The following is a 576,716-nucleotide window of genomic DNA, read 5'->3' on the forward strand; positions in this document are numbered from 1 at the left end:
TGCATCACGTTGCTATATCAAGCCACACAGGGTACACTAATTACATAGCATTCACTCATTCAACAGTTCTTTTAACATCCATTATACTTGGGGCCAGCGTTGTGCTGTGGTGGGTAAAGCCACTGCCTGTAATGCCAGCACCCCATATTGATGCTGGTTCAAGTCCCAGCTGTTCCACTTCTGATCCAGCCCCCTGCTAATGGCCTGGGAAAAGCAGCTGATGATGGCCCAATTGCTTGGGCCTCTGCACTCACATGGGAGATCCAGAAGCTCCTGGCTCTTGGCTCCTGGCTCCTGGCTTTGGCCTGGCCCAGCCCCCATTGTTGTGGCCATCTGGGGAATGACCCAGCAGATGGAAGATCTTTCTCTGTCTCTTCTTCTCTCTCTGTAACTCTGACTTACAAATTAAAAAAAAAAAAATCTTAAAAAAATCCATTATACTTAAGACATTGTAAAGGATGTAAATGAGAGCCTTTGCACAATCTCAAAGAAATTTCTGCAGACAGCAAATCTTCAGTATTGTTAGACAAATAAGTGCCATGTTTTTATGTTTAAGAAAAACAACAACAACAACAAATAAGCCCTAAATTAAAGCCAAATTTTAGCTAATTAAGGACTGATGAGTTAGTGTACCATCAGGCCATTTGGATCTTGTACCTCCTAGTCTTCTTGTTTGGCAATTTAATTATTCACCAGTACAGCCATTAAAAAATGAGCAATGTTGGAGCAGGGAAGTGAAATTTCCATCAGTTGTGTATCCTTTCATTTTTTTTTTTTAATTATTTATTTGAAAGGCAGAGTTACAGAGAGAGAAGTTGAGACACAGAGAGAGAAAGATCTTCTATCCGCTGGTTCACTCCTCAAATGGCTACAATAGCCTAGGCTGAGCCAGGCTGAAGCTAGGAGCCAGGAGTTTCATTTAGGTCTCTCATGTGGGTGCAGGAGCCCAAGCACCTGGGCCATCTTCCATGGCTTTCCCAGGTACATTAGCAGGGACCCAAACCAGTGCCAATATGGGATGGTGGTGGCTTAACCCACTACACCACAACACCGTCCCCAATTAAGTGTCCTTTTAGAGAATTTTTCCTCTCTGTATAACCTATAATCCTGAAGGACATTAATCTCAGCCAATCTATGTGAGTAAAAATGTTAGAATAGTGTTAAGTTAGCATAAAGAAATGAAATGAAGGGTATTTAGCACCCATACTTCCAAGTTTTCTTGACTCTCTCACTTTCGAAATAGTCTTATGGTAAATCCCCATGACTAGGAAGAATCTATATATAAACCTCCTCACTTTCAAAGAGTTTAAGACTCTGGTGAGCACTCACACTTTGATGATTAAAAACTTTGGATTGAGATGTCTGCTTCTAGCTGTGACACAGAAGCTTGTATTCAAGTTGCATTCCATTGATATCAGTAATAACTTGAGGAATTTCTTTATCACTATCATTATCCAGTCAATATAATTAGGTAATGTGAATGAATTAAAATAAAAATTGAGAGGCTGGCATCATGGCATAGCCACGATAACATCCCATATGAATAACAGTTCAAGTCCCTGCTGTTCCAAGACTGATCCAGATCCCTGCTTAATGACCTGGAAAAAGCAGAGGAGGATGGCCTAAGTGCTTGGGCTCCTGAATCCATGTTGGAGACCCGGAAGAAGCTCCTGGCTTCTGCCTGGCCCAGTGCTGGCTGTTGCAACCATTTGTGGAGTGAACCAGAGGATGGAAGATCTCTCGCTATCTCTCCCCCTCTCTCTGTAACTCTGACTTTCAAATAAATAAATCTTTAAAAAAAAAAAAAAAGGAGGAAAAACTGAAAAAGGGGATATAAACAGGAAAGATTTTTAAGAAGAAAACTATATTGAGGGACACACAAAAACAGATATACCAAATAACATATGGCACTCTCAGTAAATTCCAGCATGACAAAGCTGCCAATTCTTCATGAATCAATCTATAATTTTAGTGTAGCCCCAATAAAAATAGCAAAATGCTTTATTTTAGAACAAGATAAATTGATTCTAAAATTCGAATGGAAAACAAGCATATAAAAGCCAGGGAAAGTTTATAAAAGAAAAAGTAAAAATAAAGTAGGATGCATTTTATATTAGCTAATAACATTTTATAAGCTAAAACACTGTAAAATATGGTACTAATACATGGATAGAACTGTATTATTGCATATATAGTACATCTTTGTGGAATAAGTGAACAATCACATCAATAGAGTTGAATAGAAATTCCAAATTGGACTCAAATGCTTATTGGAACTTGGCAAATAAAAAAAGCAGGATTTCAAAATCATGGAGGAAAGATGAATTATTCTAAATTGTGTTGAGACATCTGGGTAACAATTAGGAGAAAAAAAATTTGGAGCCATGCCTCACAACTCACACAAGACAAATTCCAGAAAAATCAAATATTTAAATGTTAAAAATAAATAGTAAAAGTACTAGAAGAAAATACAAGAAAACTTTAAAAAGAATTTCTAAAGCCATAAATGTTATAGTTTAATTGGATTACAAAATAACAATGAATTCTCTGCATGCTTTGTAAACACTGTCAAAAGAGAATTGACAAATTGGGTAAAATATTTACCACCCACATTGCAACAAAGGGCTAAATTTTTTACTAAGCAGAATTTCTACAACTCAAAAATGGAAAAACAAGCAAAGGAAAACAACCCCTCCTCCCAAAAAAACAACACTCCACCACACACAAAAAAAATTTTTGGCAAAGGGCATGAATAGGCAGTTCACAAGAAATAAAAACAGCACGTGATAAAGCACACATAAAAAGTGAAATGCAGGGGCTGGCGCCATGGCTCACTTGGTTAATCCTTCCCCTGTGGCACTGGCATCCCATATGGGCACTGGGTTCTAGTCCCGGTTGCTCCTCTTTCAGTCCAGCTCTCTGCTGTGGCCCTGGAAGGCAGTGGAGGATAGCCTAAGTGCTTGGGCCCTGCACCTGCATGGGAGACCAGGAGGAAGCACCTGGCTCCTTGCTTCTGATCAGCATAGCTCTGGCCGTAGCGGCCATTTGTGGGGTGAACCAATGGAAGGAAGACCTTTCTCTCCGTCTCTCTCTCTCTCTCTCTCACTGTCTAACTCTGTCAAATGAAAAAAAGAAGTGAAATGCAGAGATTGGTTCTGTGGCACAGCAAATTATACTGCTGCCTGCAGCCCTGGCAATCCATATGGGTGCTGGTTCCAGTCCTGACTGCTTCATTTCCAATCCAGCTCCCTGCTAATGCACCTGAGAAAGCAGTGTAACATGCTTCAAGTGTTTGGGGCCCTGTATGCATATTGGAGACCTGGATGAAGCTCCTGGTTCTTGCTTTGGCTTATCCCAGCTCCAGCTGATACAGCCATTTTGGGGAGTAAACCAACAGATGGAAGATCTCTCTCTCTCTCACTCTCTTTCTTCTCTCTCCCTCTCTCTCTCTCTGTAATTTCTCTCTCTCTTCTCTCTCTCCCCCCACTCTCTGTCTCTCTCTGTAATTCTCTCTCTCTGTCTTTCTGTATCTCTCCCTCACTCTCCATAACTCTTTCAAAATAACTATATAAAATCTTTCTAAAAAATAAATAAAATTAGGGGTGGGAGGGCAGGAATGGGGGGAAGAACCATTATATTCCAAAAGCTGTACATATGAAATGTGTATTCATTAAATAAAAACCTTCAAAATAATAAATAAATAAACTGCACAGGAAGCTGAAATGGCAATTCCTTTATCCTACAGATACATCTTAGACTGTCAAATGACATATGTACAAAGATGGCGTTGCTGCAACAGCAAAATAATAGAAACAATGTAAATGTTCCTCAGGAGGGACTGATCAAACAAATTGTGTTATTCTCATCTGACAGAGTTCTATAGGACCAACAGGGGGACAAGCTTTGTCTCTCCATATCCTTTCGACCAGTACAGCTGGTTAATTTCTAACCCTGCAACTTTAATTTTCCCCAAAACACTTATCACAGCAAGGCATCCTCTAGACAGTACATTCCCCTGCTCATTTAGTTTTTGGTTCTCTCTCCTGCACCCCTTCTACTGGAATGTCAGCTCCACAAAGGCAGAGATTTCACCTATTTTTATCTACTCTGTCCTCACCATCTAAGAGCCCCTGGCATATAGTAGCTACTCACTGAATGAATTCACAGTGAGTGAATAAAAGAAGGACTCAACATGGAAAGATCTCAAAAATCTATTTTAGAACGAAGAAAATAAGATAGAGTAGTATTTATTCTTTGTGCAAAAAGTTACATACATTCATATATACATACACACACTCATACTTGCTTATACAAAGACTTTCTGGAAGGGTATCCAGGACTTGTCCCAGGAACCAGAGGAGCAGAACGCTATGGCTAGCCATCAGAATGGGATTTCTCCCATTTTGTCCTTAAAGCTTTTGAAGACTGGGTCATACACATGCACTGTGCATCCAAACACTAATTTTTAAGTTGTGAATTTAAAGAGTGGACCGAGGAAACAGTTTCTGAAAGATGACTATGGTCCCAGGAGATCAACCAAGAGAGTCAGTTATTCTGCAGAAATGGGAAAGTTCTTCCTCTAGTTAACTATTCTTGTTATTTTTCCATATTTACCACATAAAGTCCTAATGATGCTTTCATTCACCTGTAGGCCTGTCTTCTTGGAGGACGTACGCTGATCATGATGACTTTAACAATCTTGTGTTTCTGACTTCCATATTTTCATTATGCATCTATGAGACATTTGTCTCTTATCTATCAAGCAAATGGCTATATTAACGTGACAATGTTCTTGAGACACTATTGTGGTCTCCAACTGCTGATAAAAATTAGTTCTGGGGCAGACATTTCACACAGCTTGGGATGCCTGCTTCAAGTCCCCGCTCCCCTTCTACTCCAGTTTCCCACTAATGCCCACACTGAGAAGGCAGCAGATGAGGCCCAAGTACTTGGGTCCCTCCCCCAACATGGAGATCCAGATAGAGCTCCTGTCTCCTATCTCTGCCCTGGTCTAGCCCTAGCTTTTTACAGTGATATGGAGAGTGAACCTGTAGTTTAAAGAGTCTCTCTCTCTCTCTCTCTCTCTCTCTCTCTCTCTCTCCCCACCCCCTCTCTCATCATTGCTCTGCCTTTCAAATAAAATGAAAAAAAAATTGAAGCTATTTAAAAAAATCATTTCTGAATCTTCAAAATTGAGGTATATATAGCAAGGAATACTTCCCCTCCCCAGACTGTCCCCAACTACTGAGTAAAGCCCTAGGAGATTGCTAGACCACTTTTCTGGGAAAGTGTATAATAGTCATCATAATTGTATATCATTTGACACATATGCAGCACCTGCTGTATGCCAGACACTGTAACAGAGGCAGGGAAGAGAGAGATAGAGAGATAGAGAGAGAGAGAGAGAGACTCCTTAAGGAACCCAAATTATGTGGTTTGCCTAGTTAAGAGATTCCCAATCCTTTGCTGATTATGAAACCCCTAAATTTTGACAAAATCAAAACAAATCTTTCACAGAAAAATGTACAGAAACTGAGCTGTTCTTGATTTATTTTATTGCATAAAAATTAATTTATTTGATGTATAATCCAAGTATGAGCTGCAGAATCAGACGGACATATGTTAAATATATATTTAGGTTTATCGTGTGTTAGCTGTGTAACACTGTGTAACACTTAATCTCTGTAAGCCTCAGTTTTTTTATCTTTGGAAGGAAAATAATATTATTATTCTCCTCACAGAGGATTAAAGATTAAATATTAAGTTAAACTCCATATATTAAATGATTAGTATAGTGCCCAGCTTATAGAAAACAATAAATTACTCTATAAATACTATCCAGAATGTTTTCTTTACTAATTTTAATTCAATCCAAGCATCAATAAAATAAAACACAACTTTAGCTTTGTTCAATAGTAAATTCCAGTGAAATACTGCTTTTGATTTGAATAAGAAGTTGGGTTGTATTATCCAGGGCATCCGGCTGCTTTCACTTGTTTTTATCATTGCAACGAGCACTGAAAACATTGACTCACGGAAGTCAGATACTCCACGACTGAACTGAATGTCTCATCATTGGTACTGTAAATCAATGGAATCATCTTCAGTGAGGTATGAATCTGAAGCTTTTGTAGTTCAAAAAGGATGACAAATTCATGTTTAATTTTAAAGTCATCTGAGCAGAAGTAACATTCAAAAGAATTTGATGTTGTTTTTAACGACTGAAGATAACTGCTTGCAAAGAAACTAACAAGTGTATCTACATGGGCTTCAGACCATAGACCATTTTCCTTCCTCTACATTGGAAAGTTCACATCCCACTTCCACTTCCTGAAATGGTAGCTGAATTACAACAGTTGGTGGGGTTTCCTTTTGCAGGATCTGTAATGCTCTACGTAGAATTTTGGATCAAAAGATTTACCTCAGTGTCATGATTAAAAATATCTGTAGAAAAACAAAACCATGAATGAATTCCTAAACTGTTCTGAGCAGGTAGGTGTCTGTCCTGACTCCCCACGTAGTTCAGTCACATACTTAAGATTTGTTCCTTGGAAAGTCAGTGAACTGTGTGTAATAGAGAAAAACTTTCTCCTCTGATCTTTTATCTAGACAGTTTCTCAAAAGGCTGAGGTCAGGACAGAGCTCTGATAAAGCCGATGACTTTCCCAGCAGTAGACAAGACTTCCTTTCAAAGTTTCTGGCACAGCCCAATTCCTGTTGACGGTGAGAGCAATGAGTCACAGCAAAGTGTGGGGCGTCTTCAGCAAAGCAACCGAAGCAGGTGTGTTCCTGAACTTCTCAGATGCTCCATCTGTGCCTACAGAACCCAAAGGTTTTATCTACACCAATTTTTCCTTGACAAAAACATTTTTTCACCATTTTGAAAATGACATGACCTGTCAAGTTTCCAAAAAGGTTTCAGGAAAATTAGGATACGTCTTTGATGGCACAAGTGTACAGATGAAGAATGATAATGCAGTGCTGGCTAAAATGAGAGGCATCCGCAGTTTTTGATAGCTGCTTGTGCACTGAAGTAGAGTGGTTGAGGCGTCAGTTTGGGGATCTGTTTCCCGGCAGAAGATCAGTGGTTAATGGCTTCCGTTTTCTTCTTTTGCTCCACTCACAAACCATTTCACAGATTTCTAGGGTACCTGGTTTCATTAAGTTCTATCCAATTTTATGGGATTTTTTTCTTGTTTTTTGTTTGTTTGTTTGTTTTTAAAAAGGAAGTTTTAAGGTTCCCCCAAGACAAGTTGGGACAAGTTCAAATTTGTTCAATTTTCAATCTGTTTTTATTTATTTATTTTTATTTTTTATTTTTTTTTTTGGACAGGCAGAGTGGACAGTGAGAGAGAGAGATAGAAAGGTCTTCCTTTGCCATTGGTTCACCCTCCAATGGCCGCCTGTGCTGATCCGAAGGCAGGAGTCAGGTGCTTCTCCTGGTCTCCCATGGGGTACAGGGCCCAAGCATTTGGGCCATCCTCCACTGCACTCCCTGGCCACAGCAGAGAGCTGGCCTGGAAGAGGGGCACCCGGGATAGAATCCGGGACTAGAACCCGGTGTGCCGGCGCCGCAAGGCGGAGGATTAGCCTATTGAGCCACGGCGCTGGCCTTCAATCTGTTTTTAAACATTTATTTATTTGAAAGGCAGGGAGAGAAAATCTGTCATCCATTGGTTCACCACAACAGCAACTCTAGATTAAAGCTTTTCAAATCAAACTTTTCTTGTGAAAATCCAAGTATTTTAATTTAAAAATACTTTAAGTTATGGTATATTCCAAGCAAAGAATTATAGAAGGCAACACATAACAAATAGCTTGTATACTTCCCTACTGAGACTTAACAAATATTAACACTTTACTATATTTATAGACATAAATACAGTTTTCCCATCATCTCCTGTTGGAATGTGATTGAATTGTGCATGGAGTCAGGACAGACATCTACCTACTCAGAACAGTCTAGGAATTCACTAACTTTTGGCAACATAATTGATGTAAAATAGTTTGTTTTATTTGACATTTCTTTTTAGTATCTTGTGTTTATTTGTCATTCAGGCTTTTTATGCTATGAATTTACTATTTAGAAAATATTGTAGGGACGGGTGCTGTGGTACAGTGGGTTAAAGCCCTGGCCTGAAGCACTGGCATCCCATATGGGCGCCAGTTCTAGTCCCAGCTGCTCCTCTTCCAATCCAGCTCTCTGCTGTGGCCTGGGATAGCAGTGGAGGATGGCCCAAGTCCTTGGGCCCCTGCACCCGCGTGGGGGCCCCAGAAGAAGCTCCTGGCTCCCAGCTTCAGATCGGCGCAGCTCTGGCCGTTGCGGCCAACTGGGGAGTGAACCAGCAGATGGAAGAACTCTCTGTCTCTGCCTCTCTCTGTAACTCTGTCTTTCAAACAAATAAAATAAAATTTAAAAATATTGTAGCCTTTTTCCTTAATGACTTAATTCCTTCAATATCCTGGACAATTCTCTTTATTTTATATGACAGGGAAATTCCTACTCCCTTCCTGCTCCTTGTCTTTTTATTTTGTTTACTGTGAGATTTTTCATGTAGTCAAATTATCCCATCTTTTTGCTTTGGTGTCTTCAGACATTTCCCCTTATTCTAGTATCAGAAGGAACTCCTCATTTGGCTGTGCAATTACAGATGGAAGCATCCTTTTAGCTTTGTTGAAATCAGATTTTTTTCATTGTCAAGATTTTTTTCATACAAAAAATTCCGTGGTTTTGGCAACTCAATATATTCAGTGGTTGTGTCAAAAGCAAAATCAAAGGATAAGTCTCATTTAATAGCCCAATAATCCCGTGAGGTAAATATTCTGGCAGAGAATTAGGTCCAAGGTCACATGACTTGGAAGTAGCTGAGCACAATGTGGAGTATAATTTACATTTCTCTTCTTCAACAACCCTACTTACCTATAAAGGTAAGTGCCTTTTCTTCTTTGAAATTTTCCAAAGGCAGATACTTATTATGATAATGGCAATGTATGTTAAATTCCAACAAAAACCAGATAACATTATATGTAAATGATATGCCTTCTGACTCTTAGTAGTCTGTTAAGTTGTAATTTAACAGAAAAATAATTTTCTTTGCATTCTGAAAATTTTTAAACCAATATGAAGAGAAAGATTAACTATTTTTCTTGTTGATTGTAGACCTTTCCAAATCTATCCATAGAGCTAAGATTAAGTTGAATATCTAATGTTTATTGGAAGTCATGAGTGTTGGGGATATAACTGTGAAGACATTAGGGGAAATATTTGTTTCAGCACATTTATATTCTAGGATGGGAGAGACTCTCAGTGAGCACATATGAATAATTCCTAATAGCAATAAGTATTATCAAAACTATAAAACAGGGCAATACAATAATGACTGAAGTTTGGAGTGGAACATTCGACTTTTTGAGATTGAGTGATCAGGAAAAGCATTTTTGGGAGGTGACAGCTGAGTGGAGACCTCAATGATAGGAAGATATGCCTCAGTAGAGAGTTCTAAGCAGTGTAGAAGCATTAAGGCAGGAAGGAGCTTAGCACATTTTAGGAACAGAGAAAAAGCTGAACATAATGAGAAAGCAGGAATGTTCTGAATCAAAGTCAATGGTGAAGGTAGGAACCAGATTATAAAGGGTCTTAAAGGCCATTGTAAGGAGTTTAGATTTTAAGTGGAATAGGAGGTTGAGGAGGGTTGACAGCATGGGAGTGACATGGTCTGATTATATTTTGAGATCATTCTTATTATTGTGAGGATTGGATATATTTTGGAATGGGGGTTTATAGAATAGGATGATGGATTGGATTTATGGGGTAAGGCAAAGAGATGAATCAAGGAAGCCTTCTAAGTTTTTGCTCCAATAAGTGGATAGATGGTGGGACCATTTCCCAAGCTGAGAAAGAAATGAGAGAGGAATAAGTTGGGGACAGATGGAGAAGTGAATGGAGAGTTTTGTTTAGCCATGTTCATTTAGAGCTGATTTTTAGACATTCATATGGAAATATCAAATATGCAAATAAGATATGAGAATAGAATTTAGGGAAGAAGTTTACATTAAGAAATAAATGTGGAAGTGATTCCTAAAACCATAGGGTTCCATGGAATCGCATAGGGAGTGTTGACTGAGAAGAAAGGTGGACCTGTGACTAAGTCACAGGAAGACCTTAGCTTTAAGACATTAATCAGCAGAGTGGGTGAAGGAGGAAGAGAAATAGCATCCAGTGAAGTTAGAGGATTTAAAAAAAAACAAAACTTTTTGATGACTTGGAAAATGTTATAGAAAGAAGATTTAAAGAATGAGACAGTTATGTATGCCGAATAATGAAAGAAAGGTTGAGTAGGATTTTAAAAATTATAGAAGCATTGAGTTTCTCAACAAGTAGCTTGTTGGTAACTGACTAGAGGGGTTAGTGATAAGTGATAAGTGATATGGTGATAAGTGGAATGCTGAGGGCCAAAGACCATTTGGAAATTATTAAAGAAAGAATGGTAGGTATGGAAGTAGCAATAGTGACTAAAGATAAGTCTTCTATGAATTTTGATGGTGAACATTAACAGAGAAACAGAATAGTGACCAGATTGAATTCTAGAATCAGGAAAATTAATTTTTTTAAAAGCATGGTAGGCAGATAACGATCCCCCAAAGAATTGCAGGCTCTACCCTGTGAATACGTTAAATCACATGGCAAAAGAAATTAAGGTTGAAGTTGGAATGCTAGTCAATAATCCAATTATCTTGCATTGTCCAGGAGGTCCAAGGCATCCTTATAGGTGGAAGAAGGAAACCAAAGAGAGAATCACAGGGAGATGGTGACCATGCAAGAAAAGTCACAGACATCTTGCTTTGAAGAGAGAAGACCACCACCAGCTAAGGAATGTGGGCGGCCTCTAGAGGTAGAAAAGGGAAAAAAAAAAAAAAAAAAAAGGCTTTCTCCAAAGAGTTTCCAGAAATGAATGCAGCCCTGATGGCCTTTTGATTTTAGCCCAGTGAGACAACTGTAGGACCTCTATCCTATACAACTCTAAGAGGACACAGTTGTGTTGTTTAAAAATGCTATGTCTCTGGAAATTTGTTATAGCAACACATAGAAAACAAATACAGGGGGGATTACTGGAGCTCATTTGTATACTGAAGGGACTGATTTAATAGAGAAGAATGAAGGCAGAATGAGGTTGAGATGAAGAGGTACTGAAAGTTTAAGAGGGCGATTTGGGGGCCAGCGCTGTGGCACAGTAGGCTAAGCCTCCGTCTGTGGCACCGGTATCCCTTATGAGCACCAGCTCATGGTTCATGTTCTGGCTACTCCTCTTCTGATTCAGCTCGTTGCTTATTGCCTGGGAAAGCAGTACAAGATGGCACAAGTGCTTGGGCCCCTGCTCCCATGTGGGAGACCTAGAAGAGGTTCTTGGCTCCTGGCTTCGGACTGGCCCAGCTCTGGCCATTGGGGGCCATTTGGGGAGTAAAAGAGCAAATGAAAAACCTTTAAAAAAGGAAAATAAAAAAGAGGGTGATGTGACCTAGTCATTTTGGGACAAGAGGATTGCCTAGTTAAGACTATGGTCATGCATCTAGAGTAGGGCTGGGAAGCAAGTCTACTGCTTTTAATTAACTTTATTTAGCTGAACATATGTACACAGAGAAGAGGCTAATAAGGATAAACTTTGGAATGAAAGCTGATCCAGGAAGTTAGGACATAGAAAGTAGTGGTAGATAATACAAAATTGGTATGGTCAGTAGATCAAAAATGGTTGGGGAGGGGGCACTAGGGTCAGTGTGCTGAAGGGATGCTAAGATTGGGAGGTGCATTTGCTGATGGTGAGAAAGTTAAGAGACTAACCTTTTTTTTTTTTTTAAGATTTATTTTATTTATTTGAAAGACAGAGTTACATAGTGAGGTATAGTCAGAGAGAGAGAGGACTTCCATCCGATGGTTCACTCCCCAAATGACCGCAACAGCCAGAGCTAAGCTGATCTGAAGCCAGGAGCCAGGAGCTTCTTCCAGGTCTCCCATGCAGATGCAGGGGCCAAAGGACTTGGGCCATCTTGTACTGCTTTCCCAGGCCATAGCAGAGAGCTGGATTGGAAGTGGAGCAGCTGGAACTCGAACTGGCACCCATATGGATGCCGGAGCTGCAGGCCAGGGTTTTAACCAGCTGTGTCACAGCGCCGTCCCCGAGACTAATCATTTGAATGCCTGATTGAATAGAGGTAAAGAGGAAAAAGGCTATTGGGAGTGAGGTTGTATATGAGATGCCAGGAGACTGTATTAACTATCTTGCAGATGTTGTAACTAAGGACTGGACACAAAATGAGCAGACATATGACAGCTAGGAGCTAAGGTCCTCAGTAAGAGTGACTGGGAAGTGGGTTGATGACAGGAACAAGGAGGTTTCTCCTTACAGGGAGTAGTATAGTCTGACGGCTTACAAGCCAGTCTGTAGGGAATTTTTCCAATTCTCTGATTGTAAAATAAGTAGAGAATTCTGTTTTCATTTATGTGTAGTCAAAAATGTAAGTTTTCTCCTATCAAGGGTATATTAGATAATACAAAGCATAGAATTATGAATGCCCAATAAATTGTTTTCTGTTTTGATGGTGATAGTACCAACTGGAAGTTTATGAGGGTTCCTGTGATTGTGAACCATAAGCCTATATATATTTGTACCACATATAATGGATACATCTATGTGAGAAAAACATGTTATGCATCAGTAAATAATAAAATAATAATGTGTATATATATATATATTTTTTTTTTTTTTGACAGGCAGAGTAGACAGTGAGAGAGAGAGACAAAGATCTTCCTTTACCGTTGGTTTACCCTCCAATGGCCGCTGCGGCCAGTGCGCTGCAGCCAGCGCACCACGCTGATCCGAAGTCAGGAGCCAGGTGCTTCTCCTGGTCTCCCATGTGGGTGCAAGGCCCAAGGACTTGGGCCATCCTCCACTGCACTCCCGGGCCACAACAGAGAGCTGGCCTGGAAGAGTGGCAACCGGGACAGAATCTGGAGCCCCGACCGGGACTAGAACCCGGTGTGCCGGCACCTCAGGCGGAGGATTAGCCTATTGAGCCGCAGTGCCAGCCAATAATAATGTATATTAAAGAGTGTTACAGAAATATGTCAGAGAAGGACTGGTGTTTTGGCACAGCAGGTTAAACTACTGCTTGCAATGCCAGAATCTCATATTGGAGTGTAGGGTCAAATCTCCACTGATCGGCTTCCAATTTAGCCCCCCACTAATGTACCTGAAAAAGAAGCAAATGTTGGCCCAAGTATTGGGCCTCTGCCACCAATTTGGGAGACCCACACAGAGTTCCAGGCTCCTAGCTGTTGTGGTCATTTGGGAGTAAACCAGAAGATGAGATGGATGATCTCTCTCTCTCTCTCTGTACGTCATTCTGCTTTCAAAGAAATAACTAAATAAATCTTAAAAAACAAAAACAAAAACAAAAAAACAACAAAAAAACCACAGGGGTCAGCACTGTGGCATAGTAGGTTAAGCATCCACCTGCAGTGCCAGCACCCCACATGGGCACTGGTTCAAGTCCTGGCTGTTCCACTTCCTATCCAGCTGCCAACTAATGGCCTGGGGAAGCAGTAGAAGATGGACCAAGTCCTTGGATCCCTGCACCCACACGAGAAACCCGGAAGAAGCTCCTGGTTCCTGATCTGCTCAGCTCTGGCCATTGTTGCCATTTGGGGAGTGAAGCAGTGGATGGAAGACCTCTCTTTCTGTTTCTCCTTCTGTCTATAACTCTGTCCCTCAAGCAAAAAAAAAAAAAAAAAAAAAAAAAAAAAAAAAAAAAAAAAAAAAAAACAAACAAACAAACAAACAAACAAAAACCCAAGTATTTCAGAAAGTAAATTAATGAGAAACTTAGGGTTTTTTTTTATTTTTGTGAAATTTGTTAATTTGTTAAAATTTATGATTTTAATGCTTTTAAATTATTCTAAATATTTATTTTATTATCTATTCTTTTTTTTTTTAAAGAAACCCACCAGATTATAAAAACTTCAAGCACTATAACACCAAGGTCTTCCTTGAGAAGCCAAAATTATAGTCTAAGATTACCTGTAGGCATTTGAAAAAGGAGAAACTCACAACCTATGTAACAACTAGTTTTACTATGGTTAAACAAAACTGCAAAAGGGAAATACATCTACTCTTAATGTGGATGTCAGTGAATTTTTCCTAGTTTTTTTTTCAATGGGCCACATCTTCAAAAGCAGTCTACAGAAGATGAGACACATTTTGTACAGCTTTCGTATAGTGTCAGTAAGCATGGGCTTATGTTGTAATTCAATGGAGAGGGAAATAAGATGTTAGAGATCTCCATTAATCTGGATTTGAGTACATTTCAATTTCTGGAAACCTGTACATTTCACAGTATTGGAACTCTGCAAAATGGATGAATTGGAATTCCTATGAAAATCAGATTGAACACACGTTTTTCTTTACTCCCTCAAGTAACCTCACTAAAACAAAAGTAAAATGATAAGCTAGCAACATTAAATAGGATGGGAGAAGAGGACACATTTTGGGGGTCAGTGTTGTGGCTTGACTTGTTAAACCTCATCTGTGACTCTGGCATCCCATATGAGAGCTGGTTTGTGTCCTGGCTGCTCCACTTCTGATCCAACTCCCTACTAATATGCCTGGGAAAGCAGTGGAAGATGGCTCAAGTGCTTGGGTCCCTGCACCTACATTAGCAGACCCGGAAGAAACTCCTGGCTCCTGACTTCAGCATAGTCTAGCCCCAGCAGTTGTGGCTATTTGGGGAGTTAACCAGCAGATGGAATATCTCTCTCTCTCTTTCTCTCTCTCTCTCTGTAACTCTGCCTTTCAAATAAATAATTAAAAAAAAAAAAACCCACAATTTTAGAAGATGAAAGTTGAAAAGCAGTTAGGTTAAGCAGAAGAGGTGAATTCTAAGGACCTGAAGAGGAGAAAGCCAATCAAAAGTCATCCTTTCTACTCTACAGGCCCCTGAAGAAAGGTTTAAAAAAATGGAAGCTGCAGCATATACCCCTGAAAAAGAGCAACAGATGGGATGAAAACAAAAGAATTAGTTGAAAATCAACGTAAGAATCAGTTAGGTTCTAAGTTCCCTCTGCAGGGAACAGTGGTGGGACTGTCTTTGCTGATCCTGGTAGAGTTAGATTCTGTGGTTGTTGAGTCACAGATGCACTGCACAGAGTATGCAAGGCATCCTGAGCATGGGGACTGAGTGGAAACCTGCATGTTAGGTAATGAGATGGATCTCTCAGTCCCCTTTGCCTGCTTGGCACCTGAAAACATTGGCAGGAACAGTCTTTTCTCAGGGAAACTTAAGCTACACATGCTGACACTTGACATATGCCTCCACAAAATGCCTAGGTCCAAAGCCAGCTTTCTAAATGAGTCGATTAGTCAATAGGCTCTGCCCTTCGCAGCAGAGCTTCCACTCCATCTTTCAGTTTTTTAAATATGAGCGGAGAGCAGGCTGATGAAGAAATGCTAACATTAAACAAGAAGACTAAAAAAAATGATGCTAAATATATGACATAAGAACAGGATGATGTGGAAAAGAAACATTTAGAGAACCACAAGGAGACCTTAGGGGAAAAAAGATCAGTGGCGGGAAACAGGAAATTGAATAGAATGTCTGGCATATAAAGTGGAGGACATTTCACTGAAAATGTATGCCAAAAAGATGAGAAATAGGAGAGAAAAGATAAGTTGATTAGAGAACCTATAGTAATTGAACACCTACTTAATAGGAGTTCCAGAGAGAAAGAGAGAGAGAGAGAGCGAGCGTGCGCTTCTGATCCAGCTTCCTGCTAATGTATACCCTGAGAGACAGTAGATGATGGCTCTAATTCCTGGTCCCTGGTATCCACATGGGAGATCCGGACAGAGTTCTGGGCTCCTGGCTTTGGCTGTGACTGGCACTTGGGGAGTGAACCAGCAGCTGGAAGACATCTGTCTTTCTGTCTTGGTTTCTCACTCGCTGTGTAGCTCTGCCTTTCAAATAAAATAAGTTAGAAAAAGTAAACATGAAGCTCTGCATTAGCAGAAACAGTCAAGGAGTTTAATCTGGGTAGGGTTTTGGGATTAGGGACGGTGTGTAGAGGGCTGTTGTCTTTTATTATAATCAGCACAGAACAATAGCATTTCACTTTTTTATACTATGTATATGTACTATTTCAATTTCAGAAGATGAATTGCATATGTGCCAGAAATATTTACATTGAAAGGCAAAATGGCTGTTTCCCAACATATCATTAATTCTTTCAACACAGATATTTCACATCATAGTTAATCCACTGTCTAGAAAACATTAGGTAAGAGTTGACATTTAGAACATGTTTCACTCTGACATATTGAAATGAATCTTTGTTTTGTTAGCATTATCATATTTCCCTTTATTAAGTCAAATAGATCATTAAAATTATTTTAGGTAATGTTGCAATGGTGGTGGGAAGGTACTGGTGGTATATAGTAGATACAAGCCAAGGATACTGATAATTATCCTACAGTGAACAGGACAACCTCTAAAACAAAGAATTTTCCAGCCCCAAATGTCAACAGCGCTGAGGTTGAGAAACCAAGCTCTAATTCTTTGAGGATTATTTCATCAGAACTCTATACATAAAGATTGATGATATGCAAATAACTTGCAATTCAGGACTGACTCAGCCAAATATGGTGCAATTTTGGGGCTAAGAAATATATATTTGGGAATACTGAAAATGGTAGGCAAAAGGTACAACAAGTGATAATAATAAAACACAGCACATTGTACCTCAATAATTTCTTTCATCTATAGCTCCTAGGGCTCTTTATAGACTAATAATAACTACTCTGGTACTCATATACCTCCTTTTATCTAAGAATCTCAGGCTCTTTCGCAACACCCTCACAATGTAGGAAGTATTATTATCCCCATTTTATAAGTAAGTAAACAGAGGCCCAACAGTTAAGCAACTTGCTCCAAGTCACACAAGTCAATAGTAGCCAAAATTCCTGACTCAGAGTCTATTAATACTAAGAGAACTGATCTAGAGATGCAGTGTCAAAGTACGTGGCATAAGTGTTATCTTAGTTCATAACAAACCTATCCTCTTCAGGTGAATAGTGTATGTTCAGTATCTTGTCATTCTTTGCCTCCTCTACCAACCTACTTTTTTTAAAAAAAAATATTTTATTCATTTATTTGAGAGGCAGAGTTACAGGCAGAGAGAAGGAGAGACAGAGAAAGGTCACTGGTTCACTCCCCAAATGGCCCGGAGCTGGGCTGATCTGAAGCCAGAAGCTAAGAACTTCTTTCGGATCTCCTGCATGGGTGGAAGGTCCCAAGTACTTGGGCCATCTTCCACTGCTTTCCCAGGCCATAGCAGAGAGCTGCATTGGAAGAGGAGCAGCCAGGACTTGAACTGGTGCCCATATGAGATGCTGGCATGGCAGAGGCTTAACCTACTATGCCACAGTGCTGGCCTCAACCCACTTCTTAAAGATCAAGGATTCTAAACTATTTGATAGCCTGCTAACAATAGGACTGTTTACTGACTATATTTCTTGAACCAATAAAACTTCACATGCAGTGTCAATTCTTTTTAAATTTATATTATTTGTTTGAAAGGCAGAGTTACAGGGAGGAGAGAAAGAGAAAGAGAAAAAGAAAGAGAGATAAAGAGATCTTCCTTCAGCTGGTTTTCTCTCCACATGGCGGTGACTACTGGGGCTGGGCCAGGCCTAAAGCCAGAAGCTAAGAACTCTATCCTGGTCCCTCATATGAGTGGAAGGAGCCCGAGTGCTTGGGACACCTGCTGCTTTATCAGGTGCATTAGCAGGGAGCTGGATCAAAGTAGAGCAGCCAGGACATTACTTGGAGTTCACTCTGGATGCTGGCGTGGCAGATGGTGGCTTAACCTGCTGTAACACAACGTAGGTCCCATTTTCAATTCTAAAACCATGTGCTATTAGTGCTGATTTTGTAGTAAAGAAAACTGGAAGTTCAGATTTTTAAAACAATATCCTCAGGATAGCTCAGCTACTTAACGTGTTTGTATCCAGGCTTACTACAGTATATCCTTTTCCCACTGTATCTTGTGGTCCCTCCAAGAGAAAATCCTTTGATAAATTACAAAGCATGTTAATGCAAATATGTTTAATGCCCAATCTTCCAATCCTCCTCTCCCTTAAACTCAGAAATCAAAATAACGAATGCATAATTGAGAAATTTCAGGTGGCAAACCCATGTTGGTATCACCTAGGCAAACGGCCACTTCGCCTTTTAAACCTTTTCTCAAGGATTTTTCCAGATCTTTCTCCAGTTACGCATCTGATCACCTCAAGAGATCAAAGACCAGAACTATGCGACTTTCCCTCTGCAAAATACACAGCGTGTGAGTCACTTTGTTCTGTTCCCATTCCTGTGACAGGCGCACACTGCCTGCCCACCCACCAGGTGCCACCTGTGCTAAACGGGAATGCTAAGCAGGAAGACAGCCTTCGCGTTAGGTAAGGATGTGACTCAGGGCTGTCCTACAAAATGGAGACCTGGCATTTGTAACCTGCAACGCTCCCTCCTCTGCTGCTTGTCAGTGACAGCCCAGCCCACGCCGGCACAAATCCCAGATGACTTTCAGCACGGGGCAAAATTTTCCCTACGGCCAGTTAAGGATGGACAAGGAGAATCAGCGGCCCAGCTCATCTCAAGTCAGCATTAACACAGCTTTAGCACTTTGGTAGGGAGCATTGCTGGCTGAACTCACTTTCTGGAAAGAGCAGATGTCGAGACAGGGGTCAGAGGAAAATTCCGAATAAGATAGGGATCGCCCACACAATAAATACTCGAAGTAAGTTTTGCTTTTCTCCTGCAAGCCTAACACAATAGTACACCGATAATGCAGGGGGAGTAAGCCCCGTGTACCCAGGATTTTTAGGAGTTGCTGGGTTTGCTTCGATACCCGCCAGCCCAGAACATCTGAGAGTGGGCAGCGACGAGCAAAAGGGACGCATGGGGATTTCCCCAGACTGGCCAGTCAGGCCCTGAGTCATCCCAGGTCGATGGCACGTTCCTCCTCAGCCAAGCGGCCACTCAGGCTTTCCCGCGAACAACATGGTCCTGTACCGAAAAGTGAGAGCGGCGGGAGAGCGGAGCGCCGAACAGGCGCAGGGAGGAGCCGGGCGCGGAGAGCCGTCCCCAGCCCCGCGTCGCAGGCGCCGGGAGGCCGGCCGCCGCGAGCCGGCCGCCTCAGGAATGCGCCGTCGGACCCGCGGGCGGCCGCGGAGCGCGCAGGGAGGAGGGCGCGCGGCGGGCGGGCCGCGGCGCCGCGCACCTGAGCGCCGGGGGCGGGGCGGCGGCGGGCCCTACCCCCGGCTCCGAGGCGCGCCGCGCCCCCCGCGCTGCCTCGGCCCTTTCCGCCCGCGCTTCGGCGCCGCTCGGCTGCCCCCACCCCCCGCCTCTCCCTCCCCGCGAGCCTCGCACCGCCTCGGGACGGCGAGTGTGCCGGGGCTCGCTGCACGCGTCCGGGGAGCGCTCGGCGCTTTCGGCTCACCTGGACACCCGCTGCCAGCCCCGCGCCGCCTCGCCCGAGACGCCTCCGAGGTAAGGAGCTGCCCCGGCCGCCAAGCTCGGCTCGCGCACCCCATCCCCTCGCGGGGCTCGGCCGGACAGCTGGGTCCCCGCCCCGCTCCGCGAGCCGGCTCGGGGTGCGTTCCTCGCACAGAGTTTGGGGGCGTAGGCGGCGGGGATTCTGGACCTGCGGGGGCCGGGGCGAGGAGCCTGCGACCCGTCGGGCCGACAGGTGGCAGGGTCCGGCCGGGGTCGCCAGACCGCCGCAGACGCGGACTCCGGTGGGATGGGGCGGGCGGGCCGGCCGGGGGTGGGGTCAGCGCCTCTCTCCTCCCCGCGAGGGGCGGTGATCGTCCCGCCCGCGGGCTAGGTGCGTCGGAGAAACTTTGCAGGGTGGGGACGCGGTAGCCGCTGGCCGGCGGGACCGGTGGGCACGCTCTGGGGGGCTCCGCGCCGCGCGGTCGACGAGCAGCCCCTCCGGCCAGGCCGGGACCTGACGCTGCCCCTCTCCGCCCCCTTTGTGTTTCTCCTCAGACTCGCGGGCTGCGGGAGGAGCCGCGGTCGCCCCGCGCCCGGGGAGGGGGTCGTTCGCTCGCGTCCTCCTGGCCACGAGAAGGAAGGGGCGGCGGCGGCGGCGGCAGGAGCACGGGTGGACGGCCTGAGGTGCTAGCCCGACCGGCCCCTCTGGGAATATGGCGACCGGTGGCTACCGGGCCAGCGGCGGCCTCGGCGGCAGCACCACAGACTTCCTGGAGGAGTGGAAGGCGAAGCGCGAGAAGATGCGCGCCAAGCAGAACCCCCCGGGCTCGGCCGCCCCGGGCGGGGGCAGCAGCGACGCGGCCGGGAAGCCCCCGGTGGGGGCTCTGGCCACCTCGGCGGCCGCAGCGACGAGCGAGCTCAACAACAACCTCCCCGGCGGCTCGGCCGCACCTGCCGCCCCCGGCCCGGGAGGCGTGAACTGCGCCGTCGGCTCCGCAGGACTGAGCCGGGCGGCCCCGGGCCCGCGGCGCGCGGAGGAGGAGTCCCCCGGCCCCTCCGCCGTTCCCGCCGCCCCCGCCGCCGCGGGAGCTCCGCAGCCCCGGGGCGACGAGGAGGAGCCGGACGGCGCCCCGGAGAAGGGCAAGAGCTCGGGCCCCAGTGCCAGGAAAGGCAAGGGGCAGATCGAGAAGAGGAAGCTGCGGGAGAAGCGGCGCTCCACCGGCGTGGTCAACATCCCGGCGGCGGAGGTGAGCCGGGCGGGGCCGCGGCTGGTCCTGGACGGGCCGCCGCCGCCTCCGAGGTCTTCCTCCCGGGCCTCGGGGCCGGCGTGTTCCCGTGGCGACTCGTACTTCGTCTGCTTTCTCCCGAGTGAGGCAGCCAGAGGGTGATGGAGTTTTACTGGGAACCCAGCGCTTCCCGGGAAGTTCCCAAACCCAGAGTGGGACACGTGCTTTTCAGGCTTCCTGGCCAAGGTCTCAGACCCCGGGCCCCCCTTTACTACCTGGACCTGTTTGTGCCTCACCAGTTAGGAAAATTCATTCGTGATGATGACGACACCCTCTGGTTTCCCACGTGTCCTCCTCAACTTATCAGAGTTTATCTCTTCTGTCTGAACAGTGTTTACAAGCACCTGTAAAGGAAGTGTGGCCTTAGCATTAGCCAAGAGAGCTTTATCTTGTCGTGGACGCAAAGCCAAGTAGATCCAAAAGAACCTACGTACTATTTCATATTCTAACCAACTTTCTACTACGTAGTGTTCCCCAGTGTACATTTTTTTTTTTTCTGTGATGTTTAGGACGGTAGAGATGCTGTTTGCCCAGACTGTCTCTTCTTTAATGGAAGGCATTTGTGGTAGGCTTTTTTGTTGTTGTGATTGTTGTTATGTTTTTGTTTTGGTAGTTCTGAGCGGTCTCACGACATTTTTTGCAGGTAACAGCATCTTTTCCTTAGGGTGATAAAAAAATACCTGCTTAGTCACACTTCACTCTGCCTGAAACAAAACTAAGCAATTCGAAGCAGGTTTTGGTTACTTTCAGGAGTAGCTCACCGGTTTGGGGGAAGTGGTTCAGCTACCTTGTTTGACCCAAAGTAAGCTGCATCTTTCTCTTGTTGGCTCCTGAGATTCCACGTTTTTTCCCCCTTTTACTCCCCCGACCTTTTGATTTTCTCAACTTTGCAACCCAGTAAATAGCTATTACGAATTTACTAACCTTGTGGTTTAAGTGAAAGTACTGGCAGTCAGTTTGGCATATATCAAAAATATACAGATATTTAAGTATGAATATGATTTCCATGTCTGGAAAATTAGAGTGTCATTTCAGAGTGTATTTTTGTATGAGTGTTTCGAAAAGATTTTTATCAGCCAGCAGAACTGTCCTTTGCGGTTTGCTACTTGCGCAAAATATGTTATTCATTAAATTGCTTTAAAAGGAATTCGTGAAAGTGGTAATCAGATTTCCAGGGGTTTTTTTTTTTTTTTTTTTTTTTTTTTTTTGGGTTGTTGTTGAAGATTAAGGGGAATTTGAAGGCAAGGCTTTGGAAAGGCTGCATTCCTCAAGTTTATTTTTAAAATAGCTCATGGTCTAAATAAAAGAATTTGTCATTTTCAATCTTTTCTTCATTGTTCATCTGACAGGGGTCTTATTTTGGGAAATATCTTGGCAGATGGTAAACTGACTTTCTGTCTGGATGCTTCTGCTAAAAATTTTTCAAGTATTTAAGAAAAAAAGAGTAATGTTTTCTGGGGGAAATAAGTAGAGTGTATCTTGTGAGATCCTAAGAAACATCTTTTGTTAATACTTAGGTTTTGAGTAAGGGAATGTAGTGCTGAGAATGTAGATGACTCCCCACGACAATTGAGTCTAATACTCTGGAATGTTTTTTGTTTGGGTGTTGGCAATTCCTAAATTTAACCTTCCTTGAAAACAAACAACCGGGGGTACCATTTTTTGTCCTGGATTTTGAACCTTCAGTGGTAACTGTGACTCTGTCTGGTAATGTTTTGCTACAGTGTCTAATGAACAGACATACATCTTGAGTGCTCTGCCCCACATTTTCACTTTTTTGTAAAATCTTTCAGATTATTTAATAGTGGAAAAGTATAACTCCAAAGATGGGCCATTTTCCTTTCTTTAGATGGTTGCTCTTTAGAATTGTCAGTTATTTTTCTTAGTAGTTTCCACAGGGAGTATCTTGTGTAATGTAACTTTGTACTCCAAATTTTAAAAAGTTACATTGTATCTGAGAAATTTTTCATATATGAAAATACTGTAAAAGGATGAAAATCAGGGCTGGCACTGTGGCGTAATGGGTAAAGCTGCCTTCTGTGGTGCTGGCATCCCGTGTGGGTGCCTAAACAAGTCTTGGCTGCTCCACTTCAGATCCAGTTCCCTGCTACTGGCCTAGGAAAGCAGCACTGGAGGCACAAGTGCTTGGGCTCCTGCACCTGTGTGGGAGGCTTGGAAGAAGTTCCTGGCTCCTGGCTTTGGACTGGCCCAGCTCCTGCAATTGAGGCCATTTAGGGAATGAACCAGCAATGGAAGATTCTCTCTCTCTCTCTCTCTCTCTCTCTCTCTCTCTGCGACTCAAAAGTAGATTTGTATTTTATCCAATGTTAAGCAAGACTCTTCAGACAGTGTTCTCAGCCAACTTTATGCTAATAGATTAACATACAGGTGCTATGTACAGAGCCTGTTTTAGTGGTTGGTAAACATTAAACATCTCTATGACACATTCGTTTTGAGTGTCATTAACTTCTTTTATTAGTCACAGAGTATTATGTAATGTCATAAAAGTATTTGAAAGCAGCTAAAGATATCCAATCAGTCCCAGGTTTTTTTTTTTTTTTTTTTTTGGTTAAGATTTATTTATTTACTTGAAAGTCAGAGCTACACAGAAAAGGAGAGGCAGAGAGAGGGCTTCCATCTGCTGGTTTACTCCACAATTGGCCACAACGGCCGGAGCTGCGCCAGTGCAGAGCCAGGAGCTTCTTCATGGTCTCCCATGTGGGTGCAGGGGCCCAAGGACTTGGGCCATCTTCTGCTGCTTTCCCAGGCCATAGCAGAAAGTGGATCACAAGTGAGGCACCCGGGACTCAAACCAGTGCCCATATGAGATGCTGTCACTGCAGGCAGTGGCTTAACCCACTACACCACAGTGCCGGCCCCCAAATATAGTTTTAATAAGGAAGCAAATTATAACTGAAACTGGATGATAGGGGAAACCAAAGATGGGTACTGTGTGTGATGATTCTAATAGTCCACAAATCCAGAGGTTGTTTAATGAGATAAACTTTAGTTCTCATTTACTAAGAGTTTATTTTTTTGAAAAATAATTTTTTTGAGTTTTTGCATTTTTTTTCTTTTCTGGTAACAGCTTGTACTGCATAATTGGGATGTAATATATTTCCTTCCAGTAGTTTTTGTATGTTTATCCGATCATATTTGTCACATATCTGAGTTAAACACATTATCCTGAGCACTGGAAAAAGCAAGAAGAATAAGGAACAAGGTTATAATCTACGATGAAGCATAAGGCATAATTATGTGAAAAAACATAACTGCTGAGTTTACAGTTTAAAAGCCATTTTAATTCAGCATGTAACTAATTATATTAGAAATATTGTGTGTTTAGGGGAAAGAGTTGGGGACCAGTATTTGGTGCGGTGGTTAAGATGCTGCTAGGGACACCTGCAACCCTGAGTGCCTGGGTTCAAGTCCCAGCTCCGTTTCTGATCCAGCTTCCTGCTCATGTTTACCTTGAGAGGCAGCAGGTAATGGCTGAAGCCCTTGGATCCCTTCCACCTTAGTGGGAGACCCGGGTTGAGTAGTGGGCTCCTGGCTTCAGCCTGCCTCAGTCCTGGCTATTGTGGTCATCTGAGGAATGAACTAGCAGATTAAGATCTGTTCTCTCTGTCTCTGTGTGCGTGTGTCTGTGTTTCTGTCTTCTGCCTTTCAAATAAATAAATAAATCAAAATTTAAAAGGGAGAGATGATTGGACTGGGAGAACTTATTGAGGATGAGATTTCTTATATTTCAATACATGTATGCAATATGTATTATCCATATCAGGTTATACGTATCTACTTAAAACATCATTTCTTTATCTACTTAAAACATCATTTCTTTACTGTGAAAGCATTCAAAATCCTTTCTTCTACTTTTTTTCATTTGTTAATACAGTACATTATCAATATCTATAGTTGCCCTGGTGTAAAACAGAATGTCAGAACTTTTTACTCTTGTTTAACTGTAGCTTAGTACCTATCAGTTAACCCTTGCCCATCCTCCTTTCCCCCTGTTCTTCCTAGCTTCTAGTAACCACAATTATACACTCAACTTTTATGGAATCAGCTCAGATTCCACATGTAAGTGACATTGTGTGATACTTGTTTTTCTGTGGCTGGTTTGTCTTGCTTAACACAATGACTTCCAGTACCATCCATGTTGCAAATGATGATATTTCTGCTGATTTATGGCTAAATAGTATTCCATTGTGTGCATGCACTGTATTTTCTTTATCCATTTGTCACTTGATGTACACTTGGGTTGTTCCATTTCTTGGTTTTTGTGAATAGTACTGCTATAAACATGGGAAAGTAGACTGATTTTATTCCCCAATAGTGGAATTTTTGGATCGTATTTTTAGTTTCTTAAGAAATAGCCATACAAGTCCTGACTTGAGTCTTGTGTTTCTGTACCTGTGTATTTCCATATGTATCCTCACTGTATACATAACTGAATTGTATTTTGAGTGTTAGAATGAAGTAATTTTTTTAAAGATATATTTACTTATTTAAAAAGCAGAGTGGCAGAGAGAGAGAGATCTTCCATCCACAAGTTCATTCCCCAAATGACTGTAATGACTGGGGTTAGGCCAGGCCAAAGCTAGGAGCCTGTAACTCCATGTGAGTCTCTCACATGGATGATAGGGACGCAGGCACTTGGCCATTTGCAGCTTTCCCAGGCACATTTGCAGGAAGCTGGATCCGAAGCGATGCATCTGGGACTCAGTGTGGGGCGACATTACAGTCGGCTTAGCCTGCCATGCCACATTGCTGGTCCTTGCAGTGATTGTTAATTCTGGCAGCACATTGATATCATGTGAGGATCTATACAAATTTCTTATTATCTGAGAGGCAAAGAGACAGAGAAAGAGTGATCCCATGCACTGATTCATTCCCCCAGGTGCCTGTGATGTCAGGGCTGGGTGGACGCCGAGTCAGGAGTCAGGAACACAATCCAAGTCTGCCATAGGGATAGCAGGGGCCCAAGTACTTGAGCCATCATGGCTGCCTCCTGAGATCTGCGTTTGGAAGCTGAAGCCAGATGCTTTACAATGGGATGCAGGCGTCTTAAACAGTGTTTTAACTGCTAGGCCAGATACCCACCGTGATGTCAGGGTCTTAAGAAATTGTTCCTTCACAGTGATTCCTTGCTGTCTCCATTCCCCACTGCCACCCTGGGTCCCAGGCATTTGTACTTCTATAAGATCCGTTGGTGATTCTAAACTGAGTCAGGGTTAATAAATATTGAGCTGTGCTCTGAATATAGAAAGGGACATAGACTTGACCATAAAGTGCTCTCAGGTAGCATAAAGAAACAAGTATGGTGATTAAGTGTAGCCTTGTCCCTGGGCAAGGTACTGGACTCAAAAAGGAGAAATAGTAGATGAGGGTTTCCCAATTATACACCTGTTCTCAGAGTGTTTGTAAAGTTATTGCCATTGAGTATGGGTTAATTAATGGGCTGATGGAAATGGATACCATGGGAAATCTTTCAGTTGGTAGAAGTGGCACTGAAGTTTTGGGCTAAGAATAAAAATTAATTTATATTTAAAGTTTCTGTCTCTGGTGGTTGGCTAAAGTGCTTTATATACTGTCTTAATGCTGGTAGCAGTCTCGTGTGATAGTTAATCTTTATATCCTCATTTCCAGAGGAGAAAGTAAAATCTTAGAACTTGAATGATTCAAAATCACATGAATTATGCACAATTATTATATTTCAGTTTTAAAAATCACATAGAGAATGAGTGATAGAGCAATATTTGAAATATTCTTGCGGGTTTTTTTCTGTGTGTGTGTGAGAGAGACAGTGACAAAGAGAAAGACAGACAGACTAGGGAAAGGGAAGTTTTCAAATATACATATCTTGGGGCTGGTGCTATGGTGTAGCAGGTACCGCCACTGACTGCAGTGTCAGCATCCCATATGGGTACTCGTTCTAGTCCTGGCTGCTCCACTTCCCATCCAGCTCTCTGCTATGGTCTGAGAAAGCAGTGAAAGGTGACCCAAGTCCTTGGGCCTCTGCACCTGCCTGGTAGACCTGGAGGAAGCTCCTGGCTTCCAATTGGCTTAGCTCCGGCAGTTGCAACCATTTGGGGAGTAAACCAGCCGATGGAAGACTTCTCTCTCTGCCTGTGCCTCTCTGTAACTCTGCCTTACAAATAAATAAATACATTTTATTTTGCATTGTTTGGCATAGTTTCCTAAATTTCTTCCCATAACTTTTTATTAAAGGCAATTTTAAATAAACATTGCATAAGGAAAACATTGAAAATGTGAAATTAAATAGAACTTAAGGTCAGATTTGTAGGTCCAGAGATTGCTTCTTACCTATTAGAGTTAGCTTGTCAAAATGAACATAATTATAAATAAATTATTCATAAATATAAAATAGTAATATATAAATTCACAAGTGAAGTATAATTATAAATTATTTGTAATCTATAAATTTATAAATAAAAAGTTTTGTAAGTATAACTTAAAAAAGTTTGGCTGGTGGTCAGAAAATGTGGACTTTAATTTTATTTAAGGGGTATGTTGTCTGACAAGATAGGAAATAGTACCTACTCCAGAGTTGAAACTCAGGATGACAAAAGGGAAGGTAAAGGATCATTTAATAGAAAGCACCTTTATATGAGCACCTTTTAGGTCATTACTGTTCAGCGTATGCATTGACCATCATCCAGGACAAGTTCTACTTGGTAAACTTTATAAGTCCAGGTAAACCGAGGAATACCTTTGGTATCACCATTATGTTCCAGACTGTTGACCTTTCTGTGTTGGAGAAAATTCGAATGGGGTCGGTGTTGTGTAAACTCTGAGGCTATTTACTGATTAAGTCCAACTTTTCCTAAAGGTTTAAGCTCATTGATAAAGCAGATTAATATTATCAGAATTTACAATATAATGAGTGTTTTAAGCTGTGATGATTTTTTAAAAAAATATTTATTTATTTGAAAGGCAGAATTTTTACAGAGGCAGAAGCAGAGAGAGAGAGAGAGAGAGAGAGAGAGAGAGAGAATGGTCTTCCATCCACTGGTTCACTCACCAGATGGCCAAAACGGCCAGAGCTGAGCCAATCCAGAGCCAGGAGCTTCTTCCGGGTGTCCCAAGTAGGGCTGTCCTCTACTGTTTTCCCAGGCCATAGCAGATAGCTGGATGGGGAGTCGGCAGCCAGGACTTGAACTGGAGCCCATATGGGATGCTGGAACTGCAAGCTGTGGCTTTACCCACTATGCCACAGCACTGGCCCTGATGATTTTCTTATAAAAGTTATAATTACGTAATTAAAGTTATGGTGTAAGTAATGAGTGCCAAGGACTGTTCTAAGCACTTTACATTATTGGGACATTTAATTCTTACCATAGCACTAAAATGAGTCAAAGAGGCTAAGTTACATACTTGCCTGAAATCATACATGTAGTAGGAAGTAGTTTGCATTCACGGACTGATGCTTAATGATTCTTATTATACTTCATTCTTACTATATACTCAGTTTAAGAAGTAGATATTTTTGAGTTAAAAGGTGCTAGTGCAAATACTGTAGAAACTGAAATTAGTCTGCTCCACAGAAGACGGCGTGGTGGATTAATCCACTGGCAACCCGTATCAGATCTGCTGCTTCTGATCCAGCTCCCTGCTGATGCACCTGGGAAAGTAGCAGAAGATGGCCCAAGTGCATGGGCCCCTGCCATCCATGCAGGAGACCCAGATGGAGTCGTACTGTGCTCTTGGCTTCTGCCTGGCCCAGTCCTGGCACTTATGGCTGTTTGGGGAGCAACCAGCAGATTGAAGATCGCTCTCCGTTTTTGTCACTCTGCCTTTCAATCATTTTTTTCCCCAAAGAAACCTTTTATTTAACGAATACAAACTTCATGCATTTCATAAGTACAGCTTTAGGGATAGAGTGATTCTTCTCACCATACCTGCCCTCCCACCCACACCCCCACCCCTCCTCCACCTCTCCTATTCCCAGTCTTATTCTCCACTAACATCCATTTTCAATTAACTTTATACACAGAAGACCAACTCTGTACTAAGAGTTCAACAATTTGCACGGAGAAAAAAAAAGCCACAAACTGTTCCTCAACAGTCAAGACAAGAGCTGTTCAAAGTCATTGCATCTTAGAAGTTAATTTCACTTCCTTTTTTTAGATACTTAATTAACTTTAAACAAGCACCCAAGAAAGATACATCTTTTGCAAGCACTTAGACATAACTAAAACTTGTGAGGTGTAAGAATATCTTCCCCTTAATACATTAAAAGAAAGTCCTTGAGAATAAATTTTTATCGTTGATTAAGGAAGCACCTAAGAAAACAAGCAATGGAGTTGGACACTTAGGCATAACTAGAACTTATGAAACATAAGAATATCCTCCACTTGATACACTAAAATGAAATAAATCTTTGAGAACAGGTTTTACTGTTAACTATCATAATACAACTCTTTGAGGACAGAGGTTCTGCATGGGAAGTTAGTGCACAGTGACTCCTGATGTTAACTTAATGATAACACTCTTAGGTATGATGACAGTGATCACCTGAGGCTCTTGACATGCGCTGCCTAGGCTGTGGAAGCCTTTTGAATCCACACACTCCTTCAGTATTTAGAGAAGGGCATAAGCAAAGTAGAAGTCCTCTTTTCCCTTCAGAGAAAAGTACCTCTTTGTTTGATAACCACTTCTTTCCATTGGAGACTCACCACTACATGTCCTTCATGTAGGACAGTTTTTTGCCACAGTGTCTTGGCTTTCCATCAATCATTTTTTTAAAGATGAATAAAAAGGGGGCGTTAGTGGAAAACTTTGAGAACAGTAAACATAAATAGCATTTATATTCTTACTTAAAATTATTAACAAAACTCATGGCCTCATTATGGTTTTTTTTTTTTTTCTTTTTCCATTTTTCATTTATTTGAAAGAATTACAGAGAGGGAGAGGAGAGACAGAGAGAGAGGTCTTCCATCTGCTGGTTCACTCCCCAAATGGCTGCAGCGGCAGGATCTGGGCTGGTCTGGAGCCAGGCGCCAGGAGTTTCTTCTGGGTCTCCCACATGGGTACAGGGGCACAAGCATCTGGTCCATCCTCGACTGCATTCCCAGGTGCATTAGCAGGGAACTGGATCAGAAGTGGAGCAGCTGGGGCTTGAACTGGCATCCATATGGGATGCCGCCACTTCAGGTGGTGGCTTAACCTACTATGCCACAGTGCTGGCCCCCTATTTATGTTCTTTGTCATTTCTCTGTTGGTTTTTGGTACCTGTGATATAGGCCAGAAAATAATTACACTATTTCATAGTATGCTGATGTAATAATTTAAAAGTTTAAAATTATTGGCAAATACTATGTTTCAAAATTTTCAGTCCTTTTTAAAAATTGAGATGTTCATAAACTGTTAAATTCACCTTTTTAGGATATACAGTAAAATGGTTTTCAATATAGTCATTATGTTGTGTGCTAAATGCTTTTTTTGTATTTTCAGTTGAATTTTCATTATAATACTAGAACCTCTGTTACCTAAGTTTTAGCTTTCCAACCAGTAAAGTGCAATGATAGTCAAACCATGAGAAGTAATTAATTTAAAATAGTTTAATATGAACCTTTCCTACATTTCACAGAAAAAATGTTGTGGTAGAATCTCTTCAATTACAAGGTTTTTAAAACTTGGGCATCTGCTGCCGCTGAAGTTTGGTTTAAAGAGGTATTTAATTTGTGATACTTTTAATTTATTTTAACTTTTATATGTATCTCATGAAGATATGAAAATGTGTTGTCTAAACATTTGGGAACATTGGTTTAAAGTTTAAAGCATGACATTTTTTTAAAAAAATATGATTTATTTTATTTATTTGGAAGGTAGAATTACAGAGAGGCGGGTAGGGGGGTGTCTTCCATCCGCTGGTTCACTCGCCAGATGGCCATAGTGGCCAGAGCTGCGCTGATCCGAAGCCAGGAGCTTTTTCCAGGTCTGCCACGCAAGGGCGAGGGCCAAAGGACTTGGACCATCTGCTGCTGCTTCCCCAGGCCATAGCAGAGAGCTGAATCAGAAGTGGAGTGGCTGGTACTCGAACTGGTGCCCATATGGGATGCCGGTACTGCAGGTAGCTGCTTTACTCACTATGCCACAGCTCAATTTCTTAACGGTGTTGTTTACTTTGCCAGTTAGTTTCATTGCTGAGTTCCTGTTTCTTATTGAAATTGATCTCTTGAAGGTAGCTTGGAACCTCCTGGCTGCCAAGCATAGCAGTTTCTTTTCTGATTTCATCCTTTCTGACTTCTCTCTAGCACATGCCCTGACCATTCCTCTCCTTTGCATGCTGCAGCATTTTTGTGACTCTTTTAGTTGGTTTATTCAGAACCATTTGAGTGTCTGTTCTGTGCCTCAAACCTAGTAATAACAATGATATTCAACAGAATTGAAGGAACTTGTGGTCTTCCTTCTGTCAGAGAAAAAGATAACAAGTAATTACAACGAGGTACCATAATAACTGTGATGGAGAAAACAAAGTATTGAACTAGCACAGAAAAAGGGTCACTAATTACTTGAATTCTTTATATAAGATGTGGTGATATTGTGCCCTAGGTCTTATTTGGTAAGAAGGTTCTTCCAAATGGAGAAGGGGACACAGTAACATTCTAGGTAGCGCAGGTGGCATGTGCAAAGGCACAGAGCTGGGAAATAATAGTTTTATGTTGTCTGCTGCATGCCGAGCACTATGCAGCATGCTTTGCAGGTGTTATTTGTAATCTTCAGTACTTATCGTTTTACTAGATGAGGAAGTTGAGCCTCAAAGACTCTCTCAAAGGCCTTACTGGCAGAACGTGGCTCTGACTTCAATGTGTTTGTGTGCCAGTGACCAAACATTGGTTATCATTGTCAGAAGTAAGCAGGATATGTTCTAACATTGGAAACTGATGTGCGGAGAATTCATGGTGGGGAGTGAATGGATTACAGTTATTATATGAACCAATCGTGATGGATTCCAATGTCACCCTGAGGAATTCATACTTTATTTTGCTGTCCTTTGTTAGTATTGTTGACTGGATGTCTCCTTCCTCTGTCCATACCTGCTTATACAACAACTCTCACAGCTTTAGAGAGGAAAAAGTCTTGCCTGCCTAGTTTGAAGTCATTAACTTGATTTTCTTCTTCAGAGAGAATATTCTATTCAAAAGTAGTAAACCACATAAAATGCTGTGAAAATAATATACACATAGTAGAATAAGTCGATTCTAATTTCCTCAGGGGTTAAAAATAAATTGGAGGATAGAATCTAAACAAAGTTATACCAGCTGATTTCTTTTGCTATGAGAATACTAATGAATACATTTGTGAGTAGCTTTTTCAGACAGGGCCAGAGCCAAGTGGAGATAGGGATCTCTGGTTGTATTAAATTGCCAGTCTGATCTGAGTGTATATAACGGGAGAAGTTTATAGCTTACTGTTGTCCCTGAGCCCTGCACTTGATATAAAAATAGATACTTATTCTCTGGCTCTTGCAGTTCATCTTGGAATACAGATGGTTGGAATACAAGTGCTAAAAGATGGGCATTGCCATTGAATCTTTTTCCACATGTTACTTGTTTGACTTCTACAAACGTTTCTCCCTCTATCGTTCCCTAAATATGATAGAGGAACTGAAGTGAATCTCCAAACCATGTTTTAAGAATACTGTTTTTTTGATTGAAAGTGATTCTTTCATATTGGAAAAAATTTAAAGTTATGTAGCAAAAACCAGGCCTATGCAAAAATCAGCTGCCAATTACAGTTTATAAATTTATTACATTGTCTTCCATTTTTATCTGTTTGGATTTTATGCTACTTACATTTTAAAAAATGTTTATTTTCATCTACTTGAAAGGCTGAACTAGAGAGGAGTTGGAGTGGACAGAGAATGATCCTCCATCTGCTGATTCACTCCCCAAATGCCCATATATCCAGGGCTGGTCAAGCCAAAGCCAGGAGCCCAGAAATCCACTCCATATGAGTAGAAGGGGTCCAGGCGCTTGAATCATCATCCAGCACCTCCCAGGTTGCATTTAGCTGCAAGCTTGAGAAAAAGCTGCGCAACAATGCCAGTCTCTCTAGGTATACTTTTATAAACCACCTTTAAGCTTGACATTGTATCATGAATATTATTTTATGCTAAACGGTTTCTGGAAGCAGGTATGTTAATTATAATTTTTTTGTTGTGTTAACATTGTTCCTACTGTCCATTGATAACTATTACTTTATAATTTTAATACAATAATTCTGATTATTTTTAGGCATACAAATATAAATGAATATATATATACAGAAAATTAACCATTATGTTAATAGCATTAAAACCTTTTTGTCAGTGCTGTGTAAGCATCTTTACATATCAAGAAGTGTATAACTCTGTTGTTTTTAATGACTGCAGAATGTTCCATAAATAGAATGCTCTAATACAGCCACTGTACATTTACTGTCTTGTTAGTGCTGTTACATATTAGATGCTACACAAGGCCTCTGGACATTTAAGTAGCTGTACCTAAGCTATATCAGCATTGCCAGGATTTGGACTGACTCATGACTTGTTCTTCAGTAATTTTTTATCTAATTTGGAAGAAAAGAGATACGATATTTCTGCAACATTAAATTATATGGTTTATAAAATGTGAAATGTTAAACCATAATGATAATACAGAGTCGTGGGAGGTCCCTAGAATACAAAATGATACAGAAAATTTTGTGGAAGGAATGTGAGATTTGAGCTAGATCTCGAAGGACTTAGAAAATGGACAGATGAAGAGAGGGGTTATTTTAGGCTATAGGAGTGAAGTGGGCAGAGATACCGAGGTGAGAATTAGCAATCTGATTAGAATAGAATATTTATACTGGGAAATAATTTTAGGTAAAACTGAGGAAGCAGAATTGTGAAGGTCCTTAATAACCAGGTTGCAAATTTTATGCTTGATGTGTCAGGTTACAGAAGAGCTTGAGCTGTGTATGTTTATATTGTGAGAGCAGGATTTTATTTACTTATTTTTAAAGATTTATGTATTTATTTGAAAGTTACAGAGAGAGACAGAGATATCTTCCATCTGCTGGTTCACCACCCAAATGGCCACAACAGCCAGGCCTGGGCTAGGATGAAGCCAGGAGCTAGAAGCTGCTTCTTGGTCTCCAATGTGGGTGCAGGGGTCCAAGCACTGGGCCATTCTCCTATTTTCCCAGGCATGTTAGCAGGGAGCTGGATCAGAAGAAGAGCAGCTGTGATTTGAACTGTTGGTCATAGGGGATGCTGGCATCATAGGCAGTGGCTTTACCTGCTATACCATAGCCCAGCCCCAGAGAGCAGGATTTTAATAAGATCAGCTGTTTGGCAGTAATATACTGATGAGATCAGAAGAAGGAGAGAGCAGGGGGAAGGGGATTTGTTTGGAGGTTGTCACATGCACACTCAGTTGGGGATACCTTGTATGTGAAACTATTAGAGCACTAGAGTAGAATACAGTTTATTAATGATGTTCTGTTTTATGCTTTTAATTTTTTTTTTAAACTTATTTGAAAGGCAGAGTTACAGAAAGAGAGAGAAAGAGAAATCTTGCATCTGCTTGTTCACTCCCCAAATGGATGCAATGGCCAGGTGTGGGCTGAGCCAAACCCAGAAGCGCAGAGCTTCTTCCAAGACTCCCATGTGGGTGACAGGGGCCTAAACACGTGGACTATCTTCTGCTACTTTCCCAAGTACATTAGCAGGGAGCAGGACTGGGAAATGGGATATCTGGGACTTGAACTGATACCCAGATGGCTTAACCTGCTATGCCACAACATCGGCCCCTGTTTTATGTTTCTTTAACTGGAGGACATTAGAGAATTTACTATTTTATTGAGTCGTGTAATAATTTCAGAGACATCGCTTACACCACAAGTTGGTTTTAAAATATTTTATTATTTTGAGTGAAAGAAAGTATGTGTATTTCTTTTTTAAAAAAAAGATTTATGTATTTATTTGAGAGGTGGAGTTAGGGGAGAGAAAGAGAGAGAAAGAGAGAGAGAGAGAGGGAGAGGTCTTCCATCTGCTGGTTCACTGAGCTGGGCCAATCTGAAGCCAGAAGCCAGGAGCTTCCTCCGGGCCTCCCATGTGGGTGCAGGGGCTCAAAGACTTGGGCCATCTTCCGCTGCTTTCCCAGGCCATAGCAGAGAGCTGGATCAGAAGCAGAACAGCCAGGAATCAAACCCTTGCCCGTGTGGGATGCTGATACTAAAGGAAACAGCTTTACCTGGTATACCGTGGCGCTAGCCCTGGTGTTGGTATTTCATAATAAACATTAATAAGATACATTTATGTGCTTAAAAGGCCTGGCACCATTTTCAGTGTTTATGTGTGTTAACTCTTTAAATCTTTAGAAAAACTGGAGGGCTCTTTATGTCATCTTTCTGTGTTGCCATAATGATGTTCATGAATGACCTGGCCGAGGCTCTTGAGATCATCAGCAAGGCTGAAAATATAGGCAAATGCCAGGTTTTTATCAGGCCACGCTCCAGAGTCATTGCCAGGTTTCTTTTTTATTTATTTTTTTTAAAAAGATGTATGTATTTACTTGAAAGTCAGAATGAGAGAGAGAGAGAGAGAGAGAGGTTCCATCCGCTGGTTCATTCCCCAAATGGCCACAATGGCCAGGGCTGGGCCAGGCCGAAGACAGGAGCCACAACAGCCAGGCCTGGGCTAGGATGAAGCCAGGAGCTAGAAGCTGCTTCTTGGTCTCCAGTGTGGGTGCAGGGGTCCAAGCACTGGGCCATTCTCCTATTTTCCCAGGCATGTTAGCAGGGAGCTGGATCAGAAGAAGAGCAGCTGTGATTTGAACTGTTGGTCATAGGGGATGCTGGCATCATAGGCAGTGGCTTTACCTGCTATACCATAGCCCAGCCCCAGAGAGCAGGATTTTAATAAGATCAGCTGTTTGGCAGTGATATACTGATGAGATCAGAAGAAGGAGAGAGCAGGGGGAAGGGGATTTGTTTGGAGGTTGTCACATGCACACTCAGGGCCAGGAGCCCCTTCTGGGTCTCCCGCATGGGTGTAGGGCCCCCAGCGCTTGGGCTATCCTCTGCTGCTTTCCCAGGCACATTAGCAGAGAGCTGGATTGAAAGTGGAGCAACCGGGACTTGAACTGTTGCCCATGTGGAATGCTGGTGCTGCAGATGATGGCTTAACCTGCTGCACCACAGCACCAGCACCACATTATCAGGTTTCTTAACTGTTATGATGAAGCATTGTTGTATTTGTGAATGTGAAATTGTTGATGATCACAGAGCTGTGAGAATTGTTGTGAACCATAGGCAGGTTAAACAAGTGTAGAGTGATCAGCCCTAGAGTTGATGTGCAATCAGAAAAGGTGGAAAATGGCAGAACAATCTGCTCCCATAGTGCCAGTTTGGTTTTATTGTACTCACAACCTCAGCTGTCATCAAGGACCATGAAGAAGCAGGACAAAAACACAGAAGATGGAAAATCTTGAGATTCTTTTTCTAGGGATATAATACATACATGCAAATAAAAGTCTCAGTGGACCAAAAATAAAAAACAAAACAACCGTATGGAAGTCTATGCTACCAGTCCTTTTGTACAGATGAGGAAGGCGAGGCACGTAGAACATAAGCCGTGCTGGGGTTCCCATTCGATGGTTTGGTTGCCGACTTTGCTTTGCCTTTACTCTTGAGTTTTTCCCCACTGTGTTTCCAACTTCATAATAGGGTTATATCATCTTTTAGTGCTAGCCTGAGCAAAGCTGACATCTTTATTATATTAAGCTTGCTTTCAGGATTTTCATCATTTTTGAGTCTTTTCTGCTTGTTCTGATGTAAAAGCTACCTGAGAGGGAAGAGTAAGTTGGGTTTTATTTTTCTCTAAAGGGAAGTGGTTTTTAATACCTAGGAAAACTAAAAGCTTGATTTATAATGGTTCATCCATTTGTAGATAATCTAAAGTAAATTATATTAAAGATCTGAAAAAAAAAGTAAAGTATTCAAGAAACAAAGAGAGAAAGGGACAGAGAAAGCTTCTCAAAATGCCTGCAAGACTAGGATCTCAGTCAGGCCAAAGCCAGGAGCAAGGAATGCAATCCCGGTCTCCCACGTGGGTAGTAAACATTCAGCCACTTGAGTCATCACCCTGCTTTCCGAAGTCTGTATTGGCAAGAAGCTACTGGGACGTGTAGCTGGTAATTGATCCAGTGCTCCCATGGGGTTTGCAGGCATCTTTTTTTTTTTAATCAATTAATTTATTTGAAAGTCAGAGATACACAGAGAGAGAAGGAGAGGCAGAGAGAGAAAGGTCTTCCATCCTGCTGGTTCACTCCCCAGTTGGCCGTAATGGCCGAAGCTACGCCAATCAGGAGCCAGGAGCTTCCTCCGGATCTTCCCACATGGTTGCAGGGGCCCAAGGACTTGGGCCATCTTCTGCTGCTTTCCCAGGCCACAGCTGGATTGGAAGTGGAGCAGATGGGACTAGAACTGGCACCCATATGGAATGCTGGCACTGCAGGCGGCAGCTTTACCTGCATGTCATAGCACCAGCCCCATGCAGGCAGCTTTTTTTTTTTTTTAAGATTCATTTTATTTATTCGAAAGACAGAGTTACAGAGAGAGGTAGAGACAGAGAGAGGTCTTCCATCTGCTGGCTCACTCTCCAGATGGCCACAACGTCTGGAGCTGCGCCGATCCAAAGCCAGGAGCCAGGAGCAGAGCTGGGACTTGAACCCAGGTACTCTGATAAAGGATGTTAAGTGTCCCAAGCCTTGTCTTTTTTTTTTTTTTTTTTTTTTTTTTTTGACAGGCAGAGTGGATAGTGAGAGAGACAGAGAGAAAGGTCTTCCTTTTTGCCGTTGGTTCACCCTCCAATGGCCGCTGCAGCCGGCGCATCTCGCTGATCCGAAGCCAGGAGCCAGGTGCTTCTCCTGGTCTTCCATGTGGGTGCAGGGCCCAAGGACTTGGGCCATCCTCCACTGCCTTCCCGGGCCATAGCAGAGAGCTGGCCTGAAGAGGGGCATCCGGGATAGAATCCGGCGCCCAACCGGGACTAGAACCCAGTGTGCCAGCGCCGCAAGGTGGAGGATTAGCCTGTTAAGCCACGGCGCCGGCTCCCAAGCCTTGTCTTAACCACAATGCCAAATGTCTATCCTTATAATCATTGAGTCTCTTCTGTATATATGTAATGTTGATTATTTTTATGCTAGGCATTGTTCTTAAGTCTGTTATGTATTCATTTATTATCTTTGTCAATTATGTATATTAGAAACTATTATTTTTTATATTCCCTATATTAAAGAAACTGAACAATATACCATAATGAAAATCTTGCCCAGAATAATAAGAATTACATACTATAACCACGTATGACTTATTCCAGGTAAAGCTGGTTTAATATTTGAAAATTTGTTAATACCATCCATCACATCAGCAGGTTAAAGGAAAAAAAACATAGGTACAGGAAAAGCATTTGAGAAAATCCAACAGCCATTTATGATGAAATAAGCAAGGAATAGAAACTTCCTCAATTTGATCAGATCAGTTATTCAATAAGCTATGCCAAAGCTCTAAGGGGAATTCCAAAAGAGGGGCCCTGAAAGTATTTTTTAATATATTTTTATAAGTTGTGTACAGCTTTTTAACCTAGTAGGATATATCTGCATTAAAATATTACAGTTACTTTTGTCACATAGCTTTTTAGTTCAGATTTATAGTTTCTATGTGGTTTTCCACATGTATTTTATTATGTATTATAAATTGTATACGACTTTATAAGGTACACCTAAATGAGAAGATGCTGTTTATGTGATATGTAGGATATCATTTGTGTTTAATGTAAGATATGTCTACATTAAAATATTACAGTTACTTTTGTCACATAACTTTTTAGTTCAGATTTGTAGTTTCTGTGTGGTTTTCCACAAAATATCTGATCAGATGTTTTCCAAAAGAAACAAATCAAAATCTGTGACTTTCCAGAGATCTTTAGAAAGGAATGCCTTTTATTTATTTATTTATTTTTAGATTTTTATTTATTTATTTGAGAGGCAGAGTTACAGTGAGAGGGAGAGACAAGACAGAAAGGTCTTCCATTGCTGGCTAACTCCCCAAATGACCACAAGGGCTGGAGCTGAGCCGATCCAAAGCAAGGAACCTGCAGCTTCTTCCAGGTTTCCCACAAGGATACAGGGGCCAAAGCTCTTGGGCCATCTTCTGCTGCTTTCCCAGGCCATAGCAGAGAGCTGGGTCGGAAGAGGAGCAGCCGGGACTAGAACCTGTGCCTATATTGGATGCTGGTGCCCCAGGCAGAGGATTAAACTACTGTGCCACAGTATTGGCCCCAGAATGCTTATTTTTTATTGATTCAGTGAAATGTCAGAGGGCCTGGCATCTGAAGCTCAGATGTCTTCTCTCTGCCTAACTTTATCTCCAGATAGCTGCTTCCACCAAAACTATGTAGAACAGGGGCCGGAGCTGTGGCCCAGCCAGTTAAAGCCCCAGCCTACATCACTGGCAACCCGTATAGGTACCAGTTCAAGACCTGGCTGCTCCACTTCTGATTCAGCTCCCTGCTAATGCTCCTGGGAAAGCAGAGGGGAATGGCCCAAGTCTTTGAGCCCCTGTAACCACGTGGGAGACCTGGAAGAATCTCCTGGATCCTGGTTTTGAATTGGCTCATCTCTGGCCATTGCGACCATTTGAAGAGTGAACCAGCAGATAGAAGATCCCTCCCCCCACCTCTGCCTCTGCCTCTGCCTCTGCTCCTGCCCCTACCCCTGCCCCTACCTCTATCCCAACCTCTACCCCACCCCTACCCCTACCCATACCCATACCCATACCCCTACCTCTCTCTGTAACTCTGTCTTTCAAATAAATAAAATAAATCTTTTTTTAAAAAAAAAAAGTATGTAGAACATAAGGCCTGTGTTTCCAGAGTATTGATTGAAACCTTTCTTGTGTTGATGAAATCTGTGTGTGTGATTCTCTGAGAGAAAGGGATTCGATCTTAAAATTTGAAGTTTGTGGAATATTTTAGTTTGCAAACTGTACAAAGAAAACGGATTTCAGTTACATTCCCAACAGTGCATTTTGTTAAACTTTAAAACAGTTACCATACAAGTAACCTTGGGCTTTTGCTGAGTTGGAAATGATTATTTGAATATAAGGTTTTCCTTTTGTAAGCTAGATTTTCCTTGAGTTCATTCTCTTACTATCCTCAATGTGAGCTCATTGTTTGCCATGCAAGATTAAAGTTCATTAACAATGTGGCAAATTTGTCCTGATAGGGAAATGATTTCATTAATTTATAAACTTGTTTTCTCCTGGAGTTTCCTCAGAAATGACAACATCTTGAGGTACAGTTAAAATTTGGAGTTCAACTTCCCTTTCTCTCTTGTGAACTACAGTTTTAATATACTCCTTTAATATTTATTTATTTCAAGGCAGAGTGAAAGGGTCAGGGGAGGATGGTAGAGGGGAGAAGAGGTCTTCCATCAGCTGGTTCACTCCCAAAGTGGCTTTAGTGGTCAGGGCTGGGTGAAGCCAAAGTCAGGAGCCATGTTGGTGGCAGGGGCCCTAATCCTGGAGCCATCCTACACTGCCTTTCCAGGAGCATCAGCAGGGAGCTGAATGGTTCCATAGCTGAAACTCGAACCAGCACATCAGATACGGGATACTGTGTCAAAAGTAGCAGCTTAATTTGCTTCACAATACTGACCTCAGTTTTAATATTTAATACTAGAAATGTTTTGGTGGGGGGCAGGGACCGGCCACCACTGTGGCTTAGTGGGTAAAGCCGTTGCCTGCAGTACCAACCTACCTAATGGGTGCCGGTTCGAGTTCTGGCTGCTCCACTTTCCAGCTCTCTGTTATAGCCTGGGAAAGGGGTAGATGGCCCAAGTCACTGGGCCCTGCACCATGTGGGAGACGACCAGTAAGAAGCTCCTGGCATCTGGCTGCAAATCGGCATGGCTCCAGTTATTGTTGCTATCTGGGGAATAAATCAGTGGATGGAAGACCTCTCTCTTTCTGCCTCTGCCTCTCTGTAACTCACCCTTTCAAATAAATAAATGTCTTTAAAAAAAAAAGTCTACTGGGGCTGGCGCTGTGGCATAGTGGTTAAAAGTGCCACCTGCAGTGCCAGCATTCCATATTGACACCAGTTTGAGTCCTGGCTGCTCCACTTCCAATCCAGCTCTCTGCTGTGGCCTGGGAAAGCAGTAGAAGATGGCCAAGTGCTTGTGCCCTTGCACCTATGTGGGAGACCCAGAAGAAGCTCCTGGCTCCTGGCTTTGGATTGGCCCAGCTCCAGCCATTGCACATTTGGGAAGTGAATCGCCAGATGGAAGACCTCTCTCTCTCTTCTCTCTTCTCTGTAATTCTGCCTTTAAAATAATAAATAAATAAATAAGTCTTTTTTAAAAAAGAAAAAATGTCTATCAAAAAATGTGTGTGAGCCTGAGTCTGTTACCTTCCTATGCACATGACTCCCATTGCACCGTCTGCTGTCTCAGGAAACCTCATTACTATCTGTTAAGCCAATGAAATTTTTCAGGATGAGTTCAAATAAGGGATACTTTTGCATTTTGAAACTTCACAGAAACTGTGAAGTTCTTCACAGTTATGAAGATTTTTCATTCTAACAAATTTTATCTGAGAAAAAGAAAAAAATACTAATGGATTTAAAGTATTTAAATGCTAATAAAATACTAATTAGTGTTTAAATACTAATATAAGATGGGTATTCTCAAGGTAAAAAACAGATCACTTGTTTGATTTTATCTTGGTACCAGGAACAGCTTTGATTTTTTTTTTTTAAGTTTTGCTTTTTAAAGTTTGCATTACTTGATTTTATGATAATCTTCAAAAATACAGATAAACAAACGAAGGCTTTTGGTAATTTAGTAACTTTATTTGCATTTTTCTTTTGGACTGTGCATTCTTCATAATTTTTTTGGTGTTGTACCTGTTGACATTTTTAAAAATGGGAAAAAGCAATAAAAGTTTGCTGTGGTATAAGGAATGAACAGTGTGATTAACAACTTTATTTCTTTTGTTATTTCAGACTCCCATCTTTAGCATTTTGTGCACACATAGATTGAAAATACTGATAATGTTTCTTAGAAAAGCAATACATTAAAAACAGAAAAAAACCAATTACCCATGTATAAATAATTCAGCAGTTTGAATATTTTTCCACATATCAGGTTTTTTTTTAGCAAATTTTTGAAAGTTACTCAGGATAGATGATCAAGATATTTGTTAGTTTCTTGCCTTGGAGCACTTGGAATGAAGCATAATTTAAGATTATTATTAGAAGGGAAGATACTATTTAAATGGTTTCTTACTTATTTGAGTTATGTGGATACAATGACCATATTTCTCAATCTGGTAATCAGATAGAATCTGATGACAACATAGGAAATTTGGAGTGTGAATGGTTTGAGAGCAGAAATGGCTTTATTCCATGGTATGGCTTACTTTTACCTTCAATGCCTCTGTGATTCATAAATTTATTCACATTACTTTTTTTTTTTTAAGTTCTTTTAAGATCATTGTGTAGAAACCCTCAATTTACATGCCTGATCCTACATAACCTGCATTATATGGGGAATCTTAGGCATGACTGAAGGCAGCAATTTTAGGGCTGAGATTCTAGTATTTCAAGGACTGAAACATTCAAAACCAAAATGTAAGGACTTATCAAAGATTCTCATGTATCTGATATAGAAAAAGATGGGTGAAATTATATTAAAATGTATTTTGTACTTCTTTCCTCTGTCTTTGTTTGCTTTGAACTATTCCTTGATTTCACCATCTGGGCTGTGATAACAAACAGTCAGAAGTGCACATGTGTAAGATACTTGTACAAGTATTTATTTAATTGGGATAAGAGTATTTCCTAATGTGAACTCCCCAACTTGCTGTCTGGTCCATTTCCTTGTATTTGTCTTTTTTTTTTTTTTTAAAGATTTTTATTTATTCATTTGAAAGGCAGAGTTACAAAGAGCCGGGGTGGGGGTTCTTCCATCTGCTGGCTCACTCCCTCGATGGCCACAATGGCTGGAGGTGTGCTGATCTGAAGCAAGGAAACAGGGGCCCAATGACTTGGGCCATCTTCTAGTGCTTTCCCAGGCTATAGCAGAGAGCTGATCAGAAGTGGAGCAGCCAGGACTCAAACCAGTACCCATATAGTATGCTGGCACTGCAGGTGGCGGCTTTACGCACTACGCCACAGTACCGTCCCCAATGTTCCTTTATGTATATATAAATATATATATATATTTACTATGTTGTTTTATATATATACATATATATATATGAATATGAAAGGCAGGGTGACAGAGAGGAAGATCTTCCATCCTCTGATTCACTCCCCTGATGGCTACAACAACTAAGACTAAACCAGCAAAGTCAGGGGTCAGAAACTCCATCTTGGTCTCCCACATGGATGTCAGGGGCCCAAAGGCCATCTTCCGCAGCCTTCCCAGGTGAATTAGCAGGGAACTGGATTGGAATCCAAACAGCCAGGATTAAATTGGAGCTTCTGTATGGGGTGTTGGCATCACAGTTGATGGCTTCTGTGCCACAACATCAGCCCCTAACCTTCCTTTCTTAGCAGATTTTGTTTTGTTTTCACTGTGTTGGAAGTGAATAGGTTAGAAGATGCTGGAATGCCAAAGACAAACTACTCAGGGCTGCTTTGTGAGGCAGAAGCACCACCTCATTAAACAACTTAGTGAGGGGAAACACTGGTTTTAATGCTTGTAGGCTTAAGAGAAAATGAGGGACCGGCGCTGTGGCATAGTGGGCTAAGCCTCCAACTGCAGCACTGGAATCCCATGTAGGTGCCGGTTCAAGTCCCTGCTGCTTCTCTTCTGATCCAGCTCTCTGCTGTGGCCTGGGGAAGCAGTGGAAGATGACCCAAGTGCTTGGGCCCCCACTCCCTTGTGGGAGACCCCAAGGAGGCTCCTGGCTCCTGGCTTCAGATTGGCTCAGTTCTGGCTGTTGCGACCACCTAGGAGGCATTGAACTAGCGGATTGAAGACCTTTCTCCCTGTCTCTCTCTCTGTCTCTGTCTCTCTGTCTGTAACTCTACCTCTTAAATAAATAAATAAACATAAAAAAGTAAAAAAATAAAAAGGTAAATGATTTGGAGTTGGCACTGTGCAGCAAATTAAGTCATAGCCTGCAACTCTCATGCCATATGAGTTCTGGTTCCAGTCCAGCTCCCTGCCAATGTGTCTGGGAAAGTAGTCCTCCCTGCGTGGACCCTTGCCAATCATGTAAGAGACTCGGATGGAGTTCCCGGCTCCTGGCTCCAGCTTCATCCAGCCCAAGCTGATGCAGCCATAGCAGATAAAAGATTCTCTCTCCCTCTCCCTCTCCCTCTCCCTCTCCCTCTCCCTCTCCCTCTCCCTCTCCCTCTCCCTCTCCCTCTCCCTCTCCCTCTCTTACTCTCCCTCTCCCTCTCTCCTTCCCATCCCTGTAACTCTCCCTTTCAAATGAATAAAAACATTTTTTAAAGTCTGTGATTCAGCTTATCTAGGAAAATACATTTTCTTCTAACCTGAAATATTTCTTAAAAATCCATCTCATGTCTTTAAAATAGTATTTATTTGAGAGGCAGAGAGCTTTCATTCACTGGTCACTTCTCAAATGCCTGCAACCTGAACTTATTCCAGGTCTACCCCATGGGTGGCAGGAAACCCAACTGCTTGAGTCATCAATACTACTTCCTATAGTCTGTGTTAATGAGAATCAGAAGTTAATAGTAGAGCTAGGACCGAATCCAGGCACGCTGATAAGGGACGTAGACATCTTAACTGCTAGGACAAATGTCTGACTCAGAAGTTTTACTACAGAAAAATTAAGCAAAGGGAAGCAAAATAGTATAGTGACCCCATGCATAAATATATTACCTAGCTTCAATAATGATCTGTTTTTGACTAATTTTTAATTAGATTATATGTTTTTATTGACAAACAATAATTATATATATTTATGAGGTATAATGTAATATTTTGATATGTGCATACATTTCAATAATTAGGATAATTAGCATCCATTGCTTCATATATTTGAGATTTCTTTGTAGTGTAAACATTCAAAAGTTTTTCTTCTAGCTATTTAGAAAAATACAATATGAAATACAATATGTTATTGTTAATTCTTGTTACCCTACTATGCAATAGAATACTAGAAGGATTATTTTTACAATAAGGAAAAAAACTTTTTAATTTAAGAAAAGTAAACCTTTTTGAAGTTCAATTTATTCTTTTATATTTTGAGAAACTTAATTACTTTGAAGAAGAACCCAAGAGTGATACATCTTTTGTGAGTACTTAGACATAACTATAGCTTATGAGACATAAGAATATCCTCTTCTTAATACACTAAAATGAAATAAATCTTTGAGAACAAGTTTTACTATTAACTCTCATAATCCAACTCTTTGAGGACAGAGGTCCTGCATGGGAAGTTAGTGCACAGTGACTCCTGTTGTTAATTTAACAATTAATCATTTCATTGATTTTTTCTAATGTATTGAGGCTATCCTAGATATAACATTTCATTTGCAATATGAATTTATTAGAAGATAGGGGCTCTTTCTTCTTTAATTTTTAAGATTTATTTATTAAAATTTTTTTTAAGATTGATTTATTTGAAAGGCAGTTACAGAGAGAGAGGGGATGACAGAGAGAGAGGTCTTCCATCCACTAGTTTAATCCCCAAGTGGCCCCAACGACTGGAGCTGTGCCCGTCTGAAGCCAGGAGCAAGGCGCTTCATCCAGTTCTCCCATGTGTGTGTAGCAGCCTAAGCACTTGGGCCATCTTTTACCACCTTCCCAGGCACATTAGCTGGGAGCTGGATCAGAAGTGTAGCATCTAGAACTTGAACCGGTGCCCATATGGGATGCTGGTGCTGTAGGCGGTGGCTTTACCTGCTGCACCACAGCACTGGTCCCTCTTGTTTTTCTTAAACACAGTTTAGCTATTATTATGATGATAATAGTTCATTAATATCAAATGTGTAGTCAGTACTCAGATCTCTGAGATTATTTCATACATGTGGTTTGTTTTTTATTTTCCAAGATTTATTTACTTGAAAGGTAGAGAGAGAGAGAGAGATATCCTCCATCCACAGGTTCATTTCCCAAATGGTCCGGACTGGGACAGGCCAGAGCCAGGAGTCTAGAACTCCATGTCTCCCATTTGTGTTTCAGGTATTGAAGAATGTGGGCCATCCTCTGCTGCTTTCCCTGGTACACTAGCAGGGAGCTGGATTAGAAATGAAAGGGCTGGGATGGGATTCCAGCTGGCACTCATAGGATGCCAGTGTTGCAGGAAGCAGTCCCCTTTCATGTATGTGTTTTATGTTTTGTCTAAATAAGGTCTATATGCTGCATTTTGTTACTGTGTCTCTTAACTTTCATTATTTTGCAATTTTATTGTTCATTTGTGATGTAATATTTCCTACAGTCTGAATTTTGTGGATTCGTCTCTATGACATTATTTAATATAATCCTCCCAAAGCCTTTTATTTTCTATAAATCAGTAGATTGGGTTTTAAACTAGTAGTTGTTTTAAAAAAATGTTTGTTTGAAAGGCAAAGTGATGGAGCAGGAAATGGAGGAGAGGAAAGAGAATGGCTGTAACAACTAGGACTGGGCCAGGTGAAGCCAGGAGCCAGGGACTCCATCCTGGTCTTCCACATGGTTGGCTGGAGCCCAAGTACTTGGGCCATCTTCCACTGCTTTCCTGGGTGTGTTAGCAGAGAACTGGATCTGAAGTGGAACAACTGGTAATGAACTGGCACTCTTGATGGAGAATGCTGGCAATCTGCTGTGCCATAAGTGCTAGCCCCTAAATGAGTGGTTTGATTAGATTGATCCAACTTTGGCATATGAATTCATAGGTCATATTTTGTGTTTCTGTCAGGAGCAGTAAAAGTGTGGACAGATCAGAATCATTGATAGATTGCCTACATTAGCTGTCACCTCACCTTTTTGTTTCAGGATCCCTTTGTACCTTCAAAAATTGAGTACCTTGAGTTTTGTTAATGTATAAATATATCTTTTAGTGTTTAGCTTATTAGAAATTAATAAAACTAAGCAGTATCAGAATTACCTGTTACTCATTTAAAAATTAATAAACCCATTACATATTTACATAAATAACATTTTGGTGAGAACTATTTTCCGACATTAATAAACCCACTACATATTTACATAAATAACATTTTGGTGAGAGCTATTTTCCGACACGAAAACTTAGAAGATTAGCATTGTTTTACACTTAGTAAGTCTCTTTGTTCAGCTAGAAAAGAAGACAACGGGTAGATCCTCATATCTGCTGCACTGTTCAGCCTGTTGTGACAGCACGTGTCATGGTACCTTTGGCACCTTTATGTACATGCATGAAGGAAAGGGAGGAAAAAGGACAGGGAACATCTTAGTATTATTGTCAAAATAATTTTTATCTTCCAAGGGTCTTGGGGACCGATGAGGTTGCCTGGACCATGCTCTAGGAACTGCTGGTTTAGACTCATTTTTTTTCAGTGTTGAAAATTTAGTCTGTCATTCCTTTGTAATTTGTAAGCTGGTGTATTTAAAGGAGAAATGTCCTTTTATCAGTTGTTTAGTTACCCTGAGGCACAGTTTGTACAAATAAGGTAGGCTAAATGCTTGACTTTTTTCCTTTTGGAAGACAGAGACTTTATTGCATTGGTTTTACTGCGTGAGAAAGAGATAAGGGAGGACCACTAAGCCCCCTGTGTGCTAATTGAAACCACTTCCACTTACATACTCCTACAAGTCAGAGGAAGTCCTCTGTTAATACATTTGAGTTGCCTTCTTAAATTATTAAGATGGCAGTTTGTATCTTACAGGTTGCTTATTTTAGTATATCAAATAACACTATAATTGAGTTAAGACCTTGCTTGAATACTAAAAGGCATTGACAGCTTCCAAGATATCTGATACTTTCGACTGCTTCCTTATAGAAATGTTGTAAAGATTAACAAGATAATGTCTGAATAGTTTAAAATGCTTATTGATTATGAAATGTGTTACTGTTCACAGGAGGAAAAAAATACAGGCTGTGTTAATGGGTTATTGAGTTTTGCTGTGGTTTGATTTTAGAAAACTCAGCTATCTAATCTGCTTCCAGAATTGCTTCCAAAATTTGAGCACTTTTGAAGCAAGACAGGGAGTTGTAAGCTGTCATAAGTGATAAAACCCAGAGAGCAAAATTGGACTGGAATGAGGTCTGGAGAGAGGAGATGTGTGTCAGAGTAGTGTAAGCAGTAGATTAATTAGGCATAATAAAATTTCAATTCTTGTTCTTAAACATAAATGAAAGAGGAAAAGCATCTTAATCCCTTACTCGTGTGTACTTGAGATGAAATATGAAATGAATTTTCCTGAACTTAGCAATTTTTATTTTAATTGATTTATGGAAATTTTTATAATATAGAAATGTGTTGAGATGAGCATATTGAGTCATGTACCTATAGATCTGAAAATATTTGGCAGTTTAAATGTGGGTTAGAAGTGGGACTGTTTGGAAGGTTGGAAGGAAGCTGAAACAAATAGAATAATCTGTCAGCAAAATAAATCATTTCCAGTTATGCCTAATCTCTTGTTGTTTTTGGAATTGAAGAAAATTGTTTCAGAGATCAGAACTTAACAACATGGTTGTGGTTTGGAAGTAGCTGTTTGGTTGTATGTTATACTATGTACTGTAAGAAAAATACATTATAAGAAAAAGTAAATTTAACTTCTGTATTTGTACAATTTCTTTGAAAAAAAAAATCAGCTGTTTTGAGAATCTTAAGAGCAGTCCCCATTCCATGGAAGCCTTTTTCAGTTTAGAAAAGGAATTTTTAACTGTTTCAACTTGTTTTTCATATTTATTGGAGCACATACAAGCTTCCTCACAATTGAACTCTTAAAATATAAGCATTGTTGATTTTTGTAAAAAGAGTAGGTGAACTGCCCCTCCTTCCAGGTCGGAAATTGAAGGTGGTGCTCAGTTGTGAGTGGTGAATGATGAGACTGTGTACTACAAAGTTTTTAAAGAATTTTTGTTTACTGAAATAGTAGATATATATTAACTATTGTCACCATGTTTTCTGTTTGCATTTTTTTTCTTTAAAGTCTAAACTGGAGATTAAAAAAAGTCTATTCTGACTGAAATTATTTGCTATCACATTTAGTATTTTTATTTTATTCTGTTTCTTAAAGTTTTATTTATAAGGGCTGGCGCTGTTGGCATAGCAGGTAAAGCTGCCACCAGCAGAGCCAGCATCTCATATAGGTACTGGTCCAAGTCCCAGCTATTCCAGTTCCTATTCAACTCCCTGCTATGTCCTGGGAAAGCAGTGGAAGATGGCCCAAGTGCTTGGGCCTCTGTACCTGTGTGGGAAAATTGGAAGAAGCTCCTGGCTCCTGGTTTGGGATTGGCCCAGCTCCAGTTGTTGCAGCCATTTGGAGAGTGAGGCAGAGGATAGAAGACCTCTCTCTGTCTCTACCTCTCTCTGTAATTTTATTTAAGTTTTTTTTATTCAACTCTCTGTAACTTTCAAATAAATAAAATAAATCTTTTTTAAAACATGCTGACTTTCTAAAAGACATATGGCCCAGAACAAGATAATACCATGGGTTTAAAAATTAAAACAAAATATCCTTTCAGGGCATATTCCAGTAAGTAGAGGTTTATCGTAAAAACTTGGTAATTACAGTTTTTGTAATTAATGATCTAAAAGTGTGGAATGATTGTAAAGGGCCAAAAATTAGAGAAGATCCTAAATAAGAGACTAAGACAATCTTCTTTTTGAGTGTTTGATTTACTGTGTTATTTTTTTAATAGAGGGAGGGTTCTGTAGAATGAAGTGAGAAAAGATGCTTCCTCTGATATTCCTTTATCTTCAAATCCTTGTAAGTAATGAAAACTCACTCTAAAAATTAAGTTGTGGCCTAGTTGCTCTTTTTAGCTCTTTAAGTGGTGGCCTCTGTTGACTATTTCGAGGAGATTTGCTTAATACCATTCTTAAGAGAATAATCCTTTATTGGGGCTGGCGCTGTGGTGTAGCTGGTAAAGCTGCCACCTGCAGTGCCGGCATCCCTTATGGGCACCAGTTCGAGTCCCGGCTGCTCCACTTATTGAAAATAAATGTTATTAAACTATTTGCCTAAGAATCATGAAGGAAAATTCAGTAAGTCTCTCATAGGACTGATGAATCTGCTTCAAAAGCAGAGAGACAGAGGGTGAGAGAGAGAGAGAGAGAGAGAGATGTTCCATTCACTGATTCACTCCCCAAATGCCTACAACAGCCAGAGTTGTGCCAGGTCAAAGCCAGGTGTCTGGAATTCCATTCAGGTCTTCCATGTGGGTGGCAGGGACACTTGAGCCATTATCTGCTGCCTTTCAGAATACATAGCAGGAAGCAGAGGAACTCTGATATAGCATGCGGTTGTCCCAAGTGGTGGCTTAACCTGTTCACATCATCTGTCTCTACATTAATTTCTTAGGAATTATATGCACATAATAAAATTTGAGTGGCATAGAAAACAACCAGGGTTATCGTGTTCTAAAGTATCCTTCCAGAGAGATTTTCTGCTTTTACTAACAAGTAAGTATGGATATCCCTAGAGATATTTTCTTTGAAGGCTGTTAATAAACATCATAATGAATTTGAAATCTTTTGTTTGTAAGTTAAAAACACCGTAGGTAATAGTTTAAGTTCATAAGGGCAGATTCTTTTTCTTAGCTATAAATATATATTTACTTATATTCTATAGTGTTTAATTTTCCATCTTTGTAAAATGCACAATTTTTTTGGCCATCCTGTGAGTATATGGAGTCTGCATTTTAGGAAAGAGATCTGCCTGAGAGGTAAGGACTAGGAGCTGATCATCTGTCCATGGCGGTGGTTCTCAAACTTCAGCACACATAAGCATCACTTGTAGAGCTTATTGTAACATACGTTGCTAAGGTCCATCCTGTTCCCAATTCAGTAAGTCTCGGGTGGTGTTCGGAAATTTAAATTTCCAGTGTGTTTCCAATGAAGCTAATGCTGCTTGAATTTTCAACGTGTTTCCAATGAAGCTAGTGCTGCTTCAGGGATCCCACTTGAGAATTAGTTATCTGTAGTATTGAAAACATTTAAGAATTTGTTTTAAACTCTACGGAGGTGGTTTAGATATAACAGTTAGGGTCTGTGGGTGGATGTGGATAAGATGGGATCAGGTTTTTACCTGGAGGACCAGAAGAGTTCAGCTGGTAAATTTGGAAAATCCTGTATGTTGTGTCATTCTCTTGGAAGTTCAGAGTATACACAGACATGTGAAAGAATTTGAGAAGTTCCTGAGAGGGAAAAATGATGTTTTCAAGCAGTCAATTGTGTCTGCTTACCTTGCAGGCAGAAGGAAGGGGTTGCAGTAGAGATCTTTCTAATAACGGCCAGCAGAATTGGGTTGGTACAGAATGGGGTATTCTTGGAAAAAGGAATGTTTATGACAAAAAAGAACATGATATCAGCAAAAAGGTCCTCATAGAGCCAATTCTAGCCATGTTTGGGAATCACTGAGTAGTAGAAGTATTCATACTTTTTTTAATAGATGAAGATTAGACACAACTAGTACTACTGGATTAATGAATTTTCATATTCACCAGATGATCTTTTTTGGTATCTGAATTGATGATGTGCCACTGAATCATTTTAACTTTGGAGGGTTTATGCTTTTTGTATTTATTGTTTTGAATTCTTCTCTGTTTGCATTTGATTTCACAGTTTTACTGTGATAAATAATAAAAGGGGGTGTGAATAAAGACCTTCTCTTTTAATCTCTTTAGCAGATTAGTTAGGCATGAATGTCAGGAATTTGTAGCCTTCAGTTCAATGAAACCCTTTTTTGTATTTCCCTGATTCTATAGCCAGTAACCACATGTGGCTGACTATTGGGCACCTGACTAGTCTTGAGATGTTCTGTGAGTATGAAATAAATGCACACTGGATTTTGAGGACTTTCTATGAAAATGTATTTGTATAAAAATATTAAATATCCCATTAATATTTGAGATACATATTCAAATGATTTTTGGTATGTTGCGTTAAATATAATTAATTTTACTTGCCTTAACTTTTTGAATATGATTGCGAGAACACTTAACATTACATATCCATCTTACAGTTTATTTCTGTCAGCATGGATTTAGGGGAGAGAGGAAAATCACAGTAGAAGCATTCAGCTTTTGGTACTGTGGCATTTGTCAGTGGATGAAATATCTTCCTATGAAAAAGAAAATGTGAACTCACTAGTGAATTATATAATGTTTTAAAAAGATTAACACAAATCTGTTTTCAAATCACTTTGCCAGAACAATTTGTGTAGGTATTCTAAAGGCATATTGGTAGAGAATCTTCTACAAATATTAATTATAAAATCGACTTTTTAAAAATTTCATCTCCCATTGTATTTATATATATATGTACATATATATATATATATATATATATATTTTACCCAGAAACCTTTTATTTAAGGTATATAAACTTCATGCATTTCATAAATACAGCTTTAGGAACATAGTGATTCTTCCCACTCACACTCCCACCCTTCCTCCTCCTCCCTCTCCTATTCCCATTCTTTGTTTTACTAAGATCTATTTTCAATTTACTTTATACACAAAAGATTAACTCTGTACTAACTAGAGTTGAACAAATAGTATTAAAACTGTTCCTCAATGGTTAAGACAGGGCTGTTCAAAGTCAGTGCATCTCAAAGTGTGAATTTCACTTCTATAGATTACCTTTTAGCTGTAGTGACTTTTTATTTGTAGAGAAAAACAACCACTTGTCACATGAGCCTTTTCCTCAAAGATGTGAGTCAGTCATTTATTTGAAAGGCAGAGAGACAGAGACAGAGAGATCTTCTATTCACTGGTTCACTCCCCCAAATGGCCGCAATAACTGGAGCTGGGCCAATCTGAAGTCAAGGACCAGGAGCTAGTTTTGGGTCTCCCACATGAGTGCAGGGGCCCAAGCACTTGGGCCATCCTTCACTGCTTTCCCAGGCGCATTAGCAGGGTGCTAGATAGGAAGTTGAGCGCTTCCTAGATAGTTCAAGTTGAGGACTTGAACTGTCACCCATATAGGATGTGGGCACCTCAGATGGTGGCTTAACCCACTGCACCACAGCTCTAGCTCCAGTAAGTCAGCTTTCTAAAAAGCACAGCAGTCATTGATACTAATTTACATAGATGGAGCTTGGCAGTTTGAGGAAAATGCATATAACTTACCTGATCATTAAATTTCATCTCCCATTGTATTTGATCATAACAATTTCATTTTTGGTAATTAATAGAAAAAGATTTAGTGTATCTTACTGTAGGTTTATTTTACAAAATACTGCTTCTCAAACTGCTACCACATCACCCCTAAGTGATAGAGGATATACTTTTTCATCCCAAGGAGCTTAGGATGTCTTAGTCTGAACTCCTAATTCTCTGAGGTCTCCCATCCTATCCTCCCCAATCTTTGAATATATTTAGTGCTCTAGGAATATGTCACATATACTGCTTGGGCCCCCCTCTCTCTGGAACTGCCTTTCAAGTACATACAATAAATCTTAATAAAAATATAAAAAATAAAAATTTATTTTTGTGCAAAAAAATGAAATTCAAGGATAGTTTTTTTCATAATATACATTATTCCATGAACTTCTTGGAAACACCTCCCATGAGCGGGCGCCGTGGCTCACTTGGTTAATCCTCCACCTACGGCGCTGGCACCCCATATGGGTACCGGGTTCTAGACCCGGTTGCTCCTCTTCCAGTCCAGCTCTCTGCTGTGGCCTGGAAAGGCAGTGGAGGATGGCGTAAGTGCTTGGGCACCTGCACCTGCATGGGAAACCAGGAGGAAGCACCTGGCTCCTGGCTTCGGATCGATGTAGCTCCGGCTGTGCTGGCCATTTGGGGAGTGAACCAACGGAAAAAAGACCTTTCTCTCTGTCTCTTGCTCTCACTGTCTAACTCTATCTGTCAAATAAATTAAAAAAAAAAAAAAAAGAAAGCACCTCCCATGTACCCTAAAGTGAGAGAGTTTCTGAGAAAGTAGAAATCTGTCCTATCAAGTATGTTTTGAGGGCTTTCTTTATGAATTCTGGGCATATCATAGAAGAAAATAACATTGATCCCTGCTTTCTTTTTTTTCGTTTGTACTACCTCTTTAACTGTTCTAATTTGGAGGTTAATTCTATTAAGAATATCTCCCCATACTCTCAGCCCTGCATTACCCCCATCACATTTACACAATCTTTTCCTGTACACTGTCTACTTTAGGCTTTATATTTTGAAATTTTTTAAATAGAGATTTCTTGAAAATAAATTAAAATTTTTTTTAATTAATATCGCTTTGTGTATAGGTAAAGTAACCAAATTTGTCAAATACTTAAATGGATCCCAAATCCTAATCACATTAACGATGATCATCATGATGGACATTATTAGATGTTCTTTTAAGGCCATATGTAGTTGATATTATTTTTCCTATTTCATAAATGAAGAAATTGTTCTCTGGAATTGAGACCTGTGCACCGCTGTGTTCATTGAGTTTAAACCCTAAGACCTTTGACCACATACCATTTAATGTACAAGGTACTCATTATATGACAGGTTAAAATACGCATAAAACCATAACAACAAGAATTGATTTAATAGAAGGAGTAACAGTTAAATAAGAAATCAAAAAAAGCTAAAATATTTGCCTAAGGCCATTCTACTAGATGAGGTAGGCAAACAGATTAATGCTTTGGTCCTTTGAGCTCCAAGGCAAGCCTAACTAATCTGTAGAATGTAGAGACTTGCTATTTTGGAGGGGGTTGGTTAAATCTCTCTGCTTAATGTAGTGTCTGACTCATGGATACTTAATGAATTTTAGTGATGATGATGATGAGAGTGTCATCACACTTTACATTTTTAAAAAAGATTTATTTATTTAATTTGAAAGAGTTACAGAGAGAGGGAGAAATGAAGAGAGGTCGGATTCCATCCGCTGGTTCACTCCTCGTATGGCTTCAACAACCAGGGCTGGACCCCACTGAAGCCAGGAGCCAGGATCTCTTTCAGGCCTCCCACATGGGTGGAAGGGGCTCAAACACTTAGACCATCTTCTGCTGCTTTTCCCATGCCGTTAGCATGGAGCTGGATTGGAAATGGAGCAGCTGCAAGGTGAATGGGCACCCATCTGGGTTGCCGGCTTTAGCTGCTATGCCACAACGCTGGTCCCACACTTTGCATTTTGAAATACTATTTTCTTTTTTTTTTTTTTTTTTGGACAGGCAGAGTGGATAGTGAGAGAGAGAGACAGAGAGAAGGGTCTTCCTTTTTGCTGTTGGTTCACCCTCCAATGGCCGCTGCGGCCAGCGCACCGTGCTGATCCGAAGGCAGGAGCCAGGTGCTTCTCCTGGTCTCCCATGAGGGTGCAGGGCCCAAGGACTTGGGCCATCCTCCACTGCACTCCCGGGCCATAGCAGAGAGCTGGCCTGGAAGAGGAGCAACCGGGATTAGAACCCGGTGTGTCTGTGCCGCAAGGCGGAGGATTATCCTGTTAAGCCATGGCGCCGGCTGAAATACCATTTTCTAATTATATAAATTCATTGCTAGTAAATCTCTTCTCTCCTTCTGTGACAACAAGCATGCATAGTGTGAGGACTTCTGGTGTGGGCTGTTAGGAAGGTGAACTGTGGAGGGAGATATTGTCTTGTGAGGCTGTGCTCTGGAGGTAGTGTTGTGTGTATGAAGGTTATCCTCAGAAGCTGTCGGTAAGCTCCATTTTCTTTTATTCTCTTTTCTCTCTTACCCCCCTTTTCTCAGAGTGGCCTCCCGGCCTGTCTTTTTCATATTAAATTTTGTAATACCCAATTCCTTTTAGTCTCTGCCTCATGCCAATTTCATTTAATCAGGAAAGGACCAGATTCCTGTCAGTGCCACTATGAAGTTTATCCTAGGAAAAACCATTTTGTGCTGTTTACTCTTTCCCTCATTGATTTCCCCTGGCTACTCCTGGCTGAGATCAGTGCATCAGACTTTTAGCCCAGGGTAGCTGATTGCAGAGCTTCAACATTAACATAACTCACTCCACCTGCAGGACTTCCCAATACCTTCTAATGGCTAGTTATTTCTCTCCGACTATTAATATGTGCCTAGAACTAAACATAATGAGAGAGATATTGTTTTCAGTTTTTTCCCCCATATTATTTTACGTGGCCTTGTTTAGTAAACTAGTTGATTAAGAAGAGAGGCTTCATTTCTCTCTTCCCTCCCCTGCCGCCTTCTAATCTTTTTTTTTTTTTTTGGATAATTTATTAAACTACTTTTGGGGAGCATGTAATCTTTAAAACCAAATATTTTCATATGTTAACTATCAGAAAAGAAAAAAATGCAAACAGGATGGACCACAAAGTCTTTTCTAAATATCACAAAATAATTTTTTAAAACTTGATTGATGTTCTGTGTTTATTACTGATAGGGTTTTTAATTAATGTGAACCCTCAAGCTGCTGTAGTTTATTTTCCTCTGTAGTTGTGTAAGAATTCAATAAATATTCTCAGGGACTGCAGAGAGAAATGTTCACAATTGCAAAATGTGGTTTACTGTTAAAAGTTTTATAAGCATTTTCGTTTTATTTACAGGTTGGTTTGGGCAGTAATGGAATAATGGCCTTTCTCTGGATCACTTCTGTATGCTTGAACGTTAGGCTGCTACCATGGACTAGATGGCAGAAGCAGTGCTTTTAATGATAAAAAAAACATGTCTGTGTTTGTGAAAGTATATGGTGATATTGGGCCTACAAATTTAGCTGTTTTGTCCAGTGTCTAAAATGCTTCTACTAAATTATTGTAGAGAAATTTTTAGCTTGAGGTCATATTTTTTAAACATTTAATTTAATATTTAAAAAAATTTTTATCCTCCGCCTTGGGGTGCCGGCACACCGGGTTCTAGTCCCGGTCAGGACGCCGGACTCTGTCCCGGTTGCCCCTCTTCCAGGCCAGCTCTCTGCTGTGGCCCGGGAGTGCAGTGGAGGATGGCCCAAGTGCTTGGGCCCTGCACCCCATGGGAGACCAGGATAAGTACCTGGCTCCTGCCTTTGGATCAGCACAGTACACCGGCCGCAGCGTGCCAGCCGCGGCGGCCATTGGAGTGTGAACCAATGGCAAAGGAAGACCTTTCTCTCTGTCTCTCTCACTGTCCACTCTGCCTGTCCAAAAAAAAAAAAAAAATTTTTTTTTTAAACTTTATAGAATCCATTGTAAAACTATTTTGGACTGTTTAGTAATTTGAATCTATGTAAACAATAAAATTAAGTAATCATAGCAATTCTTTCATATTTACTTTGAAGGAATTTTTTCTTCTTTCTTAATTTTATTTACTTGAAAGGCAAAGAGAGAGAGAGAGAGACGGAGATCTTGCTTCCTCTGGTTCAGTCCTGAAATGGCCACAGTGGCCTGGGGCAGGGCCAGGCTGAAGCCAGGAGGAAAGAGCTTTATCCAGATCTCCTCTGTGGGTGCAAGGGCCCAATCACCTGGGCCATCCTCTGCTGCTTTCTCAGTCACATTAACAGGAGCTGGTTTGGAAGTAGAGCAGCCAGAACTCCAACCAGGACTCTAGCCGGCGCCCATATGGGATGCCTGCATTGCTGGCGGCAGCTTAACCCCCATGCCACAATGCTGGCCCTGAAGAAATTGTTTTGAAGATTGTTCACTAAATTTAATTTACTGAATTCTTGTGTGTACTGATGAAGTACATCTGTATGTTAACAAGTTTTTATTCTAACAGGAGGCAAAACATCTTATTTCTCTGGTTGTCTGATAATAGCAACATAAATAACCCTATTACTCATTAAAAAAAGAAAAACCAGAAGAATTTCAAGTATTTTGTCTCCTATTAAGTTTAGATGGGCAGATAGACCTCCAAGTTGAACTTGCCTTGTGCTTAATGAGTGTGTGCATTAATAACTCTTAGCTTCATTCTGACTTAATTTCTTTTAAAGACCCAAGGACAATTGTTGTTTGTGTTGAATCTAGCATGTTAGGTATGAAGATGTCGGTGCCAGATGCAAGAATCTGTTGGCATCTAGGATGCATGGTTTCTCTTTACTGTCAAGTCTAAAATAAAAATCCCTGTAGATTGCTTAGTCTTTCTAGTCAAAGTGATACAGATTATGGGGTATGACGACTGTTTTCCTTGTTGTCTTTACTCCTGTACCATGGTGCATACTTTGTATACTTCCCCTCTGTTACAGTGGAATTTTTTAGGCTATATCTTAGATTTGGCATTGTGTCATTTTCTGTCCCTCAGAAAAATACTGTTTCTTCCCTTTGCTTTGGTAACTCCATACCTCTCATGTCTTCTCCTAACCACGAGGCTACATGTTTGTTCCCTGTCAAGTTTTGACAGATTTTTTTAAAGATTTATTTATTTATTTGAAAGTCAAAGTTACACAGAGAGAGGAGAGGCAGAGAGAGAAAGAGAGAGGTTCTCCATCTGCTAGTTCACTCCCCAATAGGCTACAACGGCCAGAGCTGCACCAGTCTGAAGCCAGGAGCCAGGAGCTTCTTCCGGGTCTCCCACATGGGTGCAGGGGCCCAAGGAGTTGGGCAATCTTCTACTGCTTTCCCAGGCCATAGCAGAGAGCTGGATCGGAAGTGAAGCAGCTGGGTCTCGAACGGACGCCCATAAGGGATGCAGTGCTTCAGGCCAGGGCCCCTTTACAGATGTTTTCACCAGTGAAAGTATCTCCACAGTCAAGACACTGAGAAGACAGCCCTCAGACCCAAGAGTCTGCCTGTGTTCCTTGATAATCCTTTCTTTGTGGAAAGCAACCACTGTTTTGCTTTTTGTCACAATAGATTACATTGTATTTTTTGTATAAACAGAAGCAACCATTATATCTTTTTTTAAAAAGATTTTATTTATTTGAGAGGTAGAGATACAGACAGAGGGAGAGACAGAGAGAAAGGTCTTCCATCCGCTGGTTCACTCCCCAAATGGCCACAACTTTCAGAGCTAAACTGTGCCAAAGCCAGGAGCTTATTCCAGGTCTCCCACATGGGTGTAGGGGTGTAGGGGCCATCTTCTTCTTCTTTTTTTTTTTTTTTTGACAGGCAGAATGGACAGTGAGAGAGACAGAGAGAAAGGTCTTCCTTTTGCCGTTGGTTCACCCTCCAATGGCCGCCGCAGCCGGCACGCTGTGGCCGGAGCACCGTGCTGATCCGAAGGCAGGAGCCAGGTGCTTCTCCTGGTTTCCCATGGGGTGCAGGGCCCAAGGACTTGGGCCATCCTCCACTGCACTCCCGGGCCACAGCAGAGAGCTGGCCTGGAAGAGGGGCAACCGGGACAGAATCCGGCGCCCCAACCGGGACTAGAACCTGGGATGCCAGTGCCGCAGGTGGAGGATTGGCCTATTGAGTTGCGGCGCCGGCCGTAGGGGCCATCTTTTACTGCTTTCCCAGGCCATAGCAGAGAGCTGGATCAAATGAGGAACTGCTGGAACACAAACTGGCACCCATATGGAATGCTAGCACCACAGGCAGAGGCTTAACCTATTGCACCACAGCGCTGGTTCCCCCTTATATATTCTTTTAACAAAAGCTCTGGCTTCACTCAGGTTCACCCATATTGCCTGTATCAGCTTCATTTCTTTGTAAATGGGACTTTTTGTCACTTCTAAAAGAACAGATTGTTGGACTGATGATTTATAGCTACCAGCTTGTTCAGTTTTAGCATTCCACTGCTCATCCCCACCAGCTTTTCGCTGTGAATATCCTCAGAAATTACCTTGAATTTTCTAAATGCAACTTCATCCTTCTGTAGACCAGCAAGAGTCACTTCAAAAATATGACCCTTGAGGCTTTCAGATAATTTGAGTCCTGGTGTAATGTTTTACCAGTATAGATTTTTCTAGAGTTCTCCATGATTTCTCTCTCTTTTTTAAAAAGGTTTATTTATTTATTTGAAAGTCAGAGTTACACAGAGAGAGGAGAGGCAGAGAGAGAGAGATGTCTTCCATCCACTGGTTCACTCCCCAAATGGTCACAATGGCCAAAACTGAGCTGATCCAAAGTCACGAGCCAGGAGCTTCTTTTGGGTCTCCCACGCAGGTGCAGAGGCCCAAGGACTTGGGCCATTTTCTACTGCTTTCTCAGGCCATAGCAGAGAGCTGCATCGGAAGTGAGGCTTCCGGGACTGGAACTGGAGCCCATGTGGGATGCCAGCACTGCAGGCAGCGTCTTTACCCGCTATGCCACAGTACTGGGTTCCCCCCACCTCCTTTTTAAAAATTTGTTTGTAAGGCAGAATTAGAGGGAAAAACAGAGAGGTTATCTTCCATCTGCTGCTTCACTCCCTGAATGGCCACAAAAGACTAGGCCAGACTGAAGCCGGGAGACTGGAACTCCATCTGGATCTCCAATGTAGGTGGCAGGAGGCCAAGTAATTTGGCCATCCTCTGTTGCTTTCCTAGGCACATTAACAGGCAGTTGGATCAGAAGTGAGCAGCAGGAACTCAAACTTTGGCTCATATGGCATGTCGTCATTGCAGGCACCCACTATGCCACAATGCCAACCCCTCCAATATTTCATATATTGAACATAGCAGGTGCTTTCACATCACAGCCATTTCTCTTAATAAACTACTTTCTCCCTCCCCCCTTTTAAGGGTGTATTCATTTATTTGAAAGGCAGAGTTACAGAGAGGGAGAGAGGGAGGGAAGGAGACGGGGAGAGAGAGAGCGCTCGAGAGTAAGTGCTTCCATTTGCTGATTCATTCCCCAAATGGCCACAATGGCCAGGGCTGGGCCAGGCCAAAGCCAGGAGCCAGGAGTGTCATCTGGGTCTCCCATGTGGATGCAGGTGCCCCAACAGTTGGGCCATCTTCCGCTGCTTTTCCAGGCCATTAGCAGGAGCTGTATCGGAAGTGGAGCGGATGGGACTGTGGGAATGCCAGCATTGCAGGAGGCAGCATAACCCAGTGCTCCACAGCACCAGCTTCTTCTTGGCTCCCTTTTGCCATGTTTTGTATTCTTGCCAGTTGTGATGTTGCTGCTCAGAGTGCTGAAAGGCTATATCAGCTTTCTCTGCATTTGTTTCCTTTAATCCTTTCAGATGATTCTCAGCCCAGGCTTGGATTCTTTCCTCGTGGGCATGTGCTGCTTAGAGATCTTTTTGCTATTCTCTCTTCTTCACCATTCTGACCTGCTAAGTTGGCCTTCCAGGACCCCCACTTCTATTTCTTCAACTGAAGGAGATTGCTAGGCTCTCGCACAGTAATTGTAGAGCTCACATAATTTGTCTTCGTCTCAGGGGTCATTATTGTGAGCTGCCTTAATGTTGGTGCCTGAATATCCTTATTTTATGTATTTGATCTATTTTTTGTTGTTTTTAATTCAAGCTGGATGGTAAATCACGTCCCTATTATTACAATTTGGCCAGAAGTATAGATGTAATTACTAGATTTATTAATTTCTATTTCCAGTCCTTAGCTTCATTTTGAGCTTGAGAACTGTGTCCCACGCTGCCTCTTAGACATTTCTGCCCTTCTTCCCCCACACATTCACGAGTGTCTCCTGCTCAGATTTGTTGTTCTGTGTTCCTTTAAATTGTGAGTAGTCCCACCATCTGCCTAGCCTTTCCAAGTTATTCGTGCATGTTTTGGATTGACATGAGTATCTTCCTTATTTCTCCGCCCCTCCTGCGTGGCCATTCATTTACCTCGTTTTGCCAGTTTTAACTTCTAGATACTGCTCACATTCATCCACTTCTCTCCCATCCTCATTACTGAACCTGCAGTTCAGCCCAGGAGTGTCACTCACTTGGCTCACTGAAGTGATCCTCATTATCTACCTCCAGTCTGTTCTGAAAGTTATGAAATCCATAGGCAGTTATGAAATCCATATGCATTTTTCCATAATATGCGTTTCTGCTAACTTTGTTTAGTATCCTCATGTTAGACTGTATGTCCAGGAGGGTAAGAATTTCACGTGTTTTTGTTAATTTTGTATTGACTTTATCTAAAACAGTATCTTACATATACGAAAAGATAAGTTGAGGGCAAAACTTTTTTTTTGAGCATTGGTTTTTCAGTTCTCAGACCACAAGGACAGAGACTAACCTGCTCTTTTTCAGAATGTTTTTAGAAATGCGTAGCAGGGTGGCCCGGGAGTGCAGTGGAGGATGGCCCAGGCGCTTGGGCCCTGCACCCCATTGGAGACCAGGATAAGTACCTGGCTCCTGGCTTCGGATCAGTGCGGTGTGCCGGCCGCAGTGTGCAGGCCACGGCGGCCATTGGAGGGTGAACCAATGGCAAAGGAAGACTTTTTTCTCTGTCGCTCTCTCTCACTGTCCACTGTGCCTGTCAAACAAACAAACAAACAAAAAACCAGAAAACAAAAAAAAAAACACAACAAAAAACAAAACAAAAAAATAAATGCGTAGCAGGTAAAGCTGCTACCTACAGCTCCAGCATCCCATAGGGGCACCAGTTCGAGTCTGGTCTGCTGTCTGCTCAACTTCATTCCAGCTCCCTGCTAATGTACTTGGAAAGGTAGTGAAAGATGGCCCAAGTGCTTGGGCACCTGCCACCCATGTGGGAGACCTGGCAGAAGCTTCTGGCTTCAGACTGGCCCAGCTCCTGCCATTGTGGCCATTTGGGGGAACGAACTAGTGGATGGAAGACCTCTCCCTCTCCTTCTCTGTAACTCTGCTTTTCAGATTAAATAAATTTAAAAAAAAAAAAAAAAGTGCAGTATCTTCCATACAGACTTAACTGACTCAGAAACTATACTTGAACAGATCCATAGGTGCCTTAAAACTGCAAAGCTTTACTCTAGTTTGTTGGTTTTTGGTTTTTAGCTACATGTTAAAGTTATCTGTGGAACTGATTAGCCAGTATTTAATCCTTTGGTGTATGTCTTGGGCATTAATACTTTTGTACAACTCCTTGGAAGATTCTTAGGAGAGCCAGAACTAAGAACCTGTGTTTGGTTCAAGTTCTCATTTTAGTCTTGAATTTGAGAAAGTATCAGCTCATATTTGAATTTTGAGCTGCTTTCATACATCCATTCTAAACCTTAAATATTTGGACAGTGGTACTATGTACTTAGATCTGAAGCTACTTGGGGATGTCAGGTTGGTAGGTGTAGCCACTTTTAGACTAATACACCTTAGACTTTGTACAAATTTTCTAAAGCTTTGATAAGATGCAGAGTTTGTTAAAAGTATCTGGGATTTGTTTAAAGGTTTAAGATTGTGCATCTCGGTTGCCCCTCTTCCAGGCCAGCTCTCTGCTGTGGCCAGGGGGTGCAGAGGAGGATGGCCCAAGTCCTTGGGCCCTGCACCCCATGGGAGACCAGGAGAAGCACCTGGCTCCTGCCATCGGATCAGCGCGGTGCGCCGGCTGCAGCGTGCCTACCGCGGCGGCCATTGGAGGGTGAACCAACGGCAAAAGGAAGACCTTTCTCTCTGTCTCTCTCTCACTGTCCGCTCTGCCTGTAAAAAAAAAAAAAAAAGGTAAAAAAAAAATTTATTTATTTATTTGGAAGGCAGAGTTAGAGATAGAGAGAGAGACAAAGAGAAGTCTTCCATCCACTGGTTCACTCCCCAAATGGCCACAACAGTCAGAGCTGGGCCGATCTGAAGCCAGAAGCCAGGAGCTTCTTCCGGGTCTCCAACGTGGGTGTGGGGCCCCAAGGACTTGGACCATCCTTCACTGCCTTTCCAGGCCATGGCAGAGAGCTGGATCAAAAGTGGAGCAGCCAGGACTTGAACCGGTGCCCTTATGGGTTGCCTGCCCTGCAGGTGGCAGCTTTACCTGTTATACAACAGCGCCATCCCCAAGATTGTGCCTTTTTAGCAAGTATCTTGGCTGCACATTAGAAAACTAACAATTGCTGAGTAACTCCAATAAAAATAAGCAAACATGTACTTCCTTAACTTTTCCCTCAGAGTACAGCTGCGGTACCTGACATTTAAGTAAGCTGGAAGAATAGGTTTCTTGACTGTTACTGAACAGAATAAAGAGCATCTAAGTGTTGGTAATCTGCAGTACCCATGTGAAAGTTCTGTCATCCATGGAGTGGAGAAGCACTGTCAGAACTAGGCTTTTTGAACAGCTTTTTTTTTTTCTTTGAAGATTTATTTATTTAAGGTCAGAGTTATGCAGAGAGAGAGGTCTTCCATCCAATGGTTCACTCCCCAATTTGCCGCAACGGCTGGAGCTGTGCCGATCTGAAGCCAGGATCCAGGAGCTTCTTCCGGGTCTCCCACATAGGTGCAAGGGCCCAAGGACTTGGGCCATCCTCTATTGCTTTCCCAGGCCATAGCAGAGAGCTGGATTAGAAGTGGAGCAGCCGGGTTTCAAACTGGCACCCACATGGGATGCTGGCGCTTCAGGCCAGGGCATTAACCCACTGCGCCACAGCGCCAGCCCCTTGAACAGCTTTTTATTAACTCGCTCAAAGATTTGATTTGTTCATTTATGAGAAGTACATTGCTTTTGCATAGAGGAAGAAAGGACTGTCTTCTGGGCCATCATCTTAGAATTGGTGTAAAGCTTTGTGTTATGGAAACACATTCTTTAAAAAAAAAGAAAAACTATAGGGGCTGGTGCTGTGGCCTAGCAGATTAAGCCACTGCATTCCTTATGGGCACTGGTTTGATTCCCAGCTGCTCCACTTCCAATCCAGCTTCCAGCTAGCATCCTGGGAAAATATCAGAACATAGCCAACGTGCTTGGGCCCCTGCTGCCCACGTAGGAGACTCGGAGGAAGCTCCCTGACTCCTAGCTTTGGCCTGGCCCATCTCTGGCTATTGCAGCTATTTGGGGAGTAAAGGAGGGGACAGAAGATCTCTCTCTCTCTCTCTCTCTCTCTCTCTCTCTCTGTCTCTCCATCTCCATCTCTTTCTCTGTAATTCTGCCTTTCAAAGAAAATAAAAATTTCAAAGACTGTATTGGATTTTAATTTTTTTTTTTTTTTGGACAGGCAGAGTGGACAGTGAGAGAGAGAGACAGAAAGAAAGGTTTTCCTTTGCTGTTGGTTCACCCTCCAATGGCCGCCTCTGCTGGCGTGCTGCGGCCAGCGCACCGTGCTGATCCGAAGACAGGAGCCAGGTGCTTCTCCTGGTCTCCCATGGGGTGCAGGGCCCAAGCACTTGGGCCATTCTCCACTGCACTTCCGGGCCACAGCAGAGAGCTGGCCTGGAAGAGGGGCAACCAGGACAGAATCCGGTGCCCCGACCGGGACTAGAACCTGGTGTGCCGCACCGCAAGGCAGAGGATTAGCCTATTGAGCCGCGGCACTGGCTGGATTTTAAATTTTGTTTTACTTTTTCTGCATTTTATTCAAAAGGCAAGAAAGACAAAGACACTGAGAGATGGAGCTCTTTTATCTGCTGTTTCACTCCCCAAATACCTGCAACAGCTGGGGCTGGGCAAGGTTAAACCCCTGGAACCTGGATCTCAATCTAGTCTCCCACATGTATGGTAGGGACCCAAGTACTTGAGCCATCTCCTGCCTCTTCCTGGGAAGATGTGCACCAGTTGGAAGTTGGATCTTAAGCAGATCTTAACCAGGCACTCTGATGGAAGATGTGGGTGTTGTAAGCAGTTGTAAGCAGTGTCTTACCTACTGTGCCAGATACCTGCCCACTTTTTAAATATTGATCATGCTTTTATTGTTGTTAAAATTTTTTGGTCTCATTGTAACCATTGAATTGACTAATCCATGTTCTGCTTCACACAATCTTCTGGGTGTTTAGTTGAGTAGTATTTGTACTTATGGTGAATTTTAAATAAATTCCTGTTTAACCGTTTATGCTAATTGAATGGTGAGTACCAATATTGTGGACAGACTTCCCTCCATTATGCTAGTGATTGTTGCACCAATAATGGTACTATTTCCATGAGTAATAGAATATTCCTCTAGTATTTTCACAAGAACCTATTGGTTTTTCTCTCTTTTGTAAAGACTGTCAGATCATTTTTGTCACTCTTTTTATCTTGCTCTCTCAGTTTTACAGCAGCTGTTCACTACTTTGATTAAGCTGATCTGACAATTTGTCTATCGCGGAAAGATTTTATATCAGCTAGAAGTACCTTTTGTATTGTTTAATTTTCTGTGATTTACACACAACAAATAAGGATGCTTTTTAAATCACTTTGAGTATGTAGGCCTACACTTAAAGTTTCAGGATTAAATATTTTTCCTGGTGTCTAAAATTAAAATAATTCATCAAAGCAGCTTAAAAAAGCACAAGAATTTGAGTTTGAAATAAACATAAAATGAGGGGTTTGTTTTTTAAGCTAAACACTGAAAATATTCAAGTGAAAAATATTTTAAGAGATTGAAATTGTGTCAGTTAAAAAGATTGTCTTGTAAAGGTCTCCTGTTCTTCTAAAGTAGGTAAGATTTTTAGAATGAAATACCTACAGAAATACCTGCAGCTGGAATACTTTATTATTTTTTGCTAAAGGTAGAAATGTGATTTCAAATACTGTATGTTGCAGGCAGATCAAGCTTAAAAATATGTAGATAGCTACCAAGAATAATTTTAATTGAAGGTCTATATTATTTTAAACCTTATGATAGAAAATATGAATGTGAAAACTGATGGAACATATCTAGTTGTGGCAGAAAAGAAACTGTGAAATTGTAAATCCAATCCTTTACTTATAAGCCAGGTTTCAGTCTCTTACGAAACTAATTTAAATCCTCCCTGGAATGCATAATGTCCCTGCCAAAGGTTTTCACATGGTGATTGATGAAAAGATTTGCTGCAGAATATGCATTCTTTGTAAAGACATTTCAGGAACAGGTCAATGTAGCGGTTGGAAAATGAAGTAAGTGCATGATGCTCCATATCTTTATCTTATTTTATGGTTGAGCTTTTTCCAAAAGAGCTTTCAAAAAGACAACGTTCGCTTCAGAATCACAATTCTGAATCATTTTCATAAAAAGCTTTAACGTGACTTGTATTAATGCCTTTCTTTTATCAGCTCAGAGCCTCACATCTGCCAGGTTGTGATGTGTATTGCAAGGTATATTTAGTCAATGAGCCTCCTTGTATTTTTAGGAAAGTGTGCAGCGTACAGTTCCGTTGCATTGAGTACATTTACTGACTGTCTCCTAACTTTGCTACCTTCCTAAACCCCAACTCTAAGTCGTTAAACAGTAACTCCTCCACCCCCTGGCCACCACCATCTGCCTTGATTGCTCTAGATAGTTCGTAGAGGTGGTATCATGCAATATAATTCCTAAAATAAGACTGGCTTATTTCATTTAGAATGTTTCCAAAAGTTCATCTATGTTGCAGCATGTGTAAGAATTTTCTTCTTAATTAAGGCTGAATAAAGATCCCACTGTATGTACTACTGGAACATGGGTGGCTTTATTTTCTTTCATTTATAGCATAGATTTTAAATATTCATGTCAGTATCTAATCATGACTGTGGTTTAGAAATCCACTACAGGTGGTACTAAGGAATTTTCTTCATTGTCATATGAGTCTGTTTCCTCGGGGTAGATCTAAACTGAAATGTCTGATGAGGCAGGTATTTTGGAGGAAGTAATGAGGTGGGGAAGACTAAGATTGGATTACAGAATATAGCCTTCTAATGGAAATAGTCACATGCAAGTTACGTCCGTAATTTCTTTAACTGGTCTCTCATTTGCTTGTAATTTTCTTTCTTTGAGATTTTAGATATGTATAAACTTACTCATTAGGGATATTTCTTTCTTGAATTGTCCCTTCATGCTTTTAAACTTTTTTTAAAGGTTTTATGTTTATTTATTTGAAAATCAAAGTTATAGAGAGAGAAATAGAGACAAACAGAGATCAGTCTTCCATCCGTGTGATTCACTCCCCTTTGGCTAAAGGTCAGGGCTGAGCCAGGAGAAAGCCAGTAGCCAAGCCCTTTATCTGGGTCTCCCACATGGGTGGTACTTAGGCCATCTTCTGCTGCTGGCATAAGAACCAACTCTCATATGGGATGGCAGGGCTGCAGGCTGCAGCTTTACCTGCTATGCCACAACCCTGGTCCCTGCTAACATTTAAAGTATATTTTCTGGCTGGAAACTTACAGTAACAATTTAAGTGTGAACAAAGAAAAATACTTTAAGTTTCAGAAATGTAATATTTTGGTTTATTTAAACATTTTCTATTTATTTCATGTGATTATGCTTCATGCATTTCTCAGGTTCCTACTTCTTTCTGTAACTTGCAAATTGAATGTATAATCAAAATGAAAGCATGGAGGGAGCATAAAAGTCTGCCCTTCATAGTACCCAAACTAGAAGGCGACTCACATCTGAGCCCGTTGATTGCTTAGTTAAGTCTGATTTTTCAGGGTGGACTGTTAGAAACACGGTTAAAAAGGGAAGGATGCATTCTGATAATGTTTAAGTATTAATACAACTGTTAAGTTTTATGTGAAGGAATAATTGAGATAATATGGTCTTCCACTGCTCTTTACAACAAAGAGGTTTTTAACATTAAATTGTGATTGGCTTCCTGTTAAGGAAGAATGTTCAGCTAGAGCCAGTGGTATTTACCAACTGAGCCTGTGAAAACATTCCTTTTTACCCTCAGATGCTCACTCAGCCTTCTGTTTTCCCAGTGACATTATTATGGCCTTTAGTAGTCAAAAAAATTAAAAGCACATTTAAGAAGCATGAGTTGCAGAGTCTTCCTTCAGTTTCACAAAATTACAGCTGTTTTTTTGATAATGCAAATGTGGGAGGATTTCTGAAAACTTAGAGAATTTAATTGCTAAAACTTTTTTGACTTTTTAAGGACGCAAGTCATCACAGTGTAAAGCATATAGCCGAGTGTTTTTGTTTTTAAGTTATTGTTGGGTTGCTCAATAACTTCTCATTTTGTTTAATTGAAAAGTGGACATGTAAATCTTTATTTTTAGAGCTTTTTTTTTTTTTTCCTGACTCTTCATTGAACCAGAAATGTAATGAAGTCCTTAGCTAGGATAAGATGAACATGATGCATCTATTAGTTATTTTTCTGGCCACCATATCTCTCTCTTTTTTTTTTTTTTTTTTTTTGACAGGCAGAGTGGATAGTGAGAGAGAGAGAGAGACAGACAGAGAGAAAGGTCTTCCTTTTTGCCGTTGGTTCACCCTCCAATGGCCGCTGTGGCCGGCGCATCATGCTGATCCGAAGGCAGGAGCCAGGTGCTTCTCCTGGTCTCCCATGCAGGTGCAGGGCCCAAGGACTTGGGCCATCCTCTGCTGCCTTCCCGGGCCACAGCAGAGAGCTGAACATGTGACTATTTTAAAAAGTCTTTAGGATAATATTTGAAATAATCCTTGGAGTTTGAAGGAATTTTAGTTTGGCTCTCAACACCCAGTTTAATAATTGTTTTTATAGTAGTGAGCCTCAGAGTTCAAATGTTTACGTGCTATACTACTGTTCCTACAAACAGCCTATGTTAGTTTATGTTAATGTTTACTTGCTATTTTTTTTAAACTTGCCCTTGATTAAGCAATAATAATAGCTGTGAAGTTACAGATTTAGTATTTTGGCTATTATTTTTTCAATGTATATTAAAATAACTTTATTTTGTGTAATGCCTATAATTTTATTGAGTATTCTCTATTCATTGCTTAAATGGAGTTTATCCTGACAGGATTAACATCTAGTATTTGAAAACAATGCCCTTTCTCTGTTTTTCTCTGCCTCTATAAAACTTGAACGTAGTAAATATTTTTCTTTATGGTTTACAGATTTTTGGTGGACAAGAACCATTATAAATAATATACAGTAAATCTGATACATCTGAAAATAGGATATTATATAAATACTTTCTTAGTAGTTTTTAGACCCACTTGGGGCAAAGAAGTTGGAAGTTCTGCTATTTTTTTAAAAAAAGATGTATTTATTTATTTGAAAGATAAAGTTACAGAGAGGCAGAGGCAGAGGCAGAGGCAGAGAGAGACAAGTCCTCCATCCGCTGGTCCACTCCCCAAATGGCCACAACAGTTGGAGCTGGACTGATCCAAAGTCAAGAGCTTCTTCTGGGTTTCCCACTTGGGTGCAGGGGCTTGAGGACTAGGCCAACTTCCACTGCTTTCCTAGGCCATAGCAGAGAGCTGGTTTGGAAGTGGAACAGCAGGGACTCAAACTAGTGCCACAATAGATGCCAGTGCTGCAGGTGGCAGCTTTACCTGCTGTGCCATAGCGCTGGCCCCAGTACCGCTGTTTTGTCTATATACTTAAACTTCTTGTTTTTTACTTCCACTCTTGACCATTAACTTATCTCTTAGAGTCAGGTACCTCTCTGGTCCAGTATCTGCAGAGAATAAACCATTTCCATGAGGAAGAAGTAGTTGCTTGACTGAGGAGAGTAGGGGTGGTGGTGTCTTAACTTCTTCCATAGACTGTTCACTCTTCTTAAAGCTTTTACCCATATCTCCTCCTTGTCATAAGGAGCTCCTGATACCTCCAGTTCCTAAGCCTTTTCTCTAATTGTTTGACATATGCTTATTTGTTTCCCCATTTTTTTTTAAAGATTTATTTTATTTTATTCGATAGAGTTACAGAGATAGGCAGAGACAGAGAGTTCTTCCATCTGCTGGTTCAGTCCCCAGTTGGCTGCAACGGCCGGATCTGTGTCATTCCGAAGCCAGGAGCCTGGAGCTTCCTCTGGGCCTCCCATATGGGTGCAGGGGCTCAAGGACTTGGGCCACCTGCTGCTGCTATCCCAGGCCATAGCAGAGAGCTGGATCAGAAGAGGAGCAGCCAGGACTAGAGCCAGCGCCCATATGGGATGCTGGTGCTTCAGGCCAGGGCTTTAATCTACTGTGCCACAGTGCCAGCCCCCTTGTCTCCCCATTTTTTCAGATGGCTTATAGATTTAGTGTTCTCTGTTCTGCTAAATAAGCAATTCTCTCTCTCTCTCTCTCTCTCTCTCTTTTTTAAGATTTATTGATTTATTTGAAAGGCAGAGTTACACAGAGAGAGAAGAAAAGGCGGGGGGGGGGGAGGAGAGAGGAAGGAAGAGGGAGAGGGAGAGAGGTCTTCCATCTGCTGGTTCACTCCCCAGTTGTCCGCAATTGTTGGAGCTGTGCCGATCCAAAGCCAGGAGCCAGGAGCTTCTTCCGGTCCCCCACTCAAGTGCAGGGGCCCAAGGACTTGGGCCATCTTCTGCTTTCCAGACCATAGGAGAGAGCTGAATCGGAAGTAGAGCGGCTGGGACTTGAACCGGTGCCCATATGGGATGCCAGCCCTGCAGGCTGCAGCTCTACCTACTATGCCACAGTGTGCCCCCTCACCTCTTTCTTTTTGTATTCTAAAATTGTACTCTCATCTCATTCTGTTTTCTGTAGGTTTTTTGTCATTGTGTGCTAATATCTTTTTTTAAAATTTCTTTATTGTCATTTTAATAGAAGGGAACTGAGATTAAATATATTATTTTCCCCATTAAAATCTTAAGTTTCATGAAAAGGGATATTTCTTACCACTCTACCCATTGGCAAACACAGTGCCTTGTATATTAATATTAGAAAGAATGATGTGGGGCCGGCGCTGTGGCGCAGCAGGTTAAAGTCCCTGCCTGCAGCGCTGGCATCCCATATGGGCACTGGTTCGAGTCTCAGCTGCTCCACTTCTGATCCAGCTCTCTGCTATGGCCTGGGAAAGCAGTTGAAGATGGCCCAAGTCCTTGGGCCCCTGTACACGCATGGGAGACCCAGAAGAAGCTCCTGGCTCCTGGCTTTGGATCAGCTTAGCAGATGGAAGATTGCTTTCTCTCTCTCTCTCTGGTTCTACCTCTCTCTGTAACTCTTTCAAATTAAAAAGAAAAGAAAAGAAAAGGAAGAAAGAATGATGTATCCATGGCTTAACAACAACATTTTCTGAATTGCTTTAATAATCATTAACTTCACTTGACTATCATAAACCTGCAGTTTTTAAAATTTAAACATGACCATTTTTATGATTGAAGAGAACTGCAGCTCAAGAGGTTGAGGGAGTTGCCTAAGATTATCAGATGAATCTGACTCCAACCCACTTGTTAATTGAGATCCAGAGCTTTATATACTGAAGGTTGCTAACTCTTTGCATGTTGTTACTAACACTAGTATTAACTCATTGAATAGCCTTATAAAAATACCAGAGATGTTTTTCTGAAGTACTGAGGAAGGACGATGCCATTGTGTATAGCACAGAGGGAACATTTTCCTCTGGAGAGAATGCAGAGGAGTTGGACTCCGAGCACGTGCTGGGCTGAAGTTAAGGCAAGATAGAAATGGTGGATATTCTTTGAAAAGTGAGTACAAGGCACTTCCAAAAATTTATGGGAAATGAAATTGAAAGATACGTTTATTTTGGTACAAAAATTAGGAAATCCATGTTTACTTTTTAATAATGGACACTTCCCATGAATTTTTTGAAGACCCCTTATTAACAGTTTATTAGCCCTTACACAGAAATAATGGTTTTTTAATCTTAATATAAACTAATCAGCATTTCACTGAGTTTTGTTATAGCCCTAATGGTTATACCCATATGCAGTGGTTTCTAAACCTTCTTAGTTCACCACACTGTTAGTGGGACAGTGATTTTTCATGTTGCTCTTGGCTCTAAGGAAATACCAAATACAGTCATGTGTCACTTCTCAGTGGGGATGCATCCTGCATCATCAAGCAGTTTTGTTGTGTGAATATCATAGTGTATATATACACACCTAGAAGTATAGCTTAGTCTCTTGGTGTGGACTCTTGATACAGTCAAGGCAAGCTGAGCACCTAAAATATAACACTTCTTGTCTTTGCTTATAGATTTTTTAAAAAAATTTTTTGACAGGCAGAGTTAGATTAGACAGTGAGAAAGAGAGAGACAGAGACAAAGGTCTTCCTTCCATTGGTTCACCCCCCAAATGGCTGCCACGGCCAGTGCGCTGCGGCCGGGGTACTGTGCCAATCCGAAGCCAAGAGCCAGGTGCTTCTCCTGGTCTCCCATACGGGTGCAGGGCCCAAGGACTTGGGCCATCCTCCACCGCCCTCCCAGGCCACAGCAGAGAGCTTTTTTAAAAAATAGGGAATCAACAATGTAAGGTTTTTTTTTTTTTTTTTTTTTTTTGCTTTCCAAAGAAAGGCTCTTTTAAAATACCAGTTATTTAATAAAAGGAACTGGAAAACAAATGAGTTACAAAGAAATGCAAGTTTTGTTACCTACTATCCCTTTAAATCTTCCACTGCAGTGATTTGGTTAACAATGAATGTGTTCTGAACACTGAAGGAAGGTATGTAAATGAATACTTCGTGGCTGTAATTGTTAGGCATATAATTTGATCTGAACTATGTAATGGGAAAAGCATATTATTATCGTTCTTTAAAAGACTTTGAACAGAATGCTGCACAAGAGCATTTTTCAGTAAATGTCGAAATTAAGACAAAATTAACTTTTTCTCTAGACATATTGTTTTCTCTCATTTTAGAGGTTCTGTTCTGTCCTGCTGACATGAGAGATCAAGAACTTTGGAATCTTTTAAAATAAACTAAAACCCGATGATATGGGGCTTTTTGGCCACTTAAACAAATCTTAAATTTCAGTGACAAAGAAGAGAAACCACAAAATAAGCACATTTGTTCTGAGGCAATGTTTTTCCTTCTAAATAACTATTGTGTGTTAATGGTTGAATTGACACATCTGAGTCAGTAAAGTAGTGTTGTTTTCTTACCATCTTCTTCACACAACATTATCTGAATTTATAGAGAGGTTTGTAGTACATCAAATCAAAGAGTGCACAAAAAACAATACAGATTTGTTCATGATGCTGTATTCAGTCCATTGCCATTGAAATAGATGTCGACATCCCATATGGGCGCCAGTTTGAGTCCCGGCTGCTCCACTTCCAATCCAGCTCTCTGCTATGGCCTGGGAAAGCAGTAGAAGGTGGCCCAAGTCCTTGGGCCCCTGCCCCTGCGTGGGAGACCTGGAGGTGGCTCCTGGCTTCTAATCAGCCCAGCTCTGGCTGTTATGGCCATTTGGGGGGTGAACCAGCGGAGTGGAAGACCTCCCCCTCTCTCTGCCTCTCTGTCGCTCTGCCTTTCAAATAAATAAATAAATAAATCTTTTAAAAAATAGTTTTCATATGGGTAAGACCCCAACTGCTTTATTTTGTGTAAAGTTCTGATACTTCTCCACAGGTGAAAAATAGCAGAAACCATTTAAGAGTGTCTGTTTCCCTGTGGCTCTGCTCCCACTTTTCCCTTTGTGCATTGGTGCCACAAATATAAATAAAACTTCAGTGAGCTGACTGTACAGTGGGTTGTTCTGAATATCTTGGACTTGATGTCTGTCCATCTCTGTCTTTGTAACTCTGACTTTCAAGTAAATAAATTGTTAAACAATAGAGTTGCTATTGTAACTGCTGTTTTTAAAGAAAAAACTCAGGAGCTGGTATTATAGCATAGCAGTTAATGCTCCTGCCTACGATGCCAGCATCCCATAAGGGTACCAGTTTGTTTCCTAGCTGCTCTACTTCTGATCCAAAATCCTGCTAAAGGACTGGGGAAAGCAGTGGAAGATTTCACAAGTGTTTGGGTCCCTACCACCCACTTGGGAGACCCAGAAAAATCTCCCAGCTCTGATCTTGGTCTGGCCTGGCCCAGCCTGGTCATTTCAGCCATTTAGCGAGTAACTCAGTGGATGGAAGATATCTCTCTCCCTCTCTGTCTGTAATAAAATTCATTTAACTTTCAAATAAATAAATACATATTTTTAAAAATTAACTGATTCATAAAAATTATATATATAATTGGTGTATGTTCATGTGATGTTTAGATATATGCATATATATTATGCAGTATTCAAATCAGGGTAACCACCTCCTCAGTTATTTCTTTATGGTAAAAAACAGAATCTTCTAGCTTTTAAACACATATACACACACACACACACAGTCCATTATCATCTGTAGTCACCCTACTATGAAATAGGACACTGATACTTCTTTTGTATTTTTTAAAAATTTATTTGAAAAGCAGATTTACAGAGAGGCAGAGAGAGAGAGAGAGAAGTCTCCCATCCGCTGGTTCACTCCCCAAATGGCCACAATAGCCAGAGCTGAGCTGATTGGAAGCCAGGAGCCAGGAGCTTCTTTTGGGTCTCTCCTTCATGCTGGTGCAGGGGCCCAAGGATTTAGGCCATCTTCTGCTTTCCCAGACCATGGCAGAGAGCTGGATCAGAAGTGGCGCCCATATGGGATGCTGGCAGTGCAGGTGGCGGCTTTACCTGTTACGCCACAGCACCAGCCCTGACACTGATATTTCTAATTCTATTTAACTAACTTAGTACTTGTTGGCCAACTTCTTCCTATCGTTTACTCACCTCTGCTGTCCCCAGCCTCTGGTACCCACTCTTCTACTGTCATGGTCTCTGAGTTGACTTTTTTAAAATTCTACAAGTGAATGTGACCATGCAGTGCTTGTTTTTCTGTGCCTGGTTTATTTTAATCAACATAGTGACCTCCAGTTCTATCCATATTGTCAAAAATGACAAGATTTTCAGTTGTTTTTATAGCTGAGTAATACTCTACTGTGTGTATGAATCACATTTTCTTCATTTATCAGTTGATGGGCTCTTAGGTTGTTTCCATTTCTTGGCTGTTATAAATAGTGCTGCAGTGAACAGGTAATCTCTTCAACAGACTGATTTTATTTCCTTTGGATAGGTAGCCAATAGCTAGCTGGTTTGCTAGAGCAGATAGTAGTTCCATTTTTAATTATTTGAGAAACTTTCATATTTTTCTAAAAGGGCTGTACCAGTTTACATTCCCAGTACTGTTTAAGGGTTCTCTTTTCTCCACATCTTTGCCAGCACTTATTATCTTTATCTTTCTGATAATAGCCAGTTTAACAAAGTGAGGTGATCCCTTTTTGTGATTTTGATTTGCCTTTCCCTGGTGAGTGGAGCATTTTTTTTGTTTGTTTGTTTTTTTGTTTTTTTTTTCCATGTACATTTGGCATATGAAAGGTACACTGAGCAGCTACAATATACCAGACACTTTGCAAGGTGCTAGAGAGTCAAATATATACAGTAGCTTTTATTCTTAAGTAATGCAGAAAATATTGTATGAAAATTGCCCAAAAGCAAGATTTGTCTTTGTAATATAGTATGTCAGTAGATTTTAGGATAAGGACATGGAAGAAATAGTAATAAACTTTGAGCCTTCAACAATCTTAAATTTATATCTTCCAAAATAAACATTGAAGAATGTCTGTTTAGATCTATCACACATTTTTAAATTGGATTGATTGACTTTTTGCTGTTGAGTTGAGTTCCTTATATATTCTTTTTTTTTTTTTTTTAAGATTTATTTGAAAGGTAGAGTCACAGAGGTAGAGGAATATACAGAAGAGAGGGAGAGAGAGAGAGATCTTCCATTCACTGATGCACTTCCCAAATGCCTGCAATATTCAAGTCAAGACCAGGTTGAAACCTGAAGCCAAGGACTCTACCCTAGCCCCCCACAAGGGTGTCAGGGGCCCAAGTATTGGTCCATTTTCTGCTTTCTTTCCAGCCATAGCTGCCTTCCTTAGCCTTTAGGCTAAGATCAAGCATAGCAGCAGAACAGCCAGGGCTTGAAGTGGCGCCCCAGTGTGGGATGCTGGCATCAAAAGCAGCAGCAGCACCAGCCCCCTTATAATTTTCTTAATATTAACCTCTGGTCAAATCTACAGTTTACAACTACTTTCCCTCATTGTGTAGGTTTGCTCTTCACTCTGTTGATGGTTTCTTTTGCTGTGCCAAATGCTGTGTTTAAGAATTTTTTTTGTTGGTGGTGGTAAGTGGAGGGGATAGTGGACTTCCTAGCAATAGTATATGCCTCATAAGCTTTGATAGGTCTTCTTTCAGATAGTGTTTTTAAGGTTCATTTGTGGGGTTCAATTCCCTAAGTAGCCACAACATCTGGGGCTTGGGCAGGCCAAAGCTAGGAGCTTGGAACTCCATCTGGGTCTTCCCAGGCTATCTTCTGCTGCTTTCCCAGGTTCATTAGCTAGGATAGCCAGATGAGAAGTGGAGCAGCTGGGACTCGAACTGTCTTCACATGGGACGCTAGTGTTGTAGGCTGCAGCTTAATCATGTGTGTGGCTCTGATTTTTTTTTTGGGGGGTGGTGAGGAAGGGAGATGTTGATCCTTATGTGGAAGTGACTTTGTAGTACTGTTAGTTCAACATAGTTTGCTGTAATACATAAAACGATTTTTATGTCCCAGGAATGGGTTTCTATAATATCAGTTGCTGTTGGAGTACCTGAGTTTGATAACTGGTTCTGGCTCCTGACTCTGTTTTCCTGCTGATGTTGACTCTGGGAGGCAGCGATGTTGGCTCAGGTAATGTACCTGCCAACCACATGTGGGACCTGTGTTGCTCTCTACTCTCTTGGCTTCAGGCCAGGCCCAACCTCCACATGGCAGCAGGAATTGGGGGAATAAACTGGCAGATGGAAGCTCTCTCTGGCTCTCTGACTTTGTCTCTTAAATAAATTTTTAAAAATTAAAAAAATTACAATATGGGTGGTTTTGAGTTAGGGCCTTTAAGGTAATTAAGGTTAGATGTAGTTTTGAAAGTGAAACCATAATCCTGCATGACTGATGTCCTTACAAGAAGACACACTTAAACACCCACACACCAGGGTTTATACACACACAGCAGAAATGCTTTATGAGACTACAGCAAGAAAACAATTATCTGTAGCCAAGTAGAAAGGCCTCAGAAGAAACCAAATCTGGTGACATCTTGATCCTGGGCTTCCAATAAAATTTCTGTGGTTTAACTCAGCCCATTTGTAGGATTTTGTTATGGTCACAGTAGAAAACTATTCCATATGGTTTAATCTAGGCATATATAAGATGAAGAAGTACTTAGGAGGCAGACAGAGAGTGAGAGCTCTCATCTGTTTGTCCACTCTCAAGTGGCTGCAACAGCCAAAACTAGGCCATGGCAGAAGCCAGGAGCTGAGAACTCAATCCAAGCCTCCCAGGGTCTGCATTGACAGGAAGCCGGAATGAAGCGCCCAGCTGTAAATTGAACCAGGTACTCCATTACAGGATGTGGGCCCCATTAACTGTTAGGCCAGACACTGTCCCTATTAGCGGTATATTTTAATATGATAGTGTATTATAATTTTTCAGAAGTTTCTTTCTATGGCACAGAAAATAGTTCCATGTTTTCGGGACTGGTGTCTTAGGTGAAATGAAATAATTTTTTTTTAAGATTTGTGTTTAACTGAGAGGTAGAGTTACAGACAGTGAGAGGGAGACAGAGAGAAAAGTCTTCTATCTGCTGGTTCTCCCTCCAGATGGCTGCAACAGCTGGAGCTGCGCCAATCCAAAGCAAGGAGCTTCTTCCAGGTCTCCCACGCGAGTGCAGGGCCCAAGAACTTGGGCCATCTTGTGTTGCTTTCCCAGGCCATAGCAGAGAGCTGGATCAGAAGTGGAGCAGCCCAGACTTGAATCAGCGCCTACAGGGGATACTGGTACCACAGACAGAGGATTAACTCAGTAGGCCACAGCGCGGGCCCCAGAATAGTTTTTTACCTTCACATCCTTTACCCAGTTCCCCTTGTAGCATCTCAGATAAGTATTTCACAAGGCTCAGAAAAGGAGTTATTATTCAGTTTCACTTGGTAAATCATTCAACTGTTTTAATCCTTTAAGGAACATTATATAAACTATCTACTGTATTTGAAGGATTGTTTTATGTCATTGAAAGTAGAGAACAAACTAGTTATCATAAAATAGAATATATGGCTTAGTGGTTAAGAGTATAGGCTCTTCAGCCAAATTGTCAAGTTCAAATCACAGTTCTGTTACTTCTTAGCCATGTGACTTCAGGCAAGTTGCTGAATTTCTTCCAAATCTGGAAAATAGAGATAATTGCAGTACCTAGCACATAAGGTTATTGTGAAGGTTAAGAGTTGTTCTCTCAATCTCTTTCTGTTTTTAAGATTTATGTATTTATTTTGAAAGTCAGAATTACAGAAAGGGAAAGACACAGAGAGATCGTCCATCTGTTGATTGGCTCCCCAGATGGCCGCAACGGCCTGTGCTGGGCCAGGCCGAAGTCAGAAGCTTCACCTGGGTCTCCCACATGGGTGTCAGAGGCCCAAACATTTGGACCATCTTCCACTACTTTCCCCAGACATTATCAGGGAGCTGGATTGGAAGTGGAGCAGCTGGGACATGAACCAGCACCGATATGGGATGCCGGTGTCACGGGCAGCAGCTCTACCAACTACACTACAGTGTTGGCCCTAAAAGAATTATTTTTTGAAAAACACCTGATACATTGCCTGGGACATGAGTGCTATATATTGTTAACTGCCATTGTTGTTCCTGTATTTGAGTTAATATGAGTAGTATTTTCTTTTATTTTTAAAAAATTATTGATTAATTACTTTTCTATGTAATCAACAAAACCTGAGAATTAAGAACACAGTAGAGTTTAAAGTTATCAAATGAAAGTTAAAATGGGCTGATGTTATGGCATAGTAGGTAAAGGTACTGCCTGCGATACTGGCATCTCATATCGGTGCCAATTTGAATCCTGGCTGCTCCACTTCTGATCCAGCTCCCTGCTAATGCACCTAGGAAAACAGCAGAGGATGGCCCAAGTGCTTGGACCCCTGCCACCCACATGGAAGAGAAGCTCTTGGCTCTTGCCTCTTGGCTTTGGATTGGCCCGGCTCCAACCCTTGTAGTCATGTTGGGAGTGAACGAGCTGATTGAAGACCTCTCTCTCTCTCTCTCCCTCTCTCTCTCTCTCTCTGTAACTCTGCCTTTCAAATAAACAGATCTTTAAAAAAAAAAAAAAAGTTAAATAAACCCTCTTTTTAAAAAAAAAAAAATTTTTTTTGACAGGCAGAGTGGACAGTGAGAGAGAGAGACAGAGAGAAAGGTTTTCCTTTGCCATTGGTTCACCCTCCAATGGCCACTGCGGCTGGCACGCTGCGGCCGGCGGACCACGCTGATCCGATGGCAGGAGCCAGGTGCTTCCTCTTGGTCTCCCATGGGGTGCAGGGCCCAAGCACTTGGGCCATCCTCCACTGCACTCCCTGGCCACAGCAGAGAGCTGGCCTGGAAGAGGAGCAACCGGGACAGAATCAGTGCCCTGACTGGGACTAGAACCCGGTGTGCCGGCGCCGCAAGGTGGAGGATTAGCCTGTTGAGCCACGGCGCTGGCCATAAACCCTCTTTTTAAAGATGGGTGTGCTGTATGGTAATTACATGAAATTGGGATTAAATTTTTAGTTCTCTTTTCATTTTCTTTAGTATCTAGCCACTGGCAATGTAATAGACTATTTAAGATGTCCTCAAAAGGCTCATGGAAAACGCACCTTTAAATTTATCTAGAAAATGTTGAACTAACCGGTACAATTTAGTTATTTCCCCTAATCTCATACTCTCAAAGATACCTATCCTTACACTCACAAGTTCTTATCCAAGAACCTTACCCAAAAACAAGGATTGAGTTTCTTTTTTTTTTTTTTTTTTTTGACAGGCAGAGTGGATAGTGAGAGAGAGAGACAGAGAGAAAGGTCTTCCTTTTTGCCGTTGGTTCACCCTTCAATGGCCGCTGCGGCCAGCGCATCGCACTGATCTGAAGCCAGGAGCCAGGTGCTTCTCCTGGTCTCCCATGGGGTGCAGGGCCCAAGCACTTGGGCCATCCTCCACTGCACTCCCTGGCCACAGCAGAGAGCTGGCCTGGAAGAGGGGCAACCAGGACAGGATTGGTGCCCCGACCGGGACTAGAACCCTGTGTGCCGGCGCTGCAAGGCGGAGGATTAGCCTGTTGAGCCACGGTGCCGGCCAAGGATTGAGTTTCTTTAATCAGCATCCCTGAACTTCCAGCCAATCAGTCTTCCCCTAGGTCCTTTCTTTTCTATGTGCCAGCAATATATGAATCCAAAGTAGTAAAGAACTTGAGAATTTCCCATAAAGATTAAACTGCCTACTACTTAGGTCACAGAATGATTGCAGACCTGAGATGGAGGAGGAACAATAAATAGGACTGAGTCTTTAAGTCTTGAGGTAGGAAGACAGGAGATAAGTGGAGGATTTTGGACTAAGATAATGCTAAAGGAACTGGGGAGTCTTTTCCTTGGTGATTGGTATGGCTGAAGATTAGTTTAGGGGCCGGCACTGTGGCCTAGTGGGTATAGCCGCAGCCTGCAGTGTCAGCATCCCATATGGGTGCTGGCTCAAGTCCCAGCTGCTCCACTTTCAATCCAGCTCTCTGCTATGGCCTGGGAAAGCAGTAGAAGATGGCCCAAGTCCTTAGGCTCCTGAACCCACATGGGAGACCTGGAAGAAGCTCCTGTCTCCTGGCTTCGAATTGGCGAAGATCCGGCCATTGCGACTAATTGGGGAGTGAAACAGCGGTGGAAGACTTTCTCTCTCTCTCTCTCTTTGCCTCTTCTTCTCTTTCTATGTAACTCTGACTTTCAAATAAATAAATAAATCTTTTTTAAAAAATTAGTTTACTGGTCAGTTTTTTTCATTTACTTTTTTTTTTTTTTTTAATTATTTGAAAGAGACAGAGTGAGAGAGAGGCGAGAGATCTCATTCGTTGGTTTGCTTCTCAAATGCCCACAACTGCTGGAGCTGCCAGGCTAAAGCTCCCAGCTAGGAACTCAGTCTGGATCTCCCGCTTGAATGGCAGGGACCTAGTTACCTCAGCCATCACCTGCTGTCTCCCAGGGTGTGTGTTACCAAGAAGCTGATAATTTGGAGCAGAGCCTTGAATGCTCTGGTGTGTGGGGTTTAGGCATTCAAACCACTGGCTTAACCATGAAACCAAATGCCTACCCCTATTTTTAAAAAACAAAAAATATGTATTTTTTTTTCCGAATTTTGTTTTGATAGAGACAGAAGGACAAAGAGACTGAGACTGACAGAAGTAAAGAGCCCCCATCTACTGGTTCACTCCCCAAATGCCTACAACAACTTGGGAAGGAACCAGGAGCTGGGAATGTAATCCAAGTAACCCAATTACTTGAGCTATCGCCACTGCCTCCCAGGGTCTGCACTGATAGGAAGCTGGAGTTAGGAACCAAATCCAGGAATCAAACTCATTTCCTCTGATGTGGGATGCTTGTGTTTTAACTGCTAGACCAAATGCCCTCTGTCTAGTTAGTATTTCCTAAGTATATATAATCTGCTGACCTCTGTCCTAAGTCCTAGCTTACAGTCAAAGTCAGTTGTAGTTTATGCAATCAAAGTTTTTTAATTTATTCTGGGAGAAATAGATCCTGAAAATGGAGGTTTTGTATTTTTGTATATTATTTAAATTTATGAGTGGAAGAAGAGGATGTGTATATATACAGGGTCTTCGGAAAGTTTATGAAAATATGTATTAATGAAAAAAACTGTGTGGATTTTAAAATGATTACATCACAACAAACTTAAATCTTTATTTCCCTTTTCCATGAACTTTTTGAAGTGTCCTATAGAAAGCCAGGGGACAAGAGAATTTAAACAAGAGTGTAAAACTTCTTGAAGGGCCAGCTAAATAGTCCTGCAGGAAGAAGGGCTGAAGATGAGCTTTACAAACGCTAAACCAGAAAGGTTCATCTTCAGCAGAATCTAGGCATGGAGCATTGTGCTGTGCTTGTGGGAACCTGGTGTTGACTTTAAACTTACTCTTCTCTAGGATCTCTTTTCTTGTTACTTTCCCTTATTTGGTAATTTCTTTTTAGTAGTATTCACCAAATGGTGATGTTCTCTTGAGGATTCTGGCTAAGGGAGACAAGCGAAGCTGTTCGGTGTTGTTTCTCAGAGCATAAAAGTGATTCTAGGATGATTGCTAAACTCCCAAGGATTCATTGCTGTCATTCCTTCTGTTCAAGTATGTATACAGATGTCATTGTGTTTTTCTAGATATTTCTTAATTCTCAGTAAAAGCATATTGGATTGGAGAAATCTCAGCATGTAGCCATTGCTTTCTATTCTACAATCTTTTCTCTTCCCAAAAATCTCACCAGATAGTTTGTCTTCATGAAATTTGAATGTTTTCAGAAATAAGTATTCCCACAAAATAGTAAAACACAACTTATTTTTTTTATTAATTTATTTGAAAGGCAGAGAGAGAGATCTTCCATCTACTGGTTCAAACCCAGTGACATCAACGACCAGAGCTGGGCCAATCTGGAGCCAGGAGCCAAGAGCTCCTTCTGGGTCTCCCACATGGGTGCAGGAGCCTAAGGACTTGGACCATTTCCACTGCTTTCCCAAGTACATTAGCAGGCAGTTGGATCAGAAGTAGAGCAGCTGGGACTCGAACTGGTACCCATATGGGATGCCAGCATTATTTATAAGGAATGTCAATATCATTTAAAGGAGTCTATGAACTGTTGTCAGAATTATCTATGTGAAGATGAATGAGTTGTTGCTTTAATTTGTAAGACTCATCACTAGGGAGAACAGATATGAAAAAAGAAAGGAATGTTAGCTTAACCCTTCATATAAATAGTATACTGTACAATTTAAGCTATCAGAGTATCAGAGTTTTAAAACTTGTCTCAAGCATTTATTTTCTTAAAAATTCTGATAATTTTTAATATTTAAATGAAAAAATTTTACCATGTTTATTATGCATAGTTGTAGGAAAGTGATGATGCTTTTTTTTTTTTTTTTTTTTTTTATTTGACAGACAGAGTTAGACAGTGAGAGAGAGAGACAGAGAGAAAGGTCTTTCTTCCATTGGTTCCCTCCCCAAATGGCTGCCACAGCCAGAGCTGTGCCGATCTGAAGCCAGGAGCCAGGTGCTTCCTCCTGGTCTCCCATGCGGGTGCAGGGCCCAAGCACTTGGGCCATCCTCCACTGCCTTCCCCGGGCCGCAGCAAAGAGCTGGACTGGAAGAGGAGCAACTGGGACTAGAACCCGGCGCCCATATGGGATGCTGGCACCACAGGCAGAGGATTAACCAAGTGAGCCACGACACTGGCCCTGATGCTTGACTTTTATGTTTAAGTTTACCTCTCCTCTCCAAAAATTCTTACTAATATAAGTAAAAAGTCCTAGGGATTGTTCTCCTTATATTAGATATATATTTTAAAAATATGATAATGCACATTGTTTTTAAAATAGGCAAATGGTATGATGATTGCTTTTTCAGAATTCTGTGGAATTCTGTTTTAGAAAAAATTTAACATGAAATGAATCCTTTTTCTTTGTTTTAGAGCTATGACAATAGAGATTTATTAGTAGGAAACTGCTGCTTTTAAGATTCTTAAATCAGTTTTATTTCCATGTTGGAACATTCTTGGCTGCATCACAGTAAGGTCTGTCTTTAAAAACCAGTATGTCATCTCATTTGAGAAATTACCTCAATTGATTGTTTTCTATCATATTTTGTACATTAGATCTCAGCAGTTCCTGTGTGTCATTGTCCTTTGAAATCTGTTCAAGTCAATGTGGGTTCTTCACCACACTTCCTAGTGTCCAGTTCAGCAGACCTTTATTGAATATATACAGTCTGTCCTGTGTTCTGTGCTTTTGAAATGCTAATACTGTTGTCACGGAGGAGAGAGATTGGTTCTTTGTCTCAAGTAAAAGAAGAATTTCCCCAGAGAAAAGGCAGAGAGAAATCAAGATTTATTTAAGTCAGAAACTTACTGCTGAAGCGGCCTGGAGGGGGGCTCTAAGAGATGTAAGAGAGGCAAAGCCCCAGGTGCTGGTGGTTGAGGGGTTTTAAAGCACAATTTTGGGGAAAACTGAGGATCAGCTAACAATGAGAAGGCAGGGACAAAACCCATCAAAAGCCTGATTTATTTATCTTATTTGCCCTGTCTAGCTTGCTCATGTTAAGACAAGAAAACATCAAAAGGATGGGATTGGTGACTTGTGTTTTCACAATAAACTAGAAATCAGAAGGATGGAATCACCACTCCCTAAGTATTCTCAGGATAAAACTGGAAGTTCCCAAGGAGTGGGGTAGGCACTTTTGTCTTGCTGAAGGCAGCTACTGGGGAGAAACATGCGGTGGGATTCAGCACTCTGATCTTGCTAAGGATAACTTTTTTTAGGGGAAGCCATCACCTTGCATCATCTTAGGGGGACCAACTTAACTGCCCTGTTGACCCCACACTGTGATGCTGCAGTCCTTTCCCTCAGGCAAGGTCTTAAACTGTGAAAACACTGCAGTGGCTTTCAAACTATTTTTAAAAACAGACAAAAATGTTCTTTATTAATAACTCCAGTACTACGAGTAATTTTTCTATTTGTGACATTTCCCAAATGGCAAACAATTTTTTTAAAGGAATTATTTATTTGAAAGGCAGAGGCAGAGGGAGGGAAAAGTCTTCCATCTGCTGGTTCACTCCCCAAATGGCTTTAACTGCCAGAGCTGAGCCGATAACAAAGTCAGGAGCCAAGAGCCAGGAGCTTCTTCTGGGTCTCCCACACAGTTCTTAGGCCCAAGCACTAGGGCCATCTTTAGCACACAAAAAAACAGAGCAGATGAACCATCAGTCCATAGCCATTCTACTGGGCTGCAACTCCAAGTAATTCTCTGGTTACAAAGTGATCTAGGACATTGATCTGAAACAAAATTTTTGAAAACTATTCACTGATTTATTCTATTCTATTTCTTTGTAAAAATTCTGTGTTGCAATGCACAGAATCAACTTCATAATTGACAAACAGATTGTACCTGGCTATTAGAAAAACTGGGTTCAGGATTCAGACAGACTGCTTAGTTGCAGGCTGCACCATTTAACAACTTTGTTCCTAAACCTGGTTTTTAACTCTGACGTTCAGATTCTTTGTCTCCAAAGTGGTATTTCTCTCCACAGCTTTTTTTTTTTTTTTTTTTTTAAGATTTATTTATTTATTTGAAAGTCAGAGTTACACAGAGAGGAGAGGCGGGGTGGGGGGTGGGGGTCTTCCATCCGCTGGCTCACTCCCCAGTTGGCTGCAACGGCCAGATTGGCACCGATCCAAAGCCAGGAGCTTCTTCCGGGTCTCCACGCTGGTTCAGGAGCCCAAGGACTTGGGCCGTCTTGTACTGCTTTCCCAGGCCTTAGCAGAGAGCTGGTTCGGAAAAGGAGCAGCTGGGACTAGAACCAGCACCCATATGGGATGCCAGCGCTTCAGGCCAGGGCATTAACCCACTGCGCCACAGTGCTGGCCCCATCTCCACAAGTTTTTTTGAGAATTCTATGAAATGCTAGATAGCAGTGCCACACAGAGTCCTACAGCTAGAAAATGCTGAATTAATAATGGACACTGTTATTAATATAACTGTTAGATCTGGAATTTGAATATAGATCTCCAATTCCAGAATCTGAGTTCTTACCTTGTAGTTTTATGACCTAACACATGTTTACAGATTATTATTTAAAAAGCAAAGAAAAGTTAATCTAACGTATCATTTTCCCTACCATTCATACGTACTTTTTCACTTTACATTAATTTAAGCATGTCCCTACATTTTTCCTTCCTTTTCTTCTTCTTCTTTTTTTTTTTTTTTTTTTTTTTTTTTGATTTATTTATTTGAAAGGCAGAGTTAGAGAGAGAGACAGACAGACAGACAGACTTACTGGCCTTATATCCGCTGGTTCACTCACAAAAGGACCTCAACTGCCAGAACTGGGCCCATCTGAAGCCTGGAACCACATGGGCGCGGGGGCCCAAGGACTTTGGCCATCTTCTGTTACTTTCCCAGGTGCATTATCAGGGAGCTAGATAGGAACTAGAGTAGCTGGAATTTGAATCTGTGGTGCTTATGTGGGAGGTAGGCAACACCTTAACCCACTGCACCAGTGCCCACCCTCCCAACCCCTCCTCATTCTATTTTCAAGAGACAGAATATTATGTTATTTAGAATAAAATACTTAGTTCTGGTTATTTAGTCAAACCATAGTTAAATTTTATTGCTGTTTTAAAGAACTTTATTATGGGAACTTCAATCATATACAGAAGTCAAGAGAATGAGGATGGTAGGAAGTCTTCTACATCCTTGTTATTCAGCTCCAAAAGTTGTCCCTTCATGGACAGTTTTATTTGTACCTCCACAAGCTACCCATTCTACCTCTGGAGTTATTTTGAAACAAATCCCAGATAGTATATTATTTCAATTTTAAATACTTCAGTGAAAATCTCTTTTTTAAAAAAGGATATTTTTCTTTAAATCAAAATCATTGTCATACTTGAAAAAGCTTTAAAATATAGTTTTTTTTAATCTCATCATATATTTATTCATTGTTCAAACCATCTGTTTTAGTTTCCTTAAATGACCCAAATGAGGTCAGTGGGTTGTTAGTGGTTCATATGTCCTTTGAGTTTGAGATTTATAGGACTCTTTTCCTTTTCTTCTAATTATTGCAATTTATTAGAGAAAATGGACCATTTATCTTTTATAGCAGTGGTCAGCAGAGGCTTGTTTTTGTGTAATGGAGAGCCAAAATTGGTTTTTACATTTTTAAAGAATTGTTTAAAAAAAGAAAACAATCCTTATATGGCCCCCAAAGTCTAATACTTGCTTTTTTATCTTTTATAGTTTTCTGACCCATGTTTTGAGTTTCCCACAATCTGAATTTTCATGATTACATCTGCATGGTGTTGTGTAATATGTTCTTCTCTCCTATTTCCTGTCATTAAAACTTGAACTTAGAAGCCTGATCAGATTCTGGTTCAGTATTTCATTTCATTTTGTTCATTACCTCCCTTTCGTTTCTTTTTGTAGATCAAATTTTTAAGGTAATTTACACAAAATAACATCCTAACAGTGCAATGTGATGATTTGACAGATTTTTACAGATAGGTACCCACCTGCAAATCAGGTTATAGTGCATTCCCATAGTCCTCCTACCCTTGTCTAGGCAGCCCTTCCTCTCACACTTAGCTCCTGGCAATCAGTGGTCTGCTTTCCCTCACTTTTGTTTTTTAAGATTTATTATATTTATTTGAAAGAGTTACAGAAAGAGGTGGAGACAGAGAGGTCTTCCATCTGCTGGTTCACTCCCCAGATGGCCCCAACAGCCAGAGCTGCGCCGATCCGAAGCCAGGAGCTTCTTCCAGGTCTCCCACATGGGTGCAGGGGCCCACCCACTTGGACCATCTTCTGCTGCTTTTCCCAGGCCACAGCAGAGAGTTGGACTGGAAGAGGAGCAGCCGGGACTAGAACCGGCGCCCATATGGGATGCTGGTGCTTCGGGACAGAGCATTAACTCACTGCGCCACAGCGCTGGCCCCTTCCCTCACTTTGGTTTGGCTTTTTTCAAGAATTTTATGGGAACAGAATTATATAATATATAGTTTCCATTTTCTGCTACCTTTCACTTAGCATAATGTTTTTGAGATTTGTTCCTTTTGGTTGCTGAGTAGTATTCTACTCCATATTGGATATACTACTATTTGTTTATCCATGTACAAATTGATGGGCAGCTTTCCCCCAGTGTTTAGCCATTATGGAAAAAGCTGGATTTGTCTAGAAGAGAATATTATAAATTTGGAGTAAACATGTTTAATTTCCCTTGGTAAGTGACTAGGAGTGGAATTCTTGAGTTACATGATAAGCATATATTTAGTGTACAAGACTCTGCCAGACTATTCCTACTGGCTTTACAGTGAGCATTTCTCACCAGTAATCATCACCAACATTTGATATTGTTAGTCTTTTAAAATGTGAGTCATTCTGGTGTATGTGTAGTGATAAATTAGTCATTTCTCAAATGACTTAGGAGGCTGCACTTCTTTTTATTTATTTCTTTACCATCTCGAGATATTTGTTGAAGTGTGTGTCCAGGTTTTTAGTCATTTCAGTTGTGTTATTTGTTTTCTTCTTATTGGATTCTAAGAGTTTATTATAGTATTCTGGATAGAAATCCATTTTTAGGTGTATTTTTTACAAATATTTTCTCCTAGCCTGGCTTATCTTTTCTTAAGAATGTCTTTTCAAGAGCAAAAGTTCCTTGAAGGTCACTTCAGTTTCTTTGTTTTTGTTTTTAGAAGTATTTTAGTTTATATGTTTAGATCTTTGGTACTTTTTGAGATAATTTTTGGGTTGGTGTGAGGTAAAAGATTGAAGTTAACTTTTCCTTTTTGGAGGAGGGTAATATGAATACTCATTTAAAGACATCATTTGTTTATAAGATCATCCTTTCCCAGTGGCATTTTGCTGACACCTTTGTGGAAAATTGATAAGCTGTGTGTTAGAGGTTTGTTTGTGCTCTAGTTCATTCCTGTGCTCTGTGTGACTGTCTTTATGTCAGTACACACTGTCTTGATTACTGCAGTTTCATAATCCATGTTCAAATCAAGTAGCATAAATTCATGAATTTGGTTCTTCTTTGAAAGTTTATTTTTGTACCAGTTTAGAACATCTTTACTTCTATATAAATTTTAGAATCAGTTTCTTAGGTTTTTCCTAAAAATTCAGTTAGGATTTGGATTGGGATTAATTTGAGGAGAAATTGGCACCTTGACAACAGAAGATTTTCTGATCCATTAAAGTGTATTTTTCTACTTTTTAGGTCTTTTAAGTTTTTCTTATCAGTTTTTTGTAGTTTTTAGTATAAAAAGTGTGGCATATTTTATGTTAATTTTGCCTGTAAGTATTTTAAATGGTGTATTCCCTTCGGTTTCACTTTTCATGTTGTCAGTATATAAAAATGTAATCAGTTTTTGTTTGATTTTTATCCTGTGATCTTGCACAATGTCGATTTTAGTAGATTTTTTTTTAAGTTTTAAGGATTTTATTCAGTGAGAGAAATGTGCAGGTGAGTAAGTGAGTGGTAGCTAGAGCCTAGAGAATAGATATGTTGTCAGGGATGTGAATGTGGAGGTATGGGCTTTACAAACCTCATTTGAGGGGCTGGCACTGTAGCGCAGTGGGTTAATGCCCTGACCTGAAGTGCTGGCATCCCATATGGGCACCAGTTCGAGACCCAGCTGCTCCACTTCTGATCCGGCTCTCTGCTATGGCCTGGGAAAGTAGTGGAGGATGGCTCAAGTTCTTGGGCCACGACACCCTCGTAGGAGAGCTGGAGGAAACTCCTGGCTCCTGGCTTCGGATTGGTGCAGTTCTAGCTGTTGTGGCCAGTTGGGGAATGAACCATCTTTCTCTCTCTTTCTCTCTCTCTGCCTCTCCTCTCTGTGTAACTCTGACTTTCAAACAAATAAATAAATCTTTTAAAAAAAACTCTCATTTGATTTATAGGAATTAAATTATTTAGCATGTAATAAATATTCCTGAAAGGACACTTGTTGTTGTGTAAACTAGTTTCTGAATGTGCCGATTGAAACATCCCATTAATTATATGTGAAAATAAAACAGAAACCGTTGTTTCTTCCAGTGCTTAGATGAGTATGAAGACGATGAAGCAGGACAGAAGGAGCGGAGACGAGAAGATGCAATCACACAACAGAACACAATGCAGAATGAAGCTGTAAGCTTAGGAGACCCAGGCAGTTCCTATCTGCCACAGGTGAGTAAAGGTACCCGGAAGTCACTAGCTGTTTTAATGACAATTTGTAAGATACTGTTAATAATTTTTCCAGTCTCATTTTGGTGGCTTCAACTACTTTTAAGTAATTCTGATAGATTTAACCACTGATTTTTTTCCCTTATATCCAAATATTTTTTTACTTAAGCCATGTTTAGCCCTTGCTTTCTGACCAGTGAATATTTGCTGACTGTGTAAGAGGTTTAAGCAGTGTCAACTGTAAAAATACCCAAGAAAAGTAGTTATCTCCTTGCTCATAAAACAAGTAGGAATTAGTACGTTGAAATGAGCAGTCAGTTCTGCTCTACTCTGATACTTGAATTAGAATTATATAGCAGGAGCCAGTACTATGGCGCAGTGGGTTAACGCCCTGGCCTGAAGTGCCAGCATCCCATATGGGCACCGGTTCTAGTCCCGGCTGCTCCACTTCCACTTCCAATCCAGCTCTCTGCTATGGCCTGGGATAGCAGTGGAAGATGGCCCAAGTCCTTGGGCCCCTGCACCCACGTGGGAGACCTGGAAGAAGCTCCTGTCTCCTTTCTTCAGATCAGTGCAGCTCTGGCCGTTGCAGCCATCTGGTGAGTGAACCAGCAGATGGAAGACCTCTCTAGCTCTCTCTCTGCTTCTCCTCTCTCTGTGTAACTCTGATTTTCTTTTTTCTTTCTTTTTTTTTTTTAATGTATTTATTTATTTATTTTTTGACAGGCGGCGTGGACAGTGAGAGAGAGAGAGACAGAGAGAAAGGTCTTCTTTTTGCCGTTGGTTCAACTTCCAATGCCCACCATGGCTGGCGCTCTGCGGCCGGTGCACCGCGCTGATCCGATGGCAGGAACCAGGTGCTTCTCCTGGTCTCCCATGGGGTGCAGGGCCCAAGCACTTGGGCCATCCTCCATTGCACTCCCGGGCCACAGCAGAGAGCTGGCCTGGAAGAGGGGCAACCGGGACAGACTCCGGCACCCCAGCCGGGACTAGAACCCAGTGTGCTGGCACCACTAGGCGGAGGATTAGCCTGTTGAGCCACGGCACCAGCCCTGATTTTGAAATAAATAAATAAATCTTAAAAAAAAAAAAAAAGAATTATATAGCAAATGAAAAGTTGAACAGTTTCTCAAAGTCAAAAGTTTAAACATAATAATAAAACATGCTGTTTAGTATTGTGAATTTCCAGAAACATCTAAATTTCTGTGTAATTGTAAAGTACTTTTAAAAATGAAATTGGACTCAATTTCAAATTTGCTGTTATTTTGGGCAATTGTGGTACAGAAAATTGGGAGCTTATGTTATAAGGTTGCTTCACTATAAAACAAATCACTCTACAGAATTATTTTATATCAGCTGTAATTTAGGAATATTCTTATAATCTTGTCATTATTTTTGTGGCATTTTGAGATCTTAAGGGTACTCTGTGCTTTTTCAGACTTCTAGTCTTGACTTTGTAAGTGCATTTTATTATGGTATCACTTTAAAAGAACTTTGAGGTCAGTCTATATATCTCCTCTATCTTACTGATGAAAAGATAAAATATAAACCTACCTATTAATTTGCAAGGTTATGAAGGCATTTCTCAGAGAGGGGCAAATAGTTTGAAGGATTAGGAAGTGCCAAACTGTTTTCTCTTCTGTTCCCAGAGGCAACAAGAGAAAATCACTGCCACTGTGCATGATAGCCATTACTGTTGTAGGAAAGGTAGTGCCCTCTTGTAACTGGGTACAAGCTAACAGCCAGCATTTCTCTCAGTATCCTTGTGACTATTCATAATCTAACATATCTTTCTGCCCTTTAGCTAACAAAGTTGAAATTCAATCTTGGCAAATTCCAGCAAATATTTACTACAAGATGAATGCTTAGTTTTTTGAGATAGAAACAATATAGCATTTGGGTCCAGCATCTATACTACCTGATCTCACATCTTGGTTCTGCCACTTATTCTGCCATACTCAAATAGTGGCATGCTCATACAACCTGTGATTTTTTTTAAAAAGATTTATTTATTTATTTATTTGAAAATCAAAGTTACAGAGAGGCAGAGAGTTAGAGAGAGAGAGATCTTTTTATTTATTTATTTGAAAGAAGAGTTACAGAGAGAGGTAGAGACAGAGAGAGAGGTCTTCCATCCGCTGGTTCACTCCCCAGTTGGCTGCAACGGCCAGAGCTACGCTGAACCGAAGCCAGGAGACAGGAGCTTCTTCCAGGTCTCCCACGCGGGTGCAGGGGCCCAAGGACTTGGGCCATCTTCTACTGCTTTCCCAAGCCATGGCAGAGAGCTGGATTGGAAGTGGAGCAGCTGGGACTAGAACCGGTGCCCATATGGGATGCAGGCACTTCAGGCCAGGGCGTTAACCCCCGCACCACAGCGCTGGGCCCGAGAGAGAGAAAGAGAGAGAGAGAGAGAGAGAATCTTCCATCCACTGGTTCACTCCCTAAATGGTGCCAACAGCCAGAGCTGGGCTGATCTGAAGCCAGGAGCTTCTTCTGGGTCTCCCACCCAGGTGCAAGGGCACCAGCACTTGGACATCTTCTACTGCTTTCCCAGGCTATAGCAGAGAGCTGGATTGGAAGTGGAGCAGCCAGGACTCGAACTGGTGTCAATATGGGATGCTGGCACTGCAGGTGTCACCTTTAACTGCTATGCCACAGCGCCAGCCCCAGATGGCTGGAATGGCTGAAGCTGCACCGATCCAAAGCCAAGAGTCAGGAACTTCCTCTGGGTCTTACCATGCAGGTGCAGGGGCCCAAGGAGTTGGGCCATCTTCTGCTTTCCCGGCCATAGTAGAGAGCTGGATCAGAAGTAGAGCAGCCGGGACTTGAACCAGAGCCCATATGGAATGCCAGCACTGCAGGCGGCGGCCTCATCCACTACACCACAGTGCCAGCCTCCAGACAGTGACTTTTAAAGAGCTTAGTTGTTGCTGGAGAAGGAGGTCCCTACTCACTCACAATCTAATATTGTTCCCAAATATACTTGTTTTGTTTTTTTTTTTTTTTTAAAGATTTGTTTTATTTATTTAAAAGAGTTACAGAAAGAGGTAGAGACAGAGAGAGAGGTCTTCCATCTGCTGGTTCACTCCCCAGATGGCTGCAATGGCTGAAGCTGTGCCAATCCGAAGCCAGAAGCGAAGAGTTTCTTCTGGGTCTCCCACATGGGTGCAGGGGCCCAAGCACTTGGGCCATCTTCTGCTGCTTTCCCGGGCCACAGCAGAGAGCTGGGTTAGAAGTGGAGCAGCTGGTACTAGAACTGTTGCCCATATGGGATGCTGGCACTTCAGGCCAGGGCTTTAACCCACTGCACCACAGCACCCCCACCTCAATATACTTGTAAGCACAGATAAAGAACTCTGAACTCAGCTGATATGGAATCTCTGAAGACCTTTCTAATTTGTCTTCTTTCTTTCAGCTTTTGCAGTCTCTTCCCAGTCATAATCTTCCTTTCTTTCACTTTTGTTTGTCTTACTAGTAATTGGTCACCCATTGCTTACCTTGACTTTGTCTGTTTAGCTAGGCTATTTGTGTGGGATGAGAGTAGGGTTAATGCTCTCTCATGGATGTCTCAAATTGTCTCATTAAAATTGAAGTGGGAACAAGAACTGCTCTATCTGTGTAGTTGATCTCAGAGTTACTACTTAAACTAGCACATTCTGTTATATGTATCAGATAAATACTTGTTTACACTTCCAACTTCAGAAGTAATAGTGAATGTTGGTATTGTGAAAATTTTTTTTGAAAGATTGCTTTTTTAGCTTTGTTAATGAATTGAACCATTCAGGAAACAGATCTTTAAAGATGAAGAAAAGTAAGGGCAGACATTGACTTTGCGGTTAAGATGGCAGTATTCCATATCTCAGAGAGACGGAGAGATCTTCCGTCAACTGGTTCTGTCCCCAAATGACTGCAACAGTCATCTGCTCATTTGTCAAAAGCACCAATCCCTGAGATGAGCACTAGGGACTCCAGCTGGGTCTCCCATGTGGGTGGAAGGGACCCAGGTACTTAGGCCGTTATCGGCTGCTTTCCTAGGTGCATTAGCAGGAAGCTGGGTCAGAAGCAGAGCAGTTAGGACTTGAACCAGCACTCCACTGTGGGATGCTGGTATAGCAAGCACTAACCTAACTGCCTGTGCCACAACAATTGCACCCAGCTCAACTGACCTTTAAGGCTACATACATTCACGTGATAAAAAAGGCAAAAGGCATAAGAGAATATGTGGTAACAAAAAAACTCCTTCAGAGGCCAGCGCTGTGGCTCACTTGGTTAATCCTCCACCTGTGGAGCCAGCATCCCATGTGGGGGCTGGGTTCTAGTCCCGGTTGCTCCTCTTCCAGTCCAGCTCTCTGCTGGAGCCTGGGAGAGCAGTGGAGGATGGTCCAAGTGCTTGGGCCCTGTCACACATGTGAGAGACCTGAATGGAGTTCAGGGCTCCTGGCTTCAGCGTGGCCCAGCCTTGGCCATTGCAGCCACCTGGGAAGTGAACCATTGAATGGAAGATCTCTGTCTCTCCCTCTTTCTATCTCTCCCTCTGTCACTGTGCGTTTCAAATAAATAATTAAACAAGTAAATATGTCTGTATAAGAGGACTATAAAAATTTCTTGGGAAATGAAATATAAAAAGTAAAAGTGAAAAAACATGTTATTTTTTAAACTTTATCAAATTCAAGATACTTTCCTAAGCAATGATATCAGTTATGTAGTCCTTCTCTAAAGAAGTGAGTGTTCCAGGGCCGGCGCCATGGCTTAACAGCCTGATCCTCCACCTTGCGGCGCCGGCAAACCGGGTTCTAGTCCCGGTCGGGGTGCCGGATTCCATCCCGGTTGCCCCTCTTCCAGGCCAGCTCTCTGCTGTGGCCCAGGAAGGCAGTGGAGGATGGCCCAAGTCTTTGGGCCCTGCACCCGCATGGGAGACCAGGAGAAGCACCTGGCTCCTGGCTTCGGATCAGCGAGATGCGCCGGCCGCGGCGGCCATTAGAGGGTGAACCAACGGCGAAAAGGAAGACCTTTCTCTCTGTCTCTCTCTCTCTCACTATCCACTCTGCCTGTCAAAAAAAAAAAAAAAAGAAGTGAGTGTTCCAGGAGTTTAACCACGTCAGTGCAGTCCTTTTTACATTATTAACATAAGGAAAATGGGTCCCCTTTAAAATGTTTTTTAATATTTAGGAAGCAGAATTCAGATGGAACCAAATAATTATATTAAGGCAGATGCTTCATTATTTTCCCTTGGCCCTCTCAAAAAATTGCACTTGTTTAATGAGGAGGAGCATTGTTGTGGTAGAGAAATACTCTGGTGGAACTTTCCCAGGCATTTTGCTGCTAAAACTTTAGCTAACTTTCTCAAAACACTCTCAGAATAAGCAGATGCTAATTAACAGTTCTGTGTCCCTCCAGAAAGTCAAGAAGCAAAATGCCTTAAGCATTCCAAGTTGCCATGACCTTTGCTCTTGACTGGTCTGCCTTTGCTTTTGCTCAACCACTTCTTGGTAGCCATTGCTTTGTGCTTTGTCTTCAGGGTTGTACTAGGAAAGCCATGTTCATCTTCTGTTAAAAATCCTAGAAGAAATGGTTTAGGCTCTTGATCCTTCTTGTTTGAAATTTCCATTGCAAGCTCCACTCCTGTTTGCAGCTGATCTGAGCACAGCAGTTTTGGTATTCATCAAACAGAAAGTTTGCTCCACTTTACTTCTGCAGTTAGAACTCTGTTAAGATGAACCTGTTGAGAAGTCTGTGGTACTGGGTGTTGTTTGTTGTGTTAATCATTGTTTCCCTTCAATTAGGACATGAGCAGGATTGATTTATTTCCTTGCAGAATGATGTTGCTATTTAGGTGATTCAGGCTTCATCTTCAGTATGATCTTGCCCCTTCTTGAATCTAGTTGTCATTTGTGAACTGCTGGTTTAAGTTTATTTTGGTGCAGAAAAATTTCAAATGTGTGCATAGCTTTTTTATAAAACACATTTTTTCATGAACTCTTTGAAGAACCCTTGCCTATCTTTTATGCACTTCCACTAAAATAATTTTTAAGATTTATTTTATTTATTTGAAAGAATTAGAGAGAGAGAGAGAGAGAGAGAGAGAAGTCCTCCATCTTCTGGTTCACTCCCCAAATAAAATAATTTAAAAAAATTTTTGTTGTTACTTAAGAATCAGAAAGTGAGTGAAAGTGAGCACTTCCTCCTGCTGCCTCACTCCCTACGTGGTGGAGGTGGGAGGAGGTGCCTAAGATGGGAGGGAGCTGAGAACTCAGTCCAGGTCTTCCCCATAGGAACCACAACTACTTGAGCCAACACTGCTGTCTTCCATGGTCTGCATTAACAGGAAATTGGAGTTAGGAGTTGGAGCCCAGAATTGAACCCAGGTGCTCCCTTCTGAGATATGTCATAACTGGCAACTTAGCGAGTGCCTAATCCATACTTAAACAATTGTAAGCATTTTTTTTAAGATTAATTTATTTATTTTCAAGGCAGGAGTTGGGGACAGAGAGATAGAGATCTTCCATCCACTGGTTCACTTGCCAAATACCCACAACCAGGGCTGGTCCAGGCTGAAGCCAGGAGCCTTCTGAGTTTTCCCCTGTGATTGGCAGGGACCCAAGTATTTGGGCCATCCTCTGCTGTTGTCCCAGGCTCATTAGCTGGGAGCTAGAATGGATGCAGAGCAGCTGGGATTCAAACCAGTGTTCCAATATGGAAGCTAGTGTTGCAGGTGGTGGCTTATCTCACTGTTCTGCAATGCCATCCTCTAAGCATGCTGTTTTGCAACTTGTCACTTTTCATTTAATATAATGAGTAGACTTTTGCAATAATGCATAAAGCACTATTATTTTCTTACAACTGCACAATGTTCCATTGTTTAGATATACTATCTTTTTTTTAAAGATTCTATTTATATACTTCAAAGTCAGAGTTATAGAGAGGCAGAGGCAGAGAGAGAGAGAGAAAGAAAAAGGTATCTTCCATACGCTGTTTCGCTCCCCAGATGGCCTCAACAGCCAGAGCTGAGCTGATCTGGATCCAGGAGCCAGGAGCTTCCTCCAGGTCTCCCACATGGATGCAAGGGCCCAAGGACTTGGGCCATCTTGTACTGCTTTCCCAGGCCATAGCAGAGAGCTGGACGGAAGTGGAGCAGCCAGGACTTGACCAGCACCCGTATGGGATGCTGTACTGCAGGTAGCAGCTTTACCTGCTATGCTACAGCACCGGCCCCATATACTATCATTTTTGTAATTCTTCTTAATGATTACTTGGATTATTTATACTCTTGCTCTTAAAAAAAAGTAGTGATAAAAAATGGATATGCTATTTTGCATACGTGTATGTAAATCTGTGGATTAAAATCCTAGCATTGGAATTGCTTAGTGAAAAACTGCATTTTTGATTTTGATAATGTTTCTATATTGTTTTAGCATAAGTGTTTTCCATTTTTCAAAATTCTGCTTATTATTTTCAGTGTCATAGTATTTTAATTTTTAATGTGTTTAATTGTTAATACAAATTTCTCATTAATGGAAATAATCTGTGTTTAGAATTTTACTGTTATAAATAACACTGGAATTAACATCTGTGGAGATTAAACTTTTATGCTTAGAATTATTTTCTTTGGTCTGATTCCCAGAGAAAGTTACTGATTCAAAAAATATGAAATACATTAAGATTTTAAATGTATTGACACATATTGCATAAATTATTTATGCAAAAATTTATATCGGTTTATGTAATCAATGCCATGTTGTCAGAGGGCGTTAGTGAGTTTTATGCACCCATCCTTTTAAAAAAAATATTTGTCTACCTACCTTCCTATATATCTTGAGAGACAGACCAACAAACAGCACCCTCTTTACTGGTTCACCCCCTCAAATGCCCACAACAGCCAGTTACGGGCCAGGCTAAAGCCAGGAGCCCAGAATTCAATCCAGGTTTCCTCTGTGGGTATCAGGGACCCAAATACTTGAGCCATCACCTGCTGCTTACCAAGGTTCATATTAAAAGCAAGCTGAAATTAACAGAGCTGATACTCAGACCCAGATACTCCATTATGGATCCAGGCTTCTTTCTACCTGGCTGTGCCCCTTCTAATAGCTTTAGTACTGAATTTTTCAGTAAAGGAATGGAATGGGAAAGATGAGTTTTTCCTTTTAAAATCTTCATTAATTGATGTTAATTGATAAAGTTCTTTATTTTTCATCTTCTTAGTTAATGTATCAACTATAGGTCTCAGAAATTTTGTTCTGCACTCATCTTCTGCTGTTTAACTTACTAAATTACACATGAATATAAATATTTCAAGTTAGTCCTGAGGATGTGTGAACATGTTATGCCATAATTTTACTGAGCACTGTGACTTTTTTGCTAATTAGTTTATTTAATAACTTTGATATTCTTTTGCTGTATGCTTTTGGGCTTGTATTTGTCAGATCTTATTTCACATGTGTTTTTATATTTGTTTATCCAAGTTCTAATCTGCCACTGCACCTGTAAAGGTAGTGTTTATGGGATTTCCTTGTTGACCATTCTAAACTTAAATGAAGCAGAATGCTTTATTTAAATGTACATTAAACAGTTTGTGCTGTGCCAACATTCTGTCAGCTCTACACAGGTTTTTTCCTTCCTTTTAGTAATATAATTAAGGAAAAGTATATTTGTGATAAGGTATTTTAAAGTTGTAATTTTATCAACTGCAACAAGCTGTGTAGACTATCCTGTGTAAAACCTATGTATTTTAAGTGCCTGTTTGCTTTTTAAAAACTAACAGATTGTAAAAATATATGAAAACTTGTGTGCTGCTGACCTTAAGTCATTTAAAATCATTTGTGTGGAAGCATAAAATTAGTATAATGCCACTCTATTTCATTGTTGGTAAAATGCTCCCCCCCCCATTTCACATTTATGTGTGAAAATTTCTTCTCTACATCTTTGTTATCTCAGTATTAGATATTTTGGAAAATGTTTATTTCAGGCCTGAGAAATAGTATTTTTTGCCACATTCGTATCATTTCAGTTGATACATCAGTAACCAACAAATCAGTAAATGTCTAGGGCTGTTGTGGTTTAGCAATTCTGCTTACTCCATTTCAGTAAGAGGTCTGTGCAATCATGTAAATTTCGCATGTTCTGAAATATTTGTGTATATCAAAATGAGGGCAATGTGATGTTTACAGTGTTTTGCAGATTCTAGTATTATTATCATTTTTTGTCATGCATATTTAGACACCATTTGAGGTTTTTTTTTTTTTTTTAAGATTTATTTATTTTTACTTGAAAGAGTTGCACAGAGAGAGAGAGAGAGAGAGAGAGAGAGAGAGAGGTCTTCTATCCGATGGTTCACTCCCCAAGTTTCCACAACGGCCAGAGCTCTGCCGATCTGAAATCAGGAGCCAGGAGCTTCCTCCAGGTCTCCCACGTGGGTGCTGGAGCCCAAGGACTTGAGCCATCTTCTACTGCTTTCCCAGGTCACAGCAGAGAGCTGGACAGGAAGTGGAGCAGCCAGGTCTCGAACCGGCACCCATATGGGATGCTGGCGCTTATAGGCCAGGGCGTTAACCTGCTGTGCCATAGCGCCGGCCCCGAGGTATATTTCTTGGTTTTAATTTGATGACAAAACCTTTATAAAACATTGGTCATGGTATTATTTGCAGAATTCTAGGGGAAATGGTTCTGTGTGAGACCATTTTCATCCATATTCAATAAAATGTACTTTGAATGGATACATGTAAACTTAGTATTCTGTTTTATCTAAACAGTCATTAATTAAACACTTTATTAAGCTTTCAAAAATAGTGTAAAACTAGATTTTATGAAATATGTTTCTTTGCTGTTACTAGAGATACCATATTCTTATTAGTGGAAGTCTGTTTTACATGTTTGGCACACAAAGTACAGAAGATCCATCTCCTCTCTCATCATTGCAGGGTGCCCCTTTAATGACAGTAAGATAAGAAACTCTTATTGAAGTTTACTTGCTAGGGCTTTGTTACTGTCCCTGATGTAAGAGTAGCTGAAGCCCAGAAAGGGATGAAATTTGTCTTCACATCAGCAGTCAAGGCTTGGCTTCCCAGGGGTAATCCTGCTTAGGGACGCAAGCCCACACACATGCATACGCTGGTTTCCTGTTACCTTGTGGCTGCCTGCAACTGCTTACTTCCCTAGTGATGCTTTTTTCTGTAACTGGAGATTACTAAGGAAGTTAGTTATTTCCCAAAATGTGTTGTCAGTATGTTTTTTGTATATTGTATGCTAGTTGAGCTGGGATTTTTAGGGAGAAAGAAAGGAACCGAAGAGCAGGGGGCATCTCTGTCTGCCAGAAGCCAGTATTTTATTTAGAAAATAAGACGCAGGCATGAAAATTTGAGATAGTTATATTTAGCTAAGTGAGTTAGGCTGTTGTAACAGAAATTTATTGATTTGGAATAATTAAGACAGATTTGTGGGAGGGTTGCAGGTGGGAGGGAAGTTATGGGGGGGAAGCCATTGTAATCCATAAGCTATACTTTGAAAATTTATATCCATTAAATAAAAGTTTAAAAATTAAAAAAAAAATTGTTAAAATTCTGTATCCCACTTGAATTTTTCTGTAACTTTTTTTTTAATTTGAGCCATCAAATTTAAATTAAGCCTATTGTAAATAAATTGTATTAGTTTTGTTTACTTATGTTATTTAACTCCCACATCAAGCAGTAAAATAGGCATTGTTGTTACTGCATTATAGAGGTGAGGAGAAGAAGAGTGATAGAAAATAAACCCACAGTCTCAAAGCCACCAAGTGGCCTGTCTGGATGGAATGACGTAATTATACCTCTTAACCATTTGGTTTGCTGTATTGCTTCCTCATATTGCCATGTCTTTTACAGTATCACACAGGCAGCATTTACTGTTTTACCATTGAACTGCTCATTTTGTAATGAGAGCTTATTGTTTATTTTAACCAGGCCAGAAAATTTTTTTTTAAGATTTATCTATTGTTTGGAGGCAGAGTTAGAGAGAATGAAGAGAGAAAAAGGGGGAGGGAGAGAGAGAGAGAGAGAGAATCTTCCATCTACTGATTCACTCTCCAGGTAGCTGCAAGAAGACTGAGCTAGGCCAAAGCCAGGAACTTCTTCTGGGTGTCCCATGTGGGTGGCCAAGCCCCAAACATTGGGGTCATTTTATACTGCTTTTCCCAGGCATCTTAGCAGGGAGCTGGATTGAAAGTGGAGCACTCAGGACACAAACCAGCATCCATATGGGATGCTGGAGTCACAGGCAGCAGCTTTACCCACTATGCCATAACATTGGCCCCCAGAAATTATTTATTTGTAGTATTTTCTCTTGGAGACTTAATGATTAACTTTTTAAATTGTTTATTTATTTGTTTATTTTTAAATAAATTTTTAAATTATTTATTTAATTGTTTGAACTACAGAATGACAGAGAAGGGAGAAGAGAGAGAAAGAGAGACCTTGTAATGATACACGCCCAAATTACCTGCAACAGCCAGAACTGGACCAGACTGTGGCCAGGACCTGGAAATCCAACCAGGTCTCCCATATTTGTGGCAGGGGCCCAAACATTGGAGCCATCATCTGCTGCCTCCCAGGATGCATTAGCAGGAAACTGGCTCAGCAGCTGAGCAGTTTTGACTGGAACTAGGCACTCTAGTATGGGAGTATTGGCATCCCAAGTGGTGGCTTAACTCTCTGGGCTACAACACCTACCCCAACAATTAGTTTTTTTTAAAAAGTGATTGCACAGTTTTTAAAAAGATTCATCTGATTTAATACTGTTTTTTTAAAGTGAAACTGCAAAAATATTGAGAGGGCTTGGGCCATCAAAATGATGACCTGGTTAGCTATGTGGTAATAATTTTTCTACCCCAATGATTGATGTTAAATTTCATCCTAACTTTTCCTTTGTAGCATAGAACCAGTACAATAAAATACACTTCCTTGCTTTTTATTTTTGCTTGCATTTATGATCTTTAAAAGTTATTAGTCATTAATATAAAAATGCGGCCGGCACTGTGGCATAGCAGGTAAAGCTGCCACCTTCTACTCTGCCCTTCCATGTGGATGCTGGTTTGAGGTCCGGCTCCACCTCCAATCCAGCTCCTTGCTAATGTGACTTGAAAAGCAGTGAAAGATGGCCCAGTGCACCCAAATGGAAGACCCAGAAAAAGCTTCTGTCTCCTGGCTTCAGCCTGGCCCAGCCTTATCCATTGTGGCCATTTGGGGAGTGAACCAGTGGGTGGAAGATCCGTCTCTGTCCCTTTCTTTCTGTCTTCCTTTGTGTAACTCTTTCAAATGAATAAGTAAATCTTTTTTTTTAAAAAGTGAGTATAAAAAAACAAAGGTGGCTGTGTTAAGATTATAATGGTTGTGAGTTTTAATGCCAGTTGACTTTCTAAAAAGATTTAAGCTGATCAGTTGATGAATAATACCCCCCTTGTCCATTTTCTGAGTGTTTTTTTTTTTTTTTTTTTTAAGATTTATTTATAGCCAGCGCCACAGCTCAATAGGCTAATCCTCCGCCTTGTGGTGCCAGCACACCGGGTTCTAGTCCCAGTTGCTTCTCTTCCAGGCCAGCTCTCTGCTATGGCCCGCGAGTGCAGTGGAGGATGGCCCAAGTGCTTGGGCCCTGCACCTGCATGGGAGACCAGGAGAAGCACCTGGCTCCTGGCTTCGGATCAGCGCGGTGCGCCGGCCGCAGCACACCAGCCATGGTGGCCTTTGGAGGGTGAACCAATATCAAAAAGGAAGACCTTTCTCTCTCTCTCTCTCTCTCTCTCTCTCACTGTCCACTCTGCCTGTCCAAAAAAAAAAAAAAAAAAAAAATTATTTATTTGGAAGGCAGAGAGAGAGGTCTTCCTTCTGCTGGTTCAGTCCCCAAATGGCTGCAGTGGCTGGAGCTGTGCCAGTCCAAAGCCAGGAGCCAGGATCTTCTTCTGGGTCTCGCATGTTGGATGCAGGGGCCCAAGGACTTGGACCATCTTCCACTGCTTTCTCAGGCCACAGCAGAGTGCTGGATTGGAAGTGGAGCAGCCAGAACTTTAACCAGTGCCCCTGTGAGATGTGGGTACTTCAGGTGGCAGCTTTACCCGCTATACCACAGCTCTGCCGCCTGTTTTCTGAGTTTTAAAACATTTCTAATTTTAAAAATTATTTTTAAAAAACAATTGATTTGGGATGCAAAATCTGATGTAGAGTCTTGGTTTTGTGGTGTGTGTGTGTGTGTGTTATCAGTAGTGTGTATTTATAAAACAATTACAGTTGCTCTAAATTCTTTCAAAGTAGGTATTCTCTGCCAGCTGTTTTATATAATCAGTAATTGCATGCTTACACATACCTTCAAACTGATTTGTCATTATTTTTACTTTACAGGAACCATCTAGAACAGTTTCAGGCAGATACAAAAGGTAAGAATCTTTACATTCTGACTTACAGCATATTGCAGATATGAGTGTAATGTCTGGTTGATCGCAGCTTATCTGGAACTGTTTATATCAGCTTTTTGAAAAGTAAAAGTCTCAATATTGTGCCCTTAAAAAGAAAGCATGTTGTAGGTAGGAGTGTAATGTCTGTCTGACCCTGGCTTATTCTGACATACCCTGCAGTCTTTGAAATCTGCCCAGGTCATAAATTTACATGAGTTCAATGAACTTTCCAAAGTACAAAATGTAGAACTGCTTTTCCTCATGCATATAAAACATTGAAAGTACATGTAGACCACCTGTATTAGTCAGCTCAGGTTGCCATAAGAAAATATCATCGATGGGATGTCTTAAACAACAGACACTTATTTTCTTACATTCTGGAGACTGAAAATCCAGGGCCATGGAGCCACCCTAGTCATCGGGTTCTAGAGAGGGCTCTCCCTGGCTTCGGATGGCCTCCTCTGCACTAAGGTGGAGAGAGGTGGGGACAGGGTGAGCTCTCAGTTGTGGCTTCCTACAAATGAAGTCCTGATCGACCCCTACAACCTGTTCTAAACCTAAGCAGCTCCCCAAAGCTCTATATCCAAATACCATCTAGGGCTTCAAAATAAGAATGTGAGGAATACAAAATTCTTTTCATTGCATTCCCTCTACCTACCAAGTAAGCTTTCTGCCAGAGAAATATGTAGGTACCTAAAAGGAAAGAATTAAGTTAGTAGAGGTACCTGAGATAGTAACCTCCCTCTTCCTACTTGAGGCCATAGAAATTGTGAATATTATTGGGTGTTTATAATGTTCAAGGTGCTCATTCAGTTCTCAGAGCTATCTTTAAAGTAGATAATAGTGTTTACTTTCATTTTATGGACATCGGAAATGAGGTTAAAGAAGTGGAATGCTTTCTCTGGGGTTACAGACCTAGTCAGCAGCACAATCTGGGTTTGTACTCAGGCAGTCTGACCTTAGAACCCACATGCTTACCAACTACACCAGGCTATCACCAGCAGATTTATACGTAGGAAGTGTTTATTTTCAGTTACTTGGACATTAAAACTTAACATATTTTGGTTATTGTATTCCACTGAAGTAAAATATAATTCATTAATGGGAACTCTAATTTTAATACTGTGTAAGTAAAGTTCAATATTTTATTTTTACCCTGGGAGGTAGAACCTATTAGTATTGCAGGAGGTTCAAGAGGCTGAGAGGGCCAAGTGCAGTCAGCAGCAAATCAGTTGTTCTCAAATCTGGCACACACACACACACAAAAAAAATATATTTCCTGCTACTACTGTTTTTGTTACCATTTTCAAATAATTGTTATTTAGGTATAATGAAACCTGTTCTTTTAACCTTCTAACGTGTGAACATGGTGTGGTAATTTTTGCTTTCCAAAGATAGTTTAAAAATAATCTTTTTTCTCCCACCGGAAATCATTGCCATCTAGCCTTAATGTAGCCTGATTTCAGGCCATGTTCCTAACCAAAAAAAATTTTTTTTTTAATTTGAAGAAAAAAGATAAATTTTATAACTTTCCCAACTTGTCCCAATCATACATGTTGAGTTGTTAAATAATAGACCCTAAAATTATGAATATCACTTTAAGTTATACAAGTTTTATGTATTTCAAGGGTGCACATTTTTATTATAAAATCTTTAAGGACTGGCCTAGCAGCATTGTGGCACAGCTGTTAAGCCACTGCCTGTGATGCTGGCATCACATATCAGAGCACTGATTCGAGTCCCAGCTGCTCCGCTTCCAATTCAGCTCCCTGCTAGTGCACCTGTGAAAGCAGCGGAAGATGGCACAACTACTTGGGCTGCTGCCAGCAACATAGGAAATTCAGATGGAGTTCCAGGCTCCTGGATTCAGCCTAGTATAGCCCTGGTTATGTGGCCATCTGAGGACTGAACCAGCAGGTGATCTTGCTCTGTCTCTTACTCTCTGTTATTCTGCATTTCAAATAAATGTAAGTCTTAACACATACACATACACACACTTTTTAATTTTTTTTTAAAGATTTATTTTATTTATTTGGAACTCAGAGTTACACAGAGAGAGAAGGAGAGGCAGAGAGAGAGAGGGAGAGAGAGATGTCTTCCATCTGTTGGTTCACTCTCCAATTGGCCACAACAGCTGAAACTGTACCCATCCAAAGCTAGGAGCCAGGAGCTTCTTCCAGGACTCCCACATGGGTGCAGGGGCCCAAGGACTTGGGCCATCCTACACTGTTTTCCCAGGCCATAGCAGAGAGCTGGATGGGAAGAGGAACATCTGGGACTCAAACCAGCATCCACATGGGATGCTGGCACTGCAGGCAGCAGCCTTACCTGCTACACCACAGCACTGGTGCAACACTTTTAAGACCATTTTAAAAATGATTTCTTTTGTTTTATTTGAAAGGCACAGTGACAGAGAGAGAGGGAGAAACAGAGAAAGAATATCACCAACATTACAGGTGGTGGCACAACCCACTGTGCCATAACACCAACTCCCAAGACCATTATTTCACTATTTGCATTCTTAGCCTTCTATTTTAGAGTATGTTTTTGTTACTTTTCACCTTTTAAATGTTTAGCCTACGAATAGCATTTTGTGTTATTACAGATAATTTTAAGTTTCAACTTAGTTTTCACTGAATTACAACTGTTTCAGTGCCATCTAAAAATGCAAAAAAAAAAAAAAAAAAAAAAAAAACCACAAACCAAAAAGCTAATACGCAAGAATACAAAAACAAACAAAAATCCTAAAATTTACAAGTAAATTTATCCATTCTTTTATCTACTAGGACAGTCTGTTAGTTTCATGATGTTGTCAGCAAGGTGTAACAATGACTAGAAAATGGATGGTTCTTAGAGTGTTTACTGACTAATGGGAATAGGGAAAACAGAAGTAGGTTAAAAGAAACTTAGTGTCTATGTTAGAAAATACTTTTAGTAAACCAAATAAATTATGGTATATATGTGCAGATGGGAGGAACTTTTAAACAGTCACTATAGAGTTTAAGTATCTAGAAGACTATTTTGTATGTGTGTTCTTCTTTTCTTTAAATAACTATTATTTATATAAACTAAACAAATTTTGGGTGTTTCAGATAAATACATAGATTTAGGAGCATAGTGATTCTTCCCACTTCCCACTCTACCATCACTCCCATGCTCTTACCTTCCCAACTCCTTCCTTTTTTTAATTTTTACAATGACATGCTTTCAGTTTATTTTAGTGACACATTTTCTTTACCCAGTTATTGGTTAATGGACAACTGGGTTGATTCCATATTTTAGCTAATTTTAATTCAGTTGGAATAAACATGGGGGACCAGATAGCTCTTTCATATGCTAATTTCATTTCCCTTGGGTAAATTCCCAGGAGTGGGTCAATGTTCAGATTTCTGAGGGATCTCCATACTGTCTTCCACAGTGGCTGTTCTAGTATACATTTCCACCTACTGTGGATTAGGCAACCATTGTCCCCACATCCTCTTCAGCAGTTATTTGTTTGCTTGTTTATTTGTTTATTTTTATTTTTTTTTTTATTTGACAGGCAGAGTTAGACAGTGAGAGAGAGAGACAGAGAGAAAGGTCTTCCTTCCGTTGGTTCACCCCCCAAATGGCCGCTATGGCCCGCATGCTGCACTGATCCAGAGCCTGGAGCCAGGTGCCTCCTCCTGGTCTCCCATGCGGGTGCAGGGGCCGAAGCACCTGGGCCATCCTCCACTGCACTCCCAGGCCACAGCAGAGAGCTGGACTGGAAGAGGAGCAACCGGGACTAGAACCCAGCACCCATAGGGGATGCTGGCACCACAGGTAGAGGATTAACCAAGTGAGCCACGGCGCCGGCCCCTGTTTGTTTATTTTTAATAGGCATGAAGGATGCTTTGGATTTTGGTTTCTTTTTAAGATTTATTTATTTATTTGAAAGAGTTACACAGAAAGAGGAGAGAGAGAGAGGGGTCTTCCATCTGCTGGTTCACTCCTCAGTTGGCCGTAACGGCCAGAGCTGCACCAATCTGAAGCCAGGATCCAGGAGCTTCCTCGGGGTCTCCCAGGTGGGTGCAGGGGCCCAAGGACTTGGGCCATCTTTTGATTTCCCAGGCCATAGCAGAGAGCTGGATCGAAGTGGAGCAGCTGGGTCTCAAACTGGCACCCATATGGGATGCCGGCGCTTCAGGCCAGGGCATTAACCTGCTGCACCACAGTGCTGGCCCCTATTTTTTTAAATTTCTGTGTGAGAGCCATTCTAACTGGGGAGAGGTGAAACCTCATTGTGGTTGATTTGCATTTCCCTGATGGCTAGTGATCCTGAGCATTTCTTTCATGTGTCTATTGACCGCATGTATTTCTTCCTTTGAAAAGTGACTGTTCATGTCCTTAGACCATTTCTTAACTGGATTGTTTATTTTGTTTTCAAAATTTCTTAAGCTTTTTTAGAGATTCTGAATATTAATTCTTTGTCAATTTCATAGTTTGCAAATATTTTCTCCCATTCTGTTGTTTGCCTCTTCACCTTGTTTAGTGTTTCCTTTGCAATGCAGAAGCTTCTTAGCTTAATGTATTCCCTTTGGTCTATTTTTTGCTTCTAGTGCCTGCGCTTCTAAGGTCTTTCTAAGAAGTCTTTGACTATGCTAATGTCTTGTAGAGTTTCTCCGTTGTTCTCCTCTAGTAATTTGATGGTATCAGTTTGCATATTTAGATCCTTGATCCATTTTGAGTTAATTTTGGTATAAGGTTTAAAGTACTTTTGCATGTGGAGATCCAGTTTTTCCAGCACCATATGTTGAAGAGACTGTCCTTTCTCCAGGGATTGATTTCAGCTCCTTTGTCAAAGGTTATTTGGTGGTTGATGTGTGGATTGATTTCTGGGGATTCTATTCTGTTCCACTGGTCCTCATGTCTATTTCAACATCCTTTTTTCTAAATCTGAGAAGAATGTTGGTGTTGTAATTTGGATCATAGTGAATCTGTAAGTTTGATAGTATTAGTTCTTCCAGTCCACAAACATGGAAGATTTTTCCATTTGTTTTATATCTTCTTCTGTTCCCTTCTTTAATGTTTTGTAATTCTCATTGTAGATATTTTTCACCTCCTTGGTTAACTTTATTCCAAGGTATTTAAATTTTTTTGTAGCTATTGTGAATGGGACCCATCTTAGAAGTTCTTTCTTAGTCATGGCATTGTCTATGTATACAAAAGCTGTTGATTTTTGTGTGTTGGTTTTATATCCTGCAATCTTTACCAAACTCTTATGAGTTCCAGTAGCCCCTTCAGTTGAGTCTTTAGATTCTCCCATGAATCACATCATCTGCAAACAAGGATAGTTTGACTTCCTCCTCCCCAGTTGTATCCCTTTGATTTATTTTTCTTGCCTAATGGCTCTGGCTAAAACTTCCAGTGTTATATTAAATTGTAATGATGAGAGTGGGAATCCTCGTCTGGTTCCAGATCTTAGTGAAAATGCTTTCAACTTTTCACCATTCAATATGATGCTGGCTGTAGGTTTGTCATGTATTGCTTGATGGTGTTCAGGAATGTTCCTTCTGTACCCAATTTGCTTAACATTTTTATCTTGAAAGGATGTTTTATTTTATCAAATCTTTCTCTATCTATTGAGGGATAGTTATATGGTTTTTATTCTTCAGTTTGCTAATGTGATATATCACATTTATTGATTTGCAGATATTGAACCATCTCTGCATGCCAGGGATAAATCCCACTTTTCTGGGTGAATGATGTTTCTGATGTGTTACTGGATTCTATTAGCAGTATTTTCTTGAGGATTTTTGCATCTATGTTCATTGTGGTTGTTGGTTTGTAGTTCTCTTGCTTTGTTGTATCTTTTTCTGGTTTTCAAATTAAGGTGGTGCTGGCCTCATGAAGGGGTTTGGGAGGATTCCCTCCCTTTCAGTTATTTTGAATAATTTGAGAAGAATTAGAATTAGTTCTTTAACCGACTAGAATTCACCAGTGAAGCCATATGATCCTTGGGAGAGTCTTTATTACTGATTCAATCTATGTTGGTTGTTGGTCTTTTCAAGTTTTCTTTGTCTTCATGTCTCAATTTTGGTAGATTGTATGTGTCTAGGGATCTATCCATTTCTTCTAGATTTTCGAATTTGTTGACATATAGCTGTTCGTAGTAATTCCTGATGATTCTTTTTTATTTCTGTGGTACCTGTTACATGTCCTTTTTAATCTTTGATTTTATTGATTTGGGTCTTTTCCCTCCCTTTTTTTTTTTTTTTTTTTGGCTAGGCAAATGATGCATCAATTTCATTTTTTTTTTTAAAAAGACTTCATTTCACTGATCTTTCACTTTTTTGTCTCAATTTTGTTTATTCTCTAATTATTTTTTCCTCTTATTAATTTTGGGTTTGGTTTGTTGTTTTTTAGGTCCTTGAGATGCATTGATAGCTCATTTATTTGATTCCTTTCCAGTTTCTTGATGTAGGCACTAATTGTTATAAAATTCCCTCTTAACACTGCTTTTGCTATATTCCACTAGTTTTAATGTGTTGTATTGTCTTCTTCATTTGTTTCTGTGAACTATTTTTCTTTTTTGATTTCTTTTATGATCCACTGTTAATTCAGTTCCATGTTGTTCAGTCTCATGTGTTTGCATATTTTCTAGAGATTCTTAAGTTGTTAATTTCCAGTTTCATTCCATTGTAGTCAAAATAGACACATGATGTGATTTCAGTTTTTTTGAATTTGCTGAAACTTGCTTTGTGACCTAACATATGGTCAATCTTAGAGAACATTCCATGCACTGATAAAAAGAATGTATATTCAACTATGGGTTGAAATGTTCTGTAGTTAAGTCCATTTGATCCATAGTATATACTAGCGCTGTTGTTTCTTTGTTGATTTTCTGTAGTTGATCAAGTGGGTTATTGAAGTCCCCAGTTACTATTGTATTGGAGTCAAGTGCCCTGCTATTTTGTGCATATGCATCTTCATGTTGAATTGATTGATCCCTTAATCATTGCATAATGCCCTTCTTTGTCTCTTTTAACAGTTTTTGTGTTAAAATCTATTTTGTCTGATACTAAGATGGCTATACCCACTCATTTTTGCTTTCTGTTTACATGAAATATCTTTTTCCATCATAGGCAACAAATAGATTGGTTTTGTTTTTAATCTACTCAAACAGTTTGTATCTTAATGGGAGAATTTAGGCCATTTACATTCAAGGTTATTATTGATAAGAAATGATCTTGACTTACCATTTTCCCATAAATGTTTCTATTCTTTGCTTTGGATTTCCTTTGTACTTTTACTAGGAGAGTTTCTGCCTTCATACTTTTTTTTAAATATTTTATTTACTTACTTGAGAGGTAGAGTTACAGACAGAGAGAGGGAAAGACAGAGAGAAAGGTCTTCCATCTGCTGGTTCACTCCCCAAATGGCTGCAACAGCTGGAGCTGAGCTAATCCAAAGCCAGGAGCCAGGAGCTTCTTCTAGGTCTCTCACATGGGTACAGGGACCAAAGCACTTGGGCCATCTTCTACTGCTTTCCCAGGCCATAGCAGAGAGCTGGATCAGAAGTGGAGCAGCTGGATCTTCAACCAGCGCCCATATGGGATGCCAGCATTACAGATGGCAGCTCTACCCGCTGTACCACAGCATCAGCCCTTGTGTATATGCGCCTAACAATTAAATATTTAATTTTTTCCCACAGATGTCAAGCTTGTATGTTTTCAGCATTACATCTGATAAGCACTCAGTTGAGTTTTAGTTATATTTTAAAATGGAATTGATTCTGTTTATCTGGAACATTTTCTGCATATTCAGTTTTCTTTTATAAATGGGAACTGTTTGAAGATAGGAGCTGTAAATGTAAAACTCAAGATTTAGGAAACATCAATGAATATCATGTATTTGTGGATTTTTTTTCCCAGTGTGAATTTCCCTTTTAAAATTATATTTATTATTTTTATTTAAATACAGAGGTCTTCTGTCCACTAGTTCATTCCCCCAAATGTCTGCAACAACCAGGCTGGACCAGACCAAGGCCAGCAACCTGGATCTCATTCCTGATTTCTCACTTGGGTGGCAGGTACCCAACAACTTGATGTGTCACTGTCTCCTGGGCTGTGCATTAATTAGGAAGCTGGAGTCTGGAGTGGAGAATCTGAAGCCAGGCACTCCTAGATGGGATTCTGATATCTTAAGTGTTGTCTTTATTATTGTGCTAAATGTCCACCTCCAACTTACAGTTTTCTTAGCAGAAATTCACTTGGTTAATTTACATTGGTTAAAGACCAAAGAAAAAGGCAAGACAATTCTTAAGGACTTAAAAGGGCAGAATTAGCCAGGATCTGTATTTTTTACCATTCATATTTAAGTGTGTTATTCAACCATCATGAATGATACTAAGTTTTGTTATCCTCACATGATAAGTGCATTTTTTGTTTTCATAAATAATGTTTAACTCGGTATTAATTAAGTAATGTTTATGTGAAATCAGTGCTTCTCAGCACCCTTGCCCATCCAGGCAGCGGCAGTAGGTTTAATGGTTTGTAAGGCACCTGTATACACCTTGCCCAACAGTAACCCCTTCAGACAGCAGCCAGGCAAGCATCTTTTTCCCAGAAGAAGAAAAAGGCTTTCGTTCATGGAACCCTTAGTATTACATTCCCTCTGAGTGGAAATTGAGTTATAAGAGAGAAAATGACTTGATTTTGTTTTTATCATGAGCAGGGGCATAGCACAATGTATTTGAAAGAATTAACCTTATTTCAGCTAAAAAAAACATAGATACAAACACTGTATCAAGTCTGCAGCATTTCTTGTGTTGTTGTAGCTTTGTAATCCATGTTGCTTCTTTGGAACTATCCATCCCCTAAAATTTTTTGCAGTTGCTAAGAATGATCAGAATTTTTATAAAATCTAAATTTTTTTCATCATATAAAAAGCAACACATGCAATTGAAGATTCAAAAAGTATAGAAAATTGGGTTAAAAAAAACTTACCCAAGAGGTGGGCATTTGGCACTGTATTGAAAATACTGCTTGAGACATCCACGTCCCATACAGGAGTTTCTCTGCTCCTGTGCCAGCTTCCTGCAAATATGCATCCTGGGAGGCAGCAGGTGATGGCTCAAGTACTTGCATCCCTGTCACCCACATGGGAGACCTGGTTTGAGTTCTCGGGAATGACCCAGCATATTAAAGATTTCTCTTTGTCTCTCTGCTGTTTCATGGAAATAAAAATTAACAGAAAAATAAGAAATCTCTAATATTTTTAAAGCTGTAGTACTGTCATCCAAGTCAGCTACTAACAATTTTTATTTGTTACTTCTCTTTATTCTGTAAGTGATATAGACAATGATTAGTATAAACAGGGATTTCTGCTTGTTTAATAAAGTATATCATAAATGTATCAGAGACCCTAAGCATCACTGCTTTGGGAGATCTGTAATTTCTGTCTTCCCTATTTGTATAAAATGTGACCATAATACCATGATACGTGGAGGGAACAATTTACCCCCACTCAGATTTCACACTTGCTTATGCATGGTTGGGTTTATAAGAAATACTAAGTGAATACAGAAAATTGTGCCAGGCTCAAACAAACTACCTGGGAATAAACATAAAATGCATTTGTGCACGTGGTGTAGACATCCACCGACTACATCAGGAAAAACCACACCCTTCCTTTCATATGTGATGCTACAACATCCAATCTGCTTTCAGATGTCCCTTTTTCTCACAATTCACAGTATTGCAGCAGCTACAGCCCTTCTGCTACCAACTTCTGTAAGCACACTTCACTTTTTCAACATAAAGTGATATTTTTATGTTCAAGGGAACTTCAAAAAGTTCATGGAAAATGGAATGAAAAGATATATTGATGGTGGCCAGCATTGTTGTGCAGCAGGTTGGGCCGCTGTTTGCAGTTCAACTCCTGGGTGTTCCTCTTCTAATCCAGCTCCCGATGCACCTGGAAGGCAGCAGAAGATGGGTACAAGTATTTGGGCCCCTGCCACCCATGTAGGAAGCCAGGAAGGAATTCCTGGTTTCTGACTTTTTCTGGCTCAGCCCATTTTTTTTTTTTTTCAGCCCATTTTTTGTGGCCATTTGGGGAGTGCACAAGTGGATGGAAGATCTGTCTGTCTCTTCTCTCTGTAGCTTTCAAATCAGTCTTGAAAAATAAGTTTATTGTGCTGCAAGAAACTTTTTCAATCTATATATATTTTGTCTTCAGAAGTTTATGGAAAATGTGCATTATGAAAAAATATACATAGATTTCAATTTTTTTTTGCATCAAAATAAACTTTTTTTGAAAGATTTTTTATTTGTTTTGAAAGGCAGAGTCACAGAGAGAGGAGGAGCTAGAGATCTCCTATCTCTTGGTTCATCCCCCAGTTAGCTGCAACGGCCTGACAGGCTGAAGCCAGGACCCTAGAACTGCTTCTGGGTCTCCCATGGAGGTGCAGGGGCCCAAGAACTTGGGCCACCTTCCCCTGCCTTCCTAAGCACATTAGCAGGGAGCTGGATCAGAAGTGGAGCAGCTGGGTCTTGAATCGCTGCCCATATGGTATGTCTCAGGTGGAAATTTAACTTGCTGTACCACAACACTGGCCATTAAAATATAAATTTTAAATTCCATTTTATCGTGAATGTTTAAAAGTTCTTGCTTCTTTTTTTTTTTTTTTTTTTTTTTTTTTTTTAAGTTTGAGAGACAGTGGTTCCGTTTGCTAGTTCATTTACCAAGTACCTGCAAAAGTAAGGGCTGGGCAAAGGCTGAGGCCAAAGCTGGGAACTTAGTCTGGGTCTCCCTTGTGAGTATCAGGGACCCAACTATTTGAGACATCTGCGGCCTCCCATTGTGCCGTTAGCAGGAGGATGAAATTGGGAGTGGAAGCTGGGACTCCAGCCCAGACATTCTGACCTGGGATGCTGGCTTCTTAATTGCTGTGCCAGATGCCCGCCCCTCATGTTTATTTTTCTGGAAGATCTATATTTTTCATCAAATTGCTTAAAAGGATCTGTGATCCAAAAAAGTGTTAAGCTACTAATTATATTTTCTGTTTTCTACAGTGAGTGTGTGTCAAGAATTTTAATAGAGTTTGAAAGTTCATTTTGATTTTTAATTGTTGGTATATGGTTTTGTGTGTGGTTGTATTTAAAGGAAGAAGAAAGAAACCCTACACTGGACTAGGGATTGTTGTGAGGATTGGGAGTGGTGGTGAGAGAACAGAACAGGATATTTCAAAGGTATTAAAAATGTGGAGGCCATTCATGTACTTGGTTATTGAGGAGTGTCATGATCTATCTAACACTTGTGTATATTTGATACTCATTCTGAAAGTAGGATTTTACCATGAGTCTTGTATTTCTTCTAATTGCTAGCTTTAAAATGTCTATTTAGTGGAAAATTCCTCTAGCTGTAATCTCTTACTGCTGCCGATCTCATTCTCATGATAGTTTCAGAATAACAGGGTTTTCCCCCCGACCCGAACACCCCTTGATCCTTCCACAGAAAATGTGAAAATTCCCAGAAGGGTAAAACTTCCAGTAAAGGGTGGTATTTATCTTTGATGATATTATTTGTTCTTTTTCCTTTTCTGAATACTATAGTTAATATCTTCATAGCCAAGGGCAGAGGGAGGATTCTTTCTGGATCATGTTAGAGATTGTGTTGACATTCCAAAGCAGAATGTTACAAACTCTTTGGAGTTAATGAAACAATCTTTTATTCTGTGTATTTTGCACTCTACATATCTGGCCTACAAAATAGGTTAAGAACATTTCTGTTTTTAGAATAAACAGCTAAATTTGGCAGTAAGATCAAATAACACAGTTTTTCACAGTTAGGTCAGTATTCTTTTCAAATATAATACATCCTAGAGATAAAACACCGATTTTGTTTTTCAGTAATAATTATTTCTTGCCTTTAATTTGTATAATAATACCACTTATGTTTTGACAAGGACAGTGTGAAGGATTTTTTATTAGGAAAAGTTATTTTATTTTATTTTCATGTATTTGAAAGGCAGAGAAAACAGATATTCTGTCTGCCAATTTACTCCCCAAATGTCTGCAGTATCTGGTCAGATATCCGTAACTCAATCTGGATCACTCCACGTAGGTGCCAGGGCCCCAAGTACTTGAGCCGCCACTTCCTATCTCCCAGGTGCACGTTAGCAGGGCAGTGGAGCTGGGAGTGGAACCGGAACTTGATCACAGGTGCTCCGGTATAGCCTGTAGACATTCTAAGCAGCATCTTAACTGCTGTTACCAGATGCCCACACCAAGTATTTATGAAGTTGTTGACAGATTAAATTGTTTTGAAATGCTGTTTTAAACTGGTTCATCAAGCACATACAAAACCATTAAGGGACATCCATATATCTAGGTGTGTGGTTTATTTGTAGTTGTCAGTCTTGTAGTTTACCTGATTGTCTTGTTTCGTTGTTGTAAAAAAATTGGACTTTTTTTGAGTAAATGTTCTGATGCTCTTCTGTGGTGTGGTATAGCTTCAGTGATACTTTATCTTCTTCCTGCCACTTCAGTGGTACTTACCATACTTCTTTATAGTCCTTTCTGTACCTGTTATGTGTTGTTGTTACTCAGCTCTCCCAGACACTATTCTCTTTTGTTTCCTTGTATTTGTGCTAGAGAATTCATTCAGTCCACTGCATCCAGTTACTTTTTATACATATGGTGTTGACTCTGAATATTTAGTTCCATACCTGTGTATTCAGCAATTGTCAGATTTCTCAGCAGCATACTAAACTCAGCATGTCCAAAAGTGAACTTGTGAACCCTGATGGATTTTAGTCATTGACATCAAAATGTACTCTTTTCAAGACAAGAAACTTAGACATTATTTGATACTATTTTTTCTCCTACCTCACCTGTATTTAGTCATTCAGCAAGCCTTGTTGAATTTATCTCCTGTATATTTCATTGCTACCATGCCAGTCTAGGACACCATTGCCTCTTACATAGGTAGTTACAATAGCCTCCAGACTGGCCTCCCAGCCTCCATTTGTGCTCATCTCCAGTACACTCTGTAAAAACCATTCTGTTACTTTCCCTGTTTAAATAGCTTCAGATTACCTTTAATTAGAATCTAAACCAATGGTGTCCAAAGAGAGGCAGTGCACAGGTAAACTGCTAGAGTGTAGGAAGAAGTTATTATAATCACTGTTTCTCTTTACCTTTTTTTTTTCTGAGAAACATGAAGACATCTTCCTTTGCTCATTTGTCAGCTAGCCATTTGATCCTGAAGGTATCCCGAGGGAAGTGTGCTATATTCACTTTCTGCGTGTGACACAGTACTCTAATTTCAATGTCTGTGAGCTTTTGAGTTATTTAGTTTAGCCAGTACTCACCGAGTAGAGGTGAGGAATTTATGGAGGAAATGAAAGCGCAATATATGACTAGAAAGATGATCTCATGGCTATTGAACTGGCAGGATAACAAAATCAAGTCTATTTTCATAAATTAAAAAAAAAAAAACTTTGTGCTGATTTTAAGTTTTGTTTTGTTTTGATTTTTTTTTTTTTTTTTTTTTTTTTTTGAGAGGCAGAATGGATAGAGAGAGAGAGAGAGAGAGAGAGAGAAAGGTCTTCCTTTTTGCCGTTGGTTCACCCTCCAATGGCCGCTGCGGCTGGCTCATTGCGCTGATCCGAAGCTTGGAGCCAGGTGCTTCTCCTGGTCTCCCTTGCGGGTGCAGGGCCCAAGGATTTGGGCCATCCTCCACTGCCTTCCCGAGCCATAGCAGAGAGCTGGCCTGGAAGAGGGGCAACCGGGATAGAATCCAGCACCCCAACCGGGACTAGAACCCGGTGTGCCAGCGCTGCAAGACGGAGGATTAGCCTGTTAAGCCACGGCGCCGGCCTAATGTTTAATTCTATTTGCTAATGACAAAACAAGCTTTACTAGACTTTTTTTTTTTTTTTTTTTTTTTTTTTTTTTTTTTTACAGAGAGAGTGGACAGTGAGAGAGAGAGACAGAGAGAAAGGTCTTCCTTTTGCCATTGGTTCACCCTCCAGTGGCCGCCGCGGCTGGCGCTCTGCGGCTGGCGCATCGTGCTGATCCGATGGCAGGAGCCAGGTGCTTCTCCTGGTCTCCCATGCAGGTGCAGGGCCCAAGGACTTGGGCCATCCTCCACTGCACTCCCTGGCCACAGCAGAGAGCTGGTCTGGAAGAGGGGCAACTGGGACAGAATCCGGCTCCCTGACCGGGACTAGAACTCGGTGTGCCGGCGCCACAAGGCGGAGGATTAGCCTATTGAGCCGCGGCGCCAGCCTTTACTAGACTTTTTTGACAGAAAAGATATATGGGTCGGATCTTGTGCTGCAGTGGGTTAACTTAGTGCATGCAGTGCCAGCATCCATATGTGCACAATTCAAGTCCCTGCTGATGTGCCTGGGAAAGCAGCAGAAGATGGCCCATGTACTTGGGTCTTTACCACCCTTGGGAGAAGTAGATGGAGTTCCAGGATCCTGGCTTCAGCCTGGCCCAGCCCTGGCCATTGCAGCCATTTGGGGAGTAAACTGGCAGATGGAAGCTCTCTCTCTGTCTCAGTCTCTCTGCCTTTCGAATGAACACATAAGTCTTTAAGCAAACAAAAAAGGGCAAGGCATACTTTGTCTGAATGTGACAGTAGTAGTAAACCAAATGATGGCAGTGGAAGTAATTTCAGAGAGATAAAAGAGTCTGCTGGTTTTGTTGACACGTGTTATCTGTCTTATAATGAGTTCAGTGTCGAGCCAAAATTTATAGAGAAATGTTGAAATGATAGAATATTATTTGTGAAAACATAGTTGATGAAACAGCAGGTCCATCAAAGTCTACATGGCATTTATATGCATGTTATAAATATTTTCAAAACCAAGTCCATTTGGAAGAAAGAACGTTACATGAAAATGCTGACAGAAGTAATGTTCATGATTTCATGTGTATTCATTAATGCTTGTTTAATTTCTTACATAGTCTCACTTCATGTTGCCAACATTAAAAACCTACATATGAGCTTAGACTTCAAATATATCTGGTGAATGACAAAAAAAAAAAAAAAAACCTACATACAGGGACTGATGTTGTGGTGTAGTGGGTTAAACTGCCTCCTGTGATGCCAGCACCACATATGGGCACCTGTTCAAATCCTGGCTGCTCCGCTTCCAATCCAGCTCCCTGCTAATGCATCTGGAAAAGTAGTTGAGAATGGCCCAAATTCTTAGGTTCCTGCCACCCACATGGGAAACCTGGATGAAGCCCCTGGTTCCTGGCTTCAGCCTGGCCCAGCCCTGGGTGTTATGGCCATTTGGGGAGTGATAACCCTGCAAATACAAGATCGATCTCTCTCTGTGTCTCTGTCTCCCTTCCTTTCTCTGTAACTCTGCCTTTCAAATAAATAAACAAATATTTTTTAAAACCACACACACAAATAACAAGACAAAATGTCTTAGCTTAGAAATATTGGATAACTCTGAAGCAGAGGAGGTAGGTTGTAAACCAGTTTCCACAACACTAGCTTGATGTATTTAGGAACAGGACAGTGGTGAAGAAAACCAATTCTCAGACAAATAAGGGTAGCAGAAGAGTTTTGTAACAGTTGAGTAAACACATTGATTTTGCTAACATGACAGTGATGCAAAGTAAGAATTTATTTTCAACTTCATTGCTGACAAACATAAATTTCCCTAAAGTATATGGAACTTTAAAGGGTTACAGTATCTGTAAATGTGGCTTGGAGTTTTGTTTTGCTTTTCTTGCAATATATTCTGATTGTACAGGAATAGTGACAAGGAAAATATGCTAGAGGTTGTGCCAGGATGTAAATCAGCGTGTTTTGCCTTATGAGTAAGTCTTACTATGCCAGATGAACTAAGCAGTGTGCTAGCTATGTCAGCTGAGTTAACAATAGCTCCCTGAAAGTGTGAATTTGAGATTTCTAAAACATTAAATGATTGGGAGTTGATCTTAACAGTTGAGCTGATCAGCTGTCATCATATGCTGATGTAAACCTTTTTTCTCAGGGAAATTATTAGTCTAGAGTATTTGAACTTTAGGGTGGACTCTTATACTCTTTTTGCAAAATGAGAAATCATTTTGGCCCCCAGATTTTTGAATATGTGAATTAGGCTTCTTTGCTTGAAAGCTCCTTCACTCACTCACTGCCTTCCTTTCTTCCTCTTCCCTCCCTCCCTTTTTCCTTCTTCCTTTTCTCTCTCTCCCTTCCTCCATCCCTCCCCTTCCCCTCCTTCCCTTTCATTCCCTATTTATTTTAGCCTTCCTGTAAGGAAGAAATGTCAGATTTTTTTCAATGGCAGATAAGATCAAACAACAAATATGGCAGTTAGAAATTTGAGGAGAAGTTTCCATAACTTGTTATGGTGGATCTGTAATATAGAAACAATTACTAGTAAAGTTGTTTTGTGTTTTGGTGTTTTGTTTTGTTTTTTGTTTTGCCCCGGAGTAATAAGGCTTTATTGGGACAGGACGTATGTCAGAATGGAAGGGACAGAGAGAGAGCGCCCAGTCGCTCGGACTGGGAGAAAGCGAGGTTACATGGCTGAATGGGGAAGGCCAGGCGGGTGGCTAGGCAGAAAGGCAGAGGGCTAAGCACCAGTAAAGTTGGTTGTAATCTAAGTTGAAAAAGTTAGCATAGAGGTGGTCCTCTATATATATATATATAAAGTCATGCTAAAAATGATCCATAATGAAGAAGGAGATGGGACAGGGAATGGGAGGCGGGAAGGGAGCAAGGTTGGGGGAATGAAGGAAAGAAACACTGTATTCCTAAAGTTGAATCTATGTAAAAATGCATTCATTAAATAAATATATAAATATATGTATATGAAGAAAAATAAGAAAAGAAAAAGTTACAGTCAGATACTTAAAAATTTTGATAGAACATTTTAAATTGTGTTTTCCATGAAAAGAGAATCCATGGGTAGGAAATTCATGTATCAGGAATCAAATTTTATGAAATTAATTTCGGTTTAACTATATATTTTTTTCTTTTTCTGGTTAAACCAATGAGGCGCTAAAGGCAAATTTTGAAAAGCAAATTTTTTGCATTTCAGATAAAAATTTTTATCCTAAGCTTGCTGAAATTGCTTTAAAAATCTTTTGGGTTGGGACCAGTGCTGTGGCATAGCTGGTAAAACCACCATCTGCAATGCTGGCATCCCACATGGGCGCTGGTTTGAGACCCGGCCACTCCACTTCCAATCCAGCTTTCTACTATGGCCTGGGAGAGCAGAGGAAGATGGCCCAAGTCCTTGGGCCTCTGCCCTTGCATGGGGAGACCTGGAAGAAGCTCCTGGCTCCTGGCTCCAGATCGACCCACCTCCAGCAGTTGTAGCCATTTGGGGACTGAATCAACAGATGGAAAATCGATCTCTCTCTCTGCCTCTGTCTCTTTGTAACTCCATCTTTCAAATAAATAAATAAATATTTTTTTAAAAAAAGAATCTTGTGTCCTGTTTGTCAACATACATGAGTGAGAGTAGTTTTTCTGAGTGCTTTTTTTTTTTTTTTTTTTTTAAGAAAAAAAACACTTCTACAACAGTAGAGACAAGGGCTGTAAGCAATAATTGATTCTGGAAATGTCAATTTCTTTCTGAGGGCTATTAAAACAAAACATAGATGTAGTTCAGATGTACATTATCCCTTGTGAGTAGGCTTGCTGTCAGTCCAGCCTGGATTAAGTAAATTAACAAATGTGGTAGCCTGCATCCAAGATAACCCCCAATATGCCCTACCTCCTGATATTGATAGTTGTATAATCCCCCTCCCGTGGTGCCAGGGCTGATATCTGCAACCAATAAGGTGAGGCTCATTGATAGTGTGTCACTTCTGAAATTAGGTTGTAACAGATACTGTAGCTTCTGTCTTGTTTGCTCTGATGCTTTCTCTCTGGAAGCAAGCTGCCAGATGGTGAACAGCCCAGTGGAGAGGCTGGGAGCAGGTGAGGCCCTTCCCCTTCGGATGACCAGCTCTGACCAGCATCTTAGACTTGAATCACAAGCACCCAACTAAGCTCCTTCTAAGATCCTGAAAAACAGACTCTTTAAGATAACAAATTTGTGTTGTCCTTTTTAAAAGCCACTAATTTCTGGAATAATTTTTATGTAGTAATAGATATATATGGTAATCAACAAGCACACTCGTTACATTAAAATTTTTACATAATTATGTGTTTGCTATTCTTTCAGAAAGGGTGGGGAACATCCGGCCCGTGGGCCAAGTAAGGCCTGCAGAATCATATGGTCTGGCCATGCCAAGGCAACCACAGATGGAACTCAAAATTCAATAAATTTATAGCAAGCTAATTTTTCACTTGATAATTTTGTATGACCTGCAAATGATATAAACACCCAAATGATTCCCTGCCTTGAGAGTGTGTGAATTTGAAAAATTACTTTTTTGCCTGTAACTTTTGTCTAAATTAGGTTTTTAAAGTGGCAAAACTTATTAAATTGGTAAGTTTTCTATATTGATTACCTATGTGCATACTTTCAAGGAAAAACCTACAACTTTGTGTAATTCTCCCCTTTCTTCTTTCTTTTTTTTCTTAAAGATTTATTTTGTTTATTTGAAAGATAGAGTTACAGAGAGAGGTAGAGCCAGAGAGAGAAAAAGGTTTCCATCTGCTGGTTCACTCCCCAAATGAATGCCAACGGCCAGAGCTGAGCTGATCCGAAGCCAGGAGCTTCTTCCGGGTCTCCATCATGAGTGCAAAGGGGCAAAGATTTGGGCCACCTGCTGCTGCATTCCCAGGCCATAGCAGAGAGCTGGATTGGAAGAGGAACAGCCATGACTCCCATATAGGATGCAGGCACTGCAGGCCTGGGCTTTAACCCACTGTGCCGGCCCCTTCTTCCCTTTTTTCTATTTTAATTACATTTATCTGTAATTTTATGGGTCCACATCTAATAAAACACTTGGATGACCTTTTAAACTTTTTAACTTTTATTTAACCAGCTGTTCATTTTTGTTTCATTTCACAAAAATACTGGCCTATGAAAGAGTGAAGTTGGTTGAAGAGGAAAAGGAGTTGTTCTTCACCACAGCTAGTCTAGGAGATCTACTCTGCCATAGTTCTCATAGTACTTTCCACTGACCTTGTCAGAATGTCTCACTTTGTTATGATTGTTCGTATTCCCTGTTAAATTGAGAGCTCTGTGAAGAGCTGAGTCCATTTCTGTGTTTGCTGTTAACATCTTGGATACCCAAAACATCGGTCTGGTACTTAGCAGCTATTTTGTAGGTGCTGGTTGAAAGAATTAACATTTCTTTTACTTTTTTTTTAAATCCTCCCTTGAGAGAGAGAGGTCTTCCATCCACTGATTCAGTCCCCAAATGGCTGCAGTGGCTGGAACTGGGCCGATCTGAAGCCAGGAGCCCGGAGTTTCTTCCAGGTCTCCCATGCAGATTCAGGGGCCCAAGAACTTGGGCCATCTTCTGCTGTTTTCTCAGGGCATAGTAGAGAGCTGGATCAGAAGTGGAACAGCCAGGACTCAAACCATATGGGATGCTGGCATTGTAGGTGGCGACTTTACCCTTTGAGCCACAGCGCCAGCCCCTCTTTTACCTTTTCTTTAAATTGTGTTGGAACAATGATTAATTTCTGAAGTTGTAAATAAGTTGGCTATTCTTGGCATTTCTCTTACTCAGTACCAGAGATGTTTGTGAAATTTGTGTTTTTCTCTCCATAGTACAGCTGCTGCCTCTGAAGAAGATGGATCAAGTCGATATCCACGAACAGATAGGAGTGGGTTCAGTAGATATAACAGGGATGGAAATGCATCAGGTAATCTGCTGTCTAGTAGTGCATTGGAAAAGAAAATTGAAGAACTTGAAAAGGTATGAATTATAAATTATTTAATATCTATAAAATTATGTATTATGTACTTAACTGTGTTGCTTGAACAGATTGTCATTTGTAGACCTGCCACTGGTTCTGAGTTGCACTGCTGTTTGAGACATTTTTGTGTAAGAATAAATCTGCTTAGAATTATTTTTAAGAATAATTCAAATGAATATTGGCATATATTTATGAACCGTAGACCTTCATCTCCTAAGATTGATGATGGCACTGAGTTACATCTGATTGTTAAAAATATGTTTTGTCTTACTGAATTGAAAATACTCTTTGTGATGTAAAGATTGTTTTAATACTTAATTTTAAGAGTTTTCTATTTTATAACATTGTTATTTTTTAGGTCACATCTAAGCCTTAGCACTAGTTTCTTCTTGGAACCATTATTTCATTGTTTTAAATTTTAAAATTTTAGAGAACACATAGCCTAATGGTTTTCAAGGAAGTTCCTTAGGAAGGCTTCAGGTCTGGAAAGAGTTTGGGTTGAGTTGCTGGTAGCTTGCAGCAGCTGATTGGTGGAGATTGCTGGGTGCTTTCTCTGAGACTTTGTAGGGCAGAAGCCAAGGCCTGACCAAGGCCTTTTAAGTTCTGCCTCCCTTTTATACCCAATATGTCTGACTGAGTCCAAGGTCCTGGATTCTAAATAAGATTTATTTGAATAAGGTGTTTCATTGTCTTTATAAAAAAAGTTTTAAAATCAGTTATCTAAGTTCCTTCATTGTATCAATCATCAGTTAATTGGCAAAACCAGAAATAAAACTGAGGGCCATTGTTTTTGAGTTTAGTTTTCTACTGGGGCATCTCTTTTTTTTTTACACTTTATATTTTTATTTACAGTTTTTGAGTTTCCTCTAACAAGGTATTATTCATTTTTTAAAAGGCAGTTTATAAGTAATGGTGGTGATCAGCTAAAGAAGGTTAGTCACTGTGAGTCTGTAACTACTTGCTGAAGACTTGTACATATAAACATGGGTTTAATCAGGACCATAACTTACTGTTCCAATATGCCCCTCATGACCCAATCTTTCTTCCCTTGAAAGTGTCTTAAGAAATTCTTTGGAAATTTTCGTATATCTAAGATACTTTACCAAATTTGGCAGGTGTATGCCATTTAAGATTATAAACAACCAGTTACTTCTCAATTAATGCTTTGTAATCATATCTACCAGGAAATACTAAGAGAAAGGCAAGAAAACCTAAGGCTTGTGAGACTGATGCAAGATAAAGAAGAAATGATTGGAAAACTCAAGGAAGAAATTGATTTGTTAAATAGAGTAAGTATTTCACATATTTCAACTTCAGGATTTGCAATTTTTGGCAATTGGCTGAAAATACATAAATATGAACAAATTATTTAATTTTATTCTGTTCTTTTGATCATAAGATTATGAGAACCCCTCATTTTGTTGTATAAAACTAATATCCTCTGGGCAGTTATCAGTTTTGCTCACTCAGTTTTATTCTTTGGGATTGAAATGGTGAATGGATTTATTCTGTTTTGCTGGTCTGGAAGTGACAGGGAGGTTGGTAATCACCATTTGTATAAGGGCACTGCAGTCCACACTGTTGCCTGAATAAGGAACTAAAACTGGCCCTTTGTTACCATAAAAAATTTCAAGCATCTTTGCCATTTTTCTACCTGTATGCATCCCAAATTTTAGCCTTACCTCACACTTTATATTATTATTCATTGTCATTTTATCTTTAGCCCCAGAATCGATTTACTAATAAGATGTGGTCTAATAAAGTTCTAAGTAAGGCATCAACCACAGGTTATACATGATGACACAGAGACTCAGAGTTTAACTTGCTCACAGTCATTTAAAGGTGCTTCAAGAAGTTTGTGAACAATTGGGCCGTGTTGTGGTGTAACTGATTAAGCTGATGCTTGGGGATGCTCACTCTTGAGATGGAGTCCCACTTGTGCTTCTGATCCAACTTCACGCTGTTGCACCTGGGGAGGGCAGCAGGTGAGGGCGCAAGTACTTGGGCCCCTGCCACCCTTGTGGTAGACCCTCATGAAGTTCCTAGCTCCTGGCTTCAATCTGGCAGCCAAGTCCCAGATGTTGTGGGTATTTGGAGTGAACCGGCTTAAGGAAGCTCTCCCTCTCTCTCTCTGTTACACTGCTTTTCAAATAAACAAATAAAACTTTAAAAAGTTTGTGGAAAGTGGAATAAAAAATACTTGGGGAAGGCATTTTGAATTCATATCAGAGTACCTGGGTTTGAGTCCTGGCTCCATCTCCTGATTCCGCCTGCTTTGGAGGCAGCAGGTCATAGCTTAAGTACTTGGGTCCCTGCCACCCACATTCTGAGACCAGAATTTGAGTTCCTGAGTTTTTGTGGTTTTTTTTTTTTTTTTTTTTAAAGATTTATTTATTTATTTGAAAGGCAGAGTTACAGAGAGGCAGAGGCTGAGAGAGAGCTTCCATCCACTGGCCGCAGTGGCTGGAGCTACACCAATCCGAAGCCAGGAGCCAGGAGCTTCCTCCGGGTCTCCCATGTGGATGGCCCTTGGGCCATCTTCTACTGCCTTCCCAAACCATAGCAGAGAGTTAGGTTGGAAGTGGAGTTGCTGGGACTCAAACCAGTGTCCATATGGGAAGGCAGCACCGCAGGCGGTGGCTTTACCTGCTTTGCCACAATGCTGGTCCCTGAGTTCCTTAGTTCTGACTTCTCAACCAGCCCCATATGTTTGGGGGTAAACCAGCAGATAGGAGTTTTGTCTCTCTCATCTCTGTTTCCTTGCCTCTCCAATAAACTAAACCAGTATAAAAATAAAATAGAGTTTTTAAAAAGATAAGTATATTTTGTGCAAAAATATATATTATGAAAAGGCTCTGCATAAATTTCAAAAATTTACTTTTGCTCCCAAATAAGCTTATCTTTTGATTCCAGTTTGCCATGAAATTTTTGAAATACCTTATTTGTATAATAAGTGTTGATGCAATATTTGCACTGAGGTATTTGATAGTCCTGCTCTTTTGTTGGACTACTTTCATCCTGATTTCTAACACAGGTTTCCTCTGTTGGTGCTAAAATTTTGTTTAAGAAATTATGCTAATATATATATTTTAAGATTTATTGACAAGGGAAGAGAGAGATTGAAACTTTACCATCCACTGTTTCATTGCCTAAGTGGCCTAAACAGCTGGGGGTGGGCCAGGACTAAGCCAGGAGCCTGGAATTCCTTCAGGGTCTCTCAGGTGAACAGCAGGGATCCAAATACTTGGGCCATCTTCTGGTGCTCTCCTAGATGCTTTATCAGGGAGCTGGATCTGAAACCAGGTGTCCAGGACTCGAATTGTTACTCCATCGTGAGATACCAGCATCATGGGCAGTGGCTTATAACATGTTGCACCACAGCACCAGTTCCTGTGCAGATATTTTTGATGTTCATTATGTATTTGCACTCCTGGGCACTGTGGGCATTAAAAAATAGTAGTAAAATCCATGACCTTACCGTTTGTATTCTAGTAATGATACATGAATATATTTTGTCATTTAATCCAAAATCCTAGATAGATCTCAGTTGTGATAATTTTAATAATCTCATATTTTTAGTTTCAACAGATTTGTTCCCCAGCATCAGTTTGTGAATAAATGCAAACTTGATGTTTTAGTTGTTTGTTTTTTGTTTTTGTTTTTGTTTTTGACAGGCAGAGTGGATAGTGAGAGAGAGAGAGACAGAGAGAAAGGTCTTCCTTTTTCCATTGGTTCACCCCCCAGTGGCCGCTCCAGTGGCACGCTGCCAATCCAAAGCCAGGATCCAGGTGCCTCCCTCTGGTCTCCCATGCTGGTGCAGGGCCCAAGCACTTGGGCCATCTTCCACTGTACTCCTGGGCCACAGCAGAGAGCTGGACAGGAAGAGGAGCAACCAGGACAGAGTCCGGCGCCCCGACTGGGACTAGAACCTGGGGTGCCAGCGCCGCAGGTGGAGGATTAGCCTAGTGAGCCGCGGCGCGTGCCTTTCAAATTGATTGTGTCAAAATATTATAAACTGCAGAGAAATCTGTAAATATCTGGTTTTCTAACAGTTGTTCAATAGTCTGCTTTGAAATAAGTTTCTGTTTTAGTATTATCTAAGTGGTTATATTTTGGAGGTGAGGAAAAATTTATTTATTTATTTAAAAGCCAGTGTTACAGAGAGAGAAAGATCTTCCATCCTCTGGTTCACTCCCCAGTTGGCCACAATCGCTGGGCCTAGACAAGGCCAAAGCCAGGAGCCCAGAGCTTCTTCTGGATCTCCTGTGTGGGTGCAGGGGCCCAAGTACTTGGGCCATCCTCTGCTGCTTTTCCCATTGTCAGGGAGCTGGGTTAGAAGTGGAGCAGCCAGGACTCAAACCGAAGCCCTTATGGAATGCCAGCTCTGCAGGCTGCCACTTTTAACTGCTGAGCCACAGTATCAGCCCCTGGCACATACACTTTTAAAGATGAGGAGTAAATACTTAGTTTAATGGCTTAAATTATTTATGATTTTTAAAAATCAGAGGCTCAGGGGCCGGCACTGTGGTGCAGTGGGCTAAGCCACCGTCTGCAGTGCCAGCATCCCGTATAGGGACCGATTCCATTTCAAGTCCCAGCTACTCCACTTCCGATCCAGCTCTCTGACAATTTGCTTGGGAAAGCAACAAAAGGTGGCCCAAGTCCTTGGGCCCCTGCATCCACTTGGGAGACCCAGAAGAAGCCGTCACAACCATTTGGGGAGTGAACCAGGAGATGGAAGATATCTCTGTCTTCCCTCCTGCCATGATTCTGACTTTTAAATAGGTAAATAAATAAACATTTTGAAAAAAGAGAGAGGTCATCACAGTTTAAAAATCGTGACTTCTGACGTCCCTTGAAAAACAGAACCATCTGGCAAGAACTGACCTGCTAAGTATGATAATCATGAAGTTCTTTTAATGGATGCTCACTGTGGGTTTAAAGTTGCTTTTAGAACTTGCTCACATTTCAACATTGATAGTATGAATTTATTTTTTACATCTCCTTTAGTATATCCTAACGCATATTTTTCAAGTATTATTTTCCTTTTTCCCCACTTAAGGACCTGGATGACATAGAAGATGAAAATGAACAACTAAAGCAGGAAAATAAAACTCTTTTGAAAGTTGTTGGGCAGTTGACAAGGTAGAAGATCCGAGGCTCAGTGTGGAAAAAATATTTTAAAACTACTGATTGAATGTTAATGATCAATGCTAGGACTATACTCCTATGCTGCAATACCTTAAAATAACTAAGTATGTATATTTATTTCTAAAAAATGGATGGATGTTTATTTTCAAAATATTTCTCTTCTTTATTACTTTCAGAATAGTTTCAACTTTTATTTCATAAATAGCGTCTTTCAGTTATTAAAATGATAGGTAATGCCTCCTTTGGTTTTACGTGGTATTCAAATAATAACATGGCTTAAAGTCACAACCATTTGAGTTTGTTTTATCTATGATAGTGCATTTTTCTCCCTAAAAGATATCTGCATAGTCTTTGTTTACATGAATTCAAATGCTTTTGGGGAGTTACCTTCACATGCCTTATTACCAATGTGTGCAGCCTTTTACTTGGTGATGACTTAGTTATCAAGGTATTTAGTCTACTGTTTGTTCTTTCCACTTATCTAAGTGATCTACAGTAAGAGGGTTAGACTATTTTGTATAATGTAATCTTTTAGAAGGAAAGCTGTTATAACAAGTCAGTTGATAGCATGTTCTAGTTGGCTAAATGTAAATTTAAGAAAATACTTGAATTTTGCTATATATAGTAAGTAAAAATTTACTGTTTTGTGTTTGAATATTGAAAAAATTTTAAATCATTTTAGCTTCTGAAATATTACAATTGTAATTCTAGTGTAAAGTGTCTTATGTAGGTACTACTTTTTTTTTTTAATTATCCCAAGGTTTATTAGTGAACATGGCATATTTAAAAAGTTGTTTATTCTTCATGCCTTGAAAATGTATACAATTCCAGTGTGTAAGAACATCCATATTATTGTATTCATTAAAATCAAAAAAAATCTTTATCCATACTTTAAATGTTTATACATATGTTAACAAAACCACATATAAGCAGACATAATACTAAAATATTTTGCCTAACTTCTAAGTTGGAGTATAACACTTTGATGCAGGTTTTCTCATGAGGATATTCCCCTTCCCACATACAAAACTGAAACAATTATTTTTAAAGAAATATACAGACTTTCTCTTATTAAATATTAATAGTGTTTAGAGTTGTTTCATAATTATATTTTCACGTTAAGAACCTCCTCCTCTACCTTAAAATACATTAACACTGAAAGATAGGAGCCTCTCAGTTGAATCTTTTTTTTTTTTTTTTGACAGGCAGAGTTAGAGAGAGAGAGACAGAGAAAAAGGTCTTCCTTTTCCATTCATTCATCCCCCAAATGGCTGCTATGGCTGGCACGCTGCGCTGATCTGAAGCCAGGAGCTTCCTCCTGGTCTCCCATGCGGCTGCAGGGCCCAAGCACTTGGGCCATCCTCCACGGCCTTTCTGGGCCACAGCAGAGAGCTGGCCTGGAAGAGGAGCCCCCAGGACAGAACCAGCGCTCCAACCAGGACTAGAACCTGGGGTGCTGGCATCGCAGGCGGAGGATTAGCCAAGTGAGCCGCAGCGCCAGCCATCTCAGTTGAATCTTAAACAGCAATACTAGTAACTTTTTAGTCAATTGTTGTATCAAAGTGGCTTGGATATAGTAAAATCCATCTTGGGTACCCTACTAAGTTTTCCCTTCACTTGCCAAGCCCCTTTGTTTAATCACTGTTATGAAAATAGGGAAGGTGAGACAATTGAGAACAAACGTGAAGGAAATTAGAAGTATCACATGTTGAATTCTAAGTCTACCTTCACCTGTTAAATTGGTTTGCCTCCTCCCCGCTTCAGAAGTTCCAGGCTTGGCTGAATATCAGAATCACATGGGAAACTTAACAAGAATTCCCTAGCTACAGCTCCTGGATAGGTTTAGATTGAGACCCTGTATGCCATAATTTTTCAAACTCAGCATCTGATGTTTCTGATCACAACGTAGTTTTAGAAACAGTGCAGATCTTGAAATAGTTTTAGCTACTAGCACTTACTTCATTTTAGCTTATTTAATATCATATGTCCATATTATACTAGGGATCTTCAAAAAGTTCATGAAAAATGTGTATTATGAAAATAATGTACATGAATTTCCCTAAAGTTTATGGAAAATGCATATTATAAAAATAGTATATATGGATTCGAAAATCTTCGCACCAAAATAAATTTACCTTTTTTTAAAAAGATTTATTTTAGGGCTTGCACCATGGCTCACCTGGTTAATCCTCCGCCTGCGGTGCCAGCATCCCATATGGGTGTCGAGTTCTAGTCCCAGTTGCTCCTCTTCCAGTCCAGCTCTCTGCTGTGGCCCAGGAAGGAAGTGGAGGATGGCCCAAGTGCTTGGGCCCCTGCACCTGCATGGGAGACCAGGAGGAAGCACATGGCTCCTGGCTTCAGATCAGCATAGCTCTGGCCATGGTGGCCATTTGGGGGATGAACCAATGGAAGGAAGACCTTTATCTCTGTCTCTCTCTCTCACTGTCTAACTCCATCTGTCAAATTAAAAAAAAAAAAAATTTATTTTATTTATTTGAAAGGCAGAGTTAGAGGGAGAGAGAGAGTTCTTCTATTCACTGGTTACTCTCCGAATGGCTTCAGTGGCCTTTGCTGGGCCAAAACCAGGAGCCAGGAACCTCATCCAGATCTCCCATGTGGGTGCAGAGACCAAAACACTTGGGCCATCTGCTGCTGCTTTCCCTAGGCCAGCAGGGAGCTGGATCAGAAGTGGAACAGCCAGGATTCCAACCAGCACCTCTATGGGATGCCAGCCTTGCAGGTGGTGGCTTAACCTCTCACACCACAATGCTGGCCCCTAAACTTGCCTTTTAATTCCATTTTTACATGAACTTTTTCAAGTACCCTTGTATACTCTGCTCACAAAAAGTTCAGAGTACCAACTTTGGTATTGTTGCAGAATTACTGCAAAGAGTGCTTCCTTCTTGGAGACTTTTACGCAGCATGGGAACAGTGACTTCTGCCCATATGTCAGAGTGGTCACCACCTTGGCTGCAAGGTACTCATCTCCTTTCAGTTACCCTTAGATACATCTTTTTGTTGCCTAGTTCCTCACACTTTTTCAAATCTTCAACTGAAAAAGAGAGCATTCTTCCCCCATCTGCTGTTTCATTCCCCCAGTTCTGCAAGGAGCAAGGGGTAGCGGGAACTCAAAATCCAGATCTGCCATGTGGGTAGCAGGGCTCCAGTTATTGAGTCATCACTGCAGCCTTCCCAGTGTTTGCATCAGCAGGAAGCTGGAATGGGAGCCAGAGCAGGTATGTAACCAAGGGACTCCAGAGCAGTACATGGGCATCCTACCCACTGGCATCTGAACTGCTAGGCCAAACACCTGCCCTCTCACTTACACTCTAAGTATGAAGATGATGTCAGTCTCCAACCTTAAAATATGTTAGTATATTAGTTTCTCAATAAAAGAAATACTTTGAGTTTTCCATTTAATTCATACTTAAGAGAACATTTATTTCTTTTTTTAAAATTATACTAATTATTAGTGCTTTTAAAGACTGGTTTATCATTTTTCCTTTTATTCAGTTTTTTTGGGAATGTTTCCAGCCATAAGTTTTGGTTTTTTAGCTTGATGATACCAGGTGCAAATACAGGCCTGCAGCTTGGGCAAACCATCTCACCTCCTCACCTCCTTAAAATGTGTACTCATTTCACAGATTTTTTCCCCTTGACCATTAAAAATAAGTAGAATCTGCTACAGTTTATTTGTAAAACATAAAAAGCATTGACTTTTTTTTAAAGATAATTTAAGTGCACGTTTGCTGCCGTAGAAAACTTGGCTATTATCAGTGAAGTACAAGTGTTCACAAAATTACTACTCCTATTTACAAATATTGTTTCCCATATCTCCTGGGAATTTGTTGTATAATAAAGCACATCCAAAATTCTAGTATGAGTATGAGATTGTTTTGAAAACAGTAACTGTATTATTTTTAAAATGAACATGACTTACCTTCCTTATTTCTGATAGGAATTAACTTGAAAATGACTGTAGCCATTTTTATTTCATCTTTCTAGAATTGTGGGTAACTTTATTGCACTACAGTACCTTTATGGAGGAAGGGAAATGCTTTTGGACATGTAATTCTAAATAATGTAAGGGATTTACTGAATAGTAGTAGATTAGCATTTTTACACTTGTTTGATTAGTTTAAAATATAAAAAACTAAGTTTTGAGGAAGTAGTCATGTAAAGTCAGGTCATCTTTTTCTTAATTTAAAAAATTTTAAATTGTAATAGAAGTAACACATTGTTGAAATGAGAAACCTACCTCAGGTACATGTGGTTTATGCTTTCTGGATTAATCTGGATTTTTGAAATTTGAAATTAAAATCTAAGAGTTTAAGTCTACTAATAACTTTTGAAAACAGTACAAATCAGTGTATTAGAAATACCCATGTTTTCAATACCATAAGACAACAGCAAAGGCGTTGGATTTGACCATTGATCTGATGTCCTGGACAGTATTCTTGAGTACAGTGATGGCCATTTTTCTGTTTTGGAGTAGTTTTATAATTTTGAGTTTGACTAATAAGTTCAGACAGTATTGGCTCTTATTAATAACCCTTAAGTCTTATTTAATAACCCAGTATGAAGCCAAACACAACAGGTCTTCATGGAAGGAAAAATGTTAAGTGAGGAGGAACTACCATTTAGAAGTCAGAACTTTAAGTTAGTATTAAAACATTCTCATATTGTATCTGAACGAGTTCTAATTTGTAACAGAACTTGACTTCTTTTATGTTAGAAAAACAAAGAAAGAACTACACTGTCATACATAAAGAACATCCCATTGATGAGAATTGTAATTCATACTAAGAACAATGTGATCTTTTATTGTTCCATTAAATTGGAAAAATAGTACTAATAAACAATGAAGTGGAGGGAGGGAGGGTAGGGTGGGAAGTATCAGTATGTTCTTAAAACTGTATATATGAAATACATGAAATCTGTTCCCCTTATATAAATTCTAAAAAAGGACTTGAACCATTACAGAAGAAAAACGAAGCCCACGTTATTTTTATTGTACTTAGCTAGAATATCAAAGCACATTAAATTTATAGTGTCAATCAATATAGTGTATATTGGTAGCACAGAGTCAAATCTTAGCTAGCATTTGTCTGGCTAAACTAGGTAGTTCACTCAGAAGTACATTTTTATATTACTAATCCAGCCATTACCTTTCATATGTAGTTAATAGGTAGTGTTTAATTTGCTTCAATATATACTTAATGATGAAGTGAAAGAACTGACACATATTGGGAAATATCTTTTTTAGATAATTAGGTATTTGGAAAAGAACTTTTATAAGGAATTTATAGCAGTTAACAAAGTGAAAGAATTCAGTGTATATCACATACACCAAACAGTTAATGGTACTCGAATATGATTTCAGGCTAGTGTTTCTGTGTACATACTGATTACTAATTTGCCATTAACGTTATTTAAAGCTACTCTAACCTACAGCTCATGTGTTGGTAGTTACTCTTGTAATAATAGAATGTTAGTGATGGTCATTTGATGGACATTGACTAAGTGCCTGTGTTTTATTTTCCCCTCTGGATGCATAATTGGTATGTTTCTTTTTTGGTGATCTTGTTTCTTGAAGCATTGGGTTAAACTATTCAGGGATTTTATTCTTACGCTATTTTTCTCCAAATTTAAGTAGCAGGTGGCTGTTGCTGTTAGCAAAGACTGTATGAAGGCTACAGCTTACTGTTTTGTTGAAAAATCAGCTAATTCAGGTAATCCAAGTATTTGTAGAAAAACACCTGGATAATTTATTGAACATGTTAGTATTGTTTAGACAGCTTTAATCCTTCCCACTACATGGGTGTTCGTTGTGGAAAAGTCAACATAGATTCACTTTTAATATGCTTTTTATGTAAAATACAATAAAGACTCAGTAAAAAAAAGTAAGTTTTCATTTATTTTTCAACACTGGTTAATTGTATTTTTCCTTGCTATAATACCAGTAAATCTTTACCAAGAGTTTTACTTTTATGACTAAAGGATAATGCTAATATATTAATCTAATTAGCTGTGTGCCTCTTACTGAAACAGTATGCAGTACTTTAAAGATCTTTATTTGGTGTATTATTTTATAATAATACAAATATAATGTTAAGATCTGAATATATTAATTGGGAGGTTCCTTGAATAAGTGAGGAAGTGTACATATGTTCAAACTGAAAATTTCTATTGTCTTTGTTTTAAAGCTACTTGAATAATTTCTTAATTCAAAATTGGTATGGTTATAAACTGAATCTTACAATGTTCAAAGAATTTCAGGTCCTTCATAGTTTGATAAAGATAAGTTAAGTTTCTGGGAATGTATAAATCCAGTCTTTGTTTTTTAGTAAATGGTTTACATAACCTTTGGTCTTTGTGTCATTCTTCGTACACCTGCAGAAGCTAATCAGTCTTCTTTACTTCGACGCCCCTAAATTAATCTTCTCAGTTATGTCATACATGTCTAACAAGTGGACAGGCATCCTCAGGTCAGTCTGTTTAGATGTCTCAAGTCCTGAACTAGGAATATACGCGACTAGCAAGCCTATTAAAAACTTCTGCAAGGTCTCATAATCTTAATTGAAACTGGAACCCTTTATCTTGGACTTCATCAAATCTCTTTTTTTTTTTTTCTTCTAGATTCACTCTGTGCATGCATGCACACATTCTATCAGCAGCTGCAAACTACCACATACTTTCGTAATCTCATTCCTGCAGTTTTCTCTTCTTCATCTCCACAAGAACTTACATTTTATTTCTGGCCAGCCCTTGGAAAGAATTCTATAATGCTGACCTTCATGTTAAAGGAATAGGGCTGGTTATAATGTCCTTTACAATCCTTTCATTTATTTTATTTTAATCTAACCAGATAATGTTAAAAAAGAACCTGGAAAGTAAAACTTTACTCTTAAACCTGGGCCAAATGCACAATTTCACACTCACTTTTCACAGACATTTATCGCTGAAGCAAAATGCTTTTAAATAAAGGAGAAGCCCTACTTTGTCAGATAGTTGAGTAACATGAAAAAAAAAAGCAATTAAGAAAAATAGGTGAACTTTTACTTTATGCATCTGAAAACAAGAGTTTTGCTGCTGTTTTATTTTTCACATTACAAGTGGGTTGCATTAATCACTGTGTCTTAATCCGTATTCAGTTGCTGTCCCTGTTAAGATGCACTACTATGGGATATAAAGTGCACAATCTGTGTTAAAGCCCTCTATCCAAAGAAATACTTGCATTCCTTTAAAATGTGCACATTTTACTGTGGTTAACCAAAAGTAGATGATGTCATCAGTGGATGTTTTAGCATTTCAAGAAGCAATTTATTAAGAGCAATGAATAGAATGGGATTTAGTTTATTTTTTGTTTTTACAGTGGACAGTATATAAACAAATATGTCAAAAGTATACAAAATCCACATTTGTAGAATCTGAAAAATCACTTTTTGTAAGAATACATAAATTTGATAGTCCAAGTACTAAGGAAAAAGTAGAGAATTATTAGCCTTCCCAAGCAGACTGAAAATTTCATGTGTGGATGCATCAGGACAACATTACAACCTGCAAACAAAATACCAGCCATGTTCATATTCATTGTATTTTTTAATTAAATCAAAATATTGGTGTAAATTTTAGTGGGGTGAATAAATGGACACTTTGGAAATGCTAATTGATGATCATTGGAGGCTTAACAGTATTTTGTAACCCATTTTAAGATCAGTACACCTCAGCTTTAGCTAAGCATAACAATTCAGTTAGGCAACAATTGGAACATAACTTTAATCCTAATTTAATGTAGTGTAAACATTCAGTAGTTAGTAATTCAATAGCCATATGTGCTAGGCAGTGTGTTAGGTACTTTAAGCATTGTTTTATTTGTGTCATTAAAATATGAGCAACATATCTATTAACAGGGTAATTTGTCCAATGTATAAAGTTAGTCTGGTTACAAAACTTACTGGTTTTTGTGCTATGACCTATTTTGGTGACATAATCACTGTTGTATTAAATGTTTTGCCAGTGGTTCTCAAAAGTGCTACCCACACTAGTAGCATTGGCTTCATTTGGGAACTTTTTAGAAACACAAAATTCTTTGGCTGCACCTAGCACCTGAATGCAAAACTTTGAGGGTGAGAGCCAAGAATCTTTTATTAGGCCCTTCAAGGTAATTTTGATGCAGGTCAAGCTTTCAAACCATTGCATTGTGTGTTTTTATTTTTAAGCAAAGATCTTGGTCTTTTGTTTTGTACATTGTGTAAGTAATAGAGTTATAGAATGTGAACTTTAAAAAAGGGGGGAGGCTAGTCTTTGTTGTTTACACTGCAAAAGATTGTATCAGGAAAAGCCTCAGTGTGCGCATTGGCAGCTTGACATAATGCCATTAGTTTAGTATTATCTCTGGAACTCGAGTGGATTATCAAGTCCAAGGGACTGGAATGAAATCTTTGTTCTGTGTTAAGATTTATCTCAGCTATTGCCTGAAGGTTTTTGGTAACAATAACACATTTTTGTCCAATTTTAAAACATGATTGAAACAAATAAATACATATTTCATCCAAGTTGCAGTTTTGTGTTTTTTGTTTCTACACATATCAATCCAAGGCTGGGGGTAGGAGGGCTTGTGTCTAAGGAGTCTGAATCATTGAAATTTACGTGGTGAGCTCAGAAGTCAGTAGCTCTTTCTAGCTAATTGATCACTGGGGGGAAAAAGCTACAATATTGCATACCCATGAATAAACATAAAAAGCTATATGTATTGATTCCAGACCATTCATTTCTCATATGGTATCTTAATGATAAGCTATTTTTGGTTTTTGTACTTTAGGAACTATAGAACAGTTGTGTATTTACAGAATTATTGTAAATATAATAGCTAAAGTTCTTACATGCCCTCACACCTAGTTCCTCCTGTTCACATTGTACATTAGTATTGTGCATTTCTCACTTAGCCAGTATTGCTATGTTATCACTTACTAACATCCATACTTGATTCAAATTGCCTCAGTTTTTCCCTAGTATCTTTTTTCTGTTACAAGATCCAAACCAGGATACCGTATTACATTTAGTAATCACGTCTCCTCAAACTCCTCTTTTGTTTTTTTTAAGATTTTTATTTATTTGAAGGCCAAGTTACAGTGAGGCAGAGAGAGGTCTTCCATCCACTGCTTCACTGAGTAGATGACTGCAACGGCCGGGGCTGCCCCAGCCAGGAGCCAGGAGCTTCCTCCGGGTCTCCCACACGTGTGCAGGGGCCCATGGAGTTGGGCCATCTTCTGCTTTCCCAGGCCATAGCAAAGAACTGGATCGGAAGTGGAGCAGCAGGGACTCAAACCTGTGCCCTTTTGGGATGCTGGCATTGCAGGTTGCAGCTTTACCCACTATGTTACAGCGCTGGCCTCTAGACTCCTCAACTGTGACAGTTTCTCATGCCCTTGAGAGAGCTGAGAGTAAGTCAAGTAGTTTCACTTTTTCCTATGGACAGAGAGATAAGAAAGAAAAAAGCATACCAATACAGGACCAATTTTATTTTGTCTTTCCTTTCTTGCTGGGATTTTTTTTTTAACTTTTATTTAATGAATATAAATTTCCAAAGTACAGCTTATGGATTACAATGGCTTCCCCCCCCACCCATAACTTCCCTCCCACCCGCAAGCCTCCCCTTTACCGCTCCCTCTCCCCTTCCATTCACATCAAGATTCATTTTCAATTCTCTTTATATACAGAAGATCAGTTTAGTATATATTAAGTAAAGATTTCAACAGTTTGCACCCACATAGCAACATAAAGTGAAAAATACTGTTGGAGTACTAGTTATAGCATTAAATAACAGTGTACAGCACATTAAAGACAGAGATCCTACATGATATTTTTTAAAAATTAATTTTCTATGCAATTTCCAATTTAACACCAGGTTTTTTTTTTTCATTTTCAATTATCTTTATATACAGAAGATTGATTCAGTATATACTAAGTAAGGATTTCATCAGTTTGCACCCACACAGAAACACAAAGTGTAAAAATACTGTTTCAGTACTAGTTATAGCATCACTGCACATTGGACAACACATTAAGGACAGATCCCACATGAGACATAAGTACACAGTGACTCCTGTTGTTGATTTAACAATTTGACACTCTTGTTTATGGCGTCAGTAATCTCCCTAGGCTCTAGTCATGAGTTTCCAAGGCTATGGAAGCCTTATTTTAAAGTTAAATTCTCATTTTGTCATTTCACTGATAAATACTCCCATGTGAGTCTCTAATAGTAAAATCTTAGAATAACCACAATATTACACTAAACAAAATTAATCCTAATCATATTCCATAATAGCATGTGTTTAGTTTTGGGTTCTCTGAGAAGCAAGCATGCAGAAGATTTCCTGGGAGGAAAACACCTGTGGAGAGAATAGAGGTGAGGACTGAAAGAATTTGGGAGTGCTCTTACCTCGATAGAGGCCTGACTCCAGTGGAGGGTGATGGGCGGGAAGTCTTGATCCATATGGAAGGAAGACCTTTCTCTCTCTCTCTCTCTCTCTCTCTCTCACTGTCTATAACTCTACCTGTCAAAAAAAAAAAAAAAAAGGAAAGCACTTGTGTCAATTTACTTGAGAAGCTCAATATTTTTCCTGGTTAGGTTTCTCTTCCACTCAAATCCCCAAGCTCAACTGGGGCCTTTTTTCCTGGTAGGAAATTTCTCAGCCTGGACTCCTGAACAAATATATTCCAGGGCAGTATCTTTCACCAAGCTGATACGGAAACTAAACAGGGTGAATCAGCTTGAATTCATGTGGGTTGGCAACAAGCCAGTTTCTTTCTCTTCAACATCGTTTGTTTTTTTCAGTGCACCTGGTTGCTAGTGACCAGTATGCTCTGATAGCATATCAAAGCTTGAGAGCGTTTGCCTACTGAGCGGTTCCTGTGGATTCAGGTTTGCATACTGTCGGGCAGCCAGACAGGATGACAGTTGTAGGTACTAGTGCTAGAGAATGATTTTTCTGCCCTTGGGGCACCTGAATGGGATCTACAATAAAATTATTTTCCCTGTTGAATTACACAAGTCTGAAGGTAATGAAGAATCAAATTTGAATATCTTGTTTGTCCAGTTATAGGTATTAATTTGTAATTATCCACACAGGCTAATCCCCCTTTTTTTTTTTCTTTTTTTTTTTTTTTCTAAAAAGTGTTAAATGCTTGCAAGGATAAATATGTCTTGATGAGACATAACAATGTTTACATGAAGAGAAACCCCATAAATATGTACAGTTTTTATGTCTTTAATTTTTTAAAATAAAAAAGTAAGAAACAGAAAAAACCTAAAGGAAGTATGCAGATAAAAGTTGAGTAAGAATACAAGAAATCATGAATGAAAAATGATTAATATACTTGGCCACGTTTATCTGTTGTTAAGTTTTGTGACTTAAAAAATTTCTTTAACAGGCTGGCGCCGCGGCTCAATAGGCTAATCCTCCGCCTTGCGGCACCGGCACACCAGGTTCTAGTCCTGGTCGGGGCACCGGATTCTGTCCCTCTTCCAGGCTAGCTCTCTGATGTGGCCAGGGAGTGCAGTGGAGGATGGCCCAAGTGCTTGGGCCCTGCACCCACATGGGAGACCAGGAGAAGCACCTGGCTCCTGCCTTCGGATCAGCGCAGTGTGCCGGCCGCAGCACGCTGGCCGCGGCGGCAATTGGAGGGTGAATCAACAGCAAAGGAAGACCTTTCTGTCTGTCTCTCACTGTCCACTCTGCCTGTCAAAAAAAAATTTTTTTTCTTTAACATATTTTCATTTTAGATAAAAGGCAGAGACAGAGAAAGATCTAGGTTAAAGCTAAGAGCCAAGAATTCAATCCAGATTTCCCATGTGAGTGGCAAGGATCCAAACACTTGAGTCATCGCTTGCTGTCTCCCATGGTAGCATTAGCAGAAAGTTGGGTCAGAAATGATGGAGCTGGGTGTTGAACTATGCACTACTATGGGGGAGGGGGGCAGATGTTCCAAGCAGGCTCTCAACCGTTGCACCAAATGCCCACCTCCAATTTTGTGACTTCTAGCACGTTTCTTTATAGACCATGACTGTTCTTTGTAGAGTTTAATGGTACCTACCACATAAGGTATTTAATAAATGCTGAATATCTGAATTCATCAGTAGATCTTACTCAGACTGAGCCAAAGTTTTTGGTGTAGAGTCCAGGGATTTGCCCTTTTAATCTACTGATGATTCCTAAAGTTTGAAAATCATTTATTTCAACTCCGTTTATTAGGCAGAGTGCTCAAGACAGTATTAAATCGGACTATTTCTGTCTTCAAGAAATGTAGTTAAAGGATAGACATAGTGTGCAGAGGAACAAGTATAGAGATTAGTTTCCTGAAGGGCCGGCAAAGACTTCTAAGGATCTGGCATTTGTAAGGATTAAGTAAAACATTAGATTAAAAATGCCTAGACCATTACCTGCCAAGTGTTAAATGCAGCACTTGGTATTGTTTCCACACACTTTGTCTGCCCATTCCATAAGTTTCTTTCTCATCTGTCAAGACTGCTCTGTATATTTTCAATAAATCTTCTCCAGCCAATTTATAAATTTCTCTGGGTGTCTACCTTTAGTGAAAAATTCTTAAGATTTTTAAGGTTTGGTCTTGGTGCTGGAGTTCCCACAGGTGTGTTTTTTCTTTCCCTATTTGTTGACATAAATTTCTCATTTTTATTTTACAACACTAGCTATTTAAAAATTTCATAAAGATGAATATCGCAAATTCACATGTACTTTGCAGTTATAACCTGAGACTCATATATGATTGCAGGAAACTCACTTTCTTTTAGTTAACTATCCTTGAGTCATGACTAAGTCAAGTTTTTCTGGCTCCTGGAGTATCAAGATGCTTTGCCCTGGTTTTTACAGCTTTCTTTATCAGGTTGTTTGCTTATTAGACATGAATAGAGACAGATCTAGTGAAAAGATTTAGCATTGGAATTGGAGGGAACTTACAGCGAAAGCAAGACTCAGTTTAGAGAATCTTGCTCATGTAACTGTTGCCCCAGTTCTGACTTGTTACCAGGGGCGTCACCTAATGATCTTGGCTTCATTGGCTGTCACTGGAGATTTTGACCCTTGATCTTGCTATTAACTTAGTGTGAAACTTGTGCAAACCAATCAATCTATCCATGTAAAAAAGGGAACGATCTACATAATTTTGGATTCATTGTCCAAAGGGATGTCAGTAAAAGGAATTTAAAGGATTCACTGGATGTGAACACAATATTCTAGATACTAAACAAGAAAGCTCAAAAGAAAAATGCACCACATGTTAAGATGTTACATGAGATTAAACTGGATTTGAGCTTTTGCCTCTCCCTTTTCAGAATTTGCATACCAGCAGCACTAGCTGCTATGTGAAATATGTTAGAATTAACATTTTATACTGGTTATACAATTTGAAAGATGATTTTTAAATTGTGTATAAAACTGAACCGCAGAATTTAAGAGATTTTCTCATGGTTAGCTAGCTAAATAATGCTAAAAAAGGAGACTCCAATAGTTTTTCTGATTTTTCCTGGTCACCTAATGACATGCTTTCTAAGAGGGAACATTTTTGTTCTGCTTGCGGATCTCTGATGTCTTTTTAGTTCAGTGTTATTAGGTGTTTAAGTTTTGTTTAAACCAAATGGTGCCGATGAGCTGCTGTTAAAGCAAAACCAAAGAGTAAGGATTAAAGCAGGAATCTTCTGAATCAGGAGGAGGAATTCTATGTGTTTGCTCTCTTAAACAGTCCCCCTCCCCAGTACAAAGCACACAAAAACTTATATTTGAAACTAAAATTGGGAAAAAGTAGAGAAGAACACTTAGCAGATAAGGTTTGGATTCACAGCCGGAGGCCCCTGGACCTGCCCTTTGATCTACCTAAGCAGTTCCTGACCTGCAAAATGGTCATCATAACCCCTGTCTTCTTTCATGAAGGTGCCTCTCAGGACCAAAAATACTGTGGAAGTTTGTAATGAGCTATAATAGCATTAGGGACTTATGATGTAAACCATTTATTTGTACCTATTCCGTTAATAGCTCTTACATTGTTAGTAAATGAAATTGACTTTTTTCTTTGGAGGTAAGTCTTGACTTCAAAGGAAACCCTTGAGTTAAAAGACTAACAGCTATTGGTTACCATAATTGAAAGACAGGTTTTTAATCTAGCTACCAAATCACCAAAAATAAATTAATTAATTAAATAAAAGTAAAACTGTGTTCACAGATTTCATTACATTCAGAAGGAATACTGGTGGTGAGGGAGAGTAAGGTAAAGGCTGATCTGGGCACCAGAAAACACTATCCTGAGTGTGTGGTTAAGATGCCTGAGTAGGAGAGGTCTGTGAGTAATCACAGCTGAATGAATGAATGAGAGACAAAGGAATGTTAATGCATGTGCGTCTCTCGCTTTTCCTCTTGGAAGACTTGATCTTTTAGCCTTCAAATTCCACAAGAAACATCTTAACCAAGTTATGTCTTTTGAGCCTGCTTGTGTGAGGCTTGCTTGTGTTTTTCACATTCTTGCTTTGGCCTGCAGCTTACTCTGTGACCCTGTCGTGGATTCCAGTGGGTCATTCATTCAGTTGGGACTCAAAGAAGTCAGCACATTAAACTTGATTTGGAATGGAATACATAGGGTGTGTAGCTTGGACTGGGATCAAATTAGGCTTGGCTAATTTTACTTTGGTTTAATCTATGTGGGAAAGGATAGAACTAGAGGAAAAACAAATAAACAAAAAATCAGGGAAACTATTCTTGTATAATGATAAGCAGTTTTTGTAAGGCTCTGAGGACCAAAAGTTAAATTATTTTTATTAGAAGTTTGGGGGCAAGTTTCAGTGAAGGAATTTAGATTAACTTCTCTAGTCATCATCGTGGGTGTTTACTTTTGTAGTTTTCCCATGCCAGTGTCTCTAGGCTGTGCAAATGTGGATGCTCCATAGACAAGGCATGTTCTTTAATATAGTTCAGGTTGTTTTCATCTTTTCCAGGGCTCTGGAAATGGATAAGCTCAATCTTGAGCAACCAGGGATCCAAGAAAGGTTCTGATGCTGAGTTTCTACTCCAGTTTTCCAGACTCTGTCTTGTATCTCTTATGCAGCCTTAACAAGGAGGAATGTTGAGAAGGTGCAGACTTGCCCTGCATGGATACTGTCTTTAAAACTGACCCCTCTCCAACCCTTCAGTTATATTCAACTTGCAGTGTGTTCTTGCACCACTGAAGACGGAACCGTGGTGCTGAGTTCAGGACATTCCCTCTCTGAGCGGGCTGAGAGCATCTGAATAAAACGTGAAACTTCTTCAAAGCTGCTGGGGAAGGAGGCAGCCAGGGAGAGGCGAGAGTGAAGCCGCGGGCTGGAGATGCGGGCCGGGGAAGTCCTGAGTGGTATTGTTCCTGAGAATTCCCCGTGCCTGCGCTCGTGCTTGCCCGGTGAGTTCCGACAAAGGAGACTGGAGACCAACCACCAGGAGCCTCTGGAATGTCGCACCGTTTTTTGTTGCTAGCGGTTGAATTTCCCCTCCCACGGAAGTCAGTGATTTGCTCATTTAATACAGCAATTTGAGTTTTCATTTAAAAGGGGAAAGAGTCTTCACACGATTTCTAAATTTGCACATTCTAACCTGTGGATTAAGGGCATAGACTAAGATCACAAAATGGGAGGAGATAGTGTGGGCTTGATTCAGGGTGCTGAGTCTCCCACTGAATAGCCTGGTGCTTTCCCACCAGTTGCCTGGAGTTAGTGAAGACTGCAATTGGCTGAGCCAGAAGACCGGGAAAGAACAATGGCTTTTCACCTGTCTAAAGCAGCTGATCAGACAAAATGATGGCATCAAGTTATTTCCTGCATTCAGGAGAAAGATGCCAAACAGCAAACGAATTACGGCTTTGGTTATTTTTCCAGGAGCAAATCTAGTTAGTGGTAATTTTCTAAATGATTATTATATGAATGACTTTTGACTGCTGTAGCAATAACTTTCACAGATTTTGTTATGTAGTATTTTCTCCATGTAAAATGCTTAGATAAGTGTAGTATACACACATATATAGTGCAAATAAAAGTTTGAACTATAAGAAAATGAAGTTCTAAGTTACAGGGCAGCCCAAAAAGTCATGTGTTCTGTACTTTGGTGCTGGAGTGAGTGTTGTGTGAACAGTAAGGACACCATTGTTTCATTCCCTGCTCCGGGAATAAAGGAGGAGTTACCATTTCATTTGTTCCGTTCTCCTCCTCCTGGATGATTTTTTTTAAAGCGGATCTTAAAATGTAAATGCACTGACTTGGGTGCCTTTGATGTTTAACTTAAAGCAATTGCTGCTAATGGGAACCCATTAGATTCTAACTAATCAGTGATCTTTTAAGAGTTTATAAAAATATAAAAATATGGACACATGCAGATGCCTTAAATCCTTGATGAAACAAAGAGCTGTTTGAATAAATAAGATTTGAAAGTGTTATCCTTAAAGGTTAAAAGGGAGGATATAAAGTTGCCCATCAGGTATAATCACAAGTAATAATTAGAGTAGAAAGAAGAAGTAAGCATTTGTCCATATCTCTGGGTGGTACCGTTGTCTTTCCCCATCTCCTGGGAATGTTTATTATTATAATGGAAAAGGCCTCTTATTTTTGTCTATTTAAAAAAACAAAACTGATTTTATCGCAGTTTCCATGATGCTCTAGTTGCCCTAAAGTGTATTCCCATTGTATTTCTAGGGTGCTTCTGCCACCTTGTGCTTTCTGAAATCCATTGCAATGGTTAAGAAAGAACCATGCTTAACAAGGTTATTTCTTTGATGATAAATTTTACTGCATACTATGGGAGGAGGAGAGAGGCAATATTTTTCAAATACATGGAAGATATAGATGCTGTGTGTGTGTATACACGTGCGCACACACAACCACTCTCCAAACCTCGTTTACTATGAGGTCAGGTATTAAAATCACCTTTCATCACTCGGAACTGCAATCTGGTAAAGGGGGAGAGTGAAGACCTGGGTTTTAGTGCCGAGGGCAGTCAGCTCCTTAAGCAAGGGTTTACCACGGCTGGGTGTCTTCCGTGCTTACCATGTTGATAAGGTCTTCCTTTCTGTGTAACAACTTTGCTGAGAGGCGCCCAGAGAGCTCTTTAAACTAAACGGCCTGCTGCATGCAGACATGACGTGCTTTTCTCATGCTGCATTATCATTCCAGACAACACTGCATTTAGGCCACGCCTCACACTCTGCATGGCCGGCTGCCTCAGAGGTATGCTGAGCTCCAGAAAGGAGCGCTTTCACCTGGGACGTGGGCCTTCCTGCTTGAGGGACAACAAGCCCGATATACAGACTGCTCAGAGCAGTGCAGGGATCTTTCTTTTTAGGAAGTAATTTAAATGATTTGGTTTATGAATTGGTGTTTAAGGAACCATGGATGCAAATAACTTTAAGTTCCTCAACTGGCAAACATCTGTCTCTAGTATGATACTGGAATGGGCTTTACTAGCTTTTTTTTTTTTTTTTAAGATTTTATTTAGGCCAGAGCCGCGGCTCAATAGGCTAATCCTCCACCTTGCGGCGCCGGCACACCGGGTTCTAGTCCCGGTCGGGGTGCCGAATTCTGTCCCGGTTGCCCCTCTTCCAGGCCAGCTCTCTGCTGTGGCCAGGGAGTGCAGAGGAGGATGGTCCAAGTGCTTGGGCCCTGCACCCACATGGGAGACCAGGAGAAGCACCTGGCTCCTGCCTTTGGATCAGCGCAGTGCGCCAGCTGCAGCGCGCCGGCCGCGGCAGCCATTGGAGGGTGAACCAACGGCAAAAGGAAGACCTTTCTCTCTGTCCACTCTGCCTGTCAAAAAAAAAAAAAAAAAGATTTTATTTATGTATTTGAGAGGTAGAATTACAGACTGTGAGAGGGAGAGACAGAGAGAAAGGTCTTCCTTCCATTGTTTACTCCCCAAATGGCTGCAACAGCCGGAGCTGCACTGATCCGAAGCCAGGAGCCAGGAGCTTCTTCCCGGTCTCCTATGCTGGTGCAGGGGCCCGAGCACTTGGGCCATCTTCTACTGCTTTCCCGGGCCTACTGCATCACGGCGCCACCCCCTTTCTTAGCTCTTACAATGGTGATAGTTGGGGCCAGCACCGTGGCATAGCAGGTTAAGCCTCCATTTCCAGTGCTGGCATCCCATATGGGGCCAGTTTGAGTCCCAGCTGCTCCTCTTCTGATCCAGCTCTCTGCTATGGCCTGGGAAAGCAGTGGGAGAACCAGAAGAAGCTCCTGGCTCCTGGCTTCGACCTGGCCCAGTCCCAGCCATTGTATCCCTGCCTTTCAAATAAATAAATAAATCTTAAAAAGTAAAACAAAATAAGACGGTGACAGCAGCACGCCCAGTGCATATTTACTCAGCCTTCGATGTCTTCCTTGCATTGAGGAAGTAGGATTGCATCATGGAATCATCACCACAGAAACCACTCGTATTCAACATCCATTACATAGCAGGCCTGGTGCAAGGCTTTTCTAAGCTATTATATGTGGTTGTTGTTTTATTAGCTCTTACATTGTTAGCAAATAAAGCTAACATCATCCTGCAGAGGTAAATCTCCCTGCAAAAGCAGATCCAAAGTCCTGCCTATGTGAGTCGTCAGGACAAAGCTGAGTATGCATTGTCCTTCTCACTCGAGGAGAATGAGCTCAGAGACCAAGCTCAGAGACAGAGGCTTACCGCGTAAACTTGGCAATGGCGGGGCAGGAATTTGAACTCCAGCATTTCTGACAGCACTTCCTGCTCCATGCTGTTTAGAGCAGAATGACTTTTTGTTGCACGTGGTGAGGATCTTGATGGCCATGGTGGTCTGAAAGGGGGGCCGCTGTCCGGAGGGGATGGAATTTACAGCTGGATGTGAGGGCAGGGGTAGGGGCTGCTGGGAGAGATGCTGGCAGCCTCAGCATCAGCACCACTCCTTGCAAACCGCATCTCGCTTCCTGGAGGAGCCTCGTGCTGTTGTGGTTGGCAAAGCGTTACAGGGAGCTTGGAAGCATTTCCCCAGGACCTTCCAGTTTTCCCTATTTGGTCAGTTCTGACTTGTATTTGTGCAGTAACCTCTTCACGAATCATCTCCCAGCCTCCAGTCCTGCCTCACTTCCAATCCATTCTCCACACTGCGTTTAGAACAAGCTTTCTGAAGAACAGATCAGATCTCGTCACTCCCATGCTTTAACTCTTCCAAGAGTTTCCTGTTACAAGTAGGACAAAGTTAAACTCTTTACCATGGGGGTGGGGGTGTAGATGGGGATACATTTTACTGTTCCCCTAAATGTACCACGGGCTCTCTACCCTCAGCACTGGGTATGTTTTGCTAACCCTTTGTTTTGTATTGATCCATCTTCCTCCTATTTAAAAGTCACTTTTTGGGGCTTGCATTGTGAATGAATAAGCCGCTGCCTACAATGCTGGCATCCCAGGAATATGGGTGCTGGTTTGAGTCCCGACTGCTCCACTTCTATTGCTTGGGCCCCTGCAGCCTCATGGGAGATCCTGATGGAGCTACTGGCTCATGGCCCAGCTCTGGCTATTGTGGCCATCTGGGGACTGAACCAGTGGATGGAATATTTCTTTCTCTCTCTCTCTCTCTCTCTCTGTTTCCTGTCTCCCTCTCTCTCTTTGTAACTCTTTCAAATAAATAAAATAAATCTTTTTTTTAAAGTCACTTCTTTCAGGAATCCCTTCTGAACCCCTTCTCTGGTGCCACCCTAAACATGTAGAATAGCATTCGGTTTAATGTAGCATTTATCACACGCATTATAATCACCTTGTTTATTGAGATAGAACTTGTTTACCATAATGCACCCTTTCAGACTAGACAACTGAATGGTTTTTAGTAAATCCACAAACTTGTACAACTATCACCACTGTAATTTCATGACATTTCCATCATTCCAAAAGGAACCACATATCCACTGACAGCTAGCTACTCCCACTCACCTGTCCCTCACACCCCTGACAGCAATGATCTACTTTCTGTTTCCACAAGGATCTGCCCAATCTTGGCATAGATGGAATAGTATAATACTGGTCTTCCTGTGGGGCTTCTTTCATGACATAAAATGCTTGCAAAGTGCATCCGTGTCGTAGCATGTATCAGGACTTCATTCTTTTTATGGTTGAATAATATTCCATTGTATATTTTTATCGCATTTTGCTTGTTCATTCATCTGTTGATGAACACCATGCTGAGTCCACGTTTTGGCTTTCATGAATAATGCTTCCACGACTACTTGTGTGCATGTTTTGTATGGACCTATGTTTTCAGTTCTCTTGGGTGAGCACCCAGCAGGTGAATTGCTGGGTCATATGGTAACTATGTTTATCCTTTTGAGAAACTGCCAGACCATTTTCTACAGCAGCTGCATGATTCCCATCAATAGTGTATCCGGATTCTAATCGCTTAGCATCCTCATCAAGCACTCTTTTTCTCTTTCTCTTTTTTATGGTAACCACCCTAGTGAGTGTGACATTCTAATTGCTTTTTTTTTTTTTTTTTTGCTGGCCTCTATCTTCCATGATTCCAAATTATGTGAAGATAGGATTATGCCAAAATCTTGTTCGTTATTGTGCCCCATGCCTAAGGCCTTGAGTAGGTAGCATCTGCAGAATGGGTGAGAGGACCCAAAGCGTTCGTAGCTGCTTTGCTTCTATAAATCCAGGATCCAGAGGTTGGAACGAGAAAAGACGCTCTGACTGCTAGTCTACAACTCTGCTCACCAGAGTGCCATTGGACTGGAATAACCACGCTAATTAGATGGTTCCATGGCTTCAATAGTCTTACCTGTGACATCCTGTGCATGGAGATCAGCGTGAGTTCCCATTTAACCATCTCAAAATGGGGAAGAAGATACTTAGCTCTGTTGGCATTCCAATCTGTGATTCTGGGGAGTCTTTCTGTTCCAAATACATTTTCCAAGGGCATGTGAACATTGTCTAATGAGAAAGCCATTCACTCAGAGTGAGAGTGGGGAAGAAAAAAAAAAGCAAAACAAAAGTCCTTTTACCGAAAACAGACGGGCCCCATCAATTATGCATTCAGAATAATACCGCTTGGAGCCAAGTTGTCATGTACTGAAACAACTCTGTTCAGCCGAGTTACAACCGGGATCTCATCGACAGTTTACCCCTTCCTAGCTGTCGGTTTTTATCCGTCCCAGTGTAGCAAATCTCAGATTTGTAGACAAGGGGCTTATTCCCTGATTTCCCAGGGCACGGTCCTAGAAACAAAATGCCTGTAAAAGAAGAGGCCATGGTGCCTTCCCGGTCACTTTCCTGGGGTTATGATTGGCAAGTGTGGGCCAGAGGTGCCGTCTGCAAAACTCTTGAATGCATCTCCACCCTTTGTCAACATTCCATCTGGTCAGGTTTTGCTGGGTCAGGAGTAATCTTCCATAGCATTTTTTCCTATTCACTGTGCACCCTCCCACAGCACACTTCCATCCTGGCTTTGTTTTTCTGTATTTTTCTTTCCTTGCTGCTGTGAAATGCAGTATGAGGCCAAGCCTGGTAGAGTTCTGTTGAATCTTTAGACCTAGGGACAAGTTTTCTGCTCTGTCTTGCCCTAATCAGTGTAGATTTGCTGAGTTACAATCCCCTAATTACAATCCTGACTAATCCCCGCAAACTTTCCCTCTTAACATTTTCTCTCAGAAACACAGTATGTGCTCATGACCCTCGGAGAGGAAGGGAGAGGAGGGCAAAAGAGAAGAGACTTGTGGGAAAGTTCTAGGTAAATAGTACTGACCTTGTGTAAAGAGTGTTAATGTTATTATATAGAAGTGAAAACACAGAAGATAGAAGAAATAACATAGCAATCGTTGTCCAAATATGGCCTGTTTGAACCCTGGACTGTGTTTTGGCACTGCAGAAAAATTCCAAAAATCTTTCTGCCTGAAGATTTTCCCCTTCATTTATCTTTCCTGCTAAGCTGATAAGTTTGACATCAACAAATATCCGTTGTTTGGAGTACGGGAGGCATCAGTGCTGCAGGCAGCGGTACACCTGTCTATGAGAGCCTGTTTTCTCCTTTTCCTAATTTCTTTCCTATTTCTTGATTTACAGTTCCACCTGGGTTTTCCCTCCCACTGCTCAGCCTGCATGGCTGCTAGAAACACTAATCTCAAGAGAGATCAGATATGAATCCCCACCCCCCCTCATGCGGGCGTGCCAAGTGTATGCCCAGGAGCACTGGTTGAGCTCACAGGAAGGGAACTTGTGCCTCAATGGAGCCCAGGGCTTCTAGCAACTTTGTTTACTGGGTCCTCCAACCAGGACCACATTTACCCACCCGGTTCACATTCCCAGCGCCTCAGGCAGAGAGAAGCACGTGGCTCTTCCTGCCCAGGTTTGCCTGCCTGATCAATCCACTGATAGCTTTTGCCCAGTTGCACAATCCTGCTTTTGAACGAACCACCTCCTTGTAAACTGTGCGTGGAAACCAAACAGAATCTTGTACACAGTCGGCTGTGCCGGATTATGTAACGCTTCGTTCCCATAGAAGGTTCTTTTTGCTCTTAGGGATGGCATTCAGAGAAATTCCAAAACTTGGACGGAGATTTGCAAGGACTGAGACACGAGCCTCGGCTCTGGGCTGTGAAGGGGGCTGCCAGGAGATTAAGATTGTTCAAGGTACATCAAAACCTTGGCCTGCAAACACCTCTGTGCCCCGCTGCCCAGTGCAGCTGCGTGTCTCCGCCCCGAGGCTATTTGTTTATAAGTAGAATTGAAGGAAAATCCTGAAACATCCTGTCACAGGATGTGTGATGGGCCCTAGGAAATGAGCAGTTTGTGATTAGTGCAGACACTGCCCTCTAGTGGTGTAGCTGTGGCTAAAAAGGAACAAACTGGAGGTGCGCCCCACTTCTCCATTTTACCCAAATAGACTCCCAGATTGTGTACAAGAAAGGGAGAAGGAGGGAGAAAGGGGACTCCTGCTGGGTAGCTCGTCTTAGGAACTCTAACGCTACTGTTTTTGCATAGGGTTTTTGAGCTTCAGGGAGCGCTTCAGTGAAAACCTGTTTTTCCCCTAGGTTTTCTAGTAAGAGATTCTAGCCGGAAGTGTTTACTCCAGATGTGTACTAGGACCCTGGGTTTCTTTCCAGCCTCCTTGACTCTGCCCAAGCCTCAGGTGCTCCGTCATCACCATTGTTTTGAGTGGCAGAACCATGGAGACCAGGCTCCTGACTCCCGCCCTCCACCTGTCTTTGTGTTCCCTTTCGGGCCTTTCTGGTTGCCCTTTGCACTACACTTCCCACTGGCTTCCGGCAGAGGAGCCTGGGGCCCGGTTCCTCAGGTGCCTGTGGGCAGGAATGTGAGAGAGCTGCCTCAGCCCTCAGGGAACGAAAGGAATGCTGAGAATTTCAGGCACTGCTTTGCAGGCCCACTGGAGAGAAAGTTGTGGCCCAGAGGTTGGGGGTGGGGAGGTGCTTAGGTCACAAGAGTTTCTAAGGCTGGGGAACTGGCCTGCAGCCTGAATGTCTCCTCTTGGAGAGCTCCCAGCCAGCCAACCTGGGAGCAGAGGCCTCTGGGAAATGTGGTTTCTGTAGCAAACTATAGGTAGGCAGAATCAATGTGGCTCCAAGTCTTGAGACGGAAGTTATTTATTATGATTTGAGATGTAATCAACATACTTGGTATAAAAAATGGCATAACTTTACAGCTATTTTTAAAAAGATTTATTTATTTATTTGAGAGGCACAATTACAGAGAGAGAGAGGTCTTCCATCTGCTGGTTCACTCCTCAGATGGCTGCAACAGCCTGAGCTGGGCTGATCCAAAGCCAGGAGCCAGGATCTTCCGCCAGGTCTTCCACAGAGGTGTAGATGCCCAAGCACTTGGGCCACCTGCTACTGGTTTCCCAGGCCATTAGCAGGAAGATGGATGGCAAGTGGAGCAGCCAGGACTTGAACCGGCGCCCATAAGGGATGCCGGCACTTCAAGCAGAGGCTTTACATGCTATGCCACAGCACGGGCCCCAGCTATAAATCTATTTATGACCCACCTTTTCAGTGCTGCATTGTAGGGTACTTACTATTCCAAAATTTGGTAAATCCTGGAGCTTCTGGAATCTTATAAAAAAGGAGGGATACTAGCTAAGGTTAACACAGAACAGTCACTACTGTCGCTCTGGTTCTCCATCCATGTTTCTTTCACGAGGTTGATTTTGAATGTTGTGCTTTTAACTCACTCAATTACGAAAACAACCATCGGGTCAAAACCCACAGCATGAACCCAACACCTGTCGTCACAATTTAGAAAACTCTTCTGGGACTCAAGATTGGCTTGGTCAGAACTTGGTCTAACAAGGTGAGGCCCCTTCTGGAGCTGTTTCTCCATCCCCCATCCTGAGGCAGGCCTGGGTCTTGGTGAAGAGTTACTCCTGCCCTCACACAATGCAGCCACTCTGCTCCGCCTCTTGTCGCCATAAAAAGTTCTTGGGAAGCTGCCCTGTGTGAGGAGGGGCAGCTCTCAGTGCTCTCTCAGGGAGCAGAGGCGTGAACAGGCACAACCAGTTGAGCGGGAATCTTTCCTAGTGTTAGGGCGCAGACATGAAAGAGTTTTATTTTCCCTGTAATTGCTCCTAGCTGTGTTCTGTCAAAACTCTCTCTGCCTCCTGGGAGCTAAGCTCCCTTAATGGCATCTCAGCCCAATTCCGTACCTTGTGTCACGTAGGGCATATTAAAACATTCTCATTGAAACCTTAAGACAGTGTAGTGTTCATTTTCAAAGTCTAAAGCTCATGGCTTGGGAAAGCAGTAGAAGATGGCCCAAGTCCTTGGGCCCCTGCACCCACGTAGGAGACCTGGAGGAAGCTCCTGGATCCTGGCTTCGGATCGGTGCAGCTCCGGCCGTTGCGGCCATCTGGGGAGTGAACCATCCGATGGAAGACCTTTCTCTCTCTGACTCTCCTCTCTCTGTGTAACTCTGACTTTCAAAAAATAAATCTTTAAAAAAAAAATAAAGTCTAAAGCTCATTTACCCTTCAAAACTCTTCTTCTTCCTCCTGTCCACTCCCAGAAAGACTAGTCTAGAAATTTTGTTTTTCTTGTTTGAGAGGAATAGAGGGAGGGAGGGAGGGAGAGAGAGCTCCCACTCACTGGCTCACTCCCCAAGTGCCTGCACCAGCTGGGGCTGGGCCAGGCATTGGGAGCTCAATGCAGGTCTCCCTTGTGAGACACAGGGACCAAATCACATCAGACATCACCAGCACCTCTCAGGGTGTGTGCTAACCAGAAACTGCAATCAGGAACTGGGGCTGGGGTTTGGTTGTGGATGCTCTAATGTGGGACGTGGGCCCTAGGCCAACCGCCCACCCTGGCCAGCCTAGTCCTGTTGCCTGCTGGAGGGTAGGTGAGAGGTGTTAGTCTGCTGCTCATGTCCCTGCCCCTGATTACCCCCTGGGGCAGGAGCTGGAGCCAGGACTGACTCCTGTCTGCCTTTTCTAAGGTTTCAAATAAGGTACTTATTTGAAAGACACAGTGACAGGGAGAGATAGATCTTTCATCTACTGGTTCGCTTCCCAAATATCTGCAACAGCCAGGGTTGAACCAAGTCAAAGGCGGGAGTCAGGAATTCCATCCGCGCATGTCACAGGAGTGGCAGGGACTCAAGTCCTAGAACCATCTCCTGCTGTCCCCGAGGGCACTCATTAGCAGGCAGCTGAATCTGAAGCAGAGCCGGACTTGACCCTAGGCTCTGTGATACGGGATGTGGGCATCACAGGCGGTCGTTGCATCATTTGCACACGCCCACCTAGCTTCAGTTCTTGACGCTTGGTCCCCAATTTAGTGAGGCGGTGGTTCTCAGTCTTGACTTCTTTGTAGATTCAATTGGCCTGGAAGTGAGATATGGATGTTGGTAGTTATTTTGGTTTTTGTTATTTTTTAAAAATCTAGTGATTCTGATGCACAGTGTGGGTTAAGAGTTACGTGACCAGTGAGCTACAGAATGGGACTCTGAAGGGACAGGGTCTAGAATTTAAAGTGGGAAATAGGATAGGAAAAATGCCATTCTTAAATGGCAACTCAAGAAACCAGTGGCAGGCTGGTGCTGTGGCTTAGTGGGCTAGGCCTCCTCCTGCGGCACCAGCATCTCATATGGGTGCTGGTTTGAGTTCCGGCTGTTCTTCTCCTGATTGAGCTCTCTGCTGTGGCCTGGGAAAGCAGTAGAAGATGGCCCAAGTCCTTGGGCCCCTGCACCCACTTGGGAGACCCAGAAGAGAAGCTCCTGGTTCCTGGCTCCTGGCTCCTGGCTCCTGGCTTTGGTCTGGCTCAGCCCTGGGTGTTGGGGCCATTTGGGGAGTGAACCAGTGGCTGGAAGACCTTTCTCTCTGTCTCTCCCTCTCTGTGTCTGTAACTCTACCTCTCGAATAAATAAATAAATCTTTAAAAAAGAAAGAAACCAGTGGCTTGAGTGATGAAGATTTCAGGGAGGGCATCCTTCAGTAGTTCCTTCCCCCTGCCTTCCCCCTCCAAATTTTTCCTTCTAATTTTGTGTTGCTCACCGTCAAATGTCCAGTGTGAAAAACAATGCTGGGACTTGTGCTTTTGGACTTAACACTGCTCATGGAGCTGCCCAAGACGCAGTGCCTGTGGTTTGTTTTCGGTCCTTGGTCCCTGCCCTATAACACGGGGAGTGGGGTAGGATTTCTGCAGGTAGGTAGCACCTAAAGCAGCTGTTCTCTCTTAGAGCCTGCATCCTGGCTCTGAGGGGAATCCGCTTCCTCCTATGGCACTGAAGCTCTCTCTACATAGAAACCCATCTGCTGCTGCTTTCCCAGGCTGCTTTTTCATCTGCACAAATAGTATCTGATGCCTCACAGTCAGCCCGACCTCAAAGTCCAGAGGAAGAGGCAGAGCGTGTGTGTGTGTGTGTGTGTGTCTGTCCGTCTCCTTTTCAAGAGTGAGAGAACTTTCTCAGAAGATGTTTCCTTTCCTGCCTTGTTTCACTGACCAAGATGGAATCCTGTGAGCCTTTCGAGACCAGTGGCCGGTGATGGGAATGGGGTTCTCGTGGGTGGCTGTGTCTGTGGAGAGGAATGAATATTGGCGGAGCAGCCATGACTCAGCTTACCTCAGCACTTCCCACACCATTTTGTAGTGTTCTTCTGACGTTTATGCTTTTTTGCTAGTAGGTCACAGATATTGTCAAGGGACTTCGGCTCGCCAGTACTCCAGGAGTTCACAGTCTAGTTAGGGGTATAACGTCAACCTCAGCACGAAATATGAGAGTTCTTCAAAAAGTTCATGGAACGTGAGAAAAAGACTGCAGAGATTTCCAAGTTTTTGCACCAAAAGGAATTTATTTTTTAGTTGCATTTCCCATGAACTTCCTGACGTACTCTCATATGCACACACATTTGAAGTAGATTTACTCTGAGTAGATGCAGTGTGGTACTGCAGTTGTGTACTTGACTTTGGGTACCATGACTGAATCAGTGGCTTTACAGCAAACTCCACTGAAAATGATTTTCTGCTTAGTACATTGGCATTCCCTTTTCCAGTCCCCTCAGATTCTCTGGAGTCATAAAATGTTCCCAGCTATATCTTGCCCTAAGTGTAGATTGACATGATTGTGGGTCAATCCTCCCTGGATACACTGATGCTTATGAGGCTTTTCATGAAGACAAAAGACTTCTTCAAGTCTCCTATAGAACTGTCTCCTGCTTCCTTGCAGATGCCAGGGGCTGTGATAAAGCAGACTTTGGAAGATTTTCTGTGATGCTCGCTCTTGTTCCCTTCAGCAGGTCCAGCACCATCATTCCAATAGCTTCTGTCAGGCATTATTGGTCAGGACTGTGTGCCAGAACATAAAGTAAATGGAGAGAGACCACTTTGGAATAAACAAGACTGTTAATTCAGCATAGCCTGGTAGAGTGCTCAGTGCTGGGACAGTACAGTGTAGTCTACTGCACTCTGGAAAGAACAGAAAATCTGTACTGAGTCATTATAGGAAAAATACGTATAAACAATGATTTGTAAGAGGTTTTGGGAAAATAATTCAAATAGGCTTCAAAGGAATAGATACTATTTGAAATGGGATTCAATAAGTTATCTCTGTGTTAACATATTTTTGAGTAGTATGCTTTCTTTGCCTTCCATACTTATTAATAAAGCTTTATTTGATTGAAAGGCAGAGTTAGAGAGTGAGAAAGAGAGAGAGAGATCTCTTCTATTCGCTGGCTCACTCCCCAAATGCCCACAATAACCAGGACTGGACTAGGCAGGAGCCAGGAGTCAAGAGTCCCATCCAGGTTGCCCATTTGGGGGGCAAGAACCCAAATTCTTGGGCCATCTTCTGCTGCCCCCCACCCAGCCATGATGCATTAGCAGGATGCTGTATTGGAAGCAGAGTGGCAGGGACTAGAATAAAAAGTGTCCCAAGTGGCAGTTCAACCTGTTGTACTACGATGCGTGCCGGATATCATCTTCTTTAATGGTAATGTAGTGTGCTGCTTGGGGATGCCTGCTCAGCCTGTCTTCTTTTTCATCTATAGACCAACAGTCTCTGATAACAAGATGGGCTTAGGTGGCCAAGTTCGAGCCATGGAACATAAGTCTCTGGCTCCCTCAAAGTGTATCAGGAATATGGGCACCTGACCTAAGATGAACCAATCATATTATATTTCTCAGATGGCATTGGGTTAGGTCCAGTGCCACAAATTGTTGTTAGAGTTAGGTTTGGCTTTGAGAAACAGAAAGCCAAAATGAGGGGACTGCATTGTGACGCAGCGGGGTAAGTTGTCATTTCCAATGCTGGCATCTGGTATTAAGAGTGCCAGTTGGAGTCCTAGTTACTCCACTTTTTTTTTTTTTTTACACTTAATCATTTTTTTGTATATTTTTTACATAAAATGCATTAATTTTGCCTTAATATGGTTCAGTTTAGTCCCAGATAGTTTCATATTTGCTTAAAAAAATTTTCTAAGGGCCAGCATTCTGGCGTAGCTGGTGAAGCCGTCACCTGTGATGCTGGCATCCCATATGGCACTGGTTTGTGTACCTGCTGCTCTGCTTCTTTCCCCTCCCTCCCCCAAGCCTTTTATTTAAGGTATACAAACTGCACGCATTTCATAAACACAACTTTATAAACTTTAGTGATTCTTTCCACCCTACCTGCCCTCCCATCCTTCTTGCTCCCTCTCCTATTCCTATTCTTATTTTTTACTAAGATCTATTTTCAGTTAGCTTTATACACATAAGATTAACTCTATACTAAGTAAAGAGCTCAATAGTATGGAAATAAATAACGTGGAAAAAATAGTGTGGAAAAAAACCTGTTCCTTGGTCGGCGCCGTGGCTCACTAAGCTAATCCTCCGCCATGCGGTGCCGGCACACCAGGTTCTAGTCCCGGTTGGGGTGCTGGATTCTGTCCCGGTTGCCCCTCTTCCAGGCCAGCTCTCTGCTGTGGCCAGGGAGTACAGTGGAGGATGGCCCAAGTGCTTGGGCCCTGCACCCCATGGGAGACCAGGAGAAGCACCTGGCTCCTGCCATTGGATCAGCGCGGTGCGCCGGCCGCAGCACGCCGTTGGAGGGTGAACCAATGGCAAAAGGAAGACCTTTCTCTCTCTCTCTCTCTCTCTCTCTCTCTCTCTCACTGTCCACTCTGTCAAAAATAAAAAATAAAAAGTTAAAAAAAAAAAAAACCTGTTCCTCGACGTTTGGCTACTCTACTTCTGATCCAGTTTCCTGCTAATGTGACTGAGAAGGCAGCATATGATGGCCCAAGTGCTTGGGGCCCTGCACCCACACAGGAGACCTGATAGGGTTCCTGGCTCCTGCTTTTGGCCTGATTCCAACTTGTCCATTGTGGCCATTTGGGGAGTAAAGCAGAGGATGGAGGATCTCTCTCTCTGTCTCTATCACTCTACCTTTCAAATAAATAAATCTTTTTTAAAAATACCAAAATGGCCGGCGCCGCGGCTCACTAGGCTAATCCTCTGCCTTGCGGCGCTGGCACACCGGGTTCTAGTCCCGGTCGGGGCGCCGGATTCTGTCCCGGTTGCCCCCCTTCCAGGCCAGCTCTCTGCTGTGGCCAGGGAGTGCAGTGGAGGATGGCCCAAGTGCTTGGGCCCTGCACCCCATGGGAGACCAGGAGAAGCACCTGGCTCCTGCCTTCGGATCAGCGCAGTGCGCCGGCCGCAGCGCGCCAACCGCGGCGGCCATTGGAGGGTGAACCAACGGCAAAAAGGAAGACCTTTCTCTCTGACTCTCTCTGTCTCACTATCCACTCTGCCTGTCAAAAAATAAAAATAAAAAAAAAATTAAAAAAAAATACCAAAATGACAATGCCTGAGAAGATGCAAATTTGTTTTTCTCTCATATGAGTAAGTATAGGCAATCCAAGGCAAGTATGACTAGCCATTTCATGACATCAGGGACTCAGGCCCCTCTTACTGCTTCAACATGTGGCTTCTACCCAGTGGTATGCTGGTAAACCAGTTCTCTGGGAAAAAGAAGACTGAATTTGTAGCATTTGCCTCATTTCTTCTGCCATGGCCAATTTTAAGCTACAATGGTTTAACAACCAGCTTGCAGAATTCCTGAATGTTTAACAATCTGTTCTTCCAAGCCCAAATGAGCCGGCTGAAGTACACCTCTGTTTCTCTATCATGGTTCAAAATTGTTACCCTAGCTCCAGACAAAACTGCATTTCAATTAGTATAAAGGAAGAAATAGGAAGAGAGGGGCAAATTCCCTCCCCTTTTAGGTTATCTTTCAGAGGTTATGCTTAGCCCTTTCATTTCAATCCCATTGGCTAGAACTTAAACACTTGACTACACCTAAGTGGGAAGTATATTCTTTGATCTGGGCTGCCATTTGCTCATGTGAAATTTGGGTGTTCTGCTACTTAAGACGCAGAGGCAGGAGCCTGGCACAGTGGATTAAGCCACTGCTTCTAACACCAGCAGCCCATCTCAGAGGACTGGTTCAAGTCCTAGCTACTATGCTTCCGGTCCTGCTCCCTGCTCATGTGCCAGAGAAGGCAACAGAAGATGGCTCAAGTTCTTGGACCCCTGCTGCCCTTGTGGAAGACCCGGATGGAGTTCCTGGCTTTAAGCTGACCTAGCCCCAGTTGTTGCAGCCATTTAAAAAGGGAACCAGAGGATGGGAGTTCTTTTACTTTCTCTCTCTATTTTTTTTTTTTCTATCTCTCTGGTTCTTAAATTAAAAAGAAGTTAGCTTCAGAGTGAAAAGAACTGAAGTAGATTTCCAGCAGGGATCATAAATATATGGCCCCACATAAAGAAAGCTGGGACAGCTGCATATTATTTAAATTTTAGTGTGACTGTTAACACCCCTTGCTTCATTACTTAGGATCTAAGCCAAATGGGGGGAAAACGAGGCAGATGGAAATAAAAGCATCACCTTTAGGACTGATTGAACCATCTGGAGAACTAGTTTAGTTTTGCAGTAACAAGTGACTTACTGACTTCACCCCCAAAATAAACTTACGTAGTCAAGAGCAGAGCTGGAAAATAGCAGTGCTGCCCACCCCTCCACCCGTTTTTCCCTGCTGTGAGCACCTGCCCTTGATTGGTCCCTAATGAGGAAGGGGCTGCACTAAGCATGTGTGGTTTGTTTTTTCAAACTCATCTATCAGATCACTGACGAGTATTAGAGAGAAGAGAATCTGACCATCCATTTTGTAACATGAGAGTGTTCTTTTCCAAAACTTAAAGACCTTTCAGACCTGTTGAGGTTTAGCTAATCATCCTGTAATTGCGTTGCATGAAATCCCTCTGAATCCTACCTCTGTTTACTTAAAGTAACACAGGTAAGTTTTGTTTTTGTCTTTTTGTCAGATAGAGTTAGACAGTGAGAGAGAGAGAGACAGAGAGAAAGGTCTTCCTTCAGTTAGTTCACCCTCCAAATGGCCACTATGGCCGGTGCTATGCCGATCCGAAACCAGGAGCCAGGTGCTTCTCCTGGTCTCCCATGTGGGTGCAGGGCCCAAGCACTTGGGCCATCCTCCACTACCTTCCCGGGCCACAGCAGAGAGCTGGACTGGAAGAGGAGCAACCAGGACCAGAACCCGGCGCCCATATAGGATGCCGGCATCGCAGGCAGAGGATTCACGGAGTGAGCCACGGCGCTGGCCCACAGGTAAGTTCTTTTAAAACAAAACAGTGCCCAAGACAGAAGAGTAATTAAAGACTGCATTGTTTGGGTCTGACATTAAGTGCTAAAGGAGTTCATATGAAAGTTTACTAGAGAGGGTTGGAGCAGACATAGGATTTTTCATGGAAGCAGTGTAACTTGAGCTTCTTCTTATAGCCTGTGCAGAATGTTTGTTGTTTTTATCTATTGGAGAATCTGGGGTGGGGAAAGAGGAGAAGGAGTTGAGGGGAGAGAAAGAGAGGAGGAGGGCGAGAGGGGTGGGTGTGAATATGAATGAGATAAAACACTCTCATTTTGTAGGAACCAGGGACTCAATGCAGACCTCCCATGTGGGTGGCAGGGATCACCTGCTGCCTCTTGTGTGTCCATGACAGGAAGCTGGAATTGGAAACAGAGCCAGGCATTGGCACTCTCATGTGGAATGTGGCCATCCTCACTGGCTTCTTAACCAGAAGGCCAAACACCATTCCAGAGCAGGATTTCTGATAGATTGGGGCAATGAAAAGTGTTGAACTCAGGGGAACAGGTGAAATGAGCACAGTGTGGTTGGAAGCTCAGGAAGGAGACCAGACCCCAGCTGAGGCTTGAGTTGGACCACAGCGGGGAATGAGGTTCAATAGATCATTTCGGAAGTCTCTGGCTAATGGGGAGAAAAATTGGGAGCATTAAAAAATGTGGAGTTTTTCAAAGAATATTTTGGAGGAAGTTTTACTTTCCTGAACTCTTCGGTTATATGGACCAAGGTATCCTCTTTTTTATTTAATTCAGTTAAACTAAATAGTGCTAACACATTCTACCTCCAGTGTATAGAGAAGTGATTTTCAAACTTTTTTTTTTTTTTGACAGGCAGAGTGGACAGTGAGAGAGACAGAGAGAAAGGTCTTCCTTTGCCGTTGGTTCACCCTCCAATGGCCGCCGCGGTAGGCGCACTGCAGCCGGCGCACCGCGCTGATCCGAAGGCAGGAGCCAGGTGCTTCTCCTGGTCTCCCATGCAGGTGCAGGGCCCAAGCACTTGGGCCATCCTCCACTGCACTCCCGGGCCACAGCAGAGAGCTGGCCTGGAAGAGGGGCAACTGGGACAGAATCCGGCGCCCCAACCGGGACTAGAACCCGGTGTGCTGGCACCGCGAGGCGGAGGATTAACCTATTGAGCCACGGCACCAGCCAACTTTTTTTTTTTTTTTTTTAAGGAAGAGTTAGAGAGAAGCAGAGTGGGGGGAGTGAGAGAGAGAGAGAAAGAGAAGAGAGAGAGGGGTCTTCCATTCACTGAATCATTCCCCACATGGCTGCAATGGCTGGACATGGGCCGATCTGAAGCCAGGAACCAGGAGCTTCTTCCAGGTCTCCCACATGGGTGCAGGGGCCCAAGCACTTGGGCCATCTTCTGCTGCTTTTCCCAGGTACATTAGCAAGAAGCTGGATCAGTAGTGGAGTGGCTAGTACTGGAACCATATGAGAGGCCAGTGTTGCATGGGCAGCTTTACCCTCTATGCCACAACACTGACCCCTCAGAGGTTTTTTGAGTCTGTTTCTGTGGGTCTAAACAACACAATGCCACATTCATATTTTTCCATATAATAAAATCTCAGTGTCTACAGAAATGACTTTCATCCCTTGTGAATGCGTCGTTTAACATTACCTAACATAAGTGGGAGCTGATGGCATATGATTGGGTGTCTCAAGAGCAAAAACTCCTTAACATAGGTCTTTTACTGTTTCATGTTCTGAAAGCCAAAAAGAACAAAAAAAAAAGAGCTGTGAAATCAAATCGTGCCCATACTACATTTAAAAGGTAAAAAGATACAGATGAGACCTTTTTCCCCAAAGGAAAAGTGTGGTTGACTCAGCAACTGAGACTTGGAAAACATTTACCCAAACTGTGAAAATTTCAGCCTTAAGAAAATATTTACCCAAGACATAATTGTCCAAAACAATCAGTGCGTTGTCTGGCCAAAGGAGTTGAGTCTTCCTAATGAGCTCAAACTCTCGACACAGGACCAGGCAAGCAGATCTAGTCACTGATGGAGGGACATCTGTCAACAATTATAGGGGTAGCAAAGCTCCCCTTGCTCTAATTGGCCTTGTTTAGTTGGCTAAGTGGAGGTGGAAGTGGGGACAGCTGCTGGCAGCTGTATAGAGACCTCTGACCACACTTAGGGATTTTCTGAATTTTGTTTTTGAGTGATCTTATACTATTTGCATACACTTCTGTCTAAACCCATTGTATTGAAGCTTGCTTTGGGGCTGGGCTGTGCAGTGCTTATCATTGTATATAATTTGGTGAATATCTGCCAATAAGTTCTCAATTTTTAGCTGTGTCCTAAAACTGAGCTTTGATAGTTGTAAGCAGAGGATGTGATACTAACATCAGAGTCTTCTGGAGGGAAACACAGGTGAATTGGAATCCATGCTACTATTGTAGTGCTTTTCACTCCACAGAGCCTTGCTCCTGTTGATCTCGTTGCTTAAACTGTCCTTTGACCTTGACTGCTAACAATTCCTTATTTAATTTTGAAAACCAAGCTCAGTCATTGCTTCCTCTGTAAAACTTTCCCCTTTCTGTACTAATCCTGTCCTTTAAACATCCTTGTAATCATTTCACTAATGAAAATTAATTGCTTGCATGTCTGTGAACTATGAGCTACCTGAGAGAAGAATCTGCTTTTGAAGTTTCTGAGTTGATAACCACAGTGTAGGCCACGCAGGCAGCTGCTGCCTGGGCCAATTTCACAGGTTCAGGGAAAACTCCCCAGCAGTCTTCCTACCTGTTCTCTTCCTGAAAACATACTGCGATTCAAAGTTCTGGCTCTGTTTTTGTTCCTTTACCTCCTTGAGAAAGGTCATTCTTGAAGTGTCTAGCAGACGTTTATTTTAGTACTAAGGACTCAGATCTCTTGCTGTGAGGCTGTTTTGATAGCGAAAGAACTTGGGAGCTAAAGAGGGAGGGAATGTGGGGGAAGGTGAATATGAAGGGTTTATCTCAGGTCACGAGAGATAAACTTTGTGTCCTTTCTAATTCTACTCAGCCCTGAAGACTTCTAATGAGTTACTCCAAGGAGAGACCTTATTTTCAACTCCTTGAAACTCATATTCAACTCCTTGAAGCTAGAGAAGGGAAGACTAACATTATTCCCATCAATGATATATTGGATCGGGGTCTGACAAGACTTTAAAATCGTACCCAGTAAAACAGTAGAAACTGGATAGCTCTTATGTTGAGGATTGAAGGGTCACTAGACATCAGACTGTGTGCTGGTATTTTGGAGAATCCAAATTGCACTGCATTAAATCTTAAGAATGTTGAAATATTTCTCGGCTTTCCTGGGCGAGATCATTAACTCATTTCTGCACCCGATCTCCTGGAAGCTGAGCCAGCCAGACATTGATTAGATCTTGACTCACTGTTGCCCGTAACTGTTGGCAGCCTCACGAAAGATCTTTTTCCCTAGGCGAGGATCAAGGGGTGCTAGTTAGTGAAAAACACTTTTTTTTTTTTCTTTCGGAAAAGGCAGTGCTGCCTCCTGGCTATTATGTATGTAGATATGGGAAATCATTTGCCTTTAATTGTCTCATTTCTGGGTTTGACCAGAATGAACTTTGTGTTCTGCATTTGTGATTTCTGTCCATGCCACTGTGTCTACTGTCAGAGATGCAGTACTTAGAACTGAAAATTGCTGAACAGTTTCAAGCCTGCTTTGGAAATTAGAAGTGGGAAGATGGGAAAGTAAACAAATCATCTGCTACTTATTGACCTGATTCATATTTAATGTGTAGAGATTCGATTACCATGTCCAATTTACATAATAATAGAATAATCTTCATCACTTGGCTATTTTGTGCTTATGTTTCTAACAGTCTATTCTTGACACATTCTCTCAGTGATCATGTAGGTGATACACCTATGTTGTATTGCCTGTCTTCCCTGTTTTTCCACCGAGTGGAGCTGTAACTGCATCAACATAAAGAAGACAAATTTTCCAAAGATTCAGAAAACGATAGTGAGAATTGACCAGAAGTTTCTGTGTATCAATTGACTGGAGATGGGAAATAACTCATCAGGTTTAGTTTGAAGATTTCACATGTCAAAATCAGTTTTTTACATCTTAATCCAGTGAGAATGAAAGATGAACAACTTACGGTGTCTGCCCATGACAAGTCATTTCTTTACTGAAGGTACAAATCTTGTCTGGAATATTCCTTTCAAAGAGATAAATTGTCTTTCAAAGCAGTACTTGCCAGGTGTGCTACTGCTTGCAGAATACGGGCATCTGGTATCTGGAAAAGAAGATGCATTTTTGATGGTACTCAGTTGGAAGTATTTCCTAAATCACATTTTATGCCAGTAACTGCTTTAGTCCATGAGACTGTAGCAGAGAAGGGAACAGACAACTCCTTGCCCTCAGGGAGCTTCCACTTCAGTAGAAGGAGGCAGATAGTAAGAGTGCAACCTTGAAAAAGATGAAAGCAGGGTGCAGTGGTAGAGATTGACCGAAGTGAGTCAGAAAAATTCTCTCTGAGGAGTGTCACCCGAATCAAGGTCTGAGTGCTGGGAGAAAGCAGCCACTGGCAGTTTTGTGGGTATAGGGGTTGAGTTCCGCATGACTGGTTGGCAGCCACAAGGCCATTAGTTTGGGGTGTGGGGGACAAGGGAGGGTGGGAGAGGACGACAAGGTGGAGAGCAAGGCAGGGGCTCAGGGAAGGCTTTGGAGGGCGTGCTGAGGTGTTTGGAGTTCATTCATGGGGCTATGAGAAGTCCGTGGGCATTTCATGCAGGATAGGAAAGAGGTTTGATATAATTAGGAAAATTAATTTGTCTGCTACAAAGAAGACAGGCAAAATGGGGTAAGCGAGACCTGCCTTAAAATAGAGTGGCGACAGTGAGAGTGAGATATCCGTGGAGACAAATGCACTGGAGCCAGAGCTATCTGGGTGTGAGATGATCAGGGAGAGAATACGAAGGAAAAGAATAGCAATCACTGTTAACTTTTTGATCTGCGTGGTAAGTAGATTGTGGTACTTTTTCTTTTTTTTTAAGGTTTTTAAAAATTTATTTGAAAGACAAAGTTAAACGTATACACACATGCATGAGATCTCCCGCAGTTTTTCCCTCCCCAAATACTTGAAACAGGGTTGGATCAGGTTGAAGCCATTAACCAGGAACTCTGGGTCTGCCAAGAGGGTGGCAGGGACCCCAGTGCTTGAGCCTGCTGCCTTCTAGCACGTGCATCAGCAGGAAGCAGGAGCAGACGTAGAGGCAGGACTAGGCGCTCTGATACAGGATGTGAGCATCCCCAGAGGTATTTTAACTCTTGCACCACAGTACCCATTCCAGGGGTGGTACTGCTGACTAAAACTTCTGGTGATACTGGGGGAAGAGGGTTTGTGGCTGATTGGGTGGTTTACAAGGATATGATTCTCTCTGAAGTTCTCCTCACATCTGTGGAACAGAATCAGTCATCTTGTGCTCAACTATGCCATTGATTAAAGAGCTGCACGAATACTTTCAGGTAGTGGTTTCTATAGGGGACCCATTGAGCTGTTGATCCTAATATTCAGTAGCCTGCAATCTGTGGCCTGGGTGATGCATTAATATCAAGATGATGTGTGTGATGACTTTAGTATTTTTTTTCAACTAACAAGGTGTTAAGAAAGTGAGTTGGGGTTCTAATGAACGCTCTTGTCAGTAGATGACTGGATTACAATTTTATTTTCAGATTGTTTGCTTAGCTGGCTCCAGGGGCTTTGGACCTGTTAAGTGAGTGTTGAAACTTAGCCTTGCGGATAAGGAAGTAAACACAAGTAAATCCCTCACTTTCCTGGGTTCAACAGTCCCTGCTGACCAGAGTAACCAATCTACACTGCCTGATTTTTTTTGGCTTGTAGATAGGTAGATAGGTGGATAGGTAGGTAGATAGATAAACAGCTATTTTATGCTTGGGAATGGGTATATATATATATATATATATATATGTAATTTCTTTTCTTCCTATATTGTGAATTAGCAAATTTTGAATTGAAGCAACTGGACACAATGTGTTAAGGATAATGTCTCATTTATGCATTTGTCTGTTTTTTCATTTATTCATTCATTTAATCAGTCAATAAGCATCTAGTATTTTTAAGCACTCTCTTAGCCTGGGTACAAAAATATATAGTCTAGTATTAATTTATTCTTATTATATAGTTTATTATTATTAACTCATAGGATGAGCCATAGCAATAATTTAATCAGATCCCCAGTGGGAAAGTCCTGTGCCAGAATCTGAAAGACAGTAGCTAGCACGTTAAGGGAGTATACCTTGAGAGCAAAGGGGAGCCATCGAAAGGTTTTAGATATTTTTGCATTTTAGAAAGGTTGCCATGGCAACAGTAGAAGATTAAAAAATAAATAAATAGGAATACCCGTCACGCCTTCTCCTGGGTCTGTGCCCTCACTCCCAGGCTTTCTTCCATACACACAGGCCTAGAACTTAGCCACCATTAGTGTATTTGTCCCTGTTAACAAGGATGGGTTTGTAAAAACTCTATCCATAAATCCCATAAGGAAATGCTTCTAAATCAGAATAAGAAAATTCCCCAAACAGTTGATACCAGTAGATTTTTTATCTCATGAATTAATTGCTGTATTATAAGGTATTATCTGAGTCATTTTGCAATCCAAGGACATTCTGAGGAAGCGTGTGGCAGACAGTTCCCATCACCAGCCTCTTCATCGCATTCTCTAAACTTCTCTCAAGGGATCAGGCAAATACAGCTGTGACGACTGTGATGGAGTTCAGGTGAGAGTTCGTCCCAGGGTTTACAGAACTTTTCCCAAATCTATCTATACTTTCTGGAGACTATTATCAGCTAGTTTCCTTTTCTTTTGTTGATCCTGAAGACTGATTTTCTGGAAATGTCTTGGAAGCAGCCTCCTAGATTGTACTTCTGATGGCCCATAAATCTATTTGTGGAACATGTAGACACTGTGACTTGGGTAGCTGTAAGCCCAGGCAGAGAGATTAAAGTCAGGAAAAAAAAAAAAAAAGGAACAGATACAAGTTACTAGCTTTTACTCCATAGCACATATATGATATCATCAGGACAAAGAATGACAAGAACGTGTTGGTAATCTAGCTCATCATTCATTTTTTTTTTTTTTTTAAGATTTATTTGAGAGACAGAGTTACAGACAGAGAGAGGGAGACACACAGAGAGAGATCTTCCATCTGCTGGTTCAATCCCCAAATGGCCGTAACAGCTGGAGCTTGGTAGATCAGGAGCCAAGAACTTGTTCCATGTTTCCCATGTGGGTAGAGGGGTCCAAGCACTTGGTGGGGGTGGGGGGGAGAAGGCACATCTTCTATTGCTTTCCTAGGCCATAGCAGAGAGCTGGATTGGAAGAGGAGCAGCCAGCACATGAACCAGCACCTGTATGGGATACCCGTGCCACAGGCAGGGGCTTAGCCCAGTACACCACAGCACTGGCCCTGTCATTTTTTTTCATCTACAACTTATTGAGTGCCTCAGTATGCTGCTATCCTCAGAGCTGTTTTGGCATAGTTGGAAAAATTTGGTGTACTCATAAAGGAAATAGTTCCTAAAATGTTAAAGGCATTAGTTTTTACTGTGCTAGTTTATTTAAATATTCATTTATTATTTAATTCAACAAATATATTTATTTTGATTAATCGTTATAGAAAAGATTCGCTATGCCAGGTTTTAGGATTCACGAAAGAAAATCAAATAAAGATAAACCTTCAAAGAGCTGTGGAGACCACTGAATTTAGGCTGTTCCTGTGGTGTCAATAAATGCATCAGTAGCGTAAAATCCAATATAATAACCAGCAGTGGTTTGAAACACTCATTTGAAATGTCCTGGGGCTGGAATAAATAATGAATCATTATTATAAAGTGCTAGGCCCCTAGGGAGTATGATCTTTAGGCCAGCCAGAGTTGGGATGAAAAGCGTTTCTGGCCATGGAAGCTGTGTGAGAAGACGGCATGCGTAACAAATCCAGTCACATCTCAGGGGACATGATAGGGCACAGAGCGCCATCCTCTCTGATGTCTATTGTCTGTCCCCATTTCTTATTTACTAGGCTTTGCGTTATCTAAATCCTACTGCGCTTTCTTCTAATGAGCATTTTCCTCTGAAAATGGTCAGCCACTGCCTGTTCTTCCCACAGAGTTGCTAACAAATATTACAAATTCAAGGCCAAGAATGACAAACCATGTGCGAGTAGAGCTGAAAAAGTGTTCAGCTCTAATGAATGTGAGTCATAATAATTTTGTTTTAGTTAATGTGTAGACAACACCATTACAGTAGAATATGGGTATTTAGGAATAAAATCTTAGCTTTAGACAGTCAGGTGAGCTTGATCTTTGAAGGCACCTTTTTATTTGTCGAGTCTAGAGAATTCAGCAGGATTTGGGGAGATTTCATTGAGAATTTTTGGAAAATATGTTGAAGGTAGGAAGATAGACTGCGAATACCAAAGGATGCAGCAATTCATGATCAGTAGTTTTCTGTAGGAAATGTGATGAGTACAACGATTTATTGATTCCTAGAAACATTCTCCATTGTTCTTTTTTTTTTTTAAAGCCTTTTAATTAATGTTTAATTTGAGAGATGGAGGTAGAGACGGCATGTGCATGAGAAATAGAGAAAACAAATGAACCAAGGACATATAATTAACTCACCATTTGGGAAGCCCACATCCCATATTGAAATGTCTGGGTTTGAGTCTTGGCTCTGCTCCTGATTCCAGTTCTCTTCTAGTGCACATCCTCAGAAACATCAGGTGATGGCTCAAGTATTTGGGTCCCTGCCACCCACGTGGGAGACCAGGAGGTGGTCCTTCTGTGTCACAACACACATCTCTGTTTAAATTTTGTGTTAATACATGCATGATTATATAATTATTTATTTAATCAGTCTCCTGCTATTTGACTTGTAAATTATTTCCAATTTTTGTTTCTTTGTGTATTTTTCCCCCCATAACAAGGTGCTGCAATGAATAACTTCATAGGTTTTCCTGTGGAATATGCATATTCCTACAAATTTGCATAACAAGGTCATTGCATATTTCATATTGTATTAGGTTAGTTTTTAGATGACTTTATTAGATTTAGGTTAGGATTTGTTTTAACTGATTCTATACCAATATGTATAGCTTCCCATACCAGAAAACACCTTAAAGAAAATGGCCTACAGACCAAGAGTTGAATGGGACATCATTAAGTGAATAAAGCTGGAAATAAATGTTTGTTTCTCCTGGACTCTGGGAGCTACAGGATTGTCCTCTTCCTAGAAGTGTTTCAGCACAATTGCAGCTTTGGAAGCTTTGGGATATTTTATTTTATTTTATTATTTTTTTATTTTTATTTATTTTTTTTTTTTTATTTTTGACAGGCAGAGTGGACAGTGAGAGAGAAACAGAGAGAAAGGTCTTCCTTTTGCCATTGGTTCACCCTCCAATGGCCGCCGCGGTAGGCGCGCTGCGGCCGGCGCACCGCGCTGATCCGATGGCAGGAGCCAGGTGCTAACCCTGGTCTCCCATGGGGTGCAGGGCCCAAGGACTTGGGCCATCCTCCACTGCACTCCCGGGCCACAGCAGAGAGCTGGCCTGGAAGAGGGGCAACCGGGACAGGATCGGTGCCCCGACCAGGACTAGAACCTGGTGTGCCGGCGCCACAAGGCGGAAGATTAGCCTAGTGAGCCGCGGCGCCGGCCAGCTTTGGGATATTTTAAAGAGGAATGAATGTCCTTTGCTGATTGAAGAAATGTTGGTGGCTCAAGTTAGGTTGGGACCTTTTAGTCATCAATGTGACAGCGGTGTGGGAGATCCAGGTTGAAGTGTGATCTTTGTATCACCAAGGAGGCTGTCAAGATAACCAAGGCAACTTCCTGTTGTACTTTTTTTTAAGAAGGCTTTTATTTAATGAATACAAATTTCATATGTACAGCTTTAGGAATACAGTGGTTCTTCCCCCTATACCTGCCCTCCTACCTCCACTCCTGTCCCACCGCCTACTCCCTCTCATCCCATTCTTCATTAAGATTTGTTTTTAATTAACTTTTTATACAGAGGCCAACTCTATACTAAGTAAAGCTTTCAACAATTTGCTCCCCACCCACACAAAGTATAAAGTGCTATTTGAGAACAAGTTCTACAGTTAATTCTCATAGTAAACTCATTCCGGACAAACGTCCTACATGGAGAGTAAGTGCACAGGGACTCCTGCTGTTAATTTAACAATTAACACTCTTATTTTTGATGTCAGTGATCACTCGAGGCTCTTTTTTTTTTTTTTTTTTTTGACAGGCAGAGTGGACAGTGAGAGAGACAGAGACAAAGGTCTTCGTTTTGCCGTTGGTTCACCCTCCAATGGCCACCGCGGCCGGCACATCGCACTGATCCGAAGCCAGGAGCCAGGTGTTTCTCCTGGTTTCCCATGCAGGTGCAGGGCCCAAGGACTTGGGCCATCCTCCACTGCACTCCCGGGCCATAGCAGAGAGCTGGCCTGGAAGAGGGGCAACTGGGACAGAATCTGGCGCCCCAACCGGGACTAGAACCCGGTGTGCCAGTGCCGCAGGTGGAGGGATTAGCCTATTGAGCCACGGCTCTGGCCATTACTTGAGACTCTTGACATGAGCTGCCAAGGCTATGGAAGCCTTTTGAGTCCACAAACTTTGTCAGAATTTAGACAGGCCCATAAGCAAAGTGGACGTTCTCTTTTCCTTCTAAAGTACCTCTTTATTTGATGGCCCCTTCTTCCACTGGGATCTCACTCACAGAGATCCTTCATGTAGAACATTTTTTGCCACAGTGTCTTGTCCTGTTGTACTTTTAAGAGCAAAATCAACTTGGAGATGTCTTGCTATTGTGGGACAAATTCAGCAGGCTGGGTCTAGTGTTGTGGCTGCGTGTAACGACGGCTTCCAATATCCGAGCACTGGTTTTAGCCCTGGCTGCTGCGCTTCTGACTCAGCTTCTTGCTAATGAGCCTGGGAAGGCAGCAGAAGGGCCGGTGCCACCCACCTGGGAGACCCAGATGGTCCTTCTGGAATCTACTTTTGGCCTGGCCCAGCCCTAGCCATTGTGGCCATTTGAGAGGTAAACCAACAGATTCAAGCTCTTTGTCTTCCTGTCTGTGTCTCTCGGTCACTCTACCTTTCAAACAGCTTATGTACCTCAAGAAAAAACCAGCCAGCTTATTTATCCAGCTCAGACAACTACTATCCTGTTGTAACAAAATAGGCTCTGAGAGTCTGTGTCATTTGCATCATTCAGTAGGGGGAGGAACCAGGCAGGCTGCAGCAGGGAGTGGGAAATGATGTTTTTTTCCTGCCCTCAGGGCTCCCTTATCTCCCCTTGTTGCCAACACTTTGACTGCCAAAAGCCACATCAGGCAAAGCCAACAGTGCTGCACTAATAGCTCAAAGGAAAGCATGGGAGCCCCTGGAAATCTTCCTGGGCTAAAGGCACTTCTATTAACTTGCTGATTTGTCTCAAAGAAAAAGCCCCATTTTCTCTTTAGTGCCTCCAGAACTGGAAATTAATTTCTAGTGTGAATTCATTTTCTTTTAATGTAAATATTAAAACTTTTATCAAAATAATACACACACATGATTTAAAAATAAAATATTGCAAAGGACTTATGATGAAAGGCAAAGCTTTCCCACCCCTCTCCTCCTCCGCTTCGGCCCCATTTTCAATGCCTGTTTCTTCTGATGACTTCTCTAACCTTCTAAACAGGTTTTTTATGCTGGTGCTTCTTACCTTTTAAAAGCAATCAATTATATATGAGGGTACTTCAAAAGGTTCTTGAGAAACGGAATTAAACAAGTTTAGGGGCTGTTCTTGTGGTGTCCTGGGTGCAGCTGCCTCCTATGACGCTGGCATCCCACGTGGGTGCTGGTTTGAGTTCTGGCTGTTCTGCTTCTGATTCAGTTCATGCTAATGAGCCTGGGAAAGCAGCAGAAGATGGCTTGAGTCTTTTGGCCCCTGCACTCATGTGGGAGACATGGAGGAAGCTCCTAGCTCCTGGCTTTGATCCTGCCCAACCGTAGCCATTGCAATTTTTTTGGAGAGTGAATCAGCAGATGAGGGATTCTCTCTCTCTCTCTGTCTCTATCTCTCTCTTTGTCTCTGCCTCTCCCTATCTGTAGCTGTGCCTTTCAAATAAAAAAAAAAAAAAAAAAAAAAAAAAACCCTTAAAAATAATAATAAGATTAGGGGGTCGGCTTTTGGTGTAGCCATTAAGAATTGTTTAGGAATACCCAGATCCCAGCTTTGCTCCCAGTTCTAGCTTCCTGTTAATGTATACCTTGTGAGGCAGTAGATGATGGCTCATACATGGGTCCCTGCTATGCATGTGGGAGACCCAGGTTGAGTTCTGGGCTCCTGGCTTCAGCTTTGCCTAGTCCCTGCTGCTATGGGCTTTTGGGGTAGTGAATGAATGGATGGAAGACTTCTCTGTCCCTCTCTCTCTCCATCTCTTTCAAATACTTTTTCTTAAACATTTTTTAAATAATGAACTCTTGAGGCTGGGGCTGTGGCCAAAAAAAAAGTTGTGTGTTTTTTTTTTTTTTTTAAGACTTATCTATTTGAAAGGCAGAGTTACAGAGAGGCAGAGGCAGAGGCAGAGGCAGAGGCAGAAGCAGAGAGAGAGAGAGAGAGAGAGAGTTAGAGAGAGATCTTCCATCTGCTGGTTTACTCCCCAAATGGCCACAACAGCCAGAGCTGGGCCAATCCAAAGCCAGAAGCCAGGAGCTTCTTTTGGGTCTTCCATGTGGGTGCAGGGGCCCAAATACTTGGGCCATAGCAGAGCTGGATTGGAAATGGAGCAGCTGGGACTTGAACCAGCACCCATATGGGGCACTGGCACTGCATGTGGTGGCTTTACCTGATACGCCACAGTGCTGGCCTCCCCAAAATTTTGAAATCCATGTTTCTATTAATTTTTAAAAAGATTTATTTATTTATTTGAAAATCAGAGTTACACAGAGAAAGGAGGAGAGACAGAGAGAGAGAGAGAGGTCTTCCATCCGCTGGTTCACTCCCAAATTGGCTGCAATGGCCGGAGCTGTGCCGATCCAAAGCCAGGAGCCAGGATCTTCCTGGTCTCCCACACTGGTGCAGGGGCCCAAGGATTTGGGCCATCTTCCACTGCTTTCCAAGACCTAGCATAGAGCTGGATTGGAAATAGAACAACCGGGACTCGAACCGGCGCCCATACAGGATGCCAGCACCACAGTCAGCGGCTTTACCCACTATGCCACAGTGCCAGCCCCTCTGTTAACTATTTTTTTTTTTTTTTGACAGGCAGAGTGGACAGTGAGAGAGAGACAGAGAGAAAGGTCTTCCTTTGCCATTGGTTCACCCTCCAATGGCCGCCGCGGTAGGCGCGCTGCGGCCGGCGCACCGCGCTGATCCGATGGCAGGAGCCAGGTGTTTATCCTGGTCTCCCATGGGGTGCAGGACCCAAGGACTTGGGCCATCCTCCACTGCACTCCCGGGCCACAGCAGAGAGCTGGCCTGGAAGAGGGGCAACCGGGACAGGATCGGTGCCCCAACCGGGACTAGAACCCAGTGTGCCGGCGCCGCAAGGCAGAGGATTAGCCTAGTGAGCCGCGGCGCCGGCCCCTCTGTTAACTATTTTTAATCTGCCCTCCCAGTATAGTTAAATCACCATTTTTAATTCCTCAAAGGGTTATGATATATTAAGTTGGAGCTGTGCCAGTCCAAAGCTAAAAGCCACAAACTTCTTCCGGATTTCTACTCATGTTTCTATTCATTGACATAATAGAAAATCACTATTGAATCAGAAAGGCAAATTTATTTGCTCACAATAAGATGTCCCCAGATAACTATGAGATTAACTAATTTGTAAAAGGTAGAGAGGAATATGAGAAGTCAATGCAGACTTTTCCTCCTGTCTCTGGGTGAAACCTGTCATGGAACCAAACCCCCAACAGTACCTTGAATGCAGACACCAATGCCACCAGGCCGCAGTCTCCCAGCCTCCCTCCCTTAGCTTAAAGTGTCCTTGCTCTGCTTTGATAATGTTACAGTTAACTCCCTGCATTGAGGGAGTGGTGCAGCTGGCCCTGCAAGATTCTAATCATCCAATTCAGGAAGTCATTTGCTTCTCCAACAGATAGCATCTAGAAGGCTGGTATTGTCTGGAGGGGCCTCATTTTGGGGAATTTCAGGTTCCAGCAGGGAAAAGCTCTCTTGGCCATCATAAAAATTCCCTGAAGAGCACCACTGACTCATCAAAGGAAGGCCATGAGCATTACAAATGACCAAGCAGCAACTGGACCCGAGTTGAACACGCACCTCTCAGACCCAACTTCAATCTGTAAGAACCTTTATGCCCAACTACTCTGAAAATGTGGGAGTTAAGCAATAACTGCCCAGCTCCTTCTCTGTGCTTTGCAAATAAATACCTGCTTTCTTCCATCACCCCGATGTCAGTGATTGGCTTTCTGTGCATCAGGTGGCCAGACCTGGTTTAGGCATTCTACAGCAACTCCTCCAGCCAGTCTGGGGGGTTGTTTTGTACCGCTCATATGCTCACTATTCACAGCTGACAAGGGTGTGGAGGTACTACAATTTAGATTAGCCATGATTGTTCTGAGCATATGTTCCTAAAGAATTATATAGGTGTACAAATAGAATCAGGGCTCTGCTACCAATAGGAAGCAGTGGGAAGGGAGAGAAAAAGGCAGGTAGCGATAAGGCAGAACAATGATGCCAGCTATAACGACCTCCACTGATTTATTACATTTAGACTTCCTCCTCCATTGTCTCTTGATTCCCTAACCCCTCCCCTGAGCGATCTTCCCTCCCCAGCATTTGTGACCTCTGCTTTCATGTTGTCACTTTCACTAGCATTTATATTGTACACTACATTTATATTGCATACTGTGCGTATTTTTTAAAAGGATTTATTTATTTGAGATGCAGAGATAGAGAGAGGGAGAAACAAAGAGGTACTCCATCTGCTGCTTCACTCCCCAAACGGCTGCAACTGCCTGAGCAGGGCCAATCCAAAGCCAGAAGCCAGGAGCCAGGAGCTTGACCTGGGTCTCCCATGTGGGTGCAGGAACCCAAGCACTTGGGCCATCTTCCACTGCTTTCCCAGGCCATTAGCAGAGAGCTGGATTAGAAGTGGATCACCCAGGACAAGAACTGACGCCCATAAGGGATGCCGGCAATGCAATTGGAAACTTTAACCACCATGCCACAGCAGCAGCATCCTCTGTACGTTTTTTAAAAAAATAAAAGATTTATTTATTTATTTGAAAGTCAGAGGTACAGATGAGAGAGGAGAAACAGAGAGAAACAACTTCCATCCGTTGGGTCACTCCCCAAATGGCCACAATGGCTGGGGCTGGACTAGGCCAAAGCCAGGAGCTTGTTTCGGTCTTCCATGTGGGTGCTGGGGTCCAAAGACTTAGGCCATTCTCTGCTGCTTTCCCAGGCTCATTAGCAGGGAGCTGAATTGGAAGTGAAGCAGCTGAGACTTACACCCTTGCCCACATGGGATGCTGGCACAGAAGACGGTGACTTAACTCATTGAGTCACAGTGCTGGCCCCTACTGTACATTTTTATATAATGCAAGTTTTGTGCATAGATTGAGCCTAAAGTTTGAAAAACAATCAATTTTTGTACTATTGTGGTGTGGAGTTCTTTTTAAAAATTAAAATTCTGTTTTTCTCCAGTGATTTGGATTCACTTACTACTGCGTTTTGTGAGTAACAGGTATATGCAAGTGTTTGCTGAATGAATGATTCTGTGTGAATTCCTTTTTTTTTTTTTAAAGATTTATTTGTTTATTTGAAAGGTAGAGTTACAGAGAGGCAGAGAGAGAGAGAGAGAAAGGTCTTCTATCCACTGGTTCACTCCCAAAATGGCCACAATGACTGGAGCTGCATCGAAGCAAAGCCAGGAGCCAGGAGCTTCTTTTGGGTCTCCCACATGGGTGCATGGGCCCAAGGACTTGGACCATCTTCTGCTTTCCTTGGCCATAGCAGAGAGCTGGATTAGATGTGGAGCAGCCAGGACTCAAACCAGTGCCCACATGGGATGCCAGCACTGCAGGCGGTGGCTTTACCCGATATGCCACAGTGCTAGCCCCTATGTGAGTTCTTTACAAATGGATTCTACTTGTAATGTCAAGTCCACTGGAGTGAAGAGAGGGTGGGGGAAGTGTAAGGAAATAGATGTAGGAATATGCTTAAATTTAGAAATCTGACTTCATGTGGGATTCTAATATTAAGGAGGTTAAAGGTACTGTACAGTGAAAGCTTTGACCTGGGAGAAATCCCAGGTGGCATATTTAAGTTGCTGCATAACTACTCTTTTGGCTTGAAATGGTTCAAATATTACATAACTCTTCTTTAAGGGACTGGGAGACTCTTTGAAAGAAGTGGTTGAGCATATGTTATTGCTGGCTGATGGATTGGTTCCCATTTCTGTACTGGTGCATCACATATGCGGAGTGCAAACTCATTCCCTGGGCTCAGAGCTGGCGTCAGGTTGCACACATGGAGAACACACAGGCTTTCAATGGAGGTTCACTTCAACAGGACAACTTGCGGTGATAAATGACCCGTGGGGAGACAAATGAAGCCTGGCACTGGGCAAGCTGTTCTCTGAGAATAACTCTGCTCTCCAGGTTCTGTCAGTGAGAATTCCCAGTGAGGGGAAATGGATTGTGCCTCCGCGAGTAAAAACCACACACAGGAACAGGAGCTGCTGAGGGGATGGTGGATGAGGTGGCTCCAGGGAAGAGCCAATGAGAGGGGCTGGAGAGGTGGAGATGCAGCCTTTTCTATAGGAAATCCTTGTAGCTATAATTAGGGGCTGAATCTGGATTTGGCTCAGAAGGCTGATCTGAACTATTTGCCGCTCTATTTTGCTATTCATGCAATTTACATGATTTAGCATATTGGTGGGCAGAAATCCTGGTTACAATGACGTTAATTAGAATGTCTGCACTCACACCTAGTGGACCATTTCTCTGGCTTTGCATCTCAAGTAGTGAATGGAAGAGAGAATTTTAATGATGCCTTATTAAGGCAACTAAACAATGCAACAAATAGTTCTCCATTCCTCACTGGCATTGTTAAGAAAATTATTTTTTTCTAGTAAAATTCTGATTCTTTAACAATTTGGAATTATTGTTGGCTCCCAAAGGACCCACTGATTCAGATACCTTTTTGGATGGATGCAGAGAAAAAGGTGGGGATTTTATTTATTTCTTTATTTTTAGGTTCATGTAGAGGAGAAGAGTCTCATGAAATTGTGTTTTTTTTTTCTTATGATAATTATTTGAAATAATTTTCTCCCCACGTAGCCTTATGTAGGAATAACTATGGAAACTGAATGCAGAGAAGCCATGAGTCAGAATCCTTCTGTCATCAAATTTATATAGGAAAATGTCATGGGCGCTCTTCATACATAGTCATTTAAGCAACTTGTAACCATTTCAAACCAAAAAAGTTGGGCTGAGTTTGGACTGCCCTTGGGATGCAGGGTCTGTTGAGTCTGGGTCTTAGACATTTGCACTCTGACTCCTGGCCCGCTTGTCTCCAAGGGCTGTAGTGCTCACTCTCTGAAGTGTGAGGCTTCCATCAAAATAGCTCCTTCCCAGCCATCATAGTGATGGCTGCTGTCTTCCTGAAACTGAAATTGGAGATGACCCCCTAAAATTTATACAAAAATGTGGCCCCTTAAAGTTCCCCAGAAGTGCTATCTGGGGTACTGCATGTGCTACTGGAATTTGGGGTGCCATACGATTTCACCATATGCTTACTAATAAATCCCCAATATTAGTAAGCCCAAGAGGGTTCTTGCCTAATATTTAGAGAAGAATTCTAAACACCAGCACAGATAAACGAGGCAGCATGGTACATTTTAGGCTTTTATTTAGTGTGAAAGGTGCGTAGGAGAGTGAGGGCTTTGGTTCAGTTTAAGGAGAAGGGAAAATCTGGAAAGTAGGGTAGCGTCCATACCAAGCAGCGGGGGCTGCAGATTTTGCCCCATCAGATGAGGATGTCAAAATAGTTTCTTCTGCCCTTTGGCTGAGTCTCTCAGGACCTGTGCCTGCCATTGGGGTTTATAATCTCCCTTTCTTCTTTTTAACATGTTTAGTCTTTCTCCATCCTCTAATCTCTTCCTTTACAGTAGACCTACAGATGTGTTTAGACTTCATTTAGGAACAGCCAAAACATGTTAATTTCTGTATGTATTTTTCTAATTTCTATCTTTGTTGTCTCAACCTGGTATTCCGCTGAGCTATAACAGTAAAGAGTCAAAAGCTGTGTTCATTGCCTCCCCATCTCATCATCCATACACTTGTGCTCTTTGACCTTCTGCAATCTATCTTCTACGTACAGCATTGATGTGACACAGCTTCTTTCAAGGTCACCAGTGATCTGTTTTAATTTAAATTTTTTATTATAGAATATGTCTAAAATATGTTAAAGTAGAGTTAAATTTATTCTTATTGAATCCCTGGTAATTTCTTTCTTTTGATAGTTGAGAAAGTAACAATCCCTGTCCCATCTCATTAAAATTGTGGGCCAATTGTGTAAGTTAATGGGAGCTGAACTCACACAAAGACATTATACATTATATTTGGTATATATTGTAGTTACACTATGGTGTGTGTGTGTGTCTATGTATATAGTGCATGCAGTTACATAGCAAAATTAACAATTTTTTGATATTTAATTCTCAATACATATTCAAGCTTTTTTTTTCAGACATTACTCTTTTAATTGCTAAAATGATCTTTGTCTTTGCTTCTTTGATTTGCTTTAACAGTTACAGTGGGCCTTTTTAGTATGGTAATATTTAACTCTGGGAATAGTGATGTCTATGCCTCTGATGTCCTTTCTCATTGAGTTATCTCAGAGGATGTAACATCTCGAGGAAGTCTCCCTCAGCCCTCTTCACATAGCCAGTCCCAATCTGAATGGTCCTTCTTGCTGTTCCTGTAGCATTCTGTATATACCTCCAACTTTGCCATAGATTTCATCTATTTGTCTGATCCCACTGGACAGGGAGCCCATATTGATTCTTGTTTGACTAACACTTAGTTGAATAGTACTTGACCTCAATGAATTAATTCTCTTTTAAAAAGTTTTATTAGAAAGGTAGAGTGACAGAGAGGAAAATACTGAGAAAGAGAGATCGTCCATTCACTAGTTTGCTTCCTAAATGGCCACTATAAGGGGACTGGGGACTGGGGACTGGGCCGGGCTGAAGTCAAGAGCCTACAACACCATCTGGATATCCCATCTGGGTGGAAGTGGGCCAAGTACTTGGGCCATCTTCCATGGCTTTCCCAGGCACATTATAGAAAGCTAGATCAGGAGCAGGGAAGTTAGAACTTGAACTGGTGCTCTGACTTGGGATGCTGGCATCACAGGTGGAGGCCTAATCTGCTATACTGCAATATTGCCCCCAACTAATTAATTCTTAATATTACCATTACTTCTAGTTAACTGTTGTTGAGCACTTGTTGTGTGCTAGAGCTTTGTCATTACATGCTTTGTGTCATTTAATCCTGTTAACTGAATGAAGCTCCATGATCATGATTGCTGATGCAAAAGCTGACATTGTCGCTTGATCAAGAGCATAGCGTGGGATAAAGAGATTGTGTGACAGAGTACAGCAACCTGCACAGGTACAGCCAGAGCCTGGGATTTGAGTCCCAGGTCTACTACTCTTGATTGTATGATATGGGCAAACATTGTTACATTATGTAAGCCTCTGCTTCCCCATTTACAATGTGAAGATTGTCAAAATCTTTGCCTTACAGAATGGTGAAGACTAAATAGGATAATGCATTTGGAGTCACTTGGAAACTGTTGGGTGTTTGAGAAAATCATGCATAATCTTTCAACTATAATTGACTGTTCTCATTTGGGTATAACTGCTTTCCATTCTTTTCCCTCTAGTCATATAATGCACATAGTGGTAATCATAGCATGAATTCAATTTTTTGGCCTTCTTTTCCAGTTGTAGATGCTATTATGTTGCTACATATTTTTTTCTTCTTTTATTGTAAAGTATATCACTCATACAAGAGTATATAAAATATCTATGTATACTATGTGTATTTTAAGGAATAATTAGAAAATGACAAGTTGTATGTATGCCTGCCAGATTAAAATATTACCAGCACTTTAGAAATAGCACTGAGTACCTTCCTAATTAAATCTCCTTTTTTTCCTGCCAGTGTAATTGCTATACTAGTTCTGTATTCATTGCGGAATTTCTCTGTATGGCTGCGCCAGCTATGCATGTATCATTTAACAATATATTGTTTAATTTTTAAAAACTTAGTAGCAAGCACAAACCTGGTTGTATAAGGAAAAGGAACTATTACCACTGTTAGATGAAAACTTTTAAGGAAACATAACTTTTACAGAGTCACTGGGTAATAACTAGTTCTCAGCTTTCCTAATGTTTTTAGGATTCCCTCTGAGGAGTCAGAGGCATGGTCATGGATGAATGAATTCTAAGAAACAGGGTTTATCACAGCACTGTATTTTCTGCTTATAAGCACATATGGCCAATCTTAAATTTTTAGGGGTATGTCAAGGAAAGATAATCACTGGAGAGAAATGAATATTTTCACCTGATCCAAGGGTAAGGAAGTGCAGTAAAGAGAAGCATCCACACATTGTTCCTATAAGCCAAGCACGTGTGGTTGCTCAGTCCTGAGACTAAAAGGATGGTTCAAAAGTCAGGAGGATGTTGATAATGTCAGTCCTTGATATGTTAGCTTTTTTTTTTTTTAATAAAGATGTATTTATTTAAAGGGGAAAGTGAGAATGAGAGAGAGAGAGACAGAGAGAGAGAGAGAAGACACCTTCCATCCTCTGGTTCATTTCCCTCTGGTTCATTTCCCGAATGACTACAATGGCTGGAGATGATCCAGGCTGAAACCAGGAGCCTGGAGCTGCATCCAGGTCTCCCATGTGGGTGGCAGGGGCCCAAGTACTTGCTAATTTTCTGCTAATTTTCCAAGTGCATTAGCAAGAAGCTGAAATGGAAGTGGAGCAGCTGGGATCTTCATTTTTCTTCCGAGGATTCTACCTGCTTCCATTTTCTGTTGGATCTCCTATTTTCCTCTTTCTTGGTTCACTTTTTTTTTTTTTTTTTTTGGTAGAACATATTCCTCAGTTTTACTTAATACTGGGTAAATGAGAGATAAGGTTTTTGCTTTGAGATTGTGAGTGTCTAAAAATGCCTACCAGATTATTTCAACTTAATACTTGTTGGATAGTTTGAGTACAGAATTCAGTGTTGGATATCATTCCTCTTCCTCTTTCACCTGCACTTCCTCCTCCTCCTCCTCCTCTTACCACCACCACTACCACGACTCTTCCTTCTCCTCTCTGCAATCTAGTGTTTGTCTCCTGTGTTTTGAAGTTTCACAATAATATGCCCCACTCTTATTTTCATTCACTGTCATGAGGATTCAGTGGACTCTTTTGATCAAGTATCTCAGCTATGGGAAATTTGAGCTATTTTGTTGCTGATGTTTTCAACTTCATTTCTGCACTTCTTAGTACTTAAGCATTGAATTTCCTAGATTGCCTCTTTTAATTTATCATTGTGTGACTGTGTGTGCATGCCTGAGTGGATACACACACAAGTTATGGGAAATTTTCTCAACTCTTCCTTTGTGTTTGTTTTACTTTTGTGGTCACACTTTAATTTGAGGGCATATTTTTTATTGTTCCCTGAAAATCTTCTAAAAATAGCAATTTCTTTTGGTCTCTGTATTCTGTATTGGATGGAGCGTGAAACCCACGCAGCACTCCTGGCCTGAGGTGCCACTCCTAGGACACTTGTGGCCTTGGCTGTTCGCAGTCATTGGAAGCTTATGAAATTTCAACAACGGATGTCTGATGACCATGATCCATGCTGGGCCAGGTCCGGGTTTGGAGCGGCTTGGGTGGAGGACATTGCCATCTCTGGGCAGTTCCAGACACCAGACCTAGAAATTCTCATGGCAGATGCTCCAAAGCATAGGGATCCCTGAGGGCCATGCTCAGGACAGGGACCCCACTTGCCCTGGTGAAACAGCGGCACTGCTTCCACCGTCTTCCCTCTTCCCAGGAAATCGCTCCAGCCATGGTCCAAAGATGTTAGGTAAATGAGTGCACACAAAGGACCCATTCCCCCAGCTCCCACTTCCATCCCTGCGGCTGATGGCTTGTGAAGCAAGGGGGGATCTACTTCTGTGGAGTTCGTCCAGGAAGATTTGGGATGCACCTGTTCCAGCGGCTACCCTCTAATTCCTCCAGCGTATCATCCTGCCTCTTCCGCGTCTTTGTTACCTGTGAACTTGGACGGCCTCCAGAATGCTTAATGTCACCCCAGAGGTCTTTTTTTTTTCTGCGTAGCACCATGGGTTTTCTCCATCAGTTCAGGGCAGCGCAGGGTGACTTTTATAGTTTAAGAATTTCTCACCATTTCTGGTCTGACAGTGGGACATTATTCAATTTTCTTTATATCATTCCTGTCATTTTTTTGGGGGGGGGGTTGGTGTTAAGAGGATAATTAGATTTGTATGCCTAATCTACCATCTTGAGTCAATATTCCTCTCTGAATATTTTCCATATGTTTGTTTTGTAATTATTTCCTAATTTGTGAATTTGCCGCTCCTGTTCTTGACTTTGTTATTCATTACACTATTCATTATTTAAAAGCTAACCTTGCTCGGCTGCATTCAAACGCGTTAATTCCAGAACATGTCCTGTGTATTCCCGTTTCTCTGTGTTTTCTCAGGTTATTCTGTCTCCCCTATTCTCCATTGTTTAAGCCGGATCCTTCGCAACGTCTCGGGAAATACTGCCGGTGCGGCTGCCGAGCTAGCTGTCAGCTTTCTTTCCCCTAATAATTATCCATAATGGGCAATATTTACTGTGTGCTGACCCTTGCCAGATTCCTTGATAAGTTTCATACATGTGTTGTCATAGCCATTCTTAGGCTGACCTTGGGGTGTAGGTACAATTATTAAATCCATTACACTGGTGAGAAAACCAAGGCATAGACAAGACAGGTGAATGTAACAAGCCTTGACACAAGAGTGGGATGGGATGGGGATTCAAAGCCCTTTGTGTGCTAACAAAATTCTTTCATAGCATTCTTTTGAATTCCTGCAGTCCTTTGGGCTGTGTCTCTTGGGTGTTGCATGTATATCATTATTTTTTCCTGTATTTGCCCTGCCTTCTCTACTCTTCTGTAAACCTTTTAAGGTTAGATCCTGTAATTGTCAGCTTTCTGTTTCTGCAATGGAATATTGAAGACAAACTACTTAAGAAGAGAGGAGGTTTCTTTTGAGTCACAGTGTTGGAAGTTCACCGTCCAAGACTGGGCAGGCCACATCTGGTTAGCCTTTGGTAAGGCCAGAGGATAGCGATGGCAGAATATGTGCTAAGAAGTGACTCCAGCTGAGCCGGGAAGCAGAGAGACAGGGGGCAGCCTGGTTATCTGTGTCTATGTGGTGCTTATAAACCCACTGCGATTCCATCACAGAGCTCCATCCTAACAAACTAATCCAGTTCAGTCCTTCTCAAAGGACCCCGCCACCCCTTTAGAAACCATAACTGGATTAAATATCCATGCTTGATCCATTAACCAGTAACGTAGGACACTGGGGACCATGTCTTTAACACTCGGGCCTTTAGGGGACGCCCAAACTCATGAACAAAGCATAGCACATGCTTGCAGCATGTCAATGTTTTTTTGTATCTTCAGTTTGAATCTCAGTGCTAACAACTAATAGGCACCCCATGAGGTTCATTACATTTATCAGTTGCTCAGGATCTCTTTTGGGCCAATTAATTGCATACTTACAGGGGATTCTTCTTGCATGCACCTTCTTTGTAATTTATCCCTGGCGACTGGCCCCTGCCACAGAGCAGTACTGCCCCTCTTTGATCTCTTTCTTTATGACAGGTTATTTAGAAGGCTTTTAAGTGACCACCTCAGCATTCCCTAGGATTTCATTTGTAATTATGGAGAACTAAGAAGCGTGGAAATTTCTGGAATGGGGTTTGATTTTTCTTGGCCCTTTTTCAATCAGGTGACACTTCCTAAATGCGCCTGGATTCTGTCTCCTCACTTTTTCACAGCTAGAAATGTCAAGTCACTATAGTTACCTTTGAAAATTACAGGGCAATTCGCACTGACGGCAAAGCAGCCTGTGTTCAATAGACCCTCAGGAGCGGTCTGGGTTATTACCCTTCCATTCTTGCATAGACGTACAGAGTTCAATTGTGTCTCTCTTGCCAGTCAGTCATTCTGTGTCTAAAGCAGAGAAAAAGATGACAGTGCCATCACGATGATGATAATACCCAGCAATTTATAACCCCTCCATGTTACCACCTATTTTAGAACTATCCATTTCCCGGCATTCCCGTGTCCAGTTGTCCTGGGAACTGGGATGAAGTCAGATGTTCCCCATGCAGAGAAAGCAAAGAAAAAGTTAAACTGGATCCTGGCATCACAACCGAAGATTGTAATACTTAAGTGTGCTTAGTTTTTACAAGGAGTGATTGTTTTCATTTATTTAAATTACGAATAGGAATATATTACTGTCAGAATTTGTAGGAAGTTATTGCTACAAAATGAACAACTTTTAGATGCTTTGGTCAATATTTAGGTTTAACAAATCATTGCGGATTTATATGTTTCTAATTGTTGTTCTATTAAGTTTGCAGTGTAGAGCTTGTAGAAATTAAAAATGCATGCATTTTTATTGAATAATTTGCACTTTTTATTTTTAAGAATGGTTTGAGGTGATTTATTATAAAAGTAAGAGAGTAATAAATTGGGAGAGCGTTTGGCACAGCCATTAATGCCCAACATGGGACACGTGTATCCTGCTTCAGAGTGTCTGGGCTGCAGTCCTGGCTCCGCTCCCGATTCCACTCCTTGCCAGTGCACATCCTGGCAGGTAGCACGTGGTAGCTCAACCACTCAGGGCTCTGCCACCCACATGGGCGTCCTGGATTGAGTTCCTGATTCCTGGCTTTAGCCATTGCAGGCATTTTGAGAGTGAAACGGCAGGTGGGAGTCTGCCTTTGAAATAAATAAGAAAATAAACAACAATGATACATGTAAAATAATCACTTCATGATGAGACAAAAATGAAGTGAAAAGGGATACATGTGTCATGGCTAAGAAAGTCAAAAGAAAACTTGACAAACAATGGCTTACGACAGAAGTTTTTTTTATCTCAAACAAAAGAAGTTCTGGAGCCCAGGTGAGCCCAACAGGGCTGCAAGGGTCCCAGGCTACTTTCATTTCCTGCTCTACTTCCTTAGGGTGCGGCTCTTGGGCTCATAGTTGGGAGATGCTGGCTGCACCCCAGGTGTCAGAACTATGTTCCAGGTAGGTTCAGGTGTGAGAGGCAAAAGACTACATGGCACACGGGTAGGATTACTGTCTCAGAAATCCCCTTCTTACAAGCCAGACCTGGTTATTCCTGCTTTCCTCTCATTTGCTAAAACCTGGTCACTGGGCCACAAGGGGATCTAAGTTAGGTGAGTGTTTTCCCATGAGTACGCTGTCACATGAAGGGAAAGCGGGTTCTTGGATTTTTTAGAGATTGCAGGGAGGCGTGTGCATTGGACTAGCAGTTAGGGCACTGTCTGGGATGCCCTCATCGCATATCCAAATGCCTGGATTCAAGGCCAGATGCCAGCTTCCTGGTGATTCACTCTGGGAGGCAGCAGGGGATGGTTCTAGTGCTCGTATCCCTGCCCCTGGTGTGGGAGACCTGGGTAGATGTCCAGGCTCTAGCTTCACCCTAGCCCAGCCCTAACTGTTGTAGGCATTCAGGGAGTAAACCTACAAATGAGAGTTCTCTGTGTTTATCTGTCTGTCTCCCTGTCCCTCGCTGCATTTGTCTCAAAAAAAAAAAAAAAAAGGAATGAAAAATGGATATTAAAAAATATAATCATGTTTACTAAAGTAATTGATTTTTAAAATGGGTATATCTAAAATCTGCAGGTCCAAGTAAATAATTTCAGAAAAAATTACACAAGCTCATGCATTGCTTTAAAACACAATTTTTTGGTAATGTACATTCTGTAAAATATAAATAGGTTTAGAAAAAGATTTTAGTCAGATTAGCTTGGCAATATGGATTACATGTCATAAAGCAGCAAGAGCCATTAACATGATAAGAATATGCTTTGCAAACCCCAAGGGGGAAAAATAGAATAAATAGTTTATAAATTTATTTGGCCACAGAACTGGGTATACTTTTCATCTCTCCTTTCCTCCCTCCCATCCTTTCTTTGATTTTAATGACTAGCATAAAAGAAACCCAGTTGGAAAAGTGTTGAGTCGAATTTAATCTTGTGGTTGACCAAAAGAAATTCCCATCACAGCTTTTCACCAAAATGTGAGTTTAATCCATCCTTAGGATAGTTCTTAGACTACTATTACCAAAAGGAATTCAAAAAGTATTTTGAGCAATAGCAAATTCATTGGAATTCTTTCATTTTTGCCTTCTGCAGAACTGGTGACATTAATTTCTACGTTCCTGTTCCATATTATTTTTTGTAGCACATAACCCCTCATTAACTCTTTGATCGCAGATCTCTATGTATTAAGCTCCTACAAGGATCATAAAGAGAGCAATAGAGACTCTTACTAAAGAGGAAGTGAATTATAGACCCATCTAGGATCCCTCTCATGGTGTGTCCAGGTTGCCTGGATTTAGCAATGTGGTTGTGTTTCCTGTCTTGCAGAGAAGGGTGGGGGTAAGTGTGCAGGTGAGATGGAAACAATGGAAGAGGAAGGATGGTTGAAAGATGAGGTCTCTAGAATTTGGGGGTTTGCAGCAGAGATGCCGGGGCTTTATGCACTCAGCAATTAGACAAGTCAATGCTTGTCCAGTGCCCCCTTTATTCCTGGAATTTGTGGGACACTGGATACAAAGAAACTAAATCAGTCCCTTCACCTAAATTGTTTTAGAAGCCAATTGTATCTCTCGTACTCAAGTGATGAACTCAGTGCCTTTACCAGCCTGACACTTTTAAGCACTCAGTAATTGCTTTTACTAAATAATAATAATAGTAATAATATTGAAAGGAAAAAGTTTCTGTTCACAATAAGTTCAATTTAGAGTGTCCTTTATTTTCTGCACATATTTAGAATGTAGTTGGCTGAAGATGAGTAGTATATCAAGAATAATTTTATTATAGGTTAAACATGATTTAAGCATTTAAAGACAAGTGTGTATAGGATTGCATCTGAGTGAATTTCACTTTCTCTTCCCAACAGATGTATCCTCTTTTTATTTTATCACTTTAAAATTTCAAAATATAGTAATAAATTTAAAAAAGTACCCATGAACCCACTCTACTCTCCCTCCCAAATTATATATAATATAAAATGTATTATATAATAAATGTAATATATAATATTAGTATATATATCAGGCAGGCATTTGATGTAGCATTTAAGACATTCCTAGATATGCCCACATCCCATATTAGCGTGGCTGGATTTGAGACGTGGCTTCGCTCCCAATTCCAGCTTTCTGTTAATAGGTATCCTGGGAGACAGTGGATGATGGTTCAAATACTTGAGTCTCTGCTACCCACGTAGAAGATGTGAACAGAGTTCTGGGCTCCTGGCTTCAGCCTCATCAAACCCTGGCTGTTGCAGACATTTGGGAATGAATCAGGGGATGAGAGATCTGTCTATTTCTCTGCCTTTCAAATATATAAAAGGACATTTATTGAATAATTATATATGTATGTATATTTTTTCAGAAAAAATAATAGCTGAGAGAAAAGACAAAATATGGAGGATGAATTTAGAAACTGAGGAAGAGAAATGAAATTATCTGGCAGTTTTGAACTTTTTTTTTTAACTAGGCGATTGTTCAATAGAGTTCTCAGTAACTGGCAGGTGTTCTGCTTTTGTGTTGGTCACAACATATATTTGGTGTATGTGGCTGAGGCTGTGACTGGCTATCCAACCTCTATTTCCAGCTCTGCTTTCCCCTATCCACCTCTCAACCACCAAGCCAGATGGTAGTTATCTGCATTCCCTGCCTAAAGGAATAGTCATGGGCTTAGCGCAGCCATCAGACACAACAGAAATTCTTCAAGGAGCATTCTGGAATGGCAAAGCTACACCCTGATAAAAGGAGCTCTACAGAGAGCGCTCTCTCACTAGCCTGGCACACCTTTACCTCTTGCCTTTGATATGTGAAGGCTTGACATCTTTAGTTGAGACAGCCTTCTTGGATCATGGGCAACGGACCTAGGACCAAAGCAAATGCAGTGAGGATGGTGGAAAGGGGAGATGAAGACTTTGGGTATGTGAAACATCCTTCAGGCACAGAACCAGTCCTGGGACTTCCTACCTTTGGATTTCATGTGCTGTAAAAACGAAATGTCCTGGCCGGCGCTGTGCCTCACTAGGCTAATCCTCCACCTGGGACGCCGGCACCCTGGGTTCTAGTCCTGGTTGGGGCACTGGATTCTGTACCGGTTGCTCCTCTTCCAGTCCAGCTCTCTGCTGTGGCCTGGGAAGGCAGTGGAGGATGGTCCAAGTGCTTGGGCCCTGTACCCGCATGGGAGACCAGGAGGAAGCACCTGGCTCCTGGCTTTTGATTGGCACAGCGCGCTGCCCTTAGCGACCATTTGGGGGGTGAACAAACGAAAGGAAAACCTTTCTCTCTGTCTCTCTCACTGTCTAACTCTGCCTGTTCAAAAAAGAAAAAAGAAAAAGTAATGTCTTTGTGTTTTCAACCTCTGTTAGCTGTTGCTTTGCTACTTGTAGCCAGAGGAGAATTCCTTTTTCTTAAAAAAATATATTTTGTTTATTGGAAAGTTAGAATGACAGAGACAAGGAGAGATCTTCCATTCACTGGTTCACTCCCAAATAGTCCCAATGGCTAGAGCTGGGCTAGTTTGAAGCCAGGAGCCCAGAACTCCATCTGAGTCTCCCACTTGGGTGGCAGAGACGCAAGAACTTGCGTGATGTTCCATAGCTTTTCCAGGCATATTAGCAGGGAACTATATCGTAAGCAAAGCAGCCAGGACTCAAACAGGCACTTCAGTGTGGGATGGAGGTATCACACATGGCAGCTTAACCCGCTGCACACAATGCCGGCTCCAGAAAAACATTTCTAACTGATGAAGGAGTTAAATTTTTGTTCTCTAACTTCCTTTTGTGCTCTTAAGGTCATAAGACTGGTAAAACCCTGAATAAAAGTGTAGACATTGGGCCGGCGCCGCGGCTCACTAGGCTAATCCTCTGCCTTGCGGCGCCGGCACACCGGGTTCTAGTCCCGGTTGGGGCACCGATCCTGTCCCGGTTGCCCCTCTTCCAGGCCAGCTCTCTGCTGTGGCCAGGGAGTGCAGTGGAGGATGGCCCAAGTCCTTGGGCCCTGCACCCCATGGGAGACCAGGAGAAGCACCTGGCTCCTGCCATCGGATCAGCGTGGTGCGCCGGCCGCAGTGTGCTACCGCGGCGGCCATTGGAGGGTGAACCAACGGCAAAAGGAAGACCTTTCTCTCTGTCTCTCTCTCTCTCACTGTCCACTCTGCCTGTCAAAAAAAAAAAAAAAAAAAAAAAAGTGTAGACATTGACTCACATGAGTGAGGAGGGAGGAGGAAGGCTTTTGGTAGTTTGAGAGTTTTTTAAAAATCTGACAATACTGCATGAACATGATGTTGTCAAGTGTAATGTGATTTTAAGAAAAATAAAGCAAAGGCAGGTTTCGCTTCAGAGTCAGAAACATCTTCTATCTGTATAGGCTGAGAAAAAAGCAACTTGGAAGTTGAGTTCCACAGCTGCGAAGCATGATGAGATAAGGAAATAGAGTTGTACAGTAATAAGAGACTATAATGCCCCTGTAAGTGAGGAGCAATTAGTTTGCTTTCTGAGGCTTTCAGTGTGACAGGAGCCTGAGAAAGCAGGCCCTTCACTTTGCTAACTGGGCTGTCAGTTGGGAAGGATGTTGTGCTTGACAGTTGATTAGGGGTTAAATGAACTGAAAAAATTGGTAATTTTTGCTGCTTTTCCGTTTATTGTATCAACAGATATCTGCATTTTTCGTCTGCCAGTTCTAAAGACTAGATTTAAACAATTATTCATGTAAGAAAAAAACTGATTTGGAATGACGAAAGGGCAACTAGGAGTTGAAACCAGTAGCTCTTTGAAGGATAAGAAAATTGGCTAGCATGGTGGATAAGTCTTTGAAAGATGCCTTTAAAAATCTGCCAACATTAAATCATGCAGTTCTGGAAAAAGAGATAGCGAATACATTGGTATCCAGTTTATTCTTAATTATTCAGCATAACGTTATGACTTCCTGACTAAAACAGTTTGTGTATTTGTTGACCAGTAAGCAGTGTCCTAGATTCTGGAAGTACGGCAGTAAACAACAGAAGAAAGGGTAAATGCACCCCCATGGATAATTTCTTTGAGGAGAAATAAGCCACAAACACGTAAGCAAGAAAATATTTAGGATGTCTGGTAATGATGTTTTATGGAGGAAAAATAAAGCAGCGGAAGGGGATAGAGGGTATATGGACTAGGGATGCTGGCAAGTTGATATTAAGTACCTAAAAAAATAAAGGAGTAAGATAGAGGACTCTCTGGAGAAGGGCTGTTGAAGTGGAAGGAACAGCAGGTGTAGCAGATGCAAAGGCCCTGTGGTGGGACCATACTTGGTATGTCTAAGGAACTCAAGGAGGCGAGTATGACTGGTACAGAGTGAGCAGAGACAGAGTGGCGCGTGATGAGGCTAATGCAGTAGGCATCGACTGGACCACGTTAGACTTGAAAGAACATGGTAAGGAATTTGGCTTTTCTTAATGAGATGGAGAATCCTTAGAAAACTGTAAGATGAAATATGACCTTGATAACTCTGACTTCTGTATTGAAAAGGAACTGAACAGAAGAGCATTAAAAGCAAGGAGGTCACTCAAGGGTCACAGTTTTAGAGTTTAAGATGAGGGTAGCTTGGAATCAGGTTCAAGGGGAGGGAAGAAATGTTACGAATAATTGGATACTGGATCTATTTCAAAGGTAGATAGACTGATAAAATTTGCTGGACTGTTGGCTGTGGATCTCAAAAGGAAAAGAGTAGGCAAGGTGGCCCCTGAGGTTTTTGGCTTTACTGAGATGGAGGAAATGACACAGGAGCAGGTTGGGGTTATGGTCATGGAGATAGGGAAGGCCAAGTGTTCAGTTTGAAGCCCAGTCCATTTGAGATGCCTCGTAGAGAGCTATGTGGAAGTACTGAGGATGCACTTGGCATTTGAGACTAGAGTTCAAGGGTGAGGTTTATGGTAGAGGTGAAGATTTTGGATCCATTGGCACATAAATGGAGTGAAAGCTACTAGGATGAGATTACCCAGGATGAGTAGGCAATAACCAAGATTTGAGCCCTGAAGTGCTTCAAAATTCTTGGCATCATTATTGACTTGACATAGAACTCTTTCTAAAACTTTTATTTGATTTGTCTGAAAGGCAGAGCGAGTGAGAGCGATCTCTTCGGCCGCTCCATTCCCCAAATCCCTACAATGGCCGAAGCTAGAAACCAGGAATTCAGTGCCGATCTCCCACATCGGTGGCAGGAACCCAACTACAGGACATTCATCAGCTGCCTCCAAGGTTGTGCACTGGCAGGAAGCTGGGGTTGGGATCTGAGCCAGGATTTGATCCCAGGCACTCTGGTATGGGTTGTGAGTATCTAGTGGTGTCACTGCACCAAGTACCCACTCCTAGTTATCTATAACTCTTGAAAAACCACTTAACTTCATTCTTCTTCATTTCTAAGCCAGCATTCTTAAATGGAAATGTAATATGAGCCATAAATACCCGCCAAATAAGTAATTTTCAATGTTTTGGTATCTACATTAAGAAATCTAAAAAGGTGAGGCTAATTTTAATAATATATTTTACATGACACAGTGTGGTAGGCAGAATAATAACCTCAAAGGGCTGCAAGAACCCTAACATATGAGTGGTAAAAGAACTTTGCAGATGACATTAGGATAGGATCTTTGAGATGAAGACAGGGTGTTGAGTTATCCATGGGCCCAGTCTAACCATGGTATTTCCCCTAGCTGCAGGCAGAGATATGTGAGGATGAGTGAAGGGTAACAGAAAAGATATTTTTGGCTTTAAAAATGGAACAAAGGGGCAGGCCTTGTGGCACAGCTGGTTAAGCCCTATGTGGGATGCCTGCGTCCTGTGGAGTGCTGGTTTGAGTTCCGACTGCTCTGCTTCTGATCCAGTTTCCTGCTCACGCCTGGGAAGCAGTAGATGATGGCCCAAGCACTTGGGCCCCTTCTCACCATAAGGGAGACCTGAATGGAGCTCTGGTTCCTGGCTTCAGCATAGGCATTTGGGGAGTAAACAGTAGATGGAATAACTCTCCCTCTGGGCTTTCAAATAAATGAAAACAAGTAAAAGATGATATTAAACAAATGAGCAGGAGAGCCATGGGCCAAGGAGTGTGAGAAGCCTCTAGAAGCTGGAAAGGCAGGAAACATCCTCACCCAGAGCACCCAGAGCAATGCAGCCCTACCCAAACCTTCTTCTGTACCTCTGAGTCTCATGTCAGGCTTTGGAGCTATAGAAATGTACAACAGTGCATTTTTATCATCTTATGCTGCTAAATTTACAGTTTATGTGGCATCTGTAAAAAAAAAAACGAAGATATTCGGTACACTCCCAAATGATCATTTCAAGGTGAAATCAATATAAAAATTTATTGATGTTGTTGACTGAAAAAATCAGAGTCTGGTTGGAGAGCCAAAGTTCAAGTTTATTCAGCTAGCCACGCTGAGGATTTAAATCTGTAAACACCCAGCCAGTTGCTGGAGTTGGCCGTTTTGGAAACCTGAGTTTAGTCACAGGCTCTATAGTTTTCTCATAGGGTCGATGCATGCATTGAGTCAAGTTTAAACAATATAGATTTATATTTATCAATCACATGGCAAACCTCAGACTACCTCATTGAAAATCAAAGAATATCTGGTGGTAGTTAACAGACTTGATTATTGACTAAGAAGTTACATTACATTCTCCCTGTATATGCAGAGAGAGGCAAACTCGGGGTCACTTATCAGTCTTCCCACAATTCCCTAAGATGGAAAGCTCACTCCCCCTTAGGGGATGGTAGACATTTCTCTGGCTGTGGATACAGCTTGTTACCTGGGAACCAGCTGCAGTGTGTCGGCCCAGCTGACAGCATCCGGGCTGACTGAGGACCCTGCAGTCATCGTTCCATTCCTAAGTCCACAGAGTGATATTTTACATGACTCGTTTTTGTTCTTAGCCTTTGGACCTCTGATCTTATGTGCATAGCATTTCTTCCTTTGAAGTCATTAGCCTCTATGCCTCGGGGCGGCTCCGTTGGACCTTGCAGCCCAGCTTCATGTAGGACAAGGCAAAGCGGGTCAGTACAAGGAAGACACACATGACTGTCAGCTTTGTCAACCTGACTGGGCCACAGTTCAAATAGTTGGCCCAACATTATTCTGGGTGCTTCTGGATAGTATATTTTTAATTAATGAAGTTTATTTTATTTTTAAAGTAAATTGTTATTTAAAATCTGCAATTAACACGTAATATGCATTTTTATGAGGCCTGTTGCATTTATTTAATACATATGTACAGCATAAATGGATTAGCCAGTGTTACCGAGTCCAAGCTCATCTGCCTGCTGCACCAAAAGTCAGTAACTCAAGAGTGAAGTGTTGAAGCAAAGAAAGGAGTTTTCCTCGGAATGCCAGGAAAGGGAGAGGATGGGGCTGGACTGCTGTTCTAAACAGTGTCCTGCCTGTGCTTTTAAGTGCGAGTGGCAGGGAAAGGGGAGGGAGGTGAGGTCATGCTGGGATGAATCGTGTAGACACTTGGGCACCAGCAGGGGTCCAGCCAAGGTCAAGGAACTCTCGGTCCTTGCTTAGTTGACTTTGGAGACAGGAGTCTGGTCAGGCTGCTCCTGTAGATCCTTCCTGAAGCAGTCATCATTTCTGGGCATACCTCCTTATCTCTTTGGGGGAGGCAAGCTCTGAAAATGGCCTATTTGCAGGGATCTCAGGCTACAAGCAGAATTCCTCCAGTGCTAACACAACCACACGCGGGGCTGACCAGAAGCGACCAGACACCACGATTAAGGCAGGGAAGGAGACAGACAGACTAGGAAGCCACAGATGGCAACGTTTGCCACCAGCTTTCCCATCCGCTCATCTCTCCTTTGTGTTGTAGTCTACCAGCTCCTCTCCTCCAGTTCTCCCTGCACTATGTGGTAAAGCATTCTTGTGAGCTCTGGTCACCCCACTGTACTGTGGAACAGTTCCATGTGCTTGTGTTTTGGTATCCAAACCTCCTTCCATTCCCCCTCCTCCCAAATTGAAAAAAAATCCTAGTTGTACACATTTATGGGGTATAATGTGATGTTTTGATATATGCAAACTATGTGAAATGATTAAATCAGTCTAATTAACATATCCATCACATCCCTTATTATTTTTTGTGGTGAGACATTTGAAATTTTTGCTCTGAATTATTTTGAAACATAGAATATGTTATTATGGATTATAGTCACCCTGCTGTGCAATAATCTCAAAACTTATTTCTCCTGTCGATCTGAAACTTTGTATGTGAAGGTATTTTCAGATGAGATTAACATTTACGTCAGTGGACCTCAGTTAAAGCAGGCTGCCTTTCTTAATGTGAGCAGACCTCATCCAATCACTTTAAGCCCTGAATGTGGGACCCATGTTGTGGCACAGCAGGTTAGGCTGTTGCCTGGGATGCTGGCAGCCCATATGAGTGTTGGTTTGGGTCCTGGCAGCTCCACTTCTGATCCAGCTCCCTGTTAATGTGCCTGGGAAAGCAACAGAAGATGGCCCAAGTACTTGGGCCCTGCCACCCATGTGGGAGAGCAGGATGGAGTTCTAGGCTCCTGGCTTCAGCCTGGCCCAGCCCTGGCCATTGTAGCCATTTGGGGAGGGAGCCAGTGGATAGATGATCTCTCTTTCTGTCTCTCCCTGTTTATCTTTAACTCTGTATTCAATTAAATAAAGAGATAAATCTTTTTTTTAAAGCTATGGATATAAGAGATTGACCTCCTGAGAGCATGAAGGAATTATTCTACCATCAGATGGGGTAGGGCTGGACTGACATGCAAGTCGGACCTGAGTCTTCAGCCTGCCAGCTCACTCTAGGTTCTAAACTATCTAAACCTCTGTAACAATGTGATAATTCCTTAAAATAAGTATCTCTTTATAAAAATCTGTATCTATATAATATGTAAAAATATCAAATCTATGCCATATTAAAAATGTGCATTTCAAGATGTTCATGGAAAGTGAAACTAAAAGATGGATTTACTTTGGTGTAAAGAATTGAAAATTTGTGCATAATTTTTTCCTAAGATGCATTTTCTGTGAACCTTTTAAAGCTCCCTTTGTGCATAGATTTCAAATTTTTTGTATCAAAATAAATTTATCTTTTAATTTTATTTTTCCCCAAAAATGTACTTGAGAGAGGTGGAGAAACAGAGGAGAGGGAGGGAAGGAGGGATGGGGAGAGAGAGACACTGATTCACTTCTCAAATGCTTGCAACAATAGCAACTGGGCCAGAGCTAGGCTAGAGCTGAAGCTGGGAGCCAGGAACTCAATTCAAGCTTCCCATATGGGTGGCAGGAACCCAGTTACTTGGGTCATCACTGCTGCTTCCTGGGGTTGCGTTGACAGCAAGCTGGAATAAGGAACAAGAACTAGAAATTGATCATGGACCTGATGTGGGACTCGGGTATCTTAACCAGTGTCTTCACTGCTGTGCTAAATGCCTGCCCCTCCACGAAGCTTTTGGAGAACACACACACCACACACACACGTGCGCACATGTGTGTACACACACACACACTGTTGGCTGTGCTTCTCTGGAGAATCAGCATGCCTCTGAAGCAAAGGGAAGACACAGCATGGCTGAAAAACCCCTCCGTCACTTGTAGAGTGCCTCGTTTTGTAGACTAGTGATCACAGTGGTGCGTTGGGAGTGGGTCAAGGGGCCCCTATCCTGGATGATAAGAGGGGACCTGAGGAAGTGGGGGGTCAGCAGCAGGGCCATCTGTGGAAAGCGGGGGAGGGACGTGTTCTGTTTTGAGAGGGCCACAGAGATCTGATCTGCTGTCCTAGGAAAGCTGATGTCGTTTGGGTTGAAGCGTTTTGAGGTCCGTCAGCTCCAAAGTGATGGGCTCTGTTAGTGCTCAGGATGCCCTAACAATGTCACAGCCCAGTGGCTTCAAGATTTCTTCTCTGCAGTCCTGAGGGCTGCACAGCTAAGATGAATGTGCGGGCCATTTTGCGTTTCCTGAGGCCTCTGCCCTTGGCTTGCACATGGCCGCCCTGTTAGCTGCCTCCACGCACTGCTGTCCCTCTGTGCCCATGTGCCCTTGGCGTCGCTCACATTTTCTCTTCTTACAAAGACTGGGGTATATCCCAATAGTCTCCTTTCAACATCATCATCTCCTTAAAGATGCTGTCTCCAAATACAGTCACGCTTTGAGGTATAGATGTAGGCAAAGAGGAGCTGAGGTCTGTAAGACCACCCTGCAACCCACCTGGCACTGTCCAACCCTCACCCCGTTCAGTACAGCAGAAAACCATGGCTGCTGGAATAGCCCCGCTTAGCACTGGCTCAGGTCTGCCTGTGGCATCTGCACCATGACCTTTAGTGCATTTTAATATCAGTGTAATAGAATTACCATGGCCAACACTCCACTCCCATCATGCACCTGGTGCCATGACACTTCAGAGGTTTCTAGAAAAGGACAAGGAAATGGGAGACATATAAGCCTGACTCCAAACTCGACTCCCTTTGAATATTCAATTCCACCTCTCTCCAACCACTGCTGTGCCTCCAGATCATAGATGGAGACAGCCTGGAGCCTTGTTGAGCGCAGCTCGCTCTCTCCTGAGCTTGCCAGCACTCCTTCCTGAGTGTGCACTTGGCCTCTCCAGGTAAATAAATCTTGCTTCTCTGATGATCCTTTCCTGTGTCTCATCCTTGAACTCCTTCTTGTATTGGAGACAAGAGCCTGGCCTTAGCCAGGAGCCACCCCACAATAGTACTTGGGTGTTAGGACTTCTATGCATGCATTTTGGGGGACGCAGTTCAGTCCGTAACAGATTCTAGGTGGGTCTACCTGAGCACTACATAGACTCCTAACGAATGAATTGGTGCTTAGAATAAGTCCTAATTAGGTGTGGATGCTGCACATCTTCCTCAAAAACTTGTAGAGAGGTAGGAGAACCTGCTCATGATAACACTACAGGCCTGGGTCTGAAGTGACAGTGGCTTCGAGGGCTTGGAGGAAGAGAGGCCAAGAGGCTGCTGCCAGCGCTGTGTGCCCCGCTGTCAGACACAAGCAGTGATCTTCCTGGTTAGAGGCAGAGCAGCAGTTAACGAGTCACTCAGCCCGTAAATTACAGTTGCAAATCTGCCTCATCTGAGTCACCTGGGCCTGAGTCCTGGCTGCTGGAAGCCCAGAAGCACATATTTTTAGGCAAACGTGAGAAAATGAGGCAGAAAATGACACCAACAGGAAATTAGTCAAGGACCTATCTGCAATTCCTTCTATAAATCATCGGGGGGTCTTGCATATTTTTGGAGGAAGCATTGCTTACATATTCTGAAATGCATTCATTTTCTCCTGAGTTAAAAAGAAAATTGCCCCGTGTGTTCAAGGACAGTAGTGAGTCTTTGAGGTACCAGTTGCTGTAAAGTGTGCTGTTGTTTGCCTTGGGGTCAGAGGTGTCTGGGAATAGAATGGAGTGTTTGTGGGCTAGAAGAACAGAGAAGTAATGAAGGAAGCCTGAGAACGCAGGTGGTGCAGCTGTGCAGTTCCATGGGGAAAGGTGGCACGCATCTCTGCTGCCCACACCGCCCAAGTGCCGCATAGCTTCCCTCCCTGCACACTTCACTCACCAACCTGGAAGATTTTGTTAGGAAGCTGTAGGCAAAAGTGATGGCTTGGATGACCTTATGGAGATGTAAGTTTGGGCTAGGGAGGGGAGAGGGAGAACGATGACATTATTTGAGGCCCCGGATCCAGCTGTTCCTGGATGTGTCACCCCTTCAACCTCTTGTTTGATGAGCCAGTGGTTCCTCTCTGTCTCTCACTCTCTCCCCTCTTTTTCTCCTTTTTTTCCTCAACTCAGCTTAAAGTGGATTTGTTCTATTTGCAACTTGGCCTTACCTATCAAGGGTGTCAACACCTTACTGTACTCCCGTCCAGAGGAAGGCAGGAGGTGACAGAGGAGTGGTGCACAGGTGGAAAGGAAACGAGTCCCAACCTTTTCCAGGATAAAGTGCTTTTTAACCTCGTGTGTGCCCCGTAGGGCCAAGGACGTTTTGCACAAGGGAAAGGCTGAACTGCTGGATAGTGACTGTCAAAGCAGAATGAAAGCAAGAACTCTGGGGCCGGGTGTTGGTAGGGGGGAAAGGGTGAAGAATTCAGTGTGGCTGAAATGCGGATTTGAGAACGCAGGTAACTTACAGCCTCAGAGCTTAAATCACACAAATCATCAGTAGGTTTGCATGGTGTGTTTGTGACAGGTCTCTTTTGATGGTTTCTTCCACATAATTATTCCTCTGTGTGCTTTGGAAAATTTCTTTGTACGTTTAGTACTAGGCTATTTCTCATTTTTATTTTCCTGCTTTTTTTTTTTTTTGCCTTTGTATTCCAAATCACCATCTGACTATTTTACAGTAAAGATTTGTGTGCAGCTTAAATCAGTTGTGAAACATCAAAGAGTCCCATGCATGTGTAATAAAGATGTGCTGCGGGGAGGGGTAACTACAGTCATGCCTGGAATTTCCAACCTGTAAACTGTGTATGAGCAGAATACGGAAGTGAGTTCGATGCCTCTGATTGACGGGTTGGGGGGTGACTTGTGGGGCTCAGAGAGGAACACTTGACTCCCCGGAGGAAGACAGCAGAGCACTGCACAGGTATGTGCAGCTGGTAGAAGTCCTTGGCTGTTCTCAGCTGTTTGCCACCTTCCCCAGCTCTGCCATGGACTTGGGGTGGAGCTTCAGCTCCTGCAGACTGTTTTCCCTGGGGCTCCTAGCCCCTGGCTGAATAGGGTGAGCTCAGGGAGGGTGATGGTTGAGACGGAAGGCGGAAGGGGTCCCATACTGCTCCCAGCTTCTGTTGGCTTCCCTCTGGCAATGGTGAGCAGCCTCTCTTGAGGGTCTCTTCAGTTTCATCCCCTCCAGTGTGGAGCCCCTTCCTTGGTCCTTGGGTGGTCCTAGCACCAGGGGACCCCTGTGCCACCTCCCCCAGGGTTCTAGCCCCTTCTTTACAGTCTCGGGTTCCCTTAACACTGTATTATCTGTTTCTTCCAGCCTTAGGGGTAGTGTCTACTAACCTTTGGGTCTACCTTGCTCTCTCAGGTCTCCCTTTGTAGCCAATTTCCTGTATTAAATTCTCTTTTTGAAATATCAGAAGTGGTTTTGTTTTCCTGCCTACAAACCTAGTAAGTATCCTCAGAATACTTGTATGGACCTCAGATCTATAAAGCTTTTTGGGGCTCTCTCTGGCTAGCTAAGTAGTTTTGGCTTAGTCTCGATCCTCATTTGGCAATGAGTAACAGAGCAGATTGAAGATAGTATGATGTAGCCAGTGTCGAAGACTGTCATTAAAACTTGTCAAACAAGACTCATTTTGCAGGAGTCTTGCCTACACCCAGACTTGGGTAACACCTACCAGTACCTTTAGTGGTTTTAATTTATTTATTTGCTTGTTTTGAAAAGCAGAGAGAGTTAGATCTTCCATCCACAGTTTCACTCCCCAAATGCCTACAAAAGCCAAGAATGGGCCAGACGGAAGTCAGGAACCCAGAATTCCTTCCAAGTATCCCATGTGGGAGGCAGGGACCCAACTGCCTGAGCTGTCATCCACTGCCTCACAGGTCTGCATGAGCAAGGAGCTGGGTCAGAAGCACAGTAGCCAGGACGTGAGCCGAGCACTCTGGTATGGGCTGTAGGCATCACGTAGGGACTTCATCATTGCATCTCATGGCCACCCAGTTCCTTTAGCACTTGGTGATGTGATCTTCTCTAAAAAACTCTTCTGGGTATTTCTCCATGAAAGAATGGTGTCCCCAGGGTACAGAATTCGAGCTGGCGTTGAATGGGGGGGGGGGGGGTGTCTTCAAAAAGTTCATGGAAAATTATTACATGAAAAGATGCTGGTATTTTAAGGTTTTCTTGCATCAAAATAAATATCTTTTAATTCCCTTTTCCTGTGAACATTTCGAAGTATCATTGGTCATGAAGGGTCTTTACTAGGGAGTGCTGTTGGGAGCAAGGGAGTGAGAGAAATTGGGCATAGGGAGAAGTTGTATTGCAGAGCAATTGTAAAAGCATCTCAACTAACCCTGGGATCTGTGCAACTTAGATACCATTTCAGAGAGATCCTGGGTCAGCCACTGAGAGTGTGGGGTGCTCCCAGGGAGGAGGTGTGAACTTGGGTGAGGCAGCTTTCTTCATCAGAGAGCAGAGAGACACAGTGGTTAGATGTCAGCAAGGCACCATGTCTAGCAGCCGCAGGTGACACGCTGGTGGGAACTGTGGTTGTTGTAGCGAAGGCTCTCAGAGGCACAAAGTCTTTAATTTTATCAATTAAAAATATTTATTTACTTGAAATGCAAAGAGACAGACAGTCACTGGTTCACTCCCCACATGCCTGAGGTAGCCAGTGTTGGGCCAAGCTGAAGCTAGGAACCAGGAGCTCAATCCAGATATTCTTTTTCTTTAAGATTTATTTACAGAGGGAGAGAGAGAATGAAAATGAGAATCTTCCATCTGCTAGTTCATTCCGCAAATGACTGCAACAGCCAGGACTGAGCCAGGCCGAAGCCAGGAGCCAGAATCTTCTGGGTCTCCCACATGGATGCAGGGGTTCAAGCACTTGGACCATCCTCAGCTGCTTTCCCAGGTGCATTAGGGAGTTAGAAGGCAGAGTGGAACCAGGATGTAGACCTAAGCACCATAATACAGGATGTGGGTGTCCCAAGCAGCCGTTTAACTGCCGCCCCAAATGCCTGCACCTACTTTTAAGTACACTCTTATTTTTAAAATGCATTAGGATAGTATATTTACATATCAGTTTGAGCCTCTGGACTCCAGCATCCAGTGAAAAGCCAGCAGACAGTAGGTGTCGGATATATGTTGAATTTAATGGAGGAAATATGATTAGTTGTTCCTCCCAGCAATTACAGTAGGCATGGCATTTCAGGTACTATGCTATCCTCTAAGCATGGAGGTAACGAATCTCGTCTTCAGTCCCATTCTGGAAAGCTCTGACTCAGGCAGGCTCCGGAGGGAAACTCCTGGAGGACACATTTTGGGCGATGCAAAGCCTCCAGTTCTGCCAGAGGAGTTGTTCACAAGCAGGCACAGAGAAACACACGGAGCATGTCTGTGCCCAGGAACTCTGGACAGTAATGGCCACATGGTCCCAGGCACTGTTTTCCCTGCAGCCACTCTGTGTCCACAGAAGTGACTCAGAGGCTGGCATTGGGAACAAGTTTTGTTTAACCCACACTACTTCCAACAGTTCCCCCCAGAATCAACAGATCACTGACGAACCGCCAGAACCAGGAAGAAAAGAGTTGAAAGGCAGCATCATCAACAGGAAATAAAACATTTTTATTGAATATCCGTGTAATATGTTAAGTCATTTTTAACAACAATCAGAAAACTACTGTGGAATTCACTACACAAAGAGAAACAAAATTTAAACCACTTCATCAAAAAATGAACGTAAAGTACAGCTAAAGGGGTTGGCTCGCGGGCCTCGAGCCATATGGCAGAAGAAAACACCCTGACATTGCTACAAGATACAGGGAAAACCCACACGTAGAAACACTCAAGCAGGCAATAAATATACACAAAGGCAACTAGGATCTTTCTAGAGCATCAGAATCTAACACTGTACACAGCTTTGTCAGGAAGGGACAAGTGGCTTGTCCGAGAAAGGGTCTTGGTCATCAAGCAGGTTTGGTCGCTGACTTCTGAGGGTGGCATAGTACCAGCGGTTCTATGGTGACAATCCCATGTCTGGCAGTGTTGCAAGAGAATGCATTAGTAGTACTTTAATGCAAGAAATAATGTCTATTAGGCAGCCTGAACCTGCTTGTTTTAAAGTGTTGTTTCACTGTGAACAACTTAAAGCTGAATAGAGTGAAATTAAATGCCAGTTTCTGGTATTTAAGAAATTTTCAAAAGTCAATCAATTCCCTTTCTTTGGTAGGGTTTGGTCCTTTGTACTGGAAAGAGTCTCATTTGAATTTCCTGTTCACCTCGATGTTTTGTCTCAAATTATGACTTGTGATTTATTTCTACTGTCTATGTTTCTTTTAAGAAGTAGGGACCATTGACAGAAGAAGGAGATGTTTTTCTTTGATCTTTAGTGTCTGTCCCAGCACTAAACCGTTCGCTGTGACTGGGCTGAAAGGTGGAAGGGCCTGCCTCTTTGATGAGAAAGAATCATGACAAGAATTCTACTTTTGTTGGGAAACAGCCAAGCCCATGTTCAAAGCCTACCATCAGCCCTTTTTGAATTCTCTTGAATTTTTCAAAAGTAAACATGGCGTGATATCCTAAGGGCCGAACACGAGGCCAAGGCTTGGGTTTCCTCCGTTTTGTTTTGGTCTATACGAATATAAACGTTGACTTTGGAGCATCACTACTCTCTGTGGCCTGAAGATTCATGCAGGTCACAGAAGTGAGTGAGATGAAAGACCAGATGCGCTACACATACATCGGCTGCCCTACCACAGGGTGGTTTGTCTGCCGTAGGAGGGCGTGGGGGAAGAATATGGCATATTGCACAGTGCTTGACAAAATGCTGTGTGTTCCACCCCACTCTATGTCTCTTTCTTGTCCTCTGCATAGCTTTTCCATTGCAGATTGGTCCTTTGTAATGAGAACTGTTTGTGCTCCACACACCTTGGGCAGTGCAGTAGAGGGAATGGCAGTATTGTTACAATATCACTAAGGAGTAAGTTGAGTGCTATCCACTGAGGAAACTACGTGTCTAAGCACACAGGGCAGTCACAGTGTTACACAGAGCAGTCCTTAAGACGCTTATGGAATGACTAGTAGCTTCTTAATAGTGCCATGTACTACAGAATAACATGGAAAACATTTAAAAACGCCTCCTAAATCAAGCATCTAGTATACATAAGAGGTTGCTTCAGTGTTCTAGAACTTGTTCTTGGTTTTGTTTCACCTTTGTTAAAGGACAAATTAAAACTTATTGAAGTAAAAAGAGTATATAAAAAGATCACTAGCTGTCTGTTTTGGCTTAATTGAAGTGCATTCAGAACTATGGCTAAATTTATTTTTCATCTTTAGATGGGATTACAATACTGTCTGTTTACCACAAAGTTAGTTTTGTGTAATAAGCACAGATTGCTGTGTTAAAAATATTCTGCATTCCTTCTAGTCTGGATTTGTATAATAAAATATTTTGTTACAAAGTCTAATGTGCAAATCTTTTGGAATTATTATAGGAGTGAAATCTGGAACAGAACCCGCAGGATGTACATTTTGTATAAAGGTGATAACGGAGAGCTACTTTTTTCTTTTTTAATAGTCAGGCAACATTTCAGAAATGCTGACTTTATTTTTTAGCTTCTTCTCCTGCTCACCCATCCCTCATTTCCCCATCAAAAATGCAACCCCCACCACCCACCCCAACACCCGTCCACACTGAACACTACATAGTGTCACTGGAGATGCAGTGACGTGAGCTCACTGACTCCTGCCCAGTTGCCTCCTCAGATGTCAGAGTGAAGCTGTGATTGTAGCTTTACTGACAGGTACGGACAGATGCTACGCTGGTTTGTGGCTGTGCTTCCTTGAGGTCAGCTAAAATGCTGCTCAGATCATGCTGTTTTGCCTGTGAAGGGATTCTACAAAATTGGAGTCACCCACCAAATAGGTGGCATAAGCAGATCTTGGTACTCAAATGACTCAATAGAAAGCTCAGGTTTAAGTTGTCCTTTAAGGTGTCCGTATAACTGTACTAGTGCCTTACAAGTTGATATTTTTGCTGGAATGCAGACGATACTATATTTACCATATAATATATTATCAGCTCTCCTATATCTCAGTCCATTTACATAGTTTAAAATAGAACATCTTATTAAAAACATCTAGATATACACAGATTAGGAAACGCTTACAACATACAAATACACAAACTAGAAATGAATCTTGAGCATACTGGTATATACAACAGTGTGATACAATAAATAATTTCCGTCATGCTCTATCTACACATCATATTGCTTAAAAGAAGATTAGATTTGGAGGGCAGTGGTATGATGAAGGGCTTAGGGGCTCTCTACACTTAAATTTGTGCAAATTAAAACAGGAGTTGAAGTACCACTGAATCGTGTTGGGAATGCATGGCTGGGAAAATGAAAGGACCCCTATTACTGAGGTATTTACAGATACTGGCTAAAGAGCACTATGTGGGCAAATGCAGAAAGGTTGCTTCTTTCCTTTACTTCTTGACAGCCAGCATGGCATCAACCTCCTCCTCCACCTGAAGGGTGTGCCACTGGGCAATGGGTCGCCTGGGGTTGGCCAGCATGTCTGACCAGTGTCGCAGCTCCGCACCAGTGCTGTTGTAGCCCACAAACACTTTGCCGATGGCATCGTTCTTGCCAATCTTGTCATAGTCCAAAACAGTTACCACCACTTGCACTTTCTGAAAGAGGATGCACAATAAATGTTAATCACCTAGACAGACAGATAAAGCCCTGTTAGAACACTTCCTTAAGAGCTAAAGAAGGGACGGCGCTGTGGCACAGCAGGTTCTTGCCCTGGCCTGCAGCGCCAGCATCCTACATGGGCACCGGTTCCAGTCCCAGCCGCTCCACTTCCGGTCCAGCCACCTGCTGAAGCACCTGGGAAGGCCGTGGAAGATGGCCCAAGTCCTGGGGCCCCTGCACCCACATGGGTATCTTGTAGAAGTTCCTGGCTCCTGGCTTTGGATCAGCTCAGCTCTGGCTGTTTTGGCCATTTGCGGAGTGAACCAGTGGATGGAAGACCTCTCTCTCTTTCTCGCTCTGTCTCTACCTCTCTATGTAACTCTGTCTTTCAAATACATAAAATAAATATTTAAAAAACGCTAAAGAATTAGAAATAAGAAGAATTAATTTCCAGTCACCAGGAAGAGGATGAAAATGACTTGAACATGAAAACCTGTGTCCAGGGGCCAGCACTGTAGCATAGTGAGTTAAGCTGCCACCTGTGACAATGCCAGCACCTCCTGTGAATCCTGGCTGCTCCATTTCCAATCTATCTCCTTTCTGATGAATTGGGAAAGCAATAGCAGATGACCCCAAGTGTTTTGGTCCCTTACACCCACACGGGAGACCCAGATAAAGTTCTAGGATCCTGGCTTTGGCCTGGCCCGAGGGCCATTGTGGCCATTTGTGAAGTGAACTCTTTCTCCTCCTCTCTTTGTGTAACTCTGCCTTTCAAATAAAATAAATCTTTAAGAAAAAGAAAACTTGAGTCTGGTCTTAGTTTTTCCATTACTGTTTCATCATTGTCACTATCTTCAGCATCAGAACCCTTAAATGCTAATTTGTGTTATATATTTTGCATTCGTCTGAATCTCATATATGAACTCAGTCCTCACAGTAGATGCCATTAATATTGCTATTATACAAAAAAGGATGCTTGAAGCGCAAAGAAGTTACATAACCTGTCAGAGATGGCATAAGAAATGAGTGGTTTGGTTGCCAGAGCCTCTGCTACAAAACACCAGGCCATGCTTCCTGTGCAAACGTGTACATCTCTAAATCCCCTCATCTCAGTAGTATCATCAGTGATGGTTTTCCCATTGGTACTCACGCCGTTCTCTCTCTGGTTGCATTTCTCAAAGCAACCTTGTGCTATACTCCCATTTCAGGAGGGGAAACAGCCAGTATTTTTCATAAAACTAATATAGAATTTTAGCTAAGTTTACAAGGGTAAGTGTGATAATACAGTGAAAGTCTTTTAAAAGTAGTAACTAAATCATGATATCTTTGTCTCTCAATTAGCATTTATTAACTACTGTGTATCTGACATTGACATTAAATGGAAATAACCTTGTAGACCACATGGGATTTACTTCAATTATTCCCTTAGATTCTGAGGGCTTATTTAACAACTTACTCTTTTTTTTAAAAAAAACTTTTTTTTTTTTTTGACAGGCAGAGTGGACAGTGAGAGAGAGACAGAGAGAAAGGTCTTCCTTTTGCTGTTGGTTCACCCTCCAAATGCTGCCGTGGCCGGCGCGCTGCGGCCGGTGCATGGCGCTGATCCGATGGCAGGAGCCAGGTGCTTCTCCTGGTCTCCCATGGGGTGCAGGGCCCAAGGACTTGGGCCATCCTCCACCACACTCCTGGGCCACAGCAGAGAGCTGGCCTGGAAGAGGGGCAACCGGGACAGAATTCGGCACCCTGACCGGGACTAGAACCCGGTGTGCCGGCGCCGCAAGCCGGAGGATTAGCCTAGTGAGCCGCGGCGCCGGCCCACTCTTTTCTTTTTAAAAGATGTATCAATCTAGTTGGAAGGCAGAGTGACAGAGAGGGAGAGGCAGAGAGAGAGAAATAGAGATTTTTTTTTTTTTTGACAGGTAGAGTTATAGACAGTGAGAGAGAGAGACAGAGAGAAAGGTCTTCCTTCCGTTGGTTCACTCCCAAAATGGCTGCTACGCCAATCCGAACCCAGGAGCCAGGTGCTTCTTCCTGGCCTCCCATGTGGGTGCAGGGGCTCAAGCACTTGGGCCATCCTCCACTGCCTTCCTGGGCCACAGCAGAGAGCTGGACTGGAAGAGGAGCAACTGGGACTAGAACCTGGCACCCACATGGGATGCCGGCATGCGAGAGAGATCTTTTATCTGCTGGTTCACTCCCCAAATGGCCACAACGGCCAGTGCTGGGCCAGGCTGAAGCCAGGAGCCTGAAACTCCATCCAGTTCTCCCACATGGGTGTGGGGGCCCAAAAACTGGGGTCATCCTCCACTGCTTTCCCAAGCAGATTAGCAGGTAGCTCAATCAGAAGTAGAATAGCCCGGGCACAAACTGGTGCCCACATGGGATGCAGGTATCACAGGCAGCCCCAGCAACTTATTCTGAAAATTGACTGAACTCACAAAAACAAACCCACACTATCATAGTATGAAAGATACACTTTTTAAAAGCACATTTCAGTTCTACTACCTAAGTAATGAATTTGCTTCCTCAGAACATGTTAGGACACTGATCTAGAAACTGAAATAAGGGAAAAGTTTCAAGTAAAATACAATGCATAACGTTTTGTGACCAGAGTTAAATGTAGCAGAAACTGCAATCCGGAGAGCCAGGGCCAGATGTGCATCCAGCTGAGTTCCAGCCCTGTAGTGGACTCTGCACTCAGAGGACAGAGTTACTGTGCCAGTGTGCTGAGAGACGTCGCTGATGCACAGCTTCGGAACAGAGCAGTGACTTCTCAAAGCGAGATCTAGGATGTAAAATGGGACACACTGGCAGTAAAGGAGACAGACTTCCTTGGTGTGGCCTTGGGGGTGATTCTGTTGTTAAAAGAACTACCCATCCCGTGGATGGTATTTGGAACCAAGAACTTGTCCTAAGCAAATTCATCAGGATGAAATCATACGGCAAGGGCATGGGCTGGGGGACACTGGGCACAAAGATAGTGGCGTTTTGTTAGGATTTGGAGTGAATTTTGATTATTCTGCTTAAGAATAAATTGATTAGTAGCACTCAAGACAAAGTATCCTGGTAGAGGCCTTGGATTCATTTATTCAGTTGCATTTATGGTTTATTTTTACACTTTTTGGGGGGAAAGAGGGTGGAGGCAGAGAGGTAAAATTTTCCTGTGCTGTTGGAAATCATATTTTGCTGCTTCTATAATCTATTTCATAGGGTTGAGAAAGATAGAAGGGCAGACAATAATTTAAGATCAGCGTATGGGAAAGTTAAATGCCTCTTTTCACATGTGAAACACTCAATTATTTTCTCTAGGGAAATGGGAAGACTAGGAAAGCAGCATTATAGAAAAAAAAAAAAAAGAACAAATTGACTCGAGGAACAGAGGAGGGATTCAGCCCAAGAACTGCTCATTATTCCCATGCCTAACACATTCTATATCCAGCTCGGGTTTCCCTCTTTCTTAACAAAGTGTTATCTCTTCTAAAATGCTGCACCAGAAACCCAATGTATGTCTTGTTTTTAATGTGCCTCACTTTCAATACATCTGCATTTTCTGCAATTTGTAGTTGAAAAGGACATTTTTTTAAAAAGCTATAGAATTATAGCTCAAAGAAGAAGGTTTACAATAGGATTTTTCTTTTATATCTTAACACCATGGTTTGGGTTGTTTTGTGGAATTAAAAAAAATGCCAGGATGTGCTATTTTCCATAGGAATAGGATCTTAGAACCCAAAAGAGTCCAATACTGAGCAGATATTACAAAATCAATTGTTGGAGAAGATTGATATCTTGGGGGTTTGCCAGCAAGTCCAAAGCAGCAGACTCTGTGGTCCAATGACTGGGGACAGGGAGTCAACATTCTCAGCAATGCCATTTACCTATGTATCAACTGTTGAAAGTAATTAAGTATACACAACTTAGCACTATGTGAAAATACATATGGGAAAGGTTATTAAGAAAAACAAAACGACCCATTGTGAGGGAGGATCTTGGGTATAACTAGTTGTTTTTGGTCATTTTAAACTGCCCTATATGACACAGCAGATATGAGTGAGCACCATACAGCAGTCTAAATTTTTTTTTTTTAAGATTTATATACTTATATGAAAGGCAGAGTTAGAGAGAGAGAGAGAGAGAGATATCTTCCCTCTGTCAGTTCACTCCCCAAATGTGGCCAGGGCTGGGCCAGGCCAAAGCCAGGAGCCTCAAAGTCATCCAGATCTCCCCACGGGTGGCAGGGACCCAAGCATTTGGGCTATCTTCTGTTGCTTTCCTAGGAGCATTTAGCAGGGAGTTAGATTGGAAGTGGAGCAGCAGGGAATGCAACTGGTGCCCATATGGGATGCTGGCATCATAGGTGGAGGCTTAACCCAGTGTGCTGAAAGTGGCAGTTTAAATTAACAAAAATTGGGGGGCCAGCACTGTGGCTGGTAAGGCTAAGCCTCTGCCTCTGGCGCTGGCATTTCATGTAGGTGCTGATTTGAGTCCTGGCTGCTCTACTTCCGATCCAGCTCTCTAATGGCCTGAGAAAGCAGTGGAAGATGGCCTAAGTGCTTGGGCTCCTGCACCCATGTGGGAGACCTGGAAGAAGCTCTTGGGTTTGGATAGGCTCAACTATGGCTATTGTAGGCGTTTGGGGAGTGAACCACAGGATGGAAGACCTTTCTCTCTGTCTCTCCCTCTCTCTGTAACTCTCTCTCTCTCAAACAAATAAATAAAATCTTTTTAAAAAATGTTATTTAAGTTATACAAGTTTCATGTATTTCGTATATACAGATTTAGAAACATAGTGGCACTTTCTCCCCACTCTCCCTCCCACCCATGCTCCAACCCTTTCTCTCCCTCCGTCTTGAATTCCCATTCACAATTTTTATAATGATCTATTTTCAGTATATTTAATGGTTGTATAGTGAACCTTACTCTAAATAAAAGAGTTCAACAAGTAGTATAAAGGGAAAGAAAAGACAAAACACAGTTCCTCAATGGAAGAGACAAGGGCTATAAACAATCATCAATTCTCAAAATGTCTATTTCACTCCAGTATATTACATTAAATATCAGGTACTCCATTAGTTATAAAATCTTTAAAAAATTTTATTTGAAATGTAGAGCAACAAAGAGGGAAGGACAGAGAGAGAGAGCGAGGTCTTTCATCTGCTGGTTCACTCCCCAAATGGCTGCAACGGTCAGAGCTGGTCCAGGCTGAAGCCAGGAGCTTGGGACTTCTATCTCCCTCATGAGTGACAGGGGCTCGCTGACTTGGGCCTCCTGCTGCCTCCCAGTTTCCTTAGCAGGGAAGCTGGCTGAGAAGTGGAGCAGCCAGGGCTCGAAACTGTGCTCTAATTGGGAATGCTGGCATTGTAAGTGGCAGAGTAATCCACAGTGCCACAACACTGGTCCTCCATGCAGTTTAAATTGAATTTCAAACTAACTGAGGTTAAATAATGCTCCAGGGTCACACTAGTGACTGAGGTGCTCATCTGCCGCCTGTGGCTACCATATTGGACAGCAAGGATGATAAAGCATTTCCTTCATCACAGAGAGTTCTATTGAACAATGCTGATTTATATGTAGACTTAACCTTATTTTGAGATTTTCTAATAAACTGTTAATTGGAAAAAGAGATGACATTAGAATTATGAATAATAGCACTGTTGGGAACCCCTTATTAAACTTCTATGTGCTGGGCACCATTCCAATTTCTTTTATATGCAGAATCTCAAGTCGATACGGGTTCTATTATTAGTCATACTTTATATGTCAAGAACTAAGCCTCATTTTCCTTATATATAAAATTATTATGGCAATGATACCTCTCATACAGGATGATTGTAGGGATTAAATGAAATTATGCATATAAAGTGCTTAAAAATAGATAATATATTTAGCTATTAGCTTTCTTTGTGGAATAAAGGTATGATTCATTGATAAGATATGAAATTCTTAGACTAGGTGAAAAATAAATGAAGAGTTTTTGGTCATCTGGGCAGAGGAACATTCCATGTTGTAGTTTTTATGGCTAATCCTTATTTCTCCAAGTTTAGGAAAACTTTTATATCACTAAAAAAAGATGCATTCACCTCTATTATTAAGTAACATACAAAAAATTGAGTTTCTTTATGCTATTTTATTCTCTCATACCCATTACAATTTAGCAAGAAATAGCTCATAATTAGTGGATATAAACTGTGAATTCTGATAATCTATGGAAATGAGTGAGAAGATTAATTTTTAATCCCTAAATAAGATCACATGCTGTCATTATGCCCACATGTAGCATTGTGTTCTGAACATGTTAACCACTGAACTTTTTCAATAGAATACTTCTTACCATAATTATTGTCTAGCATATTAAGGCATCATCTTTATAAAAATACTCATCCATTCCAACACAGACACACGTAGCTGGGTTTAAACAATTAAATATAAAACTTAGCTGGATTTTTCTATAGTTAATCAACTGTGAATACTCAAGATGCTGCATTTTTAACATCAGCCAAAAATATTTCCCTTCTCTATTTTTTGCTCCAAAGATGTGATAAGGAGAATTAGTTATTACAGCCTGTGAGTAAATAGTGAAAGCTCGTTTTCTCTTGGCCTTTGAACCTTTGTCAAGGCTCTTTTTTGAATGAGCAGAGCTGTTCTGTTGATTTCCTTTTCCCCACTTTATTTCTGCTCAACAGAATGCCAGATGTTTTTGGCTGATGAATCAGCACATCCTTTGCTGTATATTTTATATCCTTCTTGATGTAACTCAAGCATCAAATGGGCATGGGAAGAGAATGGCAGTTCTAACGAAGGCATGTGCACTGGTAATTGGCAAGGTCTGTGTATCATGTGCGTGGTCTGAAGGAATGAAATTGAACAGGAAGACAAAATTATGTTTGACATTACCTGGATTTGCTCAAAAGGTACTTCAAAGCTGAATGACTCATTGTAGTAGGGGTTCAGTGTGTTCTTTTTAATTGTTGTCTTTTTCTTCTTCAGTCTCTTGCCATTCTGCATCAGATGAATCTTCACATAAGGATCTAAAACACAGAAAGAAAAATTTTAGATCGGGGACACATCTTGTAGATGATTATTTAGCTTATAAAAAGACCAAGTGTTTCCAAAAGGCCAATAATTGCATAGCACATATTTAGTATCTAAAAATTGTTAAGTATATTATATTCAAAACATTTAAGGAGAGACAGAACTCCTGTCTCCTGGTTTACTCCCCAGATGCCCACAATGGCTAGGACTGGAACCAGGAACAGGAAACTCAATGTAGGTATTCCACGTGGCTGATAGAAGCCCAATTATTTGAGCCATCCTCACTAGCTCCCAGTGTTGGCATTGACAGGAAGCCGGAGCTAAGAATCAAACCCAGGCACTTCAGTGTGTGACACGGACATCTCAAACGACTAGGCTCAGTGCCCACTCTCTATTGAAAGATTTTACGTGACTTAAGGGAAGTTTTTTGCCATGCCATTTCAGAATGTAAAGTTGATTTAGGAAATGGGAACAGTGGTGTTCTGCTAAGCCAGCTCTTTGGAAAAAAAGAAAAGTCTTGACGAGTAGCGTTTGCAGATGTCTGTGGTAGAGTATTCTATTCCATGGCCGATTTCAAGCCACAAACAGTTTAACAACTGATTTGCAAAATCCCTGAATGTTTAGCAGTTGGCTCTTGTGAGCTGGCAGAGGGCTTGGCTGCTGCACACGACTGCATGGGCACAATACTCATGACAGAGAAAGGACACAGGAGCCAGTTGATACTTTCATTTCTTTATTTACTCAGCCAGTATTGGTGGAGTGCCTATGATAGGCACTGTGAGGCCCCAGGAATGGAGCCGGGAACATGCAGACCACTCCTGTCTTTATGAGGGACTCCAGATTTGTGGCGGCAATGGACAATCAACTTACAAAGAAACAATATCTATCCAAGGGTGCTGCAGGAAGTTTGTGCAGGGGCAGGCATAGGGTGTAACACTTAAGATGTCGCTTGAGACACCCACATCCCATACTGGAGCACCTCGCTGTGAGTGCCAGCTCCACTCCTAATTCTAACTGCCTGTTGATGTGCACCCTGGGAGGCAGCAGCTGATGGTTCAGATAGCTGGGTTCCTACCGCCCATATGGGAGATCTGAATTGATCCCTGGCTTCTGTGCTTCTGCCCTGCCCAGCTTTGGCTGTTTCAGGCATCTGAGGAGTGAACTAGCACTTGGGAATGCTCACTCTCTCTCTCTCTCTCTGCCTTTCAAATAAATAAATTTTGAACGATTGTAGTTTATTCAAAAATTGTATTAAAAGCTATGTTTAACTTGGTGCAAAGTTATGTTTTGTAATACGCATTTTCTGTGAACTTTGTTTTTTAAAGACTTATTTATTTATTTGAAAAGCAGAGTTATAGAGAGGCAGAGACAGAGAGAGAGGTCTTCCATCTGCTGGTTCATTCCCTAAATGGCCACAATGGCTGGAGTTGTGCTGATCTGAAGCCAGGAGCCAGGAGCCAGGAACCAGGAGCTTCTTCCAGATCTCCCACATGGATGCAAGGGCCCAAGGACTTGGGCCATTTTCTACTGCTTTCCCAAGTCATAGTAGAGCTGGATCAGAAGTGGAGCAGCCGAGACTTGAGTCGGTGTCCATATGGGATGCCAGCCACCGCAGGTGGTGGCTTTACCCGCCATGTCACAGCACTGGCCCCTGTGTGAACTTTTTGATAATCCCTCATTTACAGGAATTAAATTTATTTTGCATCAGGATAATCTATTCCATTTTTGTCAGACTTTTTGAGATTCTTTCATAAAATCACAAGTTGACAAGATTGCTCTGGGGAGAAAAAGCACAGTGATGGTGTGCTAGGTAGCATCAGGGAAGGTGAGTGGGAGGGGAGGAATGGGTTGGTTGGACGACGCAGATGAGGCCCCTTTGTGGAGGCCCCATTTAAGGTGAAAGGTGAGAGGAGCCCAGTGTGTGTCTTTGTGTGTGATGTGCCTGCGCATTCCTGTGTGGGAAGAAAGCTTCAAGTGTTCAAGGAGAACGGAAGAGGCCAGGATACACAGAAGTATTGGGAAAAGGGCAGAAAGACTCTTGGGTCAAGTTCCCTAAAGCCTTGGGAGACCAAGCTCAGGTCCTCAGGAAGCCCCTGGAGGGACAAGGCTGTCTGAGAGCAGCACCTGTCAGTAATGAAGACTGACATACCTCCAGATCACCAGCAACCCATTCCTAGGAGTGACAGGAAAGTGAGTTTTTCTTGAGCATTTCTTTCCATTTCAAATGTAACTCATTCATGTTAATTATAGAAAAATATCAGAAAGCCATGATCAGCATAAAGAAAAAAAAAGCCTTTTTAATCATCTAAAATAAGCACTGTGAAACCCTCCAAATTTTCTCTCCTCTCTTTCAGCACATGAGGAGTTGGGAATAACATTCTGGGTAATCTAGTCTAATGCTCACATATTTTTAGAAGAGAAAATTGCAGATAAAAAAGGTTGTTTTGATCTCCCTCTCCCTATCCCCAAGCAAAATGTAACTCCTGAAGGTCAGAAATTGCTCTGCCTTATTCACTCTCTGAGTATGTTGGACAAGTGCCTGCTACGCAGTCAGGCCCTGTAGAATGCGTAAGTAGAACTTACGGAAGGCCTCGTTGTCTGCGGCTGCTGACTTTCAATCCTGCCCCCTTCTCCTTGCCCCCAAGCTCACAGTCTTTGGATACGTGTAGTTTGGAGATTTTTTTTAAATGTTACATTCAGCTAAGGATAACATCTCTTTGGTCCAGGAATCTGACGTCTTAGATTGCTTCTCCATGTTTTCTTCAAATTCATTGCTCCTTGATTGGCTTGATTTCCTAAGTGTTTCATCTGATTTTTTTCGTCACATTGAAATCTTGTCCTGAATTCTTGTGCCTCTGCTGATGGCCCCAATCCTTTAGCTCATCGGTATCTCTTTATGGTATCTAGACCTTGCTCTTATCTCGCCTCCCCCCCCCCCCCCCCCGCCGGCCTGAGTCCTCTACATGGAAATATGCCCACCCCACTATGAGTCACATCCATGCTCCAAGGGCACACATATTTTTCAAAGCCAAGCTCATCTCTCCCACAAAGTAGGCCTCTATAATTGAATTTGTTCTGTTTTAGGAGCTGTTTCACAAAGCAAATCATTGTCATTTTAGTGTTTCTTGGTGGCTTAGATTCTGATGACTGCATAATAAGACATAATTTTATGGGAATGACAGAATAGGCTCTAATGAGTCTATTGCCATGATTTTCCTGAGTACAGCTGCTGGATACCATGTACGGTGTACAAACACCCACACGATTTTTGGAAACGTGGAAATATGCAAGTTACATAATTGGGCTACTATCGCCAGGTACTCTATGCCTCTCTGGTTGCATGGACTGATTGCTTTCCTAAAAGCAAGCATTCATGGAAATCTTTACTATCACTGACAGCCTTTTGTTAACACCACTTACACGATCCCTGTTGTTGCTGAAACAGGCATAAGACTTCAGACGTTTCACTATTGTTATTTATTTAATGTACCTTAAAAATTAGCAGGGTCCTTAAAAAAACCTGTTAGTAGACAGGAAGGTCATATTTCCTGATGTCCATCTAATTTGCAGTAATATATGACAGTAACTTTTATTTTCTGGAAAATGATAAACTGGGATGGAAAATGCTCCTCAATTCTAATAAAACACCTCAGGTACAATGTGTGCAGATTAACTGTCTCAGTTTGGATAATTTTCAGGTCTCTCATTGGGTTTTGATACTAAAGTGGCCCTGCTGTCCTTTACCCACCATTACCAGGCTTTCTTTCCATTAGAATTCAGGTTAGCTTGACTGCATCTCCTTCGTGCATAACAGCTGTTCTAACAGGGAAGTTTTTCAGGACTGGAATGAAATCATTCCCAAACTCTTCTATATTGACAAGCCTTCTTAATATATCCAATGTGTTTTCTGTTGCTAACATTTACAGTTACAATGACTGGAAGATTAGCTCCCTAATGATGTCCACGTCCTAATCCTGGGAACTTGTGTGAATATGTTATGTGGCAAAAGGGACTTTGCAAAAATGATTAAGGTTAAGCACCTTTAAAGAGATCATCCCAGCTTATCCACAAGGGCCTGATCTAATCACATGAGTCCTTAAAAACGGAACTTTTCCTTGGCTCTGTTCAGAGATGTGCTACATTGCTGGTTTTGAAGACAGAGGCAGAAGCCATAGGTCAAGGAATGTCAGAAGCTTCTAGAAGCTGGAAAAGACCAGGAAATGGATCCTCCTCTGGAGACTTCGGAAAAGAACAGTCCTGCTGACAGCTTCTTGAGTTTAGCTCACTGAGACTTGCAGCAGACTTCTTTTTTGAAAAGTAATTTTAAAAATTATTTTGGGGGCACCTTCGATGCCAACATCCCATATGGGTGCCAGTTGTGTGCCCAGCTGCTCCACTTCCTATTTAGCTCCCTGCTGATTGCCTAGGAAGGGCAGTGGAGGATGGCCGGCCCAAGTGCCTAGGTCCCTGCCACTAGTCATGGGAAAAAGTCCTTCCATTTGCTGCAGAAGGAAATCACACTGACCCAATACCAATTTATTTCTGGAAAGAAGCACACCACTCTAAGCAGCTAGATCACTAATGAAGAATTGAAGCATGTGTGAGATAAGACCAGAAAGACTATCTTTCATTACTGCCTGTAGGAGGTGGTCTTGAGGCATGATATGGGAAACTAACTCAATAGCCTGCACAGCTTTCTCCCATGTCCGAAATCAATAGATCAACTTACACATAGCTGAAAAGCTAAACTCCGAGTTCTAAGAGGAATCTCATTCCTGAGGCTCTAAGATTGTGTGAGTCAAAACTATGATTTATTGTGCCTCCTTACAGATTCTGAGGCCAGTTAATGTTGATAACACTTGGGCATATCATGCATGAAGTGTCCCTTAGGCTTATCATGCTAAACATGAGGAAACAGAAGAAAGGAATCCTTCAGCCTTGAGATTTGTTGTTACCAGGGATGGGGAAGACATTATGCCTCCTCCCTTAACTTTTGTGAAGTCTTTTCTACTCTGAGAAAATTTTGTATTCTGATTTTTCTTTTCTTTCTTATTTCCACTTTTCTTTTTCCCTCTCTCCTTTTCCTTTTCTCCTCCCTCCCTCCTTCCCTCCCTCCCTGCCTCCCTTCCTTCCCTGCTTTCACTCTTTCCTATCTAGAGAAAGGGATAGAAAGTCATCGTGTTAACGCTACAGTGTAAAATTTGCCAAATAATTTACTGGACCTAAGCACCAAAGTGGAAACTCAAAACATGATTAACCATGGAAGAGTGGCAGAGGATTCTGAAATAGTGAACAAATAAAAGCTTTGGTCTCGTGAGTTCTTTTCTGGGACCAGGATATATACCTTGTCTGAAAAGTTTTCGGATGAGTCGGAAGTTCCTGCCTGTGAGCAATTCTGAAGATGAAAGAAGTCCTGCAGCTCTGCCCTTGGGTAGCCTTACTGAATATGGTTGATGAGGTAGACAGCATAGAATCTGGTGCTATTCCTTTTTGTTCATTTTATCTATATTTAGCCATTAATTCTGATATATCAATCGGTAGGACTTTCTTCCTAAAGGGTCCCTTCCAACAAGAAATTGCTAGCAGGCTGACCTAACACTGATGCTGCATGGGCTAGCTCCAGGTCAAGTGAACGCTGACCACCACATACTCTGTCAGGCGTTGCATTCTACCCATTCATTACCACCTGATGCACTCTGGATACATGGAAACTGCTACTCCCTTTTGGTCAGCGCCAAAGAAGATGATAGCACATATGTGCTTCTATTCTTCTACTGTTCCAATTTATGGTCCTTTGCCACCACCTACTATGCTATACTAAGTCTCGGTTGGCTGGATGACTTTGACTCTCTTCAGAAGGGGTGGCGATTGGGAGATTGGTTGTGGGGATCAAACCCTGAAGTTCTTTCTGTTTCAGATATTTATTGATCCCTCCTAGCTGGCATTGTTATGGCACTCTTCCTGCTAAACTCGCGCGGGGGGGCCCCCTCTCTGTTGTTCCCTGGGTATCAGCGGATTCCCCCTTTATTATTCTTTTTTCCCTCCTTGGCCCCATGGCTCTCAAGAGCATATTTTACAAGCTTATCATATTTGACATTACTTTACCCTGCTTAATGTAAATTTTCTCTGAACACTTGCTCAGACGTTCTCCAATGCATTCTGTTATAGTTTTCTGACCCCAAAATCTGGTACTAGAATGCAATATCTTCACAAACACTGGTGTCACTGGCACAGTTTCAACATGTAGAGCTATAGTCTCAGAATATGCGGTAAAGGACTTTGGACCTAAGAATGTAGGTCAGTTTTCTTTTGATTCCAGGGAGCAATGGGCAAGCTTTACAAAAACAGAAGTGCAATGTGTGAGCTACTTCAGGGCCACAACGACTTCAGTTCTCTGATTCTTCAGAAAGAAACCATTGAACTTGTTCCATTTCCTTCAAGCCTGTTCTTGTGTTATGACTCCAGTCCCCTAGACCATAATGTTAGAAAGTTTGGAACTGCCTTTGATTCCTTCTCTAACCTCTCGTGAACGCTTGGCCACCACTTCCTTCCAGTGTTGTCTCTGGTTAATTCTGTCTTTCTAACCCACTGCTACATCTCAGGATCAGAAATCTAATCACTTGCAATTATATAGTCACCTTAAAAGCATTCTTCACAGTTTTTAAAGTTATATTTAGTTATACAAATCCTCTTCATTAAAAATTACCATGTGGACTAAGAAACTCCCAGCTCCATCATGTCATTCACAGTCCATTCCTCATTTAGTTCCACAAATTCTATGCTCTACTTCTTGTATACCCTCATGGATCCTCACAGTTTAAAATGCTGTGTCTTTGAACCAGCTGTCTTTTAGCTCAAATGTCTTCCTTCCCTACCACTCACCTTAAGCTTGGGTTAAAAAGTCACTGCTTCCCTGAATTTTACTGATTTTCCCCAGTCAGAGGCCCCCAAGGTATTTCCTTTCACATTTTGGCAAAGTATGTCTCTCATTTCTGTCATTGGAAGACTTTGGCGCTAATCTTATAATAGCATAAAAACAATATTCTATGGGAAAAAGTATTTTGAATTCAGAGCTATGGGCTTCAAGGTGAACTTTAGGAAGTCCAGTCCCTTGTAAAATGGGGACTTTATCCTTTCCTACACTATACTTGAATACTCTGGAACATTTTTACCCCTTCTTCCCTTAGGGCATTCTACTGTCAGCTTATGCTAACTTCCTAGAAATCTAATTGCCAAACAGCTGGCTGTAAGCATTGCTCCTTTTGTGTGAGATATAAAAGAGCTGCTAAAGGCGTTTTGTATTTACAATGAGAACCAGAAAGCAGCAGTTCAAAGCTCAATAATGCAAGATGCCTGCAGTTTTCATTTGGCCAAATCTGCATGATTATAGCGTCTTCTTTCTTAACTACCACAATGACCGTGAGCCCCTGTGACCAGGGCCTTTCCATTTCAACCCAAGACTTCTCTTGATAAGAAACAGACTCATTTCAACTGTTGTGCTCAGTCCCTCCTGAGCCAGGACCCGAATTCTGAGTAACATCAGCTCCTAGTCCTTTCATCTTTTTTTCTTTGGATAATGATTCCTGAATTTCGATTTACACTGTTGGGTGAAGAAAGTACTACTTGTTTCAAACAGGGCTTAGAACATCAAGTGATTGAAAACCCATTTCAAAATAATGTAAATTGTCAAGATCACTTACTGAGTTATGTGACAAGAAAGTCCAGAAGTAGGCTGTGTGGCGGAGATTATGAATTGTCCCCTAAAATCCATTTTCTGTTTACTTTTTAGTACCAGAGCCCTGAAGTTTTGCTTGGATACTTGTTCACCCAGCTAGAAAGATTTCTCCCAGACTTGCTTCTGACTCAGTGTGACAAATATGTACCTTTTGGCTTTTACTTGTGAGTTAAAGTGATCAAGGCAACCTCCACAGCACATCCTTAAAACACTGGTGCTCAGTGGAGGGCAGGTTTGCCTTCTAGACATCTGACAGTGTCTGGAGAAACATTTGATGACTCTAACTTGTAGAGGAGCATGTGATGGACATCTAGGGAACACAGGCCAAAAAGTCAGCTAAACATCCTACAACATACAGTATAGACACCAACAGAAAAGAATGATCAGTGCCTACATCCCAACAGAGCTGAAATCAGTGAGTCCTGTTTTTAAAAAAAATAAGCTTCTTGCACTCTACCCTTTCTTCTTTTTTCTGGTAATGGAAACATAGCTGTGATGGGAGAGTGGAGAGGCTGCCTATGCTTTGGAACATGAAGGCAACACCCACAGGCGACAACGGAACAAGATAGGAAGATGATCTCACTGCCACGAACTTCATACCTGTCCTGGCTGCTCACCTGCCCACAGACGTGTGTGAGAGAGATGATTTACAAAAGAACTTCTGTCTCTTTGGGCTCCTGTATTTTCGGGTCTGCTTATTATAGCAGTTGTGTGTTCTCTACCTAATACAAATCCAACTCTATCAACAAGGTCTCAGGTTTGCCTTTGTCTCTGCTCTATTTTCTATGGAGTCTTCCTCAAATTCCACCTGAGGGCCTTCCCAAGTTTTCTGTGCTTTCCTCTTGAGGATGCAAATGATTGCACCGGCCACAAGTCTATGTCATCACAGAATACCAACCAAAGAAAAGGAGAATCTATACACCTAGGGTTTCTAGGGAGGTCCCAAGTTTTCTCTGAATGGACTCAGACAGATGAAATGCTTACTCTGTAGTAATCCCTGTGGTGGAGAACGCGATGAGTGCAGCTGGCTTAGACTTCAGTTATGTGTCCATGGGTGAATCAATTAGGAGGACCAGGTAGACCTAACTTTGGAGTTATGTAGGCTCAGCTCTATTGTGAGCCCAAGAGTAGGATAGGGTGGTTCTCAAGCAGCAGTCAGACAGCTGTACCAGACGGGAAGCCAGAAGCCAGAAGGCAACCAGCCAACGTTTATAGTTTCTCAACCTACGGTCTGTAGGATCCCTTCTCTGCCCAGATTTGGAAGCATGTGTATTCTTATTTGTAGAGAGATATTGCCTTCCCACAGTGGATCAAGTTCCCAGGAAGGAGCCATGAGGCACTTGCATAAAGTGGCTCAGCGTGAGCAGACACAGCATAGTCAAAACACAGTAGATTTAGGATTCGGTTCCTTTGCCAGCTGCAGTTTTTCTTATGTACTTATCGAATAAGCTTGACTTCATCAGTAAGCCAATCATTTAACTGTATACAAATAATTAAATAGTAATAGGGTTCACAGAGCAAACCATTTCCATTTCTATCACTGGCAGTTTCCATATATTTACTTGAGGGGGTCTTTATAAATAATTTACAAGTACTTAGAGAAGGCTGCTTTAAAGAGTTTATGGGTCTTTATAGTTTAAAATGCCTATATGGATTTAAATGCTCCCTGTAATGCTATGGTAGGGATGCAGCATTAAAACTATATTCTGGAAAATTTTCTGTGTGAGCACACAATTTAAAAATGAATTTACATTAGTTAAGTGCAGTGTTTGTGAGAAGAAAACAACATTACATAAGTGACTACCACAGAGAAAATCAACCCCATTTTAATGAGACAGGTCATAAAATAGCATGGGTTGATTTAGTTCATTAATGGTGGCAGAGCGCTTTGAAGAGACAACATAAATGCAAAAGGCAATTATTATGAATTAAACAGAAAGCCCGGCGGTGGGGACAGCTGAATTCCAGCAATCATCGCTAACTTTGCCAAGTGGACTACATGTGACTGCAAGCGACTTGACTAAAAATGTACGAATAGATAAGCAAAAATGCAAGCATAAAAATATTGCAAAGAAAGGTTTCTCACAGCAAGTGTATTTCAGGGCAGATAAAATAGGAGGGCTTGAACTCCTCCCTGAGCAGAGGAAAGGAGGAGCCCATTATGTTTGTACCACTGAGGATTTTCTCTTCGGATTTGAAGGCAAAATTCCTCATCTGTAACCCAAGGCTTATTTCTCTGGAACTCTGGGGAATCTCTAAGAATAGGCAAACATGGAAGAGCAGAAACTGTAGTAATTATCTTCGATCCTTTCTGGATGACTACAAAGAGTTTAGTGGAATGATCAAGAATAAACTGTTTGTAAGAGCTGATTAAGGAAAACAAAAACAAAGAAAGTCAAATGGTTTGGTAAAGCAAACAAAATTGCAAATGGTAAACTTGACTTGCTTTTTTTTTTTTCCTGGAGCTTTGAGCTTAGTCTCTTATTTATGCCAGAGAAAGGTCACTAGTAAGATATTTCTTCAAAAATAATTACACATTTCTACTTGATGAAACAACATCGGTAGCACTGTTACTTGGTAACATTGCTAGGATTTTTAAGTACATGTAAGATGACAAATGAATGTAAGTCCGTATCCACAGGGAGACGGTTTCCAGGCAATAGGACACAGTACCAAATGAAAATGATGTGAGAATAGAGCTCCCATCGGAGATCCTGTGACTGAATGGGGCTTGTGCGCCTCTATGGGGGTTATCTCAGGCATACCCAGTTCTTGAACTGCTGTAGCCAGAATCAATTTTACTCCCAACAATTCCCTGCCCCTGACATGGATGGCCTTGTAAGATATCTCCGTGTGTCATGGATATTCTGCCATCCAAGCATTTGGAATTTATGAGCTGACATGTCTTAGAATCATTGAGGAAAAGACTTGAAAATGCTTTGAGAAGGAATGGGGAGAACACTTCACTTCCTTATTTCAAAATGTTTCTAGACTTGTCAAGGTTCTGATTATATCTCCTGGTTGGTGAGGTAATAGCCCCTGAGATTTCTGGGCTGGAAATGTCTTAAATGCTTCTTTCTCATCCTAAAAAAGAAAATGCATTTATTTTTTAGGGGAGGTTCTTTTCTTCAGCTGCCTCCCCTTCCTGCCTTTCAGTGACATGACAGAGATCATGGGCTTGGAAGAGGATGAACAGTGTGTCTTTTGTTTTCCCATTTCAAACATAGTGGTTTTTTTTGAAGGAATCATAACATTGTTGATAACGCATATGCATCCTACTTTGGGTTTTAAATTTTACAGTATGAATAATGCATGTCCTGTTTAAAACAAACAAAAACACCTTTGAACATCTTGGTTGGCATGTTATGAAGCTTTTGTATTTGAATGCTGACTTCCCTTATATTTCCAGAGAGATATTTCATTTTGGTTCATTGAGGCTCAAATACAGTTCTTTTTCATAAAGCTGCAATATTCTGTTTGAAATCAGCTGGCACTCTGCACAACAAGACAATGAGTAGTTTACAGGGAGATCAACTTCTACCATGCTAATCTAGTTTCCTTACAGCTTTATAAAGAGAACATAAAAATAAACTATGGCTTTAATATTATACTGAATATAGGAAAATGACACAGAATAATATAATTCCGTGGTAATTTCACTGCTGTTAATGAGACAAATTTGTGATTAATGTCAATCACCACACATTCGTGTTTCAGAGCTCAGTGAAAAACCACAATAATAGTATTGTATGTACTTATTTCTTTGGAATTGACCCTATATAAGATGCTTTATCCCTGAAAAGACTCCAGAACCACAGCTACTGGCCACAGAAATGGCGCAGGGGCATGAGTAGTCAGCTCTTCATTTTTTATACTTTGGTTACTTATTTCTTTTTCTTCTTTAAATGTTTGAAAGGCAAAGCGACAAAGAGAGAGAGAGAGAGAGACATAGAGACTGAGACAGAGATCTTCCATTCACACATTTACTCCCCAGATGTGCACACCAGTTAGGTTTGGGCCAGGCTGAAGCCAGGAGTCCAGAACTCCAGTTGGGTCTCCCACATGGGTGATAGGAACCCAAATACTGGCACCATCTCCTGCTGCCTCCCAGGGTGTACATTAGCAGGAAGCTGGAGTGGATGCTGAGGTGGGACGTGAACTCAGGCACTGCAGTATGGGATGTGGGGTCCCAGGTGGCAGCTTGCATGCTGTGCTACAGTGCACACCCTGGCCTTATCTTTCCTAGTTTCCATTTCATTCTGCCAGGCCAACATTCATCTTGAGGACTTTGGGCCCAAGATAACTTCAATGGCTATTCCATTTTTCTTGATATTTCCCCTTAACCCTGTGGGGCAGAGGCCAGATATTTAATCTTTCAGAGAGTTCTTTTTCAACCCTGTATTTGACACACAGCCTAGCATTTGGTAGGGATGGAATAAATATTTGCTAAAACATTGCACGCATTAGTGAAGTGTAAGTATCAGTGGGGCAAATCACAGGGAAAGCCGGGGACTGAGGGCATACAGAACACCACCCAATCCAGTTTGCTCTAGACCGAATGTGCAGTTCAATGGCAAAGAGTAGCCACAAATTCCTGAATGGCTAAGTTGAAATCAATGCATTCATTTTTGTAGTAGAAAAGACAGCCTATAACAGTGTATGTTCTCTTGCTAGAGGGTTTGCACAGCAATATCTGTGAGAGAAATTGGGAGCAGGCAGATACTTTTCACTCAGTTGGAAATGCTTAATTTGAATCTGAGGCTCTACATTTAGGGAATGCAAACAATTTTGCAGAAAGGACTAACCTTTTATTAATTCTAAAAATCATCAGCTTTTATATCTTCATCTCCACCTCCCACCTCCACATATATGGATGTGCAGTTGCATAAAACATAAACGCAGTGATATTTGGATAGTGCTTATGCGTGTGTAGAGAAGAAAGGAGGCCACTGGATGGCCTGTCTTCCTCTGAACTTGTTTTTTCCCTTGGTCATTTCTAGTCTTCCTATGCATAATGGGAATTCATGATTATCCTAATGTGAGTTTCTTTTTTTTTTTAAGATTTATTTATTTATTTATTTGAAAGGCAGAGTGACAGAGAGGTAGAGGTAGAGGTAGAGGTAGAGAGAGAGAGATAGAGAGAGAGAGAGAAAGATCTTCCATCTGCTGGTTCACTCCTCAGATGGCCACAACAGCAGGAGCTGCATTGATCAGAAGGCAAGAGCCAGGAGTTTCTTTAGGGTCTCCCATGCAGGTGCAGGGGCCCAAGCACTTGGGCCATCTTCTACTGCTTTCCCAGGCCATAGCAGAGAGCTGGATTGGAAGGGGAGTAGCCAGGATGTGAACTGGCGCCCATACAGGATGCCAGCATTGCGGGCGGCGGCTTTAACGCACTACTCCACAGCACTGGCCCCCTAGTGTGAGTTTCTTAAAGAGGAAATCCATATAGCTTAGAATGGTTTAAATGAAATGGAATTTTGTGTGACATAGAATCTTCCGTAAACCACAGAATCAAATCTGCCTGTTATATTCATCTAGACTAAAACTATAAATGCAAGCCCATATACTTTATGTCTACATAGTTAAAAGTTATAATTTGACGTTAAAATATGTGTGTTTGGGGTAGACATTTGGCCCACATCCCACAGTGAAGTGCCTGGCTTTGACTTCCAGCTCCAGCTCTTGACTCCAGCTATCTGCTAATGCGGACCTGGGGTAGGCTGAGAGGGGCTCTAGAGATTGCACACCTGCTACCCATGTGGGAAACCTGGACTGAGTTCCCAACTCGGGCCAGTTTGGACATTTGGGGAGTGAAGGAGCATATAGGAGCTGTTTGTCTAGTTGTCTATCCATCTGTCTGTTTGACTTTTGAATAAATTAAAAAATACATACTTTCTGTTCTCATATTATGACAGACAAGGACTCCTAATAGCCAGAGAATTCAGATTTGCATTTAGAATTTTCAGAACTGTCTTAGAATTCCGCAATGGAATCTGGAAATGTGGATAAGGTTTGTTCCTGGCACTGTCTAATCCCCTTTCTCTTCTCATCTGAGCTTCAACAGGCACTGTAAGAACTTTCATATACACACATACCCTAGGCTGTGTGTCTACGCTCCATTCACAGGCCCCCATGTCTCCTTAATTACCCTCAGATATTAGGTGCACATCTGCATTTGGGAAACAGACCCTTGAAGACCTTGTGAATCACCATGGGATCATTATGGAGGGGAACCTTGTGATCTCAGGTGCCTGGGGTAAGCTCTAGAGTGTAGGGTTGGTTGTTACCTCCAAATGACTTTGTTCTATTGGGCTTCTGGCATCTGCATACCACAGAAATGCCTTGAGGACCAGTGTAGGGCCTTGAAACTCTGACCCCTAGGGCTCAGCTCCTTTCTGCCCAGGTCTCAAATCTGTTTTGCATATTCTTTTTAAAAAAATTCATTTGAGAGGGAGGGAGAGACAAAGAAAGACAGTTCCCATGGCTGGGGGAAGTGGGGAATGGGCCAAGCTGGGAGTCAGGAACGCAATCCAGGTCGCCTACATGGGTGGCAGGAACCCAATTACTTGGGCCATCACTGCTGCCTCCCAGAGTCTGCATTAGCAGGAAGCTGGAGTCAGGAGCCAGAGCTGGGAATCAAAGCCAGGCGGTCCGGCATGGGATATGGGCGTCCTAGCTGGCATCTTCACCACTAGGGCAAATGTCTGCCCCTGTGCTGCTTATTACTTTAAGGGTGGGCTACATACTCTTTCAAATTTTAAAAATAAGCTATTAAGGGGCATTGTACCAGCTTCTCTCTATCATTTGTTTTATTTTTCACGGCCACCCTGAGAGGTAAGTATGATTACCTCCATTTTTCAGATGAGGACCTTGATACTAAGTAAACAGTCCATGGCCACACAGTTAATAGTGGTTATCACTCACGTTTTGTGACTGGGAACATTCATCATTGTTCAACACTCATAACTTCAATCAATTTTGGACTACCTACCTTGTGCAGAGGGTTGACTAAAAACATGGTAGGACTCCTTCTATTATTTTCAACCCAGCCATTATACGGTAATGGAAATGTCCACATTTCTCGCATAGTGGCGCCTGAATGATCTTGCTCCTTCGATGTGTGCAGTTTCTGTCTCATCCCTCTTGCTGCCCCCACTCTGGACAGGCTGCCCTTTCAGCCTCCCAGTGTCATCCTTCTACCTCACCCCTCCTTCATTAAGCTGAGCTCTAATAGCTCATCTTCATGGAGACTCTCTTGCCAATTTATTCTAAAGTATTTTCTCCTTTTAACATCCTCATAGAAATTCATCCTTTATATTTGTGTGAGTTCTAAATGCCTTTTTCCTCACGAAGCTCTAAGCTTCACAGGGACAGGAAGCATTTTTGTTTTTAATTTTCCCCCCACCTTCTCCTGACCACTGGCTAAGCTGATAACCCGATGGTTCATGATAGGTGATTCTTGAATGGCTAGTGATTTCTAGTTTATTCTCTTAGCATGTGTGCGTAAGGGTTCTAAACATTACAAAGACTTTTGGGCAGTGTCCCTTGAGAGCTGCCCCTGGAAATCTGAGTGGCATGGTTTATTCACTTGACACTGAAAAATTCGCTGATGAGACTCATTAAAAATAGCTGATTCACCCACCACTCCCTTCTCCAAGCCTCTCATCAGAATTACTCTACAGGTTGAATAGAAGTTGACAAAAATTATGGATTACTTAGAGGGAGTCAAAAGTATTTTTATGTTAACTAGACATTTTCATACAATTTTGTTGGAAACACAAACATCAGTGTTCTGTTGTGTGCCTTATCAATTTCTAGATAACTCCCTGTGGTGTGCGTGTCTGTGGGTTATCAATATTAGATTATCACTGTCACACAGTATCACGAGACTTAGGAGGTGTCAGTGACTGGCACTGGATTGCTGGAAGCTCAGGAGGCAGTTTCCATAGAGAAGGGGGAATGAGCCCATGGAAACTGTCTCAAGCAAAGCTATTCGCATCATTCTTCAGAAGATTGTGCCTTATTTCTAAGGAAAGTGGATACAGTGAAAGGCTGTGAAATATGTTTTCTTCCTTGAATAACTGCCTGTGGTTCGGATAAGGTTAGAACACTCTGTTCTTATTCTTCCCAGTTTCGCTTCAGGGTGGGAAGCGTTGCTAGTACTAAATGCTGGGAGCACAGATCAGTCCAAGAGGAAACAGTCTAAAGCAAGCTCATGATTTGCCTTAAAAATCCACCCAAGACAGTGCAGAGGGAATTCCTCTGGTGGAATTGTTGGGCAGAGTCAGAGGTTTGATTTAGAATCTTGTCCGGAACTTTCCAGGTGATTAGGATTCCAGGTCTGGTTTCAGAAGGACTGATCCTTAACAAGTCAGGCTGGATGTGACTGCAGCCACGAACTCACAACGTGGTACTTCATCTGAGGGCCGCCGTAGAAGGACAGTTAAAAATCTTCACTGAAGAAATGAAGAAGAGGATGCATACACTGTTCTATGAGAAGCTACCATTTCTGGATATGAATTGCATGGAACAGCTCTTTGTGTTTTTAATGCCTCTTTTTGGTAACAATAGAAATGAGTCACAGGCCACACGCCAGTAAGCGTTATTAATGCCTTTTAGGCAAAACTGTTCCTATACAACTTTGTTAACTGGAGAAAAGTCAACATTGTACACAATCAGCTTGACCTACTTTGGGTAACAATTGGTTTCTATTGTTACTTGCTGCTTCTTTGAGCATAAAAAGGTTTACTTTTTCTCAACCTAATTTTCAGAAGTGCATTAAAGTACTATCAACATTTTCTCAAAAAAAAAAAAAAAAAAGGGAGGGGGCAGCAGCTGAAGTATCTGTTTCTATATGGAATAGGACAATGATTAATGGAAAACACTTAAAACTCAAAAGCCACATCTGTGTACAATCACAAAAACATGTTTCACATCAAAATGGGAGATGAAATAGAGGTAATAGTATATATATGTGGTAACATAATTTTGAGGAAATCAGAATAACTATCATCTAATCACAGTATGTTTAGGAAGCTATTAATGACCAGTGTGTAAAAATCAGTCCTCACCAACCGCCTGTCAATCACACCTCAGCACCCCTAGAAAATCCTCAAGAAACAGAGACTGAGGGTTAAAAAGAAACTGTGTAAATGGAAAAAATGTTAACCCTGCTGAGAAATCAATACAACCATGGCTATGCATTTCAAATTGTAGGAAGAGAAAAGATGTCTGTATGCTCAGGACGGCTGTTGTGTGTACTACCTTCTTTTTTCCTTGGAATACTTAAAGACAACTGGAATTTCACAAAAACTCGTGCAAATCTTAATGATGAACAAAGGCACACAGCACTCACACGCTCACTGCAGTACATCGTTGGCCTGTGTTTGTAAAGGCACTCTCAGGGACAGAGCGTGAGTCATCCGTAGGGCTGCCTGTGGTTGTTTTCTGGCAATGCAGAAATTCCTCTAAATAGGTCACACAATACTGATAGTCATTTCCACGGTAACCAGCTTTCAAGGCAACCAGCTGAGGATGGCATTTTGGGATGGGGGAAATTACATTACACGCATGGTAGTGATGTAAGTACCTGCAAGCCCGTGCCACCCCAATTCCCTATTAACTAAAGCATTTAGCAAATATTCTCTTCATAATCTGAGTTAAGGATGATTTTTTGGAGAGATATTTATCTGTGGTGCTCCTGATTTCTAGTGCTAACCCAGTGTCTGTGTCTTGATACATGTCTAGGGAATAGGCTTGTGTTCTTTCTTCTTGTCTCCGCTTGCCACTGTCTGCATGGATGGTTGGTGCAATCAGGAGAGAGATCAGATTCTCATGGGATTGTGTAAGAATAGTCCTGCACATAACATATCATAGAGTTGAAAAACTCTTCTGACAACCATATTTCCTAGATATGAGGAAATCCACTTTGTGGTATACAGGATCAAGGCCAACCACCTTCTCAGAACTACTCCAAAGTTTAAATCCTTGAAATATATTTTAGCCAAGATCAAGAGGCTAAACTGGCACACAGCTCCACCAAGCTACCTCAACTTTGTTATTGTTATTATTTATGTCTGTGTCTTAAAGTATTTTGGGGCTGGCTCTGTGGTATAGCAGGTAAAGCCCACTCCCACCCCCCAAATGCTGACCCAGAAAACAAGAGATACTGAAGTGACACAGAGGATCTCTTAACCCTTACCTTGACCTCCCTCCCTCTCCTTGAAGGGAACAGATGAATTGATGGGGTCTTAAGACCAACTTTTGCCCTCAAATCTAGGGAGAAGCTAACCAAATAATGATCCTGGGTTTTTCCTTCCTTTGTCTGAGGGGCTGGGATCGGCTACTGGGCAGAAATAGGCTGACTCTTTGTGATACCACATGTATCGATCAGTAAAGCTATCACATTGAGTATAAACTCATGAGAAAGGAGATGTTTGGCTCATGTGTTCACAGAGATTATAACCTGTGCCTTGTAGAGAAGACGGACTCAATAAAAATGTATTGAATGGCAGGGAAAAAGCCAAAATGTTAGGATGTTCCTCTTTAGGATGGAGATTAAAGAGTAAGCAAAACTTAATTTAAAACATCTAACAAATCCCCCAAGGCCGGGGCAGAGCCCATGGATTCTAAGTCACGCAGAAGTCTACCAGCATCAGCAGAGCTTCCTCCTTCCTGCTCTGCCCACCTCCACCACTGCCCTAGGCTGCAGCAAAGTGCATAGTATCCAACACTAACTTCTCAAGCCATAGCTGGGGATGGGGAGAACAAAGTCATATGGAGAAGTCAAGAACTCACCTACACTAAATCAGCACAGAGAAGGCCCTGAAAGAGCTGACCAGGTATGGAGGAGATGGAGAAAAACAGTGATCCATCTCAACTCGCTAAGGCAACACTCCCAAACAGAAACAAGCCAACCAAGCAACTCTGAAAGGAACACAGTATGCAAAGGAATGATAAACCCCCCACTTGGAAAGAAAACATAATCCAAAGAACAAAACAAAATTCCTTGGAAGGACTTTGTACCATGAACCGAGTTAATGAGAACATGAATCGAGAAAAACATGAGCTCAAAGATGAGATGATAGAACAAGAGGAAGGTTACAGAACTGAAGGAGGCTGAGGACAAAAACCGTATCATGGATTACATAAACAAAGGTGTTCTATTAAGGAACCAAACAAACATGCCTTCAAATAAAATACTGACCTAAAGGAATGGCTTGTAACTACAGGAAGACCAATGGAACTAGAATATAATGAATTGGGGGCTGGTGCTGTGGCTTAGTGGGTAAAGCCGCCGCTTGCAGTGCCGGCATCCCATATGCGCACTGGTTCAAGTCCCAGCTGCTTCACTTCCAATCCAGTTCTCTGCTGTGGCCTGGGAAAGCAGTGGAAGATGGATCAAATCTCTGGGCCCCTGCACCCACATGGGAGACCTGGAGGAAGCCTTCAGATGGGCACAGCTTTGGCCATTGTGACCATTTGGGAAGTGAACCAGCGGATGGAAGACCTTTCTGTATGTGTGTGTATGTGTGTGTGTGTGTCTACCTCTCTCTCTCTAACTCTGTCAAATAAATCTTTAAAAAAAAAAAAAAAAAAGAGTCCAATGAATTGGATACTGGCATTGTGGTGTAGCAGGAAAAGCCGCCACCTGCAATGCACCCATATGGGTGCCAGTTCGAGTCCTGGCTGCTGCACTTCCAGCCCAGCTCCCTGCTAATGGCTTGGGAAATGCCGCTGAAGATGGTCCAAATGCATGGGCCCCTGCCACCCATGTGGGAGACCGGGAAATGCTCCTGGCTCCTGGCTTTGACCTGGCCCAGCCCCAGCCTTTGCTGACATCTGGGGAGTGAACCAGTAGATGGAAGATTCTCTCTCTCCCTCCCTCCCTCCCTCCCTCCCCTCCACACTCTCTAACTCTTTCAAATAAATAAATCTTTTTTCAAAAGATATAATTAATTGGAGTTAAAAAATTTTAAATGCGAGGAAAATTCATGTCCTTGAATAAAATCATCCACTAAAAGAAACAAGAAAAGTATTTACAAATATCATAGAAATTGAAGAGAAAAAATAACCACATCCACTGATTGAAAGAGCACACCACATTTTAGGAAATACTGATGACAGAATACTCAGTATTGCAAGCAAATCCTTGATTGAATAATTGAAACCCCAGAATAAAGATATCCTTGTCACATTTAAGCAGAAAAAAATAAAACCAAAGCCTGTCACAAATAAGGAAGCAAAAATTAGGCAGGCTTCGATGTCTTCACAGCAATGCCTAGCGCAAGTGCAGCATGTATACCAACCAACAGGTCAAGACATTCTGTCATGAAAGAATTTCAGCCAAGGATGACATATAAGTGGGTTTTGGGAGTCATAATGCTTAGTATGAATGATGGTGTAGTCAACCTAGAATATCTGTCTTGGCATTTTCCAAAAGCATGTCCTTTGAACTCAATTCCATGAGGTGTTTCTTGAAAAAGTGACCTGTGGTGCAATAGCTTAGAAACCCAGAATCTCTAAGAGTCCTGCCTTGGGGATTTGGAAAAACATTAGCATATGAAAGACTCCAAGACATTAAAGAAACCCAATTTTCTCTTAAAAATTCTTTAACCCCATATTTTCCTTAGTGTGAATTTTGCTTCCCAGAATATATATTCATATCTTGTTGAAAGAGTGATAGATCCCACTTGGAGAAAGTTTGATTTACCAGCATGGAGAGGAAAAAGGTGTGATAACTCAAAATAGTTATCAATGCAAAAGCAATTTGCTTTTATTTGTCTACTCACCAACCCGCCCCCATGGAACAGGAATAAAATTTTGTTTTTCATTCATTTATTTTCAAGCAATGAGATCTTAAATTCAGGCCTCAGGAAGGAAAAAGTACTTCTAGCACAAGTCAATGTTGGACTCCTTTGAAAGTTCTAACAATAAATTCGCCTCCTAGGGCAGCCATTTTAACTCTTTAAGCACAGCTCAAGTTCACATCTGCTTTGTTGAAAGGAATGCATCTTTGAAGGCTGCATTGCCTCCATGGAACTCTGGACGTGGCAGGACTTCGGCTCAGTACCAAATGAGAGGAACTCTAGGAGGTGTTGTGAAACTAAACACTGGTTTGCTTCCTTAGGGAACCAGGAGCAACATAACTAAGAGGGCGAAACGTAAATATCATTAAGTAGCATCTGTTCCAGAAGAAAAACACAGCCGTCAGTGCTGACTACCTTTCCCTACTTCTCGGTTTTGGTGTTTTTTTTTTTTTTTTCTTTTGCAGTTTATGTAAGCTCAGCTTATGCCTGTGTGTGATGCCTTCTAATTAGATTACTTACTGCTGGCTGCTTCCGAATGGAAAGGCATTGCTGTCTACCCACATCATGTCTCTCTTACGCTCCTTTGAACAGCAAAGTATTTTAATTCAAGACCGACTTGTCTCTCTTTGCCTCCCTTCATGTTGGAAAAAAAGAGGTGTGCAAAGCAAAAACAGGAGGGAACCTTCTGTCCTTCCACGAGACTGCCAGGCAGCTGGCTGGGGTGACACCGGGTCTAAGAGAAACTGAGAGACTGTAAAAAGATTTCAAGAGGTGACGTAGGGAGGGACCCCTAAACAAGAATGCTGCACCAGAAGCAGCAACAATTGCCAGGTTGTGCTGCCCTCTTCAGAACGTTGCAGGAAAAACCAGTTGAAATTGGCTGAGCATGTAACAGTCTGGAGGTACCCATGTGGTAAGGATGTAGGCTACGGAGCACTCACATACTTCTGGATGGGATGTTACTTGGTTCTGTCATGAAAAGTTGAAGATGTGTATATCTTCCATCCCAGCAATCCCACTCTTATGTAAGTATGCTAGAGATACTCTCACATATTTGCATAGAGAGACATGCATAGAGAGGAATGTTCTTTGTTGTATTGTCTCTGATAGGAAGACTTTGGAGACAACGCACACATTCCTCAGAAGAATGCAAACATTCCCTGTAGGGTATGTTTCTACCATGGAATATCATACAGCAATAAAAAGGCAACAACATTACATTTGTCAACATGGATATATCTCAAGAATAAAACATGGGAGACACATCACAGAAGGACATGATACCACTTACATAAATTTTTAAAACATATTCTACCCTGAATACCATTTAGATAGTTGACAACATGCAAATACAAAATTGTGTGTCATTAAAATCATGCATGGGAATGAAAACCATAAAATATCAACAGATGCCTGAGAATCTTAAGATTGAATTTAAGACCAAATGGTTACTTCTCATGAGAGAAAAGCGACAGGGTAGGGTAGGTTTGGATTATTGATGCTACGTGTTGTTTCTTTGAGATGGTGGGTTACTATTTTGCGCACTGTTATCTATACTTATTTTTGTAGGTTTGAAATGTTCTTTAAAACATGAGCTCTGAGTCAGTCTCAACTCACATTAATGAAGAGCCTGCCATGTGGATGGCACAGTGCCCTTCCACTCTTGGCAGCAGGACAGCCAATGCTGCCAGCGTCTGCGCTTGTACATGTAATTGAATCCCATTGTCTGGAAACCTCTGCATTGTAACTTTAGCTCCCCCCTGACCTGCTGCCTAGTGCTGGGAGCTCTCTGCTATGACTGATGGATTCAAGGAGAAACGGGGTGGGTAGAATCAGAAAGCAAGCAAGGTAGACGGTAAGACTTTGAAGAAAGGAAATCAGGCTGATCTGGAATTCTGTTTTGTAAATGAATTCAGCTTCTGTCTTTCTGCACCTCACGTTCTTCTTAACCTGAAAACTGTGCTAAGGGAGGTGTGGGTGGAGAGAAGGAAATTCTTAGTTATCAAATCCTTAGTACCTGCTGCAGGGGGAAAACAGCTAAACTTCCTATTTGGCCTAAAATGAATTTGATTCGGAGGCCAGTTAGTGGAGTGCTGAGGCCGGACATTCAGTTTTGAGGCAGCTCTCGGGGAGTTTAAACATCTAATTTAGGTGATACACTTTCTTTACCTGTTTGTCAATTCTGCCTTCACATTATAGTCATCTTAGGGGTTTTACAAACTAATGACCCCTTGGCCTTGCCCCTAGAGATTCTGATTTAGTTGGGCTGGGAGGGACCCCAGGGCTTCACATTGTATAAATATCACATCCCAGGTGAGTCTAAGAGGTAATTCAGCATTGACAGGCTCTGTGCTGCAAATGTTATCTATCTCCTAGGCACTGATATGCCACGGACCAAATTTCAGGGCGATAGTTTAGTGTGGTTGGAATAGTTATGGCTGGCCATTCTTGTGCTATTTGGATGTGATGGAAGACACTTTGCACAGGTGTTTGTTTCTACTAATTCTCTCTCTTCTCAGGCTTGTAGGCAACTTTGAGGTGCTACTTCTTACTCAAACTCTCTGCTGGAGGTTATTCATTATGCCTTAGGTCTCCTTCATTCTTTTGTGCAAGGCCAGGGTTTTGCCAAAAAGTAGGCAGTGCTGTATGTGGGGATGGTAAGGTCGCCCAGAGGGCCACAGAGAGTGTTGGTTGGGCTGTCTAGCAGGTCTGGACTGTGAAATTCTTAGCTAGCTTCTATACTTCACATGCTAGCTAAAAAAATCATGGATCAAGTAGACCCAAGTCCCACACCCTTTCTTGTTCCTCACGAAAGTGGAGATATGGGTAATAACACGAAATGCAAAAGTCCATGAATTTGAGAGTTGTGAATTTAACCTTCAGTCCAGCACACACCTTCACCAACACCTAAGTCAGATGGTCATTTGGGCAATGATTTTTAGAATTTCATTAATTTCTGTTCAAAATAATCTTATGAAACACCTACACTTTACAATTTGGACCTGATGTTAGAGCTGCGAGTATAAGGAGGCAACAGTCCCCGTTCCAGCCCTTGGTGACTCAAAGGTGGTTAGAGAGACAGAGGTGGAAGCAATGATGACAACATAGTGTGAGCTGTGCAATGCATCTGTGCATAGCCTGTATGTTACAAGTTGTAAGCACAGGGAAGAGGAAGCCTTGTGGCCATCCGCTTTGCAGAGAAATTTTTCAGAGGGAGTAATGTTTAATAGACTTGTCATCAATGTGTGTTCCCCAAACGAACTGCAGGCTAGTTAGAAATACAGAACTTGAGGTCCCATCCTAGGCCTACAGAAGCAGACTCTTCATGTTAATAAGCTCCCCAGGAGATTCACACGCACAAGAAAGTCCGAGGAGTGGCACCTGAGAAGGTGATTTAGGGTATCCAGGTGGTGGTGGAGGCTCTCAGTCCAAGCAGAGGGGTGACACCATGAAAGCGTCCACGTGTGACATGGCACAGTGTTACTACAGCGTGAGAAGGAGTGAGTGAGGAGCAAGCACTGTCATTCAGAGAGGCAGGCCTGGGCCTTGGCATGAATGGGCTTGGGGAGCAGTTGAAGGAATGTGGATTTCATCAGGGTGGCAGTGAGAAGCTAATTAAAACCCATTCAAGACTTTAAACAGGAAAGTGGCAGAGTGGGATTTTTTGCTTTAGGAAGATGCCATTGGCAGGAGAATGGAGGGTGGAAGGAAGAGGGTGATGGCCTCAGCCAAGGGGGGTTGTTGTCATTGTTGGAGGAGTAGAGAGGGTCCAGGCCCAGGCAGGCCGGGGGAGGAGGCAGAAGGAGATGGGCAGAGATGTTTAGGAGGTACGAGCAGCAGGGCATGCCACTATGTGATAATTCACATTTCCATTAAAATCCCTTTAGAAATATGTTGTTTGGCACTGGAAGAAGAAAAGCCAACCAACCAATCAACAAACCAACCCAAACTGTTAAAGAGCTAATCCTATGTAAAAGGAAAGTATAAGAAAACACAGTTGGGAGGAACATACGAGTGTCAATGTCGAATGGTAGAAGCAGGGATGACTAAATGTAAATGTTCATTGCTCCATTGTTTTTGTGCTGCCTCAAATCCTTAGAGACAATTTTGATGACTGGCAACTGATGCATGTTTTACAATTTAGATTAAGTTAAAAATATTTCACTGTTGGATACTGTGGGAAACTCAAAGAGCAGAAAGGATATATGCACATATGTGTGTGTATATATTTCTATATTTATATCTTAGGAGTCTTCTTGTATTGTTGTTTATGACTACACAGGGTTTCAAATATGGTTTTCTTGTTGACCAACAAAGAAGCTATTCTTTTCATATGTCATTGAAGGTGTAATCATTTTCAAGAGTGTAGTATACCCTTTTATTCCTCCTTTCTTCAACCATAGTACACATGCAATAGAATGTATTCATTTTAAACTATTTTGAAGCAGAAATAAATTTCTAAGTTTGCTGTTTGGAATATTAGCACAGCTGATGATATTTTTGCTCCTTCTTTTAGCCAAAAATTGGATTCAGTCTTTTTCCTTCCATTTTCAGATTTTAATCAATAACATAGATTATGTATGAGAAGGCTCAGTAAATTATTAGCTGACGTTTTAAAAGCTGTTTCGTGAAACCTGAAATGGAATTATCAATGCTTTCCTTTTTCTATATCTGAAGATATAGCGATCACCTATTATTTTACTATACAAGTATAAACAGCATCTAAAATGCTATTAGAAGAGGATTTATATTTAATAAAGTAAAATGTTAATGAAAATGAAGTGTGTCTCAGAAGCATTGGGGTGTGAGATGAATACAGCAGAAGACCCACCGTTTTGTTTTTCCCATGCAGTCTTGCTCCCGTCCCCACCACAGTGGGCTTTCAGGCAAATATCTACCATCTCTTCTGTTTCATGAGCCCTAACTGATTATGTGAGGGTCACACCGTTCTTTATTCAATTTCCTGAACTTGTCTCTGCTTTGTTCTTTCTAACTGTCTTCCTGACAACAGCAACTCAGACTTGACCTTCGTGGCTCCCTCTCTCTTACTGCTTTGCTTTTTCAATAGAATTTTCTTTGGATTTGGAAGGAAAACCCTTTGACAGCAATTTACTCTCCCAAAAGTTAAAAACAAAAATGATTCTTGACGTATGGGGCTATGGCCTTCCACAGTTTAGCTGCATTACTAATGCAAACTGCTTTGAGCTATCAAAAGCTCTGAGTAAGCTGAACTTGCATGCATGGCTGGGATTCTAGTTGCAAATGGGTAGGCAGACCTTAGGCTAGCAGAACTAGTTCTGTGGTGGCAGAGATCAGCACTTTCCACAAGGAAATCTTACAACAACAACAACAACAAAGGGCTGTATCTCCCACTGACTGTAATTTAGAACAGTGTCTTGGGAGGGCAATTTGGCAACATCTATCAACATTGAAAATGAACATTTCCCTCTGCTCAGCAATTCTCCTTACAGGAATTTGCCCAAGTATCCAAAGTTACGTGCGGAGAGATTCAAAATAGCACTGCTTATGAAGGCAAAACCTACCTACAATGTATGAATCTGCTCTAAGAACGATCAAAAGACTAGGGTCCATTCACACCACGGACTCAAAGGCAACTATTTATGCGCTGTTGTACAAAAGTGTTTAAGTGGTCAAGCTAAGGAACTGCTTGTGGAATGTTTGTGTCCCGGGTCCCCAGCAGCCTCCTTCCTTTGATGTGCACAACTGATATTCTATTTACATAACTGCTTTGCAGGAAAGCTTCAAGACCCTCTTCTAACCAGGTTACCCTTGTCAAACCCCTCGTAGATCAACCTTATAGCACTATCGCTAAAGCACAGTCACAGGGGAAAAGTAAAATAGTAATGATAATGAGATTCTTTATAAATAACATACTGTATGCATATAAATGCACGACAAATTTCCGAGAGGAAGCACACAAAGCAGTAAAACCATGGTTATCTCTGCACAGAAGGCTAAGTCATAGGAGGTGGAAAGAGATTTTAGAACTTCTGGTCTATTTTTACTTTCTTGTCAGGAACACATAGACTTTTGTAATAAAAAAAATGAGGGACAGGCATTGCAGTGCAGCAGGGTAAGCAGCCATTTGGGATGCCTGCATCCCATATCAGAGTGCCTGGTGTGAGTCCCAGCCACTCTACATCTGATTCCGCTTCCTGCTAAGGTGCCTGAACGTCAGCAGATGATGACCGAGTACTTAGGTCCCTGCCACCTATGTGGGAGTTCCTCATCCTCGCTCTGATTGGCCCAGTCCCAGCTGTTGTGGCTATTTAGGGAGTGAACCAGCAAACAGAAGATCTCTCTCATCTCTGTCTCTCCTGCTCCCCCCATCACTCTGCCTTTGAAATAAATAAATAAAACTTAAAGAGTTTTAAATAAATAATTCTACCCTAAGAAGTAAATGGAAAATAGACAAAAGAATGGTTACCTCAGTTCTTTGGGTATAAACACTGTAAGAAGATCCTAAAAAGTGAGAATCTCTTTGTGTTTTCTGTGGTAGTGCATGAGATCAGAAACTTGTCTATGCTGATTGCTCTATCCCAGCTGGAGAAAAGGTGTCCCAAATCCTGTGCCACTTAACTCCTGAGGACTCTGAAGGCTATGCCTTAGGTCTGGTAGGGACAACAAATACAACCTCCTCCCGGAAGCCTGCTATGATTCTTGCAGACCTCATTGCTCTCTGCTTTCTTTCCACTTGTTTCACAAGAAATGAGTTCCTTCAGCAATGATGCCTTACTGCCCTTTATATTACTTGTCTTCCTTTTATCTCTAGGCAGTTAGGGCCTGAGGAAGCTGGCAAGAAATAGCCTTCAGCTTGAATTACAGCTGTCTCCACCATAGTGTTCCCTTTGTTAGCCTGCAGATGTAGTGATAAGGAATACAGGTTTTATTTCTCCAGCAGCATTGCAGGTCTAGAGCTTATTTATGTTACAAGGCGGGAAAAGATCACACAGTGTTCCAAATCGCATAGACTGGGGACATTTCTGGACAGTAGTGACAACTCTGCTGGGAGATCCATGCTTCAGGACAAAGTCCTGACTTTTTAGCATGACATAAAGGATCTGTATGTCTCCACCCTGCTAACACATTCACACTCAGAATCCTCACCCGCTGCCACCTCCCGGCATACACCCATATCCCAGTGTCACTAAATTACTCTGCCTGGCATGCACGATGCATTCTTATACCACAATAATTTGCACCAACTGTGGTTTAGCAGCATCCGGAATGCAATTAACCCATATTCATTTTCTCCTTCTTTTGCATTTTGATTTAATGGTGCTTGACTATAAATAGCTTCTCCCATACGGGGAGAAAAATAGACTCCATCAAGACAATTGGATGGGGGGCAAACCCCAGTGATGTTTTATAATCCTATGGGCTTACAGTGTTCTGTGTTACTGCCCACGAAATTCTCACTGGGATATGCCCTACCTAAGTCATTGTATATAAGGTCCAGACTAAATTGTGTAGAAAAATATGTATTTGCCCTCATTCCATACATAGAAAAGAAATGGTTATGGTTCAATGTTGAGTTTTTTGTTTTGCTGGTAGAGAATGAAGTTCACTCCTCCTGTTTGTATCTGCATCTTAGTATTTAGGCATGTAGTATTCTAAAGTTGTGCTCTGACAGTCTTGGCGGGAATTATCCTGAGGAATTCAAACTATCTCTGATTGACTACTTAGCTTTTGGGCACAAGGAAAGGATTAAAACCTGCAAAGAATTAAGTTACCGCAGAGTAATTTATACAACACAAAAGCAAGAAAACACTATCAAACCCATTCACAGACAGTATGTGGCTAAGACGCTTGAAATTCTCTACTTAGCAAACATCAGGAAATGATACAAACAGCCGTTTGACTGGCATGTTGTGATCTGGCTACTTCCTGAACATCACTTTTGCTTCAAATGTAGTGAAACATGACACATCATCAGACACTTCAAGGCACAATGTTGTTTCCAGTTCGGTTACAAACTTTGATGGGAAATATCTTATTTGGTATGAAACTGACTGAGCAAACAGATCTTGGGGCTTACTGATTACCTGGATTATTTTACTTCCCACTCTGCTGAGGCAAGAGCTTGACAGTCAACTCAAGGGAATAACTGCTGGAAGAAATTCATAAATCACAAATGAAGCCATATCCTTCAAGCTCAGTACAATGTGAGCCAAAGTTCTGGTAGCTTCTTTCTTAAACAATGGAAGAAAAGATTGGAGTAATTTCTTTCTTTCTCTCTCTCTCTCTTTTTTAAACAATTTGTTTATTTGAAAGGCAGAGTTACAGGGAGACAGAAGGAGAGATGGAGAGAGCTCTCCCATCTGCTTATTCACTCCCCAAATGGCTGCAATGGCCAAGGCTGGGCCAGGGTGAAGCTAGGAGCCAGGAGCTTCTTCCAGGTCTCTCACATGGGTGCAGGGGCCCAAGCACTTGGGCCATCTTCCTCTGCTTTCCCAGGCGCATTAGCAGGCACCTGGATCAGAACTGAAGCATCACAGACTCTAACAGGTGTTGATATGGGATGCCGGCTGTAAGACCGCCACAAAACACACCAAACACCAGAGTTAGGGAAAGAGTTTCCTGGGGGAACCCAACAGACCAGAGGGAAGGGGCGAAGAAGGAAAAGAGGGAGAAGGAGAACATGAGAGATCCAGAGACAGAGAGAGAGACAGAGATCAGGAGACAGAGAGAAAGAGAGCCACGTGTTCAGGAACTGGCCCTTTTCAAACTTTGCCAGGGGCCAGTGCTGAGGCACAGTAGGTTAATCCTCCTGTGGCACCAGAATCCCATTCGAGTGCTGGTTCTAGTCCCGGCTGCTCCACTTCCAATCCAGCTCTCTGCTATGGCCTGGGAAAGCAGTAGAAGATGGCCCAAGTGCTTGGGCCCCGCACCTGCATGGGAGACCCGGAAGAAGCTCCTGGCTCCTGGCTCCTGGCTGCTGGCTTCAGATTGGCGCAGCTCTGGCCAGTGCGACCATTTCGGGAGTGAACCAACGAAGGAAGACCTTTCTCTCTGTCTCTTCCTCTCACTGTCTGTAATTCTACTTCTCAAATAAATAAATAAAAATCTTTAAAAAAAAAAAAAACTTTGCTGAGGGGTGGGCAGGGAAATAAGGGCAGCGAATCCCATTAGGATGGGGGTGGGGCTGACACTGGTGTTTGGGCCACGTGGCCATCTGACGTCCAGCAATGGTGGCGGGGGCTACAGCCTAGGATGGTGTTCCATAGATAAGACTGCGCCATTTTACTAACACTGGCATCGCAGGCTGTGGCTTTACCCACAATGCTGTAGTGCCAGCTCCTAGAGTAATTTCTTAAAGTGGTCAGATAGCACCTTCATTGAGTGCCTCCTGAAGTCAAAGGATAACCTCTCCATTTATTGCTTCATGACTTGGAGTACATGATTTAAGAACCTGAGACTTTTTCCTTTCAGACCAAATTTGAGCCCATCAGCTGCCTTTTTTTCTGTCATACCCTTTCACAATTATAAAAAGAGATAAAGGCATTGGAAATCTTCCGTGTTAATGATAATCGAAGGGATAGTAAAAGTGAGATTAATATTTTTGTCTATCAAATTGGCAAAGACTTAAATTACATAAGTTCATTGTTGGTCAAAATGTACAGCCATATGCTCTGGATGGGAACTAAAATGTTAACAAATTTTCTGGGGAGGAATTTGGTATAGCAAAGCTATAAGATAAACGCACTCTTTGATCATTAAAAACTACCTTCTGAGTAAGGTAGCTGAGGATATTAGCAAAGGTTTAGGAGCAGAAAAGTTAACTGCAGTGTGGCCTACAACAGGACATTGGATAAGTAAGTTATGGAATGGCCATATTCTGAAGTTATCTACAACAATTTTAAATCATAATGCAAAGATGGAGGAAGATCTCAGTGTTGTGTTGCAGAAAAGTGAGTTAAAAGTTACACACTGTCTTCCCCCTTTCTTTAAGAATGTATGTAGATACGCACATCTGCAACGACAACAGGTCTTGAAATACGCACCAAAAAGTTAACTCCACTTATTTCTGGGTGGAAAATTTTGTGATTGTTTTAAAAAACTGTCTCATTTGGCCGGCGCCGCGGCTCACTAGGCTAATCCTCCACCTTGCGGCGCCGGCACACCAGGTTCTAGTCCTGGTCGGGGCACTGATCCTGTCCCGGTTGCCCCTCTTCCAGGCCAGCTCTCTGCTGTGGCCAGGGAGTGCAGTGGAGGATGGCCCAAGTCCTTGGGCCCTGCACCCCATGGGAGACCAGGATAAGCACCTGGCTCCTGCCATCGGATCAGCGCGGTGCGCTGGCTGCAGCGCGCCTACCGTGGCGGCCATTGGAGGGTGAACCAACAGCAAAGGAAGACCTTTCTCTCTGTCTCTCTCTCATTGTCCACTCTGCCTGTCAAAAAAATTAAAAAAAAAAATTAAAAAAAAACCTGTCTCATTTTCAAAATTTTCAAAAAGTTTCGCTATATAAAATGTTAGTGAAACAAAAAAGCTACTTTTAATATAAGTAAATAAATGTCAGTATGCATGGGGGAGCGGAGTCACCGTCTGAACCCAGCAATGATAGCACGTTGAGGAGCCCGTGAACCTGACTATGCTGTAGACTCAAGTCACCCCTCCTCTTAGTTTTAGCATCCTAGTTTTGAGCTGGGCATATTGCCACCCAGACTGCATGTCCCAGCAGTCCTTGCTAGGGGTCAAGACTAGATTCTGACCAGTGAGATGTTAAGTGGAATTACTCTGTAGCACTTGAAGAATTTTGAGGTAGGGCTTAGGCTCACCCTTGATTTTCCCTTTTCTTTTTCTCAAATGGATGTGTTGGCTGGAGGTGCCGCACAGACAGGTCCATGAAATGAAATCCACAGTCTGAGCAAAGATAGCAGTCCTGGTTCTTTGTGGTTGACTCCGCATCTGCTTTGGATTGCTTACTTTCACACTATGCTGTGTTCTAGAGCGTCACATTTCTGTTTCATTTACATCTCTGCTATTTTGGGGTTTTCCATTGTTTTCAGACAGTCTGGGCTGAACTAATATACTAATAGTGTTTGTGGTTGTTGCTAACTAATTAGATCCCTTTAGTGAAGGGCTTCTAAAAATTCTTCGTCCAGAAAAAGGAAATATTTGGAGCATGACAAAAAAAATCATACTTCCACGTTTCTACAATATGTGTTCAGTTCCTTAGATTTCTAGATGATGTCTCACAAGCGATTTTGTTTATGCAGCACCAAATAAACCTACCTCGGTTTGACCTCCAATGCTGACCTAGTCAATTTGGAGGCCACAGCTGCCAAATATATTTCTTAATTACACAAAAGTACATTAAATGCATGTGAATAATGATAAAAATAATGACATTTTTACACCAGTGCAAGTGTAGCTTATTAAGGTACAGAGAGAGGCCTTTAGTAAATACATTTAGGGAAGAGGAGCCCATTATTAAAGCAAAATACTTTATCTGGGAAGCACTGTTAGAGGATTTTTACCAAGTGAGTATTTCTGTGAACTAATTTACGACCTTGAGAGAAAAACTGTATTGAACTCCCAAATAATCTATACACGGAGAGGCAATTAAGGCATTTCTTTAGCATTCGTTCATATTGCTACAAAACTGTAATTTATACCCTGTGAACAGACGCGATCTATAACTGTCTTTTGGGGACATGAAAATGATTCTTTCAGACTTCTTCATTATATGGCTAATTGGCAGGGCAGTGTGATAGGGCGCTTCAGGGATTGAGACGTTGATGCTGAAGATGAAAACTTTGTTTTGTAAGCGGTGCCTCTGTAAAAACACTCAGGCATTTCAAAACGGTTTTTTTTGAGATGGTCGCCAAGAATATGGACAATAAAAGAGCTTAACCTCAGTTCTCCCTACCCCTGTCCCCACTGTAAGACATTATTAGAAGTGGCCAGAAATTTTGAGAGCTATCCCCCTTTTTCTGTCTTTCTTTCCTTTTTCTCTTTATCAATGCAAATGTTCCTGTTTTCATCTCTGTAGGATTCTTTCCTCACTGCATTCCACAAGCCCAGAGAAACTCGCTGGAACTCATACAAAACCCTCTCCTGCTACCATATTAGGAATCAAAATGTGTAGCAGAAACCCACTGCCAAGCCGAGATAATCAACAGGGAATGTCTATGCCTTGAAGCCAAATGAGTGCAGAAAAATGATCAAGGCAGCAAAATAAATAATAAAACTGAGGACTGATTCTAGATTATGGGCCTGTTACATATCCCACTCTCTAATAAGGCTATGTGGAAATTTCTGTACCTCTTGGCTGTTCAGGTGTAAGAACCTAGTTTGGTTTAATGTTAGTTATGGATAAAATTCACTCCCAGTCAAAAGTAGAGCAAAGAGAAGTAATACATGTTTGCCTTATTAACAACATCAAAACGATTTTGGGTGGTAGCATGGCTCATAAATTTTCTGCCATAATGCCCAGCTAATTCTGCAGTATCTTTACATGTATGATTTTTTTTGACTTTTGAAGGGTCTGTGAGTATATAGCAATTACGAGAAAACTTTCTGGCTACTTGTTTTTGCTCCAAGTGAAATTGGTTAAGATTAATCGTATTTGCATTTTTTATACACAGCCCCAGAACCTTCATGTACTTGGCTAGAAATAAATTTTTAATTAACACATGTGCCAAATTAATAGATGGTTCAAACCATATCACAGTGGTTCTGGAATCGTAGCAAGGGAGTGGATAGGGGTTAGATAGTGAAGGCTGAGCAATTATCTAGTGGATTAAACACACTGTTGTGGAAGTTCCTGCCTGCTTTATTAAGGCTGTAATGATTACACCTGAGAATGTAATGCTGTAATGATGAGGAATTTGACCTTGCAGCCACATTAAGTAAGTTTTAAAGGAGGCAGAGGTAGGAAATGAGGATATCGGAGAGAGAACATTCCATAAATCAAGACAACAGATGACAGGAGCACGAATGAGTGCATAATTGTAGACTCAGGATGAAGCAAAGAATTTAGAGCGATCACAAAGTAATTTCTGTGCCATAACTCTCTGGAAAATTATAATTATCAGAGAAATAACAGGCCCATGCTCAAACTGTTTTTTGTTGTAGCACTTGAACCAAAAAAAAAGGAAAAAAGAGAAAGAAAAAGTTGCCTCGGGAATTTGGAGATGCAGGCACAAATCCAAAGGAATAGTCTAAAACCAACAAAAATGTCTGTCTTGTATTTTTATAGCATGTTGGAACCTACAAAGTAAGTTTTGTCAAGTCTGTGAGGAAGACTTCCTTATCCCCTTAATCCACATGAGGGCATGGACTGAGTCACCTTGCTCAACAACCTGCCCAAAGCCTGAGTAAGAATGCGCACTGGATCTCCAATCCCTGCTCTTTCCAAAAAAGCCCGTGTTTGTTTTCTGGAGGGCTCTGCCTTTCCTTTTGCAGTGAGACTCAGAAGCAGCTCCTCCCTTTGTTCATTTGTTTGTTTGGCCTTGAACACATGCAATTTCTGGTTCTGAGACTCACATTCAACCTATGAGAAATGCCCTTTGTTGGAAGGACTGGGAAAGAGGTGCCCAAATCCTTGGCCGCTACTGCCATCTTCTGTTCAGAGTGGCTCACTCAGGACTGCTTCCCATAACCCTCACCCAGGTCACACTGACTCCAGGGCAGGCAGGACTATTACCCTGGCATTTGCAATTCCCTGTTCAACCTGTTCTGGAAGCAGCACCTTTGGGTGTTGGTCAGCATTACAGGCAGTTTGAATAGGATTAAGGGAGTGAAACTCTGTAGGAGGCGAGACCTAGAAAAAGGAGTTGATGATGTGGTAGAGAACTGGTCAAAGATGATGGAGGAGTGGAAGAGAGTTACCTTTACCCTGAGTGTACCGGATGAGGGCCAAATATTTGCACTCAAACTAAAGCCTTCTGTGAGTGTCCCACAAGGAAGAGAGTTGCAGGGACCATGAAGTCAGATCCTCCTCTGATTCCAGGGGAGGCCATCAAAGGCGCTCTGATTCACCTCAGAATCACAGGCTCTGGGCTATAGATAATCCTGGCCTGCAAGTCGCGGCAAGACTTTGATGGCAGTGGTCCGCAGAAAGACTGGATCTTCTCAGAGCTTAGCATGTGCGCTTCTGAGAATGTGAGCATTGGCGCCATCCCAATGGTATGGCAAATGGGGGTAACTCTTCCACGACTCAAGTTTTTATTTGCTCTCAGTTCTTCCCAACTGATAAAGCTTGGTGAGCGACTCTAGAGAGCAGCCGGATCTCCGGCTTAGTGGTGGGAAAGTGAGGCAGAGGGGAGGGAGTGCCACCACCTGGTGCTAAGGAGTCATGGCAGGCTCTAGCATCCTACCTCTGCCACTCCGTTTGCGGAAAGGACTCTTAATACCGTAAGAGGCTACTCTTGCAAAAACTATTTTCCCTTCAAGATAGTTTCTGATGCTATATTTAAAAGTTTGTTTCACTCAACTAAAATTAAGGGGAGAAGGACACAGAGAATGATTAGTCACAAGTAACAAATCATCCCTGGGGGATTTCCAGTGATAAACTCAGAGAAAAATGAATCACAGAGAAGTAAAAAATGAATACAAAGTACCTGTTTGTCTGGACTTGTGCCAAGCACTGTCATATGTCATCTTGTTTATAGCCCTATGAAAAAGGAATTGTGATACCCCTTTAGCAGATGAAGAAATTGAGGCTGAGACTGTTAAGGAGCTCATCCAGGGTCACACAGATGACTTGTGAAACTGTCAGGGTTTGAGTGAGGGCTTCATGGCTTCCAAAGCAGCGTGGCTGGCCTCAACAGTAGACTAATCACGGGGGATATAATACAAGCAGTTGACATTCCATGAGAGCCCTCATGTGCCAGGCACTTTCCAATATTAATTCACTTTCTTCCTCACCACGACTCAGAGAGGTAGGGAAAGCTGTGAAGAGCATTTAACAGAGGAAAACGTAGGGCCTAAGCGTTTCCTGTAGGTAGTAAGTGGCAGGACTGGGATTCAAATGCAGATGTGGTAGGGACTCTGAGGCCTGTTCTAATTCATGAGATGTATCCCGAGGGAGCAGCAAGCAGAGACCAAAGTTAGTGACCCTTAACTGTCATTTAGTGTTTCCAACATTAAATGGTGCATACTTCTGTAATGTAGAAAGACCATTAAAAAGTAGTATGAGAATAATGAAAGCACTGGATCTGATGCTGGCTTTATCTCCTGGTTCTCTTTAAGCTCTTTTGGCCTAAGTTGAGCCTGAAATTTCTAGTGCTACCGATTTGGGGATGAGATTGGCTTAGCAGCAGAAACTAGGAAAGTTGGAAAAATTGTATGGAATAAGGCAGGAATCTGGGCACATGAGATAACATTGAAAAACTTACATGTAACATATAACTTTAAATAGATATGTGTGTGTGTATGTGTATAACTACATACTGTGTTTCATAGCCAGAAATAGAGCTATGATAGGACTGTAGTTTTTTATTCCTATCTTAGTTTGTAGAGTTTTCCCCAGGGACTAAGAGCCTAAAAATGTAACCTTTAAGAGCTCCAAGGCAATCTGTCACCCCAGAGACCTCCTCTGAGCTAGGTATAGCCCTGTCAAGCAGTTGTAGATACAGTGGCAATCATTGTGCAGGGTACTCTGGACTCCTGCTTAGGCAGTATCTAACCACCTGTTCATATTGGTTTTTTTCTTCCATGGAGATCACTGAAAACCAAGCCATCCTATCTTTCACTAGACCTTGATGTCCTAATGCCGAAATCATATTAACGATGCTTCACTTGGTGCTACTGATTCCCTTTCTGCCTCTGTCAACATCACATTCATTGTTCCACACCATTCCTCTCCTGTGTCATTTCTGTACTTAAGAGCCAGCCATGGCAGTCTTGTTTCTGTGTGTCACATTCAGCCTTTTAGATAATAGAAGCCTTGTGAACCTCCAATGAGTAAGACCTAAGGGCAATCTGAGAATTCTGGGAAACCTTTTGTTTTCTCAGTAAAGAGAAAAGGTTCAGCTGGGGCTGCCATTGCCTTCAACTACACCATGAGGAGACAGCTGTGGGAGCAGAAGCCAATACGGCTAGGCTAGAGGAGCTGAAAAATAGAAGAGCATGGGTTCCTGTGGGCATCGGAGAGCAGGCTAGCCAATGTTTTAATTATGACTTCCTGTTATGGGAAAAAAAAGTATCTCCAAGTTGCTAAGTTACTACTTATAGGTCGGCTTTCTGTTACTTGCAGCCTAATGCATTCTTAACTGGAATTTGTACACCTTGCAGTGACACTTTCAATTACGAGGCTTTGAGTACAGGACTCTCTGAGTGCTTGTAGTTATGAATTTATTTGCCAAACTCCGGTATAATACCTCAGATGTTTGCTTAATGAATCTATTTTCATATCCCTATAGATAGGCCCATATTAGCATCTTACAAAATTGTATTTAAATTGATCAATATTTATATTATTAGTCTTTAGTTAAGAAGGTACTCATTCGGGGCTGGTGCTGTGGCTCAGTAGGTTAACCCTTTGCCTTTGGCGCCAGCATCCCATATGGGCGCCAGTTCGAGTCCCGGCTGCTCCACTTCTGATCCAGCTCTCTGCTTATGGCCTGGGATAGCAGTAGAAGATGGCTCAAGTCCTTGGGCCCCTGCATCCCTATGGGAGACCTGGAAGAAGCTCCTGGCTCCTGGCTTCAGATCGGTGCAGCTCTGGCTGTTGCGGCCATTTGGGGAGTGAATCAAGAGAAGGAAGACCTTTCTCTCTGTCTTTCCCTCCTCACTGTCTATAACTCTATCTCTCAAATAAATAAATAAATAAAATCTTTTAAAAAAAAGAAGGTACCCATTGAAAAATCCAACAAAATCCTAAGGGATGTGAATTCCTGCTTATTTGGAACTTTGGAAATTACACATTCTTCTGACAAAGTACTTTTGATTCTGTGAAATTCTATGATTTCAGCAAGTCCTAATATTGCAGAAGAGTGTGGCAGTTTTGCAGATTTCATTTATTCACAAAGAAATAAAATTCAAGTGACATAATTCTAATTCCTCAGAAAACTCTAATGACAAACACTCCTTTTATTCAGAAATGATAGAGTACTAGCTTCCAGAAATCGGACTTCTCTTGTTCATATGGCAACAAGCATCGACTCCTTAATCAGTGGCCTGCTGGTATAATTGCTCAGTGTGAGAATGTTCTCTGTTCCAGCTGCACACAGTTAAATAATGCAACTTTGTAAGGCGTTCTGAAGCCTCACTTACAGAGAGACAGCCCAAATATGTGAATCTCACAGTTGTCATTCTGCGATGCAATGTCACAGGAAGGTCTATCTAGAGATTCAAGTCCAACTGAAGGGGCTCTGTGACAATATTTTTCTTGATAGCTGATATTAAAAACAATTAGGTTCCACAAATCCTAATACTTTTACTCAAAGACTCCTGATGTGTACTTTACATACACAATCATGAATGTTATCTCAGCTATATTATGCAACATGATCTAGCATCTTATATGTTGAGAACTATGCTAGACAAGACATGTAAGCTTCCTGGACAAAGCTTTAGCATCTGTGGCATGTACCTGAGCACCTGTAGCATAAATACGTCAAATGAAGCTGACTGCTGCAGATAAGTTGGTGACGTGTGTTCTCGTTTACAGATCTGATCATCCACCAGGACTTGGAAATAACTCATAGTGATTTCAGGCCTTTTGTTCCTGAGGTTGTGGTCTGGTTTCTCAAAAGGCCTGGGGGAGAACCTGGGTTATTGACTAATGTATTTGCAAAGGCTAATGTTGGGAGGGTGTAGAAGGTGTTCTGGGGTGCAGTATATAAATTTGATTTTAGCTTGAAGCGGTCATTTAATAGTTCTATTTCTTTTTCAATTTTTAAGAAAGAATAGAATCAATTTTACTAAGTACAACCACTATCATTTAGACTGCCATTCGTGGGAATTGCATAAGGCAACTGAGGCTGCCAACCAGACAGACAGCAATTAGACCGTCCTGGTATTTGATAAATTAGCTTTATGGGGTACCCACACTTTTACTTCGTGAAATCCGTACTCAGCGGCCAAGTTCTTTGCAGTGTTGTGATGATGCTTATCTTTGGAGCTCTGGCATCATTTTCAACTTACAAAAGCATAGTGGATCCAAAGCCCATTTATACAACATGACTCAGCTTAATATATTTAATGAAAGCACATATTACACAATACTCACACCTATATTTGTTGAGAAATTTCTAAGGTGTCATCGTTTTGTAATCAAGCAATTTCTATGGCAAACTTTAGCCTTCACTGGGGGCCTCACACTCGGAATCAGAAGGCCTGTGGTGGGGGCCTGTGAATTTGTGTTTCTACCAAATTCCAGGTGAAGGTGCTGCCGCTGGGCCTGGGAGCACACTTGAGAGTTGCAGCTCTTGGCTAACCTCTCCCATCTCTCTCTCTCTGTTGCACTTGATTTCCCCCTAGATTATAATAAAACTCACTCAGGGCTCTTACAGGCCAAATTGTGTATCTCTGAGTTTACATGTGGAATTCCTTGCCCCCAAGTACCCCAGAAAGTGACTGTAGTTGGAGGTAGGGTCTTTAAAGCAGTAATTAAGGTAAAGTGAAGCTACCAGGTGGGCCTCATCTTTAAAGACCTTAAATGAAGACCACTGACCTCTCCTAGGAAGGAGGAACCCTGCTAGCAGACCGACGTTGGCACGAACATCAGCGGTGTCCTGGGTCTCCGGCTGCCACGCTACCCTGACTTCCAGACTTGTCAATGTCCAACTGAGTGAGTCAATTCCTTTCGATAAATCTGTTTCTGTCTGTCTCTCGCTCTTTCTCTCCAGGTCCTGTTTTTCTGGAGAATCCTAACTAATGAATACAAAGTCTTACTTCCAGATTCTGGTTGAAGTATGTAGCTAGCTCTTTTGAATGTTTTCCAGATAATAAAAGCAGTAGGAGAGTTAACTCAAAAAAGCTGGCTTTTCCCATATGCCCTCAACATCTAACGACTTTCACTATCATTTATTCAAATGTATTGGATTTTCATGGGGTAGGGGAGCTGCTTTTTCCTCATGGGTACCTTGTGTTGGATTGTTTATAAAATAGGCTTGTTTGTGGTCAACGTTATGACCAAATGAACTGTATCTCTCGTGTGTGTAACTGTACCCTGGCCTGTGGTTTAAGGAGACAAGCTGAATCAGGCCCTTAGTAGGCTGGGGAGTCATGTGAAGTTTCCATGGAGCATTTTAATTGTGGAGTGCTTTACATTATGTCAGTACGGATGGCTACGTGGTCTGAAGATCTTCATTTTGGTTTCCCCTAAGCCCTGCCTCACACAGAGGCTTTAATGAGCTCTCACAGAGATCTGTGCATCAAAACAACTCTTGGGGAGTCACAAGCTTTACTGAGCTGGTTTTCTTTTCATCTCTTGTTGCAGCTTTTTTCCTGCCTCTGGCATGGCTTTGATTGAACTTGGGGGCTGTTTGGTTTGCAATGTAGAGGAAACACCTGTGAATGTTTTGTAGGCTGTCCCTCCAAGAGGGGATATTTCTCAGGCTGCCTTGTGTTCAGTTAGCTTGAAGAACAGAAATTGGAGCCTTCCCAATTAATCCATCCTAGATAACTACTGTGAAAAAGATTTTATCAAACCGGAAACCCAGATTCTATCTCCCCAAGCTTGGAAAGCTTGAATTTGCGTTGCGACTGGGAAATCGCACGTGTTTCCATGGCAGCACCTACTGGCCAACTGGGATAGGGCAGCTCTAGCAAGTGGCCCGCAGTCAATGAGTGGAGCCAGCTGAGGGCTTGTGTGTGGAGGTACGGCAGCTTTTCACGGGAGACATTCCTACTGTCTGAGCTTGCGTGGAGTGTGGTGTGGCTGAGCTCGAGCCGCAGGGTCAACAGCAGGGGTAGAATTCTGTGAAGGTCTCTGTGGTTCAGCAGCCAGTGCTACGGCGTCGCAATCAACAAGCTCCAGGGAGAGCCCACTGTCTGCCTACAAAGCTGGAGTTTCAATTATTGCTTAAAAAAAGCTGCTGTGTGGAAATGTATCCGTAAATGAAACATACTTAAGAGTCAAACTCCTTGCAGAGAAATCCGCTAGCCACCAAAAGTGCTTGGAAAAGACATTTGTTCCAAAGTGCGGCACAGGGCAAACCTAGCTTTTGTCATAGGCTCTATCACAGAGTGGTGTTCCTGCACTTAACTGGCTTTATAAATATTCTTACTAGATTATAAATGCTTATAAGTATGATGGGAATGCTAGAGCACTTCTTGATTTTGGTGTATGGGAAAGCTGCTAATTGGCTTGAATCTTCTAGTTTACATCATGTTTTAACTGTATCACCAGTATTATACTAGCTCTTTATTATGCTATAATATACTATATTACTATACTTTACATTATTATACTCTTACTATACTGACATTTTTACTTTGCAAAGCATTCTGATCCATACTATAATAACACTGAAAGAGATTATCCAGGCAGCCTTATGAGACAAAGTAATTGAAGAGGTGTGTTCAAGGTTACATTGTTTGACAGGGCCCTCACCCAGATGACATGTCCCTAATTGCTAGTACAGGGTCTTTCAAACTTGCTGAGACTTAGGACTTGGATCTATAGATGACTATGATATTGTTTAGAGAGGTAAATGAAAATATAAGAGAATCCATACTGGAATTAGAGCATTGATTCTTTCAAGTTCATGGTGGACTTGATAGAAATCAAAATGCCCTGGAGAGCTCTATGGAAACATGGCAGCAACACAGACGGCAGTGAGTTCAAAGGTGAACAGCTTCACACCTACCTTTCAAGGGTATGCCCGTGGCCTAAAACTTACTATTCAACATGGTGTGGTCTTAAGTTCTTTGAGAAGGCGAGTTACTGTAGCTAAAGCTGTTGCACCAAAGGTGATGAAAACAGCCACAAATTCCCAGAGTTCTGACTTGTGGCCCTCTGCTTGCCAGCAGCCATCCCCTGCGTGTTTTTCTGTCCTATGAAAACTGAACAGCCTGTCTGACATCTTCGTTCTTCTACTTTCTGCCTAGTGCACTCTAAGATTGGCAGGAGAGAGATGTCATGCTGTGTAGGTGACAGGGAGATGAATCACGGAGAGGCCAGAGTTCCAGGAGGGTGGAAAGGAAGTCCTGCTTTTGCAGGCAGCGAGAGGCCTCTTCTGTTCTGGACGGCGTGCGTGAGTACATGTGTCTATCATCTCCTGTGACCATCCTCAACAGCCACAGCAGTAGATGGCATTCTGCATGCTTTGATGGACAAACTGTGGCTCAGCTCAGCAACTTGCCTCGGGTGCCCCTGCCCAGTTCTCTCTATATCATTCTATATTCATAAATATACAGGGTAAGGTAGATGTAAAAGTGTGAAAGAGTGGGAGACTTGATTTTGACAGAGAAGCATGACTAATAAATGACTAAGAATTTACAATCAAGCAACCTCTATGTCTTCTTAGAGGAAAAGTGGTGACCCCCGAGTGGAAGGAGAGCTGGGACTAGGTATGCTCTAGTCATCTTGGCTTTAGAAAAAGACGCTCAAACTCTTCACTATCACTCAAGTCGAGTTAGTTGGGCTAGCAGAGCTGCACAGGGAGGTGGTAAAGTTCTATAAAAGTTTCTCTTAAACTATACAGTTCTTGTGGCTGCAATGGATTGGCTTAAATTCTATTCCTCAACAGAAGCCAGGGACAGATAAGCATTCTTTATTCCAGTGGTTCTCAGAGTGTGGCCCTATCCCAGCAATGTCAGCATGAGCTCGGAACGCATTAAAAATGCAAATTCTTGGGCACCAACCCAGACCTCTGGGAGCAGGGCCAGCAATCTGCATTTTAACAAGACCTCCAGATGATCTGAAGTGAGACACAGATTGAGAGCCACTTCTTTATAAGGACCTGCATGTGAGGATTTTTCATTTATATATGAGAAGGTGCCTCTAAAAACCTATCAGCAATGATGAAATGCCCTTGCTAAGACTGTCTGCCATCTCTCGTAATAAGTTATGGAAGATGAGATAAATATAAAGGAGCCTTTCCTGATATAAATAAAACCAATTAAGGTTCCGGGTTGGGGCTGGTGCGTGGTGCAGTAGGTTAATCCTCCACCTGTGGCGCCAGCATCCCAAATGGGCACCGGTTCTAGTCCCGGCTGCTTCTCTTCTGATCCAGCTCTCTGCTATGGCCCGGGAAAGCAGTGGAGGATGGCCCAAGTGCTTGGGCCCCTGTACCCATGTGGGAGACCCAGAAGAAGCTCCTGGCTCTTGGCTTCGGATTGGCACAGCTCCGACCATTGCGGCCATTTTGGGAGTGAACCAACAGAAGGATGACCTCTCTGTCTCTTCTCTCACTGTAACTCTACCTCTCAAATGAATAAATAGAATCTTTTAAAAAAGAAAAAGGTTCTGGGTTTCCTTTTCAGCAACTTCTGAGGGGTACTTCCAAAAGATTTTAGAAAATGAAATTTTGGGGCTGACCTGTGGCCCAGTGGGTTAATCTGCCTGTGATGCCAGCACACTTCTCATCCAAATTCCTTCTAATGTGCAGTGGATGATGGCCAAGAACCTGGGCCTCTTCTGTCCATGTGAGATGCCCAGAAGAAGTTCCTGGCCCCCTGCTTTGGTTTGGCCCAGCATGGGTTGTTGAGGCCACTTGAGAAATAAATTAGTGGATAGAAGGTCTTTCTCTGTCTCTCTCTATATATTACTCTGCATTTTAAATAAATAAATATTTAAAAAAGTAAATATAACTTTATTTGGGAGCAGAAAAACTAAAATCCACGCATATGAGGGGGTCTTTAAAAAGTTTATGAAAATATTATTGAAACACTATGCATAGATTTCAAAAGGTTTTGCACTGAAATAAGCACCTTTTAAAAAAACAACTTCAGGGATTTCAACTCTACACAGAGGTAAAGAATTTACTGTAGATGGTGGATAGCATTTTGTAGACTTGTAGATTGGAAGCTGTGTGGATTACAATAACATCGAGACATAGAAAAATAGATCAGGATGGTTCCTTGTTTTGTTTTTTAAAGATTGATTTCTTTTTTTTCTTTAAAGATTTATTTATTTATTTATTTTTTTGACAGGCAGAGTGGACAGTGAGAGAGAGAGACAGAGAGAAAGGTCTTCCTTTTTGCCGTTGGTTCACCCTCCAATGGCCGCCGCGGCTGGCGCGCTGCGGCCAGTGCACTACGCCGTTCCAATGGCAGGAGCCAGGTGCTTCTCCTGGTCTCCCATGGGGTGCAGGGCCCAAGCACTTGGGCCATCCTCCACTGCACTCCCTGGCCACAGCAGAGAGCTGGCCTGGAAGAGGGGCAACCGGGACAGGATCGGTGCCCCGACCGGGACTAGAATCCAGTGTGCCAGCGCCGCAAGGCGGAGGATTAGCCTGTTAAGCCATGGCGCCGGCTAAAGATTGATTTCTTTATGTGAAAGCCAGAACTAGAGATTGAGAGAGACAAGATCTTCCATCTGCTGGTTCCCTCCCCAAATGGCCGTAATGGCTGGAGCTTGACAGATATGAAGCCAGGAGTCAGGAGCCAGGAGCTTCATCTGGGTCTCCCACATGGGTGCAGGGGCCCAGGATTTGGGGCCATTCTCCACTGCTTTCCCAGGCGCATTAGTAGGGAGCTGGATCGGAAGTGGAGCAGCTGGGATTCAAGCAGGCCACCCCTATGGGATGCCTGCGCCTCAAGCAGCAGCTTCACACGCTACAGTGCCAGCCCTGGAGGGTTCCTTTTTGTAAGAATCACATTTAAGACTTGCCCCCCATTTAAGACTTGCCCCCCCCCATTTAAGACTTGCAGGATAATCTTTTGACTCAAACACTGAGAGGATCAAGTAGAGTCATCTTAGAGCCAACACACCCTCATCCTGCTGCAGCAGGAAGCCTCCCTCCACTTCTGACATTCTTCCCCAGGCTGTCTTCCATGCCACAAGTAGAGTATCAGACTGAAGTGCGGGCAGATCCACTTGAGAACTCATTTAAGGACCTTTGGTGGCAAGCTCCTTGGGGCAACCTGCATTTAAGCAGTGCCCTTCCCATGGTCTCTAAGCCCCTCCCAAAGCTAGCTCCTGCCTGCCTCCTTGATCTCATTCCTTCTGCTCTGCCAGTGGTGCACCAGGCTCTGACCATGCGAACCTCCCGGTATTTCTCAACCATGAAAACTTCTCATTTCAGGACCCTGGCACTCGTTTTTCTTGGAGTTTGAAATATTTTTCTAGGTTCTCACAAGAGCTAACTAAATTCTCAATTTCCACTTACCTTATTTATCTTCCCAGAGTTACCAGTACCTAAAATTATTTTATTTATGCTTCTTATTTATTCTGCTCCACTAGAAAATAAGTTCCTTAAGAGCCACCCATCATGCCTACCTTTTTGATACTTATATGATAGTGTCTGGCACTAAATAAAAGCTCAGGGTAGACACTCTCCCACAGAAGGGTGAAGCTGCCGTTTGGATGCCTGTGTCCCATACTGGAATGCCTGCTTCAAGTCCCGGTTACTCTGCCTGCAATACAGTTTCTTGCAACACTGGGATCCAATGTGACCCATGGCTGGTTCGTGTCCTGGCTGCACCACTTCTTATCCACCCTCCTGCTAATGGCCTGGGAAGGCAGCAGAAGATGGCCGAAGCGCTTGGGCCCCTGCATCCACATAAGAGATTCAGATGAAGTTCCTGGCTCCTGGCTTTGGCCTGGCCCAGCCCTGGCGATTGTAACCATTTAGGGAGTGAACCAGTGGAAGGAAGATTTCTTTCTCTCTCTCCCTCTTTGTCTGACTCTGCCTTTCAAATAAAATAAAACTCAAAAGATCACGTAAAGTAGTGATTTTTTTTTTCTTTTTAAACCAACAGCCTCTCTTTGGTTGGAACCCTACCATTTGTGCTTTAAAAATCTCCTATGGTGATTCTGATACACTGAGAGGGTTAAGAAAGATGATACTCATATTTCATTTAATGCCTTAATATTTAAATGTTTACTTGCAATGTGCTGTAGAATTATCAAATAATTTCTCTAAATTGCAGTCAAATACCAACCAGTTTAGGACACAAATCACATCAACCAGTCTTCATAGCATTGAAGGTGTTCCCAGATGACAATGGACCATCATTATATGAATCTTTCACTCTCAAGTAGAAATTAATTTGCTTTTTATTTTGACCCTATTAAATGGTCAACATATTAAATGCCTCACTCACTTTCTAAAATACTAAAATGTTCAGTTTAGATACTGTTATAGATTAACTTTGTATCTAAGCATTAAACAATTAACAATTACATTCTTAGATGTAACAAATTTCTGATATACAGTATTGAGTATTTTGAGCCATAATGTGATGAAAGTAGTCAGTGACTGTCCTGTGAACTCTAAGAATTAGTTTTTTAAATCTAAGGATTAATGTACAAAATTAGGAAAATCAGGATACTGGATACTATGAAATTTTAATGTTACTTTTAGAAAGATTTATTTATTTGAAAGGCAGAGAGAGAGAGAGAGGTCTTCCACTCACTGCTTCACTCCCCAAATGGCTGGAATGGCTGGAGTTGAGCCCATTGAAAACCTGGAGCTTCATCAAGGTCTCCCACGTTGGTGCACAGGCCCAAGGACTTGGGCCATCTTCTGCTGCTTTCCCAGGCCACAGCAGAGAGCTAGATTGGAAGTAGAGTAGCAGCACCTCGAACTGGTGCCCACATGGGCTGCTGGCACTACACGCGGTGGCTTTGCCCACCATGCCACAGCTCTGGCCCCTTAATATTATTTTTTGATAGGCATGAATTTAAATTGATGTTTCTCTTGATATTCTTACCAAACTCTTTTCCCTCTTTCAGAACACTGTGTGTACAATGTATAAAACTTATTGCCTGGGAGAGGAAGTATCTTAATTTCATGATTCAAGTAGACTTTGATTAATATTCAAGTCTGTTACAAAGACTGAGCTCTCTATTTCACTAATTAATCTACAACGAAATCATTAAGAATAATTTTTGAACTACAAATTTGGTTGATTCATGTCTTTTTTCCTTCCTTTTCCCTCTCATTTGTTTGACAAACATGTCTAATGTCTGTAATGGGTCTTTAAATCATCTTGGTATTAAAAAATAAAATAAAGCCATAAAGTATGTGTGTTATATAAAGTAGTTTTCAAACTTTAAGATTCTCTTGAGACTGATCAGCTTAACCTTAATGCTAGTGAAATATAGAGGTAGTTTTAGGTAGATGGGCTAATCCATTTAATGATCAAACATTCTTAACTGCAAAACAATTCTACTGTGTGGATATGTCATCAGTAAGATTAAATTTATAGCCCAGATGTTACAGCATTTAAATGATGAATAAGAGTGAAAACATATCATCCAGTCTTCTGAAATGATGCTGCGGAAACCTGTTTTGATGAATTTCTAGTTAGGTATTACCTTTTATTGATGTGAGTTGAAATAAGTTTTATTTAACATAAGCCAAATAGATGGATTTCCACCCCAATTGTCAAATATCTGTAAATGAATGCAGTCTGAAATGTGTCAACCTTTAAGATGAGACATGAGAATAAAGGATGGGTCATGTGCCATCAACTTCTGATTGGTATTGATCTTTAAGAATTTAAATAGGCTCCTATTTGGATACTGAATCATTCTACAGTCTGTTTCATATACTGTCATAGCAATTTATCCTTATCAGTGCTTCTCAAATGCCTACAAAGCTTAAACCTGACAGACTGTTTGAGCTTCTACCTGTAATTCTTTCTAGCTGTGCTTTCATTTTTTTCAATTTTTCCTTCCTAGTAGAAGTAATGTTATGCCTACTTTAACAGCTGCTTTGGGGATAACCCAAATCATATTCATACCTGCTGGTCTATTGCAATTCAAGGTAATACCCAGCTACATACCCCTAGTACTTACCATGTGCTTATCACTGAGCTCTCTAGGCTGCAAGAACAGTTGATGCGCTTGTATGATTTTAAATAATACATGTGACCAGATGCTAGAGCATCAGGGCAGACTGCAGCTGTAACACAGCTCTCTCCAATGTGTTCCCTGCAATAGCTTCCTGCTTAGTGAGAAACAAGGTACGTACATTGGCTTGGCAGCTGTTTCTGGTTCTTGCTCTCCTAGGATGGGACAATAGAGGGATGTTAGGGCTTGGCAGGGATAGGTCTTGGTGGAGCTATTCAGTCTTTCTCCTAGGAAGGGCAAGGGAATTTGAAGGATAGGGTCGGGGAAGTAGGAGGAGGCTGACAGAGAAACCTAACAAAATGCTTTCAGGGGTAGACACTGAGGCACACATGGGTTAAGCTGCACATGGGATGCCCACATCTTACATCGGTGTGCCTGGCTTATCCACTTCCCATCCAGCTTTCTGCTAATGCATTCTGGGAGGCAGGAGATTAAGCCTCAGGTGCTTGGGCCTCTACCATCCACTATGAGACCCCAGTTGGATCAGCCTGACCTAGCCCTGGCGGTTAAAGGAATTTGGGGAGTGAATCTGTGGACAGAGATCACATTCTGTCTATTGTCTCGTCTCTGTATCTCTCTCTCTCTCTGCCTTTCAAGTAGGTAAAAACAAACAGGAGAAATAAAAACCATCCCTTTTAGGATTGCTTCCCCTGATGTTGTTGGGATCCATATACTCAGTTTCCTTTATTAATTGGATAAGATTAGTCTTGATTAAAATGACTATTAATCTCTTTTTACTTCATGTCCACCAAACATAAATACTTGTCCCCCTGCCCCTTATTTTGCATCTGCCTAAATTGGTTTGCCTCTCTTGATACTGTTTCTGAATGCTTTGTGTTTGTCACTTGTATTGTAAGTAAATAATATAGCACACATGAGGTCAAATGGGGAATAAAGAAGTATTCTCTATCTTCTTGTTCTCATTTGCTGTAAAGCAGTATACAGTCTCATTTGTACACCAACAATCTATATTATTGGCTATGCTCTGACATAGTCTTTATTGCAGCTGATGCATTTCATAATTTGTAATCTATCATTACTTGTTCCTATTACATGTAGGTTTCTACGACAGCAAAAAGTTCATGTGGTTTTATAGGTATGCTAGAAAAGAAACCATTTTTAGAAAATGCCTTGTAATCACTTCTTTCCAAATTATACAAAGTATATTTCCATGGAAATGTGTGTATTTAGGATTTAGGATATAAAGAATGACACAAACATAAATTCCAAAGACATTGAATGTTATCATTGAAATTCTCTCACAAAACAATGTCTAAACTGTTCTTTCTTTGGAAAAAACAATGGTTGAAAGCAGTTACCTATTGGTACCAGCGCATTCTTCAAAGACTTATTTTTGTGGGGATACATGCTGTTCGTGTGGTGTGGATGCGGCCCAGTTTTTAGTAAGAGTTTACGTGACTTGGAGTTTTCAACAATGGACTACTATTTGTCTTGTAGCTTGCAAAACTACTGTAATGCTAGTCTCATTGTTGTGATTTCTATGCTGCCCATTGTCTCACAATACAGTCACAACTTTTAAGATCAGACACAGACCCTAAAACCACTGGTTAAAGCAGTTGTTTTCAGTTAGTACAGCCCATTAGAAGTTCCCGAGATGTTTGCTACGAATGCAGGTGCACTCACAGGCAGGTTTATATTTCTTGGTATCTTTACAATTCCTTGGTTTCTGATCACAACAAACTGAACATCCTGTAGAAAAATAAATCCACTTCTTTCTCTCTCTGGCTTTCCTAAATGGTGTAATCATGTGTCATTCTTTCTGTTTACTGAAAATTGTTGGGATCAACTGAAGATTCTATTTCAGTCACTACAACAGATAATGTCTTCTTTTCTTTGCTCTTGGCAACATCTTTTCCCTATGCAGAAAATAATGAAAATGGACCACTTTAGCTCTTGGCCACCTTCCTAATACATGCTTTGGAGTTGATGACCTATGAAAAGTGTCATTCTTTATCAAATTAGGTTTTTCTATCCCTTTGGAGCCTCTCAAAAATTTTAAGCAATGTTATTCTGGTGTCCACAAATACATTTTAGAATTAGGGAGACGTTTTTGAAAGCTGTTTTTAATCTGACCTTCGAATACCACTGTTGTCCTTTCTTATTTTTTTTTTGTGTATATTTAAGTTCAAAGGGTGACTCTTCAGGACAGTCCATAAGAATAATGAACAGTTACTAATATGTGGAAATCTGAGATCCTATCCCGAGGCTACAGAATCAGAAACCTAGGGTGGACCTGAGCAACGGCATTTTCAGCAAACCTCTCAGGAACTTCTAATGTATTGTACTAATTGAAAACAAAGAGTTGTGACTATTACTTTGATTCTAGCAACATAATTTGCATGGGGTACCTGGAGTCAAACACATTAAAGACTTTGAATTCAACTTAGGGAGCTTGGAAATTGAACTATGTACCCCTAGATATTTCTGAAGTCATATTTAAACTTGTGTGTTATTACTTGTGGTGCAACTCAGGGTTGAATCTATTGAATCACTGAGATATGGTGATAGCATTTTATGGTAGGATCCCAAAAAGAAATCTGAATGTAAATATGCAACTAGGGCACAGGATAGAAAAATAACTTAAGATCCAGATAAATTTGACTTGAATTCCAGCTTCTCTTGTAATTATGGGCAGGGTATTTTAGCTCTCAAAGTTTCAGTTTTCTTATCTGTAAAATAATAATTACAGTACCTATCTTATGGGTTACTGTGAGGATTAGACAGACTATTCTCTCTATATTACTTAGCATGGTGCCTGATTCACATCAAGCACTTAGCAAGTGGTGTCAAATTACTTGTTAGATAAAAATGTTCTTAGTTTCATTGGCTGTATTATTTAAGGCTTCTTAGATAGAATGTATCATTGGGAAAAGTATAGCTTATACTAGCATTTTTATATTGAAATTCACTATCTTTATACAAAAATTAGTTGACATGTATTTTGAAAAATCAATATTATCTATTGAAAATTTGAAAAATTGAAAATTTTTGTTTTTCAGGGTTTGTTAATATGAATGAGAATAACTTGATTACATAAAATTCTTTTTTAAGGAGATAAAGAGTACCGTGGAGAATAACAGACAAGTGGAATAAATCACTAAGCATAGGGAGCTGGTGCTATAGCATAATAGGCTAAGCCTCCGCTTAAGGCAACAGTATTCCATTTGGGCACTGGTTTTCTGCTATGGCCTAAGAAAGCAGTAGAGGCAGGGTGCTTGGGACCCGCTGTGGCCATTGTGGCCATCTGGGGAGTGAACCAGCGAATGGAAGACTTTTCTCTCTCTCTGCCTCGCCATGTAACTCTACCTCTCAAATAAGTAAATAAAATCTTTTTAAAAAAATCACTAAGCATATTTTAAAAAAAACATTATGACATAACAAAGTTGCTAGCATTGTAGATATACATCCTCACTGGCATTCAAAAATGGGTTCCTTTGGAGTTTGTTCAACAGCAGGATTTAGGTATGTGCCACATGCTTAGAGAAAGAGGGCTAGAATCATGTGATGTGCAGGATGTAGATTATGTCCTCATATAATTTTCATTACATGTATAGTCCTAGGAATGCTATGGAAATTTCCACTGATGGCGGTAGGCATCTGAGGCAGTAGTTAAGATGTTGCATTTACTACCAGAGTGTCTGGATTCCAGTCTCGGCTCTGCTTCTGATCCCAGCTTCTGCTAATGCATACCCTGGGAGGCGGAAGTGACGGCTCCAAGTACTTTGGTCTCTGTCATCCACGAGGGAGACCTGGATTGAGTCCAAGGTCCTGGCTTTGGCCTCGCTCAGTTCTGGCTGTTGCAGACATTTGGCGAGTGAACTATTGGATGGAAGCTCCCCCCTCCCTTGCACCCTCCCCTCTCTTCCCATCTCCTAGCTGTTTAAATAAAACTTAATTTTCTGCTACTGTAAATTCACCCTTTTAAAAATCCATCTTTCCTTGAATTGTATGTGTGTGTATATAGGTGTATATACATACTATATATATATTTTGTCTGAAAGGAGAAGGATAAAGTATGTGGTATATGCTACAGAGTAAAAGGACATAAGTAGAGGCACTGATAGTGCAAAGTGGTGACCAAGGAATTAGAAAAATGTTATAAGGGTATTATAGCTATTTTTTTGGCCCAGCTCCTCCTTTAGCCTCCTGAAAGTTTAAATACCAAGATAAAATGTGGGGCCGGCGCTGTGGCATGGTGGGTAAAGCTGCCGCCTGCAGTGCCAGCATCTCATATGGGCACCAGTTCAAGTCCTGATAGTTCCACTTCCAATCCAGCTCTCTGCAATGGTCTGGAAAAGCAGTGAAAGATGGCCCAAGTCCTTGAGCCCCTGCACTCATGTGCAAGACCCAGAGGAAACTCCTGGCTCCTGGCTTCAGCTCAGCTCAGCTCCGGCCATTGTAGCCATCTGGGGAGTGAACCAGTGGATGGAAGACTCTCTGCCTCTCTGTAACTCTTTAAAATAAATAAATACTTTTTAAAAAGTAAATTCATAACAAAAGAATGAACTTCTTCAGAAATGGGTTAAAATACATCCACTTAATTACATGTATTGGTTAAACTATTATAATTCCCATCAATTATGTGTATACCAAATAAGAAGACTCTGGATCTATACATAATTGATACTACAGAAGTTTGAAGATCATGTAGGCATTTTAGGTCTTTTAAAAAATATTTATTTATTTTGGAGGTAGAGTTACAGGCAGAGAGAGGAAGAGATAGAGGAGGGAAAGGTTTTTCATCTGCTGGTTCACTCCCCAAGTGGACACAACAGCTAGGGCTGACCCAGGAGCTTCATCCAGGTCTGCCACGTGGGTGCCAGAACCCAAACACTTGGGCCATTTTCTACTGCTTCTCCGAGGCCATTGGCAGGAACCATCAGAAGTGGAGCAGCTGGGATACAAACTGGTGCCCATATGGGATGCTGGCATCACAGCTGGTAGCTTTACCTGCTATGCCACAATGCCGGCCACAACTTTTTAACAGCTTTGGTTTACACATTTCATAATATTATATTGACATTGTAAGCAATTTCTAAAAGATAAAAGTTAACTAAATCTTAATAGGTATCCCAAATAGAGAAGATAGTTTTGTATATCATATTTAACCAAATACTAGTGGAAAGACTAAAGTAGAAAGACTAAAAAAGCAATGATAATGATTAGCTGGAAATATTCAAGAAGTGTCTCCAGAGTTGACATTTAAATAGCTTCCTATTTGGAAAGTTATTAAATATTATTTGGGGCCGGTGCTGTGGTGTAGGGGGAGTAAACCTCTGCCTGTGGCGCCGGTGTCCCGTATGGGTGCTGGTTTCAAGTCCCAGATGCTCCTCTTTCCATCTGGTTCTCTGCTATGGCCTTGGAAAGCAGTAGAAGATGGCCCAAATGCTTGGGCCCCTACACCCACATGGGAGACCCAGAAGAAGCTCCTGGCTTTGGATTGGCTCAACTCTGGCTGTTGCAGCCATCTGGGGAGTGAACCAGTGGATGGAAGATCTTTCTATCTCTCCCTCTCTCTGTAATTCTACCTCTCAAATAAAATAAAATCTTAAAGTCTTACATATAATTGTTATTCTTGATTCAATAAATGTATTTGATGCTAGTATTCCAAGCCTTCTTTAGTTAAAAAAAATTACAGAATCATAGATTTAAACATGAAAGGGGTCTTGGGCCTTGACTGGTTTAATTATTTCATTGAGAGACAGAGGCTTAGATGAGTAATTTGCCTGTGGGTATAGTAGTCATTATGTTAACACTGAGCCTAGAACTCAGCTTAGTGTCTTCTTCATCAAATTTAATCGATAAGAATTGTCCGTTCTACTTATCACTAAATTTCCAGTCTCTTTATGGGCCACTGCTTTCTCAGAGTTTCAAGCAAAGGTGGATAATATGTGAATACATCTTCTCCTCATGAAAGATACTCAGTAGAAACAATATTTAAAGATGATAAGGTGGGTAAGAGAGGGTAGTGACAGGAAAAGTGCTGAAAATGGAGGTGAATTGAGATAAATTAGAGTAAAGATGGGTTAAGATCTCACAGGTTAAGATATCAGCCATGATTTTTTTTGTGGTTTGCAATATGTATGTCTCCCATCTCAAACTGATTTCCTTTATCCCCTACAGGCAGGAGACCAGGCAGACGTCTTTAAGTCTGACATGTGCAGAATGGCTTTATTAAATGCTGGGATAGTATCTTCCAACAGGATGTCTCTCACTTACCTGAGGTTAATGCTGGGAGAGAAAGGGGGAAGGATGCAGAACTGTACAAAGCTGAGCTGTGCACAAGCCTGTGGGGAGTGGGAGGAGAACGGGGGACTGAGGCAATTGGGGGAATGCTGCAGACTGAAAGGTGCAGTAGACCAGAGGACAGTGCTGGCTTCTGGAAAGGGCTTGGAATTTTTGTCAAACACTATTAGTTATGGAGTTTATGGTCAGATTGGATATTTAAAGACTCCAGCATCAAGAAAAGCCCAAAATACAGACTTCTTATTTTTGGTAAAGTATGATAGGTGTAGAGGTGGTTTATGCAATAGAAAAAAAGTTAGGGAAGAAAAACTACAGATTGATCTGGGGGGGTCCAGTATGGCTATTTCCAAAGGAATTTTATTTTGGTTAGAAATCTATTTATAGAAGTATTTTTGCTACTAAGAAACAAGTAACTTACCTAGAGGGTGATGTGGTACATGTTTTGGGGAATGGTTCAAAGTAATTTTATCTAGTAGCAGGGTAAGGCACTGCTTAAATTTCAAGGGTTAACTCCAGGTCCAGGAATAGCGAATTTTGGTTTAAAGCAGCAGTTGGACAGCACGGGAGCAGTTCACAAAACCACCCAGTGGCATTTTCCACCTCTGGCATGCCTATGACTTTCTGTTTTGGCACAGTCTGAGTATCTAGACCAAAATTTGTTTTCCCTTTAACTGTCAGTTTTTCCTAGCATGCTCAGTTGATGATATAATCACTTCACCAGCTAACTGACAAAACTTTTGAGAGTTAGGAGTCTTGGCATATGTTTTTACCTAAGGCATTAGTGGCACATTTTATTTATGGCCTTGTTTTGTTTAGTATACTCCTATACAACACATTTTCCTGAATCAAAAAAGATGGATGAGCTATGATAAGATACCACCTTGGACGCCTGTACCCTCTGAGAGGTTGCCTGGGTTTAGGTGCAGCTCTACTTCTAATTCTAGCTTCCTGCAACAGTGCACTGTGGGAGGCAGCAGGTGATGGCCTCAAGGACTTCCGTCTCTGACACCCACAGGGAAGACCTAGATTGAGTTCCTGGGTCCCAGCTCCACAACTCTGGCTGTTGTGGGATGTGGGAGATGCACAAATCAGTGGATGGAAGATCTGTCTGCCTCTGTCTCTCTGCCTTTCAAATAAAAAGAAAAACTTAAAAGTAAAAAGTATTCCAACATATATTCAGAGTTGATTGTTGCTTTCCACAATTGATAACTTTGGGCTAATACACCAATTTATTCTAAAACCCATATTGGCCTGCATTAAAAACTAGTTTGGTTTATAAATTTTCCCTAACGCCATTTTGATTTGTAAATCCAAGCACTCCATCACCAGAAATCTTGGTGTCATGACTTTAATTGTAGGTAATATTTTGGGGATGGGGACATGCATAAAGATTTGTTAGATTTTTGAGTCTAATCAGACTTGAAAAATCAGTGAATATACACAAATAAAAAACAGATTATATAAACAGTCCTGAGGGTTAATGTCCAATAATAATATCATCCTCTATGTAGAGTTTAAAAATTCTTCTTGATAATCCTGTATTTGATATTGAAACCCAAAGGTCCTCCTCCCTCCCGTTAGCTGTTTATTATACGTTGCTTTGTGGAAATAACCACTACCAGAGAATAAACAGTCAAGCAATAATTCAAATATTTTGGTATTAAACACCTACATATAAACAGATTAGGAACATAAAATCCACATAATTCAGGAGAAAGGCAATTAAGCCTATCAAACAGTAAGTGATGTTATCTCACAGAGGCTAACACTAGGGAATCACCTTTCTTGTTTGTTGTGCTTCTGTTTATACTTGAGAAAACGGAACTATAACCTGACATCTCTGTGGCTCTGAGCGAGCCTCCGGATCTCCTAGGACTGAGTGTCCGATGCTGGACAGAAAGTCGTTCTGGGTAGACAGCTGGAACAGTAGTTATGATGCTGAGTGCCTGGGTTTGAGTCCCAGCTCTACCTCTGATCCTGGCTTCTGCTAACGCTGACCCTGGGAGGCAGCAGGCGACTGCTCGAATATTTGGATTCCTGCCACCCACATGCGAGATGTTGAGTTTCTGGCTCCAAGCTTTGGTCTGGCCTAGCCCCGGCTGTTTGAGGCATATGAGGAGTAAACTAGGGGGTGGGAGATCATGTCTCTTCCTCTCAAAACACCAAAATTCATCCCAGTGCAATAGTTTTCTGTTTATAATCCAATAAGCTCAAAAAATGTAAAGCCACTAGAATTCTTTTGTTTTGCTGAATTCAAATAAATTATACATGCAGTGCTAAGATGAATATTAAATATTTTAATACCTAGTTGATATATCCCTGTAGATAAGTTTCTACTTATTTTAGTATTAACCTGTTTGAATAGTTTGCTTTTTTTCTATCCAGGGATTAGTGAATTATTGACAGGGAAGAAGTCTTGTAAAGGTTTTTTTGTGCAATGAATCACAGAAAACCTGCTTCATTATTAGCATAGAATATATTTTAAGACTTTTACCCAGAAGCTTTTATGTTATCAATCGCAGGGAGCATATGTTAGAGTTGGCTAGGGCAAATAACAAAGCTTAAATCTGATCTTTTCAAAGCTGGAAAGTTTTCTTCACTTGCTGTGCTTACTGTGTAGCTCAGCACACAGTGAAATGCAAAAACATGATGTATGGAGAATTTGCTCTAACTGCCAAAATCCAATTTCCTTTTGTTTATAAAAAAACATTCCAGATTAAATGACTGCCTCCCAGTCTACCCTCAACATTTTTTCTAGAAGAGGGAATAAAGTCCTTTAGTTGAATAATTAAGATCTAAATATTAGTCCTATAAGAATGTGATTTACCCAGAGAATTTCCAAATAACAGGTATGATCAAGGGCGGGTTACACGCTTGGGGGCCATTTTTCATAATTTAGTTTTTATAATGTTCCTGGGATGAATTTGTCTTGTTAGCTTATCACAATAATAAAGAGAGATCGGCACCTTTTGGAAAGACACAGGTGCTTTATACAATCAAGAACTGAGAAGTGCAGTGTAAAAATCCCTCTCTGTAGTTGAGTTTATTTTCATGTGAGTGATCTAGGGATTCACTCCTTCACAAAATGAAAGAATCTGAAGGATGTTGGAACAACAAATAAGCCGAATGAAATTCTGATCATTCATTCCACCGTGTGTTTTGTCTCACACTGTAAATTCTGCAAGGGACAACAAAATTCACGTAAAGGGTAGTTAGAGAAGCAAAAGGTGGTATATTTTTGTTTTGTTTTTAGGAAAAACTATATTTAAAAAAATTATGTCTCAGGGCAGGCATTATGGCACATCAGGTTAAGACATTGTTTGCCACATTGGCATCTTTATCAGAGTGCCAGTTTGAGTCTAGGCTGTTCTGTTTCTAATCTTGGCTCCTGGCTATTGTCATTTGAGACGTGAATCGTGATGGATGATCTCCCTCCCCTCCTACACTGTCTGTCTGTCTCTCTCATATATAGAATCTTCCCCCATCTCTTCCTCCCTATTTTGCTTTTTAAATTCATATTAAAAATATATTTCACATAGTCATTTGTATCATAAGCATTTGTTTTGCTATTGTAGCACATGGTACAGTATAAAAGTTATCTATAGGTAGGGAGGAAATGGAAATGTGTATGTTCTATAAATCCTTATAAGGGATTCTATCGGGAATAAATGTTTAAATAGCAATGCTTAAATGTGGATAACCTCCTCTTCATTGGAGATGTGGCAAGTGAACCTAGATTTATTATATATAGTGCTATACACCACTGAGACTCATTGGGAAACTTCTAATTTAGGAGTAATCAAGAAAAGCCTGCATTTTTGTAATATCTGAGTTTGTTTATCAATTTAAAGTAGAAACTATGCTATGCTTTTATATTTTTGTCAAATAACAAGAACTTCTATTCAGTGTTTGGAGCACTTATTATCATTTGGCATTGTTTTAAAGAGGTAAAACTATCTTTCCTTTGAATCTCTACACATGGAGCAGAATTGAGAGGTAAGTGCTGAAGCCATGTAATTTAAATAAGAGGAGTCATTTTAACAAGGACAGTATGTGTACTCTACCAGATTTTTGTTATAGCTTGTTTTTTTTGAAAAATTAAATATTGACAGATAAAATGGTATTATGTACAATATGACCTGAAATACCTATCTACATTGTGGAATGGTTAAATATAGTTAATTAATGAATGTATAACCTCACATGTTCATTAATTTTTGTGGTGAGAACACTTAATATCCACTTACTACCTTTCTGATACTAAATCATTATTATAGGAGTGAGGTGATACCTCATTGTAATACATTCATTGTATTTCCTTGATGATATTAGTGAGTACATTTTTCATTTACCACTTGGCCATTTATTTTCATTGTTTGAGAAATGTCTATTCAGGTCCTTTGCCCAATTTTTTTAAACTTTATTTAATAAATATAAATTTCCAAAGTACAACTCTTGGATTATAGCGGCTTTTTCCCCCATATCCTCCCTCCCACCCGCAACCATCTCATCTCTTGCTCCCTCTCCCATCCCATTCACATCAAGATTCATTTTCAATTCTCTTTATATACAGAAGATCAATTTAGTATATACTAAGTAAAGATTTCAACAGTTTGAACTCGCATAGAAACACAAAGTATAAAGTACTGTTTGAGTACTAGTTATACCATCAATTCACATAGTACAACACATTAAGGACAGAGAGCCTACATGGGTAGTAAGTGCACAGTGACTCCTGTTGTTTTAACAATTAACACTCTTATTTATGCCATCAGTAATCACCCGAGGCTCTTGTCATGAATTGCCAAGGCTATGGAAGCCTCTCGAGTTCACCAACTCCAATCTTATTTAGACAAGGTCATAGTCAAAGTGGAAGTTCTCTCCGCCCTTCAGAGAAAGGTACCTCCTTTTTTGATGGCCCATTCTTTCCACTGGGATCTCACTCACAGATGTCTTTCATTTAGGTTTGTGTTTTTTTTTTTTTTTTTTTTTTTTTTTTTTGCCACAGTGTCTTGGCTTTCTATGCCTGAAATACTCTCATGGGCTTTTCAGCTGGATCTGAATGCCTTAAGGGCTAATTCTGAGGCTAGAGTGCTGTTTAGGGCATCTGCCATTCTATGAGTCTGCTGTGTATCCTGCTTCCCATGTTGGATCGTTCTCTCCTTTTTAATTCTATCAGTTAGTATTAGCAGACATTAGTCTTGTTTATGTGATCCCTTTGACATTTAGTCTTATCATTATGATCAATTGTGAACTGAAACTGATCACTTGGACTAGTGAGATGGCATTGGTACATGCCACCTTGGTGGGATTGAATTGGAATCCCCTGGCACGTTTTTATCTCTACTGTTTGGGGCAAGTCCAATTGAACATGTGCCAAACTGTATATCTCCTCACTCTTATTCCCACTCTTATATTTAACAGGGATCACTTTTCAGTTTAAATTTAAACACCTAAGAATAATTGTGTGTTAATTACAGAGTTCAACCAATAGTATTAAGTAGAACAAAAAAATGCTAAAAGGAATAATATAGTAAGTTGTTCCTCGACAGTCAGTACAAGGGCTGATCAAGTCACTATTTCTCATAGTGTCCATTTCACTTCAACAGGTTTCCTTTTAGGTGCTCCCTGTCACCGATCAGGGAGAACATATGATATTTGTCCCTTTGGGTCTGGCTTAATTCACTCATCATGATGTTTTCCAGATTCCTCCATTTTGTTGCAAATGACTGGATTTCATTGTTTTTTTTTTTTTTTTACTGCTGTATAGTATTCTTAAGAGTACATATCCCATAATTTCTTTATCCAGTCTACTCTTGATAGGCTTTAGGTTGATTCCAGGTCTTAGCTATGGTGAATTGAGCTGCAATAAACATTGACGTGCAGACAGCTGTTTTATTTGCCAATTTAATTTCCTTTGGGTGAATTCCAAGGAGTGGGATGGCTGGGTTATATGGTAGGGGTATATTCAGGTTTCTGAGGAATCTCCAAACTGACTTCCATAGTGGCTTTACCAGTTTGCATTCCCACCAACAGTGGATTAGTGTCCCTCTTTCCCCACATCCTCGCCAGCATCTGTTGTTGGTAGATTTCTGTATGTGAGCCATTCTAATCAGGGTGAGGTGAAACCTCATTGTGGTTTTGATTTGCATTTCCCTGATTGCTAGTGATCCTGAACATTTTTTCATGTGTCTGTTCTTTGCCCAGTTTTTAAAATTTTATTTAAGGTACACAAATTTCAGGTTTTTCATATGTATAGACTTAGGAACATAGTGATGCTTTCCACTCCACCCTCCCTCCTGCCTATGTTTCCACCTTTCTTCCTCCTCCCTATCCTATTCCCATTCTTATTTTTTTTTTTACAAGGATCTGTTTTCACTTAAATTTATACTCATAAGATCAACCCTACACTAAGTAAAGAGTTCAACAAATGGTATAAAGAAACAAAAAACTTTTCCTCAACAGTTGAGGGAAGGGCTGTTCAAAATCATTGCATCTCAGTGTGTCCATTTCACTCCAATGGATTATCTTTTAGGTACTCTATAAGTTATCACAGATCAGAGAGAACACATGGTATTTGTCTTTTTGGGACTGGCTTATTTCACTAAGTATAACTGTTTCTAGTTACACTGATTTTTGTTGCAAATGACAGGATTTCATTTTTTCACTGCTGTGCAGTATTCCATAGTGTATATATACCATAATTTCATATCCACTCTTCAAGTGATGGACCTCTAGGTTGATTCTATATCTTAGCTATTGTGAATTGAGCTGCAATAAACATGAGGTACAGATAACTCTTTCATATGCTGATTTCATTTCCCTTGGGTAAATTCCCAGGAGTGGGATGGCTGGATCATTCAATAGGTCTATATTCAGATTTCTGAGGTATCTCCATACTGGACGAGTTTACATTCCCACCAACGGTGGATTAGGGTACCTTTTTTTTTTTTTTTTTTAATTTTTGACAGGCAGAGTGGACAGTGAGAGAGAGAGAGAGAGACAGAGAGAAAGGTCTTCCTTTTTGCCGTTGGTTCACCCTCCAATGGCCGCTGCGGCCGGCGCACCGTGCTGATCTGAAGGCAGGAGCCAGGTGCTTATCCTGGTCTCCCGTGGGGTGCAGGGACCCAAGCATTTGGGCCATCCTCCACTGCACTCCCGGGCCATAGCAGAGAGCTGGCCTGGAAGAGGGGCAACCAGGACAGAATCTAGCGCCCTGACCGGGACTAGAACCCTGTGTACCGGCGCCGCTAGGCAGAGGATTAGCCTGTTGAGCCACGGAGCCAGGGTACCTTTTCTTAAACATCCTCACCAGCATTCGTTGATTTCTGTAGGAGAGCCATTCTAACTGGGGTGAGGTGAAACCTCAGTGTGGTTTTGATTTGTATTTCCCTGATGGCTTGTGATCCTGAGCATATTTTCATGTGTTTGTTATTTTGCCCAGTTTTTAACTGAGGTATTTGTTTTCTTGCAAAGGAGTTGTTTGCATTGCTTATATATTTTAGATAGTAAATCTTTATCCAGAGTCAAGGAGTTTCTCCCTCTAGTGTTTTATGATATCAGATCTTGGATTTAAATGTTGAAACCATGTTTTTTTTTTTTTTTTTAAGATATGTTTATTTGAAAGAATTGAGAGAAAGAGAGAGATGTTCCATCTACTGGTTCACTCTCCAGATGGCTGCAATGGCTGGAGCTGTGCCAATCCAGAGCCAGGAGCTTCCTCTGGGTCTCCCAAGCGGGTGCAGGGACCCAGGACTTGGAGCATTTCCACTTTCCACTGCTTTCCCAGGCCATAGCAGAGAGCTGGATCAGAAGTGGAGCAGCCGGGACTCAAACTGCCGCCGATATGGGATGCTGGCACTGCAGCTGGTGGTTTTACTCGCTATGCCATAGCGTTGGCCCTGTTTAAACCATTTTGAGTTGATTTTTGTGTATGGTGATAGGTGAGAGTCCAGTTTCATCCTTTTCATGTGGATATTCCATTTTCATAACACCACTTTTGAAGAGATTGTCCTTTTCCCATTATGTATTTCTGGTACTACTTTTAAAAATTTATTGGCTGTTAATATTTGATTTAATTCCAGGGTCGTTATTTATGGTTCACATTTCTGTGTGTTATTTTTATGCTAGCATCTTTCTGTTTGGCTACTACTATGTAGTATAATTTGAAGTCAGGTAATATCATGCCTCTAGCTTAGTTGTTTTTGTTCAAGATTACTTTGGCTATGCAGGGTTTTTATGGTTCTATAAAAATTTTAGGATTGTTCTACTTCCATGAACAATATTTTGATAATAGAGATGATATTGAATTTGTAGATTATTTTTGATAGTGTGGACATTTTACCAGTACTTATTCTTGCAATCCATGAACATGATATATCTCCATTTACTCGAATCTTTCTCAATTTCTTTGTTAATTAAAAAAAAAAATCTTAGAGTTGCCATCTGCTGATTTCCTCCCCAAATGGCTGCAATGGCTAGGACTGGGTCAGAGTGAAGCTGAGAAGTGGGAACTCAATCCAGGTCTTCCACATAGGTGGCAGAACCAGAATTTCCTTGAGACATCACTTCTGCCTCTCAGGGTATGCATTAGCAAAAAATCTGAAATTAGGTCCCAGAGTTGGGTATCAAACTTAGGCCCACAGATATGACATTGCTGTCTTACCTGGCATCTTAACAGTTAGGCTAGGGGCTAGAGCTATGGTGTGGTGGGTTAAAGCCCTAGCCTGCAGTGCCGGCATCCCATGTGGATGCTGGTTTGAGTCCCAGCTGTTCCACTTCCAATCCAGCTCTCTGCTATGGCCTGGGAAAGCATCAGAGGATGGCCCAAGTCCTTGGGCCCCTGCACCCATGTGAGAAACCCAGAAGAAGCTCCTGGCTCCTGACTTTGGATTGGCTCAGCTCTGGCCATTGTGGCCATCTGGGGAGCGAACCAGTAGGTGGAAGACTCTCTCTCTCTCTCTCTCTCTCTCTCCCCCCTGCCTCTTTTAACTCTGTCTTTCAAATAGATAAAAATAAATTTAAAAAAAATAACAGGATAAATGTTGTTTAGTGTACCTCTTCTTGAACTTCTTTCATCAGTGCTTCCCAGTATGCACTTTAAAGATCTGTTACCTCCTTGGTCAATTATTCCTAGGTATTTCATATTTTTGTAGCTAGTGTAAATGAGATTATTTCCTGAATTTTCTTTTCAGAGGGTTTCAAATTAACATCTAGAAACACCACTGATTATTATGTATTAATTTTGTATCCTGAAACTTTGCTGAATTTTAGTAGTTCTAACAATTTGTTGGTCGAGTCTTTTAGGGCTTTCTATGTATGAGATCATGTCATTTTCAAAAGCAACAATTTAACCTTTTTGTTTTGAATTTGTGTCTTTAATTTCCCTCTCTTGCTTCATTGCTCTGGCTAGGACTTCCAGAACTATGATGAATAGAAGTGGTGAAAGTGAGCATCATTGTGCTGTTGTATACATCAGAGGAAGAACTTTCCAGTTTTCTCTGAGTATGGTGTTAGCTGTGGGTTTGGCATTTTTGACTTTATTGTGTTGATGCATTTCTTCTATACCTAATTTGTTTTTTTAAATTTATTTTTTTATCATGAAGGGATGTTGAACTTTGTCACATGCTTTCTCTGCATCTATTGAAATTGTATGGTTGTTGTCCTTCATTGTATTAATGTGAGATACAATATTCACTGATGGGTTAAAATCCTTCATGTCCCTGAGATGAATCCCACTTCTTATTGTAGTAAATAAGCTTTTAAAAGTGCTATCAAAATTGGTTTGCAAGTATTCTGCTGAGGTTTTTGAATATATATTCATCAGGGATATTGGCCTGTATTTTTCTTCTTTTGTTGTGTCCCTGGCCTTTTTGGTATCTGAGTAATGTTTTCCTCTTAGAATAGGTTTGGAAATAATTCTTCTCTTGAATGCTTCAGAAGAGTTTGAGAATTGGTGTTATGTCATTAGTTACATACAATTCAGCAGTGAAACCACAGGGCCTGGGCCTTTCTTTGATGGGAGACTTTAGTACTGATTCAGTTTCTTAACTCACTATTGGTCTGTTCAGATTTTTTGTTTCTTTATAATTCAGTTTTGATACGTTGTATGTATCCAGGAGTTTTTCTCTTCCTCCGAGGGTATCAAACTTGCTGGCCCATCCTTGTTTTTAATGGGCTATTATGATCCTCTCTATTTCAGTGGTATAAGTTGTAATGTTCCATTTTTATCTCTCATTTAGAGTTTTTTTAAAAAAAATCTGCCTAAGTGGTCACCTTTTTTTTTTTTTAAATTTATTTATTTTATTTGAAAGGTGGAGTTAAAGGTAGAGGCAGAGGTAGAGAGGGAAGTCCTTCCTTCATTGGTTCACTCCCCAAATGTTCACAATGGCTGGAGCTGGGCCAGCCTTAAGTCAGGAGGCAGAAGCTTCAGCTGGGTCTCCCATGCGGGTGCAGGGGCCCGAGCACTTGGGCCGTCTCCACTGCTTTCCCAGGTGCATTAGCACGGAGCTGATTAGATGTGGAGTAGCTGAGACTCCATCTGGCACCCATATGGGATGCTGACAGTGCAGACACTGGCTTAAACCGCTATGCCATAGCGCTGGTCCCTTATATCCTCTTGCTGAATTGACCATTTTACCACTAAGCAAAGACCTCCTTTGTCATTTGTCTGTTACTTCAGTTGTCAACAAAGTATATTTAAATACGGCTACTCCTGTTCTCTTTTAGTTTGCATTTCCATGAAATATCTTTTTCTATCCCTTTAATTTCAGCCTAAGTTTGTCCTTAGAGGTAAAGTTGTTCCCTTGTTGAGACTATATGGTTAGGTCTTATTTTTGATTGATTCAGGCACTCTGAATTGTACTAGGAGAATTTAATCCAAGTTAATTATTGACAGGTAAAGACTTCCCCAATTTTATTTACCTGTTTTCTCATTGTTTTTAACAAATCTTTTCTTCCCTTTTCATTGTCTTCCTTTGTAGTTAATTTTTCTAGAACTATGTTTTGATTTTTTCATATTTTTATGTCTATAAAAGGTTTTTGCCTTGTGGGTGCCATAAGGCTTACCAAAAACAACAATGGCAAAACAGTTGTAACAGGTCATTGTAAGCTGATAACAACTGAACTTGGGTTAAAAAAAAAAAAAAACAACCCACAATTCTATACTTTTGATTCTGGAAAAATTGACCTTGTTTATATAATAAGTTAAGATATGTCTCCTTTAAGAGGGGCTAACAGTGGGTCGTTCGGCAGACCCCTAAATCTTTACTCTGGTTTTTAAAATTTTTTTTTTATTATTTTTTTTAGCTCTGCTTGCCTTCCACATTTTGGACTTTTGATGTTATACTTTTCATCTTTCTATAATGTGTGTTATATTGGCAAATTATTGTAGATAGTTTTTAAAGATTTTCTTTGAGAGGTACAGTTACAGACAGAGAGAGGTAGAGACAGAGAGACAGGTCTTCCAACTGTTGGTTCACTTTCCAAAAGGCCACAACAGCTGGACATGCGTTGATCTTAAACCAGGAGCCAGGAGCTGCTTCTGGGTCCCCCACATAGGTTCAGGGGCCCAAGCACCTGGTCTATCCTCCACTGCTTTCCCAGGTCATAAACAGAGATCTGGATTGGAAGAGGAGCAGTCAGGACACTAACTGGCACCCATAATGGATACCAGCGCTGCAGATGAAGGCTTAGCCTGATACGCCACAGCCCCAGCCCCTTGTAGCTATTATTTTCAATAGTTTTATACTTTAACCTCCATCCTAAAGGTAAGTGACTGATATATCAGTATATTATTAGAGTAATCTGAATTTGTGTATTTACTTTCCACTGAATTTTATATTTCAGATGTTTTTGTGTTATTCATTAGTACCTTTTCTTGAGGAAATCTCTTCAGCATTTCCTGTAAGACCAAATCTGGTGGTGATTAATTACCTCAGCTTGTGTTAATCTTGGAAAGTCTTTAACTTGCCTTCAGTTCTGAAGGTCACCTTTGTGTGTACAGCATTATTGATTGGCACTTCTTTCCTTCAGCACTTTTCTACATCACCACATTCTCTCCTAGAGAGTGAGTTTCTGATGAGAAGTCTGCTGCTAGCCATAGTAGAATTTCCTTATTTGTTGCTTTTGCTGCTTTTAGTTTCCTCTTTGTTTTTTTGATCTTTGTCAGTTTGATTACAGTATGTTGTGTACAAAATTAATTTGTATAAAATCTAACTGGAGACCTTGACCTTCCTTTTGTTGAATATTTATACCTTTCTCCCTGTTTGGAAAGTTTTCTGCCTCTTTTCTCTTTATCTACTTCATCTTGAACACCAATACTTATACATTTGTTCTTTTGATGTTTCCATAATCCTGTACGTTTTCTTTATTTAAAGATTCATTTATCTGAAAGGAAGAGTGAAAGAGAAAGAGGCACAGAGAGAGAAAGATACTCTGTCTGATTGTTCATTCCCCAAATGGGCAAAAACGGCCAGGGCTGGACCACACTGAAGCCAGAAGCCTGGAACTCCATCCAGATCTTGCACGTGAGAGCAGCAGCCCAAGGACTTCAGCTGTCTTCCATTGCTTTCCCAGGCACATTAGCATAAAGCTGGATTGAAAGCAGACAGTCATGATTCAGGCAGCCCCTCCAATGTGGGATGCTGGCATTGCAGGTGATGGCTTAACATGTTGTGCCATGATGCTGGTCCCAATCCTGTGAATTTTCTTCATTCATTTTCCTTTTTTTCCTCTGTTTTTAAATCTTGCTTAGAGATCTCATAGCCTTTTATCTGTTTGATTAATTCTACTCTTGATACTTTTTATCGCATTTTTAAAATCATTCCTTCAATTTTCAGCTCTATGATTTATTAAAAACATTATTTTAATCTGTTACATTTCTGTGATGTATTTCTGAATTGTTTCTCTGAATTTTCTTCAAGTTTGCTGAGCTTCCTAAACTACATATTTGAATTCTTTTTCAAAAGAATTATTTATCTGAATGACAGAGCAACAGAGAGCGAGAGAGGGAAGAAGAGCAAGAGAGAGTACCTGAGAGCGAGCCAGAGCTTTCATCCACTGGTTCATTCCCCAAATGGCTACATTGGCCATGCCTTGGCTAGACTGAAACCAGGAACCAGGGCTCATACATGATAGCAGGAATCCAAGCACTTGAGCCATCATTAGCTGCCTTCCTGGGCACATAAGCAGGAAACTGGAGGAAGTAGAATAGCTGAGACTTGAACTGACACTCCAATTTGAGACACTGGCATTGCAAATGGTGGCTTAACTTGCTATGCCACAATTCCAGCTTCTATTTTGAATTCTTTGAGGCATTTAATATTCCATCTCTCTAGGGTCACTTACACCTTTTTATTTAGTGATTCCACATTTCTCGGATTGTTCTTGATCTTTGTGGCTGTGATTATTTCATTATTTCCAGTTTAGCTTTGGGAACATCCTTTTATAGTCATCTTGTCCAGAGATTCTGGGCAGAGTATCTTATGGTCCATAGGTGTCTGAGCACTGCAGCCATTGCAATGCATAGGCGTGTCCTCAGCTAAGGACCACTGTGGCTAGAGCAGCCCAGGCTAGAATCTCATGGCCTCCAAGGATAGTCCAGCATGAGACTGGAATCTCATGGTCCAGAAGCTCTGTCTTTGAGGACCTGGAGTCAAGGGCCCTGATGTTTGGTGCTGGGTTTTACTGTAGCAGGCTAGATGCTGGGGATGGATGCAGAATCTTGCACTTATGTCCTTCTCCTTCCCTAAGTGTACATTATTTTTCTTAGCTCTGTGCTGGCTGGGGTTGGGGGAGGGCTGACACAGTCATGTAAAACTGCCCTTCCTAACATTTTCAATGAGTCTTTGCTTATACAGTAATCATATACTCATCAGGCAATAACTCACCTAGTTACCTTAGGTCTTGTGAAGGTATTATCATGTGTGCATAGTCATTCAAATTGATATTTCTTTTTTTAATTTTTAAATTTTTTTTAGTTTTTTGACAGGCAGAGTGGACAGTGAGAGAGACAGAGAGAAAGGTCTTCCTTTTTGCCGTTGGTTCACCCTCCAATGGCCGCCACGGCTGGCGCACCACACTGATCCGAAGGCAGGAGTCAGGTGTTTATCCTGGTCTCCCATGGGGTGCAGGGCCCAAGCACTTGGGCCATCCTCCACTGCACTCCCTGGCCACAGCAGAGAGCTGGCCTGGAAGAGGGGCAACCGGGACAGAATCCGGTGCCCTGACCGGGACTAGAACCCGGTGTGCCGGGGCGCAAGGCAGAGGATTAGCCTATTGAGCCGCGGGGCCGGCCTCAAATTCTACAGACAGAATAGCTACTGGAGAGTATCTTCTACCATCTTGCGCTGCCCTCTTCCTCTACTTAAATATTTTTACTTCTTTTCCTTTAGGTCTTTCCTCATTTTTGTTTTTCCCCCTACTATATATTCTTTTCACTCTACCAGCAAATAGCAAGAAGAAAGAATAGCTGCCTGTTTCCTCTAGCAAATTCAATTAGGATGTGGAAGGCAGCAAAACACACGTGTGATCTATATACTTCTGAGCATTCAGCAGGGCCAGAGACTTCCTACATACTATCCACAATCATGTAGGAGCTCAAATCTGAATTAGTAGGGAAAATCTCTCAAATCTAAGCATAATGAAGAAACTGGCCTTTCTTTCACAGTAGGAATAACCTTTAGAGCATTATAGGCAAAGGCCTCATATTTTCAAGAAATGCCTTCCACTGCAATCAGAAGTCTCTTACCACTTAGTCACTTCCCTGAAGTAACAGACTAACCCCCACCCCCACCCCATGAGTCACTGTGTCATTTTCATATGCAGCATTTCTTTAACCAGGGGTGGATACCTTGACAACTGATTGAAAAACTCTGACTAAAATGGTCTTGATCCGCACACCTCATGACCTTCCTCCCCCATGGTCTCATCAGCAGGCAATAAAGTAGGCTCCTCGCTCTCCATTCTCACATAAAAACCGAGCTGTCAGAGAAGTAATTACCTAGCTGGATATACACCCTTCTGAGACAAGCCCAGAAATCATTATAATACTCTGTAATTAGTGTTTATTATTTTATCTGTTCATGTCAGAAGAAGTGCAAAAAAATTGCCCCTCAGCTGGACAATCCTATCATAACAAGGCTTAGAACATATTAATGTAAAAGCTTCTCATTGTCTGCATTTTCTTTGCCATGGCAACTTAAAATCGGCTTACTTCCAAGCAATCTGCAGATCAACCACGCTTCCTAACCCTCACACTGCATACCTGGCATTTCATCCAGGAGCATCTAAATCTTTAGCCTGGTAACAGGTGTAGGTATTATTTTGACAAAGACCTGCGTGATAAGCTCCTCATTTTTTCTCTATTGGGACAGGTAGTACCTTTAGGGCTTGTTCTTGGCAGATGTTATTCTAACAGAAATTCAGAATTCAAATCCTTCAAGCCCCTCGCTATGCTGTGTGCTAAGACAGTAGTAAGTGCATAGAAATACTCCCCGCATTTCAATGAGTTGGACCTTAGCTTTCACTGCTCTGCACTTTGTAACCATGGTAGTCCTTTCATCTTCAAGGAGATCTGATAAGAATTATCTGATTCAGTGGGAACTTGAAGCAGTCTCAAACTGCCAAGTTTTACAAAGTTTAGGGATACAATTTTATCTTTGAATAAAGGATAGTTTCCTTTGCTGCAAGGGAAAGAAATTCAGCTATAATCTTCAAAAAATTAAAACTCGTAGTTTAAAGCAGCAATCCGGGAATTCACAATAATAGCATTGTAGCTTACTATAGGCCATTGATTGTCAATGTTTCCAGAAAGGAAAACTATTATATCCTGGGAGAAAGTATGGTGAAATAACTAAAGACATTGGCTTCAGAGTCTTTGAACCATAGTTAGCTCCACTGCAAGTTATTGATAATTACCTAGAATTCTCACAGGAATTAAGTGTGGCAAAGCTTGTCAAGTGTTTACGGTAATCATTGCACAATAAATTCTGAATAATATAGCAGATCCCACTACTCTAACAGATCAGGAATTATCTCTTTGTGGTGCCAAGCCCCAACTGGGGGCTGGCTTCACTTCTCTAACTCTGGAATCCTACAAATGGGTTTGTCATAGCACAAGAGGCAGTTCTGGGAAACTTGAGATTCTATGTATGGGATTGTCATCGCTCAAGCAACCTCAGGGCTTCCAGGAAAGGAGGAGGAACAAAGTAGTAGAAGGTGTGTTCATAGGAGAGTGACACTGATCCTCTCTACAGTGAGTTGGATTTAGACCCTCGACACTACGAGGTCCTAGTCTTCTAGCCTCCCTCCACTAACTCTCCTTGCCATGTTTTTATTGATGACAAATGAACCACTTATTAAGTTAATTCACTGAATTGAGGGAGTGGTGTAGCCAGCTTGGAAATACCTCAACCAATTCAAAAGCTTGGGCTAACTAGGACTTTCCACAAAACAATAGGAAGCTTTCTGTGGTCTACTGTAAACTGTAGACTGCCTTTTGAGATTTGAAGATGATGACAAAAGCCTGTATATTTCCTGGAGGACTCCTTAGAATGGTACACAGTTGGCACCTTTTGGTAACCTTGAAAAAGGCCAATTGTCTTCATTCTTTGAAATATTACCCAGGAATATTTTCAAGGCTTAAAAACAGAAGGACTTCTTTTAGTGGCAGCCTTGCTAACCTAATTAAGTAATCAAGTGATTTGTTATTTCAAGCATATCCCATTGTCTTTCCTGCATTTTGATTAACGTGCTAAAAAAAATTCTCTGCTGATATGTTTATTGGGTCTGAGGACCATTTACTAAGCCATATTCTCAGAACTGCAAATGAGGATGTAAATTGTCAGAAACATGACAGGAATGCTAGAATTAAAATGCATTTCTTTTCTCAAGGGGACATTACTGTGGAAAGATTTAGTGGGTAACTGATCCCCAATTCCCATCCCGATTTTGAAAAGAAATAACTTTGACCCAATCCCTATTCTCAAGATTACACTCATTTTTGAAGGTCATTCTTATCTTCTATAAATTTCCTAGATTCTGTATGCAACTAATTGCTGTAAGAACTTTGCCAACCTGGGCTATAAATATATTAGCCATTTTTAGTTTTGATACTTAGTGCTTCCCCAAGTAGAGCCTTTAGCTTGGGTGTGTGTATCGGCATTCTAGCATGTTCTATGGGTTAATACCTGAATCCAGATTCCAATCCTTATGCTTTTGTTATTGGTATGAGTTTGATTTAATGCTAGCATTAATTCAAAAGCCTTTGCCCAACTGTGGATCACGTTTGTTTTTAAAGCCAGCAAGGCTAATTAAGTAGTGAGTTTCATTATTATAAGTGGTCTTTGGATCAGAATAGTGTGAAAAATACTGCCAAACCAGTATCCTGACTTGATTTTAGTGAAGAATTCTATGAGGCTATTAAATAAACCTCTCTTCAGTTGATTCTTTAAAACAATTTTTAGATTTAAAATGCATTACTTTAAACTGGCTTCACAGTCTATGTAATCCAGCCTGTTCATTAATAAGAACAAAAAAGTTGTTTCCACTGAACTATTTCCTTTGAACTTTTAATAGTGTCACTATTTATATAACAAAAATAGAAGACCCTTAAAACTAGGTTATACCTGTGATAGTACAAAAATGGAGACAGGTATGCATCTATCAATTGGGGTTGGATTACAAGGATATCATTCCAAGGGAAAGATAATCCTAGAATTAAATATTTTAAGTAGGGCATGTGGCATAAAGAAGAAAGGTGAAACTAGAATGAGGATTAAACATGAAGATGAGAGAAACTATCAAGGTTCAAGGTTCATAGTTAAGAGCTTTAAGAATTAGATAATGTTAAGAAAAAGTATTAAAGATAGGCTAGCCAATAACTCTCAAATATACTGGAAATGATAAACAAAGAGGCCAAAATTGTTATAGTTGAGCTGAAGACACCTTTCCAATTTTGTTGAAAAGCTGCATTTAAGACATTTCATTTTTTTTTTTTTTGTTCTAATTGGTGCAGTAACCTTAACATGTTCCTAAATCCATGCTGTCCCTTTCTTCCTGAACCCGGACTCTTGCATACTTACGCACCCCACTGTTTAGTAACTCTGGTTTTCCAGTTGCTCAGGTCAAAGTCAATACCCATCCTTGGCTCATCATTCATATCATTCATGCCTGCAGGCTCTTTACTCCAGATAGATCTAGAATTTGACTATTTTTCATCAACATTGCTCACTTAATTTTCTCTTTAAAGCACTTATTACCTAGCATACTTTGTATTTTTCCTCACTTGATTAGTATTATTCTCCCCCTTTAGGATGTCATTTTCATGATGGAGGATTTTGTTTTGGTCTTATTTGCTACTGTATACTTAGTTTCTAGAATTGCCTACCACATAAGTAGACATTCAAGAAATTTTTTTGAATTAATAAGTAAAAGAAAAATTTGGGAAGAAGTGACAAGTAATAAATTTGATTTCACCTTAATTGACTAACTCATTAGGGACTTTTGTGTATTTTTGTCTATTTGAATATTAAGTCTTTAATAAATCCTGTACATATTGTGTATATTTCACTAAATGCGAAACTGCCTAGAGTTTTGATAAAATAATTTAAGTATGTATCAGAATAAATTTACATAAAATACATTTTGATAAACTATTTATGTCATCAAATATATATGTATATCCCCACATTATTGGTTTAACAAATTAGTATTTACAGATTAAAAGAAAAAAATCATACAGGATCTCATCACATTTGGACACAGCTTTCTTGGAAATAATTCCTTTTCAGAAATATATATAAACTCTGTTTTCTCACATATACTACCTCCTCTTTAATTTTATTCAATATTGATGTGCTGACAAGATATGTGTTAGAATATAATTATGAGCACTTCCTAGAAAATGACAGGACTTTCCTAAATAACAGATTGGATATGTTGAGTAAATTGTGTATCATTCTAGTATCCTGGAAACTGTCAATTTATAATTAGTCTTTAAAGGATTCTAGAATTAAAAGGGAGAAAGTTGTTCATATAGAAAATACAGTATGCCCAAAGTCTGAATTTTCAAAAGTAACTCCGTCATATGTTAAGTCAAGTTAGGTTGTGGGATGCAGGATGTCAGAAACTCACAATAGTGCTTCTGAAAATCTACATGATTTAAATAGTCCTGGGAATTTTTACATTTTATGACAATTAAAGTAGATACATTAAAAACATCGTATAAGCATATCTCCAAAAAAAGAATGAGTTAGCAGTGCTGGCACACAGTGGATATTCAGGAGATGCTAACTGAAGGAAAGAACTACTAACGATAAGGAGCAATTTGAACTAAAAGTCCATGTAGACTGCAATGCTTTCTGATTTGCTCTGGAACAAGAGTCCTGGAAGTCAAACAGATTAGATCACATATCTAAAACTGATGTGGTATTGGGTCTTCTGGTAAATTATACTAGGAGCACCCAGGCGATGGTAGATCATTCATGAAATGGGCCACTTACTCTAAGTTTGAGTGAAGTTAGTCTGATGAATTGTGCATTGAGAAGACCTTGCTTCACTTCAAATTTAGTGCAATATCAATTAGAAAATTTTCTACTTAGGATAAGAAAATTCCTCGAAGGAAATCTCAGTGGGAGAGGAAGATGCCATGTACCAAAGAAGAAATGTAATTAAAACTCATTCAGGAAAACAAACATTATGGATGCGATAGTTGTATAGGAAATAATTATTTTACACTCAATGGCTTTGTTCCAAGTTTTAAATCAATGACATGATATAATTATTCTTATAAAGCAAGATGCAGGCATGGGCACTGTCAGAGGGACAAGGTAGGAGAAGGTTGGCTTTATGATTAATTAGTTGCTGGATTCTTGTTCTCATTTATTCATTAGCTGCTTTTGAGACAGGCGCCAGGCCAGGCAGCCGGCAGATGTCCACAATGGCATGGTCCTGCAGTCTAGCAGTAGACTCCTGCAGCCTAGCAATGATGACACTTGTAGGCAATAAGTAAAGCACACTGGTGCAATAATAGAGAATAGCAAGCAATAAGCTAGAGAGTAGATTTGGTTTTCAGATGAGAGAACTGACATTTGGAGAGGATAAGAAACTAGTGTGAGATCATATGCTTGGTGACTGACGGGACTGAGATGCTAATCCAAGTCAGGCTGACTCCTAGCTGCAGTTGCTGGCATAGAACATCTTACCGCTGACAATTCCAGCACAAACTCCCTGCTTAATACCCCAATGACTACTTGTCACCTTCAGACCAAAATTCAGTTTCCTTAATGGGAAATTGTCTCTCCAACACCATTACTCAGTGATTCTTCCCAACCTGTATTTTACAACCATAACTTTGCCCATACTTGGCTTTGCGCTTGTCTTCTTGCTCTGCATAATCCCTCAATTGGGTTTGTTCTTTCTCCAGGAAGCATCCATGATGCTCGCAACTGGGATTAAGTCCCTTTCCTCCTTGGTCCCATAAAATCCGGAAATTCTGTTAACTCTCAACAAATGACTGATTATGCACCAAATCAAGTTGCTGTTTGTCTGCTTGCCTCAAGCAAATAAGCTTTATAAAGGTTGAAAAAAATCAAAAGGTGAATATTTCATGGCCCATGAAGTCCTATGAAATTCACTTATAGGCGTCCATAACTATTTATTAGGACATGGCCACACCTCTTTGTTCCATATGTCTGTGGCTCCTTTTGTATCACAACAGCAGAGTTGAATAATTCTAAGACTCTGTGGCCTGCAAATCCTAGAATATTGACTATCTGATGTTTTACTGAATAAACTTGTCGGCTCCTAGTGTAAATCACAGATGGTATTTCTAAGTGGATCTAACTGAGCCAGTTCCAAGCTTGTTGTAGACAGGTATCACATTTTCTTAGTCTCTGTACCTCCAGCTTCTAGACCATGGTGATACTTAGCAGGTAAGTATTTAAGGTATATTTGCTGAATGCATGATCTCATACTTTTGTCTTCAGGATAGTTTTTCAAATACTCGTGAGTGGCCATTTTCTGCTGTCCAACTAGACTTCTCTCTGTTGCCTAAATATCTAGCTGCCTTACTCCACGTGTGATACTGAGTCCTGAAACTCGTCTCGTTTATTGCCCCTGTATGTGTGCTTTCCTTCTTAAAATATGACATTGTTTCTGAAATTTATGAAGAACTGTACCACTTTTACATAAAATTAGGTATCACATTGATAGATTACCACACTGCGTTCTTTTGAGTTAATGAGAATTGATTTTTAAAAGAAAAGAATTGAAGCAACATGATAAAATATCCTGTACTTTATGAGAGCCAGTTAAATGAATTTATGGATTACCTTTAATTTTAACCAGAATAATTCTCACAAAATGAGCATGTTGCTTAAAAAAAATTATTCTTGAAAAAATAACTCTGGCTTAAAGAAAACTTGATAATACAAAGAGAAGTGAAAAATGAGAATATGGCAGAATTGGTACATTTTTGTTCTTCAACTAGGCTGTCTCAGTTATGCTTATAGATTAAAAAAGTGAATCTCAAATTACATTCACCTTACTTATGCATTTTATGTATTTGTGAGGTATTTTGTTTTGGATGCAATCTTTAACACTTAAATAGAATCTGGTATTGTACTTGTGAACCGCTATCTTACAAAGCTGAACAAGTATGTTCTAAAAGTTAATAAGACATATTAACATGATTAAGACTCTAACATATTTATAAGTGTAATGAAATAATTATAAAATGTTTATGTATAATTTTCTATTTCAAAATAACCTGGTAATCCCAATTTTATACTAGTACAGTGCTAAATGTATAGTGTTTATAAAACTACAAGTAAATGTGTAAGGGGAGATGTGTTCTAGCAGCCTTATTGATCAGTGAACATCTTGATGTTTGAAGACATCTGGTCTTAAACTTATGTTCTTAAAGCATAGAGTGGAGTTAAGAGATATTTCTCTCTCCCTAAATTCTTTCAGTTTTACAAAATGTTTGGCTTCTAAATACTGATTTCTTATAAAAAGGGACATCATTTCTTAAAGATTTCTTTATTTGAGAGGCAGAGTTATAGAGAGGCAGATGGAGAGGGCGAAGTGGAGGGAGAAGGGGAGGCAGGAAAGTAGGTCTTCCATCTGCTGGTTTACTCCTCAAATGGCCACAATAGCTGGAGCTGCGACAAACCAAAGCCAGGAACCTGGAGCTTCCTCTGGGTCTCCCATGTGGGTACAAGGGCCCAAGCACTTGGGCCATCTTCTACTGCTTTCCTAGTCCATAGCAGAAAGTGGGAACGGAAGTGGGGCAGCCAGGACTTGAACCGGCACCCATATGGGATGGCGAATTTACCTGCTATGCCACAGCGCTGGCCCCAAAAGGGTTATCATTTTGAGAAAAGAATTTCCTATAACTGCTAAATCAGAGTCTGCATCTTTGGAGGAGAACCATCTTTTCACTTCTCCCTTTCACATCCTGTTAATTCCCCCATTTTTTTTTTCTTTTAAATGTTGTCCTTGCTTACTGTTGCTGTACTTTCTGACACCACAGGATCTCAAAGTGGAGAGCAATGTTCATCTTCTTGATGGACTCTCAAGTGCCTGAGTTAGCCTAGGTGGAGCACACAACACACGTTGCTTCATGGGTTTCAAGAAGCTGGAGGTAATGAGGACAGAGGAGAGGGGCGGAGTCGGGAGGCTGCTGCTGACATGGTTTCCTCTCCTATGGGATCGGATCAAACCGTGGGCCAAGAAAGATGACTGAGTCTTAGAAATGAAACTTTTATCTACTTCCTTGGGCAATCTTCCTGTGTAAACAGCAGTGCCAACTCATGGTACTTTATGTGTTGTTTGCTTTTTCAGAAATGTTGTAAGCCTTCCAGGGTTTGTTCTGCATTTCTCAGCCATTCTTTAAATATGTAGTGACTTAGACTATATTTACTATCATGGCCTCAGTGTAAAGAACTAACTCCAATATTAGGCCTAAAGGTTGGAACACTTTCTATGGTAATGTCATATGCCTAAGAGTATTACTCATTGGAATTAAACAAGATCACAACTAGTCTGTGCAAATCAATATGTCTATAAAGCATAAATAGAATCTGAATAATTTTATCTCAACATGGTGTCACTATCTTCAGTCATTTTTATTTGTTCTGATTAAATTTAGTTCAATTCACTTCAGTTCACACTTCAGTGCTCAACACTAGGGATGAAATTAATTTTTCACAATTTATTTTAGTTTCCACATAGGGCCCTACTGTGTGCTAGACAGTGGAAATGATGACCATGAAACCGTGAATTATATTGGGTCTCCGGCAAAAAGGGTTCGGAGTAAGAGCTGTGCATACCTACAGCGTCTTCTAAGCCATGGGAAGGGCTGACTCCAGCGTGCCCTGGGCACACAGAAAAGGAATGATGAGGGTGCTTGGCAACCTCCGTCTCACGAATGAGCAGAGGCATTGATGGGACCTGATCAAAGTCGCTGATCAAATGAAAAAACGTTGGCAGTACAAAGTTAAAGGTGAACAAAGATGGGGCTGGGCTACCTAAGGAAGTTAACCTGAAATCGAAATACTTGAATTTTCTTTTTTCTTTTTTTTTTTCTTTTTGCTACTTTTTGCCAAAAAAAAGGGGGCAAAAAGGAAAGAAAAACACAAGATGCTAAAAAGCTTTTTAGTTTATACCTCCTAGGCACAACTTCTGAAATGATTAAAAGTCCATTAAAACAGCCCAGGAACTCACGGCATCTGATGGTCTTCCTACCAGGAAGCCATAGGTCATTGCCTCACGGCTGCTCTGTTTTTTTTTTTTTTAAATTATGTAATCTTGTAAACATTAACTTTCTTCTTTTTCTTAGTCGTTGAAAAGAACACAGATTCCTTCTGGACATCATTTTCCAGAAGAAATAAGCAGTGCACTGGAAAAAAAATGAGTAAGGAGCAGTTGTCTTTTGCTCATTAAGGCGTTTGCTGTTTATCTAGGAAGTCACAGGGATTTGCATGTGTTGGCATTTGCGAGCACAGTTGGATAGCGTTACTTTGTCAAAATAATCTATAGAGGGTATTAATTGTGAGTCAGCGCATGATCATTTTTCAGCTCAAAAGCATTTATTATCTTCCCCAGTTGAGGTTTCTATGGTTTGGGGAAGTGGCCAATTGAAATTGCAGTGTGAACAGTCTAGACGGTAGCATGTGGTGCCGAAGCCGGCAGTTTAGGTTGCAGGCCCAGGTGGAGCGATGTGCTGGGACCTGCATTTGTTCTCATCCTGTGACCTGGAGCAAGTCACTTTTCTGAAGCTTAGTTTTGTCATTTGTGCACAGGGATAATGACACCTGACTCAGGAGAACGTGATTGGGCTTAAACAAACCCAGATGAACACCTGCTTAGCAGAACAGTGTCGTCTGCATGGTAGATACTATTTATTAGCAGCATTCGTCCTTCCTTCTTATTTTAAGGAAAAAAAAATCACTCTTTTTTTTTTTGACAGGCAGAGTGGATAGTGAGAGAGACAGAGAGAAAGGTCTTCCTTTTTGCCGTTGGTTCACCCTCCAATGGCCGCTGCGGCCAGCTCATCGCGCTGATCCGAAGCCAGGAGCCAGGTGCTTCTCCTGGTCTCCCATGCGGGTGCAGGGCCCAAGCACTTGGGCCATCCTCCACTGCCTTCCCGGGCCATAGCAGAGAGCTGGCCTGGAAGAGGGGCAACCAGGATAGAATCCAGCGCCCCAACTGGGACTAGAACCTGGTGTGCCGGCGCCGCAAGGTGGAGGATTAGCCTGTTAAGCCACGGCGCCAGCCAAAAAATCACTCTTGATGGGGCCAAATTGGACTTTAATAGATGTGTTCTGACTTGGGACAATGTTAACTTCAGGTGGGGTGTGATCTTTTAGAGAATTTTCACCTACGGAGAAGCAGTTTTAGGATACTGGAAGGATTTAGCCCCCTAACTTAGGGTAGGTGTGTAGACCATCACTTCTAACCTGGTATTTCTGATAAGGTCACTTCTAGCCTTTGCTTAGGAACTAACATGAAAAGAACCAGCTGTGGATTTCCATTGCCTATACCACTGACCCTACTTCAGATCTTCACGGTTAACAACAGTAAGTTCAATTTTTTCCCCTCATATTTCCATGCAGTTGTCATGTCCTCAGTCTTGGGTTTTGCAGTTTAAACATCTCCAATTCCTTGAACTGTTCTGACACTGCATCTGCCCTCAGTAAGATCTTTATTTCCTGCTGGATTTGCTTCAGAAAGTTAATGCCTCTCCTCTTAAGTGTGTTTCCAGGAATGAATGCAATATTTTACATCCCTCAGTGTACAGTGTAAGAGTGCTGGAGTCTCATCTTAGAAATGAATAGTATTGGTTACTAACAGGATTTCACTGTGGTTTTACATTTAAGATGAAATCATTTTGAAATTTAAATAAAAAGTTAGACAATGACAAGAATCACCCAGTCCGGGAATCAACAGAAATCTTTTTGCTCACTGACCCAACCGAGATGGAAATAAAATTCTGCTCCTGATACCCTGCTTGCCAGCAAATATGAAATTGAGTACATTTTTTTCAATAAATATTCATTTATTAATTTGCAAGGTAGGGTTATATATACTGAGGGAGAGACCTTTTCCCAGGTACATTAGCAGGGAGCTAGATTGGAAGTGGAGCAGCCAGGGCATAAACTAATGCCCATATGGGATGCTAGCATTGCAGGCTGGAGCTTAAACTGCTGTGCCCCAAGTTTTAGTTCTTTTAACAACTACTTCCTCTTAAAGCAGTAAAGATGGCTGGACTAATTTAGATTTAAAAGCAAAATTTCAAGTGGCAGTTATCAAAATCTATACAGGTTCTAACAGCGTGAGGATAAGCTGATTGGGGAAAAAAATTATATGAGATGCAAGGGTCTTTTACCCACTGGTTTGGTCCTCAGATGCATGCAACAGCTGGGGTGAGGGCAAGCCAAACTGGGAGCTGGGAACTTAGTCTAAGTCTCCCACGTCAGTGGCAGGAACCAAATTTCTTGAGCTCCCATCACTGCCTCCCACGGTCTGCATTGTCATAATTGTCATAGTTGGAGCTGAGTATTGAATCTAGGTTCTCTGATGTGGGACTTTAACTGCTGGGCCAAATATCCAGTCCTGATTTTAAAAGATATATCCAGAGCAGTCTTCAAGAAGTCCACAGAAAATGCATAGTATGAAAAAAAATTATGCATGGATTTCAATTCTTTTGCACCAAAGGAAATTTATCTTTTAAGCCCATTTCCCAACAGACTTTTTCCAAGTACCCTTGTATATTTGTATATAATTTGACTTGAGGAGAGTGTCATTAGCTTTGGAGGAAACTCATATAACACTTTAATTATGTTCTCTTCAAACTTATAACATGAATACTGAAGATATTTTTATTAAGAACAACAAAAAAGCAGCCCTGATTGCAATATATGTGTGCGTGAAGAATTTATCACTTGAAGATCAGGCTGAAATGTACTTTCTGTTGAGCTCTGACACTTTCATCCCTAGAAGAAATGTTTCCTAAACAATTGGCTTAACCTTGGGTCAGCCGGGCTTGTTGATTGAGAGAGGCAAATTTAGCAATTAGTTAAATAAGGAATCACAGGGGCACAGAGGAATCCTCTCTGCTGCAATATTTTGCATTTCTTTCCTAGATTCTTCTGAAAAGCAGCTCAGTTAAAGTATATGCTATTGGCAAGTGGAACAATCCATTTGATTTAAGGTGAAGGCTACCGAGAAGATGAGTGATCCAACCAGAGATTTCTCCCTTTTGAGAAAGGCCAGGATGAGCACAGCCTGGTAGTTTGATACAGAAAATGAAACTTCAGCTCCAGGAAATCAAGCTGAAGAGGGTCAAAAGGTCTTTGGATGTGAGGCTGTGGAATTTTACATGGGTATTTCTCTTGTTTCGGGTGTTGATTTTATAGGTGGGATTTGGGAACTTGGAGATGAGTCAAAGTTGAAGTCTTAATCACTAAAATATACACCACCAGTGAGCAGTGAATGTGATTCATATTGTATCCAATTAGGTATTTATTAGCTGGGGCAGGGCACCAGCAATTGCTTTGGGAGCAGGCCCTGCCACTTCCAGTCAAATTAACATAGCAGCAACAGCTTCCATGGTGTAGTGTCTAATTTTGAAAGGAGAAAGAGAGTTTATCCAGCAACCAGGCATTAACTTGGTAATTAGGAAGACAGAGGCTCTATTCTTTTTATTCTCATTTGTTGGACCAATTAGCTGTGTTTGTCTTGGACCAGCTCTCATAAAAAAAAGTGCTTGGAAGAGAGTTTCAGTATGTTAAATAATTAAAATAAATAGCTTGAAAAGCAGAAGGTGGTGGAAATTCACTGCAACCTGCTCTCTATCACTGGGTTCCACATTCGTGGATTCAACCCATTGTGGGTCAGAAACATAAAAAAATTGCCTCTTCACTGAATGCAAATAGATTGTTTCCTATTATTCCTCAAACAATGCAGTGTAAGCCATTTATGCAGCACTTACATTGCACTAAGTATAGGTGATTTAAAGTCTAGTAAGGATGTGTTTGGCTCATACACAGATAGTATGCCATTTTTAAAGTTTATATTTGAAAGGCATAGCAAAAGAGAGAGATCTTGCATCCAGTGCTTCATTCCCCGAATACCTAGAACAGCCCAAGTTGGGCCAGGATGAAGCCAGGAGCTAGGAACTCCATCCAGGTATCCTAAATGGGTAGCTGGGACCTAAGTACTTGAGCCATCATCTGCTGTGTCCCAAAGTGCTTATTGGCAGAAAGCTGGATCAGAGGGGGGGACTTAAACTAGGTACTCTGATATGGGATGCAGGCTTCCCAAGCAGTGGCTTAACCTGCTGTGCCACAAAGACTACTCATTAGCATGCCCTTTTATATAAGGGATTTGAGCATAAGAGGATTTTGATTAGAGCGGAGGCAAGGTAGGGGAGGGAGGGAGAGGAGACCTGGAACCAACTGCCAATGGATATTGAGGGACCAACTCTATGTGAGGAAAAATATCATTGGTTTTATTTCTTAGAAAATTTTGCTGGGTCATGGAGCCAAATGATAACAGGGGAGGGGAGAAAAATTTTCTAGTTAGCTTTAGGATGCTCTCCTAGGTTAGTCTAATCAAGTGACTGCTATGCAAATAATGAAAAGGCATTCTTTAAAATATGCATAACCTCATATAAATAAATACCCAATACTTGTATTTAAATTAGTCACATAGGAACACATAATCGTCCAGAAACAAGATAGGCTGAGAAAAAGTAAATTAACCTAGAACTGTCTTTGGATTAAAATAACCAACATTTACATAATGTTTTCTACTTAGAGCTCTCATTTACTATTTTCTATTGACTCAACGTGGCTGGCTGTCTTTTATAGTCCAATTTTATGGATGAACAGACTGAGGATCAGAAAGGTTAGAGGCATCAGATTCCAGTTTCCCAAGGCCAGTTGCTGTTCCCTTTCCCCTGCACCCTGCTGTCTCTCGGGAGAGGTTCTGTTTATGGCTGAGTTACAACCCCACTGGAGGCCAAGGAGGCAAGGACAAATGCTGGCATTTTCAGATAGGTGTTTATTATTAGGCTTTGCCCTGTAATAACTGTTAAATCATGCCTTAGGCAAGCCTTTTGGCAAGGTCAGGGCACATATAAAGCATTCTATAAAGTGAAATTCCTGTTGGGAGGCTTTTAAGGTTTTTATATTTTAATGAAGTTATTAAAATGAAAGTTCAGACTTGCATAATTCATAAGCATTCCCTACTTTTAAAATCTCTGCCAGTAAACTATTTAAAAAAATTCAGTGTAATCCTTATATAAAACATGAACACGTATTTCACTTAAGATTAGAATAGATTTGTTATTAGAGTAAATTGGAACTTCACTGTAATGTAACACAGCTCTTTAGGCTAGTTTCATCTACATGTGTTCACTGCATTAATACAGCACTATAAAAGTCACAAGTGTTTTCCAGATAGACAACTGGAAATGGCCATCTTTAGTAAAAGGCAGCTTTCAAACGTTCAAGTGGTTTTGTACAGTCTAGAGATTGGGAAATTCTCTTGAACATGCTGGTTTTGACTTTTAAAAAGACAGATGTTTTTACTTGGACTTTCAGTGACTCACAGATACCTTCACGGTGTTATCACAATGATGCTCAATTGAGTGCTTTAATGGATTCAAACTCCTGGAAAATAGTCGATGAAACTCTGAAAATCTACAAGCTAATGACCTGAAAATTTTTTTTGGTACTTTTGCAATCAATCCAGGTTGTCTTTTTCAGCAACTCATTTTTAGGTTTTGAACTTAGGGTAATTACATCTTACTTTAAAATCCTTTCTTATTTAGATGCATGATGAGGCTGTATAAATGTCACATTTGGCTTCTGAGCAACAGGAACTAGTAGAGAAACTGCAGCAAGCAAATATTAGTAACCTAAAAGAAAATGGAGACTTTCCTCCATTGCTCTCCTCTTACCAAGATGAAGAAACTCTATCACAGAGATACTAACATTTTATCTGTCAATGCAAGGCAAAGCTTTCTTTCCATTTGTTATTTGCCTTTTTAATAATGGAATTTAGTCCTTGGGAGGAACTGACATCTTTACTATATTTATTCCCTACCCAAGAGCATATTATTCTATTCATTTGGTTCTCTTTTGAAACTTGAGCTATGCTTATAAGGGAACTTTGAAACATAATGATATAGTCAGTCAGTAGGTAGAATGGGAAATGCATGCATGTCAACTGCAAGGATCTCTATCATGTATTGCTGAGTGAAAAAAATGCAGAGTCATGCATTTGCTGGGATATTTTTATAAAATGCTCATGTATGTGCATATTTGATAAAAGCAGAAAAGTAAATTTGGAAGATTATGAGATTTTAAATTTTTTTGTGAGACAACTGAGGAATAGGAAGGGATTACAGGACTACTGTGAGTACTTAGCATTTTATATAGTGAAAGAAGTGGTGGGATTATGGCTACTTTTAACTATTTCTTGAACTTTTTTATAACTTTAAGGCAACTTGTAGTGAAATATTAAAACAGTGCTATTTGTAAAAGTGTTTTCTTAAATTATGATCTAAAATCCATATTATAAAAATGATGACAGCTCTAATAACAACTGTATAATCTCGCAGTTCCACAGGACTATGTATTCTGCAAGGGTGATGGCAGTAAATGTGTACTGGGCTTCTTTTTGGTTTCAGAGGACAATTTGTTAATTTGCTAATTGTCATATTGTTGGCTGAAATCAGAAGCTTGGAGAGATTCATAGATGCCAATCAATCATGTGCCTTAGTTGTGGATGAAGGCAGCTTCAGCAGTCCTGAGGATGTAAAGCAAATGTGCTGATTTCATATTTTTAAGTTAGAAAGTCAATTTCCTACACAAACATTGGAACCCATTTATTTGAAGAAAAAAAGGATTACGGAAGCCTCACCGTTTTCTAGCAGTCACTGAGAATGATGCAGAGCAAAAGCTGAGCCATTAGTAATTCAGAAAGGCAACCAGCCGCTATGGTCTTTTGACTTCCTTTTGTAAGTAGTTAGTCTATAAAGCAGTAGACAAGTAAGATGCTGAATCATTGCCGTATCTGTTCACGCTGGGCAGAAGATGTGACCAGAGGATCATTCTCTGTCTTTACTTTTCCCTGGGAAATGTCTTCATGACTGTCACTGGGGTGTAACTATAATAATGCGTGTCCATTTCTGTGTCACTCTTTTATCAGTAGAGATAGGCTGGTACATTTTTTTACACCACTAAAGTGGGTGAGGGTGGAAGAAATAAAGAGAGGAGGTGAAATCTCCTGAAAATGATAACAAAAGTAACCGATGAATTTCAAAAACAACATCTTCTGGTTTTAATTATTTCTCAGCTGCTTTTTCTATTATTTTAAGATTCATACTAATGCCCAAAGAATTTCACTATGTCATAAAGGGGAAAAGTCAATCAACCTTAAGATGAAAATAAAGTAGGTTGATAGAAGTTTTAGATTCATAACTGGCTGCTTAGGCATGGAATGCTGAGGGATGTTCCTTCACTATGTATGCTAAAGGCTCTGGGAGTGCAAATATAAAGGGATGCATCCCTGCTTTCAAAGTGGCTCATACTACCCTAGGTGCAAGATGATGGAGAAGGGAAAAAAAGAGGGATAATTTACAACTGAGGTGAGAAATAAGGGGTTAAGGGACCAACTGAGAATAGTTGGAAGTGGAAATGACTATAATAAAGTACAGTTTTTAAAAAAGATTGTTTTGATGTTGTAATTTATCTGAATGTTCTAATGTTTGAGACTTCAAAATTACATGTTTTTGTCCCTTAACTATTGGAGGTTTTCCTAAAAGAAATTTATAGCTTCGTGAAAGGAAAAGACAATTAATACAGAGTTTTCCTCTATAATAGTACTTCAAAAAGTTTGTGGATATGTTAATATTGGTGCAAAAATAGTAATTCCTCATATGAGGCATCTTCAAACAGTTTATGGAAAATATGTATTATGAAAAAACTGGGTTTCAAAGCTTTTTTTCTACCAAAATCAACTTCATAAAACATTTTAAACTTTTTATTTATTTGAATCGGGGGGGAGAGGGAGGGGAGTGGTGAGGGAGAGGGAGAGAGGGGGGAGGGAGAGGGAGGGAGGAGATCTATCTGTTGGTTCACTTCCCAGATGGCCAGAGCTATGCCGATCTGAAGCCAGGAGATCCCTTCGGATCTCCCACATGGGTGCAGGGACCTGGGCCCAAGGACCTGGACCATCCTCTACTGCTTTCTTGGGCCATAGCAGAAGGCTGGATGGGAACTGGAGCAGCTGGGACTCGAACTGGTGCCCATACAGGATGCCGGCACTGCAAGCAGCAGCTTTACCTGCTACACCACGGCCTCGGCTCCTTAACTTAATTTTTAATTCTACTTCCAATGAATTTTTTGGACTACTCTCAAACACTTCAAATAATTTTAAGAATCTTTACCAATTATGGATAATAAAATCTCTTGAAAGAGATCACTGAATATAATTTTAAAAATGGGAGTTCTTTCGTGTATCACTAGGTATGTGAAAAAAAAAAAAAAAACTTGACTGACTAAACCAAAATGCAGTAGATGAGTTTCATTGTGGGCAAGAGATAATTCTCTGAGTGCTCTATCTTTGTCAACTTAATTACCTATTGGAAATCAGGCCGTCTATTTACGGTATAGTGAATGGCGAGAAGAGAAGCAAAATGATCAAGGATGCCAATGTAACCATTCTGGGTTATCTTAGATAGGTGACTGTGGAGCTGTTGGCTATGGAAAGACACTGGAGTTGCTGCAGGAGTACAGGATTTGGGATGTCTTATTTTAAGCCTATAACATGAACAGACTCACATTTATCTCAGCCCTATATTTCAATTTGTTCTGTCTCCTAAAGCAACACATCTATGCCACCCAACTGGAAAGCAGCAAAGAAAATTTGACGAAGGTTTTTGAGTAGAAGGGTGCTTTTGAGACCATCCTGGATGGTTTTCCCTTTTATCTGTCCTTTTTGAAACATCAAGGTCATTTCTTAATTCTAGTGTTGGGGGGCATGATAAACGGGTAGTTCTTACTCCTGCTCTACCTTTCATGATCCTCAGACTTTAATCATGTTCCTGTTCAGGCTTCCTTTTCCAGACTACAAAGTCTCAGTCGTCTTGGCCTGTCCTCACATGTGGTACCCTGATCCCTTGCTTCTACCTGCCCTGGCAACCAGTCACCTAACACCACTGCTCTCCTGAGTTGTGCAGTCATAACTACATGTATTCCACACACAGGAGAGTTCCAGTCCTGGAGAAAGGTAGAGCATAGCCCCTCTCATAGTTAAAAAATTTACTGTGACAATATAAAGGGATAGCAGCAGACTTGGTGAATTTCCCAGTGGATGGGTTTTGTGACCTGTTCCCTTGGTTTGTGGTCGACCCTATTATTCTCTATTCTATACTGATTTATTTTTTTCCTTTCTAGGTATTATCTCTGGACCAAAATGAAAGTCATCCACTATATTTTGGTTTAATCAGTAATTAAAATGTAATTTTTGGGGCTGGTGGGCTGCAGTGATCTAAGCTGCTGCCTAGAAAGCTGGCATCCCACATGGGTGCACCTGTTTGCGTCCTGGCTGGTTTGCTTCTGATCCAACTCCCTGCCTGATAAAGCAGTGGAGGATGGACCAAGTACTTGGGTCCCTGCCACCCATGTGGGAGACCTAGATGGAGCTCCTGGCTTCTGTCTGGACCAGCCCTGGCCATTGAAGCCATTGGGAGAGTTAAATAATGGATGGAAGATCAATTCATTCTGTCTCTTTGTTTCTCTCTGGCTCATTCTCTCCTTCAAAAAACAAATCTATTAAGAAAAGTAATTTTGATCCACAAAGTCCCATAGCAATTTTCAGAGGTTGTAAGCAACATCACACTGTCCCACCTCACCCCAAAGCATCAGAGTCAGCCCTTGATAAAATCTGAGTAGTAGGTAGAGGTTTTCTTTAGTGTCTCTTAGCCCTGGATTCTGTTCCATCATGTTCAGGAATATCTCTTCTCCCTCACTGTTTCATATCTATCCTTCTGTGAGTGCAAATAATCACTCACTAGAATGTCTGGTCTTATGGACTGTATGATGCTATTTTTGCTGTCTACATAGCTAAATAATACTAAGCAATCAACCAACTAATTTTTACTAGTGACTTCTACAATGGAGTTTTAGGAATAAAGGATATATGTAACCAGGTAGAAGTTATAGACATTTTTCAAACTATAACATGGAGTTAGTTACTGGCTTTTCCAGTTGACCTTGGTGGGAAAGGAGAAGGATTAGAAGTCATGTTGTATTTAGAGTCTGGAGACAGACTATTTGGGTTGATAGCCTAGCCTAGCCAAATACTGATTCTGTGACCTCGGACAAGTTACTTGCCACTCTGTGCTTTAGTTGCATCCATTAGATAAAACCTCCTTCTGGCTGTAATGGGAGTTAAATCAGTTATCAGTTATCACAGGTACAGCATTATAGCACTGGCTGCCTCCTTATTTTATGCAAGTATCTGCTATTCCTTTCACTGCTAAGGACTGGACTGGTGGCTGGGATAGAGTGGCTATTCACATGTTTGTTGGATGACTGGATTGGTGCCTGCTGGCTAAAGGGTGTCAGGTTTTTTGTGCTAACTGTACTGAACTGACCCACTTCAGCCATCCCTGATTTCTCTTGATTTGAATCTAATCCTGGAGAAAGGTAGGGCATGCCCTCTCTTGTAGTTAGAAAGTTGACTGATGATACAAAGGGATAGCAGCACCCTCGGTGAATATCCTCAGCTGATGGTCCCACACCTCACTTCCGTCTTTACCATTTTCTTAGAGCTGCTTCAGGCATCGAATTTCTATCCATTCTGTGGCATTGAACTTGGCTAGAACTCTTGAATCACTCAAATTTCTAGGATGTTCCAGTTTTAGGATTTGTCATTTATTTTTTTAGATCAATCTATTCCCATCTTGGAGATTCAAATTATTTTATCAGTAGTGTAATTAAGCATTTTGAAGTGTCCCAGAATGAATTTTATATTGTAACATTCAAGCCTAAAATTATGATGAAGCTTCTGACATCAGACAACTTATCATGCATATTCCTGTCCCCTCAGCTCAATAAGATGCAGTTTATTTGCATATAATTGCTTGACCCCGATATCATGGCCAATTAATTTGCATATCCCTATCTAATTGGCTCAAATAAGTTTTTGCCATGTTATTTATTGGCCCAGCTCCCAGATTAGTGGCTTTTGGTTCAAATCAATTGAATTCTGAGTGGTTAACTTTGTTTTGCTTTCAGCAGTGATGGAAGGACAGATAAGGGTGGTGGTCAAGGGTACTAGCCAACAGCTCCAGAATGTAGAGAAGAAACGTCCCCTGCTTTCATCTCCTCTTTCAGTGAAAGACACTGAAGAACAATAATTTAGACATGCAGGCTGGGTGTTTCTCAGAGAGGACAATGGGCTGGTGAAAGAAATAGAACTTACTTTCAAGAAGCTTTAACTGTACATATTAATGAAGTACAATGTGAGGATTTGATACATACATGTGATGTGCAATGACCAAATCAGCTTTATTAGCAAGAAATAGAATATTTGAGAAAATTCTAGTATTTGATACCATGGATATATGCTACATTGAACACAAGTTCCAGCTTTGAACTAGGCTGAGCTGAGCTGAGCCTCAGCAAAAATTGTGATACAGCATTTGAGGCTCTAAAGTGTAGTTTTCAAATTTAAGATGAATGAGAGTAACATGGATTGGGGAGGAGGCTTGTTTAAAATGCAGTTTTCAAGTTTCCACTCTTTTTTTTTTTTTTTTTTTTTTTACAATTTGGGACATGCTCAAGCTGACTTGCCCCAAATCGTAGAGACAGAAATGTGCCAGAGGATTTTAATTCAATCCCACCAAGGTGGCATGTACCAATGCCATCTTACTAGTCCAAGTGATCAGTTTCAGGTCACAATTGATCATAATGATAGGTCTAAGAGTCAAAGGAATCACATAAACAAGACTAGTGTCTGCTAATACTAACTGATAGAATAAAAAAGGGAGAGAACGATCCAACATGGGAAATGGGATACACAGCAGACTCATAGAATGGTAGATGCCCTAAACAATACTCTGGCCTCAGAATCGGTTCTTAAGGCATTTGGATCTGGCTGAAGAGCCCATGACATCATTTCAGGCATGGAAAGTGAAGACACTCTTTTTTTTTTTTTTTTTTTTTGAGAAAGACCTAAATGAAAGATCTCTGCGAGTGAGATCCCAGTGGAAAGAACAGGTCATCAAAGAAGGAGGTACCTTTCTCTGAAGGGAGGAGAGAACTTCCACTTTGACTATGACTTTGAGTTCACCGACTTCAATCTTATTTAGACAAAAGGCTTCCATAGCCTTGGAAATTCATGACAAGAGCCTAGGGAGATTACTGAAACCATAAACAAGAGTATCAATTTGTTAAGTCAACAACCGGAGTTGCTGTGCACTTACTCCTCATGTAGGATCTCTGTCCTTAATGTGTTGTTCAATGTGAATTGATGCTGTAACTAGTGCTCGAACAATATTTTACACTTTATGTTTCTGTGGGTGCAAACTGTTGATCTTTACTTAATATATACTAAATTGATCTCCTGTATATAAAGAGAATTAAAAATGAATCTTGATGTGAATGGAATGGGAGAGGGAGTGGGAGATGGGAGGGGTGCAGGTGGGAGGGAAGTTATGGGGGGAAAAAGCCATTGTAATCCATAAGCTGTACTTTGGAAATTTATATTTATTAAATAAAAGTTAAAAGTTTCCACTCTTAAATATTGAGGTATAGCTTGGTTTTGGTCCTTAAAATGTTAAATTTTAACAGGTACCTGGGTGACTCTAATAGAGGTAGACACGGTATCCTATCTGATAAATGCTGCCTGAAGCCATGATCTGCCTCTCCTCATTCATGGTTTCTGTGTGGAATCTGGTGGTTGCCTGAAACTGAAGTGCTGTTTCCTATATGACTTAGTTCAGAATATTTAAATCTGGCTGATTTCCTCAATTAACATTTCTAGGTCAGTAGAAAAGTAGAGGAAAAACAAACTGAAGCAGGAGTTCTCTAAAACTTGCGTCTCATGGGAAGGAGAGAATGTGTGTGTGTGTGTGTGTTGTGGGCTGGGTTGGTGAGTGGAGCAGAGCATATCTAACTAGCCTGGGTCACAGTAGCTGAGCCATATGTAGGTGGGTGACTTACACAGGGGATTTCATGACATAGGTGGAAAATAGAATAAAAAAGTAAGTTTAATTTTGTGCAAAAATGTTTGAAACTCATGTGTATAAGGGATCTTAAAGTTGAAAAATGCATATTATAAAATTATGCATGTATTTCAAAATTGTTTTGCACTGAAAATAAACTTTGCATTTAGAAGATTGTATTTCAGAGGAGGACAAAGAGAAAGGATGCATGTGCATGCGCACACAAACAACACAGACATACACAGAGAGATGTGTACACAGAGACAGAGACACACATAGAGAAAGAGAACTCGCATCTACTGGTTCACTCCCTAGATGCCCACAATGGCTGGGCCTGAAGCTGGTGGCCAGGAACTCAATCCAAGTCTCCTATTTAGGTGTCAGGAACTGGAGCTATGTACTGAACCCAGGTACTACAATGTGGGATGTGGGCATTTTTTTTTTTTTTTAAGATTTACTTATTTATTTGAAAGGCAGAGTTAGAGGGAGATGGTAAGAGAGTTCTTCAATCCACTGGTTCATTACGCAAATGGCCACAATGGCCAGAGCTGGGCCAGGCTGAAGCCAGGGGCCAGCCGTGTCTTCAGAGTCCCTTACATAGGTGGTGGGTGCCTAAGCACCTGGCAATTCTCAACCTCCTCCCCAGGTGCACTGGCAGAGAGCTGGATTAGAAGTGGAGCAGCCAGGACTGGAACTGGTTGCCCATGTGGGATGCTGCCACTATAGGCAGTGGCTTTACCTGATACCCACAATGCCAGCTCTGGGATGTGAGCATCTTCACTTCCACCTTAACCACCCCAATTTATCCTTCAATTCCATTTTCCATGAAGTTTTTGAAGTTCCTCTGAGATCATAGTGACTCTTTGACCACCATGAGTCCCTTTTCTTCCTCTCCATCATTTGTCTCAAGTGGTCACTCAACTTTGGAATTTCATTGATCCTTTCCTGTAGCCACAACTTTGCTTTTCACAATACAGATTTGATGATGATAAACCAGGACTTGGGATGGCCAGAAAGAAGACAGGGGTTGGGCCATGGGAGAGGAGACCAACACTTGCATTCACACTTTCTGAAGCTATCACCGGTTGTCAGCCCCTGGGGTGTCCTACATGATCCTACCTCATAGTCACCTCTCTAGCTCTTTGGATATCAGGGCATTGGTGGAGAAGATGCCTTTGATTTCAATCTTTTATGTATGTTTTCTCAGCACCCTTTTGTCCCCACACCTGACATCCTTTTCTCCCCATTATTTGGTGAACACAAACTATATCAAGGTAACAGGATTGCAATACTTTTTTTTCCTTTATTGATTTGCCATAGTTGCTAACAGTACAAACCCTTGACAAAAATCCCAAAAGGACTTGATGCTGTCTTCAGGGAACAAGGGAAGTAGAACAGGTCTGTGAGACTTCCTTCTGTTTCCGATTGGGCTGGGTGAGAAGAATCTGCCAGAAGTCCCAAGTGAGGCAAGGAAATGCATTTGTGATTTTAAAGAAGACAAAGGGAGTTTCTTGGAGCTATTTGATGAGGAGAATTGATAGAGCTTTACAGAAATGAACATTTCCCTAGTGACAAGAAGTTCTTGATTTTTAACATTCAAAAATATTTATTTACTTATGTGGAAGGGGAGAGCGAGAGAGCGAGAGCGAGTGTCAGGGTTAGGACAGGCCAAAGGCAGGAGATAGGAACCTCATCTGGTTTTCCCATGTGGATGGCAAGGACCCAAGATTTTGGGCCATCATCTGCTATCTCCAAGGCATACACACAGGAAGCTAGATAGAAAGCATGGAGCAGCCAGAACTCCAACTTGGCACTCCAACATGGAGTGTGGGAGTCCCAAGTGGTAGTTTAATCTGCTGTTCACAATACCCACCCCTCCCACAATCTCTGAGGCCTTCCTGTCCTCTGCAGACCTCCTCTTGGAATCTCAGCTCCAGGGAGGGGAAGGCACTTTCCTAGATCACAGCTGGGGGGGTCCTTGTCCTCCCATGGTGAAGGCTGAGTGCTGTGTTGCCAAGTGTGTAGGGAGTCAGGGGACCTGGGCTTCCATCTTACCTATAAACCAGGTGGCTTTGAATGTCAGAAATAGAAACAATTGCAATTATTGACACTTCTGTCTACATGCCATGTAAGGGAAGACTGTCGATGTACATTATCTGGTATTTCTAAGCTCCAGTTAGCTCACTGGCAAAATGAGAATCTTACCCTCAGATACCTCCCAAGACTCATAAGAACCACATGAAAAAACCAAGTTACGAAAACATTCCTAAAGTAGAATGTGTTCCATACCTGATAATGTAACTTTTTAATAGTAAACTTGAAAAATAGAATTTATATCTGATAGCTTTGAAATTTCAATCTAGTAACACTTCCAAAATTGAATATTAAAGCTATTGTGTATTTCAGGACTATGAAACAGCTTCACATGCTTGGCAGTCTGTTTCCCCAATGCCTTTAGTTTCTAAGGCTTTTTCAAATTCTTTGCCCCGATTTTCACAAACTAACCTGATGGGAGAATTGCTGCAAACAAAGATGTGTAAAAGGCAGTGAATACTCTGAGACAGGTTTACTAGGCAGAAGGCTTGATTCTAAGTACATGGGAAAAAAACAAAACAACAATAACACAAAGCCTACTCAGATTCCATGTGCTAAGTTGCTCCTGAAGAGCAGTTTTTAGCCTGCAGGACCCAAGGTCTCAATACGAATAGCTAGATACAGAAAGCCCTTCCTTCGAGCACTTGAGATAGAGCATTAAGAATGCAAGTACTTAAAAACAACACTACTAGTCAAACAATATCCTATACCTTGTGCGGTTGTGTGAGGGCAGCCTGTTGAAATCCTTGCTTAGTATATACTAAGTTGATCTTCTGTATATGAAGGTGATTGAAAGTGAAACTCGATGAAGGGCGGGATGGGAGAGGGAGTGGGAGAGGGGAGGGCCGCGGGAGGGAGGGAGGTTGGGGGGGGGGAAGCCACAACAATACAAAAGTTGCACTTTGTAAATTCACATTTATTAAATAACAGAAAAAAAAAAGAAAAAAAATGCAAGTACAAGTCTGCTTGTCCAGTTAAGCTTGTGATGGTTAAGCTACGAAGGACTGCTATTGACATCTTTTGATGTGTGGATAAATGATACAGGAAAATGTACACTGCATTTTGAAGCAACACAGGAGGAAGGAAAGAAACTCAATCTTTTGGAGGATAGTAAGAAAAATTGTTAAATACTTTATTTTCTGGTTGATTCCATATCTTAATTCACTTTGGGTTTTTAGCAAAAAAGGAGCCTACTGATATATTTGCTTGAATTGATCGGTTAACATCAAACAGATGAACCTTTTTTTCCCCATTGAACACAGCAACTGTTAAACTGTCCATTTTGCACATTTATCCCAAGAAATGATAATATTTAGTGATCAGGGCTGGTGTTGTGGCTTAGCAGGTGAAGCTATCATTTGCAAACCTAGCATCACATGTGAGCCGGTTGATATCCTGCCTGCTGTACTTCTGATCCAGCTCCCTGCTAATGTGCCTGGGAAAGCAGCAGCAGATGGCCCAAGTGCTTAGGCCCCTGCCATCCACGTGAGAGATCTGGATGAATTGGCCTGGCCCAGTGCTGGCTATTGCAACCATCTGGGGAGGAAACCAGCAGATGGAAGATCTCTCTCTCTCTTTCTCATGCTGGCTTTGAAGATAAATAATTAAATCTTTAAGGAAATTTATGGAGCACTTGGTTGGGCTAGGCCTTGTGCTTTCATTTATTCCTCATAATAAACTCATCAACAATGTCCCCTTTGTACTCTCACTTAACAGATAATGCACCTGAGGTAGAAAAGAGTTAGATAATTCACCCAATGTCAGTAGCTAGTAGTGGCCATTGGGGTTTAAATCCTACCAAAACAGCCTGCTTTAGTTCCAATTAGCTACCCATTTTCAGAAAATATGTGCTTTGGTATTTGGATTACCTGGAACGATCTTATTATATAATTTTTGTCTCCTGGTACATAGGTCAACTCACTTTGAGACAGACCATCCAAGTACTTAAAGCTGTTTTAATGGCAAGTAGGTTAAGCAAATCTGAAATACAAGACTGTTTTTTCAGGCCATAGCTCCTCTGTAAATAATTCATTATTCATTCTGCAGCTATGCTCAGTGCTACCAGAGAGTGCAAGCATTGTGGGAGACATAAATACAGAACACAGCTAGTGAGGGAGAGGCGTGATGTTTGCGTGGTGTAAACAAACTGCTAGTGGCATCTAAAAAAGGCAAAGATTTGTTCAACTGGGATGGATGAGAAAAAGCTTCATAAAGTCCCATCACCTAAGACGCTCTCTCGCCCTGACCCCGTGGCTTCCTTACTTCTTCCAGGTGGTTGCCAAAATACCATTGACTCATTAAGCCTTCCCTGGCCACTCCATTTGAAAAGTTATTCCCCACCATTCCTTCACCCGCTTCCTTGTTTTACTTCCCACTAGCACCTCTTACCTCTTGATATGCTATATGCTCTTCTTATGGGTTGGCTTCTTATCTGTCTCTCCACACGACAATGCATGCTGTAGGAAGGCAGGGGCTTTTGGCTGACTTTCCTCTAATGTAAACTTAGTTCTCAGGACAAGGTGTGACTCAGACTGGAGACACAATAAATACTTGTGGAATGAATGGAAGAAATAGTACTTAAGTTAGGCCTGAAGAATGGAAAGGATTTATCTAGATGCTGTTGGAAGAAAGTGAATTCCAGGTGAAGGATATGACCTCAGCAGGGAATGGAGGCAGCACATTGCTGCTTGGAGAAGAGTGAGCTGGGTAATTTGGTTAAAATGAGATGTGGTGGGGTAGTGGTTTGATGCTGCAGCTAAGAGGCTCCTTGGGTGTCTGCATCCCATCTTGGAGTGCCTGTGTTCTAGCCCCTGCTCCATTTCTGACCCAGCTTACTGCCAATACACATCCGAGGAGGCAGCAGGTGATGGCTCAAGTAGTTGAGTACCTTCTATCCACGTGGGAGACCACAACAGAGTTCTAGGCTACTGGCTTGGCCTGGTCCAACTCTAGCTGTTACCGGCATTTGGGGGAGCGAGTGAGTCAGAGGACTGAAGTCTCTGTCTACTCTTTTTCTCTTTGTCACTCTTTCTTTCAAACAAATAAAACATTTTTGAAAAAAAATACAGTATGACATAATCTGAAAGTATCTATAAAATATAGACCTGAGTGATTAGACTGATTAGAATTTAATTCTACAGGTAGCAAGGAGTCCTTAAAATTAGGGCTTTTTACATATATATACTTTGTTATATTTTAAAGATATTTAATCGGTTCAGGTAAATCAAATGTAGGAATGAAACCAGGTTGTTTGGGCCCCGTAGCTAATATCATTTTTCTGGATTTCTTTAGAAACATAGAAAATTATAAATATTAGATATAACCTCTGGCTCTAATCTTTCAGGTCACAGTGCCAGGTTAGTCGGTGCAGTGGGTTTCAGGAGTCACTCCAGATGCCTTTCTGTTATTGGGATAACTAACAGTGATACAATTAACTCTACATGGATATGATTGTAAGCTACATAAATATAGCCTGAGAAACTGATCTTCCCTTAGCCAAATTCTGAAAATACCTGCAGTCTCTTTGAAGCCATAAGACAAAAGGATGAATGGTGGATGGTGGAGAAGTCAGAGTGGAAGGAGACAGCAGAATGTTATTAATGACATTAATCTATCAATGACCATGGGAACTGATTTCTAGGACCTTGGAAGAAGCCAGAACACAGGGAGAACACTGAAGCTTTATTGGTTTTATGCTGAAGGATAAAAGATGCATTAGAAGGAGTGAGCGTACTGCACATGGGTGAGAGATGTTTGGCGTGCAAATTTGGAATGGATCATGTGACAGATGATATACAGGGACATGTAATTGTAGTTGGCTATTGAATCAAAGGACAGCAGAAGGTCAAACATGTCTGAAGTTGTCCCAGAATACTAAGCAGTAATCTGGAAATGAACTGTAATTACAGCTGAATTTCTCTTCATGTTTTCCAAACAGAAGCATGTTAAATATTCTTTACTTTTAGAAGAAATTGTACTCATTGCTTCAAATTTTCTCTCTTAGGCTATGAGGCCCCCAAATCCATAAGTTGTAAAACAGGGTCTTGATGACATGAAGCAATTCGTGTGGGTTCCCTAGGTGACTTATTTATAAAGAAAAACAAACTTAGGAGTGAGAAGAATTTGGTTGACAAACTAGTGGGTCGGTAAAACTTAGCTGCAGCAGTTTTTAAATGTTACGCTTTAGACTATAAAATCACCATGCTGCAATAGTGTGACCTTTTAAAGTTTGCAATCTTTTATTGGCAAAATCAGTGAATAACCAGCCATGTCAGTTATTAATTCCACAGCTACCATGACAACTGGAGTCTATTTTTGATGTCCTTGTGGCATATCAAGGAAATTCCTAATACTTTAATGATTTACTGGGAAATTAAAAATGTAATTGATTTAGTCATGCAGAAAAGGAAAAAGGAAGTGACAAGTTCTTGAGTTGACTTTGCTTTTGGGGAAGAATATGCTTCACTCACCATATTTTAACTATAGGTGAGTTGTATAGAATTTTGGATCCAGAAGTCTCCCATCCCCAACATAAACTGTGGAATTAAATGTATTATCATGGGGAGTCACCCACAAACAGTTGTTGTTACTCAAATGCATTTAAAATGTGGTCTTCAATAAAATGTACTTTAAGGTAATTAAGGTAATAATGGAAATATATCAATATAAGGATATAAGGATACAAGGACTGTGTTAGGTTATCAAATACCTAGTAAGTCTCAGGTTTTTTTTTTGTGTGTGTGTGTGTATTATGGGTCAACAAAAGTATAATCTGTCATAAGCATTGACTTCAGAAGAGAAGTAAACCTTTTCGGCTTTCAAAGCCATGGAAACAACAACGGATACTTTGGCTACGAAGAAAATAGACTTCATCTTCTATGCCAATTCCACTAAATTGAGAGTGGCTTCCTGCAGTGCCCTGTGTTGGGATGAATTCCGAGACTGCTTTCTGGCTCCATAGGAAAGAGGGCTGTGATCAATTAAGAAGTGGGGAGTCTCAGCATGGGTGCTATGCATTCAGTATCCACAATGAAGCAGCATTTTAAAAAATCAAACTCCACAGACTCACCCGATAAGCCACCCACATCCATCTTCTTCAGGTTCTTGGCCTCGAGGATGACAACAGTCAGTTTTCCAGCAGTCGGTACATAGCGAAGGGAGAAGCAGATATCACCCAGTTTCTCTTGCTATGAAAATGAGTAAAAGCATATTAGCAACCTTTGAAATAAAGGTAAATACAGCGTGCAAGCACCCACTGTAAATTCTTCAAGAGGAGGATTGTGGCAACTGGAATTTGAGAACTTTGAGATCTACTGGCATTTACCCAGTAGTCTTTCATTGACTCAGGGATCTTCAAGAACAATAACAGTTTTAAAATTTTTTAAAAATTTTAATTTTATCTGAAAGGGAGAGAGGAAGAGAGATCGATTGATTTTCATCTGCTGGTTTGCTCTCCAAATACCTGCAATAGCCAGGGCTGGGCCAGGTCAAAGCCAGGAGCCCAGAACTCAACCAGGTCTCCGGTGCTGATGGCAGACCCAAGCACCTGAGCCATCACCTACTGCCTCTCCGGGTGCATAGTAGAAGACAGCTGGGTCAGAAGCAGGGAAAGTAGGATTGAACCAAGCACTCTGCATCAAAAGCAGTGTGCCAACTGCTGTGCCAAACGCCACTCCACCCAAGTGTGAGAAGTTTTTTTTAAATACCATCTATTACATTTTTTTAAAAAGCCATTTATATTTCAACATTCATCAAAATATATAATTCAGTGGTGCAGGAAATGAGGCAAAGATGACTTTTTTAGAGCATTTTCACTCTTGGAAAAATTTCATAGCTATATTAAATTACTAAGAAAAGAGACTAACACTTCCTTAGTAGAATCAACCCACTTAATTTTTTGTGTTACATTTGAATGGTATCATATCTAATACTGTGTTTAGGGCTTTAGGGGAAAGGATTTCCATTTGCATTTCATTAAATTCTATTTATTGAGGTGAAATTGATAATTCCTAGTAGCTGAAATACAGCAAAGTATAATATTTTATATTTTGACTCATTACAAGTGAGGCCTAGCTTTATTTTTCCTTACCCTGAGAAATTTAAGACTGAGCAGCAGGCTAGAAAACCAAACACATAGTAACCATGCAGAGGATCTCGTAGCTTCTCATGTTTGCTCACTGGAACCATATTTTAAGCCCCCAAAACATTCAGCAATCCCCAAATTGAGCATTTTTGAACAAGTGATGCAAAAATGATGATGGTGACAGATAGAACGTTGAGTTATTTTAAAAAGGACTCATGTCAGTTCTCTTAAATGTCTTATTTTCTAGCTTTACTAATTAAGAATCATGTTCTCATTCACCAAGTCGAATCTGTGTTCATATTTATAAACATGTGTGCCTGAGAGAAGAGTATGTTGGGCTCTCAAATACTGCAGGCTCTCGATTGCTTTCTGACACAGAGAGTTGGCTATGTGGCAAATCAGGGTTCATTTCTTAGTGGTTCTTACCTGTCCCCCCAACCTCCACGTGAATTCTGATTCTAATGAAGGCAATGCTTGGGTCAGACTCCTGCAGATAGACTTACCGTAGGAATGAGGTATCCCAAGGACCTCCCATGTTATTCTCTTACCATGAGTGTATGTGGCCTCATCTATAACTTGCCATGTGTGCGGCCGGCGCCGCGGCTCAACAGGCTAATCCTCCGCCTTGCGGCGCCGGCACACCGGGTTCTAGTCCCGGTCGGGGCACCGATCCTGTCCCGGTTGCCCCTCTTCCAGGCCAGCTCTCTGCTGTGGCCAGGGAGTGCAGTGGAGGATGGCCCAAGTGTTTGGGCTCTGCACCCCATGGGAGACCAGGAGAAGCACCTGGCTCCTGCCATCGGAACAGCGCGGTGCGCCGGCCGCAGCCCGCTACCGCGGCGGCCATTAGAGGGTGAACCAACGGCAAAGGAAGACCTTTCTCTCTGTCTCTCTCTCTCTCACTGTCCACTCTGCCTGTCAAAAAAAAAAAAAAAAATAACTTGCCATGTGTGCTAAACAAACCAGAGTCTCCAGTGTAGAAATAACTGCCTAGATATCATTTAACAGGGTAAGAAAATGTAATTAAGTAATTCTTTTTTCTGGGGGATGCTCATTATAGTCATCTTTCCAAACAAAAAAAGGGTATGATTTTTCTACAGATAAGAAGTAATATATGTAATATATTCAGAGAGAGGAAGAGAAGGCACGTCTTACACTTTCTGTGTTTAAGCAATGCCTCTATTGGAAACAACACTTCATGTGCTTAATTTTTCAATTTCTCAGTCCCCCGTATCATATTACTAAGAACTTTGTTTTTGTCTTTTTGTGTCCATATCTTACTTCATCCACATGGTTGTGAACTCCTTGAAGACAGGATCTTGACCGAAATTGCCACTTTCCACACATTTTCAAAACGTGAATGAATGGAAACTTTAGATAATATCCCTATTTTGAAAGAACTAGGTCATAGCTCCCTTCCATTAGTATAGAAGTAACTTCCTATTATCTAATGTGCCAAATTCCCCTGATGGGCCTTCTCGCCCCCAGGAATTAATTTGCACATCAGGGGAGTCTGGTGGAATAAATTACTCTTCACAGTCTCTGAAAACAGAATGGGAGTCGAAATCACAGAAATGAATGCAAAATATGGACAATTCACTGAACTGTATGAGATGAGGAATGGAAATGAACAAGATTGCTGTTGAATGTGCTCATTAGGACGGTTCTTTCTGCAGGATTCTATCCCTTCTACATGGTCGCCTCCTTGGGGAGCTCTGTGTGTTGCCAGATCAGATTACTGTAACCATTCTCATCAGGCCTCTCAGAAATGACTATGCTTTCTTCAGTAACACATCCCTTTATGGGCCATAACAAATTGTGTGATTAATTAAAGGATCATCTCCATTGTTTTAAATAAATGTCACAATTTATTTTCTTCCAGTGTCATTTAGCTCTTCAATATTATGACATATAAGGAATTTTTAAAACAATTTTAAATATTATTTAGCTTCAGATGAAAGCATTTATATAGCTTGAAAATCTGAAATTCCTCGAAACTTAAAAATGATAGGATGGGGCCGGCGCTCTGTGGTGCAGCAGGTTAACGCCCTGGCCTGAAGTGCCAACATCCCATATGGGCACCGGTTCGAGTCCTGGCTGCTCCTCTTTTGATCCAGCTCTCTGCTATGGCCTGGGGAAGCAGTGGAAGATGGCCCTAGTCCTGGGGCCCCAGCACCCACGTGGGTGACCCAGAAGAAGCTCCTGGCTTCGGATTGGCACAGCTCCAGCCATTGCAGCCAGTTAGGGAGTGAACCATCGGATGGAAGACCTCTCTCTCTCTCTGCCTCTCCTCTCTCTGTTTAACTCTGACCTTCAAATAAATGAATAAAAATTTTTTTTTTTAAAAAAAGATGGGGAAGAATGAGTGTTGGAAAGGAGAAAAAGGAGACTTGGGGAGAAAGAGAAATATAGAAAAGTGCTTAATTTAACACTGTTTATAGAGCTACATTTAATTCATTAATTTTGAGACTTTTACATTTGCTTATAAAATTACCATAATTGGTGTGCCAAATTAAATGCAAGGGAACTTCAAAAAATTCATGGAAAATGGATTTAAAAGATAAATTTGGTGCAGAATTTTTGAAATCTGTGCAGTTTTTTCATAACATTTTCCATGAACCTTTTGGATACTGCTGGGATGCATAGATTTAAAAATTTTCTGCACCAAAATTTATATTTTTGTTTTTCCACACACTTTTTGAAGTGCCTCTGTATATGGTTTTAGATTAATTAATTAAAGTTGCTTTTCAAAATTTAAAAATGAGATTATTCCTGGATCTACAAGCTGTCTGAAAGCTAGTCACTTTTTTTTTTTTCTTTTCTGGAATTTGTGTCCTCTATGCCATCGAGAAGACTGTTCACATTTCCTGTTTTCAGAAAAGGCAAGGAAAATAGCCAGTTCATATGAGCCTTTGTCATGTTATTAAAAAACTGAGCTGTAGTTGTCTGAAACATAAGGAGATGGTTTTTCCAATGTTTCAGATATCTGATTTAATAGTTTTCAAAAGGTAAAAGTTTGAGAGTTGGACAACTTTATTCTATTACAGGATGGTTTGAACCCTTGTTTAATTTCAGGCATCTGCAAATATGACTGCAGTGTGCTTTTCATGTTCTGGATGATGTGGGAACTTGAAGTTCATGTGAAGGAATAAGAGCTCGAATGTGTATTACAGGAGGCCGTGAGGGCACCTGCAGGATTGGGACTCTGCGTGGTGCGGCTCTGGACCTCAGTGTTATCTTCTGGCGATGTGCTCCACTCTGTAACAGCTGAAACAGACTTAGGCCTGTCACTTGCATGGTAGGCAGTGTTACCTATACTTAAAGCCTAGATTTAGGGACTCAGATCAGTATGAATTGTTGGAAACAAATACTGTCTTGTCCTTGGTGAAGTATGTCTTGCCACATACATAAAAGAATAGGATTGGCCTGATAGTATTAGGCAGACAGCTTTACATCCAACCTTTATTTAATGGTTTTTACATGTCAGTTTGGAAGAAAAATGGTTGGGTAGCCAGATGTGAACATTTACTATTAGATGTTCTATTTATCCTCTAAAGTTCCAGAAACCAAGATTTCCTGAATTTAATAAAGTTCTCTTTGCTGGGGTTATTGTGATGGGGAAGAAAAGGGGTTCTTGGAAAATTTAGACAGATAAAAGAAAATAACAAAATCTGTATTTCAGGTCCTTAGTGTTCCTTGACAATTGAGTCTAGTTTTTCCCACAGCAGTCTAAGGAAGTAGATGCTGTTAAGTCCATTTTACAGACACAGATGTTGAGACTCAGAGGTTCTAGAAAGTGATAAACGCGTCTCCAGAAGAAACTGAAACAAGCTCTTTTGACTGTAAATCGTGATTTTTTTTTTTTAAACTACCAAACTGCCATCTGGAATGACAAAAACTAATGCTGCAACTGATCACCCGCTTGGATAGTGTTTTAGTCAAACTTTAAGTTAATTACATCTTCAGCTAAACTGATACTCAATACCAGCTGTTCCCTCTGACTGTTCTTTTTGCCAACATACCTTTCTAACAGGGTCACAGATACTGTTTCCATGAGGCAACTTCTCTGATGTCTCAGTTTTTCTCTTAATTTAACCCAGAATTGCTGATATTTTTTTTTCTTCTTGGTAAGTGTTCCTTAGATTAGACTTCACATCTAACTTCATTTGCTTTCGCCATCACTGCATTCCCTATTTTAACACGTCCACTTGCACCAGGACTTGGCTTCTGTGTGATTTCTGATGCCGCTACCCCGGTCTCCACGCTTCCTTGCCCTATGTCATGACCTCAGTCACAGCCATCACAGCTCCCTCTGTCACCTCTGCTTCCACTTTGGCCATGAGCGCCTTCTGTGGGCGCTCAGCACTAATCACTTCTACCACTTCTGGAACAGTCTGAGAGACCTCTGTAGCTACAGTCTCTCCAAAGTCCAGTGCAGGATTACCATGCCAAGCTAATGTCTGCACGGTGCAGCCCTCTCCTACTGACCGTCAAGGAGACGCAGGGCCGCTGCCCCAACTCTCCAGACCTTTTTACTCCTGCTCTACTACCTCCCCAATCCTCAGAATATATTTTAAATCTGATCACACCCTTCGTTGGTTAGGGCCACACTTGTACAGTGATCCATCACCCCGATGTGTTCAAGAGTATACTGGTTTGAGCCCTAAACACCCTGTGTCCTGGGAAACCCTCCAGTTCCAGGGCAACCATGGCCAGTGGTAACCTTAAGTCCCAGCCACCTTTATTCCTGACCTAGACTTCTGTAGTAGCCTCCTCACATCTTCTAACTGCTTCTAGTTTTTTCTTCATATAAAAATTGGAATAATCTTTTTAAAATGGAAGTTTAGTCCTGGACCAATCCTGCTCAGAGCCCTTCAATATCTTCCCATGTCATTTACAATGACATATATATTTCTTATACTAGAAGGTCTTACCTGATCTCCTCCCTCCTTTCCTAATACTATTTTGATCTCAAGTTCTGGTCCCAAAACAGGCCGAGGCACTTCTACCTCAGGGCCTTTGCATGTCTTGTGAAATATTCTTTCCTTCAGATAACACCAGGGTTGTTTCAATAGTTCCGTCTGCTTTCTGTTCCTATGTCACCTCTTTAGAGTTTCTCAATGACTGCCCAATCTTAAGGAGTCTAATTCAGTCCTAAACACTACGCTATTTAACCTGCTGCTTTCTCACCCCAGCACCTGTCATCCTTGACACTGTACTATGTTTGTTTAGGTCTTCTGTGCCAGAGTACAGGATCTATGAGAGAAGCGACTTAAATCTCTTACTGCTAAGCTCCTAGTATTAGCATCGTGCTTGGCACTGAGCATAGCGGTCCATATGTGCCTGTTGAATTGATACTACAGATTTCCTACAATTGAATATGCTCAGGCCTGTATTCTCAGAATTCGGGTTCTCTTGGGGAAGCAGACTAGATAGAGATTTGCAAGTAGGCTTACTGGGTTGTATTTTCTGGGTCAGCACCTACTGGGAAGTGGGAGAAGCAGGACTGCACAGGCAGAGCCATTGGCTGTGATGTTGTCACATCAAAGGCCTTTGCTGATCCTACGGGGAACTCTGGAACTGGGATAGCTCTTCAGAGGTCTTCTGAATTGGGCCACAAAGATGAGATTTTGCAATTCTGAGTTCCCCAGGCACTCGATGTGGGCTGTTCCAGCTTGATAGGTCAGGGTTTCCTCAGCTGAGGGCGATGCTCAGAAGGGTGAACTTAGTTATGAGCTGTCACACATAATCACCATTTTTTTCTCTTAAATATTTAATTTGAAAGGCAAAGAAAGAGAGAGACAGAGACAGACAGAGTGGTCTTTGAGCTACTGATTCATTCCCCAAATGGCCACAATACCCAGATTTGGGCCTCGCCAAAGCCAGGAGCCAGGAACCTGAGCCATCTTGCACTGCTTTCCTCAACTCATTAGCAGGAAGCTGGATTGAAAGCAGAGCAGCCGGGACTTGAATTAGCACTCAGATAAGGGATGCATAACCAGCTGCACCCATCATCACTCTTGATGTCCAGGACAATAAATGCCATAGTCATAAAGGTGATGCAGATAGGGGTGTTTTCCACAGCAACCCCTAGCTCTGTGAGCTCTGCTCCTTCCCATCACCAGATGTTTTCAGTGAAGGAGCCACTCTACAATACCTTCATTGCCTTCTGCCTAATCAGTCCAAAACTGTAAGAATTAGTCTACGTTCTATATTGTTTATAAAGCATGTCCTTACAATTCTAGCCAACATGGATTTATTCTAGCTGCTTTATAGCCAACACTATGGTGCCCAGAGTTTGTTTGTTTTTTTTTTCTCCAATACATGTGGGTTTAACTCACCCTATAGTCCAGAAGAGCAGGGATTGTACTTGATGCTACTTTGCTGTGCCTAGCTACAGGCACACACAAGGGAGCTCCTGAAGAATTATTGGTTGACTGTATTGAACTGAGAAGCTCACCAATCCTGTGCTTTGTAAACAGAATGATCTTGGTGCTCTACCAATAGTGTCTCCAGTTTAATCAACAAGCCAACTAATTCACTTGGAGCTCCTGCTTTGTGTCTCATACTGTGGACCTCGCCATATTAGCCCTGTCATGAATCTAGAAATGAGAACATTTCTGGAGGTGTAGTTTTTATAAGATAATTTCAAAACCCTGTAGAGTTGCAGCTGACAGATGAGTGCTTTTGCTGGTGTGATTATCTCATGAAGGGGCCTTATTACTATTAGGAATTTCAGCTTTATGTATAATTTATTTTAGTCAATTGCCTTGATCACTCGGTGGAAACTGTCAGTTAGAGTTAGAAAGTTCCAACTGTGAGATTCAGAGAAATTAACCTGCTCTGTTAGAATATGGAGCTGACAATAAGAAGCACCTTTGTTCTGAGCAGCTTGATAATTCCATTTTTTAAAAGCATCCAGTAAATAGAGTAGACACAAATTAATGATTTAATAGACAATTACAGCCATGTCTTTGCTTCTTTGCAAAGCATGATAGCTATTAGAACAGAGGTCATTGTCAATGGATAAATAAAAAGCTTGATTCAAAATGAATATTTATTTGATTTCTTATATAGCACCATCCATTTTTTGTGTGTGTTAAAAGAAAAGGTTCACTTTAGTGGCTTTTGCAAATGGAACTAGGTTCATACATTTGTTAGAAACAATGTACTTCTGAATGTGTTTCATAAAGGTACTGGAACTGACTGAATGATGTGACATTTTATAGCTTTCTCTTTAAAAAAAATAATCTTTTGAAAGACAGAACTTGAGGCCAGCGCCTTGGTGTAGCAGGTAAAGCTGCCACCTGCAGTGCTGGCATCCCATATGGGCGCCGGTTTGAGTCCCGGCTGCTCCACTTCCAATCCAGCTCTCTGCTATGGCCCAGGAAAGCAGCAGAGGTTGGCTCAAGTCCTTGGGCCCCTGTACCTGCGTGGGAGACCTGGAAGAAGCTCCTGGCTCTAGGCTTCGAATCTGCGCAGCTCCGGCCGTTGCGGCCAATTGGGGAGTGAACCAGTGGATGGAAGACCTCTCTCTCTCTCTCTGCCTCTCCTTCTCTCTCTTTCTGTGTAACTCTAACTTTTAAATAAATAAATAAAATCTAAAAAAAAAAAAAAGGCAGAACTCGAGCGAGTGAGAGAGAGACAGAAAGACACGGGTGTATGATCTGCTTGTTTCTTCCCCAAATGGCCACAACAGTCAGGCCAAATCAAGAGCCCAAACTCCATCAGGGTCTCTCACATGGGTGACAGAGGCCCAAGTACTGTGTCCATCTTCTGTTGCTTTCCTAGGTACATTAGCAGGAAGCTGGATTGGAAGTGGAGCAGCTTGGACTCAAACTGGAAGTCTGGTACAGGATGCTGGAATTGCTGTGCCGCAACATTAATGTCCTTGATGTGACATTTTAAAATGACATATTCTATTTATGTTAATCATAAGATTTTTTTTTAATGTATTCAATTGGCAGAAGATTCTCTGAGTACATGGCTTTCCTCTAAGGTTTGGAGTCTATTTAGAGGTTGCAGATACACAAATGGAATCTCAATAGTCTCTCAAAATGAAAATCCAGACAATTTGCATAATTTCCATTTGTAAAAATAGTAAGATGTTCTTTAATTATAAGGACAGTGTCATATTTTTAAATTTTAATAGGAGAATGTGGAACTTTATCCTCTGGGTGGTAATATTTTTCAAATTCATTATATTCCCACAACTACTCTCATACCCCCAAAGTATTTGCCAAATCGGTATTTACATCTAATGGGCCAGATGGTCACAGCATGAAATGGTGCTGTGCATGTATCCATGCTGAAAAGACTGAATCTGGCCTTGTGCACAAATGTGTAGTAAATTGGTCAGGTGAAGGAGACTGGCTGTTCCGTCCTTGAACACTGTGTGAGGACACTATATAATCCAGTAACTTCGTATTCATTCATTTCCTAAAAATACGCTCTGTTATAGCCTCATCTAGGCTTTAGTCTAGGCTTGTGGATACTTACGTTAATATGCTGACTATACTCCAGAGGAAGCACCAATATTATGGGAGGAGAAGATTGAAAGGTTCCAAGGTCCAGTAACAGAATTAAGGAAAAGGGGACTTTAATTGAAGAATTAACTCCCCCCCAAGATCATTATCAGTGCCTTTAAGCCACCCCAAATACATGTTCTTTTAAAACAAGTGAGCTTGCCATGCAAATAGAATTTTAAGATATGTCTTCTAGCTCCCTTCACTTGATCAGAGCTAGTATATATTGTGGGGAGAAAGGCAGGTGACGTAAGTGTCCTGGAAGAACCACTGAGATGGGAAGGTAAAGAATTAGAAATGAAGTTAATGTGCAATAGGGCAAGATTGTTCCAGGCACAAGAATACATGCAGATTCTCCAGCCTTTTAAATATTAAATTCATACGTTAAAAACAAATGTCTACTTTATGATCTGGCTTGAAAATTCTCATATCATTAACTGATATTTTGATAAAGAAATAAACTCCTATCATAATAAACAGAAAAGCAGATATTCTAATATCAAAATAAGAATGGGCATTAGTTCACTATTTATTTATTCAACAGATAGCACTGGGCACCTTCTGTGTGCCAGAAGCTGTTCTAGGAACTAGGACACAGAGGTAAATAAAGCATGAAAACCCCATGAACAAAAGAAACATAAAAAATTTAAGGCATGTTTAGTGGTGATAGGGGTCATATAAATCAGGAAGGAGAATAGGTAGTTTATATCAAGAAGGTCAGGGGAACTCTCAGTAATGTTGGAAAGGAGTGAAATGTGGTCTATCAGTCAACTGGGCTTCATTTTCCTTGTCTTTATGAAACAGGTCTGGATGACACAGCCTCGTAGACCCTCTGGCTGAGAAGGCATACATGTCCTTGATGCTACTCTACTGTAGTTATCTATTTAGTTGTTCTCGTTTCTTACTGGCTGAGAGATAATAAATGGGTGTTTTCAATCTCTAGATTTGTGATATTTTGTGACACAGCAGTAGAAATAACCAATAAATAATTCACTTGTCTTTTCTTGAAGATCATCATCTTCCTTTGTCCTTTAGTTGTCTCCTTGGTAGATTTCTTTAGACAATCCATTAGAGTATGGAAAGAAAATACTCGACTTGCTTGTATTTATTTTTCAAAATTATTTAATTTGAAAGGCAGAATGATAGGGAAGGAGACAAAGAGAGAGATCTTCCATCCACTGGTTCACCACCCAAGTGGCTGCAACAGCGAGGGCTGGGTCTGACTGAAGCCAGGAGCCTGGAATTCCACCTAAGTATCCCACTTCAGTGGCAGGGGTGCAGATACTTGGGCCATCATCTGCTGCCTTCCTTGGTACATTGTCATGTAGCTGTAGTGGAAGTGGAATAGCCAGGACTTGAACTGGCACTCTGATGTGGGATGGGGGTGTCCTAAGCGGCAGCTTGACTGACTGGACCACAATGCCTGCTCCTCCCATAACCCATAAAAAGTAAATATAAACAGATAAACAGGTATTTTGGGAGTATGGGACAAGTGTTTTATTACTGACAAAGGACAAATTTAGAGTCTTTCCTTCAAAGTTAATATTTTAGGAGACTCCTTAGTAGATGTTTAACAACACGGACTCTGGAGCCAGACTACCCGGGTTCAATTCCCAAGTCTCCCATTTATTAGCTACCAAGCCTTGGGCAAGATACTTATCCTTTGGTGCCTCACCTTCCCCGTGTCTAAAATGGGGGCATAGTAGTCATGGAATTGGTATAATTCAATAAGCTAGGATATGTAACAGAGCTAGGGTTCCTGACCCACAAAATGTTATATGAGTGTTTGCTATTATAAGGAAAATGATATTTCAATTACATTCTTCTGTATCCATTTGTTCAGCAGATAGCACTGGGCACCTCCTTTGTGACAGAAACTGTTCTAGATAGTGCCATGTTTCTTCTCTAGATAGTCCCATGTTTCTCTGCTCCTTTTCACAGTCAGATCTCTCAAAGGAATTGGCTAAAATCACTGCCCCATTTCTCCATGTCCCACTGATTTCTCTCTCTCTGTCATATTATTGAAATGGTGGCTGTGAAGGCTTCAAATGACATTCAGATTACTGAGCCATGGCCGAGTCTCATTACCAGGAGCTCTAAACAGAATTTGTTGGCTTCATGTTCTTCCTTGGTTTTCCTGCCTCTCTGGCTACTCTTTCTTGGTCTCCTTTCCCAAGGCTTTGTTCTAGCCCAGTTCTTTTCTTCATAAACTAATCTTAGGCTAGTGTATAGCTTTAGTTAAAATAGAGATGTTATTCCCAAGTCTGTCTCTTGTCTAAATTGCTAACCTCCTCCTTGTCATCGAATATTTCACACACATTTTATACTCAGATGCTAAAAACTGAGTTTATAATCTTTCTCCCAAGTTCGTTTCACTCTATTTCAACAAATGGTACCAGTGTCCCAGTAGTTGCTTAAGCCAGAAAATTGGGCATTATCATTGATTGTCAATTTATTTGGGTTCTAATTTTATAAACATTTTATCAAATGGGCTCAATTATATCTAATACAATAATCTCTCACCTAGATTATTCAATAGTGTTTTAATTGTTCTCCTTGATGGTAAAACTACTCACACAGTACTCTGCACTTTGTGTGTCTTTGTGGGTACAATCTGTTGAAATCTTTACTTAGTTTATACTAAGTTGATCTTCTGTATATAAAGGTAATTGAAAATGAATCATGATGAAGAATGGGATGGGAGAGGGAGTGGGAGATGGGATGGTTGTGGGTGGGAGGGAGGTTAAGGGAGGAAAAGCTGCTATAATTCAAAAGTTGCACTTTGGAAATTTATATTAAATAAACGTTGAAAAGAAAAAAATGTAAAAAATCAGATAAAAATATACTTCTGCAATACAATCAACAGAAAGTCATGTTTTAAATAACAAATTCTTACAAATCCTGAAGTATGGGGTTAGTTCTCAGTGTGATGGTTGAGATGCTGCTTGGGACACTGGAGTACCGAGTTCAAGTACCAGTTCTGCTCCTGATTTCAGCTTCCTGCTATATATGATATTGGCCAAAAGGCTGAGAAGTAAGCCAGCTTCCTGCTAATGTGTGCCTGGGGAGGCAGCAGGTGATGGCTCAGGTAGTTGGGTGCCTGTTATATGTAGAAGACCCAGATTGAGTTCCGGGCTCCTGGATCCTGTCTGGCCCAGTCCTGGTTGGTAGTTGTGGACACCTGGAGAGTAAACTAGCAGATGGAAGATCCCCACACTGAGACCTTTCAAATAAATTTTAAAAATCCTTGAGTAGGTCTGCTATCTCTCTTGAGATGAAGACCGAAGTCCTTACCACTGATGACAGTAATCCCAAGTTCTACTTGCTGCTTACTCCTCGGCCTCATTCAGTTTCCTCTGTGCTGCAGCTAGAGGGTAAAAGTCTTCTTTACATCATCAAATAGTCCTTATTGCCTGTGCTCTAAGAGCCTGCATGGAAACTGTTCTCTCTGCTTGACACACACTCTGCTCTCTTGCCCCCCTCCCTGTTACTGAGGTTTTCTCATCTCTTGGACCTTATCTCAAGGCTCCTTACTTAGTGAAGCCTTGCCTACTCTCAGACTAAATCAGCCTTTTAATCGCGCTTGTTTTTCATTTGAAATACCTATTGGTTTGCATAATGCATTATTTGTGTAATGACTGCATTGTATCTCATTTCAGTGAATTTGATCATCATTATACAATGCCCTTTTCCCTATATTTGAATGACATTTGGCACAAAGGAGCAAATTATTACATATTACTGAAACCAAAAGATGAACATGTTTTGAGAGCTCTACTCTAGAACATACTGCTAGCTGTTTATCAAAACTCATTCTCTTCTTCCTGGACACAACTAAACTACATACACTGCCTTCTAATTTGATGTGGTCTTGACACCGGCTTTTAGCCAATGGAATTTTAACAGAGTGGTGTGAACCACTTTTATGTTCACACCTCGAAACTCATTTCCATCGTCTTTTTTTTCTCTTCTATGTCTATGACAGTGACTTCAGAGTGATGGCAGAGGTTCATGCAGTTAGGATCTCTAATGGTTCAACAAAGTACATTTCTACCTGCCAATCTGGAGCCATCTTGCCTATTAGGTGAGCAAAAAATAAACTTCTCTTTGGTTGAATCATTACATTACATTGTTACTGTAGCCCAGTGTGACATAATTAACATAAACAAGGAAATGAATTCTAAATGCTGCTTTTTTTTTTTTTTTGACAGGCAGAGTGGACAGTGAGAGAGACAGAGAAAGGTCTTCCTTTTGCCATTGGTTCACCCTCCAATGGCCGCCACAGTTGGCGTGCTGTGGCTGGTGCACTGTGCCCATCTGATGGCAGGAGCCAGGTGCTTATCCTGGTCTCCCATGGGGTGCAGGGCCCAAGCACTTGGGCCATCCTCCACTGCATTCCCTGGCCACAGCAGAGAGCTGGCCTGGAAGAAGGGCAACCGGGACAGAATCCGGTGCCCTGACCAGGACTAGAACCCGGTGTGCCGGCGCCACAAGGCGGAGGATTAGCCTAGTGAGCTGCGGTGCCGGCCCTAAATGCTGCTTTCTAAAGTATGACTAGTGATCCGTTTTAACACGCTGTGGTTTCTAGACAACTGAGCAAAGCTTATTTTTTTTTTTGGAATGATTAGAGTATTTATTCTTGAAGATTGTACAGCTAGGAAGGACTTAGATATCTTTGCTCAATTTCTTTTTTTTTTTTGAATTTTTTTAAAAATTTTTTTATTTAGTGAATATAAATTTCCAAAGTACAGCTTATGGATTACAAAGGCTTCCCCACCCACAACTTCTCCCCCACCCGCAACTCTCCCCTTTCCCACTCACTCTCCCCTTCCATTCCCATCAAGATTCATTTTCAATTCTCTTTATATATAGAAAATCAGTTTAGTATATATATAGATTTCAACAGTTTGTCCTCCCATAGCAACACAAAGTGAAAAAATACTGTTGGAGTACTAGTTATAGCATTAAATAACAGTGTACATCACATTAATGACCGAGATTCTGCAAGATATTTTTTTAAGAAAAAGATAGATTATTCTTCTATGTAATTTCCAATTTAAAACCAAGGGTTTTTTTTTTTCATTTTCTATTATCTTTATATACAGAAGATCGCTTCAGTATATACTAAGTAAAGATTTCATCAGTTTGCACCCACACATAACCACAAAGTGTAAAAATACTGTTTCAGTACTAGCTATATCATTACTTCACCTTTGATAACCTATTAAGGACAGATCCCACATGGGACGTAAGTACACAGTGACTCCTGATGTTGATTTAACAATTTAACACTCTTGTTTATGACATCAGTAATCTCCCTAGGCTCTAGTCATGAGTTGCTGAGGCTATGGAAGCCTTTAGGGTTCACCGACTTCAATCCTATTCCAACAAGGCCATAGTCGAAGTGGAAGTTCTCTCCTCCCTTCAGAGAAAGGTACCTCCTATTTTGATGGCCCCGTTCTTTCCACTGGGATCACACTCGCTGAGATCCTTCATTTAGGTCGTCGTCTTCATCTTTTTTTTTTTTTTCCCCCTCAGCGTGTCTTGGCTTTCCATGCCTAAAATACTCTCATAGGCTCTTCAGCCAGATCCAATTGCCTTAAGGGCTGATTCTGAGGCCAGAGTGCTATTTAGGACATCTGTCATTCTATGAGTCTGCTGTGTCTCCCCCTTCCCATGTTGGATCCTTCTCTCCCCCCTTTTTTTTTTTTATCAGTTAGTATTAGCAGACATTAATCTTGTTTGTGTGATCCCTTTGACTCTTAGGCCTATCAGTGTGATCAGTTGTGAACTGAAATTGATCACCTGGGCTGGTGAGATGGCACTGGTACATGCCACCTTGATGGGATTGTATCGGGATCCCCTGGAACTTTTCTAACTTCAACATTTGGGGCAAATGCAATTGAGCATGCCCCTATTATACATCTCCTCCCTCTCCTTTTCTCATTCTTATATTTAACTGGGATCACTTTTCAGTTAAGATTTAGACACCTCAGAATAATTGTGTGTTAATTACAGAGTTTACAAAAAAAATACTAAAATGGATAAAGTGTTACATTGTACATCAACAGTAAGCACCATAGCTGATCAAGTCACTATTTCTCATAGTGTCCATTACACTTCCACAGGTTACCCTTTGGTGCTCAGTTAGTTGTCGCCGATCAGGGAAAACAAATGATATTTGTCTCTTTGGGACTGGCTTAATTCACTTAGCATGATGCTTTCCAGATTGCTCCATCTTGTTGCAAATGACTGGGTTTCATTGTTTTTGACTGCTGTGTAGTATTCCATAGAGTACATGTCCCATAGTTTCTTTATCCAGTCTACTGTTGATGGGCATTTGGGTTGGTTCCAGGTCTTAGCTATTGTGAATTGAGCTGCAATAAACATTAATGTGCAGATGGCTTTTTTGCTTGCCAATTTATTTCTTTTGGGTAAATTCCAAGGAGTGGGATGGCAGGGTTGAATGGTAGGGTTATATTCAGGTTTCTGAGGAATCTCCAGACTGACTTCCATAGTGGCTTAACCAGTTTACATTCTCACCAACAGTGGGCTAGTGTCCCTTTTTCCCCACATCCTCTCCAGCATCTATTGTTGGTTGATGTCTGAATGTGGGCCATTCTAACCGGGGTGAGGTGAAACCTCATTGTGGTTTTGATTTGCATTTCCCTGATTGCTAGTGATCTTGAACATTTTTTCATGTATCTGTTGGCCATTTGGATTTCCTCTTTGGAAAGAAGTCTGTTGAGGTCTTTGGCCCATCTCTTTAGTGGATTGTTTGTTTTGATGTTGTGGAGTTTCTTGATTTCTTTGTAGATTCTGGTTATCAACCCTTTATCTGTTGCATAGTTTGCAAATATTTTTTCCCATTCTGTTGGTTTCCTATTCACTTTCCTGACTGTTTCTTTTGAAGTACAGAAACTTCTCAATTTGATGCAATCCCAATAGTTAATTTTGGCTTTGACTGCCTGTGCTCCTGGGGTCTTTTCCAAGAAGTCTTTACCTGTGCCTATATCTTGCAGGGTTTCTCCAATGCTCTCTAATAATTTGATGGTGTCTAGTCGTAGATTTAAGTTTTTGATCCAAGTTGAGTGAATTTTTGTGTAAGGTGAAAGGTAGGGATCTTGCTTCATGATTCTGCACGTGGAAATCCAATTTTCCCAGCACCATTTATTGATTAGACTGTCCTTACTCCAGGGATTGGTTTTGGATCCTTGATCAAATATGAGTTGGCTGTAGATGTTTGGGTTCATTTCTGGTATTTCTATTCTGTTCCATTGGTCTATCCATCTGTTTCTGTACCAGTACCATGCTGTTTTGATAACTACTGCCCTGTAGTATGTCCTGAAATCTGGTATTGTGATGCCTCCGGCTTTGTTTTTGTTGTATAAGATTGCTTTAGCTATTCGAGGTCTCCTGTGTCTCCATATGAATTTCAGCATCATTTTTTCCAGATCTGAGAAGAATGTCTTTGGTATTTTGATTGGTATTGCATTGAATGTATAAATTGCTTTTGGGAGAATGGACATTTTGATGATGTTGATTCTTCCAATCCATGAGCATGGAAGATTCCTCCATTTTTTGGTATCCTCTTCTATTTCTTTCTTTAAGGTTTTGTAATTTTCATCGTAGAGATCTTTAATGTCCTTGGTTAAATTTATTCCAAGGTATTTGATTGTTTTTGTAGCTATTGAGAATGGGATTGAACTTAGAAGTTCTTTTTCAGCCGTGGCATTGTCTGCGTAAACAAAGGCTGTTGATTTTTGTGCATTGACTTTATATCCTGCTACTTTGCCAAACTCTTCTATGAGTTCCAATAGTCTCTTAGTAGAGTTCTTTGGGTCCCCTAAATAAAGAATCATATCGTCTGCAAAGAGGGATAGTTTGAGTTCTTCCTTCCCAATTTGTATCCCTTTAATTTCTTTTTCTTGCCTAATAGCTCTGGCTAAGACTTCCAGAACTATATTGAAGAGCAGTGGTGAGAGTGGGCATCCCTGTCTGGTACCAGATCTCAGTGGAAATGCTTCCAACTTTTCCCCGTTCAATAGGATACTGGCTGTAGGTTTTTCATAAATTGCTTTGATTGTATTGAGGAATGTTCCTTCCATACCCAGTTTGCTTAGGGTTTTCATCATGAAAGGGTGTTGTATTTTATCAAATGCTTTCTCTGCGTCTATTGAGATAATCATATAGTTTTTCTTCTGCAGTCTGTTAATGTAGTGTATTACGTTGATTGTTTTGCGGACATTGAACCATCCCCGCATACCAGGGATAAATCGCACTTGGTCTGGGTGGATGATCTTTCTGATGTGTTGTTGCATTCTATTGGCCAGAATTTTATTGAGGATTTTTGCGTCTATGTTCATCAGGGATATTGGTCTGTAATTCTCTTTCAATGCTGCATCTTTTTCCAGCTTAGGAATTAAGGTGATGCTGGCTTCATAGAAAGAGTTTGGGAGGATTCCCTCTTTTTTGATTGCCCTGAATAGTTTGAGGAGAATTGGGGTTAGTTCTTTAAATGTCTGGTAGAATTCAGCCGTGAATCCATCTGGTCCTGGGCTTTTCTTTGTTGGGAGGGCCTTTATTACTGTTTCAATATCTGTCTCAGTTATGGGTCTGTTTAGGTTTTCTATGTCTTCCTGGCTCAATTTAGGGAGGTTGTATGTGTCCAGGAATCTATCCATTTCTGATAGATTTCCCTGTTTGCTGGCATACAAGTCCTTGTAGTAATTTCTGATGATTCTTTTTATTTCTGTGGTGTCTGTTGTTACGTTTCCTTTTTCATCTCTAATTGTATTGATTTGGGTCTTTTCTCTTCTTTTTTTAGTTAGTTGGGCCAATGGGGTGTCAATTTTATTTATTTTTTCAAAAAACCAGCTCCTCGTTTGGCTGATTTTTTGTATTCAATCCTGTTGATTTCTTCTCTGATTTTAATTATTTATCTTCTCCTACTAGCTTTGGGTCTGGTTTGCTGCAGATTTTCTAGATCCTTGAGATGACTTGAAAGTTCATCTATTTGGTGCCTTTCCAATTTCTTGATGTAGGCACCTATTGATATAAATTTTCCTCTTAACACTGCTTTTGCTGTATCCCATAGGTTTTGGTATGATGTGCTTTTATCCTCATTTACTTCCAGAAAATTTTTGATTTCTCTTTTAATTTCTTCTATGACCCATTGTTCATTCAGGAGCAAGTTGTTCAGTCTCCATGTGTTTGTACGTGCTCTAGGGATTCCTGAGTTGCTAATTTCCAACTTCATTCCTTTATGGTGTGAGAAGCTGCATGGTATGATTCTAATTCTTTTGAATTTGCTGAGACTTGCTTTATGGCCTAGCATGTGGTCAATCCTAGAGAAGGTTCCATGTACTGCTGAGAAGAATGTAAAGTCTTTCTGTGTAGGATGAAAAGTTCTGTAGATATCTGTTAGGTCCATTTGGGCTATAGTGTCGTTTAAATCTACTGTCTCCTTGTTGATCTTCTGTCCTGTTGATCTATCTCTGAGAGTGGAGTATTGAAGTCCCCCAGTACTATTGTATTAGGGTCTAAGTCTCCCTTTAATTCCCTTAACAAGTCTTTTAAATAAACCGGTGCCCTGTAATTAGGTGCATATACATTGATAATCATTATATCTTCCTGTTGAATGGATCCCTTAATCATTATATAGTGCCCCTCTTTGTCTCTCCTAATAGTTTTTGTGGTAAAATTTATGTTATCTGATATTAAGATAGCTACTCCTGCTCTTTTTTCATTTCTGTTGGCATGGTATATCTTTTTCCAGCCTTTCATTTTCAGTCTGTGTGCATCTTTGTTAGAAAGATGTGTTTCTTGTAAGCAGCAGATAGATGGGTTTTGTTCCTTAACCCAATCAGCCAATTGGTGTCTTTTAACTGGATTGTTCAGGCCTTTAACGTTTAATGTGACTATCGATAAGTAGTAACTTTGCCCTATCATTTTTGGGTTTCCTGTGATCTTTTGCTGTGAGGTTTCCTTCCTTTACCTTCTTTCATATTGGTGACTGCATTTCTGTGTTTCTGCGTGTATCACATCTTTAAGCATCTTTTGCAGCGCTGGACGAGTGGCGATGAATTCTTTCAATTTCTGTTTGCTGTGAAAGGTCTTTCTTTCACCTTCATTCACAAATGAGAGCTAGCAAAGCTTATTCGTATATATCACTAAGTCAGTTTACCAAATTCTTATTTGTGTTTGTATTATGTCAGTCATGCTGCAAAGTACTGGGGACAAAGGATGATTAAAACTTCTCCTTACCATTAAGAAAATAATCTTATGCTGCGGTGAACACACATAAAAATTCAACTGAAATCATAAATGCCATTATAGAAACATGTATTGGGAAGGGCCACTGTGCAGAAGCAGAGGAATTTGTTGTATGTAATTATGTACCTGAATTTTGAATGGAGAATAGAGGAATGCGAATCCCAAAACGTCCTCGTCAAATGATTCCTCATGCTGTAGTCTGATGGGGTGCCTGACATTCTACCATTTATTCTGTCTAGCTAAAGCTTTAGCTCTCTAGGAGATCTTTAAAACAATATGAAATACCATTTTACCCCCTAATGGTTGATACAGCCTCTATCATGATATTACATTTTTAGTGGGCAGTTTCTTGGATTATGGAAGATTTAGCTGAGTGATTGGAAATGGGTAAAAATGGGAAAGATGACAGGTATACCCTCACAGCTTGGGGTCTGTTTCAGTTAGTGGGGGGCTGAGAATCCAGGTAAATGGCCAATTGCCTATGGGCATGTGAAGAAGAAGAGAAATGATGGCTAAGGGTGAACTCCTTCCACAAACTCTTATCAAGTTGCTTTGTGCCTGTAACACTCTCCCTTTTGTCAATTACATGTCCTTGACTTTCTGGGTCAAATCCAACTTTAAATGTTTGATTTTCTTTTTTATCATTTGGTTTTGAGACGCTGCTGTGAAGTAACCTCTTTCAAATAGTGATTTGGATTATGAGTACCAGTATTGTCCTCTGTTCAAAATTACTCAGGATCCAGATTTATATTTTAAGTATGAGCCTATGTCTTTATAAATAACAAAGCAGATTGGATCCAGGCAGTTATAGGGAAGGCACTGCAGAGTCATATGCCCCAAAGTGGGCCCTTGATCTCGAGTATTCACGAAATATAGTAGCAGATAATTCTTGGAAGGCATTGTTCGCAACTTTGGACACTGACAAGTGTCCTCGCTAATGGCGGAGGCATGTATTTGAATGGCTTCTATGTGAGCTTCCTGTCAGAGCAGCAAGGTATTCTTACTAACCAAGAAGCCAGGGTGACGTGATGTGTTTTTCACTCTGAGATGCTGGTAGCCACAGAGGAAACCCTGGAAGGAATGGCAATGGCCTCACGATTCTGAGATGGCTTTGTCCCAGGAAGATCCTCCTTTCTGCTTGTCAGGGAGTAGTGGGTAAAAGAAGAGAGGGTGAATGCCCAGGAGACCTGAGCTCTGCCACTGACCAGCTCATGGGAACATGTGACAAAGTGCTGCTCCCACCCTTGAAATAGAGGCATCACATCTGCTTTGTCTACTGCAGTACTGTACTAGAACTGTCTGTTCATCTTAGCAGTGGGGATTGCATGAGATCTGCCTGGGAGCCAAGGGGAGCCCAACACCGTGAAGGTGAGGACCAAAAAGAAGACAATTAAAAAATCATGGCATAGATCAAGGCAAGTCACACAGGAGTTAGTGAGGAGAGAAAAACTATTTAAAAGCAGGATTAGCAATGTCGGAGGGGGACAAATCTGGCTTTTCCATTTTTGGCTTCGGCCAACGGTGGGGTCCATTGATAGCAAATGAGAGCCTTGAAAAAAGAAAGATGATGGGAAAAGAAAAAAAAAACAGCAGAAGTACTGAGGTTGGGGAGGTGAGACAGTGGGGAAAATCAGAGGCAGGAATAGAGTAGAAAAAGGCACTGAAGGAAGCAAGCAAAGGAGAAAGGGCTGGTTTGTCTGTTCTATCTTCCATTAGAGAGAAGACAGAAGGAAGGGAGAAGATAAGAAAAGTCAAACACCTTGGGAATCATGAGGAAAAGTAGCAGGAGGATTGGAGAGCTGTTTGTGCGGATTTGTTTCACAAAGGATAAGAGGTGTTGCCTGTCGAGGGACTCTGCAGAAGGAGGGTAATTATTAGTTCACCTGCGAAGATCCCAGGAGATGCATTTGTAGCCATTCAAATCCGCAGAAATAAAGAGTTTGATGTGAATCTGAGATGACTGTGGAAACAGACAGGTTTTGCACACTGCATCAGGAGGAAAAGCAGATGGTGCTATGCTGTGAGCAAGTGAGAGACAGAGGCGTGTGTGTCCTCCATGCTGGAAAGTGGACGGGTCTCATGGTATTCTCAAAAACCTCCAGAAACAGCAGCAGAGAGCTATGGCCGCGGGATAGGGAAGTGTCAGTGGGAAGTAGAAAGCTGATGAGGCTTACAGTTGCTTTTTCAGAGTTCACGGAAAAAGAATGCTGGTTGTTGTTTTTTTTTGTTTTTGTTTTTTTTTTTTTTTAAAGATATTTATTTGATAGGCAGAACAACCAGGAAGGAGGGAGAGAGAGAGCACTTTAATGCATTGGTTCATTTCCTGGATGGCTTAGGCCAAGGCCTGGAGGCCAGAACTCCATTGAGGTCTCCCATGTAGGTGCACTTGGACCATCTTCTGGTGTCTTCCCAGGTATATTATCAGGGAGCTGGAATGTTAGTGGAGCAGCTGGGGCTCAAATCAGTGCTCTGACATGGGTTGCCAGGGTAGCAAGCAGTAGTTTAACCTGCTGTCCCTCCAGGCTGGCCCCCTCACGTTGTCTTTTAATTTCATGTTTCCATCAACTTTTTGAAGTACCCTCATGATCCAGAACAGAAGCAAATTCTGGTTGTTGCTGGGACTGCCTGCGAAGTTCTTCATGAGCATGCGTGAATCAAATGAGCAGGGAGTGCCTGGAGAGGGATGCCTTGGAGAAGGGCAAGGTGGGGTGGGGGAGAGGAGTTAGAAAACAAGGAAGGTACGTGCTCTGGATAGGTGGCCCCTCAGAAAAGGTGGCCAGAGGGTACCTGGCTGGTGGTGCATGGAGGAAACCATTGTTGATTGGCTAGTGGAAAATGTTATTGGTGTGACATGTTACTTGTGTTGCTTTCCAAACGTATTTGAAGATGCTGCAGGCTAGTCAGAAAGAGTGAGAATTAAGATAAAAATGCCTAGAGCAGATGGTTTTTATAGAGGAAACGGAAAGTACCACCCAAGATGAGAGGCCTGTGTTCAAAGTACACAGGAACAGAGAAGAGCCCTCAGAACTCAAGGAGAGGCAAAGACAGAAACATAAAAGAACAGGAAAGAGGAAAAAAAAACCCCACAAAAATAACCAGCTCTCTGTGGGTGAAAGCCAAGTTCCAGAAAAAAAGAGAAAGGGAGAATCTGAGATAGGAAGAGGGATTGCATCATGGACAGAGAGGGGATAGTTTACAGGGGCTGAAAGTCTTAAATAAAATCTCATTCACAGAGAAAACTCTGCTTATGAAACTATGTCCTTTACCGGACAAAGACAATCAAAGTGCAGAAGGAAATTGTACGATGAAGTGTAAGTGCTGTATGGTACAGCCAGAGGGAAGCTGACGGGCCTGGGAGGGACTGGCTAGGTGTTCACTCACCCACCAGTAGGGGACAAACGCCACCTCCTGTGGAGAAGGGACTGCTGGAAAGGAAAGATGCGGCGTAGATGGGTGAACGTGCGAGATGAGGGGCGTAGATGGGTGAACGTGCGAGATGAGGAACGAGACCCGCTGTGTGGGTACTCCGAGCGGGAGTTAAGACTGGAGGCGGAGGAGAGCCCAGGTGACACACGACGTGTCCTCTAGCAGACTCTTGCAGAGGGTGGTGGCCCTAGGAAAGGTGTTTGAAAACACAAAGGCAACCTGGGAAGGTGATACCAGAGAAAGGATACAGGGAGGTCATAAAAGTGCCACCCAAAGAACCATGAAAGGAGGGGTGCACTGACACAACAGGAATGTTGGGACGGGAAAGCACTTCCACTTGGCGTGGCAGGAGGTGGAAGGAGGTGGGGGGGCTTGCCTGTGCCAGAGTGTGCCAAGTCCTGTTGGGCCTTTCAGCCTTGCCGACCTGCTGCTGCTGCCGCCTGAGGGAACTTGCTTCCCTCTGGTTCTCTCTCGAACTCTTCCTGTTTCTCAGCTGTCTGAGTCTTTGCCTGGACATGCTCAGCAGAGTTCACCCTTTGTGCTCATTGTGTTAGATACCTCCCCAAACTCTCAGGACAGCACTCACCATGTTGTACCATTGGCCTTTTTCATCAAGCAAGTCCTGCATTGGAATCGGGTTTGCCAAACACACTGTCAGCCCTATGACTGAAGATCAATAGAGAGCTACAGGTCAAGAGAGCATGTGTCTTATTATAGGAAAGGCAGAGAAAATGGCAATTCTTAGTTTTATTTGGTGAAAATTGATCAAGAGTATGAGGAAACAGATGAAAAGTTTGTCTACGCAGTAGTCACATAGTAAGACAGAGCTGCTAGTTCTTAGCTGATGCTCACTACATTTTTTAGAGTTAAGATATAACTGAGGTCTCTTAGGAAAAGCAAAGAAAAAATAAAAAAGTAGAATTTGGTAGGTGAAGCTCTCTGGGAGAGTAGAAATGCAAAGGACAATGTATAAATCCAACAGGGGAATAACCAGACAGGATTACAAATGGGAAACAGGTAAAGAGGAAACAGAATTTGGGAAAAGTGACTAGGTTTGAAAAGTAATATATGAGTGACATTGGCTGTTTGCCTGGTGTAGAGGCTGGAGAGAAATTATAACTAGTTTTGCATATAATAATGGAAGTACCTTTTATAATAAAGAGCTGATAATAAAATTATTACAAAAGATTAGAAATACTAAAACTTTTCTATAAGCAAAATGTATATTACTTTTCCCATTAGTTTAATTCAGTGGAATAACTGTTTTTAACACTTGATCTTAGCCAAAAGGCCAAGAAGCAATTAGAATAACTGTTTTTAAGAAAAGAGTTTTCCCTACTTCCTTTTTTGAAATGGATCTTGCAAAGATACAAGAGTCCTCATTACTAGTTGGCATAATAATGGGGTGGGATATTTAAATTTCTTTTTAATAATTAACTTCTTTTGATTTTATTTGAAAGGCAGAGGGAGGTAGAGGCAGAGAGGGATTCCTCCATGTAGTGGCTCATTCCCCAAATGCTTACAAAGCTTGGGCTGGGCCAAAGCAAAGTTCGGAGCTGGGAACTCCATCTGGGTCTCTCACGTGAGTGGCAGGGACCCAACTACTTAGCCATCATCGGCTGCCTCCCAGGGTGCACATTCTTAGGAAGCTAGGTGCAGAAGCAGAGTCAGGACACAAGCCCAGACACTCTAATACGTGGTCTGGGTGTCCCAAGCAGGTTCTCGACCATGGAGCCAAATGCCTGACCCCAGAACATTTGACTTTCTGAAGGGGGATGTCATGGTCTGAATGTTTGTGTCCCCACATAATGAAATGTCGAAACTCTAACTCCAGAGGTAAAGATACTAGGGCATGGGGATTTTGAGGGTGACTAGGTCCTGAGGGCCAAGCCCCCACAGATAGGATTAGTGCCCTAGTAAAAGGTGTTTGAGGGGGCTCCTTAGACCCTTCTGATATGAGGGTTTATTACAAAGTCCATGAATATCTTAGTAAGCAGGCTCTCACCAAACACTCAATTTGCTGGCATTGTACTCTTGGACTTTCTAGCCTTCAGAAAGATCAGAAATGTTTAACGATAAGCAACCTGACTTACAGTATTTTGTTACAGCAGCCTGAATAGACTAAGACATTTATAAAACCTAATTATGACTGTGCTGGTTCACTCCCCAAATGCCTGCAACAGGCAGCCAGGATTCAGCCAGGTCAAAGCCAGGAACCCCATGTGGGTCTCCCATGTGTACCTGGGCCATCATGTGCTGCCCTCCGAGACACATTAGCAGGAAGCTTGATTGGGAGCAGAGTAGCCAGTGCTCCAGTATGGGCTATAGGCATCCTGACTGGCAGCTTACCCCATTGTACTCTGGTGTCTGCCTCTCTGGCCTTTTTAGTCACATCCCAGGGAATTCTCTTTCTCTGGATGGACTGCAACAAGAATTGTAAGGATTCTGTACTGAAGACAAAGAAAGCACAGTCCACCTTTTGTGCCACCAGTATGTGGCATCTACTTGAGAGTTGCATAGTGACACTGTGAAAATAATATAATCAGATTTGGGGTGCTAGAAATAAGCTCTCACACGCATAGCCCATTCAACTCAGTTTTCAGGAGTGGAACAGTAATTATAGGCAGGTAGATTAGAATTCTGAATTGAGATTGTCATATTGGCTGTATGTCTGACTTGGAAGTAACATGAAGAAATTGGCTTACCCTTACACACCTCTGTGAATATAAAACAGGTTAAAGAGAACTAACAAAGGCACTAGGTGAATACCGTCTACAATGGCATCTACGTTATTTTCATGCTTTCTCAGTGAAGTCTCCTCTGAGTATTAATTTTTCAGTTTATGACTTTTATCTCTTCAGTGATGATCTTCCGTGCTCATTCATTTCTGCGTAAAGGTCATGCCACTAATTAGTGTATTTCCCATGTAGCCCTTAAACGCATTGCATGTTGTGGCAGAATTACCGAGCAAGTCAAGAGCGTCTCTAAGTATATTTGGAATTCAATTTGCCAAGATTTCACAAATTGTTCATTTTGCACAAACAATTTAGTTTCCATCTGGTTTGCCTTGGGGAAAGTTCACTTGGTGTTCGTTGTTAAGAAAATCGGAACATCATTAGGGAACTCAATTGTCCCTTGCATGAAAATGTGATGTCACTAAATCACATGGTACAGAAAGTGTTTATCTGCAAATGAGTATGATGTGAATGCGAATGAAAGCCTTTCTCTTCAGAAGAAATAACCCCTACATAGATACACCTTGTTTGCCTCATTCTGCATGTGTTCAGACGGACAGCTGGAGTGACCCTGCTGAGATACCAGAAATGTTTTAGTTATGTAAAGTACATCACAGACTTTTATGGGAAAAGACTACTAGAAGGTATTTTTTTTTTTTTAAAAAAAACAGCTTATGTTAAACAATTGTTACTGCTGGCATTTTAAACTATGACAGTTTTTCCTTTTACGACATTCTTGTCAACTTTTAAGCATCATATTTTGGTGAAGAAAAATTAGTAGGTTTCTGGAAGATGCGAATGAGAAAACTGACCCATAATTTTTTGGTCAGTTTCACCAAATGAACATTATCTTGTTAGGATTTTATTTTTATCGCTTTTTACCTTACGATATCCTATCAAATGGATAACAGCACTAAGATTTGAAAAAAGCTGTTTTTTCATATGTGAAATCCCATAAAGGCATGTTAATTGACAACTGTAGCTAAAGGTAGCTGGCATATTTCTGTGGAAATGTACCTCAAAAAGCTGTGTATTTCATTCATTCTGTAAAGGGATAAATCATAAGCCTGAAGTAATCCTTATTTCCACTGACTTAAAGGTGCATTTTAATTCTTAGCAAGTAAATGAAAAAAGAAAATAAAAAACCAGAAATGGGCCAGCATTGTGGCATGTCGGGTTAAGGCCCTGCTTGTGTTGCCTGCGTCCCATTATCAGAGTGCTGGTTCCAAGCTCGGCTCCCGTGATTGGGATCCTGCTCCCTACTGTCTGCCTGACAAAGCCCCTGGCCTGCAGCTGGCCTAGACCTGGCAGTTGCCCATCAGGGGAGTAAACCAGCTGTTGGAAGGTATCCGCCTCTCGTTATCTCGCTCTCCCTCTTTCTCTGTCACTCTGCCTTTCAAATAAATCGAAGATCAAGAAAAAAAAGAAACCCCAGAAAACGACAGACATTTTTCAACATCACTGGATGAATTTCAGATGCCCCCATCATCCTTCAACTAAGAGGAAAAAAGAATGAAAAATGTAAGGGAGAGCATTGTGCATCCAAAGCTAAAAAGTACATGCACACGATTGTGTTATCTGAAAAAAGCCTCCAGGCAGGCAGCGTCCTTGAGCCTTTGAGAACATTTGGCTGAAGATGAATCATAGATACATATGATGACTTTTAGAAGGATACCAGGGTAAAAGACAATCTTGTAGGTTTAAGTTTGCGGGGACCATGACAAAATATGTAAAGAAATGGGACATTTTTAAAAGTTGACTTCCGAATTTATTCAGAGTGAGTGAAAGGTGAAGAAATGAGCCAAATATGTCAGTTAGAGGTGAGGACAGTATGAAGTGAGGTGGGAAAACTTTCTGAAAGGTGTTCCTGTTATCAACAAAGATCACCCCTGTTGTGAGAGGAGAAGATTAAAAAGCCTAGTGACATAAACTGGGGCATTGTTCCCTTGAGTCCTCACGAGGAGGTTCCTAGGCTAATGGATAAGGAACAGTTTAAATATCTTGTATCCAAAATGCTTGAGACCTGAGATGCTTTGGATTTTGGACTATGTGAATATACATAATGATATCTGGGGGAAGAGAGCTGAATCTAAACAAAGTTACCTTCTTCCACATATTCCTTACACTCATAGCCTGAGGTCATTTTTACATCATTTTTAGTGTGCCTGTGTTTTGACTACAGCCTTTTACATGAAGTAAGGTATGGAATTTTTCACTTGTTACATGATGTCTTCTCTCAAGAAGTACTGAGTTTTGGAGCATTTTGAGTTTTGGATTTTCAGAGAAGGAATCTCAAATTGTGCGCTGAGAAAGGAAAACAGACTGGAGGTGAAGTCTATTCCCAAAAGATGGTAGGTTCCCCGACATGAGTTGAGAGGGTGTCAGCGCCATGGTTAGGACTGCAGTTAGTATGCAAGATTCCCATCTTTGTTCCTCACTTACTAGGTGTGTCATGAGGGAATAACCTCAACCTTTGTGGGCCTATGTTTCCTCTTCAGTAAAGCAGAATGATGATCATACCTAAATCAAAGAGCTATTGGGAGGGTCAAATGAGGGCATACATGTGAAGTGCATGTCCCAGAATGTGGCACCTAGGAAGTGATCAATCAATGTGTATCATCGTTATTAACAGGTTATCACTTACGGAACAGCTTCTATTTGCCAGACAGATCATAAACTTACTTTATATAACCTACTGACCTAAAATACTGCTATCATAATCTTCATTTCATGAACAAGTTGAGGTTCAGCCCTGTGAAGTTACTTCGATAAGGTTATTAGAGAACACAAATCTATAAGGCACAAAAGTCTATGCTTTCTTCTGTGTAGTGAATATTTCTGAAATTTTACTATTCTATGCCAGATCATTGTTCAATAGTATACAATACTATGCTAGTATGATACTGTTAGCACAAGGAACTGAACTGGAAAAAAAATCCCATGGCAGGATTTCCCGGGTGTGAGTGTTCACAGCCAGACTGTTCTCTAATATTATGCATCATCTGCTAAGCCATTTGTAATTGCTTTCATATCTTCCCGAATGTACAGGAGCCAGCAAGCGACAATTCCTCAATGACCGTCTCAAGGTCTTCCATGGAAATCTGTGGAGGTGAAAGGGTTTCTCAGAGGAACAGAAGCATGTCCAAACACAAGCTCCCGATTTTCTTTTATGTTCTGAGGTTGCCTGAGTTAAATAGATGGACTAAAAGGAGATGTATTACACAGCCTTGAGTCAGATGGGATAACATAATGTATTTCTGTTTCCTTGCAGGTATTTAATGAGTTCAAATAAGATAAAACAGGTGGAATGATAGGTTTTCTGCAAAAGAGGGTATTATTTTAACCTGTGAATAAGGAAAAAAAAAAAAGAAAAAAGCAAGTCCTGTTCTCCAAATGAATAAAGACAATGGACCTAGTGTAGGGATGGTTGTGTGACAGCAACTACTGTTGGCATCTAGTAGGGGTTTACAACTGAAGTCCAAAGTGGAATATACCCAGACTTGAAACCCAGTGTGACTTACTAGTTAGGTGATTTGTTTCATCTCCCTCAAACCTCAGTTTCCTCCATGTAAAATGGGCATAATAAGCATACTGATCTTAGCTGGTGGTTGTAAGCACTAAATGAACACTTGCTAGTATGTGCTAAATGCATATTCAGAATAGTTATAGTAGAAGGGCATTTCTCTCCATAAGCAATTAAGACTAGTTTTTACAAACATCATGTCTTACCCATCTTTCTGTGCTCTCTACTCAGCTAGTGCTATGTACAAAGACACGCGGCAAACATATTTTCATTCTACTTATTAATGGAAGAATAATGCTGTGTAAGTGTTTATAGAGATACATCACCCTAAGGCAGCCCTATTATTAGGTTGTGCTTGGATACACAGCAGAGTGCATGGAAAGCTGCGAGTGGTGTCTGGTAAATTAGCTCCATGATCTTAGCCAAGGATGTCTTCCTTCTGCAGTGATGCTTGGGGCCTCCTTACACAGTGGGATCTGTAAGGGTTGAAGTCGACTGACTCCCACACGGAGAGAAAACATGGGTTGAATTTCCTCCCCTACTGGACTCCTCAGTGGCTCGGAGTTGGATCAGCACAGAAAGGAGCAGGTGGTGGTAGTCGTTTATTACACCTGGCTGCTATCTGGGATGAATTGAAATAGAAATTACCAAGTCCATAAGGAAAGTTGAAAATTTATTAGCCCACGCTGCAAGGATGAAAGCCAGGCAAGCTGTTCTTTAGGGTACTTTTTTTTCCTTTGGAGACATTTTTTAAACAAAGGATATGGCTTTTGGCTTTATTTATGTGCAATTTTAGAAAAGTATTAGACTGGTAAGGGGACAGTGGAATCAGATAAGACAAACAATGATCCCTGATTATGGCTGTGGTACTATTTAGGAGAACAGTAAAATTACACAAAGCATTTAAATTACACAAGTTGGGGGCAGGAAAAGGGGTGTTAATATGATCTTAGATGGAAATGATCTGTTTTAATCAGGACATTCAAAATGGTGCTGTTTATCCTTACAATTAGTGTATCTTAAGAAGTTTATTTATTGCTCTGTTCATTTTTATGTCAACTACACCATAATTGGAATCACTTTGAATAGTTCTGTGGCCCTCAGCCCCTTATATATTCAATTACACATTTTAATTCTTTCAAAGTTCCCCACATTTGAGTTCTTAGTTTTACCTTCACAGGCAAATAGATCCACAGGCTGTGTAGAAACCTGCTAAATGGAGACAAGAACTTCCAATTCAGCTTTGGCTTTCCCAAGTGTATTGGAGATGGCTGAGATAGAGGTTCTTGTCTTTGTGGAAGAAAAAATTTGGATATGAGGCAGTAGTGGAAAGCAAGGAAACATGTTTTAATGGGGTGGCGCACCCATCAGAATCAATGGGCCCCACTTCAGATGGAATCTGAGACAGGAGGAGGAGTCGCTCAGACTGGGGTAAACGGAGTTACAAAGTTTAATAGAGAGAATACACCTGACAGGCCAGGCAGGCATCTTGGGAAAGAGCTGAGTGTGCAGTCTGCATTCGGATTGGGGCTCAAAAGGGCACAGGGTCCGGCTTTTCCCTCTGTTTCTTCCCCTCTGCTGCTGGACAAAAGGTTTGCTGGGAGTGCAATGGAGAGAATTGCTCCAGAGGTTTATGACCCAGTGGTATCAGACTGGGTAGCCTAGCTGGGCTAGGGCAGAGAGGATTCTCCTTGGAGGGGAAAGCTGAAGTCCACCTATAAAATGACTGGGTTGGGACATGACTTTGGAGTGTAAAACAATGGGCTGCTTCCACGGCTGCTGCATTCCTTTGCACGGGTGCTTGGTTCTCCTCAGGCTCCTCTCACACACGTGGGCTTAGCTTTCTAAACCCTGCAGCTTTATTGCTGGCCACTGACAGCATTAATGTATTTCCTGGCTCCTAACTATGAGAATGAAGTATTAATTTCCACTTTTAAGAACTTTATTTTTCTGGTTTTATCTCCCCTCCACTCTCTATCTAAGTCCTATTGGTATCTGTCTGCTTGTCTCTCAGTGTTCCAAATGCTCACTCTATTTCTTCTCCTTGGAAGTCCTTATGCTAACCCTATGGAATCCCTAATCATCCTTTAAAAATCACTTGAAAAATTCACATTTTGATATTTTTTTCTGGTTCCTTTGCTTTCAGAAAGTATGATCCCTTCCTCATCGCCTGTGAACTTCTTGAATGCAGACATAATTTTTAATTTAGCTTTATTTCATTGCTAGCTCCCAGCACAGAATGATCTACAGATGGACACTGAATTGAACGATTAGATTAGTGAAAATTCTTTTAGAGAGGAGCCCTTTCCCTTGCAACTATCTTTTTGTTTGAGATAGTTAGGTGTAGATGGCCTGGGACACAGTTGCTTACCATGGACGCATAGTAGATTGGCTGCTAGACAGAATGAGAACAAAAATATTTGCAGTTACATGTTCCTTGGGGCACAGGATTTGGAGTCCAGTTGATCTGGTTTAAAACATAGACAGACTTTACAATTGTATGACTCTGGGGGAGTTCATGTATTTTGCCTTTGTAAAGTGAGGATAAGGGTATTTCAATATCATACAGGTTGGCTGTGAATATTAAACAATATAGACAACCTGTAATACAGCGTTCCTAATTAACACAGAGGAACTTTTTATTTGTAAGCTTAAAGATTGGGTGATAGATCAACATAGTACTTCTGAACAGACAACGTTGTGCTTATAGGAAGTATGCAGGGTTGCTTCTAAGGGGTGTTGCCCAAACTTAACTGTGAAGCTTATCATGTGAGAAGCTATGAAGTCTCCTTAGATTATCATGTAGTTCTTCTCTTTAGGGACTACCTTAATGGGGGAATCTCCATTTTCTTTATACTTTGGTTTCTGGCTGCAATAGTTGAAATATTAGAGTGTAAATGGACAAAGATAAGGCCATTTTGGTTATCTGATCCCTGAGTCCTGCTAAGATACTTTCTTTCTAGGCACAACACATATCTTTCAACAGTTTCCCCACAGCATAAGGTTGTTGGGGGAGTCTGAAGAAGTCTCTGAAATAAACACAGTCGTTAGGACTTTACAACTTTACAATGTCACTTCCTTGTCCTCAGTGTAAAAGCTGATACTCATCAGCTGCCTGTCAGAGGCAGAGAAAAAAAAATCTATTGGTTGGAAGACACTGGAAATCAGAAATGAGCAAGAAGATGGTCTTTCAGTTCCAAATAGGGAGGCAGGATGTCAAACATCTCTAGTCTCTTTGAAGACCAAATCAGGATTTTTTTTTCTTTAAAGGCAAAATGAACTTCTCCCCGCTAAGTTGGCTGTAATAATATCCTGCCCCTCTCTGGCTGTGTGCACACGCTTGCGGCAGGCTGCTTGGCTCGAACGACTGCATCTCATTGTGCCTTGCCGCTCGGCGCCTTCTCAGCTCCTGCCTGATCAGATTTCGAAATGTCATTCACGCTTATGCAGGCCAGTGCACAAAACAAAATTAATTTAACTCACAACGGCATGTTAATATTATTACTTTTGACACCATGGAAAACTTATTAACTATCGCTTGTCATAGGCCTCTCAGAGTGAACAGCCCAACTGCAACACTCAGAGGAAAAGTAATAGGATCTCAAGGACTTGTGAATCACCAGATATTGTAAAAAGCTGAAGTTGCTGAGTTTTTCCATAATTATGCTAAAATTAACTTTCTAGGAAAGGCAAGAAAATCTCTATCCCATTTTGCTAGACTATGTGGTAGTTTCTGGCATATGATTTAAGCATTTTAAATTGTTCTTCTATCACTAAAGTTGGTCTTTGTGTGAATTTCCCTCTTAAAAATACAATCAGCCAGTTATTGTGTAAATTATAATAGTCGAAGAATCTAGAAGAGGGATGAAGAGAAAAGCGAATTTGTATTCACAGCATGTTTACTAGTTAGCATGTTTTCAGACACTGCAGCTCATTTAATCCTTCTGATAGCCTGTGATGTGGTTTAACATGGTCCATTGTACACATAAAGCAATTAAAACACAGAGAGGTTAACTAACTTCAAGTTTGCACAGCTTGTGCCTGGTCGAGGCAGTTTCTTTGATGACAAAGACCCTTCTTGTTACTCTAATCATTTCTTTTTTTATTTTATTATTTTTAAAAATTTTTGACAGGCAGAGTGGACAGTGAGAGAGACAGAGAGAAAGGTCTTCCTTTTCCATTGGTTCACCCCCCTGTAGCCGCTGCAGCTGGCGCACCGTGCTGATCCAAAGCCAGGAGCCAGGTGCTTCTCCTGGTCTCCCATGGGGGTGCAGGGCCCAAGGACTTGGGTCATCCTCCACTGCACTCCCGGGCCATAGCAGAGAGCTGGCCTGGAAGAGGAGCAACCAGGACAGAATCCGGTGCCCTGAACGGGACTAGAACTTGGGGTGCTGGCACCACAAGTGGAGGATTAGCCTATTGAGCCGCGGCGCCGGCCTACTCTATGCATTTCTACCACCATACTAAATCCAGATCAAAACTGCAAATCATAGGCCTTACAGGAACTCTTTCTGGGTTTTCTGAAAACTATAGGTTTTATGAAAAATAATCTTTATTTTTATTAATGAATTTGAAAGGCAGAGCAACAGAGGTGAGAGGAAGAGAGAGAAAGACCTCTTCAATTTGTTGGTTCACTTCCCACATGGCCACAAAACCCCAGTCTGGATCAGGCTGAAGCCAGGAACTCCATCTTGTTCTCCCACATGGGCGGCAGAGACCCACCTACTTGGAACATCATCTGCTGCCTTCCCAGGTGTATTAATAGGAAGCTGGTTTGGAAGTGGAATAGTCAGGGTGCACACTTGTACTCTGATTTGGGGTTCTGCCCTTGCAAGTGGTGGCTTAACTCACTGGGCCACAATACTGGCCCCAATGGAAATGGATTCATATAAGTTTATTTTTTATTTTTAATTTTTTATTAAGTTTTATTTATTTTTTTTTTTGACAGGCAGAGTGGATAGTGAGATAGAGAGACAGAGAGAAAGGTCTTCCTTTTGCCGTTGGTTCACCCTCCAACGGCCGCCGCGCTGCGGCCAGCGCACCGCGCTGTTCCGATGGCAGGAGCCAGGTGCTTCTCCTGGTCTCCCATGGGGTGCAGGGCCCAAGCACTTGGGCCATCCTCCACTGCACTCCTGGGCCACAGCAGAGAGCTGGCCTGGAATAGGGGCAACCGGGACAGAATCAGTGTCCCGACCGGGACTAGAACCTGGTGTGCCGGCGCCGCAAGGCAGAGGATTAGCCTAGTGAGCTGCGGCACTGGCCAAGTTTTTTTTTTTTTTATTTGACAGGTAGAGTTATAGACAGAGGGAGGGAGAAATGATGGCTTAGGGTGAACTCCTTCCACAAACTCTTATCAAGTTGCTTTGTCCCTGTAACACTCTCCCTTTTGTCTATTATATGTCCTTGACTTTCTGGGTCAAATCCAATTTTAAATGTTTGATTTTCTTTATCATTTTATTTAGAGACGCTGCTGTGAAGTAACCTCTTTCAAATAGTGATTTGGGCTGGCGCCGCAGCTCAGTAGGCTAATCCTCCGCCTGTGGCGCCGGCACCCCAAGTTCTAGTCCCGGTCGGGGTGCTGGATTCTGTCCCGGTTGCTCCTCTTCCAGTCTAGCTCTCTGCTGTGGCCCGGAAGTGCAGTGGAGGATGACCCAAGTCCTTGGGCCCTGCACCCCCATGGGAGACCAGGAGAAGCACCTGGCTCCTGGCTTTGGATCAGCGCGGTGTGCCAGACGCAGCAGCCACTGGGAGGTGAACCAACAGTAAAAGGAAGATCTTTCTCTCTGTCTGTCTCTCTCACTGTCCACTCTGCCTGTCCAAAAAAAAAAAAAAAAAAAAAAAGACATGGTACGGTATAGACCAGTGGAAAAGAATAGAAACCCTAGTATTTAATTCACACCTCTACAAACAGGCTTAAATAGTGATTTGGATTACGAGTACCAGTATTGTCCTCTGTTAAAATATAAATCTGGATCCTGAGTAATTTTGAAGTATGAGCATATGTCTTTCTAAATAACAAAGCAGATTGGATCCAGGCAGTTATAGGGAAGGCACTGCAGAGTCCTATGTCCTAAAGTGGGACCTTGATCTCGAGTATTCATGAAAAAGTGGCTGATAATTCTTGGAAGGCATTGTTCGCAACTTTGGACACTGACAAGTGTCCTCGCTAATGGCGGAGGCATGTATTTGAATGGCTTCTATGCGGGCTTCCTGTCAGAGCAGCAAGGTATTCTTACTAACCAAGAAGCCAGGGTGACGTGATGTGTTTGGTATAATTCAATAAGCTAGGATATGTAACAGAGTTAGAAGAGTGCCTGACCCACAAAATGTTATATGAGTGTTTGCTATTATAAGGAAAATGATATTTCAGTTCTTCCTGGTCTCCCATGTGGGTGCAGAGGTCCAAGTACTTGGGCCATCCTTCACTGTCCTCCTGGGCCACAGCAGAGAGCTGGACTGGAAGAGGAGCAACCAGGACTAGAACCTGGCGCCCACATGGGATGCCGGCGCCGCAGGTGGAGGATTAACCAAGTGAGCCATGGAGCCGGCCCCTAGTTTTTGAATTCCTTGAAGCTGGAATTTATAAATAAACCTGACAGTAGTATCTAAAGGCAAAAGGAAACTTATTAGTAAGTTCTATGTACTTTTTTTTCATGAAATTAAGGGCATAACTGTTTTTCTTGTTTGGTATCTAAAGGCTTATTTTTCCATATCCACCAAGAATGACTTTTATTTTTTTGCCAGGCAGAGTTAGAGACAGAGAGAGTGGTCTTCCTTCCATTGGTTCACTCCCCTAATGGCTGCCATGGCCGGCGCTGCACCGATCCAAAGCCAGGAGCCAGGTGCTTCCTCCTGGTCTCTCCCCATTGTGGGTGCAGGCACCCAAGCACTTAGGCCATCCTCCGCTACCCTCCTGGGCCACAGCAGAGAGCTGGACTGGAAGAGGAGCAACCGGGACAGAATCTGGCACCCTAACTGGGACTGGAACCCGGGGTGCTGGCGCCGCAGACAGAGGATTAGCCTAGTGAGCCGCAGCGCTGGCCAAGAATGACATTTATGCTTCTTTTCTGTTCAGCTATAACAGTTTTTTACCACCTTGGAAAGTATACTGCGACACCTTCAGAAATCAGGATATAGAGAGTGACACAGCACACACTTGGGAAGGCTTATCCTCTGAGCTTCTGGTAGGCCAGCCAGCAAGACAGTGCTCCTGAGCTGGCAGAACCAACCCAAAGGTCTTGGAGGAATCAATAGATGGTTTTACCTTTCCCCAACCCCCATGATCTCCGTAGGAAGTTACCAAATGGGACTCAGATATTCCAGCAGAATATCCAAGGATTTGTAAGTTTCACTGCAATAGAGCAAACTTCAGTTTCTATCAAAGGCTAGGAAAAGGAAACAAAAATTGGATGGCTATTTATAATGGAGCTCAACCAATACTAAGAATCCAAGTACTCAAAATATATGCTTTAAGAAAATATTTTGAATCAATATGATGGTGTGATGGCATCTCAAAGTTGTTGGAAGGCTTAAAACAATACATTCTGTGCTATAAAAACCTAGGCTGCACATCTTTATTAAACTTCTTTGTAGGGTATGGAAAAGTCACCGCGAAAACTCTTCTTTGCCAGTTAGGATTTCATTCAAACCACAAAGGTTTTCTTAGATCTTCCCAGAGTTCTCAGTTTCCCAGAGATGTGAGACAGGTATGATGCTATATACCTGAAACCTCACAGAAGCACACAGGACTGGGGAGGGCTTATTTTTAAATGTAAATCTATTTTGACTTTCCTGTTTTCTCATTTCTTAAGGGCAAATAGTACATACTTTTCAGGAATAATCTACTGAATAATTTCTGGGGCAAACTACTTTGGAACAAGGAAAAATAAAGCTCATCAGATGGACCAAGTTAAAACAGAAAGTCACTCAATGGGTGTGTATTCAGCCTTGGTAGGAGAGAAGAGGATGAAGAAGGAATCATGTGGGTTTACCCTTATTTTCTTATCATGCATAGCAGAGCACTTAAAATGAATCTCTTCTAAAGTCAGGATATGCTAGACTGAATTTTGAAAGTGGTCATCTGTTAAATGTCTATCTGTGTGTGTATGTATGTGTACACATGTGCATTTATATACATGTGACAAAGAAGACCAAAGATACTTTAATGTTAGCTCCCTATGACGATCTCACGTTAAATACCTCAAATTCTTTTTATGAATATGTGCAAATACTTTAGAAAATTTACTGCTAAAGCATATTTTAACTCAAACAATTTATATAATTTTGTTTTTTCGTACTTAACATGCTAAAACATGTTTCCATATAATTATGTCTAATGGCTATCTATATTGCATTAAGTCATAGGATAAGTAGCTATTTTGTTCCTGTTCAGCACTGAGCCCATTTGAATGTACAATATTCTGAGTATGTTGGCAATGAGTTCAGCTATGACAGCCAGAGGCTCAGCTTGTTAGTGCTTCTATTTACAAGAACTCTTTATAATGTGAAATTTCACATTTCTGGACTGAATTTTTGGTGTTAAGTAACCCTCATATTTTTTTAACATTTTCAACTGGGTATCTTTCTTTTTTTTTTTTTTTTTCTTAAACTAGGTAGCTGGTAACAAAGTCAATATGATGTGACTTTTGTTTTTGTTACATCCATCTGAGAGTTTGATGCTTGTGGGCACTTGCCCAAGAAAGTTCCCAGAGGCTGATAGGGAAACAGCCTGCTAAATCAGCTCCTAAAAATCCATCATGGCAGTCCACAGCTTCAAAAATCAGTTTCCTCTATTTTTCACTGTCAAGAATGGATTACTTTGGAAGAGACTAAAAACCCAAATACCGTTATCACTGTTTGTCAAAGTAATTGGAGAGGGTATGTCCGACTGTGACAGGTCTTATGAAAATGCAGGAAGAGATTAGCAGTGGGGAAAAAGGAAGAAGTGCACAGAAGCTTGGTCTAGATTGATGTCACTGCCCTGTTTCTCCCATGGCTTTGCTTTTTAAACACCTTTGATGAATCCCAGAGATAACCTTGTCTGTTCCCTTACCTGAAGCAGGACTACAAATCCATGCCCCAATTCTTATTTTTAAAAACCCTCTAGAGAGATAGACTCTTTTAGATATGTTTCAACATTTAACACTTCCAGGAGGATCAATTTGGTCTTCCAACAGTTGAATGCCTTTCCTTTTATTTGAGCTTCAGTGTCATGAGAAAGTTATTACAAGTTGCCTCAAATGGATCTTTATCATGAATTAGTCACTGAGTTATTTCACTCAAGAAAGAGATTCTGGCTCTTCTGTCTCAAGAGTCCAAATCAGCCTGGACACTGTAAGATAGCACATACCGAGGCTAGAGGGAGGAGAGCATTTAGTTCCAATGCAGGACTATGTCCCAAACCTTGGCTAGCATGTGAAGAAAGTATCATGCAAACATATGTGTGTGTGGGGGCCTTCTTAGAAGAAAGATACTGTTAAGTCTTATGCCTTGCTTAATGACCTATACTTTGGGGGCTAACTATGAGCCAATTGAGATTGGAGTACATGGGACATGAAAGAAAACCCAAATGGGTGCAAGCTTCTAAGAAGTCCAAGTTTAAGCTGAAATCTTTGGGAGGTTTTAGCTTACCATTGTCATAACTTTTTTTGTTCAGGGATGCCACAGCTTGCATTTAGGAAGGACTACTTCCACCTCAGTTCTGAAGTCAAGCGCACATGATTGCATCTGGAAAGGAGGCATGCTGAAATGTTTTCCTAGAGAATGTGGGATAAGCAGTTCCCTGGGAATGGGAGGGGCAGTCACTCGTTAGGGACCCTGGAGAAAGGGTCAGTTGCACTCTCCCTGTGGTGTTCCCAGCCCCCGATTGCCTCCTTTCATCCTGGCACTCTGGTGATGGCTGGGCAAGTGACTGTGCTCCACTTAGAGAAGATTACACAATGTTTCAAGCAGTAACTTCCTATAGAAATTACACATGTTGAGTCAGTTTCTGCTCCTACTCAGGTTCTAGTCCAAGGCATGGAATCGGTTATTTTTGGAACACAAAGACAGACGTATAAGGCTTGATCCTTGACATTGTATACTGGGTTTTTCCACGAATTTGTTCCTTGGTGATTTATAAAACACATCCTTGTAGATCCTTACCTGAGACTCAAACCAAATGCCCCCCTGCAGCAGCTCTGGCCTAAAGCAACCTTGTTAAAGTCAGGTGTGTCCTCCCTATTTTCTATGTCCAGGTTCAGCTCTGCTGTATGTAGAGTGACAATACCCAGGACTGAGAATTTCCTTTCCTCCACCACACGGAAGGAGGGAGAACTAGGATTCAGATTGCACATGCGTTGTTTACAAAGGCACCTCTATGATCTGTTACTACATCTTCAGGAAACTCTCCATTTGCTAAATGAGAAAAGCCCACCATCTTCCTCTGTTACATATTCTTCAGAGGTGAACAACTAGGGTTCCTTACACTTTACTTCAACATTTCCTGAAGTCCCAGCGATTAGGAATTTGAAAAGTCCCTGCTTTAAAGGAATTTTAAAGTAGGATAAATAGTAATTATTGTGGACTCAAATCCACATAAGATAGACTTTTGATTTAGATTTCTGGCCATCATTCACTGCCTAGGTGATTTCAGAAAAGTCTGTTAGCCTCTCTCTGACTTTCAGTTTTCTCATTTACAAATCTGGCACAATAATACCTATAGTATGGTTTTTGAGATGTCATTGAGCTAATGTACTTATTTCAGATGTAAGATAAGTTTGTGCATTGTTTCCTCCCAAGGGAACTGTTTGGCAATCACTATTACAAACTAAGGAAAGCGTTGAAGAGCGACCATAAGCCAGCAGGTTTTAGAGGCTGGATTTGAGGGTGTGTGATGGTGCTGAAGGTGAGAATCAAGCTCTCTGGAAACCACTTAGAGATGCTGCGGATGCAGGAGACCAGGGATAGCACAAGCTGTAAGGACGTTTTGAAAGTCCCACCTGAAAATGGCAACTCTTCATTCAATAGAAGCCAGTTACTCTGCTGAACTTCAGACCTCACATAACAATGTTCAAAAACATAGCTAAGATGTATATGAAACTGATCCAAACAATTCCTATAAAGATGACGTGGAAGCCTACTGGTAGGCATGTTGCAGTTTATTCTTCACAATTTTAAATATTTGGAAGTGAAAAAAGCATAAATTGGATGAGATGGCATGAATTTAGTTATTATTTGACTTTGTAAGATGGAGTATATAATTTCTCTCTTCTTTGCTCTCTGCCTCTTTATTTACAGTGTTTGTAGTGGAAATCTAGGAGAATCATCAATGCCATATTTCAAACTGTGGTTTATAGGGAAACTGTTCTTCTGGGCAGCTTTATTACTTTTTAAAAATGATTTTCATGATGACAAAATATTGGCTTAGAGCAACACTGTAGTTGCTTACAAGGCACAGGGCCCTAGAAAACTTAGTGTATAAAAATATTTTGCTGTGCAGTGAAATTTCTGATATTCAAATATACCTAGTTGAATGTGATTTGGAGAACATTAGAATGGGTCACTGATTTTTGGGTTTAATTACTACGTAGGTTGTTCTCCTTCTTATTCATCATACCTGGTATAAGGCAATGTGATGCAAGAGATGGGCACAGTGATTTTTTTTTCCAGGGACTTGTAACCCAATGGAATGGAATACAGTGGAGGTTGGGGAATAGTGGGACTTGACCCCCCACATGATATCAATGTCAGGGAAAGAGTGATTCAGAAGCTGGAGAGCTGCTCAGAGACTTAGGAGTAGGGACCCATATGGGATCAAGGAGGCCCTCCCTTGGTAATTACAGTGGTGACCTTAGATTTAGAACAGGGCTAACAGAAACACACAAATTCTAGGGTGTGGGTTTGCAGATGAAAACATGGTCATGTGTAGTTACAATCTCTCTGGCTTTCCGCTTCTTTGTCTTGAACTGAAGGCTAATAAAGGGGTTTACCTCCCAGTACAGAGAGGAGGAAATGAGTTAACACACTTGGCACAGTGCCTGGCTCCTACTTCATACAGATACTCAATAAGTGTGAGCTTAAACTTGGTGAAAAGGTAAATTTGTGCTAAACTTGATTTTCTAAGTAGCAAAAACCGGTCTACCTTTAAAACTATTTTTTTTAACCTAAAATTAGGTCATGCTGCTGTGACAATTAAGATTCCAGAGCCTTTATGTCATTTGCAAACATGGCCTCACTACACATGTCACTGGGTATGTTACTACTTGAAAGTCAATGGCCTGAAAAAACATGCACTTCTTCTCTGATTCCAAGTTAAACACTGATGTTGATTTTACATCAGGCAGGCATTTCAAAGGCAGCAGTCTGTATTCTCCATTAGAGATATAGGGTATCCAAAAACACGGACACTTGACTTATTTGAATAGTCTCTACTTTTTTTTTTTTTTGATACTGGGATATAATTAAGAAAAGACTCTCTCAGATACCAGTTTTTGGAAGACGTCTATTCCTGGTCTCTTTAAACACAAGCATGACGTGGAAATTCAGAGAAGCTACTTGTCAGACTATCGATTTATTCATGTAGAAATAACAGCTTAAATGAAAGAGCAGTTGGCTGCCTTTGGGTAAACACTAACCTCTGACGACATTCCAACATGTTTGCAGCTTAGGGAATGAGAACATTTGACCCAAGGTTATTTTCACATTTTCCCCTCTCCTAGAATTGTTTGTGGGGCCTTCCGCTTCATCTTCAAATGCTCATCTCTACACACTGGTGTTTTCCAGGGTCCAGAAATTGGTTCTTACATACATACACATGATGCCCCTCAGAAGAAGAAAAGTACTGACGTGGAAGGTACTTTCAGAATGGAGGTCGTGATTAGCATGATCTCCTTCCAGGATGAGAGGAATCGCCTCCCCAACAACGCTCTGTATATGTGGCCTTCACCATCCAAGGAGATGGGCTGGATTTTCAGGATTCTGGGTTCTTCTAGCACCCAATGCACTGCTATGTTTTGCAAGCCAGGAGTCTGACAGTTCCTGAAGCCCAGGAGCAAAAGTACCTTGCTATTCACCTCTGGCTTCAAGCTTGCTGTGCCCCAGCTTGGAAAATAGTCTCACATAGTTAGTAATTTGGGGGTCATTTAAAGTGGAGTGAAAAGAAAGAAGACAGAAAATAAGACTGGCAGGGAGACAGCAATTGCTGGAAGTTTTTTATGAAGTGGAATTCTGTCTGCTCTTCCAGAATACTCTGGGGCCACTGTACCTTGCTTTCAGGCCTGTGAAACCTGGGAAAGGTGGATGGGAGTAGTGATAAAGATACTTTGTCCCTAACCCTACAGTGTTGTAAATGGTTCAAGAAATGATGGGTCATTTGTGAAAACACAGAGGAAGTAAATGGCCTCTGGTGGAACTTGTCACTTATTTAAGGAATTTAGTTGGCATAGAACAGACCTGTGTTTGAAAAATAAGTTTGAAATTTAAATTTCAAACACATTCATCTTTTAAAAAATATTTAATTTTAAAAACATTTTTTCATGTTTATTTCATATGTAAATATTACATATAATTATTCTTGAAAGAGGGAAATTACTATCATAAATGTAAAGATTCTACTATGGCAAATGTGGGGTTCATGACCAGGATTATAAAATGAGGAAAGGAGTAGATTATTAAGTGGAGGGCATAATTCAGTGAAGATAACATTTATAATCATCCCTATACAGAGTAATATGACATCTACACATCTTTTGTACTTCTCTGTGTTTCACAGCATTTTATATATGAGAAAATGGTGCTCCGAGAGCTCATGGGATTTGGGCTGCAGTTCCTTACTCAACTGGTCCATTCTGCTCTTTCTCCTAGCACCTAACTATGGTCCAAGAGCTCATGTTTTAGTTGTGGAGGCAACAAAACAGGTAGGTAAGGCATCTTTTTATGTAACTGCATTATCTGGCTATGAATGTGCACGTGAAGAATAAGAATGTGACAACTGAATGGCCCAGTATATACACTATATTGCTGAGGTCAAAATTTGGAATGAGACCAAGCAACATCAGAGAAGCTTGTAAAAATAAAAAGCAAACATGATCCAATTCCTTGCAGTAAGTATCCTGGTACATACAATACAGACTATAACTGGGGTCCTGGTCATTTTAGCTTCAACAGAGCATGATAGACATACTTAACTATGAATTAACAATTCCAGGAGAAATCAAAAACATGTCTGGAGAAGCTGTACAAGTATATTCATAACTGCTATATTCATGATAACCCTAAGTTGGAAACAATCCCAAAGTTTATCAACAGGAACGTGGGTAAACAAATTGTGATATATTCATGAAGCAGAACACCATTGAGCCATGAGGAGAGAGCTACTGTATGCAACTCTGTCAAGAATCCCAAAGAGAGACACAAAACAGTATGATTTAACTTACAAGGCTACCTCAAGAAGTTTATGGGAAAGTAGGATTAAAGATGCTTGTTTATGTGCAAAAATGCTTGCAATGGGGAATTTCTCCATAATATGCATTTTCCATGGACTTTTTGAATCCCTCTCATATCTGTAGTTCAAGAACAGTAAAACTAACCTATGGAGAGAAGAATCAGAAAGAGGTTACCTCTAGGGGCTTGGGCTGGGGATTGCTTGGAAAGGGGCCTGAAAGATTTTTCTGGGGTAAGAAATGCTCTGTAACTTGACTGGAGAGGCAGTTGTATTGGTGTCTACAATTGTAAAGACTACTGACTCATATACTTCACATCTATTATTTATTGCACATCAATTTTAACTCAAAGTTACCACAAGGAGCAATTAAATGGCCTGTGGACTTTCTAAGAAGCCACATATGGTGTGAAGCCAAGCTGAGGTGCAAAAAGGATGAGTTCTCATACTTAGAGAAATGCTTTGACATCAGAAGAATCCAGCCTAAAACTTCTTACCCTGCAGGAAAATAAGGCTAGTAGAAAAATGGACTTGGAATCAGAACAATTGGCCTTTCAGTCCTGAGTTCTCACTGGCTAGTCACATGGCCAAAGTCTGGGCTCCTCATCTCTGAAATGGGAATCTTGGTGCCAACCTTAGAGCGGGAGGTGTAATAGCAGCAACATGGCCCTGGAGACAAATGCCCTGGTTTAAAGACAGACTAGAATATTTTCAGAGAACATCAGAAAAGACATTCTGCATGTACCTGAGCTTTCTTTCAAATGGGGTCCAAGCCAATGTGGAGAACCATGCTTCCATGTTTAGGGTGTCACTGCTGGCAACTATTTTGTTTTCTTTAGAAGCAGCTTTGTTAAGGTCTAAGTTGCATACCCAGACTCGACTCACTTAAAATATGCAGAGTCCAGTGGATTTTAGTATTTTCTTTAGTATGGGTTGTATAATCATCACCACTATCCAATTTTAGAATATTTTCATCACTCCAAAAATAAATTCCATATCTACTACTTCCCTTGCCCAACCCTGAGGTAACCACTGATCTGGCTCTTGTCTGTGGATTTGCCTATTCGTGTTGCAGCATGTATCAACATTTCACTCCTCTTTATGGCTGAATAATATTCTGCATGGATATACCACGTTTTGTTAAGCATCAGTTGATAGACATTCAGATTGTTTCTACTTTTGGCTCTTATGAAAATTGCTATGAATATTCTGGTACAAATTTTTCTGTGTCCATGTTTCCAATTTGGGGGGGTTCTATAGTGCAATCACTGGGTCATAAGGTGATTCTATTTTACATTGTGAGGAATTATTAAATTGTTTTCCAAAGTGACCGCATCATTTTATGCTCCCACCAGCAACATGATGGTTCCAATTTCTGCACACCCTCACTAGGATGTTATTGTCTATCTTTTTGATTTTAGCAGATTCTGAAACGTTTAGCTCTGTTGTGTAGTATCTAAGCTTAGAGAAGTTACATGCTGATGGCCATTGTGGCCACAATGTGGCAGCACCGTCTCCCATTCACCCATGCTATTCTGGGTTGACCTTTGTGAAACCTTTTCACACCCCACTCACCCATGGAACCTAGATTCAGGCATCTCCCTTTCATCAAAACCATGTCTGCACAGTGCCCTTTGATTCCTTAGGCTATCGAAGTCTCCTAACAAAAGCAAGGTCCATACATCTAACGATCACAACAAAACTTTTTCAGCTAGCCAGGAAAGAAGGGCTCTGGTCAGTGTTTTCAACAACAAAAACAACTAATGCCTAATGAGAGTTTATCTGGTGCTAAATCCCGTTATTGCTTCACAAGAACTACCTCATTTAGAGTGCATTACAACTCACACAGGTGAGAAATATGAATTCTGCTTTATGAAGGATTAAGGAACAAGGCCAAGGACATACTAGCACAAAATGGAGTAACGGGAAAATTCACATAGGTTGAGTCTAAGGCCAGAGCTTTGATATCCTCTGCTGTTCTGTCTCACCATTAATTTGCACTTGAATAAACTTAATCATTGTGTTCCCAAAAGCTAGCATAATCCCTGGCTAACAAAAGGGTCTTAATAAATAAATATTTGCTGAATGAATAAAGAAATTTAATTTACGGAATTTAAGGGTTCTTCCTCATAGTTGGAAAGGATGTAGTCATGCTTAAAGCAGGTAAGGTGTCTGAGTGTGTGCTCCCTCTCTGTCTCATCCTTTCACTGAGTTCTTGGTTTGCAGTAAGTCCTCATTCTCCTTCCTGTTTCTGTAGTACAACTGGTACAACTCAATCACTGACATTTTATCTAATTGTAGAGTAACAGATTGTAATGGATTAAAGATTTCACAATGCAAACATTTGGCCTGCTCAAAGGTATGTAGGAGTAAGACAGAAGGGAAAAACATTTAATTTTGAAGATTCGTAAACAAGATCATAAACAAAAATGTTCCAAAACATATGATGAGCTCAACAGAAGAGATTACGTTTTAAAAGGTTCAAGTGTGTGGAAGAGAGAACAAGACATTTTCTGCATTGATCACATCGCTTCCTACTCAGAAACCTCATCATAGCTTCAAAAATATGAGAAATCAGATGTAGACAAGATTGCTCTTGTCTATATCATTTTTTCATTCTCCTTTCATTTTCTATTTGTTCCCATCTCAACTCCCACTCCTTATTTTCTGCTCTGCCGGCTTACATACAAGAAATTCGTGCTTCTAAAACACTTTGCTTTAAATTCAACTGAAAACTCTCACTCCTTTTATTCTTTGGATAAAAGAGAAAAACTAACAATGCTGAAGTTCAGAATATTGTGGCTAGAGTCAGAATATAAACCCCACAAGAACATCCCATTCAGGAATCCACAGAAATTAACAATTATTTTGCCTAGCTTGATTGTTAAGTTGTAAGGAAAACAGGCAACTCTTTCCCTTACATAAGTTACAGTCTATACATAGTTGATGGCTGTTTCAATGAAATGTATCTTCTGGTTTTTGGAGAGAGGGACCAGAATGCAAAAGGATTTTGGGCCATTGTCTAAGCAGTGAATTGGAATAATTGAGTATCCTAACATGACTTCACTGAAAGAGGTATGACTCATACATGTTTGTTACAGAAAATTCTTATTTCTTTATGATTTGTTCAAGCACGTTACTTGAAACAAACGTAGGTTTAAACACCGAAGATATTGCAGGCACAGTTCTATTTACTGGGGTTAAGAAGGTGAACAATTTAGACAATATGCTTGTCCTGAGTCTGGATTCTTCGGTCTGATATTTAAGGGACAAATCGTCCTTAAACTGCTTTATTCAATCTTATCTCTCCGGATATCTGCTCAGGCATTCACTCTTCTCTTATCTGGGCTGTTCTTGGTCAACTTAGTTCTGTATAAATATTGATTTCTTTCACTTTGGAGAGGCATTCTCAGTTTCTGTCTACTTATCCACATTCTGCTCAGTCTTCCCCATCTCTGCTTCCTTGTCTACCTTTTTTCTTGTTGCTAAAAACATATTTGTTTATAACTCTCACTGGTTCTTTTGTTATTTTGTATTGCACTCTGCCTTCATTAAATTAATAGTGAGTAAATAATGTTTGTGATAATGTCCATCTTGCAGTTTTAGGGCTTTGCATCCTGGGCAAGAGTTCATGCTGAGTATTTATGAAAGAATACTTTGTGAAGAAACCAAAAAGGTATAGATATTTACCTTTTTTGCTATGTTGTATCCATTTATAATATTTGAAAGAAAATACATGGACTTTATTAAGGATCCAGAACATAAGTGAAAGCTGACAAAATTGCATTGAAATGTAATTTACAGCTACTGGTTGGGCCCAGAGTAATAAGGGAGACTGTGTAAAAGATGATGGTATGGTGAAATAGAAAGTGTGTGGGCTTCAGACCTGTGTTTGAATGTAAGTTCTGGGATGGCTTATGTGAACTTGGACAAATTACTTAAAATTTCCTAGTTCTCAAGCCTATACCCTACCTATTTTTAAAACAAATACAAAATGCCAATTTTGAAAATGTTATGATTTTTGTTAGGTATTACACTCAACAAATGACAGATGTTGAGAATGGGTACTGGGCAGTTAAGATGCCTGTGTCCCACATCAGAGCCCATGGGTTTTATACCTGGCTTCGGCTTGAGATTCTTGCCAATATCAACCCTGGGAGTCAGTGGTGATGGATCAAGTAGTTTGGATCCTGCCACCATCACGGGAGACCTGGCTTGTACTCTGGGAATTTGGGGTGTGTACTAGCAGATGGGAACTCTCTTCTTACTTTCATTATAGTGGCTTAAGTATAAAAAGTAAGGTTTACTAAGATAAACTTTAATGAATTTTGATAACAGGGAGCTGGGCTGTGATCATGGCTCTCTGATCTATCTGTGAAGTGAAAGGACTTTTTGCATATGCCCCGAGTTTCTCCCCCTATTTAATTCTTTCTTTAGAGTCTAATTTACATCACTTCCCAAAAGAATTCACAATAAGAGAATAAATATTAAATTTTTGTTTAGAAAGTAAACCCAATTATGTCTTATTTACTAGTCATGTGTTTTTTCTTATAATGTTCCTAGAAATCATATCAGGAAGTGGGGAGTATTTATTATGCATAATAATACAGTTCTAACTGGTGATTGAAATACTGACTACAGAATCAGTACCAACTAAAACATAGCTATGCACAGAATCCTTTCTTTCACATTTTTCTCTAAACTTTTCCATGTTGAAAGCAGAGACCCACACCATAGCTTTAGCTAAGTCTTTAAGCAAAGTTAAACCAAGCTAACCCATGAATTCTGTGTATCATGGATACAGAATGAAAATATTGTCACATAGAGCAAAGAAATACTCACTAAACCTTTAGAAAAAAGTGAGAAGATCTATTACCATTTGAAAGCCACCAACAAAACCAATAACAATGATCCTATGTCACCTCTATCTTTAAAGAAGCACACTGAAAAAACCCAAGTAAAAACCATTTTCAGTGCTAGGACATTTTGTTTAATGGTGTCCAGAATATTTTAGATTTCTTTTGTGAAATAGAAACATGATTAGTATCATTAAGCTGGACTTCAAAAAGGAGTTTTGAAATATTTCTGAAAGGATGATTAACAGTCATTCATTCAAAATTATTTTGCACACCTACTGTGTGCTTACCTCTACGATCACATTTGTTTTCACAGTGGGGAACAACAGATGTGGCTCAGAGAGAGCTTACAGCCTTGTGAGGACGACAGCTGATGAACAAGTGGACAAAAACAAGTAAACCTTCCTGAAACTCTATGATATAAATCAATGTCTGTCTTTGCATTTCCCAAATCTGATAGCTTGTGAATGACAAGGAAGATTCCTATTCACATCCAGGCTTAAAGTCCCTGCAATTAACCTTTTATAATGATTTCCTATCTGGGCAATGATTTGTTGGGTGGAGATTCTTGGAGAGCATGAGTTCCCATCTGACCATCAAATGTATTTAAAAACAGCATCAGCTCCTTAATGATCCTTGGGCATCAAAGATGCCTTAGGAATAATGACTTTAACCCATTCCAAAGAAGTATCTAGTAATTGACCATGGAAGCAAAAAACTTTTGCCATTTGATTGAATATGTATTCTCCAAATGCTTTCCTGTGGAGTAAATGTTTTTCTAATTAGGCTTAAAAATGTGAAATTTTCTTGCAAAATTGATTTCCCATTAAGGCACTGAAGTAGTTTCTCTTCCCTTCTGCTTTGGTACTAATTAAATTATGTCCCAACTTGTTTTAATTCAGCAATCAATTTTTTTTCCATTTGCACTGGATTACAGAATCTCATTTAACAATCACTGTTTAATGAATTCTAAACAAAGCAGAGGTGATAGACTTATTCCCTAAAGTAGATAAAACAGTTCTAGTAAATTATGAGAACTTGAAGCAAAATAGAACAGAATGCTAAAAGAAAGATTTTGGTGTTTTCTAGTGGTATCCTCATGCTTTTTTTTTTTTTTTTAAAACAAGCAGTAGAGGAAGGCATAAAGATGCCAAAGAAATTTTAAAAAGTGAACAAAATGGTAAAACAAAAAATCCTGTGATGATGTAGCTGATGCAGGACTGAGGCCATTTCTAATTAGAAGACAAAAATGGGGGTAAGGCTGTTGAATGTAACAATTTAAAGTACTCAAGTAAAAGTATTAAATGAATGGATTACCCTAAAATTAAAGAGCAGTTTTAGGTTTCACTTGTGTTGAATGATTACTGTTCAATGATTAAAAAGAAGAAAATCTCAGAAATTCAACATAAGTATCTTGAGGCTCTTCATGTTGGAAGCCTTTTGCAAGTGGAATACTGATAACAGTAATGAGATCATGTACTGAGAAAGGAAAGGATTTTGAGGGCATATTCCAAGAAAGGAAAAATTGAGAAAACAAAGTTTTTTATGTAGCTGCTACTTCTCAGGACCCAGAGGATACATATATCTGTTTTTAAAGACAGAAAAGTAAGAGAAAGCTTAAGCTGTCTCAAATGTCAAAGTTAGTTCTGGTCACTTGAGAGGTAGATGGAGAAAGTAGTCAATCATGCTACATTCAAAACAGAAAGACCAGTGACCGGCCTGTGATTGTGCTAACTTCAGGCAGAGTTCAAGCACAGGCTTCCATCGAACAGTGGGACCAACTGGGTGCTCTTCTGGTTTTCCTGTCACAGCGGAGCTTTTTTACATCCCCTCTTTTAAACATGTATTGGGTAACTTCCTGACGCCCTGACTCTATCCATGTTTTTTTTCTTTCCAAGTTAATCATTTTCACAAATTAATCACTAAAATAAAAAACAGTCCTTTAACTGAATAAACTGCTTTGTGACTTTTATAAGAAAGATGGAGGGAGGGAATTATTATATTTTTAGAATGTGCTTTTTATATTAATAAATATCACACTAACATAATAAAAATCTTAACCCCATTCTATCAAAATGATCAAGAGTTTGATTTCAGTGGGTCTGATTTAACTTGTTTATATCCAAGTTTCTACCTGAAAAGCCTGGTAAAATTGGAAGTTCTGTTTTCTCACTTTCCTTGATGTCTTGCAAGTCATTATGTTAAAGGTAACATGTAATACTATTAGATGAAAAAGAGCCTAAAAGCATGAACAATATTGCTCATATAAAAATAATTTCTTGAAAATTATGAGAACCAATGTCAATCTAAGGCTTCAATTTATTCACATAATTATAATTTTCTGCATTTCATGGACAGAGGCATAAAAAGATGATAGAGCATATACTATTGAGAATAAGTATCATTTAGATAAAAAGACAATTGGAATCTTACTCCCTTTATGATGAGAACATTTATACCTGGGTCTAGTCATCCAGAGATACTTTGTAAGCTAGACAGCTGGTTTATGAGGTTTCTGACATTCTGATAAAAGGAAATAGCCACTCAACTGAAAACTGCTCCTCGGTATATACCAACAAGGAAAGTCTCCAGAATTTTAATAGCGTAATGGTAGAATTATTTCCCTTTTAAAACTTCCAGAGGTATTCAGGCACAATGGTGGTGAGAAAAACAACAAAGAGAGAGACACGGATAGAGTGAAATAATAAATCATAGAAGGGGATGAAAACATAAAAAGCAGAAAGGAAATACAAAAAGCATCGATCAGGAACAAAGATTTGGGGGCTGGCATTTTGTGATGTAGCAGGTTAAGCCTCTGCCTGCAACACCTGTATCCCTTATGGGTAGTAGTTCGCAGCTCAGCTGCTCCACTTCTAATGCACCTGGGAAAGCAGCTGAGGATGGCCCAAGTGCTTGGGTCTCTGCACCCACGTGGGAGATCTGGAAGAAGCTCCAGGTTTGGCCTGGCCATTTGAGGAGTGAACCAGCAGCTGGAAGATTCTCTCTTTCCATGCCCTCTCCCCCCAACCTGTAACTCTGACCTTCTAAGGAAAAAGATACGTATAAGTAAATAAATAGATGAATAGTATTAAAAAACCCCAAAAGAATTTTGGGGGGGGGGGTGTTTCTCTCCTTGACTGTTCACCATGTACCAGACTCTTCACAAGGTACTTTACATGTATCCTACTTCATCTGTAAGTATGATAGGGGCAGATAATGTCAGACAAAATGTGTGTCTGAGAAAGCTGTAATGACTTGCCCAAGGTCTTAGAGCTAGTAAAGGTCTGTGTGTTTGAACTTTTGCTGGCAATACACAAAGCCAAGATGTAGTTACAGAGGAAGATGAGACAACACTAAACACCATGAAAACAAGTGCCTACACTTTTTGCTTAAAGAGACCAAGGGTTCCAGGAATCTAGTAATAAAGATATTAAAGAGTCAGCTGGTGTCAAGAAACAAAGAATTATAGCCTGCTTTTATTTCCTTAACTTAGGCTGACATATTTTGTAACTGTTTAGAAACCCTCTGAGTGTGATTTTAGAATCCCACACAACCTAGCAGTTATCCCACTGAAGGTCAGAGTGCGAGCCGTGTACCTGAAGCATAGGAGACTCATAGTCTGATATCAAACCATAAGCCTACTACAAGCCAGTCAATTAACAAAATCCTATTAGTAAACATTCTCCTCTTTATCCTACAGACATTAGGAGTTTAGAGAAAGTCAAACATTTTAGTGAACTGTAAAATGTCAACAAAATGTTCCACTACTTTTACAAATAATTAGAACCATTATGATGAAAGGATTGAGTGTTTCCTGTCTTAAGGATGTTGGCTTTAATGTCACATTAGTTCAGCTATAGGGATGGACTATTTATAAACAGTCCAGAATAAAACAATTCAGTATTGTACTTGGTTATTCTTGAACAGCCACAGTAGGGCTCCATCTAACAGGGTGAATTTTGACATAGCTCTTTGGATAAGATCTACATATATTTCCTTCTGTAAAGAAGGCAGAGCTTTCCTCAAGTTCTACTTCCTTTTATCCTTTTTTATAACCAAATAATTTTAGAGCACAAATAAAATCCATTTTCAGCACAGCAATCAACAACTCTGTTCTAAATGCTTATTTCAGCATAAAAGGAGCATAAAGTGAGTCACTTCAGACTGGTCATAGAAAACCTTAGGCTGAAAGGATTTGCAGATAATGGGCTTGGTTGAATTTCTCAGAAGGCTTGGACCACTCTTCATCTCCCTAGTGGCCCCAAAGTGGCCAAAACTTACAGAATCCTAGGGATCACAAATAAATGAGGCTGGTTGCAGTCCTCTGGGTAATCAGAGCTACATGTTAAAACACAAAAAGTGGCTGGAAAGAAAGTTGCTTTAGGAATTTGCAAAAGCTAACAGTTGTTTGCTTTTCTGGTATCAGCCTGCTGAGACATTCACACAGAAAAATGCCAGTGGCAGGCACGCATAGCATAATCAAATAGAATTGATTATTATGTAGCTTAAATGCACTAAGGATATTGAACTTCTCTTTTTAAAGCATGCACACAAAGGAAAAAGACTGCACTAAACTATTAAAACCAGGGAAAAACAATGTGAAGAGTACTATAAAAATGTGACTCATTTAAAAAAATGGATTTAATATCAGCCCTTGTGAATTATGTTTGATGCTTCACTCATCATGCTCTGGTGTCTTCTGCAGAAACAATGAACTGTCTGCAGCACACTGGAATAACCATGGGAAAAGGGCCATTTGATTGCCGCATAATAGCTATACAACCCATGTTGAAAATACTAAATTATTGTGGATAGTAGGAAGAATAAGATGATGTTCACTGTCTTTGTAAACAATGTGTATGTGTGTGACACTTGGTAAGCTTTTAGAAACTGTGTGTGTGTCCACAGAGATGTCTATAGACCCTGGACATGAATCATTCTCTTTGCTTTCAAATACCACCCAGAAGACCTGTAAACTTTTTAACGAGGTCATGCAATCCCCTGACCCTATTTTGCCAGCTGTCAACAGTAAGAAGCCCTTTGTAAAGAGCATCTCTCCATAGGTTGTTATGCGAGCAGCAACTGACGAGTATGGCTTGTTCTAGTGGAAATGCTAATCATTGTCTTACCTCTTCCTTCTCAGCACTTTGCAGATCGCGCCATTCCTCAGTTACGTGACCAAAATCCACTGTGTTCATGGGGACTTTAAACTCCCCGATGATGTCATGCTTGGAGAAACGATCAAAATCGTACACAGCCATCACCAGGGTTTTGCCACCCAGTTCTGAGTAGGGCACCTAAATAGGAAGAGATGAGATACAATGTCTGGCCACAGAAATGTTTATAATCCATTACTTAGTTAGGCTGTTTAATATTTATACTGGATAAACAAAACAAGGATAATTGAATGTCTTTTTTTTTTTCTTACATTCAATCTTTGGATTTCTACTTAAGACATACATTACTCAGGAAAGAGCAGGAACTTGACATGGTGATTTAATACCACCTTATCCCTCAAAGTTTAGAAGTTCTTAGTATTATTATTAATGAGTTCTATTATTAGTTATGCTCTAAACACTTGACGATCATTAAAGAATAAACAAGCCAGGTGCTTTGGCCATGTAAGTTTTTCATGTAGAATATTTGTTGTTGCATACTAAGTTTTATGGTCAGGTGGTAACTTGCAGGGGCAGATAACTTGTTTCAAAAGTTGCATTAACTCTTTCAAGCTGTTTGAATACCACAGCCTAATAGAGCAGCAATTTATTAAGAGGTATGCTAGGAGTCTGAGAAGATTTAAATGAAATTCATACGATGCCTCAGCTGCTCCCCAAAATAATTTACTGATTGGCAGGAGCTGACAAGAAAATCGATGTTCTGAATATCTGAGATGCATTATAACATGGATCCTGAAGTAATTCTTAGGTCTGACACCCTTTAGGATGAACGGTGGCAAAGGGCCAAGTGCTGTAGGCATCTCCAGCTGTTCAATGTATCTGGGACAGATGCTATGGGTTGGGAGTTTACCAGTGACATTTTTAATATTCAGTGAAAGCAGTGCAATCCAAGTAATCTACACTTCAGCAACTGGATAAGAAAGCCTAATGAAGAAACTGTTTAGACTTGTATTAAAGATGTGATCATTTTTCATATACTTCCCATTACTTTATCAGGATAACTGGTTGTTTTATGCCTTGGCAAACATTTCTCAACTCTGTAGATTAAGAAGGGAAGGAGAAGACTATTTGGCCATGAATGTACAAGAAATTGCAGTTTTCTTAAATAATGACAAAATAAAAACCTTAGGAATCTGATTTTTTAAAAAACTGTAATTAAAAGCAAGGCATAATATTTTCTTCCATTTTAGGAGGATTTCAAAAGCAAAATAGAGTGGGCATGGATAAACCCTTGAAGGTTTCATCGTATTTTTAAAATCTCTCTAGATTTTTCGATGACTGTACAGAAACGGCAACAATCAAAATCTGGACTTAAGCTTCCCAGCTTTCCACTAAAGGGCCTGGAAACAAGTGGACAGAAATCGGCCTTCTCACTTCTCAAATGTGGGTAATGGTGCCTACTTCATGGGACCATTGTGAAGATGGATGAATAAACATAAAACACCTAGCACATAGGCACTTGTGGACTGTTTGTTGGTGAATGATCATTAGGTCCTTCGGCAGTAGTTTTTGTTGTGGGAACAGAAGATGAATTTAATTTGGGGCATGTTGAGTTCCTCTGAAGTGGCTCTAAATTGTGAAGCTAACCCTCTTTAAACTCTCTTAGGTTTTCATTCCTAGGTTGTCTCTTGGCAATTCAAGAACCATCATCTACAATGTTTACTGCAGAAATTTACCAGTTCTCTAAAGAACTGGCATATTTCTTAAGTGCTTCAAAAAACAACTTTCCCAAAATAAAATGGAACACAGTAAAAGTTTATAGACAAGTTCAGTTTCAATAATTGCATTCTTAGACTCACACATTAATAGCAATGCATTATTTCAAAGAAACAAAGGTGGTTTTGGCACTGTGGCATAGTGGGTTAAGCCTTTGCCTGCAGTGCTGGCATCCCACACGGGCACAGGTCTGAGTCTCTGCTGCTGTACTTCCAGTCCAGCTCTCTGCTGTGGCCTGGGAAAGCAGTAGAAGATGGCCCAAGTCCTTGGCCCCTGTACCCATGTGGGAGACCTGGAAGAAGCTCCTGATTCCTCCCTTCAGATTGGCCAGCTCTGGCTGTTGCGGCCATTTGGAGAGTGAAGCAGCAGATGGAAAACCTTTTTCTCTGTGTCTCCCTGTCTCTGTAAGTCTACCTCTCAAATATATTAATAAATATTAAAAAAATAAATAAAGGTGACTCAAAGTTTCCCTAACATTATTTCTAATAACTTTATATTTGACTTCTTAAATTCTGGTTAGATGTTTCTGACAAATTGAGACCAAATAGAAATTTTCATGTTTTGTGGTATCTCACAGTTGTGTTGGCTCTTTATAAGCTGAATGTTTCTATAGTGTTTTCACCAGTACTCTAAATTAACTGTGTGGGTTTGGAAGAATTAGATATTTAAAATAGGATTGCTGAGAATATATTAGTGACTTTTTTTTCTTGAAAACCAAAACAAAACAAAATAGCATAGGGACAGAGCCCCTTTATGAAACTGAATACAAGGTTTGAGAAAATGACTCATGCTGTCATTCATTTTAAATTCATTTCAAAGCATGAGACATATGCTACTGCTATGCCTGGGTGAAAATCTTTTTTACTGCTTATTTATTTTCATCTACTTGAAAGGCAAAGAGAGACACAGAGCAAGGGCAATCTTCCATCCAATGGTATAATCTCTAAATGGGCCGGGCAGGCTGCAGCCAAAAGCTCTGCCCAGGTCTCCCATACGGATGTCACGTGAGGCATGGTGCCTTAGCAGGAAGCTAGGTCAGAAGTGGGCTTGAGCCAGTACTCTGATACGGGGTGGGTCAAAACACCCGCCTGAAGGGGTGATTTTGAGTCAACCTACTGGTATATTCTCAGGCATTTCATTTTTAAGAAATGTATTATCCAAAGTAATACATTCAAGAAGTCTTACTTTTTAAAGATTTGCATCAAAGAATCTTTTTTATAAAGACTTCAAGCCAAGAGCAGGCCTGCAGGTCATGTTTTCCTGATTCCTCCTAGTTATTACTTGCAAAATGAACTGTTTCAACAAGATGAGGAACATGAGGAAAGAGTAGAGAAATATTGATGTTAAGAAGAATAGTTTTAGAGTGCTTGGACTGGCCTTTGTAGATGAAGAAATGCCTACCATTTGAGCACTGGAACAGAGCTTACTTTATTCTGCAATTGATACAAGGCTAACCTATTTTTAGGACCTTTGAAACTCAGCAAAATAATGATTGCAACTTTTTGGGATTAATTTAGAGGGGGGAGTATAAACCTATTGGCACCCCTGAAGCAGACCCTGCTTTCCAGATGTGACTGTGACACCTTAGCCACATTCCAGTCTGTGCTCCATTCCACAATAACAGAGCTTAATCCCATTTTGCTTACATTGAAAGGCAATATAGAGTCATCCTTAGACTACATATAAATTTAAAATATTCTGAAAAGAATCATTTGAGTCCCAGAGTAGGTGTTCACGTGCAATGTCCATATATTTGTCAGGATGTGACCAGTCTTTTAAAGCAACAAAGGAAGTTGTAAGTAACAGAAAAAAAATTACCTTGAAAGTAAACTGCTCATTGAAGACAGGGTTAAGAGTTTTCCGGTGGACCTTTGTCTCAAACTTCTTCTTCTTATCGGGCAGCAGAAACACTTTGACGTAAGGATCAGAAGTGCCCCCCATGTCCAAGGCGGGCAGTTCGGCAGCCTGGATGATCCCTACCAGCAGCTGAAACGGACAAGAGAAGACAGCATGCTCAGACAGTGGTGCACGTTTTAGAGAAAATTGATTTGCCCCTAATGCTCCGTATTGTGATTTCTCCCTGTTCCTCTTTGCTTCTAATAAACTTTTATTCTCTTATGAATCTGAGCACAGAAAGCAAATGAAGAGTGCTATACAGACTTCAGAAACCCAATTATGACAGATGCCGGCTCTAGGAAGCCTGTTAAAGCACAAAAGAGGCTTTTAAAAGGTTACTGATTACAGTCAGATAGGGAATTCATATTTCCAGAAGAGTTGCAATCAAATAAGCTTCCAGTTGCTAAAAGCTCTCATGCATTGTTTTTCTTTCCAGGGCATGATTTGTACGTAGAAATAAATCATTAAACAATCACCAAGTCTATAATTGTGAAGTAGGATATTTTTATTCTTTACCAAAGCCTCACATCAGCTAGTAGAAATTCATTAGAAATAGTGTAGCATTTTGAGATGAAAATTTAAGACCTTCAAGTTTCTATCACATTTGATCTTTACTCATATATTAGCTATGCTTTTAACTTGCTATAAAATTATTACCCATTAACTCCTTTGTTTAAGTAATAGGACACACAGCCAAAGAAATATAATTTCAGCCCCTTAGAGAGGAAAGTGAGTTTTCTTTTAGTGCAATGTAGGTATTTCTGGATTTTTTTCCAAATACAGCAGAATCTCTGCATTGCTTTAAGACTATTTGCTCAACAATTCAGTTCTAAGCCACCTTTGATATATTAGAATATTGTGGCATTATTAATTTTTTTTTAAATCGTGTGAGTAGAATGTTCTAGATACCATGCCATCAGAGATTTTGTGTCAATTGACAGGTTTAGGCTTATTCGGGAAACAGAGTAGACTCTTATTATTGTTCTAAGTACATACTATTGAGCAAATGCAGTCACACCACATGTTTTCACAGTAGAGCCTGAAAATTTGATCTAGAGTCTTTCTAGGCAATAGAACATCAAAACTATTCACCTTCTTCAAGTCACTCACACCTGGTTTTTTTTTTTTTTTTTTTTATAAAACTGACCTACCATATTCTTAAGTACAATTTGGAGAGCTGGCTGAATTTTTAAGCTGGATCAATACCCTGAATGATGATGTTGTTTCCATGTTACAACTGTAATATCTTTTTTGTGGTATCATAAAACAGCACTGAGTGCTAGATTGTAGCTATGCAACACACAGACAGATGGTCCAAGGAGAGCTAAAAGAGGCATCAGATTATAAAGACATGATTAGTAAAGCAAACAGTCTGTCTCTTGGTTTGCTAAATTTGTATTTGGTATTTGCCTTTATGTAGCAATGTGAATAGCAAAAATTCTATTTCCTCATTCTCAATTTTTACTGGCAATTTTGCTTCTGAGCAGGGAAAACACTAGAGATAGCTAAAACTCTTTAAAACCCAATCGTTTATATTTTAGAGAATCTTGGATGGTTAATAAAGGATAGAATGCCTTCTTCCCATCTCCCGCTGCTTTTTGCCTAACAGATACATTTCACTTTCTATCCATGAAGTTTCTTAATTAGAGTATTTCAGGGTTATCTTTTGGTAAGCAAAAATAGGCATGTTTGGCTATAGTTTTATCTACAAAGTTCCTCAGACTTTATCTTCTTTGCTTCTTAGGAATCATTCTAGAAAACAAATTAGCCACCAGAGGATTTGTAAAGACCAATGCATAATATTTAAAAAAAAATCATTAGAACAGAATGTCTTTTTAGATTTAATGTTTGCTGGAGAAAGAATAATAAGTGTATTATTATACTTTTGTTAGAGTAAAAAATAACTCAGTGCAATTATTAGTCATGTTAGAGTAAAAAAATTCAGTGCAATTATCAGTTATGTTAGAGTAAAAAATAATTCAGTGCAATTTTCTTAAAATTGCTACTACTCTACGAAATGATGCTGGTAGTAACTAAAGCCAACTTAGAAGTTTCAGAATTATGACTAATCAGGATGAGATACCACAAGATTTCTGCTGGAAAAATATGAAATGGGAATAAAATAGAAAAAAATTGCATGTATATATAAAGTTAAATTTCTGGAAAACATGCTATATGTTAAGATAATGTAAGTTGATTTTGACCTTTCCTAGAACATATGAATAGGAGATTTTGTGCTTAACCACATTTCAATGCTCAATCTTTGGTAGAAGTGATAGAAATGTCCTCAAATGCCATTTTTAATTATGTATAAAGGATATATATATATATACCTATATGAATTCCTACTTATAAACTTATACCAAGGAAGCAACATGCAGCTTTCTAGAATGTATTATGATAACTAGCCTGGCCTATAAAGAAGCGAGTCAAAGAAACTTGTTTTTGATATTAGAGCATATATTACCGCTCATGTCTTAAAGATTTTTAAGAACCTGGTTTTCAAACAGTTCCACTAATTCTTCTATACCTTTTAAATTTCCCTATTAATTAACAAAGTAAAGAGATATCTTAATGAGAGTCATGGACCCTGGAAAGTCTTTGAATGTAGGGCAATTTTTAACAGTTATCTTTCAGCCAATAGGCGATCAATAAAAGGTAGCTAAAATGATCATTTATCTATTTGACACATCACCACTTTTTTGAGAAATTGCAGTAGGAATGCCTGTTATCTTTTTAGCTTCTTTTCACTTTTGGGGCAATATTTGCAGGATAGAAATCAGGTTGTTGGTCTTTCTGCTTTCGTAGAATTGCTTTCATTAGCATTTGTAGTTTTAGCTAGTATCATGATGTCACTTAAGGCAGTCCTGCCTTCAAAATTTATGGGCCATCTTGGATGCCTTGTCAAGCTGTTAGATGATCTTTCAAAAGCTGGGCATGGATGGTGACCCAACTCAGATATCCCTAGCCCTGTTTGGATCTGAATCCACAAAGCCTAACAAATGGCTCTTCAGTTCAGGCTGAGACCTGCGGGGCTGAGGCTGCTGGAGCTCTGAGGGCGGATGGACTGCTTCATGCTCATTTGTATTCTGCCTGCCTGCTCTAAGTGCCATAAGTAGATGTAATCGGTTGAACACTGTGAATTCTAATTACCCGAAGTTAAATTAGCAAGTAGGGGACTGCCGGTACTTAGAAATTATTTCATCAATAGCTTTGATAATTGCATTTTCCTCTTGCAGCAAGCGAAATGTTTTAAGAAGTATCTTGCTTCAAATTCTACTTAGTAATTTCAGAAAATGTAATGGAATTAGAAGACATTTTCCCCTTCAGACCTGGTTGTTCTGGAAATCATAATCCAGTGAATATTGAAGCTTTCCCAATTTCTCCTCTTCTTTGGGTTCTTCTTTTTCTTCCCCATCGGTCAATCCGGTTTCAGCATCATCATCCTTCAGGGCCTATGAGTAAAAATGGATTGTATGTGAATTCAAGTGAATTTTCATCGCAATCTGAATTAAACTGGGCCTATAAATATACTTCCAAGCTGTCAGAAGCAAGCAATAAGATGCTGGGAATCTGTTTGTCTGACACACATTCACATTTGCTGCTTATGTATTTTTTTTTTAAATTCCATTTGTGCACGGAATTTCCCCCCATCAGCAAGCAACATGGAAGCAATGGAAGAAGCCCCTCCGAATATTGCAAGCAAAACATGTAAAACTGTTGCAAAGAAAATGTCAACTTGGTATTATATTTGGCTCTGCTAAAACTGCCTCTTTCAGAGGTATGTGTGATAAACATGCTGAAAACCAGGCCTGGTTTCACATTCTTGTAGTTTAAAGAGATACTCAGCGTCATGTAAAACATCATTGCTACATGCAGTGGAGTAATTTATATGAAATGCATGGATTTTGACTGCATTATCACCTATAAAAAAATAGTTGAGCGAGTGCACCCCTCAGAGAATTGAAATTTCCTATGTTTCACAAATATATTTCTAATGGTTTAGGAAAAACAGGAGAACACATGCTCCCAGCAAATGCATGTTAAGAGAGTTTACCCCACTTCCAGGTGATGTTTACCATCTCATTTTCATCACAGCTCCACAAGAAGCTAGGCTGAATTAAATTGATTTAATAGTCTATTTGATATCAAAGGATGAGTTATGTGTGCAATTTTGTCAAAAACAAATTGGCATTAGAAACTCATTTTGCACTGGACAAAAATCATAGTATTGGACTCTCAAAACTCAGTCTGATCAACTGAATATTCTTTATGACCTAGGACTTAAGTGTAATAGAAATTGAAATACTAGAAAGCTCATTATCTCATAAAATATGTTCAAATGCTCCTCTTTTAAACATCAAAATAGACACATTTCCCTAACATGCAAAAGTTTTGCTAAAAATATCAAAGGTTATAAATATTTGAAGCTTTGTGTCTACAGATGTGCCTTCTGATTACTTTAAATTAGAATGATGAATTAGAAATCTATCTACTGGTCAAGATTTAAACTTAAAAATCATAAAATACTGCATTTCCTTGACTATAAGTGGTATTGAAAAATTTAGAAACCTTTGTTTTAACTATTTTTATTTTTTCTTTTGGGGGACTATGTGTCCTTTGCTAATTTTCTTCTGCGTGTTGTTTGCCTTTTTCTTGTCAATTTGTAGAGGTTCTTTTTCTTTTCTTTTTTTTTTTTTAATGATCTCAGTTTTTGTGGTTGTTGCCTCATGTAGCAGACATTGTCTTCTAGTGTTTGGATATGAAATTTTCATTGCTTTTTGTGTGTATGTATGTATGTATGTGTTTACTGCAGAATCTCTCAGAAATCAAGGTAAGGCAAACAAGCAGTGGAGTGCAATATACTTGTGCATCAGACAAAGTAGAGGATTTTGACTGTGGTCAGCTCTCAAATGTAATCTGGGCATTCTTAGAGAATGCAAATGCAAGTGTAACCAGGCTTCATATAGCTAGGGAAGTCATCAGACTGTAGCTATAGCACCTTGCAAACGCCATCCCCAGACAACGTGGTCTTTTTGCTGTATTCATCATTCTCAGAATAAAGTCTGTTCACTCAGCTTGCTGACCCGGGGACGCCAGCAGTGCTTCACAATGGCACCTGCAGTCCCTGAAGTCACAAGATTTTCCAGTTTGGCTCCACTCAAGTAACTCCCAATCCAATCCTAACATATCAAGACTTGGATGCATCATAGGTTAACAGAACTCATTGAGGTGAGAAGACCGGATCGCAGAGTTGAGCCATTGTCACAGAGGCCTCTCTTTTTGTGCTTCTTGAAATTTCTTGGACACCAACATTGAGTTTGGGAAGCTGAAAATTACTATTATATTTACCTCTGTGTGAAGATCTTTGCAAGTTTAGTTAGCTACACACTGTTTAGTTTATATTTGGATGATTCCTTGAACATTAAAATGTTGATTTGCTGACAGCCAAAAGGAAGAAACAATATAACTACCAATTTGTATTACTCTTTTAAATTGAGAAGAGGGTAGGTCAGTAAAGGTAATATGAGCTAGTATAGAGTCAAGAAAATTCTACTAAGTTTCATTAGTGAACTTTAGGCAGTGAAAACCCAACACCCCTTCAAAATTTTACCTGTGTCCAAGTCCTTAATATCGTCATAGAGGATGTGCTTAGAAAATTGCTGCATAGGTAATTCACCTCCCTCTAAGATTTAATTATTTGAAATGATAGCAAACCATATAATGTGTACTTCTGTCTGAAGAATCTGCATGTTACTCTATCATCATAATAAAAAAATTATGGATTAAATTGTCTTTTCAAAAGTCTCTTTCAGAACTGACAATTTATATATCATGTTTCAGCCCAGTGCAATTTGAAATAGCTGAGATATTAAATCTCCTTCTCCCTAAGTGGTTTCAGCCCGAATAGAAGGTGCAGGACTATCTCTGCAATTATTCTGCATGAAATAAGGCTAAATTTTTGATAATTTCTCAGTGCCACTGTTCATCACTGAAGTGATTAAGTCTATTCCTGTCCCAAAGGCTGAGCTTAAGCAAGACATTTTCTGTACTATTCACATTAAAGTCAGACCTATTAAATCAGTAGCTATTATAATATCTCGAGAGCAATATTTTTCCCCCATGGAAGAAAATTGGGAAGAAAAATCTTGTAAATCCAGCAGTTCTGAGGTTTGATAAATTGCAGTGGAAAAAGCTGTGTCGGGAACATCAGACCTTATTTTAAATTTCACAGCGTTAGTGCAGATGCTTATGGTTTGCTTTGACATTCCAACAGCACTCAGTTCACAACCAGTAGAAGGAGCATTTGTTCATTCTAAGTTACACTGCTCACATGCCATTTGGTGAGGCCCACTAAAATGTTAATACAAGGGATTGGATTTTTCCTTCTGTGTCCATTAGTTTAAAACTTGAGCTTTCTAATACCGTGGTATTTAACTGATGTTAGCAACATTTAAAATGAGAATATAAGATCTTAAAAAGAATCAATTTAGTTCAGCCTCTTGATGTGTGTCAGAATGGTATACCCTCAGCTGTGGAGCCCCAGCTGGCAGGCCACTAAATGTATCTGAGCGTAGACTAGGGAAGTCTAGGTAGCAGAGGAGACCTACCGCAAGGGACAGTCCCGAACAGTCATGAGACACAACACAGATAAGGAGGACATAGAAGGAAGAGGTAAAAATTAAGATATCCACACACATTAGTGAAAACCATGGAGAAATGACCTTTCCAGACCTTTGATCTTACAGTTAATGCCATCCCTCTGCATTCTCGTGTTACCAAGTTCTAGGGCATAAAACAGAACCTATATACACCTTAACATCTTCAGGACAGTTGCTTTTTATACTCATTGAGGATATTTTAATTTTTTTTCTTGAGCATAAGACCTTACTATAAAGACATGCAGCCATGAACTTGAATTTTTGTGACCTTGATACGGATTGAAACAGCAAAACCTTTCTGATGGCCCTAGAGTCTAAGTATCTTAAGAAATCACATCTAAAATGCCTTACACATCTGTCCTGTTTTAATGAGACAGGCATAAAATATCTTTTTAGTCTTTCTCAAGTTCCATATAGTGTTCACAATATTTTGACCACCAAACTATAAATTTTAATTTGTATGTACTTTTGAATTTGGATGATCTGATAATCCTCTTAATATCTACACATTCTATTTTGCTTCTTTAGCCTTCCTCTTCACAAATGGATACAAACTATTATTAGATACTTTTGTGTGACTGCAAATGTAGTAGGAGCTATTGTTAAATAGATGTTTACCACCAGGCTCTATTTTTACTGGTCCAAATTCCACCCTGTGCATTTAATTGTACATAATTTAAACATAAGACCTAGGATAAAGTCCTTTACATAGACTCATTGATTTACTTAAAACTATGAAAATCTCCTTTGTTGAATGGTAGAAAATTCCAAATTCTTTGTAATAACAGATTATTATAAACTATCACTTGTTTCTTAGCATTGCCCAACGTGGCTCACCCAAGGAAATAGGTGATCAATGAAAAATTAACGACCAATTCTCTTTAATTGAGATCTTGGTCATTTATCCAGGTCATAACAGGGGTAATAAATACCACCACTATGTTACAAGTTACAATATTACATCATACAAAACAAATTACATAAGTAAAAATACAGATTTCTTGTCATAGCAAGAAATGCTATAGTTATCATTTAGTATTCAGGACTTTAATTGTTCATTCTAGGATACAAAGAAACCAAATTTGAATTTTTTGGTAATTATGAAAATATAAGTATTGTGTTTTCAAATTATTTATTTTTGTGGTTACAGCTAAAAGTACCATACATACTAACAAGTCTCTGTCCATCTAGGAGGTTTTATCCATACTTAATCTCCCAAAAACTTGTGTAAAGAACCCTTTACCAAGGCCTATTTTCTATGGAAGATGTTCAGATAAGGCAAGACAGGATTTTAAACTTTCAGTTTCTATTTAAAAATTAATAGAAGGGAAAAATCCTTATTAGACATCTTCAGTTGAACATTTGTACATGGGCTCTTGTGACTGTGATTAGAAACTGTCAGGAAAATTGAAGCCATGTTACCCTAAGCTCAGACCAAAGCTCTCTGAGCACAAGCACAGGTACTGCATCCATCCCAAATCCCGAACGCAAAGTTTAGGGAGTCAGAACAAAGTACAGAGAGCCTTTGTCAAATTGGTGTCAATAGATACTACAGTGTCTTTAAGAAGACATTCAATACCCAAACTGGGAAGGGGGTTCAAGTTGTCAGTCTATAGTTACAAAACTGCAAACATGAGAGTACTTCAAAAAGTTAATGGAACTGGAAGGAAAACATAAATGTATTTATTACAAACATCTTTAATATCAATACATATAAGGAGTCATCCAAAAGTTTATGGAAAAAGCACCTGTAAAAAAATCGCTGTGCAGAAATTTAAAAATTTTTTTGTACCAAAATGAACATCTTTCTCCCAATCCATCTCTTATTTGAGAGGCAGAGGGGGCTGCATTGTGGTGCAGTGGGTTAAGCTGCCATCTGTGATGGCATTGTCTCATATGAGTGACAGTTTGGGTTCTAGCTGCTCTACTTCCTATCCAGCTCCCTGCTAATGCTCCTGGGAAAGCAGTGGAAGATGGCCCACACATTAGGGCTCCTGCCACCTACGTAGGAGACCCAGATGGAGCTCCTGTCCCAGTCCAGGCCGTTGTGGCCATTTGGGGATGGAAGATCTCAGTCTCTCCTCTCTCTAACTCTGCCTTTCAAATAAAGAAAGAGCAGGGAGCTGGGAAGAGAGAGCGAGCGAGCATGCTTCTATCTACGGTTTCATTCTGGGTCTCACACAGGGTGGCAGGGACTCAGCTACTTGAGCCATCATCTGCTGCCCAGTGTGCACATTATTAGCAAGAACAGATGGTCTGAGCCAGGCTGGGACTCAAACCCAGGCTCTCTGATGTGAACTGTGAGTATCCCGCATGGCATCCTGGCTGCCATGTTTTTCATGAAGTTTTTGAAGTACCCTCATACTCAAGATGCCTATCATAACCCTAGATTAAATTGTTCTTAAGGAGATTCACATATGTAAGAATTCAACTCATAGTACTAGAAGAATTTCTAAAATTACCTGTGTATATTGTTATTTGGGAACAAATAGAGCTTCAGAATTATTCAAGGGGAACCATTGATAACAAAGTGTTTTTCCTATGAAAAACTCTACATCTATAATTTCACATGAATTAAATGGCTTTAGAAATATTTGATCTATTTTAATAAATAAACAGGCATTTAGTAGTTATTATTATTAGGAAACTTTATCTTGAACTAAATTCTTCAGTTAATTTAGTTCAAAATAGACTGCGACATAAAGGATCTCAGACTTGAGAAGATAACCTAGCCAGAAGCATTCTGTCACCAGCATTATAGTTCTAATTGTCCCTAAGAGAGAAAATAAGAATTTGTCTTCAGATCTGTCCTGTTTTTAGGACTGGCTCATGTGTGCATTTTTCTCTCTTTCCCTGCATAACTCATTATTCTTGAGAAATAGTTACTGAGCTGCATGGCCACTTTCATCAAGTGTGATGAAAAGAGGTAACAGGGATTAACAGTGACTAGGAACAGTGACAAAGGAAGATCTGAAGAGAGACATTGCATTCTGTTTTTCTCTCTCTGAATACTGCAAAGACTGACCAAAGAGATAAAATCAAAATAGTGAGCCTTCATTCTGATAAACTGGACCCCTTGAGCTGGGCCTCATGGTCACGAGTGCCCTTTTCTTAGCCATGTGCTCAGGAGACTGGAAAACCCTGCCAAATGTCTCCATGACACTCTGTGTGTTGAGTAATGACTGAAAGGCTCGCCAAGCATCTCTGCAACAGAGATGTGTCCAGATGTTGTCAGTCTCTCTAATTAGCAGGCATAAAATAATGATTCTCAACCAAATAATTCAAGAAGAAATAAGGAATGAGTACATTACCTGATCTTTCATGGTCTTCCCTAAGTCTTTCACATCTTTCATGTTAATGGCATTCTTTCCTCCCTTTTCCTTTCCCTTCTTCTTGTTTTTCTTTTTGAACAAACATTTCTTACAGATACAAAAGCAGCAGGTCAAGACTAAGAGAACTGCAACTATGGCTATGGCAATTAAGGCCCACGGTGGCACTGAAAGAAAGGAAAAAAGGGCACAGCATTAACAACGAAACACAGCATTAACAATGAAACATGTACAAAATCCTTCATCCAGGAGCAATAAATATAGTCATTTCTTCATTTACATTTATCGAGCACCTATTATATTGCCGGCACACTGTTAGATGGTACTTGATCAGTGTTGTTCTGCTTGGAATGTTGCTCCTGTCTCTTCCATTTTTCCTTTCAGATATGTCAAATTATCTCTTCCTGTTACTGTTGAGATGCTCCAATCTAGATTTCCATGATTCTATTCATTCTTTCATTTATAGCATTGATCTAGAGCTTGACCTGTGAGTTTAATCCTGGCTGTACCATTTACTAGCTGTGTAATCTTGGGCAAGTCATCTAACCTTTTTCTCCCTCAGTTTTCTCATGTTTGATGAAGTAAATTAGTAAGAATCTCATAGAGTCTTTTTGAGGCTTAACAAAATATGATACAGTGCCTTGTATGTGGCAATTGCTTAATCAATAATAGCTGCTAATTCTCCATCAAATGCTAGGTGTTGCATTAATATGCTGGCATGGTGGGAGGGAAAGACATTAATCATATGAACAGAAACACACAAATAAAATCATAATGGTACTGAGGAGTAAGAAGGAGTACATGGTGCCCAGAGAGTCAAGCACGGGTCAATACACTCACTCAGGGTCTCCCAAAGCAGGATGGTGGCTATGTGTCAGTGGCTCTTTTTTCTTTTTTGGATGGATAAGCACTAGATATATTTAAGGAGTACAACATGATGCTTCAGTACATAGATGCATTATGTATTGATCAAAACAGGTTGGGCCACAAGCTCTATGACTCTGGTCAGATTTGATTATGTTGTTATGTTTATTTCCTAGCCTAAATACAAAGATTATAGGAGTACTCATTTTGTCTGGTTTGAAGATGAAAAGGAATTAATACAACAAAAAGCAAAGAATCACATCCAGCGCTTAGCCAGAGCTCAATACTAGCAGTTATTTCTTTACGTTCAAGGTGAATGGGTGATGTAGAAAGTCCAGCGTCTAAGATAGGACATTCTACAAACACACACAAGAAAACATAAAGAAATGAACACACTGTGATGAGTTCAGTGAGAATACTAGGGGAACTGCGAAGAGGAAGAGTTGAATCCTAGACACGAGGCTTCAGATTTACAGGCTGTGTTTCATATAATAAAACAGAGACAGGAGTTACAGTGCACTGGGTTAAGCTGCTGCTCAGGATGCCCGTGTCCCATATGGAGTGCTTGCTTTGAGGCATGGCTACTCCAGCACTCATGATCCAGCTTCCTCCTCACATGCCTGTGAGCAGCAGAGGAAGGCCCACGTCCTTGGGTTCCTGCCGCCCCCATGGAAAACTCAGATGGAGTTCCTGGTTCCTGGCTTTGTCTTCCAGGCCTGGTAGTTGTGTGCATTTGGGGAGTGAAATAGCAGATGAAGATCTCTCTCCTCTATGTCTATCTGCCTTTCAAGTAAGTAAATAAAATAACAAATCTTTTAATAAAAATAACAAAACATTTATCAATAAATATGAGTACTTCAAAAAGTTCATGGAAAATGAATATTATGAAAAAACTGCACAGGAATTTTAATTTTTGCATCCAAATATGCTTATCTTTTAATTGCATTTTCCATGTGCTTTTGAAAATTATATACTCCAATAAACATTTAGTTTTCTATTACAGCTGTCCATCAGCTAAAAGTTAATATGCTCTCATATTTGGCATCCCTCATATCATGTACTTCTGGAAAAATAAAGTCTCCTGGAAATATTACGGATTTCACCTTGACTGGAAAGGAATTTTTCATGATTCAAGTCAGAATTATTAAGCTTAATCAGGAGAAGCCATTAGATTTGTCTGTTGTAATAAAAAAAGGCACTGGACACTGAAATAAGAAAAAGTGTTATTTCCTTCTAGCCACATAAACATCATGAGTACCAATAATTGCTGAACACAAGTCAGGGGTACTTTAATAGAGGAAAAACACTTGAAAATTAACTTCTCTTCAGAGTTGAGAAAATCCACTCTGTTTGCTCTCCCTCTGTACTTAGTTTCATAGTGTAGAATATTCACTATGCAAATTATTTCAGATGTTGACTGTACAGTAGATATTAACCTAAGGACATATAAAATTACAACTTCTAATGGTGGCTTTAGCCAAAGAAATACTTGTTGAAAGTTGAGATAACTCTAAACTCAAAAACAGTTTTTAAAATAGTTCTCTAATCTCATTAAACATTCATTTTTAAAAATTATAAATCAAAGTTTATGTAACCAATGATATATTATGCATAATTTTTGCTTTAGAAGCACCTACCTCTGTTGATTTGGTCAAAATCCTGCCACGCACAAACTCAAGAGCCTATGCATTCATTGTAGCAAGACAACGTTAATAATGACCCTTCATCTCGAACCTGGTAAATTATTCTCCCAGTTGGACTGTTTGATAGTCTCTCTGAGAGCTACATAAAACTCCATTAAATTACACAAGACAGAGATGATTTGACAAGTTCGTAAAAAGAAAATAGACAGTGAATGCAAAGGAACATTATTTAATCAAAATAAGGAGATAGGAACATGGAATTGCAGATGAAATTAGAAATGGTGCAACCTGAAGGTAATTTCAAACCATCAAAAACATCTATTTTGTGATTTATTTCTTCAATAACTGCTGTCTTCTAGCTTTGCCTTCAGTTATTTTGTGGACAGCTTAATTCTGAATATACTATGTTGAATATGGTGAAATTAATAGAATTTTCCTCACAATGTACTAGCACCTTTAAATAGAATTTAAAAAGTCTTAACGTTATCATGTGTATACATGGTAAAATTTGATGGATTGAGCCGGCGCCGTGGCTCACTAGGCTAATCCTCTGCCTTGCGGCGCCGGCACACCGGGTTCTAGTCCCGGTCGGGGCACCGATCCTGTCCCGGTTGCCCCTCTTCCAGGCCAGCTCTCTGCTGTGGCCTGGGAGTGCAGTGGAGGATGGCCCAAGTCCTTGGGCCCTGCACCCCATGGGAGACCAGGAGAAGCACCTGGCTCCTGGCTTCGGATCAGCGCGGTGCGCCGGCCGCAGCGCGCCTACCGCAGCAGCCATTGGAGGGTGAACCAACGGCAAATGGAAGACCTTTTTCTCTCTCTCACTGTCCACTCTGCCTGTCAAAAAAAAAAAAAAATTGATGGATTGGTTAATAATCTGAAAAAATAGCCATTTTACTTTTTTACTTATTTTTTTAAAAAAACTGTTTATTTGAAAGGCAGAGTTACAGAGAGAGAGAGAGAGAGAGAGAGAGAGAGAGAAAGAGAGAAAGGTATTTCATCCACTGGTTCACTCCCCAAATGGCTGCAAGAGCTGGAGCTCTATATTCTACTGCCTTCCTAGGCCATAGCAGAGAGCTCGATTGGAAGTGGAACAGCTGGGATTCGAACTGGCGCCCATATGGGATGCCGGCATTGCGGGAGGCGGCTTTACCTGCCATGCCATGCCACACCACACCACAGCGTCAGCCCCAAGATAGCCATTTTAAATGAATGGAGCTGTGTGAACGAAATGCTCATGTTAAAAATTTTACTTTACTTTGTAGGGCAAGTGAATATTTAAAATTTGGTAAATTTACTAGTATACAACACCCACAATGTTATTCATCTGCAGTATTTATAGAAACATGTTTCAATATTAGTGATCAAATATCACAGAATATATTTTGGATTAGGCTAAAAATTTATTGAAGAGCTATTTATCATGGCCTACCAGTTGTACCACATTTTTACATATATTATCTCACTTACTTTTAAATCACACTTAATTTTTATATCACTTTTAAAATCACTTCTATTTTTATAGAGAAAAACTTTACAGATTAGTACATTGAGAAATTCAAGTATATCTTTAGGTTGTTAGGTTACAAATATACTCATTATAAATGTATACAAAGGGAAATTCTTATCTTGAAGGCTCTTTAACAGAACTGTTTATGTTAAAAATTCATTGAAGCAAATCAACAATAGTTTAAGATGCTGCCAGGAGTGTTTTCTTTAATATAAAATATAGTTTCAATCAAAAATAGACTCATCAGAATATTGCTACTGGCAGAATACTATCTTATTGTTATTGCTACCAACTTTCATTAATGGAATCTTATAATAAGAGTTTCAACATGTAACTTAAAGGCTTTTTAGCAGAAAACAATAGAGTAATGTAAAAACTCTACACTGAAACTGTTTTTTGCCGTTGGTTCACCCTCCAATGGCTGCCGCAGCCGCGCACTGCGCTGATCCGAAGGCAGGAGCCAGGTGCTTCTCCTGGTCTCCCGTGGGGTGCAGGACCCAAGCAATTGGGCCATCCTCCACTGCACTCCCGGGCCATAGCAGAGAGCTGGCCTGGAAGAGGGGCAACCGGGACAGAATCTGGCGCCCCAACTGGGACTAGAACCTGGTGTGCCAGCGCCGCTAGGTGGAGGATTAGCCTGTTGAGCCATGGCGCCGGCAAGATTCATTTTCAATTATCTTTATATAGGGAAGATCAATTTAGTATATATTACGTAAAGATTTCAACAGTTTGCACCCACACAGTAACACAAAGTGTAAAGTACTAAAATATGCATTATTTTTAAAAACATGCAAAGATGTAGTTGTATTAGTATGTAAAGATATTTTAATATACTCCCTTCCCACATATTAAATTCACTTGGTATTGACTCAAAACTATGCTCTTTGTAGACTGCGACATGAACACTCATGTTAATGCATGCACAATAAAAATATTTGGGATCATTTAGAAATAAATTTGCATTAGTAGGTTTTGTGAGAAAACAAAACAATAATTTCCCCTTATCAAGAGAGGCATTGTTTTCTGCTGGAAGTGGCCATAAATTGGGTACTTGGAAAGATAATTCTTTAATCAGTTACTGAGCACCCATTATGTGCAAGGTATTCTTCTTAGGATTGGGATACAGTGCTAATCATATTTGTGCAATCATGAAGCTTATTATTTATTGTGCTCATTTTACTTGGTTAAAAGAAGTCAGTTTCTCACATTTACTAAGGCAGCTCTCGGAACATAACACAGTACACTGTCAAATGGAATCTACATGGCTTAATAGGCTTCTATGTACAAATGCAGCGCTTCAGGGGTACATCTGTTGATAAAAATCAGCTAGTAAATAGATTTTCTACAATGAAAATGTAACCCTCAACTGAAAAACATTATTTGTTTTTTCTTAGTGAGTTTTGGCACTAAATAAATTTTTTAAAAATTTGCTTAAGGGGCCCTGACATTGTTTTTAAAAATGATGGGTGGGAGCGTGGGCAGGAGGGAGGTGGGGTAGGAAGTATCATTAAGCTCCTAAATTTGTATATATAAAATACATGAAATTTGTTCGCCTTATATAAATAAATAAAAATATATGCTTCAAATTTCCTTGTATGTAATGGAACACTGTAAAATCAAAGTTGAAAGCTTTGCAAAGAACAAGCCTATTATAGAATACATATTTTTACAAGAGAAATCCTTAGCACTGCTGAATAGCAGCCATGTATTTCAGATTAATGCTCCCAAATCTGATCACTGGACATGCATTGCGCCTCAGACACACAGAACAAGAAATGGGAGAGAGGGCTTTTTCTAATTTACACAAAGTGCCTAATGGCCTACAGAGATTGATGTAGGTGGTTTGGTACTCTCAACTCTACACAGGTGTTTTTTGCACTCCCTAACATGCCCAACTCTGTGTGTAGTAAATATTAGGTGATTTGAAAGAAACTTATATCGCCATTCTTCGTGAAGTAGTCAGGTGCACAGTGGTGAGGTGTCCCACCATTTCAAGGAATTTTCTTTAGGTCTGTTCATCCCATTTCCTTAGCTCTGATTCTTTCCTTCCTTTCCTACTCATAGCTATTGCTATTTCCTAGGCTGGAAAAAACTTGATATTTACTCTTATCGATTATGGTTTAATATAGGGCATACCTTTCTGGCTTGGTTTCATTTTTCAGGGCATCTAGCATTATCTATCAGCCCCATTCTTCATCATATTAAAAAAACAACCTTAAATCCTTATCTCTTTCAGAAGATGAGCTGATGTGCTTTCCTTTTTGGGGATTTTAAGTTTGTACATTTGCATTAGTCTTAGACATTTCAGCCAATAGCTTTAAGAAAACCCTATGCATGGAAAGCCAAGACACTGTGGCAAAAAATAATCTACATGAAGGATCTCTGTGAGTGAGATCCCAGTGGAAAGAAGGGGCTATTATAGAAGGATGTACTTTTCTCTGAAAGGAGGAGAGAACTTCTACTTTGCATATGGCCCTGTCTAAATATTGATGGAGTTTGTGGACTCAAAAGGCTTCCATAGCCTTGGCAGCTCATGTCAAGAGCTTTGGGTGGTCACTGACGTCAAAAATAAGAGTGTTAATTGTTAAATCAACAACATAAGTCACTTAGTCCCCATGGTGGACCTCTGTCTTTAATGAGATGTACTATGAGAATTAATGGTAAAACCTGTCTTCATACAGTACTTTATACTTTGTGTGTCTGTGTGGGTGCAAACAGTGGAAATCTCTACTGAGTATAGAGTTGATCTTCTATATATAAAGTGAATTAAAAACAACGGCAAAAGGAAGACCTTTCTCTCTGTCTCTCTCTCTCACTGTCCACGCTGCCTGTCAAAACAAAACAAAACAAAAAAACAAATCTTAATGAAAAATGGAATGGGAGAGGGAGTAGGAATGGGATGGGAGTGGGGGTAAGAGGGGGGGGAATGGGGGGAAGAAACACTATATTCCTAAAAGCTGTACATATGAAATTTGTATTCATTAAATAAAAACTTTAAAAAAAGACAACCCTACATAATATTGTTGCTATGGTCACTAGAAAAGTACAGTAGTAATTTCAATTATTATTTTCCCTTTGACTTATCTGTATTTTGTCATATGAATGCCTCATTACTGCACTAATGGCTGTGTAATACACTTTATAAATAATCTACATATTTTGTCATTTTTGTATTTACTGAAGCTTTTTGCCAACTTCTAGTCCTACTCAAAATAATCTGTCACTTTTCTAAATCATTATGATTCTGCAAGATACAGAATATATTATGAAAATAATTATTTTGTAATTAATTAGCAGGAAGAATAGTTTGTATTTCAAAACCTTGCTTTTCAGATTGTTTATAAAATTACCTAAAAACACATGGATAATCATTTTTCAAAAGTGGGCAAAAAAACCAAAATAAACCTTTCACTTTAAAACTTTTTCTAAATCACAGAATTCAAATGGAAAAAAACTGCTCTGGAAATATGGGAATTAATATATCCATTAACCACTTTTGGAGACAGAACATTAAATGTAAATTTTAAAAAGCATATAAAACCATATATGTGCAGACTATAGCTTAGTATTAACCCAAACAGTCAGAAGTAAGAATGAACAATTTCTCATTAGAGTGAAATGGCTTCAAAGGCTACTAATTCTTGGCCTAAGGGTATTATCTATTCCTTGCTCTTTAACATCATAGTTCTAAGCCTCTTTTGAATGTAGACCTCTTTTACAAATTGAGAAAAGCTGTGGACCCTTTGTGGGATAAGATGTATGGAGCCGTGTGCATTTGTGTGTGTGTGTGTACAGATCTCCACAAAGATGGTATGATGTGGTCTCCAATGGAAGTCATAGTTCCCTGGGTCTGGGAACTCTCTTGACTCCAAATTACAGACTCCTTTCATAGAACACCAGACAAAATTCACAGAGGTTAGCTAAAGGGAAAGCTTGCTCCTTTATTTCCTTCATTTGGCCATTTCACCTTTCATTTCTTTCTGATTGACAATTTGCTCAGTTCTTAAACTGTGTGGGGCTGGGTGTGAGAGGACAGAGAACAGAGAAGATAGGTCCCTTCTTCTGGGAGCTTAGCAAGTTTAACTTCAAGGGGGAGAAAAAGCACTAAAAAGAGATAGGAGGTTACACTGAGTTAAGTAGAAAATTCAGCAGAACAGACAGATGGGCTCTTTAGGTAGCAGGTTGGGGAAGGGAAAGAAAAATGGGGCCTGGAGTTCCAGGAAGGCATCACAGAAGAGGTGAACTTTTGAGGTATGCTTTAAAGTCCTTATAGAACTAAAAAGGAGAGAATGTTCTAACACGAGAAGCAGTCCCCACAGTAGACTCATAGAATGACAATCACTTTAAGTAGCATTCTGACCTCAGAATCAGCTCTTAAGACATCTTGGTCTGGTTGAAAAGCCCAAGAGAGCACTTCAGGCATGGAAAGCCAAGATGCTATGGCAAAAAATATTCTACATGAATGATCTCTGTGAGACACCAGTGGAAAGAAGTGGACATCAAAGAAGGATGTACTTTACTCTGAAGGGAGGAGAGAAATTCCACTTTGCTTATGGCCTTGTCTAAATACTGACAGACTTTGTGGATTCAAAAGGCATCCATAGCCTAGGTAGCTCTTGTTAAGAGCCTCCACTGGTCACTGGTGTCATACATAAGAGTGTTAATTGTTAAATTAACAACAAGAGTCACTCTGAACTAACTTCCCATGCAAGACCTCTGTCCTCAAAGAGTTGTATTATGAGAGCTAACTGTAAAACTTGTTCTCAAACAGTTTTTTTTTTTGGTGTGTGCAAATTATTGAAAATTTTAATTTAGTATAGAGCTGGTCTTCTGTATATAAAGTTAATTGAAAATAAATATTAATGGAGAATGGGACTGAGAATGGGAGAGGGAGGAAGAGAAGGGGTAGGAATGTGGGTAGGAGGGAGGGTACGGTGAGAAGAATCACTGTGTATTCCTAAAGCTGTATTTAGGAAATTTGTATTCCTTAAATAAAAGGTTTCTTTGGGAAAAAAAATATAAAACAAAACAAAACAAAAATACCCAAAGTGAAAATAATATTTTAGGGACTTTCAGGTGTCCTCAATGACTACCTTGTTTAACAAAGTTCTCAGTAGGACACAGACTTATTAAAAATCTACCACTAGATCATTTTTTTATCACTGCAAAATAAGAGATTTCTTTAAATAGTAAACTCACGTAGTCTTCTCCAGATAACCTTCAGAATTTCCTTCTTAAGGACCCATTTCACACCCTTCAATTTACATCTCTGACAAAAAGCAAACTGGAAGACATATTTTTGCAAATATGCTATAAAAGTGATTAAGACATCAATGTTCAGCATGTTGGAAGAACAGTAAATAAGTGTGAAATAATTAGTTTATTGTCAAGTGGGGCAGGTTTGACTAATATATATATAAAATTATTAGTAATACTATGCCACATGTTAAATGGTCAATTAAGTGGGATTTCCCGCTAGATTCTGATTCTACTACATATTCACAGCATCTTTATATATCAAATGAAAACTTGTTTGAAATTTTTAAAATCTTAAAGTTTAATAAATTGGGAAATCTTTCTCTTCACCCATAAACTCTTACAAAACTTCTAATATATTGAAAACTCAGCAAAATATCCTACACTGCCTTGCTGTGTGCAGTCACAACTTATACACTGGTGATAAACTTCTTTTTTCCCCCAACTTTTATTTAATAAATATAAATGTCCAAAGTACAACTTTTGAATCATAGTGGCTTCCTCCCCCCATAACCTCCCTCTCACCTGCAACCATCCCATCTCCCACTCCCTCTCCCATCCCATTCTTCATCATGATTAATTTTCAATTATCTTTATATACAGAAGAGGAGATAAACTACCAGAATCTCCATTCCTTGCTCCTATTTCAGCGCTTGCTATGCTGTTGAACCAATTCACAGCCCCTGAATAACTTACTAAGGTTACTGATGTTTCTCATGGAATGCAATGATTAGTTTTGACAACAAGAGTTAGTTGATGAAGGCCATTTTATCTGCCGATGCATTAGTCAAATAATTAATTTTATAAAATGTCTATAATAATAATAGTCTGCTGGGAACGATAAGGCCAAGTCATCCCTATCTTCACAATATTGGAATGTCTAAAATTTGACATGGAAAATGACGTTGGGTCTTCAGGCAGAGATAAACCCCAGCACAACTTGCAGAGGATTTAGATAAGGCTCTGCAGTCCGCCCAGGGGCTTGCTGTCTGCGGCTCCAGGGAGAAGTGTGTTGGTAAACAGACAGGACGCCAGGTAAGTTGGCAGAGGTGCAGGTGATTTATGGGCTAATCAGTTCTGAAGCCTTTGGAAGTTTCTAACAGTTTTCAATCATGCTGTGGACAACACAATTTCGTGGTTAAAGGGAAATCCATTTATCCCATGAAATTTGCAGCATGTCTCTCTGGAGTTCTGATTTCTAAGTTCAAAACTGAAAACTAGTTATGTCTCAGTATCCCCCCATTCCATGTCACCCTGTGTGGAGGATAACTCAACATTTTTTTATTAAGAAACTTCAAAATAAACAGCTCTGATTCTGATTCAGTTTGTTTTTGGTTTTACTGGGATGCTTTGGATTGGTTAACAATTACTTTTATGTTTTCTGTCTTCGATAAAGACGAAAAAGGAAAGAAATCTGTCACGCATTGGACATATTCAGTTGAACATATTTGAATATCTATTTGTCTCTTTCTGAAGCAATTTAATGCTTCTAAGATAAAACTTAATTATGAGTATCAGCTAAAGGGGATGATACATTTCCTATTATTTTATAATTTAAGGCAAACAGAAGCAACAAAAAAAATACCCCAACTTAGCTTTATTCTATGCGTTGCTGGGAAATTCTTCCTCCAATACTTTCTCATTATTCTAGAAACAAATGAGCACATTTTTAGAATTCCCCATAATGTGGAGAGATTTGATTGCACTGACAGCAGAATTGTGGGGCTGCTGTGCATGAGTGGAGAACAGGATGTCTGAAGCTTTCGAAGTCATGAAAGGGAAGAGTCAGGCTCATTAATTTCATTACTATACAAAATGACAGGTAGACAACAGGGCAAACAAAGCCCCTGACTGGTCTGGCTATCCACAAGACATTTTTCCCTTGATTATCCAATGGATTCCTACTGCTACAGACCACACATTCATTTTCCTCTCAAACTGTTGTGTTCTCTCAGTATATTTCTCTCCATGGTAATTTCGTCTGTCTGATTCCCAATTTGTAGCATCATTTCTTCCTTTTGCTTCCTCGCTCTTGCATTTGAACTGTCATCTTTATTCTTCTGCACCGGCCACGATCCTTCATTTATTTTCTCATCCTGCTCTGAAGAGGCTTCCCCTGCCAGTGGATCTCACCTACAATGACTTTCTCTTTGTATTTTTTTCCCGGTACATCTCCTCATTTTGATTAGAGGTTATACTTCTAAGCACTGCTACTGTAAGCCCAAGAACTTGGTGCCCTGCATGACTCTTGCTCATTTTGGTAGGTTCTCACAGATCTGGACAAAGAATGCAATTTTTTCTTAGTAGGAACCATATTCGTATTTTGAATTTTGATCTTCAAAAATCTTAATTATTTAGTTTGCTTGAAAGCGAGGGGGTGGAATCTTTATCCTCTGGTTCACTCTCCAAAGGCCCAAAACAGCTGAGACTGGGCCAGGCTGCAGTCAGGAGTTCAGAATTCACTCCAGGGTCCCAAGTAGATGAGCTGTCACCTGCTGCCTGCCTGGGTGTGTGCTGGCTGGAGGCTGGAATGGTAAGGCCTTGAATTCACATACTCTGATATACAATGTGGATGTTCCAGTGGTGGCATCTCAAAAAACTGTGCCAGATGCTTGCTCCTGATAATGAAGAAGTTCTTTTTTTTCCCTTTCCTTTGCCCAAATCATTTCTCCCATAGACTTCTTCGAAGTGTCTGACAGAGTAACAGCACAGGTGAACCATTTACTTTGTCTCTCATTTAAATCTCTTCATGCCTTTTGTCTTGTATTAACATATCTTAATTCTTGCTTTCTAATAGCCTTGTGACTTGTCTCTTCAACACAAGGAAGCTACTGTTAACTTTCCTTATATTCCACGAAGTCTCAGGCTGGAGATGTGGTAAGACCCCAGCAAATACTCACTGAATAAATAAAGGTGTAATTGGAAGCAGGAATACTTTCTACAAATATTACTTACATATAGTGAAGGCAGATACTGACCCAAAATTGTACAATTAAAAAACTGTGGATGAAATCCTGATAAAACTCCAGAGACATAGCATCTTTTATATTACATAGAACATTCGTACAAGTTTCCCTTATTCTTTATTCTAGACAAATGACTATGGAAATGGCAATTATTTTTCCTCAATAATTTTGGTGTCATATATACCCTTGCAATGATCCTGTTCAAATTGTATTAGTAAAGCTTAAATGATTTTCCTCTCCTTGTATGCAGCCTCTGCTGTTTTTACTAATAATGTGTTTTATTTACATAGTTATTTTCCTTTATGTGACCCTGACACATTTCCTCAATGGGTTTGATCCAAAAAATCTAATTGTAGAGAAGGTAATATGTGTAGCATTATCTGCATTTTACAGATCTGAACACTTCTGTAATGTGGATCAAACTTATATCTTCTGGGCTCAACTTTCAGGCTGATTCCATATATTATGGTATTTTGTGACCATATTGAAAATTGAGTATAACAATTATTATTTGCCAGCAATCCCTATTAAAACTTTTCACCTTGAAAATGCTGCAAGCTTGCCTGCAAAAAGCAAATTCTAAAAGTTATCCAGATAAAAGTGAAATTCAAGCATTTTTAAAAATCTATAATACAATTCCCAAGGCTTTAAAAATGTTCTCACTTAACGACATATCAGAATGTCAGGGTAACATTCTAAAATAAAGATTGCTGTTGGAAAACTGAAAGGCAAAGCATTTTGGTAGTCCTCAAGCTATTCATGGACAAATAATAGAATAAACATCAAACTCTGGGGAGAATAAAGAATAATCCTTTGAAGACCCAGTGGTCTGCAACAGTTCACATTACCCAAATAATGTAAACAACATTACAGTAATATTAAATTTGTGCTAATGGAAATAAACAGTATGTCTTGCTTTGTATTTTCAATAATTAGTCAACCCAGCTAATGCTAACTGAAGTAAATATTTTAACACAGCCTTAAAGATGTTAATAGTAAGAGTGTTCATTTGCTTTCTATGGTAAAATGGTAGGTTTTGCTTGAGTACTCTTAATTCTATAATGCATATGCATTAACAGCAGTATACTCCCGAGTGCTGCTTTCTTTCCCTTCCAAATTGACCAAATAATTTAAGTGAAAAGGTTACCTTGAATTCAACATTTATTAATATTTACATGTTTATATTATAATGATAATTTTTATTAAGGAGTATATATTTAAACTACATATTTCCATTGAATAATTTATAAATAGTTGGGCTTATTTCCCTTAGTCAATATTATCTTTATTCATAGATGGTAAATTTAAGGTGCCAAAGATGTGACTGTCCAAAGATCCTTGGAAATTATTGAGAACAATTTCTTTTTTAAAGATTACTTTAGTTATTTATTAGGTAGAATTACAGAAAGAGAAGGAAAGAGATCTCTTCTATCTGCTGGTTCAAACGGCTGCAAACGACCAGGGCTGAGTCTCCCACATGGGTGCAGGGGCCTAAGCACTTGGGCCATCCTCTGCTGCTTTCCCAGATACATTAGCAGGGAGCTGGATCAGAAGTGGAGCAGCTGGGGCTCAGATCAGCACCCATATAGGATGTTGGCACTGCAGGCAGCAGCTAAACCTGCAGTACCACAGTGCCAGGCCCTGTGACCCACATTCAAGCTCAGTTCTTTGAATGTTGAAGGGCATTTTATTGGCCGGTGCCGCGGCTCACTAGGCTAATCCTCCGCCTGCGGCGCTGGCACTCCGGGTTCTAGTCCCGGTTGGGGCGCCGGATTCTGTCTCAGTTGCTCCTCTTCCAGTCCAGCTCTCTGCTATGGCCCAGGAAGGCAGTGGAGGATGGCCCAAGTGCTTGGGCCCTGCACCTGCATGAGAGACCAGGAGGAAGCACTTGGCTCCTGGCTTCGGATCGGCACAGCGTGCTGGCTGTAGCAGCCATTTGGGGGGTGAACCAACGGAAGGAAGACCTTTCTCTCTGTCTCTCTCTCTCTAACTCTGCCTGTCCAAAAAAAAAAAAAAAAAAAAAAAAAAAAAAAAAAAAAAGAGAGAGAAGGGCATTTTATTACTACAATTCCTGATAATTCCTGTTTAAATCAATCAGTAGTGTAGCCTTTGCACTGAAACAGGACAACAGTTCATGATCTTTTACTATTTACCTCACTCCAGTGGAGATGCCATATTCATTTACAGAAAACCTGTATTTTCTGCTGTATCTGTTCATAATTTTCAAGAAAACAAGGTTAGGCAATCATAGTTTTCTGTTGGTAGCTCTGATTAGAATCCTAACATTAGCTGAAATTTATATTTTAATATGAGTTAATAAAAGAGTGAAATGGCTATAAGACTTTGTTAGGGGATTAAAAGCTATGAAACTTAATGGAAGTTATTGCTGTTGTGGGATTTTTGTTTTTCTTGTTACTATGCAAACATTTTTATGTTTATATCCTTATAGAATCATTGAATCCACTTACTGCTTGAAAGAAATGTATTCCTATACTTGCAGCCTGTTCAAATTCTTTGAAAACCTATAGCAGATAACATTACTTAACATATTTCATCCAATGCCTTTCAAGCAATGTAAAGTTTTATAATTGAGATTCAACTTAATGCCTTTTTATTAAAACAATAGAAAATAAAGACTTCAGTGGGCTGATAAGGGTAGATCTTTAGGCTAATGGTCAAATTATTATCATTTAAAAGATATACTCATTTTAAATAAAACATTCTTGGGCAGAAAGGAAAACAGTGGGGCTGGCGCTGTGGCATAGCAGGTAAAGGCGCTGCCTGTGGTGCCCACATCCCATATGGAGACCGCTTCAAGTCCTGGTTGCTTCACTTCTGGTCCAGCTCTCTGCTATGGCCTAGGAAAGCAGTAGCGGATGGCCCAAGTCCTTGGGCCCTTGCAGCCTTGTTGGAGACCTGGAGGAAGCTCCAGGCTCCTAGCTTTGTATTGGGCCAGCTCCAGCCACTGCAGCCATTTAGGAAGTGAACCAATGGATGAAAGAACTCAGTCTCTCTCTGTTTCTGCCTCTCTGTAACACTGCCTTTCAAATAAATAAATAAATAAATCTTAAAAAAAAAGGAAAAAAGAAAATAGTAGCACGCTGGACCTAAAAAATTACAAGAAGGATTAAAAAAAAAAAAAAAACCAGAAACCAAAACAAAGAAATGAATAGAGAGTGCTATCTCCTATTGAAAAACCTTCTAGGACTGGTGCTATGGTGTAGCGGGTAAAGCTGCTGCCTGCAGTGCTGACATCCCATATAGTCGCCAGTTCTAGTCCCGGCTGCTCTACTTCTGATCCAGCTCCCATAGCCTCTGATCCATCTGTGGCCTGGGAAGGCAGTGGAAGATGGCCCAGGTCCTTGAGCCTCTACAGTTGTGTGGGAGATGAGATTTGGAGGTAGCTCCAGGCTCCTGGCTTCGGATCAGCCCAGCTCCAGCCATTGTGGTCATTTGGGGAGTGAACCAGTGGATGGACAACCTGTCTCTCTTTCTTCCTCTGCTTCTCTGTAACTCTGCCTTTCAAATAATAAATCCTTAAAAAAAAAAAAAAAAGAAAAATGGAATCCAGCGAGGGCAGTGTTGTGGCACAGCAGGTTAAACGTCCCATATAGGTGACAGTTGGAGAGCTGGCTGTTCCACTTCCAATCCAGCTCCCTGCTAATGGCCTGAGAAAGCAGCAGAGGATGTTCCAAGTGTTTGGGCCCCTGCATCCATGTGGGAGACCTGGGAGAAGCTCCTGGCTTGGGCCTGACCCAGCCCTCATTGTTGTAGCTATTTGGAAAGTGAACCAGGAGGTGGAAGACCTCTCCCTCTGTCTCTCCCATCCCCCCTAACACTGTCCCTCATAGCTGTGCCTTTCAAATAAATATAATAAATGTTTTTTTTTTAAGAAATGAAACTCAGATTGAAACCCAGGCATTTAGATATGGGATGTGGACATTCGGAGCAGTATCTTAACCACTGCATCGATGCCTACCCCCTCTTAAACAAGAAATCAAATTATGTTCTAGAAGTTAGTTTTTTCCTATAGATGTTCTTTGGTAACATATTTAAAATGATTAGACTCTAAGAATAAAATTGTACAAAATCTGCTGGATTTTTTCTAAAGATTTGGTTCTATGTGCCTGCTTTAAAAATTAAAAGAAAAGAAAATTAGCCCCATGCAATTTTTACAACTTGGAAGGAATAGAAAGCATTTGGAGTTAATCCAACATACAATAATGATATTTAAGTCCTAGATGATGGCAAAATATTAGACTTCCAGGAGAATTAAGGACCTATTTTTTCTTTTCTGAGAAGAGAGAATGAGAAGAAATAAACATAGTGTAGCAGATACGATGAAAAATATTGATGATAGGCAGGTAGAAATTTCACAACTTTAAGAACTGATATTTTCTGGAAGAATTTAAAAAAGAATAGCTCTTGTAGAGACCATTAAGTCTTGTAGGCAATGAACGTTAGTTAGCAGGCACTTTTGTTCTCCTTGCCTGGCCATCTTTTACAATGTCCTACTGGGTTTTAAGACCAGGGCTCTGAAGTATACTAACTTAAGTTGTTACCTCTAGATGAGGAATGGGCATGGTAGTATGAGACTAGTCGGAACTTGATTGCCTTTATGAGGCCCAAGGACAATGACAACTGGGGAGTGGCCTGGTCTTAAGGAGTATGTGAGATTGCTGAAGTCCCTATAGAGAAGTGACCCCTGAGTGTACTCCGTAGCACAATGTGACTTAGGGAGGGTTTCTATAGGTAGCAAGAACCCCTAGATGATTCTAAAGATAAGGCTTTATTCTTTGATCTCTTCATATGGTCAGACATTTTAATATAATACAATTATGCCTTTCCCCATTTAACAGAATGGGTCAAGATCCAGATCTACTAAAAACATTTCCATAAAGTTGGAATCTTAAATATTTCCTTAAGGAAACCATGTAATAGATACAAATCGAAGGAATCAATTTCATCAGTGGAACAGATTTTGATCCCTGGATGAAGAGTGTGGAATGGAGGAAAGCAGGAGACTTAGGAGCTGCAAGAAGGATATTAGCCACCCCAGACATTCATACCTGGGGCAGGTGCGATCCTCTCCGCTTTGTACAGTTCCAGGCACAAGACACAGTCTTAGCTGAGAAAGAGTCAGCCTCAAACAGCAGGACTGTGTCTTGCAGTTCATGTTGACTGGCCTAGAGTTGCTAAAGCACAGGGAGATGCTGTCACTTTCTGGGTCCTGGGACAGATTTTTAAATAGTTGTGATTACAGTCATTTTGCATACATCTGAATTTCTTGTTAAGCAGTGCTGTGTCACAATGGGGCTCTTAAGGTGTTTGTGTTTTGGTGACAGAGCACCTACTGTCTCTCTAAAGGCAATTTTTGTGTGTGGGAAGTTAGCCACCAACCAAAATTTTTTCTCTGACAGAAGAATTCTATAATGCTATGCCTATCAGCAGTATTAAAGTCCAAAAATTCTCCTTCTTTTCTTTTAGTGATGTCATATTTCATGTGAGTAACTTAAGCTCCAAGGCCAAAAGTGTTAGACTACGTCCAAGTCAGAAGATGCAATAAACAGCAAATTCTGCTTAATGTCAGGAATTATACTTGTCACATGTAAAAACTGTGAATGCACTTCCACCTTGTCTTAGGTTTAAAGCTCTGAATTATATTGCATTGTAGAATTATGAACATCAAGTCCTGACTCTGTTACAAAGCAAAGTGGTTTCCTTTAATCAGAAGAATCTAACAGGATTTGGTGAGTACAAGAGTGAGGATGGAGAAAACAAACTCAGACTCAGACAGGAGAAAGTGATTTATATTGAACATTTCTCTGGTTCTGCGTGGATGAAGCTTCAATTTGTCTTAGATTCTATTTTCCATTTCTTTTAATAATTATTTAATTAATTTTCAGTTCATTTGAAAGGCAGAGAAAGAGACAGACACGAACAAAGAGAGACCCTCCATCTGCTGGCTTACTCCCCAAATATCCCCAACAGCCAAAACCAGACTGGGCCGAAACCAGGAGCCATGTACTCAGACCAGGTCTCCCACTGGGGCTGCAGGACCCACATACTGGAGCCATCACCCATTGCCTCGCAGGGTGCACGTCAGCAGGAAGCTAGATCAGAAGTTGGTGGAGCCAACTGATCTGGGATGTAGGTGTTTTCCCTTTCCTGATCGCCAAAACTTCAATTCCATTCCCTCATTCAGTTCTGTCCAAATTTCTCATCATTCTGCCTTGACAAGTCTCCTCTTCTCATTTTCTCTTCTTGTCCTCATCTATACACAAATATTTAGAGTTGCCTTTGTTGCATGGACAACCTTGTATTTAGCTTTTTACATTGTGACTTTTCACATGTTCTTCAGGTACTTCTGTTTTTTAAAAAAGATTTATTATTTATTTGAAAGGCAGAGTTACGGAGTGGGAGAGAGAGGGAGAGGGGAGGAGAGAGAGAGAGAGGGAGGGAGAGAGGGGAAGAGAGGGGGAGAGAGGGGAGAGAGGGAGAGAGAGGGGGAGAGAGGGGGAGAGAGGGAGAGAGAGGGAGAAAGAGGGAGAGAGAGAGAGATGGATGCTGGTTCACTCCCCGAAAGGCCATGATGGCTGGGGCTGGGCCAAACCGAATCCAGGAGCCTGGAACTCCATCCTGGTCTCCTGCATGAGTGGCAGAGGCCACAGTACTTGGGGTGTCTTCCAATGCCTTCCCAGGCACATTAGCAGGTAGCTGGATAAGGAAGTGGAGCAGTCAGGACTCAAGCCAGTGCCCGTAAGGGATACTGGTGTCACACGTATCACCTTAACCTGCTGAACCACAACATCGGCTCCTCGTGCACTTCCTTAATTATTCTAAACATTATTATTAAAATATAAGTCAAGTCAAGTCAAGCTTTAGAACTGACAGATTATGGATACCTCTGAGGCCACATATGACCATCTCTGATAGTACTCCTTCTTCTCTTCCCAAAGGGCCAACTCTACAGAAATTCTAGTGTCTTTTTTCCTGTGGCTTTTTCTATGGTTCTACTGTGGGACTACACAATTTTAAGAAATTTTTAGACTTAGTTTTCATTCCTAAGAAAACTCTTGCATACACCATAGCAAAAATCTTAGCAGCTCTTTGAGCTTTCCTGTGCAGAATCAAGATCATTCAAGTTCAAAACCGCAGCAGGGAAGTAAATGCTCTGTCTGATTTATTTCTCAGATTATCAAAAGGTTTCCCGTACACCCATAAATCCATGCTGTGTGTGTTCCCTCAAGTTTAGCATTCATACTCGCTATCCTTGGAAGGCATATCAGAGTGTGCAAAACTGATATTGCCCAGGTCGGCCTCCTTTTCTTGTCTAATTGAGACTCTTATTTCATTTAAACTTAAAGTCAGACTGGATGCCAAGTCAGAAAAATGAAAGAAAAGCTGCATAAAACCCCATCCTCTAACACTGCTACGATGATTTTGAAACGAAATCAATCAGAAATTAGTCTTTAGTGTTCTTAAATGGGTTCACTGAGATACATAAAATAAAGGGGTACTTTAAGTTGATTTTCTTTTGAGAATCAGATATCTTGTTTATTTTCACAGCAGAACCAGAATAATCTCTTTCTGTTAACTGCTTCATTTTGCTTACTTGTGTAAGCAGTTGATCTTTCCCTCCTTTTAGTAGCCATGCCCTTTGGGAAATAAAATGCTTAGCATTAGTGGGAAAGATTCAGATGTCACTGTTATGCATTTTAAAACATTTGAGATAACTTTCATCCTACTCTTTTGACCCACTTTGTACAGCAAGGGATTCTCCCTCTGAGGCCATAACCCAACATATCAGAGGTGATATGGACAGAACCATTCATCTCCAAAAGTGTCTGAGGTTAATAGATGATTTTCTTTCTTTGTTTACTTAACAGTAATGTCACAGCAAGATGATGAGGACAGACTCTGGCTTCTGATTGCTCTGCACCAACAGTGTGACCTCACTGCGGTAACCACTGGCAAGATGATAAATTGATTTAGTTAGTATTAGTCACGAGACAATAATACATGACTGCTAATCATCAAAGCCAAGAAGCAGAGATCAAATATGCTGCCTTGTGGTATCAGATGGATATGGGTTGGCTATTTCTTCACGTATCAATTAACATTACCTTTGTCTGTAAGTTTGAAAGAGAGATATTGTTTTATAACATTTAATATGTTTTTTCAGTTTTAGATAAAACCTTTAAAACATGCTACTAAGTATCTGGTAGGGCTAAATGCAAACAATCTTTTTTGGTGCTCTAAATCTTCAAGATTATTTTTCTTGACCAGGACCATAGATTCTTCTAGAAAGAGTTTTGTTAGTAACGTGATATCCACTGTAATTGAGGCTAAAATTGACATCAGCAAGCATTGATTTGAGACTTATTAAAGTTAAAGGTGAATTATGAGAAAATAAATTATCTGCATATTGTTTAAATATACAATATTATAAATAAATGAGAAATATGGATTAATTAGGATAGACAGCATTTTTCTTCTGTACCAGGTACAGTGATTAGTATGATATTTTTAGGATTTCTGTTGTTAGTGAAGTTTCTAGAAGGATACCTACTGCTAATGGTAGTGTATAAACTATTGATTGAAAAATGGTTTAGGGCTCCCATATTGGACTTAATAAAAACGTTCAGTAGAATTTGTAATTTTAGCACAAATAACTCAAAAGGGTTGGAAGAATATTTGTGCTGGAGAGGGTAATAGTTTAATAATTTAAATGCTATTCTTTTTTTAAAAGAATTCTTTATTTTAAAGTCAGAGTTAGGAAGAAATCTTCCATCCACTGGTTCATTCCCCAGATGACTACAATGATTGGGGCTAGGCCAGGCCAAAGCCAGGAGCCAGGAGCTTCATCCAGGTCTCCCACATGGGTACAGGGGCCCAAAGATTTGAGCCATCTTCTGCTGCTTTCCCAGGCCATTAGCAGGGAGCTGGATCAGAAGTGAGCAGCTGGGACACAAACCAGTGCACATATGGGATGCCGGTATTGCAGGTGGCAGCTTTACTCACTATGCCACAATGCTAGCCTCTAATTGCTATTCTTAAGCCATTGCAATGACAGAGGATTTTAAAAAAGTATTCCCTGGGTATATTAAAATCAATCTGCAGCTATACAATTCTGCAGACCAACAGAGCCTGAGATTCCTCTCTGGGTCCCTATTTTCAGCACTGAATGGGTGTGTACTGCAATATTCAGAAGTAATTAAATATACCTCTGCTATTAAAAATTGGAATTGCAAATATTAATAAGGAAAATGTGTGCCACAGGGTGGGATTTGTGTTCCTGTTTCACTGTCCTGCATGATCACAAATGGAAAGACATGGTCGTCATCTGTTTTTAGCTTCTAATGGGAATTCTAGCTTGCAAACTGCAAATTGTGCCATTTTTCAATGCCATAAGGGAGTTGCTGAGTAGACCATGCCATATCTCTGCTAAGCACTTTTCTTCCCACTTCTCTTACCTTAGAATGAAGCAATTCATTTTTTACTCTAGGTATACATTTTAATTCAAGAATTGCTTCCAGTTGGGATAATCACATTTGAGGTAATTAATAATTATAGTATCTTTATACACATACTTTAGTATATACATTAAATTATTAGGCATCTGTGGCTGAGCAAATCTATTTAGAAATCCACATTATTCACTGTAACATGCAAGCAGAGAGATTTATGAGATTACTCAGTCTCTGCTCAGTAGAACTAAAATCTTCTCCTGGGACAAACTGCATATAGAGTAAGCACAGAGAAACCTCGTGTTAATCAATCCTCTTTCACTTCTACAGCATCTTGTAGAAGACCCTTACTCTTGTGAAAGTACTCTTGGTTGTCTAGACAAATACCCATTCTTCTTCCTTGCTCTTTGCTAAGAAGATGTTGATTTTATTCAAGTATCATGCAGGGACTAAAATACTCAGGAAGAGTAGGCCCCTTTTCCAGAAGTGTGGGAGGAATCATGATTGAACCAACTCTATTTTGCAAGTCATTTTTTTTACTGACACTGATTAATTGGAAGTTGGGCATGAGATTCAGTACTACCAATAAGATATAAAGGAAATCTGCAGGAGACTTCTGGAAAATACAGATGCTCCTCTATCTACAATGGAATTATATACTGGCAAACCCATCATAAGTTGAACATCCCTTTAATATACTTAATCTATCAAACACTGTACACTGCAAAGCAACACAGTACACTGTAAAGCAACACAGTACAGTGTAAAGTCTTGGTTGTTGGCTGACCAGGAGCTCTAGCTTGCTGCTGCTGCCCAGCTTTGCTAAAAGTGCGTCATACTGCACGTAGCTATTCTGGGAAAAGATCAAAATTAAAAATTCATAGTACAACTTCTCCTGAATACATGTTGTTTTCATACCATCACACAGTCAAATGTCATGTCAAATATCCTAAGTTGGAGACCATCTGTATTTTCTTCTCTGCTAAAGAGCAAGACAGCACTGAGGGAAAAAGATCCCAGCCCCCATCATCTCGCTTCCAATCTGAGTTGCTATGTGAGAATATGATGTTTGGAGTTGCTATACCTATCTTTTAATTATGCAGAGAAGGCTCAGAATTATTAGCTCAATTTGCAAACCAGCTCTGAAACCATCTGCCCAAACACCATATTTTATCTGTGATAGTAAAGTGTGCTATTGTGTAAGTTCCATGTATTAGGATGTTAGATCATGCTGCAGTAACAGACAACCCCAAGGCTTGGGGCTTAATAGAATGAAGGCTCATTTCTCATTCATGCTACAGGTCTACTCTCTGGCTGCACAGCTTCTGTTTATTTCAGAAATAACCAGAGCTGATGGAGAAGCATCTCCAACCTTGTTAAAGGAAGAGTGAATTCTAGGTGGTTTCATACAATATTCAAATGCCCTTGCCCAGAAGTGCCACGTATCAGTTCTACTGACAACTTACCACTGAGAACCAATCATACAACTCCACCCACAAGAGGCTAAAAAGTACAGTTATGCCATGTCTCTTAAGCAGGGATAACAAGAAATATCTGGCTAGTACTAATGACTACATCAGCTTAGGATGAGAATCCTCTGGCTGGTAGTGAAAGTATGTTGAATATGGTGATACTGGTGATGATGATACTGTTGCTGCTCAACATTGGGGCTGATGTGGCATTGTGGGTTTAGCCACCACCTGAGCAGCTGGCTTCCCACATGGGCATCTGTTCATGTCCCAGCTGTCCCACTTCTGATCCAGCTCCCTGATAAAGCCCTGGGAAAGCAGTGGAAGATGGCCCAGGTGTTTGGGCCCCTGCAGCATGTGGGAGACCTAGGTGAAACACCTGGCTTCAGCCTGGTCTAGCCCTGCCCATTGTGGCCATCTGGAGAGTGAACCATTGGAGAGAAGATCTTTCTCTCTCTTTCTGTGTAACACTGACTTTCAAATAAATAAATAAATCTTTAAAAAATGCTCAAAATTATGGAATGTTTACAATATACGAGAGCCATTGTTATGTTTTTATATATCTTAGTGAGTTCATGTATGTATAACAATCTTATAATATGATTACTGTTATTATTCTCTTTTCTCTGATAAAAAATAACTGAGAAGTTTCCTGTTAAAGATCATTTAGAAGCTGAATGTCAGAGTCATGATTTTAACTTAAGCAGCAAAATGTATGCTGTAAACTACTGTATGTATGTGTGTGTTTATATACATATATAACATCTATCTTTATTTATCTAACTATGTATCTGTTAATTTGTGTCTGCCTACCTATCTCTCCATCATGTTAAGAAAAAAATGAATATATGCAAATACTGTAAAAGTGGTGTCAGAAAAGATAAAACTTCATTAAAAGATACTTATCAGTTACTGTCCACGTAGTCGAAGTCAGCATATTAGACTAATTATAAATCAATTTTCCAAAAGCATGGGCAGTTTTTCCTCCATGAAGCATAAATTATATAAATTACCGAGCCTGAGGCCTCCATTTCTAAGTGCTTGGCTTCATTCACTTGGGTGTGACACAAGATAAAACACACTTTTCATCATCCATGCAAGTGTCTGTGGCCTACAGCTAGTCACTTGGTGGGCGCTCAAATTCTGTACTTAGATAAATCTCAGACCATAATAGCAGAGTTGGGCTTCCTCTTCACTGGAAAACCTTTTTCCTACCCGCTAAGTGAGGGGCATCTAGACTTGGCGATTCTGTAAGCTTGTTTGGATTCCAATTTTTATCATGTTATTCTATTTGTTTTGGTGGCACAGGAGATTTTCTCATTTAACTCCCCTGAATATGGATTTTGGAGTTTCAACTGAAAGCTGTTTTTTCCTCCAGGTTCCCAGTCATTATTTCATAAAAGCACACCGACTCCTCACTGGGCAACCACAGTTTGCTCATCTTTTTTTTTTTTTTTTTGACAGGCAGAGCTAGACAGTGAGAGACAGAAAGGTCTTCCTTCCGTTGGCTCACCCCCCAGATGGCCACTACGGTCGGTGCGCTGCGCCGATCCGAAGCCAGGAGCCAGGAGCTTCCTCCTGGTCTCCCATGCAGGTGCAGGGCCCAAGCACTTGGGCCATTCTCCACTGCACTCCCCGGCCACAGCAGAGAGCTGGACTGGAAGAGGAGCAACCGGGACTAGAACCTGGAGTGCTGGTGCCGCAGGTGGAGGATTAGCCAAGTGCTCATCTTTAAAGTGATTTGAGTGTCACTGATTTGTGGGTGGGTAAAAGTTTAAGGAGTGAACCAGGACTTTTCTTTAGGGCATAACAATTGGTTCAAGGGTGGGCATGTGATCCAAGTCAGAGAAACTGCATACACACTGGGTTCTACAAGGGATAACAGAACAGCAGAGACTTTCTTTTTTATTGATTTTCTCAAAACTGAGAACAATGTTGGCACACGGTCAGAATTTAGTATATGTTTGTTGAGGGGATGAGAGAGTCAATTTATACTGAGCTGCTATACTGTTTGAATATAAGCCTTAAGCTGAGAGCAGCCACCTGTCCACGAGAGAAGACAAAACGGAAGAAATGCAAGCCAAAAAGTGAAAAGAGAAAAACCAAATTCTGTTGATATCATTTGATATTCAGGACCCAGATATGTGGAAGCCAGTATACATGTGGATTTCTTTGCTCTAAGAAAAAAAAAACCAACCAACCAACCAACCCTTATGATTTACACAAATTAGAGTCAGGTTTCACCAAAGGAACATGAATTAATTGATCATTTATGTGACTGTGAACACTCTTCTAGCTTTGGGATATTATAATGGAATGAACAAAATTGTATCACCATGAAGTCACCAACTTGAATATTTCATTCATAAATACTTTATCATTGTCTCACTATACAATCCATACTGCAGCAATAAAAACATGTCCAGATATACAAAGGTTGTACACAAGAATCACTCTCAAATTTGAAATATTTTAAGTGGTTTACTCTTCTTGGATGTAGGAAAATTACCTTAGAGTGATTCAACCTCAGTGGCTGTTCAGGGGAAGCCCTCTATGGACTGCCAGGATGTTCACAAGCCAGGATTTGTTTATTAATAAAGGGTTTTATTACACAGGAGGATATCTTATCCTAGCAATCTTATATACCAGGCAGTGGTCCTTTCTTTCCTGGAAGGACTTCTGGAAAGAATATTCAGCTCTTGTCTTGAATTATCCTTTTACCTAAACCAATTGATTTGTCACCCACTTATACATTTTGTATCCTTTTGACTGCATACTAAATCAAACAACTTCGAGAAAGTTAAAGCTTCTAAAATTACTGTCCATCTTATGGGACTACATGAAGATGATATAAGATGATTGAGACAAAGCATTTAATACGTACTAAGTTAATCTAATTACAATTCTATTACAAGCTCCAGATCCCAACCTGTGTCTTGTTTAGGATGCTTCAGAAAGTCTAATTTTCTTCATTTGCCGTATTCTGATTTGGAGATTACGCATTGGGCTTCAGAACATTGATCTTTTATTTTCTAGTCAAATTTTTAGAAATTAGCTTTGTTCTCATAAATGGCTCCTGGAATTAAATGTCCTAGGCCAAGTTTTCTCCAGGATTGTGGATCTAACCTTCTCTTGTAGATCTATGTGAAGGAGTGAAGTCATCCCGTGGCTGAATGGCTACAATTGTTTGCCACATGACCTGTCTGGATAGCTCTAATTAGTTCATCATTTCTTTTTTCTTTCTATTTTAGATTTATTTATTTGAAAGGAAGTATGTGTATGTGTGTGTGAGACGGAGAGGGAGAGAGGGAGAGAGGGAGAGAGGGAGAGACCTTCCCATCCACTGGTTCATTCCTCAATAGCCGCCGCTGCCGGGGCTGGGCCAGGCAAAGCCAGGAGTCTGGAACTTCATCTTGGTCTTCCTGGTGGGTTACAGAAGCCCAAGCATGAAGGCCATCTTCTTTGCTTTCCCAGGAATTCAAACTGGCTCTCATATTGGACACTGATGTTGCAAGCAGTGACTGAACCTGCTGCACCAAACACTGCCCCTTTTCATAGTTGCATGTGTGCTGTGGATAGATTGATTTCACACTTCCAATTTATGGGATGGAAGACTAAAGACAAGGTGAAAAAAAGAGGGTGTAAGTTGCACTGTTTGGCTTTCAATAGCTCTAAACCCAAACAGTTTCATGCATGAAAGATGGAATATACTTGAGCGGCAGAAAATACTTAAGCCACACAAAGGAAAGTAAAAAATATTTATTCTGTCAAGGATCTACTTCATAAAAGAGAGAGTTAATGAATTTCATGAATTTTTAATGAGAAAGTATTCTAAGATTTTCTATGCAATCATTTATGTGTTAGAATTGATCCTATCAATTATATCTTTTGTGCAGCTCTCGATTCTCCCCAACTTCAACTCTTGGCTCTAAGGTGTTTATGTCAGCAATATTCACAACTTAATATATTCCAAAGTCAACCCTGTCTTGCCTATCCTTATTTTTAACTCTGCTGCCTTGTCAACTCTTGCATTTTGTTAAACATGTCATCATCTTATCATTTTTCTAGTTTTAGTCTTGGAATGATTTATCTTTGTGTATCTTCTTTGTCACTCATTTACATCTTTTCCATTGCCAAATTCCTCTCTGTGGGATCTTGAAACCCAAGTCGTCTTCATTTTTCCAAACCCATAAATCCCCATGCTTTTGTTATTCTATGCCTGAATTGCTGTGATGACTTCTTGGCTTTCACACTTGCTGTTAAATTTTTTTTTTTCATTTTCAAGTGCTTGTTTTCTCCAAGAATGTCCGTTGCAAAAGGGGTTGTGTAACAATTGCCCAGCTCAGTCGCTCCATCTAATGACTCCTAGTATCTTTATAACATATTTCTCTTTCAGGCAATCTAATTTAGCTGTATCCTCCATCTAACCATCCCATTCATCTCATTTACCATGAAATCCATCAATGGGGGATTCACTTCTTTCTGATGTATCATTGGCTTACATCAATCCTTATGTAACTAGGTCATCTGCTTCAATATGTGAGCATTCTAGATAAGATTAAAATGGACTATCATGTTAGCTAGGTCAAATGGACTTAGTTCTGCCTCAGTAAACTTTAGAAATCTGACTTAATCACCCTATCCTTTGCTAATTTTTAAACCAATGATGCCTTACTTGACTTTTATCTTCTGAAAATTCAAGATGTACTTTTTTAAGAAGAATGTTTTCATCCTTCAATTTGCTCTTACTACTTTTCAACACTACTTTTCCAGGATTCTTCAACTCTTTTAATCTGTTTTTCTTATATAACTGTTTGCTTTTTGAATATCAGTATTGGCACTGTAAGCATCTATTTTGTCATAACTTCCCCACTGCCATTGCTGTGTGTTCTAGGCGATTCTTTAATATACAGCAAGCACTAGTTAAACTTTGTGTGATCTACTGCCAACGTGTAGGTGGCTGCAAAACAATCTACCAAGTGTGAAGAATATATTTTTATTTTTTCCAATCGCTAGTGGATGTTGATAGCTTTACTATAATAATTCTCCACAGATTGTTTCTCTCACAGAAGAGAACTGTGATTCATTAAATTTGCTTGTGCTACTTTGTATTTGACCCTACCTATCTCAGCACTAGGACATTAGTTCTGAAAGTGTTTAAAAACAATACTATAAAGTCTAATTATGAGAGAAACCATTCCTTTGCAACCATTTGTGCCTGAAACTTCTTTCATCTTTTTAAAAGCAGTGAAAGAATATCTATACTCCTAAAGTTGTACTTAGGAAATTTGTATTCCTTAAAAAATAAATTTAAAGTAAAATAAAATAAAAGCAGTGAAACAACATTACTAATAATTAGGCAAATGACAATGCAACATTATAGGTACAGACAGATGCCTAATCATCCTAACTTTTGAACGCCCTCCCTGAAGTCTTATTATCTAAGACTATAAAAACCATACACTGGAGGATCAGAGATGATAAACAATCACTCAGTTCTGACATCTGCACTTTCCCTGACCTGTTGTAAACTTGAATTAGGAATAGATTTCAAATTCTTAAATAAAATCATCTTTTCTCCTTTGAAACTCCATTTTATTCTCTGACTTCCCAGTAGCTATACCTCTGTAGTGCTATCAGTTTATCCCTATAACACTGCCAACAAATGAATATTGTTACTATATACTGAATCATTATGTTTTAGCCACTACACTGCACAAGGGTGATAAAAAAGAAACTAAGGCATCATCTCAAAGTTCTAGGAATGCATAGTGGTTGAGATAAATGACTGTGAAGTCAGAGAAAATTAATAATCGCCTCAGAAACAACTATGGTCTGAAAGAGTCTTCCAAAATCTGTAAGTTCCAACTTAATCACCAACGTGATAATAAAAGAGATGAGGCCTTAGGAGGTGACTCAGTTGTGAATACTCTGCCCTTCTACTTGGCATTATCATCTTACTAAAGAGGCTTCATGGGCCGGCACTGAGTTGTAGTGGGCTGAGCCTTCATCCTTGGTGCTAGAATCCCATATGGCCGCCGGTTCAAGTCCTGGCTTCCCCACATCTGATCCAGCTCTCTGCTGTGGCTTGGAAAAGCAGTGGAAGATGGCCCAAGTGCTTGGGCCACTGCACCTGCATGGGAGACCTGGAAGAAGCTCCTGTCTCCTGGCTTCAGAAAGTCTCTGGGGAGTGAACCAGTGGATGGAAGATCTCTGTTTCTCCCTCTCTGTAACTCTACCTCTCAAATAAATAAAATAAAATTTTTCTTAAAAAAGAGGCTTCACACAGCATTTGCTCCATTTGCCTTTCTGCTTTCTACCACATGAAAATATAGCACTCAAGGTGCCATCTTGGAAGCAGAGACCGGGCCCTCACTAGATACCAAATATGATGGCTGCTTGATCTTGGGCTTTCCAATCTCTATAACTGTTAACAACAAATTCATGCTCATTATAAATTATTAAATCTCAATTTTGTTACAGCAGCAGAAACAGTCTGAGAGGCAAGAGTGAAGAAGAAATGAAGAGAAAAGTTGAAAGAAATAGATTTGGGGCTGGTATTGTGGCGTAGTGGGTAAAGCTGCTGCCTGCAATGCTGGCATCCTATATGGGCACCAGTTCATGTCCCAGCTGCTCCACTTCTGATCCAGTTCCCTGCTAATGGACTGGGAAAAGCAGCAGAAGATGGCCCAAGTACTTGGACCCCTTCCACACATGTGGGAGACCTGGAAGAAGCTCCTGGCTCCTGGTTTCAACTTGGCCTAGCCCTGCCATTTTGCCCATCTTTGGGAATGAACCAGAAGATGGAAGATCTCTTTCTCTCTCTCTGTAGCCCTTTCAAATAAATACATAAATCCTTAAAAAAAGAAAGGGGAGATACACACGGTTTCATGAAGATTTGATCACGAATGATGTTCAGAATTCAACATGCAAAATGGATGCAGGAAACAGAAAATGTGAATGAAAGAAGCAAGAATGGAGGCAGAAGGAAGTACCAAACTGGAAAAGGAACATAAGTTCAAAACATAAGTTCCTTACGTTTTGAAATTGACTTCTATAGTGTCTTCTGGTCTTTAGACTCTATCTTCCATTGCTTATTTTTTGCATGATTTCCATAAATATTACTTCTGAATCTCAGATTAAGTTCCTAATACAAGTCTTTAGTAACTTCTTATTTGTTTGAACACAGGAATAATTTGCTTTTAACCAATTTAAAACACTTTATGATTGAATGCTAAGCATACATTTGATAGTAGGGTGCTGGACTTATGTTCTACAAAAACAGATTTTTCTACATTTCCCAATTATGCTATATCCAGGCCATATCTGTGCATTTCCTAACAGATTTCCTTACCTGAAAAAAAAAAAATCTTTGTTAGTCTCCTGGTCTATAATCTTGTTAACTTTATATGTAATCATCTTAAATTACTCTGTTAAACACTTCCAGAACTGAAGGGCTAATACGTTCAGTTGGCATCTACATATACTAGTCCTAGCATGTAGTCAGTAAGAAATCACCTAGAATTTCCTAAGCCATTGATAGAATCTAGTTGGAGGGCTTTCTCTGAGTTGTGCCTCAGACAAGCTTGGTTTGGCCTCAGAAAGAATGAGAAAACTTGCAAGTGACTGTTGTTTTCTGTGCTATTTTTCTTCTTTTGTCACAATGCTTTACGTTTCTATTTCTCTTCTCATAAATGCTACCTCTCATAACATTCTGCACAAAACTATGTTTTGCTTAGGAAGTCAAAGCAAGGTTAGAAGTTATTTACTTATATTTGAGTGTTTTAGTAATGAGCATGGTGATATTTTAAAAGCATAGCTTCCACACAGAGGCACGACAATTTCGGAGTCATTCTTTGCCAAGAAAACTCATCACTCATACGAGATCTTGGAGCCATAATAGCTGTCATTCCGGTGGAAAACAATTTCCAGGAATTGCATTTGCTTGCTGTCGCCACCACCTACTGCATAAGACTAAGTTTTAAAATACCTTTGAAAGTGTTCTTTCCACTCTTACCACATAAGAAACTTAAGAGGGATACAGCAGTTTAGAGAAAAAGCTATTCACAAGTAAAGTCAGAAGCTCAGTTCCACTGGATCCACAAGCCCTACACTGAAATGCATGAAAACTTAGAGGGAAAGGTTAATATAGTACGGATCTCTCCAGCTTTATGATCAGATTATGTTTTCTGCTGAAATACAGAGAACATGAAAGTTGCTACAGAAAGAGAGAAAAATGCCAAAATATTAAGAAGGAAATCATGTGGAAAGCAAAAAAAAAAAAAAAAAAAAAAAAAAAAAAGCTTTGGAAAATGGCGAAGCTAATGAGGGTACAGCAAGGTGCAAAGCCAGTGTTCGATGTGACAGTGTTAACAAAGGCACCTGGATTTTGGGCCAAGAGCAGAGCAGAGAACACTAATTATCAGACTGAAGTTCTTCGTTATAGTGCTTTAAAGTATCTTGAGTGGAATCAGAGATGAAATGATCAATTCTTTTAATACATTTGAAAACGTGCTTTAGGAGCACCTTGTGAAACTGGGGTACATGTGTAATCAATTTACTTTACTTTATGATAGAGTACAGTGGATTATGCTTTTTTTGTCATAAAATTTATGCCAAACTTTGAGCTTTATTATACTCTTACTTTGCATTTCCCTGACTTTGTGTCTCCTTCCTTTGCTCCTTTTTTCTGGCTTTCCTTCCTCTTCTTTTCATGCTAACTGAACCTGTAATGTTGCCTCTCCTCCCCCTTGGATGGTGCTGTTACCTTGGTTTCCCCTTTCTGAGACAAGCATACCTAGCACATTTAAGGAAAAGAAGTTTGAAATGAACATTTCAGTTGAAGCCCATCATGGAAAGTCACAGGTCTGCCACTCTGGGATTGCTTTAGCTTTAGAGAGCCGCTGCTTGCCCGCAAGTTCTACGCCCTTGCTTGGTCACTGGAGAAAGGATGACGTCTTCTTCTAGGCATCCCCAGCCTCAGTGACCCTTGCTTCCAGCAAGGTGCTTATGCTTCCTGTGTTGATTTTTGTTTCAGGTTTTTCCAAACAAATAAACACAAAGGGATCTAACCAGTATTCTTATCTTACTTCACCAACTAAGTTGCATGGAAGTTAAGAAGATTCCCTCTGAGCCACATTTTGTTTGACACTGAAATGTGAGCAAGAATGTGGTTGTACTTGAGTAATTTTAGAAATTCGATTGAATAGGCTGCAGAGAAAAAAAAAATCATGAAAAAATAAAGACATGGAAACATCATTCCCTTCAAAATTTGGAGATTAAGTTAGGAGACAATTTAAGTTTTATATCTAATGCATATTACATACAACTACATGTTAAGCACAGCACACAGTCTAAGTATGGACATTTGGGGAGGAGGAGGGTGAATCTTGCAGTAGATGAAAGCCTGCTTGGATCTGGGACTACCTGGCTGTGTGGAATCTGCCTCTGCTACTTAGTGGGTGAACAAATTTGGTGAACAAATCTCTCCAGTCTTCCATTCCTTATCTGTAAACTACGGAAGTTGCTACAGTGTACAGAGTGAGATTTCTAGGTAGATTCAGCAAATGGTGGCTTTTCTGATCATTCAGGTTCCAGTAACCACCCAGGGGAGTGGCCCTTCCTGGCAGAGGTGCCTCTGGGCAGTTTCACTTGTCTTCACACAGCTGAAAGTAGACTGAAGTTGCCCCAGGGAAGATGAGGAAGCCATCGAAGTCTCTGGCCTCCCGCCCCTCCTTTGCTCATCTTCACTACATAAGGAATGACAGAGCCATCTTTCAGGAGTTGCCTCACAAGGATGAGGTGATTCCCATACAGCTGGTGGGGGCGTTTCCTAGGAGAGCTGAAAGAAATTACCACAACCTGGGTGGCTTAGAACAACAGAAAGCTATTCTCTTACAGTTCTGGAGGGCACTAATTCAAAATCAAGTTGCTGGCAGGGCCATACTTGTTAGGAAGGTTCTAGAAGAAAATCTGTCTCATGCCTTTCTCTTGTGTTGCTCATGATACTAAGTGCTCTTGGTCTGTAGACACTTGGCTCTGACCTCTGCCTCCACTGCCACATGGCTTCTTCCTCTGTGACTCTGTCTCTTCTCTTCTGAAAACACACAGAGAATTCAGGGCCACTGTACTCCAGCATGGCCTCATCTTCACTGGATTAGATCTTCAAAGATCCCATTTCCAAACAGCCTCACATTCACCAATAAGTACCATAGATTAAGGTCCTGAGCATAACTTTTTGAGGGACAATCCAACCTATAATATCCATTATGTATTTTTGAATTTAAGAAATATTTTTCTCACATGTTAATGCAGGTATTATTTTTTGCTAATACCATTTATTTGCTAACAACATAGCTAATTTTTGTATGTTTTCTAAAAGTATGAATTTTTATGTTGCAGAAAACGTATTTAAACATCTCCACTGTGGAAAAACTCTTATCAGACAAAAAATTTTTTTCTCTTTCCTTGCCATTCTTTCACAATCAATAGTTGGAAAAAAACCAAAGTCTTCATAGGACTATGAAGCATGTGATAGATCTGACTGCTGGAGATCAATGTAGAAGCCTTAGTTACTTGATGGATGTTGTCACTGCTTAGGATTAAACTGGTTTTCAAAACAAGAGCACAATCATTTTCTCCCTCTCAGCTTATGACTGAAATTTTCATTATCTGGATTTAAAACTTCTTTGTTTTTTCTTTTAAAATAGGATTCTGAGTGTTTTTGAAAGCTCGCTTTAGTTAGACATATGTCAGTTTCAAGAATGATGAAAGGGCCACTGCGTTTGGAATGGCTTTCAGAATACCAGGTGCATTAAGAATAGAAATCTCACAGTTTTGGGGCTTTATTCATAAAGGTAAATGCTGTCTCTTTAAAAAAATTAAAAGTTTGATTAACATGAACTATCTCTACATAATGATTTCTTTTTTTTTAAAATTCTCTTCTATATTTTTGTTTCTTCAAATGTATATTTCTCAGAAAGGGGAGTGTCAGGATCTTTAAAGGCATGTGTTGAAGTGTTAAAATTGCAATTCTAATAATCAGATCGATCCCATGCAAACCCTCTACCCAAGATCAAATGAGAAAAGGAACTCTATTTCTTCAAAAGATTTTAAAGCAAAAGTTTAGACTTGGCACATTATTCCCAGCCAGGGGAATCTGTGATGTTCGTGTAGTCTTGGAAACAAACATCTTGGAAACTATCGATGTGAACTAATTGCTATCATGAAGATATCATCTTTGAAGGATCTGCTAGACTGAGAATAATTAATAGTAAACTGATAGAGTTTCTACACTCTTTTTAACAAAGAATCTGTGCTGGAACATTTAACCCTTACAACCATGCTGCTGCTAATCTTGTAAAAATTCATTATTTGAATAATTGCTATGGAATGCCATTAAAAGAAGAAAAGAACAATAAGCATAGAATGAGGTTTTCTAGTTCAAAATCTTTTAATTTTGTGAAGAGCTAAAAATGGTAGAAACTGACATTAGTTAGAGAATAGGAAGCCTTCTGCCTTTTCATAAAATAAAAATTCTTTTTCTGTCTTTCACAGGCTTTCTCTTTCCATACCTGTGGTAAACAGAATTCTAAGATAGCTTCAAAGACTCCAGCCTCTATATGCATGCCCTGCCTAGCTGCCTTCCCACGAGTATATCAATGACTTACAGTGGGGTGCTTGGACTGGAGTCCAGCCCTGCTCCCCATTGCAGCTTCCTGCAGTGTGCACCTGGGGAAGCAGCTGGTGATAGCACAAGTAGTTGAGTCCCTGCCAGCCCCATGGGAGACTTAGACTGAATTCCTGGCTCCTGGCTTCAGTTCCAGTTAGGGGCTGTTGTGGGCAGTTGAAGTATGAACTGGAAGATGGGAGCATATACTCTCAGTCATTCTCATTGACCTTTCAAATAAACAAACAAAAAATGATAGAAAAGAGCTGTGATGGGTTATACTATAAAGCAAAGGGGAGGGGATTCCGCAGACATAATTTAGGTCTGAAATCTGTTGTTTTTTAATTCATCAATACGATTATCCTGGCTAGCCCTAACTTGAAGTCCTCAAAGTGTGACTTCCTGGGCTGGTGCTGTGACGTAGTAGGTTAACCCTTCACCTGCCATGCTGGCACCCCATATGGGCTCTGGTTTGAGTTTCGGTTGCTCCATTTCATATCCAGCTCCCTGCTAATGACCTGGGAAAGCAGTGGAAGATGGCCCAAGTGCTTGGGCTCCTGCACTCACATGGGAAACCTGGAAGAAGCTCTTGGCTCCTGGCTTCAGGTCGGCCCAGCTCTGGCTGTTTCAACCATTTGAGGAGTGAACCCACGGGTGACAGACCTCTCTCTCTCTCTTTCTCTCTCTCTTTCTGTAACTCTGCTTCTCAAATAACTAAATCATTTTTTTTTTTAAGAGCTAACTTTAAACACAAGACAAAACAAAATACAAAGTGGGACTTTCTGAAATGAGAGAGATATTCTCCCTACTGGCCTTGCAGAAGCAATCGTGGTGTTGTAACTGCTTGTGGATAGGGCATCTTTAAGATTGAGTAGCAGTCCTACAAACTAAAGGGCTGGTTTTCTGCCAACAGTCTGAAAGAGCTTGGGAAAAGACCTTGATTCTCTCTTCCATAATCCAGTTGACATCTTGATTAAACCTGTGAAATTCTAAGCAGATGATCCAGTTAAACTGTGCCAGGCTTCTTGGTCCATAGGAATTGTGAGATAAGGGTTATTCATTTATTTGAGAGACAGAGAAAGAGAGAGGGAGGAGGAGAGAGAGTTATCTCCCATCCACTGCTTTACTCCCCAAATGCCTACCATAGCCAGAGCTAAGGCAGGCTAAAGCCAGGAGGAACTCCATCTGGGTCTCTCACAGGGATTTCAGGGACCTAAGTATTTGGGTCATCATCTGCTGCTTCGCAGGTGCACTGTCAGGAAGCTGGATCAGGAAGAGAAGTAGGACTCCATCCCAGGAGCTTAACTCACTGTGCCAGAAGACCTACCCCATATGTGCTGTTTTTAGTCACTACTTATTGTGGACTTTTAGGCTGTGATAGAAAACTAAAATAACATTTATCAACAGAACAAGTTTTTGCATGTATGGATAATCATGAAACATCACCTATAAAGGTAGTTAAAAAATAATTATTTAGTGTATACTCCATAGGAACAACATATACAAGAATTTGTATCTCTATCTCCAGGGACTATAGAATAACACTAAAGAATATGCCCAGTAGTTATAACATAAAAATAACAATGGCAGGTATCCTCAGGCCTATGGAGAGCCTAAGGACAAGGAGATGCTGATCAAGGAAGTAAATATGTTCGTATGCAGTCTTAGTAGTACTTCAAAGTCAAAGCAGATGAGCCATATGAATGAAGCAGAAACTAGCTCAACACTTACCTGATTTCCCATCATCTGGTAAGGGTGTGGACCAGAATTCTATCTGCACTCTAATGGGAGAGACCAGCTCATACTCCCCGCTTTAACTTTCTCACTTCTTAACTCCTTACCTTGCGCCCTGAAAGTCAACATCTCATTCCAGCACTCTAATGAATCAAAGCTTCCCAAGGTCACTACAGAGCTCCACGCCCACTGGCCTTTTCTCAGGCACAATCTCCCATGATCCATTTAAGCATCTGGCACGCCTGGATGCTTATATCGGTAATTGTTTCTTCTCATGGTCAAAAGAGAAGCAATTAAGCTGGATCACACTCTATTGCTTAAAGCTCCCAAAAGCTTACGGTCTGCAGAATAAAGTATGACCTGCTAGCAAAGCACTGAAAGTTCTCAAGATATGAGGCCTCATGCTTTCTCTCTCATGACATCACTCAAGGTATCCTATGGTCCAGTCACTCCACCCTGTTAACCACAAAACTCTTCAATGGTACTCACAGTGCTTAGTCTAGAATGTCTCTCTGCTAATTCTCTAGGCATGCATGTCCTTCTTTGGTTTAAAGGGCAGTGCAAAAGCTACCTCTCTCTTAATTTGTTTTCTGCCATTCCCAATAGTCCTCCTTCATTTGTGTTTAGCTTGCTTGGTATTTCTCACAAATACTTGCCTCACTGTTCTGCAGTAAAGCTGATTTTGCTTATCATCTTTGAGACTCTTTACTTCCATGTAAAATTGAGATCATAAATGTCTAGCAGGCTTGAAATTAGGAACAACTGGCCAAATTATAATTTAATATATAGATGAGGGAGGGCCTAAACTAAGTACTTAGAGAATGTTGGTGATGGTGATGGTGATGATGATGATGCTTGCTCCTCCCCAACTAGACTGACAACATTAAAAGGGAAAGTTGCACGTTTTAGTCATTTTTCTTTTGTCCAAACTTCAAGGTTACTATCAAAATATTTCTTTTGAATATAATTTGCTGCTGTTTTCAGAAACTGTTTACCCAGCTTCCATGATAGTCTACTACTCTGCTTTACCCACCACTCTTTGACAGCTCATTTATCTCTTCATCAACTCCTCTATTCATCTGTGAGTTTTGTATTTTAAGAATTTATTGGCCGGCGCCGCAGTTCCATAGGCTAATCCTCCACCTGCAGTGCCGGCACATGGGGTTCTAGTCCCTGTTGGGGCGCCGGATTCTGTCCCGGTTGCCCCTCTGCCAGGCCAGCTCTCTGCTGTGGCCAGGGAGTGCAGTGGAGGATGGCCCAAGTGCTTGGGCCCTGCATCCCTTGGGAGACCAGGATAAGCACCTGGCTCCTGGCTTAGGCTCAGTGTGGTGCACCAGCCGCAGTGGCCATTGGAGGGTGAACCAACGGCAAAGGAAGACCTTTCTCTCTGTCTCTCTCTCACTGTCCACTCTGCCTGTCAAAAAAAAAAAAAAAAAAGAATTTATCACTGGTATCCTCTTTTTGTTCCCTTGTGAGTCTAACAGCAACTATCCTTTTCACCACTTAAACTTATATGTGGTAAGCTCCCTGAGCTCAGTTTCTAATGCTGAACCGTCTCTTCCATCCCTCACTCCCTGCAGGGCATGATCTTGGAAGTCCCCAAGCTTCTCTGGCTTGCTTTTCACATTCTCTTTCCTACACAATCTCAGATCCAGTTGTAGTGCTGCTCAACAGCAGGTTCACAGAACCTGCCGCATCTGTACTTTCCTTTCCCTAGCAATTCAGGCTTTCATTATCCCACTCTAATGTTCCATGAATTGCCTTCTTCCTGTCCATCCCACTCTCCGGGTTCTCTCCTTGCAATCTATGTTACCCACGCACTGCTGCCAGATTGATGTTCCCCAAACAAAATTATAATTATGTTACTTCCGTGGCTCCTCTTTAACTATTTAATAAACCCAAACTCCTTAGCCTGATATTAATGGCAATCTCAAACCTAATTCTAAATTACAGATGACTCCTTTACATATTTCTTTAGTCTTAGGGTATATCCTTGTATGTTGTTTCCAGATATATCTTACCTTTCTGGTTTGATTATAAGAACAATGACTTATTCTATTCTGTATTCCACTATGAAGATGTTCATCCATGCTACACACAGTTACTGCTTACACTTTGGGAGGCGTATAGCAAATGTCAGGAGTATGAAAAGCACTGGTCAAACTTTGAAGTTATTTCCTAAGAAAGTGTAGCAAGGAAAAAAATATGAGCATAATAATGCTATTTGGTAGAAAATGATGCTAAAGTAATATTGGCATTCAGGAGGAGCTTTATAAAAAGGCTCAGGTTCAGACCAAACCTTATTCTTTTCAGATAGGGAGGCTTGGATATGCAGAGAAAGTAGCAATGGCATTTTAGATGTCAGAATATCACTGACCAAGGGACACAGAAAGGAAATGGAAGCAAATAACTGTACAACAGCGATGAGTTTCATTCACTTGCAAGTTCTGTACACAAATACTACAGTATTAAGTATCTGTATCTGGAGATGACAAAAGCCTCTGGAAACATCACTGACGTTGAGACCAGCCTATAGAGAGGCTTGAATGCGGAATAAAGGAGTTGAAAATTCAGTTGAGGGGGAAGTACCAAAGGTTTGCAAACAAGGGACTTGGCATGTTCAGAGCCAGATCTAAGAATCATCTCGAAAGTTTATGCACAATGAAGTGGCCACGACTGGAAAATGGTTGTGGGCAGATCTTCTAGGAGATTCTAACAATTTGCATTACAGATGACAGTGGGAAAAAGAATAATGACCAAAGAAATAGAGAAGGGAGGACAGGAGAATGAGGTAATATGACTTGTTAATTTGTTTCACATGAGAACAAAAAGCAGGAAGAATAAAATGATGCTATGGCTTAAGGTAGAGAAACATGCATTGTGTCTTTTGTTGGGGACAAAGATGGTATGTTTAGTTTTGTATATACTGAATTTCAATTGCAAATAGTATATACAGATGAATGGTTCTAAAAAGAACTTTAAAATTGTTTCATTGTTAATTTATTTTATATTTCCCCACTAAGAATGTTGAACATCTTTATATGAACTTATCAGCAATTCATATTTTCCTTCATTAAGTGTCTATTGAAATCCTTTGCTCATTTTTATACTAGGCTGTAAGAGGTTTTTTAATACATTTTGGAAACAACTTTGTCAAATACACATATTGCAAATATTCTCTCCCAGTCTGTGAGTTGCCTTTTGTTTTGCATTTTTAAAACAGGCTATTTCAAAAAGCAGAAGTCTTTACTTTTGAAGAAGTATGATATACCAATTTTTCCTACTATAGTTAAAATATACTTGCTTACATCAAGGTCATAACATTATTACCTATCTTTTCTTTTAAAGTTTTATAGTTTAGCTTTTACATTTATATATACAATCTATTGTGAGTTACTAATCAAGTGCACATTAAAAGTACAGTGATATACTGTATATAACCTACTAGAATGACTAAAACGAAAAAGACTGACAATTCCAGGTGTACATAAAGATGTAGAGCAAATGAAATTCTTACATATTGTTGGTAGGGATACACTACTAATACAATTACTTTAGAAAACAGATTGGAGTTCTTTTGCAAAGTAAAATGAATAGTTAGCATACTACCTAGTAGTTTCATATCTAGGTACTTCCCAAGAGAACTGAAAACACAAACATGTCCACTCAAGGACTTGCATGATAATATTTAGAGCACCTTTATTCTTAAGGACCTCAAACTGGAAGTAAGCAAATTGTCCATCCACACAGGCATGGAAAAGCAAATTGTGGGCGTCCCTGCAATGGAACACTACCTATAATAAAAAGGAATGGACTGCTGAACATAAACCTCAGAAACATGCTCAGTAAGAAAAACAGATACAAAAGACGATTCAGTGCATGATTCCATTTTTAGGAAATGCCAGAAACATTATAACTAATTTATAGTGACAGTATGCTGACCGATTATTGACTGGGACTAAGGGTGATAGAGCATGAATTGCCAGAAAGGCGTTTTTTCCATTTTTAAAAAAATTTAATTAATTTTTTAACAGATTCAACATGATTTGTAGATACATAATGATATTCCATTCCTCCCTCCCTCCTTCCCTCCTACCCTCCTTCCTTCTACTTTTCCCAGAAAGGCAATTTTTAAAGTATTGATTATACTTATACTTATATGCATATATCAAAATGTACAGAATTATAATTTGGCATGAGTTTTTATTATATGCCAACCATTCTCTGTAAAGTTAATTTAATGAAAGAGGGGAGTTCAATAGAGATATCAAGGCTGGGAATTAAATATTGGGTGTGAATGACATAAAGATAGTATTGGAAGTTCTGATGTCATGAAGAAATCATAGAGGTAGAAGAATGCCAGAGGCAGATTCATGGAGAATACCTACTTGTGGGCAACTGGGACCAGAAATGCTCAGAAAGAAAGGACGAGAGTGTCAGAAGCCAAGAGAAAAGGGAGTTTTTAATACGAGTCATGTATACAGTTTAGTGTGCCTTGTACATAGAGGCCCAAGTACCCCTCGCTTAGTGAATGGCCAAATCAATTAAAGCAGGGAGAGGCAAGGCTGCGTCACTGTCCAATGGAAGCCACAAGCACGAGAATGAACTTGGGGAAATGGCCTGTGTATTTTCCTGTAATTGAAGCCCAGCTAACATCACGCAGGGCTCAACTTTTAGAAAGATTGTTAAACTCAAACTCTTGTGGAGGTACTCCGGCTTTCACATCAGTAGCATAGGGCTGATAGCATAAGACTACTTAATGCAGAACAGCAAAACAGATTCACTATTGATGAGGACCTGGAAGGCAGCCAGGAAAACCGCATTAGAGCCACACTAGCAGGTCTGGAATAAAAAAGGTGATGGATGAGAGCAGCTGTGGAAAGGTGAGGTGACACAGCTCAGCTGGAATTGGTGGATTGGAATGGAGCCATTCCAATCAGTGTAGGTAGAAGATGGCTAGCAAGGCTATACTGAAGTAGCCCTTGGAATGATTCCTACAGTTGTGGCATTACTGGCAACAACAGAAGCCAAAAGACTCTTACTGCTTTGAGGACCTACTGGAAGGGGGTGACACAGAGAGATTCACACAAGGTTCCCATAAACAGTTAACTCACCAAAGCAAACCACACACAAGTATCCCTTGTGGGAAAAGCCACTATAAAAACATTTCCAGCTATCTTTTGCACTCTCCCAATGAAAGCACAGGAAACTAGGCCGTATGCAATGAGCTTATCTTGTTTCCTGGCCATCCCAATTCAATACATTATTTTTAAAAGTAAAAGATGAAGCTGATACAGTGTCTCAGATCTCCACTTGAATGAAAAGGCGTGGGGGTGGGGGTGGGAGAAATGTTTACCCGGAGGACCAATTTGGTGCCTTGCTTGCAGCTTGATTCTGAGTCAGATTGGGCTGCCACCAGACCCAAGAGAATAAAGCAAACAAGCAACGTTTTTAGGCAGCACAGGCAGGGAGGAAAGCGAACAGAGAACTGAAGAAACCAATGTTAAAGAAAGGTCGAGGAAAGAGGAAAAAAACCAAAAGAACAGGGGGAACGAGTAAAGCTGGGTTGGACAGAATGATTGAAGACCAGGCAAAATGGCTTGCGAAAGTTGCCCACTTTGCTCCAGCCTAACAAGGAGCATTGCCTTTTTTTTTTTTTTTTTTTTTTAAGGCATTTCACAAATGGTATAAATATCTGGATTCTTTTCACAAAGTCTTCTTTCTGGATTGCTTGGCTTTTTCTTCTGTACTTCTTTTGTCCTCCTGAGTACACAGGGTTCTATGATTGTCATTAAATTTTTAGGTATTTTAAATCCCAAGGCATTTCCCCCTAGGGTGGCATCTTTTTCTCTTGCACTAGTAATAAGAGTAGCATACTCCATTTTAAAAGTCTTTAGTGTTCCTAGCAGGGACCCCTGACAAGCAAAACCAGGGACCATAGTTCTTGTAAATTATTCTGGATTGGGGTCCCTGTGAGGAGGAGGCGATTCCTTGCAGGGATAGCACGAGCACATATTGCTGACTTAGTAGATGAGGAGTTTTTTTTTTTTTTTTTTTTTTTTTTTATGTGCTTCATCAAGGATAACACAGTCTCACATAAGCTCTTGGCCATTAAAGCTTGAAAGCTGCTGCCAATTATTGATTAACATTTGATATGTGGTGATAATGATGCCATCCCTTTGCTGAATCTGATTGAGGTTTCTGGTATGTTCACTCTTGCTAGGACTCTCATTCCTGCAGCCCACTTGACAAATTCTTTTACCCATGTGCTAATAAGATTGTTTGGCATGATCAGCAGCACACGATTCACAAGCGAAGCATCAAACATACCAGAAAGGAAAGCAAGGAATTGAACAGTCTTCCCTAATCCCATATCATCTGCCAAAATACCCCCTTTTCTTCCTTCCCTGTATAGGCTGTAGAGGAAAGCTACACCTTCCTTCTGATGCTCAGAGTTGGCTGTGCAGTTCTTGACAGAGCAGCAGGCCCTAGTTGCACACATCTAAATTCATCATCTTCCTTTTCTGCCAATTTCTCCAAGGCTTCCTGTATTTTTTGGATTCTGCCCATCACCTTTTTTGTTGGGAAAAGTGTCCTTTGCTACACTGAAAAGTTTAAATGCTTCTTCCAGATCTCCATTCTTAGTGCTTCTTCAGCATCTTTCACATTGCTCAGGTAATGAGCAGCCTGCTCTGGGCTCAAGGCTTCAGCTTCCGCAAATCCAGGGGACAACTCCATGACTGGACTGAGTTTCATGTATCTTGGGGGGAGCTTGAACTTTGGAGCATTGCCTTTGTTAGTTATCCCCTCTCTAACCCTTTTCCAATAAGGGACTCAACATGACTATTAAAAATAATAGTTTTGCCAACAGGGAGCCAGATTTTGTGCTGGGACTGGGGACTCCAAGATGAAAAGACCAGGTGGGTCCCTGGCTTCAAGTAGATCGCGCAGTTAGTAGACAGGGACAGGGAAGTAAAATGTAGAGTAAAAATTACAAGCATTCATGAAGTACAAGCTTGTGACAGAGGGGGGACTGCTGAATAGTAGATGAGGAGGATGGGAGCAGGACAGGAAGGGATTTTTGTAGGAAAAGAGTTCCAAGGGACATTTAAATGCAGTCCAGGCAGAAAGCAGTGGCAAGCAAGGAATTTTGGACTGAGGAGACAGTCTGTATGGAAATCTGGAAACATGAAGTGCTAGGGATAACAGCCAGTACCGCTGAGAGGTTCCATCTTGCTGGAACAAACCATGAGAGGGCACGTAGTTGGAGATGGGGATGGGTCTATGTAAAAATCTTAACAAATCATCTCATAAAAAGCCATCCATGTTTCCTTAAGATACTGTGATTTCAAAGTCCTCTGGAGGAAAAAGCTGGAGTCTGTAATGCTATGGAGGCCCAGGAAGAAGTTAACACTGTGTGCTTGATTTAACGTCTTAGCATGGCACAACAATCCGGTTAAAGCTAGAAGCCCAGCATTAATCGGATTCTCCCACATGGATGGCAGGGAATCAAACACTTAAGCTGTCATTTGCCACCTCTTGGGGTGTACATTAGCAGGGAGCTGGATCAGAACTGGAGGAGCCAGGACTCCGACCAGGCACTCTGGTATGGGATGCGGGCATCCCCAGCAACATTTTAACCTCTTCACCAAATGCCCACCCCCATAGCTCATATTATAAACCATATTACTTCACAGACTTTCATCATGGCAACCAATGGTATGCCGATCTGTGTGAGTTACTAATAACAGGCCAGAATCCATGAGTGATTAACACAGCATTCTGGACCAAGTGTTAACACTTTTAGGCTACTGGAGTATAAGAAAAAACTTAGAGAGTTTATTATTCTCTACATGATCATGACAACACTGTTTTTAAATGTATTCTGTATTAGTTGACCAACCTACAGAAAGATGATGCAAATCCTTGAGAAAATGAAATTACTATAATACAGTTTTACTTTCAAGGCACTGAATGATACAACCTTGAGATCCTGACTCCTTTCTAAATTTCTGTGGAGAAATATGGACTACTACCTTCTGAAAAGGGCACATTTATCACTTAAATGCATTTCTATTATTTATAGTTTACTATTGCCCTGTATTGTTTTTTTTTTTTTTTTTGACAGGCAGAGTGGATAGTGAGAGAGAGACAGAGAGAAAAGTCTTCCTTTTTGGCGTTGGTTCACCCTCCAATGGCCGCTGCGGCCAGCACATCGTGCTGATCCGAAGCCAGGAGCCAGGCGCTTCTCCAGGTCTCCCATGCCGGTGCAGGGCCCAAGCACTTGGGCCATCCTCCACTGCCTTCCTGGGCCATAGCAGAGAGCTGGCCTGGAAGAGGGACAACCGGGATAGAATCCGGCGCCCCAACCGGGACTAGAACCCGGTGTGCTGGCGCCGCAAGGCGGAGGATTAGCCTGTTAAGCCACGGCACCGGCCGCCCTGTATTGTTTTAAAACTCATATTGTGAAAACACCTAGAAAGAGAAGAGGATAAAGGGAGAAGGTTCAAGTGGTTTTTGGAATTTCTCCAGGGCAGCATTTCAGTGAAAGTGTTGCTTGGTGACAAAACCTTTCAGTGGGCCAATATTTTTTTTAATCTTTATTTCAAAATGATCTAAGTTCATTCAAAAGACAGAATGGGGAAGCACATGCATGAAAAGATATCTAGTTCACTTATTCTCTTAAATGACAATCAAAACAATGAAAAAATAAATCCAAGTGCTAAAAACATAATGGTACCTCACATAATTTCCCTGAGGGTTTCTGCTCTTAAGTTCTTTACCCTATTTAATAGAAACTGGCACAAACCTGACAGGTCAGCAGTGCAGTAAAGATCTCCATAGTCATTAGACTGAGGAGAAAACAGCAGTCTTCCAGCTTCTCTTATTCTGCAGTTTTCTTTATAGATTTGCTGTTGCAGGCAGGCTTTGCTTAGTGAAAACACAGCCTGTATTTTGCAATGCAACTGCATTGTGGTATGCAAAAGACTTCAAAAGCTATTTTAAAATACATTTGTACATTATTTCAACAAGGCGATTCTTGAGCTATTTTAGGTATCGGTCAAAAATATTTTCCAAGGCCCTATTTTCCTCAGGTGTGTTTACTTAATAGCTTTGCGATGCTAATGGAATGTAGCTAAATAAAGTTTAGAAATTTAGCTGAGATCTTAATTCACTTGGCTTTATGTGCCTATGTTACTCTGCATTGCCTGTGCATTAAAATTTTATAAAAATCCCCAAACACTAGTTCATTTCAAAGGCATGAACTTCATGGGGCAAATTTTCACATAATAGACTTCCAAGGGGTAAACCACAGACACACAGAAACAACCTCCCTGGAATCAAATACTAGTAGCAAATGCTTTTGTTAAGATTTCCACCTTGAGGATAGAAGGTTGATAGAAGTACATTGGACATTTGGTTTTGAAAATCGGTATATATACAATGTCCAACATTATAACAAATATTTATAATATTATTTTTCTGTAGATTATAAAATAATAGAATATGCATTACATCTACATATATTATTAAAAAATCAATAAAACCTGCTAACTATAATAGAAAGGAAAAATAAGACAATGATGTACAGTAAAGTAATTTCATGTTTTCACTCATAAAAATACAACCACACTGGAAGACATACTGAATTAATCACATGCTTGCTAATACTAAAAAAAAGACGTTTGGATTTACAGAGGTAAGATCATCAAGAATGTTTAAAAATCAGAAGAAAATCAAACTATAGAGATGCAGTGGACATTAGAATAAAAGCTAGTATGGATGAGAGCTGTGCAAAAATACTTCGTGTTAATCTATTAAATAGTCCTAGGTTTAGATCATTGTAAGTGATGTCCCTTCTGTATGCATGCCCTATAGGGATTTGGAAATTTGTATGGGATGCAGAACAATTGTGTGAAATGGTCCCACATAGTGCTGGATGAGTAGGCTCCTGGACACAGGCCCTCCAAATGATAATAACTGTCCTTCTTGCCTATTTTTTTAGCACACTAAAAATGGCCCAACACATACTTACAGGATCCTGTTGAGGGCAGGGCCAACTTTTTGAGTATTAAGAACTCAGATGAATCAAATATACCTTCTGTCTTAGTACTAAGTTGTTAAATGCAAACTCTTTTTTTTTATTTATTAAACTTTTATTTAATGAATATAAATTTCCAAAGTAAATGCAAACTCTTAAAAAATAAATATACTTATATACACTATTTACACATGCATGTATTTACTATATTTTGAATGAGAATTAGAATTATAGCTAAGATGATGAAATAAATGAAACTAAAGCAAGATATATGTTTGTTGAGTAGGCATAAGAATCGCTACCTGGGACTGTGATGATTTGCAACCCATATCCATGTTTCTGTCCAAGCAGGTTCCTTCAGTATTGCACTGATGAAATCATTCAGTGGTTTCCAGTCTTAGTTGTAGAGAGCAATAGTGGAGGTGATTTGTATCCTTTGTGATATTCTCTCAAGGGATAATCATAAAACTGGATACTTTTTCCTGTCCCCACTCCTGCCTCTAAAACTTATCCCATACTTGTATGTCACTAACCTAGACATCTCTTGACTTGTTAATATTACAAAGCATATGCTCTGAGAATAATCCTCATCACTATTGTTACATTTTCTTTTACATATTTCTATTGTATAGAGGTTAGCAATGAATAATTTCACTTAATGTTTAGCCAATGTTTTTCTGAAGTATAGAAGAATTGAATCAATAGCTAGCTAAGATGAGACATATAGAATTCATTTAGGCAATGAAAATATTTGGCAATTGTGTGTTAGATAGCAGTAAGTTATTAACTTGAGTTATTTAAGTGAGGGCAATAAAAGAAATACAGAAACAGTGAATAAGTACATGCTTTTAAAGCCAAATAAAGCAATGAAAAGCTGAATTGACTTTAACTTGTGTTCTGGGATTCAATAATATAAAATAAATATCAAAAGAGGAACACCAAATATCAACTAATATCTCTAAACAGCAAACAGGCAGCAACAGTTTCCAGTCTTAATTGCAGAAAGCAATGCTGAAGGCGATGCAGAGTCTTTGTGATATTCTCTGAGATATTCTTGGCTAAAACTCAACAGTCTTTCTTGACCCCATTTATACATCTAAAATGCATCATATGAGTATAAATTATTTGGAAAACTCATCACTTTATAAGTCTGTTTATCTGTAAAATGGGGATAATAATAGTACTTGTCTAGTAGAGTTTTTACAAGGCCTAACAGAAGTTTATTTCACAGAATGCACAACGCACACATACCTGCTAAGTTCTCAATAAACATTGGTGACGACTGTAATAATTATTGATATTCACATGTATGGATCACTGTATATTCCCAATGGTTGGCCTTGTCATCTGTTTCTTGCAATTATCTTCTTAACATCAACATCACTTGAAACTATTGCTTTCTGGATCAATTTCTCCAAGTACAGCACAAGGATCACACTGTTTGCAATAATTGTAATTTTTGTAACACACAATCTAAATAGTGGTTTCTAACAAGAATTACCTAGTCTTAAACAAAACAGAACTCCTCCTTTTTCCTGACCCACACACTGGAATAAGAGCTTTGCTCCTGTTTGTAAACCCTACCAAGGTTCCCTACAGATGCCACTTTCATTGGTTCTTTTGATGTCAGACACTTGCAATGTGATGGGAATACAAAGATGGCCCATGTCCCTGGGGAATTTACCTTTCAGCAGCAGAAGACTTCCAACAACCAAGACCATGAGCGATTTGAATGAGGAACCCTGAGAGATCAGAGGAAGGATCACATCCTTCTGCCTGTGGAAATGAGTGCACAACTCAGCCAGCTGGGCACATCTGAGAGCATTCACTGGACTTGAACGCAGTGATAGAACTGGTGGAAAAGCTCAAGGAGGCAAGGGGAATAGTGACATTCCTTATTTGATTGGTTAGGTGAATGAGATTTCTTGGAAAGAACACATAGGTTAAGAGTGAAATAGGATTAAAAATAAAACTCTGGAAAATAAACATATTTCACACTAAAGGAAGAGACATGAAAAAACAGGGCCAGTTAAGGAAACAGATCAGGGAGCGGGGGAGAAGGAAGAGGAGAAAAGATCAGTCCACAGGTTAGTAGTGTTCGTAAGTGGTGTCCACCAGCGACAACAATGCAGACATAGCTGACCAAATGATGACTGACAATAACCTGCTTAATTGTGCATCAAGAAGTACCTGATGACTTTGGGGAAACAATAAAATTTTACTAGTTCACAAAGAGTGGAAATCAAAGTGAAGGGATTCAGATGTCAATGGAAGTTTATGAAATAGATGTCAGGGTCCAGGTTCTGTTTTGTAGTAAGGTTGGGGGAAGTGTGGGGGAGGAAGAGAGAGTGATAGCTTAAGGGGCGAGGCAAGGTCAGGGAGAAAGTTTTAGAGCATGAAGTCAGAAAACCTAAGCATAAAGTCAGAAAACCCATGATAAGGACCTACTATGCATGGAATTTTGCCTGGTGCTTTCACATTGTATGAGCCCAGAGCATATGTGGAGGCTAAAGGAGATAAGGGAATGAGAAAGTAAAAATATAGGAGGAAAAAAAAGAAGAACAAATAGAGGTGATGGGAAGAGGAAACACCAAGAGAGAAGGTCTATCTTCTCTAAAACAAGCATCTTGGAGCGGAGTACAATGTACATAATTTGGCTGGAAACTTTTTGGAATCTTCTCAATTTGGATGATTCACTTGAATACAAGAGAAACAGAGCTGTTAAAATGACAGCTTGGGTTCAATAAAATAGCTAACATTTACAGAATGCTTATTCTATGCCATACTGTGTTGAGCCCTTATACACACTGTCACTTTACCCAACAACCTTATGATGGAGCTATTATTTTTCTCCCCATCTTATATAGGAAGAAACTGATACAAAGAAATTTTAGTGAATGTGTCCAAGGTCACACAGCTAGAGTGCTGTGGAGCTAGGATTTGAACCCATGAGGTCTGTGTCTAGAACTTGTGTTTTTACTTCCTGAATTTAACTGTCGAACAACATTTGATGCAACTATCTTAGCCCATTCACCCTTCTCAACAAGCAGTTTTGGCTTTCTGCTGTGCTTAAGGAAAGGTGCACTGTACTTGGAGAAGCTCATGAATATCAAAACCGTAATCACAGCTACTCTGATGACACAAGTCCATGCTTTACAAACCAACCGCGGCTCTAGTCATATTAAAATCAAAGTTGCAAAATAAAGAAACATTCTGAAAAACCTTGTCTGCTTCATTTAGATAACAGTGTGCAGAATGAATTGAAAGATAAAAATGCTCAGCATTTACCCTTTCTTTTTCTCTTTTTTATTTTAAGCCCTGTGGTGCTACGAATGATATCATCAGGCAATTTGGTTTGAATATGTTCCATGCTGGACTGTGCAGATTACCCAACTAATGACATGCACACTCCTTGCCATTGTGACACCTCTCTTCTTACAAGTGGGAATTTCAAGTGACAGACTAAAGCTGTTTGCTATCAATTTTGCAAAAAACACATCTGCCAGATAGCCAAGATTTAGTTCAGAGACTGAAATCAATTAATATTCTAATTTGTTACCTGTCATTAGCGTCACACTATATTATGTCAAGTCAAAAGTGATAACCTGTATATAACATATGCTCCTAAAGGAATTCGATTTTAGGAATATATTTTAGTTTTGTTTAGTATGGCTCCCTGTATATAAATATGATTAGACATTTCAATTACACAGGCAGTAAAAATTCTGATAGATTAAAACCAAAGTGTAAAATATGCAGTTACTCTTTTTTTTTTTTTTACAAAACTGCATGAATTTTATGATACGGTTTTTTCTAATAATTATTTACTGTACCATTTAAAAAGTTTAGGTACTTGTTTCTTCCTAGTAAATTAAGGAGCGTGCTAGCAACATAATATTTTATGGGTACTACTCAGATCCTCCTCTGACATCCTATTATTTTAGGTTGTTGGTCAAGAGCAATAATCTATTGAGGAGCTGAGATTATGTTGTGTGCCTAAAAAAGGGACATAGGAATGGAACAATGGTTTGGGAAAGAAGATGAGGTTAGCCAAGGGAAAGAAAAGTAATAAAAGGGAGTTTCATTGACAATTATTCCAGATGATTGTTTTCCTAATGATGTACAAGGAGGAAAAAAAGCAAAGTAAAAACTAGCTCTAAGTGGGAAAGACTAAAAATGGAGGCGTTGTCACTGTTAGAATAGATTTTTTTTTTTTTTAGGTGAATGGCACAGATCAGCATTGAAATTATGCTTCCCTTAGTTTCTGAACTTTAAAATTCATGCTTTAATAATATGCTTAGTAAACATCTTAATATCTTGGATTTTAAGATGGTTAGTTTCAGACAAACACTATTTCTTTATTATTTCATTCATCAAAAATTGGGTACCTTGTGGATATCAGAGAATACCAGGCCTGCAATCATGCATAACCCAGACCCTACTTACTGGCCTCATGGAGGCCATTGTTTTATAGGTAGCCTGAACAATTTAGATTAAACAACAAATTGCATAGCTTTATAGATGGTACTAAGAAATACGGTGAGAAATAAAGCAAGGATGGAAGAAAGGAAATACCAGCAAAGCTAGGGTGTTATGAAAGGGGTTACAACGACATTAAGGAGCATGGCTGGAAAGCCCTTTCTTTCTTCTTCTTCTTCTTCTTTTTTTTAAAAATTTATTTGACAGGTAGAGTTATAGACAGTGAGAGAGAGACAGAAAGGTCTTCCTTCCGTTGGTTCACTCTCCAAATGGCCGCTATGGCCGGTGCTGCACTGATCCGAAGCCAGGAGCCAGGAGCTTCCTCCTAGTCTCCCACATGAGTACAGGGGCCCAAGCACTTGGGCCATCCTCCACTGCCTTCCCGGTCCACAGCAGAGTGCTGGACTGGAAGAGGAGCAACCGGGACTAGAACCCGGCACCCATATGAGATGCCGGCGCCACAGGCGGAGGATTAACCAAGTGAGCCACGACGCCAGCCCTGTGGAAAGCCCTTTCTAAGAGAATGCTCCTTCTAAGACCTGAAGGAGCAGTGTGAATGAGAGTGCTGACAAATGGGGATGGTTTCAGTCCCACAGTTATCACTTTAGCATGCGATGCTGACTTTTCCAGAGATGGAGATAATGTTGGAGACAGGAAGATAGACACTAGATTAGGAATGATTCACTGCTTTCTCTGCTTCCTTCTAACAAGTTTCTCTTAAAACAAACATTTTCAAACATACTCAAGTGAGAGTTTGCAACTACAAAATAAGTATTTGGTTTTTGCCTGGTAGTTGTAACCTCACAGTTGTATCAGAAGTGCCCAGAATTTGTATATCAGCCCAGCAGTTCAGCAGCAAAACAAGGAAGGGAACACCTGTTGTATTTCATATCCTGGGACTTTCTCCATTTCTACTTAGTTATGTGTCTTTCTGCTGAGAATGGTAATTACTGACAACTGTGCCAAGAGTGTTTCTTGGATGAACCTGAATTTGCTAAAAGTGGATAGACAAATCAACAAGTTACTAACTTACTGAGGTGTAAGCTGATTCTTTGGATTTTTTTCTCCTGCATTTTTATGTCCTTGTAGAATAATCTCCTTATAAATTTTACAAATATCTAATCTGGATTATTGCAATGTTCTGATTTACCTTCTGTCCTTGACCCTCTACAGTCCATTTTCAACCCTGTAGCAAACATGATCTTTAAAAAAACTTAGGTCAGATCAGGGGACTCCTCTGCTCAAAAATGCACTTTATTTCAGTCGGGGTAAAAACCAACTTAGAACAATCCTCAGGGTACCAGGCAAGAAGACTTCATGCCAAGTGGTCCACAGACATTCATCTTAGACCACTCTCCATAATGTCCACTCTACCTAAGCCACACTGAGCTTGTTGCTATTCCAGACAGATTCTTATCTGAGACCTTCTGTGCTATTTGCTAGGTTGTAGATGCCTTCTGCCTTTACTTCCTTCAATTTCCTTATGAACAAAATAACCCTCATCATCTTAACACGTTTCACCCTCTGTGTGGTGCCTTATCCCATTTACTCGCTTATATTTTTCCATACATCATTTATTGTCATGCATAGGGCATACTGCACATGAGTACATCTGCCTTTTACTGACTCACTACTCTTCTTGGCCACTAGAATATAAGGGCTCAAACCTTTGCTGTGAGCCAAGGAAAAGTGTCTAACACACAGAAAATGTCAGAACTTGAAGAAAACAAGCCAAGCTCTAGTTTAAGATTCAAATTAAATACTACCAAGATTGAGGTTGAACAAGATGACCCAGTAGGACTCCCAATGACTGCCCTTATGCTGAAGCATCAGTTAGAACAACTATTCATGCATGAAAACCCTTTCACAAGAGCTAAGGAGACCAGGAAAACCAGAAAACCAATCATGGTACCTGGTTATAACAGAACAGTAAGAAAAGATGCATGGAAGAGTATAGGCTGCCTCAACCCTTCCCTTACCCAAGGCAGCACAACATGGAAAGAGATGCTGTCTATTTAGAAGATACAGAAGAATGTGAGCACAGGTCATGAGCTTAGTACCACAACTCTGGACCTAGCACATTAAAGCCCAGCATAGGGAAGATCCACTTGCTTCCATCTTTCAGGCCAGTATCCACGGATTGAGCCTGTAGACATAGCCCAGCTCCACAAGGTACCACATAGCCCCACAATTCAGGCTTGCACAGCAAACTTTATCTGGAGCTGACTTTACTGCCTGGCTTGTATCAGTGGCCCCTTGCTCCTGACAACCCCCAGTAACTCCTGGCTTCAGGTGCCTCAGCTCTATGAATACTTACATGGGGCCTAAGCTTCTTGAGGCACCACATTGGCTATAGCTGTCCTGGATTTTGGTAGCACCTCATAGGACACAGCAGCTCCAGGATTCAAGTGTGCCCCACTGGTTCACCAGCTGGTTCAGCTGAAGGTTTCTAGCCTGTCTGAGTTCTCTGTTTGTCAAACTTGATATGACTTCAATCTGTTGAAGTTTATTGTCTTGTTTTGTGGTTCAACATATGAATCTATCTAGGAGAATGCTCAAAGTACAGTTGAGAAGAACCTGTAATGTGTAAGTGCCTATTAGGTCCATTTGATCTACAGTGTAGTTTAAGCCCCGTGTTTCTTTGTTGATTTGCTATCTAGATGGCTGGAAGTGGGATACTGAAGTCCCCTACTATTGCTATACTTCAATATATCTCTCCCTTAAGAACCATTAATATTTACTGTATATGTACAGGTACACCAATGTTGGATTCATGCATACTAGAGGGCTTCAGAAAGTTCACAGAAAATGCACATTTTCTTTTAATTCCACGTGTCCAAAATCATTTTTAAGCCTACTATTATTTACAATTGTTACACCTTTTTGATATGCTGACCACTTTATCATTACATAATGAACTTTCAAATCTCTTTTTACTGTTTTTAGTTTAAGGTATATCTTAGCTGGTGCAAGCAAAGCTATTCATGTTCTTTTTGGATTTCTATTTCTATGGAATATGATTTTCTATCCCTTCACTCACAGTGTTAGTGTGCACTTACAGGAGAAATGAGTCTTTTGTAGGGAACATATGGCTAGTTCTTATTTTCTTATCCTTTCAGTCACTCTGTCTTTTAATTGGAGAACTTAATCCATCTATATTCAGGGTTACTATTGATAAGTAAGGACTTATTGCTGTTATTTTGCTAGTTGTTTTTTGGTTATTGGTAGATCTTTGTTTTTTTCTTATTCTATTTCTGTCTTACTTACTAAGAGGCACCTAAATCAAGAAAAAAGAGAAATCCCAAATAGACAATCTAATGTTTCTCCTCAAGGAACTAGAAAAAAAAGAACTAAACCCAAAGCTAGCCAAAGAAAGGATATAACAATGATTAGAGCATAAATAAATGAAATAGAGACTAGAAAAAACAATGAAAAAGATCAACCAAATTGAGTTTTTGAAAAGACAAATAAAATGACAAACCTTTAACTAGCCTGAGAAGAATCAAATAAAATTAGAAATGAAGACATTACAAATGATACCATGAGATATAAAAACTCATAAGAAATTACAATAAACAATCTATGCCACTAGGTATTCTCAAAGAAACGAGTAAGTTCTTTCACATGTAATCCTAAAAACATTGATTTATGAAGAAATAAAAAATCAGCAAATCAGTAAAGAGTTAGGAGATTGAATTATTAATAAAAACTCTCATTAAAGAAAAGCACAGGACATAATGGTTCCACTGCTGAAAAGAAGAATTACTTCTGAACCCATTTTACAAGACCAGCATCACCCTGACACCAAAGACAAAGACAATACAAAAAATGAGAAAACTATGGGTAAATAGTCCTGATGAACCCAGATTTAAAAATCATCAGCAAAAATACTAGTAAAGCAAATTCAACAGCACTTTAAAAAGATCAGTCACCATGATGAAGCGGGATCCATCCCAGGGATGCAAAAACAGTTAAATAGACGTATTCGGTAAATATGATGCATAACATTAACTGAATAAGTGACAAAATGATATGAACATTTCAACAAATGCAGAAATAGCATTTGACAAAATTCACCATCCTACCATGATGAAAACTCTCCAGTAATTTAAGCATAGAAGGAATGTATCTTAAGACAAAAAAAGGCCATACCTGGTAAGCACACAGCTAACATCATATTCAATAGGGAAACACTAAATTTTTTTTCTCTAAAATCCAGAATCAGATAAAGATGTTGACATTTTCCTCTTGTATTCAACATAATACTGGTAGTCCTAGTCAGAGCAATGAGGCAAGAGACAGACAAAAAAAAAAAAAAAAAAAGCATCCAAATTGGAAATAAAGCAGTTAAATTGTTCCTTGTGCAAATGCCATTATCTTATATCGAGAAACCTCTGAAGACTTTACCAACAAACATTTAAAACTAATAAAAGAATTCAGTAAAGTTGCAGGATACAAAATCAACATACAAAATCAACATTACTTTATGCATTAACCGTGAACTATTTGAAAAACAATCAGGAAAACAATCCCATTTATAATAGTAAAAATAAAATAAAATAATACTGAAACTATAAAATATTGATGGAAGAAATTGAGGAAGATGGAAACAAATGGAAAGATATCTTTTGTTGACCAAACAGAATTTGCTTTTTTTAAAAATGCACACACCCCAAAGTAATCTACATATTCAACTTAAGCCCTATCAAAATATCAAAGACATTCTTCAGAAACAGACAAAGATCAAAGATCAAAATTTATATTAAACCACAAATACCTTGAATAGCCAAATCAATCTTGAGCAAAAAGAACAATGTGGAGGCATCACACTACCTGACTGCAAAATATACCTCAAAGAGAGAGTAACCAAAACCAAAAGGCAGTAGTGTAAAATAGACATGAAGACCTATAGAACAGAAGAGAAATTCCAGAAATAAATTCATGTATTTATAAATAGCTGATTTTTCAACTTAGTGACCAAGAACAGACAAGAGGGAAAGGACCATCTCTTCAGTAAGTGCTGTTGGATAACTGGAAATCCACATGCAGAAGACTTAAATTAAATCCTTACTTCCTATCATACACAAAAATCAATGGAGAATAGCTTAAAGACTCAAATTGATGAAACTAGTCAAAGAAAACATAAGGGAAAAGTTCTATGACATTGGTCTAGGAAGATGACTTTTTGGCTATGGCCCCAAAAGCACAGGTAACAAAAGCCAAAAGAGACAAATGAATTATATTAAATTAAAAAGCTTCTGCACAAGAGAAATAATCAATAGAGTGAAGAGACAACTGAAAGAATGGGAGAACACATTTGTAAGCTATACATCTGATAAGTGGTTCATATCTAAAGTATGTAAACAACAAAAACAACTCAAAGAGAGGAAAACAAATCATCTGATCAAAAGGAATAGAAACTATTTTTTTCTTTAAAGTTTATTCGTTTAATTGAAAGGCACAGTGAGTGAGAGAGAAGAGAGAGGGACAGGAGGGAGAGAAAGGAGAGAAAAGAAGGAGGAAAGGAGGGAGAGAAGAGGGAGAGAAGGAGAGAGAGAGAGAGAGAAAGAGAGAGAGACAGAGAGAGAGAGAGAGAGAATGAGAATGAGAATGAGAATGAGAATGAATGCCACTGCAGTCAGACATGTGCGAGGCCTCAGCCAGGAGCCAGGAACTTCATCCTGGTCTCCCACCAGGGTGGCAGGAACCCAAGTACTTTGGCCATCACCTGCTGCCCTCCTAGGTGCATTAGCAGGGAGCTGGATCAGAAGCAGAGCATCAGAGACTTGAACTGGTACTTCAACACGGGATGCTGGCATTGCAAGTGGAAACTTAACCCACTGTGCCATTACACTGGCTCCCTCAATAAACACTTCTTAACAGATGATATATAGTTGCCCAAGAGTTAAACTAAAAATTGTTCAATGCCACTAATCATCAAGAAACTACAACTCAAAACCACCATGAGCTATCATCTCACACCTTTTAGAAAGGCTATTATCAAAAAGACAAAAGGTAAATGTTGGTGAAGATGTAGAGAAAATGGAACCTAGCATGTTGTTGGTGGGAATGTAAATCAGTACAGTCATGATGGGGAACAGTATGGTGGCTCCTCAAAATTTAAAAATGGAAGTACAAGATGCGGTAATCCCACTACTGGGTATGCATCTTCAGGGAACTCCATATCAAAGAGATATTTGCACTCCCCTAAGATTTGGAATCAACCTATGTCCATCAGTGTATGAAATGGATAAGGAAAATGTGGTACATATACATAGTGGAATACTTTTCAGGCATAAACAGAAATTTTTTTTTTTTTTTGCAGTATGGATGAATATGGAGGACATTATATTAAGTGAAATAAACCAGGCACAGAAAGAAAAAATATGCATGAGCTTATTCCTATGTGAAATCTAAAAAAGTTGATAACATAGATGGAAAGGTTTGGCTCCCTCTTTGATATGTGGGACACCCACAATATTTGTTGAGTGTAAAATAGTAAATACTGTAGGTTGGGAAGGGTGGCAGGGAGGGGAGATAGAGAGAGCTGGGATAATGGATTCGAAAACACAGATAGAAGAAAGAAGATCTAGTGTTCTGCAGCATGGTGAGGTGACAATAGTCCACAACACTCCACGAAATATTTTATGAAGAACTACAAAGGAGAAGCTCAAAGGCGCCAAAGAAATGATGAGATGGAAATGCTAATTACCGTAATCTGATCAGCACATGCTATATGTCTTGAAATATCACACTGTCCCCCATAAATATGTACCATGTTAATCAAAAAATGTATAAACTTCTTGTGGAATGTATAAACAATAAATTAAAGCCATTAAAATGCATATGTGGCAATTTTTAGAATGTTCTCGTAAGAGTAAGCAGATGTACTTTCTTCGCTGTCTTCATTTTCATCTTGTCAGGAAAAATTGTGAGAGTTTTAAATGGCCAAAAATGATGATTTAGTGTCTGGCCTAGAGCATGCTTTTTTATGCTGTCTTGTGTTGTTTTCAAGTTGTTTTACAATGCTGTGAGTGAAGGAATTGTTAATAATGCAAACAAAGCCCTATCACATAAATGCAATGTGCAGAGGAGATGAAACTGATATTGCAGTGGTAGTGATCAATTTTTCACCTGACTGTAGGTTCATTTCATCATTCCTGATGGACTGTGGCTATGCTTTTTTAAAATAATTATTGAACAGCCCTTATATTTAGAGATCCTATTTTCAAAAACATTTATTTTTTACTTGTTTGACAGACACATTCACATAGAGGAGTGGGAGACAGAGAAACAGGCAGAGAGAGACAGAGAGCTCCCATCTACTGCTTCTTTCCTAAAAGGCTTGTGATAGCTAGAGCTGGGCCAGGCTGAATCTGTAAGCCAGGAATTCAATTCAAGTCTCCAGCATGGTAGGGACCCAAGTACTTGAGTCATTACCTGCTGTCTCCCAGGATATACATTAGTAGGGATCTGGAATTGGGAGCAGAGCTGGGATTTGAACCAAGCAACTCCAATATGGGCTGTAGCATTGCAAGCAGCAACTTAAGGGCTAGGCCAAATGCCTTTCCACCTGTATGTCTTTTGTTTTTCAAACTAACTGTAACATTTTACTGGTTCCATCATTAATTAACATATTAAATAAAATCTTTGCCATTGAAATATATATGTAGAGAGTAAAATGGCTGTTACTGGGGGCTTGGGATACTGCGGGTAGGGGTGTTGGGAAGGTGTTGCTCAAAGGATGAAAAGTTTCATCCAAAATGAATCATTTCAAGAGGTTTATTTTGGGGGTGAGCCTAGTGGCACAGTGGATTAAGCTGCTGATTGGGACACCCACATCCTGTATTGCAGTGCCAATCTGAGTCCTGGCTATCCTGAGGTGCCAATCCAGCTCCCTGCTCATGTGCCTGGGAGGCAGCAGATGATGGCTAAGTTACATGAGCACCTGCTACCCAAAAGGAATACCTGGATGGAGCTCCTGTCTTTGACCTGGTCTAGCACCAGCTGTTGCAGGCATTTGGGAAGTGAAACAGCAGATGGAAGATTTCTCTCTCTCTCACTTGGCTTTTCAAATAAATCAATCTTTAAGAAACACAATGGCTTATTTTATAACATGGTAACTGTGGTTGGTAATATATTGTATTCTTACAAATGATGAGAGTAAATGTCAAGTGTTTTCACCACAAAAAATTATAATTATGTAAAGTGAAGCATAGGTGAATTAGCCAGATTTAGTTAATCTATAGTGTCTATTTTCTTCAAAACATCATGATGTATATGATCAATACATACAATTTTAGCTGTCAACATAAAATATAAAATTAAATAAAGGCCACTGATCTGACTTCATGCCACCATCATATTACTAAACTTAGAAGTTTTTCTTCTTTTAGTGATAACAAACAAAATTGTAAAAAACTGTGAAAAGCAGTTTAAAATATTGACAAATGATAGCAAGTCAAACTTACAATTTTGGGAAAGTAAATAGTACCTATTGTTTAGGAATAATCTTTATAATGGAATTATTTCCTACATATAAATCCAAAGTAAATAAAACAACCTATAAGCATCAATATTGTTTCGAGAAATGGACGTTAAAGAATACTTTAAAAAAACCTACTTAAACACAAGATAGAATTTTTCATAAACTGGATTGTCATGTATAAAGCTCATTTAAAGATAATAAGGAAAATATTTCATTTCCAAACATATTCTATTTTATTATTGAGATACTACTATCCAAATTACTATAATCAAAAATCAAATGTTAAGCGGAGTTCTGTTTTTTTCCTCTGCCAGTGGATGATTTTCAACCCCTTATTTTTACAAGTAACAATATAAGATACTCACATGGAATTTTATGCAGCTCATTCATAAACTTCTCCTTCAGCTTAGAAAAAGCATCTTCCTTTCCTTCCCCAGGGCTGGCTGGTTCTGTGGCATTATGTGGTACAACAGTTGCCACGGTGGTGACTGGCGGGGCTGCCAGTGCCTCGTGATGGCTCTCGCTCACCATTGTAGGTTCAGGTGAAACTGTGAAGGGAGGGAAGCAAAGGAAAAATAATTCAAAATGGTTTAACTGACCCCACATCAAAGGTATATCAGAGATGCAAAGGCTGCAGAGGCTGCACCTGCTCACTGGGTAAATAGTTTGTCATTAGCATATCACTTTATGTTGGTTCATGAAATATTCAAGGAACACTGCGAGTAGAGAGTTCTTTCCCAGAAGGTAAGACCAGTGACTGCATAGCATTGTCTTCCAACAATACTACGTAAACTATCAAGTCCATTAATTATTTATATAACCAATTGGTGCTGTGTGAATTTATTCTAAACTACCTTGCCAAAATACATATGAAACAATTATCAACAAAATATAAGGCCCAAACTCTAAATATTTTGTATTTTCTAAAATGGAAAAAGAAATGAAATATTTGTATTATAAAGATTGATAAGTGACAGTATACATTCAAAATGTTAATGACTTTTAAAATGATTATAAATACTATTATAACATTGATAGTTTAAAGTGTCATGAACATTACATGGGAAATGTTCCTTGAATATCATTTATTGATGGTTAAGTTTTCCTCCCATTGTTTCACTATTCACAGTAGACAATATTCTGATCAATATTTGACTTGTTTTGCTAGGTGATCTTTTTCTCAAGCCACTGCAAACGTGTCATGATTTACTCTCTCAATATATATCAAATCACTGATGATGAAACATGACTTGTCTGTTTAATCATCTTAATTTATTTAGCTTGATTACTGAATTATTTTATTCAATTAATTTATTCAATTATTTTAAGTGTCATTTTACCTCCAAAATACTCAAAAGCAATTAATCCTTAAGGTAGTCAAGGAAAACATATTAGCCTAAAAGAGCCTTCACCACAAGAAATTAGTTCTCTTTTTTAGGCTTTTGATTTTTCACTGGTAACATTGACATACTCCAAAGGAGTAGAACTTTAGCCTCGAAGTCAAAAAAATCAGTTCTAGTCCTTCAGTGGTTAAGTGAATTTTTACAAAGCATTTGATCTTTTCATTTATTCATTTTCTTAATTGTGCACTCCTGGCACAAACTGGGTGAAACTATTGATAATGAAGATGCCTTAACTTTTGTATTTCATGTGAATCAGCCAGACTAAAGTTATATAAACATGTGCCTATGTACAAAATGTTAGTATACATATTCAAACAAGGACTCCTTCCTGTGAGGTAAGAATTGCAAGATGTGATACACATTATTACTTATCATTACAGGATAGCTGAGGATATTTGAAGAAATATGGTTTACTGTGCAATTTTAAAAAAGCAGTTAAATCAAAATAGCTAAGTAATAATAGTAGCATCATTAGATTAAAGAACATTGCCTGCTTTTCTGTTTAACTTCTGTCCCGTTCTAGAAGTGGGATGTTGGTGCTGTTCAATCAGAATGACTTTCAACTGATAGCTGCAAGTGGTAACACATTTATTTCTAGCCTTTGTGTGCACAGATGGATCAGTCCTTTTCTGGTTGAATCAAGTCATTAAATATTTTTCATATTTGTGTAACTTAATTTAAAATATTTCTAAGTATAATTTAAAAGATAAAAAGTATAGGAGAAAGTGAACTTTTGCTAAAGAGGATCAATATTTAAAAAACGTGTTTGAAGTTTACTTGGTCTTAATTTTTTTTATGAAAGCATAGAAAATTTTTTAAATTTCCTGAAATACTCATCTTCAGACATAAGGTATCTTTTGAATTATTCAACAAAAAAAGCTATAAACTTTTGTCACTCAGCGATATATTTTTTCAAATAATCAAGAAAAGATTATAAGAAATATGGACAAGGTTTCATGCAAACTGCTAGGAATTTAAAATTTTTTTTTCTAAAATACAAAAATACAACAGGCAGTTAAAATATGCTGACAAAAGGAAGCTTAATTTTTATTTTTACTCCTTTATATTTTGAGATAATATTGCTTAAAAATAGCAAAACAAAGAATAGTTGCATGGTTCTTGAAAAATTCATATTTATGGAAATAAGATACCTATCAAAAAGCATTCTTTTGTGGATGGAAAACCGAGCTGAATGTTTAGTTCTGGCTAAAGGGATGACTTTATATTCTTTTATGTATTTTTGTTCATGTAGCTTTGTTTGCTATTCAGAAAAAAAATACTCAAGTCTTCGTAAAAGCTAACAGTTACTGAGCACCTGCTATGTCAGTTAGAAATATGAAAGTGTATAATTCTCTTCTACACCCATGGATAGGTATAATTATTATAGATGAGGACACTAAAACAGAAGGAGGTTATACAATTAACTCAAAATCCGACAGTAGTCATTGCAATGAGGATTGAACCTAGGGGCCTTGGCTGCTCTAACATGAAGGGATTTACACATTATGAGACAAGTGTCATCGAGTCATGCATTTTGAAGTTTTAAGATGCAACCTTACATTACATCATAATCCAGTATACACAGTCTGCCTGTATATTATATACTGAACAAAAGTGTCACATAAATATACTTGCCCCTCCCATATGCAAAATACTCTGATTTATTCATTTCTACTCTGTTCATTTCTCCCAAGGCAATCTAGCAGTACCTCCAAATTGTGCACAGTAGTTTCGCAATCCACTAATGGTTTGAAATCTGCAGTTTGCAAAATGGTTATAATAAGGGACCTGTTGGGATACAATAACCTAAATGGGGCTAATAGCAAAAGAGCCATCTATTAGGCATCTATTGTGTGTCAAAATATTATCATTGATATTTAAATGCAAAATCCTTGATTTCCAAGTAACTCAATCTTTTTTATAGAGGAAACTGGGATGTGGCTCTCCCAGCATTAAGTGACTTGTCTCACACAGATTTAGCCTGATCCAAAGTTACTTCAGGTGTCTAGTAATAACATTTATATATCACTGAACAACTAAATCAGTACTGGAGAAGTATTTGTACTTCCTCTTGAATCTATTTGCCAGTAAATAGAAAACACAAGTCAAGAAAAAGCACAAGTAAACAGATTGCTTAATTTTAGAGGTATAATTCTTCAAGTGCAATTTCCCTGGAATACAACAGGGAAAATATTACTGAGTAGAAAAATAAACACTCTACTAAAAGAAAACTTCAGCGTGACAATGTGGGCAAGCAATTCCAAAGGAAGAAAAACAAATCCCCTACCCCTGATAAAAATCCAAGAAACAGGCTGGCACCGCAGCTCAATAGGCTAATCCTCCGCCTAGCGGTGCCGGCACACCGGGTTCTAGTCCCAGTTGAGGCACCGGATTCTGTCCCGGTTGCCCCTCTTCCAGGCCAGCTCTCTGCTGTGGCCAGGGAGTGCAGTGGAGGATGGCCCAAGTCTTTGGGCCCTGCACCCCATGGGAGACCAGGAGAAGCACCTGGCTCCTGGCTTCGGATCAGCGCGGTGCGCCGGCCGCAGTGGCCATTGGAGGGTGAACCAACGGCAAAAGGAAGACCTTTCTCTCTGTCTCTCTCTCTCTCACTGTCCACTCTGCCTGTCAAAAAAAAAAAAAAAATCCAAGAAACAAAAATAAGAAAAATAAGAAAAATCTTTAATTTCCCAAATTAACAAACTGAAAACTATAACCATCATGAAATAACATTCATTCATAAATTTAGCAAAATATGAGAGGTCTTCAAATAGTTCGTAGAAAACGCATATTGTGAAGAAAACCTATGTATGAATTTCAAAGTTCATATGTAAAATGATAAATTTATCTTTTTAAAAGAGATTTATCTATTTGAAAGACAGAAGAAGGGGGGGAGAGAGAAAGAGAGATAGAGAGTGGAGAGAGAGAGAGAGAGATGAAGGAGACATCCTCTGCTGCTTCACCCCCTAATGGCTAAAACAGCAAGGTCTGGGTTGAAGTCAGGTGTCAGGAACTCCATCCTGGTCTCCTACATGGGTGGCGGGGGCCTAGGCACTCAGGCAATCTTCTGCTGCCTCCCCAGGCACATCAGCAGGAAACTGGACTGGAAGGGGAACAGCTGGGACTTGAAGCATTGCAAGTGATCACTTTAACCACTGTGTCACACTGCCAGGCCCAAATTTATTTATTTATTTTTTTTTTGACAGTCAGAGTTAGACAGTGAGAAAGAGAGAGACAGAGAGAAAGGTCTTCCTTTCTCTGTTGGTTCACCCCCAAAATGGCCACCATGGCCGGCGCGCTGCGCTGATCCGAAGCCAGGAGCCAGGTGCTTCCTCCTGGTTTCCCATGCGGGTGCAGGGCCCAAGCACTTGGGCCATCCTCTACTGCCTTCCCATGGCACAGCAGAGAGCTGGACTGGAAGAGGAGCAACTGGGACAGAATCTGGTGCCTCAACCGGGACTAGAACCCAGGGAGCCGGCGCCGCAGGCGGAGGATTAGCCAAGTGAACTGTGATGCCGGCCCCAAATTTATCTTTTAATTCCATTTTTTTATGAACTTTTTGGAGTCCCCTTGTGTAGAGAGTGAAGGTGAGAGTACAAGCAACTGGGCTTTGGGAAGGAAAAAAGATTAGAAAAATACTTTATAGACACTGAAGTAACAGAATGTACAAAAATCTTATAGCAGGTCTCAGCCTTCAACGCATCTCGATAAAATATTAATCTTACACGGATGTACAAATAATATAATACAAGGTATTTATAGTAATACTATTTATGATACTTGAAGGACCAGCAATTCTTCAGAGAGACTTAGTTACAGTGATAAAACTATCTACAAACTTGGAAATACATGAGACATTATAAAAAGTGAGAAAGGCTGGAGGGGCCAATGCTTGTGGCACAGTACGTAAAGCCGCCACCTGTGACACAAAGCATCCCATATGGGCACCTGTTTGTGTCCTGGATGCTCTACTTCTGATCCAGCTCTATGCTAATGGCCTGGGAAAAGCAGTGGAAGATGGCCCAAGTGTTTGGGCCCCTGGCACCCATGTAGCAGCCCTGGAATAAGCTCCTAGCTCCCGGCTTTGGCCTGGCCCAGTACTGGTTGTTGTGGCCAATTAGGGAGTGAACCAGCAGATGGAAGATATCTTTTTCTTTCTCTGTCTCTCTGTAACTCTGACTTCAAACAAAATAAAATAAATCTTAAAAAATGAAATAAAGAAAAGAGGCTGGAAAAATGCAAATTAAAAATGTCAGCCTTGTGATAGAGTGTTCACTTTCACCCTCAACCTCAACTGTTTACATTTCAGTATCAGAAACTCAAATTATTCTAAAGTAAAGAAGGATAAGAACTCTTTCAAAACTGTTTTGCTCTTGAGAAATTGAATGCTGTAGAGCAGGTTTAATTTCCTAATGCTAAATTTTCAAAAAAAAAAAAAAGCTTTAAAATGTAATTAAGAAGTTAAATCTCAAGAGTGAACAATGCAACTACATATGTAGTGAATTTATTATCTAGAATGGCCACTGGTTAAAATATAATGTAGACAAAAATACTAAGGTATCATAAAGGTTAAACTTTTGTGGTATAAAATGAGGAAAATTAGGACTTTTGGTTGCCATGACAACTTCCCTCTGTCCCCTTCTATTTATTCTTCTTCACAGGACTTTAATTATGTCTATCTCTAGATCTACAAATTGATATAGATTTCTTGGCTTATTTAGTGAGAGAGCCTACTATACTGCATAAACATAATGATCCTAGAGAAAGTACTATTTCCATCTCTATTTAGTATTGTGTTTTTAAATAGCGTGCAAAATTAAGGAGCCAACAGGAGCAGGCCCAAGGAATATTGAAAGAAATTATTATTAAAAATATTGTTACACAGCAAAGCCTCAAAATCATAGTAAATCTCAAATAATTATTTACGAGCTTGGGGACTATTGCAGAACGTGCTAGAATGTGGAGGGCAGAATGTAGTGATTCGACGATGTCAGTTTTCCTTGATCTACAATAGTGAAGCTGGAGTGCACAGTGGATGCTGTCTACACACCTTCTCCCCTTCAGCCCCTTCAGCCTCAGAGAGTACTGCCTACTGACAGTTCATCCAAGCATCCCCTCCCTAAGAACTGCCCCCATGCTCACTGCAGCCCAATTCACAGCAGCTAAGATATGGAGTCAACCCAGATGTCCATCAACTGTTGACTGGGTAAAGAAATTACGGTAAATATACACCATGGAGTACTACTCAACTGTCAAAAAAAATGAAATCCTCTCTTTTGCAACAAGATGGATGCAACTGCAAACCATTATACTTAGTGAAATAAGCCAGTTCCAAAAAGACAGATACCATATGTTTTCCCTGCTGCAAGGTAACTAACAGAGTCCCTAAAATGTAATGTATTGGAGTGAAATGGACATTTTGAGATGTGATGATTGTTTACAGACCTCGTCTCTACTATTGAGGAACAGTGTTTTTTTCTTCACACTATTTGTTGAACTCTTTTATTTAGTATAGGGTTAACCTTAGGATCATTAGTAAACGGAAAGTAGATCTGTGTAAAAATTCAGAGTGGGAATAGGAAGGGGAGGAGGAAGAAGGGTTGGAGCGTGGGTAGGAGAGAGGGTAGGGTGAGAAGTATCACTATGTTCTAAATCTGTATATACACACACACACACATATATATGAAATACATGAAACTTGTATAACTTACAGAAACAAACAAACAAACAAACAAACAAACAAAAAAAACAAAGACTACCCAGGGCCAAAAGGAGTTGCCTTGCACAGGGTAAAGCAGTTCTCCAGGGCCAGCTCTCATCCCATAACTGGTGGATGCTGGGTAAAGGCCCAGTTCCTTGCCTCGTGTCTTGAACAACCAAAACCTGTTAGTGCACTGTACTTCATCAAGCATCTCCCTGTGCTCAAACCTGCTTCCTTCAGCTCTCACATGGAAAGCATTCCTTAGTAAACCAACTCTGACTCAGGACAGGTTCCCAGGGAATCTAGTCTGTGACAGATTTTTGGAAAAAAAAAAAAAAAGAAAAAGAATGCGTCAAAACTTTCTTTTAAATTGTTCCCAAACCCTAGGATCCTCAGGCAGTAAGTGAAGTCTAGCAGCACATCAACATCTTCCCCACGTTCGCAGGTGTTTCAACGCCAGGCTTGAGGCATATCTTCTCTCTAGTTCAAACATGTAATTTCTCTTGAGGGAAGCAGAAGGAAAGCGAGAGACTCTGTGTCCCTGTCGTGGCAGAGAGGAGCTGACTTGTGGAGATAGTTTCATTGAAAGGGCTGTCCAAGAAAGGCTGATTTTCTGGTCTTAGAGCAATTGGAGGCACAGCAGCAGGTGCCCAATCTAAAATGCAAAGGCACCTGGAGTCATTCTCGTTCTGTCTCTCGGGCTTTCTCATCTCTTCAAAAGAGGTCTGGGTACTTCCACATACAGCCTATTTATCAAGTCGCAGAATCCTTCAGCTGTGTAGAGAGAATTTTGCCTACGAGTATGCTTTCCAGGAAGTATTTCTTATTGTGCTTTTGCAAACTGTGTGTAAGTGGGGCTTCATCACTTTACTTTGAGGACAGAAATCAGCAGTCATTCCCAACCCCAGAAATCCCATATTACAAAGATGAGCAGCTGTTGGAAGAATGTGGGAGGGAGGGAAGGGTGTATGCTCACTGACTACATTTCCTAGGAACCCCCTTTACACCTCTCAATTTTCCTCCCTTTTCTGGTCCTGTGGAAGTGCTAAATGCTTGCTTCTCTCTTCTAAAATCGTCTCTTTGCACCCTTGTAAGGTGTGTGATTCCTCTCTGATTCCATTTTTCTCTTTCTCCTCCTTGATCAAAATCTTCTTATCTATATTTTCTTCTAGGAACCTGTTTTGTCTTCTCAGCACTGTCTTTTCTTCCTTAGTGTCATCTTCCTTTTCCCTTAAGGGGAGAACATTAATTATTTTTATTTAGATCTCACTTATCACACATTGGGTACTTCATTATATAACGAGTGTTTACTGAGCGTATGCTTCGTATGGAGTCAGAAAAGAGAAGAGTTAGAGACCAAATCACATCAAGTCACCAGCATGTGAGCTTCTGCTTGCTGCTGCTTCCTTCCATGAAAAGGTGAGTTAGGTGGTTTTGCATTTGGCCTAATGGTTGAGATGTTTGCATCCACTACTGGTGTGCTTGGGCCTGAGTCCCAGTTCCAATTCCAGCTCCCTGATAGTGGGGACCCTGGGAGGCAGCAGTTTAAGTGATAGAGTTCTTGCCACCCATGTGTTAGACCTGGGTTGAGTTTCTGGCAACCAGCTTAACCTCCAGCCTGGGGCCTGTGGGCACTTGGGAAGTGAACCAATGGGTCAGAGTTTGCTTTATCTTTCTTTCTGCCTCTTTTTTTTTTTTTTTTTTTTTAAAGAAAAGTGGGAGTTAGGCCAATAAGAATCTCTCCCCAGGGATTCCAGTTATAAAGTACTCTGAAGAGGTGGAGGCATAGAGAAAAGGAGAAATCTGCTCCTGATCTCAGAGCCAGGCTTCCAAATGCAGCTGCTTGGTCCCAGAGTTCACATCTGTGAGCATCCCTGCAGTTACTGTGATTCCAATGGCCTGGTTTTCAAGCCCTCTCGCATTTTTAGGACATAGTATCCTGCTTATATCTTACCTATGACAATCTAAGTATTTGTTCCTTATAATCAAAAAAACATAGTGAGGAATAAAATGGACTGTGTTGATTTGCTAGGCCTGGTTAGTTTCTGGAACGTTTATACTTATAGCCAGGGTAGTAAATTCTATTACTAAGTCTTTGTTCTGTATTCCTAACTGTTGTCTGTGGAACAGTGATAGAACTGACAAACTTGAGTGATGTGGGGATTCTATCACACAGGCTTAGAAAATGACATGGAGAGTAACTGCTAGTTGAGTGATGGATTAGAACCTCAACTGACTATAGTATTCCTTTAATTTTTTTTCTTTTACACTTTGCGCTTCTCTGAAATGGGGACTTCTCTTATTTCTGTGGCATCTAACTATCACTGCCTGCCAGGCCCTGATGTCATTTAGGTGATTTGGTTGCTATTGTCATTGTTGTTCCAGTCAACAAATCATTTAAAGGTGACTTAAGTAAGGGGTTGGAATCCTAGTTGTTTTCTGAAGCCATCTAGAAGCTTATACCATTACAATGAGCAGAAAGAGGGTCAAGCAGGTTAGAAGATTTGAGAGGCATCAGTAAAGCCATATTTACAAAAATGCTTTCTCCTAACACCACTGATGACACCAATGATAATGGTATGTAAAAAAGATGAGCATAATCAACTCTGCACTGATTTAAACATTTTAGCAAACTATTAGCCAAGTGATCTTGACTTTGCCTACCTATACTTTATGCACAAGGGTAACATCTTCCTAATTATATCTGCTCAATCTTCCAGTTAGTACAACATAGAAATTCAAGTGAAAACATTCTTGACATAGTTTAGTTTTCAATATTTTTTCTTATTAGTACATAAAATAATGGTGCATCTCATCATCCATGTTTTTAAGAAATACATGTTTCCTAAAGAATAGAGAGAACATGAGCGTTGTTTATAGATAATGTACTATAAAGTAACAATCTTTAAGCAGAATTTCTCATTCCCAGATCAAGCACAATTATATGTAATAGTTGTAGCTAACGTAAATCAGAAGAACTAGTTAAAATCTAAACAGATTCCGAGTCAAGTGAAAACTATGTTCATTACGACATCATTCTCCCCTTCATGGAGACTATTCTCTATTATGGAAAAGAAAAGAATGGAAACAAATTAAACATCCAAGTCAAAACCCAAATACTAAACTATTGAAACAATGATTCAGAAAATCAAAATGTCTTACAGAAACTTGAAAACTTCTCATCTATTGTTTTAACACTGTTTTGCTAAATATGACTTATTATGCAAGCATTTCTCTATTAATGAAATAGTTTAACACTGCTGTTTCAAAAATCACATTTATTTGTAAAGTGACACTCAGTAAAGGGGAAATTTTATGGCTTTAAAGGCCTCCTAAGATTTTAGTAAAAATGGCAATATCTTAATCAAAAAAGATATCAAAATAGCTTTTTCAGATGCATTATAAAGACTTCTAGTATATTTTGTTGTGTTTTCAAAATGGTACAATAAGGGTCAAAGTCACTCTTCTTTTCCAAATAGGAAAGGTAGACATGAAAACCTAGAGATGGAGTTGAAATCTTCCATGAATCAACTTGACATAGTTTTCTAAAACTATGCTCACTGTGTATAATATTAATTGAAGTTCCCTTCCTTTAACTTTGGCACACTAAGATGAAACCAGATGCTTTTGACAGTTATTGAAGAGACAGCTTAGCTGGATCAAGCCAATTGGTTCTCAAAACACTATCTATAGAAGCTACAGATAAATAATTTGAAATTTCCATTCTTCGCTGCTTAGCTGAAACTTAGCTCTGAACTCGTGCTGTTTCTGAGCTGCAGGCACTTTCGAGAAAATCTAAGCTTGCAACTCAAAGCCCTCTTCTATCACACTGTGTTCAAACTGTCATTGTTTTGTCAAACAGTGAAGAAAAGCTTTGAAATCAGTCTGTACGCCATTCAGGTTGGGGCAAATATGATAATGAAAAATGCTAGTGTCTGCCAGTTAGAAATGGTATATTAATAAATAAACATACCTAGCACTTTTAAAGCTCATACTATTAGCCAGATGGTGTTACAAGAGCTTTAAATATACACGCTCATTTAATGCCCACACGAGAAACCTCACAAGTCAGACAATATGATTATCTCTCTACTAAAGATGAGAAGGGTTACTGCACAGCTAGTAAGTGGTGGTGCCGGGATTTGAATTAAAAGGCTAGCTTCAGAGTCTATGAAATTACGTCTTCCTAATAAATGAGTAGATAGATGTTGATTGAATGAATAAATTGTATGCCTACAATGTGGCCAATATATTAGGAGCTTTAAATAATTCTCAAGCAGTTCATTGACCATCTGAATGCTTGGGGCACAGTTGTACACACAGATGGTTAAAATATAATGTGATATTTGCTGTAATAGAAATAATTATGGAACACTGCACCCAGAGAAGACACCACATAGAAAACTTGGAAATTTAAAATATCTTTGTAGAGCAGGACCTGAAGACTAAGTTTATATGTCAAATATGTCACATATGAAGTATAACGGGCGGTAATTTGCTTTACTTATACTCAAATTCTTCCAGGACATTAATCTGGGTACACAGGACACGAATAGAATCTACAATCTATGAAATAATAGTAAAGGAAGACTGTGTGCCAGTTGCTTACTGAATAGCTATTCCTTTCTTACAATTTAAGATAATGTATTCCCCCCCCCCCCCCAAACAACTACTGCTCTAGAGAGATCACTTTCTAGAGCCCATCTAATGGCAAATTATACTAATGTATATGGCAGTCATGGTGATCTACTCTTCTTGCCAATGGCTGCTTTGGGAAGGGCATATGATCCAGCTTGGACCTAGTCTGGTATAAGATGAAGTCTGTTGGCTGCTTTCTGGAGAAACGCTTCTAACTTCTGAAAAGATGTGCACAGAAGTGAGTATCTCCTCTGCTGGACAGTGGTGTGTTTGCATCTGGTACCTGGAACTGCTTCTTGTGGTGCTGCGATCATGCAAAAGTTTTAGTGAAAGAGAAAGCTAATACTTTATAGATGGCAGAACTTAAAATTGGAAATAACCAACCTGCATGATGGTGTTGTTGCTGTATGGACCAACCCTATTGTCATCATACCTTGGGATTTCTTGAAATGCGATATAATACATTTTCCTTATGACTTACCCATTATGTGTTCCATTTGCTCATGCTAATGCCCAAAAGTAGCATGGACAAGTACTTCATTATCCATTTTCAACAACAGAAATAAAATTTATTCTTCTAAATCCTTATTTTCTACTATATTAACCTAATTTTGTCTTACTATTACATTTTATCTGTGTGTGCCTTTGACCCATGGCTTTTAATTTTTAATAGGTCTCTGAGATACTTAGTACGTTTTCTCCTGTTTGGAGTCTATCTGTTCTCCACATCTTGTATATTATGGTGAAGTCCAGTGCCATGAACTCTTTAGTGATAAATCTGAATTGAGTTGGTTTGAAATGTAAAATTGGTTTTGAGATTGGTTTAACCTACTTTGGAAAAGTGTAGGTAGCATTCTAATTTTATACATTATATTCAAACGGAATGCTCTACCTTTTAATTTGTCCATCATTAATCAAAGCGTGTAAATGAGGGAAAAGTGTTGAATTACACAACTCGATCCTTTAGGAGTATTTCAGAAGTGCAATGTGGGAGGTGAAGAATTGGAAAGAAAATTTGTAAGGCAGGTCCTGGATTTTTATTGTTACATGGCATAATCTACATAATTTTTTTCTTTCCTTTTATTAAAATATTTATTTATTTATTTGAAGGGCAGAATTACAGAGAGAGAGAGAGGCAGAGGCAGAGACAGAGAGAGAGTCTTCCATCCACTGGTTCATTTCTCAAATGGCTGCAATGGCCAGAGCTGGGCAGGTCTGCAGCCAGGAGCCAGCAATTTCATCCAGGTCTCCTACATGGGTACAGGTACCCATGTACCTGGGCCATTTTCCTGCTGCTTTCCTAGGTGCATTAGCAGGGAGCTGGATCAGCCCATATAGGATGCCCATATGGGACTTGAAGCAGTATCTAAATGGGACTCCAGTGCTGCCGCCACAGCGCAAGACCACTCTACAGGTTTCTTAATGTGTTTCTTTCACTTCTTTCTTTCCTCCTTCTTATGCTTCTTAAAAAGAAATAATTTATTTTCTGTATTTACAGTAAACCAAGTGTTAATAAAATTAAGGATACATCCAGGAAGAATTGTCCTATCTTTTTTCTTGATAAATCCAGTTCACAACATTTTAGGAAAGTTGGTTTCAGAACTGATTTCTTATAAAATATCACTGAGTCACTATCTCACATTGAAGCATCATGTGAAAGAACCAAGTTTGATCAAGGGATTATCTGTGGCTTTTTAAACTTTTACTTTCAATTAAATCCAATGGCTGGAATTAATCTCTGTCTGAATGGCTCAATAATAAGACGGATGAATATATCGCCCTCTGGATCTTAGGGTTTAGAAAGAAGATAGCTTCCAGTTTGATGTGTGTTCTGTAAATGCCCTTTCCTTTGCATCATAAACAGGTGAGCTGGGCTTACTGTCAAGGACAATACTTGGAGTTAAATCATCTTTTCATTTCATATTCAGTAATTAGACTCTGTCATTGAATCAGCTGCAGTCATTCCGTAGGTCCTCTCTTAGAATTTTTCCACATTTATTGATCAATAATTTGATCTTCTGATTTGAAAGAAGAAAACTAAAATGTTCTCGGAAGGATCTTTACTGAGAGTGCCTCTTTCAAAGTTGTTAGATGTCTTTTATTCTCAAAAGGCCATATTGTTACAATTTGCAAACATTTTAATGGAGAAATCACCTCTATCTTATTGTAATACAACAGAGATAAGAGAACAGTTGTACATTTTTCTATTGTATAGTTCAAGACTGTCAACTAAACTTCTACGTCTGTTTCATCCTTCTGATTCTAGACCAGAATGCTTTTGATCAGAGACAATGTTTACATTTAGCCAGATTTCTTCTACCTCATTGATATGCAACTGCTTTTCCTTAAAATAGGTAATATTAGTAGTTGAATTTCATTAATATCTAATTGGCTAAGGAGACTTTTCTGAGGGCACACTATTACAAATTCATAGCTGGCTGTTACAGACAAACTAGCATTATTAAGATACAGTGTATACTGATGATATGAATAAAATATGAGCATTGATTTCAATCAACTAAAAGTCACCTATATTATAGAAGGTGAAATATACAATAAAATAGGAGACATGTCTTAATAAATTCTACTTGTTTATCAGAAATTTTTCTCATAGAAACCACTCAAAGCTTTTACAATCAAAGACATCATCACGGAGGAGAAAGCAGTCAAAGGTGTGCGTTGAGATTTTATGCCTTTACAAAGGGAAGGAATGAAAAGATCAGAAATGCTAGCGACACACAACACAATCACTGGAGGAAAATTATAAAGTCAAGCTGAAATACAATGAGAAAAATTTTTACCAAAGCAATTCAAAGTATGAGAATTGTCTACGCTTGAAGTAGAAAGACTGTGCAAAATATAGCTCTCCTAGAAAGATTAAAGCTCTAGGGTGAAAATAATAACATACCCAATGTAAGAATATTTTATAATAAAGTGTAGAAATTAAAATATTAACAAAAAGGGGGCGAGCATTGTGGCGTAGCAGGTAGAACTGCTACCTTCAATGATGGCATCCCACATGGATGCCAGTTCCTGTCCCAGCTGGTCCACTTCCAATCCAGCTCTCTGCTAATAGCCTAAGAAAAGCAGAAGTTGGCCCAAGTGTTTGGGTCCCTGCTGCCCACATGGGAGACCCTGACAAAGCTCCTGAATCCTGGCTTTGGCCTGGCCCAGTGCTGCCTGTCGCAGCTATCTGGGGAGTGAATATGCAGATAGAAGATGTCTCTCTCCATCTCTCCCTCTCTCACTATAACTCTTTCAAATAAATAAATAATTTTAAAAAAAATAAGTGATAAAACTCATCAAAGCTAGAGGCGTCTTTCACAAGCCAAGTGGAGGAGTAAAAGGAGCTGCTTTCTGTGAAAACATGAGAGCATGGCCAAAGCGAGAGGGATCTCACGTTTGACACCTGTCTTTTCTCGGCTACAAACAAGTGCATGTCACTACGACCATGAGCAGTTCTTCTAAAGAGCACACAACTTAAACATTTATTATGGATATGCTAGTAAGTGAGTAAGCACATAGCAAGTATTCAGCTGTCATTAAAAATAATTGTTAACGACAGTATCTTGTTCCTGTAGCAAATACAGCAAATACGTTCTATTTCAGAGTTAGATGCAAACAGCCCCTCATCCTCTGACTCTACGGGGGTTAATACTGCTTTATTTGCCATGTGAATGCAGAGGTGTGATGATGCCATGTCCAATCTCTAATTGACATTCTGGTATATACATCAGTCCCTTGTGAACTGGCTAGTATGAATTATACCAAAAGATGACCTTCATAACAATTTTGTAAGTCTGTCACTTTGAAAATCAGGTCTTTTTTTTTTTTTTTAATCTATCTTTCTGCTTACTACTGTTTGGTCACAATGTCAATACCAATTAGAGTCATAAAGAAATGACGCTGTCTCTTTCTCTATGGAAGTTGTTTATTTTTTCTCTATGGAATAGGATCTAAGTAATTTTCAGATTTATCCGATTTGAAATAAAACGGAAGCTGTTGCCACAGTTATCTTTTAGGACTCTGGATGGAACTGGCCAGAGCTTCTGAAGCGTGCGGGCTCTGGGAAGCCTCTGCAGCACACTCAGAGCTCCTGGACTGTTCACAAGCCCGTTTCCGGACAGTGCATACACGGAGTCACCCTGCTGACCATGAGCATGTTCCCCTGACAGCCTCCAGGAACTAATGGTACGGAGCTTCCGTGGCTTCAGAAGTCACAGAGGTAAGTTCTGAGGAAGGAAAAGAGCCAGGAATGGATCCAAAGATGACCACATAGAATCACCGGCTGGCGCGTGTCATAGCCCTTTGCTTCCACAATATATTTCCTTGATTTTTTTTTCAACCTTTTCACTATTTGTACTGGTTATTTATGTGGTTTATAAAAAAGCCTCCTTTAACATAAGTATGATATGGGTGGGAGGCAGGCTATGCTACTGAATTATGTAGATGAGTCCTGTTATGCAATGGATAAGAACATGGGTTCTAAAGATTTATTTTATTTATTTGAAAGAGTTAACGGAGAGAAGTAGAGACAGAGAGAGAAAGGTCTTCTATCCATTGGTTCACTCATCAAATGGCCATAGTAGTCAGAACTGGGCTGATCTGAAGCCAGGAGCTTTTTCCAGGTCACCCACGTGGGTGCAGGGGCCTAAGGACTGCTGCTGCTTTCCCAGGCACACTAACAGAGACCTAGATTGGAAGTGGAGCAGTTGGGACTCAAACCAGCACTCATATGGGAAGCTGCCACTGCAGGCCGGGGTCTGACCCACCGCACCCCAGCGCTGGCCCAAAGAACATAGGTTCTGAAAATAGAAATGTTGTCTCTGGGTCGTACACTGATTAACCTTAGTCTCTGCTGTGGATCCCTCCTAAACTGGGCATTCTCTTTCCCCAGGTCGCCTTTTCTCCGAATGGCCGTGTTGGCTGGGGGCTTGGTGGATATAATTATGGCATACTGGTGAGCAGGCTTCCTTCTGGATGCCTGACCAGGTAGCAATAAGTAGCATAGGAATTCCCTTAATTTCCAAGGGAAGGAAGGCATTTCTCTGGAAGGAGACAATCTTTTCTTGCTGACACAGCACTAATCCTACTCTCTCTTGTCATATCCTTTTGAGATTCAGAGAACCTGCTATGTCTTTTTGTCCTCAATCCTCCACCTAATATCCAGCGAGCTCTCATAGTGATTTTTAGCACCTCTACCTAAATGGGAGCCATTTATCCAGCTTTGATAGGTAATTCTCCATTAATGCTATCAATTACTCCACTGCCATCACTCTCTAAACAGAAAGCATTTGTTAGCATGTCAAGGGCCAGTTGAGGAAAATGGCTGTTCTCCCTGGAGGACATTTTTCCCAGAGGCTTTTGTGTTATAACCTTCTCAGATACGGTAACTTTACACATTATTTTATTATTTTTATTTACTCAAATGGCAGGGAGAGAAAAATAAAGGGAGAGAGGGGAAGGGGGAGGGAGGAAGGGAGAGGGAGAGGGAAGAAGGGAGGGAGGAGAAGAGAGGGAGAGGAAGAGGGAGGGGGGAGGGAGAGGGGGAGAAAGGGAGAGTAGAAGAGAGGGAGGGAGGAGAGAGGGAGGAGAGAGAGACAGACACTGATTTTTCCTTCTGCTGGTTTATTGCACAAAAGTCCACACTAGTTGGGGTTGGGCCAGGCTTGAGTCAGGAGCTAGGAACTCAGTCTGGGTCTCCCACATGGGTAGCAGAAGTCCTAATACTTGAACCATCATGTGCTGCATTCCAGGGTACACATTAGCAGGAAGCTAGACTCGAACCAAGGACTTCAATAGGGGCTGTGGGCTTCTCAAATAGCATTTAACTACTATACTAAATGCACACACCAAGTTAATATAAATGCTTTCTGTTTTTGGGAAACATCTCAGAATTTCTGATTTATTAGAGTACTTCGATGTTGCCTAGAATTTTATATCCTTCCCCCTTTACATAGATTTTCTATCATTTTAATAGCTTTTGGAAGGAAGCATAAAGAATGTCTTGCAGTTAATACACCATGAAGACCAGGAGTCCAGTGAAAATATTTCATACTCTCTATTCATAAATATGTAAAAACTCCTCTCTATATTGGGAAAGAGGAAAGGTTAAGAGTATTATACAGTATTATAGCATTCCTAGAATTACAGCATATCATGATTATCTGCCTATATATCTATTTCATCTACCAGGATAGATTTTATTCATAATTATATTCAATGCTTAGCGAAAGGTCTCAATCCCTACCAAAATATGGCATAATGCTGACAAATGCTTATGACACAGATTTGTATTTGTATATAACATTATTGTACTATTCTATAAGACAGTGAGACATTTGAAATTAGGTGAACTTAGGTGAATTTGCTCATGATTCTTCATTTTCCTCTGGTGTTATGAATAGGTTTTGGATACATTGCTGGGTTTTGCATGTTAGGTCGATTTGGGAGAAGAATTGGTATTCGTGCAGGTGATAGGGCATTTAAATTGAGGAAATGGAGGCTTGTTTCAAAGCCTGAGTGAATATAAAGTCTATGTGATACTGGATACATGTGGTTAGTGATTTTTTTTTCATCCAAAAATGCTGATGGTAGAGAGAAGGCAGCTGGTAGAGAAGAAACAGATACAGAGCATTCAATGTTGAGAGAGGGGAGTGTTGAGAGCTGTGAAATCACGCTGCTATTCATAACGAGTACAGAATCCAGCCAGCAGTTTGCAGAGGGTGCCAGAGAGAAGACAAATCTCTGTGGAAATCAGTGATTAAGATGGCACTCTGTAGAAGTCCATCGTGGAGACTGACTGCCCTCATGAATGAGAAAAGAGACTTCTGGAAAGGTGAGGAATGGTGTAGCAGTGCAGAGGATCAAAAGAAGTTAGCAAAGGAGTCTCTACTGCCCTTGGGACTTTTCTCTTGGCCATGCTGCTGAGAGATTATGGCTGCTTTCACAGAGAAGGAAGCCTGAAAATCAATATCAGAGTGTCAGCTAATTCCAGAATATCAGCGCACAAGATCCAAAAATTCATTCAGGCTTTCCTTTCTCACAATGGTCCATCTTCATGATGTCTGGACAGTTTCCATGTTATGTATATGATTTAGGACTGAGTCTTTTCTGCTATTATCAATCAGACTGAAAGAAAATGTCTGAAATCCTTACATTTAGGTATTTTGTTTATGAATCTGAATGAAGGAGACAAACACCATAGCAATTTCTTGCCCTGTGATCTTGCTGACATCTTTCGCATTTACATCCTGTCTCCTGAACATTTTATCTACATCTCTACTCCCCTGACACTTCGAACCAAAGATGCTTATGCTACTGCAAAAGACAAAAAAAAAAAAAAAAAAAAACCTCTTAAAATTAATGTTCAACTTGATTTAGGCATGAAATTCTAATACTGTCCAGAGAGGGCTCATGCTGCTTCAAAATAATTTTTAGTGTAATTCCACAAATAAAGAAATCATTTATATCAATAAAATACTTGTTTTCTGTGTATTGCATAAAATCAATTTATATTCAAATATTTGGCTACTGCCAAATCAAAGTCAATTTCAGAGCTTAGAAACAAAAGTACCATAGAGATTAACTGTGAAACATTTTGCTCTATAAGGAATAATAAAATAGAAATTAGAATATTAACAAAACAGCAAAGCTACTCTGACAAATTCAGTTTGGTAGCTGTGGGTCACATCTGAATTAACAATTTTCTATTACTTTTCTTATAACTGATGGATTCCCCCCCCTGGTCCTGATTTACTTATTCATTAACTAAAGGGATTAGTAAAATTAATTAGAATGGAAGTTGATATAAGCACTGAAACACCAAAGATAAGGAGCTAAGAATATCAATTTGCTTTTCTTCTTAGTTAATTCCTAGAATTAAAAATGGAAGTTTATAATAATTTATCACAAATTTCTACTTCTTTTTTTCTGTAAGACTTTCATTGAAAGGTTAGGAAAACTTGCATGAGATGAGATGAGTTCTTTCCTGTTTGGTCTACAAATAGCTTTAGTATTTAGAGTTAACTTTCTGTTAGTATTACTTTGTTTCTCTGGGTGATAATGATATTTTATTTGCCTTCCTTATTTTTAAGTTGTCTTCTTTTTATCCATCTGAGAGTTTTCAAGCAAGACATTATATTTTCATCAAAGTAACAGTACCAGCTTTTAAAAGTATAATTTTTCTCCGAGGCATTATATTTCACCAACTCTAGAGCATTTCTCTGAGTATTTTTGGGTTTTAAACACCGCATACATACACAAATTAACCTCAGTAATTCTCTCAATTCCTTTGCTGAAGTCTGGAACACTAGTAGATAAAATGAACTTATCAGGGCTTTACCTTCCAGGCTGGGCAGTTTTGATCATTATAGTTAAATAAGCTAGATCCCAAAAGACAAATATCAGATGTTTTCCTTAATTTGTGGTAACAGTACAAAAAAAATAATGTATATGAATGAAATTGCCATTTTGAGATTTGATTATTGTTTATAGCCCTTGTCTACACTCCTGAGGAACATTGGTTTTTCTACTTGCTGAATTCTTTTTTTTTAATTTTTATTTATTTATTTATTTATTTATTTTGACAGGCAGAGTGGACAGTGAGAGAGAGACAGAGAGAAAGGTCTTCCTTTTGCCGTTGGTTCACCCTCCAATGGCCGCTGCGGTAGCGCGCTGCGGCCGGCGCACCACGCTGATCCGAAGCCAGGAGCCAGGTGCTTCTCCTGGTCTCCCATGGGGTGCAGGGCCCAAGCACTTGGGCCATCCTCCACTGCACTCCCGGGCTACAGCAGAGAGCTGGACTGGAAGAGGGGCAACCGGGACAGGATCGGTGCCCCGACCGGGACTAGAACCCGGTGTGCCGGCGCCGCTAGGCGGAGGATTAGCCTAGTGAGCCGCGGCGCCGGCCTTACTTGCTGAATTCTCTATTTAGTGGAGGGTTAAGCTTGTGATTATAGAGCAAACTAAAAGTATGTTATTGCAAAAATTCAAGCAAAAATAAGAAAGAAGGAAGAAGGAAGGTAGGAGCAAGGAAGGGAAGGAGTGTAGGCTGGGAAAAAACACTGTGTGTATGAAATGCATGAAATTTGTTCCCTTTATATATAATATATATTATATAATATATAATTTATATAAATAATATATAATATCTAAAGAATATATAATATATAAAGAATCATATATATAGAACAGGTTAATCTCTAAACTCTAAGCTAATGGAATGATGGCTTTAGGTTTTATGTGTTTTTGTTGAAAAGAAATAGAATTTTATCAAAATTCTTTTCCTTTTATGAAGGATGGATGATCTCTTTAGCAGCCATTCTTTTCTATTTTGTTAAAAAAGTTTATCAGTTATTGGAAAGACAGAGAAAGAAAGAACAAGCTCCTATCTGCTGGTGCATTTTCCCATATGCTTGCAATGGTAGGGACTGAAGCTGGGAGCTGGTGGCAGGAGCACAGATACTTGAGTCATTACAGCTGCCTCCCAGCATCTCCGTTAGCAGGAAGCTGGAGTTGGTACTCTAACCCAGGAATTCTGGGACCCAACCAGCATCCTAACCACTAGGCCAAATGTCTGTCCCTCGATTAAAATTCTTCAACATTTTCCTTTTCTTTTCTGCTATTTAAAAAGAGGTTTTCTTGAACATTTTTGTTCCTTTCTTTTTTCTGCTTTCTTACTCTCTGAGCCAGAGGGTACCTGCCTTTTGCCAAGGTCAGGCTTTTATATTAGTCTATATGTACCCTAACTTTGAATTCACTTTGTTCATCACCCTTGGTTCACCCTGATGTCTACCCCACCCAGATATTTTTTACCATGATCTTGCAACAAACACTAAATCTAAATTCTATGTGATCCAAAGATCGCACTAAATTATACTACTCCAAGCTGACTCATGCTTTTTTGGTACAAGTTGATCAATCTCATGTACCATATTCCTATATATTGTACCTACTAAAAACAAACACTACTTAAGTAATGGACCCAAAGAAGGCACCAGGTTGCACTGAATGTTTAGGACTCAAATTTCTAATCTGACATCTATTGATGAGAAGTCATGGAATTGCATCCTTGAAATTAATTAATCACATAGGGTTTTCCAGGAACACTTCAGCCACATCATATCAAAGATAAAATCTGAAGCTTCCAAAAGCATGAATACAACTTGACCAGTTTTGACAGCCGATTTATTAATGTTGCCAAACTATAATTGTTCCTGCATTAAGGTTACCTATCTGTGCAAAAACAGCATCAACTAAGCATTTGCTTCTAAATTTTGAATATGTTTATTTCTCTAGGTTTTACTGCTGATCTTTAATATTCTTAATGCTTTCAGGCAATTTCATCTACAGCCTCGAATAAATTATAGAAACTGGAACTAATTGTTCCCCTAATTGATTGACTCTTACCTCCTGCTGTGTGTACAATGCACATCATCTGGCTGTACAGAGCAAGAAGAGGGAAACTATCAATCAATCACAGAACAATTGGTTTAGATCTGAAGCTTTCTCCCCTCTGCGGAGCTCCCCCGATATGTTAAAGGGACACATTTCTTCTCTATAATTGTTACTAAAGAAAAAAGTATATAGAGTAGACTGATATTTTTCTCAACATATAATTTTAATTGAATTCTAAATTAGGGACTCTTAAATTTGGGAGGAGTATCCAGATATTATAGGGGGATGGACTCTTTACATTGTCTCATAGCTCCATGCATACTTTATTGATATTATTTCTTAGAGTACCTTAATAACTGATGTCTGTTCACAACTGTGAACAGCTGCATAATAAATCTTTGTTGAATGAATTAACTTATAGCCTTCAAATATAAACAGTGCATGCAGTTTTAAAGTATCCGTGTCGTTGGTGGCAATTCTCTAAGAAATCCATAGGTGTATTTGTCAAAGTGAGATATGTAGTTTTAACATTGACCTTATACTTTTATAAAAAAGAGATTGTCTATTATTCGATTTTATGTTTTTTACCCACTGTTCTTCCAACGTAGACTGTAAAAGAAGGTAGATCATTTAAGGAGATAGGGAAGTTGGTATATAATCTGCTATTCCTAAATGTTTAAGTCTTCCCTTTTTCTATATTTGCCATCCTCTTCCCTTCCATAAACAATGTCAACCTACATTGTGAGTATATAGTTACTTTCTAGCATGCCAAATAGTTCCCATGTTTCTGAATTTCTGTATTTTCATACCCCTAAGCCCCAATTTATTTGTATTACATTCCCTGTTTTTAGGATTCTCTCTCTTTTTAATGTATACGACTGTGCACGAGATAATTTTCAATTAATCAAAACAGTGGATAGTCAGAATATTTTACTCAACAAAACAAGCATTTATTCTTAAATAAAGTAAGTATGAGTGTACTTCAAATAGTTCCTGGACAAATGGAAGTAAAAGATAAAAACTTTATTTTGATGCAAACACTTTTTTGAAATCCATGCATAGGTTTTTCATGATATGCTTTTTAAGTGAACTTTTTTGTAAAAAGGTGAAAGATTTATACGATCTGAAGAGAAATCACAGTATTGAACTTTTGGAAAATCCCTCCATATGCATGGATTTCACGTTTTTAGCACCCAAATAAATTTATCTTTTATTCTATGTTCCACAAACCTTTTGAAGTTCCCTCACATAACTACAATTTTCATTTAGGTGGAGCAAAAAAAAAAAAAAATTCAAACTTTTGGACTTTGAAACAGATGATAGGTTAAGTATAGGAAAGAACCAGAGAGTTAATAAAGGAATAACAAGACCAGTGAGGGCTTTCATACTTTCTGCAAATGTAGGTAAGCTGCTACTAAACTCACATCCACTATCTACATTTACTGTGAGTGGAGGAGGCACAATGAGAGACCCAGCAAGTAGAGAGCAGATTTCATTATGCAATCTGACATGCCCTTACAAATTAAAAGAGAAGCAATAAATATGCAAAAGGGGCTTAGTTAACAATAGGGATTTCCTCACTTATTTGTGCTTTAATCAGGGCTCCAATGTGAACAGAATTTGTATTATTAAAGTTTAGCTAAGTAACTTACTTGAAATGCCAATTTTCTATCTGTCTTGGTGTGAAATCCACCCAGGCTGAAGGCTATCGACGATTTGACCTTAGCATTTAAGGCCTTCCTTAGCAGCTGCAAATTGGTTTTGGCAGCTTTGAACATGAAACTGCTCTAGAGGGTGAACATGGTTATATCCAGTCCCGCACAACCAGGAATGGACTGATGGATTAAAGAATGTAGTTGGCTGAATGACGCACAATGGCACTGTTACCTTAAAAACAAAACATAATCAAGAATTCATCTTAAAGCCTATTTATTTATGTAGCCATGTCTGTGTGTGTACACACAGTGATTCTTAAATGCAGATTTTTAAGATCACTTCCTACCTGTTGACAGAATTTCACAATATATTTCAAGAAGTCTTCTAAGTGATTCCGATACTATTTATTTTTGAGAACCACTGCAGTAACACAATTAAACATAGATGACAGTATACCCTTGGTGGGGGGTGGAACAGAATAGCAACCACAATTAAATATTTTTTAGAATTATTCATGCAATATGGCTTCTAACTCAAGGCCACTGTTTCATTTAAATCTCAAACTAAGGAGAGTGATTTGTTTCGTTGCTGTGCTAGATTTTCTGAGAGACAGGAAAAAAATCCACCTACTGAATTTTATGGTAGGTTTATTTTCAAAAGTGATTAACATTATAGATAATTTTTCCTTTTTTGACATTCACATTGTATGAAACACTACTTTTCTGAAAAAATTTAAACGAGTTTCATTGGTCAGCAGAAACTTAAAATTTGGGGTTCCATAAAAGATGACTGAAATGGTAAGTCTGAATTTTATAGTCAATTAAGTTTTTACTTAAATTCCAGTTTTCAAACTAATCTGGGGGCTTGGTAATTTCAATATGCCCTATGATAATGCTTTATTAGACCACATTGTGACTTTCTGTGTGATGAGAATCTTTAAAAAGTTCATGAAAATGTGTTATAAAAAATGATGCACCATAATCATTTTTGCACCAAAAATCAGCATCTTTACTTCAATTTTTCCAGCTACTTTTTGAAGTATCTCACACTTTCCTATAGGCAAGATCATTCAGTGTGGCTCTGGGGCAACGTTCTCCTTTGCCACCTTCAAAATGGGGGCCGTTTCCTTTTTGGCGTCCTGATTCTTCACATCCTGGGTGTCAACCTTAGTGAACCTGCAGACCCTCAGGGGAAGACGTATGTTTGGTTTCAATCTCCTAGGCATTGATTGAAGAATGAGCATGTGAGCCTCAAATGTCCTGTGCACGTGATCAGTAACTAAACTCCTTTCTGTCTCCACGTTTTCACTCATTCTGAGCCCAGAGGGCCTCCTCCAACACCTATTTAGGTCAACACAGGCCACTGGATTGTCTCAGTGGCTTCTCTTGATGATTGTAACAACGGAGCATCAAATGATGATGTTTCTACTCCCCGCCCATTTATTTTTACCTCATTGTAATATGGAGTTGGTTCCTTTCAGCTTTCATCACCTTTGTCACAAAAACATGTCCTCCTGCTCCTGCTCTTTCTCACTGCCAATGCTTGCTAGGTGTTCCAGATACTCTGGCCTTCAAGCTCTCCTTTCCCCCTGCATCCCTGGCTGTGTTTCACATTCTCCCAGGGCATCACCCTAATCTTTGTTTAACAAGAGATACATCCAATGTAAAGGGGAAGTTAATGGATCTGAAACAAAATCAGAAGTATCATTTGTTTTCTCAGTTCTGACCTAATGTGACCTCTTAGAGGATCCTTTTTTCTTCAGGTAGAAGCAATGTTCTCTGTGCAGCTACTGCTATTCATCTCTGGATCTTGCCCATGGCAGTCATCATTTTGTATCTAAAGTTGTCAGCATTCAGGTAGATGATCCGTCCTTAAACTAGACCAGCAAGCACCTCACAGGGTGCTATGATGATTAAAGGAGATGCTATGTTAGTGCCAAGTCCCTGGAAAGTAGCAATACCCAGAAGAAGTATGTTCACAATAAAAAAGAAATGATTATCACTCATTTTTGAAGTCTAGAAGACATCTTAAAAAATTCTTAACATCGCAACAAATAACTACTATCATACCATCCGTATATAATGAAATCCACATATCCTTATGTGTGTATCAGGAAGTAGAAAAAAAAAAGAGAAAATGTTAACTGCATGTCAACTAAAAATACAGGTTGTCATACTGTAATTATGAATATGTCTATTGGCTGGGATCATCATTACAAAGCAGCATCTATGTGTTCCCAAGACTCCCTGCACATTAGAATGTACCACTTCGGAAGACAATCACTGTGTGTGCTTCTGAACAGAAAAATGCATTGTTTGTAAATGTTCTTGCTATGTAAAATTTAACAAACCCTATTATTTATGTGAACTTAGTGATCAAGAATATTTCTCTCTATATATATCTACATCCATGTCTGTCTATCACAATAAAGTATTTTCATAGTTTGATTTTGTTAAAGGAATAATGAAGTATGTTTAGAGTCCCTTCATTAATTTGAATTTAGCAATAAGTAATAGCTGGAAGAAGAAATAAATAACTGGATATTTGAGCAATATAGTGAAAAATTTACAAATATATTTATATATTATTTTTTCAGTGTAGATTACTAGCAAATATCTTAAGTTATACCAGCATCTAAACTCCTAGCCCGCTCTGTTCCCAGCATTATATTTTCATTATCTCATGGGTTAATGAAAGGTAGAACTTTTTTGTGTATGATTAGGATAAGGAACATGAACCCTTTTTGCTTTTGTAAGTATCTGTTCTCATTATTAGGTGTTGTATACACATCTTTGTTGACATCTAATAAATTACTCTATCAAAAGAATGACTGTGGGACAAAAAGTCCTGGGAAAAAAGGAATGAACAACTAGCAGTGAAATGATCAAATACCATAAAATTAGCCTTCTAAACAGAACTAATGAAAAGCTGAGCTCTTTAAGTCCATCAACTCATGATATTAGTGAATAATGACTGTAAGTAAAGGAATATCAATTGCTTTCCAATTTAAGGGCTTATAATCTAAAATAGCTGAAAGTCATTTCTTTGAATGAAGAGCATTAATCTGGACAATAGGCCCTGATGTTTTTTCCTAGCGCTGATACCAGGGATTGAAATGTGTCAATTTCAAATACTGTAATTTTCACTAGCTGTGGCAAGCAATGGGGTCAGATCTCTGGCTTCTTCTATTTGATGTGTGTGTCTGTGTGTTTTAACGTAGTTTCTTCTGTGGTGCTCTGTACATATAATTGTCTAGTTTTAGATGAATTCCATGATAAATGTCAAAGGGTTACAGAGCTTTCCTCAAAACTTGATTTTTCATATTTGATTTTAATAGGAAAGAAGGGTAGGGGATAAGAAATGCATGCTCAAATATATATATATATATATATATATATTATATTTGACAGGCAGAGTTAGTGAGAGAGACAGAGAGAAAGGTCTTCCTTCTGTTGGTTCACCCCCAAAATGGCCACCACGGCCGGCGCTGCACTGATCCGAAGCCAGGAACCAGGTGCTTCTCCTGGTCTCCCATGCGGGTGCAGGGCCCAAGGACTTGGGCCATCCTCCACTGCCTTCCTGGGCCACAGCAGAGAGCTGGACTGGAAGAGGAGCAACCGGGACTAGAACCAGGGGTGCTGGTGCCACAGGCAGAGGATTAGCCTAGTGAGCCATGGTGCCAGCCAAAAATGTATATTTAAACTCCTAAGTTTACTGTCAAGTTTGGAAAGGAACTAACATAATTCAGATATGCATCATAAAAAAGATTCAAGAAATACTGAAAGGTTGATTTTAATTAAGATCTAGTGCTGTATTTAATTATATACTAGGTAAGTAGACTGAAGGCAGAAGACTGCAGTGAAAGTCAAGACACAGCACAGAGATTAAGACTCCTTGCATGGGCCGGCGCCGCGGCTCAATAGGCTAATCCTCTGCCTGCAATGCCGGCACACCGGGTTCTAGTCCCGGTCCAGGTGCCGGATTCTGTCCCAGTTGCCCCTCTTCCAGGCCAGCTCTCTGCTATGGCCAGGGAGTGCAGTGCTTGGGCCCTGCACCCGCATGGGAGACCAGGAGAAGCACCTGGCTCCTGGCTTTGGATCAGTGCAATGCGCTGGCGGCAGTGGGCCAGTCGCAGTGGCCATTGGAGGGTGAACCAACGGTAAAGGAAGACCTTTCTCTTTGTCTCTCTCTCTCACTGTCCACTCAGCCTGTAAAAAAAAAAAAAAAAAAAAAAAAGACTCCTTGCACTGATATTCCTTCTCTAGTTGTGTGAACATGTGATGTGCTTATCTATTAATTTTTCCATGAGTAAACAGGGGATAATTGTATCTTCACTCTGTTACTGTGAGGATTAAATGAGATTTACAAATGAAGGGATTAATCAAGATTGACATTTAATGAGCACATGATAAATGTCAGCAGTTATATAAATATTTAAGAATTATATGGTTTACATTTTCAGTTATGTTGTTTAATGTATCTGTGATAAGTTGAACATAGCTCTCAGAATCAAACATTGGCCAGAAACTATGAAAAGCTAGATTAACTCTTAACTCATGTGATACAATTCCTTTCATAGTAGGTACTGCAATGACCTCCATTTCACAGATGAGGCAATTAAAATGTCAATGGATTAAACAGCTTGTTTAAGACCACACAGCTAGTCAAGTAGTAATATCTAAATTCAAACTCAGGAAGCTTTTTGCAGAGCCATTTAAAAAATATGCTCGAGTTTCCTAATTTTAGGAGGAAGAATATGCCAGAAATGAACAGTTGCTTCCAAAAGTCAGAAACCCAGCTAGTGGTCTAGTCATTTTTTTAATGCCATTAGCTTTTACTCCATTAGGTGTGCCTAAAATTAGAACATGGAAGTTGACACAAACATAATAGAAGTAATATTTCTGATCGAGAGAGGAATATCAAAATTTGTAGCAAATGGGTTACTGGTTTAATATGCAGATATTCGGTTTTCTAATAATAAAGTGTGATTCTCCCTACTCCCCTATGCATTTTCCTAGGATGAAAAACTTCTAGTTAGATCTCTAATAAATCTGTCTCAGATTCAATGGATTTTTACTTGAAGAACTACCATTAGCAATTCATTCATTTTGGCTGATTATTTCCTCTCTTTATTCTTTGTTGTTAAAAAAAAAAAAAAAAAAGGAAATGCACTTTTGGAATGATCCTGTAAGTAGAATACAGGATCTTAATGCTGCTTAATGATGGGGCTAGGTACTGAGAAATATGTCACTAGGTGATTTTGTCATTGTGCAGACATCTGACAAGCTAAGACAGCCACAATGTTGCTAGGTGATACAACCTTTAGGGACCACTATCATATATGTACCCTGTCTCTGAACAAAATATGATTATGTGGTATGTAACAGTTTAAGATATTAGAGCATTCTTTAAGGCAGAAAAAAGAGTGTTAACTATAAGGTTACACTGAGTATATAATAGGAAATGTGGAGCTAAAAAGGCAACATGGCACAAAGAAAACTAAAGCCTTATTCCAGCTTTGTCTCCTGTGATCAGCCCTTGTAAAAGTACTGTGAAAACACATGCTTCTCCCCCAGCATGAGGATGAGACAGGAAAAAAGGAAGTCGACATAAGTGAAAACAATCTAAGTCCTGAGAAAAGGGTTCAAAATCCAAATTACACCCTTCCTTTCTCCTTAAAAATCAATTCGGCATGGCCACTTTCAGAAAGGAAGAAATTGCTTTTAAATCATAGATCTAAATTCTAAAATCCAATCAAAAATCTTGCACTCGGATGTTCCAGATACATTTTTTATAAGTTCCAAATTCATTTTTCATAAGGCCTAAAATGGAAAAAAAAAAAAAACCCTGTTATTTGTAGAATGTCTCCATTCTAAAAATATATTCTGGTATGTTGGGCTTTTCACCATGTTACATGCTGTAAAATCTTACAAAAATCTCTCGATGAATAAGGGAAATGGAAAAGAAAATTTAAAAACAGCACAGTAAATACAAAAGTTGCAAGGTACCCATATGTGTAAATAAATTATTTGGCATTAAAAAGGAGCAAACAATTGTGTGTGTGTGTGTGTGCTGTGCATGTTAAAGAGGTATTGTTTACCCAATTTCTTTATTTCTCACTGAAATAAAGAAAGAAATGAAGGCATTATAACCCACACTTTAACTAGTACAGGTGGGAACAGTTGTGAGAGAGGAGAGATGGGCTGATGCTTGGCCACATGAAGAGAGTCACTGTGGAAGGCTGTTTGGTGAGAAAACTCAATCAACCTTCTCACATTCCAGGGAGATTTTTAGTAGGCCTGGAAACATTCTTTTTTGTTCAGTACTATCTATGCCTTCTTCGAGGGGAATTCTTTTCTGCCCTCTCAGGAAAAGAAAAAAAAAATCTTCAAGTACAGAGAGAAAGCTATTTGTAGGGCTCCTACTAATCTTTTATGAAGCTTTGCCTGCTTTCTCCATTAGAAACTAAAAATCTCATAAGGTGATACATCAATATGCAATGAAATATTTAAAGCTCTTTGCCCAGTTAGGGGGAAGGTTCTTGCTCTTATAATTGGGAAATTACCAAAATTAAGGTGAATTTGTGAAATCCAGCAGGAGTTGAATCTCAGGTGCTTGTCAGTTGTTGAGATGTGAGTGACAGACAGGGCTGAAAACTAAAGGCACAAGTGGAGTGCTAAGAGCATGGCTCTCCGGACTCTACCTGCGGCTCAGTGATGGCGGAATTATGCCAGCACCCCCTGAGCAGCTGCTGCCTAGGACTTTCCTATTATTCGCACTGTTATGCGCAATGACTTTTTAAGAAGTTATTTTGGGTTCAGTTCCTGGGCTCCATCCAGTATCTATTTTTTTTTACTTTTCACTGGTATATTGCCACTTGCACGGGCTTATAGAGTTATGTAAAACAAGCCAGATGGCAGCTGCTTGGGTTTTGAAATACCTTGTGCCATGGGGGGGCGGGGTGTAGAGAAAAAGAAAGAAAACCTTAAAGCAAGCATAAATCAAAATCAACTAATGTTTAGATGAGGGGACTATCTTTCTTGTATCTAATTAGCAACACTCCTAAAGTCAGCTAAAGAAAAGACAAATGATAAATGAGACCAGATTACATGAACTTTTCAGAAAACACCACCAATATTTATGTCCATTGTCTCCAGGAACTGGTGCATCATCAGAGCTAAAGTGCCTGTGAAGTATTTTAACATGACTATTTTTGTCTTGCCTGGATGTTAAAAACATGAAATTGACATTCACTAATTATTCATTTGCAAGGAAAATGAATCTCAGGCCTTAATTGTTTACTACTTAGAAGATGACAAATTACAATTGCAGGAGCAATCTGGTGGGAGGAAGTACATCCCGCAGCTAGTGTATGGGATGGGAATCAGGGCAGGGGGCTGCGGCTCTGTTTCCAACTTCACCACCCACTGGGTATTTAGTCTTTAGGGAATCAGTCTTTCAAAGACGATTTTACTGGGGTCTGTGTTGTGGGGCAGCAGGTTAAGTTGCTGCCTGCGATGTGGGCACTGGTTCAGGTCGTGACTCCCTGCCAATGTGCCTGAGGAAAAGCAGCAGATGATGGCCCAAGTACTTGGCTCCTGCCACGCATGTGGGAGACCTGGAAGAAGCTCCTGGCTCCTGGCTTTGACCTGACCCAGCCCTTGCCATTGCGGCCATCAGGGGGTGTGAACAATCAGATAAAAGATCTCTTTTTTTTTCTCTGCTCTAAGTCAGCCTTTCAAATAAATAAATAAATAAATAAATCTTTTTCTTAAAATATGATTTTACTAACAAAAGCGCACATCATGAATATATTATTTACTTTCTCCCAAAGAAGTAGTTCCAAAAGTCCACTTTCTTTTCTAAACTTGGCAGGGTAATAAAGAGCACACTAATAAAAATGTATACACCATAACAAATAAAGTTATGGGTAAAGGAACACAATCAATTCTGATTTTCTGATTCTATACTTCAGGAAAGAAAGTGCCAAGCTCTGTAGGAATAGGACCCAAGTTTCTTACACTCTTTCCACTATGTTGTCAGAATATCTTTCACAAAGTAATGGTTAATGTACAACAAATATTAGCAAAATGTGAACTAACTATAGGTACCATGCTTGTATGGTGGAATCGATAAAACAAAGTTTGAATGCCCAGAAATGATAAAGCAATGTAATTATATATTAAATTTATAATTTATATAATTTATATAAATTTATATCTATATGATGTATAGATATAATTTATATGATATATAGATATAAATTTATATAATATAAATATAAATTATATATTATTTTAGCCTTAGAGCAATATCTAGGGGATATTAGAAAAAGACACACACAAAAAAGACTAGAGCAACATTTAAAAAATGTGAATATTAGAATACTTCAGCATAAAGAAAATCCTATCATTTCAAACAAGGAGATGTAAGGAGCTTACTGAAAAAAATAAAATGATATAAAAATACTTCAACAATAGGAAAAACCTTTTTTAAGGACATGCAAAAGCATTTTTAAAGTTGAATCCACACTAGTGAGATTCTAGTGTCATCTCTTACAGAACCACCATGTCACCCTTCTAATATCTCTGTTGTTATTAGCTTTATTAAGAATACTCAGATACTAAGTAGTCACAGTACATCTGTTGTCATTATTTTCATTTTTAGTTGATGTATGATAATTGTACCTATTTATGGAATACCATGTGATAATTTGATGCATATATACAATGTGTAATGATTAAGTCAGAGTAATTAACAATTCATCTCCTAAAACATGTATCACTTTCTTGTGTTGCGAACCTTCTAACTCCTCTCTTCTATTTCTTTCTAAAATTTATGATTTCCCATGCTCTCAAAAAGCCAATCACCAAAACAGATGAAGAACCACCTGGTTAAATGATATTGATGCTGAGAGGCTATTACACTAAAATTAAACATTACTTCATTTATCCTTCTTCTAGCCCTTTCTATTTCCATTTATCCTGACCACTTTTCTAGACAATCCTTTTGAGGTCGGATGGAAATTAGGAATGCACAGATTTGGAAAAAAATGTCTGAGCTCCACTCCTGAGAGCAACCAGCGCTCGTGAAGATGCCCAGCTATGGACCAAGATGGCAGTTACTAATGGAGGGGATGGGCTCTTGATGCCTTCTCTTGAGTAGCTGACATTTCTCTTTGTTAGTGAGGAAGCTCTTTATGTAAGAATAGAGTTCATGTAATAGATCTTAAAAAAAAAAAGGGAGGGGGGTGCTGGTGCTGTGGCACAGCAGGTCAACGCCCTGGCCTGAAGCACCGGCATCCCATATGGGCGCCAGTTACAGTCCTGGCTGCTCCACTTCAAATCCAGCTCTCTGCTATGGCCCGGGAAAGCAGTGGAAGATGGCCCAAGTCCATGGGCCCTTGCACTCACGTGGGAGATCTGAAAGAAGCTCTGGCTCCTGGCTTTGGATCAGCACAGCTCTGGCCGTTGCAGCCAGTTGGGGAGTGAACCAGCAGATGGAAGACCTCTATCTCTCTCTCTCTGCCTCCCCTTCTATGTGTAACTCTGACTTTCAAATAAATAAATAAATCTTAAAAAAAATAGAGTTTATGCAGTTTTACGTAGGGAAGAAGGGAAAGTGCCTAAGAATGTTATACTGCTATAGTTTTAATGACCTGTGATTACTTTAAAGCTTACAGTATATGGGGGAAATGGTCATTTTTCAACTCAATTATTGTTTATAAGTGTTGTTTATATTCCTACTAAGCCAGTGTCTTCTTACTTTTTTACTTGTTAAGCTTCTTATTTAGTGAAATAGTAAGCCTTTCTACTGTTATGTAAGTTTAAAACACGCTATTTCAAAAACAAAAAAAAAAAAAAAAGGAGAAGGAAGGAGGCTGGGAGGGAGAGAGGAGGAGGGAGGAGGAAGGGAAAGTCATTATGTTCTTAGAATCGTATATGCAAAGCACATTGAACCTGTTAAAAACTAATTAAAATTAAAATTAAAAATTAAAAAAGAAGGAAAATTCTGAGATGAGTGAGGTTTCAAAGAAAATATTTAGCCTTTACTAGTCTAAAGAGATTACTTGGTTGTTGATTATCAGAAGTTTCTCAGTGAATCTAAAATTCTTAGAATGTACCCATGAAGGAGGAACATTAGAGGAGGCAGCATTTGACCTGGTGGTTAAGACACCAGTTAGGATGTCTGTGTCTCACATCTAAGTGCCTGCGTTTCATTCCCATCTTCTGGTTTCAACTTTCTGCTGGTGTGGACCCTGGAGGCAGTGGTGATGGCTCAGATGGTTGGGTTTCCACCACCCATAGCCATCTGGGGGCTTCTGGAGGAATGAACTAGCAGATGAGAGATCTCTCTCTCTCTCTCTCTCTCTCTCCTTCTGTATCTCGGATTCTTTCTTTCTGACTTTAAAGTAAATAGAAATAATAAAAAAAAAAGGAACCATGGAAGTGCAAATTACATTTATATTCCTATGTATCTACATCTAGATATGGAGTATAATAATTTTTCTTGGAGAAAAGCTGTACAGAGTTTTGAAACCTATGCAATTTGACCTGTTTGCAAATCTTGAATACCAGATATTATCTGTTAGAACAGTGTGATTTTCAGTTATATCTATATAAAACATTGAATATAATCATCATTTTGCCAACAGCAAAGGCAAGCATCATGGTATGGCCATAGTAATTTCATCTCATTATAATCTCTCTAAATGGTAGACTGACTTGCTGGTGGTCACATTTCCAGAAATTGGTGACGTCAAATTCAAACTCCAGGATTCTCATGCCAGTTACTAGCTCAACTAATTTATTGAATATATTACTAAATTCAGCTGTTACAAGGTTAAATGATGGGTTTAATGTTGTCTACTTAGTAAGGACATAAATCTCATATGAGACTTTACTATTACCAAGTAGTTTAGTTCTATATGGTCATATAAGTCTACAAGTACAACAATGAGTTTAAGCTTGAAATTATGTTTGGCATTTAAAACAAAGGGATAACATGAGTGAATTTTGAACTAATACCAAAATCCTTGTGATATTTGTACCATATGAAATATAAAACTAGTAACAAAAATGAGTAACTTTATCCTCCTGTTCATGATTTAAATGGAATTTTTAAAATCTATTTTATGGTAACGTAAGCACTAGATGGGCAAAGAAACTGATCCAGTGGGCACAACTGCAGGCTGCTTCCTCATCCTGGGAGGTCTGTCACTTCTGCTGTTTCAGGAAGGTGCCCAGAACTACAGCGGGTGGCAGACACTGTGCTATTTCTCTGCTGTGAGCTGCTGAGGATATGAATACACTGGAAAGGAATTGTAATTTGTGGACTGTGCTTGTGCCTCTTGTTTTGAGATTTAAAAAATGAAGTTGTTTTCTATAGTTTTGCCCAACAGGCATGGAACTTAATACCCACGTTTTTGCTCAAAAACTTAAGTGAGCATTGACTGACCCTTGAGAACAACTGAGAAAATAAATAAGAAGTACACATCTCAACCAAACATTCTATGCTTTACCAACTGGAACAACAACAACAACAACAACAACAATATCAGAGAAATGAGCTGGCAAAGAGGTGACCAGAGGTAGGAGAGATGTTGCAGGAAGAGTGGTTTGTCGTCTTCTTTTAAGCAAGGATCCAAGAATTGATCCCTATTGGCCCTTAAGCCTAGAATAGAGTCTTTTCAGCCATGGTACAGTTGATACTGTAGGCCAGATAGTTCTCTGTATGAGGGGTAAAGTAGCTGTATCATGTATACAGGATGTTGAGCAATATCGCTAAATGCCAGTAGAACTCCTTTCCCTGAGATGTGATAATTAACAGTGTCTCCCCAATATTGCCAAATGTCTTCAGAGAGCCACATCATCCCTACATGAGGCCCAACATCTAGAACCAAGAACTTGATGACTCAATTTTTTTTTAAAGAAGACAAATAACTTCCAACTTGTCTGACTCAGTGTGTTCACTGAAAGTTGGTGCACCCTATACAGCACCACACTGCAGGTATAAGCCGCATATACCATAGTATCTCAGCCTGTTCAATTCACTGAGATGAAACATACATGTCCTAGATGGCAAAGGTTTCTGTCTGTCTTGAATCCCTAATGTCTGGAAGGGCGACCTGCATCTAATCAGAGAACAATAAACACAGGTTGATTTAGGCTTCACATGCATGATTAAATATTTTCTAAATTCCTGAACAAAAGAATGTAACAGACTTCGTTCTTATTCTGAGTGATTGCCACAAATACCAGATTGCATAAGAAATTGAAATTTAGGGGCTGGCACTGTGGCACAGCAGGTAAAGTGGCTACCTGAGACGCTGACATCCCATATGGGTGCTAGTTTGTGTCCTGGCTGTTCCAATTCTTACCCAGCTCCCTGCTAATGCACCTGGGAAAGCAGTGGGGGATAGTACTTGAGCTCATGTACACACATGGGAGACTCAGAAGAAGCTCCTGGCTCCAGCCTGGGCCAGCCTTGATGGTTGCGGCAAACTGGGGAGTAAACCAGCAGATGGAAGATCTCTCTCTCTCTCTCTCCCTAAATATGCCTTTCAAATAAATAAATAACTGATAAAAAAGAAATTGAACTATTGCAAATGAAACTGTAACAATATTGTATGTATAAAATATTTAAAATATTTAACTATTCAAAATTGTTAGGTCTTTAGAAACGGAGATGCAGAACTAATTTCTAACAAGAAATAAAAATAACATGATTATTAATGCTAAAATTTAGGGCAGTTTAGGCATAAAAATGTAATGCAATTTTTCCTTGGAGTTTTGAATAAATTTTTTCCACAGAAATAATAAAAGGAGGATTAACAGTTATGGTTTCAATTATAATACAAATCTCTGCTTTAGTTAGTTAAAAACAGGTGCTATGATAAACAGTGAGACTTATTGGCTAAAAAATAAGGTCCTGGGACTACATGGCATGTTATCTGAAGCTATCTGTATCTGCAGTTTCTTCAATTGCCCTTGGGTTTTGTGTACTGAGTCTCCAAAACACACTACTCCTTTTCCACAATCCAGGAGATGTTTCTTCATGTATAGTCCCCCAATTTGTTGTTCATCTGGTGAAATAACTCAAATTGGACTTAAGAAGAGATATCAGGGACTAATGAGTGAACAAGAATAAGTAGGTATATTCAGGAGGAAAACCCAGACAACAAATTGTTCTGTAAAATCACAAAAAGGGAGTAAAAGAAAAAGAAATCAATAGTACCAATCATTACAGTGTGTGTAAGGAGGATGGAGACCAGTAAAAGCCTACTGGCTTAGAGGTAAGGAGGAACTTTTAAGAAAATAGTTTTATGAAGTGGGAGCCATATGACAAGGGCTTGACAAACAAGTAAAAAGCTGTGATTTTAAGACAGTGCCTTTCAGAATTTTTCAGTTGAACAGAAAAAAACAAAGTAATAACTCAAGGTAACAAGTCTTTAGAATGTGAGAGACTCACAAGTGTCTGTTGGAAGAGAGAATGATTTAGACAGTATCAATTAAAAATGAGATGCTTTGTGTAGCATAGCTTCAGAGGAAGAGCTACAAGGATGGGTGGGCTGGGGTGGTGTAAAAATAAAGATATTACCAGAGCGGGAGCGTAGAATTTGTAGGAACAAAAACTGAACGGTCTAGATGTTCACATTAATGGAAAGCTTTGGTCAAGGTCTCAAAGAAGACAGTGGAGGCACTTGGAGGATCTCAGAGCTCTGGAGTCTGAAGTGAAAAAGACTGCTAAGCAGCAGTGAGAGCCCTGTGGTGTTACACGAGAGGAATCTACACTGGATTCCATCAGGTGACCTGGTCTGCAGCACTTAATGACCTGGGAATGAGAACCAAGAAAGCGGATTGTACGATTTTAGGAATTGGCTTAATAGAAATATTAGAAACTAGTACAGTTCAGGGTTAATACAAAGCACTCTGGGGAAAAAAAAAAACAAGGGAAAGAAGAATGTATTTTCAGTAAAGAGTAGTACATATAATATATAATGTTCAAGAAATAACACTGCAATATGCAGTTTTTTATATTATCAGTATTTTACTTACACTAAAGTGATCAGTAAAGTCTAATTGCTGAGATTTTTTCCTACTCTAAATTTCCACGGTATAAATTACTTTGTGACTTTAATTAGTCCAAGAGAAATCCAATCACTAACACTGAAGCTATAAAATATTCCATGTGTCCAGTGTTGTCCATATTATGGTCTGCTTCATATTTGTAGTCACATATATGAGCTATATAATTTCTATTAGAGTTTGGAATCAAGAATGAGTGTGTATGAGATTCTTAACCTTATACTTGGACTACATAATATTTTTGTTGTTATTATTTATTATTGTTAATTATTTCACAGAGAAACAATGTTTTGGCTATTTTGAAGAACTACAATAAAAGAAACACAAGATGATACAATTTCTGAAGAGGGGAATTGGACAATATCTAATAAAAATACGTAACTTTGGTGATCCTTGCCTTTATAATACGACCTCTAGAAACGTAACTCTGGAGGTAGAGCTTCAGAAATATAAAATAACATGTGCAAAGTAAGTATATGTGGCATGATACTGGGATAATAACACCAAATTGCAAATTATAGAAGACTGGCTGAGCACATCCTGATAGATCTATAAATTTTGATAGTTTTATAAAATGCAATTCTATAAAGCCAAAAAGAAAAAAGAATAAAAGACATCTCTGTGAAATGATATGGAGTGAAGTTTCAGGATGTCAATATTTGTGTACCCTTTGTGGTACATATAGTTTAGGTAAAAAAAAAATGATAGTTAAAAATCTTGAACTTGACATTGTAGGTTTATTGTAACTATATTATTATAACTAATTATTGGTATGGTAATTCTGAAACGATGCTTTTTGTGTGGTGAGATAGAGCAAATGGTAAATATATTGATGTTGTTCAGAAGCCCTGTTCTCACAGTGAGAGATGATGGATACACATATGAAATAGGGGAGAAGTGGGGTAAAATTTCCTGTACTGGATGTGATGTGGAGGTATGAGTATGAATACATTATTAAAAACAAAAAATAGCTTTGTCTACCAAAGGAACTAGAAGCTTGTTATCATGGCAAAACCAAGGATACTTTGATTTCCAAATGCTATTATCCACAGAAAAAACAGAATTTCTTGTTTCTAAGTGTGGAACAAGGCAGATGCAGGGGAGGCCCACTGCATCTTACTGTGAAGGTGTGACATGCTCAACCATACTACAGACATGTCAGAAAGTCACAGCAGCTAGTTTTCAGGAAGTTCCACTGGACAAATTTTGGATGATGTGAGCATGAGAAAGAAAAATGATAGTAATCACTATTAAAATTTGAATTTAAAAAAGGAATTTATGGACTCACAGTGATAATATTTTCTTCTTTAATTAATAGTATTCTTTTTTGCAGTAGAAGGCTGCCTCAAAATGAAGAAGCAATGATATATTTAGAAAGATCACAGTTTTAAATTGAAGGATAAAAATCATATGATTATCTGAATAGATGCAGAGAAAGCTTTTGATAAAATACAACATACTTTCATGATAAAAACCTTAAGCAAATTGAATATAGAAGGAACAATCCTTAACACAACCCAGGCAATATCTGACAAACCCACAGACAGCATCATATTGAATGGGGAAAAGTTGTAACCATTTCCACTAACATCCAGAACCAGAAAAGGATATCCACTTACATGACTGCTATTCAAAATAGTTCTGAAAGTTTCAGCCAGAGCCATTAGGCAAGAAAAAGAAACCAAAGGGTATAGATTAGAAAAGAGGAAGTCAAATTAACCCTGTTTGCAGATGACATAATCGTATAGATAGGGAAACCAAAAGATTTCACTAAGAGACTACTGGATCTCATGATAGCTTGGTAAAGTTGCAGCATATATAATCAGCATCAAAAGATTAATAGACTTTGCATACATAAACAATGCCATGGCTGAGGAACAACTTCTAATATCAGCCCCATTCACAATAGCTACAAAAAACGTTCCATACCTTGGAATAAATTTAATCAAGGTGAAAGATCTCTACAGTGAAAACCAAAATGTTAAAGAGGTAAAAGACACACAGAAAAGGAAGAATCTTTCATGCTTGTGGGTTGCAAGAATTAATATCAAAATGTCCAAACTACACAAAACAATTTACAGGTTCAAATCAAACCCAATCAAAATGTCAATGACATTTTTCTCAGACCTAGAAAAATGAGGCCATAATTCATATGGAAACACAGGAGCCCCCAAATAGCTAAAGCAATCTTAAACTACAGAAATAATGCAAGAGGAATCACAATGCCAGATTTCAGGATGTACTACAGAGCAGTTATAATCAAAACAGCTTGGTACTGGCACAAAAACAGACATATAGACTGATGGAATAGAATAGAAACTGCAGAAATAAATCCACACATCTACAACCAACTAATCTTTGACAAATGAGCTAAAATCACCCCAGGGAGAAATGACACTCTCTTTAACATAGTTCTGGGAAAATTGGATCTCTGTGTGCAGAAGTATGAAACAAGACCCCTACTTTACACCTTATACAAAAATCAACTCAAAATGAATCAAGAACCTAAATCTAAGACCTGATACCATCAAATTACTAGGGAAGAACAGTGGGGAAACTCTTAAAAGTATCGGCACAGGAAAATACTTCTTGGAAAAGACCCTAGAAGTGTAGGCAATAAAAGCTAAAATAGACAAATACGATTACATCAAGCTAAGAGGCTTCTGCACTGCAAAGGAAACACTCAACATAGTGAAGATGCAATTGACAGATTGAATATTGACAGAAAAAATACTCGTAAACCATAAAGCTGATAAAAGATTAATATCTAGACTCTATAAAGAGCTCAAGAAACTCAGCAAAAATAAACAATCCAATTCAGAAACTGGCAAAGCATATGAATAAGCATTTTTCAAAGATGAAATTCAAATGGCCAACAGACACATGAAAAGATGCTCAGGATCACTAGCCATCAGGGAAATGCAAATCAAAATCACAGTGAGGTTTCACCTAACCCCATTTATAATGGCTCTCATACAGAAATCAACAAATAATACCTGCTGGTGAGGATGTGAGGAAACAAGTAACCTAATCCACTATTGGTGAGAATGGAAACTCGTACAATCATTATGGAAGACAGTATGGAGATTCCTCAGAAATCTGAAAATAGATCCACCATATTATCCAGCCACAAAGCTCCTGGGAATTTACCCAAATGACATGAAATTAGCATATGAAAGAGTGATCTGTATCCCCTATGTTTACTGCAGCTCAATGCAAAATAGTTAAGATATGGAATCAATCCAAATGTCTAAATCTGATGACTAGTTAAAAAAATTGTCTTATATATGCATTATGGAATACTACACAGCCATAAAAAGAATGAAATCCTGTCATTTGCAACAAAATGGATGCAACTGGGAACCATTTTGATTAGTGAAAAAAACCAGTCACCCAAAAGATAAATATTGTATGCTTTCTCTGATCTGTAGTAACTAATGGAGCACAAAAAATGTGATGTATATGAGCAAAATTGACATTTTGATATCTGTTTATAGCCCTTATCTCTACTGTTGAGGAACAATATTTTTAAAATTCTTATTATTTGTGGAATTATTTACTTAGTAGGGGTTTAAGCTATTATTATAAAATAATGTATGCCAATCCTATCAAGGTGGCATGTACCAATGCCATCTCACTAGTCCAAGTGATCAACTTCAGTTCACAATTGATCACTCTGATAGGTCTAAGAGTCAAAGGGATCACACAAACAAGACTAGTGTCTGCTAATACTAACTGATAGAATCAAAAAGGGAGAGAATGATCCAACATGGGAAGCGGGATACACTGCAGACTCATAGAATGGCAGATGTCCTAAATAGCACTCTGGCCTCAGAATCAGCCCTTAAGGCATTCGGATCTGGCTGAAGAGCCCATGAGAGTATTTTAGACATGGAAAGCCAAGACACTCTGGGAAAAAAAAAAAGAAGACGTAAATGAAAGATCTCTGCGAGTGAAATCCTAGTGGAAAGAATGGGGCCACCAAAGAAGGAGGTACCTTTCTCTGAAGGGAGGAGAGAACTTCCACTTTGACTATGACCCTGTCGGAATAAGATTGAAGTTGGTGAACCCAACTTCCATAGCCATTGTAATCCATAAACTGTACTTTGGAAATTTATATTCATTAAATAAAAGTTTTTTTTAAAAAAGAAATTATTTAAATATAAAAAATAAAATAATAAAATAATGTATGCATTATAAAAGTTAAAAGAAAAAAGAAGAAAGGAAGGTGGAGGAAAGGTGGAAGTGTGGGCAGGAGGGAGGATAGGGTGGTATCACTATACACCTAAATCTGCATATATGAAATACATGAAATTTGTTCACCTTATACAAATAAAAAATTATGTAAGAGAAAAAAAATGACCATTTTGCAATAGCTAGTATAACTGATTCAGTCAAGGGTCTAATCAATGCTGAAAACACTGGGTAGAAGTTATCTGGGAATAGGGTATGAGATACAAAAATAGACGCACTGTTTTATAATACAGTTATCAAAGAAATTTCAGTCAACGTGGGGAATTTAAGTGTAAACATTATATTTAATAATACTATCACACTAATGTTTAAATTTTGGATATGTGATATTGGTATTGTTATAGATATAAGAATGGTTTTGTTTGTAGAAGTCTAATAGGATGAAGTTCCTATAACTTATGTTGTATAGTTCAGCCAAAAAAAGTATATATATCTGTACATATATATATATATAGATAGATAAGCAAAAAAAAGTGATAAAAATTTACTATTTGGAGTAAGCAAAAGCAGACGTATATTCATAATACTTAGAAAAATCTTTTCTGGCCGGCGCCGTGGCTTAACAGGCTAATCCTCCCCCTTGCGCGCCGGCACACCGGGTTCTAGTCCCGGTCGGGGCACCGATCCTGTCCCGGTTGCCCCTCTTCCAGGTCAGCTCTCTGCTGTGGCCCGGGAGTGCAGTGGAGGATGGCCCAAGTTCTTGGGCCCTGCACCCCATGGGAGACCAAGATAAGCACCTGGCTCCTGCCATCGGAATGGCGCGGTGTGCTGGCCGCAGCGCGCCTACCGCGGCGGCCATTGGAGGGTGAACCAATGGCAAAAAGGAAGACCTTTCTCTCTGTCTCCCTCTACTGTCCACTCTGCCTGTCAAAAATAAAAAAAAAAAAAAAGAAAAATCTTTTCTGTAAGTGAAAATTGTTTTCAAATATAACTTAAAAATATAAAAATCAAAAACAAAACAAGCAAATGTACATTGCATGAACCAATAATTAGTTTAAAATTCAGTATTGACTTAATAAAATACTAATATCCACATGATTATTTAAAAGTATGGGTTAAGATCAAATGCAAAAATGTATGTAAACTGTAAAACATTTTTTATCACAATCATCATGTTCAATATTGCCAGTCAGTCCAGGGAGCTAAATCTCTTGTTCGTATACTACTGAAGATCTTCAGTGTCATCATTATTCAATGCCACTTTCTTTCTCAAATCAATTCTGTATTTTCTGAACTGAACTTAAGCAATCTGTGGACAAGTAGTGTGAAAATAATAATCAAATGAGAAATGGATTCAATCATTTTAAAATTTCAATTATTTTAAATGCTGTGTGAGTTTAGCAGTGTTCGCTGTGCTGATGCTACCCATCTTGGTATTTAGAAGCAAGATTAATGCTCATTTCTCCAGAGAGGGTTGGATATGGTTATGACTATTGTTACAGCATTAAACCAAAGGCCTTCACTGGTTCTCCACTGGCAAACTGTTCGGTCATTCCACATACAAATCATGATAAAGATGATGAAACTGTCTCTACTCATGTCTTTGCTTCATAGAAAAATAATTAAAGCAGCTAACTCATAAAGCTAATTTACCATGGAGATTCAAATAATGAACTTTCATGGCAACAGAGAATTTCACTGCCAAAGTTGAAGTGTCCTGGATAGGACATCTCTAAAAATACTTTAAAATATATTTTTAAAGACATGTGCAATAACATCAAAAGCTATGCTTTTACAAAAAATTTCAAGATCCCTGCTAATCATAGCATGATTTATCCTGTACTGTCAGTAGCCGAACTAAGGCCTCTCAGCTAAAGTTTGCTCATATGACCTTATATACAAACTGAGACTAAATACGAGTCAAGTCACAAGTATTTATTACATTATTACTACAGTGATGAGCACACCGTGAAGGATAAAACCCAGAGCACCAATAAAATCACGGCAGCAAATATCCATTACTTTCCTCTGATCAACCAGGCCTATGTTGCAGATGTTATTTTCCATTGTGTTTCTATTAGAACTAAAATTGAATACAGTGTAAGTCCCATTATTTCATGGTTCCTTATTGCATTAATTTCGATAGAGGACAGGCTAAATCATGTTTCCCAGAGCATAACACATATAGAAAACAAGCTGGATATAACTCCATTAGCTTAGAAATGGATAGCAAATCAGATCCCTCCTATGCGATTTTTGAGGATACAACAAAACACTTTTTGTAGAAGCTTGCTGAGATTTTGATAAATATCTACCACAAAATATCCTCTTAAAGAGCAGTGGAAAGTACTCATAAGGTAACCAAACTAGCCACTGGATGGCATTGTAACTACATGAGACTGTGTTGGCAAGACTTTGTATCTGTCTCTAAAAACTCCTACATCCTAGCAGCGAGCTCCAATAGGATGACGCCAATCCCTGTTCCTAATTATAAAGTGTTGAAGGAACATAATTTTTCAGCATCACAAAGTGACTTGGCAATACCATGCAGAAAGGCTGAAAGTGATTAAATTATGCCACCTTCTGCACTGTCAACAGTTCCCTGGAGCTTCTCTCTCAAACCATTGTTTTCTTAATCCTTGCTGTTGAGAGTTCCCAGTGCCTTTATTCCTATCTAGATTGTTCTTGTTTCCCAGGCTACTTACTATACCCTGGCCCACTATCTTATTGGTACCACATCCATTACGTGTTACTGATTGCATTGTATTGCATGTTGTCATAAATCCTTACACCTTTCTTCAAAATCCTTTTCACTTTCTATTATCTGAAACCCAATTTTTATTTTCTTCCTGATGTTTCCTAGTCTAATTTCCCACAAGGCCAAGAAATAAATGAGCATATTGTTTGCCACCCAATACCACTTTCAGATGATTAACTACCAGCACTGACGTAAACCATTTAATTTTCTGCACTGATGCCACTTAATTCTTTATTGCTATCACCAACAACTTCCAGGATGGGTGCCCATCTTTCCCAGTGGCTTATATGCTACACTCTGCCAATATCCTTGGAGGCATCTTTAATGATTTCCACATTCATTGTTGACCCTTTCCCATTTGGCCCTTAAAATTCATTTATTTGTTGGATTCTAATGATTTCCACAATTATAGTTTGGGTTTTATTTCTGGTCATTACTTTCTATATCATGCATTCTGAAAATTTATTCATTGTAAACTGTTTCCTACTTTTCCTCATAAATTTTTTTCCATTCTCTACTCTTCTTAGTTTAACACAGTCACGAGTTTTATTTCTCCAGTAATGATACACTATTTTCCACAGACTGTCATTTTCACTTAATTATGCACCACGTGTACTTGCTAATTTAAAGCACTTTGTGATGTCTGCCTGATCCCTACCTCTTCAATATTAATAGAGGAAGTCTCAAATCATACCAAATTCGTGAAAAATTCACTCAGTGTCAACTGGGTCCTTTTTGATGCTTGGAAATTCTTCTAGTTATTTCTCTTGGACTTTCTACCAGGTTCTTCACAGTGACCTTCTCTGTTCATCTTGTCTAACTTGTAATCTTCTTTAAAACCTATGGCAGATGCTATCTTCTCTCTGAAGTATATCTTGATCATTGCAGCCATCTGGGATCATTCTTCTCTCAACAGTATGCATGTTGCCTATTTTAGGATGCTAAAAACTTATGTTCATTCTTCATATTCCAACCAAGTGAAAGGGAATTTCTCCTAAGTGGGAGAAGTAAGGGGTGATGTTTCTATTTGTTTGGACTCCTTTCTTCTGCCTACCCTCTAGATGAAAAGTATCCTTGGCTTGATTGATGAAACTGAGAAGGAATGGAGCACGCTTGCCCCAGGGCACGTAGGGGGTCCTTATCACCCATCTGCCCGCCTGCAAAGGGGAGGCAAGCTGCCCTGCTGGATTGCAATGAGCTTACAGGGTATGCTCTGCCTTGCCAGAGAGTTGATTTGGGTTGTAAGCTGATTTCAAAGAAACCACACTGGGGCTATATATTTAAGCCTATAATTATGCCACATCGTTTTGTTCCTTGGGAATCTCCCTTCATGGAGGCAAAACTCCTTGCTGAGGGCAGGAACTCTTATTAGTCTGAATATCGTATAGTATGGCCTTGATCAAAATTCATTGAATCAAATTATGATGCTAATGTGAGAAATGCATCTAGCAGTTGAATACCTATAATATTGTCAAATGATCACAGTGTTTCCAGGGTAAGATGTGGCCACCATAGGCTTATTAGGTAATATCTTACTGCATGAAAAATAATAAGAAGTTGCAGAATAATATAATCATTCATGGAATTTCCATAATCAAAATGTGTTATAAATGGAGAACTATAATTTACTATCAACTCCCAAAATTTAAGAGGCATGAGTTATATTTTTAGCTATAAATTCAGAGCATTATAAATATCATATTAGATTGTCACTGAATAACAGATTCCATTCTCTAAAGAAGAAAAACCCTAAGTGAAAACAGGGGCACGTGTTGTGGCATAGCAGGTTAGGCCAACACTGGTGGCACCAGCTTGAGTCCTGGCTGCTGCATTTCTGATCCAGCTCCCTGCTAATGGACTGGGAAAGAAGTGGAAGATGGCCCAAGTGATTGGGCCCCTGGTTGCACAGGCCCAGCTTTGGCTGTTGTGGCCATTGGGGAGTGAACCAGCAGATGGAATACCTTTCTTTCTGTCTCTCTCTATGTAACTCTGCCTTTCTTTTTTTTATTTTTAAAAAAGATTTAGTTACTTGAAAGGCAGAGAGTTACAGAGCAGCAGAGCAGAGAGAGAGAAATATTTCTTTATAGTATTCTCAAGACATCTTGAATACTTGAGCAGTAATTTTCCCTGCTTGCAGCAATCACTAGTTGAATGCTTTAGTGAATGAGAAATTAAATGGGAAAGTAGTGGAGGATGGACTAAGTGCTTGGGCCCTTGTACCCCTGTGGGAGACCTGGAGGAGGCTCCTGGCTTCAGATTGGATCAGCTCTGGCCATTGTGGCCATTTGGGGAGTGAATCAGTGGATGGAAGGCTGACTGAATCAATCAATCAATCTCTCTCTCTCTCTCTCCCCCCTTTCTCTGTAACTCTTTCAAATAAATAAAACAAAATTATAAAAAAAATCATCTTCTTCAAAAATTATTTTGCTCACATCACTGTTCTCAGAAGCATATATGGCAATTCTCAATGGCATCCTTTCAAATCTAACTGCAGGTCAAATCTACCTGTGGTTTTTCCAGGGGAATTTGAACCTTTACTGATTTCCCAGTCTTCTAGAGAAGGTTTGAAACTTCAGTTTGCCTAACTATATCCAAATAAGACATCTATGTCATTCTGCTCAGATTCTGGTGATAAGCAAAAAGCTAAATTGGCTTGAATATCTTTCTGTTTTATCCCACATTAGTTCTTATAGTATCTTTAGCTTTTGAAGCATTTTTTATATCACTTATACTTTATACTTCTTCAAGTCAGAGACACAATGTTTGGCAAGATGTCCTCCAGTGGGGTAGCAAGTTAAGCTGCCATATGTGACACTTGCATCCCATATGGGTGCCTGCTCATGTCCTGGCTCTCCATTTCTGATCCAACTCCCTGCTAATGTGCCTGAAAAAGCAGTGGAATATGGCTCAAGTACTTGAGACACTGCACCCATGTGGGAAACCTAGAAAGAGCTCCTGGCTCCTGGCTTTGGCCCGGGCTAGCCTCTGTGGTTATGGCCATTTGGGGATTAAATCAGTGGATGGAAGATCTCTCTATCTGTCCTCCACCCCAACCTGCCTCCTCATCATTACTCTGCCTTTCATATAAATAAATAGAACCTTACAAAAAAAAAAAAGTCTTCCAGTGACTAGAAGCACATTTTACATACTTCATAATATTTGGTATAGTTGGCTACTGCTTTATTAACTATTCTTGTGTAAATTTTTGGGGTTCCCCTCAAACTAACAACAATTATCTTTAAAAATCAGGCACCCGCATTAATAGGCTAGTAGCTGCAAAGGTTTCCAAGGTGAACATTTTTTACAAAGACAGTTGTGATTGGGGAAAATCACAGACTTCCTACTGTCCTCTGATTCATCCATAATTTCATTGGGACTGTCTTTTTTTTTTTTTTTTTTTTTTTTTGCCAGGCAGAGTTAGACATTGAGAGAGAGAGACAGGGAGAAAGGTCTTCCTTCCGTTGGTTCAGCCCCCAAATGGCCGCCACGGCTGGTGTGCTGCACAGATCCAAAGCCAGGAGCCAGGTGCTTCTCCTGGTTTCCCATGCGGGTGCAGGGCCCAAGCACTTGGGCCATCCTCCACTGCCTTCCTGGGCCACAGCAGAGAGCTGGACTGGAAGAGGAGCAACCGGGACAGAATCCGGCGCCCCAACCGGGACTAGAACCAGCGTTGCTGGTGTCGCAGGTGGAGGATTAGCCAAGTGAGCCGCGGCGCCAGCCGGGACTCTCATTTAAAAGTATCTATTGTTGAAAACCTATTTAATTTCCCATTCACTAAAGCATTCAACTGCTGCTTGCTGAAGGCCCGGAAAATTGCTGCTCAGTATTCAAGGTGCCTGGAAAAGAATATTGGAAACTTTAAAGATGAGGGAACTAACGGCCCAAAAGGATATGGGAAAGCTATTTATAATCTTGATTGTTATTATTATTGCTGAGGCCCAGTTGAATTAGAAAACGTTATGGCTAATTGAGGCAAACCTACATGCCATAAGCCACTTGCCTCATTTTATTTTTCACATATTCAATATACATTCGGTAGCTGCGACCCCAACTTCACATCCTTGCTAACCTGGAACAACATGGTAACTATACCCAAGCTCAAAAGAGTCTGAGGACAAAGCTCTGGTTTATAACATTCTTTCCATGAAAATGGCTTCAAGAAACTGTACAGTTTTCTAATTATAACAAACACTATTCCTTATCTTCCCAGTGACTATATTAGAAACATTTAAAATGTAAATTTAACATTAAAATGTAAAAAAAAAAAATGTCTGTATGCTGCAAATATTAGTGACTCGCCTGTCAGATCTAGCAATATTTTGTGGAAAAGAGTGGTTATGTATTGTGCCAAGTGTCCCATATTTGTCAGCTTGAAATAACTCAGGGTGAGTTAATTAGGAATACAAATTACTGACTTACAAAATAATCAGTTACTTTTTTGAGCTCCAAGCATTCGCCTGGCAGTTTGAGTGACTTTCATTCATCACAGTGCTGAATCCTCACATCCTCCCAGATGAGGAAACGGGCTTGGGGAAGCAGTCTGATCACTGCTGCTCACATAAGCGTTGCCCCGATCTGGCTGTCCCCTCTGTGTTCCCTATGCCTTCATGTGCCTAAAGAATCGCTAGAAGACTCAGACGTTAAGAGTATACATATGTGGTAGACTATACAATAATCTATTATTAATGTGTTAATTCCAACATACTAGACTTTGAGAAAGCACAGTTAAAGTATTTGGTCCTGACATTTGATATTGTAATGATTTTGATAAAAAAAAGAATGATTAAAGATTATTTTTTTACAAAGTAGACTCAATGTATTTCAGTAAACACCCTTTTGATACTCATTTCATACTTGCTCATAACATTTTATGTTTCTTAAGTATATAAGCTTATTGAGGGAAGGAAAGGAAACACATACTTGAACTTGTAGTAACCCTTTCAACTCCATCCATTCCCTGCCCCCACACATTTTCTCTCACACACATATGTGCGTGCATACATGAGAATTCTCTTACAGATCAAAACATAGGACAAGGTTTTCTACACAATTAATCCTCAATGTACAGATTTAGCATTAAACATTTAGCATTAAAGTGGCCTATAACAACATTTTGCTTTTAATTTCCTTTGTACTTGTACACATCTATAGCAGCCCTATGACTTGAAATTTTAAGATGTTTGTGGGCTGGCGCCGTGGCTCAACAGGCTGATCCTCCGCCTTGTGGCGCCGGCACACTGGGTTCTAGTCCCGGTTGGGGCACCAGATTCTGTCCCGGTTGCCCCTCTTCCAGTCCAGTTCTCTGCTATGGCCTGGAAGTGCAGTGGAGGATGGCCCAAGTGCTTGGGCCCTGCAACCCGTGGGAGACCAGGAGAAGCACCTGGCTCCTGGCTTCGGATCGGTGCGGTGCGCTGGCCGCAGTGCGCCGCCTGCGGCGGCCATTGGAGGATGAACCAACGGCAAAGGAAGACCTTTCTCTCTGTCTCTCTCTCACTATCCACTCTGCCTGTCAAAAATAAAATAAAAAATAATAATAAGAAAAAAAAAGATGTTTGTGGCTAATACATTTCACATGGGCACATAATGGTTACATGATAATTATTCACCAGAAAAACTCATTTTAAACTTTTCTAAGTAGATTTTTCATTTAATTATATTTATGTGTTGTTAATACCACTCCTTTACTCACAGTATATGTAACCAGTAATTAATTATAGTATTATGTTAATATCATGGCTCATTCTTCACACCACACTTTTCATGGGAGATTTCATTTTGTTTGAGGTGATTTACAAACTAGCACTATGGTACAAATTGTCATCATTATTTTAGTATATAAAAAATGGAGACCCAGAGAAATTAAATTTAAACAAGTTTATTGAGAGAACACAGCTAGCAAAGCTCAGATTTTTCAAACACCAAGCCCAAGGGTCCTTCCAGTGTGCAAAGCTGTCTCTGAAGCCTCCTCCTAAAAATCTAACAGGCCGGCGCCGCGGCTCTCACTAGGCTAATCCTCCACATGTGGCACCAGCACACTGGGTTCTAGTCCTGGTTGGGGCGCCAGTTTCTGTCCTGGTTGCTCCTCTTCCAGGCCAGCTCTCTGCTGCGGCCATTTCCAAATAAAGGATAATGATTTTTATTTATTTATTTTTGGTAAACAGTAATATGTTTCTGTGTAAGTAGACAAGCAGTCAAAATGAGAAAAGGTAAGGAAAACAATGAATTTCATGGGTAAGTAGATTTCAACTTGAAGCAGCAAAGAAAGTTTCCTACAATGTATTATTCTTTAAGGAAAATGTGCTTTAGTGCTTATTCTATTGTATATGTTTAGTATATATCTTTATAAACAGTGGAGAAGTTTCACAATTCAGTTCCTATTTAATATTTACTCATTAGCTCACAGAATAGGCTAGCAAAAAGATTAAGTTGTGTTACAAGGATTAAAGATATGCAGATTAATATTCACTTATTTAAGGATGGGAGTCAGGTCCTCAAATAGCAAGTGCTTGATGATAAAAGCTCTTGAGTCATTATAAGGATAAATAATTGCTCCAAATTGCCATCTTCCATTGCAATCAAGATAGATTTCTTAGGCATTTGCTCAAAGGAAAAATTTTCACTGGAACACATTTTCATAGAAGAATCTTCATAGCATATGATCAAGTAAAATCAGCAACTATATATTCCTTAAAGAGCATTAGAGATGTTAGAATAATTTTAGGGTACAAAACCTTTCCAACACTATTCTAAATATGAGTTGGGATAATGCCAGCCCATAAAAAAGATTTTATTTGTAAAGAATCTTCTCAAGATACAAATAGGTTACAAATGTGGCTATTTAAATACCATATGAGTATATAATTAATCAACAGAGTTTTTTAACTGTTCAATTGCAATTTTCCCCCATAAATGACCTATAAGAGCAGTTTAAAAATCATTTCTAAAGATAAATGCAGGGCCGGCACCATGGCTCAATAGGCTAATCCTCCGCCTGCAGCGCCGGCACACCGGATTCTAGTCCCGGTCAGGGCGCTGGATTCTGTCCCTGTTGCCCCTCTTCCAGGCCAGCTCTCTGCTGCGGCCAGGGAGTGCAGTGGAGGATGGCCCAAGTGCTTGGGCCCTGCACCCCATGGGAGACCAGGAGAGGTGCCTGGCTCCTGCCTTTGGATCAGCGTGCTGGCTGCGGCGGCCATTGGAGGGTGAACCAACGGCAAAGGAAGACCTTTCTCTCTGTCTCTCTCTCTCACTGTCCACTCTGCCTGTCAAAAAAAAAAAAAAAAAGAAAAAAGAAAAAAAAAAGATAAATGCAGGAAACATGTTCCCCAGAACAAGTCACCCTTAAATGCTTTAGATTCTACTTGTTTAAGGAAAATTACATTTCTTTTCTACTTTACAAAGCAAACCATGATCTCCAAATACCTGTTCTTGTCAGCCCTTCTTAAGAGACACTAGTATCTGGACAAATTACAAAATGGCCATGCATTAAATTCCCAAGACAAAACAAAGGATCAACAGGGATTGCAGTCACTCAGGAAAGTAATTATTAAGGATTTTGATGTTGCCTTTTTCTGGGCATGCTCCTATACAAGTAAAGGGACGTGGCTTTTTTCCCTTTTATTCTTACAGTTTTTGACAGTTAACCCTAATGTGGATCACCAACTGGTGAATATTATTCGCACTACAAACTTTTTAATTAGTGTAGTGCATCTACATAACTTTTTTATGATTTATTTATTTATTTGAGATGCAGTGTTAGAGATAGAGAGAGGGAGAGACAGAGAGAGAGAGGGCTTCCATCTGTTGGTTCACTTCCCAACTGGCTGCAACGGCCAGGACTGAGTGCATCTGAAGCCAGGAGCTTCTTCTGGGTCTCCTACATGAATGCAGGGGTCCAAGTGTTTGGGCCATATTCTGCTGATTTCCCAGGCCATAAACAGAGAGCTGTATCAGGAGAGGAGCAGCTATGGACACGAACAAGCACCCATATGCATGTAGAACCCACTATGTCATGAGCAATTGCCCCCACCTACACAACTCCTGACTAGCTTTTTTTTTTAACAAATAAACAAGTGAGCATTTGGCACAGTAGTTAAGATGCTGCTTAGGATGCTCCCATCCGATACTGGAGTACCTTGGTTTGAGTGCAGGCTCAGCTTCTGATCCTAGCTGCCTGTTACTGCACATCCCAGGAGGTAGCAGATGATGACCCAAGTCTACTTGAATCTACAAGTCAAGTCTACATCTACTACTGCAATGGTTGTTGTGGGCAATTGGAGAGTGAACCAGAAGATGAAAGATGTCTCTCTCTCCTCTGTTTTCATCGTTCAAATAATAAACAAATGAGTAAATAAACAATAAATAAAGAAAAAAAAGTGAGGACTTGGGAGAGTCTAGATTAGTTAACAGTTGGTGGAACTGGTGGAAATTGTTAACACCAACTGTTAACTCAACTAATCTAGACTCTCCCAAGTCCTCACTTTTTTTTCTTTATTTATTGTTTATTTACTCATTTGTTTATTATTTGAACGATGAAAACAGAGGAGAGAGAGACATCTTTCATCTTCTGGTTCACTCTCCAATTGCCCACAACAACCATTGCAGTAGTAGATGTAGACTTGACTTGTAGATTCAAGTAGACTTGGGTCATCATCTGCTACCTCCTGGGATGTGCAGTAACAGGCAGCTAGGATCAGAAGCACACTCAATTTCCATGAATGTTTCTAGGCAATCCAACAACTACAGATACTAATGTCTTAAAAATAATTTTCTTTAAAAGGTAAAATTGATCTGATGGTGTCCCTATGACAATATCATGTTTATTCCTTTTATTCTAGTGCTTCTACTGTTTTTCAAGGAAAAGAATTAAGAATGTGGTTGCGCTTGTGAACATGGAACGGATACACATGTCAACTTTCATCCATGTTATGGTGGAAAACAGGTAGAAAATCACACTGCACGGCACAGCAAAAGTTTTGCTCTCATTCAATATTCCACGAAGAAGAAATAAAAGTGTGTGCATGGCACCAAAGCACACACATAGCAAGGTGTTAAATACATAAAAGTGCTTGTAAAGGTTTTCTCCTTGATTTACAGAGGTTAAGAGTATAGACCCAGTAGCAGACTATCATGAAATTCTACTTTAAGGTTTAATCTATGCCTGCCAAATAAGCCTTCATCGTCCACAGAACAACAGGCTCTTTCTTTAGTGATCATGGATGTTACTGTCCAGTTGGTAATTTTTTTGACTAAATCAATGGAAGTTCTGATGACCTTTCTTGGAATGAGAACAACAGGAAGGTTTTAACATAGATACTATTGAAAAATGTATCCTGACAATGTCTGACTGTGTAAGCCTACTCAAGTTCTTACGTCTTAGTTCCCTGGGTAAGTATGTGTACCAAGTCCTTCTTTGGGCAATGTTGACAGGGAATATAAGAGATGACATAAAGAGCACGGCACTGGCACATGGTGGAAGCACCAGCTGCAAGCCTTATTGATCTCTATAGTCTGCATAGCTCCCAGAAAGAAAATCATGTGGAGTGAAAGGCTTCAATGAGTCACATAAATTGATGCTCACTCATTAGTTCTTTCAGGTAAAGGAAAATGAAGAGAATGTTCTTTAACTTCTGATCAAAGGTATATTTATAGTTTCCAGCAAGGAATTTTGTAATCAAGATGAATACTGCAGAAGATTAAAAAGCCGCAGTTTTGCATGATAGCACAAAATGCCAAGGAACTAACATCACTTAAATAATAGCTTAGGTGTAAGCAGGTGTGCCACAGAGTGTGGCATCTCTCTGATTGAAGAGAAGCAATTCAGGGAAATGCAGATACTGCTGCGGATATTTGGAGGCTCTCCCAGAGGTGGTGCTAAAAGGCTAATTTAATATTCAGATTATGGTGAATCAATTCTGATTTGGGCCTTTTGAAACCTGGATCTTTTGTACATTTCAGCGGACACTATTTCTTTACAAATACTCACTGTGTCTAAGAATCATACAGAGAATAAATTGTAGGTCCTTATATGCTGGGCTGTGGAAAGAAATAAGTGATGGAAACCCTGACTTGAAATCTAGAATAATGGGCCCCAAATTAAATAAAATTTAATAGGGGAAAGGTCAAGTCTCAACATTTAATCTGAAGAGAAAACAGATGCAATTGGTTGTGTACGATGGTTCTTGGAAGTTAATGTGAAAAAATAAATAAGAGTTTTTATTGACTAAAACTCATTAAGCACCAATAGAATTAGGTGGGTACTAAGAAAAGGGAAAAATAGCTAATGGAATGTTAGGTTGTATTGGCATAGAGTGCTCATCACAAAGACAGCAGCAGTCCTATTGAGTTCTGAAAGGAACAGAGAGAAGCACAATTATGTTTAGGTCTAATTGTCTTTTTTTTAATTAAAAACTTCTAAAATTATTCATTATTTAATTTTTATTTGAGAGAGAGAGAGAAACCTTTCATCTACTGATTCATTCCCCAAATGTCCACAATAGCTAGAGCTGGGCCAGGCCATTGCCATGATCTGAGTGTCCAATGTGCATGGCAGGGACCCAGGCATTTGAATCATTATTTGCTAACTCCCAGTGTGCACATTAGCTGGAAACTGGAATTGGAAGTAGAGCTGGGACTTGAACCCAGACACTCTGATATGGGATGCAAGCACCCTAAGCGGCACTTAATGACTCTGCTAAATATTCACCCCTCTAGTTGTCTTATTTTAAGAAAATCACTGGCAGAATGGATTGCATATAAAGGAGACTAAAGCTCTGTAAATCAAGCAACGTAAGCAGTTGAAGGAATTGGAAGTATTAAATTTTAATCATATAAGGCAGGATGCTGTCTTTAATAATGAAGACGGTCATGTAGAAGCACGTTATGATGGTAAACTGACGCCAATCTGTGTGGATTTTGCACACAGAAGTTTTTCTTTAGCCTAAATAGGGTATTGAATAACAAATCACATTAAAATGGGAGATTACATCTAATGTTTTAGGTCTTCATCTTGATTTACATATCTGAATATAGGACTTTTATTGATTAAAAGGCAGAGTAACAGAGAGAGGTAGGGAGAAAGGTAGGAAGGAAAACCGGATGAGAGCAAGGTGGGGGGGGGTTGGCGGGGGGGAGGGAGAGATGGTCCATCTGCTGATTCATTCCTCCAATGCCTGCAAAATCTTGGGGTGAACGAGGATGAACCCAGGAATATGGAACTCTATCCAGGTCTCCCACACGGGTGGCATAAACCCACGGGATGGCATAAATGGGGCCATCATCCTTTGCCTTCACAGGCACATTACCCAGAAACTGAATTGGAAGTGGTGGAGCAGAGACAGGCAAGTGAAAGGCCAAGCGACAGAGAGAAAGTAGGGAGGCGGTAGGGAGAAGAGAGAAGGAGAGGGAGAGAAGGAGAGAAGCTCAAAAGGAAATAGAGAGAGAGATCCTCCATCTAATGATTCACACCCAAAGGATCCCAACAGCCAGGCCAATGTTAGGAGGAAGGCAGGAACCCAAGTACTTGGGCCATCATCTGCTACTTCCCAGGCGCATTAGCAGGAAGCTGGATCAGAAGCAGTGGGGGATCTCCATCCCCGACACTGTGACACAGCATGTTGCCATCCTAAGTGGTGGTTAAACCTGCTGTACCACAACACATAGGCCCCTCTCCCTGTTAAGATGGGCTTTCCTCTCCATTTTGTAATGGTCTTTACCATTCTCCATTGTTCACAGTACTTAATTCAAGGATCTTTTGCTCTTATCATGACCTCACATTGCTTTTTGCCCCTTGTGATAGAAAATTATCACTGTTTCCTCGAAAGGTTGAGAAAATGAAGGGTAGGTCTTTGTCCTGGATGTTACAAAACCCAAATCCTACACTGGAGTGCTTGGGTTTAATATTTGCTTAGTAATCCCAATTCCAGGTTTCATTTAATGCTGAATCAGGGATCAGCAGTGATGTTTCAAGAAGCTGGGTCCCTTTTACTCACGTAGGAGTCTTGTATTGGGTTTCTGGCCCCTGGCATCAGCCAGGTTCAGCCCTGATGGTCCTGAGCATTTGGAGAGTGAACCAGTGAGTGGAAGAGGTCTCCCTCACTGACCATCTCTTTCTCTCTCACTTGGTCTCCCTCTCAAACAAAAAATTTAAAAAATAATCACAAGTGAAGAAAATGCAAACAGAGTAAGAAGGTCACATGTCTTTAAAAACCTACATATGTTTTACTGTGTTTTAAAATTTATTCAGCAATTTATTTTTGTAGAAGAGAAGAACACATCTTGATATTTAAAAGATGGATGCCAGCATAAAAATTCCAGATACGATTAGCAGCAGACCTAGCTCAGATCTCTTAGCTACATTACTTATTTGTGTCCTCTGTATGTAACTAGTTTTGTCACATGTGCTTCATAAAGCAGGAAGGCCAATGTGTGAAAGTTACAGGAACAGGGATTTGTGTATGCAACATGCGCACCATGAAAAAGGAAGACTTTCAGTAACAGCCTTATATTCAAATTCCCACTCAACCACTTTCGCATTGTGTGACCCCTGGAAAGCAACTAAACCTCAGATTCTCACTTGTTAGAGATTTGCATCTCTATTGTGTCATGTACTTATTTGTAAGTTTTCTAAATATCAGCTATAAAATGCCTTACATATATCAGCATTCGCTTGACAGTTATTTTAGTTTTTATTAAATATTATTTATTATTAAATAGGACTACCACATCTGCTTAAATATGATTTACCTTAAGGTTATATGCTTACTATCATTTTACATTTTTATCTTGGCAGTCTTTTTTTTTTTTTAACAGGCAGAGTGGACAGTGAGAGAGAGAGAGACAGAGAGAAAGGTCTTCCTTTTGCCGTTGGTTCACCCTCCAATGGCCGCCGTGGCTGGTGCGCTGTGGCTGGCACACCGTGCTTATCCGATGGCAGGAGCCAGGTGCTTCTCCTGGTCTCCCATGGGGTGCAGGGCCCAAGCACTTGGGCCATCCTCCACTGCACTCCCTGGCCACAGCAGAGAGCTGGCCTGGAAGAGGGGCAACCGGGACAGAATCCGGTGCCCCGACCAGGACTAGAACCCGGTGTGCCGGCGCCGCAAGGTGGAGGATTAGCCTAGTGAGCCGCGGCGCCGGCCTTGGCAGTCTTTCATATCACAGCTTCAGCTCTCACTATGAGTAGATGAGTTTCAAATTTACATCTTCAGATTTGACCCATGTCCAGAAACACAGACTACAGTTCCAACTACTCTTGCTTCATTTTCACTTGATGTCCTGGTAGTCCTTTCAACATAGGACATTTGGAATTGAAATTTTTGCTTTTCCCCAACAAAATTGCTGTATAGTAGTCTCCCCTTATCATCATCTAAGACCTCCAAGGGATGCCTGATGGATGATACTGGATGCTATATATATTTTTCCTATACATGTATACCTGAATGTAGTTCAATTTAGAAATTAGGCATAGTAAGAGATGAACAGCAATAGCTAATAATAGAACAGTTATAATAATACATTATAATAAAAGCAATGAGAATATAATCTCTTTCTCTAATACATCTTATCTATTTTTTTTTTGACAGGCAGAGTGGACAGTGAGAGAGAGACAGAGAGAAAGGTCTTCCTTTTTGCCGTTGGTTCACCCTCCAATGGCCGCCGCGGTAGGCGCGCTGCGGCCAGCGCACCGCGCTGATCCGATGGCAGGAGCCAGGTGTTTCTCCTGGTCTCCCATGGGGTGCAGGGCCCAAGGACTTGGGCCATCCTCCACTGCACTCCCTGGCCACAGCAGAGAGCTGGCCTGGAAGAGGGGCAACCGGGACAGGATCGGTGCCCCAACCGGGACTAGAACCCGGTGTGCCGGCGCCGCAAGCATCTTATCTATTATACTCACTCTTCTTGCAGTGGCCAGAGATGATATAATGCCTACATGAGATAGAATTAGGCAAATTATGCAGGCACTGTAATGTAGCATGAGGTACTACATACCACAACAGTCTATCTGACAACCCAGGTGGCTAATAAGTGGCTGATAGGTGGATGGGCATGCAATGTAAATATACTGCATAAAGGGATTACTCCTGTCCCAAGTGGGGTGCAGTTGGATGGTACAAAATTTCATCATGCTACTCAGAATGCTGCTCAATTTATAATGTATGAATTATTTCTGGAACTTTCCACTTAATGTTTTCAGGCCATAGGTCTATGGATCACTGATACTACAGAAAGCAAAAATTGTGAATAAGGGGGAACTACTATACCTCTGAACTTCCCTATATCTGTTACTGTAATAATTTATTTAATAACCTAGAGGTAATCAATTATCAAGAATTTAGAAAATACATCTTCATGACATTTGGGATCTATCTCTTATATTTATTCATAATGCTCTCCCCTAGTTCACATCAACATTACGTCTTAGCCAGACATTTCATTATAGGTGGTTTCATGTGCTTCCAAGGTTCCATTGAACATATCATCTGGTTGCCTTCTAAGTCATTATTTTTATCCTGGTTCTTCAGTAGGGGCCTGTATTTTAATTGTCTGCTGGGCATCCCTACATGGAAGGCCCATCTTTTGGACATCCTTATGTCCAAAGCCCTACATATGTGTTCTTTTTATGCTCCTGACCTTAAAGATGTTACCTTGCCAGGTGCCTTAGACATCACCTTGTTAAAGCTCTCCCCTTCACTCTGCTTTCCACAGCACACAAAGACAACAGATTTCTTTTCTAAATATCTTTTTTAAAGGAAGCTTTTATTTAATGAATACAAGTTTCATATATACGGCTTTAGAAATAGTGATTCTTCCCCCCATACCTGCCCTCCCACCCCTACTCCCATCCCACCTCCTACTCCCTCTCCCATCCCATTCTTCATTAAGATTCCTTTTTAATTAACTTTATATACAGAAGACCAACTCTATACTAAGTAAAGATTTTCACAATTTGCACCCACCCCACACATGCAAAGTATAAAGTACTGTTTGAAGAAAAAAATTACAGTTAATTCTTATAGCACAACTCGTTAAGGACAGAGGTCCTACATGCGGAGTAAGTGCACAGTGACTCCTGTTGTTGATTTAACAATTGACACTCTATTTATGATGTCAGTGAGCACCCGAGGCTCTTGACATGAGCTGCCCAGGCTATGGAAGCCTTGAGTCCACAAACTCCATCAGCATTTAGACAGGGCCATAAGCAAAGTGGTTCTCTCCTTCCTTCAGAGAAAAGTACCTCCTTCTTTGATGGCCCCTTCTTTCCTCTAGGGTCTCACTCACAGAGATCCTTCATATAGGACATTTTTAAACAGTTCTTGGCTTCCCATGCCTGACTTGCTCCCATGGGCTTTGAGCCAGATCCGTATGCCTTAAGGGCTGATTATCTTCTATCCATTTTATTTCCCCCATCAATATTGCCACTATCTTTATTATTGACAGTATCTCAATTGTGTTTCTACATAATACTCAATAAGTATTTTTCAATTTTTTTAAATGTCCTAATTTACCCAGTGACTGTGACCAGGGATTAAATCTACTATTGTTGGCATTATACTATATTTCAAAGATTCCCAAGATGTATTCACTGCTATATTTTAACATCTGTGAAATTAAAATGCATCATAGGGTAAATGGTATTTAATTGGAAGTATTTTTTCCCCTAGTGTTTCTTAAAATCACACATCTTAGATTTGATGAAACATTCTAATGGTTTTCTGACTACTGTCAGCCTGTATATCTTCTGTCTCAGTCTCTTCACTGTTCAGTGCTTTCTCTTCACTGTCAGTACCCAGAACAAGTCTTAAAAAAGAAAATCAAGAACAGAAAAATCAAGAAAAGAAAATTAGAACAAGTCTTAAAAAAGAAAAACAAGAGTGTCAATTGTTAAGTCAACAACAGGAATCACTGTGCACTTACTCCCCATGTAGGATCTCTGTCCTTCATGTGTTGTACTATGTGAATTAATGCTATAACTAGTACTCAAACAGTACTTTACACTTTGTGTTTCTGTGTGGGTGCAAACTATTGAAATCTTCACGTAATATATACTAAATTGATCTTCTGTATATAAAGATAATTGAAAATGAATCTTGATGTGAATGGAATGGGAGAGGGAGCAGGAGATGGGAGGGTTGCGGGTGGAAGGGGAGTTATGGGAGGAAAAAGCCACTGTAATCCAAAAACTGTACTTTGGAAATTTATATGTATTAAATAAAAGTTAAAATAAAAAAAAGAAAATTCTGAATATGATATATGTTAAATAATCTCAAAACTTGCCCAATTTGTGCAATTTCCCTTTTCCATTGTTTGAACTAAATGAACAGCCTGTATTCCACTTTACTGCTTACTGCTCTTTTCTTGCTACAAAAAACCTTTGCTATCTCATCTCCCTACAGTTTGTAGGATAAAAATCCAAACTCCTCAGCATAGCATAAAAGGCCCTTCCCCATCTAGTCCTAAAGTAATTTCTCTGCCTCTCTTCATTTTCCCTTTATACTTTAAATGCCATTTTTATAGACACCATCAAGGTTTCCTGAGCAAACTGTCATGCCTCAGTACACGCTAAATGTTTGCCTTGAAAGACTTTTCTTTGGCTAAATGCAACCTTTATTTTAGAGTTCAGCTCTAACATCATCTCTCGTAAGTATAGCCTAGCTTCTCCTGAGAGAGTCATTCTCTATTTTATGTGTTTTACAGCATGGCAGATGAAAGCAAGGAGTCTGGAGCTACACTGCCGAAGTCTCAGTTCCAGACCCATCACTTAATAAATTATCACTTATAAATTAGTGAGGCGCCTAATCTCTTCACGTTTTAATTTCTCCACTAGCAAAATCTGGATGGCAATAGCGACCATGTAGAAGTTTTGTTGGTAGAATGATGGATTAAATTATTTAAACCACTGAGAAAAGTGCCAAGCATATAAAAAGTTGATACAGCTCTTACTACAATGCTCTATCATTGTCTACCTCCCCAGTTAGAAAGCAAGTATTTCCTTTACAGGCACAATATTTTGTTTTTCCACCTTCTGTCAGACTGTCTTTTGTCGTTTTTAATTGCCCAAGGAGCAGAGTTTGGTGTCATAACTCCAACCAGCTGCATGACTGCAAAGGGTGAATGATAGCCATGCCTAAAGAATATTGTGCTTTTAAAGGTCACTGCTAAAATGTTCACTTGCAATAGATGGCAAGCGGTTCATTTTCTCTTGTGTAATAAGCTTGCCAGAGGGTAGAAAGGACAGGTCCCAAGTACGGTGGGGTGCAGGGGTAGCAAGATAAGAAACAGGTGACCCAGATTCATGATGGGTATAGGAATCCTACTTGAACTCATCTTTCTCTTCTCTGCCTCTTGCTCTGACAGCACTTTCCCTCACTCCATTTTATTCCTCACCAGTAATATCTCTTCCTCCCCCACCTCCTCTGCTTCAGCCATTCCAGGTGGTGAATATTTGGACACTCCCTAAATGAAAAGGTGAGGATGACTGCCAGTGATGCTAAGTCGGACTCTCTTCTGAATGAAGTCATTCAGTGCATTTAATTAGAACTTGAAATTGTGCTGACTTTTGACTATTTTTGATTAATTAATTGAATTAAAGAAATAAAACAGCCTGTATTTTTTAAAATGCAGTTTAGGGTAAGTATAGTCTTTGAATGCATTAAGCACACATGATTTACTTGTGACAAGGCAACTACATATAAAAGGAGCACCCAGTGAGCTTCTCTGATGACAATGAGGCCAGCTGGCCTCAGAGATCATGGGGTTCACAGTAAAATAAACCTACTTAGATTAGCCTCAGTGTCCTCATTCTGTAGGACCTTATTGAATCTTTGTTTTGTCATTTGTAAATGGAGTAATTATAACCATGTTGCCAAAGGGTGTTGATATTGTGAGGTCATATAAAACACACTTGACATACAGTACTTGATGTAGGTATGCAATGACCAAAATTGTCTCCAGTGGATTTTAATATGTGGTTCCTCCAGAAAGTCTGATTAGAGACCAAGTTCATGATTTAAGAATCTGTTCCATACACATACCCATGGCTGATTAGCTAAACAAATCATCCACTGAAGTTATATAATTGTTAACAGATTCCCAGCTATGGGTAGTTATTTATGTAGAGGTGCTCAAGTGCTACTATGTAAAGAAGGACTACTCAAGGGCTGGCGCTGCAGCTCAATAGGCTAATCCTCCGCCTGTGGCGCCAGCACACCAGGTTCTAGTCCCAGTCGGGATGCCGGATTCTGTCCCGGTTGCCCCTCTTCCAGGCCAGCTCTCTGCTGTGGCCAGGGAGTACAGTGGAGGATGGCCCAAGTCCTGGGGCCCTGCACCCACATGGGAGACCAGGAGAAGCACCTGGCTCCTGGCTTCAGATCAGCGTGGTGCGCTGGCTGCAGCACGCCGGCCGCGGTGGCCATTGGGGGGTGAACCAATGGCAAAGGAAGACCTTTTTCTCTGTCTCTCTTTCTCACTGTCCACTCTGCCTGTCAAAAAAAAAAAAAAAAAAAAAAAAAAAAAAGGACTACTCAAACAGAGCCCTAGGGTAAAAGAAGAATTTCATTGGGTTGTTTTCCTTCTGAAATGGCATCACTGTTAAAAGTTTGCCAGGGACAGGTTAATGCACATTTTTAAGCTAAACTAGATAGCTCTAATTGTGCAAAAGAGTGCACTAATGGAGTTATAACTCTAACAGACTGCCCTTCCTGATAAGTAAAGTACATTTAAAAAATTTTTTGTGATATTTAGAGACGTCACCCTGTGAATCTAGGACACTAGTAAATTATTCATGGATTTTAAACAAAATATGTACAATTGATTTGACACCTAGATGAAAAGAAAGTTTATGGTATTTAAAAATAATACAGTGTTGACAAAGAAATTCAGGAACACTTGAATTGCTGTTGCCAAGACAATGATTACAGCTGAGTACAGATTTGTGTATGAAACAGTGAAATTTTAGTGAGTCCCAACCTTCAGATAGCTGAATTTTTATTAATAAGGAAGAAGAGTATCATTTCTACCATTCAGAGTCAGAGGTTGTATAACCACTCTTGGTGGGACATTCTACTATTTTATTATCTCTTCGATAAAAGGATTTTTCTCATGTCATCTTTCAATGTCTAGCTTTATTTCCATCTCTCTTTTATTTGTTTGGTCCTTCATGGCAATGGGGTAGTTCTTTAGTATGACCTTCAGCAAGATATAAATTTTACATGGAGCAATCTCACTTTCCATTAATTTGATATTGGTATACTTTCCACTTCTAAACTTGGCTCAGAGGAGCTAGCTAAATATTCACCTTTACTTTTTCTTGCCTATCAGATCCTGTCCTTACAAGTTAAGAAGACTGGAATGGAGGTACCATAGCCATATGGCTGTCTTATGGGACAGTAGAGAGACTTTCCTGGCTCATTTGTGAGTTTCTTGGTGCATGTACTTAGCAAGGAACATCTCTAAGCAGAACAGTATGCATTCTGTGGCACCCAAGCAATCATTTTCTATGTCTTGGTGGTCATGTTGACTCCAATGGTGCAAGCTCTATGCTTATTCTTTTAAATTTGCCTTCACATATCCCCAGTTGAAACTATGAGTCTGTATGCCTCAGTTTCCCTACAGTTCTCTCCCACTGTTACTAGGTCATGAACCTATCACAGGCTTCAACAGCAACATTTTCTAAACACTTCACTCATAGGGATTTTTCCTATTTCCCATCAAAGGGTACTCTGTAAGTTCTGAATCTCTCACTGCGCCCCACCACCCCCATCTACACCGGAGCGTGATGCACAACAGCATGGACTCTGCAGCCAGCCTGCTGCATACCTGGCTTCAAAACCTCAAGGCTGTGTGACCTTGCCTTTAACTTCTGTGTGACCTTGCCTTTAACTGCTGTGTGACCTTGCCTTTAATTTCTGTGTGACCTTGCCTTTAACTTCTCTGCCCCACAGATTCCACATCTGTTCAAAAAGGAGAAAAAACTATCTCTGCCCAGACGTGGTTTTTTTTAAGGTCCAATGCCTTCTATTTTTTTTTTTTTTTTTGACAGGCAGAGTGGACAGTGAGAGAGAGAGAGAGAGAGAGAGAGAAAGGTCTTCCTTCCGTTGGTTCACCCTCCAATGGCTGCCACGGCCAGTGCGCTGCGGCAGGCGCACCGCGCTGATCCGTAGCCAGGAGCCAGGTGCTTCTCCTGGTCTCCCACATGGGTGCAGGGCCCCAGGACTTGGGCCATCCTCCACTGCACTTCCGGGCCACAGAAGAGAGCTGGTCTGGAAGAGGGGCAACCGGGACAATATCCGGCGCCCCGACTGGGACTAGAACCCGGTGTGCCGGCACCGCAGGTGGAGGATTAGCCTAGTGAGCTGCGGCACCAGCCGCAGACGTGTTTTAAGGACTAAATAAATTCCTCCCTCAGATCTCAGAACACCGTGGTAAATACTCAAAAAATGTTGACAAATATTTCAAAGTCTAACTAAAACTATAGGTCTTTGTTGTTTGTTTTTCATAATTTCTGAAATCTGGGCTTCTCAGAATCTTTTTAATGTATCTCTGAGTATTTGAACTCTGACTAATGTCACAGAAATTGAACCGTGAGCCAGGTGACTATTAGCAGAGGTGTGTCTGTCTCTGCTGAATTGGACACCAATGGTGGGTGGGTGACGACTGTGAAACAGCAAGGACACCGCTGATCTTCAAGTTTATGAAGTCAGGGACTCTATTCTTGGATTTGTCAGTTAAAATATGCTTGGTTCTGACCAGTTCTTTAACTTTTCTGAATACCATTTTCCCTGACCATAAAATAGAGACAATGTTCCAAACCGGCAGTGATTCACAGGTAGTTTATCTTTTATATCCAGTTTGAGTGATAAACATTCCACCTGACTTTTTCTGAACCTCAAATGACTAATTGAATACATGGGCAGACAAACCACAGAAAGAAAAATAGCACCATTGTAATGACTCATTTTAAGCAAAGACCTCTGAACTCACAAATTTCCCAAGAAATTGCGATGACAATTAAATGTTTTTTCATGTTAGAGATTATCATCTGTGAAGGCTGCTCAGTGAAGACAAACAGAATTTGGAAACAACGCCATTACAGTAAAAGAAGAATGACTACAACCACACAGATTTTTAATGGCAGGATAATTTAAATATAAAATGCATTACCTCTTCTTTGCTTATGCTTGTCTTTTTTTTTTTTTTTTCCCCCCGACAGGCAGAGTGGATAGTGAGAGAGAGACAGAGAGAAAGGTCTTCCTTTTTGCCGTTGGATCACCCTCCAGTGGCCGCTGCGGCCGGCGCATCTTGCTGATCCGAAGCCAGGAGCCAGGTGCTTCTCCTGGTCTCCCATGTGGGTGCAGGGCCCAAGCACTTGGGCCATCCTTCACTGCACTCCCGGGCCAAAGCAGAGAGCTGGCCTGGAAGAGGGGCAACCGGGACAGAATCCGGCGCCCCAACCGGGACTAGAACCCGGTGTGCCAGCGCCGCAAGGCGGAGGATTAGCCTGTTAAGCCACGACGCCGGCCAATGCTTGTCTTTTTCAAGTTGTAATTAATGCATCACTACTGTTCATCAACTGAATTTTTAATCTTAGTCATTCTATAGATAGATTGCATTAGGGTAATCCATAACCACTAAAATGGGACTCAATTTTGTCTTTTGGATAATGACTCAGAATAGTTTTTTGGCATGTTCAATGGATCTGCTTGCTGTCACTCTCCTCATGATTTTCATGAAAGTTACCTTGAGGCACAAGTTTATTATCCAATTTGAAATCAGATGAATTCGGGCTCAATGGCATCCTATTGATTCAAGGGAACATAACCATCATCTAGTTTAAAGTTTTCAGTTTTTAGATGACAAAAATTGAGAACTCTATGAAGTTAAGTGATTTGTTAATACTCAATTTTGGGCTAGAAATATTGACTGTATTTGCTTTTTTTTTTTTTTTTTTTTTTTGCCATGCAGAGTTAGATAGAGAGAGACAGAGAGAGCGTTACAGACAGTGAGAAAGAGACAGAAAGAAAGGTCTTCCTTCCATTGGTTCACTCTCCTAATGGCCGCCATGGCTGGCACTGCACTAATCTGAAGCCAGGAGCCAGGTGCTTCCTCCTGGTCTCCCATGCGGGTGCAGGGCCCAAGGACTTGGGCCATCCTCCACTGCACCCCCGGGCCACAGCAGAGAGCTGGACTGGAAGAGGGGCAACCAGGACAGAACCCAGCACCCGAACCAGGACTAGAACCTGGGGTGCCGGCACGGCAGCAGAGGATTAGCCAAGTGAGCCACGGCGCCAGTCTGTATTTGCTTCTAAGTCCTCCATCTTTCATACTTCCTAATGCAAAATTATATCTCATGTATTCTGCAGCATGATTGTTTCACAGCTTCTGTGCGTGCTCCAGACTTTCTAAATTACCTAGTTGATTTGATTTGCTTTGTGCTTTTTGTCACCTTTGGACCTTTGTGTGCGTTACATCTTGGCTTTTGTGCCCTTCCTCACCATGTTCGCCTGCATTTTCTGTTATAACTTGATTTAGAGTCCATTTAAAATAGTATGATCTGAAATATACATGGTTATTAACTGCAGTTGCCTTATTGGGCAATAGATCTTACAAGCTTATTCCTCCTGTGCAACTGAAACTTGTACCCTTTGTCCATATCTCCCCAGCTGAACTCACCCATGGACTTCAGAAACACCAATCCATTCTTACATGAATTGAGCTTTTGTAGATTTCACATATAAGTGAGATCAGACAGTATTCATATTTCTATGTCTGTACTGTTTTATTTAAAATAATGTCTTCTAATTTACCCCTGTTGTTGAAAATGACAGAATTTCCTTCTTTTTGAAGGCTGAATAGTATTCCATTATGTGTGTATCACATTTTCTTTAGCCATTAATCAACTGGCAATCATAGTTAATAATAAACTATATTATATTTCAAAATTGCTAGGTGGATACATTTTAAATGCTTTTGCCAAAAGACATAAGTATATGAACTGATCAGTATTACTAATGACGATTTAATCACCCTACCAAGTATACATATACCAAAGTATCTCATTATACTCTTTAAATGTATACAATTATTATTTATCAATTAAAATTTAAAAGTAGTCTGATTTGGGTTAAATAATAGAATACCCTTTCACACATTTAATTCACTCCTTCTCATTCTTTTTTTTCAGTAAGTATGTACACAGCAAGTGCTGTGCGTCAGAAATGAGGCTTGACTAGCAGGCATTTGGTTCAGCAGATACGCTGCTGCTTGGGATGCCTGCATCCCATATTGGAGTGCCTGGTTCGAGTCTTGGCCCCTCTACTTCCTGCTAATGCACACTGTAAGAGGTCCCAGTTAATGGCTCAAGTATTTGGGTCCCTGTCACCTACGTGTGGGACCTGGATTGAGTTTCTGGAACTTGGCTGTGGCCTGCCCCAGCTTTGGATGCTGTGGGCATTTGGGAAGTGAGCCAGCAGATAGAAGATGTCTGTTTGCCGCTGTCTCCCTTACAAATAAGTACAAATGAAAAGAAAAGAAAATATAGTTTTTTAAAGAAATACACATTTTTCAGTGATTTCATTTGAAATTTCACAGGAATATTTTCAAATAGCCATAAAACCAATATTAACTTTCAAAGATAGAAAATAGACTTTTTTTTTTCTTTCATAACAACATCTTTTTAGATTAGAAGGGGTCTATAATTGAAAAGGTCAAGTAGAAAATTCTAATGAAAGCAGAATGTAGTAAAGTCAAATAAAATAAAACAAATCTAGATTTTGCTTTAGGCAACACACAGGCCTCTCTCAAGAACAAAGTGGTGTTTACTGGGATGTAAAGTAATGTTTGCATACTTTATTTGCCTATAATTCTCCCCTTTAACATCAAAATGCAACTTTCTTCCAAAGCTAAAATAATTTTATGTATGAGAGCACATTTAAAAGATTATCAGGAAGCTAATTTAAAAACCTAGATTTTACAAAATAGGTCAAAAAACCCTCATGAAATGACTAATTACCAGTATTTAATAAAGAAAGCCAATGGGTAATTTCAAATATTAATGTTTTAGAATCAAATTACAGACATTCTAATAGTGATTGAACAAGTCTATGATCATTATTGTTTCAAAGCTGTAGGAATTAATTTAAGTTTTTGCAAATACAGATCTGGCACTGCATGTCTTTGGAAACGACAATGCATCATTTATAATAGCCAAAGATCTGTTTCCACAGCCTAGTGCCCACGTGTGCTCCAAGGTATGCATTATTTTTCCTGGAATGATTCTGGGACCCATGGTATTGCCAATGATATAACACCAGCAGCATGGAAATAATCTGCATTTTTGGGAAATTGTGCCATCTCCCTATTAGTTACCATGAAGCATATGCCTAATAACTTTATGATCAAGGGTGATTCAGGATGGACTTTCTCCCAAAATTAAAAAGTGTTCATTTGCAAGTTAGAGAGCAAATCAATGGTAGAATTCATTTTCTACAATTCTGTGGCAAAAAAAATGATTATCATTGAAAAATATTTCCATTGTCTATCCTGAATTGATTATTTTTATCTCATGCTCTTCAAGCTTTCATAAGGGTTTTAACAGAAGATTGGAAGGAGTTTGCTGCCCACTCGAGATGATGCCTCAAAAAAAAAAAAAAAAAAAAAAAAAAAAAAGGGTTCTTCAGAATGGATCAAAGGCTGTAATTTCCATGCCATTTCTGTCCAATTTTCTTTTCTCCTAATGTTTTCATTTTTTGAAATGGCTATGATTGCAATCCAATTTTGCCCACACAGCACTGCATGCCTAAATGAACCATTTATCACAAACTTTTTGTCTTTTTGATGCTTGAGATTTTATTTGCTTAGAAATCTTTTTTTCATTAATGTTTACCACTCAAGCTACATTACAATTACCTCCAGTAATTACTACCTGTTGTGGCTTCTATTATTCTGTTCCCCAGATGTGGTATCAGAAGTTCCTATTCAAACCAACTACTTGTGAGTGCTGGAACTCATTGCTACTTCACCAAATAAGGGTCCCCTTATACACCCTTGAAAAATTTTAGGTGTGACCCTCATCCTGACTTACAAACACTGAATATTTAAAATCCTTAAGATTGATATTTCATATTTTTTTTTTTGACAGGCAGAGTGGACAGTGAGAGAGAGAGAGACAGAGAGAAAGGTCTTCCTTTGCCGTTGGTTCACCCTCCAATGGCAGCCGCAGCCAGTGCGCTGCGGCCAGCGCACCATGCTGATCTGAAGCCAGGAGCCAGGTGCTTCTCCTGGTCTCCCACGGGGTGCAGGGCCCAAGCACTTAGGCCATCCTCCACTGCACTCCCTGGCCACAGCAGAGAGCTGGCCTGGAAGAGGGGCAACCGGGACAGAATCCGGTGCCCCGACCGGGACTAGAACCCAGTGTGCCGGCGCAACAAGGCGGAGGATTAGCCAATTGAGCCGTGGCGCCGGCTGATATTTCATATTTTTCCCTGTGGAACATCTCAAAGACTTTCATCCACTCATTTGGTTTAGTTATTTCTTTGTATCAGTGGACACATTTGAATCCTTAATGATGGGATTGTTCATGTTAATTTTTAGCTCGTTGTGAATCGTATCCAGTCATATATCTTAAGAAACATAGTTATTAGTTATAAACTTCCCAATATTAGCTTGGTTAATATGGAGTAAACTCAGAACAACAACTTGAATTGTCCAAGCCTATATTATAATCAATACAGTAAGCACACCAATAAACATTTCCCAAATTACAAAATTCAGAAGAATATGTACAAACTAGTGGAGATACAGAAAATATCAGGTTTTAGACTTTAAAAAAATACATATCAGCTCCCTACTTTGATTTTTAATTTTTAAGGAAATCTCTGAAATCTCCAAATAGTGTAACACACTAAAATTATTTGCCTAACATCCTGTGTGTCCACACAAAGAAGATGATAGTAAGAAGCAGTATGATAATAGCTAAGAGGTAGAGGAAGGTTGGGAATATGAAAAAGAGGCAGCCAAAATAGGACTTGTCAATGATAAGTGAAAAATTTATTTCATAAGCAATACTTACATTCTAGAAATGAATTGTAAGTTAGATATGCTATGATGTTTAGGCTTTCTATGGCCTTGATGTTGCGGATACATATGACTTTTTTTTTTTAAGATTTATTTATTTATTTACTTATTTACTTGAAAGTCAGAGTTACACAGAGAGAGGAGAGGCAGAGAGAAAGAGAGAAAGAGGTCTTCCATCCGCTGGTTCAATCCCCAATTGGCCACAACGGCTGGAGCTGTGCCAATCCAAAGCCAGGATCCAGGAGCTTCTTTTGGGTCTCCCATGTGGGTGCAGTGGCTCAAGGACTTGGGCCATCTTCTACTGTTATTTCAGGCCATAGCAGAGAGCTGGGTGGGAAGAGGAGCAGCCAGGACATGAACCGGCGCCCATATGGGATGCTGGCACTTCAGGCCAGGGTGTTAACCCACTTCACCACAGCACCAGCCCCACATGGCTTTTCTTTTTTTAATACCCAGGTCTTCTAAAAACCTTCCAAAAACTTTGTCTGATGAATGTGAACAGCTTCCATGAAGTTACAAAGTTTGCTATTTTCTAGAATTACTGAAGGACAGATACTATTTTTTTTTTTTTTTTTTTTTTTTTTACAGGCAGAGTGGACAGTGAGAGAGAGAGACAGAGAGAAAGGTCTTCCTTTTGCCGTTGGTTCACCCTCCAATGGCCGCCGCGGTAGGCGCGCTGCGGCCAGCGCACCGCGCTGATCCGATGGCAGGAGCCAGGTGCTTCTCCTGGTCTCCCATGGGGTGCAGGGCCCAAGGACTTGAGCCATCCTCCACTGCACTCCCTGGCCACAGCAGAGAGCTGGCCTGGAAGAGGGGCAACCGGGACAGGATCGGTGCCCCGACCGGGACTAGAACCCGGGGTGACGGCGCCGCAAGGCGGAGGATTAGCCTAGTGAGCCGCGGCGCCGGCTTGAAGGACAGATACTATTATTATTATTACTGTTATGATGGTGATGTCCTGCTGGTTTCCGAGGCAAGTTTCTGGAGTGTATTAATATTCTACACTACTTGAAGCATTATCTTTCCATATCAAGAATGTGGGTCATGGTCATATGCTTTAGGGTGTGATGGGGTTCAGAATCAAACTTGCTTTGAACTCCAGCAGGTTTACTGTCAATCATGTAGTCCTCAGGAAGATATAGAACTTCCTTTTTTCTTCTGTAAAATGATGATGACTATACAACATAACAGGGATATAGTTGTATAGGGATATAGTTGATAATCTGTATATGTTCCAGTCCTTCGAAATGACTATGTCCTACAAAAAGGCTAAACTGAATTCACTTGTGACTTGCTTAGTACTTTAAAGTGTGCACAAATGTAGAAATGCTGCCTAAGTGCCTCACAGCGGGGCACATCCCCACTGAAATTAGAGGCATGACCACAGTTTATGTGCACACCAAATCAGGCCACGGATGGGAACACCCGCCCCAAAGGAATATGGCAGCCGGAGAAGCAGGGGGCTAATGGAGTATTTTCAGGAATTTGTAAATTTGCTTGAACATCTAAATGGGCCTGTTTCTGAAGATTTGCAACACAGCTCTAATCGCTATCTAAGACCACCAGACCAAATTCCTTTTCCCAAATCTTTAAGTTGATGTATAATCTTGCCTACGTGTCTGTTGGCTTGCAGACTTGCCAGTACCCTCTAAATAAAAGTGGGAGGGCATAGCTAACCAGTGGGATGCTCTAAGAAAGGATGCTCCCATGTCCTGTCTCCTCATTTGAAAAACCCCCCACATAGAATGTATTTGGTTAAGAGGGTATGAATGTGCTGCCTATGGGAATATGTTTAGGCTGAGAAAGTGAGTACGATCTAAGGCAGTATGTTCTTTTTTGTGATTTAATACTCCTTTAAGGCTAAAGCAGTTTTCTTTTTGTTGTTCTTGTTTTCTTTTTGGATATTTACTTTTCTCTCTTCTCCATAGGATCTAAAACACTGTGCATAAATACAGGCAGTGAGACAGCATATCTGTTTAAAACTTGGACTCTGGGTGCCAACACTTTGGGTTTGATCAATGGCTATGTGATATTGGGAAAGTTACTTAAAACCTTTTTGCTTCTGTTTACTTACCTGCAAAACAGGGCTGCGGATAATGCTAATCACACTGACTTGTTGCTATGATAAGTAAATTTTAATATACAAAACAGTACAATGGCATTTTGCACATTGTAAGCATGTATACATTAGCTACTATGAACTATTGCATGGCTATGTTCTGCATGTCTACACAGCTCCTGCTGTATAAAAATAATCTTGCTTAAATATATTGATGGAATCCGATAAAAATAAACATTAGTTTAAATATTTTTGATGACTCATGGAGGTTATGATCTCTAAAATTTATATATAGCAAAATGAGAAAGGTAACTATCTAATTAAGAGTAAAAAAATCATTAGAGAGAGAGAGAGAGAGAGAGAGAGAGAGAGAGAAAGCACTCAATTGCTCTTCACTCCCTAAATGCTCATAGCAGCTTGTGGGGGTGGGAGAGCTGACGCCACAAGAGCTGGGAATTCAATCCAGGTCTCCCACATGAGTGGCAGGGATCCAAATACTTCAGCCAACACTGTTACTTCTTCAGGGTCCACAGCTAACAGGAACCTGGAATAAGGAGCCAGAGGCAGGAATTGCACCCAGGCCGTCTGATGAAGGATGTGCCCATCTTCACTGCTGGCTTAACCACTAAACCAAATGCCTACCATTTACAAAAATTAGAAAACTAATTTGTAATGAAGATGAGTCAAAGCTCACTGAGATTTAGAAAATTAGATAATATATCATTAGAGTCAAGAGTACACAGTCTTAATACTATGAGACTTGTTATTATCTAAGCATTTTGGGCAAGATTAGAATGAGTAGATAAGGTCTTAACACTTCTTAGAGCAGAAAAGTTTCTGTAAAGTCTGAAATCAATAAACAGATAATTGATGAAATGAATACTGAGAAGAGAAATTCCATATATTCAGCATAGAGAAACCATGAATGACTTGGTTATTGTATTGGAAAAAATGCAAAAAGAGTATCATAACTGCTGCTAGTTCCAAATACGTAAAATACAGTATAGATAGTACCCATAAAACAAAGAGGTGCAAAATGTCAGATAGCGAACATCATACATGTTCACTTTTATAGTTGGATTTTTTTTCTATTGAAGAAAGAAATGTCTACCCAACTTAAATGATAAAGAATTTTATCAACCAATTTTTTTTCATTCTGTGGATAACAGCTGTGATGTTTAACGAAAATGATTGATATTTGAGTTAATTGCCCTATTTGATTATGATTCTAGAAAGAATCTTTTATTTTTTCTTAAGGCAAAATACATATTTTCCTTTTGTCAGATAGAAGTTAGCTCACTCTAGCAGCTTTCTTTCTCAACTGAATACCTCTCCATTAGGAGAATGGAATCCCAAGGGTGAAATGTGACTCATTGGGAAATACAGTAGATTCTGTCTGACCAATATCTTTGGTAAGGGCAGTAGGAAATAACACTGGTAATTCTTCATACAAAGATTTTTCAAAGGTAAGCTCATCTTTACATTCCTGGGTAATTCTTAACCTTAAGAGGAATACTGCAGCATTTTACTAAAAAGTGATTATGTGCATAGGTTAAACAATTGCTTAAACTACAGAATGTTTTGTATCAATGAAATTTTATCTATTATTTGTTTCTTGATGTGTTTAATAAATATTTTTACACAATCAATGCATGGTAAATATTGTACTACATATACAGAAGTTAGGAGATACAGAGGTGCAGAGGTAAACAAAATAGATATAGCTATTCCCTTCATGGAAATTACAATTTAGCTGAAGGCTTAGAAACTAAAACAAATATTTACCTGTAGAATGGATTCTATGAAGAAAGGTGTGTAAGATCTTAAAAGAGAATAAAGAAGGATGGAAAACATGCAAAGAAATATAGAGTAGTATTCATTAGATAAACTTATTTAAGAGTCTAAAATATTCATCTGGAAATTGCTATTGGAAGCTTGTTAAGGAATACAGAATGATACTGAAGTCTGACAACAGTGTCCATGCAAGCGAGTGGACATGACAAATGGTTCTCTGAAGAAAAGAGGAAGAAAAAGAGGATGGGGATGTGGGAGGTCTGAGAGGAGAAATAAAAACAAATCAAAAAGTAACCTCCATGGCAAAGTTATACAAACATCTCCTTCAGACACAAGTTGATGTAGCTTGCAGGGACTTCCTGGGAACTTTAGGTAATTTTACCAGTGTAATTTTGTAACTAACTCTTATACCACAACCTAAAAGTTTATCTAAAACATGTTTGAGCTTTGAATTTATTAAATTGTACTAGTTTATGTTCAAATCTCAAGAAAGTTATTGTCTTTATTTCAACTTTATCCATGAGAATTCAATTTAACAAATTGTTATTGAGCAACTAGTGTATGCAAAACATTTGCTGTGTGATCTGAACCACAGAGCAGACTTAGCAGACATGGTTTCTGCTTCAAAAAAATCTTTCACAGTGAACCATGTGTGGGAACATTTGTGTCCCAGGAATTTGTATTTTATACATATCTGTGACGATCTGAAAAGGATCAATTAAGAATGAGATGAGAATTACAGAAAATAAGTAAAATACCGAAGTGCCAACACAATGAATGGATAAGGTTAGATTGTCTTTTAAAGTATTTGAATGAAAAGTAGGAATCACAAACCCTCACATTAATAAATAGCAGGATTTAAAAATTATATTATAATAAGATATAAATAAGCAGTCACATATTGATAAAAAGAGAAACATAAATGAGAGAACATCTTTAAGAAATGATGAGATTTTAAAAAATGACTATTTTGCCCATCTAATATGCACAAGCATGAGAGGAAGAATTCCAAAGTTTGAGAATACTATGTATCATAAGTAGAAAAAACAGAATGGAATGAATGAAAATATAATACTTAGCCCAAGTATGGAGAAAATTTCTTGACAGTAAGATTTATTGATCATGAGATAGTTTTTAAAGGAAATAAGGACAGCTTCATCATTTGGGACAGACGTTAGACACAAAGATGGGGCAAAAATCTTAGAAGCTCAAGAGCAGGTGAGCAGAATTGATGACTTCTTAGGCTTTGTTCATTCCTGGTGTCAGTAACTTTATGACTTTGCCACATTGCACTTTTTGAATTATAATGAACAAATTTTCTCATTGCTTCTTAACAGTAGTATTTTAAAAAATCAATATATGTTATTTTGTGGGCATATCCCCTTAATCATGTGGAAAACACAAACCTGGAACTTGAATATTTTAGGTTTCAAAGCAAAAGATCCATAATGATAGTCACGATAGGAAGGGAACTCAAAAACAAACTTTAGCAAAATTGATCATAATTAGGGATTTTAGTTAAATTTCTTCCTTAATCAGTTCTGCAGATAGTAGAAACAATCATCTATTGAAGAGTTATTGTATAGCAGATAATGTGCTATTCACCTTTATATGCTCTATCTTGAGTTGCTGTTGAAGTGGGTTGATAGGTTTTCTGGTCCTTCTAGTGCTGGATCAGCAGTTGCAATGGCTGCCCCGAGGTGAAGGGTCACATCACAAGGGCCACTTAGAGGCACTGTCTAGCTCAGTCATCTGGGAGTGTAAACTGTGCTCCTGGGCCATGGATGCCTGGCGACTGAGTGCTCTTGGAAAGGTCTCTCATCCACAACGTCACTAGCTCCTTCCTTTCATCCAGTATGGACTAACCACAAATCTATGTCCCCCTGGCTGATGAGAAAAAGAGGAAGCACCTTGTTGAAGAATGTCAGGGGAAAGGTTCTGGTCCAGGAACTGATGTCTGTGATGCATAAATCAAAAAGGAAGTATTCTATATATTGCTTTCATACATAATCCATATTTTAACATCTTATGTCTGAATGGTTTTAAATTTATAAAATAATAATTGTAAAGTGGTAATACAAAGAACTCCCATAAATCCCTCACTCTGCTTCCCCTATTATGAACATTTCATATTAGTATTTTTGTCACAATTTGACCCTTATTAAAAGATATTATTTACCAGTGCCGTGGCTCACTTGGCTAATCCTCCGCCTGCAGCGCCGGCACCCTGGGTTCTAGGCCCAGTTAGGGCGCCAGATTCTGTCCTGGTTGCCCCTCTTCCAGTCCAGCTCTCTACTGTGGCCTGGGAAGGCAGTGGAGGATGGCCCAAGTGCTAGGACTCTGCACCCACATGGGAGACCAGGAGGAAGCACCTGGCTCCTGGCTTCGGATTGGTGTAGTGCGCTGGTAGTAGCAGCCATTTCGGGGGTGAACCAATGGAAGGAAGACCTTTCTCTCTGTCTCTCTCTCTCTCTCAGTCTAACTCTGCCTGTCCAAAAAAAAAAAAAAAAAAGATATTATTGACTATTTTTCTGTCTTCTTTTGGAATTCAAGAGAAATAAGTTTGATACCCTACCAATACATTAAATAGCTGTATTAATAAATAGCACAAATTATTGAAAGAAAAGGTAAAGTAATTGGATCCATAGTAAAAGAAATGAGCTAATTTCAGAGGAAATGATAGGTCAAGGAGGTGACAATGGATGTGCTACAGGCAGAAGCCTTTTGTGGTCAAGTGTGGGGAGTTTTACCAACTCCCTTAACAGTCTTTCAGGAAATACACAGGCATCACACCAATCCACAGTCAGAACATGGGAGTGCTTCTCCTACTTCTTTTTCTGGCAAAATGTTAACACTTTAACTCCTGAGTCCAGACTTGTATTTTTTGGTTTCAGAGAGAACCGTAACCTGCGTTGTCATATGCTTTGAACAATAAATGACGGGCCTATACTGAGTTTTCTGTGCAATACAGTCTTATTATTGACTCCTGTAAGGGGGGAAGTAGAGGAGCCAAGGTGGCTTCAGCCAAACTCTTTTCAGTTTGATCAGAGTATGTGAGGCTTAGTGAAGACCTAGAAGAAGCATGTTTTATGGAACTTGAGGACAGCTGTTTGTTCTGATTTTGTGTTTTCAAACTACTCCTCAAGATAAAACGGCTGGGTTGTGGGTGAAGCACGAATTAAATCTGCAGCAGTGCCAACGTTTTCTTAGATTTTCTTATTTGATTATGGCAGCCCTGTCAGTGCTGAGCACCCACCACTGCTGTGACTCAATGTTCCTGATAAAAATGACAGCTGAGCTCAGAATATTAAAGCTTTTTCTTATATGCTGAAGAAAGACAAAACTTCCATGTAACAAAGTGGATGGAGAATCAACTAATGAAAACCATTGGTGAGTAAATTTACCTATGATCACCTAAATGGGGGACTTAACAATCAGTTCTAACACACACACATGCACATGCACACACACAGACACAATGCAAAAGGCAGCAGTGTATCGTTTTCAAGGTATTTTAACTAAACTACTTTTCAGGTTATGTGTTGGGTGTGTATAAGTGATGTTTACTAGTACCATTGTTCCTATGGTAACAAGTGTCCTAGCAACATGAAAATATATTAACAGGATCTGCTCTTAAGAATCCATTGTTGGAGTATCATCAGAGAAAACTATCTTATCCTCTCTACCTAAACATACTTTTTTTTTTTTTTCCGTGTGAGATTTTCCTCAAAATCACAGATCTACAAGGTCATATGAAAATAATCTAGGGTTTACAGTTTTGTTGTCATGTCTGCTTTTCATTTGTCTAAGGACAACTTGGGCTTGACCTCTTGCCTTTATCTGGACTTTGAGACACAGCAATACAGCTGTACTATGCCTGTTTCAGTTTTCTGTAAGTAAAAGTGATATTTCTCCAAGCATTCCACAGCTGACACAAATCCCACCAATAAACTATTTTCAGATTCAGAAGACAGGATCTCGGATTCATACACAGGTATAGTCCAAACAAGTGAGAGAAATCTGAAAAGAATTCTGTTCTCACATGATTAAAGGCAGTGACAGTCATTTTATTCTGCTCAAAAGACAAATAGAAGCTTATATGGAATTGTGATATGCTAGAGTTTCTTATTTCTCCTTATTTCACTAACATTCGCTTTTGATTGATCAAATTTTTCTCGACCTGCAAGCATCTTGCCAAATGGAAATTTTCTATTCCATCTGTCTCAGGAAGGGACTGTTTCCTGGGATGTGAGATGAGTTAAACGTCATACTGCTAAGTCTCTCATGGTTGGGCCACATGTAGCTTGATTTATTTTTCTTTTTTTTTCCCCTGGCAACTTCACCTGCCTCAGCTAGCCTTGTATTTATTTCTTTAGCTTCTTTCAGAAAATGTACATATTAAACACTCCTCCCCAAAAGGAAATCACGTAAATTTTCAAGTCATAATAAAAAGGTCGTAGCTTAACTTCTCAACAATTTCTCAGCAGTAGCTACAGAGCACTAGGAGTGGAGGGGAGATGTTCACCTGCCTCTGAAGGGACCCCTGCTTTAGAATTCTCTGCAAGTATTTTGTATGTGAGTGGGCTGTGAGTTCCCAGGTACAACATCGACCTGCACTGTCTATGCCTTGATCATTAAACAATGATCCCAACACTTCCCAAGCAGCTTTGCAGAGATAGCAAACTAGGCAAAACTGTGCAAGATCACTCTATGTTGCCTGGAACTCATTCCATGGACTTGCAGCAATTCTGTTCATGCCTCACACAAGACAGCTAGCTACTCAAGCACAGTCAAGGGCATTTCCTGAGAAACAATACTCTAATTTGGCATCTCAAACTACTGCTAGCTAAACCTGGTCCTGAAGCACTCAGGAACACCCTGAAGAAAAATACTAAGTCAGTGGCATATGCTGTTTAACCTAATGAATTATGCATCCTAATGCAATGTGTTCTTATGGCCCCCTGATGCTCCTTAGAAAATATGGGCTCAGTAAGCTGCAAAAATTATGAGAGTGTTAGCTATGAATATAATACCTTGGGCCCAACTTAATTATGTCAAGTGGAATATTTCTGAATAGCAGTTTGTATTTTTTTAATAGGAAATATCTGGTCTCTCATATCCAAATAATTATTACAAACCTAGATATTTTCAATTTTTCCCTTAATTTTCAGTGACCTCTCTTTTTGACTGACAATACTAGAACAAGATTAGTTGTACTTGTTTTTGGTCTATGAATTGAAAATAATCTAGCTAGAATATATTTCTCACATTTTTAAAATATGCTAATCTGTATAACTACAATGGTATAAATGGAAGAAAACAAAATAAATAGCTTATTTTAATTAAGCCATCCATTAAAGTATGTATGATATCATATGTAGTATCTCTTGTGGTTAAAAATAAATTAAGAAATAGGGGCCGACGCCGTGGCGTAGATTAATCCTCTGCCTGCGGCACTGGCATCCCATATGGACACCGGTTCTAGTCCTGGCTGCTCCTCTTCCGATCCAGCTCTCTGCTGTGGCCCAGGAAAGCAGTAGAAGATGGCCCAAATGCTTGGGCCCCTGCATCCATGTGGGAGACCAGGATGAAGCACCTGGCTCCTGGCTTCGGATCTGTGCAGTTCCGGCCATTTAGGGAGTGAACCAATGGAAGGAAGACCTTTCTCTCTTTCTCTCTTACTATCTAACTCTGCCTGTCAAAAAAAAAAAAAAAAAAAAGAGGAAATTAAGAAATAGCAAACATATGCATATGCATTACCCATGATTTCCAAGGTAGTACATTTGATAGAAGTAAAGAATCTATCGAGTGACAGAAGATATAAACATATAAAACTATTTAGGTCTAAATTAGGAAAAAATGAAGCAGAGAGGCTAAGTTAATGTGACAAAGTCTAGGTTGATCAGATAAAGTTGCTATGTGATGGGGGAGGTGGGTAAGGCTGAATAAACAGCATATGGAAGGCAGAAATAAATGTTTGTTGCTGAATGAAAAACAATATAGAACTTTGATATCCAAAGGGAAACAGATGGCATACATGCTTGTTTCCATAGATAAAAATAGGTTTGCTTGAACAAAACTCAAGATAGAGAGCAAGGGAGGGAAACTGGCCTATATTCTTCATGATCAACACTTCAGAAGCTGGATGGCCGTGATTGCCAGCACATTCTGCTGTAGGTAGGCTGATCTCAGGTTGGGGCAGTTACTAGAATTGAGTGATGCTAATCAATGATGTGATTTTTTTTTTTTTTTTTTTTGTAAAGTGAGGCAAACAACTATGGTCAGTGGCAATAGGTGAACGTACAGGCTTCTCTAAGACAATTAGAACTTCAAATTGTAAAGGAGTCAGCGTGACTAGGATGTATTGTAACTGTCCCCAAATTTTAGCACACACAAAAGCCAACTGGGAGCGTGTGAAAAAAATTTTTAGACCCCATTCCAAAAGATAAAGATTCAGTAGGAGATCTAGGGAGGTAGCCTGAAATGTGGCATTTGCTAAGAATTCCAGGTGATCCTGACTCCGCATGGCAGTAAAGCACAAAGGTTTTAATAAGTCAGATAGACTTGGGTTCCAACACTTTCGTTTGCTCAGACTCCAACAAACACTTCACTTTGCAAACAGTAGTGGCTGAACATGTTTCAGAGACTCAAATCTGTCATATCTTCAGGCTAGAAAAGAGACCTCATTCTGCTTTATTTATCACAAGAGGATGTGGGCTTCCTGGAGCAGATCTTATAGAATCTGTGGAGTCTGAAGTTTGTAAATGTTCCCTTAAAGAACAAACATAGGCCGTTAGCCTGCATTGGTGTTATATGACCTATGTTTTGATACAAAAACAGTGGCTAGCAAGAACTCGACTATGATTTCAATACCATCAGGGACTTCCTTGGAGGCAGAGAGTGTCTGGCAGCTGAATGCCCCTGGGAGCACAGGGCCAAAGAGAAAACCATATGCTTCCTATCTGCTTCTACTTACTGTGGCAGGCAAGCCATCATGTTTGCACAGATTTTTTACATACTCAATAAATCTAGGACTTTCTGTTAGTGTGATGATCTGCGCTGCGCCCCCCCCCCTCCCCCCCGGTAAACCCACTGCACACCTGAAGTGATGTATAATTGCAGCATCAATTACAAACACTTTCATATACAACTTGGTATCAGAAGGACCCACTCATCCTGTTGCATGGTTTTAAAATTTTGATAAAAAATATAAGGGGAGCTGGTGTGGTTTATTCATTGTTACAACTATATCTTCCTAAAATGTAAATAATGGGAGAAACTGGATGTGGGCATATGGGAGTTCTGTACTAATTGACAATTTTTGTTATAAGTTAAAATACTCTGTAATAGAAAGTTTATTTAAAAATATTTGGAATAGATGTAACAAGAAACGATAGGGTAATACTGATTATTATGTAAATTATGTTTCCTTCTTTAGTCCCATGGATTTGTTTAACATTTTACAGATGAACAAAAAATGTTTAATTTGCCCAGCTTCACAGAGCTGGGATTGCAAGAGAGGAAGTGATTAGAAGGAAAGACTGATCTCTATAAATGGAATGAATAAGTCATAAACACCAATAGACTAGTCGTAATAGTCGTTATTGCATTTGGGAAATACAGCAAAATATCATTCAATGTTTTATTAAATAGTAACAATGATCATGCTTCTTACACTGAGATTGAAAATATGAATTTGATGCTATCAGATAAGTTTTTAGTAATACCTTTTCTAAATCTTACCTGAAAGTATATTGGCTTCAGTTCATTTTTCAAGTTTGTAGTTAACTGCTTTTTTAGCAGTTCTGTTTGTGTACCCAACTCATATTTTGTGAGCTATGAAATTGAAGTTAAATATTTAAATGTCAAAGAGCTTCAGAGGTAAAGTATTTCTCTATCAATAAGTCCTAGTGAAAGCTATATGGGTTAGAAGCAAGATCAAGGGAATCAATATTAATTATTCATGTTGCTCTTCTTGTGGTGAAATAAATATCTATGAATGACGTGATAGCTAAATCAGTATGTGTTGGGGCTCTAGAAAGGCCATGAATATCTATGATCACACTTTTATGCATGACTACTTGCAGGAGTTGAGTAAATATCTGCTAACAACATGACAGCAAAGAGATTTGTGCAAGGGGATAGGAAAGGAAGAAATATCCATAGTCCATACAAAAGCAAGACCAAAATTATAAATCTCAGACTGAGAAAGGTCAGGAATATTAACAAAGGGTTAATTTGATACTATCTATCTATATATATGTATATATATATACACACATAGGAACAAATTATAGAATCACAGCTAAATTGAACTTTTATTCATCTAAAATGGAATGTTTAGAAGGTACAACCTCAAAATTCAATGGAACCAAGATCTTATTTTTAGGCTTCTAGTTTGATTTTCAATATTTTTAAAGACGTCTTGAAGACAGCAGGGTGACAGAATAAAAAAAAGTTAGTGTTAGGAAGTCTTTTAGTTTTAGAAACAGCTTTTGTCACTTTCCAACTATTTGTTTTTAAAATCTTATTTATTTATTTTCATTTTATTTGAGAAGGAGAGAGAGACAGACAGACAGATAGACAGACATTCCATTCTCTTCTAATGCCAACAATATCCAGGGTTGGGCCAGGCTGAAGCCCAAAACTCTATGTGGGCCTTCCATAGAGTGGCAAAGACACAATTACTTGTGGCTGTCATCTTCTGCCTCTGGGGGTGTGCATTAGCACGAAGGTAGATTGGCAACATAAGAGCAGGGACTTGAACTTGGCACCATGATATAGTATGCTGGAATACCAACAAGTGACTTACCCACTGCTCAAGATGCCCGCCTAGTTGTCATTTCTAACTAATGACTTAGGAGAGCTATTTAATTTCTCTGAGAAACATTGCTCTGGTATAATTGTAGATAATAACAGGTACCGTATGGGAATATCAGAGCAGGAGTACTGCTGAGATAATGGATATAAAGTTCCAATGGAATATATTGGTTTACTGAACTGTTGTTATTACTGATGTTTGTTACAAAGGAGTATTTTATAATAAATGTCTGGTATTACCTATAGAAATGATTTATTGTTCCTTGCAAACATAGAATTATAAAAATAGGGGTTTTTTTTATTCCAAGATAAGTAATACCTGAAAAATGAAAACTGAAGGGAAAAATCAATTTTAATATAGAGAACACAAATGTAGAATTAGTTGGCTGCCATTGCAATTAATGAACATCAAAAGAAACAAATTTTTTTTCTCTAAGGGATTTATTATTTATATTGAAAACTTCATAGATTTTCTTTTGGTTTAATAAAGCAATAAATTATTTAAGAAGATGATATTTTCCAGCCCTTAAGGCATTCGGATCTGGCTCAAGAGCCCATGAGAGTATTTTAGGCATGGAAAGCGAAGACACTCTGGCAGGAAAAAAAAAAAAAAAAAAAGAAGACCTAAATGAAAGATCTCTGCGAGTGAGATCCCAGTGGAAAGAATGGGGCCATCAAAGAAGGAGGTACCTTTCTCTGAAGGGAGGAGAGAACTTCCACTTTGACTATGACCCTGTTGGAATAAGATCGAAGTCGGCGAACCCTAAAGGCTTCCATAGCCTTGGCAACTCATGACTAGAGCCTAGGGAGATTACTGACGCCATAAACTAGAGTGTCAAATTGTTAAATCAACAACAGGAGTCACTGTGTATTTACTTTTCATGTGGGATCTGTCCTTAATGTATTGTCCAATGTGAAGTAATGCCATAACTAGTACTGAAACAGTATTTTTACACTTTGTGTTTCTGTCTGGGTGCAAACTGATGAAATTCTTACTTAGTATATACTGAATCAATCTTCTGTATATAAAGATAATTGAAAATGAAAAAAATAACACTTGGTTTTAAATTGGAAATTGCATAGAAAATTAATCAATTTTTTAAAAATATCATGTAGGATCTCTGTCCTTAATGTGCTGTACATTGTGATTTAATGCTATAACTAGTACTCCAATAGTATTTTTCACTTTGTGTTACTATGTGGGTGCAAACTGTTGAAATCTTTACTTAATATATACTAAACTGATCTTCTGTATATAAAGAGAATTGAAAATGAATCTTGATGTGAATGGAAGGGGAGAGGGAGCGGGAAAGGGGAGGGTTGCGGGTGGGAGGGAAGTTATTGGGGGGGGGGGGAAGCCATTGTAATCCATAAGCTGTAGTTTGGAAATTTATATTCATTAAATAAATGTTTAAAAAAATAAAAAAATAAAAAGAATAAATTGAAAAAAAAGATGATGATATTTTCAAACAAAAATGTTTTAGATAATGTGTTAAAAGTGAATATTACATTGATGCACTAGGCACCTTTGTCAAAAATTAAAATGTCATCATTAGAGTGTTATATATTGTTAGAAACTTTAGAAAACAGTGTAATAGCAATGTGCATTAAATCATTAGGGAACAAAGATCCTTTGTGATTGGTTACTATTTTACCCAGCATATGCATATGTAATTTCTGAAATTTTCTCTGGTCAAGGTTGGCAATATAGGGAGTGGTTCAGAAGATGGCTTTGGGAGTTAGTGTGTTTGGCTTCCAATCCTAGTCCCATCTCTTGCGAACTGAGAGGTCTTACATGTTACTTATATCCCCCTATATTTTTTCTCCTATGTAGAACAGGGATAATAAAAAATACGGCTCTCACAATATTTCTGTAAGGTTTAACCTTGATAATGCGGTCATTACATGTCTGGCCATGACTAAGATGCTCAGTAGATAGCAGCTGAAAGGATGTCTACTCTACTAACTGAAATGGTGTATTTGTCTTTGTAATAATGTAAAATTAGTTTTTTTTCTGTCTAGATGTTAAAGTTTCAAATGCACTAATTAATCTAAACTTAGTAATATTTTCCAGGCCACATTAAACTGAATCCAACTCTTCTCAGGCGTACAGGAAATTTCCAGGCAATGTTGTCTCAAGCTGCCCTTCTGGGCTTCATAGCATTGACATGACTTAAAGTGAAAGCTTGCCACTTTGATTTTCTTTCCCAAGTTCAGACAGCAAAAGCTTGTAATTAGCAGTTTATTTTAATTACTCTTACTATCACTGATTTGTTCAGATACTCAACCACTCTAAAGGTCCCTGGAATTTCTCAATCTTTTCTTCAGAGAGTAAGCATCCTATTGCTACCACTTACCCTTGGCTCCTGTAGCCTTAAAAGTAAAGGCACCAAGTTGAATGAAATGATGTTTGTGTCAATGTCTTTTCCCACTCAAAGCAAGATGCTTGTGTATACCAATGGGGTAGTTCCACCTGACTCTCGCTGCAGTTCCTGGTCACAAAACGCTACGTTGAGTAATTATTTATGAATATCCCAATTAGCTTCCCAAGTAACTTGAGGTTACTTCGTAGTCTTCTTTATTTTTTTCATTTTTATTTCATTTTAACAGAGTCAATATGATTTTTAGATATTAGAACATAATGATACTCCCCTTCTCCCTCCCTGCCTTCTACCTTGCCATCCTCCCTCCTTCTACCCTTCTTTTTAAGTTTTTGAGATAACAGATTTTAAATTTACGTTATAGTAAAAAGGCTTAATACTTCACTGCATAAGGAGTTTAATTACTAACCAGCAAAAAGACCTTAGTTTAATGTGAATATAGACAATGGCTGTAACCTATAACTTAATGGAAAAATAAGTTTAAGGCTTTATCATATTTGTTTATGTTGATGGCTATACCAATAATGAATGAATTAATGGAATTGATTTTATAACAGTCCTGGATTAATTTTATTTCCTTTTTTTTGGTGTTTGCTTTTTTCTTAACTTTTATTTAATAAATATAAATTTCCAAAGTACAGCTTATGGATTACAATGGCTCTTCCACCCCACAGCCTACCCCCCACCCGCACCCCTCCCATCTCCTGCTCCCTCTCCCATTCCATTCGCATCAAGATTCATTTTCAATTATCTTTATATACAGGAGATCAATTTAGTATATATTAAGTAAAGATTTCAACAGTTTGCACCCACACTGAAACACAAAGTGTAAAATGCTGTTTGAGTACTAGTTATAGCGTTAATTCACATTGTACAACACATTAAGGACAGAGATCCTACATGAGGAGTAAGTGCACAGTGATTCCTGTTGTTGACTTAACAAATTGACACTGTTGTTTATGGCATCAGTAATCACCCTTGGCTCTTGTCATGAGTTGCCAAGGCTATGGAAGCCTTTTGAGTTCGCCGACCCTGGATTAATTTTTTCCCAAGCTTTAGTAAGATATAATTGCCAAGTGGAATTGAATATATTAAAGGTGCACAAGATAATCTATTGATTATATATATACACATACATATGTTATATATAATATACATGTTATATATATATATTATACACACACACACATTATGAAATGACTGCCACAAGTGAGTTAGTTAACACATTAATCGTCTCATATAATTACCATTTATTTTTGTGGCAAACAGGTAACATCTCCTTCCAGCCAATTTCAAGCATATAATACATTTTTCTCAAGTGGAGTCACCATGTTTAACAGCAAACCCCCAGAACTTACTCATCCATGACTGAACAGCTTTACTCTTTGACATGTGTGTTCCCTCCCTCTCAGCTGGTCTGCACCATTCTTCTCTCTGTGGAGGGATGTACGCTTTGCACAATGCTTAGCTAGGCACATGATATCTACTCATTTAATGCTTGTTACTCATTTATTAGAACATGAGAGAAACAGAACAGTTCTATAAAGAAAGGAATGAAATGTGATGAATAGGACATGTATATTAACTGAATAACACACTATACTTTTAATGATCTTGTGACTTTTAAAATTTACTTTCTATGAGTGAAGTTGAACATCTTTTCATTTGATTATTATTTATAGCCCTTGTCTATTTGCCTGTGGACACCTTATTTAGTGGAGCATTAAGCCTTTGACTATAGTGCAAGTTAAAGACATAGTATCTCAATAAGAATAAATACAATATTAAGTTAAAAAATACTTCAGTGCAAAAAAAAAGGAGCATTCTTGTATATTAAAGTACAGGCAATGCCTTTGGGAGTTCGATTTCCTACTTTTGTGAAGCCACAATCAAATCTTGCTACATCCCAATCATCAGAGTGTGCCAAGTGCAAAGTCTTCATCGTCACCCTGACATTTTCATTTAGCTTCTGCTGAATACCAGTAAATTCTTCCAACATTCAGAAAAATGCTCCTGAGCATTTCCACTGTCATTTTGGTGATGTGATACATCCTACAATCAAACAGCAATTGTCAGGTCTCTTTGCTTTTAGAGCAATTCAAGGATGCCTTTGTGGGCCTGAATTACTTGTACTGATGGGGGAAAACTATTATTTTTTTTTTCATGCTTCCATATTTTTCAGGTACAGGAAGATGTAATTATTCAGTTTGCATATACACAACCGTGTTTTTTAACTTTCGCACTTAAGTGGCGGTAGATTTATTTTGAGCTTGGCACTCTACAACAAGGAAATCATTGTATGAGATTGAAGGCAATGTCCTGAGTCACAGTGAAATCAAAATGCTGGCTTCTGAGTGGAATGTGTGGCAGAAAATCACCAGGATGGCCAGCACTTCCAGATTCTAGAGTAACAGGAAATTTCTGATATATGAAGCCAGTGATCTATGGACACAGTTGTCTACTAAATCCATAATTCTAGCTAGGCTTCACTCTTCAATTCTGCTCAAGCTATTTGGGATTTACAGCAGATATTCTGCTTCTCTTCAAACTCTAACTTTCTAAAATTGTGCTCATGATTTTCCTTCCAAAATTCATTGTTCTATTCATCATTTGTAATTCAATCAAAATTGCTATCATTTTCCCAGTCACCAAGACACAAGAATGATGGTTGAATTATTTTTACATGTGAACCAGCCCTTGAGTTCTGTGTTTCCTCTTCTTTTTTTTTATTAAACTTTTATTTAATGAATATAAATTTCCAAAGTATAGCTTATGGGTTACAATGGCTTCCCCCCTCCCATAACTTCCCTCCCGCCCGCAACCCTCCCCTTTCCCGCTCCCTTTCCCCTTCCATTCATGTAAAGATTCATTTTCAATTCTCTTTGTATACAGAAGATCAGTTTAGTATATATTAGGTAAAGATTTCAACATTTTGCCCATATAGCAACATAAAGTGAAAAAACTACCATTGGATTACTAATTATAGCATTAAATAGCAATGTACAGCACATTAAAGACAGAGATCCTACATAATTTTTTTTTAAATTAATTAATTTTCTATGCCATTTCCATTTTAACACCAGGTTGTTTTTTTTTTTTTTCATTTCCAATTCTCTTTATATACAGAAGATCACTTCAGTATATAATTAGCAAAGACCTCATCAGTCTGTGCCCACACAGAAACGCAAAGTATAAAAATACTGTTTCAGTACCAGTCATAGCATCACTTGGCTTTAGACGACACATTACGGACAGATCCCACATGGGGTGTAAGTACACAGTGACTCCTGTTGCTGACTTAACAATTTGACACTCCTGTTCATGGCGTCAGTATTCTCCTTAGGCTCTAGTCATGAGTTTCCAGGGCTATGGAAGCCTTTAGAGTTCGCTGACTTTGATCTTATTCCGATAGGGTCATAGTCAAAGTGGAAGTTCTCTCCTCCCTTCGGAGAAGGGTACCTCCTTCTTTGATGGCCCCTTTCTTTCCACTGGGATCTCACTCACAGAGATCATTCATTTAGGTCTTTTTTTTTTTTTTTCATGATATCTTGGCTTTCCATGCCTGCTATACTCTCATGGGCTCTTCAGCCAGATCTGAATGCCTTGAGGGCTGATTCTGAGGCCAGAGTGTTGTTTAGGACATCTGCCATCCTATGAGTCTGCTGTGTATCCCACTTCCCATGTTGGATCTTTCTCTCCCTTTTTGATTCTATCAGTTAGTATTAGCAGATACTTGTCCTGTTTGTGTGATCTCTTTGACTCTTCGACCTATCAGAGCTATCAATTGTGAGCTGAAATTGATCACTTGGACTAGTGCGATGGCATTGGTACATGCCATCTTGATGGGATTGTGTTGGAATCCCCTGGCACATTTCTAACTCCACCATTTGCGGCCAGTCCGATTGAGCATGTTCCAAATTGTTCATCTCCTCCCTCTCTTTTTCCACTCTTAGATTTAACAGGGATCACTTTTCAGTTAAAATTTAAACACCTAAGAATAATTGTGTGTTAATTACTGAGTTCAACCAATAGTACTAGAACAACAACAACAACAACAAATACTAAAGAGGATAAAGTATTACATTGTACATCTAAAGTCAGGACAGGAGCTGATCAGTTCATTGTTGCTTATAGTGTCCATTTCACTTAACAGGTTTCCCCTTTGGCGCTCGAAAATCCACAACAACAAAACAAACAACCCACTTAAGAGATGGGCCAAGGACCTCAATAGACATTTTTCGAAAGAGGAAATCCAAATGGCCAACAGACACATGAAAAAATGTTCAAGATCACTAGCAATCAGAGAAATGCAAATCAAAACCACAATGAGGTTCCATCTCACCCCGGTGAGAATGGCTCACATTCAGAAATCTACCAACAACAGATGCTGGAGAGGATGTGGGGAAAAAGGGACACTAACCCACTGTTGGTGGGAATGCAAACTGGTTAAGCCACTATGGAAGTCTGTCTGGAGATTCCTCAGAAACCTGAACATAACCCTACCATACAACCCAGCCATCCCACTCCTTGGAATTTACCCAAAGGAAATTAATTTGGCAAATAAAAAAGCCATCTGCACATTAATGTTTATTGCAGCTCAATTCACAATAGCTAAGACCTGGAACCAACCCAAATGCCCATCAACAGTAGACTGGATAAAGAAATTATGGGACATGTACTCCATAGAATACTATACAGCAGTAAGAAACAACGAAACCCAGTCATTTGCAACAAGATGGAGCAATCTGGAAAACATCATGCTGAGTGAATTAAGCCAGTCCCAAAGAGACAAATATCATTTGTTTTCCCTGATCTGTGTTTCCTCTTCTAAGTTGCCTTTTATATGTATCTCTTTTCCATTCTGATAGGTTCCTCCCAAGTACAGATCCCTCACCTCATCCTTTGGGATAGTAATGCCAACCAAAAAATATATATAAAGACGACTTTAATAAATATTTCAATTTGCAACAAAAGCCACTTTGACTAACTATACTAATGACCATAACATTTAATTACAGAAATGCAAAATAAAATTCAAGTCAATTTCAAAGGAATAAAATCTTCAACTCAGTTATCAAATCTCCATAGATGCCTAAGTAGCTTCATGCCTCCACTTCTCTGCTTTACCCTGATTAACTATACTGTCTTTTATCACAGGACATTCCTACTAGTAATCCAGATTTTGGATTGATAAAGTAGGCCTGGCAAAATGAGTTGTTGTTTTTAACCTTTCCATATAAAAACAGTCAAGATAAATATATTATCAGTTACTTTAGAAATTGAAGTCTATGAAATTCACATTTTGCAAGTCAATGAGTACACAGTTAACTCATTATTGGTCTTCTATGTGCTAGCATTTGGTTTATAACACAGTTTAGTGTACAGGATGTTCTATTACAGTTGTAAATGAGTTAAAATTTATATAAAATTTAAAGTTCAATCAAACATTTTTAAATCACCAAATTTTCTCTGAAGAACTCCAGGATTGATCAGAACATAATTACTAAAATAATTTGTAATTAGAAATCTCTGAAGTACATAATCTCTAAGGGGCTTCCTAGTTCTAATATCCTCTGATTTTTAAGTTTTCACATGCACTCATACATATATATAATTCTTGTAGAGGGAATGAGGGGAAGTAAAATGGGACACACTTAAGAATCACAATTCAATTTAATTTAGAGTTAGCGAGACCTTGAAGGCCACCTCTGTCCCCCAACCACTTTATGCAACAGTGAGGAGACCAAGGGCCAGAGAAAAGTGAAATTACTTGCTCGGTCATTCAGAAGATTGGAGTGCAGTGGGGTTTCATCTCGATAGTGAGCATCTCCAAACCCACACCCAGTGCCCTTTCTAGGACTCAACGAAGATGTCCCATGGTGACAAGTGTTATAAAGAAAATGAAGACACTGGAGAAGGATTGTGGTGAGTGATGGACTGGGAGTTTACTTCCTAAGGGGAAGTCAGGAGAGTCCTCTTTGATAAAGAAGCTTTTGTACACAGATAAGAAGGACCCTGGGGGGTGCCTACTTCCCAGTGCATAAATACTAGAGTGTCAATTTGTTGGGTCAACAACAGGAGCCACTGTGCGCTTGCTCCTGATGTGGGATCTCTGTCCTTAATGTACTGTACATTTTGATTTAATGCTATAACTAGTACTCAAACAGTATGTTTCACTTTGTGTTTCTATGTGGGTGCAAACTGTTGAAGTATTTATACTAAATTGATCTTCTGTATATAAATAGAATTGAAAATGAAAAAAAAAAAAATGTCCCTAGTTCAGGAATGCAGCACCTTGTAACAAAGTGCATAATGATATGAGAGCAGCTGAGAAAGGACTGTTTTAAAAATATTTCTAACATTATATAAATAAGCTGGAAACTGAACATTTCTGTTGCTTTACAATGTTTGTCAAAGAAGAATGAAGTCCTGAGAGAGAGAAGGAGGAGGAAAGATCCGTGGATTTTTTCTCCAATTGCACAGGTTTTGAAGGTTTCTCTGTGTTTTCCTTGTGCGTTCTGTGATTTACCCTATTGTGATAAAGCAATCTGTTGAAACACACTCCAAGAAAGAAAAAAAAGCTCTGAGTATACACATGTTAATACTATTATGTCCATTAAAAAAAATCACACGGCACACCATGGAGAAAAAAATAAATATTTTTTTCTTTTTCTCAACTCTGAATTCTCTTTACTCTCCTTTCCCCATCTTTTTTTTTTTTTTTTTTTTTTTTTCTGGCTTAACCTCTAATTTTTCCCTCTCCCTTCACTTTCAATCAAAATTAATCAAGTTCTTGATTAAGATTCAAACCATTTAATTTTCAATCCTTTATGAACTGGGCATTTGACAATCACACACACAAAAAGCCAGTAGTTTATAACTGTCTAGTCACTAAATATGAAATTACTTAAAAAATATTTCCATTTATTGGTTTCTGATTTATCAAGAATCATTATCTTGAGTTCACTGAGTTTTAACATCAAAAATAGAAAACCAAATTTTCAGACACCTAGTCACAACTAAGGCCATTTATTTTAGCCGGGGCGGGGGGGTATAGTAAGTGTATATGCATGAAAGTACTGGATTTGGGTGGGTGTCCTGGTGCAGTGAGGTAAGCCACCACTTGGGATGCCTGCATCTGCATCAGAGTGCCTGCGAGAGAGCCTGTCTCTGCTTCCTATCCAGCTGCCAGCTAATAAGCACCCAGAGAGGCAGCAGTGAGTGAAGTACTTGGATCACTGGTAACCACATGGGAGACCCAGACTGAAAGCTTTGCTTCTTTTGCTGTGCCCGCTCTGGCTGTTGAAGGCATTTGAGCAGTGAACCAGCAATGCAATTGTTTTGCTCTCATTCTGCCTTTGAAATACATTAAAAACATTTTTTTAAAAAAAGTACTAGATTTGTGCAAACGTGTTTCTGAACTCATTTAAGTAAACAAAATGTTTTCAATATAATAATGCCAGTGAGTGAATCATGGACTTGAATCAGTCAATTCTATGAACTGCAGTTTCTTCATCTGCTGAATGGAGGTGATGCAGGCAGGTCAGATGAACAAAAGGCAGGTTTTATTATTTTTAACCTAGGTACCTATTTTATTTCTTCTAGGATTCTTTTCCCTGATTTCTGCAGAGAAACCTAAGGAATCTGAAAGTTAAGCCTATAGATTTGTTAATGAATGGGTCATTTATCCATTCTATTTTTTTTTGCAGCCACCTTAGAGTTACATACATCTGCATGCATACTCACACCTACCTGTGATTTTAGATAGAGAACTTTCATTTTTGTTTGTTTGAAACACAGAGTAACAGAGAGAGAAGGAGAAGGAAGAGATTGTTGATCTACTGATTCACTACCCAAATGACTGCAACCATCGGGTTGGCCAGGGTAATGACAGACACAAGAAACTCTTTCTGCATCTCCCATGCAGGAACCACGTGCTTCCATCATTCCCTGACTTCACAGGCATATTAACAAGAAGCTGGATTGGAAGTAGAGCAGCTAGGACTGTAAGTGGCACTGTGTGACATGGGACATGGCAGCTATAAGTTGTTGTGCCACAAATTGCCAGTTCCTAGCTAGACACTTTTAGAAACAATGGAGAGGCTCAAAGAACTATACTTACTATTGGGAGCTAGAATGCTAAGGCAGCCAACATAAAAATCATAGCTATCACAGGGCTTTCAAAAGTTAATTTAAAGTGTATATTTTAATATGCATGGATTTCAAAGTTTGCATCAAAAAACTTCCTTCAGTTTAAAATTTTCTGTGTACCCTGGTAGATGGGAACTTAAGGTAGATTTTGCCTCAGGTTCTATAAGCTTCCTTTTGCTTAGTGTTAGAGCTTTCTGGAGCCATGCAGATAAAACGGCAAATCAGTTCCAAGCTTTCCAAAGACATTTTGTTCTTTCCCTCATAACTGATTAAGGCACCATGTTTATGTGGGTGGCTGCAGAACTTGTTTCCATAAGGAAGAGTATAATTTTCTCAGTAAAAGCCAGGTTCTCCTCTTATCAAAATTTTTCATTTTCAGTTGAAACTGCTCTTAAAAATGATGAACTTTAAAGATGACCTCACTTAGGAGGTATCATCATTTATTTAAAAAAAAGAACAAGCTGGATAATAGTTAGAATTATAACTTGGTGGCTTGAGGTAACATCGGAAGATATAAACCATAGTTCTCAGAAGAACTGAAAATTTACTGTTTTCCAGGGATCTGATAGAAACAAGCATAACCTTAAATATCATCATACTTCAAATCTCAATTCACTTAACTCAATTTACTGGCAATAAAATGAATGGAACTTACACATGTGTAGGAGTAGCAAAATTCACTTTATGAAACTTAGAATCTGAATTAGATATAGTCAGGTCCAGTAACAGCTAAATTTATAGGAAACTTTTAAAAACTTATTAAAAGTTCATACAGTTACTTGGAATATGAATCTCCTTACTGACTTTCTTTCAAAGGAATTTCATACCTTTTTATAGCCTTTTATATCTAATTATAAGCCTAATGTTGAGTTTGAAGAAATGAGAATGTATTCAAGACACATGATGTAGATCTATAATTTGAAGAATTTTACAAATCTTGCCAGAAAACATGAGACAGAAGATATCTTCAAAAAGTGCTAAAAGCAATAAGAGGCAAACATTTCTATTATATGTGTAGTTCAATGCAGTTTTTCTTAGTTCTCTTTTATCATGACAGCAGGATTCTTTTTCTTTTCATTTTGTGTGTGTGTGTGTGTGTGTATATGAATACCAAGTATTAGGAACTCAGTAACTGCTAGATGACTTGAGCTTCATCTACTAGGATATATATTGTTAAATTATTGACAAGTTCTTGAAATTCAGGCAGATAATAAAGGTTGATTTCTATATATAATGTCTGTCCTCAGGCTATTACAGACACTGCTTGGGCTCTACAAATTTTCTAAATGTGTCTAATAAGAAAATTTGCAGCCAGCACTGTGGCGTAGAAGGTTAAGCCTCCACCTGCAGTGCCAGCATCCCATATGGGAACTGGTTCAAGTCCTAGCTGTTCCACTTCCAATCCAGCTCCCTGCTAATGTGGCTTCCACCCATGTCAGAACCCCAGATGAACTTCCTGGCTCCTGGCTTCAGACTGGCCCAGCCCTGGATGTTGTGGCCATTTGGGGGAGTGAACTGGTGGATGAAAGATCTCTCTCTCTCTCTCTCTCTCTCTCTCCACCTTCTTCTCTCTTTGTATCTCTGTCTTTCAAATAAAATAAATGTCTTCAAAAATAAAAAAAATTTCCTTGCTAATAGCACAAGTGGCTCAGCATACATCTAGCAGACTCTTTGCTCATTAATAGTCATTGCCTTTACCTTAAATTTATTCTAAGGCATACCTAGCCAAGGATGAAAGTGTAAAATGGAGTATTTCAATCACGAATCCCTGCTTCTGGAACCTTTGAAAAGCTACCAGTGTTGAATAGCAGTCTTCCTTTCCTTTTAGATCTATTCAATACCACTATAAACCTTTATATTTTATTAGAGATTGTCCATAGGATGTTAGAGGAATCCAGCAAAGACAGTGTGCTCCCCTCAGTTAGCATAGCAGATTATGTACTTCTACAGGGCAAAGTCATTCATTTACAAAGTCCAGGCATGCCTGCGAAAGAGGCAGCTTACAGTGTGTCTCTTGGTGGCTGCACTCATTCCCCACATCCTGGGAGTCAGTAGGGCCATGAGTGGTTTGACTGTTCAGAACTGGGAGATGGGTTGCCAGAGGGGGAGGAAAGGAGAAGATGGGTTAGACGTAATCTCCAGGAAAACAAACAGTTCTCAATCATGGTGCATACATTTACATATGGGGGACAATGTGATGACATTCAAGGCCTCATAATTCTATAGAGGGCAATTTGAGATAACACACAGATGATTTCTACTGGTTGGAAACAATCTAGATCATGTCACTGACCACGATCTCATACTCCTAAATCATTATTATTGTTATTATTTTAAGATTTATTTTATTTACTTGAAAGGAAGAGTTAGAGAGAGAGACAGAGATCTTCCATTCGCTGGTTCACTTGCCAAAAGGCTGCAACATCCAGGACAGAGCCAAGCCGAAGCCAGTAGCCAGGAATTTCTTCCAGGTCTCCCATTTGGGTGCAAGGGCCTAAGGACCTGGGCCATCTTCCACTCTTTTCCCAGGCACATTAGCAGGGAGCTGGATCAGAAGTGTAACAGCCTAGACTTGAACCATTACCCCTATGGGATGACTGCACTGCAGGTAGTGGCTTTACCTGCTACACCACAGTGCTGGCCCCCATTATTATTTTTTAAAAGAAGGAGTTTTCAAAGTTCAGTGGATTTCCACCAAGGTCAGAGCACTTGAGTTTCAAGGCTGACATTGACTGACCCATCTTCAGAGTCACTGACCTGCTATTGCATACAATTTTCAGTCACAAAGTAAGGACTTTGGATCAGCTGATGCCTAAGTTACCTTCCAGATCTTAGAATGGAAAATCTAAGGATATTTTCTTAGAATTTAATTTTGAATCTTCAGATAGATTTCTTTTTTTTTTTTTTTTTAAGAAATGTTTATTTGAAAGTCATAGTTACAGAGAGAGAAGGAGAGACAGAGAGAGAGATCTGGTTAACTCCCCAGCGGGCCACAATGGTTGGGGCTGGGCCAGACTGGAGCCAGGAGCCAGGAGCTTCTTCCAGGTCTCCCACATGGGTGGCAGGAGCCCACATACTTGGGCCCATCTTCTGCTGCTTTTCCCAGGCACATTAGCAGGAAGGTGATTAGAAGTGGAGCAGCCAGGATACAAACTGGAGCCCATATAAGATGCTGGTGTCAAAGGTGGTGGCTTTACCCACTATGCCACGACACTGACTCCTAGATTTCTGTTTTGTAATGCTTATATTTTTCTCAGCTGATATATCTGGGTGACCACGAGAGTCTTACAAGAAACTGCACATAAGTCCATGTAATCCAAATTCAGTTTTATAGAAAATGTGTTTTTAAGCAATTACATACTGTGAATGTGAAGCACTATTACATACAAATTAAGGGAAAATGGGAAGCTGTCCTAAGAAGCGCTCTCTCTCAAGTTTCGCAATATATATTTAAAAAATTATGTGCTAGCTAATTGCTGTATTCTGAATTGTATCACCACCTTAAGGAGATTCTGACTTAGATAAATGTTTTTCCTTTTGAAGCTCAGGCCCATTTTTTTGTGTGGTGATATTTCCCATAAGCAGTGGGAAGGGTAGGGATTTGGGAACTGAAAACATTGCTTTTGGGGAGGTCTTTGGATGCAATGCCATGTCTGACTGGCTGTTCTAGTCCCTTGGATCCTGTTGCTCCACCGCAGGTCTTTCAAAGGCAGCTGGAACCTTCAGTCTATCTGGTCATATTGGGGATTAAGTAAAGGAGAAAAGAGATGATATTTTTCCCATCTGTGCCTTGGAGGATGCCTAATTAGCTTCCGTCCTTACTCAAGGGGAGAATAAAGCTATTTAAGTAAGTTAGCTCAGGGGAAAAAAAAAAACAAAACTGATGAATTAATTTAGGAAGTAAAGACATCTTCCAAAGTGATTTGAAGTCTTCCTCTTTGTTTGAGCGAGTCCCAGGTTTCTCAAGTTCATTCAGAAGCACATATTTCTGCTCACTAAGTTTTAACACCAATCGTGTAAATCAGCTCTCTACAGATAGTTAACTGCCAAATATAAAATCCCTATAAACTTTTCTAAGAGTGAGTCAGAGAAGGATTTCTGATGATAGTGATATTTACTGACTCTTAAAGGGTAAAGAGGAATCAGCCAAAAAAAAAAAAATGTGAGAGTACAGATAAGGGCTTCACAGGATGAAAGAATATTATAACTAAAGAAAAATCATGTTATGTAAGAGAACTGAGGAGTTCCTGTATGGTGAATAGAGTAGGGATCAAGGATGGAAGGGGGATAGAGTTACAGAAGAAAGCATGAGCCAGATCAAAAGGGCCTTCTTAGGGAGCTCAGTGTATTTCTACAGGAAATGCAGAGCTATTGAAAGTTTTAATAAAGGAAAGTGGGGAATTTGCATTTTTATGTAGATTTCTACAGCAATCCTGTGGTGGGCAGAGTTGAGAGGCTTATGACTAAAGGTAGGAGAACCTGGTAAGAGTAGAGGCAACAGATCAGAACAGACATAATAAGGAATGTTGGTGTTGGATAGGACCCCACAGAATCTCTAGGTGTACTTGGTCAGTTTTGAGGAATTCATAGGAGGGTCTCAGGGAGGGCAAAGAGCAGCCCTCCGACCCTGAATGGGTGGTACCAACAGCTGTTGAAAAAAAATAGGAGATAGAGAAGAGAGAAAAGGGAATTCAGGAGAGGATATTTGCAGGATGAATATATCTAAGAGAGCTACTGCGTAGGTAGTTGTACAATAGGTCTGAGGTTTAGGACAAAGGTAACTGTAGAAAATAAAGGATTTGGTTATAACCAGAATATATGAGTAGCAACTAAAACAAAATAAAGAGATGAGGTCACCCAAGTAAAGTATATACCATAAAATTAGGACACAGGACAGAAGTCTGTGGAATCACATCGGTAAATGACTTAATACCTCTAAAATTCAGATAATAGCTACTTCATTTTTTTGCTGGGGAACTTAGAAGAGATAACACATCTACACTGTTTCACTCAATATTGCTGTCGACTAAAGGCCCCCTTTTCTTCCTTCCTGATTTTTTTATACTAGTCTGTTTTCTTTATTATAGTGGAAGTGATAAACTTGATAATTGTTATTTTAAACAAAAAGAGCAGGAAGACAGTATGCCATTAGCCTTTATACCAATAACAGTTCATAAAAATTACAAGTAGACGTCAATGAAATGGCTTGTCAATTCAAATTGCATGAACAATTATTTTAAAGATTACACTTGAAAAATATTTAACCTTATGATCGTGATCAACGCAACTTTTGAAAACTTCCCCAGTAAACTGCTGTATATAGATTTCCAGAACCACCACTTCTATATTAAAAACAGCTTTGGTGGGAATGTGACAATAGATAGTCAACAATTCACAAATACACGTTTAATCACTAAATGCCTCATTCTAATATGCTATTCACAAGTGAAAGGTAAAAGTGGCAATGCAGTTCAGGAATAAAAGGTCTTGTCAAGTAACATCTGCGTCATTTTTACAATGATTTTTTTTTTTTTGATGGCATTAGCTTATAGAGAAAGTAACAGACCAGAGCAAGGAGACTGGATGGGCAAAGGGATGTCTCTGTTGGCTCTGTGATACGAATTTTCTAACACAGGTTCCCAGCTCAGTACCAATTTATTCAGTAAATATAGGTATTTTAAGTTGATGATAGCCATTTGTGGAGAATTTCTGAACATTTAGGCAATAGCCTCTAACTCTGAAAATTACAAGTTTTAAGCTCTTACTTGAAGAGTTATATAGTATTTCATCCAAAAGTAAACACCAGCATTATGATATCTGGCCCCACCAACCATGTCCTAAATATGACCTAGCGCTTACATGTTATATGACTGGTTTGAATTCTTCATGCAACCCACCAGAGTACTTCAAATATGTCATGGGAAATTGAATTTAAAGATGTTAATTTGGTGCAAAATAGTTTTTAAAATCCATGCATCCAAAGTGTTCATGAAAATTTTGCACTAAAATAAAATGATCTTTTAATTCTATTTTCCGTGAGCTTTCTTAGCTGTCCTTGTATTTCATTTCCCTTATATTTTATGTAGGATTTTTTTCCTTCTTCTTAGCATAAAAAGCCAGTTCTGCACTAGAAGCAGGTGAGCTGTCAGTAGCTCTCCACTCTGTGCACAGAAGCTGGGTCCAGCAGGCCTGAAGCTGCTGTTGTTGACAGGGGATTGATCACCTCCATGCTCACATGTGGAAGCTTTTTGCTTGATCTGAGTTTACTCTCAGAGAGTGATGGTGTGGAACTGCAGTCAGCAGTCATCCACTGTGGAGTTGGTTGCTCCTTCTGAAATTGAAATAAATTGGCTGAGGGAATGTGCAGAACAGCAGTTGGTGAATTTAACACAGAGCACTGTGGGCCCACACGAATAATGACTGCATTATAATAAAGCAGAATAAATGCAAAGGGAAAACTCACTTAAGAATATTGTATTTCTCAATACATATCAAGACATCAAAAATGTAAACTGATTTTTTAGATTTTAATTATAACTAAAGTGAGTGAACAGGGAATTTCATTAGTCTCCAAGTGATTTTATTGGGAACCTCTTTCTCCCACCAATTTGTTCTTTACAATGGTGGTAGATTAATCTCCCCAATAACGGGAATTTCAAGCAGCAATTCATAAGCCTAGGTATTTATCCCTTGTCCAGGAAAAGAAAAGACTTTAAAACTGTGCCCTGATTTAGTCATTGATCTTTATTATCCACCGATCCCTATGTGGACTCTTCTCTATTTGCAGAACTGCTTATGGATTCAGAGGAGTCTAGAGAGAACACAAACTATCGTCTTCGCTAGAGTGGGCAGGAGTGACTCACTCACCCAGCCCTTCAGAGGTGGAACTCAGATTTAGGTATAGACCTTGAGACACAAATACAAGAAATTCTCCTTGAACTCTCAGAGTTCAAATTTAGCAGAAAGAGAATTTGGCAGATAATTGTGCTCAAGTAAAGACGAGAGTAACATACTAGGGGAATGCAAAAAAGGCAATGGTTAAGTTGGTAACTGGGTGAAGAACTGCTGTCCTAAGAAGCACAGGGCAAAGACGGTTTAAGTGGATATAAAGCCCTGGCTTTGGACTCAGAAATCCTGGGTTTGAATCCTACTTCAGCCACACTGGGCTTGCTACGGTAATACTCTAAACAGCAACTGCCCCATTTGTAAAGTAGGATACAATTAGGAAGGCTTTTTGCTTTTTTAGAGATTTTGTGTAGAGCCCAGGATAGTACCTCACCAACCCATATCAGAAACACTTTGTTCTCTTAACTATCACGTGTCTTCTACTCTATTGAACATCATACACATTCTTACTGGTATAAAACCTGAACCAGTTTCTCCAGTGAACTCCATTAACTCCCCTGAACTTCTATGCTGGGCTTTTGGGGCACCCATCTTCTGATATTCCCAATAGACAGTAATACTAGTAATAAGAAAATCACCAAGAGTAATTACAAATATGGACAGAAGACTGATTTGTTTGGCTATGACTTGCTTTTCATAAATTATCTCATTTAATTCTTACTCTAACTTATGATGTAGGTGTTCTTATCCCTATTGTAATGACAAGCAGCCTGGCTTAGAAAAGACAAATGCTATTTCCAAGGCCAGGCAATTGGTTAGTGACAAAACCAAGTATCAAATGGATACTTAAGTCCTATGCTTGTACAGTACCCTTATCAGTTCACTTGACTCCACTCCAATGGCCCCTAATGGCTTTCATAGTGTTGGAAAGAAAGAAATGTTGTAGATCTTGATATGTATTAGTTGATAAACTGTCTCAGAACTGTTATACGAACACTCAAAACAGCCACAAAAGTTAGAAGGGCATTCTGTGAAGGGAGCTTATGTAGGCAATAAAAACACATTAGACTGTGTTACAGCTTTACAGAGGATATGTGGCATCTTCCAGGTTCCCAATGAAAATTTGTAACTATAATCTTTAAAAATTACTAGTATTCTATCACATCAGTGGAAATAAGTTTGCTTCCTTAATGGTTTTTGTGGGAATAATAAAATGTTTTTGTGTAGAGGCTAAATCTGCTTGCTGCTCTTAAAACATTTTTCCATATTTCATCTTTCGTGGTTAAAATTTTGTCTAGGCAGTATGTTCCTTTGGGTTAAAATAGAAATATCAGGGCTAAAAATGAAAGGGATTTTGTAAAGTTCATGAAATAAAATCACTGGCAGGTATATTTACTTATTTACTGCTCAGATACCACTCACTCGTTTTGAGGAGACAGATGTGATTTTTTTTTTTTTTTGAGAATGTATCTGAATAGAAACATAAGGAAACAATAAATACATCATATGGTAAAAAATTTGTCACTATATAAGTTTAATTGAAGCCTGTAGCTAACAAGAATAATTGCTGAGCTTCCTCTATAGATAGTTATTTTTCTAGAATTATTGGCAATCCAGTCCTGCCCAGAGGCAAGGGAAATGGGCTAGACATGTTTTTGAAGTTCCTTTCAGAGTTATAATTTTATGATAGAGTAATAAATTTTAAGATGACCATAGGGAGTATGTTGTTCTACACAAGCATTTTACTGCTGCTATGAATTTACAGTAATTGGAGATAATTTACTATTTTATGAGGCATAACAGAATAATTGTGCCATTTTCAACTTTAAAGAGAAAAGAGTGGGAGAGGTCTGGTCAGGATGATAAATGATCCACGTTGTACTGTGAATGTTCCCCTTTAAGAATGTAGAATTGTTGCATTCAATAACATACTCCAGTTTTTCATTTTTAATGTTTTAATCTTCATTTTAGTATAACTATGGCAATTCAATGTTTTTGAGCTCATGTGAATTATGCTGAAATTTTCAAGTGTAAACACTCCTAAATTTTGCCTATACATGGCCTACACATTGACTTTACAATCTATTGGACCTTTTTCTCAAAGACAAATTAGTGTTTGGACAGGAAATAAACAGATCCACACAATTCTTGCCAGAAGTATCCTAAAATTTCCCATATTTTATGAGCATCCTTCAAAGAGATATATTCCGTCTCCATGAAGAATTATATTGGGCCTTCTGATATACTTGCAATCATTACCCAGAGTCCAACGCTGCAAGAAGGAACTTCTCCAGGGCTGGACAACCCCAGAGGAAAAGCATTGCAGTTGTTGGTGGTGACTCAACTGTGTCACCCTCTACAACTCTTTACTTCAATTAAAGGGGTCAAGGGAGGTAGGAGAGTGAAGCATCAGCTCCCTTACTTCCTTGCACCTGTGGCCACCTGAACAAGGAGCAAACAAATCAAAAGGCCTCTAAGAGGCATGGTGCCACCTCCTTGTCACCTCCAGTCTACTGTACAAGTCCCAGGCTTTGGATAATGTTTCAAAGCTTTCCTGAGAAAGGGAAGTCCAGCAGTTAAGAAAAAGATCCGTTTTTGTGCTCTAGCTATGTTATATGGATGGGGTGAATTACTACACCTAGTTGTCTTCCACTAGAAGTCATGCTCTCGCACAAAAATCTTGTTTGGAACTCTTCCTTACCTCTCATCCTCGCAATCTTCAGATTTGAGATTATGCACAGGACTGACGTAACCCACCATGGCAGTTCCCACAGTGCAAACTATTTTCCTAGCAAAGACTTAGCATCCTCTTTCCTCTCTTTTTCTTCACCTCACTTCTTGTTTAGCACTGGTGAGGACCTTTGGAGTCTGCACACCATTTTATCTCTCGGACATACCATGTTTCCTGTCACAACTGAATGGATGGATGACGACAGCAGAGGTAGGGAGATGAATTAATCAAATATAAGTTTCTATATCTGAGGCACATGTGGATAGCAATGGAAATCCAGCCAACACGTATGTTAAAGTTGAGAACCTGGTAGATTGGCTCAGACTGGGACTCTATACTAAAGCAAGTTTTTGAGAAGTGGGTTTCATGGTGAACAGAACTTTAATGAAAACTTCATGTTTCCCTGGTAGGTAATGCTGTTATCTTTGGTCTCTGGCAGTGTTTCCTTGAGTCTGCAGGGACTATGAATAGATGTTAAAAGGAAATAAGTAGGGGCTGCCACTATGGCATAGTGGGTAAAGCCCCCACTTCCTGTGCCGGTATCCCATACAGGTGCTGGTTCAAGTCCCAGCTGCTCCTCTTCTGATCCAGCTCTCTGCTATGACCTGGGAAAGCAGTAAAAGTAGAAAAATGTTCTTGGGCCCCTACATCTGTGTAGGAGACCAAGAAACATCTCCTGGCTCATGGCTTTGGATCAGCTCAGCTCCAGCCACTGTGGCCATTTGGGGAGTGAGCCAGCAGATGGAAGACCTCTCACTTTCTCTCCCTCTAACTTTGCCTTTCAAATAAATAAATAAATCTTTAAAAATAGAAAAAATAAGCAGATGACACAAATGAATTTGCAAAGTTCTTGCTTGACTAAAGTTATCTAAGTTTTATTCCTAGGTAGAAACTATCAGGCCTTCATATGCTAATCAGCAGTAGGTATCACTAAAGAGATGAGCAGGTTCCCAAACTTGGACAACAGAAATTTTCTGTTGTAGAACATCTCATGAAATGCATAATGCACAGAGACCTTTTGCTTTGCCAATGAATACAGTACAGTTTCAAAGCCATATTTCCTTAGTCTAAAATATCTACTACTGAAGAACAGTTTATTCAGTGTAAGGGCCAGACTCAATGGGCAGAACCAATGCAACTATCTTCCTGTTTTATTCAATAAAAACATCAGATTATATCATTGAATTTGATCCCTTAAAGTATTTAAGACTGTCAATTGTTGTAACTAGCAAAATATGCTTAATTTTAACACCATTGAAATTGATAGAAGACTTAAAATATTCTGGGCAACTTATATACAAAAAAAAAAAAATCCTAAAAATGGTCCTTTTAAAAGTAGCAATCAAACATGACTAGCTTTTTCTGTGAAATACATTTGGTCTTGCCCTAGACAAGTTCATTATCTCTTTATATACTTCTGTTGGTGTTCGTGGATGAATTTAAAGAAACTCTTTGATTTGCCTAGTTTACACGCCTCTTCTTTGTCTGCACTCTGCCAGTTTAGGTGTCACCTGTAATAACTATGAAAAATTGCTGTGTGCCTCATCTTCTTCTTCTTTTTAATCTGCAATAGAAGTTCTCTGCAGCCACCAAAGGGAGCTGAGTTCCAAGAAATAATAAATCTAATTTAGCCACACTGAGATGCAATCTCTCAACCTAATAGGCATTTTGTTTCGTATGAAAACTTATCAGTGGGGACTCTCTTAAAATTGTTTCATCTAGTTTAGGGAATGAACTAAAATAATATGTTTATTTTTTGATCACCTAAATATTTTTATAATGTAGCGGTGCAATTAAATGATGCTACTTTATCATCCTTATCTTCGCAATGTTGACTAGTATCTCTGCTTTGAGTTTCTCATCAACTGATAGATCAGCCTTTACAAATCCCAGCTCCAGTAAGAAAATTCACCTGTTCACAGGGCCCCAATGCTTATCAAATGATGAATGAATGCCCCAGCCTGACACTTAAGGCCACAGTATTTCACCCTTATTCACCCACTTTTTTTCTCTCTTGTAATCATTTTTCTTATCAATGCCCCAAGCATTTCTACACCTTAGTTTCTGCATACTGTCTAGTTAGGTTCCCAGACTAATCCCTCCTCCCACTCCTTCACTCTTATCTTTCAAAAGTTAAACAGCAGTTGGGCATTGTGTTGCAGTGTGAATTAAGCCACTGCTTGGGATACTTAACATCCCATACTGGAGAGCCTGGAATTGACCAAACTCTGCTTCCTATCTGGCTTCCTGGTAATATGCCTGGGAGACAGCAGAAAATGGCCCACGTATTTGGGTTCCTGTCACTCATGTGGAACATCTGATGGAATTCTTGGATCCTAGCTTCAATCTGGTCCAGGCCCAGCTGGTGCTCGTGTTTGAGGAATGCACCAGCAAACCAAAGAGAGCACTCGCTCGCTCTCCCTCTTCCGTTTGTTACTCTGCCTCTCAAAAACTACATAAATCTTGTAAAAAAGTTTACCAGCCACTCAAGTTTCCTATCACATCCTACCACTTTTATGGGCTTATTCTCAATCAACTCCTGGATGATTTCTTTCTTTTGGAAACACCTAGCACACAGTGCCAAGCTTGGCATATAGAATTAGTTATTTTAAAAGGTGTGCTCAGTGGACTATTGGATTCTCCTGTAGCATGTCTTTTTTCTTTTTTTTTCTTTCTTTCTTTTTTTTTTTTTTTTTTGCCTTGAGTTAAAACTTACTTGTATTTCTTTGATCCTTGCTACTGAACATTAAGTCGTCTCAGGGGCAAAGATGGAATCTATTATTTATTAGCACTGTGCTTTACAAGAAAGAGTTAACTTGAAATGGAAAGTTGAAAAAATTCTGTCAAATGCAACCAATTCAGTGCGGTAAAATTTTTAGAGCATGAAATTTGGCATATGAGAAATGCTTCTTATACTCTGCTAGGAAGCCAATTTCTCTGAGGTTTCAGGGAAATACCGCTGGATATTCATTGCAAAGACATGAGTTTGAGTCTTGGTTCTTTTTGTTGTAGCATTTGCAACACAGGACAAGTTTCTTAATGTTTCTGTGTATCAGGCTTCTTGTTATTTAAAAATGAGAAAAATATACTCATCATAAGTATTTACCAGGAATATTAAGTGAGGTAATAAAAAGAAAAAGCATTACAAAATGTGCAACAATACTTTGAAATATATTTGTTATTCAACAAATACTTTTTAAGTGTTGAGTATTTTATAACATTATTATTAATTATGATCAATTCAATTTATTACTACATTAAGGTGAATGAATAGAAGACTCACAGTTCCTGACTGGGACATTCTGGAAGTCTAGAAGAGATAACATATAGAGAATTGTAACACAGCATGTGTGTGTGTGTGTGTGTGTTTAATGCAGTGATAGGATGCATGACACAGTGCTCTGAGCATGACATGGAATGGGGGACAAGATGTCTTCCTAGGGGAGCCAATGCGTGAGCCAAGGACTTGTAGATAAACTTAGCACAGAATTGAGTGGGAAGTAGAGTGTTCTAAGAAGAGTACCATTATTTGAAAGGGTTTGTAATGAGTGTGGAAGAATGGTGAGAGTTCTGGACTCCGGAGTTGGAGCAAGCATAGCATAGAAATATCTCTCCTTGATTTTGATACATCAGAGTTATTCCTTATTGCTCCACTGCCTCCTGCCCCGGGCTTTGCTCGGAGCAGTATTCTAGATCATGTTCACACTTCAGGAATGCCACTCTAAATCACAGTGACACATTAGGATTTCCCCAGAAGCACAGCTAGCATTTTTATGTCTTTGTGAGGACAGTTCAGATTTGGAACACTGTTCATTTTTTATTGCTATGCTTTATATAGTAAATATTTCAAAAGTATACAAAAGTTACCCGCAGTGTAGGTGAGAGTTGACGGGCACTGCTTATAGAGTTAGACCAGTATGTTCACTGCCCAACCTCATTACTTTATGATTTTATGTACTTGGGCAAATCAATTATTAATTTATAAAATAATATGATATTTAAACATAAAATTATTGTGTACATTAAAGGAAGAATATATGTCATAACTGGGTATAACACATGGCACTTGGGAAGAATTCAGCCTTTACTACTAATTACCTACAAACCAGTAACAAACAAATTTTTTGTGCATTTCTGCTTATGTTCTCATTTCAAGCCTATCTGCATTTAACTTCAAATAACAAAGTTAGAAAAATATTGGATGAATTGGACTGCTAGATGAAGTACTAAGGTTTACAAAGTTAAAAATATATTAGCAAAGGATATAGCTAAGATGCAAACTTCTGATATTAAAAACTAGTTTTAGAATTAAAGTATAAAATGCCATTTATGAATTTGTAGTCGAGTGTTTTCTAGATTTCCAGTGTGTTTCTCATGACTTAAATAGATCAGATTCTCCAACTACTCATATGAATATAGTATCTGAACTCCACAAAACTCTTATGCTGTGAGGGAGAACAGGATTTCTAAAATCCCAATCTTGATTTTTATTTAGCTGAAAAAATTGCCTTTTCCCCCTCAAGTTATTTTTTTCTTTCCCATATCCTATCACAGAAAAATCTCCCAAAACATTGGAGATGAATACACTTTGTTTTTCTACTGAGAAACACTGACCTACATCTTCACCTATGTCTTGTGTAGGCCTCTGTACCACTGGCAGGATCTTCTTTCAATTTTCTGTTCATAAATGAAAATAAAAAGTTCTAAAGTTTTAGTTGATTCTCTGGACTAGTTCTTTTGTGAAATGGAGTGGAAGTCACCAGGAGACAATACTGAAAACATCCTAACCAACTTAAATGAGAGTTAAATGAGCTGTTATAAATGAAATATAAATCAACAAAAATTTACCTAAGTTCTTAAAATCAGCCTTTTAAAGTGTTTATTACATTTGTAATCATATACGGTTGATTTCTTTCATAGCTCATCTGAGGTTCTTTGGCAGCAGTAATACATAGTAGAAAGCTTGTTATCAGTATATGTTGTTATTTGCTGCTTGTAAACTCTTATCCAGAAAGATAGTGATTTAAAAAAAAAAAAAAAGGTCACAGAACCTAACAGATTATTCCATAATATATAACAACACTTAGAAAACGTTTCAAATACTGAGGTTAATAAAAAACAAAAATTTCTCCTACAAACTATCAGGGTTTTTAGAGAAGTGAGACAAAAAGTAGTGACATTAAGATACTTTCTGAGGGGAATTTGTATCTTGATAGTTGAATTAATCTCTTTTTATGATATGACAATGTTGTAAATGTAAAGAATTTGCTCTTCAGAGAGCTTTCACACATATTACATCATTGGCTTTTACAACAACAAGTGATATTCCTTTCATCGTACAGCCAAATTGAAACTATTTTGGCTCAAGTTTGGTATATGACCTGTCAGAAAAGAAGATCTTGGAATCACACATCTGAGTCCCAGTGCTGTCATGGACATTGCCTTAACTGCTCTGACATGCAATCTTCTTATCTGTGCAATGATGAATGCAGTAATACTCAGCCTATGAGGGCTTGAGGATTAACTATGCTCATAGCTCAGAGGGGCTCACCATGATGCTCACTAGTCACTATTTTGACTATCACTAATATCATGATGTTACTACCATATCTATTTCCTAGCATCCCTCTGAAAAGAAACTGGGCTTTTGTGTCAACTACCAAAATACTATGACAGAACTTACAGAGGAGAAGAACTAAACTATAGCCATGTCTGTTACTCACGAACAAATTGTGAAGGCAATGGTTTGGGGCTACTGTGATGGTACATCGAGTAAAGATGCAGCCTACAACACTAGCATCCTACGTGAGTGCTGGTTTGTGTCCCAGCTTCTGATCCAACTCCCTGCTAATGACAGTGGAGGATGGTCCAACTACTTGGGCCCCTGCACCCACGTGGAAGACAGGGAAGAAGCTCTTGGCTCCAGGTTTCGGTCTGGTTCACCACTGGCCGTTGCAGCCATGTGGGGACTGAACCAGCATTTGGAGGCTTTTTTTCTCTCTGTCTCTCCCTTTCTCTTTGTAACTCTGATTTTGAAAATAAATAGACTTCAAAAAAAAAAAAAAAAAAAAAAGGAAGGAAGGCAATGTTTTTAAGGAATGCTATATAAAATTGCTAAATTTATATAAAGCACATTTTTATTTTAAAATACTTCAACTTTTCTGATTATAAAAGTGGTATATGCTTTTTAAGAAAATCTACAAATGTGCAAAATAGAACATAAAAATGTTTTGGGAGCTCATCTTTATAGTTTTGTATTTATCCATTTATATCCCTATCAGGAGGGTGTGGAGGGCCTCCTTCACTGTAGCCTTATCAGCCTGAAGTACTGTATTAACATTTTAATCCATCAAATTACAAAGATCAAAATTGCATCTCTATTTTTTAGTACTGATTTTTAATTCCATATTTTTCTTAATTATCTGATTTGTTAATTATATGATTTGTGAAGTTTTCTACTGAAAGTTTAGCAATATTCTGGACATAAATGTATATTTATATAAAGACATTATTTATTTTATTAATTATAAGTATTCCCCCATATTTTCAAATTTTAATAGCTCAAATAATGTTATAGAGTTTGAAAAATACAGTGAGAAAAAAGTAAAATTCACCCTCACTAAAAAAAATAGAAAGAAATGAAGTTTTGGCCTGCGCCGGCGCCACAACTCACTAGGCTAATCCTCTGACTGCAGCGCCAGCACCCGGGTTCTAGTCCTGATCAGGGCGCCGGATTCTGTCCCGGTTGCCCCTCTTCCAGGCCAGCTCTCTGCTGCGGCCCAGGAGTGCAGTGGAGGATGGCCCAAGTGCTTGGGCCCTGCACCCCATGGGAGACCAGGAGAAGCACCTGGCTCCTGGCTTCGGATCAGTGTGGTGCGCTGGCCGCGGCGGCCATTGGAGTGTGAACCAATGGCAAAGGAAGACCTTTCTCTCTGTCTCTCTCTCTCACTGTCCACTCTGCCTGTCAAAAAAAAAAAAAAAAAAAAAAAAAGAAAGAAATGGAGCCTTTAGAAATTTCTTTATGAGAATTTTGTGAACTAATAAGAACTACTTTTTAATACGATATGATTTAATCATTTGTTTTACTTATTATTTCATTATTTACTACCTGTGTATTTCAAGTATGTATTTGGAATACTTACAAAGTTAAATTTAGAGATCTATGAATAAAAGTGCACTATTACTGAGGCTAGTACATTAAGTTAAGATAAACTTATTCTCTGTATTATCTGTACTATCACTTTTACATATTTGGAAAATGTCTGGACAGAGTAAATTCTATAAATATTATCCACGATCACTGTTACATTTAAACTAGGGAGGACGACTTGAACAGTCATAGGTCACCATATTCTCATTTCTCTTAAAATCCTAGATGCCACTGTAAATCTAACATGAGAAATATTGACAATATTTTATTCTATAGCATGTTATTCTATATTGTTTAATGAAAACATTGAATAACTCTTAAATAACTTTATATTTACTTAAATAAAGAACATACCTACTGTGTGCCAGATTGGTTTTTAAATGAAATCTTTCAACAGACAACCTTCCATTTTTTATTCCAGATTATAAATGTAGAGAAGGGATGGGTGGGTAAAGTTATAACAAATTACTTGCTTGCAAAAGACAAAAGTATATTTTCTGACTTACTTTATTCTGGAATTTTACAGGTTTACCACTTCCATTTCTTTCTTTTACTTTGATCATTAAACTATCTATGCAAAGTAAAATGATGAGAGTTCTCTGTATCAAATAATTTTATATTATTAGTTGAATTTTTATCTTTTCATTTTTTTAACGAGCACATCCTATTATGTAATAAGAAAAATAAGTGCCATGGTGATACATAGGTGTCTATATTTAGGGAAAGATGTATTCGATGCTACTCAAAAGCATTGGTTTGGAATCATTGTTAATACAGAAACCCAATTTAAATACTTATTTGGCTTTGGTTAAATTGTTCTCTGTACCTCAGTTTCTACATTTGCCAAATAGGAATAATAATAGTAGCAAGCTTTAACTGATAGCATTGTGAGGATGAAATTTTACCAGGCATTTAAGAAAGAACATGACAAATTCCTACAGTAAGATGATTTCTCAACAGACACAAAGGGTAAGTTTCATGAGACTCTATGATCTACAACAGTATCTTACAGAACAAATCGCCACCTGCTCAGCAATTCATTGGTTTAGTAATGACTCATCCTTACTTTAAGCCCCAATACAATTTTATCAATACACAAATATAAATAATGACTGATGAGATATATCAAATATGTTTATAGAAATAGCTATTCATGGAGTATTTACTTAATATTTCCTTTGTCTATCTTACTTAGACACTATGCTAACTGCTGAGACGTGAGAAACACTGTAAGAACAAGACAGTCGTGGTGTCTGCTCTTGTATAGTTTGCATTTCAGGAAGAAATGAAAGCACAGCGTTTCAGTTGTTTATCAGTGCTAGGGAGGAAACAGAGAAGAATGGCTGTGTCCTACGGGCAGCACCGTTTTCCATGGGCCCCTCAGGAATGTCCTTGCCGAGGAGGTACACAGAAGTCTGGAACTTTCTGGGTGGGAAAGCAGCTAGCGCCAAGTCTCTGAGAATGCTAAAAGTTGGTATGTTCAAGAAAGAGCAAGAAGTGTGTGCCACTGAAGTAGGTGGAGAGACAGGAACACGTGTATAGGTATATTTGTAAACAAATGAATTAATGTTATGCAGGGTCTTTGATAAAATTTGGATTTTATTTATAAAATGGCATATTATGAATACCTAAAGAAGCAAGGGCATATTTTAAACAAAAACCAATTAAGAGGAGATAAATACAAGAAACCTGTTTTGAAAAAGATGTCTATTAAACTATTTTTATGTGTACAATTTTATGATTAAGTCATTTTAAGATTTTCAGAGTGTGATCTTTTTTTCTTTTTCTTTTTTTTTTTTTTGACAGGCAGAGTGGACAGTGAGAGAGAGAGACAGAGAGAAAGGTCTTCCTTTGCCATTGGTTCACCCCACAATGGCCGCCGCAGCTGGCGCACCGCACTGATCCGAAGCCAGGAGCCAGGTGCTTCTTTTGGTCTCCCATGCGGGTGCAGGGCCCAAGGACTTGGACCATCCTCCACTGCACTCCTGGGCCACAGCAGAGAGCTGGCTTGGAAGAGGGGCAACCAGGACAGAATCTGGCGCCCTGACTGGGACTAGAACCCAGTGTGCCGGCGCCGCAGGCACAGGATTAACCTAGTGAGCTGCGGCGCAGGCCCAGAGTGTGATCTTTCTTGAAGGCAATCAGATATGGAAAAATAAAGTATTTAACATCTTTCAATTTATTTATTTGATGGTGGTACATTACACTGAACATAACCCTTATTACTTAGATTTCTTTTAAGTGGACAGTTCTGTGATATTAGGCACATTCACGTGAGTCTGCACTCAACACCAATATCTGGCTCCAGAACTTTTCCATTTTCTTCAAATAGAACTCTGTGCCCTATAAATACTGACTTTTATTCTCCTCATGTGCCACTCTACTTTCTGTCTGCAGGAATTTGACTACTTTTGTTACTTCTGAAAAGTGGGATCATGCAACTTTTGTCCTTTTCTGACTGGCTTATTTTAACTAGCATAGCATCCCCAAGATTCATTGATTTTATAGTTTATGTCAGAATTCCTTTCATTCTTTTGGCTCAAAAATATTCCACTGATGGTTTTCCATGTTTTGCTTATCCACTTCTCCACTGATGTACATTTAGGTTGCTTCTATATTTTGGTTCTTGTGAATAATGCTGCTACGAAGATGAATGTGTAAATACCTGTTCTATTTTGCAGGATGGCTTGTTTTTCTGGATTGCAACATTAAAATAAGTTCTGATTGCAATACTATGATATACCTGACAAATAACCTTATTTTTTCCTTTGAACATAGTAATATTGGAGGTCAACATACAATTTGATTAACTTTTTTATTGCAGTGATGTGGAAATAGCATATTTATTTTCAGTGTCACTGTGTGGCTTGAATTTTTTCTTCAAGTAAAAGCAATAAAAAATATAGGAATTATATGAAAGGATGAAGCCACTTTTCAAAGAAAAAGACAGCTGATTTGTGTGTCTATATAATTCTAAAGGTGGCTAATATAAGTACTAACAGTCTGATTAAACATCTAAATCAATTCTTTTTTTTATAAAATAGATCAACTATGTATGTAATAACTCTGTAAATTGAACCAACTTTTGTTTCCTGATTTGAAGCGTGACCCATGTCACTCATATCCCTTATTATAGGAAATTTGAAAAAGAGGACAAACACAGTAAGTAACTGTAGCCCCATCTTCATGTCATTTCCACCTTTTACTGTTCATACTTTCACAAATATTTGCAAAATATTTGCATCTCTATTTTTCTGTAGCATCCTTTCTCCCTTATTCCTCCTTCTCCTCTTGCTTCTATTCTTACTCTTTGCCTTCTCCTCTTTCCTTTCCTTTTCTTTCTTCTTCTTTTTTTTTTCTTTTTTCTTTTGCTCAAACAATGTGTTGGGAGCATTTTCTTATCATTATGACTCTCTAAAGTGGACCAGATTTCAGTGGTAATCATCAACGACATAGTATTACCTGGTGGTTAAGATGTGGCTTTGGTTGGGGTGGGTAATAGGGGGCAGTGGGTTAAGCCTCCATTTTGGATGACTGCTTCCCAGGTCTAAGTGCCTGCTTTACATCCTGGCTCCTTTGTGCCTTTGAGCCAGTTCCCTGCTAAGGCACCTGGAATGCAACAATGTTTGTTCAAGTTCCTGGGTTTCTGCCATGCAGGAAGGGGGATCCTGATGGAGTTTCTGGCTGTTGTTCCAGCCTGGTCTGGCCCTGAATATTTAGGACATTTGGGAAGAAGATCCTCTGTTACTTTAGCCAGATTGCTTGGGGTCAGTTAACTCTGCCACTTGCAAGCTGTGTGACTTTGGTCAATTTATTCAACCCCTCCTTGCTTTTAGTCCTTATCTCAAAATGGTGATAAAAATACAGCTGCTGTGAGTACTCAATAAATTAACATAAATAGACTATTACTTAAAATAATACCTGGCTCCAAATAAACACTCCAAATGCTTATTATTTTTAACATAGAATCTTTTTAAAATTCTGTTATATATTACATAGAGATGATACATCATTTTGAAAGAGTTCACAATGAGAAGAAAAGACAGAGAGAGAGGTGTTCCATCCGCTGGTTCACTCCTGAGATGACTACAACAGCCAGGGCTGGCTCAGGACAAAGCCAGGAGCCAGGAGCTTCATCTGGATCTCCAGATGGGTGGCAGGGGCCCAAATACTTTGGCCATCTGCTGCTGCTTTTCCAGGTAGCTGGATCAGAAGTGGAGCATCTGGGACAAGAACTGGAGCCAATATGGGATGCTGGTGTTGCAGCTTTACCTGCTATGCCACAACCATGGACCTGATATATACTTTGTAACTTTAAAGTTGGAAGATTTTAACATTATGTGATCAAGTACTTAACAATTTGATCAATCTTGGGAAATTTCTGTGGCAACACAAGCATTACTGTTTCTAAAACTTTTGCATATATAAGAATAATTGAGGTTCTGATTTGGAAGATCTGGAATAACACCCCTAAGTCTTAGTGTGATATCCTGAAAATTGATTTAGATAAACCCTCAATTCAATGTAATAAGCAAGCTCTTAAATAGGAGCAAAATCTATGCCATTTACATAAAATCATGGAGGACATACTGATATTTTATTTCAAACAGTATTAGTGTTTGTTATTAAGACAGACAAGATTACAAAAATAACTCTTATACTTTTAAAGATATTTATCAATACCTTTCTTCACATTAGAAGTGAGAGGCTACAAAAGGGCTAAAAATCCTAACTTGATTTTACAAAAGGGCTACCATCCAAGAAGTTGTGGAATAACAACTTTCTGATTATTGAATAATTTTTCAGTGTTCTGTCTCGAGTACATTTTGAGCAAACCATATGCCTTAAAACTGTATGGTTTTAAATTATTAATTTTTATTCTTCTCTAAAGGATAAAATTAATGAGGCTTACGTTTATTCTAAACTGCATTGCTTTAAAATCCCAGTTGTGGTGAATAAATGGTGAGACAAAAAGAACATTATTGTGTTAAAGTTTCTTTATGACAAAAATTAATTTTTTTCAAGTAAGTCTATTTCTCAATTGGAGGGAAGGGTCTAGTGACATAGGACAGGACACAAAAGATTTTCTCAGAAGTCAGGTGTGTGGCTGAGGGTTTGGCTGGTTAAGGTGTCTGCATTTGCTCTCAGGGGATTTGGGTTCAATACTCGGTTCCACTCCTGACTCCAGCTTCCTTCAGCTGCAGACTTCGGAAGACAGCAGGTGGCTCCCTGCAATTGATGTAGGAGACCTGAATTAACCTCCTGATTCCTGGCTCTGGCCCTGGGCTCAGCCCTGTCCACGGCATACATCTGGGGAGTGAACCAGTAGATGGGAGCTCTGTTAGGTAAACTAACAACAAATTCCTAGGATTAATAACACAATGGACTGTGAACTAAGTAGCAAAATTTACCTCTTGGCTACTTTGCCCTAATTTGGGATAGTTTATATAGGTTTGTCATTGCCAAATATGTCACAGTGCTATTAGAGATAGCACTCATGTAACCCATGAATCTTTTATCTCTCTGTTTCTTGCACATAAAATTATCACTGACTGCATTTTTTGAACTTATTTCTTCATTTGCCCTTGAATGGCTATGGTAAAGCTCTGAAGGACAAAGCAAATTGATACTCACACATTGGACCAGTTGAAATTGCTCTTCAACCAATCTGTTTAGTGTGCTGATCGTGGTTTCTGAAATAACATGTACAGAGGTGACAATTTGGGGACCATGTCCTGCTTAAATCTGATCTGTCTTAGGAGCTGCTCATTAGTTCACATAGAGAGTCAGACACTTGACAAGTCCTGACAGGTGCTCCTACCAACGTGTGGTTTCCCCTGCTGCACCAGTGCAGAATACAGCATGTGGAAGATTGCAGTGGCGCTAAGCATTTCAGGAGGGATTATTAATTATTACTGTAAGTCATCCTTAGCTGGCAGTCTAAAAGTTTCCACTACTACTCTATAAAATAATTATGAGCATTATTAAAAATATTTAATTGAAATGATATCTTCATGACCTGATTTTCTTAATATAGCCTTTTTAATGGGATAACACAAATAGTATTGTTTGACATAGAAAAGTTTATATCCAGCCAACATGAATGGAATCCCAACTGCTAGGTGGCTCATATTTATAATGGCTAGGCAATACTTTGGTATTTTTCCATTTTTAAGTTTATTAATGGCACATAAAATATTCCTATTAAGCACTGAATTCTGGGATTAATAATTTAAGTTGCTTAGAATTATCAGAGTCCACCTTCTATCCAGCTTGTTTGAAGATGAAAATATGATGGAAGAAAAACTTAGTCTAAGACACTGGCTCTGACTCTTTGTATAAGTGTAAATTTGAGATTTTTGCAAGTGGAGTTTCATGTATGAAACTCAGTATTAGTACTGTGTTTTGGTGGAGCAGGGCAAGCTGCAGCTTTGATGTCAATATGCCATATCACAATATCAGTTCAAGCAGCTGCTCTGCTTCTCATCCAACTACCTGCTAATGCACACATGAAGGCAGCAGAGGATGACCCTAGGGTTTAGGCCCATGCAACCCAGGCTTCTCACTTCAGCCTGGATCAACCATTGCAAAGCAGCAGATGGTAGACTGATTCTCTCTCTCTCCCTGTCACCCTGATAGTCAAACAAATAAATAAATATTTAAAAATAAAACTCAATGTTAACAAACACTCATGTATGCATTGGAAGGTGAAATGAAATAAAGAACTTCTGTGGTTTGGCATATTTATTAAATGGTAGCAAAGATGAAATATAAGGCCATAGAAATGAAAAAGCATTTTGGGAAATTTAAGCAAATTGGACAAAGAGCGTGGAATGTTGAGTGGAGTTCAGGTGATCATGTGTGCATGTGACTCCCGTGCACGATCATGGGCATACAAATGGAGTGAGCGGCCCTCTGCTCTCACACTGAAGGAGGAGAAGAAAGGTCTTCCCGGTCAAGAACTGCCCTTGAAGCTGTGTGAGTCCTGTTTTTCCATCTCCAAGCAGGATCCTTCAAACTTACAACTTTCTACCATTATTAAATATATAGTTACAGTCACCCTTGGATTCCTTGGAGGAGAAGGCAAATCAGTCATTTTTCAGAGGTCAGAAGGACGGCTTTTCTGCTGGAATAGAGTTGGGTAAGACCTCAACTGGTAAGCTCTTAGCTTTATTTGATGAGAGTGCTGGTTTTCCAGAGGGACTTTCAAAGATCACAGAGTATTTTATGTGACACCAGCTCCTAAAACAGTCATAAGGAAAGGGAGAAATGTGTTTCTGTAGTCCCTCCAAAAACTACTGAGTCCTCAGAAACATAAACTCTCACAAGATGATCTCAGTGACTTCCAGCTAACAGGTCATTCTGGCAGTCTCGTGCATCATTAGAGGACAAGAATATCTACCTATCTATATAGATATCTATATAAGATAGATAGATAGATAATCTATCTATATATAGATAGATATGTATATATAAATATATACATATATATATTTAAATTTTGCAAAATAAGGAATATGTGCTTGGGATCTCCCAGGAATATGGCTGATACCTGTCATATTACGTCAGAGGGATCAGGTCTATTTAGAGTCTCTTGGACTTAGACTATAGCTGTATGGGAATAAAACTTTAGATCTTGAAAAATCTCAGGTGTTATTTGTGCTTCAACCCAAGTTCCTTTTCATTCTACCAGTGCACCTTGAGTAACTGCAATCTGATCTGTGAACACCACCCTCCTGCTTGTTTAAAAATCAGCTCAAATCACAGGCATCTTAAGAGCAAATACATACAGACTGAAGCATATTATCTTCCTTGCCCTAATCCAACCCCAGCAAATGGCTCTTTCATTTTCTATATCCAGGACTTACCCTTTACTTCCCCTCTTTTCTCCTAATTCCATCCTACAGTTTGGCATTAACTGATAGATTCTGATTCCTAAAAGTCTCTTGGATCTCTCTGAGCTTCTGAACCCATTATGCCCCAATGTCCTACATACAAGACACCTATAAAGACTTAAAACAAGTACTAAACACATCACTTATGGAAGCTTTGAACATTATGTCTTTGAAATAATCACAGAATTGACAACCTGGGACTTAATAGCCCTCCCCGCCCCCGCCCCGACTCATTGTTCCATCTCATAGCAAACATGGCAATGCACTGAATCTATTCTTCCACTACTCTTCCTTCCAAACACAATCTGTTTTCTCCAAACAGGTCACATCCTTGCATTCCTTTGTTAACACTAATATATTCCTTTCTTCTCTCTTCTTTTTAACCTAAAATGTCTCCTTTCTCACTAGCCTTCTTTATTATCCCCTTGGGTTCAAATAGTATCATCTTTGGAATGAAATATCCAGTGGCTGCCCCCAGAAGTGTTAACAGCTCTCTCCTCTGGCCCAGGACTATTGAGAAACAAGTCATCCATGGCAAGGTTTGTTCATAGGTCCTGTTTCCTAGTAGGTGGGAAGATCCTTGTGAGCAGGTAAACTCTTCCATCTGGTCAACCTCTTGTCATCTAGCAAATAATAATTTTATGTGCTACAAAAGCACCTAGAAGTGTCTGGTGGCTTCAATTCTTCATCAGTGAGGGAACACTGAGTTCGTGGATCAGAAAGAAAAGTGGGAGAGGTATTATGGGAGACCAGAATAATTGGAGGGAAACAAAGAGCAAAAAAATAAGGTAGAGGTGGATGTTTTGCAAGGTTATGCATCTGTAAGTGGGGCTGGAGGAAAAATATGGTATCTTTCACCTTTAGTTTGATCTATTTTTAATAAAAATTTGAACAGGTTGTACCCACTTTAAAAAGTGATACGTAAGCTCACATCTTCAAGAAGGTTTTAAATGGAATAGCCTTGATACATTATAAGGAAATTGTGTTTTCAAGTGGAAAAGACAGAATCAGTGTTATCTCTTAGAAATATCACTTGATGAAAGCAAGCAGGAGCTATAATCAATAAGCTTCTTATAGAAAAGACAGGTCTCAGAGCAAAGTGGAGATGTATTCTAGGCTATTTGTCCATCTCACTGGAATGTGAGCCTGCACAGGGTAAGCTACAGAGATTATTTTCACCTCAATGTGGTTGCACAGTTGTTGGAATAATGACATGGGGAACAATCAATGCAAACAAATGTTTCAATAGAGATGTGTTTTTCCTGAGTTTTGAGTGAATTAGGGGACAGATAAACAAACCCGGGCAAGCAAGAAGAAACTACATCTCTGTTCATTTTGACTTGGAGTTTAATAAACCAAAGGTGAAATGTTGGTATTAACTCTGGTAGGGGGCAAAATTAGGTGGTAGCAGATGACCAGGAACTGTTTTCAGGATGTGAGGAGTGAGTTTTATGCTTCTTTCTCATGCTACAACAGATGGCCTTCTCAGCACCTCCAAATCCTCGGCATGCAGGACTGGTTTGGAGCTAGAGCTACTGTGAGCACACTAGTTGCTTTCTTCCTTTCTGTCTCTCTCCCTCTCCCATCCCCCCCCCCCAACTTACTTCCACAAACAATTAATGAGTACTAATCATGTGCCAGGCGCTGTGTTTAGCAGTAACAGGACAAAGATGAATAAAAGATAATGGAACTTATAGTCTACTGGGAGAACCAATGACAAAAACAAGCAACTCAATATAACATAATAAATGCTAAGATTTTTAGCTTAAATTAATCTTGTTTTGAAATTTTTTACATTGCTTAAAGTGTTCATCTGAGCTTCCCAAAGCCTGATTATTTACCTCTAGTTTTAATTCTCATTACTGTTTCATGAAATTCTTCTGATTCAGACTCAAACAATAATTCTCTTTTATTGGCATTACTGTCTCTCACCTGTCACCTTGGATCCTCAAGCCATAATAACATATCTTCCTTTCTTTTTTAACTATTCCCATCCATCTTTCTAAATCTAAGTAAATTCCTTGATCTTTTGCAATATCATGCCACATTCAGCAATTTATCTATTCATTAATAAGTATAGGCAAATTTTCCTCCTTAGAAATCTTAACCTAGCTCAAGAATTGGCAGCTTCAATTTGTTTTCTGAGGTTAAAAATCTGGACCCTGTCTTTCTTGAACACGATGCATAACGTGTTAGTGAATTCTGCCTAGTAAACCTTCAAAATACAGCCAGATCTTGACCACTGCCCTCTGCTCTCTCTCTCTCACAAGCGGTTTCTGGCCCAGAGCCTCTGTTTAAATAATCTTCTAACTAGTCTGCTCCCTCCAGCGTCACCTTACTTCAATGTATTTACACTGAATAAGTAACTCTCCCAAAACCTAAGTTAGATCATATACTTTTTTAAAAAATTTTTTGCTTCTCATGTCTTAACATGGTTTACAAACAAGATGGATCTATGCAATGTTGGTCTTTTCTTTCTCCAGCAAATCTTTTCAACTTCATTTCTTTTCACTCTCTCCCTGGCCATTGCACCCCAGCTGTGTGGGAAGCTCCAGGAGAGTCAGTTTTTGCTTTGTTTGCCCTCAGTGCCTAAAACAGTGCCTGGCATGCTACTATCACTGGTAAGGGTAACTGGCTGACATAACACTGAATTGAAGAACAACTCTACTGAATGTTAACAACAGATATTATCTCACCTACTCCTCACAATAATCCTGAGAGGTACAATTATTATGCCAGTTTTACAGATAAAGAACTGAGACATTGTGGGGCTGGCATTGTGACAGTGGGTAAAGTTGCTACCTGTGAAGCTGGCATCCCATAGGAGCTCTGGTTCAAGTCCCGCCTACTCTATTTCCAATCACCTTCCTGCTAATGCACCTGAGAAAGTAGCGGAAGATGGCCCAAGTCCTTGGGCCCCTGCACCCAAGTGGAAGACCTGGAAGAAGCTTTTGGCTCCTGGCTTTGGATAGGCCCAGCTTCACTCATTGCTGCAGCCATTTGGGGAATGAACCAGCGGATGGGTGTCTGTCTGTCTGTCTCTCTCTCTCTTTCTCTTTCTCGCTTTCTTTCTAATTCTGCCTTTCAAATAAACAAATGACTCTTAAAAAAAAAAAAGAGTTGAGAGAATGAAAGATCATAGGCACTCAATATATTTTGGTGTGTCATTTCTTTCAACTAACAGTCATTGAGTACTAACTCTAACAGCAAGTTACCTAACTAGATGAACAAGAGGAACATCAGTTCGCATATTTGATGTTTATATATATATTATGTAATATATAAATGCATATTTGTCTGAAAGGCAGAGAGACAGGGAGAGGAATTCAAAGACAGACAAAGATCTCCCATCTACTGGTTCACTCCCTAAATGTTTACAACAGCCAGGGCTGGGCCAGGCCAAAGCCAGGATCTGGGAACGTAATCCAGGTCTCCTCTGTGAGTGGCAAGGATCCAACTGTCTGAGTCATTACTGTTGCTTCCCAGTGAGCTCATCAGAAGTTGGAACTGATGCCTAAGACTTGAGCCCAGGGACTCTCATTTGGTATGTGGGCATTCCAAGAGTCATCTGAATCATTATGCCAAATGCCCATCCCCCACCCTCCCCATTCCCAAGGTATCTTTACAAAACAGAGGAAGCAAAGAGTGGAGAAGACTCAATACTCAAAGTATTGCCTAAATATAAAGCCCCATAAAAATTATTCAAATGACAAACTTCAATTTTTAAAACTTGGATATAACCAAACTCATTTTCTATCAATGATTATCACTATTTGATACCTTTTGATCTAGCTCATTGGACTCAGAATGAGTTAATGACATTCCTTTCTGTTACATGTCTGCTTGGTACATGTTGTGTTCACTATGTTGGGGCTGCGATGCATCTTATTAATTCCTTACTTGTATGGATTCCTCCTCCACTTAACTAGGAATTCTCTGAGGACAGAAACATTGGAGGTGCCAAATGCCTGCTGATTAAGTGAATGGTTAACCCAGAAACACAAACTGTGACTGACAACTTTTATATAATATTTGATCATACTAATATGAGATGTTAATAACAGACGAAGCCAGGTGCAGCTCATTGACAGACAAGTCTATCATATTAATATGTAATGTTAACAATAGGGGAAGCTGGGTGTGGTGTATATGGGCTATCTCTACAAATTCTGTATTATAAATTTAAAAAGTATTCTGAAATAAAAAGTTAAAAAAAATGGACCCTTAATGATCATTAAACTATATATCCAAGAAGATAACATTTCATTTGATTTGCTTAGATGGAATTAAAATAAATGTCTTTTTCAGATTAATTACCACAAGCTAACAGTTTCCATAAGGGACAAGCAGTAACTCTCCTTCTGTTGTTTTAGAATATCTCCCATAAACCAGACACTGAACTTCCAATTGCAATAAAAACCAGGGAACAATCAGGAGAGTGTCACAAATTTAGAAGATAGATTAAATGCTTTGCAAACATTATGCTCACAACTTAATAGGAAATAGGCATAATTTAGAAGCACAAATCTAGATAAGGCCTGAACTGAGAAGCATCACAGCTGTGAAAGGTAACACTGACGTACTTGGTTTTAGTTTTTCATTGGTTTCTGACCATCGTAACTCTAGTTTTTAGTACCTTGGTCCAATTCTATCAAGCTATTGTAAAGTCAAAACAGTATCACAATGGTGATTGGAAAGAATGAAGGCACTTTTATAAAGGAATCTGAAACGCCAGGAGGAGTACCAAAAATTCCTGGCCCTGCACTAGTCCTTCAGCTTGCATTTACTGCACACAGCCTGCCGGCGCCTTGGGAGGAAAACCTCATTTCAGATGTCATAAAAACCGCTCAGCCAGGCACAAAGAAAGGCACACTGCACCAGCGATATCTGACAACCCTGGCCAACCTGTGCAAAGTCAGGAGAAGGCAGCGTGCAGGTAGTTCTAAAGAATGAGGCTGTCTGAATCATCTCTATAAAGCAGCGGCAACAGTGCTTCTTTCAACGACCACTTTGCTGGACTGTGTAGTAAGGAAGGATTCAATCACCAAAGTGTCCCAAATGTGGACACCTGACTGCTGGGATGAAGGAGAGCTTCTAACAAAGATATTCTGAGTTCAACAGTCATGCTCATCTGCAGAAAATAACTATTTCTCTCTCGTTACAGTGTTAGGAAACTGGTAACTTCATTCCTCGTTACATTGGAATCTAATCTAACAGCATTTTATATTTGTAGTATCTGATACTAAGTAGATATCTTGTTAGGAAAGTAGGAAAAATGATGGAGGTTAGAAATACACACACATGGGGCCAGCGTTGTGGCATAATGGGTAAAGCTGCTGCCTGCAACACTGACATTCCATATGGGTACTAGTTTGTATCCCAGCTACTCCATTTCTGATCCAACTCCCTGCGAGAGGCCTGGGGAAAGCAGCTGAAGATGGCCCAAGTGTTTAGGCCCCTATCCCATTTGGGAGACTGGGATGAAGCTCCTGCAACCTGGGTTTGTCTTGGCCCAATGCTGGTCATGGTGTCCATCTGGAGAGTGAATTAGTGGATGGCAGATCTCCTACTTTGTGTCTCCCTCTCTCTAACTCTGACTTTCCAAATGAGTAAACAAATATTACAAAAAGAGAAATACACATAACACACACACACACAAAGTCTCACATGCCCTTGTACCTGGTAACTGTTGGGTTTTTCCTACATTTGGTGAATTTCATAAAAAAAAATTATATTCTTGGTTGTAAATTGACCTTGGGTTACTTTTTAAATTTGTTTTTTAGTTACCAGACTCTTTAAATGTTTCACAAGCATTATCTTACTTAATATGCACAATTCCCCTCTAAGGTAAATTGTATGGAACTAGTTTTATAGTATTTAAGTAGTATAGTAGATGCTAGACTAACTGGTAAGTGGAGGACCTGGAGATCAAACCTGGAGACCATATTCTGGGGCCTACAATTTTCTTCTTAATTAAGTTAATCTTAGAGTTCATCTTGTCCACTAATTTTTTAAAGATTTCTCTGAGTCGTTCCAACGCGCCCTTGAGCTGTCTCCAAGGATTTGAGGAAAGTACTCAAAGACTCCTTCTCAGGCTTACATTTACATATTTTACTTTTGCTTAAAATTGGAATTGGATAAAAGACTAAAACAGTAAAAGCATTTTCCTGCTCTTGTTCAGTAAACAGTTCCATGTACGGAGATGAGGCACTGGGAGCCTGAGGGCTGACTCTAACTGGTCCCACGGATTTTGCTCCTTCTGGCTACATGCAGTTCTGTGATTAGGACCCCATTCCGCTGCCCTTGGCTAGGTCTTTCTGTGTTCCCACAAGCCCTCAGGACAAGTTCATGAGCCTTTGGTGGCCTCCACCATAAACACTGGTGAAGGGATCTGCCCTAGGACAAGTCAGCTATATTGTCCTCCATAGATGGACTTCCTAGAAGAGCCTGGTCCTACGATTTTTAAGCACAAGATTCACTGATGTACTATTGTCATGTATGTTTTTACTAAACCAATTGCGCTATCCGTCAGCTTGTTTACATATAACAAATTCTATAAGACACCACAGAAAACAGTTAAAAATTCTCTGTTTAAGGGGAAACAATTTTGTTCTTTTAAAAATTCCACTTGCATTACATATATACACACACATATTTAAAGCCTGATTTATTTGCTTTTAAGGCTGAATAAAGAGGGAGAGTGAGGTTACAGAGAAAGATTTTTCCATCTACTGCTTAACTTTCCAAATGGTTGCAACAGTTGGGGTTGGGCCATGCTGAAGCCAGGATCCAGAACCTCCATCCAGGTCTCCCATGTAGATGGTAGGAATTCAAGTCAACACCTGCTGCTTCCAGGTGCATTAATAGGAAGCTGGATCAGAACTGTGGTAGCCAAGAAATGAACCAGTTCTCCAATAAGGGATACGGTCACCTGAAGCAGTGGCTTAACCTGCTATACCACAATGCCTGCTCTACTTGCATTATACTTTATGTGTGGTTCAATATACTGATTCCAAAGTTACACATCTGTCAAGTGTGTATGCTTTACTTTGCACGTTAGAAAACATCTATGGGGTCGTTGTTGTGGCGTAGTGGGTAAAGCTTCCACCTGCAATGACACCAACCCACATGGACCCAGGTTTGAGTCCTCACACTCCACTTAACGATACAGCTCCCTGATAATGGCCTAGGAAAAGCAGTGGAAGATGGCTCAAGTGCTTGGGCCTCTGCCACACACGTGGGAGACCTGGAAGAAGTTTCTGGCTACTGGCTTCAGCTTGGCTCAGCCCTGGCTCTTGCGGCCATTTGAGGAGTGAACCACAGATGGAAGACCTCTTTCTCTCTCTGTAACTTTGTCTTTCAAATAAATAAAATAAATCTTTAAAAAAAAAACTTACGAAAACACACATACACATACACCTACTGGTATTTGGAAAGGCAATGTGATGTCGAGTTAAGGTTCTCAAACTCCTCTGGGCGGCCACAGTCTGCACAGGCCCAGTTTAAATGTCACTCCAAGTAATACAGTTCAGCAGTCAGGAGTGAGCTTTCATTTGGACCTTACAACTCTCATAAACTTAGGCAAAATGCTGATCCTCATAGCAGGTGGTTTTCTTACACAGGATGATAAAGTCACTACAGCATTTGGAGAAAGACAGGTAGTTTATACATGTGCCAGGAAGCTAGTGGACGTTCACCTAACGCTCACCATTAAATAACATTATCATTCTGTTTATCCGCATAATGTCTTTTTGATAGTTATGTTTTTAGCCTGGAGATTTTAATAGGATCTGGCTGAGTGAGAGGACTATGTGTCCTTCAACATTCATGGAACATTTATTCGGAGCATCGCACCAATTGTTTTGTGTATGCTGTATTAGTACACTGTGCCTCACAAGTATCTGAAGCACATTCTATTGTCTCCACTTCAGAGAGGAAAAATGTGAATCCTTAACAGGTAAAATTACTCTCTCTGGGTTCATATCTGGTACGTGGTGGCTTCTGGATTGTTCTATGCCTGATCCCAGAGCAGACCCCAGCCAATCTCCACTTTTGCAGCTCTTAGAACCTAGACACCTTCGGACTTCCTTTTCCAAATAAAAAAACCTCCTGTGGTTTCCAGCTTGTTATGAGATTTGCCTGTTTGTAAAATCTCCCACTGTAATTCTGATTTCATCTAATAGAAAAATAACTTTACAAAAGATGTCTGCTTTCAGCAATTAACAGATGCTTGAATGTTGACATGCTCCAAGAATCAAATGTTACATAAGGTCTCTCCTATTGCTTTCCCCTCCCTTCCTTCTCAAATGTAATTACTTTCCTGGAGTTGATCTATATTATGCCTATGCATAACCTTCTAATTCATACATTATGGGTATCGATATTAACAATATTTATGATCTTTTTTCTAGGTTTATAGATTTTATGTAAATCATTTTTTACATTTAGTACATTTGATCAAGTTTAAATAATTTAAAACTCTTGGTCTTTGTACAACTTGTTTTTGAAAAATCATCATGATCATTGCAATTTACTCAGGTAAATAAACGAAAATACAGCTTACTTATTCTAATTTTTGTTCTTTTTCCTACTGTGTGTTTCTACATTTCCCTAATTAGTTTGTTGATATGTTTCACTAGCACAAAGGGAGCTGACATGAGCATCATTATCATAACTTATGGAAACAGTCTAGCATTTCACTAGGGAATTCATTTAGTAGTAAGATTGCCGAGTCATAGTTCATGAGTGTGTTAAAATTTACCAGGTATTTCAAAGATTCTCTGTTTTATGGTGGTCTTAATTTGTACCTCAATCAGTTATGCACTGAGTACCTGAAAACTGCTTGGAACATTTTATTAAAAGATGTTTATTTTGGTACGAGGAAATTCTAAAATCTATGCACAATTTTCATAACATGATTTTCCATGAATTTGTGGAAAAAAAACATTATATGTAGGTCTTACCTTTCCCATTTTCATTTCCACCATGGCATTATAAGATGAACTGTAGTCAATATCCTTTTGCTAATATTTCATAAGCCTGAGTGAGATTTAACATCTTTTGATATAGTTATTGGTATTCTAATTTCTTTCTTCAATGAAATACTTGTTCTTATCTTTTGCTCTTTTCCTGGGTAGTTTTTAAAATACATTTTATTAGGATTGGCTTGTCCTTTCACTTTTAATTTTTTAATGCAATATTTTTATTCCAGTGGAGTTATCTTTAATAATTTCTTTTAAATGAAAAAATTATTTTATTCATTTGAGAGAGAAATATCTCACATCCTCTGGCTCACTCCCCAAATTCCTGCAAAACCCTGGGCGAGGCCAGAATGAAGCTGGGAGCTGGGATCTCACTCTGTGTCTCCCAGGTGGGTGGCAGGGCCCGGGTACTTGAGACATCACTGCTGTCTCCCAGAGTACGCATCAGCCGGAAGCTGGGATCAGAAGTGGAGCTGGGACTGGAAACCAAGCACTCGTCTATGGGATGCAGGCATCCCCACAAGCATCTTAACTACTCTGTCAAATGCCTACCCCGCCTTTACAGTTTTTGTAAATGTTTAATGTATGTAAAAGGCAGCAAGATGGAGAGAGAGCACTTCTTTTATTATTTCTGATATTGTTGGTTGCTTGATTCAGAAATCTTCCTTCACCAGGAAGCTGCCCAAGGCTTACGTGGACTGCTGCACCTGGCACGGATGACTCTTGTTGGCCAGATTTGTTCATCCTCCTCTAGGCAAGGCTCTCAGCAGAATCCACCAGTGCTTGGTGCCTCTCTTCAGGCCTTCTCTCAATGGGACACTGCCTCTTCCCCAGCTCATGAGGCAAACCTTCCTGCACTTGCTCTTTGTTTCAAATTCAGCTGCTGCTGCTTGGCTTAGATACATTCGTAGCAAGGGTTGCAGAAATCATCAAGCTACCTTCTTCCTCCAATTCCTTCATAGTCACTCTCCATCACTGTTCAGTTTGTTTTCTTCATAGCCGTACCTATGAGCAACAAGCACACATTTGTGTGCATACAACTGGAACTCATTTATGGTCTGACTTTTGCTCTGTCCTGCCAGTTACTTAAGCACAGGGGTTGCGTCTGCTCATGGGTAACATTATTATGCTTAAGGCACTGCCTGGGATAGAATAAGCACACAGAAATTTGTGTTGAGTGACTTAATGAGTAACTTATTCGATTTTCTTGCACTACCTGGATCTTTGCCAGTCTATGATACTAACTGCAGGAATTTCTTGTAGACGGCTCAGCAAGAGACAGGTTTATAAGCCTTTGAGAATCTGATGAACCTAGACATCGGTCTGAATGAAAAGCTGCATGGCTTCCTCTCTGAGATAGCGTCTGCACAAAGGTCAACAGTCCGCTCCTCCCCAGTCTACACTCAACCTGCACCAATATTCCAATCGATAGCCTTTGAGGCCCAAATATTAATCTTGGTCACAATAGGTTTGGTAGGGAAAACTCTGATGTCAATGCATATCTGGCTTACATTTTGTAGAGAAAACTGAGATGAAAGAAACTAAGGCTTTAATGTCACATCATCGGTCAACTATCATAGAAGAAAATAGGAAGCTTAATGACGAATGCTCTTTTATATTGGGGTGAATTCAGCGATAAAGGAGGCACTCAGACGCTCCCAAGAAAAGCTAGGCAAAGGAACTTGAATTGACAGAGAAACAAATTATAACAACTTTTAATAGCAAAGAAGGAGGAAATGGTGGAATGAAAAGAGAAATGAGGACAGATTACCAATTATAGAAGAGGCTTCAAGTGAAATTTGTTCAAAAAGTGAATTTGTGAGACAGCTATGTCCATATACCACTATCAAAGGAAAAATGCAGTAATGGAGAAATGTATCTTTTTCTTTGAAGATTTTATATATAAGATTTAAAAATCTGGGTGGAAGTATATGGCTTTCTCTGTAAGGAGAGAATAAATACTGCAGTTGAATAAGAAGCATTATGTCATGGGTGCAAATTTTCACAAACACCTATGTGTGCACACACAATGACTTTGGATGTAATATATAGCTCTTCCAATATCTCTGTGTTTTAAAAAAAATCTTTTTAGTCCCAAATTTTGTACATTTTATTTTTACACATCCATTCCAACTAGCCCTAGCCTACTTCTGCCCCAATAGTAGCTCTATCTTCTCTAAATAGCTTTGCAGCATGATTTAAATCCCCCAACTATCACAATAGTCTTCCCTTCAATCTGCTTTTATCATTAAGCTTCACTGTGGCCTTGTCACTCTCCCATCTCTTGTCCATCATCAAGATTCCTAAATTCCCTGTCCCATTTGTCATCTTAAACTATTTTGACAAGGCACTGACAGTGGAAGTGACTAATTTGATTAGTCTGACAGCTTCCTTGTAGCAACTGGACAGTCACTCTAGAGCTGTGGCAACCAAGGAGATGGTTGGAATGGATTTGTTAAGGTCCTAATGCTTTAAAGATTATAGAACCTCAATACTGCCTTGTGTCCATGCTATTAATTTATATGGATGTCAATAAATCTTTCTCACCAAATTTTTACCGTGAGGTTTAGCCTATGAAGCCTAAGTAACCTACCACCTTCTTTGTGGCTTTCTGCTTTAAAGATAGAAGAAAACAAATTTAGATTTACAATCACCAAAATCAACTATGGTTTCTTTCAGATTCAGATTTGAGCCATATAGGTTTAGTGCAGTGAATGGCTTCTCTTCTACTGCACAAAAGAATTTTCTCTAAAAGACTCTCCTTGGACTTAAAGGTTAATTAATAACCATGAAGTCTGTACTGATTAGTGCCAAATAATTCAGATAAAAAATGAAATGCTCAGTTACCACATTGAGGTTGTTGGTGATTAATATTCAGATGCTTTAGGATATGCACATGTTTGGTACAATATAAAAACAAGTCATTTGAACAAATTTTCTCTTTTTTGCCCAATATAAATGGATAAATGTCTATATACTAATTCTTCAGGCTGTTTTCCTAGAGGATCCAACAGTGCACATTAAATTTAAAAAGAGTATCAGTCAAGTGCTCGACCTCTTTGAAAGAGCAGATTTATTTTTGAAGAAGCAAAGGTTTTACTTTTACAACAATGTCTCACACAGAAAATATTGGACTTTGAATTTATCTGTAACAACAAGCAGTCATCTGCAAGTAATTATTTTGTTTTCAGATATTCTCCTTGAGTCAGCAAAAGGGACAGATGGCCCATTTTTCATGTTTATGAATCTGTTCAATTTTAATAGCAGCCACTGTACAATCTTAACATGTAATGGATATCATATCATTTCAGTGCCTTTTGTCTTAGTCTATGTCAACTGCAAATAATTCTTTAAAATTATGTGATCTTTCGCCGGCGCCGCAGCTCAATAGGCTAATCCTCTGCCTAGCGGCGCCGGCACACCGGGTTCTAGTCCCGGTCGGGGCACCGATCCTGTCCCGGTTGCTCCTCTTCCAGGCCAGCTCTCTGCTGTGGCCAGGGAGTGCAGTGGAGGATGGCCCAAGTCCTTGGGCCCTGCACCCCATGGGAGACCAGGATAAGCACCTGGCTCCTGCCATCGGATCAGCGCGGTGCGCGGGCTGCAGCGCGCCTACCACGGCGGCCATTGGAGGGTGAACGAACGGCAAAAGGAAGACCTTTCTCTCTATCTCTCTCTCACTGTCCACTCTGCCTGTCAGAAAAAAAAAAAATTATGTGATCTTTCAATAAAAGTTCGTTATGTTTATAAGGTACCATGTATATTTCATAGTTTTTGTGGCTGATAGAGAAAACTGCTATAATTAAGAAAGAAAAAAAAGCAATTTAAATATCTGAAAATGTCATGTTTACTATCATATCCTGATACACTAAATTCACACTAAATGAATAGATATATATAGTAAATATCTATGTGTATAGAGATATATGTATAGTAAATATAATAACATTCATTTAAATTATTTAAATGTAATGACAATCTGTATTAATGAGAATTTAAATTTATCTAGATAAAAATGTAATTTTACATTCTAAACAAATAATCTCAAATATATACATATGATCATTTTATAAAGTTCTTAGACTCTTGTAGCCTAGCTTCAAGGGCCTTTGATATATCTAATGCCCAAAATACAGCACAGGAGTCATTACATGACTCTTTGTCTTTTAATATGGATTATCCATCAAAGTAAAAATCATTACTCTATTAATCCTGGATGTAGAGAGGAAAAAGATCACTTGTAAAATTTTCTTTATGTTTCTGTTAGCTTCTGATAATGTTTCTAGCTTAGTCTTATTTTTATTTTACTGTTATTACAAGATAAACACTATATATTCATTCTTTATTTTCCAATTTTTACAGCACATTCTAAACATCAGAACAACTAAGTGTGACATAGATTCTGGACTGCAGCCTAAATAGTCCCCTGAAAGAACGTCCATGCCTTTTATTTTAGTTCATTAGCCTATTAAATCCTACCCTTTAAGGTAGCTGAATGTTTCTGTCACTTATATTGAGCACAACTGACTTCCCATGAAGTTACACCATGTGGATTAAGCATCCACTAGCATCCAAGGGCAAGAAATATATCCATGACTTACAAGACTATCTAACGAGGATAGTATTTTTTCTCTTTTTCTTATGTATTCTATAAAATGAACCTGGCATAAAGTAGAATCCTACAAGATACTTTGCACCTCAGAAAGCAACCCTAAGTTCTCCCCTTAACAAGTAATTCATTAATAAAACAATGGAAAATGTAAAAGATTTAGAAAAGCATGTGTGTGATTAGAAAGGATTCAAACCCTTTATTATCACATCTGCCTCCATTCTTCCAGAGCTGTGTAATTAATATGTCATTGTTAATAATCTTTTAGTAAGCTCCTATGATACGTCCATGACTAAACTAAGGACATATATTGTCTGTTTTAAAAGTTCTCACAGTGACCTTCTGAAAAGGAAGACATTGATATTTTCACTATTTAGAGATGAAAAAAATTGAGGGCTAGAGAAGATACCTTACAAGAAAATGAAGGTGACTAAAGAAGCCACAATTAGTTCCCTGCTCCCACTGATTTTTCACCAGCACTGCTCTGCTTTTCAGATGATGGTGAGGAGGTTAAGTTACAATTGGACAAAGGCCCATGAGAAAAAGGAAAGAAGATAACCTTGTTCTATTGCAGGATATGGAGATTTGAGAAAAAATAAATCTTTTATGGGAAGCACAAGTTTTTAAAAACTGCAAATGCATACTCCAATTTAATTTTAATTTTTTTCTCTGTTCCTTCTAGGATAAATTTATGCCAACATAGCTCAGAAAATGTATGAGAAAAATAGGAATAGCACTTTTAATGATTTGAAACTTAAATGTAAAAAACTACCAATTGAAGGGAAAAGGTTCAAAAAAGAACATATTTCGAATCCAGTCAGCGAGATTAACATGATAAAAGCCCAGTGCTGTTTTATGTGACATTATTTTGAATCGGCTTTTCATAGTCATCTTCAGTTAGCCATTGGTAGGAAAAGCACTGATAAAGCTACGTGTTAGCTCTCATCAAAGTTTAAGTTTTCAATTAATTATTATCTGTCTTTACAAGTACTTCATGGTTGGTCAACTCAATACTGTGCTTAATATGACTTGATTTGAAGGAGGGATATTCATAGCCTCAATGCTTTTCCCATTGAAAGTCTGAGACAATTTGGACTGACCCAACCAACTACACAATTTCTCCCTCCATTGAATGTCAAGATGGGTTGCATACCATTTCATCAACCATAGTCACTGGAGTGGAATCTGTCAAAAATTTGCAAACTGGAAAGTGTGTCTACCCAGGGTACCCCTCAGTGTAAAGGGTAAATTTCAGTGTGGTCACTGTGGATGCTGCACCCAGTGCTGTGAGTGGGCCACAGCAATGGACCAACAAGGAGAACATCCAAGGACATTCATTGGATGGCTGTGCTTTGTCTCTAACGCACATCTGGAAGGAACACAGGAATGCTGTGGGAATAAATGGGTTCTTTTTCTTTGGCGGTAGAGTCACTCTGTGATCCATGAGAGTTCAGGCTTAGCAAGATTCTGAAGGAGAAACTCGGTGGTAGGTCAGTGCTGTGACTGGGACTGAGGAATTAAGGCAGTCCTAGAACATGGGCATATCTGCAAGATGTTCTAAACCTTCCCTGTGCACTTAGGCTTGCAACAAATGGAAGGGCTCAGAATGAGCAGCATGGATCCAGAAAGAGAGAATTACTTAGTGGGTAGGGCAGGCATAAAAGAGGGAGTCATAGGTTAAAGCCATCACTACAAACACTAGTAAGAGTAGGTAGGGAGGTCTGTTCATGACAAACCACTGAGGAACCATGCATGGTCACTCAGAATATCAAGAAATCATCCCAAATCATTAAAAAAACACATCAATTCAATTATTTGGCATCACTCTGATAAAGTCACTGAGTCTCTCATTGTTCTGATATCTGCATCTGAACATTATTAATTTGTAGCCAGTTCTGTAGTGTGAGCTACAGTGATATAAGTACTTCTCACCCTTTATATTTTTTTAGATAGGCTCACACTGAATATTTTGCATTTATAACATCCATTCTGAAAATCATGAACAGAGCAACACAAAACAGAATTGCATTTCCTCTGACCTGTTTAATTTAAATTCTGAAGCCATTTATATACTTAACTCCAAACAAAATAGGAAAGACTTAACACAAAGTACGAAATTAGTAGTATATAAAATGGCATAGTATTTCATTTTAGGACGTCTCAGTAACAGTCTCTCTAAAGGCAATGAGGTTCTGATCACACTACTCCATACTCTGCAGGCTGCTCTTTGAGAAAATGGCAGGAGCCAGATGCTCAGTCTTCGCTGTATCCTTCTCCCCTGAAGCAGGTCCTGAGACCCTCATTCCAAAGGTGTGCTGTCCATACCTGGAGGAATGGAACCTCCTTCTATCTGATGACACAGAGCCCCAGAGAAGACTGAACAGGTCTTCCTGAGTTCCTTCCAATTTACTTCCACTACATCATATTCCCTTCATCTAATCACCCTGCACCACAACTATTTTCTCATATTGCTTCTTCAAACTTAACCTAAGACGATATAGGTTTCCCTGTTTCTTTGGGTCTTCAATCCTGAAAGTTCCCATCATTAAAACTTACATTAAATACATTTGCATGCTTTTCTCTTATTAATTTGTCTTTTGTTGTAGAAGTCTCAGTCACAAACCTACCTACGGGTGAGAAAAGAAATATTTTCTGTCTATAAAGCTGACAGAATTTGTGATTTATAACCATGCCATACATATTTATCTCTAATTTGCATAGTTTCTTCTTATGGTTTTCTAAAAAATGTCTTCATGATTGGGAAGTTAGATAGGGCAAAATTATACTTGGTGTCATCTTTCTCTGCTACCTGGTTGCATAGATGTGAGTTTTTATAAGCAGGAGAGCAAATGCCCGATGTGGTGAGCAGTTGCATCACAGACTTCACAGATGTAGGTGACCTTGGAGACCCAATAGCCAGTATCCTTATTTTAGAGATGAGGAGACTGAACTTGGGAACTCAGGTCACACAAGTGATAGAATTACTAGATGGAGAACATAAATGTTGAAGCATTACAAAAACTTTCCCAAAGCCTTCCCCCCACACCTCCTCCAACAAAAAACAACCAGCTAAACAAACAAGATAATGTAGCTAGAGACCCAGCCAAAGATGGCTCGCTCACTTAAATCAGAAAAGAGCTGTCTGGCAACTATTCACCGAGCTTTGGAGACAGACACTTGCTAGAAAAACCAAGCTTCATGGCTGCCAGGGACAGACAGAAAAACCTGTTGGACTAGCATAAAAAAGGGATGTTTCAGTGGGTGTAAAAGAAACAACTCAAAAGTCATTTAACAAAGACGGATGTGGGTCCAGAGACCAAAAGAGAAATCCTCCTTGATGGTTTTGCCCAGGATATAGAGAACCAGACGAACTTAGAGGAAAGAACTCACAGTATCCCTTTTGCAAGAACACATAAAAGGGAAGAGATCAGAAAGATGCTAACTAAGTTCTAATTTCTGCAGATACAGGGCTTGCTCCTTTCATGCCTGCTTCTGCAAATGTAAAACAATATAGGGCCCATTTATCATCAGATAATCCTTAAGGTGAGAAAAATTAGTTTCTTAAATTAACATGGTAAAAGAATTCAATGAGAAAAAGCAACTAACTGAAAAGCCTTGCACTGAGATTTGGAAGAATATGAAGAGATTTGGACTGAATTCTGTTTTGTTTTTTAAGTCATTCCTTTCCTATAATCATCACCACACAAACCGCATGCATCTAGCAGTGATATGCTGTATATTTTCAAAGCACTAAAAAAATCCTTAAAATATCTCCAGTGGTTTTTGTCCACTTACAAACACCATGGTCCCATCACATGAGAAATAATCATTATTAAATATTTGAAAAAAAAATAAAGGTATGGTTTATCTCATCTGAGACCTTTTGAGATGCAGAATATTTACAATGATATTTTTGTTTGAGGGCTTCAGAGTGAAATATACTTTCTAAAAAATTTTATTCTGGGGCCAGCACTGTGGTGTAATGGATTAAAGCCCCGGCCTGAAGTGCCGGCATCCCCTATGAGCCCCGGTTCAAGTCGCGGATGCTCCACTTCTGATCTAGCTCCCTACTAATGTGCCTGGGAAAGCAGAGGTGGATGGCCCAAGTCTTTGGATCCTTGCATCCATGTGGGAGACCTGAAAGCAGCTCCTGGCTTCAGATTGGCTCAGTTCCAGTGGTTGTTTGGGGAATGAACCAGTGGATGGAAGACATCTCTCTCTGTCTCTACCTCTCTCTGTAACTCTTTTAAATAAATTAAAAAAAATATTTAAAAGAAGTTTATTCTTTGGGCAGGCATTGTGGCATACCAAGTTAAGCCTCTGCCTGTGATACCAGCATCCCATATGGGCATTGGTTAAGCATTAGAGACCTTACTGCACTGCTTCTGATCCAGCTCCCTACTAATGCACCCGAGAAAACAGCTCAAGATGGTCCCCTGCAATCATGCGGGAGAACTGGAAGAAGCTCCTGGCTTAGGCCTGGCACAGCCCTGACCATTGCAGCCATTTGTGGAATGAACCAGCAGATGGAAGACCTCTCATTCTGTCTCTCCCTCCCTCTCGCTCTGAAACTCTGCCTTCCAAATAATGAAAAGGAATTTTTTTTAAAAAAAATAAAATTTATTTGTATTTCTTGGAAAAAAAAAAACAAAGGAATTCTTACTTCTAATTATTGTGAATAGGTGCAGAGCTTACCTTGCCCCTAAGTTTCCTGGCTTTGTCAAATTCAGTGAGGACGGACAGAGACAGTAGGATTAACAATCATGTTCTGAGTTCGGCTCAAGTGAACACTGAGAGTAAACGCGTCTGCTGATGCGGGGAGAAAGTTCAGTTGATCAGGCCAAGTCTTATCTTTTGTCAAGAGGCACGACAGTTGCCCATCAGTCCAGGGAGAATAATACAGGTTTGAGAGTTTGATCTGGAAAGATCAGCTCTTGAGAGAGCAAAATCCAGAGATGAAGAATGCTAACTATTCTGACATTTTATATGGAAAATTTTATCAATAGGTAAAATTATATCAGCAACGAGGCCATGATTTTTATGAGTTAATAATAATAAGAAAAAGGTTGAGTTCCGCCTCTACATGTCTGGGAACACTGGGAAGCTGCTGAGCTATAGAGCACAGGAACCGAGGTGGAATTTGAACAGAAATGCTGTACCCGGGCCACAGGGATCTGGAGCCATTTAAAGGACTGATTTGAACTTGGGGGCAGTGCTGAAAGCCATGTGTTGAAACCATACAGACTACAGCTGTATGGAGATGAGGGCTGAAGGATCTAGGCAGTATAAAGTGTGACAGAATGTTAAATGGAAGGCGATTTGCAAAACAAAGTATGAGATTAACAAATATGAGTATCAGAGTCCTGATGTGTGGGGTTATTTTGAAGGTTAACCAATTGCTAGTAAAACCATGGGACTTGATTAGAGGTTTTGTGAAATAAAAATACTCCCCGTGTCTCAATCTCTGTTGCAAAATGCAAAACGTGTTGAACTCAAAACACTATGGAATGTGAGTACATTGCGGGAACTGAAACACACATACAGAATGTGAAAGCATTATTATTTATAGAAGGAAGGTAATGACTGGAATGAAAGTGGAACATTTTAGTTAAACAAGCAAATGATCAAAATTGACGACATGAATGTAAATAAGGCTTGGACTAATTAACTTGCTCATTATTTTTTCTTGCAACAGCAATGATTTTATGTTTAGTCTACAAGTGTGCTGCTTGTACATATGAATATATATATGTATATATGTATATGTATATATATATATATATATATATATATATATGCATGTGCAGAGAGGCAGGGGGAAGGAGAGACAAGCAGAGAGAGGTGAGCAGACACATGCAGTGAAAAGTCATGCTTTGATCAATACCAAAGAATTAATTCTGCCTAATGACAAATTCTAAAAGAACAAACAAAAGAGTTGCCTCTCCCATTCCTCTCTCTGCGCTGACTCACTGGGTTTTCTGCCCCCTGAAAAGCCCAGCATTCTGGCTCAGGCACTTTCACCTGCTATCCCTTTAACCAGGAAGGTTCTGGGGGCCTGGATCACACCCTCACTTCCTTCAGGTCTCTGCTCGGACGCCTCCTTACCGCAGAGATCTTCCCGTGCACACATAGCATGATGACTTATTCACTTGCAGTAATTTGCCTAACCAGCCTCACTTTCCCTCATAGCAGATACTCCTTTTGGCCTCTACTTTTTGCCCCTCTCCACTAATATCTGAGTTATCAAATTAAAATTCAGGGTCCTAGGTTTTCATGAGCACTTTGCTGATGCTACGTGTGCTATGCTGAATTGTGCCCTTTCTTCCCAAAGGTGGGTTGAAGTCCTACCCCCTGGAATGCGTGAACATGGCCTTATTTGGAGACAGACACTTTACAGATGTAATTATGTTGAGGTCATTTTTCAGTGAGTGGACCTTAAGCCCATTAAGACTTGTGTTCTTCTAAGAAGACAGGAGAGACACAGACGCAGAGGGAAAACCGTCACATTCAGAGAAGGACTGAGACTAGCTACCCTGTCACAAGGCAGAGGAGTCCTGTGGATGGCAAACACCCGAGAGGCGAGGAAAGATCCTTCCCTAGAGGGGCTGGGGACTTCACCCACCTGGCACCCTGATGTTGGACTTCTAGCCTCCAGCACTTTGTGAGAGAATAAGCTTTTTATGTTATAAGCCATGAAAATTCGAGACTAAAATAAAGATTGACAAAAAAAGAATGAAAGAGGAGAAAAACTTAAAAAAAAACAAAACCTGTTAGTGATGTACACTAGGGTTTAAAATAGAAGTGTAACCTCAAGTATAAGTATAACCATGATGCGGATTCACAGTAACAAATGATGCTACATTTCTAAGAGAAAAAATTTAGAGATGAAAAAGTTAATGCAATGT

The 576,716-nt window shown here is 40.0% G+C and overlaps 2 protein-coding genes across 3 annotated transcripts; one reads left to right on the forward strand and one right to left on the reverse strand.

Annotated features, from left to right (window-relative positions):
- Positions 1-20,177: 20,177 nt before the first annotated feature.
- PAWR (pro-apoptotic WT1 regulator) lies at positions 20,178-137,261 on the forward strand. The gene is made up of 6 exons (XM_062203162.1): positions 20,178-20,786; positions 90,192-90,323; positions 103,679-103,713; positions 123,410-123,557; positions 124,743-124,847; positions 128,621-137,261. The coding sequence occupies exons 1-6, from the start codon at positions 20,253-20,255 to the stop codon at positions 128,705-128,707; spliced, it is 1,041 nt and encodes a 346-aa protein (XP_062059146.1). The 5' UTR covers positions 20,178-20,252; the 3' UTR covers positions 128,708-137,261.
- Positions 137,262-205,465: 68,204 nt separating this feature from the next.
- SYT1 (synaptotagmin 1) lies at positions 205,466-438,035 on the reverse strand. Of its 2 annotated transcripts, none has more exons than XM_062202061.1 (8): positions 437,870-438,035; positions 377,901-378,085; positions 371,260-371,373; positions 367,850-368,017; positions 364,268-364,435; positions 310,369-310,486; positions 212,568-212,701; positions 205,466-205,672 (listed from the first exon to the last, which is right to left on the reverse strand). In XM_062202061.1, the coding sequence occupies exons 1-8, from the start codon at positions 438,033-438,035 to the stop codon at positions 205,466-205,468; spliced, it is 1,260 nt and encodes a 419-aa protein (XP_062058045.1). The 2 variants fall into 2 exon arrangements, with proteins under 2 accessions (XP_062058045.1, XP_062058044.1); XM_062202060.1 differs by having other exon boundaries at positions 371,260-371,382.
- Between the last annotated feature and the right edge of the window lie 138,681 nt (positions 438,036-576,716).

This window comes from Lepus europaeus, chromosome 10, assembly GCF_033115175.1.
Source record: "Lepus europaeus isolate LE1 chromosome 10, mLepTim1.pri, whole genome shotgun sequence".
Taxonomy (NCBI): domain Eukaryota; kingdom Metazoa; phylum Chordata; class Mammalia; order Lagomorpha; family Leporidae; genus Lepus; species Lepus europaeus.

Bases quoted from the DNA above. Each gene is read 5' to 3' on its own strand.
- PAWR (XM_062203162.1), top strand. From the start codon at position 20,253: ATGGCGACCGGTGGCTACCGGGCCAGCGGCGGCCTCGGCGGCAGCACC. The intron at 20,787-90,191 runs GTGAGCCGGGCG...TGTTTCTTCCAG, and splicing joins TCAACATCCCGGCGGCGGAG to TGCTTAGATGAGTATGAAGA. The intron at 90,324-103,678 runs GTGAGTAAAGGT...TTTACTTTACAG, and splicing joins GCAGTTCCTATCTGCCACAG to GAACCATCTAGAACAGTTTC.
- SYT1 (XM_062202060.1), bottom strand. From the start codon at position 438,035: ATGGTGAGCGAGAGCCATCACGAGGCACTGGCAGCCCCGCCAGTCACC. The intron at 212,702-310,368 runs GTGAGTCTGTGG...TCTGTGTTTTAG, and splicing joins GGATGTGGGTGGCTTATCGG to ATCCTTATGTGAAGATTCAT. The intron at 205,673-212,567 runs GTAATGTCAAAC...ATCCTCTTTCAG, and splicing joins TACCTTTTGAGCAAATCCAG to AAAGTGCAAGTGGTGGTAAC.